This window comes from Eumetopias jubatus, unplaced genomic scaffold (assembly GCF_037043125.1).
Source record: "Eumetopias jubatus isolate StellerSeaLion01/CBP00866 unplaced genomic scaffold, mEumJub1_p1.0 scaffold_2, whole genome shotgun sequence".
NCBI lineage: Eukaryota > Metazoa > Chordata > Mammalia > Carnivora > Otariidae > Eumetopias > Eumetopias jubatus.
In genome coordinates this window covers 124,522,780-125,099,495 of record NW_028274808.1, presented here as the reverse complement: position 1 = coordinate 125,099,495, position 576,716 = coordinate 124,522,780, and the positions used below count along the sequence as shown (strand labels likewise).

Here is a 576,716-nt window from a genome sequence, read left to right as displayed (position 1 = left end):
GTTATATATGCCTTGAAAGCATGACATTTAATGACTTAATATTCCATTATATCATAATTTATTTAACTATCTCCTTATTGGACATCTTTATTGTTTTCTTTTTTTTGCTGTTATAAATAATATTATAAATAATATTAAATCATTATCTTTTTTACCTCTCTTTGTTTCAGTATATCTGATTATTTCCTGAAGAAAAAGTCCAAGAAATATAATTGTATTTTAATAATCCTTAATTTAGGGGCACCTTGGGTGGCTCAGTCAGGTAAGCATCTGCCTTCGGCTCAGGTCATGATCCCAGGGTCCTGGGATGGAGCCCCACATTGGGCTCCGTGCTCAGTGGGCAGACTGCTTATCCCTCTCTCTCTCTCTCTCTCCCCTTCCCCCTGCTCTCTCTCTCCCTCCCTCTCTGTCAAATAAATAAAATCTTCAAAAAAAATAAAAAAATCCTCCATTTGGTGGCACTGTATTTGAGGAAAATTTGATGAACTTAAACTTTTATAGAGCTCAACAAAGGGTATTCAGGAGAACCTGTAAAACATAAGTCACTGTGATTGCCTTTTCAGTAATCCAGCATTCTGGATGGATTTTAAATGGCCTAGACTTTAACATCACTTCAGTGTAGGTATATCAAGGTTCTAACCTGGTGCAGTTGCCAGTGTGTAGCAGATGTTTGTTATGACAGATGTCATTGTAAACCAGGTTATTCATTTCTCATTACTGTTCTCAGAGATATCTGAGAGAATCTCAATACCCAATACATCAATGCTGTAAAAACATTCCACTGTGCCATGATCCTACTGAACAAAAGAAAAGGAAAAATTTCAGAGAAAAGAAAATTCCTACACAGCGCATAGGGATTTTATTGTTCTGTATGATCAACTGATTTTGCTTTTACAGAATTTAAAACTATGTATGGTATGTAGCCCTTTTAGATACACCTTGCAGTAGCTAATGGTTACAAGGTTACAAAAAAAACCTGGTAGTTCTCCTTCTCCTCTCGGGCCCCCGCCTCTATGTATGCACATGAACACACATACTCCCATGTTTGTGTTTTCAAATATGGAATTTGGTTCATTTCAATCATTCGTAGCATCCACACGTGTTTAGTCGTGTTTAATCTTCCTGTGAAATGCTTCGGAGATTCGTCATATGAAATCATTGGTTTCTCTTAGTGCTAAGTCATAGCAAATTATCATCTTTGTAGGTTGATTTTGTAGAGTGTTAAATGCTATTTAAGTTTCCCTAGATATGAAGCCATTTATTTTTCTCCTAATCACTTAAAATAGCAAGAACTAATCAACTGGAGTTTTTCTCCTTTTTATGAATACACCAATCTACTCCTGATTCACGTGCATGTTTCTGCCTTTAGGTCAGTGGGAACTTTTCCCAGCATGTTTTCTTTTTCCCTTTCATTCCTAATTTCTCTCAGGAACAAATGGCCGCATAGTTAGGCATTAGAAACTTGTTGCTGAAGGTGCTAACCTAAACATTAGTGCCAGGATACGACGGAGACTTAATAGACTAATTAATTTGTCTCCTGCACCCCTGACCTGGGAATTATGTACAATGCGCTATACTTATGGAACCAAGAGTCTGGGATCCAAAGTAGAGAAAATGCAAGTTTTGTGTGCTTTATATGTCAACATGCAATTAGTACAGCATTATTTTAGAAAATAGATTTTGAAAATGGAACTTTATCACATGTTTTGCAAATAGGATACTGCAAGATTCTGTTTGCCTTTTTGTTTCAGTTTTCTTCTTTTACATGATATAGTAGTACTAAACACAACCCTCACAATTATTTGATCCAAATATGCCGCTGACCTTCAGAGGAGCCCAATTATGTATAGAAGACCATAGTTTCTGTATTATCTATTCTAATGTAGTATGTTCTCATAACAACCACAGTGACTTTTAGAAAAAAAATATGAACTTGAAGCTTGAATGACATTTTAAAGAGTGTTTGTATTATGAATTCCTGACTATGGTAGTCATTCTCCTTTCAGTAAGATTAGTTTTATTTCTTCTTATATTCCTTCTCTCGCCTCTCCTTCATTTTAAAGACAGTTGAAATATATTTCAAGAGCAGTTAACATTTGAGTGTCAGTGAATTCATGGCAGTGGATAGAAGCTGAATTGCATCTGCTCATATTTGCTTGTCGGTTCACGGGTTATGCATCTCCCTGGATCTTGGGAGCTCCCAGAAGTACCAAATAAACTCTTTCCTGTTAGGATTTTATTTAGAACAGAGTTTTCATATTTTGGTAGTTGTGGATTTGGAAGCATTCACTAGACCACCAAATGTCAGTTGAGCACTTGGCAGGCAGTCTTCTGGGCACTACTGAAGACGTGGTCAATGGGACTGATGGCTCCTGGATCTATGGAGGCTTCTCGTCCAGGAGCGGAAGTCACCCCACAAAGTAAACACAAAGAGTAATAATACAACTCAAGGCAAGGCTCCTTGTTATGCACACAGTGGGACAAAGTAAGAGGCTAGAGAGTGAGTGTGGAAGGTGTATGAGATGCTATATTAGCCCGAGTATTTAGGGACTGGCTTTCAGGGAGGCTGTCTTCCAGCTGAGCCCTAAATGGTGAGATGGTACCCTCTGGGTAGATGCTCTTCTCATTCAGTTATTGGCAGTCATTTCCCTGAATGAATATGTGAGATTTCTTGGTCTTCTCAGTGTTGGCAAAATGTGTGGGCACAGCAGATCCTCAGAGGATATTACCAGGATGAAGAGAATAAATAGACATTGGTGTATGATTTAGGAGGAAAATGCTTTACCCTTCTATTAGAGCTATGTTTCCTCCAGGAGTGGAGTGAAAGATTTAAGTTTTATATATATTTTTTTCTGTTTTTAAAATGTAATGTGAGCCCCACGTTGAATTTTTTTTCTTGCAGTTATTTATTATTTCTTTCATTTTGTAAATATCAAAGTGGTCAAGTGAGTGAATGTATCTGGAGTGGATGTACCTTGTATAAATCATCAGGAGTGTTGTATGCTACAAGTAGCAGCAGCGTATTTATCTGGTTGGTATTCTAAAGCAAGTCAGATTTGCCGTGTTAGTATACCTCATAGAAATTAAATCATTGATATTAAGGGGAAGACCATAAAATGATTTTGTGTGTCAGGTTACACTGAGGCAATTCACCATATGTCTAACCAGGTCACATAAAGGTTAAAGTGTTAAAGCAGTAATTTGAATTCCTGACGGGGTTGGAGGGGACGGTACAAGCGAAGGCATGGAGTCAAATTGCGTAGAGGCCAAAGAGAAAGAAGTGAATGCAGACTTTATTTAATTCCTTTAAGTGAATTTTATTTGTACCCATTTTCAAAGGGAAACCTGATGAACAGGTATGTTTGCAGCCCCTTCACTTTGACAGGTTGGGGGTGGCAGGGGAGATGGAATTCTGTTATCTCTGAACACATAGTGTTTGAAAGACATTCCAAGATCAGTAGGTAGATAAACATGGTTTCCAGTTTAGGCTTTAAAATATTAATCTTGACCTGTCTTCTTGTTTATACATTGAGAACTGCTGTTTTAAAAATAGAAGGAATACTTAATTTATTCCTGAACTAAGAATGGATTTGACTCTCAGTAAAGAGTCATGTTAAGTAGTGATGTTGCTCATAGTCCTATCCATGTCCTCGTCTCCTCTTGTTACCTTTGTTTTTATCTATACCTATGCTTTCAGTTGTCATGATTCCATTCCCTACATCCCTTAGCTCAAATCCTCATCATTTCCCGGTTACACTCTAAAATAGCTTCCTAACATCTGTCCATTGTTTCTCCTTTCCAGACTGTCCACCATTTCATTAGCAGAAGGAATATCTGATCCTACCATTCCCTCTTCAGTGGCCCCCGGTACCTCCAGGATTATGTCTGTAGCGTACGGGGCCATTCTAGCTGTGTCACCAGTCACTACCCTTTCTCTGCCTGCACTTAGAGCCTATGAGTTTCCTATAGCTCCTCAGTTCATCTGATTGCTCATTCATTCATGATTCCATTCCTTTTTATTTGCTGTTCCCTCTTTCTTGAATGCCATTCCTACCTCTTGTCTTGTTTAATAGGCAAATTTTTATCTAGCTTTGTGATTCTATTTAAAGGAAATATTTCTTTTTCTGTGCTCCTTGCCCTGGCAGAGTTAGGTACTTCCTTACTGTCCTTTCTATAAAACCTTGACTACGTCTCTAATTTAATTCTCAGTTTATACCTTAAAATATTTTTATGGCTCTCTCATAATGCTCTGTAAACCTGTCATACACAGATAATGTCTTCTGTTTTCCTTTATCCCCAGCCTTCATCATATTCACTGGTAGGGATTAAATTGTCATGCGGTGAATGAATAAGTAAATTGATACCTGCTCAGTGTTTTAGCACTATGCAATTTATAGTAGAAAACAATTAAAAAATATGATTTAGTTCCTGTCCTCAGTAAGGTCATTGTTATTTTATTTGGTGGACAAAGACTTAATAAATACATTACATAATTAGGGAACACAAGAGAAAGCTTTTGAAGGTTTAATATATATATGTGTGTGTGTGTATATATATATGGTGTGTATATATATATGTATATATATATACACACACACACATGTATATACACATACACATATACACATTGTGAGTGGGTGAAGGGCAAGGGTGGAGTTTAAGTTACGGGATAGGCTTCTTGGACTAGATAAGAGTTTCATGGGGCAGTGAGCGAGCTGAGGTTGGAAATGACACCATGGTCTGAGGCATGAGCAACATTGTGGCTATTGGATTGGTGAGTCCTTCTGTGCATGTTTTGTCTCACTTAATTTTAAGAAGTCTTAATTTGTATAGGTTTAGTATAAAGGCAAATGATCATTTTTGTTTGTAAAGGGCCAAATATCAAATAGGAGAAATGAGAACAAGGAATGAAAGCTGAGGTGGATACTGGGTATGTATTGGAAAGAGATAAATCCATATACAGTGAAATCTGGACTGAATAATTAAATCTTAAGTACAGACGCCCGGGAATAAAGTGGGATGATTGATGGTTACAAGAATCTTACTGTGAGAGTAAGGGAAGACCTCTCTTTGGCTGAGCTTAAAACAGTAGTTGTAAACAGTATTTACTGGGATCAGAGATGTTATGGCTAATACACTTGTTCACCCTCATGAGGGAAATGAAAAGAAAACCAGAAATAAAAACAAAACCAAACAAACCCAGATTCATTAGTTTTCAGAGCAACAGTAAGAAAAGGTTTAAATTGCACTGGACAGGACCATTTGGTAGAAGAGAAAACCCGTGGGAATATGCAGAAGCATGTGATTAGTAAGTCTACAAAGGCTGGATCGATTGCCAAAATAGGCAGCTCTACATTTCTCCCTTGCATATCAGTTTCCTGAGTACACTGAAGATAGTGCTGACTCCTTCTAGGATAGGTGAGGCAGAAAGAGAATGTAGGGAACTCAAAGTCATGTCACTCCCCTCAGGTCCTGAGATCCCTTGCTGGTCTGCTTCTCTGCAGTTTCCGTAGTCATCTTATGTGTGTTCTACAGATGATGTCCAGAGTTTTTAGCTGTACTAGCCGGACACATAGGAAGAAGTACTTATGCTCCATCTTGGTCCACAATCACTTAGATTTTTAAAAGTCCTTCTCAGGTCCTTGGAATTTAGGATTAGAGCATGGGGAGTTGATAGCTTTTCAAATTCAGGGAGATAGTAACTTGAAGATGCTGTGGATTCTGAGACACCAAAGAAAATAATGGTAATAATCACTACATTTTTCAAATACCAAACCCTCTCTAAAAGTATATTATAGTTTCAGTGATACCCAATTTCTGTGACAACCCTCTATAGAAGGGAATCTAGAGCAAAGAGAGGCTTGTGAGCTTTGCCCAACATCCCAGACAATCTGATTCCATAATCTGAACTTTCAGTGACTGTGTCCCTTCTGCTGCTTGACAAATACAATGTTTTTTAGAGCTTTGACACTGCATGTTGGGAATCACCAACTTTCAGCAAAGGATTAAGGAAATTGGTGATGGAACTGAATGTTTGAAGTGATAGATTCTTATGGGAATTCTGTATGTGAGCCAAAAAGAACTACAACTAGAAATTTAAATTTTTCCCACATTGCTTTTTTTACTCTAGAATTAATTTTACAACTTCTGTAATTATGGAGTAACCCACCACTATGAGTTAACACCAGGGTAATAACTAAACTCTTCAACATAAATCTAATAGTTCTTGACATCACGGTGGTCTGTGATGTCATTAGGTTGTCATGAAAACTTAAAAACTACAATTTGAAAGTGGGCTTGAGTGCTCATTGTACTTGCATATTTGGAAATTTTCCTAGATGAATGCAGTACGAGTTTGTGCTTGATTTTGTCAAGTTTGTAAAATTCATAAACCTTGTTACTTCAAGTATGGTCCAAAGCAAACCGGTAACTAAAATTTGATATCTAGTTATAGTTCTCATATTTTCTCTTAATTCCTAGATAGAAAGCATTATGTAGAAGTGACATATCACTAACACAATTTGGTAATATGTAACAGAAAATCTCATTTGTTGCTTTAGAGTTTTTAGGTCAGTGGTTATATTTTCTGATTTTCATAGTTTGATGTAACTTTTTCCAAATATTACCTAGCAAAATGTCTTGTTTCGGTTTGACACATTTTAAAGCCAAAGCCATTTTAGGATATCTTTGCCTTAGTTGAAGGAAGCCAACAATCATGAAAGTACCTGGCGAATTTCAAGAATTCAAGTCAGTCAATGTGGTCAATGCTTTAACTTGAATTATTTGTTTTGAATCAGATACTATTACAAATTAATCTAATACTACCCTCCCCCCCCTTTTTGGGTCTAGGAACTAGGCCAACAATACTAATACATTTGGGTGTTATTATGATGATGATGTAAAAATCAAACATTTATGAAATGACAGAGCAAGAATTGTTCAAGATACAATAAGACACTGGGTCTGGTTAATTTTTCCAATCTGATTTTTATAAGTTCAGACTTTTGCAATATTGCCTGTGGGATTTTTAACTTGTCCTAGTCTCTGGGGATAAAAAAAAATGCTGTAGTCTTACTAGAGCTTTAACTTCTTAAAGAGTTTATTGTTTTTATCATGATTGTTGAAATGTGAAGAAATAGTATTTACTGAGTAGTACAATACACACAGTCTGTCTTAATATGGGACGGCTGGATGGCTAGTTAATGTAGATGATTACTCACTTCATTCAGCCTTTTTTTTTTTTAAAGATTTTATTTTTTTGACAGAGAGAGGCACAGTGAGAGAGGGAACACGAGCAGGGGGAGTGGGAGAGGGAGAAGCAAGCTTCCCGCTGAGCAGGGAGCCCGATGCAGGGCTCGATCCCAGGACCCCGGGATCATGATCAGAGCCGAAGGCAGACGCTTAACGACTGAGTCACCCAGGCGCCCCCATTCAGCCTTTCTTTATCATATTGTCAGCTGTGCACTAAGGCCACTGTCACTGGACTGAATTTGTCCCTCTCTTTTATGCTGAACTGACCATGATAGCAAACACTGTGACTTACTTCATCCTCTGTTGTCTCCACAGTTCACCCTTAAAGTTCATTCTCACTTTTAAAACCCTTTTCAAGGCTTTTGTCCTTCAGTGACTGGATTTTGGTATAGACTCTGAACTGATTTCTCTGCTTCAGGTATTTTTCACCCCCCTGCAGGAAATTTGCTCTGAATTTTGAGGTACATGCTAGTAGGTACAGTATAAGGATGTAGTAAATGTTTATTGATTGGTTGAAAATGAATGCTCAGAGGTAGAAAGTCAGATACTTCATTTGAATTTAGGACTTTTATAATGAAATCCTACTTTATTTTTTTGTTTGGTGGAAAATCTTAGGAAATTTAACTAGGTTCCTTCTCCATGAACTTTCTACATTTTAGTTGTAAAACTTGCTCTGTGGTTTTCCTCCAGGTGATAAAAGAAAGAAAAAGGGCCTGGTTACTTACCTTAAGTGAGTAATACTTGGTAGTTCAAAATAATGAAGCCAAAGTTATTGTTTTCTTTATAGATATTTTCCAATTTTAATTACACAATATATTTAGATATTTAGAAAGATAAAATTGTGAAAGTTAGCAAGTGGTGTGGGCAACATAAACAAAAGGAAAAAAACTAGCATTTCGTAGGACTTTTCACATTATCTGTGAGATTGTTGAATTGGTAAGAATTCATTTTGGGGGGCATATTCAGTGGATTGCTCTGCATTTTCAAGAAGCAAAATAAAGGGCTCCTGGGTGGCTCAGTTGGTTAAGTGACTGCCTTCGGCTCAGGTCATGATCCTGGAGTCCCGGGATCGAGTCCTGCATCGGGCTCCCTGCTCAGCGGGGAGTCTGCTTCTCCCTCTGACCCTCTTCCCTCTCATGCTCTCTATCTCTCATTCTCTCTCTCTCAAATAAATAAATAAAATCTTTAAAAAAATGTTTAAAGAAGCAAAATAAAATGCTAATCTAGTTCTAGTCTGTTGCCTTTTCACCAAAGTCTATCAGTAAACTTCACATTGTTGATGTGGAAAAGTGTGCTTAGTGCAAGTTACGTGAACAGTCCCTTGTTTCTCTTGGTGTGTGTTTAAACATCACTCATCCATTTCCAACAGGTGTTCTGCCAGCTGTGTCCAGAACGTTTCAAGTGATTTAGAATCTATTTCCACACTTACCTTGTGGTGCGGCTATTTACTGTAAAAGGGGTTCTCTGATTACACAGTTCCTAGGCTCAGGCAGAAGACCAGAAGACGGAAAGGCGAGTCTAACTAGAGGTCTACCTGCACATGGTCATTGCTTCAGAAGAAGCAACAAGTGGGAGGACTGGCATATTGTTTTGTGTGTAGCCCTGATGCTGATAAATGGATTTTTCTTTTAGTCTTGTATATTTTGGCATGCATTTTTACATTGTGGCAAGAAAATTTAAATGGCGTCAGAATATTTTTATTTTTGCAGCTGTATGAAGATACCGTGAAAGAGCTTGACTTCTCAGAAATTTTAGAGCTATGCGGCCTTATTAAAGGGAGGAAGAAATCTCTAGATTTTGCCTTTTCATTGAAGAAGTAAAAAATACTTAAGGTCTTTTTTAGCTGTAAAATTATCTGGTTAGTGATCATAAATACCTGGGAATAATGTAGGACATTTCATGAATATACCACAGTTGTATCAAGATATTAAACAAACTTAGAACTTCTGCATATTTATGTGCTTCATGCTACTGAGATTAAACTATTTTTTTGTTTACTTATTATTAATCAACCATATAAATAGGTCTCAATAGGCAGTAAATTAAACAAAGCCATTTCCCATGCTGATAAGTAGGGTATGCTTTCAGCTATAAATAGTCGTGGTTGAAATATCTCATTTTCAAACTCTAGTTATATGTAACTGATACTGTTTAAACGTCATCTTATGGCTGCTATCAGATTTAACTGCCGCTGTCCCTGTGTGGCTTACCATGACTGGACTGAATTCTAGCTTTAGAGCACAACTTCAAATATAAGCAGGTGTTCCGAAATGTTGCCTTAAAGTTGCAGGCATAGCACAGACTATATCCATGCAGATAAAATGGTCTTCTTTGTAATGTTGAGAACATATTTGCATTCTGAGGGCAAGATAAAACAGATCACAAGCTGCGGAAATATCCGATACTTTGCATCAACGCGGTACTCTATCCTCGAGGCCCTGCAGTGTCCTCAGTCATCAGACCTTCTACTCCTAAATTCTGACATTTCTCTTTTACAAGAAAATTTAAACAACCAGACCTCTCCATCCTGAGTAGCCCCGTAGATGCAGTCCGGCGTGGTGGTGAGATGTGAATGGATGGGAATTCTTGTTCTTCATTCACATCCTGCGAGACATTGGCTAAACTACTCATCCGTTTGTCCATGTCTTCACCTCCAAATGAGGATAATAAGAGTACCTACTGCATGGGTTTGGTTAAAGGTTAGATTAATGAATACGTTGACAGCACTTAGGACAGGGCCCTGCACTGAGCAAGGATGGCTTAGCTGTTGTCCCTGGACCTTAGTTCTCCCATTATCAGATGACTGCGGGTTGAGAAATGCTGTGGTGGGAAAGTGGAGCTTCCTTGTCGTCTTTTCTGCTGGCCCTATTTTTAAAGTTAAGTAAACTGAAAGTGAGCACTGTTCAGTGACCAGTTCAAGATGAAACAACTGCTGAGTGGCAGATTTGGGACTAAAATTTAGGTCTTTTTCAGGGTTCTGCATCTGCTCTGCTTTCTTCTGCAGAGTATTCAAATAGGGGTGCCTGGATGGCTCCATTGGTTAAGCATCTGCCTTCTGCTCAGGTCCCTGCCCAGTGGGGAGTCTGCTTCTCCCTCTCCCTCTGTGCACTCCCTCCCCTCCCTCATGCTCTCTCTCTCTCAAATAAATCTTTAAAAAAAAGAGTATTCAGATAATTTTAATAGTTGCAATTTACATATCTGATGTTCGGAATTTCTTTTTCATTTGGAATTTCACTGAGATAGTTAAAATGCTGTAAATGTATTGGCATAGAAACTATTTAATATTCACATATTTCTTTTTTTTCTTAAAGATTTTATTTATTTGAGAGAGAGAGAGAGAGTTAGCAGAGGGAGAAGGAGAAGCAGATGAGTGGGGAGCTGGACTCGGGGCTCAATCCCAGGACCCTGAGATCATGACCTGAGCTGAAATCAAGAGTCAGACGCTTACACGACTGAGCTACCCTGGTGCCCTAATATTCATATATTTCTAAAACCCCTTTAAAAACTCTCGCTTGGGAAATGGTTGGTATGTTTTGTTATACAAGAATACCGGAACAAGAAAACCAGACTCCTCTTGCGTGTCTGCCCGCATGTGAAACACCCTAACGTTCTGTGCCCTAACAAGTGATAGCAGTTTCTTAATATACAGATAAGCTTGGAAAATTAGTAATGCATTATTGCTTGCATATTTCTGGAGACCAGGATTGAATCCATCATGCTTTTTATGCAGATATGTATGATAACTGGAGAGAAATTGTGTTGTTTGGAAGACCTCATATAGTTTCCTTCAAGGGCCTGATGATTTATATTGTAACTTCTGCAAAGCTTTGTGGTTCACAGTGGAGTATTAGACAGTGAGATGGTGATGTCTATACTTTTTGGGTAGTTACAATGGCAAGTGATGCTTCCTGAAAGCACAACTAGAAAGAGCCCCTAATTCCCTACCCTCAGTGGTTATTTTGTCTTAATGAACTTTTTGCCTTATTGTACTGCTACCATAATGTTTATGGTACAACGCATATACCTGCATTGACTAGAGAGATTGAATGGCTTGGCTGTCTGGACATGTAATAGATTCCAGCCTTTTTCCGTGACATCATTATTATAACAGACTTCTTTGAGAATATGAACAGCAGCTGTGCGCTTTTGTGAGTTTTATATTATGAACCATAACAACCTTTTCAGCTCTATACAAGTGATAGGGCAGCTCGATGCTTAACAAATGAAGCCTAACTCTGAGCTGTGAAACTGTTAACAGATCTAGTAATGACATGGGCCCCATGTATGTAACATTTCATAACACAAGAGGGGAAAACCAGGGTGACCATCATTTAGCACATTGGCTAAAAGGTTTTTCTTTACCTCTTGTTCAGTATAACTTCACAGAATCTATATGGAATTGCAATTTGGGTCAGTAGAGGTAGCATATCCTCCGTTCAGTTTTATTTTGAAACTCTATCAGATATTCCATCATATGAGTAGTCCATCTTCCAGCCTTTAAATAGAAAAATAAGAGTTCTTGGTCCTTGAAGATCCAAAATAAAAATGCTTATTTTTACCATAATGGTTAAGAATCTAATGTAATATGATGGGGAAAAAAATCTCTTGATTAAAAATTTATGGATTGTTTATGTGTAGGAAAATAGATATATCTATTTCTAATCTACATAATATTAAAGCAAAAATAAATGATTTTAGCAGAGAAGTTTACTTAAAGCCTACCTGAAAAATTCTTTACATACTATGCCTTGTCAGACTTTTTCTTCTTTAATAATAATTTATTATTGTGATTTGTAGTGACAAACTGTATGCCTTCCATGTGTCTGTTTTCTGTAGTAAAAAATACTAATAACTTTGAAATAATGTATTTTCCTGGGATATTGAAAATTCTGCAGGGTATTTTAAATAAGAGAGATAAAAATTCCAGAGATGGGAACATTTTTAGGAGAATATGTTTTATAATTCCCTGTTTCATTATAAATCTAGACTCAGAATAATAAGTGTCTCACAAATATTCATGTACAGTTCTTGCTACACAGAGTTCTGCCATGGAATATTAGTATATTTAGTTTTTGCTTAAATTAGAGCAACAAACTAATTTCTCATACTGTTGTTGTCATCACTTTTTTTTTTTTTTTTTGAGTGGGGATTAGTTGCTTGTTTAGCAGTGTAAGAATATAAAATGTTCATTTTTCCTTTTTAGATTCCTAGTGAAAACAAAGGGAAAATTGTGGCTTTTAAAAATATCAAATCTTGAATTTGTCAGGGAATAGTAATTCTAGTATTTATGCACAAAACCAGTTTTCTATCAACTTTGCCATTGTTTTCACTTATCACTTAGTTTGAAGTGAGGGGCATCTCATACACGAGGGAAAAAATGGCTGTGTAACAAGCTCCTATAATATAGCTTGTTACAGAGGGCACTAGAGCAAATTTGAAATGAGCTACATGTTACTGATTTTTCAGTGGCAAGAATTGAACCTATGGTATGTATTGTTAAGAATAGCCTAAAATTATGAATTACAGATGATTTATAAATTTACAGTTTTAGCTTCATTCACTAAATTGCTTTAGCCAGCTGAAGCAAAAAAGCCAACATTACATAAATATGCTTTTCCCTTTCAAGTGCTAATCTTTCAAAATTAGAACTCATAGTTTATGTCATGATATTCAAAAAGGCAAATTTAGGGGGAAGACCTGACTTTGTGGTAGAAAAGATGTGGGGGTCATCATTCTTACAATTAACTTTAGATTGATTACTGTCACTCAGAGATGAGAGATTTAATGGTATGTGTATTGAGTAAGTCTGGAAAGAAATTCCAAACACAGCCATTTTGTGAATTCCCTTAACAACTGATAAACTTTAGTTAAGAAAATTTTAGCTGTAACTACTAGATTGACTTAACACTATGTACATGCTTATCTTGTACCGAAGGTAGCTTTAACAAATTGGGTAAGAAAATGATTTGCTAGTGTAAGATTGCATAGAAGTACTGATATGGAATAAGCCCACATTAAAATATAGTCACAATTCTTCCCAGATGCCTGCTTCTTTGATCTGATTAGTGACTGTCATTCATGTGTATTAATGTTTTTCCTGTTAGATTGTAAGGTCCTTGAGAGCTAGAGCATTTCTTTACTTGTAGCCCTCTATGATTGGGAGCAGAGTAGGTGTGTTTAATACAAATGTGTTAACTGAAGGAATGCCCTTCCTAGCCAGTAAAGGTTATGGAGTCAGGTTACATACCTTTGTGTGATAGTACCAACTGGACAGGTAGCCAAGGGTGTTGTAGTAAGACTAATTTTCTGGCCTGTATTGGCTCCTTTAGCACAAAGTCCTCCTCCTTCTTCTAAGATTTATTTATTTATTTGAGAGAGACAGCATGAGAATGAGCATGGGTTGGGGAGCGGCAGAGGGAGTGGGAGAGAGAATCCTCAAGCAGACTCCCTGCTGAGCACGGAGCCTGACGTAGGGCTTGTTCCCAGGGCCCTGAGATCATGACCTGAGTTGAAATCAAGAGTCGGTCGCTCAACGGACTGAGACACCCAGGCACCCCAGCATCAGTCCTTCTTGTAATTTCATCTTTTCTTGGAAAAGAGGCCTCCTCCAACCTTGCCCCTCTGGCTATTCATGGCCTTCTCCTGAAACACACTTGCCCTTCACAGGCTTCACTTTATTCTTCTAGTACTTAAAATTCAGGTTATACTACTGCAACTATTACGAGTGCTTCTTACTACCACTAGCTGCAATTTATCAGCTGCCATTATGTATTAAGTCCTTCACATGTGCAGATTCTTTAAGTCTCACAGTCTTATGAGATAAGCATTTTACATGTGGGAACAAGTAACAAGTCCAGTGACGCACACTAGACAGGGTAGAGCCAGGATGTTCACCCAAGGCTTTCTGACTCCAGACTTCTGCTCTTAGCCTCTTCCTGGTCATAGCTTGTTTCCCCCACCAAACCAGGGCCTTACACTTCTTTCACTGTAGCTGTGTACCTACAGTTCAGACCCTTCTAAAGTGTCTTTGTGCACGTGAGGTGGTAACTTCCACAGTCACAGCACCAGAATCACTCTGAGAGGTCCTAGAGAACTTGCACGTTGAGAAGCATGAAGGACACCTGAAATGAGGAATATGGAAGAAAGGCCCGAGCAATGCTAGAGAGAAAGCAAGAGGAGGACATTCACCATCCCCTCAGTCTCTGACCAGTACTCAGATTTCCAAGTCAAATAGTGGGTTTATGAACAAAACCAGTTTTCCTGCCTGAAACTAAATGAGGAAGTAGGGCTTTTGAGGTATCAGGTCCATCTCACTTAGAAGCTAAAAACAAAAAGGAAAAGAACAAGGAGTGTAAAGAAGGGATGTGGCTTTGCAGTTCCTTTCCTTGAGGAGCTCCCATCCTTTATTTTAAGAGTTCAAAGGTCCATATAGCCTGAGTTCATTCTTAGCTAACTCTGTGGCATTGGGCAACTTCTAGAACTTTCTGAGCTTAAATTACATCCTTTGTAAATTGGAGATTTACAGAATCCAAGCTGCACAACAGACTCTCCTGGATACCCCCACTCCCTTCTTTTCTTCTTTCTACATGTGTCTAGTTTTCAGCCTAGCTTGGCTAACTCACAGCCCCTGTCTAGGCTTGTGTAGAGATAGGTAGATGAGATCGGTGGGGAGGTCATGCAGTAGACTTTGCTAAGGATGCAGGCATTGCTTTGTAGCCAGTAGGGATGCAGTGAAAGTTTTCAAGCAGTTTGTTAGTGTTCTCTGACAACAGTGAATGAATGTAGGCAAAAGGTATGCCATCAAACAGGTAATTAAACCTGTCTTTTTTCCGTGAATAATTTAAATGTATTTGTAAATAAATTGTATTCTGAAAAGAATGAAAGCTGAAGTCAATTAAGAGATTTGCCTTTCTTTTCAAGGATGGATTTATATTTCTCATTTGTCTGCAAATGAAAATTCATTCATTCAGGAATGTGAATTGTGTGCCAGACACAAATTATATTACTTTCTCAGAGAAAATAATTTAATTTTACTGAGGTGCTGCCTCTATGTAGAATAATCGAAGTAGGTTATTTTGAATCAGGCAAAGAAGGCTAGTTACCTTAGGACCTTTTAACTGACAGAAAAGAAATATCTGTTAATTATCTCTGTCTCTCATTCATACATTCCTCATATATTGGCATTTAAAAAGAACTGTAATTCTTCTAAAAATAAAAATTATATTAACATTTTAAAAGAGAAACATTTGGGGGGGGGGGTGCCTGCATGGCTCAGTTGGGCGTCTGCCTTCTGCTCAGGTCAGGATCTTGGGGTCCTGGGGTCAGGCCCTGTGTTGGGCTCCCTGTTTGGTGGGGAGTCTGTTTCTCCCTCTCCCTCTGCTCCTCCACACTCCCGACTTGTGCTCTTTCTCTCTTCTCTTGGATAAGTAAAATCTTAAAAAAAAAAAGAGAGAGGGAAACATTTGGTTTCATTATCAGTGCAGAAGAATGTGCCACAGACTGCTTAATATCACTTTTGCAGTTTTTTGGTCTAGTCTCCCAATTCCTGCTGTGTGTGAATATTTGGAGCAGGTTGCATTTCTTTTCCAGAAATCTTATTATGGGCAACAAACAAGTCTCATTTAGACTGTGGTTTTAGTATTTGCCATTACATTCCTTTCCTCATTGCTAAAATATTAGTTGGGATTCCCATTATGGAACATATTTTTACAGTAAGGTAGAGGCATCTGAAGCTAGTTTGGCTTTTACTAGCAGGTGATAGAAAAGAGTGCCTGCTGTAGATTTTCAGTTAATTGCCTTTCATAAGAACCAGAGATCACAAGGTAAACCTACTCAGATTTATGAAATTTTTACTGAATTGATGGATACCTACAGATTTGAGACAGGATGGTTTAGTGGAAAGAAAAGCCATTTTTGGATTTGTAATCATGTCTCCAAGAGCCTTACAAATTACCAGACCTTAACCGTAACAGTTTCCTTAAGTAAAATTCTTAACCAAGACATAATTTTCTCGTCTACAAAATGGATGTTTTAATTCCTATCTGATGGAGTTACAGAGGAGGAAGTGACTTCTGACAAATAAGTGTCAGACTTAATATTGATTCTTAATAAATGTTACTTTTCCCCCAAGTTTTCCAGCCTATAGAGAGGAGCATGAGTGAGCAAGCGTATCACACGTGCATATTAGGGAAGCCAAAAAGTTCTTGTAGGTTTTATTTATTTTTATTATGACTTTATTTTATTTTTTAAAGATTTTATTTATTTATTTGACAGAGATGGACACAGCAAGAGAGGGAACAGCAGGGGGAGTGGGAGAGGGAGAAGCAGCCTTCCCGTGGAGCAGGGAGGCCGATGCTGGGCTCTATCCCAGGACCTTGGGATCATGACGCTGAGCCGAAGGCAGACGCTTAGCAACTGAGCCACCCAGGTGCCCCACGACTTTATTTTTTAAGAGCAGTTTTAGGTTCACAGCGAAATTGAAGGAAAAGCACAGAGATTTCCCTTATACACCTCCCACGCATGCATAGCACCCCCATTATGAACACCACCAACAGAGTGGTAAGTTTGTTACAACTGATGAATCTACATTGACACATTATAATCATCAAAGTCCATAGTTCACATTACAGTTTACTCTAGGTGTTGTACATTCTGTGGGTTGGGGACAAATGTATAATGCCATGTACCCATCATTATGGTATCATACTGAGTATTTTCACGGCCCTAAAAATCCTCTGTGCTCTGCCTGTTTATCCCTTCACTATCATCGCCCCCCAGCATCTGACAATCACTAATCTTTTTACCGTCTCCATAGTTTTGTCTTTTCTTGTATATCACAGACTTGAAATCATATAGTCTTAAACCTTTTCAGATTAGTTTCTTTCACTTAATAGGCACTTAAGATTTCTCCATGTCTTTTCATGGCTTAAGAGTTCTTTTCTTTTTTAGCAGTGAGTAATATTCCATTGTCTGGATGTATCACAGTTTATCTATCTACCTACTGAAGGACAACTTGATTGCTTGTATAAAGTTTTATTTTCTTGATTCTTTTTTTCCTAGTCATTTAAGAGGGATTTAAATAGCACAAATATAACAGTGATTAATACAGTCAATTGCATTTTACTTTGTAATTCATTGTTTTCATATTTTTCTAAATGTTATTCAGGGAATTTACAATATTACAAATGCAAAAGTGAAACCGCATTGTTTAAAATGGATTCCAAGTGTCCTAGAAAACTATACTGCATTCTTATCCCACCCTTTTTTCAATATTCTTTGCTTCCCCACAATTATAGGCTGTAACATTTTGCATTTGTAAGAGATTTTTATTTGTAGAATATTTTTATATCCATTAATGAATTTCGTTCCTTGACAACTGTATTTTAGGTACTTCTGCATGTGGTTTAGACCCCATCCATTCCAGCCACCTCTCTGATGTTGAGCCTTCCTTGTTCTCTTTGCTGCTGCTTTAATTTTTCTTTCCTGGGGAAGAGGTTCCTTTTTCCTTGTAATATACTGTTGGTAGGCTCAGCTCTTTGAAACAGTGTTTTAGGGCGCCTGGGTGGCTCAGTTGGTTAAGCGACTGCCTTCGGCTCAGGTCACGATCCTGGAGTCCCGGGATCGAGTCCCACATCGGACTCCCTGCTCGGCGGGGAGTCTGCTTCTCCCTCTGACCCTCTTCCCTCTCGTGCTTTCTATCTCTCATTCTCTCTCTGAAATAAATAAATAAAATTAAAAAAAAAAAAAGAAACAGTGTTTTATATGCTCTACTTGTCAGGAACATCCAACGGCTTTTTCTCCCCCTCCAGAGCATGGAAGTTAGTTGGGAAATGAACTAAGATGAACTCAGTGCCTTCATCCTTTCTCTTATCAAATCAAACTGGTTTACTCCTTGGATTTCAGAACAAATCTTGCTTATTACCATATCTTGGCTTTGCTGATTCCATGTCTAAGTGAAAAGAGACTGTATTTCATATTTTGACTATACAGACTGTGTAGTTTGGGTTCAGTTACTAAACTTTCTACCTATATAATGCAGCTTATATGGCTGCCAAGTATGACTGCTCAGACTGCGCACTGCACAACTCCAGGAACCTTGTTCACATGGGTTACAATATATGGAATGTGTGTATGTCTTCCTTTGCAGGATTGTTATGAGAATTATATGATCCCATAGAAAGCATAGTTTAACAATGATAAAGAGAGCCCAAGTTCCTGGAATTATAACTCAGCCCTTCCACTTCTTAGCTGTATGATCTTGAGCAAATCACTTAAATTTTACCAAGCTTCACTTTCCTTGTCTTTAAAATGGAAACAACAGTGTTGGCCTCATAGGGATATTTTGAAGATCAAACATGTCAATATTTATAAAGCACTTATAATAGTTCCCAGCATATACTGAACACCCAGCATATGTTAACAATTTTTCTTATTGTCTCAAAGTTATTTACTATGATGTTGATGTTCTTTGGTAGTTTTTAATCATCATGCAAGGCTTATTCTTCACACTTGTGGCCTTTCTTCATTGGCCTCTCCTAACCTCCTTTATCCTTACTTTTCCTTCTTTAGAATTTCATACAGAAGGAATTATATTAGGTATGTGATTTAGCTTGGAACTTATGCTACTTTATAGTGTGCATATTTCTCTTTCCAGTCTAAGCGGAAGATACCTGAGGACCAAGACCCTGACCTGTACCTTTCAGGTGTTCTCAGTTTTTCTGCCTTGCCTGTGACTGGTGTCAGTGAAGATCTTCCACTGTCTGTCCTCTTCTGGGAAGTAAGTTGCTCTCCTCAGAGCTTGAGGCTTGAGAACCAGACAGACAGCAGAATTGGTGTACTCATGGCTTCCTCTTTGATTATAGAAGATTAACATACACAACAGTAAACAGTTGAAAATGTAATTAAATTCTAGGATGGAAGGTCAGATAACAGAAGGCAGCAGGAGTTGAGAAGAGAGCCATGTCTGTAAGAGCTGGGTTAGGGAGAAGAGGCTTTCCATGGGGTGCAGCGTCAGCGGAGCTGTCCTGTGAGTACATAAAGCTGGACTGGGCCCCCGCATAATGCTGGTAATATTAATACTTATGTTAATACTAAGAGCTAATACTAACATTAATCCCAAGAGCAAGCACTAACACAGCCCGCTTGCTGGGCATTGCTCTTAGTGCTTTACATGCGTTAACACATTTAATTCTTACAGTAAATCTGTTAAGGCAGGAAATACTATCATCCCCATGTTAAAAGTAAGGAATTTGATGTTGCCAATAGATTTTAATTGTGATCATGATTACAACTTTTTTACTTTATTTCACAATAAATGAAAGCCTTTACAATTCCTTGAGATCCAATATTTTGCAATTACATTCCGTCATAGTTTCTTTAATCTTGCCTTAGAATCTTTCTTTTTAAATAAAAGTTACTTTTATGGTAGCCCCTCCCCATAAAGACATAATTATCAACAACAACACAAACAGATAAAAGGCTTTCATGTTTTGGAATGTGGGGTAGCTTATTTTATAGTTTTATAGCTACTTCTGTAATTTAGTTTGGGACATCAGATTTTAATGGTTTCTTATTTGTCTGATTAAAAACAACTGGTGAAGATCATCATCTCCAGCGAGAAAAAGAGCAGAGTATTGAGTTTGCAAAATATTTATGGAGGTAGAGTTCTGGATTTAATTTCTAGCTACTTGGGTGCCAGTAATAGACTAGAATTTGTGTTTTAGCAACTTTGATAGACTTACTGTGGTCTTGTCAAACTTTATAACATAAATGGTAGATCATTGGCAAGTCTCATCAGTTGTTTTTTGGCAACCCTTTGATGGAAATAGACTTTAACTTGTGTGTGTGTGTGTGTGTGTGTGTGTGTGTTGTTTAAAGGAAAAAAATTGTGTTGTTTAAAAGGAAAAAAATTAATCTGTCATTTTTTTCACTCATCAAAGGGACTCTTTTTCAGTTTGATTTGTTTGTAGCTACTTCTTTTTCTAAGGGATATAGGCCGTTTTCCTTGTGACATTAAAGAAAATCATTTGGTTTCTAATAGAAATAGAAATTATTTAAGAGGTAGCCAAAGATGAACAGACTTGATTGTGACAAAAAGTCTTACAAATTGTGGATTACTGTGTTGATGCACACAGCATTCCGTGATTACTATTGGTTTATTCATTTGCCAAAATAACAGATAAACAATCAGTAGGGCAAGTGTTGTTGAGTCCTCTAATTGGGGTCATATTTCATGTGGGTATTTACCTATCTTTCTTTCTTCTCGTTCACAGATCTTGCTGTGGATTAGTGTTAACAATCCTATGTTTGAGCATGGCTGTGAAACTCGATGCCTCACCTAGGAGGCCTGCCTTCCATGGCGGTATATGAGGTGTGATTATAAAGTGTGAGACTGGTTTCCACTTTATGGACACACTGTGCACATGGAGTCTGCCTCCATTGAGTGTTGTTTTTTTTTTTCTCTCCCTTTTGCAGTGTGTGTGTGGGAGAATGCATATAGGAATTCTTTTGGCTCTTCCTTTTTGTCCTGTTTCTTACAAGATTGTAGGATGTTTGAAATAGGCTCTAGTATCTGCCCTGCTAAACTTGCCATTTCATTTGCTCTCCCCACCCCCCATTGTCTGCACTGAAACTTGATATGAGAAATGTTTCTCTTTGGCCTACTTTTCCTATATTTTTAGCTCATCCCAGAGATGCTTCATGATGATGATCTTGTGATCATTTTTTTACTTAAGTCTAGGAGATACTGTATAACTTCAATTGGTGAATTAATGTCATCAACTCTAAGATAAAAAATGTGTTCTAATTTCAGAGATACAAGTGTGAAAACATACCTATAGTGATGTTAGAGTGTTACTATTGTAAGATGCATTTTTTTTCAAGTATGTTGAAATGTAAAGAAAAAAAGGCAGATTTTTGCTTCATTGACTATTGGGTCCTGGCTACTGTGGGTTATCACTCACATTTAATATGAAGTAAGAAGCATATTGTGGATGGAGCCAAGATAAACATGTGTGCCAGAATCCATTCTTTGAGCATTTCTGAAAACAACCCTTTTAAATAGGCCATTATTAATTATGGAACCTGACAACTACATGTGTTCCTAAAATATGTATGAAAGTAAAGGAAAAAGAAAAGAAAAAAAAGAAGCTTTTGACTTATCAGTCCATCAGTTCATTATCCATCAGCATTTTACTGAAAAAGTATGAGTGGTAATAATTTTATCTTTGGATCATTCACACATGGTCAGTAATACATGGTGTTTAATATCACGAGCCTTAGAGGAAAGTAGGCCTGGGCTCAAGTTTGTGCTAGGTTCTACTTTGAGACTTTGAGCAAATTGCTTCATTTTTTAAAGCTGTGCTGATGATTAAATTATTAATATAAGGAAGATACTTTACACCATGTCTGCGCATATGGCAGATATATTAGTTTGCTAGGGCCGCCGTAACAACATAACACAGTATGGCTTAAAAACAGGAATTGATTTTCTCACCGTTTTAGAGGCCCAAAATCCAAGATCAAGGTGCTGTCCGGGAGGTGTTTATGTGAGGCCTCACAGATGGCCACCCTCTTGCTCCTTCTTCACGTGGTCTTCCCTTTGTGGGCAGGCATCCTTGAAGTCTCTGTCTGTGTGCTAACCTCTCCGTATAACAACAGTAGTCATTGGATTAGGGACCACCCTAAGAGCCTTCTTTGAACTTAGTTACCTCATTCAAGGCCCTATCTCCAAATGTAGTTACATTCTGAGGTACTTAGGGCTTTGACCTATTCATTTGTGGGGGAATGCAGTTCACACCATAACAGCAGGTCCACATGTTAATTGTTAGTCAGAAATGTTTATTGCTTATGTAAGGATTCTCAGGTGGTGTCTGGTGTCAAAATGAGCAGTGTTAGTGTAGTGAAGTAAGAGGACTTGGCTCAGGTTCTCATGGTTAGGATAGGTCACATGAGAACATTAGAGTTTTAACTAGACGGTGAGGATAGCAGTATGATTTTCAGCAAAGGATCAGGTGTTACAAATAATGTTTACGATATTGAGTTTGGAATGAGCATGATATGGTTGGAAAAATGTGAGAAAGCTGATTTGGCAGGAAAAGGGCTTCACATTTGGAAGTCATGAGAGGTTAAGTGCCTATAAGATAAGGAGAGAGCAGATTTTAGAGTTGCTTGAAAACCAGACTGTGATTTTTTTTTTTTTAACTCATACTAAATATTATTGAACTAGAGGTGACATGAAAAAAACCTAGGATGGTCATAAACATTTTTTTACTCTGCAAATTTCTGTATGTTTTTAATGTGAAAAGTAAGCATATATTCACATATTCTTATGTACTTAAATAAATACTTTCACAAAGCATCTGAAATGATCTTGTTAGCAGTCCATGTTAGTAGTTAGGCAGTTAGCCTTCTCATAAGGCATGGGGAGCATCCCGAAACAATGTGTTCAAGTGCTCCCCCCACCCCCAGTCTCTGTGAGAACATTGTGACATACTAGGACCCTCCTCAGAACAATCAGGTTGGACTCATGGTAATTCCTGAGAGAGTCAATAAGCATTTTACAGAAACTCCCGAAAGTTGAATATTGCTTTGGTTTATTAAAATATTTCTTACTTCTCACATTTCTTTTAAATATTTTTACCATTATTATTGTCTGAGCCACATTGGCTATCTTTATAAGGATAGCATTCTTTCTTGAAATGTGATATAAAATTTCATTACAAAATATGTAGTTGGGTTCCATTTCATAAAGTTAATTTACTTCACAGAGCTTTGGAAATGCTTTGGCTAGTGAAGTTTTTGATCTTTGATTAAAATGTCAGGTAGTAAAAATATTATGTGAGTTGAGATATATCTGAAATAAAATTTAGGGTTGAGAGTATGACTTTATTTGCAACTCGGAAAGTTTTGTACATTATTTATTGTTTTTGAAATCACCTTAAGAGTAAAAAATAGGGGTGCCTGGGTGGCTCAGTCAGCTAAGCATCTGACTCTTGATTTCGGCTCAGGTCATGATTACAGGGGTCATAAGATAAGAGTCCCACATCAGGCTCTGTGCTCCATATGTGGAGTCTGCTTGAGATTCTCTCTCTCCCTCTGCCCCTCCTTCTGTTCGCCCCTGCGTGCATGTGCGTTCTCTCTCTGTAAAAAAAAAAAAAAAGTAAAAATTTTTTATTTGTAAATGTAAAAATTAATTTTCAAATACTTAAATGTTAACTGAATTTTCTGCACGTTTTCAGTGTTGATGTAGAAGTTTAGCAGCTTTTGAATTACTGTTTAAATTGAGTGTCATGTTGATTTACAGCATGATTCTAAGGACCAACCCCTCTGAACTTCTTAGAATTGTCTGGGATGCTGAATTTTTATCTCTTTTTGTTAATATGAAGGGCTAGACACTTAATGAATTTTTTTGTTCTATGATGGCAGTTTGAGTCATAAATCATCTTTTAAGGAAAGTTAAATTATATCTAAATAAAAGGAAATATTTTATCTATATTACCAGTTCTAAGTGAAATATCTCCTTATTATAGCTGTATTATTAAGACTCTTGCTTACCTTAAACATAATTTCTATAGCATAAATCTCCTGTCTATTAGACTCTTTAAGAGATCTTTATCTTCGAACATTGTTTTTCCTACTCTTTATGTCAATGAACTATTTTCAGGGACAACCAGAGTTAAGTGGGGTCAGACTCTCATAGATGCATGTGTTTTTGGAATAGGTGAATAGGTTCTAATGTTAGAACATAACAAGAGAAAACTATTTGGCATTCTAAGGCAAATTAGGTCTAAGGGTCTGCTTTAATTTTAAAAACAAAGATCTACTGTTTCTATCCAGAAAACCAAATATCTTGGAGTTAAACATGGAAAATGTTTATAGTGTTGTATGGTTTTATTACTTCAGACAGAAGGAAAAGAGTTTATTGAGTAACTTTCAGCCAGTAAGAAATTTTATATAGGCCAACAATCAAGAGGTGAACAAAAAATATTTTCTGGTTTAGAGAGAATGAATGGAAAGGACTTAAGATACTTAGCCATTCACTTTGAAACAAGTGTGATCTCTTCTGGCTTTTTTATGATTGTGCAGAGCTAGCCAAGTAGGAAGGGTTTGTGAATTACACAATTGTCTTGAAAGTGAAGGGGCATGCCTTCCTTTACTCCTCTTCCCTGCTTGCTAAAATGGTCATTTGGTGGCTGGAACTCTCGCAGGTACCTTAAATCAAGAGCTAGCAGTCACATGTGTAGGATGGTGAAAAAAAAAAGGTAAGGAGGTGACTGGGTCTTTTACTGTTGTGAAGTTGCCATACCAAACTTGTTACTGGAGATCTTGCATATAGGAGAGAAATAAACTTTTTTTTTCAAACAATTTTTTTTAAGATTTTATTTATTTGTCAGAGAGAGAGACACAGAGAGAGAGAGCACAGCAGGGGGAGCAGCAGAGGGAGAAGCAGACTCCCCACGGAGCAGGGAGCCCGATGCAGGGCTCGATCCCAGGACCCTGGTTTCATGACCTGAGCTGAAGGCAGACGCTTAACCAACTGAGCCACCCAGGCGCCCCAAGAAATAAACTTCTGTCTTGTTTCAGCTACTGTTATTTTAGGTTTTCCGTCGCTCCTGGCTGAACATGCTCATGACTGATACACTCTCCCCAGCTGTATCCCCGAGTCAGTAAACTATGGTCTGTAGGCCAGATTGAGCCCACTACCTGTCACGTAAGTAAAGTTTTGTTGGAACACAGACACACCCATTTACTTATAGCGTTTATGATGGGCCGCGGCTGTTCTCCTGCCTCAGTGACAGGATGGGCCGCGGCTGTTCTCCTGCCTCAGTGACAGGGCTGAGGAGCCCTCTTAGCCACCATGTGGACCACAAAGCCTAAAATAGTCATGATCCAATCCTTTATAGAAAAAAACTGCCGATCTCTTATCTAATCTATTAATCAGCTGGCTACATTTGTTTTCCTTGGAGAGTGTCTCTTTTCTTTTTTCTTTTTTACTGTATCCTTGTGGGTCCTTTACCACGCTATACATTTTCACTTCGTACCTGAACTACTTTAGCTGTCTTATTGCAAGCTTCCTTAAATCATTTGTAAGGTTATCACCTAACCATTCTATCAGATACACTGTAGCATGGTAATCAAGCTTTCTTAAACATAATTCACATTATGTCACTTCTCCGATCAAAAACTTGCAGTGACTTCCTATTTCCTATAACATCAGCTCATAATATTTTTGTGGGTCTTTTATGATTCTTTATATTCTTGCCCTACACTAGCATGCCAACGTTACTTCCTATTTATTTATTAAGTCACTTCACATAACTTTTTATTTATTTTTTTATTTTTATTTTTTAAAGATTTTATTTATTTGAGAGAGAGAGAATGAGAGAGAGAGAGCACGAGAGGGAAGAGGGTCAGAGGGAGAAGCAGACTCCCCGCGGAGCAGGGAGCCCGATGCGGGACTCGATCCGGGGACTCCAGGATCATGACCTGAGCCGAAGGCAGTCGCTTAACCAACTGAGCCACCCAGGCGCCCTCACATAACTTTTTAGATGCCAACATGTGCCAGGAAACCAAAGATAAATCCTCAGTTCTAGCTGTCTTTCGCTTGTAAAATAGCAGCCTTCTGACTGGTCTTTTTGCCACTAGTCTTCACTCTTCTGGTATTTCTTCCCCACTGCTTTCTGGGTGAGTTTTCTGGAATGCGGTTCTGATCATGTCACACTCCTGATCACAACGTCCCTTGACTCCACATCACCTCCGTGGCAGGCTGTGCAGGTTAAATATCAATTTGTAGCATGGTACAAAAAAACCAGGGCCGCGTCTGCTTTGGTGCCTGCATATATGTGTAACTCCCTTTCTTCTTTGAGACAGCCACCTTTATGTTATCTTTGAGAGCTTGCCATTTTTGAATTGCTTCCCAGTTTTGGTTCCTTTTATACATACAGTGTCTCTGTCTGAAGTGTTTTTCTTTCCTCCCCTTTTCCTGCCATACTGTGTCCTTATTCACGCTTCCTAGATGAAGCATGAACGGCACCTTCATTGTGAGGTGTCCCTGCCCTCTCCCGCTGAGTTCATCACTGCCTCTACTATGGTACCATCGAGCCTTGTGCATACTTATTTTTTTTTAAGATTTTATTTGTTTATTTGACAGAGAGAGGGTGCACACACACAAGCAGGGGGAGCAGGAGAGGGAGAAGCAGACTCCCTGCTGAGCAGGAGGCCTGACCAGGGGCTCGATCCCAGGACCCTGGGATCACGACTAGAGCCAAAGGCAGACGCTTACCAGACTGAGCCACCCAGGCGCTGCCAGCCTCGTGCATACTTATTATTATTGACCACTTATATTTGCAGTAGTTCTTGGTTCACACCGTCACCTCTACTAGACAGTGAGTCCCTAGACTGAGGTTTCCTGGTCATATGTTCTCCTTGCATCTTACAACTTTCTCTCATGCCAGTTATCATAGTTGTGTTCTGTAGTCTTTGTGTTATTTGATTAATGTCCTCGTTCGCCACCACCTGACCCCAGGCCAACCTTGCAGCGTTTTGCTTCCCATAGAACTTCTCCATGTATAGCTAAGTACCTGGTACACAGTATACACTCAGTGCATGATTGTTGAATGAGTAAATTAATTTGTTGAGGGCAAAGTGCTTTTTTTTTTTCTTTTATGTTTGTGTCTGTGTCATGTAGCACAGAACTCAACAATGTCAACTAATTGCTAATGAAGCCTTGAAGAGTGATTGTTTTTTAACACGGAAAGTCTCTTTTCTTCAAATAAATCTTATCAGAAGTCCAATATATAAAAGAGATAAAAGCAGAACTGCCATGTTTGAATACCCTTCCTTTTGCTACCCACTGGGCTCCTGAAGTAACTTCCCAGAATCCCTGGGCGTCTCCTCATGGTTGGACGATGGGTGGGAAACCACTGTCTGAGTGGAAATAGCATGGCGGTCATGGTGGGTGAGCAGTGTTTTTCATCAAGCCCTGGCTGTAGCTGTGGGACTGGCAAACCGTGTGGAACTACTCTGGGACTTGGTTTTCTTTGAAATGAGAGGTCTTTGTCCCAGTGTTCTTCCCACTATATCAGTATATTTGAAAATTTCAGGCTTATTCTAGCCCTCGGTTCTCACTTAGATGTACATTTGCTAATTAGAGTACCCTTGCCTCTGACTTCCCGAATGCTAAATTTCTCTCAAGACCACGCTAACTTCCAGCTCCTCTCAGTTTTCTTCAGCTCCTCCTTTGCTCATTGTACCTTCCACAGTCCCTGTCCACAGCATAGAAACTGGAACTAACATACAGAATTTTCCCAGGACAGAGTTTCCAAGCAGGAGCATGTTTTAGCAAGTTGACTGGCCAGACATCCATTTTGCTTATCTTAAACAAGCTAATGTTTTCAAAATAACAAGGCACATTCTTTCCATATGTAAGCTACTTACCTTCTGACATTCTGTACATTTCATTGAAACACTGCATAGAGTGTTTCTATTGATCAGTCACTTCAATTAGCTTTATCTGCTTACTTGCAAAGACCTTATCTTATATTTCTGTGTCCCTCCTATCACTTACTATCCACTTGTTGATTGACTGATCATTTGAAATGAAACACCTGTTTAGTTATTCAAGTTCGGAGAAATAGAGGAAAATGTGCTTTACATTTATTTGGTGAGACTGTAATTCAAATGAAATTGTATTTACTTACACAAGGGGGAGAATCCATTAAAGCCCTCTCTATCCATTTCTTATTAGATAAAAGAGCAAAACAGAAGAATAGACCTGCTTTTGCAAACAGATCTGATTTTGAATCAGTGTTTTGCATACCTTTAGTCACATTAAAGCCTATCTGACTTTAGAGTACTATTTTTAAATGGGGTGATGACTACTTTCTCAGGTTTGTTGTGAAGACTGGTTGAGTTAACATATGTCAAAAGCCTGTCACATAGTAGGCACTCCAGCAAGGTTAACTGTTTATGGTGTTTCTTATCACTGGAGAAATCTGAGATGAGCTCTGTGTGGCCAAAGAAAAAAATCTGGGTGTTCAAGAGAGTCCATGCAAATCCATTTATTGTCTGGCTTGGGTTAGGTAAGACATTTCAAATTGAGGTTACAAGGTGTTTTTGTTTTTGTTTTTGTTTTCTTCAGGCTAATTTTCTCCTAGTTTAAAAATGCTGAAAGAAATTGGAGACAATAGGGAGAATTAGTAACTTTTATTAAACCTGTCCAAATTTTGGGGGACTGATTTTTTTCCTTCTGAATTTATTTGGTGGTACACTGAAGAAATGTTCTTCTTGGTGAATATGTTTCAAAGAAAATATAGTTTGATTTAGACTGAAAGAGTTTTAACTGTGGGTTTGTGTTCTCACGTTTACATATCTGCAGAGAAGTTTTGTTACGATAAACACATCTTTAGGCACTGAGCAGCTCTGAACAGTATTTAGAGCAACAACCTGGTGATCTAACAAAGGAACATTTGTGGAATTGGAAAAGACAAAGAAACATTGGAAAGCAAGTTCACTGGCACGCAGGGAAAGCATTAGCCAGCCAAATACTTAGAGAGAATGGACATACGGCCACACAGTTGTTGAAAAAAGATTTTGAATCTCTCAACACAAAGTCTTGGCTTTGGACTCACTCAGTTTAAATATTGACATTTGAAATGGGATGAAAGTTGATATCTGCCATGTTGGAATATCTTTCTCACCACATGTTAAGTGGCAATAACACAACCTCGTTGGATAGCTAGTACAGTGTTGTTTCTGATTTACAGCCATGGTAATTTTTCTTGTTCTAGGAATACATTGCATGGGAACACATGTTGAAGCCAAAATTAGCTTCCAACCTACCTAAGTAAAAGTGAATTCTTCTTATATAACCAACTAATAAATATTTAGATTTTAAAATGGTGTTTAAATATATAGATTTAATTACCTCTCAGAGAAATTATTAAAAAAATAAAAAAAATACAAGCATAGAAACAAAAATAGCATCAGGAGTAATTACAATGAATGATAGTTCAGTTTTAGAGGAAAACAGAAAATGTAAGTGCTCATGAAAGAAGCATAGTGTAAGAGTTTTGCTATAAGAAAAACAGGCATGTGTCTACTATCCAAAGGACAAAGAATATGCTGTGAAGAAAAAATGTAAAGTTTTGAATTGGTCTCAAATTTTTTTTTTTCAGTGAGCAGTCCATTATACGGTGGATATTCTTTAAGTCATGAACTCTTTTTACTGAGCTAGATGGAAAATCTTTCAGTAACTGGGTAATTCCAGAACCTTTACTTGGCTCTGTAAATATGGCATAAGTATTCTCAGGAGAGTTTGACTTAATTGTCATGCCGTAGAAATTCTTTGCATTTTATTAGTTTTAATTTAAAGTACACATAAGAGTCAAAAACCTCAAGTTTGTTGCCTAAATACATACTATATACAATCATTGAAAAGTATTTTATATGGTAGGTTTTATATTGGAAAATTTTCACGAACACAACCAGCTGTATCCTAAGAGAAGGTGTGAGGAAGTTAAGGAGCAGATTCTGAAAGTTCCATGAAGGGAATGAGGGCCCTTGGAGAAATGTTAGTTAGATAAAAAGTTATTTTATCTTGGGAGATGACAGAGAGAGGCAGAAAAACCAAGTATGTAAGATAATATAATACTGATAAGTAGGAAGGAGTTGGGAATCTGTGACAAAATAGCTCCAAAGTTGATATGTATTCAAGCTTTGTAAGTTGCTTGAAAAATACAACCATAGAATTAAGGGATAGTTCCCTCTGATATTTTTGACTAAGACCAAACCTTCTTACACCTTTCCTCCACTCTTCAACTCTGTTAAGTAGACATATAAACACCTTTAACATCTTTCTTAGGCAGAGTGATTAATGGTATTTAAACTGAAAAGGCTGCCTAGGGCTAGAGCCATTCAGAAAGTAGGGGCTGTTATAAATGCAACCTTATAGTTACAGATTATGTATATCCATCACATTTACTGGAAAGTAACTTTCTGTGACTGCATTCCATTTTCTTATTAACTTCCATTGTAGAACAGATAGATAACTTTCATTTGTAAGTATTTTTTTGTCTATATCAAAGAGATTTTCTTTTAACTACTAAAATAGTAAGAACATTGAAAATTCTCCTTGTCGTACTGTAAGAGCTCAAAATAATTCCGATCCAGAAATTCATTACAGAACGTGAGCCATCACACATAATGCAAGTAGAATGACCACATTCTTTATCTTCGGGGAGAGTGTCTCCATAAAGGTAGTGATAATAAAATTTTAGTAGTTTAATTAATTTTCCCATTAGTAGGCAAGTAGAAACTATACTTGTAACTATATTCAAGGAGATCTTGCTGCTTTTCCTTTTTTTTGTCATCTTTGGACTTTTCCTGGCATCTCTGCAGACATCACTACTTAGTAATATTTGCGTGGTTTATTATGCTTTATTTGTTTAGAAAGGCAGAGGTAGCTAGAGACCAAAGTGATTACACCTTGCTAGTAATGATGACTCCATCTGTCTCCCGTCTCCCTCACTTCTCTTGACAGGATCTCTGCCCTCCAGTGAGGAGGAACATTATGATCTAAGTTCCGGGACATAGTAATTTTTTTTTTTTTATGAGTTGCACTTGAAAAGGCGGAAATGCTATATTGATTTTGGGGCAAAATACATTTATTTAGAAACTAGATGTCCCTCTTTCTCAGATAGAAGAACGTTACCAAGCAAATTTGTGCTGCCAGTTTAGACACTGAAATGCTAGCATGGGGGAATATTTGAGGAGTGGCAGCCTCAACATGACTTCATATTCTTCTAGTTTTAGCTTTCATGCTAAAGTTTTGTGCTAACACTTGAAGGTGGCTCCTGTTGGTGGGCAGGTGGCAGGTAAGCAGCCCAGCCTGTGGGCCTCTGGTGTCTGAGGTCGCTCCAGGATCCATCCTTTGTTGAAGTCCGTGGGAGTTGAGCATCTTCCCTGATGAGTGAGTTTTACCTCTGGCACATTCCGTTCTTGTCCCTTTGTTCTATGTTCCCAAGGAAGTAGGTCTTTGCTGAATTCTTTGGGATCTGTCTCTGCCCTGTACCCTAGTGTCTGCGGCCAGATTTCCCTGATGTTCCACATTTCCCCCAGCTTCGCTGTGTTACCTGCTTCATGGATTTTCCAGCAGTTGTCCTGAGCAATCATGGTTCATTTGTACATCCCAGGTCTCCTTCACCGGTGACCTTCCAATGGTCCCTGGGACTGATTATGCTCTGACGCTGAGAAGCTTGTTTAGAAGCCTACAGTTCCCAGGCTACTGTTTGTTCTGTTCAAAGCCTGAAGGCCTTTGTTTTAGCATTGGATGATATTCTCAGAAAACTTACAGCCCATCATAAAACCTATTTTTTTTTTCTATTTTTGCCTGACAAAGTCCTGATTATTTTTAAAGACATCCTATTTACATTTGGTAGCCTATGTTATTGCTGGAGTAACAGGATCAACAGAACAGAAATCTTCCCTTTCTGTTTTAGTTTTCTCCTTAGCACTTACCACTAATGTGTATTTCACTTATTTTTAAAGACTTTATTTATTTATTTGAGGGAGAGAGAGGGAGAGAGTGCACAAGCGCATCAGTGGGGGGAGGGGCAGAGAGAGAAGCAGGCTATCTGCTGAGCAGGGAGCCTGACTCGGGGCTGGATCCCAGGACCCTGAGATCATGACCTGAGCTGAAGGCAGACGCTTAACACACTGAGCCACCGGATGCCCTGATATATTTCACTTTTGAATCTTATTTATTATTTGTTTTCGCCACCAGAATGTAAGCACCATTTGGGCAGGGAATTTTGTCTGCTTTGTCCTCTCTGTGTCTTCAGGTCTTATAACAGTGCTTGGCACCCAATATATGCTCAATAAATATTCAGAGAGTGAAATTCTGACTTCATCAAATAATTATGTCTTTAAGTTTAGAAGTCTGCCAAGGAGTTCATGGTCACTGTGTTCTGATTGCTTTGCGGTTCCTTATATATAAAAAGAGTGTGATACCTTCATGAGTTTTTAAATATTTATTATACTTTTAAATGTTTCAAAATTTACTTAAGAATTATAATAAAAAAAGAATTATAATTACAGATTAACTTTTTATTTACTTGCAAGCCAGGATTATGTTTTTGTTATATAAGTGGTTTTATTTCTTATAGTTCTTTAAATTCAGGTGGGTTTGTTGTTGTTGTTGTTGTCTTTTTGTTGTTGCTGTTGTTTTTGAGCTTGTAAACCCATTGAAATCAACCATACCTTATTAAGTGATCCAGAGACACCCCATCCTAACACATTTTACAATTGCAAATTTGAGATACGTTCTAGTGTCATTGTATGACAATCACAGCATTTTTTTTTCTCAATGCTACATAGCATGATGGTGTTGCACATCACGTAAATGCTGTTTTATATTTGGTGAAGTACTGTAGTTAGGTTTCAAAGTTTTGGATAGTTTTTGAGAATCATTGAAGTTTAATTGCTAGAGTAATTTGTTCCTATTTGAGCCAGAAAGCTGAAAAACCCTCATAAAAATACTTCTTAGTCTTCCTTCATATGCTTCATACATCTCAGTTACTCCAACAAAATAACATTTTGGAGGGGCTTTGCTATTACTCAATATTGAACTAGAGGGTGTGATTTAATTACCCAACAGTGATTTGAAGGTGGTACTTCTGACATCACATGTCACAGAAATCTGTCCATTTGCAATTCAACAATTGGAACCAATTCAATTGCAGAGATTCAGAGTTTTAGAACTCAGCAAGTCAGGTTGCTGAACAAGTTGGTTCTCTAAGAGCTTCTGGCTTGTGGGGCCCTGATGTTGAGAGTATAGACAGATTTGGACATCAACCCAGGTGTTTCCTAATGTGTGACCTGCTCTGTATGGTACATTTCTCATCTTTGAAATAAAACAGAGGTGCCCTCTGGAGGCCTAGTCATGTTTTTGATAGCATATTAGAATCATATGTTAAGTGTGTGAATCTAGATATATCTCATAGGTAGGGAGGCAAGGGACTTAAAAAAGTTGTCAGAGAAAATGTGTCAAGTTGTCAGGTTTTGGAGAAACTATTTGTGACTCTGATCCACTGATTAACATTGTGGAAAGTCATCAAACCTCTCTGGGCCTTAGTTTGAGTACTTGTGAAGTGAGAGAACTGGGCCATGGAAGACGATAAGTAAAAAGAACTGTTTCCTTCCAGGAATGGGTGTGTTTTATTTAGAAGGGTTATTTGATTTAAGTAAAAAAAGAAACATTTGAGTGTCTAGTTGGTCAGACCAGAGTGATCACATTGGTGTTTTAACTCAACATGTAACTGAATTAGTCACTACTAAAATCTAAATCTTACCAAGGTGGTTTGTTATTCTACTTGTCAATTTAGGGAAAAACAATTTAGTCCTCCTCTCTATCACCCAAGTCAGTTAACTGCAGTGTTAAGTTTCACATGACAATTAAAACATGATGGATAAGCATGTACTATTATAATTTAATTCAGAGACACCTCAATGATAGGCAGCAGTTTTATATCTATTTTGTTTTCTGGTCTCTTATTGCTTATTTATCAATAGACTTATTACTTTAAATATTTAATGTTAACAGAATATTTTGGATTGTTTAATCCAACAAAATTCAAGTTTTAAAAGCATCTAATAGTTTTTTATGTAAATTCTAATGAGATCAACATAAATTTTATTAGCAATAAAATATAATCTAATTAAAAGCACTTGCTACCATAAAATTGTAAGCCAGGACACAATCTTTTCTAATTATAGAAAACTATAATTTTAAACTAATATAGGTAGGTTTTGTACTTAAGATAGTTCATGTGCTAGACAAAAGTTCTATGAAAGAAGTAGAATAGGATCTTATTTAAAAATAATTTTAAAATAAGATTTTAAGATCATTTGATTTTCTTTGACATTATATTTGTATTGATGGTTTCATGATCATTAATTATAAATTTGTCCTCAGAATTATTTAAGAAATTAGAGGAAGTATTCAAACTCACAGTATCACTGCAAAATGTAATATAGTATGTACAACATTCTATTAACTCTTTAAAATTCTGCTTTTTCCCTCCTGCGATAAGTAATAAAGTAAAAGAAAGCCATCATTCAAGTTATGGATAATGTGAAGTCTTCTTTGAAGAAATTTTATGAGTCATCTTTCCAAGGTATTTTGGGAAGAATTAGGTCTGCTTAAAACATATAATTTCTATACAATGCCTTTTCTCCTCTTGCCATAACTTTAGATAAGTTGCTTCTTTGTTCTTTCTTTAAAAAGGTAACTTTATTATGATCTTTTTGAATAGAAAAATACTACCTGCTCCTTGTAAAACACTTGGGAAATGTAGACAATAAAAAGAAGAAAATGGATCTATTCATTATCCATCACTTCAGCTGGCCTCAAATAACTTATCGGTTACATTTCCATTACTTATTCTAGGTTTACACATACATGCATATTCATAATAAGTATATTGCATAAATGTTTTATTAACTTATTTTTTGGTAATAGTCTAATATATCTTGAGCATATCTCAATTTACTGAATTTTATTTGAAAATAGACTTTTAATAATGCATGGTATTCCGTCATTGGTCACTTAGATTTCTTCCATTTCTTTGATACAATAAATAAACATAATTATCTTTGAGTATAAAGACATAGTTGAAAGAGCCAAACCTTGGAGTCAGGCATATGCAGATTTCAATTCTAGTTATAACTGTTTTTGGATTTGTAACTTTACATTATTTAGTTCTACCATTTAGAAGATGGAGATCATGCTGACCTCAAAGTATTTAAATATTAGAAGCAGTATAGTAAAAGCATTTTCACAGAACCCAGGTCATAGGTAGCTGCTAAATAAATATCAGTGCCATAATAATAGCTGATAATCACTACTCTTTGAAGATTATTCAGAATTCACTTACTGGATTCAAAATTCAATCTTTGAATTTACAACTCTTACCTAAGATAGACCTCTAAAACTTCCTAACCAAAAAGCATTTAAGATTGACATTTTAAATTGCAGTCATACATCCAAACTGCTTTCCAGAATGTTTATATTAATTTATATTTACAATCATCAGTATGGAGATATGTTTTTCTCTTCACACACTTGCCAGTATTGAATTTTATCAAAACTGATACTGATTTGCTTAGCTGGAAACTCTCATTGTTGTTTTAAACTTTCGTTTTATCACTAGTGAAATTAAATTATTTTCATGGTATGGTTCTTTTCTAGGAGTTCTGTCTACATGATTTTGCCTGTTACTATTTTTCTTAACAAGTTGTATGTGTTCTAAAATATATCAGGGCTATTAAAACTTCATTATATTTCTAAAAACATACTATTTTTAGCCTAGTATTTATCCTTCATTTTATTTACTAAGAAATTTTAGCATGCAATTTCTGTAGAAGGATCATTTCAAATTTTTTTTTTTTCCATTTTGAATCTTTTTTCAACAGCCTTTACCGACTTTAGCCTTTTAAAGATTATTTTTCAGGGCTTCCCAATTCTCTGGTCTTCTGGTCTTCCAACTCTGTCCCCAAATCCCTGATAAAATCAGATAAACCTACCCATTACCTGCCATTGCAGATTCCATTTATGTTCCTATCATGATATCCTTGCTGTGTCTTAGGTTTTGTTGTTGTTTTTACTGCTGTGCATATCTTCTGTGAAGTCTAAGCAAGGTTCTATCTAGTATTGTACCACAGTTTAGTGCTTGGTTATTTTATTTTATAGTTGGTTTTTTTTTTTTGCCAATGAGATCAGTCTCCCCACCTGCATTAAAACTTGCTTCAGAATAGGATTCATGGTTTATACTTTTGTATGTCCCAAAATCTCCTAGCATAGGCAGGGAACATACTAAGCACTTAGTGAGCACTTGTTAATTTATATAACTGCAGACAATTGCCTCCTTCCTCCACCTCTTGCTTCCCCAAACACACATTTATTTTTACCTATTGACAGAGCAGCTAAGAGAAATGAACTGCAAAAGTTTTGGAACAGATGTTTTAAGTTTGATGCATTCTGTTTTCTTAGTTGTGCTCTTATTCAAAAAGACCCCATATAGCATCAAAAAAGAGCTAGACCACTTCACTAACTCTGAAAAGCCAGTAAACTGCACAGGGAGGAAGCTTCCAGATAGTTATTTAAGGTGTCCTACAGGGTGTTGGGGCAATGGTAGACTCCAGGTTCTCCTCAGGGTATGGGCTTTGGCAGACATCCAGGTGAGTTAGAAGTCAAATGTGTCCCTGATCAGCATTGAAAATAGGTCCCAGAATATTGGTTTGTTGTGAAAAAGTGCAAGAGCTAGCTCTGCCCAAGAAATATCCTCCAGGGTTCCCCAAGATTCAGGTCCTTGTTGGAGACTTGGGTAGTTTGGTGACTGAATCTGAGTATCTTTTAATTTGCCTTTATTTAATACCTTGAGGTTATAATTATAATCTGACCTCTTTTTGGTTTTGTTTAATGATTTCACCTAAAGACTGACAATGTCTTTAAAAATTTTTTGTATTTCTTTGTGAAGTTTGATCAGAATATCTATTCCTAATTTTAGTAATTTTAATGATATTGCCCATATATAACCAAGAGGAGATGTAATAATTTGTGCTTTTCATTATTAGTACCTCTAGCTGTATAACAATTTCCATCCCATTGTGGCTTAAAACTACAGCTATTATCTCTCGTAGTTTCTCTGGGTCAGGATTTGTATAGGGTGTGGTTCTTTACTGCTGGCTCAGGTTCTCTAATGTATTTGCAGTCAGACAATGACTGGAGTTGGGATGGTGGGCAGCTGAAGCAACGGGGGGCTAGTCCAGCATCTTTTTCTTTCCATGTAATCTTAGGGCCTGTCCATGAGGTCTGTCCACATGGGCTAATTCAGTCTTCTTCACATCATGGTAGCTTCAAGGCAGTTACTTCACTGTCATGGTAGCTGAATGCTTCAGGAGCAAGTATTCCAAGGGGACAAACTGATGGTTGCCGGAAGGAAGCAAAGGGAAGCGAGGGGGGTGGGCAAACTGGGTGAAGGGGAGTGGGAGGTATAGGCTTTCAGTTATGGAATGAGCAAGTCATGGGGATGAAAGGCACGGCATAGGAAATTGAGCCAATGGTATGGTCACAGCGTTGTATGGTGGTAAGATGGTAGTTACCTTGCGGTGAACATAGCATAATGTTTAAATTTATAGAATCATTATGTTGTGTACCTGAAACCAATGTGACACTGTGTGTCAATTATACTTCAATATAAAAATAAATTTGAAAAAAGAATGAGTTTCAGAGTGAGCAGTGTGAGAGCTGCATTGCCTTTTATGTCCCAGTCTCTAAGTCATGTAGCTTCCCATATGCTGTAGTCAGAAATTCAAGGTGGAGGCATGTTGGGTCCCGTGCTTGCTGGTCAGAGTGTCAGAGTTACATTATAAGTAGAACATGGTGGGATGGGAGATGTTATTGTGCTCATCTTTGGAGAATATAATCTGCCACTCTCCATCCTAGAGCACAACCAGTTACAGCTCTCAGACATGTGAAATAGGCTTATTCTTGCCCTTAAAGCCCTTGAGTCTCTTTCCGTTACTGTATTAGCTTGAACTCCAGGTTCTTGTCTTCTCAATCAAGTCCAGGTACAGATGAGGCTCCTTGGATAAGACTTCTTGAATACTGAAAAGACGTGAATTAGAGGTCCTTCTGAAAAGCTTTGAACTAAAGAGTTAAGTTACCTGCCCTTCACACACCCACCATTCAATGGTGTGACAAGCACAGGAAAATTCTGTAGATCCTTCCTGTTCAGAAAGGGAGAAATGAGAGGCTATTAGATTACAAAGCAAATCTGAAACCTCATGGTCCTGCTGCCATTTGCTTAATTAGTGCTCGGTCTGTTCCCTGGGAATTGTTCTCTGTGACCCTTGGCTCCTGCCACTGCATTCTTATTTCCGTCTTTTGAATCATCATTCTTTTTTAAAACAAAAACAAAAACAAAAACAAAAAACATGTCCTATATTTATAGCTGACAGGTTTTCTCAAACTTCTTCCTGTGTATGGAAGTTTGGGGGCCCAAAGGCCACCTTTTATTTTGGAATTGTCTTCGTTTCCTTTTAGCTCTAGATGATATAATTCTTAAAAATGTTTAGGTCTTCTTATGTATCAAATTATAATCCACTCTGTTAGGCGAAAGCCACACCCACAAAATTTTGGAGATAATTCCTCCTTTATTAGGGGTTCTCTATGGAATGCTGTAGGATAAATACCCTTATGATTCTTTGTGTCCTACTGTGCATCAGAGAAAGTTGGCTACATATGTCTGGAAGATCCTTAGAAGGCCTGTTATCTGTCTTAAAGGATCTATAAGACATGACCTTACTATTCCTAAGGCGTTAATGAAGAGTATTTTTAGTCACACGCTTACCTTTGTTTGTGGACCAGATCTTTCTGACTACACCTGCATTTTGTCTTTCTCTGAGACTCACTCTTATTTTGACTCTTTTGGTCTCTGAGGCAATCAGGAATGAAAAATAGTTTTATTTTCAAACTCTGCAAATCCTGTCTCTTTATAGTCCCTCCAAATTTTGTTGAAAACTGAACAATTTCTTTTTTAACTCTCCTTTCTCTGAGTACATTTCATCATAAGTAGCAAAAGGAAAGCAGGTGCTCCTTTCAGTATTCTGCTTGGAAATCTCCTTAACTAGATCTTTGGAGATCATTAGATACATTTTCCAATGTATCCATTAGATACATTTCCATTTCCAATAGTATTGTTAAAAGTTCTGTAGTTATGTAACAAGAGTCTCCTTTTCTCCATCTTGCAAAACCCTTCTTTCTTTTTTTTTTTTTAAGATTTATTTATTTATTTATTTGAGAGAGAGAGAGAATGAGAGATAGAGAGCACGAGAGGGAAGAGGGTCAGAGGGAGAAGCCGACTCCCTGCCTAGCAGGGAGCCCGATGTGGGACTCGATCCCGGGACTCCAGGATCATGACCTGAGCCGAAGGCCAACTGAACCACCCAGGCGCCCGCAAAACGCTCATTTCTCTGAGCTGTCACAGTCCAACTCTTTGAGGCCCATCAGCTTTCCACTAACAGTCTCCTTCAGGCTCCCATCTACGGTCTGGTCCAAAGACCAATACCATATGTTTGGGCGTATTTAATTTTTTATTATTACACTTCACTTCTGATATCAAAGTGTGTTCTAGTTACCCATTGCTTTTTAACAAATAACTGTATAACTTGGTGACTTAAAACAGCAAAAATAATGCTGTTACCTGTCTTAGCTGGTATCTGTGGGTCAGGATTTGGGGCAGAGCTCACCGAGGTAGTTCTGGCTCAGGGTCTCTCATGCATTTTTGGTCAGATGGTGTGTGCAGCTGCAACGGCGGGAGGCTGAAGCATCTAAGAGCTGTCCAGGCATATCTCTGTTCACGTAGTCTTGAGGCCTCTCCGATTTCACCACATTGGGTAAATTTGGTCTTTCTTACAGCATCATGTCCTCTCCATGGTCAGATTGCTCCTGTAGCAGCTAAAGACTTCAAGAACACAGATTCTTATGAGTAAGGTGGGAGTTGAATCACATTTTATCACCTGGCCTTGAAGCACATAGTGTCACTTTCACCAGAGTCTTAAGCTTATCCAGATTTAAGGAAAAAGAATTTTGACCTCACCTCTCAAAGGGATGTAAAAAGAGCATTTGTAGTGGGAGATATTGCTATAGCCATTTGGGGGAAAAAAAAAAATCTACCGCATGTCTTTATATTCAGTCTTTACGGATTAATTCCAAAGTCATAAAATATAGATATATGTGTTGTTAGGGAAGTAGATAGGACCTTTTATGTTTAAAAAAAAAAGATCACTTGAACTTATAACATCCTTGCTTTCATCTTCCAATTTTACTATTTAAACATTCGGTGAATTTCTAATTATAGCATTTAATGGGATTCTAAATTTGATGCTTTTCTCTTGGCTCAGCCAAAATTATGGTTGTGGGTGGTACATGTTTTAAGTTATATCAAATTCTCAGACATGCCTAATTTAGGAATGGTAATAGTTTTAGCTGGCCAGCTATTGAAACCTCGTGTTTTTGTAAGGAAAGGGGAAAAATGTTCTACAAAAATGAAGAGAAATCCCATCTCTTCCTAAAATCTAGCTCAGCGTGAGTACTGACAGATTTTCCCAGTGATTCTTAAAGTTAATCTTTTAAAGTATCAAGAACCATATGGTTGAACTTCTTGACTGGGAGGAGAGAAGCCTTCATTAAAGCAATGACTGCACATCTGCCAGTATCTCCCATCTTCTTGGCCACAGCAGCTTGGCTTGTCCTCTGTCACTACATAAGTGAGCCCTGTGTGCTTTGGAAACATTTGGACTCTTTCGGGGATGCCGTCGGCATAGGTCGGACTGTGTGCACTGCATCTTATTACTTGGGTTTCTCCTCTGCTTTCCGGCTAGTTTTTGTGGGAGAGCCAGGCGGGCAGCCTGTGGAAGCCAGGGACCAGAACGCTGATGCCTGTGGGAAACACGATCCTATCTTCTCAGGGCTGTCCAGGACCAGGCTCCATTCAGACCTCTTAAAAGGGTCAGAGGTGATATAAAATGAATGGAAAAATACCCGAATGAATCACTGCAATAATTGTACCTAGGAGAGCACATCATTTTTGTAGCAATCAGCCTGGCCCACTGCTGATGCAAGTTCAGTCATCACAATGTTGAAGGCGGTGTTCATTAGTGAATTATTGACCATAGTTTGAATGATCTTTTTTTTTTGTACTAACCAAATTTGTGTATTTATTTATTTTTAATTTTATTGTTATGTTAATCACCATACATTACATCATTAGTTTTTGATGTAGTGTTCCATGATTCATTGTTTGTTCATAACACCCAGTGCTCCATGCAGAACGTGCCCTCTTTGATACCCATCACCAGGCTAACCCATCCGCCCACCCCACTCCCCTCTAGAACCCTCAGTTTGTTTCTCAGAGTCCATCATCTCTCATGGTTCGGTTTCCCCTCCGATTTCTCCCCCTTCATTCTTCCCCTCTTGCTATCTTCTTCTTCTTTTTTTTTTTTTAACATATATTATTTGTTTCAGAGGTACAGATCTGTGATTCAACAGTCTTGCATAATTCACAGCACTATGGTGAGTGCTGTGAATGATCTTTTAAAATATATGCAAAGTGTGGCCATAATATAATAAGTTCCATCATATTCCATGTCCTAGTCATAATTGTGCCTCCACAGTTGACCCTCAGGGAAATTTCTCTGTGATATAGCATGATTTCCAGCAAGCAGCCTAGTGAAATGGGCGGTAGGTTTGTTCATTTAATTACAACCTGATTTTTAAGACTATTGAATTGTCTTTGAAATGAAGGAAGTTATATCGCTAGGCAAGTGGTAAACCTATAAAAGTAACAAATGACAAAGTAATTTCAAAACCATAGAGTAACAAAAGTAGCATGAGGTGAGTAGATAATTGAAATGTCAGACTTTGATAAAAATATTGCAGATTATTTCAGTTTACTACATTTAGCATCTTAATTGTACTATGAAAGGTACTAACCATTTATTTAGTGTGTTTATTCATGAAAAGTGAACTTGTCATTCACTTTATGTAGGAATTAAAATGTCTTATTTATTTGTTTTTTATGCCTTTGTTTTGCCTCTTTCTGGAATGGATCCCTTTACGTCTTACCCTAGACTCCCTGTTAGGACGTAATTCCACTACCACCTTTCCTCCCCAGTGACTGAGGTGCTTATATCGCTTACGCATAGCTCTTGCATTGCTTGTGTTAACCATGCATTATAGCTTTTGCCTGTGTGTTACTTGGAGGCAGGAGTTGTGGCTTCTTCACTTTTGTATGTTATAGGTGTCTGGCATATTGTAGATACTCAAAATTGTTTACTGAAGGAACAAATGATTGAATGGATTTATGGTCCTGTTTTATATGTCATTTGAGTTTGCAGTCTTTAATCATAGAATCCTCTTTCTCATTGATCCACCGTTCTTGTTTGGAACGTCACGGCACCTCTCATTTCACGTTTTCATTTATTTTTCACTTCTCTTTATTTTACCAGGGAGGGAGAGAACGGTAGTCAGGGCTTGGAAGTGGTAATGCCTATCTGTGGAAGGTCATACCAGCACCAAGCTGCTTTAATGTCTTATCTTCAACCTTGGGGGGTTGATAAGTCTTCATTATTAATTCGCTAATTAGATGTTTGTTTAACACCACAAAGAAAGGTTTTGTGAATATGCAAAAACGCGTAAAATATAGCTCCGGATTTCTATTAAGGTATTGTCTACTAGAAAAAGGAAACACGTATGGTGATACAAGTTGGGATTGCTGGGGGTTTTCATAAATGTACAGAAAGAATGCAAAGGCTGTTTTGAGATAGATTACCTTGGCTGCCTTTATCAGATAGAGCTTTCCGAAGAAAAGTTTGAGTAGAAGTTGTCTTATGTGCTGTGAATTCCATGACATAAAGACTGTGCAGAAAATTTGTCTACTGCCCTGAAATTTCTTCAGAGAGAAATTGGGGGTAATATAATATTTACATATGCAATTTTTTTTTTACATAAGCAACTTTAATAAAATTTTGTTTTGGATAAGTAAGTCAAAGAATAGCCTAGATTTATCTTATATGAAGTGGTTGAATTTTTAAGTAAAACTCCTTCAGGTAGTTAGCCTATATTAATATGTTAATTGAAGCTAGAGGAAATGCTGAATTTGTTGAAGTTTTAGGACTATAGCACCACATGATAGTTAAATCAGTTTTTAGCTGATTGGTTTGCTTTCCTGGAATGTGACAAGGACTTGATTGCTTTTGCTTTTCTTACAGTTTAATTTAGGTTCTTTAGTTTATGCACAGCTATTAGCTGTTAAAAAATAAGAACTTAAATTGACACTAAGAGTAGGGAAATAAAGCATTTTACTACCATTAGGGGTTTTATTTTCTACTGAGTGCAGTCCAACAAAAGATATTCTGGTGTGTTTATTTGAACAATAAAATGCCATCTGTACCTGATAAATGTATCTAAATATTTTAATCTGTGACGAGATTTTCAGTTGTAGCACTGCTAGTAAATCAACCCCATTTCTCCTCAAAGATTATTTCCTAGTGCAGCTCTAGTAGGTGAACTCTTACAGAATTGTGTGCCACAAAATCATGCACCATTTACAGCTGACTGGATCAAGTACTCATGCGACCCACACTAGAGGAATCCCATGGTTAGTGTTACAGATAATCAGAATGATGTAAGCAAAATTCAGATACTGTCTCAAATGTTTGTGTATTTGTTTTCCTTTCAAGAGATAAAAAGTTCTTCACAAAATATAAGCAAATGTATTCTAGAATTTACAAGGAGGGTGCATAAAAGCAATGAATACATTAGGCATTTCCTAAATAACTAATTTTCACCTAAATTTAATTTTTAAAGGGAAGTGTTTCAATAATTGCTTTTATTTTTGTTTTTTTAAATTTTTTTTAAAGATTTTTCATTTACTTATTTGAGAGAGAAAGAGGGGGAGAGAGAGAGAGAGGGAGAATGAGCAGGGGGGAGGAACAGAGGGAGAGGGAGAAGCAGACTCCCCACTGAGCAGGGTATCCAATATGGGGCTTGATCCCAGGACCCCGGAATCAGGACCTGAGCCAAAGGCAGATGCTTAACGGACTGAGCCACCCAGGCTCAGTTTCTGTTTCTGTTTCTGTTGTGCTTAAGAAGAATTTGCTTTAGAAATTAACATATATCTAAGATGTATTGCTCCTTTTAAGCAAATGTCCAGATTGATATTAAACAATTTAGGTATGTGACAGAAATTTCAGATGAAATTTTAATCTTCCAGTGGCTGTTTATGTAATTGGACTAAAATTTAAATTCCTCATGGCCTAAATTAGTGCTTCTTAACCTGGGCTGCATATCAGAATCACGTGGAGGGTTGTAAAGAACACCATGTCTGGCTCCCACTCCGGGGATTCCGGTGTAACTGGTCTGGGATGTGGCAGCATATCTGGATTTTTAGAAGCATCCCAGGTAATTCCAGTGTGCAGCAACGGTTTAAGAACCACTGGTCTGAAACACCACATCATGCAGTCACTGTCTGATTATTTGATTTTTATGTGTATTTTTATGTGTATCGCCTTTCCTTTTTTTTTTTTTTTCTTTTTGATCTGTTGAATACCAAGGATTCTTTTTACTCAAGGATCTTTTCATTAGCAATTCCTTCTGCCTGGAATAGTCTTCCTTCAGATCTTTACAGGGCTGTCTTCGTCTCATCATTCAGGCCTCAGCTCGAAGGATTCTGCTTCAGGCAAGGCTTTTCTTAATCCTCTTGCCTAAAGCATTCTTTTCCCTGGTATTACCAACATTATTCTGTTTTACTTTTATTATTGCTCTTTTTTTTTTGCCATGAGATGATATTCTATTCTTTTGTTAGGTACCCCCCCCACAATGTAAAGTCTGTGGGGCGTGTCTGGCATGTTTGCTTCACCATCCTGTTCCCAGCACTTAAAACTAAGTCTGTCTTACAGCAGTTGCTCAATAAATGGTGTTTGAATAAATGACTAAAAATGTTGATAGAAAAATTATTGTGGGAATATACAAAATAATCTTTTTTTCCTCTCTTAAAAAACCCCTCAAAACATGGAATCACATTTAAAAAACTAGAATGGGGCGCCTGGGTGGCTCACTTGGTTAAACGTCTACCTTTGGCTCAGGTCAGGATCCCAGGGTCCTGGGATCGAGCCCCGCATCGGGCTCCCTGCTCAGTGGGGGGTCTGCTTCTCCCTCTCACTCTCCCTCTGTGCTCTCTCTCTCATATACATAAGTAAAATCTTTAAAAAAAATGAAAATAAAAATAAAAAACTAGAATAAAGCCACAGGGTAGAATGAGTTGAAAATGTCAACCGGCAGAGAGGTAAACCTAGCAGTGTGGCAGCCCCCAGTCCTGAGGGCTTAAAAGTGGTGATATTAAGGCAGGAATATTTACCACCACTTGAGGCCCTCACTCCATGGCCAGACCTTGGGTCTTACCATCATCCCAAAGTGCCATATATTTGAAATCTTCCTATATGTTCTGGTTAACTTATTTCAAGAACTCAGATATCACATTTTCCTCCAAAGGCCTTCCCTGAGGTCAGCCTCCAGGAAGAGTTAGGTTTTCTGTGTTCAGCTTGTTTGGATCATGGTCATTGCCATTCATCAACAGTCTTCTGTCTCCCTCACCAGCCTCTCGCCTCCCTGGGAATAGGGATTGTGTCTGTGGTGCCAGACCCATAACAGGTACTCAGCAACTGTTCTGTTGAATGAAAGCATAAATAAATATGAAATATTGCACAAGAACCATTAGAACTGCTAATTAAAATTATAAAATGGGTTTTTCAGGAATAAGTAAGTTGAAGTAGTCTTTAATAGAATAAAGCAATAAGTAAGGGTATTCTAGGCCAACTGGGGTGGGGGGTGTGATGTTATGCACTCTTAGGAAATTAAGAAAACATTGTTGGTGCCAATAAGTCTGAGCACTGGCTTCTAACTGATATGTGGCTTGTCATCTGAACAAGGTTTTCATCACTCACTTGGGACTTTTTATACATTATTTACCCTTTTTGATAAACTTCTTTTCAATAGCTGCTATTCAGATGGATGCATTTTCCAGTAACACCTGATATGCATTTTAAAAATGTAGCTTTTAATTGGTATTGATTGCCAGTAAACCCAGTGATAACTTTCATCAGTGTACTTTGAACTTTGTTGTTCTGCCCGAAAGAAAATGCAGCAATCTTGGAGCATATAAATATTTAAAATTCTCTCTGTAGAGGCCCCAGTAGTTCCATGGGTACTACTGTCATCATTTAAGCACTTAAATACTCCTTAGGATTGCTCTTTCAGGTAGTAATCCTGCTTCAGATCTCCACAGCACTACTATTTATCGTTTCACTTGAAAGCTAGATTAGCAGGTCTTTCAAAAGGACAATCATGCAGTTGAAACGAACGTATTTTCATTAATGTTGCAGAATTGTTTATTGCCTCATTTTCTGTCACAAAGGTGGTAAAACAGGGGAAGAGGAGTGAATACTCAGGACAGAAATGCTGATCGGGTCCCCCCAAATCATTCTGAAACGCACAGCAGATTACTGCTTTCCTGCTGGCAGCCTGGGAACCGGTATGTGCTTTTCCCTTATGTGCTTAGCACTACCAAGTTGAAACCAAGCAATTTGTCCTATTTCTACAGAGGAGACAACGGGCAAGGAGAGCAGGGAATCTTGAGACTAGAGTCACAGCATGCGAGGAAATTTTCCTTTTAATTCGAATCTGCATTCCCTCATAGTCAGATCCAGTTCTGTACCAGCCTGTTATCCCGTATAGATAAAGATTTAGAGAACATGAAAAGACACAGGAGGTTTGGAGGTGCACCCATAGCATTCCCAGGGAGCATATGGTGTGGTGTGTTGGGAGAGTTAGGATTTGTGTGGTGGGCAAAGGAGAAATGAAACTGAAAGGGTAAGGTCAGGTCAAGATGGCAGAGAGGACTGCATTCCGTGCGGAGAAGTTCAAACCTTCTGTTGTTGGCAAGAGGGGGTGTTGACTTTTTCTTTTTAGTAGCAGCGCAGAAGGTTGGTGGAGGAGAAAGGAGAGTGGTGACAGGAGACTAGCTTTCAGTTACTTAAGGCTATATAAAAGCTAAATCTGAATTTTGGTAGGAACAGAGGGAAGGGAAAAGAGGGGACAAATGAGAGATTTCAAAGACAGGTTCTTGAGTTTTAGTGACTCAATTGGAAGTAGGGGAAAGCAGAAGTGGAACACTGACGCTTTTAGTTTGGATGACTATGTAATGGTACCATCATTACCAAGTACTGGTTTTGTGTGTGTGTGTGTGTGTGTGTGTGTGTGTGTGTGTGTGTGTTTGCAGTTATAAACAAAAATATATATGCCCCAAACTGGAAGGCTTCAGTCTTTTCCTCTAACAATTAATATTTTTTTCCACAGAAAAGTAATTTCTACTAAGATATGGCTCCTCTGGTATTATTGAAAACTATAGTAAGTAAGGGCCAAGGACTTAATGTGGAAAGACGTGAATTTCGGTCTACACTTCTTTCAAACTTGGACATGTTGGACTCTTCCTTTGCACTTAGCTTCCTGATATGTAATGTAGGGATACTTTCTTATTGGTTTGTCCTAATGAACAAGTGAGATGACCTATGAAAACACTTGTTAAAAATCTGAAGTGCTGTGTAAATGTGAATTGTTAGATTTGTACATACCAATAAGAGTTGGACAATAAGAGAGGTTTTATTTCATCAGCATGGATCCCTTGGTCCTGAGGACATGCTTTTGACGTTCCCGTACTTTCCTTCATGTTCTCTACTGTGTTACTTAAAGTATCAAATGAGTAGTAGTTTGTATATGCTTTTCTAAGCACAAATATTTATGCAAAACAAAACAAAAAATGTAAGCAGGTTGATGACTAAATTGATGTCCTGTTGTTATTTCATCTCTTTATTATAAAAAAAAGTATAAGGATATTCTTTATTCTTACCTTTCCTACTTTTACCACCCACCTATCCTCAGCATGGTTCCAGCTCTGTTGTTGGTCAGCGTAGGCCAGTGACCCAGAATGAAGCAAATTAGAGGAAGGGGAAAAATCACCTCAAAGTGCATTCCTTTGCAGTTTTCACTGACTCCAAAGGAGTCTAATGAAATTAAAGCTGACAAAACTATAAAGATTGCTTCAGTCCATCTCAAAGTATGATTTAATTCTCTCTTAGAAGTGTATATGACAGTATTCGGATCAACCAAAATTCAAAAGTTAAAAGTAAGATTTTTTTCATTTTTAGTCTTTTTTTTTTTCGTGCTTTACTCCCTAATTATTTTTGATACCACATTTCAAGGAAATTTTAGGTCCTGTCAAAGCAGGACAGGCAACAGAAATAACCACATTTCATATGTGACTCAAACTAGAGTAGTGGATATTTCATTCATTTCTTGTTTAAAATTAGTTTGCTTTATTGCTTTCTATTTTCTCTCTTTTTTTTTTGAAATATATTTTGGTTAGAAAAAAGTGTGGCCTCAAAATGAATAGTTCTATTCCTTCGTTTCACAATTTATATCCTGCTTATGAAAGCAGATTCATTGTAGAGCAATAAAATAAACCAGTGTTGTTTTTCTTTTCTTTTCTTTTATGGATGATCAGACTTAACGTGCATGCCTATTTTCACTGCCGGTTAAATTTAATCATTCAGTGATATCTTTATGGGCTACTGCCATACGATTAATGAATAGTAAAAAACAGTCAGCTTAATTATAGTAGACAAGTCATTCCCTTTCCCATTGAACTGGCTTTTTCTGAATCCTTCCTGGCTGGGATTTTTCCCTTTCCATCCTATGGAATGCTTGGCATTAGCTTGTTCTAGGGGACACCCCATATGTCCTGCTCTCCTTGCAGCTGACTGAAATCCCTCTGTGTGGGTGACTTCAGGACCAACTTTATGACCCTTCCTTCCTGGGAGAGGACACTCAGTGCTTTCTTGGGATTTCATTTCTACTGTCCAACAAAATACACTATTTTTTGTCCCCAGAAATAAGTGTTCCATTACATTAATATCACATTGATGATTATGGGTATCTGTATGAATGAAAAGGTCCTCAACTAAGTTGTTCTTGAAGAAACCATGAATATCGAGAGATTATATCTTTATGATGAAAGAAAAACAGTCGTTTCAAATGTGGGATCATCATCGGTCATCTGGATATTAGAACAATTCAGAGATTAATGCAATTAAAAATTATCATCATCATGAAAATTCTTATTGACATATAGGCTTAATTTAGTTTCCATTTTGGAGTGATAGTAGAAAAATTTTAATTAGTATGGATTAATTCATTAACTTTAAGAAATAAATATTAAAGATATGATTTTAAGAACTGTACACTTTTTTTTTAAAGATTTTATTTATTTGAGAGAGAGAGAGAGAATGAGAGAGAAAACACGAGAGGGGGGGAAGGCCAGAGGGAGAAGCAGACTCCCTGCTGAGCAGGGAGCCCGATGTGGGGCTCGATCCCGGGACTCCAGGGTCATGACCTGAGCCGAAGGCAGTTGCTTAACCAACTGAGTCACCCAGACGCCCCTAGAACTGTACACTTTTTAAAAGTAGAAAATGATTGAAATTATAATACAAATATTATGTTAAAAACACTTTTGAGATTGTCCTTAGTATTATAAAGATATATACCTGATTTTAAGAGAAAAACAAATACTGATACATAGCTATGAACTCAGCTATTATTATTAAGTATGAAGAAGTGTTAGTATAGTTTTAATATAAGTCTAGTTAGCAACAATGATAGTATAAAAATAAGTTGATATCCCTGATGCTTTTCAACTCTTTATTAATACCTTATTTTATTAAATATAATTGAGCTTTATTATTCTGGTTATATGTGTTCTATGCAGTATGCACTTCAAAATAATTTCTATAAGTGATAAAATGTTTTAGTTTGGCATTAGTTGGTGTTGATATCAGATGAAAGTTAAAAAGGACATGCATTGCAACATATTTTAAGAAAAAAGAAAAAGAAGAAGATAACAGGAGAGGAAGAAAAGGGGAGTATGTCAGAGGGGTAGACGAACCATGAGAGATGATGGACTGTGAAAAACAAACTGAGGGTTCTAGAGGGGAGGGGGGTAGGGAGATGGGTTAGCCTGGTGATGGGTATTGAGGAGGGCACGTTCTGCATGGAGCACTGGGTGTTATGAACAAACAATGAATCATGGAACACTGCACCAAAAACTAATGATGTAATATATGGTGATTAACATAACAATAAAAAACCTGATGATGTAATATACGTTGGCTAATTGAAATTAATTAAAAAAAGTTTCAAGACAAAAAAAAAAGGACATGCATTCTTTGCTATGGTTTTCTTGTTTAGTATTCTTTTCAATTTATATACAACATTGTTCTAGTTGAAAAGAACAAATGGCCTATTTATTAATTGTGCAGTCAATACTTCTCAAAACTAGTAATGGATAAGTACTTAAACTGGCAGCAGTAAAGGTTAGTAGACTTGTGTATGACTTTCCTGTGGGGTCCTGGGGGCTTAAAGTATTTATTACTTGGGAACAAAGAACTTTAGAGTTCAAGGTAAGGGACTCTGTGTGTGATAGGACTCATAGTAGGCCCGTAAAGGAGGAAACAGTCCATCGTTAGCTACTAACTAGGCACATTGTAGAGTCAATTTCCTTTCTCCTGAGTCATTTACATTGAAAGTCACTATTCCCTCAGGTCTTTTTGAAAAATGACTGCGAGTTTGGATTACTAATATTTTCCTTGCAGCCATTTGCCCCTGAGTAATGTCTCATTCTTTATAGTGTTGGATAATTTGTAGTATTCATATCTGATTGAGTTTGTCAACACAAACTTTTAAGTCCTTGGCTACTTCATCAGTTTTTTTGCCTTTTTCACCTCTATCTTCAAAGAAGCATTCAATTAAAGCATTAATATAATTGGATTATAAGCCCAGTTTCCTAACACTGATCTGATGGAGTACTTTATTATTACCAAACTAAACATATTAATGTAGGTATTTGTCATTATACGGAACAGAGGATTAACAAATTTTCTTTGTAATTGCATTTTTTTAGAAGTTTCTTTTCTTTACTAAAAACTCTGCTGGACTGTATAGGAATTCAAATTAAGTTAGTGTGAAAACTGAAACAATATACCAATCAAGTCTTTCTAATTCCTAATCCTTCATTTGTTTATTAGCTTATTCATTTACTTCTCTACCCAGTGAGTTGTTATTGCCTATGCAAGGTACAACTTTGCTGGGCCCTTGAAAATATGTTTTAAGCTTTATTTGGTCCTAGTGTTTTCTGAAATTGTATTTACTGGAAGTGAAGAGTAAATAGTCAAAAGGCTAATAAGCACATGAAAAGATGCTCAGCATTAGCAGTCTTTAGGGAAATACAAATTAAAACCACAACAAGAATCACTTGATATTTGTAAGTATTACTGTAATAAAAAAGATAGATAATTACAGGTGTTCATAAGGATGCAGAATAATTGGAACCTCATACATTGCTGGTGGGGATATAAAATGGTGCAGCCACTTTGGACAACAGTTCTACAGTTCTTTAAAATGTTAGACATGAAATTACCATATTACCTAGCAATTTCACTCCTAGGTATTTATCCAAGAGTAATGAAAACATATTCATGCAAAAGCATGTGCATGAAAGTTCATGGCCTTATTCATAATAACTCATAAGTGGAAACAATACAAATGTTCACCAGATGAATGGATAAATAAAATGTGGTTTGTCTATACAATGAAATATTATTCAACCATAAAAAGAAAGTGAAGTAGTAATATCTAGTAACACAGGTACTAATTTTATCTTATTATTTTATTATTTCATTTTTTATGTAGGCTCCACACCCAGCATGAAGCCCCACCGGTACTAATTTTAAACACATTTTATTTTATTTTATTTTATTTTATTTTATTTATTTATTTTTATTTTTTAAAAAGATTTTGTTTATTTGTCAGAGAGAGAGAGCAAGAGAGAACACAAGCAGGGGAATGACAGAGGCAGAGGGAGAAGCAGGCTTCCCGCCGAGCAGGAAGCCCTTTGCGGGACTCCATCCCAGGACTCTGGGATCATGACCTGAGCCGAAGGCAGACGCTTAACCAACTGAGCCACCCGGGTGCCCCTTAAACGCTTTATTGATGAGGAAACTCAGGTTGTATAACTTACAGTGTAACTTGAGAAAGACAGAAACTCAAGTCAGCTTGACTTTAAAACACTCACTTAACTTTTATGCTGTAATGAGTAGTCATTTGTTTGTGGTGTTCAGTCATCACCCTCATCTTTCTTTACCTTTCCTTTATGGCCAGAGTTTTGAAAAAGAGCTTCTATTCCATGTCTCCCTTCACTTGCTGACCTCCCACCTCCAGTGGAAACAGCTCAGCCACTAGTGCTCTCTGTTTTCTTTTCAATGCCTGCTTTGCCGAAATATAATTCACCCTTCTAAAATGTACTGTTCAGAAATCTTTAGTATCCGAGCACTTTCTGAATGTTGTGTGTCATGGGCTCTTTTTAACCCCTTTCATATTTGATCTTCCCATGGCGTTTGACATTGTCAACCACTCCCTCTCTACTACTCCATCCTCACTCACCCTTTTTCTCATTTTCACATTGTTCTGCTTACATTCAACATTGTTTCACAGACTTTGTGGGCCTCTCTTCCTTGATCCATCTTTTAAAAGTTGGTTTGGGGTTACTTACTATTATTGATTTCAGGAACCACGTGTGTTGGTACATGGCTCACAGATCTCTGTTTCTGTTATGTATAGTACATAATTATTGTGCATTTATTATGTGTGAGACTCATTTTAGACACATGAAATCTGTGTTGTCATTGAACTTCAATTCTATTGGAAGAGACAAGCAGTAACAAATAAGAAAGAAGGAAGTTGGCAGTTTTAAATAGTATGGTGGTGGTAGGCTTCACTGAGAAGGTGACATTTGGCCAGAGGCTTGAAAGAGGTGAACCAGTTAGCCATGAAGCTGTCTGCAAGGAGAACATACCAGGGTGGGAACAGCAAATAGGAGGACACCAAGGGTAAACTTGTCAGGCACATTTAAAGAGTAACAGGAGAACAAGAGGGTTGGAGCTGTGAAAATGAAGGGGACTGTAGCCGATGTTGTCAGAGACAGAATGAGGGGCAAATCAGGTAAGGCTTTATGGATCATTATAAGAATTGGGCTTCAGGGATGCCTGGGTGGTTCAGTCAGTTAAGCATCTGCCTTTGGCTCCGGTCATGATCCTGGGGTCCTGGGATCGAGCCCCATGTTGAGTTCCTGCCCAGGGAGTCTGCTTCTCCCTCTCCCTTTGCCCCTTTCCCGGCTCATTACGCACATGTGTGCTTTTTCTCTCTCTCTCAAATAAATAAAATTAAAAAAAAATTTTTTTTAAAAACTTGGGCTTTTACTCTCTTTTGAGTAGAAGACGAGTATTTTATATACATATACATATATGTATATAAAGTAGGCTCCACAGCCAGTATAGAGCCCAATATGGGTCTTGAACTTGACCCCGAGATCAAGACCAGAGCTGAGATCAAGAGTCGGACACTCAACCAACTGAGCCACCTCAGACACCCCTATTATCTGATATTTTTTAATGACTGCATTGACTTCTATGTTGAGAATAGCCTAATGCTGAAAAGTTTCAAGCAGGAAAACATGAATAGGAGGTTACTGAATTGATACAATCTTCATCTTTCCTATTTTCCTATGTTATAGATCAGTATATTTAAGTGCTTACTGACCATGTTCGCTTGGCTATAACACAGTTCATCATGTTCAAAGGCTAAATGCCTCCTCACTTCCCAGTTCCCTGTTCCAAAGTTGTTCTTTCTTTCTGTAACCTCTATCTTGGCAAAGACCCAACTACCCAAGGGAGCAGCCACCTTTGACTTTTTCAAGGCTTGGCATTTTTAGAACAGTATAAGGTTCATAGCAAAATGGAAAGAACAGAGATTTTCCATGTATTCTCTGCCTCCATGCATGAATAACCTTGCCCATTATCAACATTCCCCACCAGAGTGGTCTTTTGTACAATTGATGAACCTACATTGACACATCATAATTACCAAAGTCCGTAGTTTACAGTTCATTCTTGGTGTTGGATATTTTGTTGGCTTGAACATGTGTATAATGACATGTATCCACCACTATAAAGTCATACAGAGTATTTTTTCTGCCCTAAAAATCTTTTGTGCTCCACCTTCTCAGACCTCCTCCACCCCTTCCCCCACCCAGATGCCGATCTTTTGACTATCTCCATAGTTTGTCCTTTTACAGAACGTCATGTAAGTAGAAATATATAGTATGTAGCCTTTTCAGATTGACTTCTTTCACTTAGTAATATGCATTTAAGGTTGATAACTCATTTTAGCACTGAATCAGTCATGTTCTGTTATTTTGATGTACCACAGTTTATCTACTCATCTTGAAAAACCTTTTTCCAAGTTTTGGCAATTATGAATAAAGCTCCAAAAGTATCCTGTGAAGATTTTTGTGTGGACATACGTTTTTCAACTCCTGAGGGTAAATACCAAGAAGTGGGATTCCTGGGTCTTGTGGTAAGAGTATGTTTCGTTTTGTAAGAAACCACCAAACTGTCTTTCAAAGTAGCCGTACCATTTTGCATTCTTACCAGCAATGAATGAAAGTTTATTTTGTTCTGCATCCTTATTAACATTTGGTGGTGTCAGTGTTCCAGATTTTGGGCATTCTAATAGATGTATAGTGATATCTCTTTGTTGTTTTAATTTCAATTTTCCTGATGACACACGGTGTGGAGCACCTTTTTTTTTTTTTCTCTTTTTTTATTATGTTAATCACCATACATTACATCATTGGTTTTTGATGTAGTGTTCCATGATTCATTGTTTGCGTATAACACCCAGTGCTCCATTCAGTACGTGTCCTCTTTAATACCCATCACCAGGCTAACCCATCCCCCCACCGCCTTTCCCTGTAGAACCCTCAGGTTGTTTCTCAGAGTCCATTATATGCTTATTTGCACTCTGTGTATCTTCTTCAGTGAGGTGTCTGTTAAGGTCTTTGGCCCATGTTTAAAATGGGTTTGTTTACTTACTGCTGATTTGTTTTTTTTTTTTTTTTTTTAAAGATTTTATTTATTTATTTGACAGAGACACAGCAAGAGAGGGAACACAAGCAGGGGGGAGTGGGAGAGGGAGAAGCAGGCTCCTGGCTGAGCAGAGAGCCTGATGCGGGGCTCGATCCCAGGACCCTGGGATCATGACCTGAGCCGAAGGCAGACGCTTAACGACTGAGCCACCCAGGCGCCCCTACTTACTGCTGAATTGTAGGAGTTCTTGTAAATTTTGGTTAACAGTCCTTTATGAGGTGTGTCTTTTGTAAATATTTTCTCCTAGCCTATGTCTTTATCTTCTCATTCTCTTGACATTGTCTTCTGCAGAGTTTTTAATTTTAATGAAATGCAGCTTATCAGTTATTTTTTTTCATGCATTGTGCCTTCGGTGTTATATGTAAAATTCACTACTATACCCCAGGTAATCTAGGTTTTCTCTTATTTTACTTTCCATGAGTTTTATAATTTTGCATTTATTTACATTTAGGTCTGAGTTAATTTTTGTGATAGGTGTGAGGTCTTTGTTTTGATTCTTCTTATTTATTTTTTTGCATATGGATGTCCACTTGTTCTAACACCATTTGCTGAAAAGATTGTATTTGCTACATTATACAGAGTTTGCCCGTCTGTCAAAGATCAGTTGACTATATGTATGTGAGTCTATTTCTGGGTTTGCTATTTTCCTCCATTGATCTGTTTGTTTATTCTTTCTCCAACATCACATTGTCTTGATTACTGTAGCTTTATAATAAGTCTTGATATTGGGTAGTGTCAGTCCTCCAACTTTGTTCTCCTTCAATGTCGGTATTGACTATTCTGGGTTTTTTGCCTCTCCATATAAACATTAGTATCGGGTTGTCCATATCCACAAATAATGTCCTGATTGGGATTGCACTGAATCCTTAGATAAAGTTGGGAAGAACTGACACTTTGTCAACACTGAGTCTTCATACCTTTGATTCTTCATGTGTTCCTTACCTTTCAGTCAAATTAAAGATAAAACCCTTTCAGTTCTTCTTAATAGCACATAACAATTATTTTACTTTTGTCCACTGATTTTCACTGATTGCTCTGTTAATCTCTTCTTTTTGCTATCCTTTAGTACTCAATATTCTAGCAGTTCCTTGATAGAAGTGCAGCATGTGATTCTTTCATTCCTTTCTGACTTTCTGAAGGCACTGCTTAGCGACTTCCTTGCCTGCCCTGGGCAGCCTCTACCTAGTCTTATTTAAGTGACTGATAGGAAGGCAGTATGTGCTATTGTAGTCCAGTCAGACAGGTTTGAGCTGAGTTCCAGATCTATGTATTAGTTAGATGACTTCAGACAGTCCACCTAATAACTGGAAGCCTCATTTTATTTATCTTAAAAAAAAGGTGAAAGCATACTCATCTATTAGGGTTGTTTCTAGTGTTAAAGTTACTATTTCTTAGACCCCTATTAGATGGCAATTGCTCAATAAATAATACTACTACTTTCTCTAGAGCACATGCTTTCAGGAAGACAAGGGAAGGGATTTAGCTGGTCCATAGTTTTTATTAGGGCTTTGTCTTTGTGTTGTACAGTTTTATGGGTTTTGCCAAATGCATAATGCCATGTATCTACTGTTACATATCATACAGAATAGTTTCACTGCCTTAAAATCTCCTGTGCTTCATCTACTCATCCTCCACCCCACCCCAAACTTCTGGTGACCACTGATCTTTTAATTGTCTCTACAGTTTTTGCCTTGCCCAGAATGTCATATAGTTGGAATCACACAGTATATAGCCTTTTCAGACTGGTTTCTTTCACTTAGCATTTGAATGGATGGTTTTAATGGAATCATTGTCCAGATTTTCAACTTCCACATAAACTCTTTATTAATATTGATCTGGCTAAGAGCAATGCTTTATTCATAACTATCTTTCTCTTACTTTACAAAAGAAAGGCACACTTTCATCCCAAATCCTACCATGGTACATTGCCCCACAGTCATAGAAAATTTAACAATTTAAAAATTTCAATTAATGCCTTAGATTTTTGTTGGAGAGAAGTATGATAGAGTAAACAGTGAAAGAATTATAAAATATTTTGCATAAAAATTTTATGAGGGAGTGAGATTGCATAAAGGTCAAGAAGATAAAATAGTAATGTAGAAATTTCAGCTGTTAGAAGAAGAGTTTATTGGGGCACCTGGGTGACTCAGCTGGTTAAGCGTCTGACTCTTGATTTCAGCTCAGGTCATGATCTCATTGTGAGACTGAGCCCCATCTTGGGCTCTGCACTCAGTGGGAGGCTGCTTGAGATTCTCTCTCCCTCTGCCCCTCCCCCTACGCCCTCCCCTGCTCATGCTCTCACTCTCTCTCCAAAAAAAAGTTAAAAAAGTTTATTATTTAAATAGATAATAGTTTTATTAAATTATGGATTTATAGTCCTTGAGTATTCTTATAAGTTTTACTTTAAAATGTCAGTGTTTCAATTCTTATAAGTTTTACTTTAAAATGTTAGTACTTCAATAGGGTAGAAATTACATTCTCTGCAGGTACTTATTTTACCACAGATGAAAAATTGTCAATGTTAACTTGCTAATGTGTGAGTAGTTCCCATAATTTAAGTCTTTTAACGGTCTGTAAGCAAAAATAGTTGAAGACTGCTAGCATGATGTATAAAACCCATGTTTTTAAACCTGGTATATAAAACCTTTCGTCACTTTTATCCTTCTGGTCCTTTAAAAAAAATTAACCATTTCCTGCTCCACATTGTGTGCTCCAGCAAGAAAAACTACTTGAAGTTCTATACCATGTTTTCTCCTGCCTGTCTTTTGCTGTATCGTTCTTTCCCATCTTTGCCTCACTGCCTCCCACCCTTCCTGTGATGTGCAGAAGTCTTGATCGAGGAGTTACCTGGGGACCCCACCCCCCTTCATATTGGAGTCGACGCCTGTGGTTTTGTCACTAGCTTGTTTTTCTCTGATACTGGACTGTAAGTTTTCTAAGAGTAGGAACTATGGTTTATCTTTGTCTCCTCAACAGTTAGCTGTATACCTCTCCTGGGAATAAGTTAATTTATTGGGCAAATATTAATTATTGAATGCAGCAAAGATGGATTTCAGTTGTTAGAGAGTTAATTCTTGCGCATAACTTTTTCTGGGGAGTCAAATTGTAAAAGGCTGCTTTTGCTTTATGCTAGTTAATTTTCTGGCTGTAATATTTGCTTTTACTCTGGTAAGGTTTTCAATAAAATTTCACATGAAGATAGGATTTTGAACATAAAAATGAGTTTAATGATCACTGTTGTAATAGAAGGAGCACAGATTGTGAGCAGTGAGGCAAACTCTAGGTTTGACTCTGCTGTAAACTTGCCATGTAACTATGGATAAGTTAACCAGCCTGGGGGAGGGGTCGGTTTTCTTATCTGTAAAATGAGTAAGTGACCACATTATTTCTACGGTTCTCTTTACTCTTGATTTACTTTCAAGAGACAAACTTTCAGTAAAGCAAACATATAATTATTCTAGGGAAGAAGAATAGAAAATATGGACTTGATTTATTTTCTAATCATTCATACTATGGACATTATATGTGGTATATATAGATAATGTTGACCTTGTACATATCACTTGTAAACTATATAGCATCATGGCTTAGGTATTATCCTAAAACTAAAAAAATAAACTCAAATAATTCAAATTGCCATGATTGAAAATTTAGAATTAGTTAATATAATATGTTGAGTCATATAATTTTCAGATTATATTTTAGCCTCTTTCACTAAATATATGATTTGATCTGATTAGTATTATACTTTTCAGTGCATTTCTGTCATTCTGGAGATGAACTTACCTGTGTTGCAACATTTCTTTGCGACCAATTACTCAGTTACTGCAGCCTTAACTCAGAAGCAAAATTAAAAAGCAATTATAAAAATGCTTGCCTCTGTGTTTTGGCCATTCATAATACATAGTAATTCAGTTTTACAAAGCTTGATTGAATGACATTTAGGTCTAACCTTTAGAAAGGGCTTGAGGTGATGTTGTTTGGCTGAAACAAAGGCAAATATTTCCTTTCTTGTCTTTCACTTCACCCAGCCCCCCCACCCCCATTTCTTCACCTGCTTGAGAAAAGCTATTTCTTCAGACAAACCTCATAATTGCCCTTCTGTGCCTGACTTGGGCCTCAGGAAAGGCCCATAGCATCTGTAAAGCTGGCAGCAAAATGGTATTTCCAGGCAGGCACAGGGTTGCTGGGTAGTGAGCCAATCCACAGCTTTGTCTGAGCAGCTGAGAACTTTGCCGGAGTATTACCACGGTGTTCAGTAACACAGACCTGTGCCATGAGCAGCTAAAGCACTGAGCAAGTGTCAGGGTCAATATTTATAGACCACTACGTAGCTGCCTTGCAGAGAGAGAGAAAACGGGAGAGAAACACGCACATAGAGGGCAAGGAAAGACAGGCTACAGTGGGGAGAACAGTGATTTTCAATATTTTTGCTTAAAAAATTCTTTTTCACTGTTAGGTTCAAACTTCTGCTGAATCATCACCATTCACCGCTGAGCTATGACAAGAGAGGAAACAAAAAGTTAAACGAGCCAGCCTGCCATAAGTGAGAAGGTAAGTAATGAGCCAGTTCGGTCTCGCTTTTCCTCGTAAACTCCCTGTCCCTGTTGGCTGCTTTGCATCAGTGAGCAAAGTTCTGTGTGGCATGTTAAAGCTAGCAAGGAGGGGCTGCTTGATGTTTAAGAATGTTCTTGGTGGCCATGTAGTGCTGTGTACTGCTCTCGAGAATGCTCTGTCCGTTCAGGAAACACTGAAATATGGGAGTGGGGGAGGTGGGGGGGGTGGGAAAGGTGCTCTACCACTGACTTCATGTTGTGTCCCATCAGCAAGTTTCTGTTTCTTCATTCCGTCAAACTTGAAGTCTTCCGATGGGTAAATTCCTGTTTGCTTTCTTATCAGGATTAAAGCAGGACCATATTACTGAGTTTACAGTCATGGGTGGTCCCGAAATGGGAAAGTTCAGATGAACGTGTGAAGACGTAGTAGGCCTGTCATTGTAGATGCTGTGAATGTGAGCGACGTGGGTTCTTTTTAAAAGCAAGCCCACGTCCCTTTGACAGTGCATGAAAGTGAATCAAGGACTAGCTTTGGGAACAGAGAGAACAGGGAGTGGTGAGAAGTGAGAACAGTCTTTGGAGTCCAAGACGCAAATCAAGTGTCAGGGAGAGTTGATCTGTCCAAGCGACTTGGTTCCAAAGAACCAAGCTAGTTGGTTCTTTACAAAAAGCGATTCCTTACCAAAGTCATTAAATGAACATGTCCTGCTGCACGTCGGTAGTTTGTTTTCCTTTCATCACATTTAGCACATTGACACGTTTCTCTGCATGTTCACCATGCTGTGGGATGTTCATTTGTCATTGTTTTGTGTATCCCAGGTTAGCATCAAAAGCAGTGGTGCTGAAGAGGACAGAAAGAGATTGTTTTCCATTGTTTTTGATTTAGAACACCCACACAATTTATAAACTTCTGTGGTTTATGTCTACTACACATGGCATGGAAAATAAGTAACGTTGCTTTGCTGGAAGTATGGCATTAACTAGGTGACACTTATCTACTGACACAGTGAAAGCTTCCCTGTTGTTAGTTTTTAAATTGTAGCACGATATTAGCTACATTAGCATGATATTTAACATTTTTAGGTTGGGTTACAGATGCTGATTATAGTTCCGAAGGGTTTTCTGTGTTACGTGTTTAAATTAAAAACAATGATAATACTAAATTTTCTTGCAGAGCTTAAACAGTAGGCCAGAAGAGATAAAAGGAAAAGCTAATACTCTGGCACAGATTTTGTGTTAGGGTAGTACTCAGAAACCAGCTCATCTAAAATAGAGTAAACCACATCCAAAACAGCAGGTGGAATAGGTCTAAATGTAAAGTAAATGTATTAAGATGAGGCCAGTCATTATAGAATATCACTTTTATTGAATCTCATATAATTTCCCAAATAATACAAAGTGTTTCAAAATCAGTTCTATTAATTCAGAAATGCTTTAAAGGGAATCTCACATCTAAATTTAAACTGTATTTTAACATTCATTGAATGCTTGTTTTAGACTCTGAATCAAGCTTTTTCTTTGTCCTTTTCAAGTTCTGCCTACCAGATTCTTAAGGGGTTTGATTTAGATTTTGGACAACAGTATGTTTATTTTGAAAATGCAACTGTGATTGATCTAGAATGGGCATTTCTCAATTAAATTTTTCTTTGCTACTGCCTTTGGGTAATTATAATCAAGATTACAATTTCAGTTCTTTACTCAGTATCTTTTATTTGTTCACTTTATATGTTGCATATATACATGATAATAACTTTCTTACACTTTTTTTTACTGGTTTTATTTTTATTCCTTTTGGCATCTTGTTTCTGAAGTACCCTGTGGAAACTTTGGGCAGAAAGCAGGCCAAATAAAATTAGCACAATAAAAAGAAACTAAGGAAAGTTGTCCCTTTAAACAAGAAAGCAAAGAGAAAAGTGTGACATTGGTTGACAATGTCTAAAATGGAATGTATTTTGGTTGAAGGCTGGGTGAGCATTTTAAGACTTGAGATACCTTCTCAATATTATTTTTGGCTTTAATATCAATCCTGATAGTGGTTATTTATCATATTTATAAACAGCTTTTAGATGTAAGTATTTTATATATAGTCATATTATAAAGAAAGAATATAAGACCTTTTGTATCATGTATTAACTGTCTATTGAAGTGAGATGAATGAATTTAGCTTGAAATACTAGTATTAACCTCCTATACTATCAGTCCCTTTGCTACATGACCCTTAGAAGGATCAGTCTCCCACCCCAGTGAACACTTTGCTTTCCTGCTAAAGCTCTCTCATTCCTGGCTCTCTGTTGCTCATAGATAAAGGTCAGTCTTCTTGGCACAGTGAGTTTCTTCTTGATTGAGCTGATACTTTTGTTCTACATTGGTCTTCTGCTATCCTTCTGGGTTGTTTTCCATACCACTCTTGCTTACCCACGAGAGTATTCCCCCTCACTCTGTTTCTTGCTCCAGCAATACTGAACATCTTGTATTTCTCAAAACAATCTGTACTGTTTTACTCCTTTCTGGAGTTGTTTATGTTGTTTTTATCTTGAAAACCTTCTTGATCTTTGCCTTTCACCTCAGTGAAGGCATCCCTTTCAGGCACCCTGCTGGTCCACTCTCAGCTTCTTTGGTTTGGCCTCCAGTATAGACCACTGTCCGGGCACTTTGCAAAGTCTTATATAATGTTTTGTGCTTCTTTATCCACGTGAAGTTGTAAGCTACTTGTAGCCAGGTTTTAAATTTATTCTTTGATGTTCCTCCAAGACGTAGTAGCATTCAATAGATACTCAAGAACTTGAACTAGAGAAAAACTTTATTATATTTCTTTTAAACTCACTTTTCTTTATAAACTTTTTATTTTAATATATTTCACAACTTTGATTAATTGCATTGAAGGAAAGCCCCTCAAGTAAATGGTAAAATCGTTTGAAAGACTAGCAGTATTTTAAAAAATTTTGTTTCTCTTACTACCACTGATCACAGTAGTGTGTATGGGTGTTTATCCATGCAAGTAGATATCTGTTGAACCCATAAAGTTATATTTGAATAATAAAGTTCAAAATTATTTTGGTTAGCACGTACAAATTCAGGATATATAGCTCAAAAATGTTGTTTGATAAAATCTATCAACAAAATCAGCTAGTTGCTGCTCTCACATGGACTCCTATGAGAAATTAAATGATGCCCTAGCAAACTGAAGACACTGTTACAACTTTCAAAAGGCCCAGAGAGAATATTTGGAGAGACTGGGCTCATATTCCTGTATCCTAGAAAATTACAGAGTGGAATGGCTCCCAATGTGCCTGATGAAGTTAAACTTCCAATGTTATCTTCTGTTATAGAGATAGTTAGTGATTTAAGGAAATAATGGAAAATCATGGCTTAAAAATTTTCAAACCTGAAGGGTGATATTCCATTTCAGTCAGAAGAATTTGCTCCTCAAAACAGAAATGTTGAAAGAAGAGGATGTCAATGTTTAAAAAAGTAGTTGTGAAATAGCCATTGCTTCTTTTACTTTTGGTACTCAACAAAAATAAAATTTATTTTGTCTTTGTGTTTTGTTTCCCCACCATACATGGAATGCTTACTTTGTATATGAAATATTTTGTATATCAGAAACAAGTATAAAGCTTTATGCACAACTTAGAGTAATTTACAACTTTTCTTACTTTGATTTTTACTTCTTAGTATATGCAACTAGCAGTTTCCACTACTGTGGAAATCATAAACCTCTTCCACACATTGAATATGACTCTTTTGTTTGTTTAACCTTGAATTGTTTCTGTCTTAGGAATGAAAATAAGATTGATATTTTCATAAGAACATTTGGAAGACTTTTAATTGTTTGAAATGGACCATAATTCAATCTGGAATTTCTCTTCAGATATATTTTGCCCACATACCTATTGTGTAGTTAAATAGTTATGGGAGAAGGTGTCTCAGGGGTTATGATTATGAATTATATGTCTCACTGGTATATCAAATAATCTTAATATTATAAAACTGAAAGGGCGTGTATGTGTATGTGTGTGTATGTGTGTTGTTTTTCTGGTCGTGGACACAGAAATGTACTTAGTTCCCATTAGCCAGTGATGAGAGAAACCCAAGCGTGCCTCAATATTAAAGGATTATGGCAGGGTGCCTGGGTGGCTCAGTTGGTTAAGCGACTGCCTTTGGCTCAGGCGATGATCCTGGAGTCCCGGGATCGAGTCCTGCATCGGGCTCCCTGCTCAGCGGGGAGTCTGCTTCTCCCTCTGACCCTCCCCTCTCTCATGCTCTCTCTCTCTTTCATTCTCTCTCTCACATAAATAAATAAAATCTTTAAAAAAAATAAAAGATTATGGCAAAACAAGCCAATAGAAGCAAAAAATACCCCACCCCATCAAAGAGATCGAACAAGTTTGTGGTTGGGGTGAGGCATAAAGGATTTTGCCAGTATATTAAAGTCTTATTTTATTATTATTAGCAGCTTACCTTTCCAGTCAGTTTTTCTTTAGCTATGCATGGCATAGAATTCATAGAACAGGAGAGCAGAAGAATAAATTAATCATGGAATTTGAACCTTAAACTCTTCTACTTTACATATTTCATTTTATAGATATGGGTGAATGTGGTACAAAGAGTTTGTACCTTGTACATTTGTAACTTGTCAAACATCAGCTTTTAAAGTGGCTAGTTGAGATTTTGATTAAAAAGAGAAAAAAGAAATGTGCAATTATAAGGCTGGTATTTTATCACTGTGGCTCTTCCAGTCTGCTTGTAATTGCCTTATTTTTATTCTGTGTATTTCATCTAAAGCCTAAGTTGTCATATCTCTGTGTTTTGTATTGTATTAGACTCCTTTGCATTATTGCAAAACTCCTGAAGATTAAAGCTAATAATTATTGGTGGGATATAGTACTTTCCCATTCATAACCATAGCTTATATATGTATGTATATGTGTGTGTGTGTTTGTGTATTTTATTATTATTATTTTTAAAGATCTTTATTTATTTGAGAGAGAGATAGAGCATGAGCGGGGTGGAGGGGCAGAGGGGGAGGGAGGAGCAGACTCCCTGCTGAGCAGGGAGCCTGACGCAGGACTCTATCCCAGGACCCCTTGATCATGACCTGAGCCAAAGGCAGATGCGTAACTGACTGAGCCACCCAGGCGCCCTGTATTTTAAATGACAGATATCCTTTCTAGCTTTCCTGATTTCCCCCATTGTCTTTGGTTGTACTACCAAATTTAAGCCCCATAACTATTCTCCTTTTCAGTACAACATGGCAGGTAATCCTGAAGCAAAAGACAGAAATTGCAAAAACAAATTTTTAGACTTTGACTATATCTAAAGGATTCTAATAGGAAATATATGGTTATATTTTGTTTTCTAATTTGTTTTTAAGTTATTTGTTCTAAATTACAGTTGGAAAAATCTTGATTAAAACAAAAGAACCAGGGGTGCCTGAGTGGCTCAATCAGTTAAGTGTTGGACTCTTGATTTAGGCTCAGTTCCTGATCTCAGGGTCAGGAGACCCAGCCCTGCTTAAGATTCTCTCTCTCCCTCTCCCCTTGCCCCGCCCCCCCAACAAACACAAACAAAACCAACAAACAACCCCAGAAGAACCAGACATGATTTTCCACATTACATTTTTAAAAATAGAAACAATTAAAGGGGCAGGGTGGGGCAAACCAGCTGTTTTGTTCACCTCATCTTCCAATAAGACTTTGCTTCTCTATTCCTGTCCCCTGCACTTCCAAAGAAACTGGGGCTCTTTGGGCCCTTCCATTCTTATTATTAAGGTCTCTGGAAAATTATGTACTTAAGGAAGAAAGAGTTCTTGAACAAATGGTTGAAGGTTGTTCCAATCCTCAGCCTATGATTTCTCTTTTCACCTCCTTCATAGCAAAGTAAAATTTACAGTCTTTACCCACCTCCCCAATCTGAAAAAAGTCTGATTAACTCTTAGTGAATATTTTCCAATGGATTGATACTTTGTACTTCAAATATATATTATGTATCCTTTCAAACTCTTGCCTGCTAAGAGATTTATAATTTTAAAATCTTTTCTAAAATGAAAAAGTGATATTTTAATTTTATTTTTAATTACTAGTGAACTTGAATCTGAAGGAATTATTCATTATTAACATTTTATTCTTTATCATTGCTCTATTTGTATACTTATTCTTTTTTTCAAAGGCTGTATTTCTCTTACTGGTTTAGAAGAGTTCTTTTTTTTTGAAAAAAGAATCAAAAGATCTTGATCCTTTAAAGTTCTATTAGTTGTCACTGTTCTCATAAGCTTTTGTTACTTTTTGATTTTCTTTTATATGTTTTGAAACATAAGCATGTTTTGAAATCTCTTTATTAAATCTAATCAATATTTTCTCCATCTCTTTTGAAACTTGGAAAACTCTCTTCTATCCAGAAATAGGAAAAAATATTTTTCTAGATTTTATGGTTTAATTTATTTAACTATTAATGTTATGATATGCAGGACTTTATTAAATAAGTACTTTAGTTTTTTGGTTGAATCCTTATTCCCCTTTCCCACTTTTTGTGAAGTCATCTTTATCTTATACTTTTGTGTACAAGTTTAAATCTTTTATTACCTCTTAATTTATATTACATTTGAAATTTTAACTCTATGGAACAAAAGTTCATGTTTTTAAAAAATTTTTTATTTGAGTATAGTTGCTGCACAATGTTACATGAGTTTCCAGTATATATAGTGATTCAGCTTCTCTATGCTTTATGTTATACTCACCAGAAGTGTAGCTACCATCTGTTACCATACAATGCTATTACAATATCATTGGCTATGTTCCTTACGCTGTGCCTTTTATCTTTTATTCCTGTGACGTATTCATTCCGTGACTTATTCATTCCGTAACAGGAAGCCTGTATCCTTCACTCCCCTTCACCCATTTTGCCCATCCCTCAACCCCCATTCCCTCTGGCAGCCACTGGTTTGTTCTCTGTATTTTATAGGTCTGATTCTTTTTGTTTGCTTATTCATTTGTTTTTTAGATTCCTCATACGAGTGAAATGATAAGGTTTTGCCTTTCTCAGTGTGAGAAAGTATGCTAAGTGTTCACTTAGCATAATAAATACCCTCTAGGTCTATCCACAGCATCTTGTAAATGGCAAGATCTCGTCTTTTTTTATGGCTGCATTATATCCGTGTGTGTGTGTGTGTGTGTGTGTGTATGTGTACATACATACCACATCTTCCTTTAACATTTGTCTATCAATGAACACTTAGGTTGCTTCCATATCTTGGCTATTTTATTTATTTTAAATTTTTATTTTTATTTCAGTAGAGTTAACATACAGTGTTATCTTAGTTTCAGGTGTAAAATATAGTGATTCAGCAGTTCTATACATTACTAATTGCTTATCAAGATAAGTGTACTCTTTTTACTCTCTCTCTTTTTTTTTTTTTTGAGTGAGATAGAGCACAAGCGAGAGTGGTGGGGGGCAGAGGGAGAGAGAGAGAATCTTAAGCAGGCTCGATGTCCGGTGTGAAGCCCAGTGCAGGGCTTAGTCTCAGGACCCTGAGATCATGACCTGAGCTGAAATGAAGGGTCAGATGCTTAACCAATTGAGCCACCCAGGTGCCCCAAGATAAGTGTACTCTTAATCCCCTTCACCTATTTCACCCATCTCCAAATCAACCTCTTCTTTGGTAATCATCAGTTTATTCTCTATAGTTAAGTGTCTGTTTTTTTTTTTTTTTTTGGTTTGTCTCGCTCTTGTTCTTCTGTTTTGTTTCTTAAATTCAATATATGAGTGAAATCATATGGTATTTGTATTTCTCTGGCTTATTTTGCTTAGTGTTATACTCTATAGATCCATCCATTTTGTTGCAAATGGTAAGATTTCATTCATTCTTTTTTTATGGCTGAGTAATATTCCATTGTATGTATTTGTGTATGTGTATGTGTGTGTATGTATATGTACGTACATACACACACACACCACCTCCTCTTTATCCATTCATTTATCAATGAACATTGGGCTGCTTTCAAAAATTAGCTATTGTAAATAATACTGCAATAAACATAGGGGTGCATATATCTTTTCCAAAGTAGTGTTTTTGTCTTCTTTGGATAAATACTTAGTAATGAAATTACTGGATCATATGGTAATTTTGTTTTTAATTTTTGAGGAACCTCCATACTGTTTTCCATGGTGGCTGTACCAGTTTGCACTCCCATGGGTTCCTTTTTCTCCACATCCTTGCCCACAATGGTTATTTCTTGTCTTTTTGATTTTAGCTATTCTGACAGGTGTAAGGTAATGTCTCATTGTGGTTTTGATATGCATTTCCCTGATGATGAGTGATATTGAGCATCTCTTCATGTGTCCCTGTTGGTCATCTGTATGTCTTCTTTGGAGAAATATCTCTTCATGTCTTCTGCCCATTTTTAATTGGATTATATGTGGTTTTTTGGTGTTAAGTTCTTTATATATTTTAAATACTAACCCTTTATATTTTGACTACTTTAAATAATGCTGCAGTAAACATATAGAAGCATATATCTTTGCAAATTAGTTTTTTTGTTTTCTTTGGGTAAATATCTAGTATTAGAATTATTGGGGCATATGGTATTTCTATTTTTAATTTTCTGAGGAACCTCCATACTGTTTTCCATAGTGCCTGCACCAATTTACATCCCTGCTAACATTGCATGAGGATTCCTTTTGTTAAATGTAATTTAAGCATTGGAACATGTTAGAATGTTGTTGGATTTAAGTTGCATGCCTCCTGAAATTATTGTAGACAAGAGGCTTTGAGTATATTACTTATATTAAAGCAGACCTAATAAGAATATGATTCTGTGTGAGAAATTATGCATTAATAATAGTTACCATTTTTTATCAAGGGTTTCTAGATATATTTCTGGCATTCTACCAAGAAATTTAACGAATATAATTTCATTTAATCCTTTTAACATACCTGTGAATGACTTATTCTGAGTTCCCTTTTTTTTTTTTTTAAGATTTTATTTATTTGACAGAGAGACAATGAGAGAGGGAACACAAGCAGGGGGAGTGGGAGAGGGAGAAGCAGGCTTCCCGCAGAGCAGGGAGCCGATGCGGCGCTCGATCCCAGGACCCTGGGATCATGACCTGAGCCGAAGGCAGACACTTAACGACTGAGCCACCCAGGCGCCCCTCTGATTTCCCTTTTTAGGATAAAGAAACTGAGACCCCAAAATATAAAGTAGCTTGATTAACCTCATCTAGCTAATAAGTGATAGGGTCATGATTTAAACTTATCTCTGGCCAAAGTCCATCTTTTAAGAAAGCATTGACAGTTAGAGAAATTATGCTTTTTGCCATAAGTGGTAATAGATGTGAGTCTGTAAGGGTCAGGTACTTGGAACCTTCCCAACTTGCATCCACTTGTGGAAAAATGAGCTCAGGAACAATGATTTTCAAAATATAGAGACAAGTCAATAAAATCAGTGATATGAGGAGCCTTTTATTATTTGGGATTAGCATTGAAGATACCAAAATCGTAGGGTGGACAAAAATAATCCTATATTTTTATTTTTTATTATTTTTTATTATTATGTTAATCACCATACATTACATCATTAGTTTTTGATGTAGTGTTCCATGATTCATTGTTTGCGTATAACACTTCATCAAGATAAAAAGCTTTTGCACAGCAAAAGAAAAAGTCAACAAAACCAAAAGACAAACCAACAAAATGGGAGAAGATATTTGCAAATGACATATCAGATAAAGGGCTAGTATCCAAAATCTATAAAGAACTTCTTAAACTCAACACCCAAAGAACAAATGATCCAATCAAGAAATGGGCAGAACACATGAATCCTATATTTTTAAATCAGTTCAGAAACAGCTAAAAAAGTCTTTTAACTTCTTCAAATTTTAGTACTTCTATTGTTGTTATCATTTTTTCCGATTGCAAGCCAATTTATTCTTCAGCTCTCCGTCCTATGCATAAGACACAGCACTGTTCCCTTCCTCACATACCTGCTCATGACCTTAGCGGGAAAACTGACAAGGACTTGCCAGTTCAGCAGGAAGTGACTGTTCCATCTGGGTTCTTGTTTCTTAAACTGTGAGTTTCATTCAGGGGAGAAATGAGCTACCGAACTGGCATCTTTTGCTATCACCTCTATTTTAAGTTACTCGGTTAAGAGACTCACAGATGTTGCTGTGGTATAAAACTTTTGTATTTAAAACAGGAAAAGAAATTCTAGATATTTGGCATCATTAGAACTTAGTACTTGTACCCTAAATGGTTACCTGAAATGATGTAAAAGAGGAGAGCTTAATTTGCTTGGATGGACATGCCTCATAAATACAGTTTGTGTTTGAATTATGTATGTGTGTGTCAATCCAAATATAAAAATTTATACCAAGACATCATTTATTTACAATCTTAATTGTTTGTTATACATTTGGCTGCCATGAAGTAACTTGTTTTGTTTTCCTCTTTAAGTCAAGGCGAACAGTTTTGCCTAAAGACAATATAGGATTTTTTTCTCACCTTGGGTCACTCTGCCCTTTGTTGATACATTGGTATGCCTGTAGTAAGATTTACACTAAAGTCCACTGGGGTTTTGTTTTATAGCCCTGCCTGGGAACACTTGAAAATAAATTAACCTTTTAGTTAATAAGCAGACTGTTTTTGCGTTATTGCTTGGAAAATTATGCATGAGTTAGTATCTACATTAATGAATAGTCTTAAAAATTCTAAATAGGTCATTCATATTATTCCTCCTTTTTTCAGTCTTTTTTTTTTAGCTTTCTCCTTTACTATAAAGATGATTAGAACTACACATTGTATAGTTGGAACATAATTCCATATATAATTTCATACATTAATTCCCCAGGTAAATTATATACATATAAATCTTTTTATATGTAAAATTGACTTCACTAAGAGTCACTCTTTTTCATTTCTTTCTATACCAATTTCAACTTCATTGGTAAATTAATATATCATAATTCACAGTGGTAGTTTAGCTTACTAACCATGAAACTTATTTCTGTGTTTATTGTCAGAGGCTTGTTGGCAAATCGAACTTGACAATAATAGAGAAGGAAAGCATGGTGACCTAGGACGTTCTGTTCTGCTGAAGTGATCTACAGCTCTTTGATTGTGTTTATTTGTTTAAAATTAGCCAACATACAATGCATATAGTCTTGAGTTACTCATTAATGCTCTACATGTAATCTTTAAAAATTATTATTGGCAGAAATAGACAATTATTTTAAGAATGATTTTTTTCTTGTATTGTTATAGTCTAAAGCAGGCTGGTACAGCTCCCAAAGCACAATGTGAACTTAAAATCTGCTGAAACTAAGTGTTCTTAAATAAGGGAGCTGGTTTTGTCATTTTGAAGCTGTTCTTACACTGCATGGTCCCCCAGTAGAAAAGAAATGTGATATTTATACTAACATGATTTCAATTTCTTGAAAATCCAAAGTGCGTATGATTTGCCCAGAGGTTGAGAATCAATTTTTAAAATTTAGGTTAGATTTTAATGAGATATTTTCTGTGATATATATGTTTCTGTTTATTAAGTATATATCATCAGTGGTATTAATTATTGCTTTTAGAGACATAGAGCATATTTCAAATCAAACATTGGTTTACAAACCCCATAAGGCATGCAGAACACACAGATGGCCAATTGACCTTTGTGCTTTTATCCCATACTTACTGTAAGGTTGCTCATTTCTACATGTAGGCAGTTCAAAAAATAGACTGACCTGGGATGACCTGGTGGCCAGCACAGAATCACCGTCCAGCCAGGAGTCAAGAAGGCTATAGGCCCTTCTCTGTTTCCCTTCTTGTCCCTCCACCCCAACCCTTATTACCATCTTTCTGTTCTCTCTTCTTCCACCTCCCCTTTCTGCATTTCCTGGTTATTTTTTTAAATTTTATTTTATTATGTTAGTCACCACACATTACATCATTAGTTTTTGATTTAGTGTTCCATTATTTCCCGGTTATTTTTTTATCTTGTTCACAAATGTTTGTTGCATCTCAGCCAGTTATATATCATACCAAGTTGTTACTGATTTGTTTTTAACTTCAACATTTTCTTTATCTGTGGTCTTCCATCTATCACTCAATTATATCAGGAAACTCCTTTGTGCAACTTGAAGAAAACCTTTCCAGTTTTAAGAGAAATTTTAATTGCTGGGAAGTAAGAGAAACTTGTATCATAAAATGTTAAAGTGCGGTTAGTATATTCCAAAATTTCTGTCAAGTCATTTATTCTCTCATACTTAATGGTAACTTGGTCAACATTGTGTGTTAGATATTTGTATATCTAATGAGATTGTGTAACAATCTCATTTAACCTTTATAATAACTCTGTGAGATGGTTTTCATTATCTATTTTAAAGAGGAGGAAATGCAAATTCAGGGGATTAAACAATCATGCCTAAGATCACACAGCTTGGAAGGTAGATGTGTGATTGGAATCCAGCTCTTTCTGAGTCTGAAACCTTTATAGTATAGTGTATGACTCTCTTTTAATATAGATAATTTCAGTTTTCTACTCCTGCAAATTTCTAAAAGTTTGAGAAGTAGCACAGTAGTGAAAGCTGTCCCACATGTGACAACGGTCCAGACAGAGCACTGCAGCTCCATTCCCTATGAAGAAGACACGGCTCTGTTGATATTTACAAACCAAGAGTAAATCTTAATCTTAGTGTATTATTCTCATTTCATTCACATTTTTCTTACTTTTGTAACTTGATCAAAGTTTTTTAATGCAAAGACATAACAAAACAAATATGTAGGAAAGTATGTTCTTCTAAATAAGTCCATGTGATGGTCTAAAATGTGTTTGCGGCAGCTTAAATCTTCATCTGCAGTCTACACACTCTTTGATTTCAGTGAGACTCTAATAGACTTTGTCATTAGTTATAAATCACATTGGGATGGCATGAAGTTTTGGATTATGCTCTTACAAAAACAGATTATTTTTTCATACTGTTTGGAGATGAGTTACTTGTAGATTAACTTCTTACCTTTGTCTTGCTCTACCTTTCAGGAACTTTATTAGAAACTGTATGAGGCAGGAAATGACATTTAAACAAATAAATTTTATTTTTAGTCTAGTTAAGTATCTTGTTTTTTGAAACAAGATGTGGAAGAAATGAAAACTGGATAAAATTGACCTCAGGAATTATCTGTTGATTTTTTTTCCATGACTGTCCTAGCCCCATATTTGTAAGATATAATTTAAGGTTATTATAAATTTTAACTCCTGTTTGTAAAATGTTTTACATTTTAACAACATTTCCACACCCAGTATTTCTTTTGATCTTTTGCTCTCCCAAATGCTTTGAAGCAAGTATATGCATTTTATGAATGGAGAGACTATAAGTTAGGGTGGGGTGAAGATCCCAAACTGAAAAGCCAAATATTTTGACCTTAACAAAGTAGTTATTAAATTTCATTAGTTTATAGTATATGACAACGTAAAGAAATAAATATATAATTATGTGATAACTCATCCCAGACACTAGCAGAAATAATGAATAGCAGGTGCAAGTCATTTAAGGAAAAAAAATATGAGTGTTAATATTGAGAAAATGTTATGAATTTAATTAGAATTTAATATGATTTTAGTGGCAGAACACCTGTAGTGAGCTTGTGGAATTATGTGGGGGTCTAGTTGAGAACAACTGAATTATCACACAAAAAAAATCTTAATCAGTATATAGTGTAATAGTAAAACTTTCCTAAAGGTTTTCATAAGCTGTGTTGGTATGTCAATAAAGAGTTTATAAGGAACACAGATCAGTTTAAATAAACTACTGAATGTTGTCTCACACTGTATGGGGTAAAGTGATGACAGCATGACTATGGAGAGTTATGTAAACTATGAAAAAGTCATAAAAATGTGAATGAAGTAAATTTATCAAATTGGTTTTCTTTTCCCAGCACTCTCTTTTATTTCTTCTCTCTCTCATCTCATGTAGTGATACACTGTAGGCGTCAGCTTCTTAATGCATCTTTCCTGGGCAGACACCACCAGCCTATGGATCTTTTCTGCTTTTGAGTCCCAGTGGGCCTTGAATCCATGCTGCCTACATAATTTGTGATAAGCTATCCATATGAAAAATTAAAAATTATCCCTACTCCCCTCATTCTATAAACAGTAACAAATTATGTGTGGAAGAAAGACTCAACTATGAAAAACAATACTTTAAAATATTTAGAAAAGAATATATTTATTATTTTAGGGTAAGAGAAATTTCTTCAACTAGGTATAAACAGAGTAAACGATAAAGAAGATTAATAAATTCAACAACATTAAAATGAAAAGAAGTTGTCTTACTCAAAGGATACTCTAAAAGCAAGAAAGGCTGAAAATTGGTTTAGTGTATAGAAAATATTAGAGATCCTGTGAATTAATAAGAGAAATAAAATCAGCCAGTATAAACATGAGCAGGAATTAAAAAGAAAATCCAAATAGTCAATAAACATGAAAACTTGCTGAGCCTCACTGATAATTAGAGAAATGTAAATTAAAACTAGAGTAATATGCTATTTTATATTCACTGTGTTGTTAAAAATATAAAAGTCTGAAGTATACCAAATGTTGGTGTGGCTATGAAGCAACAGGAACTCTCATAGACTGTAAATAGAATGTAAATTGGTACAATAAATTTTAACTTGCATTTAAACCAAGTATGTTCTTTTGCTCAGCAGTTCTACTCCTAGAAGTATATCCTATAGAAAGTCTTGCTTGTATGCCTCAGGAAATAGATACAAGATTTTGTATTGTAGCCTTGTACATAATAGCAAAACAAACAGCATAATAGCAAAAACATAAAAAACAAATCTGGAAACAAAGGAACAGAGTGCAGAATGGATAATTTAGGAATATTTGTATACAGTGGAATTACCATAATTATGAAAGTGAATGCATCTCAGCTACCTGTATGAATCCCTGAATTATAATGTTGAATGAAAAAAGCAAGTCACAAAAAAACACAATGAACATGATTCCAGTCATACAAACTTCGATTAGAGGCAGAACTAATATTGTTTTGTGGAATCATTATTTATGTGATCAAACTATAAGGAAAACCAGTCGGAAAGATTAAAACAAGATCGAGGATACTGATTCCGTCTAGTAGGAGGGAAGGAGTTGGGTTCAGGGAAGAACCCAGACAGCCTGGGTGATGTATAAGTGAATGATCATTAAAAATATTAAAAGTAGCATTGTTAACAACTATGTGTATTATTATTTTTCATTCCATATTCTATACCTTCTGTCCCTATTCATTCTATAAGTGGAATCCCATATCTCTCATTCCCCTTCACTTATTTGCCCATCCCCCTTCTCTCCTTCCCTCTGGCAGCTGTCAGTTCTCCGTGTTTATGGGTCTGTTTCTGCTGTTTGTTTGTTTTGTTTTTTTAGATTTACACATATAAGTGAAATCATATGGTATTTGTCTTTCTCTGACTTATCTTAAAATAGTACTTTCTAGGTCCATCCATATTGTTGCGAATGGCAAGTTCTCTTTCTCTTTTATGGCTGAATAATATTCCATTGTGTGTGTATATACATATATGTATATGTATATATACATACCACATCTTCATTCATCTATCTGTAGATCCTTGGATTGCTTTCATATCTTGGTTATTGTAAATAATACTGTAATAAACATAGGAGTGCATGTATCTTTTCAAATTAGTGCTTTCATTTGCTTTGGGTAAATATTCAGTAGTGGAATTACTGGATCGTGTGGTAGTTTGGTTTTTAGTTTTTTTGAGGAATCTCCATACTGTTTTCCACAGTGGTGGCACCAGTTTGCATTCCCACCAACAGTGCCCATGGGTTCCCTTTTCTGCACATCTTTGCCAGCACTGGTTATTTCTTGTCTTTCTGATTTTAGCCATTCTGACAGGTGGAAGGTAATATCTCATTGTGGTTTTGATTTATATTTCCCTGATGAGTAGTGATATTGAGCATCTTTTCATGTGTCTTTTGGCCATCTGCATGTCTTCTTTGGAAAAATGTCCATTCAGGCCCTCTGTCCAATTTTTAATCAGATTGTTTGGGGGTATGTATGTTATATATGTATTTGTGTATGTGTTGAGTTGTACAAGTTCTTTGTATATTTGTGATATTAATTATTAATTATTAATATCTTCTTCCATTCAGTGGGTTGCCTTTTTGTTTTGTTGATGGTTTCCTTCACTGTGCAGAAGCTTTGTATTTTGGTATAGGCCCCGTGGTTTATTTTTGCTTTTGTCTCCCTTGCCTGAGGAGAGATATCAGTGACAGGACTTTGAATCCCCCTCTCGGGTTTCTTTCTTCCTATAGTATTACTGGAATTCCTCAGGGGCTCCCACATTTGTTTATACACAGAACAGGCTGCCTCTGTGAGTCAACACTCTGGCCTCCTCCGTGGCTGCCTTTTCTCAAGGGAGGCTGCCATTGTCCAGCACACAGCCATCTTCAGGGCCCTCCCACTCCTGGCTGACACAGGCTTCTTCAGCTGGGAGGTGTTGCTGCTTGGAATCATTGCTGTTGATCACTGTGCTCCGGATGTTTTTGCCACCACTGTTGATAAAGATGATCTGTCCCTGACCACAGGTATTTCTTCCTCTCCAGACTGATGGCTTGTTCTAGACCCACCAGTCCTCTTTAATGCTTGCACCCTGACCCTGTACTATACTCTTCAGCAAATTGAGAAGAGGAGTAACTGCTTTTCTGCCCTTAATTGTTAATTGCTTTTGTTCTCAGGACCTATAGCATATTTGCTTGGGCCCTGAGGTGTCACAGGGCTTAAGGAATCATGTTTTCTGGTTTACCTCTATTCCATGCCACTCGGGTAGGTAGCTTACTAAGGGTTTCATTCACATGTGTTATCAAGTTATAACCAGAAGCATTATTCTCCTCTGAATCTTTGGTCTTATTGCCAAGTCTAACTCGCCACCTCATTCTTTCCCTACCAATAAGTTCTCTTTCAAAGGTCCTGACAATTTGCTTTTAGAAATTCTGTAGTTCTGCTGTAGCTTCAGCCCTGAGATCAATTGATCAGTCAGTCTATCATTCTCAGTCTCTTCCTTTCCCCACCCGCCTTCTCTTCCTCATACGCAGATATCCTACAACTCTAGATTCATAGACATTCAGACAGGCTTACATACAACAGGACTCTTATTGTGGACCGGGTTTGCATTATTTCTGAGGTGGTTCCTCAGGCCCCAGATAAATCTTTGGTTTACGATATAGCTGGAGAGAATTGGTGGCCGAACATATGTGTAGCCACGTGTATCAGCATCCAAATTCCGAACCTAGCCTGGATTGTATTAAACAAGGACACAGTAAGTGCAGAAAGCAACAGCAAGGCTAAGTACAATGTATACATTATTGCATTTAAATTTCATTAAAATATATGAGGTAGGTTTTCTCTCTACTATACGGGTGATGAAATGGAGACTCAGATTCTGTAAGTAACCAAAATACACACAGATGGTAAAAGGTGGAGTTCTGCTGCAAAATAGGGCTACCCAGTTTGAAAGCCTGTGCTCTTAATAGCCAAGTTAGATACAGTGTTTCTTAACACAAATTACCTTCACTACCTTCTTTAAAATGTGATGTCAGAGACTCTTAGCAGCTTTTTATTCTGAATATATCACTGAAATAATCATGAATTTTTCTCAAAGAATATAATAATTTGTTTGAAAATAATGGATTTGTGTAATTTATTTTTATTTTTATTTTTTAAAAATTTTTTAAAAGATTTTTTGGTTTAAATTTTTATTTATTTGACAGAGAGAGACACAGCGAGATGGGGAACACAAGCAGGGGGAGTGGGAGAGGGAGAAGCAGGCTTCCCGCCGAGCAGGGAGCCCGACCTGGGGCTCAATCCCAGGACCTTGGAATCATGACCTGAGCCAAAGGCAGACGCTTAACAACTGAGCCACCCAGGCGCCCCGGTGTAATTTATTTTGATGGGAAATGTTTAATTTGATGATACTCTGTTGAACTTGGTGGTACTATATACTTGAGAATCCATCCTGTAAAAATTGGATATCCTGTCTACTAAACTGGAGTTCTCAGAGGCTGTAGTATTTCCCTGACCAGTAAAATCCCTTTAGTTAACATTTGATTACTTTGTCATTAAGAAGAGTGTTAAGCTTTCATGAAATATTGTGATTAAGTGTAATATTTCAGTACCCTCTCCCCCTGAATTCTAAGTAGTACATGCTTATGGCTAATAAGTAGTTTTATTTTTTGAGCGTGGGTTATTTTGTAGAATGATTCAGGGAAGAATGAGAGTGTTCAAAGTTCTATGAGAAGAAACATGAATCTTTATTGTCACATTGTAATAGAAAAAAATGAAATCACCTTAATGTTTATCCACAGTAGAATAGATAAATAACTATCTACATAAATAACTGAATAGTTATATAGTTAAATGAATGCAATTAAATGAACTTGAGCTGTGTTTACCAACAAGGATTAATCATTAAAACATTGAACATAATAAGTAAGTTAGTGATGGACCCATGAGTTTATGATATCATTTATAGAAAATGTGTAGGCATGCCTGGGTTAGCTCAGTCAGTTAAGTGTCCAACTCTTCATTTTTGGCTCAAGTCATCATTCTCAGGGTCATGATTTCAAGCCCTGCATTGGCTCTGTATTCAATGTGGAGTCTTCTGGAGATTCTCTCTCTATCTCCTTCTCCCCCTCCCGATTGCTCTCTCTCTCTAATAAGTAAATAAAATCTTAAAAAAATGTGTAACAATTCTACACAATGGTATAAGTGGTTTATGGAGACACACACACACACACACACACACACATTAAAATATGTCTGACAGTGATAAACAGCACAATCAGGGTAGTGATTATCTGTAAAAGCAGGAGGGCATATGAGATTGGGATTGGAATGTGCATGGGAGGTGTATCTGTAATGTTTGCTTCCTTAATCTTGATGATATCTATGTGGTGTTCATTATATGTTCTCTGTCCTTTTGGCATTACTGAAATATTTAATAATAAAAAACCTGAGCAAACAATTTTTGACTTTGGGATAGCATGGAAAAATCAATATGCTCCTCAAAAAAGTACTGATAGGACACTTAATTTTTTTAAAAATAACTTTATTTTCTTATTTTGTAAAAAAAACCAACAAAACTGTAGTAAAAAGAAGCTGAAAGAAGGGAAAAGAGAAAAAATGTGGACCACATGCTTTTTTCCTTTCCATTGTACTCCATTATGCTGCTGTATACTCCACAGATGGCTTCTTAAATGTTGTGTTTTCTCGGTTCTGTGAAGCCAACTTCAGTGTATTATTAGCTTTTTGGAGAAGGAGAAATTCTACTGTATTAAATAAACATATATGCATTACAATGATCTATATGCATTTTAAGATTCCAATATGTGTAATGCATTAATGTTACATATGTGTATGAATATAAATTAAGAAAGAATAAATGATCTTTTCCCAAACTCTTGCTGAAACAATTGCTACCTACCTGATAAAACTTGAATTTGCAACGAACCTTCATACCACAGTGGAACCAAGCTCATTTTGCTAGTCTACATTAAGTTAGGATGGGTTTTTAAAAAATTGATTTGTCAGCTATTGTACTATTTGATTGAAAGCTGTCCAGCTTGCTGTATTACCAAAATATGTATTTAGTTATGTGTCAGATTTTTCCTCTGTGACCTAATTACTTGAATACCCCCCAAACAGTCCAGCTTTTGTACAAGAACACGTTGTTGTACTTGCAGTTTTAGACACTGTTGTTGACAACTGCATTTTCTTTCATTCTAAGCTGAATATTCTTTCACATATTACTATTTATCTTATAATGAATATACGTATGTTTAATGGGGTAGAATTTCTTCTTCGCCAAGGAAAGCGTATAGTAGATTAAAGTTGCCTTCATGGAATTGAAAAAAATATATTTAAAAAGCATTTATGGAGTGTGTGACAGGTTCGAACATCAGTTTTCAGGAAAATCTCATTCTTTGCTTTGGTAATTTATCTGAGGGAGGCTTATTAGCTTGCTAGGAGTTGAAGAGGATCAGTTCTGACATTAGAGAGCCTGAGCTCTGAACCTGTCTTCATCTCCAAGGAACTGTATGAACTTTAACAAATTCGTTAACCTTCTGGTCTTTAATTTCCTCATTTGTAAGATGGGATTTTTCTCTTAGGAGGAGTTCCTCTGTCAGTGTGGAGAACAGCGGAATGGGAGCTGGGAACCCTAGTCCCAGCATAGGCATCCTACAGCAAGATTGGGACCTAATGAACTTGAGACAGAGGCAGAGGGCTGGAAGATAGGGGAGACTTTTAAGACTTAAAAAATGTAAATCAAACAGGTGTGAGAGACCGAGAGAAGGAATAGTGATGGATGTTTTCATGTGGTCTGACCTGGCCATTTGGATGGATGCTGGTAGAGTTTATCAAGGTGGAAATACAGGGAGGGCCCCCTTGAGAGGAGGGATGGCGACTTTACATCTCCATGTGTAAGTACAGTCATGTCAGACTGGGCAAACTCTACTCCTCATCTCTCCTGCTACTCTGATTCTATAGCTGGCACTCTGTGTCTGTCGCTACTGACCGCTGTTGACATCAGTTCCAGGGGATGGTCGTTCATGGGTGTGTTTTCTGCTCCTGCTGGAGTAGGTCCTTGGTTGCCCTGAGGTGGCACACTTTCTGTTCCATCCTTAGTATCTACTCTATTGGAACCAGTTCTCTCTAACAACTAACTCCATCATCTAGGACCTGAATATGAGGATTTTCCCTTTTCTTTTTAGTGTCTTGGTGTCCTTTGCTCTCGGAATCATCCCAGTTTATATAAAATATCTAGTAACTTGAATTTGAAAGAGAATAGGTTTGGGAATTTCAGCTCCACAGAAATTACTTGGTCTGTATAAAGATCTATTTGGCTCCTTTCTCCAGACCAGCTCCAATCTGTAGGGAGTTGGAATAATCTTCATTAGGCAACCAAGAGTTCTGTAACCTTTTAATACAGATCAATGGTGTATCTTTACCTTACGTCTTACAGTAAGAAAACCACTCAAATATTCAGTAATGGCTAATGAAGATTTGTTTCAGGTGAGTTTTGGTGTCCACATAGATCAAAGACATGTTAGGCTTATAACATATTATGTGATAGAAGTGCTAGAATCACTCTCCTCAAGCGTCAGGGTATAGTATATATATTTAATTTCTCATATGCTGGATATATGCTTTCTATCTTTTAGGAATTACATTCGGATGCAAGTAACAGAAATAATGGTAGAAAATAGATATTTCTTTTTCATATGAAGAAGTTCAGAGGTAGGCAATCCAGGGAGGGTGTGGCAGTTCCATAGACATCAGTGATCTAGTCTCTTTCTAATTATCTGCCCCACCAACCTAGCATGTGACTTCATTTTCAAAGACACAAGGTTTTTGGTGGCTGTTACTGTTTGTCTACTTTCTAGGCGGCAGGAGAAAGGTAAAGGTGAGAGACATCAAATGAACAAACCTCCTAGTCAGGTCCTTCTTGTAAGCAGCAATTCAATATATCTAATCTCTGGTTATATTTCATGGCTAGCTTTTAATCAAATGACCGCATCATGGTCTTTTAGCTGCATATATTGCTGCCCCGAGAAACCAGGATTGTATTGCCAAGGAAGAAGGGAAGAATGGGTAATGGGTGAGGACTAGCCTTCTTTGCCTTATGTATTGTACTTAAGATATTGATGGAAGTATTTCATAAATAAATAGAAAAACGGACATTGCTCTTTAGTCAAAAATTTTAGGTTACAGGTGCCCCATTCGGAAATGTCCCTGATGAAAACCTTTAGTTTACTAGCCATTTAAAAATGAAAAATTCTGCCATTTTGTTATTTGTAACACATTAAGTTAAAATGCATGGTTCCATGAAGAAATTTGAATTATTATTCCCAGGAAGATGTTGGACAGTTGAGGAACTAAGGGGTCAGCTAAAGAAGTCTGTGTGTGGATGTGCAAATATATCCAGAACCTTAGGTCTATCAGAGGAGAGGAATTTGTCTAAGGTCACAAGTGAATAAACTGTGAATTATTTCAATAATTTACAATGTTACTCAAAAAAATCGATTCTTGATTTATTTGATTCATTCCTAGTCTAAAGCATATCTACTTGACACAGCCTTTAGGTACTTCGATATGACTGTACCAATGCTGCTTCTAATTAATATTAATTTTGAATTAATATTAGCATGGAATAGTTATTTTGGGTGCTTTTCCAGCTGTGTAAATACCCTTACTGCATCAACAGACTAAATTTAATCACAGAATTTACTGTGCTGGCAGTATTTACAACTTCATTGTGGACCCAATGTCTTAAACATCTGTCCTTCATTTACTGTATCTTAAGTACATACTTTTATAACACAGGCCAAATTATAAGTATTTACACAAAGACACCATAATATAGTAGTACTTGGAAGAAGGAACAAAATTTCTGAGAAGTGAGTTTAAAAATTAACACAATTTGGGTTATTCATGGTGTCTCTTCCCCGTAAAAACAAATAGGGGCCTCTCAGAAATAAGAAAGCATCTTTAAAAGAGCTCCAGGAAAATTAAACTCTGTAATGATATGGAAAATGTTGAAATAAGTTCTTTTTTAAGGGGGAGAGTTATGTTGTTTTTGAGTCTTTGTCTTCTTTATGCAACGTTTTCATTAAATAACTAGTTCTTTCACTGACAGAACATTGTGTGGTCTTTAAGGTGGATTGGGAGGATGTGAAAAATAGAGAAACAGATTTAGTAAATATGACTTTCTAAAGTTATTTTTCCCCACCAAACAGTGACTCTGTAACTGTCCAATTTGGTTATGTAAAAGTCGTAGTATTTTATTTTTATAGTTAATTCTTTAGTTTGGGCCCTGCAAGGCTAGTTCCTCATATATTTCCTCCAACTGATTTAATTTTGGATAAAATTATTTTTATTTGATTTTCCCTTGAGAAACTACAGATACTTGCTTCTTTGGCTGCCTTACAGGTACGGGTGAGTACTAAAGGACCCACATGAATAGGCCTCACGTGTGAGACAGCCCACCCCATGCAGAGATGCCTCCCGGACTAGTATTTGTGCTCTGGAAAAGGCTGGCTTGCATGGGAAAGCAACTATTGAGACTGCTGTGCTTTTCAGGATTCACATATTTGTTTTTTCCTTTATACATGAGAGCAAATAGTGTTCTGAAAGACAAAGGAAATTAGAAAATATAAACTTCTGGAACAGTATTATTGATACATGAGGATACAAGAAAATAGTAAAGGTAAAGAAATGATGAATTAGGAAGAAAAATATTGTGTGAAGTCACCAACCTACATGGTATCTAGTTGTTTGTTTTACTTGTTATTTTATTTTTAAAAATTAGCATTTTATTGTGCTGTTTTATGTATTTGCTTTATGTATGTATGTATTATCTCTCCTGATGAGATTACAGTTTTTCTGTGGAAACTATCTTTTACTCTTTTGGGATCTCCTATAGCATCTAGCATCATGTTAGGTGATGTAAGCCTAAAAGAAAGATATTTACCTCGATCTGGGTGGCAAGTTTGATTAGTAGTGTTCCTTTGTGCAGTGTTTTGAGGATTATGAGGCTATATCTGTGTCCGTAGGAAAAAAAATATAGTGATAAATTAGGCCAGGGACTCTGTTTTATATATATCTGAAGCTTAGAGTGGTACTTGTCAGATTGTAAATACTAAATAAATATTTGTTCAATGAATGAGTAAATCATTCTGCAGTAGCTGAGAGAGCAAGTAAGAGTGATGTATTTGCTATTCTGTTATTAAATTAACTCTAAAATCCCTTCTGATTCTAGAATCTGTGATTAGTATAAATATTTGTAAATTCAGCAGATATTATATTGGCATCCAATTTCAGAAGCTGGACTATCTTATAATTGTAGAATCTACCCAAGAAATGTAGAGTCAAGCCTGTTAAGAATAATTAACTTAGTAAACACAGGAGTTCAACTATCATGATTTAAGGAACAATGAAAAAAATCCCCTCACCTATATTAACTTGATGATTTGATGAATCTGTCTAAAGTTTAATATTATGCTAAACTCCAACTAATAATGAATTAGTTAATTGACATTCCTCTTCAATTTATATTTCAGTTTATATAGAGTGAGAGTTCATAAACCTGGCTGTGGAATAAGGTTTGGGAATGATTGAATTCTGTTTCATTGGAGAGTAAGATCATACTGGACAATTTATCTGATTATCTGGTATTATCATTATGACATCAGAATTCTAAAAGGGACTTTGTGCCTCTTTAATTTCGACTTTTATACATAAAATGGATTCCTGGAAATTAAGTGGTTAGAATTGTAGATTTTTACTACCAGGGTTAATTAATACTCAGATCTCTTGATTTCATATTAATGCCTTTTTGAAATGTGAGTATCTCCCAATGATTTTTTTCCCCCAAAATATTGGTTAAGGAAGATACTCTGCCAAGAACAAAATGGTTCCATACTACATGAAATGTCATCCAGAAGAGCATGGGGTGGGGGGTGAGGTGGGGGTGAGAGCGTTTTCATTTGTTCCAGTGGGCTTCTTGATATGGGAGGAAAAGGGGCAGCCAGAACAGTGGCCCTCAAAGTATAGTCCAAGGACCCCTGGGAGGTCTCTAAGAAACTTTTAGGACATCTTCACATTCAATACTGTTTTAATAATAATACTAAGCTAAGACATTATTTGTCTTTTTTGCTCTGCTGACATTAGCTCCAGTGGTTCAAAAGCAATCGTAGGGGAAAATGCGGGTACCTTAGCACCAACCAAGGTAGTGGCAACAGGCATACTAATCACCACTGTGTTGTTCATTGTCACATCCTTGAAGAAAAAAAGTGAATATTTGGCTTAAAAATGTCCTTGATAAAATAGTAAGAACAATCCATTTATTAAATCTCAACCCTTGAGTACATGCCTTTGCAATATTCTGTGTGAGGAAATGGAAGTCTACTTCATCCTTCTGCTGCACACTGAAGTGGTTTTAGTCAAGGAATAGATGCTAAACTCGTTCCTTTTTTAAAAAATTTTATTATGTTATGTTAATCACCATACATTACATCATTAGTTTTTGATGTAGTGTTCCATGATTCATTGTTTGCGTATAACACCCAGTGCTCCATACAGGACGTGCCCTCCTTGATACCCATCACCAGGCTAACCCATCCCCCACCCCCTCCCCTCTGGAACCCTCAGTTTGTTTCTCAGAGTCCATAGTCTCTCATGGTTTGTCTCCCCCTCCGATTTCCCCCTCTTCATTTCTCCAATAAACTAGTTTCTTTTTTAAAGGATCATCATCTTTAATTGAAAGAGTGACCAACAAACTATGACAATTTAGACAAACTACGACAATTTGGTGGGCATTTTTTTGAAAATGAAGTGAGCCCATTAAGGAAAATAATTGACAGTATTTGTGCTGCTGAGAAAATATGAGCTTTTAAGTAAAAATTCAAATAAAAACTTACATTTTGGAGAACTTGTAATTGCTGCCATGAGCGCGAGAGTATCCCCATATTTAAAAGCTTTTTTGATGATATTGTTGTGGATATTAGCAGGTGTGACTTTTTTTTTCGTCATCATGTAAGGAAATGTGTTAACATTTGCAAGTCCTGTATGAGTCCAAATACTGATATTTATGTTTTCCAAATGATTAATGGATGATGTTATACAACAATTATGTATGGGTAAAACATCTATTCAAAGTACAAGGTAATAGAAAATATTTTAATGTAACAAAATACAAATATTTTATTGTTATGGTTCAGATTCTACTTTGCAACTAAAATTTAAGAAACTACTTTACATGTTGAGTTTTGGTGCAGTACTAAGGAGGGCTAATATCCATATTATCTGAAAAGGCTAGTAAAGTATTTCTCCCTTTTCTGTTTCTCTTTATCTGTGGGAGACAGGAATGTCTTCACATACTTCAACCAAAACAACATACCACAACATATTTAATGCAGAGGCAGAGTTGAGAATCTTATTATCTTTTAAGCCAGATACTTCTCACCAGTTTACTTTTATTTGAAGAAACGTGATTATTTGTCATGAAAGCTATATTTATGTTTATAGTAACATATAATGGATTTATTAATGTTATTTTAAAATGAATTAATATTTTATAAGCCTCACTTTTAGTTTTTAATAAGGTAAATAAATAAATAAAAAACAAAGCAGGCAGAAACAAAGATAAACAAATGTTCTTTTGGGTCTTTAATATTTTTTGAGAATGTAAAGGAATCCTGAGACCAAAATGTTTAATGCCACTTTCTCAACTCTAGATTAGAACAGGTGCCTTTCTGCCTAACTCTAGAGTGGTATTACTTAACATATTAGCATTGTCTCAATACAATTGTTGCCTTTTCATTTTTTCACTTATTGATATATTCAACAAATAATTATTGTGTCCCTTCTGTCCTGTTAGGTCGTGTGAGTTATTTTTTTTAAATTTTAAAAAAAAATTTATTTGAGAGGGAGAGCGTGCATGCACGAGCAGGGAAGAGGAGCAAAGGGAGGAGCAGACTCCCTACTGGTCAGGAAACCCAACACGGGCTGGATCCCAGGACCCCAAAATCATGACCTGAGCCGAAGGCAGGCATGCCGTAGCCTACTGAACCACCTGGGCACACCTGTGGGAGTTATTTTAAGAAAAGGTTCTGTTACTTGCTTATCTTTAAGCTTCTCTAAAGCCAGGTCCATGAGCTATAGTTCTTTTTATTTCCCTAATTATGATAAAGTTGTTTAATATTGGTTTTCTCTTTCCTCTTTTCAATCTCACAGATATGGTAATGTAGCTTGGTATTTCCATGTTTTTGCCATTTGTTACTATGACAGAGATTAGCTAATATTTAAGCAGGTACATAATTTTTTCACTTCCCTTTCTTCCTAGTATGTTTAAAATCATGGAAGAGGTAAATGTCTTTCGGCATTTTGTATATATGCAGTTTTACACAAATTGTAGGGATAAGAGACAAGAAGAGCATGGGAAAGAGAGAGGTGGAAGGCTTTTCAAAAAATATATTTATTTATTTTAGTGGGGATGGGCAGAGGGAGGGAGAGAAACTTAAGCAGACTCCCTGCTGAGCACGGAACCCAACATGGGGTTGATCTCAAGACCCTGAGATCATGACCTGAGCCCAAATCAAGAGTCGGATGCTTAACCAGATGAGCCACCCAGGTGCCCAAATGGAAGGCTTTAATGAGGTATTTGCAAAGGTGTTTCCCACATCTCCCCCTAACTTTCGTGGGGGCGGGGCAAGAGTACAAATGGACAAGTATAGTCCCTACGCAATCTATTTAAAAGTTATAAATTAAGCTAATACACTGTTATCTAATTGCTCTTGGCCATCTTTTGGGCCTAGGACTGTACAGGGAACTCTTTGGGAAGAGAGTTCTGGGGTGACAGTCATGCAGCGTGTGATCTGAAAGGAGGGGTGGTAAGGTCCGGAGAGGCCCATCCTGTTGTCCTGTTGGTACCAGGGGTTCCTTGTAGTGAGTGGGGCATACAGCCAAAAAGGGATTGGAGTGGTACCTTTAAAGTGCAGCCCTCAAGACAGGGACGTTGCTTGTCCATATCTAAGGGCAAGGCTGGTATGGGCCATCTGTTATTTGTGTTAGAATTTCCAGGTGTGCTTCTTAAAAATGCAAATCTTTAGACTCTTAATCCCAGACCTAATGAATAGAGAACAGCTATGACGCAAAGGTAGGTCTTAGCAATGTTGCCAGCCACGGGTAATGTTTTGAAGGTGTTCTTTGGGCATACATATGAGTTTCTGCTTAGCATCAATATTTCATTGTGGCTATTACAAAAATCCTTCTAAACATTTGATTTAATTTAATTCTCTCAGCCACTCTTTGAGGTTGATACTGCCGTGTTTCAGAATGTATTCTGAAATGCCATTGGGGAATTTGAGCCTTGAAAGGGCCTTAGGATATATCCTTCCCTAATGCCAAATTTTGAAGATTTATTCATCAGTATTTGCAAATAGTACTGTTAAAGGTTAGATATACTTAAATCTACTTCAAAAAGAGAAATACTGTTGTGAAATGGATAAGCAGACATAGAAGGCTTCTTTGAGGAGAAATCCCTTCTAAATTTTGAAAAAAATACTATTTTTTCCATAAGATGAATTCACATTAGGTAAAACAAATTTTATTATGCAAGTTAAACTGGAATATTTAACAATGAAGTATAAAGTAGTTATTAAAAATACATATTAGTTACTTTACGTACATGTAACGGTATAATAATGTTTGCATTTTAGTTTTGTTGATAGTTTGCATTTTCATTTGCAGTGCTTTTTTAAAAATAATTTTATAAAATAAAATAATATTCACACAAATGAATAATACCATCTACAGAGAAGTTATGGGTCAAGATGGGAATTGCATGGGGAAATACCTATATTGTTTTTGGAAAGTATTGTTTAAAAAGAGTGAATGGTCAAATTTAAAGGTTACTAATAATAGTTCCATAAAACCAATAATGAAGGCATTTACTCTACTCACTTAAAAAAATTGTGGTCTCAGGCCTGTAAAGTGCCATTTAGTAGCAGAGGTGGGGAGGGTGGTGCTAGTTACTGCTAACCATACAGTACTCTAGTTGTTTCCCACAGTTAACATTAACTACCACAGATTTGTAATTTATAATGTGAAAGTATTTTAGTGACTGGGATTACCTGGATTATTGAGTATTTTGCATCTCTGTGAAATACTAAATGGGCACTTGTTCATGGAATCGGATGAACTTTTTGGGCAGCTGTCCTGGGAATTATTTCATACAACTGAAATGTCTTCCCAATGACAGTGTTTTTGCTAAAAAGAAACAGCCTAGGATTCAGTTTTGGCTTGCATAGACAAATCAACATAGTATGGTTAAGAAACGGGGCCTGAACTGGAAGAGTTAATCTTTAAATTCACCTTGAGCTGTGTTTACTGATCCTTTTCTGCTTCTTGTTAATTGGCACCTCAGACTCCATACTAATTAATGGGAGAGCAAAGGGCAGGTGGCGCCGTTTTATTTTGATAATCCTTTTCAGCAATGTCTGTGTAATCTTCTTGTTTAATTATAATGAGTGTGCATTTGGGGTGCATGAACTTTTAACAGTTTTTTTCACTGGAAGTTCACTGGTCAAGGACAGGTTTTGCAACCATTTCAGACCCTTTCAGACACTACTACATAATGCATACAAACACAGAGAAATTAAAGAAATCTGCATTTCCTTTAATTGTGCCTTTTTTTTTTTTCCAGAGTGAGGGTAAGAAATTTTGTTTAAATAGGAACATTTAATGTTAAGAGTACTTAATGGATGAAAATATTAGAGTAATGTTTTCTCTGGAAGGAAGAGCCTAGGCAGGAAGTCAAAATAAATGGAACTGATTTACTTAAGAATTTGCAAGTTTTAGCTGTGAAATGACTAGATACATGATTCTGTTGAAAACTAGGTACCTATTAGAAAATGCATAATTTGCTCATTTCCATTTTAAGAAGACTGTTTTTGCTTTCAAGTGTAAAGATTAGGTAAAATAAATTGAGAATAGTTTTGAAGTTTGGGGACAAGTCTTAAAATTGTGTTTCAAGCAATGCATTATTTATTTGGGGGAAGTGGGAGAAAAGGAGAGAGGAAGAAGTCAAAAAACACCTCCTTGGCTGTTAATACCTTGAAACTTAGTGGAAAGGAAATAACACCCAATTTATACGAACTCCAATGTAAACAAACAGGAGCTATGATAGGAAATAGCACTAGGGCCAATTTATAAGACTTGGTCCATGTTCATTTTTCAGATAAAACTTCCTGTACTTACTCCTAGCCATTTTGGGCCAGACCAAAACCAAAATAAATCTTCCTCAAATGGTCTAAGGAAACATTTTAATTGGGTGATATTTTTGGAAAATCAGAAATAGTTATTTCCACTATTGGTACCTTGATAAAATTTAACATGTTATTTAAAAATGTAAATTTTTATGAACTTGGATGTTAATTATATACTTATAGTTTAATAATAATAATAATAATAATGTTTTGATTATGATATTTTTGTGCCTAATCAGAGAATCCTGACTTAATTTAAATTTACAATTAAAATGAAAATCCACATCTGTGGTCCTCACCTAAATCTGTGGTTCTCAACCTACAGGCAGGGGACATGTGGCAATGTCTGGAGACATGTTGGATCTTTACCACTGGAAGGAGGTGCTACTGGCATCTAGTGAGAGGAAATGATGGATGCCGGTAAACACCCTACAAAAAGAATTATCTGGCCCCAAATGTTAGTATTCCTGGGATTAAGAAACCTACCCTACCTAAATGATGCCTTCTACTGATGAAATGTAGTAATAATAAATACTGATTTATTTATAATCATTGGATTGTGAAGACACTGGATATTTCCTGAAGAAATACTACATTTAAAGAAACAGTCCTATGTGGGTATATAAGTAATGGGTTATATGGGATTAACTAATAGGTGACACATTCCTAATTTTATTTTTTTCTCTCCGTTTCAAATTATAAATTATTGTCTTGTAGGAATAATAAGTGATTCACTATGAGAGGTGATGGTTAGTAAACTAAATGTTTCACACAAATGTGATCATTTTGCAGTATGTATGTATATCAAAGTGTTATGTTGTACACCTTAAATTAATATGATATTATGTCAATTATGTGTCAATAAAATGGGACAAAGGGGACTCATGGGGGAAATAATCTGAAATACCAGGAGAAATAGCGGTTACTAATTCTTTTCAGGTTTTTCTTTCAGTGTTTACAATATGTATTCAAAATAGAAGAAAGTGCAGTACTTCCATGGCCTGTGAAGAATGCAGTCTGGCCAGCTCAGGTGATATGTGCCATATTGCATGCTGTTGGGCGTATAAAGCCTGTGACTTCCTTGGTGTGGAATAGCTATTTGTTAGAAATCCTCAAAAAGATTTTACCTAGCAGCTAAATTCAGACCTCAGTTCATCTGATTTGAAAAGTTTTTCATCATCTTTTTTATTCCTGTGTGATTTTTGTTACCCATGGTCAGTAGAGAAAAATTTAAATTAGGCATTTATTTCTTATAAAAACAATAGCTTGATTCCAAATTAAATAGTTTAAATTTTATCTGCTCATTATTTTTATTTTATGACATTAATACAACTAAGTATATACTGAGTAGTAGATATCCAATACCCATTTTTGGTGTTCTGCTATTCTTCATTGGTCTACTAAAATTTACTGTCAGTTCTTGTTGACTGCTTTATAGGGCAGATATACTATGTGAAAATTTTAAAGTTATATAATATTTTATACAATATATATAAGGCATATGTAAATGATGGAGCATATCTGAACCGACCACTGTACCTAAGACATTTAGCATTTACATCGTTCGTGCTGTTTGAATAGTGGCTGAAATAGACATGTTTGCATTTTGAGTTGGTCCCTTCTCAGGTATTTTTGGCAAAGCATGTCATATTGAAAGAGCTCAGCAGAAAATGAATATGTACTGAATATGTGAGAAGTGAGAAAGATTTCAGTTAACATACATATTCCCCCAAAATAGCTTTCTAAATAAATGAAAAGTAGCTTGCTTGAAACACAATTCAGTAATATGTTTTTTTTTATTCTGTCTTATTCCCTGGGAGGGAAGAAATGGGACAAGCACTTCGACCCGCAGTGCTGTCGGGAACTTGCTCGATGGCAGGAGGCTTTGTCCACAGAAACATGAATGCTCATTCAGCTCCATGACTGCAGTATATTTTATAAGGAAACCTATGTCTAAAAATAGATGCTGAATGAAACTTCTCTTAGAGCCCAGGGCCATATGGTTGTTAAAGGGTCACTTTGTTTTATTGGAAAGAAAATAGGAAAACTCCCCATTTGGAAACAAGTCTTAGTAGTGGCTGTTAGAAAATGTCTTTTTGTACACTGTTAGTAGTAGGTAAGTGTTTCAAAACAGATGTATTTTCTAGCCACACTGATTGAAAAACTAACTTAATTGGCATTGCTCAGATTTTATTACGGTGTATTTTTTTCCTGAATAATAGTAGCAATCATATATCATCATTGAGCAATTTTTTGTTCCTGTGAATTTTGGCAGATGTTTACTGTTTGAAACAAAATATGAAATTGAAGAAAATTGTTCTGAAGTTCCAGGTGAACTTTGCTATTTATTCTTTAAAAAGTCATGATGTGCCCAGTCCAGAGTTTTAATGTTCTATTCTGTCACAAGAAAACATGTTTATTTCTGTGATGTTTATAAGCACATGCACCTACACAGTCCATTGCTTTTTTGTTTTTTTTTTTTAAGATTTTATTTTATTTGTTTAGAGAGAGAGTGTGTGAGCAGGGAGAGGGAGAAAGAGAATCTCAAGCAGACTCCGGGCTGAGTTTGGAGCCTGACATGTGGCTTGAGCTCACCACCCTGAGATGGAAACTCTGGTCATAATCTGAGGTTATAAAATTGAGGAAAACTTCAAGTCTTTCTTTGCTTCCATGAGCACAGTATATCTTTATAGTTAATTGCCACTAACTTCATTCTCCTTAATGTGAGAGTATTTCAGATTTCCAATGAAAAGCCCATAAGGCTCAAAATAAATGAAACCTAACATGTTTCCAGTTTAAACACGCACACACACACCCAAAACTTTCCTCCATACTCTTTCTTCTCTTTCCTCAGAGACCTCTGCCTTCTCCTAGACAGCACACGCCTGCCAGCAAAACTTCTAGTATGGTAAATGTTTTAAATTTATATGTTCTTTCCAACTCTTAATGTAAGAGACCCTTGAACTTACTTCAGATCTAGAAGCAATGATGGCAAGCCTTCAACACTTATTTCTTTTAAAATGTGTTTATATGCATTTGTGTAATACATTTTCGAGTTCCCTGGCTTTGAAACATATGCCACAAATGAAACAGACCTCTCACACAAGATGTATTTTAATATATGCATGTTTATACACATGAATGAGAAGTATCTTTACAACAGGTAATGTAAGGACTTTAATTTTGTGCAATATCTTACAAGGTTACAAGCTTTCACATATGATATGTCATTTATTCAGTGTGACGATATTGTGAGGCATAGGGGGATTTCCATTTTATAGCAAGAACTGAGGCTAAGCAGGATTAATTGCAATGGAGCTGGGATCTGTGACCCTTAGTCCAAGGCACTTTCCCTCAGACCATACTAAAAATTCTATTTTAAAACCCAACAAGATGACACTGCTTATTAATAGTACTGTTGAATTCAGAATTGCTGAATCTGTCTGTAATTTAGCCCATGAGGCCAACACTCTTAGCTACTTGAATAATAATGATTCTAGTAGCTAATCTTTTAGAGGCTATATTTGCATACTGCATATTTTTTGTGTAATTAAGGAATAAGTAACAATTTATCTGATCTTGCTTTTGGAAAACATTCTCTCTGATGATGAGAGATGATTGATCTTGGCAACTGAAGACATTTCATACGTTTCAGATGAAACTTTTGTCTGCCAGGTGAATGTCTCAGCCTTTCAGGGTTTCCTCTCCTCCTTCCCAGGTCAGTGTTAGGGAATGCTTAAGAAGCCTAATGGTATTGGGAGAGTGGTGTCCCTTACTGCTTCCTTCCTCTGTAACCCACTCTTTCTGCTGCTGTGAGGGTTGCCTGCATTACTCAGTCTGTGGTCCAAGCAATTCCAGAACACGAGGGTTTAGGGTACCTGTGAATACAATATGAACACAGATAATCCAACTTACTTCATTTCATTCCCTAAATGTCGATGTGCCAGATGTGTTCTAGGCATAGCTATAGATGCTTTGGACGTTGCAGTTGAACAGGAGAAAATACCTGCTTTCAAAGTGCTGACATTCAAGAGGAGATAGACAACAAATACGTCAATACACAAACAAAGATTATCAAACCAGATAGAGATAAATGATCTGCAGAAAATAAAATGAGTTAGAAAAGTTGGTGGTTATTTTTCTTAGAATGGTCATGGAATGGAAATCTAAATAATAGGAATAAGAGGAAACAAGTATAAGGACCATGAAAGGAAATTAGTGGTGGGTTTGAGGGATAGACAGAAAACCAGCATTCAGGACACATTTTGGAAAAAGGGGAAAGTTCCAGGAAATAAGGTCAAAGAAGAGCAGTGACCACATTATGTAGGCCACAGTAGTGAGCATGGTTTTCTTTATAATTGGAGGTTTTAAGCAGGGAAGTAATATGTAATTTATAATCACATGTGTAATATCCACTCAGTGGATGTCACTTTGAACTCAGTTTGTTGCAGGACATAGGAGAATCAGTTAATTAAAGAGGAAACTACAAGTTTCTGCAAGATATGTAATAGCAACTTGGTCTAGAGTTTTTGCAGTGGTTGTGGTGAGAGTCGTTCATTTAGTGATACATTTTAGAGATAGTACTACCAGGTCTTGTTATAATGAATTGGATGCGAGACCTGAGAGAAAGAGAGGAATTAAGAAAGGCTTAATGATTTGTGAACAGAAAATATTTTTTTGTAAAGAGTAAAAATGGTTAATGACTTGCCTGACTGGCTGGCTTGCTTTCATTCACCGATTCATGTATTCATTCATTTTTGTGGAAGTGTGAAGTATCTTGATACACTCAGCCTTTTGCACATGAATTAGTTACAGAAGTTGCTTCTTCAGTGAGTTCAAATATACTTAACCAGAGGCAAGGAGGTGAAGGGGATGAATTTCAGAGAGGATTTTTAATTTTCAAAGTAATGTTCAGAAACACCATCTTCATTAGGAATAATTTCTTTGCATATCTGTTGTAGAACTGTAATCAAAGTCTCAGCTCATTGGAATGGGTTTTTAATATCTCTCTTCACCATAGTTTATCAAGAGAAAGTAAAAATTGCTCAAATTTGTGCTATGAATTTGAAAGACTTGATATAGTCTTACTAACCTATTTTAAGATAGCAGATACAATTGTTAAACATTTGTTTAGGTTTTATTATAACTAGCATATATGTATGATTGCATTTTTATGTGCCTTGTATGGTCATTATGTACAATACATCTTAGCTCATTTTATAGAACATAACTTTATTGTATGGAGGTTGATATATGAACCTCTTAATTCATAACATTTTTGTCAGATATATAATCTATTTGATTCTGTAATCTTAATCAGGAATTCAGACCTAAATTACAATATTAGGAACAATCCTAATATTATAGAAAGGTATAGACTTCTGAACACAGTTGTGAAGCTGTACCTTATAAAGTGACAGGATAACTTTCTGTCTATACTGACTATGTCCGCTTTAAGCAGAATTTCTCATTGTCTCTTACTCCAGGTATTTCATATCTTATGTTCTCAGTATCATTATTAGCATTTTTCATCTTCCTGACAAAATTTTCCTTTAATGTTCATATAATTTTTAGATAACAGTAGGAGTTTTTCCCATAATGTCTATATTATTTTAGAGAAAAATGATAATTATCAGGATTATTCTGAATCTCATTTGTCTAAAATCTGGTAAAGTGTGCTCTAGTTCTCTATATAAAAGTCTGTACTTTTTTTTTTTAATGGAAGTCAGATTTCTCTTAACTAAATTTTTAAAGTTATCCATAGTCCAAATTATTGTTTCTTTCTCTGTGGCCAATTAAAAACAGAGGAGTACTCTTTTAGGGCCAGAAGATTAGCTTGTTTTGTTTGTAAAACATGACAAAAAGAAATACTTGTTTCTTAAAACTAGAAAAACCTGTTTTCCAATTAACTTATTTTTTTACATTTTACTTTATTAACAAATCAAAAATACATTAGAAGTAGAAATACTAATTGACTCATGGATTAATTTATTGGAGTACAAAATGCTAAACCACTTATTTGAAGTTATCTGATTAAAAACATGGAGGAGAAGAAAACAAAATTTCTCCATTTCTCATAACCAAGTCCTATCTGCTTTTTCCTCAGTATGTGATTCTGAGGGGGAAACCCAGCTTGCTTTATTATTCATATTTCCTTTTGAACTGGATGATAAATGCTGAACCGTCATGGCAATACTGTTCTGAAGATGTCCAGAGTAACAATAAACCCTTTGTGATGAAAATAGCACAGGGTAGCTATTTGCCAAGTTAAAAATCATGAACTTACTTATTATTTATATTCCAGTGCATGTTGCACATCAGCAGTCATCAGCTTATAATATATTGGGGAAAACAGGAGTGAAAATAATTATCATAAGTAGAATATACATATTTTCACTTTGTCTTATACTTTAATCCCCAGACCATTCAGATAATTAAATTGGTAATGAGATGCTTGCTTTTATGTGCATTTACACATATATTGTCTGACATGTTCCATACTTTTTATTAGGGGTGCTCATAATTAATGATCTTTTATCTGTGTATTACTTTTTATTTGATGGTACTTTTTACTGTGTCAAAGATTGTTCAGCAGAGGTAAACTTTCTATAGTTGGAGGGCCACCAGAGTAAAGGAAAGCACACTATTATCGAAATGAACTAACTTAATGAAGATCATTTCTTCAGCACAGAGGCAACAGGAAGGCAAGGTCAGAAACATTTACCCCAGGGGGTTATATATAGGATGATTGGAGACATTCCCAAAGACAATGAGACACTAGCATTTGTTCAAGAGAAAGGCTATTTCACTCTGAGGGCTCATGCTGGAATTAACTGGTGTCATTTTGAAGGAGGGTTTTGCTAATTGGCATCTCCCAATTGTATATAATGCCAACACCTTTTCTATTAATTATTTGCCATAAACATAGCTCAGTGAAGCAAAACTCCCTGCAAACTTATAAAGATTTAAGAGGAACTGTTGCAGTTTAATTAGTTTCCAAAAGCCCTATGTGAACTGTAACGGTTGGTATTATTTGTATAATGTTTTGTCGGTGGTTAACGTTGGAAGCATTATGTTCATGTATTGTGGTGATGGCCTGCTGAGTAATTGCAAGGTTCATTATACTACCAAGACTGTCAAGGGACATTTATGGATATTCATGTGCAGTGAACCCTTGAACTTGAACTGGTCATTCTTGTCTCCCATGGCTGGAATTGTGTTTACTCCAAATGGCAGGAGAAACTTTAATTATGAAACCATAAACGAGGCAAAATTACCTAAGTTTTAAAATGTTAAATGGACTATTAAGAAACGTACCTGCAGTTTTTCCCCTCTACTATAAAAATGTTATCTGTACTCTCAAGGAAACTCTAAGCTTTAAAAATTTTTAAAGATGTACTGTTTGGTGGTAAATCTGTACTTCCAAAATTATGTGTTTCTATGTAAAAAGATACTAGATGTCCATTATCTCTACTTTAGGAAATCCATTTATAGACCAAATATTAAGAAAAAATCGAACATATTTATACGAAGTTAAAAATATCCAAGCATTGTGCATTGATTTGAAAACTTTTGAAAATATGAAATTTAAGAAGCAAACTTCAAGAAGTATGCCAATACATATTTATCAACATGTAACTATGAGTCAGTGTTAGAGTATATATCACAATAATTGTAATGATCTCTTTATGGGTGTCCTTCCCCTGGACTTTAATGTTCTTGAGAATAGAAGCATTTTCTTAATGTATCCTGTCTCAGAGTGCTCAGTGCATGGTGCTTGTTCAATGAGATTTTGTTGAATTGAACTGAAGAGAGCTGAGAGAAAAGATGGTTATACTAGAGGGGGTTGCAGTTGAAAATAGAGAGTTATGACTGGAGCATGGAGTGCATGGAGATTGGTGGCAAGAGATGGAATTAAAAAATTACTCAGGGAAGATGCTTCCATTCCCAGGGGCTTGAATCATACACAGAGGACATTACGGAGCAGTTACAGGATTTTAAGCAGCTAATCTCACTGACAGCAATGCAGAGGATGGGAATGGGGTAGGAATAAGAAACCAACTCTGATTCACCCACGCTGGGATATGGTATCCCTGAAGCCTGGGTTGCACAAAGATTTTTTGTTTGTTTTAACGCAAAACAAAATTCTTACATGAAATTTTGATTGTGAGAAAATACACACAGCATAATGTACTATTTTAATCATTTTTATGTGTTATAGTTCAGTAGATTTAAGTACATTCACATTGTTGGCCAACCAATCTCGAGAACTCCTCATCTTTGCAAAGTTGAAACTCTTAGTCTGCTCAGGCAGCTGTCACAATACAGTAGAATGAGTGGCTTAAACAATGGCCATCTATTTCTCAGAGTTCAGGATACCAGAAGTTCAAGATCCAGGTGCCAGAAGATTTGGTTTCTGGTGAAGGCCCTCTTCCTAACTGGTAGACAGCTGCCTTCCTGTTGTGTCATGGAACAGGAGAAAGAGAACATAAGAGCTAGCCCAGGTCTCTCTTCCTCTTCTTATAAGGACACTAATCCCATTATGGACACCATACATTATGACTGCATGACCTCATCTAAACCTAATAATCTTCCAAAGGCCTCACCTCCAAATACCATCACATTGGGGGTTATGACTTCAACAAAAGAATATCATAACAATATTTATCTTTTTGCTACTGTCTTATTTCACTTAGGATAATGTCTTTAAGATTCATCCATGTTGTAGTATGTATCAGAATTTCCTTTTTAAGGCCAAATAATATTTCATTGGATGTATATACCACATTTTGTTTATCCATTCATCTGTTGAAGAACATCTGAGTTGCTTTCAGTTTTTGGTTGCTGTGAATAATGTTGCTATGCAAATGGGCATATAAATATTTTTTCAAAACCCTGCTTTCAGTTCATTTGAACATATACCCAGAAGTAGAATTGCTGGATTATATGGTAACTCTGTTTTTAATTTTTTGAGTAGCTTTCTTACTGTTTTCCATAGTAGTTGTACCATTTTACATTCCCACCAATGGTACATAAAGGTTTCAGTTTTTCCACAACCTTGTCAATACTTATTATTGTTTTGATAGTAGCCATTCTATTAGGTGTGAGATGGTATCTCATTGTTGTTTTGATTTGCATTTTCTTAGTGATAAATGATTTTGAGCATCTTTTCATGTGCTTATTGGCCTTTTATATATATCTCCTTTGAAGAAATGTCTGTTCACATCCATCGTCTATTTCTTAATTGGGTTGCTTATTTTTGTAGTTGTTGAGTTGAAGCCATTCTTTATATATTCTGGATAATCCCTTGTTAGATATATGATTTGCATATTTTCTACCATTTCATAGGTTGCCTTTTCATGTTGTTGATTGAATCCTTTGAAAAGAAGTTTTAACTTTTGATGTGGTCCAATTTATCTCCTTTTTTTTTTTAGAATTTTTATTTATTTGACAGAGAGAGACACAGCAAGAGAAGGAACACAAGCAGGGGGAGTGGGAGAGGGAGAAGCAGGCTTCCTGCAGAGCAGGGAGTCCGATGCGGGGCTCGATCCCAGGACCCTGGGATCATGACCTAAGCTGAAGGCAGATGCTTAACGACTACTGAGCCACCCAGGCGCCCCTTATCTCCTTTTTTTTATTGCCTGGCTTTTGATGTCATATCCAAGAAACCATTACTAAATGAAATGACATGAAACTTTTCCCTGTTTTTTTTTTTTTTTGGTAAGATTTTTATAGTTTTAACTCTTACATTTAGGTTTTTGATCCATTTTGAGTTAATTGTATATGTTGTAAGGTTTTTTCTTTTGTTTGTTTTGTTTTGTTTTTTAACGTGGATATCCAGTTTTCCCAACACCATTTGTTGAAAAGACTGTCCTTTCTCTATTGAATGGTCTTGGCAACCTTGTTGGTGCTCTGTACGTCCTGCTGGAGCGAAGAAAAAAAGGGACACTTTTCGTGCATAGAAATGAGGGAACAACGTACAAGAATCTTGGGGAATCTTTTTTTTTAAGATTTTGTTAATTTATTAGAAAGAGAGTGCTCATGAGAGAGAGCACAAGTAGGGGGAAGGGGCAGAGGGAGAAGGAGAAGCAGACTCGCGGCTCAATCCGAGGACCATGAGATCATAAACTGAGCGGAAGGCAGACACTTAGCCGACTAACCCATGCAGGTGCACCTTGGGAAATCTTCTAAATAAGTGAGTCATGGGGATATTTCCAGGAATAGAATAGTGGGGCCTTGTCAGATTAAGAGCACAGAAGGAGGAACTTAGAGTAGCTCCTTCAGGCAGAAAGAACACACAATGTTTTGTTTTTGAAGGATATCTGAAAGAGACAGGGGGCAAATGTTAAAAGCATGGACAAAGATACCATCAAAATCCTAAAGGAGAACACAGGTAGCAACCTTTTCGACCTTAGCCGCAGCAACTTCTTCCTAGAAACATCGCCAAAGGCACGGGAAGCCAGGGCAAAAATGAACTATTGGGATTTCATCAAGATAAAAAGCTTTTGCACAGCGAAAGAAACAGTCCACAAAACCAAAAGACAACCTACAGAATGGGAGAAAATATTTGCAAATGACATATCAGATAAAGGGCTAGTATCCAAAATCTATAAAGAACTTACCAAACTCAACACCCAAAAAACAAATAATCCAATCAAGAAATGGGCAGAAGACATGAACAGACATTTCTCCAAAGAAGACATCCAAATGGCCAACAGGCACATGAAAAAGTGCTCAACATCGCTCGGCATCAGGGAAATCCAAATCAAAACCTCAATGAGATACCACCTCACACCCGTCAGAATGGCTAAAATTAACAAGTCAGGGAACGACAGATGTTGGCGGGGATGTGGAGAAAGGGGAACCCTCCTACACTGTTGGTGGGAATGCAAGCTGGTGCAACCCCTCTGGAAAACAGTATGGAGGTTCCTGAAACAGTTGAAATTAGAGCTACCGTTCGATCCAGCAATTGCACTACTGGGTATTTACCACAAAGATACAAATGTAGGGACCCGAAGGGGTACGTGTACCCCAATGTTTATAGCAGCAATGTCCACCATAGCCAAACTGTGGAAAGAGCCAAGATGTCCATCGACAGATGAATGGATAAAGAAGAAGTGGTATATATACACAATGGAATATTATGCAGCCATCAAAAGGAATGAGATCTTGCCATTTGCAACGACGTGGATGGAACTGGAGGGTGTTATGCTGAGTGAAATAAGTCAATCAGAGAAGACATGTATCACATGACCTCACTGATATGAGGAATTCTTAATCTCAGGAAAGAAACTGAGTGTTACTGGTGTGGTTGGGGGTGGGAGGGATGGGGTGGCTGGGTGATAGACATTGGGGAGGGTATGTGCTATGGTGAGCACTGTGAATTGTGCAAGACTGTTGAATCACAGTCTGTACTTCTGAAACAAATAACGCAACATATTTTAAGAAAAAAGAAAAAGAAGAAGATAACAGGAGAGGAAGAAAAGGGGAGTATGTCAGAGGGGGAGATGAACCATGAGAGATGATGGACTCTGAAAAACAAACTGAGGGTTCTAGAGGGGAGGGGGGTAGGGGGATGGGTTAGCCTGGTGATGGGTATTGAGGAGGGCATGTTCTGCATGGAGCACTGGGTGTTATGAACAAACAATGAATCATGGAACACTGCACCAAAAACTAATGATGTAATATATGGTGATTAACATAACAATAAAAAAATTAAAAAAAAAGCATAGACAAAGATAAATGACAGGCACTTCATTGTCATGAAATATAACATGTACTGGGGAAGACAGCATGCACAAATAATTATAATACAAGGTAAAGGAATAAATGTTATAGAAATAATATTGATAAAATGCTGTGGACATTTAGAGGAGAAAACAATTCTTCGGAGAGGACCAGGTGGGTCTTGCTGGATATAGTCATCCAGATTGCTCATTTGTAAGCAACAGAAACCACCCATGATTAATTTACACCGAAAACACACTTATTAAGAGGATATTTGCTAGTTTATAGACTCTTCGGGAGGATATGGGAACCAGAACTGGAAGAGACACAGCCTAGAAAAATACTTAAAATTCCACCTCAGAATTTATCCTGTAATAAGGACACCATTGTCACCACACTTGAGCATAGACACTGACTTACACTGTTCCCATCAGCCCTAGATCTGGATGTTGCCACTAGAACTGGCCAAAAGTGAGAATCTGACTTTTTTTAGCTCCTGTTTTGTAGAATTCTGCCTCAAGTGGAAAATACCAGCCTACAGGAAGTGAAAAGGGGTTAAGGTGAGGTGGCTGCAAAATATCGCAATGTCCACAGAGCTGAGAGAGGTAAAATTTGCACTGCTGTGGGAGAAATAGTAAGACTTAGACAGGCAGTGGCAGGTGGAAATATGGGGAGGAGATTCAGAAAAAGATGTAGCCTGATAGTGATATTAGCTAAAGCCCTGACATAAGGGAACATGTTTGAAGAAGAGATCATTGGGAAAGAATCGTGATCACCTGTATTTGTGTGAACACAAGAGGAAGAAACTTGGATGGATAGGCCTTTATCAGGAAAACCAAAGGAAAAGCTTCTAATGAGTGCCTAGTAAATTGTATTTGTTCAGTTTACTTCTAACTGAATGAGGCTGTTAAGAAGGGAAATGTTTGCAGTGCTCACTGTTGTTTAGGGATGAAATGAATGAAGACTAAGAAAAATTCTTTGAATTTGTTGACCTTTGAAAGAAGAATTTCGTTAGGATGCTGAGGGTAGAATCCAGAGGGCAGATAGAGATGAACAAGGAAAATGTAATTGGAATGGAATGACAATAATTGGTGGCATCAAGGGTCAGTTACTTTAGGAAAAGGAAGATAGGACTTGTCAAAGGAACTACTTTCAAAAAAAGATTTATTGAGCACCTACTACATAGTAACTATTTAAAGTACTTGGAGTATATAAGTGAACAGAATGGACAGAGATCAGTGCCCTTGGGATCTTTATGTCCTGGAGGAGTGTAAGAGGCACCAGATAGTTAACAATAAACCTAGCAAATAAGTAAATTATATAGTGGTTAGAAGGTGATAAGTGTTAAAAGAAAAAAAAAAAAGGTAAAGCAGAGTGGGAAAATTGATGGGATTTGTTGATCTTTGCAAGAAGAATCTCATTAGAATAGTGGGGAATAGAGGTCCAGTAGGGTCAGCTAGGTATTTGGGTGGTTGTACTGGTAAATAGATCTGCAAGCTAAGCAGGATGATCAGATAAAAAAATGCCTAAGTAACTGGAGGCTTGTATATTAGAGCTGCGATTTGAGAAAGTCTTAAAGAAGTTGATGGAAGAGGCTGTAGATATCTAAGGGAAGAATGTTTAGGCAGAGGAATAGGCGCCGCAAGGCTCTGAGCAGGAACATGCACGGTGTGTTTGACAAACAGGATGAAGAAGCAAGAGAATAGTAGGAAAACAACCCAATGAGATCATTGGAACCCAGTTCTTATAGGACCTTGTAAACTACCATGAGGAACTTGTAAGGACATCATAAAGCAGCTACTGTAGGATTGATAGCTCTTTGATAGCTTCTGTAGATTACCAGTATGAGGTAGTCTACAGCTTCTTATACAATTCAGAAGAAGTTCAAGCTTACTTTGCATAGGCTATTTCTGTTTAAACAACTTCAGAAAGAGATAATGTAGAAATGCAGACAAAAGGATGATGCCGTATAACTGATGTAAAGTAAGGTGAGATTCTTTATTGAAGGGGCAGAAGGTAAACTATGATGAATAATTTTATAAGGTTCTTTTTTTTTGCCTGCATTCCTAGAGTGAAGTAAACATTAGTTGTTTGTCCATTTCTGATGATATACATATCATTTCAATAAAAAAATTGAAAATCATTTTTAAACAAGTGTTTCTAAAAGAGCAACTACTTCTTTTGAACTTCCTCTCTTTTTTCTTACACACCTTTTAATAGAGGTGTTAATGAGGTATATTGAGGACCTTGAAGTGCTTCCACTGTAAACTTTTGGGAGACCTCAGGGTAGAAATTATGGTGACTATTTAAATCAGATTGGTCATCCTAACGGACTTTAAATCATGTAGATAAATCCAAGTTTTGTAATTTTGGTTAAGGTTGAAGTTGAATGTTTCATTTGGCATAATCCTTAAGATAACTCACAGCTTGCTAAATTTTCCACTTTTCGGGTGGGTGTTTGGTAGTAACAGACATAACCACACAGTGGGGTGACTAACCATAATGAGATATGTAGAGCAGGATGATCAGATAAAAAAATGCCTAAGTAACTAAAGCTTGTATATTAGACAGGAACAGTGTTACTCTTTCATACATTCCCATTGGACTAGTAGAGAATTGTTTTTGTGTCTACATACGTCACTGGTTTTATCTGATGTGATCACTAAAGCTCATCTCCTTTACTTCCATGATTTAAGCATCTTCTGTCATGCCAGGCACATTTAGTATCTTCTGATTTAGCTCATGTAATGCCCTACATAGAGCACAGAAAGAAAGGGTTTCAGTAAGTCTGATTTCACTATACTGTGACATTTTCTGATTAAATAAATTCTATACGGGGGGTTTCATTGTATTTCTTTATTTTTACAGACTAGTTGTGTGAACGCTTAAACCAGTCCTTTGTCTTGTGAAAACTCTCCGTGTATGGAGTCTGTTAGAAAAGACTTGGTGAGGTTATCAAAAACTGTTGCTTCTCATAAAAAAAATTAAAACATAAGCAGCTGGGCTTTATATCTGGGGACAGGTGAAAGACGATGAGGAAAATACACACACACACACATATATAATATAAGTAGGTTTCAGGCATCCTTTTGGCATTAACCATCTGTCATTAAGAAAGGATTTCAATATACACAATTGACTTCTGGCTGTTAGAAGAGAGGAAAAGGTTTTAACATGTCATGAATCTGAACTGAAAATCATGGCATTATTTTTTCTTTTATTAAAGAACACTTTTACAAGCACACAGAGTTTAAATGTCACTTAAAGAAAAACTTGGCTTTCTGTGATTTTTGTATTTCTTCTAGCATCAATTTTTAAACTACTAAGAGCGAAGTCTACTCAGAAATCATCTACTGGCAGCAATATTCTTGAGGCTTTCAATGGAAAAGCTAGTTATATGCTAAATAAAAACAAAATTTTCTTTATTATGAATGTCTTCTCTTTTACTTTAAAAAAAAACTTTTCCCCTTTGATTCCTCCTATATATAGTTAGGTATTTTCCAAAGAGTGGGAAATGGATTTCCTAAGAGCCATCTGCATATGCTGTGTCCACTTAAGCATAGGCTATTCAAGCATTTAAACAGGAACTATAGTTTAACTCCTTTTATATTTCTTTTACCTGTATACTGATGTGCACCTTCCTTATTTCTAAAGTATATTCAAAGGGAGTTACAAGGGAACATAGAGGAAAAATAAAATTTTATTGATATTATCATTTCTGTTTAAAATTTATTTACCATTTATCTGTTATTTAATATCAGTTCAAGTTGGATTTAGATAAATTCAGTGTACAATTGACTTTAGGATGAAGTAAGAGTAATGGTAATCCTCTTCAAGAAATTGATTTTGATATGAAACTATGTTCAGGTTTCTATAATGGCTAGCGCGAAATTCAAATAGGTACTAGAGATTTTGATTTTCTGCTCAGGGATGCTTTAGCATTAGTTTGATAAAGAAGAAAATATCCTTTAAATACCTTTGAAATAGAGCTTTGGGTAAGTCAGGTTAGTAGCTTCAGTGGTTCATGATTTTCATAGTGTGTAACTTTAATTCTGAGGAGTCCAGGGCCCAATAATAATAATTATGATACTAGGGTGTATCTGTTGTTATTTAAATGAACAACAAAAACCCCTTTCTCAAGTAGTTGCTTACAAGTGGGGCAGAGTAGGTCTTTTGGAACTGCCTTCCCACAGTGTGAAGTTAAAACAGCCTCTTTTGTGAAAATAAACTCAGACTCATCTGAGGAGGGGAGGACCACATTACATGGTTATGGTGATGTCACTCGTCCACTCTTTCTTTCTCAGGCTTCAGAGTGGCCTCTCTATACCTCCTAAGGCACGGGCCTACTCAAGGGAAATAAAACCTCCTTCCTTAACTCCAAGGCACCTCACTCACCTTAGTTGCTTTGCTTGTAAAATATGGTATTGATAATATATGCATTGAAGGGCTGCTGGGAAAGTTAAAAAGAATGTCTACAAGAACTACTTTAAATTAATGATAATATATCTGTTTTACTTGTGCTTATCATATTCTTAACAAATAATGCACATGCTGTAAAGGAGAGGTCTATCTCTCATTGGATCTGAAACCGCTGACCTCTGAGTACATTGCTGTGGCTTCCTATTAATTATTATTAATTAACAATGTGAGTGTCTGTTGTCCCTCCTCTGAATCGATATGAACAATGTGAGTGTCTGGTGTCCCTCCTCTGAATTGATAGGTTTGGTCTTCTCGTCCAGCCCTCAGAATTTCTGGCGATTATGTTCCCTGAATGAATCTCACCAGCCCCCAGAATCTCTGAGGCCTCCATCTACTGAGTGGACTATTTCTGCCGTAGTCATTTCTTGCAGAGTAAAAACATATGGGTCCCTAACTAGTGAAGTACTAGTGTGTGATCCTATTGAGCCTTAACCAGTTCCAGACCTTGTTGGCTCAGGCACACGCAGTATTTTCATCTGTAAATGTGAACGACCTCACCTACCACCCAGGGAGGGAGTGAGGATTAAATGAGGTAACATATGTTAAGTATATCACATAGTGCCTAACAAATAGTAAAAACCACCAAGTGGTATGGATCATCATCATCATCATTGTATATTCTATCTAGAAATAACTCTATTTTTCTTCCCTGAGTTCCTTGCTTGCCAATTCCTGCCAAGACATTTTCCTCCTGTTCAATTTTAGTTTCTGGTCTGAGATAATCATACTGATCAGGTGATGAATTACTCTTTAGTGATTAATGTAAAGGATAATCTCACATTTTATAGTCTCACCTGGCTCATTATTACTAGGGTATAGGTTTGATCTTATTAGCCTTTAGTTGAATGATACTGAAACCAGATAATAAACTGGACAGAATTATATGCCTACATAGGACTTTGGAATCCTGGGGTGGTCTGGAGGTTTGTTTTATTTTGTTTTTATTTTAACTGTAGAACTTAGCAAATTCACTGAGTTAATTTTCATTGGTAATTTAATCATGCAAGTTGCCCTTAGTTCTCTTCTTATTCTTTAATGTTAATTGTTTTTTGTGTCTAGTCTTCTTATTTTGTATGCAGGCTGTGCATAGCCTTGTTATATTCATGGTCTAACATGAGCTTTTAAAAAGAACTCTGCAATCAGTAAGAAAATGATACTGTCATAGATTTAAGTTATCATTCTACTGTAAAATTCCATGAAGCATTTTGCTTTGATGGGTTTGGTTGTGCTGATGATCAAATTATACCCTCCAAGTGCACAGTGTTACTGTGTTTTAGGAGAATACAGTTTGGGACTTATTTGTTCTTTTTCAAAAGCCATCTCAAATCCCTTTTAATGAGTTGTGGGGAGTAGCGAAGGTGAAAGACCAACACTGAAAGCCTGTATCAGAAGATACTGTCATGTCTATCACGTAATATTGAGGCTCTACCCTGTTAATAATAATATTTGTATTAGATAAAAAATGGTTTGTGTTGTTGATTAGTGCTTAATTTATATGAAGATATGTTCAGAGCATTTCATAACAAATGTGTTTTCTCTACTACTTTTATAAAAGCCTCAAAGAAGGTACCTTTTATGTATGGCTGCTACAAAAAAATTATATTTTTAGTTTTTGAAGTGTATCCTTAATGAACAATTATTTCAGGGAAAAAAAATAGGATCTGCTCAAGCCATCAAGACCTGGTTGGTTTATAGTAAGTTTTGAAATTTTAAAGCTGCAGTGAAATCTTGTGGTCTCTTTATATTTGCATGTGAATTTTTTTGTTGCTAGTGGTAACTATAGAGAATTTTTTTCAAACAGCACCCTTTTAATAACAATGGTCTCCCCAAATATACTGTGGCATAGCTTTAAACTTTATTAAGTCTGTCTTGGACTCCCCTTCCTCTCCCGAGTAAATGGAAGAAAAGTTTGGCAGGCTCCATGCTGTGCACTTGATTGATGTCCAGAACATCTGAAGGACTTTTGTGTCCTGCATGCTCTCCATGAGTGCATAATGTGTGAATACTTAAAGAAGGTCAGCCCTTATCACATGTAATCTAGGCCTGAAAGCAGATCAACAGTGACAGTCATATCCCGTAAGTAAGAACACAAATCATCCTCCACACGCTTTAGACAAGTTGTGGGATATTTTTTCTCTCTTTTTTACCCCTTCCCACTCACGGGGGACCTTGGCAGAGAAATGAAAGCAGAGAGGAGACGTGCTCAGAATAATGTGTCACTTGTCGGAGGGAGGAAGGGATTGTTTATTTGTAATGATGTGCTGGTCTTTCACTGTGCAGCTGAAGGGAGCTTCGGCTTGTTAATGACCAGTGATGTGGAAGGCTGCAAAGGAGACCGGGGTGGGGAGGTGGGAGGCAGCCTGAATGCAGCCGAAGTTGCGGTCTTTATAGACCCCAGAGTCAGAAGAAACGTTTTTGTACACTTGAGTTCTATTGTTCATGTGTTCCCCCATAATGCAGTAACTTTTTATATCATTGTGTGAGTGTATGAGCTGAAAATCAGAGTCGGGAGATGAATTAGCCTGTGCAATTCTGAGTGCACATTTCTCGTTTTGGTACAACCATTATGAAAGTTTAAAAAAATGTATTTTAGGGCAAAACTCAACGGAATGGTAGGGACCAAAAATGCTATAGCTTGCAAAAGGAAGAAGGAAATAACTGTTGTTTTTATGTGCCTGTATTTGAAGAGAAGTTTAATTAAAAAGTTAATGTTGCTCCGGACCGTATTTGTAGGGATTTTCAAATAATCAAGAAAATAACACTCACTTTGTTGTTCTCGTCAAGAATTATACGGATATTGTTACATTTTCTTAGATACAAAGGAATGTACTTATCATCCTAGCATTGAAAACTTTACTGGTTTCTTTTGAAATGTAATCAGCTGCGAGAGGTAGTTGTAGACAGTTCCCATAATGGAAAATAAACTGTGCAAATACCTCCTCTAGAAATGAAGGCTTGGCTTCCCACAGAATCCCATTATGAGACATGAGGTCCTTTCCACTTTCTCCCTTCTGCTTTTCCAGCCCAACGTCTGTCTCTGTTCTCCAGGCATATCCAGGTTCCCACGTTCTCCACAAACACTGCTCTTTTTCTTACTCCTGAATCTCTGTACTCTCTGTTCCCTTTGCTTAGGATTCCTTTGCCCTCCCCTCACCCAGTGAATTCCTACTTATCTTTGAAGACCTAGTTGGCATGCCTTTCCCCCACAAGTCCAGTCCCCACCCCCAGCCCGAATTCATCTTTGTCCACTGTACTTTCTGTGTTCCTACTGTCCCCCAGGCAGTGACTGTACTGCATGGTCATTTGCACTGTATGCTTGTCCTCAACTTACACGGTCAGTTGTGCCTTGAGGGCAGGTCCTGTCTCTTAAGAAACGTTCTCCTATCCCATTTACTAGATACAGTTCCCCCAGTTCAGTTTAAAAACTGCGTATATACATAAAATCAGTAGATTTGGGGAGTTTTCTGTGTGAAGATAAGTCACAGATTGAAATTGTTAAAACAGTAGTCACTGATACGAGGAATTCTTAATCTCAGGAAACAAACTGAGGGTTGCTGGAGTGGTGGGGGGTGGGAGGGATGGGGTGCCTGGGTGATAGACATTGGGGAGGGTATGTGCTATGGTGAGTGCTGTGAATTGTGCAGGACTGTTGAATCACAGACCTGTACCTCTGAAACAAATAACACATTATATGTGAAAAAAAATAAGTAGGAAGGGAAAAATGAAGGGGGCGGAAATCGGAGGGGGAGACGAACCATGAGAGACTATGGACTCTGAGAAACAAACTGAGGGTTCTAGAGGGGAGGGGGGTGGGGGGATGGGTTAGCCTGGTGATGGGTATTAAAGAGGGCACGTTCTGCATGGAGCAGTGGGTGTTATGCACAAACAATGAATCATGGAACACTACATCAAAAACTAATGATGTAATGTATGGTCATTAACATAACATAATAAAATAAAATAAAATAAAAAGAAATTGTTAAAACAGTAGTGTCATAGACCTCTGCTTCAAGTATCTGAATATTCAATGAACTAAGTAAAAGGAGACTGATTAAACATTTCCCTTTGCAGGTGTAATTCGAATTTTTAAAACCTGATTTAACATAAGACACCTTTTTTATCTTTGTTTTAGTGACCACATTGTGAAGGGAACAGTTTGGCAAATGTTACATTAAAGAACGTTATTGTTAACAAAGGATGTTTTTGTCAGGAGGCAGGGGAGTGATTAGTGAGAGTGTTTTGGAAATTGACCATTTTCTGATACCTGCCTATGTTCTGGGCACTGTATTCATTAATTAATACTCATATACTGTATAATCTGTATAACAATCTTACGTTAGATTATGATCAACGTGTAGAACAAAGTTTACACGACTTGTCCAAGGTTATATATTTGTCCAAGAGCAGAGCTAGGCTCTCTACTTCAGAGCACAGGCTCCATAGATCTAGAATGAGCAGGTCTGTTAAAGAATTTGACAGTTGATAGCCTTGCACAGCCTACTCATACAGGCAGCCCTAGCTGTAGTCTCCTTTTCTCTTTCCTTGCCCTTTCTCTCATGTGTGTATTTTCAAATGAACACCTTTCCCTTAATATTCTCTCAGAGCTTTCCTTGCAACCACCTTGGGTGTGTACTGGAGGGTGAACGGCTTAAGTCATATGCAAATCGGGGTTGTTTTGCTAAGCCAGATTTCTGATCTACATTATAAGAGTTTTATTATATCTTTTGAGCCTCGTTGTCTGGAACCTCATTATGCATTTTATAGAACATCTCTTTCGTGGTTGGCACCCAGCATATATTAAACAATAAAAGGCAAAAGGGAGGGAATTAATAGGGGTAAATTCATTTTGAATTTCTTAGTATTATAAATGAAAGAAAGAAATCTGTATTACCAAAAAGTTTGACCAAGTAGGAGCCTCTCATGCTTCTGATTTTCACTTCTCCTCACAGAGTTAGAAGTTCAGGTTCAGAGACTCATCTTATATGCTGAAATTCTAAACCTTTTTTTTTTTTAATTCATTGAGCCAGTCAGTTTTCAAACGCCTTTAGTTATTTATGTAATATATAGTCTAAACTCTGTAATCTACGTTCTGAATCCTGCACCGTCTGGTTCCACTCTGTCTAGGTTTCTCTCCAGCCATTTACTAATAGGAACTGTCTGCTCCAGTAAGATTTTTCTTCTCATGCTATTACACAAATGAAATATTTAATCCTACCTCTAATCCTTGCTCATATAATTTCTTCCTTTCCATCTCCTCTATTGCTGTATAAATTCAATTCTTATTTCGACGTCCAGCTCTCCCTTCAGTTTTTGGCCCAGTCTAATCCATCTCTTACTCTGATTTTCCATCTTTATTCCATTTGAGGACACTTCATCTTAAAATGTTACATTTTTCACAGTTCTCTATTATGTATACTGCTTTTGCTGTGGCATTGTAAACTTCTTGAGTACATTTATTTCAGCGAGCACATAGTGCAAAATTAGAAATGATTGCTGATATGAATTGCTTTGAACTGAAATAGGATTCTAGGGAGGGAGCAAGGGCTCTCCCTTTAGGCTTTGAACCATTTATGGATGCTCATATTGGGGAAAAGCGAGCAGTGGGAGCTGTCCCACATTTCAGCCATTCACTCATCCTCCCAGAGCTCAAGGCTGGGTTCCAAATTGGCAGGGGAATCATGTTGTGATGTGGCTCTGAGCCGAATATAGGTTTGAACGAGAGATTCTCTTGCTTGATTTTTGTCATCATTTCCCACATATTTCCCTCTGCTCCTGATCACTCTTGTTCATTTTAGTATGCCTCAGTCTCCCTTCTTAGCTAAAAGGCATGTGGGTAAATGATACTGAAATGATACCACCCCCGACTTACAGTTTTCTGACAAGTTATTTGCATGGCTTCTGTGAAATGCAAAATAATACAGTTTCTTAAGTTTAGGATATTCCAAAATCTCATATATTTTTAAAGATACTGTATTTCTGTTACATTTTATTTCATGAAAATGTGAATCGAGGGCGTTGGATTGATAGTAGTGTTTGTAAATTCATACAAAGCAATTGTTGGTGTTCCTAACTAGAGAGTAGATTTGAATGGTACCCAATAGGGTAGTGCTGGGAGGTGCTGGGATGTGTGGAGGGGTGTGGGTGCCTGTTAAAAATGAAAAGATGGCAGAGATCTCTTTTTCCAAGAAAAGAATTCTTAAAATATCAAGTAAACACATTCCGATGGTATCTGAGATAGAAGCATTGAAATATGTCTCTGGTTTCATTAACATAAATCCTTTCTCATGTAAACTGATGGTATTTAATAACTACTTCTGTTTGTATCTATGGTGACATTGTAGTTTCTCCACATACTGTCGATTCATTAATATTTCTTGCTGTTCTTTTAGTATTGACAGTTCCCAGAGCCAAGGACAACAAATAGCCTTCAAAAAAGTTCTTTAGTATTAAAAAAAGGTCACTCAGGATATCATGGAACAATTTGTAATTGTTCATAATTTATGTTGAGGCACAATTACAGTTAAAATTTAAAAATGGAATAACATGTTAATAAGATTGGTTAGGGTCATGGTACTTTTTCTACATAGGAAACTTCTGACTCTAGTCATTTAAAATTAGTTGATAGCTTAACGGAAATACTTTAACTTGAAATATTCATTGAAGATACTCTTTACACGGGACTCTTTTTCATGTCTGTGCACTTGATTCAGAGGCATTTGCTCCATTATTTAAATAGTGATGTGAGAAAACTGTCCTGACATGACACTTCCGTGTGTTTCACTATTTCTGTCATTTCATCAAAGAAAGCATTTTATTTTTCCTTGTCTTTCTACAATTCCCAAACTGAACAATTCTCAGCAAGAGAAAAGGAAAAAACCTTCACAAAAGAAGTAAGCTAATTCATGACAGCAAAGTACCGATGCGTGTGGCTTTGCAGTCCCTTCCTAGATGCCTGGGAGATTTGGGGGGCTTTGGCATGGCCAGTGCAGAGCAAATCCCCCCGCATGCACCGGCCCTTGTGTGGGCAGCTGGGTCAGCCTCCTCTCTTAAGAAAACAATCCAGCTCAGGGTCCTCACCGCCCTTTGTTGTCCTCCCCACGAGGTAATCGGTTGAAATCTCTGTGGTGACAGAACCAGTTTGTAACAGGCTTGTCTTTCACGGTCCTGTCTCAGGCTTGCTGGCAGGCTTGCCGGAAGCTCTGACAAGAGTGGCAAGAGAGAAGGCTCAGTGAAAGAAGGAAAGGCAAGAAACAGGAGGCTGAAACAGGCGGGTCACATTTACTGCTCTCCTGCGCAATGGGTTGGCTGGAAGAACTAAACTGGCAGCTTCACATTTCCTTGCTCATTCTTCTGTCTATGCACACGAGGGGTAAGAAGATCAATGCCCCATGGTACAGTGCTGACAGGGGGCTGCGTTAACGTCAGGTTGTGTGGCTTTTATCACAGAAGGGAAAGTTCTGGGCAGAAGTGCAGTGGCTAAACATTTCCAGTCCCCATCCTCCAACTGCTCTGTAATTTTACTAGTTTTTTTCTATTTGAGCAAAAGCTTCCTAGATAGCGTATGAGGATAATTTTTAAAGGGATTCAAAGTTTGTTTTCTCTAGTAATTAAGAATTCAATCCAGTCCAGTTTGGAACTTTGAATATGAAGTCGGTTTGTCAACATACTGAGACAGTTTGTATGCGAAGAATTTACGAAAATAATTCTAATAAACTTTGTTTTGATCATTTAAATTTGAATGCTGTTAGATTTTTATAGGTTAGCTAATTAAGTTTGAAGTTCATTACAACTTTTATGTAGATGCCTTGAGTAAATCTCCAGTTTTATAATAGCAATAATTATAAATTGTGAATATATCCGATGTTTGTCCACACTTCAGAACAGGGGCTTGCTTATGATCATTTTGTCCAGAATGATTCTTCTATAAAGTTGATGGCAATTTGTAAAAGGATGGCAATTTTTAAAAGTTACTTTAAACTTTTAAATAAAAGAGTAATTATAAAAGCAGATAAACTATTTTCAAAATAGAGGAAAGATAACATTATGAAACAACTCTCTGTGATAGTGATTTGCAAAGAGGGAGTCATGAAGTTGGAGATAAAGAGAGAGTGACTATATAAAATTAAGCCAGGTGACAAAAGGAATATGTTTGAGATGGAACTGCATTTACAGTTCAACCTCATGTCCTTGTGAATGCACTTTATAGAACGAGTTTGGCAATACTGTTTATTTGGGAAGTATGTATTATTGATTGGCATGCACTTTTGATTGGCATTTATAAGATTCCTGTTTTCATAATCTCAAATATTCCATGGCACTACCACAATATTCTGTGTTGTGTCTTGGCTGTATGAAAGTAAGCTTTTAATTTCTGGCACGGGTAAATGTAACCCAAAGGAGTTTTATGTATTGCTATGAAGGAACAGTAGGTAGTTCATTTACCTGATTTGCTAATTTATCTTCCAAAAATTGTTATAATAATATGGTGCCTTCTAGAAGACAATAGTAAAGACTCAGGGAAACTGTTTCTTAAGAATGTCCCAGGAAGCTCAAAGAATTCTGTGTGTGAGGTGAAATTCTTATTCCTCTATTCAAGCTACTACTATTTCTTGATTGCCTGAAGCTAATTTTTCAGTCTTTTAGCATTTTCCTTGAAAAATATGAATACCTGAATTCATTATTGGTTTATATCAATAAAAAGCAGAGGCCATATGCTACACACGGAATTTTTGAATTACGAATGCTAGGCTTAGAATACACCTTAAAATAATACTGGAGAACTGTCTTACTTTCCTGGTGAGGAGGTCGAAGCCCAGGGACATTCCTTGCCTTCCTCTAGTTAACATAGTCTTAAATTCTCTGTTCAGGACTCTTTCGTGTGTGTGTGTGTGTGTGTGTGTGTGTGTGTGTGTGTTGCTATAGGGTTGATTTGATTACTAAATGGGTAAGTACATGGAAAGCACTTAGAACAGTGTCTGAAATACATAGTATTTCCTAAGCTTTTGTTACTATTCATATTATTAATAGTTTATGCAGGAATAGGGGACAACCAAGCTGGAAATGTAAATTGAGACATGATCTTAAAAGATACTGATAACTCACCTTAATGTGATTGACGTACTAAATCCCGATGTATATTCCCAGCTTTATCACAAATGAACTTTTAATTTTTTTTTAAAAGGAGTTTCTCTACCTGTAACCTTTTATAATAGTTTTACAAAAAATAAGCTCCATGGTTTTTATGATTTTGCCCCAATGAAGACAGAATGTGCTATAGACAAGGACTATTAGCTTAATCAAAACTAAACAACTTTGTCAAAGTTATTATTCATTGATAACTTGTAACATTTTATCATTAATTCTGCATGTATTTCAGTGAAAATGATGATCACAAAACTTAACGATACATAGAAAATACAGAAAAATGAAGTGGTCATGATTCTTCAGTGAATGGCAAAGCCAAGAATATTGTTCTGAGACCTTAAATACTTCTTAAAAGTAAATGTATTTCAAAATGACAACTTGAGACATTTGGAGAATGTGAGCATCTGGCTAATAAAAATATTTTGTTAATTAAACATATGGAAACCTAAAAGTTTTATATGGAAGGAATATGTACAACACTCCAGTTATACCATAAATGGAACAAAGCTCAGTAGAGTCACAGTACGTGGAAAGGAGAATTCTTCTTACTTGGAACAGAATAGCTAGGGTGGCCTGTGGGTAGGTGACTCATCAGCCTAAATCTTATCATTGCTTAAATCCTATCTTGAATGTTTCACTTGAGGACACACAGGCTTAAGAAAAAGGGAGACAAAGGTACATCTTGGTAGAAGATTTGAACTTTGTGTTTTTTATATTGGCACATTGTGATTGCTTCAGAAATGGATTTTTTTTACAGCTAGAATCATGAAATGTAGAACTGCATTTTTCTAAAAGTGAAAATAGGACCTGGCGTGGTGAAAATCTGCAGTGTTCATTTCTCCTTGTGAAATGTTTTCTTTTGAGGATTGAGCTGCCCCTTTATTTGTAAAATATAGTAGAAAATCACAGGCAATCATGGTGAATGTAGTGCAATAGGTAAACAGTATTAAAGTATCACTTTGGCCACTACTATTCTTCTTAAGTTCTGCCAAAGGAATTTAGGGAGGTTATAAATGTGATCAACTGACAGACCTAAAAACTAAAGGACTCTTTCTGTTTATTGTTCTAACACGTTGGTGGCAACACTGTGCCTTTCCTGACATGGATGGGCCTCATGTTCTGGCACTTAAAAGGGTGAGATTTTTATTTAGCTTCCTGTTAAATATATACATGACCATTTCTCCAGTCCTCTCCCCCTCCATAAAATCATGGTCGTAGATTATTACAGCAATCAGATTAAAATCAAAATTGGCAGCCAACCTTTTGTCCTTAGGAGTAATTCTACATCAAAAATGAGTTATAGGGAAAAAAGGTGAGATAGGAAGTAGTAATCAGCTGTTTTTGAACACAGGAAAATCCCCAAGCCTAGTGAACAAAAATAAGTCCCAGTCTTCCTGGCTCCTACAGTTTTATAGAACCCAGATACTACGTTCTGCCTCTTCACTGCCGGGTCCTGTTCCGTAGGTTTCCTAATATAATACTTGTGTTTGATCTGGTTGGCATGCATTTAAAAAAAAAACAATGTTATTAAATATTTTAACTAAAATTAAGACAAATAGGGATATGGTGACAGGAGGATAACAGACATGGGCTGTGAATGTGTGGTTTCAAAATGAGAATGGTAATAGTGCTATAGGGCGTCAATTTTTGGTAATATTTTTAAGTGAAAAATGATCCTTGTTACCATATGGCAAAATACAGTGAAAATCTGAACTGTTAGACCAACACAGCTGTTAAATGCATAAATGTGGTTCTGTGTTTGAAATGTTTTCTACTACAGCTATTATGTGGCACTTCCAACAATTAATCTCAGGCTATTAATCGGCAGTAACTGTAAGTTGTGGTGAGCATCACAGATGTAAGGAATTTGATCTCTGTGGTAATTTACCTGGGAGGAAAGTGGCTAAACGATAGTTCTCAACTTAAATTCTTCAGAGTATATTGGATAATAGACATTCACACAACTATTGAGGACAAACTCCAATTATTTGGCTTTACTTTTGTTACAGGAAGTGATATTCTTTAATGGTGGCAACCATATATGTAAGCTGTGCGTGTGTGTGTGTTTGTGTGTATCTATTCATAATTTTTAATCTTTAAATTACAAATACGTGAAGGCTTCTGGAAGAATAATAGTATTAGATCAGAGTAACTCAAATAAGTTGTGTTTTTTTTTGGCCTCTGTAAGCCAGTTGAATCTGAAATGACTTTTTTTTTTTTTCTGAAATAACATTTTACAAATCTTTTATTGACTAAGAACTGCCAGGAACAAATTATGAATATTTTTTTTGTTTCCTAATTTTTCAAATACATACCTAATTTTAGAATTCATACAGGACATGGGGAAAATCCTTAAATAAGACAAAGTATATTGGCAATTAATTACAGGGAAATTATCTTAATCAGTTAAATGGCCTATCAAGCTTTCTTTTGCAATATTTTGGGTTCAGATGGACTCTTAGGGTCTTGATTATTATACTTCTTTTATCTGTAAAATAGTTACCTTTTCCATTTTAGTGGATTTTTTTGTGGAAATGTTCATATTAAAATCTCTAAAGATGATTTCGTGACCGTGCACTAGACTAACCTTAGTCTTGTTTTTAGACCCCACCATTTTCCTTTTAACATTAGCGAGACTGTGGCTTTTGGATTAACTGATCTCTCTGCTTGATATCATCTTTGTCACATTCCTTCAGTAGTTAGTTAACTTTTCATACAAAATCACATTATTGTTATTGATAGTTTGGTCATAAAGAATGGAAACTTAGAGAAAGAAGTTGAGTAGAGATATAGAGCAAAGCTGAGGGGAAACACAGGCCTCATGGGATCCAGAGGCCATGAAGGTCTGAGCTTCTACTCATCTGTGTCTCTGAGGGGCCTCATGGACATTCTCTTCTTCTTTCCTCTATGTGACTCTGTCTCTTTCCCTCTTTCTGTTTGGAATTCTTTAATGGAGACCTCTTGCATTTAGGTTGAAATCCAGATCTTTACCTGGCCAGCTAGCCTTGGTATCCAAGGGTCCCTAACTCCCAGCTCATCTCCCTAGACATTGGCCATCAGCCCCATAGGTCTTTCACTGTCCCAAATCATCCAAACCTTTTATCTCCTTGGGTGTTTCACATACATATTCTGTTTCCAGAGCCTGGACAGTTCTTCGCTTCTCTACTCTGCTTATCCATTTGCTTAAATGTCACTAAGTTAAGTTTTCCTTAACAATCCAAAGTAAATGGGCTCCCCTTGATATAATCCCTCATTGTAAGTTTTATTCTTCTTTTATAGTATATATCATGGGGCGCCTGGGTGGCTCAGTTGGTTAAGCGACTGCCTTCGGCTCAGGTCATGATCCTGGAGTCCCGGGATCGAGTCCCACATTGGGCTCCCTGCTCAGCAGGGAGTCTGCTTCTCCCCCGACCCTCTTCCCTCTCGTGCTCTCTATCTCTCATTCTCTCTCTCTCAAATAAATAAATAAAATCTTAAAAAAAATTAAAAACATAGTATATATCATGACTTGTCATTATACACGTCACTCTCCTGCTGGAAGTTCAGCTTCTTAGAGGAAAAAGCTATGCCCATTTTATTTATTGCTGTATGCCTATAGCACAATGCTTGGCATATAGAGAAGACTCTCTCTCTAGTCATACTCATCAGTCTCGTTCACTGTTATTCCAGGACCTTTTTTATTTAGCTCTATAGAGTTAACTGATAAATGTTCCACTGTCTCATATTTCTAATTTTTGTGGAGAGAGAATTTGATTGGCTGCTGACCCTTACAGTAATCCTATGTAACGCAGCTGGGATGTGTGTAGTCAGTCAATACCAAGATGGCCACGCAACAACTGACACAGTGGGCAGAAGTTTTTTTTTTTTTTGGAAGAAGTTTTAGAGTAGATTGACAATCAGAAACATCTAATATAGCTGCTACTGTCATTTGTAATAGTGACATGAATATCTCTAGTACTCTTGTTTATAGATGAATTCCTGTTGGCTAGTGAGTTATTTATTAGCTGTACGTTTAGAAAAATTATAAAAAACATTTAAATGTTTTTATATGAACTTTGGTATCCAGGAAATGTTACTACCAAAAGTAATGGTAATATGATTCTGTAGTTTCTACAGAATTATTTTTGCAGTAAATGAAATGGTGTGAATTTTTTTCTCTCTGTATAAAAAGATGCTATAGAAAATTCAAGATATCAAGATGGTGGCAAAAATAATATATAAAACAAGTAGTGTCATCACTTGGAAGACTAGTTCTGTCAGATTGTTGCATATAATTTTCACTCCTTTATTAAAAAGGTAGTTGTAAAGCTTATGTCTCACAAAGAACCTCTTGTAAATTTTGCATTACGATCCCTAAACAGGCCACAAGTTTTAGGCGAGCAGTATACGTTTTTCATTTGTTTGGATTCTGGGAATTTAGTGTCTGAAAATATGCTTTATATTCCTTCTGGAGTCTAGAGAAAATTGTTGTACATATCTAATTCATGAGGTTTTTTAAAAACTTCACGAGTACATGCAGAAAACTGGCTTTGGTTCATAGTTTTTTGGTTCATAGTATCCTGTAGTATACAACGTCCCATATTCATCTTAGTATCTTCACAATTTTAACAGGAGTTTTACGTATAAGGAAACAGTGACTTACATCACTTTTGCATCATCTGTGGAACTTCTGTGATGTGGGAACTGCACTGATGAGATACAAATGGCATGTGAAGCAATTGAACCTAACAAGAAGTCTTACTTTTTTTGGTGACCTTTTATGTTTACCTTCAGATATAACCTATGCCAGTACCAATAGCAGTGGAGCTTCAGAAAACCTGAGGCCAGGTTTGTTTTGGAAACTCTACAGGAAATTATCCTTCTGTTACTATGTTTGTAGAAATATGCATGATCAAACTATGTCTTTGCTAAAGTGTTTAGCTTTATTTTGATTTCTCTCTAAAGGAAAACTAAGACATTTTTCTTAACTAGGAAAAAATAGTAACTTGCCAATTATAATTGTATATCATTTTAATGATTATGTACTTTCTTATGGGGCTAAATCCTGACCAAGCTTTTGTCTTGGTTAGAGTTAGGATGCTCAATTGAGTATTGTTTTCATACTCCATTACAAAATCTTTTTATGTTTCAATTTTTTTTTTAAAAAGGTTAATGTTATAAAAGTAATATGCTGTATTTACCCATGAACCATCAGCTCATTGGAGTGAGGGACTATGCAGCAGCTCATTGGCGGAATACTTGAGTGGCTTTCTGAGTTTAACGTGGGCTCTGAAATCTGCCAAAGCTATTGAGACCTGTTCAGTGGTCTGGAAACAACAACAGAGCATTTGGGTGACATGGTAACAGCAGAAGTGGGGGGGGGGCTGGGGGAGAGGCACTTAATTGAGGCTGCTAAACAGATTGCCTTTTTACCTCCACCATATACATAGCCACACACATATGTTTCTTATATGGATGTTTTCACAGGATTATTACAGTTTATTGAAATCAGAGAATATCACTAAATATTTCCTACCTGATTTCCTAGGCCCTGAGTGAAAACGTGTTCAAATTGGGGAGTGGGTCTAAAGGAAAATGATGCTTGTGCTCAATCATGTGATTTCACAGACACATGACATTCTCTCAGTGGGCATTTCTGGAGATTGGGTTTGGCGTGGATTTTGTGAACGAATACTAACAGTTTATCCATAACATGCATTTTAGTAGCTATTATGAATATTATTAATCTCCCCTACTTAACCTCTTGCATTGAAAAATATAATTTTCTGTCTTTTTTTGTTCCACAGACTTAATGACAAACATCTTGCAAATTAGATTTTCATATATTTCATCTCTTTCTTATGCTCAATTTACTCTTTCAAAGCCACACATTGTAGAAGACATCTGGTATTGAGCTTAAGCAGCTGGGTTTCATTTGTAAAGGTTTTGAGCAAATTTTGGTGCTTGCCAACAATAATATAGCAGTCGGCCAATGTGTTTTCTTTGTGGCAGCTTGGTGCAGTGTGGTAGAGAGACCTGAATTCAGGATCAGGTGATATTCCGCCTCTTTCTGGCTTGACTGGCCGCAGGTGTTTCGAGGAGCACTGGCTGAAGGCTCGCTCGGTGGCTGTTGAGGATCAACCGGTGAGCACGTGCAGTCATCCATTTAAGAAACAAGGATTCTGCAGTTTTCCTCACAGCATGGTTCACCGTATTGCCTACATCAGAATCATGAAATCATTTTTAAGATGCAGTTCCCTATACCCCATCCCAGAGCTACTAAGCCAAATATTTCAGAACCGAGTCCAGAAAGCTGCAATTGATTAAGCTACCCCAAGGGGTTCTGTACACATGGATTGGAGTTAGTAAATTTCAGTTCATTCTTTACTTACAGACAGAACCTCCAAACTCCCTTTTCTGACCAAAAGAAGAACCCATTTTATTCATGAGTGTTTAAAAGGAATTGTCAGAATTTGTTTCAAAAGTGGCTTAACTGCATATCCAATTTAGATGTTCTTTCAGGAAACATTATATTACTGTGCCCTATTGTGTAATAAAACAGTGGTTCTAGCACTATTAAAATTTTGCTCCTAATGATGAAGAAGGGATACTTACTTGGAACAATCTGAATATGAACTGAAGGATTTCTGGGAGACTGAAACAGAAATGAGAATCCCAAATATCCTCTTTCTTTCTCAGATACATTAATTAATTTCTGTCTCCAAAAAAGTCACTGGATACCGGGTAGGTTCCCGGAAATCTTTTTAGAGTTTGGCTCTGTGAACTATACTCAGAAAGCACCATATTGTTGTTCGGTTGCTCCTGAGCCCTGTACCCACCTCCAGTTACATTCAGCATGTTATTCCCAATGAAAATAGTTTGTCTTCCTGGCCATATAGCGGTCTGGGGGACTATTCTGAACATAAACTGCATCCTAACTCTCTCCTTTGCTTCTGCTGAAAAAGCCCCATACCAGAATTCCTATGACCATAGTTTAGTATTCTTCTTTTGCTGGTTCTTAATTCAGAATTGAGTTTTCCAGACAAACACTTTTGAGTTCCAGGGCAATATGGAAACAGCCAGGGAATGTGTGGTTGATGTGAGGATTGCCTCTTTGGAAGTTAATAGGTAGTGATGGTCTGTTGTTAAAATGTCATTAACTGGCAATGTACTTTTTACCTTATCTTATAGCTTTGGAAATTAGCACTCAAGATAGTCACTTTAGAGAGCTCCTGCCTTCTCTCAGGGACTTGATTTAAAATAAACACACACACACATTCCCACTTAATGTAGGTGAGCAACACCCCAGCAAATATAACATTGAAAGAGGGTAAGAGAAGGGGCAATCCAAATGCTTCAGATTGTCTCATTCCATGATCCCTGTCATGCATGGGCTACATCTGCAACTTTTTAAAGTTTCTGGAGGAAGCTCAGCAATGCAGCTGTCTCTAATGTACTGTGAACCTTGAAAAGGAATTTCCTTTCAAGTAAGAGCGGAAGTAGTTTGTGTGTGGGATGATGGAGCCGAAGGTTTCCTTTAACAGAAAATAAAGTGCCATTATATAAACAAACATCTGCACAACCTAAAGTAAACCCAGCAGAAATATATGATACAGGCACCTACATTTTAAAAAGACCTAGTTAATTTTAATGCTCTCCTTGTGTTTTCTCATTTTCACAAGTGAGGGCTGTGAGGCACACAGTGGTGAGATTACTTATCTAAAGTCTGTCACTTCTAGAGCCAGAACCCAGAACCTGGGGTTCCAGGTGTCATTCATGTTCTTTTGGGAATGACATTTAAATTTGACTTTAGGATTCCTATTCAGGCTGAATGTTTAGAAAGTAGAAACGAAGCCTTTACCACAGGAACATTTTATTTAAGAAACAGATTATAAAAACACACACCACCGCCACCATGAATAAATATTTCGGTGTGTGAATAAAACTCAGAGTTGATAATCTCCACTTTGGTTTTCCTACTCGAATACATACTAATATGTAAAAAGTGCTCTATATTCAACCACACTTAGACTGTCCTAATTTAGTGTTTATGGAAGTGCAAATTATATGCAGTTCTGAGCTGCAGGACCTTACCATCTGAGCTGAAAAGAAGACAAAGTTAGGAACATATTTGAGTTATTTTTTAGAAAAAAAATTTGCATCCTGCATCGATGAATGGAGCATCCTTTTCTTTTTCCTCTTCCCAAGATTTCCTGCAAATGTTAAGCTAGAGATTACTTGTAAAATATCCTGAGTAGCTATTAGTGCAAACAAGAAATGTGATCTGCAGTTTTACACCTCAAGCGTGAGGGCTAACACTTCTACAGATTTATTTCTTAATGCTAAAATTACAAGGTTATTGTTCCTTTCCATTGTAGGATGTCATTTGTACTGGGATCCTTTGGATTTACACATTTGTTTTTATGGTTTTGGGCCATTGTTGTAGAATGTTTTAGAAAAATTGATGAACTGTCTTTACCAGGTAAAATTTCTGTAGTGTTTATCATAATTTTTCTACCTCTCCACTGACTGTTTTTTCAGTAATTGTGAATCCAGACTGGGTTTTTTTTTTTGCAAATGGAATGAAAATACTTGGTCATTTGTCCTGTGGCTTTGTTTTGATTCTTGTATTTGCTGTTTAAGGGGTTTTAAAGATCTGCTGAGGATTTCATATCACATATTTGTACTTTCAAGATACTTGAGCAAAATTACCCTCCAAAAGTTCTATAATGTCTACTTATTAGTCTAGAGTCTTTGTTTCTTATTCCTGTGGTTTTCAATGAATCATTACCTTATTATTTACTAAATCATCAGAAATGTTTAGGGGTAAAGAAGAAAGCAGCATTCTTATAGTTAGTTTAAATACTAATCATCTAATAGTCACTGACATACCTCATTGTGATTTTATAATTCACAAATCCAAGAATACAAATGTCAGCATTCTTATCATTTACTGTGTGAACGTCTGCAAGTTAAAAATAATATGAGCTAGCAGGTTACAGTCAACTGGCAAAATAATTGACAGTCTGAGATTATCAACATTTGGCAAGGATGCAGATAAATGGGAACCCTTATCACTATTACTTGGAACACAGTTTCAATCATATTGAGGAATGAAATATCATTTATTGATCTAGATAGTAATTATATAGAAATATTCGTAAGATTTAACAATAGTTTAAGATGTGACACCCAAAACATAAGCGACAATAAAAAAATAATAAAATTGATCTCATCAATTAAAAATTGTGCTTCAAATACACGATCAAGAAAATGAAAAAAGAGCCCACAGAATGGGAGAATGCATTTGCAGATCATATAGCTGATAATGAACTTGAGTCCACATTATATGAAGAACTCTTACAAATTAATAGGAAAAAGATTATTTGCCCCACTTAAAAATGGACAAGGATCGGGATAGATTTTTCTCCAAGAATCTATCAACAAGTGATCAATAATCACATGAAAATAAGCTAAATATCATTAGTTATTGGTGAAATTCAAATCAAAACCATATGAGATGCCACTTCCACTCAGATGGCTGTAACCAAAAAGATAACAACAGGTGTTGTTGAGGATGTGGAGAAATTGGAACCCTCATATACTACTTCTTGGATATAACATGGTGCAGCCACTTTGGAAAACAGTCTGGCAGTTCCTCAAAATGTTAAACATTTAGTTACCCTGTGACCCAGAAATTTCACTCCTGGGTATATATCCTAAGTAAAATGAGAACCTAGTGTCCACAAAAAACTTTTATGCAGATGTTCTTAACAGCATCAGCTGATGAATGGATAGAATGTTGTTTATTTGTATAATAGAATATTACTCATGAAAAGAAATGAAGAACTGATATATGCTGTAATATGAATAGACTTTGAAGATATTATGCTAAATGAAAGAAGCCAGAAGTAAAGACCATATATTGTATTGTTCCATTTCTAATGAAAAGTCGAGAATAGGTAATACAATACAGATAGAAAGCGGATTAGTCGCCATAAATTGCCTGGGATGGGGGCTGGGGACAAGAGTGGGGAGTGACTGCTAATGGGTATGGGGCTTATTTGGGGGGTAATGAAAATGTCCTAAAATTAGATTGTGATACTGTTGTACAACTTTGTACATATACTAAAAAGCATTCAATTGGACCTGTGACAGGGGTGAATTTTTGGCATGTGGATTATATTTCTATAAAGTTCATAAAATATTCATAGGAGTGATAAGTAGCAAAATTAGGAGAGCAGGGGAAGAAGGGAGAAGGGGTTCATTTGGCTTTCTTCTATAATATTTTATTCCATGGTGATAAAAAACCTGTTAAGATTTTATAAAAAATTAGTTTTAAGAACCCAGTAGTCTCTAACTTTTTTTGTATACTTGTGGAATTTTATATAACAAAAGAGATAATTAGAAACAAAATTAAGTACAAATCCACTCTACCCCCTTTTAGCTAGAAAGCATAATGGGTTTTCCTTTTCCCTGTTAAAGACCTTGACTCCAGAAAATACTCTCTACAAATGAAATGTTGTAATAGGGCTTCTATTCGGACTGTTGTTTGCTTTTTCTGGTATCAATTATAAAAATATATTATCTCCGAAATCTGAATTTTAGTGAGGCATTTTGTCATTTTGTTAGTTGGTTTATGAGAAAAATTCTTTGTGATTAAGAGGTACCATTCGTTCTGGTTAAATTCAGATCATTTTTCCTTTGCTAAAAACGTCGCCGAGTAGCCCACCTGCAACCCTGCTTGCTCAATTACGGGGAAATTGGGACAGCTGCTGTTCATAATTCTGAGTCTGGGCCTTGTGGGAATCCATTAGTTTGCTCATAAACCTTTATCATGAACTTTCCCTACGCAAATTAAAAGATTGGCTTGGGGGAAAGAGAGCATGCCTATAGTCCAGGAGGGCTCAAGCCTGAATCAGAGGTGTCCATTCCTTTTCTACTTGTTAATGTAGCAGAAATGCCTTTCCTGTCATGGGGTTAGAGTGGTTGGGAAATTGCCCACACTGACAAGCCTTTCTCAGATAGGAGGAGCTCATAGTCATAACAAAAACATTTTCCCAGAATTTTGTTTCATGCTTCTCCCACTCAGGGCCATGACCATCATGAGGGCGGGAAAATGACCTCAGAACCTTGAGGTTTGTACATCAGAATCTTAATAACACGTGATGTTAAAGCTGACTCAGGGTAAGCTGGACTATATAGTTGGGACAGCATTTAAATACTTGAAATACAGTTGCCCTGTAGAGTACAGGTTAAGTAAAAGTTCTTTCTTCTAACTTCAGAGCCCGTAAATGTAAGAGCAATTGGAATAGTTTAAACAAAATCAAAGGATGTGAAGTTTGTGGGGGGGAGTGGAAGTTAGCACACAAAAACTAGATGGTGACTGGATGGTGGTTTTCACAATGTTGTCCCTACCTCAGCATTCCATGAGAACCTATTGGAAATGTAAATTTTGGGGTCCTACCCCAGCTTTACTGAATCAAAAAGCTCGGGGGATGGGTCCAGAAATCTGTGCTTCAGTAAGCCCTCCAGGTTATATAGATGTGTGGCTAAAGTTTGAGAACCACTGGACTACATTATGTTGCTGCTGAGTAAACTTGAACTTTATCCCACATGCCGTGGAAATTCATGGATGATTTGTGAGCAGAGTTATGGGATGATAAGTGTTTTAGTTAGATAGTAGAGTCTTCTGCCTTACTTTTCTAGTAAAGGAATTTTAGTTTAGGAAAGTATAAAAATGCCAGAGTGTTTGATGATCTCATTTAATCCACACGTTTCAGAAGGGTATATTAGTTTGTACTTTCTTGTAACTTAATATGAGAGTTGTTTAATGACTTAATAGAACTTTGGAAGTTTCAGACAAGTGATTTTTATTCCCTGGAAATTATAGAATGAGGCTTTCTTTTGTATGCCATTTTATTCCCTAAACTTAGAACATTTTGTAGATTTAATAGGACCTAGGTGTACTCTTAAATCCTGAAGATATTATCCAAATAATTTCAGAAAATGGCTGAGGGCATTCCCCGGGTCACTTTGCTGTGTAATTCTTTCCCAAGTATGTTTTGCATTTTAAATGTTTTCATTTTTCCTCTTAATCTCGTTATGTATCAGTAACACATGATGTGTTGGCATCTTCTGGAATAACACATTTGTTCCAAGTCAGAAGGACTAGGTTTAGAAAATCTAGTCGGCCAAGAAATTTACCCAATAGAAACCTATATTGAATCTAAAACTAATGTGCTCACATTTTCCATCAGAATTAAAATGGAATGAAGCCAAGAAGGTACAATGAGAAGTTTGCTGGTCTCTGCCCTGTATGAATAGCATTAACGAAATATATCATTTAGTCCTGTAGATAACAGACATGTTGAAAAAGATCTTTTACCTGTAAGTCTGAGATGGGGCCGACTACATAAAATCAGATTATATTATATCTCTCCTTAAGAGTCATTAAGATTTAAGATTCTCTAGAACAATTTTCTTTTACTTCCAGATGGTCTTATTTTTATGTTTAAGTGGAAAATTGGTATTAAAATGCAGTAGGCATTTTTGCTCTTTAGCAACCTAATCCTGTAATATATCCTAGAACATATTAGACTTAGGTCTTGTCCAGGAGTTGGGGGAAAAAGCAATAACCTTTTCTGATAGGAATCAGAAAAATTGAATTTTAATTGTTGACCTGCTACTAAATACTGATATGACTTTGGGCATAACTTTCATTGTCTCAGAGGATGAGGTGGTATATTAAAATATTGAAAGAGTGAATATGGAAAGATGATTTGAGGCATGGATATTGTATCTTTAAAATAAATATATAGTGACTTGGACAAGCCAGCAATTTATTCCTTCATTTATCTTACTTTTATTGCATACCTAGTATCTCCCAGTGCTGTCATGTGCCTTGTGAGCTCAAGGAAAATATTCCCTGGTCACATTCTGAGGGGAGGCAGACAAATACAAAGAATACTTTGGGAACAAATAGATGTATATCTGACTGAAAGGAAGTATCAACTGAGTTGGCAACTAAACGTTAATAAGGAGTTATCTGGGCAAATAAAGGAAGTAAAGAGACTCCACCCAGAGGGAACCAACATGACCAAAATCCCAAAGAGACCGAAGAGGGCAGGTTTAACCAGAGGATGGCCGAGTTTAGTGTTAACTACTGAGTTGGAGTTGCGGGGTAGTGAGTGGCTAATTTGAGGTTGTAAGCAGGGGACAGAAGATGAGTGTGTGTGTGGACCCAGCCCAGGAAACACATAACTTCTTCCAGTGGATTGTGTAGATCCATGACTGGCTTTGAAGGAGGAAGTAACATAATCATATTTCCCATTGTTTTCCCTTTCAGTTAATGGCAATGCCATCCTTGTAGTCGATGAGGACAAGACCCTTGGTATTATCCTTAGCTTTTCTTTATCTCTCACATAAAACATACAGTCCATTTGACAGTTATTTTGGTAATGTCTATATTGTGCACCCCTGTGTACTACTTCAGAATCCTCTTGGAACTACCCCTCATGCTGCCACAGTTGCAACAACCAGTTCCATGAAGGCATTGCCCTGCTCTCTGATGGTGGATTTGGATATTGTCTTAGCTCTCAGTCTCTTGCCTACAGCCTCTTTGTTGTAGCTTGTGAGACTCTGGCCGGAACCACTCTGCAGCACGTGCAAGGAATAGGCAGATAGCTACCATGGGCAGCCAGCCAGACTTGACTGATGGGGGACAGGAGCTGAGAGAGAAGCACTTCTTTGTTCCCCAGGATGGATACACTGAAACTCATGTCATAATACTTTTAGTGGGGGTGAACTCATTCTCAAATTGCCATTTTTTTCCTTTCCTGTTTCATAGCCTGGGTCATGTACTCCTGCTTCCCGGGATGACATTCCCAAATAAATTACTTCTGAGAACACAGTTGCCTTAGGCGCTACCTTCCTGGGAAACTAAGGTCATGGCAGTACGTTCAAAATATATCTTCAGTCAGACCACTTCCCATCACCTTTGCTACTATCAGCCATCGAACCACAATCAGTGCTTGTCTCAGTTACCACAGCAGTTTTCTAACTGGCTTGGTACTTTTATTTTTGCCCTCCATAGTCTGTTCTTGGGACAGCAAGTGGAGTAAGAGTTCTATCCAGCAAGACCCTGTAGGTTCTGCCCCAACTTCCTCTTTGACCTCACTTCCTACTAGTGTTCCTGGTGTGGAGTAAGTTGGCACCTGCTGTTCCTCAAGGACTCCAAGTGCCCTTCCACCTCAGGGCTCTTGCTTGCTCTTTCCTCTCTTTGGAGCTCTCTTCCACCTCATAACTCCCTCTCTTCACCTTTCCCTTCTCAAAAATTACTTCTGCAATGAGGAAATTTTGACTGTTCACTTTAAAATAACAACCACTCCCAGCATATTCTACCCCCTTCCTTGCTTTATTTCTCACCACAGCACCTAGCATAATTAATATGCTTTCAGGTTAATTTTGCTTACTGTCTCTTTTCTTCTGGTAACTGTAAGCTTTGTCGGGGCAGGGAGTTGTGTCTGTTTCTTTCAACTGTTCCATCTTTTGGCCAACCACGGAGCCTTGGTACCCAGTAGGTGTTCAATAAATAACTACTGTGTTAAGCCAGTGAATGAACACTTATTTTAGAAAACGTGAAGATGGTTGAAGGAAGGTAGGGCTAGAGGACAGAGATTAGGAGCTTATCGCAGGCAACCAGGTAAGAAATGATGAGGGCTGCGTTTGTCTTCTTTTAAGGGCATCAGTGGAGAATTAAGGAAAGATGACAGAAAAATTAGAATTGTGAAATGATTGTGTTGTTGATGGATTGCGTATGATGGATAAGAGAGAGGGAGGCCTCTAGGCAGAGTCTGAGGTTTTGGTTTAGCCAGATGGGAAGATGGTGGTTAGAGTCATCAGAGAGATGCTGAAGGTGGGGCAGACTTATAGAAAAGGAGGTGATAGGGTGGAGAGGCTTCAGGAAGGAGGAAGGAGAAAGGAAGGAGAACTTCATATTTAAATACACTGAGTTTGGTGTATCAGCAAGACCGCTTAGCATGAAATGATAGAGACCCAGGAGTCCGTTGGCTGGGTAGGACTGGAGCTCAGAAAAGGGTACTTGGGGATTAACTAGAGCTAGTAAGGGAGTTGTGCCTTGAGGTAGTGCCCTCACAAAAATCAAACAATGAAAACCCATATATTACTCTGCATTCCTATACGAATAGAGGAGTTCTTAACTGTGGTCACTATTTCTTTCCTTGACTATTTTAGAAATAACGAGAAAAGAAAACCTTGAAAAAAAAAAAATCTCCTTGATTCATTTTTGTTGGCACATTTTGAAAAAATGAAAAAGGCATTTATCTTAGGATGAAGTGTCTGACTACCTCTGGAGTACAAAGAATTTACCTTGAGCTTGTCCTGGCCAGCCTCAAACTCCGTATTTTACTTTCACAGCCATCTTCTTTTATTGAAAACATGTTGAAGTACTTTTTTCCCCCTTTACTCACCGGAAATGAGTAAGTTCTTCAGTAAAACATCCAGAATGCATGTAATAAAAAATGTCTAGATGTTTCAAGTAAGATTTCTGGTATATGTTGTCTGGTTAGTAATATAAATTTTAAGAGTGTGCTCTTCACCAACATTTTTCATGTATTTTGAAGCTTAGATTTTTGCCAATAGCTTTTATACCTCTGGTGATTTTTATTACCTTATTTAGTAGAGAGTTGAGTGTTTTGAACTGGTCTTCAACCTAGAAGTTTATTAAACAATTTGATTTCCCAAGGGGCCAACACTGTTGGAAAAGATTACTATATACAAATCTCTAGGGCAGGAGAGGATAAGAGATGGGGAAGATACTGCCCAAGGAAATTTACAGAAATGAAAACAAAATCATGTCTGATCTGTGATCATCTCATAGTTGGTGAGTGCACCTTAGCTTTGGGCAAAATCTTGTTATTTGAATTTAATCCTTGCTATTTCATCTCATGTTGACACTTGGCATTACACTAATAAGATGTTAATGATCTCATAGTCTTAGCTTGCATTGGATACTCCCCAGGGCACAGAGACATTAGGGGCGACACTGCCTGAGTTGCTATCAATAGAGCATAGGTTCTGAATACATACATGAGATCTCAGCTGTTTTGCTGACAGTGAAATTACAATTCTTCATTAGCTGGAAGAAATTCTGAGAATCACAATTCGAGGACCTAAGATACTTCATACTTAATTAAAAGAACCTTTTATGTTTCCTTAAAAGAAGACTGGGTATTTAAGGAAACTTTGAAAACAAATAATAACTGTATTAGGATTCTCTATAGAAACAGAACCAACTCCCAAGATGCATAGTTGGCAAGTGGGAGCCAGTGATGTAGTTCCCATCTGAGAGCTGGGAAAGCTTGAGACCTGGAAAGAGTTGATGTTTCACTTTGAGTTTGCATGCAGAGAAAACCTGTCTCAGCTTGAAGGCAGGAAGAACTCTCTGTTATTTGGGGGAGAGTCAGTTCTTTTGTCCTACTTAGGTGTTCAACTGATTGGGTGAGGCCCATTCGCATTAGAAAGGGCAATCTGCCTCACCCAGTCTCTCAATGTAAATGTTAAGCTCATCCCGAAACATCCTCATGGAAATACCGGACTAATGTTTGACCAGATATCTGGGCACCCCTTGACCCTGTCAAGTTGGTACATAAAATTAACCATCACAATAATTTATTTTAAATCTATTCAAATTCATTTACTCAATAAGCATTTGAAGCATAGCTTTGTGGATTCAGCATAAGGTAAGAAATTTTGAGTATCGAAAATAGAAGATGGGAGGCAGGTAACCCCTTAATAAGACCAAAATCAAGTATCATAAAATCAAGAAAAAAACCCACCAAAATCAAGTATCATAAAATCAAGAAAAAAACCCACAAGTTTTTTCAGTGTTTACATTCTTCACTAAGACATTTTTCATGTATATTGAAGCAAACTATGTGGGACTAAAGTTTCTTATTCTGAATTTTAAATTAGTATTATTATTTTTTATTAACATATAATGTATTATTTGTTTCAGGGGTACAGGTCTGTGATTCATCAGTCTTACACAATTCACAGCGCTCACCATAGCACATACCCTCCCCAATGTCCATCGCCCAGCCACCCCATCCCTCCCACCCCCCTCCACTCCAGCAACCCTCAGTTTGTTTCCCGAGATTAAGAATCTCTTATGGTTTGTCTCCCTCTCTGGTTTCGTCTTGTTTCATTTTTCCCTCCCTTCCCCTCTGCCTCTGTCTTGTTTCTCAAATTCCTCATATCAGTGAGATCATATGATAATTGTCTTTCTCTGATTGACTTATTTCGCTTTGTATAATACATTCTAGTTCCATCCACGTCATTGCAAATGGCAAGATTTCGTGTTTTTTTGATGGCTGCATAATATTCCATTATATATATATATACCACATCTTCTTTATCCATTCATATGTTGATGGACATCTAGGCTCTTTCCATAGTTTGACTGTTGTGGACATTACTGCTGTAAACATTGGGGTGCACATGCCCCTTTGGATCACTACATTTGTATGTTTGGGGCAAATACCCAGTAGTGCAATTGCTGGGTCATAGGGTAGCTCTATTTTCAACTTTTTGAGGAACCTCCATACTGTTTTCCAGAGTAGCTGCACCAGCTTGCATTCCCACCAACAGTGTAGGAGGGTTCCCCTTTCTCTGCATCCCCGCCAACATCTCTTGTTTCCTGACTTGTTAATTTTAGCCATTCTGACTGGTGTGAGGTGGTATCTCATTGAGGTTTTGATTTGGATTTCCCTGATGCCGAGCGATGTTGAGCAGTTTTTCATGTGTCTCTTGGCCATTTGGATGTCTTCTTTGGAAAAATGTCTGTTCATGTCTTCTGCCCATTTCTTGATTGGATCATTTGTTCTTTGGGTGTTGAGTTTGATAAGTTCTTTATAGATTTTGGATACTAGCCCTTTATCTGATATGTCATTTGCAAATATCTTCTCCCATGCTGTCGGTTGTCTTTTGGTTTTGTTGACTGTTTCCTTTGCTGTGCAAAAGCTTTTTATCTTGATGAAATCCCAGTAGTTCATTTTTGCCCTTGCTTCCCTTGCCTTTGGTGATGTTTCTAGGAAGAAGTTTCTGCGGCTGAGGTGGAAAAGGTTGCTGCCGGTGTTCTCCTCGAGGATTTTGATGGATTCCTGTCTCACATTTAGGTCTTTCATCCATTTTGAGTCTATTTTTGTGGGTGGTGTAAGGAAGTGGTCCAGTTTCATTCTTTTGCATGTGGCTGTCCCATTTTCCCAACACCATTTGTTGAAGAGACTTTTTTTTCCATTGGACATCCTTTCCTGCTTTGTCGAACATTAGTTGACCATAGAGTTGAGGGTCCATTTCTGGGCTCTCTATTCTGTTCCATTGATCTATGTGTCTGTTTTTGTGCCAGTACCATATTGTCTTGATGATGACAGCTTTGTAATAGAGCTTGAAGTCCAGACTTGGGATGCCACCAGCTTTGCTTTTTTTTTTGAACATTCCTCTGGGTATTCGGGGTCTTTTCTGGTTCCATACAAATTTTGGGATTATTTGTTCCATTTCTTTGAAAAAAGTTGATGGTATTTGAATTTTAAATTATTAAACAGACATTAAGAAAAACATATACTTGCTTTTTCTCTTTTATTCCTTTTTTATTTGTTTATATCACAATATATATTCACCATGAAGGTGGTAGTATAATTGTAAAGTAATGAACCAATATAAACTTAATCTGTTAAAAAATCATCTGGTGGATATCATAAAAATATTCTTTAGCATTTTTTTTGCCCCTGAGTTGTATTATTTTATTCTTATATCATAATTGTGAGCTATTTTGTGCTATGTGTTTCTGAAATCAGGCAGTGTAAAATGTTTCTGTTTACTGGACATGGTAGGTTAACAAAGTTTTGATTTTATTTTTTATTTGAAAAAGCAGGAGCGTCCTTATATAAACACAATTATTTAGCCACAAAGTGTAGCTTATTACATCCGTACAGGTGTGTAATGACTGTCTTTATCCCACCTGGAGCTGTTCCCATCCACATTTCAGGGAGTGAGAAATACAAGGCAATTGGGGAAACCATTTTAAGAATTGGTAGGTGTATTTGGCTTATTTCAACACTTCAGAGTCAAATACAAAACAAAAATGTGATTGTTTTTAAATTAAAAAATTAAGAAAAACCTAAATGATTTAATAATTCTGAATTTGGCTCGTATTGGAAATTATAGAACTAGGAACTCCATTAAATAAATATTCCAATTTTCTCAATATCGTCTTATTTTCTCCAAATGTGACTGGTGTGTCTCTTATTTATAGTTGCAAGATTAATGACAAGGGAGCTACTTTCATAATTCATAGATTTTATAGACGTAGCTTTATAGAAAGCTATGCATTTATCTCGGTTGAGGATGTAAAAATACTAAGAGAAAGGGGAAAAATTGTTGCTGTACTTCTGGAAATAGCAAACATATTTTTTCTTCTTTTATAGGTACTTGTTTAGCCTGCTTCAGTGAATCAGATGTGGTGGGTTTTAGAGAGATTTGTTCTCTGTGAGTTAATATTTGACTTGCCAGGCCCTTTGTATTTCCCGAGCTGACCTTGGGAACACTGGCCTTGCTGTGATAGCTGGTGGTCATCTCCCCACTTTGGCACCTAGGAGATATTTGAGGTTGTGGCTTCATCAGGAGGAAGCTATCTGTGTGATATTACCTAACTGCTGTGTAGTATTGGTGTAAAATACAACACTTCAGCAAATGCTTTCTTTGAAAATTCAAATCCAATGTGAAAAACTTTTTTTTTTTAATGAAGGTTTGTGGCACTTTCATAATAGCTGGGCCTGCCCTGTTGATTTAGATCAAAGTCATTTCCTCCCATCATCATAATCATTTTACTGTTCATTGGTGCAGAAGGCAGCGTGAAGAGTTGGTGAAATGTTTTGGATCATTCAGGAGTGGATGAAAGATAAAAATGGAAATATCTCCAACAAAGGTGATACTCTGGAGAACTTCTTATAAAAGCAAAAAGAAAAGTATCCAAGTATCTCTACACTAAGAATTTTTTTAAGTTTTCTAATGATGTGAACGATTCAGATTAACATCTAAGACAAAACCGAATGTTTATAAATCCACTTAGTCTTTCTGCATGCTTATTCCATTTTGGAGTCTTAACTGTATTCTCTTTTTGCTTTTAGGGAAAGGAAACACAACTTCTCTTGATGTTTAATGAATATTTATGAAGTCTTTGACAATTAAGGACTCATTAACATTCACTTTAAAAGAAGAGAGTTAAAAACACTTTTAAGGCCAAAGCTGAAGGTGGTAGGTAGCAAGGAGAAACTCCCATCTCTTTCACTGTTGTGAACTGTCAGGGCAGAAACACTCTGCAAATGAACTCAGATTTTTTTAAAAAAACAATTCTGGGTAGTAGTTTGAAAATAATAGACATGTTTGATTTTTACGCGGTGACTTTAATTTTGTATTGACTATTGTCTTGGTGACTGATTTTTGGCTTGTTTTTCTGAAGATACTCAGAAACCCTGTTTTTCTCTGTCACATCATGGGTAGATCAGATTCTGGAGTCAGACTTTTTATGTTTAAATTTGAGTTTCAGCTCTTTCTAGCTTTATAACCTCCAGCAAGTTCTCAGTGCCTCAGTTTCTGCTTTGTAATTCGGGGGAATGGTGCTATATGACTCATTAGCTTGTTAGACAAAGCACCTGTTAATGCATGAAAAACACTTAAAATCGTGCCTGGCACACTGGTTTTCTTGGCCTTGAGAAATCTTTCCTTTCAATTTACACTTCTTTGGCCCTTGTTTTAGGGCCTTTGGAAAAGTCTTTGTTTCTCCCTGGCTGAGGTGATGCAAAGGAACATTTGGTGAATAAATCCTCGCTTCTGATGGGTAGCATTTTAGGTTCTTTTTTATTTTAGATTTTCTCCATTCTTTGTTCCCAGCACCCCTAAGGCTCTGTGTCTGGCCAGTTCCAGCTACCTTGGACTGTAGCTATTCTCATGGTCCATAAGAATGCCTAAATATATATTTACTCACTTTCAAAAGCACAGTCTTTTATGAATGAGAAATTGCTAAAGTCAACAAGCTTTTTGAAGCGAGAGTGGTTACACTATTTTCGCTGTTACTCCGTATAAATCATTGTTATTTGGTAGTATGGAAATAAAGAAATATGTGGGCATGAAATCAAATAGGGGCCTAGAAAGTTACATGCCTGCTCATCATTATTTTAAATATGAAATAGAAGTCTGTGTTGGGATGAGCAGAGGAGTCCTAAAGCATCAATCCACATATTTCTCTTTCTGTGAGGCTTAACACTTGCAGATGTCAGCACTGACCTGGAAGCCAAACCTTGGTAATTCTACTGATAAATATATTCCTCTAAAGAACATCCCACTTATTCTTAAGTAATTTACCATCCTACTTTGCTTACGATAGGTCATAAGATTAAATTTGTCTTTGTGAAGTGCTGAGTTGCTGTTATTTAACTCAGAACTTATCTTTAAGTCAAGCCTCATAAATTTAATAATAATTAGTCATAGTTACCACTGGAATTTTTACTGCTTTCACCATCTGTTCTTCTCAGTATATGCAAGGTGTTAGATCTGTTTCACAGTAACTGAGTAAACCTTCACTTCTTATAATTACTTTCTATTGGAGAAGTGATTGATATATTTATGATTTTTGAGAAGATGATGGGGAATCTTCTGTAATTAATTCTTTAGTTTCTAGATGCATCATAAGGAGGCTTTATTTCCCCTGGCTATACGTGCATGATATAGTATTAGTCCTGACCCTGATACTAGATTATAATCCTTTTACCATTTAATGACTGTTGTGTACTTAGGTATTTACTTCTAGTTTTGATGTTGTTAAATTTTATTATTCTTAGCCATCAATCCTTATTTTGGAGTGCAAACTCTTTAGCTTAGAGAGCACAGCTAATTATTTCTATATTTTCCAAGGAGGCATTCAGTACTGAGTACTGATGAGTGTGCTTCTTGCTGTATGCCATAATGAGGCTTCGGTCTCCCAACTCAGTGTAGTGCATAGGTTGCTTCTCCCATCCAGCCGCTGTCACAACCCCAATGTCCATTTGCTTTCTAGTTGTAGACACCAAGACCTAAGGGGTCAAAGTTGTTAAGCTGCCTAATGCAAAGAGAGAAAGAAGAGGTGACACAGATGTTGAGCTATGAATGTCCTGTAACTGGAAAACAAGCTTAATTTTTTGTGTGAATAGCAGAACGTTGGGAAGCATTCAGAAAGGTTTCCTAAACTGTGTGCAGAAATGGAAATGTTCAGTAAATAGACATCTCTTGCCAAGAGTCCTACCTTAATTTATAGCCCTTATTTCATCATATATGTTGTAAAATTTCAGGATGAACTGATGCTCTGTGTGGAGGGATGAGCTTATTTCGTGCTCTGCAGGAATCCATTCTGACTTTATTGGCAATATACTCTAGAAAGGTATTATAGTTAGCTTGTCTTTTAGCCCATTATTATAATGGTTATGTTTGCTCATATAAACTACTTTGAAAATATAAGGTAAGTACTATAGTTTTTTTAAAAATATGATTTTATACTGAAAAACTTTGCTTCGAAGATTTGCAAAAGCTGAAATCAGAGTTGGATGAAGAAATGAGCCAGTTAGCATCAAATAATGAAATTCTTGGTCACAGATTTCAGCTAATAGTAATATCAAAATTGTTCACATTTATATGGGGCAAATTCTGCTATTTTACATATATGAATGAACAAATACTGTCATTATCCTCATTTTACAAATGAGGAAATGGAGATTCTTGGAGGTGATTTGTCTGAGGTCACACAAATAATCATTCAAATTAATAGTCAATTGAGTGACTCATAAGTAAATTATACTACTTACTGGTGACAGTTGATAGGCCGGAATAAATGTTCAACTATTACTCTAGATAGAGTAAAATATACAACATGGTGAATCTCCATGGAAACATCAGAAAAAGATGCATATATCTCTGATTGGGCAATGTGATGTAGCTGGTGAAGGAGAGGGATACTGTTAGAGGCTGAAAGAATATGAGCAAAGGCATGGGCATCTGAAAAACGTGGTGAACACAGTTAAGAGTAAGGTGGGGATAGGGAGTAGACCATGAGAGGAGATTAAGGCTAGGAAGATAGATTGGGCCAATTCATGAAGAGCCTTGAATGCCTTCCAAAGAACTTCAGAACGATTAGAGCTTTTGTTTACTTTCAGTTTTGCAAGTTCATGAATGTGTGTTGTTATTTTAGAAGGCAGCAGTGCAAATAATGGATTATAGAAGTGGATTATATAGATATATAGATTATAGAAGGATATATAGATTAAAGAAGATCAGAGAGTACTATAGTAGTACCGATTAGGGACAGGGATTAAAGGGGTAGAAAGGAGGGGCTCCAGCCAGTAGCTCATATTTTGCTATAAGGGGACATGGCAGACTTAGGAAAACCTGTCCTTGCTTTGGGGGAAAATAAATCAAAGCTGCACACACCTGCTGATGGTGATGATGAGTAATCCTCCTTCTCCTTATTATTTATTATTAATATTACTATTTTTATTGAGTGATTTGGTTAAAGCAGTTACATGGAGTAGTGAAAGTCTCCGCTCGGCCTTAAGACCTTAATTCCAAGCCTCAGTCATTTAAAAATGGGAATAATTGTGCCTGCCTTGCTGGGCTCTGGTAAGAATTGTATGAAAACAGGTAAAGCTCTTGGAACAGTGTTTCACCTTTGGTAAGTACTCAGTAAATAGTAGTATTTCATTTGTTAATTATTTCAGCCATTATTTATTTGCATGCAGCATACGAAGCACATGGTGATAGACTTTGTAGACAGTAAAGGGTTAATTGACAAGCCATTTTCTACAATTTTTAGATTGTCTTCATACAGTTTAAAGTGTTTCCATATTATATATATTCTCTTAACTCTCTTCCTATTAAAAACCAGAAAATTAGAGTCAAGTGAAGTTATATAATTGGCTTTACATGATTATATATATATCAATAGAAGAGCTGAGGAAAATGATTACATGTAGGCCGGTTTTAAAGCTTCAGGAACACTTTATGTGGATGTTATACAATGCATGTGTGTATAGTTTCTGGATCTAACACACACATACATGTTCATGTAAGTATCTTGCAAAGTTTAAGATGTTATGAGGATATAAAATATCGTTAGAAAGTGGTAGTTAATATTACCTAGCACTTAGCAATAACATGTAAAGTGAACTAAATATGGCATACAAGGCATGCTATGTTAAAGATCCATTTATGGAAAGTGCTTTGAAGGCGAAGTTGATATGACATTACTAAACAGCCCTAAATATGAATAAGTAATATTGGCATATTTCACATGATGCCTAGTGTTCTGTAACGTTGTTTCCTTGAACAGTACCACATTTATTTATCAGTACTAGCAGGATCCATGATAATGAAATTTCCACATGTCTTTTCTTCTAAATAGTGAAATCATTTTATAAAACAAATTAGAAAGTGACTAAAATTGACCAAAAATTAGAAATATGAATTAGTATCAGTAGTTATTACCAGTGATGAATACCAGTAGCTCATTTATCATGCTCTAGAAAATAGATTTGTGTGTGTCTATTTCTTAACTAGAGAGTGTCTTTAAATTGGTGGTGGATTCTGGTAGTGGCTTTATACCATATGTAGTTGAAGTGAAAGGTATATGCTTTTCTGTGTTTTCTGTTTGTAAAAACCTCAGAGTCTTTACTGTCAAGTTTGAAGCCTGGATTTCCGTAAAACGAAGTGAACTAACATTTATTGAGCATTTACTCTGTCTCAGTCACTGGGCCTTTTGTGCTAAGTGCTTTATATAGTATTTCATTTAATCTTAGCAACAGTCACGTGAGAAGTAGACATTCTTACACCTCTTTTCAAGATGTAGAAAGGGAGGTCTAGAGAAACTAATGTATTTGCCCAAAGGCCTGCAGCTCATTAGTGGAGCTGGGCTTTTTCTCCAGCCATGCCCTCTCTTCTGTAAATGCTGTCCAGGTTACATTGGAATTAGAGACATTGTTCAGAACCTTCCTCTCAAGTCCATGTTCCAGTGTTACACTCCTCATTAACCTAAAATATAATTTAGTTGAATTGGCTCTGTCAAAGTCTTTGTTTGAGTTTGAAGATTTTATGGCTAGGGAGCAAAAGGAGTGTCAGAAAAATTCAGCTGAATTTTTGTTTTCAATTTTATTTTGTTTTTTAAAAAGATTTTATTTATTTATTTGAGAAAGAGTGAGCAAGAGAGAGAGAGCATGAGCTGGAGGAGGGGCAGAGGGAGAAACAGACTCCCTGCTGAGCTTGATGTGGGGTTCAATCCCAGGACCCCAGGATCATGACCAGAGCAGAAGGCAGATGCTTAACTGGCTGAGCCACCCAGCTACCCCTGTTTTCAGTTTTAAAAAGGGGAGATTTTACCAAATGACAGTCACAGTAGAACACACACACATACCCGTACACATCTGAGATAACATCACTATCATAAATATATGTGAGATGTGTTTGTATATTCTCTCATATTAGATGATCCTTGAAACTTCCACAAAAGAGTGGTTGTTCTACACACCCAATCAACAGAATTTATTGCATGCCTGCGAGGAACTTCACGCTATACTAGATGGTGAGGCTGTTGTGGTTAAACAATGAGATATAACTCTTATTCTTATGCAGTTTATATTCTGGATGGAATATTCTAAATATTTCACCTGAGTCTGAAATAATAGCACATTTAAGACCTTGTATTGGAAAGATACTTTCAGGATTTCTCCATATAATATTTGTAGGTAGGGGGAAAAGTTCTGCTAAGTGTATCCCTTCTTCAAGACCTTTATATGGTATAAAATCTCTGACTTTTCTTAATTCAGAATTGGCTGTTTTCTGCAGCATGAAGGAAAAACTAATTGGTGTTTGGAAATCAAGACTTCAACCGAGTTAAAATCAAGACATAAACAAATGTAGTGAAAGTTAGAAAAAAGCTTGGTCTCCCTATAGTCAGCCTTTCAGTGTTGACATATGAAAAAGAAAAAAAAACCAAAACACTACACAGCAGAAATAGAAAAGACTGTCTGTGATAGCTTACAACCAAAAATCAAAGCAAACAAACAAAAATCAACCAAGACTAATTAGTGCCACATTTGGAAAACTTTTTTTTCTTTTTAATTACTTTTCTGAGAATGTGAACTTTCTGTGTCTGTTTGTTTTAGTCTATTAATGAATCGTTTCTTCTGAAGAGTTTTTCAGCATTTCGTAACTGGCAGCATCTAAGTGGTGCTAGGTCAGTTAAGGTTCTATACTTTAATTATGCCATTTAGGGACCAATTAAAAGCATTAAAGCATACATTTACATTAATAATTTCTTTCTCAGGTATTTGGTATACATAATACTTTTGTGAGCAACCTAGTGTTTCCGAGTGAAAATCTCTCTTTAGATCTCAAAAGGGTTCAATGTTTTCTTAATTTTTTTCTTTTAAAAATCATCTTCTACTCCTTTCTCTTACACCATCCTTAAAATCTCCTAACTTATCTTAAAATATATTTAGTTTTCTATCTCAATTCTGATAACCAGTAGTTGGTCATCCAGTGTGGCCGTTCTCAAAGTATGATTTGCAAGCATAATAAATATGTGTATACATAATAATAATGTATTTGCAATGATAATACAAAAGAAATAGTGGGTAGAACTGCTGGTAGAATCTTTGCACAAATCAACAGAGGGCACCAGACTATATTCTTAATTCTTCACGGCCACGTACTCACAGTAAAAAGCCACCAAACCATTCAGCCAACAAAACACCAAACCAGCCAACCAAATAAACAGCCACCCAGCCAACCAAACACCAAACAAAGGAAGCTAGCTTCATCTAATAATATCCTGAATGAAGTAGTAAAAATAAATGATTTTATTAAATTCCAACCTCAGAGTCAATGTCTTTTTAATATCCTGGGTGACAAAATGTGAAGCATATGTAATGACATTCTTCAGCATACTGAAGATTAGTGGTTACTTCGAGACTCTTCAGGAAACACAATTTTTACTAGAAACAATGACAAACTATGGTTATTTAGATTTGCAGGCATATTCTCAAAAATGAATGAAGTGAGCCTGTTACTTCAAGGAATACAAATGACCGTATTTATTCCGAATGATAAAACTCGAACTTTCAAAGACAAATTAGGCTCTTGGAAAGCTTGTATCTACAGAACTGATCTGCCTAGTTGAGTGAATCAATATTTTTTTCTTCAACCGGTGCCCATGTTTCATATTCATGTATGTGTAAAAAAATCCATTCAAACTATGCAACTGACAGTAGATTTTAATTTATCAGAATATGAAAATTTCACCAATAGGGTTTCAGATTCCACATTGCATCTAACTTTTAGGAGACTCCTGCTTGTCCAGTTTTTGTGTAGTATCAAAGAATAACCATTATTACGGAAGGCTATTAAAATATCCCTCCTTTTCCAGCTATGTATTTTTGGCCACTTATACTTCATATATGTCAGCCGCAACATACTGTGATTGATTTAGTACAGAAGCAGATATCCAATTTCTTCTATGAAGTTAAACATTAAAGAGATTTGAAAAAATGTAAAACTGCTCCACTTTTCTCACTGTTTAAAAAATATGTTAAAATGGATTCATTATTAAAAGTTTTTTTTAAAGATTTTATTTATTTAACAGAGAGAGGCAATGAGAGAGGGAACACAAGCAGGGGGAGTGGGAGAGGGAGAAGCAGGCTTCCCGCCGAGCAGGGAGCCCGATGTGGGGCTCGATCCCAGGACCCTGGATCATGACCTGAGCCGAAGTCAGTCACTTAACCAACTGAGCTGCCCAGGCACCCCTCATTATTAAAAGTTTTTTAATTGAAATCACACAACAGAGTGATTGGACAACCCTATAGGTTATGCACGTCCTCCACAAGTGGGGCTCCCATCTGCCACCGTACGACACTGTTACAATACCACTGACTGTATTCCCTGTGCTGTACCTTTCATCCCCATGACTTATTCATTCTATAACTGGAAATCTGTACCTTCCACTCCCCTTCACCCATTGTTCCCATTCCTGCTGCCTCCTCTCTTGCAACCATTAGTTTGTTCTCCGTATTTGTGGGTCTATTTCTACTTTTTAAAATTTTCATTTGGTTTTTAGATTCCACTTACAAGTGAAAGCATATGGTATTTGTCTTTCTCTGTCTGACTTACATTACTTAGCATAATACTGCCTTGGTCCATCCATGTCACAAATAGGAAGTTCTCATTCTTTTTTATCACTAATATTCCATTATATGTATACACACACACACACACACCACATCATTTTTATACATTCGCCAATTAATGGACACTTAGGTTGCTTTCATATCTTGACTCTTGTAAAATAAAATAGGCTCATTATTATTTTTAAATGAATTACACATATTTAAAAACTATTCACTTTTTAAAAATTTTTTATTGTTATGTTAATTACCATATATTACATCATTTGTTTTGGTGTAGTGTTCCATGATTCATTGTTTGTTCATAACACCCAGTGCTCCATGCAGAATGTGCCCTCTTTAATACCCATCACCAGGCTAACCCATCCCCCTACCCTCCTCCCCTCTAGAAACCTCAGTTTGTTTTTCAGAGTCCATCATCTCTCCTGGTTCGTCTCCCCCTCTGACTTACTCCCCTTCATTCTTCCTCTCCTGCTATCTTCTTCTTTTTCTTTTTTCTTAAAATATGTTGCGTTATTTGTTTCAGAAATACAGATCTGTGATTCAACAGTCTTACACAATTCACAGCGCTCACCGTAGCACATAGCCTCCCCAATGTCTATCACCCAGCCACTCCATCCCTCCCACCCCCGACCACTCCAGCAACCCTCAGTTTGTTCCTGAGATTAAGAATTCCTCATATCAGTGAGGTCATATGATACATGTCTTTCTCTGATTGACTTATTTCACTAAGCATAACACCCTCCAGTTCCATCCACGTCGTTGCAAATGGCAAGATCTCATTCCTTTTGATGGCTGCATAATATCCCATTGTGTATATATACCACATCTTCTTTATCCATTCATCTGTCGATGGACATCTTGGCTCTTTCCACAGTTTGGCTATTGTGGACATTGCTGCTATAAACATTGGGGTGCACGTACCCCTTCGGGTCCCTACATTTGTATCTTTGGGGTAAATACCCAGTAGTGCAATTGCTGGATTGAATGGTAGCTCTAATTTCAACTGTTTCAGGAACCTCCATACTGTTTTCCAGAGGGGTTGCACCAGCTTGCATTCCCACCAACAGTGTAGGAGGGTTCCCCTTTCTCCGCATCCCCGCCAACATCTGTCGTTCCCTGACTTGTTAATTTTAGCCATTCTGACGGGTGTGAGGTGGTATCTCATTGAGGTTTTGATTTGGATTTCCCTGATGCCGAGCGATGTTGAGCACTTTTTCATGTGTCTTTTGGCCATTTGGATGTCTTCTTTGGAAAAATGTCTGTTCATGTCTTCTGCCCATTTCTTGATTGGATTATTTGCTCTTTGGGTGTTGAGTTTGATAAGTTCTTTAGAGATTTTGGATACTAGCCCTTTATCTGATATGTCATTTGCAAATATTTTCTCCCATTCTGTCAGTTGTCTTTTGGTTTTGTGGACTGTTTCTTTTGCTGTGCAAAAGCTTTTTATCTTGATGAAATCCCAGTAGTTCATTTTTGCCCTGGCTTCCCGTGCCTTTGGTGATGTTTCTAGGAAGAAGTTGCTGCGGCTGAGGTCGAAGAGGTTGCTACCTGTGTTCTCCTTCAGGATTTTGATGGACTCCTGTCTCACGTTGAGGTCTTTCAACCATTTGGAGTCTATTTTTGTGTGTGGTGTAAGGAAATGGTCCAGTTTCATTCTTCTGCATGTGGCTGTCCAATTTTCCCAACACCATTTGTTGAAGAGACTGTCTTTTTTCCATTGGACATTCTTTCCTGCTTTGTCAAAGATAAGTTGACCATAGAGTTGAGGGTCCATTTCTGGGCTCTCGATTCTGTTCCATTGATCTATGTGTCTGTTTTTGTGCCAGTACCATACTGTCTTGATGATGACAGCTTTGTAATAGAGCTGGAAGTCCGGAATTGTGATGCCGCCAGCTTTGCTTTTCTTTTTCAATATTCCTCTGGCTATTCGGGGTCTCTTCTGGTTCCATACAAATTTTAGGATTATTTGTTCCATTTCTTTGAAAAAAGTGGGTGGTATTTTGATGGGGATTGCATTGAATGTGTCGATTGCTCTAGGTAGCATTGACATCTTCACAATGTTGGTTCTCCCAATCCATGAGCATGGAACGTTTTTCCATTTCTTTGTGTCTTCTTCAATTTCTTTCCTGAGTATTTTATAGTTTTCTGAGTACAGATCCTTTGCCTCTTTGGTTAAATTTATTCCTAGGTATCTTATGGTTTTGGGTGCAATTGTGAATGGGATTGACTCCTTGATTTGTCTCTCTTCTGTCTTGTTGTTGGTGAATATTGATAACTATAATTGCACAAACAAAAAATTTGGTGTCTTCAATAATTTTTAATAATGAAAAGGGTCCTGGGAACAAGACATCTGAGAACCGCCATCTGGAGGAGTACTTGCTCTTAACCAGAGACCAGAGCTTACCTCTCACATTGGCCTGCTTCTCACTCATTTGTTTTCAGGCGGGTCACCTCTCTCAGCTCTAGGTCTCTCATTTATAAAATGAGCATTTCGAGGCGTATATTATGTGAGATTCATAAATACATAATAGGGTATAGGTAAATGATTGTATCTCATTTAATCCTCTCAAAAACTCCTTGAAGTGTAGATATTATTATTATGAAGTGTTTGAGACTAAAGGAAATTAAGAATTTGCCTAAGGTCACAACTAATAAATGGCAGAACAGAAATTCTTGCATTTTATTAATTTAGTGTTTAATACCCTCTTTTCATGCTATAGATTTGAAAAAAGAATGGATACCAGCAAAGTAATGTAGGACCATAATGTGTTTGAAGTAGAAGGGAGGTTAGAGAACATATCTTCTCTAACCTAATATCTTCTCTAAAAAAAGATGTTTTTTTTAAGATTTTAGTCTTGAGTAATCTCTACGCCCCGTGTGGGGCTAAACTCACAACCCCAGGATCTTTTTTTTTTAAGATTTTAGTCTTGAGTAATCTCTACGCCCCGTGTGGGGCTAAACTCACAACCCCAGGATCAAAAGTCACATGTTCCCCTGGCTGAGCCAGCCAGGCCCCCCTCTTCCTACCATCTTATCTTACTGGTAAAGTAATTCAGGGTGCACAAGTATATAGTATTGTGATCCCTAAATTGCTTTGAAACTGGCAGTATTTTTATTTATTTATTTATTTGAGAGAGAGAGTGCACAAGCAGGAGAAACTGCAGAGGGAGAGGGAGAGGGAGAAGGAGGAGAGGGAGAAGCAGGACCCCGCTGAGCAGGGAGGCTGACACAAGGCTCCAGGCTCAATCCCGGGACCCTGGGATCATGACCTGAGCCCAAGGCAGATGCTTAACTGACTGAGCCACCCAGGCGCCCTGAACTTGGCAGCATTTTTAACATAATTGTTCTTATTCTTACTTAACCTCCTTTTATTCCTCTTTGTTTAGCCAGATGAAAAGAACTCCAGTATCTTTGGCAAGAATTATACTTATCTCAGGTAGTCGCTAATGAAAACAAAAACAAAAACAAATGAGAAAGACACAAGGTTATGGTAAAATAGCCATAGCCTTCTATGACTACTGACAGATACTTATTATTTCTGTTGGTAACAAAATTACCAATAGATTTTATTCGGTCCATAGGAACTTAGTACATGTTAGAAATTTAGCTGAAGAGATTTAAAAAGGGTAAATGAGGGGAGACTAATACCGTGTTAAAGCAGAAGGAACTGGAGGTGTTTGGAACAGGAAAGTGCTTATGATAGTCAAGGTCAGACAACCCATCTCCTCAGAGCAGACTAATAAGATTTCAGGATACCACTCATGTTTTTGGTGATTGCTAGAGAGGAGGGCATAGTACTTACTATACTGTGTGTGCTGAGGCTTCCTCTCTTCACCTGTACCCCAAAGATACCTTATGGAGGATGGAATTAAGGTTCGGTACCATCACTCTATTTATTCCTTTTTGCCTTTCTTCCTAGTTTGTTCCCATTTTATTATTACTAAGTAGAATTTAAAACAAGTGGGGCACCTGGGTGGCTCAGTTGGTTAAGGGTCTAACTTTGGGTCAGGTCATGATCTCAGGCTCCCTGCTCAGCAGGAAGTCTGCTTCTCCCTCTCCCTCTGCCCCTCCCCCCTGTTCATGCGCTCTCTGGCTTGCTCTGTTGTCTCTCTCAAATAAATAAAATCGTTAAAAAAATTAAAACAAGCTTAATCGATTGAGTTACTATGCTGTGCCAACATAAAATTCAAACTTTCTTTAAATATAGTTTATGTAAATAATAAGCTCAAGGGAAATGAAAGTTATTTCCAGACTACTCTGTTAGTTTAAATTTGGGAATTCACAACTGCTGTTCAATTTTGGTCATTTGCCCTGTTACTGCTCCCCTTTCTCTAGTGTAGCATGGTCTCCTTGCAGTCTACTCCAGTCCCTTTCTCAGTAAACTCAGTAATGCAGACTCACAAGCATAAATAACATTTATGTAATAGTCCCTCAATATGTAAAGGTAAATGTCAGCCTCAAAATCTGCCTGAAATTAGGTGAGTGAAGTCAGGAATGTCCATATTTACATCCATAGCCAATATATAAAAAATATATGTACTTAGTTGTGAATGGTTCCCTGTGTTTGTTAGCCAGGCAGGCTTGGATTTATTTTTATTCCTCTTGTCCAAGACTAGTTATGATCTTAGGCAATGGGAACTTTGCCTGATAATGTCCTTTTCCCAAATTCTTTTATTAGGTAAGAATAGAGTTGGAAATGGTTAGAGGTGTAACATGTTACAGGGTTTGCAATATTTTGGTTACCAGAGCAACCGTGGCGTCTTGCTGCACACGATTCTTTTCTTTAGAAACACCTGCAATCACTCTTTGTTGCCCATCCAGGGCAATGCAGTCATGGGAAAAGCAGTCACTGTGCAGCACTGCTATATTATGGTGTTGACTCAGGGTCATTTGCTTCACACTAAATTTCTAATCTAGACAGCTATGTTTGGCTGAGTCTTTTCTAGTGATCTAATTCATTCATCGGTATTCCTTACACAAACATGTCCTGAGAACCTGTGTTTACTGTTTAAGTCTTATTGGTAAATCATCACTGGGCTGGTTTTTTAAAATAAACCATTCTGGACATTCTGGAGATTTTAAGTTAGTAGCATAGCTAAGGTTAGAAATCATGATTCTTTACACCTGTTTGGAGTCTAGTTATCCTGTTACACGTGTGACTGGTCCTATTGTAAGAGTTGGTGCTTGGTTACATGTTTTCTATGTAAGTTACTACATTTTGATATAAAGGCACAAGACAAACATGTCAAGTTTTCCTTTCAGTTTTTTTTTTTTTTCCGCCCTTTCTTTCCAGTACACTCATTTTCTCTTTGTCCTAAGACCTTTCTTCAGCTGGGCTGATCTAGGCTGGGAAAACTACTCTTTGCTCATAACCTGGGAAGGAACGTATGAAGGCACACCATTCTCTGTGAGAGAGACTGTGGTCCTAGGGCTGCATCGGGGTGTGGGAGAAGAGATGAAGGTCCAACAGACAAATGGGGGAACTCTCCTGAGATGACAAGCAAGGATGAAAGCTCACAAGCAGTGAGGGGGATGTGTTGGGTGAAGGAGGGCAAACAGGGATATTTCACACCTGGTGTTTCCTATCTTCTCAGTGGGAGTGGGAAAGAAGAAAGGAGACATCTGGGTCTTTAAGAATATTGAAGTTTTCGAGATGCCATTGGGGGTTGGGAGACAAAAAAATGAGAAAGGAAAGCAGAAAAGGATCTCGAATCAAAAAGCATATTCTGCACATATGCTCAAGTAGAGAGTGAGCCCTGCTCCTGTTTTCCCTGTGTATTGTGGAATCTCATTGGTGAAGACCTCTGTGTTTGCTGCTACTAAGAAGAAAAGTAAAGCTAAGGAACTTGGTAGATGTAGATAAGAAATCTATAAGTAAATGTGCCAGCCACTACCAATACTGCAGCAGAAGTTGAGAGTGCCACGGTGCACCCTGCTGAGCACGAGCTCTTGCTCAGGGCATGACTGTTTAGGCACTTGATGATGGACTGAGAAGAAGAAAAAGGGAAAAAATGTTTTAAATATTTCTGTTTTTTTCATTCTTACCTGGGGGAGGAGTTATTCAGTAGTGAGACATTTTTGAGGTTTGGAAAATACTAGAAACATTTGGCAGGAGGAGACAGGTTTTGTGGCAATGATTTGTTACTTGTGGATCCTCTGGATACATGTGTATATATGTGTGTGTGTGAGAGAGAGAGAGAGAGAGAGAGAGAAGAAGGGTTATATAAATACTAAATCTTTTGAATAACTGTTAATATGATTGACAGTGAATTATTAAGGTCAAAATTGATGTGATTATTCTGGAGCATTAATAAACATAATCAGAAATCTGTGACGATTGGGTCATTTTACTGGCAGGCAGAACTTTTCCAATCTAGATTGGAACCTAGTCATTCAATGGCAAGAATATTCTTCTGATCACTTCTTTTATTAAAATGAAGAACGTGTCCTGTTTAGGTTGCTGTTTGCGTTGAATAGAGGCTTTTTAGCATAAGCACTGGTGGTTTCAGATCTGAAATACTACTGCCATCTTTCTGTTTCAGGCTGGTTACATCCAACAGTCAAAATATAGAATGGTTTTCCCAAGGCCCAGGGGCCATTCATGTGAACCAGTTACTCTTAAGCATTTGTCACTGATATCCTAACATTGAAGTTTTTTGTGGGTTGTCATAGTTTTCATGATATGACGGAAACTTATGTGTGTTGATGTTGAGCATTTTATTGTTCCTGTACCTGTTGTATTGTCAGTGAAAGTAGAACAGAAGAAGTGATATTGGAGAAAAGATTAAGGTTCGCTAAGAGGTGGTGGAGCGTTTGCTGTTACTAGCAGAGATGCTTTTGAACAATACTGCTAAGGAATAGATCTAATGAGATTTGGGATGTTTTTTAAAATTAGTCAGCTTTAGTGTAGTATTCCTTCAGGGAGCGTTTGTAATGCCCACAAGAATGTGTTGGTGGAGGGATCAGATGCCAGGCTAACCTTCAGTTGCTTTCTAAGTTGACATAACACACACCTGTGTGTTCTCTTCCCTGACCTCAGAATTGTTTTGAAAAGCTTCTGACATCTGGGAGTGTGAAAGAGAGCAGATTTTGATTTGTTTTCTGACAAGTAGGAAAAATCAGTTCTAAATGCAGCGTTTTACCTGTGTATGGTACTTGCAGTAAGGGCCTTGATTTATCTGCTGTCCTCGGCAACTGGAATCCAAGGTTCCATGATTGATTAGGGTCTTTCTTGAAGCATTTTAACATGCTGGAGGTAGAAATATGTATATTTATTTACATAAAAATACAAATAAATTTAAAATAGCACTCAGGTTGTGTTTCTTTTCCTCAGGAAGAGTCATTTAGAAACTCTCTCTCCAAATAGTTAAATTGCTTGTGAGTAGGGAGACTGCTGACAAAGAAAACTGACCTAATTCAGCTTTCCCTTTTATATAGTGATAGGTAAAGCGCTCCTTAATAAACATACATTTGTTCAACATGAGTATTACCATAAATGCTGTCACTTAAGGGAAAATATCTATCGAGTATCAGTAAATTTACTTCGAACTGGAACGAAACTGCAATAACTTTTGTAACTGAATCAGTTGGCCTTTTAAAATACGTTATAACTCTATCTTTTATATTTATAGTATAAAATAAAATGGGATCCTGGATTGATTTTTATTAAATTCACAGGTTTTTCTTCTCAAAATTAAGCCTCACTTCATTTGGCCTCAGCAGCTTATTCGTTGCAGTCTATTTAATTGAGTAGCTTCTGCTGTTTATCCTAAAATGCAGATAAATGGCTTTCAGCACACTGTTTATAGTTTAATAGTTCCTGAAGTGAGTCAACATTATCTGCTAGCGTCTACATGTCATAACTAATGATCTCTCTGCTTAGACTTTCTTGTGAGTGAGGAGACACTGAACTCCACAAAGACAAGAGCCTGGCACAGTTGGGGCTGGGTGGACTCTTTGGGATGGCGCCCATTGGGTAAGGCTTTCTTTCCCCCTTATTGGTATGAAATTGGAAGAGCAATGTTACCTTTACCACAATTTTAGCATGCACAAAGTGCTGTATTCCAAAGGCTGGGGTGAAACTATTTTAGGAGGTTGCTGTTAGAGGGATGTGTTTTATTTCAGATCCTCTATCTAATTAATAATTAGCACAAGTTTAATACTTTTCTGGTCAGGCTATTTGACTTGATGATAGAGAATGGGAGTCACCAGCAAATTTTCACATTACTATCAAGTAGCTACTGTGGTTTTAGTGATGAAAGCAAATATTTTTTGTCCACCAAGAAAGATGGAAAGAAAAGAAATAACTTTAATTGTTAAGTAATCATTTATTGTAAGTGGGGCCTATTCATTCTGAAAGATCATCATGCTTTTTCCTTAGGGAAAAGACAAAACAAAACAATGAACCAGTACGAGACTTTGCTCCTAGTGAGGATCAACAGGTCTGATGACCATAATTGTTAGAGTTGATAAGTTTTACCAATCGCCAACTCATTAAATCATAAGAAGTCTTGCCTTCTCTACTGAATTATTTTCTGGGTTTTTAGGTGGAGAATAGGACATTCTGTAGGTAAACATAGAGAACGGTTTCTTAATAGCTGAAATATCAACTCTTACATTTTGGTAAAATATTTTGTTTGATCTCATATGCTCTATGTGAATGTGGACAACTTTTTAACTAAACTATCTAATTAAGAGAGTCACTGTCCTTTGCTCCCACACTAGTATCAGTCATCTTGGGGAGCACTTCGGTGATTTATTTTTTTTTTTTATTTTTTATTTTTTTAAAGATTTTATTTATTTATTGGACAGAGAGAGACAGCGAGAGCAGGAACACAAGCAGGGGGAGTGGGAGAGGGAGAAGCAGGCTTCCTGCTGAGCAGGGAGCCTGATGTGGGACTCGATCCCAGGACCCTGGGATCATGACCTGAGCCGAAGGCAGACGCTTAACGACTGAGCCACCCAGGCGCCCCAACACTTCGGTGATTTAAATAGAACATAAGCAGGTATAGATTTCTTACCTTCTTATACTGGTTCTGAACTTTAAAATCATATACCCGGCTTATCAAAATATTTCAGGGCAAGAAATATAACACACACACATACCTTATGTCGACGTGATTTAAAAGACAGAATTATCTGAAGAAAGAGTTTATGAGAGGTAATTATTTTTCCTGTAGCCTCCTTGGATTCAAGTTTTTTTGTTCTTTTTTGGCTGTTTGTGTGTCATGAGACCCCATACTGATAACTATTTGAAGGAGGAGGAAGGAAGCATTTTGGCCTTAGAATATAGTGTGTGGGTATGTATATTATTAGCATAAATGAGGAGATACAAATTGGATAAAGAAATACAAAGGAAGCAAATTTAAAGGTGCACTTTTCAAAGTCTGGGCCACTGAGTCTACTAGGCTTTATACAATTAAAAATTAAAAATAATAAAATTGCTTTTGGAGAATGTTTTGAAAACTGAAGCCATTTGTTTATCAAAAGAGGGACAGCTTGAGCAGTATCAGGCCAGAATGTTCCAATGTGTGCCATACTCAGATTTAAGATAACACAATCATTATAATAACATAGCCTCAGTTCAGATCTTTCCTCAGTGTTTCTGCCCAAAAGTCAACAAGATTTTCCTTTGGCAACATTATTCCTATAAATCAAACAGAACAGATGTGGTTCAAAATCTCAGCCTTATTTTACTGGCCAATTAATTCAGAAGAAAAATTTTTTTCATCTTAAAATATCAAAAGTCTGTATGTTGCTAGTCATATACCTACCCAGGACCCAAGTCTACCATCTTGTTTTATTTCGGATGCACAAACTGGATTATGGGACTAGTCAGGAGAAGGTGAACATAACATGTTGTGGCATACCTCCTAAATTTTGGTCCTCCTTCAGCTGGCCTGAGAGTGTTACTTGGAACTCTAAATGCAGTATTATCTCTAACCCCAAAGTCTGAATATAAGTCTTACAACTTGTCAAATTCTGATTGGAGAGAATGTTTTTATGGACACAGGCATTTTTTTTTTTACTCTGTTGTTCCTAACATATATCATAGGGAGTTTTTCTAATATTTTTGTAAACTGCTTGGCTTCACAGGTAATTAGTATGTAGTCAGTGAAAAAAATAAAACATTGAACATTTTCTTTAATGTATATATTTAAATTTTAATTTTTTTGAAATGGATATATTTTCTTCATCTCTTTTTGTGCCTATAAATGAATTTTTTTGTTTTTATTTTTTTAACCATCTGCTATTAAGAAAAGGTGTCTGTTTTTTGGGGGCTAAGGTTTTAGATTATTTATTTAAAATAGCACAGACACTAGCCTGGGGGCCAGATGGTTTTGTGCTTATATAGAGTGTAAAAGGAAATGGAGTGCAGGCATTGGTGTGAGGGAATGGTCAGCAGCCCTTTTATGACTAAAGAACAAGAACAATAACAGAAAGTAACTTCTGTTCCACTGTCCACTATTAGATTTTATGGCTTCTGAGCATCGTGACCATTTTTTCTTCATCTCTGTGAAATCACAGTGCCATGTAGACAGCCTTGTGAATGATATGTGTCTCTTAAATCAGTTTGGACTTGCTAGTAATTTTATGCTGGGTAAAATAAATATTTTATGCCCGTTTAACCATACATGGTGAATGGATAGTTATGCCTCAAATACAGATTTTATATCAAAAATGTTAAGTCAAACGATATGGTGGATTTAATAAAAAGAAAAAATTCATGGCAGTCATTTGGTTTTTAGGTTTCCCAACATTTTGAAAGGTTCCAAACTATAAGAGGACTTTGACTTCTAGGTTTGGTAAACCTCTTTAAAGAAAGATGTAAAAATGTTTACGTAGCTGATCAGTTTGTGAAGTTGTGCTTATTTTAAAATAAACTTAAGAATTGCACATTTAAGTACCATTCGGAATGGCAGAAGGGAAATATCAAAAATAGATTTCTAGATATTTAAATGTCCTATATTTTTCTGCCTTGCTTATAATCAGAGGCAGCTTTTAACCATCTGGAAATGATATGTAATACACTGTGGTCAGTGACTTTTTTTTCTTTTCTTTCTTTTTATTTATTTTTTTTGATTCTAAGGTTTCCTTTCTCTTTTACCTTTCCACTGTCATATGCCATGTATCCTGAGCATAGCTCAATGCCTGACTGGAATGATCCCTCTTGCCAGTTTATAATCAAAGGGAGGACTGAAAAAACAGCTGAGCTGTATTAGGCAACCACAGTCTGGACTGCATTTCTTAACTGCTGAATAACACATCACAGGTGCAGGATTAGTGCTGCCTGCGGTGCTGGTCTTTTTAGTGGAAACCCCTAGCAATTCTGTGCCTCCTCCTCATGTCTCATCCCGGGAACCTGGCAACCATCTATCAAGCGTACAGAAATCAAAAGTGAGTAGTGGGAGAAGCTTTATGTCTCAGAGCCTGTTTTTGCCCTCCAAAAAGTGTTTGCCAGACCAGTGAAGCCTATTCCAGCACAAGAAAAGATGACAGAACTTAATCGTTCTTGGCATAGAGGGTGGAATAGAGCAGTTCAGGGGGTTCAAAAATTTTCTGCATAAAAATCACATGTCAAGAAAATGCAGTTTAGCTTAGCCCTCCCAGGAGTGTATAATTTAGGTTACTTTTAACTATGAAAAATTTTACATGTGTCTTGTGCTGTATATGTGTTGGAGTGGGGTGTGTGTGTTTACCCTTACACATTTTCCAACACTGTCATGGTTAGAATCAAGTGTTGGGGTTGTGGAAAGTCCTTGTGGTGTAATTTAATTGTTCGTAGTTTTGACACCGGCAATTCTTCTGTTCTCTCTGACATGTAACTCTGAATTCGTAGGTTATAAAAGTTCAGGTTGCTTTCTTCCAAACAGGGTTTTTGAAAAAAATGCCCAAAATGTTAAAAGTATTAATTATGCTTTTAAATATTAGCACACATGAATGTTTTGAAAGTATAGTTACTAAGTCACTTACTTTTGATCAAGAATGTTATAAATACTTTTAGCAAGGTAGACATTCAGAAACAAAGGCAAGGATATTTTAATAATTCGTGTCATTTTTGTTATCTGTCTCAGAAGACATTGTTATGAAGCATAACGCATCAATGTAAACAAAGCTATGTACATAGCACTGCAGCCTTTGAACCGTATTGTTTCTTCACAGTTTTACTCTTAAAACTATGAGGGCTTTCTAGTATTCAGATTTTGTTTTAATACATTTTGTTGTTGGTACCATCATTCCATGTTGTTCCACCAGAGATAAACCTTTAAAGTTACTGTTGATGATAGTAGTTGGTAATAGTGTATTCTAAGTTAAGATTTAAAAATATAAATATGTGGAGTCTCTATGTTTTATGCCTCAAATATTTAAACATTTGAAATAGCGATGTATTTGTATTTTTAGGTCAATATGCACCTAATTATTCAATTAGAGGTTACAGAAAGGATTAGAAACAAAGAGATCCTAAATGCTTTCCAGGTTTTTTTCTTTGGGGAAAAAGAATAGCATGAACATGGTGATTTGGTTTCTTTCTGCCTTCATTGTGACTTTTCTTCTTTACCTGTATAAGTCTGTTCAGAGTAGTTTTACACATCAAGCTGTCTTGGGAGTGCTTGTGCAGAGTAAGTTTTGGTGGGGTGACAAGTCCAACAACCAACTTTGATTAGCCTCAGAATTCTGCGGAGCAGAGCATTGGTAGGAGTCACTGAATAAAACCATAACTCCTGGTATGGAAATCTGCCAAGTTCAGGTTGACTCTCTGACATTATTGCCACGGGGACTGTGATTCAGTTTCTTAGCCAACGATATGGATCTAAACAGAGATAAAATACACAGATACTTTTCATTTTTAAACCATACTATCAGCTGTGATTTTGCTGTTTTATGGATATAGATTGTTTGATGTTAAATGATTTTTAAACATAGTGGTTACTTGCTTGTCATGTTCATTACTTCTTGTATTGATACTTTTATTAAGATACTCCTAACCATGTTATTGCTTTGAGTATTTTCAAAGATTTTTAATTTATTTGAACATGTTGTTTGAGTTTCTCTAAATTCAAAAGCATATAAGCATATTAAGACCTGAGAGAAAGGCCAACTGCCGTTTTACCCTTAAAGAGTATATATGTGATGTCCAAAGAACTATACTCAATCATAATCACTTATTGTGTTTACTCAGGCTCATAACTCTGCATTAATTACCTACCAAACAAATAAATATAAATGTTTTTGTGGTCTGTTCACATTTATATAATACTTAATCCTTTCATGATTTGCTCAAGTCATAATCTAACATCCCATAAAATAAAAGACTTGAGTGATTGAAGCTTTCACTTTTTAATCCAGATGTTGTGGGATCTCTTGGCAGGGCTTTTATGATGTAAAATGTTGAAAACATGATTATCCTACAGAGCCTGAGTGATGTGGTAATATGGATGTGTGAGTGTGGTGAAAAGAGAAACAATTGCCAGTAAATGGAAACATGTAGAAATATTTTATGATAAAAGCCCTAGCTTCTGTAGAGAGCCAGCACATCTCTAACATTTTTAAACTAATGTGTTTTCTTAACCTACTCGGTAGTGTCAACAATAAACCACGGAAATGAAAACCTCTCAGTGTCCCTGATTTTAGTGCTTAGTTTTCTGTGAAAGATATTGGTTCATTACTGCCACCCATAGTCATTTTCCCTCCTCTGCACTCCTACCTAGGACTGACTTATATTTGACAATTACATGTGGCATTATGACATCTATTTGATTGTTTTCATATACTGTTTTTTGGTTTTCCATATGTGGTTGATTTGTCTCCACCATGTTCCACGTGTAGTTGATTTGTCTCACCAGCGAGATTGTTATTTTACTGGGGGCACTTCAGGTGCTCTAGGCCATTGTGTTTTGTGAATGGAATGGATTTAGTGATTATTTGCTAAATAAATTAATGTGCAACAAGAAAAAGAAAAATTAATAACAGTGTATTAGTTGGCCTTACACAAATTTTCAATGTTTCTTAAATCCCAAACTATATTTTATAGACTTTTTGCTCGCAGTGATGAATCTAGAAAGAAAGAGAAACTAAAAGTAAGTAAAAGGAAGCAAAAGAAAGGGGAATTGAATAGGGATAGAGAGAGTGAGAAAAAGAGGATGGGGTGAGAAGGAAAAGAAAAATAGAAAATATAGGAGACGAAGGAGTAGGGGAAAGGAACGAAAAAAAAATTGAGATAGGGAGAGAAAAATCTGAAGAATGAACACACAAAAATTGAATAGTAAGCTTAAGCAGCACAGCACATGACAGTGATTTATTAATACCACTCTTTCTGCTTGCAAGGAACTGTGACAGGTCTCTGCTTGGAACACCTCATCCAGTCCTCACAGCAAACTGATGAGGCAGCTGCTCCCTGCGTCTTGTGTGGGAAGGTGCAGGGATTGGCACGGGGCCCAGAGCAAGGCAATAGCTGAGCTAGGGCTTGAGCTATTTTGTCTGTTTTATCCTCTGTCTTGGTCAAATCTGGGCCCACTGCTTGGTGACCATACCTGATAGTGGTTTCTCACCTGGCATTTCATCCCCCCACCCCCCCACCCCCATAACATGTCCAGGAACTTACCACAGAATCTTCCCTTTGTCCCTCTGTCCTCTGACCTCGGAAACTCTTGAAGCAGATTGATTCATGTGCAAGTAACATTACAGTTAATAAGAGAAAGTCTACTCTTCCCGCAAAATCTATGTGATTTAGCTTTGCATTTGTGAATCAGACTTGTATTTGTATTTTGTTACTTTTTAAGAATTTAGGCACATAGTCCAACTTTTTATTCATGACTGGGTTTCATTTTGTTCATACATATTTTTTCTAAGTTTTTGCTGCAGATAACTTAGAAAAATTATCTGAAAATGTCTTCATAGAAGAGAAGATGGTTAGGCAATGAAAATTGAGGTCAGGCCTTTGAACTCAATAAACTTAATTAGACAGTAAATTAAATCACTGAACTGAGTTAAAGGATTCAAGGTTTAAATGATGGAAATAAAAATTAGTTATCTATTTAAACACATTATTTGAGATCACCAGAAGTTATTTTAAAGATTAATATTGTTTTTAAGCTCTGATTCAAGATTTATTCTGTAAACTTTTGTTTTAACCAATGTATTTAAACCAGTTTTGTTTGAGAAAGGCAATGGGCATTGAGTCACATTATTTATTATCATAACAACGTGGATAGGAGTGGGATAGATCATTACCAAAGCACTGCTCACCAGCTCAGTACTTGCAAGTGTTTCTTCATTAATCTTTTTATCCAAGATACCTAAAGTACACACTTGTGTGATAGGAATTTCAATGTCTCTTCTTGCTCCTGCCTGTCCTCTGGTGAAGGTGGAGTAGAATAGGGATGACACTTAAAATTTTGTTAACTTTTGAGACATTCAGAGAGCTAAAAAAATAAAATAAAATCAAAAAGAAAATGAGGAAAGGAGAAAGATTACTAGTAGATCCTGTGGCACAAAATAATCATATGTCATCTTTCAAGGAGTTTTGAAGAGTCAAATCCAATTCTCATTGTGATGTGTATTACAATGTAAGTTTCCTTGATTAGATCTCTATTGTCCATAAAGATTGTTTTGTGTTTTAATGTGACAGTGAATTCTGATATTCTCTTTCCTATAACATATGAAACAGTCTTTTATATTACAAACTTAAAATGTTTTATCTGTGCTATTTTTGAAATGATAAGAACGTTACTGAGAAAAAAATTTGAACCGAATGTAGCTAAAATATACTTCAGGATACAATGGATGAATCTGGAAGTTAAAATTTATCTGTTGGAGAGTTGTACTATTGTAAATTCTTTTTTTTTTTGACATTAACTTTTCTGTGTTTTCTGATATTTTTGTAAAAATCTTGTTTTTCTGTAAAAATCATGAGGAAGAGCATACGGTAACATAAAATAATATAGAAATATTTTAAAAATAATTGAATTACTAAACATATACATAGAAAAATGAGTTATTGTGAGGTGTTTATACCAAGTTACCAGCTAATAATTGTCCACTGATAACAAACAAGTACTTTAAAGAAACTCTTTGTAACACTGCCTTATTTCCTAAATTATGCAAGAAGAGATGCCACAGAAAACTTGTATATAACTATATACAAATATACAAAATATCTGAAAACATGTATACAACTAGAACATATATCCAAGTTAAAGATACTCAAGATATTCAAGAAAAATAACTTCCTATTTAAGCTTTGTAATTGAATGGAAGTCACATACTGTTGCATGATGATCATTAGGGTATTTCATGAAGTTTGATTAATTTGCCTGAAAAATCTATAAATCTGTCTCTTAGGTCTGAGAGTCATAAGGAATATAAATATAATTTAGTTGTGATTCATTAAGAACACACAAACATGCAAACATATGTTTTGAAGTCATCTTGTGGTTCATTTGCTCCCTAAAAATCTCATGATCTTCTGAAAAAAATGAAAACAAATTTTAGATTGGCTTCCACACAGTCCTAGTATTTATTATCATGGTAATTTCGATAGTTAACTACTTGAGTTAACTATAATGGAACCAGCTATGCCAAGCAGAGAGCACTTGAAGTGTCTGGATTCACACTGTTAAGCTCAAGATTGGATTTGAGACAGAGACAGAGGAAAGGGGAGGGTAGGAGGGAGAAAGGAAAGTGAAAAATGGAAGGAGCTTCTAAAGAGTGATTTATTCAGTGAAGTATTCTAAGAAATTTCTAGAAGTTGGACTTTTTCCATTTTTCCCCTTACATTTTTCTGTCAGGTTTATTTATAATTGTTACTAAATATTAAAAAAAAAAATAATTGGCTGGAAAGCTATTGGTAAGAAATGATGACTTTTGTTGAAATTCTATTCAACTTAAGTAGAAGCTGTTAACTATTTAGCTTTCCTTAGTAGAATTTTTTTTTTTTTTACAGATTTAACGTGTTGATTTAGAAAATACGATGTATTAAGTTATACCTGATGTTTCTTTAATGGTTAGTTATCTTTCAATTGCTTTCAATGATTATCTTATATAAAATTTAATACAAAATCAAAGTGAGGATCTAATTAATAAAGATCTTACATTATTTGAATGAGCTGACTAATCAAACTTTATTATCTCTTGAAGTCTACCTTTCTCCTGTTTCAAATGGAGGGATAATAGAAATATAATAAAGATAATGAAATATAAAAAATGCAATTTTATAATTGTCTTAATCAGATATCTGATATTTGGGATAAATCTTCATGATTGCTATTCTGTTGTTTATCTGGATGTTCGCATTTATCATAAATATGTATCTTTGTCTTCTAATTCTTATTTCAGCATCATTATTATCTGGCTAAATTCATGTTTTTATAAAATCATTATTCTTTGTATATTCATGTAATTGTGCTTTTTATGCCTTAGTTGATGTGTTCTGTCTTGTTTTTGTTCCAAAATGCCTGGCTTATGTTTTTGAGGCTGGCTTGATTTTGCACAAATTTAGTATGGCTTTATATGAAAGTTACTTTTTAAAAAATAAATCCCTTTTCATAATGATAACAGTAGATAAAACAGTCCGATTTCTTACTGTCTCTTTTTCTCAACTGGGAACTGGCTATTAAGAAGATCTTAATCAATAATTAAAAACCCCCCAACAAACAGAAGCCCAGGACTAGATAACTTCACTGGTGAATTCTACCAAAACAATCAAAGAAGAATTAATGCCAATTCTTCTCAAACTCTTCCAAAAAACAGAAGAGGAGGGAACACATTCAAACTCATTTTATGAGGCCAGCAGTACCCTGATACCAAAACCAGACAAGGACAACAGAAGAAAAAGAAAGTTATGAATAAATATCCCTGATGAACACAGATGCAAAAATCCTCAGCAAAATATTTTACATTAAAAGTGTCATTCACCATGATGAAGTGGAATTTATTCCAGGGTTATAAGGATGGTTCAACAGCCACAAATGAATCAATGTGATATACCATAGTAACAAAAGGAAGGATAAAAGTCATATGATCAACTCAATGGATACAGAAAAAGCACTTACAAAAATCAACATCCATTTATAATAAAAAACTCTTGACAAGGTATAGAGGAAAGTCACCTCAAAATAATAAAGACCATCTGCAAGCAGCCCACAGCTAACATTATATTCAATAGTGAAAAGCTGGTAGCTTTTCTTCTAAGATCAGGATAAGACAGGGATGCCCACTCTCACCACTTTTATTCAACATAGTATTGGAAATCCTAGCCAGAGCAATTAGATAAGAAAAAGAAACAAAAGAGATACATACTGGAAAGAAAGAAGTAAAGATATTACAGTTTACAGAGGCTAAGGACTCCACCAAAAAACATTTGAACTAGTAAATGAATTCCAGTAAAGTTGCAGCATATAAAATCAATATATAGAAATCTGTTGCATTTCTATACACTAGTAATGAAATATCAAAAAGAAAAATTAAGAATGTAGTCTCATTTACAAGTGTATCAAAAAGAATAAGATATCTAGGAATAAATTTAACCAAGGAGATGAAAGATCTATACACTAAAAACTATGAGACATTGGATGAAAGAATTGACACAAATAAATGGAAAAATATTTCATGGTCACAAATTGTAAGAATTAATATTGTTAAAATGTTCATACTGCCCAAAGCAATCTACAGATTCAGTGCAAACCCCGTCAAAATTCCGGTGGCATACAATTCTAAAATTTTTATGGAGCCATGAAAGACACCAAATAGCCAAAGTAGTCTTGAGAAAGAAGAACAAAGCTGGAGCCATCATGCTCCCTGATTTCAAACTATAGTTGACCTTTTAACAATGTGGAGTTTAGGGGTGCTTGTCCCCCATGAAGTAAAAAATTCACTTACAACTTTTTACTCCCCCTAAACTAATAACCTACTGTTGACTGGAAGCCTTACTGATAACATAAACAGTTGATTAACACATATTTGTATGTTATATGTATTATATACTGTATTCTTACAATAAAATAAGCTAGAGAAAAGAAAATGTTATTTAAAAAATTCATAAGGAAGAGAAAATAAATTTACAGCACTGTACTGTATTTATCGAAAAAAACCTATCTATAAAATCTGCACAGTTCACACCAGTATTGTTCAACTATATATTACAAAACTATAGTAATCATAACAGTATGGTATTGACATAAAAACAGACACAAAAATTGATAGACTAGAGAGCCTAGAAATAAACCCATGCGTACATGGTCAATTAACTTATGACAAAGGAGCCAAGAATATATAAGGTAGGAAAAGGACAGTTTCTTCAGTTAATGGTATTGGGAAAACTCAGCCATTGTCTTACACCATACACAAACATTTACTCAAAATGGATTAAAACCTTGATCTTAAGACTGGTAACCATAAAACCCCTTAGAAGAAAACATAGGCATAGGCTCCTTGATATTAGTCTTGGTGATGATTTTTTGGATCTGACCCCAAAAACAAAGGCAACTAAAGCAAAAAAATAAACAAGTGGGACTATATCTCAAACTGAAAAGCTTCTCCACCCAAAAGGAAATCATTGATAAAATAAAAAAGGCAACCTACTAAGTGGAAGAAAATATTTGCAGGTCATATATCTGATAAGGGATATATCTTTATATATCAGAATATATAAAGAACTCATACAACTCAATAGTAAAAATAAGTGATTTGAAAATGGGCAGAGGATCTGAATTGATGCTTTTCCAAAGAAGACATATAGATGCCAAACAGGTACATGGAAAGATGCTCAACTTTATTAATCATCAGGGAAATACAACACAAAATGAGATTTTACATCACACCCGTTAGAATGGTTGTTATCAAAGAAACAAACAACGTATAAATGCTGGCAAGGATGTGGGGAAAGGGGAACCCTTGGGCCCTATTGTTGGGAATTAAATTGGTGCAACTGCTATGGAAAACAGTATGGAGGTTCCTCAAAACATTAAAAAACCCTACCATATTATCCAGCAATTTCACTTCTGGATATTTACCCAAAGAAAAATGAAAATACTTAACTTGAAAAGAAAAATGCACCCCATCTTCATTGCTGCATTATTTATAATAGCCAAGATATGGAAACAACTTAAGTGTCCATCAGTGGATGAATGGATAAAAAATGTGGTATATAAATACACACTGAAATAGTATTAGTCATGAAAAGAAGGAAATCTTGCCATTTGTGGCAGCATGGATGGACATTGAGGCCATTATGTTACGTGAGATAAGACAGAGAAAGACAAATACCATATGGTCTCACTTATATGTGGAGGCTTACAAAACAATACGAAACAAAGAAGTCAGGCTCATTGATAAAACAGATTGGTGGTCGCTAGAGGCAGGGGAGGGGAGTGGGCGAAATGGCTGAAGAGAGTAAAAAGGTACAAACTTCCACTTATAAAATACGTCATGGGAATTTAATGTGCAGCACGACACTATGATATTGTTATACAGTTAATATGTAATACAGTTAGCAATACCATCTTGCATTTTGAAAATGGAAAGTTCTCATCATAAAAAAAAAACAATGCATGGTGATGGATGTTAATTAGACTTATTTTGATGATCTGTTGCAATATACACACATATCAAATCATCATATTGTCCACCTGGAACTTATATAATGTTGAATGTCAGTTATACCTCAATAAGAAAAAGATCTTATAATTTTTCTTTTTAACAGTGTTCTTAGATTTTAAGATGAGTCTAATCAGATCATTCTGCTAATCATTTCATCATTCTGCTGCTGATGCTTCTATTAACCTCCAAATTATCACTCAATTATTTTATCTCATGACAAGAAATATTGTGTGATAATGAATTTCATTTCACAGGGAGTTAAACACATATAGATTAATTGACTCCTAAGTAGCAGTTGCACACTTTTATATAAATTACTCTCTTGATTTGATTATTTTGGCAAAAGCAAGTGAAGAAGTGTCCACTTGTCTCCTTTGCATTTAACCATTCATTTCTTTAATAATGCTAATTAAAGAAATCATTTTATGATCTCACCACTTTTACATGTATAGGTTACATTGTATGAATGCAACCTTACATGCTTATTCAGGATCTGATCTGTTAATTCACTTTATAGAAATGGTATCTCTATTATGAGCTAGCGATATTTTTTTTTCTCCTTTATTTTTGTTCTTGAGGAATGTGTTTCTGGTAAAATGACATACATTCTGACTACGTGTTAATGTTAAGTATTTTAGAAAGATTATGCAGCACTATTTCGTCCTTATTTATATAGGAAGTATGGTTTTTCACTGATTTGTCCAGCGTTTGAGAGCCAGGAGTTGGCTAAAACTTGCTTGGAGCTAGTAGACTCAGGTATCTTTCCATATTAATAACTGAAATAGTTAACTTAGAATGTTCTACAGAATACCTCAAAATAGATTGTTGATAACTTGCCATATAGACTGAGGCACACACACATACAAACACATAAAATATGGTAAACCATAGTGGATTTAGTGTTACTACCAAGCCAATGTTCATTGGTTTTGGTGGTGTATCCCATAATGAAGATTATCTAGGGAAGTTTCTTCTTCCTTGCTGGATTTTCTTTTTTGATTGCCTGAGTTTTCCTTGTTAACTGATGTTCTTTATTCCCCACCAGGATATGAGACTAATTACTTCCCTGTTTTGAAGTGAGAAGCAATTTGCAAATGCATTTAAATAGCTCCATCTACTATCTATAGCTACTCCATAGATCCATGCTGATGTAAAAACACATATCATGGTTCTTTTGAATGCAAGCTATGAAAAATTTCATGATGCAAAGTATGAAAATTTCATGATGCAAAATTAGTAGTTCTTGACAAAGGTAATTAAATTTTCCACAAGAACTAAGATCTTCATACATTTCCTCAATATCCATATAGATGTGAATCTTCCATTTTTATCCCACACACACAGACTACAGAGGATTTATCATATGAGATACATTATTTCAAAACCTGCTAATTTTTGTTTGAACATAAAGAGGCTGGCTTATTTTTTCTTAAAGTATCCTTCCAATTTCTCCTGTTTAGTAGAGTGTATACCTGTTCCTTTTTACATTCTTTCTTTTTTTGTATTTTTCTCTATTTCTCTAAACAGATAATTGTATGGCTACCTCTTGATTATTCAATTTTAGGCATTACCTTTGACTTTCCACTTTTGAAGCTTTACCACTCTCTCCCCCACTATATACATATTTCCATCCTCTATGCTATATGTATAGAAGTTAAAACCTTATCTGTTTCCTTAGATTCCTATATTTCCATCACAAATTAATTTCCTAACTCTTAATCAGTTTAAGTTTAAAATACCTGAGTGATTTTATTAATGTTAACTTTTTGGACCTCTGTCTCCCAGAATTTTTTGACCTGCCTTCAGTCAGGTCTGGTCGTTCTTTAGGTCCAGTCATAGCTTTCATCTTACTATCCACGTTTACCATTATCTTGAGAGTGTGCTTTGCCTTTCTCTTGGGTTGGATCTCCCATAGCAGAAACTCATTTCTTCTGTTTTCTTGGTTACACGTTCATTTGGGCAGAACATCTCCTCCAATAGCTTCCTGAGAAAGGTGTTGTAGGAGAGATAAATTTTTGACACCTTAAAAATCTTCAAAAAATTTTTTTCATGTCATATTTGATTTGTAATTTGCCCAGGTATTGATTTCTGGATTTGAAACACTTTTCCCTCAGAATTTTGAAGACATTGTTTTATTCTAGTTTCCAGTTTTGCTGTAGAAAATTCAGTGCCACACTTGCTTTTAATCTCTTTTATTTTTATCTTATATATATAAAATATATGTTATATAAGATCTCCCTTTGTAGTGTTATAAAATTTTACGACATACCTTGTTGTAGGTCTATTCGTATACTCTATGAATCCTTTCAAACTAGAAAATCATGATTTTCAGTTATGGGAATTGTACACAATTTATTTATTTGATGATTTCCTCCCCTCTATTTTCTCAAGTCTCTCTTTCTGGAGATATTATTATTATTCATGTTTTGAATTTCCTAGATTGATGCTCTAATTTATTGAACTCTTCCATCTCTGTGTTTTGCCCTACATTGTGGGAGATTTCCTGATCTTTATCTCAACTCACCTACTGAGATTTTAATTTAGGCAATCATATTTTTAGAGTTCCTTATCTGTTACTCCCTTTTTGTAGCAACATGTTCTTGTTTCATTGATGTATTTTTTTTAATAAAAAATGACAGTATTGTTTTTTAAAGTTTTTTTTCCCATCATATGTTTCTTCCAAGTGGATTTCTTGTGTGTGTGTTTTGTTCTCAGTATTTGATGTTTGAGCCTTTCTTTATGTATCTAGTGATCCTGAATTAGTGGTTTGTGCATAAGAGAATGGGTCACTGTAAAAGCAGATTGGAGGCTCTGTTCATTGGGTAGATCTTGTCACCAGCGGGCCTTACCATAAGATAATACTGCAGGGCTGTTTCGCTGAGAAACCTCTAATATCCCTGTCTTTAGGTATTCCGTTTGTTCTTGATCTGGTCAAATTGCTGAGTAAGGAAGAGATAAGTCAGGCTGCATGAAATTCTGGAAGCCATGTAGAGGGAGAGGGCAGGAGGCGTCAGCAGCCGGTGTCAATGGTCACTGGATGTTTGCAGTAAGGTGGTACCCCCAACCTCCCTGTGCTGAGTTTTCTACAGCCGCTCACCCTGATGGTAAAACAGGAACATAGGAGGGCAGCTCAGGGATACGCATCACAGATTTACTCTTCCAGTCTTCTGTGGGGGTGTGGGGGTGGGGAGGGTGCAGGTAAGATGTTACCCGCATTTGGGGATGGGAGAGGGCAGCTGAACTCTACTTCTAAAAGCAACTTGTGGTACCACTTTGGGGTCTTTTTGGAGTTAAGTGGTAAGATTGTATTGCTTCTTGACTTTTCTCTACCTTTGGCCTAGGAATCAGCATCTTTTTTTCTTAGTTAAATCAGTTAACTGCTTTCCTTCTGTTTCCTAGGTTTTTTTATTGCTCTCTTTTATATTGCAGGTTCATTTTTTTAAACCTTTTTTTCCTGTTATTCTAGTGGGATTCATAATTAAAATACTTTGTAATCTACCCTTTCCAACAAAAAATATATTTTAATATTTTTCTTACCAATAAATATATTTCCACACCAACATTTTAATGACTACATAGGAATCTGTTTTTAGAGATCTGACTTATCCCCTGTTGTAAACGTGGGTTGTTAGAAGCAATATTGCAAAGAACCTTCTTCTAGCTAGAATTTGTATCAGTCTTTAAATAAATTTAAAATGTGAGAAAATTATGAATCCTTTCTAAAAATGTTTCTTACCAAGTGACATCTTATTTCCGATAGCATGAAGATGCTTCCTTTTCTAATGGAGACCTTTCAGTGTAAACATTCCATTTAACCATTTTTCCCACCAGATGGGAAATCCTGTGTATGTTCAGTTCATCCTACATACTCAGGCTGTGCCTGGAACAGAAAAGGCACCTGATACATATTTGCTAATGAGACATATGCATAATAAATGAATTTTAATTATTTGTTTTAAAACTTCAAAGAGAAGCAGTCTGGTATGAAGGAAGCAGGATGTAATAAATTTTAAATGACTTATTTTCATCACTTAGAGTTACTTCGATGTTACTCAGGTCGTAAAGTTTGTAAGATTGAGAACCAGATTTAAAAAGAAGGAAGCCAACATGGCAGGGTGATATATAGGCTTACCCACACTGCACCTGGAGAGCAAGCAGTGCTGAGGTATTTGTGCAGGCAAATTTGTAACAAATGGCTTTAAATACAAGATAGTAACATATAATATGTTTATTTTGGAATTTAAGGATCAGCCTCCTATTGTATAGAGATAATATACATCTATTGCAATGAATTATATGGTTGGATTAAATAAACATTACTTTGCTTGATCTAGTCCTGGGTTTCTCAAAGTGGGGTCTGCGCATGATCAGTCTCAGAATCACATGGGATCTTGAATATTCACTTTCCTTGGCTTGCCTGAGACCTAATGGAATCAGAATCACTTTGAGTCGCCCAAGATTCTGCATATAACAAACTCTGCATATACACATTTACAATCTTCATGTCTTCTCTAGACTAAAATTTAAGAAACTTTGAGAAAGTTAGGTACACATCTTATATAAATTTGAAAAATCTAATGAATTTAGAATTAATGATTGGGGAAATTCTGGTAAATTGATTTAATACATTTTATTGCTTTCCCCATCAGTTATTACTCTCTAAGAATTCACCTAATTAGATTACCATACAGAAAGTCAGGAAAAAATATATCTTTTTTTTTTTTTTAAAGATTTTATTTATCCAACAGTGAGAGACACAGTGAGAGAGGGAACACAAGCAGGGGGAGTGGGAGAGGGAGAAGCAGGCTTCCCGCGGAGTGGGGAGCCCGATGTGGGACTCGATCCCAGGATCCTGGGATCATGACCTGAGCCGAAGGCAGACGCTTAATGACTGAGCCACCCAGGCGCCCCAAAAAATATATCTTCTTTTTAAACTTCTCATTCTCTGATGTGACCAGTGGCTAGAGGCATTAATTTGTAGTTTAAGAAATGAACACATGCATACTGCATAACACATCTGTTGAGTATATTGCATCTCTGGCCTAGAATTTCAATTTTTTAACCCAACGTATTTTAGATCATATTTTTTGTTGAGATTTGTTTTAATTATAGGCAAGTTCGATGTGTTGTGAGAGAGATCTTAAACATTGCTCAGGTTGACAGTTTATTCAGTGATGTAGCATGTCTGAGAACTCCTGCCCCAATACCTGGAACATAATAGGTATTAGATAATGCATGCCCCCCTGGCGGGCATCATTACTTTCCAAAGGTGGTAGTAAAGAGGGAAAGTATGAAAACCATCTCAGTGATAGGTCACCCTATATGAATGGAATCCTTACTATTTATTTATTTAATTTATTTTTAAAGATTTTATTTATTCATTAGAGAGAGAGAGAGAGAGAGAGCATGAGAGGGGGGAGGGTCAGAGGGAGAAGCAGACTCCCTGCTGAGCAGGGAGCCCAATGCAAGACTCGATCCCAGGACTCCAGGATCATGACCTGAGCCGAAGGCAGTCGCTCAACCAACCGAGTCACCCAGGCGCCCTGAAATCTTACTATTTAAAAAGTAAAAAAAAAAAAAAATTAGATCTTTCCAATACTATTAGCTAACATCTACCAAGTATTACTACGTAACATATACATTCTAAGCTATTGACATGAGGTAGGTGCCTATAATTATCTCTACTTTAATGATAAGTGAAGCACAGTGAGATTATTTATAAAGTTATCCAAGGTCGACCAACTGGTAAATAGTGAAGTCTAATTATGAACACAGAAAATCTGTGTCTAGAGATCACATCTACTATCATATCATGTTTTCCATTCAAGTTGTAGTACCATCGCTACTATAACGGGAAGGCACTTTTCATGTAAATGCTGAGGGGGAAGATGTATCATTTGATGTATCTTAGTGATAACTAAGTTTTCATCTTCCTACCAATTTTGCATATTAAATATTTCTGATAATTTCTTTAAAAATATATGATACACCTAAAGTAAACAGACTAATAGGAAGATAGTTTTAGGGTCCAAACAATCTGGGTTTAAGTGCTGGCTTCATGATTTATTAGCTGTGTGCAGATCACTTAAACTTTGAGTCTTAATTTTCTCATCTGCAAATGGGAATGATATTTACCCATACCATTACCATACAGAGTAGGGATGATCTATATATTAGTGCTCATTGAGCTCGTTGTACTCAATCAAATACAACTATTATAATTTAATGTATAGGATGCTATCCTGAAAGGGTGATGAGAATTTCTGTATTTCATAGGCGACATATATTACATAATCATAACAATTCTATAAGGAGAGTTATCCTGAGCATAATTTCTAATATCAAAATCATTAAAATAACTTTCATATTTAAATCTTTAAGTATCACCAATACTTAATATTTTGTTTAATCTCATTGTTCTTTGGGTAGAAGACTTTGGCTGGGCTATCCCACAGATACTTAAACTCTTACTCTTTGTTCTTTTCAGCAAACTTACTTGATAACATGCTTTTGCGAAGTTCAGGAAAATTAAATGTGGGCACCAAGAAAGAGGATGGTGAGAGTACAGCCCCCACCCCTCGTCCAAAGATCTTGCGTTGCAAATGCCACCACCATTGTCCAGAAGACTCAGTCAACAATATTTGCAGGTTGGTCATATAAATTATTTAAACCTCGTTTTAACAAAGAGTCATGCTTTTTTGACTATGGAATTGTAGGCTGATGTTTTCCAAGAACACATTTTGGGGAATAGTGCCTAACTCCATTAACTCTCAGAGCTGTGCCTGTGTTTAGAAAAATATTAAATTGCATTTTGGCCTGAAATGGTGTTCTGAGATTCTTCTTCCTTGCTGCAAATATCACACATGTACATAAACATAGAACACAAGTCCCAGGCTTGGGACAAGTGTCAAGGAGCAAAAATCAGTTGTTTTATTTCAAAAAACCTTGTCCCCCAAATAAATTCAATCGTAGGGGGTGTCATATGTGTGAGGATAATTTTAATTTGTTTTAACCATTCATCATGTCAATGGTGGTTAATATTTTGGAAAGAACACCTGAGTTGTTAGGAATATGCACTGGCTCTGGGAAGCAGTATAGTGATAGAGCTCACGTGATGAGTCTACCAGATACTAGGAAAGACATTGCCAGAGTATTAGAGAATAAAGTCCTTAGTGGATAATCATATCTGTATCAAAACTTTTTTTGAAACTGAACTATTTACCTCTTTCTTTCTTATACATCTTAATGCAGCTACATCCATTTTGCTAGGCCCTATAACCTGCATTTACACACACCCCCCCCCATGGGGACAACAGTGGGTAAAGAGGTATAGCATAATGAGGCCAGTGTGCCCAGGGAGATGTGGCAGAATAAACAGACAAGTGCAGATCTCAATAGTTAAAGTAGCAGAAAAGCAGAATCTCCCTCAATAAGGGTAACAGAAATAAATGGGAAGATGGGCTGCTAGGTTTGAAGACCAGGCAGAATATCTGAGCAATCATTTGGAGCCTCTTTACCCAGGAAGGAGCATGAAGCTGAGGTGAATGCTTTTTTTTTCTTCTTTTCTTCCTGAGAAAGAAAGCATATCCTGAGATAGATAGCTCAAGAAATATGTATTAACTGAATGACGGGGAAGAATGTTAGGTATATTCATAAATACATATCTCCTTTAATCAGCAAAACTATTCAGCATGGTAAGGCATGCTTATTTCTTACCATTAGACATAAGGAATTCACGGCCCAGAGAAGTCTGGTAACTCGGCTTTTATACGACAGAACAAAGTTGGGACCACTGAGACTTGTGCCATGGTAAAATGATTCCAGAGCTCAGACGTGTTTCCTGGGAAACACTACCTGTTTGTAGTAAATGGCAAAAGTATCAGGAAAATGTCCAAGTTTTCTGAAGAAAAAAATTATCAGGAGAAAACATATTAGGGAGGTATTTTACTGTTTTTCCTGAGTGTGTAGTAATTAATAAATCTAGGTGTGTCATTTGAGCTATTTCTGGTGATCATATGTGTAGGCCTTCCGAAATCATCCCCACCTTAACTATTTTGTCCTCTTCTCTCCGTAGGCCATTAGTGGTCCTACGTTGACTTGGAGGAAAGTGATCAGACGGGGCTCACTGCCGTGCAGGTGCTCGGTGTGGGAAGGAGAAGGTTGGCATGTTCCAAGAAGACTGGTTCTCCTAACATGCAGCGAGCAGGAGGAGGTGTGGCTGTAGTCGAGCCTGGAGCCAGGAAGGGTTACTCACGGCCTGGTCGGTTCTATTAAGAATGTTTGTCTTATTCCTGGAAGCATTAGGAGGCCATGGAGGGGGATTTGTTTAAGCAGGAGTAGCGGTAGTATTGATGTGGATTTCGGAAGGACTTGATCTTGGACTCGGGTGGTGCTGGCACAAGAGGGAGATGCATGTGTTGGGGAGCTATTTAGAAGGAGAGTTTTACGTTGATGAACTGGATGTGCGAGGGGCCCAGAGGGGCTTCAGGGGTTGTTGGAGGTACATTTAGATGTACAGCGTAGGCTTCTCATGAAAGAGGACAGAGGGGAATAATTAAGTTCCAACCTGGACATGCTGAGTTTAAGGTTTTTGACACCTGCAAATGGAGATACCAAAGAGTAGGCCATGGGATGTGGATTTGGAGCTGAGATGAAGAGCTTGCAGGGAGAGTCTAGAGTGAGTAGAACATGAGTCAGTTTTTGCTGTGAAACAAATGACTTACAACGAAGGACATTTATTTTTTCATTCCTGGGTCTACATATTGGCCGCAGCTGTGCTGGGTCCTGCTGGATTGGGTGGGCTTGGCATCGGGCTGCTGCTTGAGTTCGGGCCTGCTCCACATGTTTGTTCATCCTTCTTGAGCCAGAAGATAACCAGGGTATGTTCTTTCTCACTTGACTGGGAGGGAGCAACCTCTTGTACTTGTGGCATGTCCTCTAACTTTCCACTCACCAAATCAAGTGATACGATCAAAGCTCAGCTTTGGAGAGAAGCCATGGCTAGGGTGGGGCATGAAAAATTGAGTACAGTAATAGAACAATCTGGTAGACCAGAGTAGGACTGAGCCTTGAGACATTTAATGCCTGGATCAAGGAGGCTCTTAGAAGATTCAGAATGAACAGAAAGCAGTGAGTGTGGTAATCATTGAACCAGGTTTACAGAGGGAGGAAGTAAGGTCAGCTGTGTTAGAAGCTGTTAGAGGTCAGGTCGGATAAGAACCAAAACCTGGTGGTCAGATTTATTGACCTTGATAAGTGCAGTTTAGAGCTATGTATTCCAAAGTCCTGAATTCTTGACCATCAGCCATCCCCTGAACTGGATCTCAAAGAAGTGAATATTCACTCTTGGGTAAAATGCACATCGTTTTTGCTAATAAGATGTTAACTCCATTTGAGTTTCCTGTGAGCTGAGATCAGTGCGTATGACTCACAGTGGCTGCTTTTGTTCCTGGGCCCCAAGACCTTAGAATAAATTCAGGGCTCCATTCTTGTAAATCCACGATCTACTCTTTTGACTTCCAGCAATCAGTACTTCTCATGCTATTTCTGGTGAAAGATACTCCCCCGCCCCATCAGTTGCACTGATACTTTTCTAAAGTACAATAAAAATGAATTACTAGAAAATAAATTTAAAAAACTTACAAATTATATGTCCAGATATTTCTGTTTCCTATTATTGAGATTCAGTAGAGCTAAATTTATTGCTATGCAAGTTTCCAATTTTGTATTAACTCCTCACAGACCGGTAACAGTTTGCTGGCTTGCAAGGGAACACGCTTGGAGTAATATTGCATTCAGTCTTGCACTCCTAGGTAAACCAGTTCTAAAGCCCAGCGCATGCTTTGTTGAAGCTTAGATGAGGACTCGTTCAAGCTGTGTGGCCAGAGACCGTGTAGTAGGTAGTTCTTAGCCAATCTGGGTATCCTAGGTAGGTCTCAGGCACATTACCACTCCCATATTTTATCTCTGTCAAGATAATATCTGTCTTCTAAATATCTTTCCGGTTGTTAAATTTATGACTCCTTCCCATTCCTTTTCTAGATTTATTCCTCAGACCTGAGACTATCACTACACACCTTGAATGCTTCAAAGTGTCCTGCAATAACTCTTTACATGACTTTCACCGTGCCAGTGTTTTGTCTTATTTTCAAGCCTTGTTTGTCTATTTTTTTTTCCCTCTATATAATCTGGTCCTGCTTTATATATCCTTCCCTGTTTTACTTGACTTGGCCCGTGATAGTCATTTTTTGTTACCACTCGTGACCTCTCTCAAGTTTGCCCAGACCCTCGCACAAGTCTATCCATTTCTAAAAATTCTTTTTTACTCTTTTTCAGAGATGATTTTAAATACATTACCATTTATCTTACTGGGTTTGACCAAGAATTCTGCCTGGACAGTTTTCAGGGCTTACAGGTGTAATAAATCACATTGGATGTTTGCACGAAGGATGTGCATATGACACCAGGCTGCCTAAATGAAAAATTAGACAAGTCTCCCGACTGGACTGTACCTTGAAGAGTCACAGGGGGGAAAAAAGGGGAAGCTTAGGGGCTGTGAGCCTTTTTATAAAGTCTGCATTAACCCAAGACTTTTAAACCTCTTGCTGAATGTGATGATGTGAGTTTTCAGACAGGTGCTCCTGACCTAAGATCTCAGAATGTCTAAAATGCACATTGTTCTCCTCTGTTTATACATCTTCCATTGCATCCATTTTATTCCACTGTTGCTCAGACCATCTGAATATTGAGCTTTATGATCTTTTAAAGAACTGTTGAAGATTTTCGAGCAGAGAAGGAAGATGTGAGGTTTCTCAGGAAGTGCTGTGCACAGTCATTCCAAGTCCAGTGAGAGGGGACAGGGAGGGCTGCTAGAAGGCTCTCAGAGCAATCTAAGTGAGAGACAGAGAGGTGAGGTGAGAACATACAAATCCGCAGGGTGGTGAGGTGAGAACATACAAATCCACAGGGTGGTGAGGTGAGAACATACAAATGCCCGATTCATATAAAAATGGAGACAAATTCAAAAGATCTTGTAGCTCATAGAAAAAATGAACAAAATGCCACATCACTTGGAATGGCTTAGATGAGGACTCGTTCAAGCTGTGTGGCCTGAGACCTTGTAGTAGGCAGTTCTAGAGAAGGGTGTAAGATAGTTACACATTCTTGAAGATAAAGTAAAAGGCATCTCTCACATTGGAACTTTATCAGTAATTTAACTTCACCTTCCTGTGGAGATATGACATCTCAGAGGAAAAAACCAGAGATGGGGCGCAGTAGTAGCCATATATGTTTTACCCTCTTTCCCTCACTACTGTGGGAATCCACCCATCTAAGATGATAAGGAAAAAAACATATACACTTTAGGATTCTATTACTTTGATAACTACCACTGTTCAATATTCTTTTTTTTAAAATATTTTATTTATTTATTTGACAGAGAGAAAGAGACAGTGAGAGAGGGAACACAAGCAGGGGCAGGTGAGAGAGGGAGAAGCAGACTCCCCGCTGAGTAAGGAGCCTGATGCGGGGCTCGATCCCAGGATCTTGGGATCATGACCTGAGCCGAAGGCAGACTCTGAATGACTGAGCCACCCAGGTGCCCTATGTTCAATATTATTCTTTGCTTTTTTCCCCAAGTCTGTAGAAAACACCTTGACTAGCTTATGATTTCTATCCTTACTGCTAGAAGTTGAATGACTTGGTTTCTCCTAGGACTGTGTCATTCATAGACTATGAGCTCCCCCAGAGCTAAGGCTGCTTCTTCCTCAGCTTGTGTCTGGGTCTCTAACTCTGCCGGAATCATCGTGTGCTCAATAAATGTTTGTCAAATGAACTACTGTTAACAAAGATCTAAGCAGCTTTTACTGTTTTAGTTAACTAAAATTTACATGATTTAGATAACGGCTCTAAAATTTGTATGTATTTTTTAGTTTATCTGTGACAGAAAACTTCAAAAACTTTCTTTATTCCCTTGAATGTGAAATAGGTATTTTAGAAGACAAAAGGTTCTCAAGGACTGATTTTAAAATCTACTTATAATCAAACAGTCTTTCCAGTCAATTCTGGCTGAAACCTAAAAGAAATTTGAGGGCACCTGGGTGGCTCAGTTGGTTAAGCGACTGCCTTCGGCTCAGGTCATGATCCTGGAGTTCCGGGATCAAGTCCCGCATCGGGCTCCCTGCTCAGCAGGGAGTCTGCTTCTCCCTCTGACCCTCCCTCCTCTCATGTGCTCTCTCTCTCTCATTCTCTCTCTCAAATAAATAAATAAAATCTTTAAAAAAAAAGAAATTTGAAAGAAATTTAGGAATTCTAGTATTTCTCGCATACTGAGATAAAACTGGTATAAATATTTATCAGTCAAGAGAGCTATAATCCTTATGGGCAGAGAGATCCACTTCAGCAGGTATCCATATATATAATTAATTTTTGTCAAGAGCAAAATTTTAAACTACTCAGTAATTAATTTATTTGATAATTTAAAAATTTTATTTTAGTTTTTTTTAATATTTTAATAATGCTTTAAGACTTCCTGTCACCCTGATTGAGCAGAACAGATACACTACTCTTAACCGATGCTTAACAATTATTTTATAGTTACATTAATCTTTATCAAGATCTAAACTAGTTAGAAAAAACTTCTACAACAGTCCCTCCTCAACCGTGGTGGTCACGTATCTGAACAACCCTAGCATCTGCAACAGGGAAACATAACATCTTTGTGGAAGAATAGAGGTAAAGGGACCACATCCTGAGTAAACCTTATAAACACTTGATTCACTGGAACAAAACAAAAAAGAGAGCACCTTAGATAAAGATGCTGGCAGTGCAACTTTAGACATGTATGGAATTGGTTTCTGACTGTTCTACAAGAACTCATGAAGGAATTGGAGTCCAAGAGGCAGTTTATAAACCCAGTTTGACTACAAATGAGAGGAGTGCAGGCTCTGGATGCACATCCATACAAAACTTTGGGCTTCGTATATCCATTTCTTACTTGCTTACTTGCTTCTTACTGAAAATCTCTTGAGGAAGTTAATTCCCGAATGATCTCTCTAGATGTTCTAGACACTTCTTTGCTTTTGGAGTTTGGGGCAGATTCAAGGAGCCACAAACCTGTGGCACCATCCGATGGTTTTAACAAAAGTTCATCATCAGTGCTTTGACTTCACATGACCTATAAATTCTCAAATGCTTTGCTTTTTCATAAATTAACATTATGTTGAGAGGCAGTCAGTGATGATGACTGATCCCCTTGGTATGCAACTGTTCTATTTTGTTCATGATTTGTCTTTACCTGTAATACAGGGGCAGCATTTTCGAAATGTTACATCAATTTCCTTTTTTAAAAATTCATTATCATTACTGTAACCAAATGGCATCCCTGTATATACATCTCACTGCTTTCAGTTTTTTTTTTTTTTTAATGATTTCTACTTGTGTTTTCTTCATGAGGCTTCATTTCTTCTTTTTACCACTTTCAACTCCGTGGGAATAATAGGGTAATAATAATCAATATAAAACTTTTAAAAGCTAAGCTTAAACATGGCAGCCAGGCAGCAGAATATTCAAATAAGCCAATGCCAAGACTTAATCAATCACCTTTTGTGACAGTCAGCAGCCGTCTCTCAGTGGAGGGGGTTGAACAGCTCTGACTCAGGAGCACAGCTTGGTTTACGTTTGTGTTTGCTCAAGAATTGAAAGTTCTCAAGTGATTCTTAAGCTTCTATAATTGCACTGTTCCTTTCCAGTTAGTGTCCCTTGCTAGCTAGTAATTTCAGTGAGAAGCTTATAAATTATTTTTGCATTGCTTTGTTTTGCACCTGGGTGGCTCAGTCGGTTAAGCATCTGCCTTCGGCTCCAGTCATGATCCCGGGGTCCCGGGATCAAGCCCCTCATTGGGTTCCCTGCTCAGCGGGGGGGAGCCTGCTTCTGCCTCGCGCTACTCCCTCTTGTGCTCTCTTTCTCTCTCATGAACAAATAAAGTCTTAAAAAATAGTATTTCTGCTTTGTTGCAGATAGTATGTATGCACTTGAAATTGTTCTCTAACCTTTCAGCTTGTCCTCCAGCTACATATTTGGTTTCTGTCCCAGTTGATGACTTAGGGGTCACTGACTTTTCTCCTCCTCCACACCTCTTTGTATTTTTAGCTCCACCCCCTTTGCCGTCAAGGCAGTATATTTTTAAGGCTTGAATTTACTCTCCCTGGTTTCTTTATATTTCCCAGGACATTGTCAGAGTAACTTGCTAACAGCTTAACCAACTTTTTTTATTCTCTTTTTTGATCTTTCTGAGTGTCTTTCCATATATTCAGATTTTGAGTAAGGGAAACTCATAAATAAGGAGAAATTAATCTTTTTAGATTTAACGTAGCGTATCACTTTTTCTAGCTGTGAAGTCCTAATGTCAGAAAACTGAGGTGACTTTATTTCTGATAATTCCTGAATTTTATTTTTGATGAGAAATAGAAGTTGCACATATGGTCTAAATGGGAAGGAAAGGAATAAAAAAAAAATCACACGGGTATTGTTTGCTCATATTGTTTAAATTTCTAAGGGACAGCTCTTATTTATTGCCTTCAGTGTTTACATGCTTTAGATTTTCATAGCAATTTCAGTAAATTGGCTAAAAAGCCCCCAAAGAATTCAGAGCAAGGGCTGTTCAGAGGCAGTCTTTCTTCCATGACAATATTCATGCATTTGACCTTAGTCTAACAAAGAGATTTATCATTGGCCCTTCTTAGTCATTCGTTAGTATATTTGAACTTTGCCGGTCTAGTTCTTATAAACCGAGGCATTCTGGATCACTTGAGGGTTACAAACTGAGTAAACCATTCTAAGGGTGTTGATGCTAACTGGAGGGCTAACGTATGGCAGAATACTGCTGCCACTGATACTGAATAGACAGGCCCACAAATCACGGCTAATGCTGTCCGTGCTCAGAGCTTTCTTCCCTTGACCTTTCAGGACGACATTGCCATATCTGTCTTGGATGCTGAGCAAGCATATGTATGAGAAAAAGATGGAGATATAATTTAGTGTTTTATTTCTTAGCACATGCAGTAGTGGTTGGTGACTAACATTAGGAGTCTGCTGGCATTCATCACTTTAACTTGTGAAGACAGTAAAGTCTGTTTATAAATAATTCTGTATGTCAGAGTTCTTGTTTTCCGGATTTGGCCCCGGGAGAGGATAGTGCAAAATGTGGGGATGAAGGAAGCAACAGGTCCTTGACTCAAGGCCTCATTCTGTTACCGTTTGTTCTGTGACCTTGTATGCATTTATTAGACTTCCTAACTTTAATTTCCTCATCTGTAAAATAGAAATAATACCCCTTTCTTTCCATTGTTGTTGAGAGGATTAAATGAGATAGAATAAGTAATTTTTTTTTGTTGTTTAAATCTAGACAGCCATACAGAAATTTAGAATTTTGTTTCTTTGCTTTCCGTGGTCTTGTTAAAACCCATTCTTTCTGTTGTTCATCCTCACCGCCCCCCCTCCATGCTTACAACAAAGCTTGATGTTTCCATATGACAGATCAGCCCCAAAGCAGAGGGACCAAATGGCAGAATCTTAGCTCGGTGATGCTGTGCTGATCCCAGCTCCTACCTGTCTTTCTTTTGGCGCCTTAGTAAGAGATAAGTTTATTTCATTTGGAGCAACTAGAACCAGCATAAATGTTCAGCTGCATGGGGGCAAACTCCTGCTGGGCCTCTTATTTGCTGTAAGGCCCTTGAGAAATTGCTCAAGCTCTCTGAGTCTCATTCGAAGGTGAGAATAATGCTGCCTTCCTCACAGGGTCATTTTTCTGGATTTGTGGAGGTGATGCCTCTAGAGGGCCAAAGCACGTGTTTAGTAATTGGTGTATGTGATTATTAATGGCATATGTTATATGGTAAGTTTGGCTCCTTTCTCACAAGTTTCTAGACAAAGAAAATATTACCAAATGTTTTATGGTTATTAAATCAAATTTCATAAAAGGAAGTTTTGGAATTCTCTTAACAGATTGTAACCTGTAATGATCATCGACTTTGTCCTTTTGTGTAATAAAACAAATGATGAACATGTTCCTTTCTCCCTACACACACACACACACACACACACACACACACACACACACACTTACTTTGCCTGTTTCGTCTTTAGCACAGATGGATATTGTTTCACAATGATAGAAGAAGATGATTCTGGGATGCCTGTGGTCACTTCTGGATGTCTAGGACTAGAAGGCTCAGATTTTCAGTGTCGGGTAAGGAAGATAAGTTGATTCTACTTTGTAACCTTTCATTGCTAGCTTTCAAACAGTCAGGTTTCAAGTTAGATAAAACAATTGCTTTTCTTGACTAGCCTGTCTTTTTAGTAAGTTGGAAAATAATTTGAAAATTCTCTCATTGGGCCAATTCTGCCTTCATTTCAAAATCAAACTTCTTGCTTAGTGACTCATTAGATCATCTTGCTCAGATTCCAGTTTAGTTAATTGCAGTAATCCAAGCCTTCTTCCTCAGTTTATAACTATGTGCCCTGGTTATTACAAATGTAATAGTAGTTTTGTTGAAATGCAAAAGCTGTGGTAAGATAATACATGGGAATTTAAGAGAAATTTCCTAATAGAAAATAACATTTTCAGGATGTTTGAGAAAAAATTATCAGAATTTTAAGTGAGCTCTCTAAATAGTGTTAGTTCTTTAAAAAGTTTTAGATTATGTGACTTTGAAATTTAGGAGAACCCATTAATAGCTTTTCGGTTCAACTTTAGGACACTCCCATTCCTCATCAAAGAAGATCAATTGAGTGCTGCACAGAACGGAATGAATGTAACAAAGATCTACACCCTACATTGCCTCCACTGAAAAATAGAGGTAAGGAGGGGGAAGCTTTGGGGCTGGAAGAGCTTTGGGCACAAAGAAAATAAAAACCAGAATTGTTCTTTCTTTCCTAAATGATGTACCTGTATCATTTTCCACTGCTGGGGCAGGGGACTGAAGCCAGATGACATAATTCAAGTCGTTCTTGGAAGAGTAGTCATATGTGGCTTCATGCTGGAGAATCTTCTTTCTTAAACTTCTCCCCACTTCCCTGTAAGACCTAGAGGTCCTGGAGCTTGTAGTATGTTTCAGGACCATAGAGGAGGGAGACAGTGTTTTATGCTTACCTCTAAGTGTTACTCAGAAGTTGCACTTCTCTCAAAAACTGCCACTAGGCTAACATGCATTAAAAAAATAAAGGACTGAATTGGATTATTTGCCGGATGTATTTCCTTTTGTCTGTTCTGGAGCAGCTACATTTTAGTCAAATCATATGTCAGTGTATTGATAGAATGGGAAAGATGTCTAGAGAATTTAATTTGAAAACTTACACATTTAAGTGTTGCTCATGGAAAAAAAGACAAATATTGCAACCTGAAAGACTTTTTGTTAAAAACTCCTACGTTTCCTTTCTTCTCCTTGCTCACACCACAAAATAAATGACTGGAATTGTCAGAGTCCTAAAGCTTAAGTCTTATGTAAGTGGTTTAAAATTATTTCTCATGATTGATTTTATTTCTTGAGAAAATCTTCCTTACAAAATATAATGACATTTCATGGTTTTGATGATAACATTTTATAACATTTGTTTCTGCTGAAGCCCAAAAAGGTTTAAAGGATTGATTCATAATAATTCACATAAAACATTCACAGACAGCTTTTTTAATATATATTTTCCGTCAGCATGGTAGGCATTAGGGATACAGAAATGGATGAAGAAAATTGCTGCTCTCAAGACATGCCCACTGGGATGCGAGAAATATGTAAATATTTAAATTATATTTGGTCAGGAATATCTTAGTAGAGTTAAATTATAAGTGTAGTAAGGACATAAATGGGGCAGCGGTTTACTCTGCCTGGAGTGGGAGGATGTCAAAAGGGCTTTATAGAAGTGACACTTGAACAAGACTTTAAGGATGAACAGGAATTCCCTAAGTAACAGGAATAAAATTTTTTTTAAAAAATTATAATGGGTAACATAAGCCAAGTATTATGTTCAGTATCACATTAATTAACTCATTTGAGTCCCACCACAATCCTAAGAGGTACTTAGAATTATTCCTTGTTTAAAGGTGAGGAAATTGCGGCACAGAGAGGTTTCCTAATTTTCCCAAAGTTGCACAGTCTCTTGGTAGCAGTGACTCAAAAGAGGTGGTGGTAAATGCAGACGTTTGGTTTGCAAACCACAGGCAACCATCCATGCTGGTTGGAGAAGATCTCATAATTAAGTTGTCTAAAAGCCTCATTATTTAAAGTAGGTCTGTAGATCTGCTCCTTAGTATCACTTGGAACTCATTAGGAATGTGGAATCTCAGGGCGCCTGAATGGCTCGGTTAAGGTGACACTTGACTTTGGCTCAGGTCACCATCTCAGGGTTTGAGAGAGAGTGCAACGTGGAGCTCCATGCCGGAAGTGGAGCCTGCTTAAGAGTCTCCCCGTCCCTCTCCTCCTCCCCCCAACTCACTCACGCTCTCTCAAATAAATAATAAATAAATGCTAAATGAATAACTAAAAATTAAATAAATGTGGAATCTCTGGCTCCACCCAGACTACTAAACTTATTTTTTAACAGTATTCCTTAAGCGATTTGTATGCACAGTACAGTTTGGATAATACTTTCTGTAGAAAAAGGGTGGTATATGTGAGTATGGCTAGCACACTTGTGCTCACCATGTGAGTTTGATAACACCTTGTTCAAAGAGAAGTCTGCTCATGTCAAATTGCTATAAACTTCTAAATGTTTACTTTCAGGTATTGTAGGCATTTCCTTGTGAACGAGTTGTAGAAAGTTGGCTGTTTATAGACGCTATTTTGAAGAGCACTGATATAGGGGCTTATGTATTGGGGATGGGGGAGGGAGGAGGGTGAGAAATGGCTGGACGTGAAGGTAGAAGTGCTAGATTTTAGGAACTCTTCCCTCAAGGAGGAAAGATTGCTTACATGCAAGTGAAAGTGCTGTGTCCTAGAAGTTACTGTAGGGTTTAGGAAAATTCGGACTCTTCCTATTGTTGAAAGGGCTGCAGTGCACATATTGTCCTGTAGATGGAGCCATATTCTAGTTAGCACTAGACAGCTGAGGGAATGTTGTCTGAGGAGGTTGAGAATGTAGGGACTTTTAAATATAGTAGAATAAGTCTCTAGGGAATGGAGTGAAAAGGCTTTGACTAGAAAGACAGCAGCATAATCCTTGTTTTAGAGCAGTATGGAAAGGAGGACGTAGGAATGGTTGGTGCAAAATACTGAAAATTATACAAGGTGGTAGGCTTGGGTGGAATCTAGTGGCATTAAGGTTTACTGCTTTGAACTTTGAGGATCCCAGGGAGTGCCTAGGTGAGTTCTCTGCAGATTCCACCTCACCCTTCTGGTGCAGTCATTTTGGGGTCCAGTAAAAGTCACTGTAGGCTGCAGTCTGAGAATGAGGGCATTTTTTAACACAGGTCTACCATAAAACTGCCTTTTTTTTTTTCTTCCTCTTCTCTTTAACCTCCGCCATAGGCACCGGCCATGGCCAGTGGTTTAAGAGGAGAGTGGGATGGGAGAAGTTCTGGGTGGACACATATTTGAGACAGATGAAAGTAATTTAGAAATAATTAGTCTTTTTCTTCTCACCGAACACAATAATCTGGATGTAAAAATCCTGCAGACCCACTGCTTAATGGGAAAGGGGCATGGTTGGAGGGAGCCAGAGGGGAACTCTCTAAAGCTCAGAGCCCAGGCTGATTTTCTGGCCTGGGGGCCATGGAAATCATCTTCATAATTGTGATATTTGCTAATGAGAATGGGGTGCTTATTTACTATGGCTCTTTTCTAAGTACTTTACATATACTAACTTACTGAATCCTCATCACCTGATGGGGAAGCCATTGTGGTTATTATCCCCATTTCACAGACAGGCAAGCTGAGGAACAGCGAGGTTAAGTACTGTGTGAAGGTTACCTAGCTAAAGTAGTAGAGATAGAAATGGCCCAATATTGTCATCTCATGGCATCTTCCACAGAGAGCTCTGAATGACAAAACCCCCCACCAAAAAACAATGGTTTTCCTTATGTAAGAGTTAGGAAACTCTAAATAAAATAATGGTTAGCCATGGGCACCTAGTTAATTGATAAGTAATATTACCTTAAAGCCTTCTGTTTATTATATTTGCTTTGCTTTATTTATTAAATTAGCATTTTCTCTCTTCTTAGAATATGATATTGGAGGGTTGCTTCCTCACTCCTGTGTGCTGGTACGCACTGGCTCACTCTGCCCCCTCCCTTCCTTCTAAATTAACATTTACTACGTCCCACTTCTGTGGTAGCCAGTGGTTCTCCAACTTCAGGTGCAACAGAATTCACCAGGAGGGCTTTTTAAAACACAGATTACTGGCTCCACCCAGAGTTTGATTCAGTATATCTGAGTGGGCCCCAGTCATTTGCATTTCTCAAGCGTTCCCAGGTGTTGCTGATGCTGTTGGTTCAGAAACCACACTTTGAGAACCCCTGTACTCGGCATTCCGTAGTAGATTATTATGTATTATTATAGCAGATCCCTTATAAATCTGTATGTCAGATGATTAGAAAGCAGAGACTATGTTTTCAGAAGACTAGAAGGCTGAAATATCCAGCTCACCATTTTGGTTGTTGTTGTTCTTGTTCCTTATATAATTGCTCTTCCAAAAAAGGTAAATGAATAACCATATTGCAAAACATCTGTATTACTAGATGCTCCATAATAGCTTAGGCGAGGTTTCATTACTAGAGATCAGAGAAGTACTAAGTATAGGGGTAAAAGCCTACAAATAATTTGTCCTTATTAAAAACAAACAAGAAAATCTTTTCTACTAATTCGGAATTTTCTGACTTTTTTTTAAACTTAGGTACATTTAGCAGGAAATTAGAGATACACAATCCCATGCAAAAAAGTATTTATCAATGTTTATTTATGTCCTTGAAATTTTATTTGTCATCTTCTGTTTTGAAAAAAGATGAAGGGCAGCCAGAATACCATTTAAATTCTTTGATGAATACTGGTCTTCCTTTTGCTTTTGCTTATCCCCTTTCAGCACCAGAAAAGCAGAACATCCTAGGATAACATTTTTTCTCTCGAAGGAGGAAATATGGAAAGTTATTAGATCAAATGCAGCACCTTCACATAAACAGTAAAATATGATCTGGGAAGCCCAAGTAACATTGCAGCTGGTGCTAAGAGTCGGAAGAGATGTCTGTTTTGATGGAGAGGCTTATAGGGAGAAGTGGTGGTGCCCTGGCGTCTGGCTCCTTGCCTGCAGAGCTGATCAGGGCACCAGAATGCTGGGAGGAATGATGTATGTCTGGACTTTCAGCATCAGATGGTTTGACCAAGATACTGTGAGTAAAATGCTCTCTTGAAATTGTGTGTAAGCAGGAGAAATTGATGAGATTCCAACCCCCGATGACTTATTTTGTTTAATTTTTTAAATGAGCACTTAAAGAAGTGAATGGTGTTGAAATGAACAGAAGCTGTTGCTTTATTAAATGGCATCCTCTCATTTGGCTTTTATAAAATCAAAGACAGTTTATATGATTTTTTGAAATAGATATATTTATGTGTTAAAATACAGTAATTCCTCATATATGCCAAATGTATACTTTGTAGAAAATGTATCAGAAATAACATTCTGTTTTGAAATGTGGTAATCTCAATGTAGTTAAGTTTATAGTACAGAACTTGCAAAGTTAAAATTTATCTTATTTTTCTACTCAGTTAAAAAATATATTCTGAGGAATTTACAGATTTGCTTTAAAATGTTATTCTTTAGCTTAGATATTGCCATTTTGGAATCAAAATCTATAGGGAACAGTTATTTAACCAATGAAACCTCTCCCTTGTTCTCCACAACACAGATAGATTGAATATATAATAGTGTCCAGAATACAAAGATGAGTTTCAGAATTTTCCTTCTGATACATATATTATGCCCTTGGCAGTATGAACCAATGCATGAGTCTAAGCTTAAATTACTTGCCAGAGAGTAGCTTTAGCATCTCTTGGAATGTTTAGCTCCTAACTATTTCTAGGTAACTTTGTATTTGAGACAGATGAAAGTAATTTAGAAATAGTCTTTTTCTTCTCACTGAACACAATAATCTGGATGTAAAAATTCTGTCCTCAGAATCATAAAAAGAGAGAACAAACTGATGGTTGCCAAAGGGGAGGAGATTGGGAGGATGGGCAAAATAGCTGAATGGGATTAAGAGGCAGAAACTTCCAGTTATAAAATAAATAAGTCATGGTTATGAAAAATAAATAGCATGGGAAATTTAGTCAGTAATACTGTAATAATATCGTATGGTGTGGATGGTAACTACACTTATCCTGGTGGGCACAGTTTATTGTCTAGAACTGTTGAATGACTGAACCTAATGTAACATTGTATGTCAACTGTATGTAAAAATAAAAATAAGTAAATAATAAAATTACCATTAACGAAATCTGTCTTAACCAACTGTATTACCAAGAAATATAATCCTAAATATTTTTATGCAGGAAAATAACTAGAAAATTATGTCTTTGTTGTTACAGTCAATTTATTTCTAGATGTTACTATAAGAGAAAACCCAATATAAGATGGAAGTAAGTTACTCTTACGGTATTCTTTGTTGACTAAAATCCTCTGATTAAAAATATGCTTTTCAGGTGCTTTGTGCTCTATTAGTTGAAAGATATCTCTAATTTATCCATGATCATAATATTGAGAGCACATGCAGAGATGTCTTTGGGCAATCTTATTTGCAAGATTCTTTCTAGCTACATGATTTTTTTCTTCCATTTCTTACTGCAATTAGCCATCTTATGGCCTTATTAAAAACAAAACAAAACAAAAAAACCAAACAGGCCCTGCCATTTTAAACAGTTAGAAACTGCTTACTGATCAGAGAAGAGACAAGTAGTAACAGAATGCTATTTTGTTAAGAAACCACGGGTGATTCTTACTTGCTTGTAAGAGTGCCCCAGACTTGCCCGGAGGGTTCTCCGTTCTACTTCCTTGAGTGGCTCGAGCACAGCGCGGGTAAAAATCTGCTTCCCGAGGACAGAACTGTGCGCGCTATTCTTTTCCTGATAGGAATTGGAGAAGGGAAGGGTTCTCTTTCCTAGACCTCTGGCAGTGACTTGAATGTTTACATTGTTAATGCTCCGAGCACAGGTAATGGCAGATTAAAACACGACCAGCAAGACCATCAGAAACAAAGGGTTTATTGATAAGGATCGCCTATTCATGAGAGAAGACAAGGAGGCAGCAGATGAGGTTGCAGGGAATAGGGGCAAAGAAAAGGAAAATGGGAGGTAATGCTAGCCTTAAGAAAAAAGAGCTTGAGGGTTGAGGAAGGAATCTCTTAGATTGTTTCTCGTCTCGTTGCTCTCATAGACATCGAATAAGATGGGTAATAAATACAGTGTTCTAACAATTCTGAGTATTCTGCACTTACCTGGAAAGTAAGACACAGTGAGGCTGAGAGGTTTAGTACAATTAATCACTTGAATGAAAAAGTGTTCTGTATGCATATACTGATCATCCGTTGTGTTTCAGTAGTTAACTCTTGTAGTTTTAATTGAGTATCCAGCATTCTCTTGTTTTTTTGTTGTTGTTGTTTGTTTGCTTGTTTTTGCAGACTCAGGCTTTTTGCCTTTGTTATCCTTAAAATGGGAAACACATTTTATGCGAAGTTTCCAGGGACGGTGTTTGCATGTATATGCACCATGGCATGTGTGCACCTGTGCATGTATAAACACGGTGAATTGGGCTCTCACCGGCCGAGGGATTGTGCTCACCTGGGCTTTATTGCCTATAGCCTAATGGAGGGAAATTTTGCCAAACAATTCATTATGTAAAAGTCTTGGCCTCTTTAAGAGTCTGCAGATTATTTTCAAGATGTCCTAAGTAACACTTTTCAGACATGCATGTGCTACTTTATATGATCTCTCTGGGCATTGAAGCCTGAATGGCTTTTTGGACCTGTCCTGTCGTGGGTCAAGTTCCTGAACTCCTTTTTATCTGTACCATTCGCAGTGTTTCTGAGGTTGTTTATATAAAACTGCTTTTCTTTAGTGGTCTCTCATTTAGTCTTTTCGGATGCAGACTACTTCCATTAATATCTTGCAAGTACTGTAGATCATAAATAATTGTTAAACATATGTTTTAATGAAAAATGTATAAATGTGAGTAAATCATCACATTAATCATAACAGGATTTGGACAAGAAATTAGTATAAAGATCTGTGGATTTTAACTTATAACAAAAATCCAAATATTTCAAAGTAAGATTTATTTTCCGTTCATGTGTTCATGTTAATTTCCTCATTTTGATAGTTTTATTACCATTTTGTACAACAATGTCCTTGTTCTTAGGAAGTGCATTCTGAAGTGTTTATGGGTAGGGACATTTGATTTGTAACTTCAAATGATCTACAAATCATACATATAAATACATATGAATATGAATACAAATATATATACATATATATATGGACAGACACAAAGACACCCATACTGAGAGAGCAAGAGAATTATAAAGCAAATATGGTAAAATTTTAAAAATGGGAAATCTCTGGGAAGGGCACAGTAGAGCTCTTTATCCTTACAGGTTTTCTATAAGACTGAAATTATTTCAGCGTAATTGAAACATATGTTCACACTGGTGAACATGGTGAAATAGAATGATGAAATAGATGGTGAAATAGAAACTGTTGTAATCTTTTTTAAAGGATATTTTGACAAAATGTATGAAAAGCTTTAAAATATATATTTTTTGAACTAATAGTTCTACTTCTAGGAATCTAGATTAAGGAAATAATCACTGACATGTGCAGTGATGTACGTTTAAGAGCGTTCACAGAGGGCGCCTGGGTGGCTCAGATGGTTAAGCGTCTGCCTTCGGCTCAGGTCATGATCCCAGGGTTCTGGAATGGAGCCAGGCATCGGGCTCCCTGCTCCTTGGGAGCCTGCTTCTCCCTCTGCCTCTCTCTCTCTCTCTCTCTCTCTCTCTCTCTGTCTCTCATGAATAAATAAATAAAATCTTAAAAAAAAAAGAGTGTTCACAGAATTTTATATATTTCAGCAAGGATGTATTACAGAAAAATCCTTACAATCATCTAAATATACATTATTAGAAGACTCACTTTCTAATTAGGACGTGTCTGTTTACATACTTTGTGGTCTTTAAAACTCACGTTGTGGGGAAAAAATTGATTGTTTTGGACAATATTCACAATATTATCAATGAAAATAATCTAGTTATAGAGCAACATTTTTTTTATTGTGGTAAAATACACATACCATAAAATTTACCAACTTAACCACTTTTCAGTGTATAGTCCAGTGATACAACCATCACCCTCCTCCATCTCCGTAGCTCTGTTCCTCTTGCAGTCTGTAACTATACCCATTAAACATTAATTTCCCTCAGCTCCTGGCAACCACCATTCTACTTTTTGTCTTTTGATTTTGACTACTCTAAATATCTTCTAGAAGTGGAATCATACACAATATTTGTCTTTTTATTACTGGCTTATTTCACTTGATATAATGTCCTCAGATTCATCGTGTTGCAGCATATGCCAGAATTTCCTTCCTTTTTAAGGTTGAATAATATTCCATGTATGTATATACATATACCACATTTTGCTTATCCATTCATCTATCGGTGGACAGTTGTGTTTCCTCCATGTTTTAGCTGTTGTGAATAATGCTGCTATGGACATGGGTGTATATAAGGCCTTCTTGTGAGATATTTTGCTCATAAGCTTTTTTTCTTTCATTGAAATACTGCAAAGGCATATGTTAAAATGTTAGTAGTGACTTTCCTAAGTAGCGAGATGGTGGCGATTTTATTTATTTCATTAGTTGGTGCTTTTTAGTTTTTATTCATGGGATATATAATACTTTTGAGTGAAAAAAAAAACTTTCATTGAGTAGGATAAGGTTCCCAGCCAAAATGTTTAGGTAGCCATGCAGTTAAAAGTATACAGCACAGTTGGAGAACTTCTTGTTCATAGTAACCAAAGTCATAAATTACAGTAATACCTTTAAAAATTAAATAACAGTAATCACTTTCTCGAGGGTTTATGATGCCTATAAGAACGCTGCTAATTCTGTTACTACATAAGTGCACCTGGTTTTAGGTCAGTTTTCTCAAAATATGTTTCAGAGACTTTTTGCATATAAATCACCTGGGATGATTGTAAAAAATAAAATACTTGGAATAAAAATCTCTGAGGCTGAATTCAGCCAATATGCATTTGTATAAAGCTCTCCAAGTTACTCTTATTTATATGAAGTTTGAGAAGTCATGCTGTAAGTAAATCTGATTGGTCAAGAACTGGAGTTAAAACAACATGAATATTTAATAATTTGTTTTAAAAAGGATCACACAACAATTCTTTGAGTAGAACATACCCATTGTTTTTTTTTTTTAACATTTTATCTATTTATTTGTAAGACAGAGGGAGGGCACAGCAAGGGGAGCAGCAGAGGGAGAGAGGGAGAAGCAGACTCCCCGCCGAGCAGGGAGCCCGATGCGGGGCTCGATCCCAGGACCCTGGGATCCTGACCCGAGCTGAAGGCAGGCGCTCAACCATCTGAGCCACCCAGGCGCCCCCATACCCATTGTTTTAAAACATGATGCAATTTATGGAAAAGTTAGCTATGTGGTTTTGGAAGGCATCTTCGTTTAAGGTGGTGCACCATCCATACATTCTGTATTTGGCAACGTTTGAGGAATCCCGTTCCTTTGTACCCATCATAAGATGACTGTGTGTTTTATGTACAAAGAACAGAGATGAGGCTTTTATCCAAACTCGTGACATGGAACACTTCAGAAACCACATGAGAACAACCTGTAAACCTATCAACTGGATCGGGAATAAGATGAACAACCTACTTAAATTTGGGGGGGCCTCGATCCATTTACATTTGTTCATACTTTGTACTTTTATTCTTTGTCAAGCCTGATCCTTCCAGAGGGGAAGAAATGCGCGCTCTTGAAACAAGTGCCAGATGAATTAGGATTCACACTAGTTGAACTTCTGTAATTTTGAATATATGTGCACATATTTACTGTGCAATATGCAGTATTGTTCTTCTCTGTGGGCAGATTAAAAGGACCTGGGACAGCTCGCATATGGGGCTTAGCCAACACTTTTGGGAAAGAGTTGCTTCCTAATTTTTAAGTGAAAATATCCTCCGTATTATGGCTCCTTTTCTTTTTAATTTCAGATTTTGTTGACGGACCTATACACCACAAGGCCTTACTTATATCTGTAACTGTCTGTAGTTTGCTATTGGTCCTTATTATTTTATTCTGTTACTTCAGGTAAGTTTCCAACGTGTAGATGTAGAATTTTGGGTTTAAAATATCCACCTCATACGGCTTTTCTACCTGTTGATGTTTTTCACCACAGCTTTCTTTGACTTAATCAAATCTTAGATTTCCCTGATAATATCAGTGACTATTGATAAATATTTGTCTTAATGAAGCTGTTAATAGATAGCTATCTCATTTCTGCTTCAGACATCAAAGTCACCCGTGTAAACTTCACCCTTAGGGAATTTAGGGTAGTTAGGGAATTCAGGAACTAGTTGTTACTAAGGTTTGATTCTGAGTGGAGAAATGGCCACGTTGAACCCAGAATCACTCTGGTAATCCCTTATTTCCTAAGCTAACAGTTTCCTCTTAATATGGAAAAATCTTCAACATGATTTATAGATGAGTTATTCAGATAAAATAAGCTTGACTGTTGAAGTTAAGTGACAGTTACAAATTATTTTCGTTCACCTAAGAACTTATTTTCTACTTCGTGAAATATCAAGGACCTTTAAATTTTTATCATTTGCCTTTTGTAACACTCATTTATGATACTGTCCTGCAAATAAGAGTTGATTCAAGTGAATTCATTTCTAATTGGAAGCATAATTATTGACAAAATGTTTCTAAAGTTGAAATTTATTTCATTTATCGTTATTATCACTTTATACATTACCTGAGATGAGAGAGTTAGTTGTTATGTCTTTTGTAAATCCCATATTTTCATCTTTAATTAGGGACCTTAAGGGGAAAAATTTTAGGGAATGAGTATTGAAGCTATATGGAAATATTATTGGAATCCCTGCTGGGAAATAGGAAATTGAACGGAGAAGAATTATAGATGGTTAAGACCAAGTAAAAACATGTAGTTGGCTTAAAAATAGGTTAGCAAAATAATTATGATTCGTATTTTAGAAATCATAACTAAGGATAATAAAATACTAAAAATTTATCTTCTTTTGTGCTAAAATGAAATCTGCTGTGATTACTGTTTTATCTGCAGTGTTTTACCCCTATTGTTGCCGCTCAGTATCTTAAATTATCTTCTTCTATACATCTTTAGGTATAAACGACAAGAAACCAGACCTCGGTACAGCATTGGGTTAGAACAGGATGAAACATACATTCCTCCTGGAGAATCTCTGAGAGACTTAATTGAGCAGTCTCAAAGCTCAGGAAGTGGATCAGGCCTCCCTCTGCTGGTATGAGAAGAACATATCTCGAATTTAAAGGAAATGCCTTCTGAGAGAAAATGTCAACAAACTACAGGGTTTCATTTTACTGAAAGAGATAGGTTAGCAGACGAAGATAGGTTACGCCGTGGGTTAGACATTAGATCTCAGATGCAGGGCTTCCTGATAACATTTTGACATATTGTGGGTAAGGTGGTTGTTTTTTAATGTAAGTGTATGGTTACAATCCGGATCCTTAGACATTCTGATAAGAAGCAGATTAGAAAAACAGTGAACGTGGGACCATCTTCCCTCTGTTTTCAGTAAGGATAGCATTACCGAACTTTGGCGTGGCGTTTGAAGACAAAAGTATTACAACCAACTGGGATCTGAGTATTTCTACAGGGGAAGAAGACTGCATTTCACCTGGAGAGCTTATGTTTCAGGGCGAAGTCCTGGCTTTTCCATTTATGAGAGGTTTAATTTTCTGATGGCCAACGCTGCCAACCATGAAGAAAACATATAACGCATCCAAGGCACTTGTTTTAATGAAAAAAACATTTGGTTCCTTTATAGACCATGCAGAAAGATTGATGGGATGGAAAATAACAATTTTAATGAGAAATATTTTCCTTCATAAATCCTTAAGATTGGTTTTCCTAATCTTTATTGTCTGCTTCTGACTTTGGATATCATGTTTACTTGATTGTTTTGGTGACCTTTTATTTTAGTACCAAAGGTGTGGTTTTTTTTTTTTTTTTAATCTCAAGTCAAGAATTAGAACTTTTTTGAGATAGGAGATCTATATATATTTAATGTATAAAAGTGTATATTTGATGTGTACAACTTGAAGAGTTTGGGGATAAGTATATACATCCATGAGACCATACCCACAATTTATGCCATAAGCATATCCATAATCTCCAAGGGTTTCTTACTGCCCATTTTATTTATTTTTTGTTATTTTTTTATTTTACGTGTAAGAACACATAACATAAGATATGTAAGATCTACTCTTTCAGCAAAATTTTAAGAACATGCTGCTGTTAATTGTAGGCACTGTGCGGCAGATCTCTAAGACTTACTCATCTTGCATAACTGAAACATTGTTCTCTTTGATTAATATGTTCTCTCCAGGTGATAGACCAGACAGAAAACAAGTCATTATGAGCAAACTGATACTACTCAGGATGAAGATTTTTTTTTAATATAGAAGTTTTTATTATCAGATTTTTTATTCTTAGGATTCAGTATGTAGCAGATGCAGTTCTCATATTTAAAAACCTGTATTGTAATATTTTTTAAAAAAAGTAAAGTACAAATATGAAAATCCCTTTTAGTATTAATGAATCAGATGTTTATGCTCTCGGAACTGAAACCTACTTGTTTGCCAGTGTTTTCCTCCTTAGATGTCACGCTAAATCTCCAAACAAAAGTACACTTTAAATTTCTGAATATAATTTAGTGACACTTTTTATCTTTGGATTAAGTTCCTATTCTTTCAAGCATTGCCAATTCCATTAGTACGTTCATTAAATTATAAGAAGATATATTATTGTTAGAAAAGAAGCGAGCGCAAAACTGTTTGTGTTAGGAAATGTTCCGTAGATTTACATAAGCAATGCTTTGTAACATCTGTAAATTAAATATAATATCTCTGTAATAAATGTGGGAAGTTTCCTCTCAAGTCCATAATTTAACTAGTAGTGGATTTGGCTCTCCACTGCTTAGTGCTGTTGAGGCTTCTGTTCCCCCATTTGGAAGTGGAAATATACTGAACATTTCCTTGTATGGCATGTTTGACTCCTAAATTGTTCCTTACTTCCTTCAGACTAAGTGGCTTAATTGCATGTCAGCGATGTTTTGATTTTTCAATCCTTCTTTTTAGAAAATAACATTAAAAAAAAAAAGATTTTATCTTTTCCCAAAAAGCTTTCAGTCTGATATTGGTGCTGTTAATGGCTCTGGCAATGGTTAGTATTACCTCTTGAATTAATAAAATCATCCCTTATGCAAATACAGAACCCACCATCGCTGGTAGACATCTGTGGTTGGCATAATAATGGCCCCCCCAAAACGGCCTAATCCCCGGAATTTGCTATTTTACCTGGCAAAAGGGACTTTCGGTTGCCAATCAGCTCGCTCACCTTAAGATGAGATTACTGTGGTTTATCTGGGTGGACTCAGTGTAATTACATGGTCCTTAAAAGTGTAAAAACAGAAAGAAACACTACAACTTTACTTGATGCAAATCATATCTCTGCAAAGAGTACATTCCAGTTTTCTGAACAGACCTTATAAGAGTTCTGTGCTAGGTTCTTTATATATACTTCCCAAGTTATGTCAGTTGTCATCAGTATTAGCCATGTCGGTCATGGAGTTCTTCAGATACTTTGCTGTGAGTGCAGAAGGGCTGCAGATCGTATGTGAAGAGACAGTTAACCTGGAGGCCACTTCCTCTGCTATTTTCTCTCTCTTTGTTCTGCTGCTCTCTCTCTAATTCTTCAGAGAGCTCTTCCAGCTTAACTTCCTCTCCAAGTCTAACCTGCTCTTTTCCCTCGACCTGTCCAGTGTACCTTCTTGACTGTGGCAAGTAACCGTTCTACTTCATAGTTTAATTTTCAAGAATTTCTTGCTGCTTCCTTCTTTTAATTTCATCTTTGGTTTCTTTACATATTTCACATAGTGTCCCCTTGGCATTCTAGAGCTGAGAATTCTAGTATCTGTAATCTGACAGGGTTCGATCTCCTTGGGTTGTTTTTCTTGACTCTCACTTACGGTGGCTGTCTGCTTTTGGCTTAAGGAATTTATTCTGTGGGGTCTTCTTTTCCTCTCTCCCTTCCTTCTGTCCCTCCATGTACTTTCCTCCCCTTCCCTCCCTGCCTTGGGGGAATTTCCTGTATTTCTTTGTGAGGCCAATAATTCATTACAGCTTTTTATTTCTTACATTTTACCATGATCAGTGTGGTGGCAAGAGTTCCTTCAAGGTATTTAGCAGCTGGCCTCAGTGGTGGAATGAAAAGTATTCTGCCCATGATTTTCCCAGGAGAGGATTTGTATTTGTTTTTGCTGGGAGCCTTGGTATGCTACCGACCTCGGGCAAATTTAGCGTCCTTCCATGGTCCCAGCTTCATTCTAAGTCCAGGTTCAGTTCCTCTACTTTTAAGGAGGTCAGGGTTTCGATTCTGGATCCCAGCACTGGTGTTCTTCTTCTCCCAGATAGTAGCCTGACTTTTGTGTGTTTTTAATGCTTACTGTTCCCTGTTCCGGTCTCAGCTCTTCCCTCCCTCCCTCTCCCCGCCCTCCTCCTTCTATCCTCCCCTTCTTAACTGGGAGATTCCCTTTACTTCTTTGTGCATCCAACAATGCATTACAATTTTGTTTCATTGTAGTTTACTCACAATCAAATGTATAGTGGATGAGTCCCTTCAGAATGTCCAGTATCCCACTGCAGAAATGGAAGTGAAAGGTATTCTGTTCTGCCAATTACTGTGATCCTATTCAGGGTTTTTTTTTTTTTTTTTTTTTCCCTCTACGAAAATGATAATAGGTAGAAGGAAATATTTAATGTGGAACAATAATTCAAACATTCAGAACCCACAGTCAGCCTCAAATACGTTTAAAAGGGGACACCATAAATGAATAAATAAATACAAGTAACATGTCTATATAAAGGAAAACTACCGGCTAAATATATTTTGCATGCAGTAATTGTGTCTTCTCTGGAGGAAAAAAAAAAAAAGATTAAACAAATCTGTAGTGCTGTGAATACACTAACAGTGTGTTTTGGGATTTAACAGGTCCAAAGGACTATAGCTAAGCAGATTCAGATGGTGAAACAGATTGGAAAAGGTCGCTATGGGGAAGTTTGGATGGGAAAGTGGCGTGGCGAAAAGGTAGCTGTGAAAGTGTTCTTCACCACAGAGGAAGCCAGCTGGTTCCGAGAGACAGAAATATATCAGACAGTGTTGATGAGGCATGAGAACATTCTGGGTGAGTTGGTCCGGCAGTGTTCAGGGTTCCCCAGCTTTCCTCCAGCTTCTGTTCACATCTGCCTATGAACTCATCTGTCTAGACCTGTTATGAAATATATAGACGTTTGCTCCTTGGCCTGAGCCCAAGAACGTCACAGGCTCCTGATGGGAGACCTCACAGGAGGAATGACTAAGGCACTTCTGTGAATGGATCGCAGGCTGGAAGTGGAATACTCTCCAACAGTTTTTTTTCTTCAGGGACAGGAAATGCACATGTAACACCAGCATTTCTTAGGGTTTCTTAGGGATCTGAAGGAACACATGGTTCAATGTTGTGAAAAGTTCTAAAAGTTTTCTCTGCAGGATTTATATAGAGCCAGAGTTTATATATTGAGAATTGAGTCTTTAAAAAAAAAAAAAATTTTCTCAAGTTAGCAATGATGTAGCTGAATCATTCAAGTGGAAAGAGTGTATGCCCTGACTCAAGAGCCTGTTTTGTAAACAGTGTCTTATGTCTAACCACGATGCCATGAGCTATTTACTGTGACCTTAAAGATAACTGAAATATCAACTACAAAGAAAGGGATCATGTTTTCAGGTACAGACTCTCAGTGTTTCTCTACCTCTACTGTTTTGATTGCCTCTGATTGGTTTTAATAATCGAATACTGTCATAGGCATAATCATAAAGCTGAATGAAATGCCAAACAAAGACACCTGTGACAAAGAATGATATTTGGGAATATGAATTATTCTTGATAGTGTTCAGGACACGCTTGGCTTCAAACCTTTTTGTCTTTCTTCCTTTTAGGGTTTATTGCTGCAGATATCAAAGGGACAGGGTCCTGGACCCAGTTGTACCTAATCACAGACTATCATGAAAATGGTTCCCTCTATGATTACCTGAAGTCCACCACCCTAGATACAAAATCGATGCTGAAGTTAGCCTATTCTTCTGTCAGTGGCTTATGTCATTTACACACAGAAATCTTTAGTACCCAAGGCAAACCAGCAATTGCCCACCGAGATCTGAAAAGTAAGAACATCCTGGTGAAGAAAAATGGAACTTGTTGTATAGCTGACCTGGGCCTGGCTGTTAAATTTATTAGGTTAGTATCAAAGTGAACAAATATACTTTGTTTGATTCTTTTCTCTCACTTTTTATAGATTGTACATTCTGGAGTGCAGTGCTACTAGGGTTGTAGAGAAGGAATTTTACTAATTATGATGTTTCTTGGGAGGGGAAAAAGAAGAAAAATGTTTATTTGAAGAAACATGTGTTTGTGTTCTGTGGTGTCTGTGCTCATCAGTGACCCGGCTTGCAGGGTTGACATTAGCTTGCAGCTCTCATCCAGCTCTTTAGAAAAGATGTACCTCATGTCTCGCATGATTTGGTGAGCATTCTGCATAGCATTTGTTAAGTAGGAAAAGGTTTTAATAACGATCTACATGTTATATAGTGATAAAGGCCTTGTTTTTTTTACATGATATAAGAAAGATAACTTGCATAGATATTCTATGAGAAATGTTAGAAACTAACAAACAGCACACTCAGCGTTCGGCACTACTGTACTGTGACTTACACAGCAAAGGTAACACCTGCACACATACAGCAGCGTGTGTCACAAAGCGGGGGTTTCGGAGCCCAGGGGCTCCTTGGGGTGATGGCAGTAGTTTCTGCAGATTGGGGACAAGAACGCCGGGAAGGCCCAGTGGCTGGGGCTCTCTTTTGCCCACCCTCCCTCTAATGGGAGCAGCCCGTTTTATCTTGCAGAGGACTTAAATAGAAAAAATGATTCCTTTGCTTTGAAGACGAAACAAAATGAGTTTGCAAACCACTGGCATAGAGGGATCATCCTATAACTACCTTTTTAAAAAAATCAATCTAGGTTTAGCCTTTATTAAATTGTTGCATCCTCTTGTGGGTTCCCCCCCCCCCAAGGAAAACTTGATAGAATATGGAGAGGAAAAGCCATGGAGATGATTAAATGTTTGGAAAATAAAAGTCATGGTAAAGGACGAATGGATTGGCATTTTTACCCTGAAGTGAAGACTGAGGTGTGCTTTAATAGGAGGCCCCAAACACAGGAAGGTCTCCACCATTTAGAGGATGGTAAATTCGACGTTCTCATCTTTACAGTCAAATGACCTGGGTTATAGATTTGGGTTAGAAATAAGAACCGACTGCCAATAAGAGGAATAAATCCTTTCTCTCTTCTGAATTCTTTTTTCTGACCTACAGCCTTTTTCAAGTCTCCTCTACCAAAAAAAAAAAAAAAAAAAAATTTCCCATGATGCTTCTCACATGACCAGCCTCTCTTCAGTCCTCCGTTAAATTTCTTGAGAGTTCTGAAGAGTAATCAGGTTTCACAATCTTGTGATTTTGTGCCTTTTGCTCCCTTCTCTCCTGAGCTGCTTTTTTGAGGGATACCGTTGGTCTTTGTCACCAGAAGCCTTTCTTTTTGTCATTCCAGGGTCCACAGCACACAAACCTTTCTTCCTGCTGTTTTCTTGATGTGCCTTTATTCCAGGTTCACTTTCTTTCTCTGTGGGTTCTGTTCTCTATGTACCTCTTACATATTTCCCCACTGCTAGATTTCCTGCTGGGTCTGCTTTTTCTTTCTAGTTCCCAGTTTTGGTCGATCCATTCTAAAATGGTGCCTAACATTTCGTTTGTTCCTTAAGTTTTTGGTTTGCTCAGTTGAATGAATTCTGTCTCTGTGACATTCCCGTTTTAACTGGGTTCACTTTGGGTCCTCTGTCGTTTTTCTAGATTCTGGAGTAAAGCATTTTGTAGTTACTTGCTCTTTGTTTTTTCCTATTTTCATTTTTTCCGCCCTCCATGCTGCTGCCAGATTTGTCTTGCTATTTTGGATAACATAATAATTTCATAGTTTCCTATAGCTTGGGGTTCAAAGAGAGTTTATATTCTAAACACATCTTTAAGTGTTTTTAACATGCTTTTAACTTTACCTGAATGCCCAGCATCTCCTCTTCTGTTCAGGTAAACTACTACTTATCTTCACAGTTTATTCCTTTGGGATACCTCTTATTGTTCCCTTCTGAGTCTGACTTTTGGTTAGAATTCTGCCCTCCCCTGTGTGACCCTGTGCATACTGCCATGACATGTCTCACACTCTTGTCTAGTAATCATTACGTACTTATCTGTTATTTCCAATGAAGACTAAGCTCCATGAAGGTGGATACCATGTTTTTTCTCAAATATACATCCCTAGTGCCTTTCCTTGGTGCCCATTACTTAAGCATTGCTCCAAAAGTATGTATAATGGACAGATGAATGATACCCTGTGAACTACAGAATGAAGGGAAAAAAAGCATCTTTTCTTAGGTCCAGAGGTCCTATGCACTCTGGATTAAACGCACCTTCCTAGTTTTATATCCTATAACCCTCCAACTTAGATGCTTTCTTTTGCAAAACTGAAGTGTCTGTGTTTTCTCCATATGCACTCCTTGTATGCTACGGCCTTTCATTCATTTGATGGAACAGGCTCTAGTTTGGAATGCCCTTGCTTCTCCCTGAACCCTAATCCAGTCTCAAAGCTGCCTTTAAGTTCCTTTACCCATCCCCCAGCTAGGAATAATGACATCATCTTCTCTACTCCTGTAGTAATTTCCTGGCCCTTATCTGCCTGATATTATAAGTATTTAGTGCAAGCCACCTCTTGCCTACTTGTCATGGGGTATCTTGAGAGCAGGATCCAGGCCAGATTAATTAATGTATTTTCCATTTGACATGACATAGTGAATTATCCATTATAGGTATTTCAACATTGTTTTGAGTCAATACATCTTGGCAATATCAAAGTAATTGAGAACTTTTCTTCTCTATAGGCCTTAAAACAGACAAGGAAGTGAGTGTTATATTTCTGAAACAGCTCTGCTTAATGTAAGGAGAATGAACTAAATGACCCCTCAAATTTCATGCAAACCCTGAATCTAGGAAGTGGAGGGGAATTTTTTAAAGGATAATTCAGAATCAGTTTGGCATACATTGACTCATTCATCGAGAGGAGAGCTTGAGGATACTGTCTCGGATGGGAAACTGTGGCTGTTGGAGGCACAGATCTCATATGGCTGAAGAGTAGCTGTGGGGCCACTTTACTATTCTGGGCCTCAGTTTCCTTCCATTAAATGGAGGTTACCTTTGATAATTTCAGAGGTCCTTTTCACATTTTATTTTCTGTGTTTCAAAGGAACTTCGCTCTTCTTGATTTTGAGCCTCACTTTTAAACCTTGCTTTTTATGTTTCTTTGGTTTTTGCTTTTTTCCTGATTTTCCTGTTTGGGGGCACTGCACACACAGAGATAGTTAGAGATCTTATTACAAGTGGGGTCAAAGCTAACCCAGTGTGGAGTTCTCAGACTTCGTAAGTGAACTTCCTGTGAGAATTGAATCTTTACCATGGTCTCTACATGGTAAGTGTTCTCTTAGGCTTTTAAGTAATTTCTGGGAGGTTCCCAGGGAAGTTGAGAGCCACAGAGAGAGAGTGGACTATACTTTAGAGATTTCCTGCTTATATAACTTTTTTAACCCTGTATGCATTTTTTCATGCACTCTCTTGGAAATGATGTAAGTGCTGATATATTTCCTGCCCAACAGAGATTTAATCCAGGTGATGCTGTAGCAGACACCACAGTAACCCCAAATCTCTCTGGGAAGGAGAAAACAATGACCCGTGAAATCCCTTAAAGGAACTGAGAGATCTTTTCACATTTTACTTTGGAGCATCAAGCAACCCTTCTGGTTCTTCAGTGTTAGAGTCAGATATTTTCTTACGGGTAACTTAAGTCCTGGTTTAGGGCTTCTCCCTTATTAAATTTTAAACAGAAAAACTACAGCAAAGACTGATCTGCAACAGAGATCTCCCAGATGATGATTGTCATGTTGTCCAAATGCAGAGGAGGTGGGGTGGCCTAGCACAGAGGGCACTGCATTTCCCCCTTTCTCAGGCCCTGGCTACTAGCCTTGCTTCCCGTTTGTGTACTTAGTGGTGTTTTTAAGAAGTGACACGCCTAAAGGACTCTCCAGAGTCCAAGAACTAAGCGAATTAGTGGCAGGGTCAGCACTTTCAGTCAAGATTTCTGCAGCCATATGCACCTTTTGAAGGGTCTTTAGTTCCAGAGTTCTATTTCTCAGAAATCATTGAAGCATTGAATTCTTTCGAAAGAGCAGCAGAAAACCCTCCCTCATTGGTTAGCATCTGACTGGGCAGAATCGAGTGCAGCAGATCAGCTCCACAGCCACTTACCAGATGCTCCGGGAAATACCAAGGGGTGTGCACAGCCCCTTCTCCTGGAGGCTCATGACGGTCTCTCATGGTTACTCCAGTCTGCCTAAGAGAAGGTTCAGTAGTCTCTGGTATATTTCACCGGGAGTGAATTCAGAGATCAGTTTCAAGCCTCACACACAAACCAGTGGCCTCGCTCACCTGTCTTCTGCCCCCTGCCCTTCTTTCATTGTTCTTTAAAGTTCAGTTCTTATTTTTAAAAAAGCTTTGTAGATTATTAAAAGTGTACGGTGTTTGCTTCCCTTCTTTCTCTATTACCTTTTTATTTCCCTTCTCCCTCTCTCCCCTTTTCCTCTCTCTGTTTTAGACAACCAGCAACACCCAGCAGAAGACCACCCGCATGTGCTCCCAAGGCTCAACGAGGTAGAGCCACCTCGTTGGCGCTAACACCTTGAATCCCCAGCTGGTTGCTTATGGCCACGGTGGGCTCTGTGTGTGACTTTGATGCAACTCTCCCTGCAGCTGATGGTACAGTGGGGAAATGCACTGTGCTGAACCGGTGGCTCTTTCCTTTACATAATACTTCTTGCAAGAATTCCTGCTATGCGTTTATAAGTAGAAGGTTTAATTGACATGAAAGATCGAACTCAAAACCAATTTAAGACAAAGACTGTATTTTTAAAAATCCGCTTTATGATACTCTGCCACCAAAATAAACATCTTTTGCCTGCACTTCATCCGGTGCATCACGGCTGAGAGCACGAGGCACGCCTTGTGCCCCAGTCTCATGCTTTCGCCCAGGTTCATGCTCCGGTGGCGGGGGGGGGGGGGGGGGGGGGGGGGGAGGGGGCTCTCTGGCTCTTGGCCCGAGGCTCTGCTTTCAGCCCTTCTGTATTCATAAGAGCTCCGCGCTGCCCTCTGTTGGTTACTTCAACACCTGCGAGGCACACGGGCCGCTCTGGGCACCAGGGTCAGCCACACCCAGGCGGACGCTGCAGGAAGCCCGCCTGAGTGAAGGCAGTAGAAGTTGCACGGTCTATAGACAATAAATTAAAATGATCACCGTGTGCCCAAGTTCTAAACCCTGTCCATGACAACATCCATCTCCCAGCAGGTCCCTCGCTTCTGCCATCCCCTACTTTGTAAGCCCTCCTTGTCTCCTTCAGAGGAGGAAAGTCTTAGCTTTGTATCATTTTCATTTCCTTCTCCTCTTCTCTGGCTGTCTTTGTCTCCCACTGTCCAGTATTCCTCGCTGCCCTCCCCCTGCCTACGGCCGTTGCCTTGAGAACTCTCACTCCTTTTGTGTCCCCGTTGGGGGAGAAGAGCCACTGACGTGTGTGCCGTGTGTATACTCGAAGGCCCTTCGTTCATGGCTCTTGACCCCTCACGCCACCACGCTGGCATTTTCTTCATCATGCCACTGTCGTCCAAGTGACTGGTCCGAAATGCGGACTTTGTTTTCATGCCTCTTTAGGTAATCCTGGCTGAGAGTACCCTGCATTTTGAGATTCAAATAAAATTACACTTTATCACCCCTAATCCTGCCTAATCTGGAAGGGAGCTCAGTGTCATTCTCAGCATATCTGGGGACCCCAGGGAGCTGTGTTCCTCTCTGCCTGACACCTCTGATCTGTGTTGTACCTTTCCCACGTGGTGTAGTTGCAAACTTGTGTTGTGTTCCGCAAACACCATCAACTCACGGTTGAAGAGAGCATTACTTGGGTATGTTTAGTCATAAAATTTATGCTACCAGAACATTTTCCTGATTTTTGTTTCCTACAGGACCTTAATGTCTTGTCATGATCCTTGGCCAGAAGGGAGAACTCGTTTTCTCCCTAGCTGACTTGCCCCTATTCCCTGATTCTTCCAAATTACTGTTTATTTTTTACTCGGAAAATTATAGGTATTTTTATTCAATCCTGTCCCAGCCCACTGTCCCTAAATTTGTAAAGAAAAATACCCATTGATAGAAGATTCTAAAGTAATTTTTTTTTTTCCTGGAGAGGAGTTTGCCTGACATCCCTTGATTTCGTTTATTTTGTTCAAATTATATTTTTATGTTTTTCCAATTCTACTTAAGTCTTTATCACACTGCTACTCACATTAACAGGGACAAAAGCCATATGGGATCTAGTGTAGGTACTAAGTGGGCAAAAGTACCTACCCCCATAGTTCTCTAAACCCAGATTTTCAGTCATGAGCTCTTTGTACAAATATTTCCAATCTTTCTTCAAGGGACGGGAGGAGAGCGGTCATGTTTCCTCTGTGCTGAATATGGCACCCGTATTTTTGATGGAACGTTTTCACTTCTCCTTAGTAGAACCCCCATCTTCTCTGTACTTTTCTCCACTTTCTTTAGATGCCTTTTGTTCTTCAAAGCTTAGGCCGCCAACCTATCCCTTAACCTTGAAATGTGCATTTTTCTTGTTCCTGATCCTGCTGAGTTCTTCTTTGTAGTATAGTCAATTAAAAACACCAACACATAATACGGCACTGGTGTAACAATTATAATGGGAACAAAGTTAACAATTTGCCTTATTTTTATCTGGTCTTTTTTTTTTTTTTTTTTTGAAGAAATGCAGTGTTGAAGATAACGCTTTGCGTTCTCCTCCTCGTTTTATTCCCCTTATCCCTCCCAGAAGTAGCCAGTACCCTCACGTCGATGTTCATCTTTGCTCTATGGGACTTTATGATTTGACCACACGTCTGTGTAGCCCCTGCAGCACCAAGGGTGATTTGGTGCCTTTTGAGTTCATTTCTCTGACTCTGCCCTCCTTGTGCAATATCCGTCTTTTCTTACGAACCTCGTGTCTTGCCCCTCTGGCCCCTTCATGGAAAAGGAAACAAGGAAAAGCTGAAGGCGCCCTGACCTTTCCTGCTTCCTTCTTCCTCCTTGACCCTTTCCTTCGGTTACTTTATACTGTCTTATGTGCTCTGCACCATCGGATTCTACTTACAGCCTCTTTTTCTTCATTTATTCTTGGTGCCCCAGTGTTCGATATCTCTGGCTTCTATTTTTGCTCTTGAAGATGAACAAGCTATGTTTTTCTCTGCCCTAATTTGGGAACAGGTAAGATAATGTTACTGAAAACCTGAGAGAGAAATGCAATTTCATTACTTTCCAGTATAGAAAAACTCCTGAGAGAAGAAGGGATGGCACTGTATGTCTTGGAGGATCTGACCCTTAATAACATCGGACATCAATTACTTATAATTAGCATGTTTGTCATTTAAATGTAGCACTGAAGGCATTTGCCGTTAGGTTAATAGTAATCTTTTACAAAATTTGCTTAACAAAATTCTATTTATCCTTTTAGATATTGGTAATGTCTCATTTTATGTTCTATACACAACGGATTTTTGTATTTCTCTTCCAAGTATTCATAGCAAAGTTTACTGTAAACAAGCCTTTTCTTTCTTTCACTTAAAGTATATTATTTACCTACTATGTACAGAACGCATTATAAATGGAAGTGGATTGGGATGATAATATTTAGGGCTGCAACAAATGATTACAGCAGATATTCAGGACTCAAGGAGTTTACACTTGTAGGTGGGAAGACAGATGTTTATTCACATACTACTAGGACAACACCAAGGGTGGGCAGAGGGAAGAAGAAGAGGGACAGTAGTGCCAGGCTTCATGGCCTGTATAAGGAACTGGTTTTTGGGAAACGGAAGGACCAACAAAACCCTTGATTGTATGTTTGTTCAGGGTTTGAGGGCATGAAAGTTTAGAGATGAACTCTATCGAGTCTGGCCATCACAGATCTTATTGTATCGTCAGGTAACAATTACTTTTCAGTTTCCAATAGATGTTTCCATGTCACACATTCTTTTAGCCCTTCCTGACCTTCCAAATCCAAATAAAGCAAAAGGAGCTAAGTAAGAATAAGAATGGGAAGGAATCACCTAAAATCTTTATCAAGTGTGGTCAGAGTATATCTTTGGCCTAAATATACTCTTGTGGGGCCCATGCTAAGACTATTCATGGTTTCCTTTCCCAGTCCCTGTTCTGGAATATAATTTAGGCCCTCTACCAGTTTCTTTCCATCTGCAAGATACCCCATGTTTGTTTCTTGGCACGGAACCCAGACTTCTCTGCCTAGGCCCACTGCTCTCTTCCTCTAATGATTCAAAGTCATAAATTATAACACATGAATGAAATGCCTACCACGTGCTTACAGAAGAGATGGCAGTATAATTAAAGGTGGAATTTTTGTGGCATCTTTTAAATCTGATATTTTCCATTTTATCATTAAGCTGCTTTTTGGCTCACTTTCTTCCCTTATCATTTACTATTTAGGTATGCAAATGACATTTTTCTGTTATATTGTACTGGTAAATACTAGGATTTCACATTTTTTTTTTTTCTAGAAAATGAGCCTCTTAGAGCCCAGAACATTAGGACCTACATTTATAGATTAAGGCTTATTTATTTTCATTTTTAAAAATTTACACTTTAAGTTTTATTTAAGAACAAACAAACCAACAAAAAAAAAAACGGGCTTCTTCGGAGTAGTTGCTCCTGGAAGATCCTGAGGGGCCTAATAAGAAGACTGGTGGCCCGTCTGTTGCAATGGCTTTAGATTGAGGATTTTAGCTGGAAATGAATTTAAGATGGTTCTAAGAATGAAACTTTCTACATTTTAGTAAATGTTAACAGTTTGGAGATCTGCAGAGAGACATCTGCCATCCTTTAAATTTTCCCTAGTGACACTACACATTTTATGCTTCAGAAACTAGAAATTGAGGCAAAAAGATCAAACCCAGAGATTCTTTCCAAAAGCCACTAGTGTTTGGGAAAGTTTGGTATTGCCTGTGACACAGCCTGATAAATGTGATATATGATATATGTAACTTCCTCGTTGAGGAGAAAAAACATGTAAATGCATGAGAGTCAATGAGTGTGATGAAAAGAAAACAAATTTTCCAGGAATCAGGAGATAGCAAGGTTTATCCACAATTCCCCACAAACTTTGGTTAATAATGACTTTTTGGTCCCCCCCTTTTTTTTAAAGATTGTATTTATTTATTTGACAGAGAGAGAGGGAACACAAGCAGGGGGAGTGGGAGAGGGAGAAGCAGGCTCCCCACTGAGCAGCAGAGCCCGATGCGGGGCTCCATCCCAGGACCCCGGGATCAGGACCTGAGCCGAAGGCAGACGCTTAACGACTGAGCCACCCAGGGGCCCCAACCTTTTGTCCCTTTTCTGTTTGATAGTTTTTTCATCAAAACTGGGGTTTCTTGCTCTTCTTAGTGCCACTGGTTTCTCTTGAGGTTGTCTCAGTATATCTCTGATACAAGCTTCACACTGTGCTGCCTGCACGTTTACACACCTCATCTTGCTTAATCGTCATCCAACTGAGCGACGGTAGTTCCCCACTTCAGTCATCTCATGCCTAACTCTGGCTCCAGCTTCACTGCGCTGAGCAGTGGTTCCCAAGGGCCATCCTGCAGGTCAGGGTGCACCCGATGCCACGGATGTTCTCCCAGGCTATGGGAAATGGTAATCAGTGGGTCACGTTCTGAAACTTTCACGGAGCTGCTGGTATTATATTCAGTTATTCCTTTCCTCCCTTTTTTTTTTTTCACAATAGCCATTTTTTTTATTATGTTAATCACCATACAGTACATCATTAGTTTTTGATGTAGTGTTCCATGATTCATTGTTTGCGTATAACCCCCAGTGCTCCACGCAGAACGTGCCCTCTTTAATACCCACCACCAGGCTAATCCATCCCCCATGCCCCTCCCCTCGAGAACCCTCAGTTTGTTTCTCAGAGTCCATCGTCTCTCATGGTTCGTCTCCCCCTCCGATTTACTCCCCTTCATTCTTCCCCTCCTGCTATCTTCTTCTTCTTCTTCTTTTTTTTTTAACATATAATGTATTATTTGTTTCAGAGGTACAGGTCTGTGATTCAACAATTTTACACAATTCACGGGGCTCACCATAGCGCATACCCTCCCCAGTGTCTATCACCCAACCACCCCATTCCTCCCACCCCCCACCACTCCAGCAACCCTCAGTTTGTTTCCTGAGATTAAGAATTCCTCATATCAGTGAGGTCATATGATACATGTCTTTCTCTGATTAACTTATTTCGCTCAGCATAATACCCTCCAGTTCCATCCACGTTGTTGCAAATGGCAAGATCTCATTCCTTTTGATGGCTGCATAATATTCCATTGTGTATATATACCACATCTTCTTTATCCATTCATCTGTCGATGGACATCTTGGCTCTTTCCACAGTTTGGCTACTGTGGACATTGCTGCTATAAACATCGGGGTGCACGTACCCCTTCGGATCCCTACATTTGTATCTTTGGGGTAAATACCCAGTAGTGCAATTGCTGGATCGTAGGGTAGCTCTGTTTTCAACTTTTTGAGGAACCTCCATACTGTTTTCCAGAGTGGCTGCACCAGCTTGCATTCCCACGGACAGTGTAGGAGGTTCCCCTTTCTCTGTATCCCCGCCAACATCGGTCGTTTCCCGACTTGTTAATTTTAGCCATTCTGACCGGTGTGAGGTGATATCTCATTGAGGTTTTGATTTGGATTTCCCTGATGCTGAGCGATGTTGAGCACTTTTTCATGTGTCTTTTGGCCATTATGGATGTCTTCTTTGGAAAAAATGTCTGTTCATGTCTTCTGCCCATTTCTTGATTGGATCATTTGTTTCCTTTCCTCCTTTTATTAAAAAAAATACGTGTTATCTGGTTGATGAAATCATGGTGATCATAGAAAGCTTTGTTAAGGGTCCTCCTTATCAAAGTAAAACATTTTCAGGTCTTTGTTGACCCTTTTCCTCCCCCACTGTTTTCCCTTGTTTGTACATCTAAAAACCTTGCAACACTTGGATTAAAGAACACTGTCTCAGACAAACCCCCTTGGCAGGTACTCATGCCAATTTTAAGAGCCAAGCTATGAAAATAGGAAAGGGAAGAAGATATTTTGCAGACATTTAATAGATACTTAGCAATTATTTCGAGTTTATATTTGATCTAGTGGCGATGCAGCCTTGTATGGTACAGCTTCCCTTTGATTTCCCTCTTCACTGGGTTTTTACCTGTGGATATTTAATATAACTCTTGGCAAGAAATATTTTTCAGAGAAATATTATTCCTCGAAAAAATATCCCTTCCCTCCTTTGCCTGAAAGCCTGGTTCAGGAATCACTTTGATTTGTCACGTGTTGGTCCTTTTCAGTGCTCATAGCGCTTTGCTTTACTTTTTCCTCAGTGATACGAATGAAGTTGACATCCCACCCAACACCCGAGTTGGCACCAAACGCTACATGCCTCCTGAAGTGTTGGATGAGAGCTTAAATAGAAATCACTTTCAGTCTTACATTATGGCCGACATGTACAGTTTTGGACTCATCCTCTGGGAGGTTGCTAGGAGATGTGTATCGGGAGGTAAGTAACAGTGATACCGTTGGATCTACTACAGGTCCTTGTTTTCTGCTCAGAAATCAGAGTTATCATATTGTCCCCCAAATCAGATTTTCTTTTATTTTCCACCTTATTTCTGCTGGTGCAGTCACCATCCTCCCAGGAAATGATATTTAACATCTTAGAATTCTGTTTGACCTCCTCCTTCCAGCTTCTTCTCACCAACCTGCTCCAAGGCCCCGTTCCCTGTGGTTTCCAACTCCACAGATTAAGGTAGAGACAGGGATGTGGGGTGAGACACCCATTCTTTACCCCTTCCCCCACTTGACTTTCTATATAGTTCTTCAAAAAGCAATTTGAAAACATCATATTTTTTATCAGAAGTTTTTATCAAAAGGAAATTAAAGCATAAGAATGTTCCTACTGGTCATGATAATTTTTCTGCAAACAAGGATTCCCTAGTAAGACGATGTCAGAAGGCATTTTTAAATATTCAGAGGCATTATTATTGCTTGTTGTATTTAGTTTACTGCTGCGTCATCTGTCCTTAAATAGATTCCAACACTTTTTAGGTGAGAAGCTGAATCGTAGGCTCTTTGTGAAGTGACAAGTATCGTGTTTATGGTTATACTCATGGCTGTGCTTGGTTAGAAACCACGCTGCTGTTGCTGACCAGGGCCAGTTTGAGCTCACTTTTGTGAGACCTTGAGCTTGCCCGACGTTCTGAAAGTCCAGCGAACACTTAACTGGTACTGGGATTCGTTCTTGGACCTGCCATTTATTAACTGTGAACCTCTGACAAGTTACTCAGCTTTGTTCAGGTCTTTTATCTTAAGAAGGAAGTGAATTAAAGAGAATTAAAACTGCCTGGTACATAAGTAGCATTCAGTATATCTTAGCTCTTACTTAATATTTTCCTTTTGGTTGGTAGAGGCTTAACTTATATTTAGATTCACACATAAATGCAGAGGAGAGACAGTTAATCAACAGGCATTTATACTTTGGGAGACAGATCGTGATGCAGTGACACCATGCCTTCTAATCACTCGGGGAGCTCTGAGTCTCTTCTGAGCTTAATTTAAAATAGAACACATTTCCTCTCAAGTGAGAGACCTCCAAAAGGAAAGTTAACATGGGAAATGTTTCCTAACCAGATAGTGAATAAATCTCCCGTCATCTATGAAGAAGGAAAGAGCTAAGCAAAATATAAGTTAACTAATTGTCTATGCCTTGCTTCATGTTTTATAAAGAGTAGATGAGCCTATTTCTGGATAACATACTTACACTCAGGATTGGTTTATAGAAGTTGAGGGAGTAGTAGAGTACAAGATTACTTTCTAATTATGTTTTCCTGAACATTTAAAGCAAGTAGGGCCACAAGAAACCTATATTTAGAAGCCTCTTGGTCAGAATACAGAAGAAACAATCCTTCGCTTAAAAACAAGCCAGCCTTATAAAAAACAGCAGGATTTTAATTGCTTTACTAGGTCTGTCTTTGCCTGTGGAGATTTGAGAGGTACTAAGGTGTTGCCTCATCTCTTTATGAGATTGGTCTGTGTTTACCAGAGATGTTAGATTCTCAGCTATGCCCCATATCAACTGTATGGCCTTGGACAAGTTACTGAATCGCTCAATGCCAAGTTTTCTCATCTGGATAATATGGATAATAATTCTATCTCATAAACGTGTTTCTAAGAATTTAGCAAGATATATTCTACAGCATTCTTGCCGGTATATAGTATATACCATACTTGGTATAGTATGTACCATAGTGAATACCATACTTGGTATAGTATATGTACCGTAGTGTATACCATACTTGGTGTAGTATATGTACCATAGTGAATACCATACTTGGTATAGTATATGTACCGTAGTGTATACCATACTTGGTATAGTATATGTACTGTAGTGTATACCATACTTGGTGTAGTATATGTACTGTAGTGTATACCATACTTGGTGTAGTATATGTACTGTAGTGTATACCATCCTTGGTATAGTATATGTACTGTAGTGTATACCATACTTGGTGTAGTATATGTACTGTAGTGTATACCATACTTGGTATAGTATATGTACTGTAGTGTATACCATACTTGGTGTAGTATATGTACTGTAGTGTATACCATCCTTGGTATAGGATATGTACCGTAGTGTATACCATACTTGGTATAGTATATGTACCGTTGTGTATACCATACTTGGTATAGTATATGTACTGTAGTGTATACCATACTTGGTGTAGTATATGTACTGTAGTGTATACCATACTTGGTGTAGTATATGTACTGTAGTGTATACCATACTTGGTATAGTATATGTACTGTAGTGTATACCATACTTGGTATAGTATATGTACCGTTGTGTATACCATACTTGGTATAGTATATGTACTGTAGTGTATACCATACTTGGTGTAGTATATGTACTGTAGTGTATACCATACTTGGTATGGTATGTACCGTAGTGTATACCATACTTGCCTGGTATATAGTAGGCTCCTAGCAAGCAAGTTTGTCTTCTCTTTCCAGAAAGGCGAAACACACAAAATTCTGTTCTCCAACACTTTCCTTTATGAAGATGTTGGAAGGTTTGGGTGAAGTAGAGTCTGGATGTAGGTCTTCTAAACTTTGGAAGAAAAAGAGAATTTTTGAGGCTTCAGACACAATTAAATGGCAGCCAGTATGGAAGTTTTGATAGCTTGCTTGCATAATAAGGAGAAAGAAGTAAGGCCTATAGTCATAACTTTATGTGGTTGGCTCTGTGTCTATTGTAGTATAAGCACCTGCCCACCGTGGCGTATCATTCCAGCCGGGTAATGGCACCAAAGTTAGACACTGAGGAAAATATGAGAGGAGTCAGATAGACATGGTCTTTGAACCATTGTCTTGATAATTAGAAAGGGAGGAAGAACTCAAATGAAGTGAGCATCCCCCCTACGTTAGGCCCTGTGCTTTTAGTATTTCCTATAGAATTGAAACACAATGGAAGGAACTATTCACATAGATACATATAATTATGCTGTGTGGGCTCAGTGAGGGACAGAATAAATGGTGAGTGGGAACGGTCTGAGGAAACTTTTGAACCTTCTGATCCTTTATATGTGGGTTTGAGTTTGCAAGAAAGGGCACAATACAGACTCCAGATTTTTGTGTGGGTAAACCCCAGCGAATTTAATGATGCGTTGGATAAAATCCACCAACTTGGTAGGATCATCTTGTTCAGATACAAAGCAATGACATTTCTATAATAGATGATTTTAGGAAAGGGAGGAAAGGTGCTCCAGATAGATTGCTCACTCAAGAGTGGCATCCTTTAAGGACAGAGGCTGCTTATAATTATTGTGAGGAGTTAATCAGATAGTGTTGAAAAGAAGATAGAACTAGCCTACTTTTCTAAAGGACAAAAGGAATAAGGTAGAAAGTAGATATTAGGAAATGAGATGGAATTTGTCATGATAAGGGCCATTTTCCGAAGATGACATAGACTTATATTTCTTAACCCTTCTTTCAATAGTACCAATTTTTTTCTGATAATGTATTTTTTTGTAGAAAGTTTTGTGAAATACAGAAGATTTAAAGAAAAAAACAAAATCAGACAGTTCTTGCACCTAAAAAAGTCATGGTTAATATTTTTAGGTGTGTATAATTTTTAAAAATTTAAATGTGGAAAAATGCATTCTTATGATTAAGCAGAAAGAAAATGTAAATCTCACATTTTGTTCAAGTAGGATACACTGCCAAATTTATTATGAGATTCATAATCTCATATTGCAGTAATAGAAACAGTCACATATTATGCGGTATGAGTTTGGGATGTGTCTGCCAAATTTGCGTTGAGATTTAATGTAGACTTTTTAAAATTTGGCATACAAGACCCTTTATAAAATTGGAAATAAATTTGAGATGCTTGTTTTACTTAGCTTTGGGAAATTAGAAAAAAAAAGTCTTGAAACCCTGTAATAATATGTTTCATTAGGTTTTCTATTTATGTTTTTAATTCGATTAGGTGGCATTTGGGCACATTTTTTTTTTCAAGACTTATTTTGCAGTTTTTTTAGCCTGAACTTGGCTTGAGTACTTGATAGAACTTAGCTTTGAGAACAGTTTGTATTGTTAGACTTTTATTTCCACCTCCCATAAGATATTAATAGTAATAATAATTTAAAAACAACCCATATTTTTAGGTATAGTGGAAGAATACCAGCTTCCGTATCATGATCTAGTGCCCAGTGACCCTTCTTACGAGGACATGCGAGAGATTGTTTGCATCAAAAAGCTCCGTCCCTCATTCCCCAACCGGTGGAGTAGTGACGAGGTAAGGCTTGAGGTAACCATGTGGCTATGACCAATTTCTAAACAGACTTTACTCTTTTTGCCCAAATCCCGGATACTCGTTACAGGAATCTTCCTTCTTTGTTTTGATGATGCTGGTGGTGGTGCTTCGCCACAGTCATTGATATGGAGCGAAGTGTCGTATGTTAAATTATCTGTTTCTTTTTGCCACTTTGAGTTTGCTACTTCTAAAGTATATTGGGTGGGTTACCACTTAGCCTGTACAATAGGTAACACTACTCCATTTATTTGTGATGTCCTGACATTTGCATAAAGGATGTTCTTTCTCTGTGCGTGTCTTTAAAGCACCTTGAATTTTCTCCATGACAGACCAGCGTTCACCATTCTCTCATCTTGTTGAGAGAAAAGAGAGGCATCTGCAGAATCTAGTTTTCTTTACACAGAAGGGATACGAGCCTGTAGTTGAGCTGCCTGTCTGCGCCGTGGATCTTTGTTCATAGGGATGATGTGATGCGCTTTGAAGAAATCCATATTCAGCCTGGCTCTCGGGAGGCAGTGATGAAACCTAAACAGGGCCGAAAAAGGGCTGTTCAGAAGGAGGAGATGAGTTGGGGGGGCCTTGCCTTTCCTGTCTCCTGTTGTCCTCCACATCCTGCCCATCCATCCTCCAAGCTTGCAAACTCACCAACTCCCGGAGCCCTCTGGCAGGTGGGGACATTCAGAGATGAGTTTGAAGCATCCCCGGGATAAAACACAACCCCCCCAAAACCCACCTCATCAAACATATACCAAAGCCAATGCAAACACATGGAAAGAGCACTGTTGATAAGCTAGTTCTTTAATGTTGAATGCATTTAAAAACAACCTTTGGTTCATTGGTTTTGTGTCTCGTTACTGAAATGCTAAATAATGCATATGTTTTCCAGGGAGCTATGCGGAAAACTTTATGAGATGCTGGAGTTATGTTATTTTGAGGGTGGTTATGGGCATTGGTATTACTCAGAATCCCTTCACTGAGGATTTCTAATGAAGTGAAATTGTGCTTTTCCACAGGAAGACCAATAATTGATGTAGCACAGGAGAACACAGGAGAAAATTTTAGCGAGGCTGTGCACAGGTCATTAATCTTGTTAAATGGTACAGTGCAATGCTATTATTGTAGCAGATGGATGTGATTTAGGAATGACCATGTTTGTTTGAATAGTATGGACTTAGATGAAAGATTTAAGCTTATCAAGTGTTATAAACAATGTAGGAGTGTGGAGTGGAATACAGACTCCCTGGGTATTTTTGTATTTGGTTAAGACTGACTTCAAAGACACTCTTTTACAATCAGCAAAACCACCTGCTCGCTGCTGTCATAGGGAAGACACGAAAATCTGTTTTAGTCGTTTAGAATTTGCATGACAAAAGAATTTTTATGGCGTTTTGTCTACATGGTTTGAGGAGTATCTTTGAAAAATATATCGAATGGCAACCTTGTAGATAATACATTTTTCTAGTGTTACCCCTGTCTTCCTTTCCCTCCCTACAGTGTCTAAGGCAGATGGGAAAACTCATGATGGAATGCTGGGCTCACAATCCTGCGTCAAGACTGACAGCCCTGCGTGTTAAGAAAACACTAGCCAAAATGTCAGAGTCCCAGGACATTAAACTCTGATGTGAGGGGAAGAAATAAGCATCTCTGGAGAAAGCCAGTAGCTATTCTTCTGTTTGTGGGCAGAGCAAAAGATGTTCCAGAAGCATCCACAGTATGAGCCTTGAACATCATCCTGCTTCCCAGTGGGTTCAGCCTCACCTCTCAGGGAGCAGCCTGGACAGAGAGAAGTTCCCAGAAACATGTTCTCATCATGTCTGTTTGTAGGAGGGAGAAACCGCTTGGGTAACTGTTCAAGATATATGATGCATGTTGCTTTCTAAGAAAGCCCTGTATTTTGGGATTGCCTTTTTTTTCTTTTTCCAAAAGATGCTTTAATTTTGCCAAAATAGAACAAATAATGTAGATGTTTTAAGGTTTATACTGTTACAGATTAAATAACAACAACGAAAGTTCTTCCCAGAAATTCTGCTGGAAGGTAAATTTTAAAATATCTTTTTCCATTAGTGAAATTTTGTTGCCCTCTGCACACCAAAAGACAGTCTGTGGAGTTGGAGAACATAGAATGGAACTCATCTGAAAATCTCCCCGCTTCTGCCTCCTCAGACCACTTTGGCCAGCCCTGCCTTTAGGGGCCGCCGCAGCAATGTGAATGCACCTGGGCACAAATACCACCTGTCTGGGGCCAAGTTTTGGGATTCCTGCGGGTGCCCTTTTGTAGCTTCAGACGATATGGAACAAATGAAGGTTTTCTGTGACTCTGTTAGAAGTAGTAAGTGTCGATGTCATTCTTCAGAACCACTTTGTGTTTCTGATTCTTTTAAGGCATTTCTGTCATGGTAAAATCCTTTCCTTTTCATTAAACACAAACAAAGGTTTTTTTTTTTTTTTTTTTTTTTATGTGCAGAGAATTGACCCATGCCTGGTTTTGATCTCTCAAATGAAAGGATCAACATGAAATAAAATTGCCATCAGTTGTGTTGAAAACAGGGCTCTTTAAAATAGAGAGAATCTGCGCCTGTGTTGTAAGAAAAGTGTGTCAGTCGGATAGAGGAGGAGGGTGGGGGTGCAAAGGGTCTGTTTCTTACCTGTGCAGAAGAGCCCGTCTCCGAGGCACAAGGGAGAAGGACGCATACCTTATTTTGTATAGATAAAGACGGTTTCTTTCTGTAATTGTCTCTTTTGTGTCTGAGTGAAGGGAAGGAGAGGAAAGTATGTCAGGTTAATTTAACTAATTTTAATTTAAAAATAGAAATAGAACCTCCAGATGGGACAGCAGAAAGAGCTAGTGGACGCCACAGAATATTGTAGCAGCTGTGACTTATTATTCTAAAATAGATATAGATCGAGCATGGACACCTTACATGATAAGTTCACATCTTAGAGGAGTGCTGACTCAGTTTACTTTATTCCCGTGATGCGCAGTTCACTTTTTAATTTATTTATATATTTTTTTCTTCTCTGTGGCACTTGTGCAAAACATCGCCTCACCTACTCAATTCTGTGAGGTTTTAAACTTCTGAGGAACGTGAGTCAAATCATTGACAGGGCCAATATTCCTTAGCAACAGGAACATAAAGCTCAGAATTGTGCGCACCCCTCTCAACTGTGTTCATTTAATTTCCTTACTTTTCTTTGGTTTTCTTTTGTTTCCTCGAAAATTGTGCAGTGTTCAGTAAAGAATTGGGAAGTACCTTTCCTTGGTCCTTTTAAAAACGACATTCCTTCCAGAATACTCCAGGGGGCGCTGTTTTATAACACATTTTCACCACTTGGTGCCTGAAGGATGGAGGGTTTTTGAAAAATTGACAGCTGCAAGAAAAATGAAAAAAATATTCTCCTCACTTCTGAAGGAGGCTTGCAGCTGGTGACTTGTTCATCCGGAAAGGCTCTCAGAGCACAGAGTGGTTGTGAACCCTGCGTAAGTTTGGGAGAACAGAAGGAGAACTGGTGTTCTCCACTCTTAAGCATTCACTTCCCAGTGCTTCATACTTGCATTTTGTTTATAACAAAGATTTTCTTAACCCTTGAAAAGGAACAAAATTTCTGTGTTTCAAAGATCACAGTTAGTTTCTAAATATAATTGTAATCAGAATGCTGCTTGTAGTGATATTAAAATCACCTGAATAGCAATGTAAACAAATGTTCCTTTCCCTCGTGTCAAATTGTATTCTTTGTTATAGCCTAGAAGGAATATGTACCTAGAACTACGTGTGATAATCATCTGAGCCGTGGAGAGAAGCTTCAGTGCCTCTAATTTGATAATCTACAAACAAATGAGTAAACACGGATGCCCGTTAAGTGGGGACACGTTTGTGTTTCTTGGTTTTCCCTCAATTTAAACGAGGTTGGGTTTGCTTACCTCTTAGATAAAAATTTGTGTTCTTTTTGGCAAATTTTTATACATAGATAACTTCAAATCAAAATATTTTGTGGGGAGGCAATGATTTGAAAGTAAACTAGATTTTTAGTGAGGTGTTGGTTCCAATGAAAGATGGGAAGAAATTAAAACATCCAAATTTCTTCTGTTTTATTCGTTTAGTTGTTTTGGAAAAATCTAGAGCTTACTTTCTAATTCTCAACCTGATTTACTCACTATGAACACTTAAAAATTATTCTTGAGATATTTAAAAAGATCCATTTAGTTATTAGAGTCTTTCAATGAGATAGGAATTTATTTATGAGTAGAGTTTTCTTTGTGTCTTACCAAAATCTGCCTTACTTAGGGAATACTAAATTGTTCTTAAAGAGACTACCTACTCACTTCCAAATAATCCTTTTTGGTTTTTAAATTTTTAGTAGCTCAGAAGTGAATTTTATTTTATTTTATTTTATTTTTTGTTTTGTCTTTCAATAGAATAAGGGGGAACCTGGAAATTAATATAGTTGATTGCCTCCTTTCAGGACTCTTTCAGAGACTAAGATTTTTCTCCTAATCACTCCCTCCCTTTCAGGGGGAATCTTAAAATATTAGTTGTTAGCTAATATAAGTTTGGTATGCTAAGATGTTCAGGTTTAGAGTTTATGTATGTGTGTATATATTATATAAATATATATGTATATATAAATATTATGCTCAGTTTGGAGTCTGGCACAACTCCATTATGTGGATTAGAGAGTAAAATATTATGGATGATAAAGTACTAAATGAAACATAATATTTATTTATGAAAGCGTGTAGTTGGTTAAGTCACAAGGGACAGTGCTATGAACATTGTGTAGGAGGAGACAGGCCTTTGACTGCCGGAAAGCACCACTCCCAAGTCACTCGTGATCCTTCTTTTTATTCTTTAAACATAAAGCTTCTTAGAAAACATGCCACGATTTTATGTACAGGGAATCCTTTGACACATTTCAATCGTTGTAGAGTCAGGTATAGGAAATACTGAATAATGACAGAATTTCATGTTCCTAAGAGTCATGCATACTCATTAGAAGTTACGGTGGTTTACGTTGTTGGTTCTTCTTTGTGAGCAGAAGGGCACTGAAAGAAGCCGAATTTTTAAAACTTGAATAGTTCTGTAGTTATATCTCCTTAGAAAACCCAGTCACACAGCAGTGGGAATGAAAGACGTGGCATCAGAAGTGATTTAATTTAGCAGTTATGATTCTTCTTGTAAAACAAAACAAAACACAATGCCATATTTTTGGGAGAAAAGTTGGCAATATATAAGGGGTTTTGTTGTCTGTTTCAAAAGAAGATTCATTTGTGTTCTTTTCGGGAACCAGTGCCTTATTGAATTTGTATATACTGTAATTATTCAGGACTAGGGAACAAACAATTGTATTTGTTACAAATTGTATATGGCTTTGTTTTAACATTCCCCGAAATAAAATGGTTTCTTTCTCCCCTTGGAAAGAACATGTCTGTTATCGTATAGTTGTGCCTCTTTTCTGGCTTTGAAAATATCACATTTGGAACAGGCAGGAAGGCAGCCATGAAAGAGAGTGATGCAGGTAAGTTTGTATGTTTGGGGTGGGAGAGCAGGAGAAATGGTCTGATGGCTTCTATTTTCTCTGTAATTAGGAGGCACAGTCATCTGTTGAGGGTGAGAGGAAAGGTAGGGAAGTCAGTGGTCTGGGAGAATTGAGGCAGTTTAAAATTGCACTGTGCAAAATTATAGCCCAGATGGTTATGGGCAGCCCCGAGGGCCCAGTTCGCTGATGAGACCAAGTGTGTGGCTTAGTAGCCCAGAGTATGGCCTGTGGATTGCGAGGCAGCCTGTGTGGAGCCTCTCTCATCCCCTCAGTTGTGCGACAGTAGGCCTGTGTTCACTTCTCAAAGACCCCATTTCTGTTCCTTGAAGAGGTGGATAATATTAGCATCTGGTGCATGGAGCGCTTCTGAAGATGAAATAATCCATGCGTCGCGCATGAAGTCAGCACTTGGCCGCTACTGAAGATTAGCTCTCGGTACAAAGTCATAGGGCCACCTTTCTGTGTAGTTTCTGTCAGCTCCCAAAATGTAGGCTTGGAGACCACAACAGATGGATTCATTCAGGGTTGAGGGTTTTCGGACATGTGCAACAATGGATCATGCAGAATGTGGCCTACCGACATCCGGGAGATGGCTGAAGTGGCCCAGAGTCGGGAAGGGATTAAAGTGGAGGCACTTTAAGCTGGTGGGTTGAGGGAGACTAGGTCCCAGCACAGAGAACCCCGCTGGGGTTGAGGTGGCCTGCCTATTAGCAGCGACAGAGAAAGGGACTGTGGCCCGCGTCCTGCTTCAGGGGGGTGGGCAACAAGGCTAAGGACAGGCGGGAGGGTGTGATCTCAGGAGTGGAGGATTTCGTTAGTGGACAAGATTATTGGTAACAAAAGAGGAACCTAAAAGGCAGGCCTTTGGATCGGTCTTTGTGGATCCTGGAGCTCCCAAGGATGGTAGGCAGTCTAAGAAAAGGAACATGGCGAGGCCAAGCTCTCCACAGCTCTCCAGCCACTCTCTGGTTACAAGGGCCACAGGAGAATGGCGGGGGGGGGGGTGCAGTCTGTGAGGGCAGAGAGTAGAGACCGGGGCCAGTTGGGCCTGATGGGCCGAAATGCACAGCAGAGGGTTCCACGCAAGGGCAGTGGTCTGGAAGCAACAGAACAGTAGGAGAAAGACCCCAACTTTCCTCCCAACTAGGACTTATGTGGGGTATGGGGGACTGAGGCCATTGCTGTTGCCCTGGGAACAGTGTCCCCGTGGACAAGAGAAAGCCCTCTGCAAAGGGAGAGGGAAGGTATTAGGGGATTTTTTCCTGGAGTGTGACTCTTGGAAGGCAGCATAGAAAGTTAAGTTTTGAGGAGATCTGTTGGAGCCTGGATCAGGAGAGAGGAAACCCAGACTTGTCTGGGCACGGAGAGTATGTAGGAAGGCTTGCATCGGCGTTCCTGGGGACTCGGGAGTTTTCATGTGATTGGCTGTGTTTAGCCCGTTGCGCTTATGCCAAGAGAATTCATCCCGGCGCTGGGATTCAGATCAACTTGGCTCACGTTCCATGGTTTGCACTTTCTCACTTCTGTGGAAGTACATAGTCTGAGCACCATTTTCTCCCCTGTAAATGGGATAAAAATACCCATCTCAAAGGGCTCTTCGGAGGAACAAATGAGATGAATATGTGAAGTACGGGAAGGCCCCGCTCCAAGCACATGGCAGGTGCTCATCAATATTGCTTTTCCTTACTGATATTAGCTCACGGGATATAAAGCTAGGGACAGTGAAAAGAAGTCACAGGTTGCTGTGGGCTCACCTCTTCCACCCCCTCGCGGCCCCCTTCTGTATGCTCTGGGCGTTCATAGGACTTAAAGGCAGACGGATAGTGAATCCCAGCTGGGGAGAACAGAGTCTTCTCTTGGCATTGGTCATCTTCTAAGTTATTTTTTCTGGTTACAATGGCGACATACAGATGACCCCACTCTCAGAAGGTCCTGTACCAAGTTGAACATGTCTGTGTGCTGGCATTTGCTACAGCTCTGGGCTCACCTTTCATTTCCTACCTAGTAGTGCAGTTGTTTGCAAATGTCATTTAAAGTCCGATCTCTTAGGGTAGGGCTTCATATTCCTTTTATCCACAAGCTCCCCAGGGCCTTCTGATGCCACTCTTCTTCTTTTTTTTTTTTTTTTTTAAGATTTTATTTATTTGAGAGAGCGAGCACAAGCAGAGTGAGCGGCAGGCAGAGGGAGAAGCAGGCTCCCCACTGAGCAGGGAGCCTGATGCGGGACTCGATCCCGGGACCCCGGGATCATGACCTGAGCTGAAGGCAGACGCTTAACCGTCTGAGCCACCCAGGCGCCCCTTGATGCCACTCTTCTAAGACTCTGGGTCTCCCCATTAACTGCCCATCACTATCACCTGGGGGCATTAAACGCTCCTAACAACCACACCACACCCTGGATCTATAAAATCAGGATCTCTGAGATTGGGAGTCAGGCACTAATAGTTTCTAAAGCTCCTCAGCTGATTCCAGTGTACAGAGAAACTTGAGAGGTACCAATCCTAGAACCTCATCCGGTCCCCAAGGGAGGTTGTGATTACCATCCCTGCAGGATCTAAGAGCTTTTCTGTGCTGCTGAAGAGACACAGGGTGACTCTTCACACAGAGGGAGCATTTTGTTATGAAGAAAAAAGGAGGGGTTCCCTGGGTTGTTCGGTCGGTTAAGTGTCTCTCTTTTTTTTTTTTTTTTTTTTTTAGGATTTTGTTTATTTGTCCGGCGCCTGGGTGGCTCAGTTGGTTAAGCGACTGCTTTCAGCTCAGGTCATGATCCTGGAGTCTAAGGATCGAGTCCCGCATCAGGCTCCCTACTCAGTGGGGAGTCTGCTTCTCCCTCTGACCCTTCCCCCTCTCATGTGCTCTCTCTCTCTCTCTCATTCTCTCTCTCTCAAATAAATAAATAAAAAAAATCTTTAAAAAAAAATCCTCAACTTCCTTAAAAAAAAAAAGATTTTGTTTATTTGACAAAAAGAGAGAGAGCATGTGCACCCCCAAGCAGGGGGAGAGGCAGAGGGAAAGGGAGAAAGAGGCTCCCTGCTGAGCAAGAAGCCTGATGCGGGACTCGATCCCAGGATCCCGGGATCATGACCTGAGCCGAAGGCAGACGCTTACCCAACTGAGGCACCCAGGCGCCCCAGTGCCCGACTCTTGGTCTCAGGTCTTGATCTCAAGGTTGTGAGTTCAAGCCCCACATTGAGCTCCACACTGGGCATGGAGCCTACTTAAAAAAAAAAGGTAAGAAGAAACAAAGGAGGTAGCACTCTCTGTTGCTTATAAATATAATTTATTACCTGTTTAAAAATTCTTTCTTACATTTTGTACATGTTGGCTGACAGAAGAAATGCAGGCAATTTACAAACCAAGGGACTGCAGGAAAAAGGGGGGAGAGGCAGCAGGGAGAGAGAAGAGCCACACCCAGAGCGGGCATCCCTCACCTCCACCACACAGCGGCATGGCGGATGGGATGCCCAGAGAGCACTCCTCCACCAGGGATTTTCTAGAAAAGGAATTGCATAGAAGATACAGCAAGAGGGAACTCCACAACAAAAGAAGTGTTCTGTATCTAAAAAGCCAAAGTTGTGTTGTCGTGTTTCCAAAAGAAAAATGACAAAGCACAAAATCTCAATCTGACATTTCTGCAGTTGAACTTGTTCCAAAGGGAACAGCAGGTGGATGACACAGGCTCTTCGCCACAGACTGCCGGGGGTTTTTCTCTGACAAACACTGCTTGTCTTCTTTAGAAAGAGCAAAGAGGAAGGTCACCAACTTGCTATAGCTCAACATTCAACTCAGTGAACACATCCAACACTGACCTCCAACACACACACAGTGATGACACTCCCTGCAATTGGGCTAAATGCATTCTTGTCTGAAGGGCGAGGGCTTCTCTACCAATAGCAGGTCTAGGGAAGAGTGAAGGGGAGAACCCAAATCACTCACTGAACTTGTTCTGATTGCTGTCCTCTCTATTCCCCAAGGCCAGGAGGGGTATGCACTTGAACTCCCACCCCTACGATTACAGGCGTCACATGAGACTCTAAGAATATAGAAAGGCAAAGAAAGGCATTTTCCACTGGCTGTCGATTTCTTGCTCTTCCAAGCTGTTCTAAGACAGGTTTGTTTTAACATGTAGAAGACAGCTTAGGTTGTGATTCCTGGATGTTGCCTCACCATAGTGCCAAGGTTCAGAGGTCAAGGGCTCATCTACTCCTAGGCTACCGCTCAGCAACACCTGCCTACAATTCACATTCTGAACTCCAAAAGTGACGGTTATTCCCCCCCTGGGTCAGTGCCATCAGGTCCAGCAGCAGCTCTGATGGTGCCAATTCCAACAGATCTTTGGAATTGAAGGATGACACATAGAACTTGAGAATATTTATAAGGGACCCTGAAGTCTGATGGCCGTCAGCAATTTACCATTTTGCTGAGGCACAAATCTGAAATGGCAAGTGAAGAGGCTGGTAGGCAGCAAACACTTTGGCTGGTGGGCAAGCTGCCTGTATCTTGGGGCAGCTTCCTTGTTTTCTTCTCAACAACGGGTGGGCCCTAACTCTTGTGATGTTCTGCAGAGATTCCCAACTTGGGATTCCAGAAGAGCTCTTCAATACCAAGAGTCTTAAGTATATAGCCAGCTGGGAAAACGGCATCTTAGAGTTGTGTGGTTTTGTGTACAAGTATGTGTGTAGAGTTCCTATTGGTTTGTCCCGGTGATGCCTCCCTCAACCTTTCTAAGATAGGTCTAGGGGCATATATTACATTTGGTTGAGTTGAGACCATTACTATCCCACCACAAATCAATACAGAGAGGGGACAAGCCTACCGGAAAAGCTGGGAGCCATGAACTCTTTTGAAGACCGTTTTTTGTTGTTGTTGTTGTTGTTGTTGTTGTTTTAAAGTAGGATTCCTGACAGTGGGGGCAACCCCAGGGCCAATAAGTCTGACGGATCAGGGAGTATATTGTCAGACCTAGTTTGTAGGGAAAACCTACCCAGTGACCTACAATGCCATCTCCCTGCTTTTCAAAAATAGCAGGTTTCAGGCATGAATTTTGGAAACTTAGGACTCCATTTGGCTAACTTGACCTGTATGGACACAGCTTTAACTTAACATTGGTTGCAATGCATTTATTTCCCTTATGCCTTATTCCATTAAAAAAAAAAATCATTACGGATACAAGGGAAATCTCTCAAAGTGATTATTACAGCCAGAGATTATACAAATAGATTTCTTAACGTAGAGAAACAACACTTCATTGCACAGAGACGAAGTTCTAAGGACTTTAGTCAACATTAGCTCGGTAAGGTTAAAAAAAACCCCACAAAAACAAAAAAACCCAAAGTGTAATAGTTGGTCCTATGAGGCACTCGGAAGGTAAAAAAATGTTTTATTACCTTGAGATAATCAATAATAAAAATATTTTTCCTTATCGGATCTATAAAATCTAATGCTCATTGACCACTATCATCTTTACAAATAATTGGCTTTAAGCAACAACATTCTGATTCACAAAAGCTCCTCTATTCTCAAAGAAGATGGATAAAACCCAGTTTCATTTCAGCTGTTTCCATGGTCATCTTTCCCTCATTGGCCTTGGATTGGTACTGAGGTCTCCATGTGAAACAGATAACTTGTCCAGAGCAACTGCTCAGCAAAAGCTAAAGCTCACATTCAACTTGAAGACTGAAAATTCAACATGTAAACTTCTTCTACTTTCTTTACACTCTCTTGCGGGTCTTCATATAGTTTTTATTTGCTTGGCCCCATGGGGGCAGACCTTATACTGGCAAAGGCTTGTGAATTCGGGGAAGTTAGTGATCACCTTCCGGGCCCCCTTCCTCACATGCTGACGACAGAAGCAGACCAAAGGCATAGCCACTGTGGTCCTGACAGTGATAGACATGGGGAGACATAAGAGAGCCTCATTTGCTCCTCTCCAGAAGCAGAAAGCCTTGATTCCACCGTCTCAATGCTTACTTTGAAGATACCTAACTTGTAGGAGAACTATCTTTTTAAAAAAATTACAGAATGTCTAATTTCCAGAGTGTCCTAAACTCAGACTCCATGACTTCTTCCTAAAGAATGGCTCTACTGGTTGAGAGTTGAGAGAGTAAAATACCTGAAATAATTGTACGTATGAAAATGGAGAATGGTTTATCCAGTTTCATTTGCTACCTCACCCAAAATCTTGCCCTGCCTTCCTGGAAGAGCTTGTATTACTCATGTGAGGATGGGGATTTTTCCTTCTAGGGGACGTGAGTGTCCACGTTGGTGTCCACACAGTTTGTGAAAAGGCTGTTAGCTGTTACACGTCTGTCATTACCATGTGTCCAGTTAGCAATTCTGAATCCAATTTCTATTCCTTCCAGATCACTCTAAGGAAAGCTGAGTGAATGTGGTGAGAAGAAGACGAAAATACAATGAAACCTCGGCCTTTAGACGGCCAAACTCAGAAGAAAGGAAGCTTATTTCTAGTCCTGCATTAGTAATCACAATTGTTGCTTCCCTAGACACAGTTCTCTCATTTGCATATATAAAACATTTTGAAGTGGATGCTGCTTACATTTCCAAAAATAAGTATTAGAGAACTAAAAGTAAGGAGATTTAAAACATAAAAGGCCCAATCAAAAATGTCAATGTCCAAAATGACAACTCTTCAGAAACCGTTTTATACAGATATTTATGTATTTCTATCATTTCTATTACCAAAAACCAACTTGAGACCTATTGTGGGAGAAGGAGTTGATGACATACTAACCTCGATGTAATTTTGGTGTGGGTAATTTAAGTAAAAGAGTGTTACAATAAGAAAACTATATATTTGAAGTGAAAATTTACCCACAGCTGTCATAAAGGTTCTGTTGACTTTAGCTCTTAATTCCCTTTGCCAAACAACTTTTAGTGAATTTTTGTTAAACTCAGGGTAGATTGTGTTGTGCACCACTAGATGGCACCATGCACAAATGATAGGTGGGTTCCCCGCCCCCCCCCCATGCCCCCATCCAAAGGAAGTAAGCGCATCCTTCCCCATAAGCTATGTAGAAGCCCTAGGAATCAGAGGCGGAACATGTCACATAGAATGATGAAGTGGCTCTCTATGAAATGAGCTGTTGAGTCTGGACCTTCTAAGTTTGAGAGCAATCTAACAGCTATTATTTTACTCCAAAGGAGAAGGAAATCAGAATTCGTAGTGAAAATTATTTGACATAAGTGGTGTGTTGTACGTAAGGGAGTTGCCATTCACTCGATGGGGAACATAACAGGTTCTATGACAGATGAGTACCTCACTTAGATAGAATCAACCACTCTTCCCTTTTCACGAGGCATGGAAGTTCCTTTGAGCATCCTTCAGATGTCTAATTCTTGATTTCCATAGATGCCAGCTCCCAAACCAGGAAGGACGAGAAATCTTGAGAAGTTATTTCAAATGGAAGTAATGGACAATAGCTCTCTTTCCTCCTCTTCCTTTTAAAAAAATATCTATTTAAAAATCTTTTTATGTAGAATACAGTGTTACTATCTTTTGGTCAAATATGCATTGGTACAAACCTTATCCACTGAACTTGTTTATTACTACAAACTCTTCCTTTCACATTAGCATAACATAGATTTATGTATGGTGCAGGGGGTGGCCTGAGAGAGACAGGTTCTAGAATATATGCCTAAAACAGAAGATAAGAAACAAAAGGAGTGAGAGAAGAGGCTGTATACCAGAGAATCAGTAGTTCCTCAGTGAGGAGGATGGAGGAGTCCTGGGAATATCAAGAAGTCACCAAAATAGAAGAGGAACTACATGTGTAAAGAAGGAGGGAAATATATAGAATGATTTCTCATTCAACTCCAGTCAGCAACCCGTACACCTCCAGCGCAAAAGTCAACCACGGCCATGTTTCAAAGGCTCTGATGCATCCACGTGGGTGCTTGTTGTTCAATCGTTGTTTGGCTACTGGCTGCTGACCTTTGATCTCCCACCTGCTGAATGAATTGAGTCCCTGGGTTAAAACAAAGAGCCTGTGACAGTTCTAAGGGAATACCATAGTCTACACAAAGTCGTCTTTGGACTACTTCTCAGTTAATTTTTTTTAATTTAAAAAAGTCTGATTAAGACAATAATAGAACATAATTTGCAATCGGTCAGGAAGGCAAGTGGCCCCAAGAGAGGAAAGAAAATGATAATAAAGGGATACTGTCTCTTGGCAAGCAGCCCAGAGACAAGGCTTAAAAGCGTGACAAATAGGCTACAGGTTAGAATCTTCCTCTTCCAAGCTGGAACTATTTGGAAGGCATACAGTAGCCTGGGCAAGAGACTAGCTGACTCTTTAAAGGATCCAGCTCAGAGTCCACGGTGGTCCTCGGACTGATGAAGGAGACTGGAGACATCATAGTAGGAGTCCAGCATTTTAGAACCTTGAGTAGACCTACTACTTCTACCCCTTCATTTGACATGTGAGGGAACTGAGGTCCAGTGAAGTTAAATGACTCTCCCAGGGGAACACAGCTAGACAATGATACACCCAGAATGAGAACCGGGTTTCCAGTTGCCAGCTCAGAGGCTCTTCCTCCAGGCACACAGCCTCTCCAGTAGACAGAGTACCCGGGGTGAGGGGGGGGTGTCAGGGTTGCGGTCACAGAACCACAATGTTCAGTGAACTTCAGTTGAGAACGCTTCTCACAATAAGACTTGGAGGAGAAAGACCTTGCCTGAGCCAGCTGAAAAAAGAGACTGACAAAGCCAGTAAGCATTGACTACGTTTCTGGGGTAGAAGGATGCAAGAAAGATAAAAGGTCAAGGAAGCAAAGCCTGTTTAATTAAACTGGTGACCACGCCCACCTAATCCCGTCAGAAGGTGAGGCAGGTCTAGTCAATACCTAAATACTAACAGTACTGCTAACAAAAACAGAAGTTAAAAGAAAACCCTTTTACTAGAATACTTGTAAATATCATCAATAATAGTAATAGTGATAATAATAATGATAACTTTTTTTATAAAAAAAAACCCAAAACACTTCAAACTGCATCTTACAAACACACACGTGGTGAAGAAACGCTTGTTTGTGTGGCTGAACATGAATCACGGTCTTCCCTGCAATGCTACAGCTTTATTCCCAGAGGGTGACCAGACGGGTACCCTCAAGGAATAAGGAGTCTTAGTTATTTCTCTTTTATACTTAGATTCTCCACTTCCCTGATACAAACAGTAACACTGGTTCTACAAGTTCTAGAAATAGAACACTGATGGGGAGGATTATCTGAGACACTTGATGCACACAGTTTGTAGCAAAAGTCTGTGATTTCTCTGTAAATTACTAATCTGAAATAGACACAACAAACCGTCCACAGCTTTAACTTCAAATGATTTAAACAAAAATAGAACGAGCCATGGACAGTGTCTGCATCCCTGTCCAATCTGATGTAAACAACGTTTGTAGAAATTGGGTTTGTTAAGAAAGTTTATCCATATACCTGGATAGCAATAAAAAGCGTTTCCTAGGAAACTGTAAGATCCTGTACCACACAGCATACAGCCCAACTAAGAGGAAAATTAGGTCGGTCTCTAAATTCAAGGTACAAATTTACACAATTGTCCTTAAGTCCTGTGATGATATCCACGTGCAGTGGGCATGTCTGTCAGCAGCTGCGTCTGCTTGCCTTCTCTCTCCCGCTTGTAGTCTTGCCTGTGAAACTCATCGGTCATGGTCTACTCTGGATTTCCTTCTCCACGGCGATGCCCTGGATGGCCACAGACCCCCAGTGCCTTCCCGTCCTTCACTTCCAGTCCCGCCATGGGTCAATACTGCCCTTCTGCTGCTAAAGACACTACGGTTTCATGCCTTCCCATTTCTTCCAGGACAGCCGCCAGCATGCTCAAGTTGCCGTCTGGGAAGTTCTGTGCTTCCCAGAGATCCAGGATTACGCCAGTCGGACTGGATTTGGTGGCAAAGTAATTCAAGTACCTGCAATTGGGAATGGGAAAGTGTGCTGAATGGTGAGATATACAGATCTAGTTTTCTCTGCAGTTGGTACTCACCCCTTCTGTCTCTCCATTTATCTTTTAAGTCTCCAGGTCCCACTGGAGAAGCTGCGGTTTACAGTGAGCCATCCTAAATAACTAGCACACACTTAATTAGATCAGCCCCAGACAGGAGACGCGATGTTTAACTTTGTTAACCTCAACTCTGAGTAAGATAATTTAAGAGACGAGATGTCTATGGGTCATATCCTAAACAGGAAATCAAGACACTTATGTTTTCTTTCCAGACCATGCTCTGATCATCTTTGACAGGTCATGCCATGTTTTGTGCTTGATAGTGATGGCAGCATTCCACAAAGAGGAGGCTCTTGAGGTCTCTTTATAACTCAATGTCAAGGCAGTGATTAGCATGTTAATTAAGCATCCAGGGGTAGGTCCTGCTCAACAGGAGATGAGGAAAGACAATTACTTTAAGTGAAGGGACATATTATTTACGGGGATTTAGCCCATCAGCTTTGCAAAGTGGATCACAAAACTCGATACTTAGCTTGTCAGAGAAGCCCCCCGAATATCTCTTAACGATGCCTTTGCAAGACCATGGTGCAAGATACAAAAAAGAAGCTTCACACAGGTTTGCAGAATGAAAAGTAAATGGATGGATAGGAAAACCAAACAAAACAAAAACAAAAACAACCCAGAAAAACCAAACGCTACCCTAAGTCTAACAGTTACCAGCCGCAGAGCTCTAAGTCTAACAGAAACCAGTCCTGAAGCCTGGCCACACCCACCTGTCCAGGTTCAGCTTATGGGCCAGCATCCTCCAGTCATGCCCTCTGGTCTGTGGGGCGTCCAGGCTGCTACAGAGCTTCTGCCGGATAGGGGGAGGGATGCTGAAAGCACTGGGGCCCGTCATGGTGGTGATGGTGTTCGCCGGGTCCAGCAGAGGCAGATCGATGCCAGTGGGTTCCTGTAAGTTCAGGCACAGGAACAACACAGCATTATTTCCAAAGAAGACAAAAGCAAGCTCTGTTGAACCAATCGACATAATGCCTTGCTTTGAACAGTAAGAAGAGAATGAGTGCTATTCTTCTTCTTGGTAAGAATGGCTTCTTCCCAGCCGAAAGCTGTGACCTGGCTGAGAAGAAGAGGGATGTGCTGGGCTGACTTTGCACAGCCTTGGATGTATAGGTTTCCACTATGGACTGGGCTGGGCGAGGTGGGACCTCTGGTGTGATACAGTAACGGCTTTTCTCTCATCCTTTTCAGGATGAAGGAGGAGAGAGGACTATCCATACTCCTAAAGGGTTAGATTTCAAGAGAGGAGAAATGTTCAAAAGGGCAGTTCTTTGAGAATGAACAGATCTGAGATTAGAAGGCAGAGCTTCTAGAGACTGTGTGACCCTGAGGGGAATGCCCTGGGCAAATGCCCAAGTCAATTCTCTCTCTCTAACCTCCGCAGAAGAAGAGTCGGTTCCGCGTTTGTCGAATGAAATGGAACACAGCCCACCTCCAAATGATATCAAATTAAGACTAATTTTTTAAAGAAAATGGCGAACACAGTGGATTGCCTTAGGGCAAGCGCTAATGGCATCCTCCAATTGCTGTACACCCTTATTTTTGTTAAATCTAATTTTAGGAGAGAAAACCATAAATTGGCTCTTAAAATAGTTTCAGCTCATAAAACAGCACAAATGTGAAATCTGAATTTCATCTGTAGGAGAAACTCTAATCATTTTCTGATCACTTCTGCTGGTTGGAAAAGCAAAAGCAAATGTTGCCTGAGAACTATTAAAGCAATAAAAGAAAATCTACTTAATCTACTTTAAATGTCATCTCTCTCTCTCTCTCTCTCTAAAGCAGGTAACTTCTTGGTGTACATAATTAGTTGCTGCGGGATAAATTAGCCACGTGTAGTTTGAGTCATCATGAAGTCTCTGGTCCCGTGCAGAGTGCTCAGCTCAGGGGGGCAGTGCCACCCCTGCCCATAGCCCCCCAAACCTGGCTGCCCCGTGGGGATCATCGGTGTTTCCCGGTGTAGACCGACGGCATGCTCTGTATTCTGGGGCTGACTGGCAAGGCTCACTGCTAGGCTTGTGTGATCCCGCCGCACGGGGTCTCACCCAGAGGCTTGGAGCGCGCATTAGAGCAAAACAAATTCTTTCCTATAACACACGGGGGCGTTGTTGTTGCCGTCACAGTATTTGGCCTTAACCCCACCCCCCAGCCCCCGCCGGCAAAGTGAGCCTCTGAGGACTCCATGGGCTCCTCCGTGTTAACTCCAGCACATGCCAGTTCAAAGACTGGTACGAATGAAACACATCAGCACTAAATGGGGGTTGGAGTCCCCGGATGGGGACGCGGCCTGCAGCTCATTCCCCGCACCTGGCAGAGCTCCTTCCAAGGGACCCCGAGGGGAGAGGGCTTCTGACCTCCCGGGCACAGGGCTCAACAAGAGGGCCCAGAAGAGTGACGCGGGGGCAGGTGGTGGTGTTTATCAACGGATTTGCGTTGGGGATTTCTGAACCAAAGCACTTCATCGCTTGTATTAGGCAAAAAAAAAAAAAAAAAAAAAAATGTGTGTGCAAAGGGTTGGGGAGGTGGAAGTGAAGAGAAATTACATGGTATTTCCCCAGCTTGGTGCCATCACTCAGGCTATCCTTCCTATGGGGACAGTAAGGACAGGGCCTAGAAGGAAAGCCCCCATGTCCCCAGATGTGACCGTCCCTTGCTGGCCGTGAAGATTAGGTCTGCTCCGGGAGCGTCTGCTTTGTGGAGCTCTGACTTCTGTCCCCAGAGATTCTTCTTGCTGCTGCAAGAGCAAACGAGTCTCTAAGAGATACTAAAGAGCATCTCCTTACTGCTTGCCTGTGGTCTATCCCAGTCTGTCAGACTCATCTTCCCAAAGTGTCAGACTGATGTTTCTCCTTTTCTCTCTCTTATTAATATATAGAAGCCTTAAATGCTCCTTCTACCACACGGAGTCCCCACTTTTAATTACACAGTGCGGGATATTAGCACCACCTGCCTTATCGGCTGGTATGAGGCCCCAGAGCTGATGCTTAGTGCAGAGCCGGGCCTCACATGGAGTAGGGGCCCCATCCCCCTGTGCTCCCCTCCCTTGACAATCCAACCCATCCCTTTCTCCTCTTGCCTGGACATGACTCAAACTCATCTCAGACTGGACCGCTCACTGTCCCTAGCGTTTTTTTTTTTTTAAGACTCTACCTCTCATAGTTCTTCTTTCCCTGAATCCCTGTAAGGCAAACCTCTCAAAGTCTGGACCAAAGACATGTCCCTGGGACTCCCCTGAGCAAACCCACCCAAAACCACCAACCGGGGACCTCCGGCAGCACTTTTCCCGGTCCACACATTCTGCCTGCCCTAGGCATGTTGGCCATATTTTTGTGTTTACTTCTTTTGATTGCTCAAATTTCTCGGAGATGAAAGTATTTTTGTCATCCTCAGAACCCTACGATACTCAGCACAGTGCTCTGCACACAGAAGTTCCTCAAGTCATACTTGTTGAAATGAGAGAAAATAGGTTTCCTAGTACAGAAGGAGTATAAAGCTGCCTCCTGATAGAAGCCCACCCCACTGACTCATGTTGAGCTTCCCTCCAAGTAAACGTGACTAATAATATGACTCTTCTCACCATTAAATCCTGAAGTAAAGGCCAGGTAAACGCAGGCCTGCCTCTCAGGAGGGTCTGCCACATATTCATGTTGCCATCCTTTTCCTGGTGAGTAAAAACCCTCACCACTTCATGTGGGCCTTTGAGGCCCGAGTCACCAGCCCTGACTACTGTGCCTATTTCTTTGTGGATGCAGTAAGCCCATTAGGGCATAATTCCTTGTCTCTCTTATCAGATGGATGACAACGGGCTTGGAGGTAAAAGAAAAATATACATTTACATTTCATCTAAAAATTTCAGTTGCTATTAGTTCTTCCTTTCCTTCCAGGTAAGAGTAGAGTTTATTCTTACAGAATGCTTATTACAATAATCGTTTGTGATATCGGTACCGTCTGTCTCTGATGCCACGATTCTCTCAGTTAAACATATGATTTTTCAACATTAGCCCAACAGCTGCTGTGGGTGAGTGCGCACATTTTCAGCACTGTGTGGGAGTAACAACTTTCCACTCCCGTGTTCTGACTCTCCTTCCTGAAGTCACCTCAAAAAACTAGATTTTCCTAATAGTTGTTTAAACAGGCTATAGAAAACTGAAGAGTAAGTAGATGGGATAAGTTCAACAGGCTGATGTTACTTTGCGCATTTTAAGTATTATTCTTCATGTACAAAAAGTGTACAGAAAGTGGTTGTAAGGTCTCGCAAATGTGGGAAACTATAATTGTTACTTTTATCTGGGAATCAGTCAAACAAATGACTAATACTGCCTCCCGAAGTTCCACCTTTTCCAGGGTTCAAAGCTATGAACTAAAGCAAGGTGTGATCAACCAACTTGGGAAGACAGCCATCTTCTTTACTCTGGGAACTAATATTTATTCATTTACTTATTGAGATTTATTTTTCATTCCTTTATTTTGATAGTGGCTGACTGAGGTTTTATTTTACTATTTTGATAGAAAGGGAATCTAAAGTTCACTTTGATGACAGATGCCACAGACTGTAGAGGCAGTTTACTCAAGAACTCAGTAATCCTAACAGCATCAACGGGACCAATAATGATGAACACTGTCTGAACATGGGCCATGAGCCAAGTTCTGTTCAGTGCACTCACTAACATTCACTCATTTGTTTCTCACAAAAGTTCATCCTTTATTATCATACCAATTTACACATGACGAACCTGAGGCGAGAGGGGTGAAGTGACTGCCCATATCCTCGTGGACCTGTCCATTTGGGAATTTCCTACCATAGGTCTCTGTGTATGGCTACCACTAAGTAGAAAGCCTGACGAGACTTTAAATTTCCCTCTCTTCTCTACACTGTTTTTTCTCTTGTTGTTGATGGGTAGCTTCACTGTTATTACTACCCCCATAGCCCTCTTAAAAAAATAAAATAAAATTTTTCATTATTTACATTTGGGCGTGCATTCATGCCCCTGCTTTTATTCTTTCAGACATTTTCATTCTTAAACTCCATCTCTGTGAGACTAAAGGCTTTGTCTCTTGTTAAGGAATCTCTGGCCAAAGCACCCAGTAAAGAACAATTGGCCGACTCTTGACATCCCCACGGTCTATGTCAAGCACAGCCTGGTCTCCCTGGGGGGCAACAGGTCCTTCCTGACTAGAGAGGCCAAGGGCCATGGCTTTATAAATGACTGCTGGTGAGTGCCTTGAGTGGTGGGTGGCTGGGGGGAGGGGGCAGCACATTCCTGGCAAGTCAGCTTGTTCTTGGAAGAGAGCACTTTGGAACTGCAACCCCAGGCCACCTGCCAGCTAGCCTTGTGACCCTAGGAAGGAGGCCCGTGCAGGAGAAAGACACCACAAATGGCGTCTTTTCTCTGTTTGGTTACGGTTTGTCAGTCACAGTGTACCCCTACTCGGAGCTTTTGATGAGGATCCAGGGCTCAGGGCTCTCCAGAATCAATTGTTCAGAGCTGAGCCTTGTTCCTCAGCATCAGTACCCAGCTCCACACGTCCCCCCTCTGTGGGCCACATGCACCCGAATTCAAATGCTAACCATAGCGGTGGGACTCGGTGACCCAGAAGTAAAGGCAGCAGAGTGCCCCATAATCCCCAAAGTCATATGACTCCAGTCATTTCTGCCCCTCCTTCAGAGAAATGTGCTTGTTTGTCACTCGCGGCCAAAGGCCTCCAGCAGGACTGACGGCTGGCCTCTCTGACTGCCACCAAGTTGCAAAAGAAATCATCTTTCCTTTACCTTGGCACAAGGGTGAAAGTCCTTAAATGGTGATCACACTTTGCAAAACTGTCCTTGCCCAGCAATGGCCCTGATGGGGGGCGGGGGAGGCTGGGTGGAGGTGGTGGGGGCCACTGAACAGCTCCCTTTCACGTGCGGCCGCCGCGCCTCATCCAGCTTTTCATCACACAGCAAACGTTCACACTGAACTGAAAGCAAGCATCAAAGGAGCAGACATCCTCGCCCCCCCTCCAAAATTCCGCAGCCTTTGTTGTCACGGGAGCTGGGTGGTTATTGAACTTTGCAGACCTGCTGGGCCTGGAAAGTGAAAACACCCTCCTGAGCCAGCAGGGGTGGTGCTGTGTGCCTGGGAGATAGGGCCTGCGCCTTGGAGGGCCGGACGGTTGCCATGGCGCTCTGACACCGAGATCATTCCTTATGAATGTCACCAGGGTCTGTGACTAAAGTTGTTTATGAGTCAAAAGTCTCATGGAACTACAGCAGGAAATGGTGGCCGTGGCTCTCGGCAGGCTGTGGGAAAGAAGGATGGAGCGTCCTGGAGCCCGACATGCTTTCCCCCTCCTTGGTTTGCCAAGGAAGACAGTCTTTAAATACAACAATGGAGCACGAAACACACCGCAGACAGTGACATTTCATTCGTCACTGTGCATGAGACAGCGAGGGAGAGAGTCTTTTAAATCATCGACTGTCCCACTGTAGCTTTAAAATATATGACAGTCCTGCACTTTGTGGTTCAGCCAGGGGCTCGAGCTTGGCTGAGAGGCCCCGGGAAATGCTGCCTTCTGACCATTTGGCTTACTCTCTTTTTCCTTTGTTCCTCCAGTGTGGAGGTTTCTGCTGCACAAAAGGAGGATGGGGAGAACACGGGGCACCAAGGGATGCTTCGAGAAAAGTGACTCCATGTACACACCACTTAAATTCTACCTTGCACTTGAAATTCGGATCGGTCGTAAAAAGTTAGAACATGATCCTTAAATTCATGACCTAAAATAGAAAAGGTTTATTTTTCAAAAAGGATTTCCTATTATATTCTTTTCTATATCTTGCTCCCTGTGTTCATTAAAAATATCACTCTATTAATAAATAGGACCTATACCAAGCGTTTCAGGACTTCCCCCATGGCCTATGTTGAGACACCTTTATCCTCCACACGCCCCTCTCCTTTGCAAGGTCATTGTCTCCCCTGATTTCTGGGGCAGGCAAGAGCTTCTTACCTCTGACACGGTGCAGTTGAGCTGGAAGATCTGCCCTTCTCCTTCCACCTGTCGCACGCAGAGTTTGCAAACCAGCTCCACTGTGTTCAGGCTAAATCTTTCCAGGGTGAATGTGCAGTGGAGGTTTCTTTGAGACCCACTCCAGATATGATAAAATGGAATCTCCTAAAGGATATAACCATGTTAACTGCCGATGAGGGACTAACACCAAAAGCAACTCTCAGACACTGCCTGCCAAATACTTTTCTCAGGAGTACATGTTACCTTATTTAATCCTCGAGAGAGACGCCCGTGCATAAGGACATCCCAACCCACTTTTCGGATGAAAAAACAGAGGCCCAGAGATGTTAAATACCATCTCCCCCACCCCTCTCCAATCCCACAGCTAGTAAGTAGCAGAGCTGAGATATGAACCCAGGGACTCAGCCTCCGGAATCTATATACCTAACCAGTCTGCCACTTCCCCGTCATTTATAAAAGAGGCCATCGGAAGTGGGTTTTCAAAAGTTTAGCGAATTCCCAAAATAAAACCTACACACTCCAGTCATTGCTCATTAAAAGGAATCCCTGCCGTGGTGTTCTGGAGAAAAGCAAAGAAAGTCTAAAGAATAAAGCACTGACCCAGTTCCCTTTCATGCCTATGTGCTCCCTCTACACAGGACGGGGAAAACCAAAACTCACTGCAAGCGGGACACTGGGGGCCCCGATGAGCTGCCGCAGAAAATCCTTGGCCTAAAAAGCACCAAGCCTCTAACAGACATACATTTTCTAAAAGTCTGGACCACCTTAAAGAGCCCATCCTAGAATCTTATTTCCATAAAGGAAAGAAAAGGTTGATACACTAAAAAAAAAAAAAGAAGTGGGAGAATATGTTGGTTAAGAACAGAGGCACTGGAGCCCAATTCAGTATAAATGAGAACACCCTCCCCTTGCTGACTTGGTGTTGTGGGGGTAAGTTAACCTTCCCATGCCTCAGTTTCCTTATCTGTGAAAAAGTAAGCAAAAGAGTACCTAATCATAGACCTGCCGGGGTTAAATGAGATAAATCAAAGTGCACGGGTGTCTGGCAGATGGTAGGAATTCAGCCAGGCTTGGCTTGAACTACTGTCAGATTATCATTATTATTAAAATAGTATTTGCCATTCTGATTGCACAAAGGATACTGTTCATAAAAGGGAAAGATTTATGGGATTTTATGGCAGTTGCTAAAGAGGGGAGAGAAGAAAGCAAAGGGAGAGATTTCAGGAGAAAGTCAAAAGCCAGATCCCTCTACCGAGTGCTGAGTTAAACAGAATAGTCTGGTAGGCACCCCCTATGAAAGCTCCCGAGTGTTAGCAAGCTAGGAAGTTTGTTTCCCACAACTCATGTGTAAGTATTAGACCTACGAGACTAAGAATGAGCTGGAAATCTTCCCTTCACTCTTAGTATGTTCACTGACTTCTATCAGGAAGTCACAGCCTGTGGAGCTGCAGTACTGGGGTGTGGGATTGGATTCTCATGCGTATAGACATGGACTTGCAGCTTATCGAAGTGTGTCCGCATCTCCTGAGACTGGGTATGAGGCTAGAGATCCTGTCGCACAGCCTCCTGGGAGCTCAGGCTCAGAGACATTGGGGGCGGGGTGACAACCCCTTGGAGAGGCCTCTGCTTTTCCCATGTGTCCATGTAGTGAGACTTTGGACCAGTATTTTTATGCTGTTATCTAATAAAATCCTGATCAGACTTTATTTGTAGGTGCTATTTCAATTTCCAAATTGGTGTTCGTTCCAGGTTTTCGAGGTAAAGGTATTTTCCTAGCAAGGCTGGGGTCTAATTTGTGGTACGGGGGGTAACACTGTTCTTCCGTTTTCCCTCACGAAGGCATTTTTGAGGTTGTTTTTATCAATTCAGTGTTAGCATTCATTCTGAAAACGAATTGAAATGATGGACTTGGAAGTCCTTTTTCTAAAAATAAAATAATGACAGTACAATTATTTGAAGGAGAATTAAGAAAAAAATTCAAATATTCTGGAGTATTTTTCAGAAATCCTAAATAACTCTATACCATTTTAGAGAAACAAGTACAGTTACAGAATTAATTTCAAGGAAAGGAATATCTTATGTCTAAATAATTTTAGACTTCTTTCTTGGAGCTGTCCCCCTCCAATCCTTTGGTTCAGCTCCGGAACCTTACCTGATATTTCGCCAGCAATTTACTTTTCCAGAGGGAATGGGTGATATCGTGAATCGACAGGCGCAGGTTGTGGGTGCTGCCTTTAAAATGAAGAGCCTTAGGTTCTTCTAGGAGCTGTCCTCCCATCTGTCTCTCAAGCTGCATTACTTCCTACAATGACATGCCCGAAGTCAAAAGCGAATCACTGAAACGTATTACTTCCCCTGGCTGGCTCTCTCATCAAATGAGCAGGTTTCCTCACGGCGCCTCCCCCACATCACAACTAACTCGTGCAGACTCCCACTTCTGCAGCCTGGAGGCCCGCCAACGTAAGCCCCTGCCGGTTTGTGTGTGACTCAGTTCCCCTGACCATCAACTCCCTTTCAGCAATCTGCATCATAAGTTGTGAGGCAAATTCAGTACAGTCTGCATCTCCCGATGGACAAGTGGGAGATTTAATCAAATCCTGGAAAATAACAATCAGAACCCCGAATGGAAAGAACTCCAAATGAAAGAAAAAACAAGCAAAAATATAAACAGTTAACATAAGTAGATTTTCAATGAACTTTTAGGGAAAAGGGCAAATCACTAGAAAGACTTGGCAAAACCAGCCAACAAGTAAAGATTTGGAATGCATTTGGCACATTTAAAAAAAAATTGTAGTTCCTTTACCTACAGAAATAATAACATTTTTGCTTAAAATTCTCCATTGCATAATTCCAATTATCAAAAACTAAAATAAAATGTCCTATTAGAGGAAAATATACTGATATAGATTAGGAAGGTCTGTCAGCACCAACTACTGAACTAAACAGTTATACTCAGATTAAATCCGGAAAAGAATACCTCATTTCTCAAGAACTGTGGCTGATCAAAAAATTTGCTATGTAACTTTACTTATACTATAAAGATGTACACATGAAGACAAATTCTAAATATACTTTCATTCCTCAGATAAGCTAATGGGAGTTAACGAAGCATTTCCAAATACAGCTGTAATTACCCAGACAGCAAAAACCCTAAGTTATCAATGAACAAAATATGCTGAGTCTCCTTTGTTGTCAGAACCATCCCTGTGCACTTTGGTTAGCTCCTGTCCTGCTTTAAAAGTTTTAGTGACACTCATGTGTAGGCAATTTGTGACCTTTCTTTCTTTTTTTTTAAGGGTTCAGGAAAATAATGGATTTTATAAAAATATAAAAGGAAAACACGATCTTCTTTTTTGGTGACATTTCAGTTGGAAGCATGGGGTTCAATAACACGGGCGCCCATTCGGGTCATTCCACACACATGTATTGGACACCTACCAGAGTACCGAACGCAGATGGATCATGGCGGAGATTTGTGAGTATGGGAAGCAGACTGCCTTTTACCCAGAAATACATCCACTATGCATTTGTTGAATGAATTCTAACTCATGCACATATAGCCCAGTAAGTGCAGAGCTTACCAACATTGATTAGGTGTAAATAGCTCATTTCTAGCTGCTTCTTAGTGGTTCTTAGCATTCATCATCTTTGAGTCAGGCCGCTATTCTGAACAATGCAAGCCGCTGAAAGGTCCTACAAGGTGTAGGAAATATTAGGATAATATGGAATATGGTCTCAGACATGGATTCCTCTAATTAGTGTTTCACGGAAGAGATGAGGCAGTAATGGACTGACGGAGAGACGGGAAAGGTCCAGCTGCTTTGGAATATTTACACTGAGAGGATTCAACCTCGCTGGCTGACGAGTAGCTATTACTTGTGACAGGAGTCTGAGCAGTCAGCCGACCCCCAGCCAGCCAGTCGGCTACCGGGACACATATGTTGTGCCCTGGCTCTCTGTGTCTACAGCTCAGCAGGCTCTTGAGGGTCCCCAATAAGCCATACGGCTCTACCCAACCCAGAGTTGCACATGTTCTTCGTGGAACACTTCACACTCCATTCCTCGACAAGAATCTGGCCATGTGGAAATGAAGATGAATAAGAATAGTGAGGGTTAATTGCAGTTTCCTCTGCTTCAGCAGCAAGGCATAATGTAGCTTATGTTGATCATGTTTGGTGTCTAGTTAGCATAATAGAGAAAGCTGATGTTCCCAGTGAACCTGGCACCTGACAAATTCTAAAGCTAAAATGATGTTTGTTTATAAGCCATTAGAAGAAAAGAAACATAATTAGAAATCTTTGAGATTACAGTCATGCCAATCAATCAGTTCTAGCTTCTTTCCAGTACACCCTAATTACCTCATCAAGACGTCTAAAGAGCAATCGATAGTAATTATCTGATTACTATAGATCTTCATTATGTCCAAATTTTCTCCCTGGGATGTCTAAAAGAAGATGCATTGTATTCTGGGAGGAAATTGTACCCAACAATGTATAATCCACACCCCATTCCTACAATCAACATAGACTGCCAGAGGATACGGAGAACATTATCAGTTTTCTTGGCAGGGAGGACCATTGAAAAAAACCTAAACTGCCTATTGGCCATGACCTTGAAGTCAAGAAATCTAATACCACATTTGAATGCAAAGTCTGGTTTGGAGTCAGCCCAAGAATAGGCCTCAATCCTTGGTTGCTACGGCACTGACCTCAAAAGGCATGATTAATAAGAGTTCTCACTCGTGGGGATAGACGGCATTGGCTTCAGCCTTTTTTGAAAGTACGAAGTAAAATGCCATTTTATTTTATATTATTTTATTTAAAAGATTTAAAGATTTATTCATTTATTTTAGAGAAAGAGAGTGGGGGTGGGGAGGGGCTCGATCTCATAACCCCAAGACCATGACCTGAGCCAAAATCAAGAATTGGACACTTAACTGACGGAGCCAGCCAGGTGCCACAGTAAGATGTCATTTTAAAGATAATGGAGGTAGAGAACACATCTCCATATTCTTAAGCTCTCTGTTTTTCCACCAACCAGGAATGACAGAAAGCTGCTGCACAGAGCTGGGAGGAACCTAACTTTTTTGTCCCCTTTGATTAGATATGAACCCTGGTGAAAGATAAACTGCCCATTGGGATGTACCCATGCTTACAGCAGAGATCCCTCTTCAAACATATCTGATTGCACATGCCTATCAGTCAAAAACACAGCATGCATTTTATGCTTCTTTATAAATGATATACCTATATTAACACACCAGTAAATTACTGTATTACATTATAAAATATACATAAGGTTAAAAGTATGAGCTAAGATGAATAAACACAGAACTATTATTATCTTTTTGGCCCCCAAAGTTCACTGGGCCTGGGGTGTGTGAGGGCCATTTTGGAGACCACTGGCTTGGGCAGATGTCCTTTCCCTGCTACCTCTGGGAGAAATCAGCCCTGGAATAAATGATTCGGTAAGAAGAATCCTTACCAAACTTAATTTTAATGTTCTTCCTAAGAAGTAGCAACTGATATCACACTCAGGATGTTCAACTTTAAGGAAACATAACAAAATAATGGAGAAGACAATAACCAAAGCACAAATTAAAAATATTAAAGTGAATTAAAGACATTGTAAGCAATAAGTAAAACACCTCCTTGGAAACTACAATCGTCTAAAACTACATGAGTCAGCGATGTCTTGACACATACAGCAAATCCACATACAGGTTTGAGCTTCACATGTTCTCTTACACACCAAGTTTTTCCAACAAGTACGGACATGACTGCAAATGTATTTTTTCTTCCTTATGATTTTCTTAATAACATTTTCTCTTCTCTAGCTTACTTTATGGTAAGAATATAGTGCATAATACATATAACATATGTGTTAATCAGCTATTTATGTCATAAGGCTTACATCATTAAGGCTTCCGGTCAACAGTAGGCTATTAGTAATTAAGTTTTTGGGAAGTCAAAAGTTATATGCAGATTTTCAACTGCCTGGGGGGGTTGGTGCCCATAACTCCCATATTGTTCAAGGGTCAACTATATAAATTTTATACCAGAAGAGAGAAGTAAGCCCACTTGATACACCTCGTCAGGCTTGTGTTCCATATTGTTATGTTTTTAACTGTCATAATTTCAGATATGTTATAACAGATCCCACTTAAAATATATGCTGTAACTTATATTTCAAAAGGCTTGACTTTCTGAATTCTTTCTGCATGGAACCATTTTATATTACATATGATACACAGAAGGAAGAGAACTTAAAAATAACATATGTATGAATCGATAAGATATAGCTCTACAGTTAAATGCTTTCCTCTCCTTCATCTTCCTGAGAGCCTTCATTCAACATCGGTACAACGCACACACCCTGCCGGGAACCGGGTCAGGCTCCGGGCCACACAGACGAGTCCCCGACCCTGCCTCCTACCACTCACGGAGGGGAGAGCACCAGGGAAACACGTGACCCCAACACTGTGCACTCGGCTCTAAGACAGCTTCCAGACAGCTGCTTTTGGATCACACAGTTAGGATATTGCACGCACCTTAGGACAGAATAAGAACAAAATACAATTAAGGTCAAAAGACTTAGACTTCAGAAAAATATAGTGACCTCGGAAAGAAATGCCTTCATAGGAATCAGGATCATCTAGAGTCTTTGTTCTCAGAAATATAAATGTCACCTTCCTTTGCAAAGGTTGTCCTCCCTCTTGGCAGGTTCCCCCCTCAGGGCCCTGTTTTGGTTCCGGGTGACTCTACCTGTTGCTTCGATGAGCTTGCTCTGCTTCTGCGAGAAGGGGTCACTCCCTGACTTCCTTTGTTACGTCTATCTTCACCCCTGCAACTTGACCTTGAAAAGACTCTCTCAGGAGTCAGTTATTAACACATGCAAGACCCCAGTCGTAAAGCCACCAGGAGCAGGCCCCGGTGTGTGTGAGTCTGGTGCCAAGATTGAGCAATCCTGTAGGATGGCTGCTTCCCCCAGCTCAGTGGCTGCCCAGCGCAGGCTCTTTGGTGGCCCTGAGTGAGGGCTGTATTGATTCAGGCGGCCTGTGAGGGATCGCTCAAAAGGCAGGGACAAGAGATTTCACAGTAGAAACAAGCTGCTTTCACAATAACCAATTAAACCAAGACATTATCCATGCCAAGCCATTAGCCTGGGCCACTTAAGAGCCACAATAAATCGTGGCTGTTTTAAAGGCCTGTGCGTATGTACAAAGGGAGGACCTCTGGCCAGTACCCAGAACTCTCCCAGGCTCTTAGCGCAGAGGATCAACTCTCATGAAGGTGGCACAGGGCAAGGAGAGTGGGAGGAGGCTTACAGCTCCCACACTCTGGTTTTCCCAACCCCAGAATTTTTCATGCTGCATTACTGCTGGGGTTAGATCACATCTGCCTCCAGGCTCCTGGAGTGTCAGTCTCACGGCTAGTGCACGGGAGAGCCCCCAGACAACAGAGCTGCAGGCGCCGAGATGCTCTGAGCGCAGGTTAAAGAATGCGGGAAGTCTCTGCCCAAGGGGACTTTGTGCCAGGAAGTGTGGGAGGTGCTGGGGCCCTGACTCTGTTCTCCACACTCTGTGCTCACCCTCTTCTGCTGAAGAACCTGCCTCCTCTCTTCCCGAGGCTCCGAACCATACAGACTCCTTGGTTGCAGACACTAGCTTTAGCTTCCAGTTCCTTAAGAGGTGATCATCCTATTTGTGGGTTACTAGCCCTTAGCCTTCTCCCCCTCCCCCCGACCCCCCCTCATTTTCGTCACTGCCCTCCTAGCAATTCTTTCCTTTCCTTATTAGAAATCTTATCAGCTAGAGAAAGGAGGAAACAAATGATTAAACTCGAATCTCATATAATGCATTAAAATTTCTTCTGGAAGAGAAGGCTGGAAGGAGGTTAAATCAAGGCTTTGTTTTATGTTGTCTGGCTTTGTTCTCTGCATTGTGTGGACGGGATTTGTCTGTGCACCCTTTATTCTTGATGAAAACAGAAAGCCCTGATTCGGCTGTATTTAGTGCTGCCAAGGAGCCTGGGGCCAGCACTGGGAACATAAGCTTTGCGATCCAGAGGTTTTCAGCCTGGGGACAGCGGGGCAGAGAGGGACCCGCACTCCATGCTCTGTCCCCGGCGCTGGACCAGGCAATGGAGACTGAATTGCGAAGTTCACGCCTGAGCCCCACCTTCCCCATGCTTCTACCACGTGGGCCAGGGGTCTCAAGGCGCCAAACCAGGTGACATTCAGCCTGCCGCACGTGCCTCAAAAGACCAACCCTCAAGCATCGTGCTGGCTTGGTTTAAAAGAAATCCCATCTCCAATCTGACTTTATGGAACCTGCCTTGCTCCTGCTCATTCTATAATTCCACGCTGAGACCTGCCCTTGTCACTAGAGATGAGAAACTTCTCTTTTTGCTACCGAGGCTCTCTGTCGCTCTCACAGCTGTGGGCTTGCATGCTCCCCAAACAGAGGCCACACAGAGCGGCTGTCCTTCTCTGCTGGTCCCTGCCAGCTCTTCAGCAAAGCTACTCTCCGTTCCCGCAGGCTGACTCCCCTCCTCTGGCCGCAGGGCCCGGCAGGGCCCATCCACCTGTCGGCCACCTCTCCCACCTGCTCCGGGTCACCACCGCTGGCTCTGCTACCTGTTCTTCCTGCGCCCACACTGGGGCGCTGTGCTCTCCCCCCTGAGTGTGTCTGCTGTGCTTCATCCCTCATGATAACAAGGCTGGACTCTGGTGACCGTGGGCAAACGTTCCCCGTCAAGTCACTTGGTTTCCAGGGCTCTGCCTGCTACTCCCACAGCTGCGGCTGCCTCGGATGCTCGGTCTGAGTTGCCACGTCTGGCCTGCCCAGTGAGGGCGCGCTTTGTGACACCTTTAAAGCAAAATGTCAAAGGGGGCACTCGAGGAAGTGGCGGTGTCACCTGTCCAACCTCTGGGCATACTTCTAAGGAAAAGATGATCCCTTGCATCTGTGGAATTAGGAATAGGACTTTTGAGGTTGTTCTAGAACCTCTGAAGTCATCTTGTATTTCTTTTCACCACTGAACTTGCCATTTTTAAATTTCTATGTTAGTTTCTATTTTTTGCCATAAGAAATTACCATAGGCTTCATGACTTTAAACAACTCAAATTTATTACCTTACAGTTGTGTAGATCAAAAGTCTGCCCCTGGTCCCACTGAGCTAAAGTCAAGGTGTTGTTAGGACTGCCTTCGTTTTTGGAGGCTCTAAGGCGAGAATCTGCCTCTCTGTCTTTTCCACCTTCCGGAGGTTGACTACATTCTTGGGCTCAGGGTCCCCTTCTTCCATCTTCAAAGGCAGCAATGGCGCATCTCTCTGGCTCTCCTCCACAGTCATGGCTCCCTGGACTATAGCTGTGAGAAGTTCTCCACTTTCAAGCACCATGTAATTAGATTAGACCCACCCAGAAAATCCAGGATAATCTCTTCATCTCTTAATCATATTTGCCAAGTCCCTCTTGCCATGTAAGGTAACATATTTATAGCTTCTGAACATTGTGTACAGATATCTTTAGGGGCCTCTATATTGCCTACCACAACTTTTATTTTTTTCTCTCGTTTCTTTCTCTCTCTCAAAAAATAAATTCAACATGGCAGGTCATTTCCAAAATATATGATAGAGCCAGGGCCAAGTCTCATGAGAACATAATAAAGGTTCAGTAAATTTAGATTTACCAAAAAGATCCCCGTCCCTAAATGGGCTGACCAAGTAGCCTGCCTACAAACCTGAAACTCACCTCACAATTAGATCACAATTAGATTTAGTATCTTCATTGAGCCATTATCTTCAAAATGCCCTTCTACCTAAATGCCCATCGAGGGATAACAAACATCATCAAGTACCTGTTTTGTGCTAGGAAATTTAGTAACTTTAATCTGCTTGAATCATCTAAGGGTCCCTGGTGTAGACCTAATGACTGTTAGTCAAAGAGGTCAAGTTCAATGACCAGAGCCACAGACACGAACCAATCAAGTCAGCCAGCCTAACTCAAGTTTCCCCTACCACACCACACTTCCTTCCATACACTCAGCAGAATGAGAAGAAGAACACATTTGCAACCTTTAACACATTGTTTGGTGTTATCTAATACTGGTGTTACATGCACAAATATATTAAATTAATTGCAGAGATGAGCATCCTGAGAGTATAAAACATGGGTCCAGCTAGTTTTGAGGTTGTTTGAGAGGATTGAAAGAAAAGATAAGACTAATGGGGCCAATTCAAGAGAACGCCAGCCTTCATAAGCCCATAAGGGGCAGGCTGGAGGTGTTCTGGATTCTGTGGGGTCACAGTTGCCATGGAGGGGGTGTCAGAAGGACAGCGGGAGGCATCAGTGGCAGGATGATAACAAAAGCTTCTCCAGGCTACCTATGCCCGTCTGCAGCTACAGCCCAGGAGACTGAATATCGCACAACTCTCCATGAGACCTCCCACTTCCTCTCATTTTCAGCATTTCTTTCATTTTCCCTTATTTTCCACATAATATGAGTTTTTCTATACTCTAGACTGCAGCTTGAATTAGGGTATGTGAAAGCCGAAGAAATCCAAAGAAGACTCTTCTCCATACCAAATGACCACACGAAGAGAGCCAGCTTATGTTAATTTACATATTCAGTTCCTATCATATATTACATTTGTCAGGAATTCAGTAAACATCACATGCTGCCCATCAGGTATGCAACTAACTCTTCTTTTAGGTTCTGAATCTCAGGGTTTACCATAAACCTCTTTATTACAAAAGGGAAATCTCAGAAACTGTACCCTCAGGATAGTGGGACAGAAATGCCTTATTTCCACATAGATGTATGTTTCTCCCTGAGTGTTTTTAAAACTTACCCAAATACAATCGTGTTCTCTACTAATTTCTGGTCCTTTTATATTAGGATTTAAGTCTTTGCAAATAATGAGAGAACACCAATAGTATTATTTTAATCACCTGAAGAGGAGGGAAACAGAAAAACTCATTTTTTTTGAAGATCTTATTTATTTATTTGAGAGAGAGAGAGAGGGAGCGAGAGAGAGAGCAAGCAAGAGCAGGGGAGGAGTAGAGGGAGAGGGGGAAGCAGACTCCCTGATGAGCAGGGAGCCCAATGCGGGGCTCGATAGGGCTCAATCCATGGACCCCAGGATCATGACCTGAGCTGAAGGCAGACGCTTAACCGACTGAGCCACCCAGGTGCCCCCAAAACTGTCATCTTTGACCCAACTCCATCTTGTAATAGATGGGACTCTCTATGTGAGCCTAGAAGGGCCTCTAAACTGTTTTTACAAGTCTTAGCATCTTTATCTCTCTATGTGAACTCACCCTCACGTTGCTACCACTGGTCTTTGAAGCACTTGCATGGGAGAAAAACCCACCCAAAAGATGAATGAAAGAACTCCCTGTCTCCCAGAAGCCTCGACTTTTATTCAGGCACTCACCTCTGGCATCCCAATTCTCGGCAATGCTTCCAAACTATTAAACACAGCTTTTAAGTTTCAGGTGACCATTTTTGCCTGCAGGCTTAACAAAACTCAGGAAAGTGTCGCCAGGGCTGCGGAACTCAAAGGGCTGTGTGGGGAGATGAAAGGATGCACCAGGGTGCATCTGATGTGGTGGTGCAAACTGACTGATGTGGTGGTGTTTTTGTTTTTGTTTTGCTCCCCATCCACATGGACAGTAAGCATATATGATAAAAAGTGGGAATTAATATTCTCGATACGTTCACTTCCAGACATTGGGCCACAGAGTTTTCTAGTAGCTCTCCAGACTGTGTAGTTCTGAACCTCTGAGAAAGAGGGCTCCGCTGGGCTCCCCCTCGAGGGTTTCTGCAATTCCAAAGCAGTCCCCGGTACACAGTGGTAACTGGAAGAGAATATCAGGTCTGGGGAGACCCGCTTTTGGGTGCCATTTGCTGTGCTGGAGATGGGAGGGGGGGTAGAGCAGCTGGATTAGAGAAGTAGAGCTCCTTTGCTTCAGAGCCCAGACTGGGAGAGGAGAGGTAGAAATAAAAGGTTTGAAGAGTAAAGGACAGTGGCTAAGGGAGGGTCCCTTGCGTGGTGCAGGAGGAGTCAGGTCGCTGTGCAGCACGAAGGGGCTGCTGTATAAACAGGGACGTGGGGAGAGCAGGAGAGACCCTGAAGAAGCACCCTGTGAGATGTGATGAATCGAGAAGGGATAAGTGGAAGGAGTGCGGAGAAGCAGGGGAGGCATAGGGCAGCTGCCCTGAGAGTAGAAGAGACGCAAGCAGACATTTATGATTGTCAGAGCAACTCAACAACCTAGAAGTAGACCTAGAGGGCTTGTTCAGGGGCGGTCATCTTTAGCTGTGGAAATGAGAAAAACCTGCTGTAGCTCCAGCTGGCAAGAGATTTAGAGTGGAAGTGAGTTCCCCGGAGATTTGGAGAAGGGCAGAGGAGGGTGTGTGAACCAGGACATTGGGGAAGATGGAGGGAGGTCTTCCTTAAGAACCAAAGGTGGCCTGCCTGCCTTTTGTGCATGAGAGAGATGGAAGGTCAGATGTTGTGGTTGGAAACGGGGAGCTTCACAGGTGGGGATCGTGGCAGGTGGCGATGCTAATGAGGGTGAAATCCAGAGCACGTCTACACTGGCAGATGGATTATGTGGGAATGATGTGAAGGTCACCAGAATAACCTGGGGCAAAGAACTGTGATTCATGGTGAGTTTGAATCTGAGAGGAAGACAGGAATAAAATGAGTGGAAAGAAAGACCCTGAGGCAGGTACTGCTAGGCTGGGGGTAGGGACTTGGGGATTCGGGGCTAAGAAACCAAAATCGATAATGAATAACAGAGCAACAGAATAAGAAAAGCAGTAGAAAAAGCCAGCCCTCCAAGTAGAACAATGCTCCAGAAGTGGTCATGAGAAATACTGGAACTCTTCCTCTTGGCCTTGTGGTTAGTTCGAGAGGGTGGTCTTCACCGCGGGGTTGGGAGGGAGGCTGTGTCACTTGGAAGATCCAGGCGCAGTTTATGTGAGCAGGTGAAGGGATGGTGGAGAGAATGATTCAAGGATGTAGGAAAAGTTTGTCCTTAGTAGGGTTTTTAAAGTTCCCAAAAGATCTGTGCAAGTGTTTAGGAGAACCTTTCTTAATCTTAGCTGCACAACAGAATAACCCAGGGAGAGTTCAAAGAAAAACCCCAATACCCAGACCAATTAGATCAGAACCTTTGGGTTGGGAGCCTGGAGTAAGTCTTTTTTAAAGCTTCCCCAACTGAGTCCTCTGTGCGTGGGCTGGAGAACTACTGATTCAAGAAGGGCGTGTGTGGGGGGCAGGTGAGCCTGCAGGAGGAAGAGGTGTTTGGAAAGGGGTTATTTATGGGCAATGTGGTTGGAGAAGCAAGGAGATGGCAGAGACTGGTGGGCCTTGGCAGGCAGGGTGCCAGGAAGGCAGAATTCAGGTAAGAAAGGGCCTTTCTGAAAATCAGCCCCAAGGTTCCAATTCAAGTGTGGGTGTTAGGCAGTGTTGCTGGGACTGAACTAATTGTCTCTTCAGTATGTTGGACAGACCGTTTACCTGTAAATAGGATTTTGGTATTTTTACATTATTAAAAGGTACAAGAAAGCCTTATCCATTATTCATATTTGTTTTGGTCTAAGTGCTGGATCCCCAGGTGCTGAGAATTTATAAATGTCTTATTTGGACAGCACTGACCCTGATTCAAAATGCTCCCGGGTTGTTTTCACTGCGTAAACCTGTTTGTCAATCTTTCTTGGTGTTGACTATTTGCATTTCTTTTCACTAATTAAAACAATTAAAATTATTTTATTGAATTATTACCTTTTTTTTTTTTTGCACGGATTTGTGTGTTTCTGTTGGGAAGAAAGGTCAAGAGTGCCTAAGGATAAGACTGTGTGAATCAATATAAAATACATGTATCAAACATTTCAAATATGATGTAGATCTTCTATCATGTGCTTTTTACAATGATTTTTCTCAGAGTGGTTAAAAGATTTGCCTTTAATCAGATCCACGGCTCCACTACAAATACAGTTTTCCCTATGCAGAATTTAAGCCTAGGATGATTTCCATCCTGACGGCCTTAGAAGCAGCACATCTGCAAGGAACATAAAAGAAATAACCATAAGCCTGACACTACAGTTGCATGTTCCCATCATTTATTCAACATCAGAAACTCTTACAAGGTCACCCGTCAAAAATAGATCCTGTGTCTCATCCCCTCCGTGGACCCAACCTGCAAAACTCTGCCTTCGTGACTCAGAACGACTTTCTGGATGGAAATTCCAGAAGGAAATACTTTGATGTGTAGAAAAAAATTCTTCCCTTGGCTTCCTTGACACATATTTTTTTCTCCCACCTCTCTTCCTCTTCTAGGTGCTCATCCTTCTATAGCTCCCTTTGCTGGCTGCCCTTGCTCACCCCGGCAATGGCAGGGCTCCCCTTGGTCCCCTATGTTCTAGGGTGTAGCTCTTTCAGCAACTCACACTAAGAGCGGAGTCTAGGCTTCAGCCAGCTGCCCAGGCATGAAGCCTGCTTTCTCCACTCAATGGTTGTGTGAGCAAACTACTTAATTTTTCTTTGCCCCGAATTGAACATCTGAAAAAAATGGGGTTAATGGTATCTTACAGGGTTGCTGTAAAGATTAAATGAGTTAATAAGCATTTAGAATCATACCCAGCGCCTAGGAAGTTCTTGGTAATGCTCGTTATTTTTAACAATGCTGTTTGTCTTATCCCTCTGCTCTTCCTCGATAGTCTCCCTGATCACAGGGATGACAAGATCAATATTATATAATTGGTTCCTGAGTCTTTACTTCAGGAATTGCTCTCGGTCCAGAAAGCCACACCCATATTTCTAACTGTCCCTTGGGCATCTTTGTCCTGATGTCCAAGACATAACTCGAACTTGATGTTCCAAAAGCCAGGTGACCATATCCACACCCCAAAACTCCCTGCCCCGTAAGTGTGCTACTGTTACTTCGAGGCACACTTGATCTTTTGCTCCACCCATTCGGTGTTGGTCACCCGGTCCCACGGGAGTTACTACGGGACCTTCCACACCTTATTCTCTTCTTCTCACTCCTCCGTCATCAGCCCAAATCTACCACGCTTCTCTTCTTGACTCTATCTTTTCACTGATGTCAGACTAGTGTTTCTAACGTATATTTCCAATCATGTCTTTCGTTGGTTTAAATCTCTCCACTGGCTCACCAGTAACTCAAGACACTGAATCTCAACTCTTCTCTCTGGCAGTTGAGGTCCATCTCGATAAAACTCCTATGTATCAGTCTGGGCTTACTGGAAATAATAGGCTTGTATGGAGTCTGTATTTACTGTTCCCTCTGTGTTTCTTCCTGCTGTTCTCTTCACCTAGATATTTTGTATTTGTTCCCATTAAGCTGGTCAAACCCTACCTTTCATTTGGGCCAATTTCAAATATTAGCTCCTTTTCAGATGTCCTGAAAATAATACTATGCCCCTCCCCCGCCGAACTCCCTCTCGTAGAACTTTGCATTCGTCTCCTCCATTTATCAGACTCTGACTTGTCTCCCAGTCCTTGGCATACTTCTTTTATTCCTCCTTCTAGGTCATAACTTCTTCAAAGGCACTTACTATATCCTTTAAAGCTTCAAATGGGATAAAATGAGTCGCAATAATAGCACCAGGAATTAAGCTCATTTATTCTGTAAAGCAGCAGGCTGTTGTCAATGCTAACCCTCTTCCTCACAGTCCTCATAAAAAGAATGGGAAAGCATATAAATGAAGTGGCACACAAGAGGAACATACAATGTGAGCAATTATGCCAATTCCTTTTATAGGAAGCACACAGCTGAGATAAACATGGAAGCACCTTATTTACCATCCACATCTTGTTGCCAAATTCTTCTACTTCTTCTAAATTTTTCATTAAAGGAAATCAAGGAAGGTAAACAAAAGTAGCCCTTGGGAGGAATCAGCACAATGGAAACCACTCACTTATCAGCATGGCCTCAGAGAAATGTCTAATTTTTTTAAAAACATCTTTTGGGGCCAGACACTTAGGTTCGCGCACTTGGGCGCACAAACACACACCCAACTTCTCTGGCTGTGTGCCGCCACACCACACGCTGGCTTTGGTGTGATGGTAAAGAAGGAGGTTCGTTTGGACAGGAGCGACTTACCTTCAGGGCGTCCTGGGTGTCGTCCAGACAGTAGACTCGAACACTGTATTCCAGAGAGGAGCAGCAAAGTGGCCCGAAGATAGCCAGCTTCAGGCGCTTCGCGGCAGCTTTGGTGGTGGACTGCCCGACCAGGGCATAGGTGCTGAGGTTCTCTGTGAGGAGGTGGCAAGCCTTTGCATCCAGCTGAATGTAGCAAGGGGTGGTGAAGTTTTCCTCCCCAACCACCACCACATCCTGAAGGACAGGAAGGAAGGGGCCGTGGTTGAGCCACTGCGGGTCCCACTGGCCGCCATGGTGGTGGCTAGGCAGACAGAGCAGCACCTCCTCTGCTAAGTGTGATCATCCTTTTCCCTGTATTTTTTTTTTTTTTTGCCTTTCTCAGGCTTTATTATACCCTATTTCCATTCTTAATCATTCTCTCCCTTCCCCTTGCCTTCATAGTGCTAATATTTTTTATTTAGATGTCCCCTATTTAGCATTTTTTTCCATCTGCGAGTCTACATTACTAGAATCGACATAAAATTCCAAAAGAAATTCAGGAATTATCCTCTTAATTTCAGTATACCTGAGTTTATTACCCATTTCTGAGAATTTAATGTTTTAATCTCTAAGTGTCTGATTAAATCTAAAAAGTACTGTTTTCTTTCTTTCTATTTTTAAAGATTTTATTTATTTATTTGACAGAGAGAGAGAGTGAGCACGAGCAAGGGGAGCTGCAGAGAGAGAGGGAGAAGCAGGTTCCCCAGGGGGAGCCTGACTCGGGGCTCAATCCCAGGACCCCATGATCACGACCTGAGCCGAATGCTGACATTTAATGACTGAGCCACCCAGACACCCCCCAAAAAGTACTGTTTTATTTCAATGTCATTATAGAGTAGTAAGTTTTTCCCTAAAAATCTAGGGGTTTGAAAAGGTTTAGAGAGATTAGGGAACTATGCAATACCATTCTACTGTGTTTTTCCAAACTCACCTGTCAATTACTTTTCAAAGCAATACACTGCTTTTTCTCAATAATCTGGGCTGCTAGACCCTAGGGAAAGTACAATATAGCAAACTCGATGCTTTTCTCTGGTTAAACAGCCTATCTTTTTAGCTTTTGAAAATATTTAGCAAGAAAGACAAATAAATGGAAGTGTTGAATATTGTTAAAATAGTTACGAACTCAACTAAGTTTTGATTTATCCAAATGACTCAGGCCACAGAAGAATATCATCTGAAAGACCAGGTGTAGGACCCATAAACCAAGGGTCAAAATTCCACGTGCGTCCCAGGGCAGCCAGGTAATAGGTACCAGGTAGGGCAGAAGACAATAGGGAGTGGGGGAGACTGGGGTAAAGCGGAGGACAAGCCTGTCTAAAGAGCTCTTGTCTCCACTGGGCTCAGCCCATCACAGCTATGCAGACATGCAGGCCCAGTAAGAAAACCACCTTGACTTTTTCAAGAGAAGCTGGAAGTTCACATTTTTATGTGAAAATTTCCAACTTTTAATTAATTCAAATTTAAAAGAAAACTCCATGTGGGAGAAATAAAGTACATGTGTGGGCCTGATTCCACCTCTGCACTAGGCTACTTTCTCTCCACAGAGGCAGGAACTACATCGGCTTTGATTCCTACCGCAGCTCAGTGGGCCTGGCTCATGGGGAGCAAACGGCTATTTGTCAAAAAAAAAAAAAAAAAAAAAAAAAAATGAATGAATGTGTCATCATAAATTGAGTCTCCGGGGCTGAACAAAGATATGAAAGAAGATGCCACCTCGGGTGGTTATTAACTAGGCCTTGCAACATCATCTGACGGGTAGTAGGAGGGGGGTTTAATGCCATCCACGAAATCATTTCTTCAACTGTGCCTGTCCTCGAAGATGAAGCTCAAACTGCACTGGCAAAGAGAGAAAGAAACTCAGTACCTTCAGGTTTATTTTAGCCCCAAAGGACACCTGGAAAGAAGTGCTTTTTTTTTTTTTTTTTTCCCCTCCAGCAAGGTGAGGGCAAGCCTCAAATAACCCCTGAGGCATGTCACAGAAAGCTTCCAGTAAGACATGGTTGAGAATAAAGATGCACCATGTCCCTGCCATGGGTGGGAGAGCATACTCTTAAGCATTGCCCTCTTCTACTCTTGTCTCTTTATTTCATTTTATTATTTTTGTTACTATTATTATTACTGAAGTCTAGAAATAGACAGGTATTAGGGTATTAAGCAGAGTCTTGTGCAAACAATTTAGAATCACTTGAGATTAAGACTTTGGGATGCTTTTGAGATAAATCACTTCAAGCTTAAATGAACTGGAAGTTAGATCTGGTTAAGTCTGTTCATAACCCAACATAAAGCATACCCTTAGACTTGAGTCCTGGACTTTCAGTCCTCTGGCAAAGAGTGAGATCCCCTCATGTGGCCAAGAGAACATGTCCTTAGGGAGGAAATTACAGTAATCCCAGGGATGCCTTTCTAATTGTAATACTGCTTTTTTCCCTATAATATTAAAGGTTTGAAACTTCATGTACATTTTTTTTCTAAAAATGTCTTTCCTAAAAGAAAAATACCACAAGCAATCACAAAGTATATAATATATAGGTTGGATGCTTTGTAACGATCACACAAAAATACAGGGGTAGCTTTCAAAACTATTAGACGTTTTTTGATGAACATATTCCTGAAATATGTCTCCTTGAGAATATTCTAAAATGTAATGTTTAATTTGGCTATTTCCCACTTAAACAACAGATACTGTCTTTTCAAGAGATGACAATGCAAATACGCAAGCTGGTTTTTTTAGTTACTAGGTATAAAATCTTCATCGTAAATCTAACAAATTCTTTTGCTCGTAACTTCAGGTGCTAATTGAAGAGTTCTGATGTAAAGAACAGGATCTGTTTAAGGCACTGTCCTTAAGAAGTTATGATGGCAACAGCCACAGAGAGCCAAGACACCACAGGTGTTCTTCATCCTAGTGGAGCTTAGGAGATGCACCCTTACTGTTTTCCCAAGTTCAGCTCAGAAGAACTGTATTCCCCGTATGTGTCTACAATGTCTACCACTTTCTGACCCAGGAGCAACGTTTCTCTATCTGCAAATTTAAAAAATACATAGATGTTTCCCAACCCAAGACATAGTATGTATGTTCCGACAGGGACTTGTGTAAGTCTCTCAAGTGTACTTTCCCTAGGAGTTAGCTAATGCCTGACCATCATTTTCATTGTGCCTACCCATCAGTAGATAAAGCATTCAGGAACTAGGCTCTCTCCCTCCCTTCTCATATACTCTCTCCCTCTTTCTCTCTCTCCTTTTGAGTATAAGCTAAAATTCCATTCATGTTCTGCTTTCAAAATAAAAGCCTTCTTTCCCATAATTACTCCAGTTTGTCTGCATGAATTGCTCTTGTGTTCCATCTTTATCCCAATGGAAGCTCACCTCCCACTGTCCCTGTGCTGCCTGGTTCTTGAGCTGTATCTTCCAGTCCTCGGTATTGGGGTCTGCGCAGTGATGCATAGTGAGGATGACGGGGCGGGTCAGCAGGGCTCCTGGAGGCCCACAGCTCACCACAGGGGTCAAGAGTGTCTGGCTGTCTTCCATGGCTGGTCTAGGAGAAGAGCAAAGATTGGCATCAGTGACATTTCCATAGTATCCACCTACTATGAACTCATCAAGATTTTTAGATCTGAAGTTGTACAAATTGTTTCTTCTTGGGAGTTTTTGTATTTTAGTTTTTTTTTTTGGTTGGGGAGGAGAGGCAGAATTAAATGGGAAGACATGTCCTTTATACTAAGACTTTATTTAATCTTCAAGACTGGAGATACTTATGATAACAGTGAATCGGCCAGTATCTCTTTGATCCCCTTCCCCCAGACACAGGTCTGCCTTTGGTAATGTCCTCTGAATTCAGGTACTGATACTTTTAGGATGGAACAAGAAGGAACAGAGTCCTTAGGAGGTTACATAACCATCTTTTCTGATAATACTTGCCATTGCTCTTACAGGGTTTTATATACTTTTGTTTTTTTAAGACCTAACTTGAGAAATACTTCAAAAAGAAATCACTTCAGAGTAAGGACACCCTAAAGCTAAACTTCCAAATGACTTTCAGGAATAATTCAGGCTAGTAGAGCAGATTCCTTCTTTCAAATATGACCAGACAGAATATAGAACTGTATTCTATAGTTCTAGAATTTAAAATGAAATCTACTTGTATACTTCCTACTCAGAGAATCTGGGTGGAAGAACTTCAAAGATCTAAATCAAAGATCTAAATTCTTTATCTCCACATGTTTTCTTAATTGTCTTAAGACCTTTCCCTAACATGACTGTAATCAACAAACAAATAGAAAAATTAACCTAAGGTATCAGTTGATATGTGAGCAATAGTCCCAAATTATTGAATGGATTGCCCAAAGTCTTCCAACTAACAAGTGCTAGCACTGGGACTAAAGCCAATGCCTTCTCAACAACAATACTCAACACTACTCTGTCAGAAGAGTGTGGCTAAGAAATCATGAGCTCAGAGTTCCAGAGGAAGCAGGGCCTCTGGGGTCAACAGCACCACTTTCCATCCGAAGTAGGAAGCATATTCTACAATATGCTGACATATGGACAGTGCTTTAGACACATCCAAAATTGTACTCCACTACTACTGAGGGTCACCTCATATATTACCAATTCAAATTTACAAAACGTTCTTAGGATAAACACAATCTGCCTTCCTGACACTTCTCTTCACATATCTTTGGCCTGCTTTCTCTCCACTTTGGCATCAGAGCCTTTCAAATATCCAGAGACTGTTATGATGCCTCTAAAACGTCTTCTTTATTTCAGACCAAATATCCTCAATTTTTCAACCTCAACTAGAAAAGCATGGTTTTCGGATATCTCCCTATATTTCTATCTTCACTTTGACATAGATGTCTGTTAGTATTCCAATGTCTTCTCTAAAGTGAGGCATCTGGAAATGAATATTAGACTTAAGTAGGCAGCAGAGGGAGACTACTATTTTCCTTGATTTGGAATATGTAGTTATATCAATGCCTCACCAGATTGTTGCCTTATATTATTCTCAGCCAAGTAATTATTTGTAAGTATTATTGCAGGCTTGAGTTATAAAGGAAGACGGAGATAATATGGTTAAGCATCTCCTTTATACAATGAGGCAATGAAGCTCCAAGAAGGTCAGGTAATTTGTTAAAGCTAACCACTCTGTGTATTCCTAACATGAAAGGTTCTTAGGCTAGGTCTCTATAGTTTTGTGGTTGCAGTGATGGCTTTTGAACCTATGTACAGAAATTTATATTTAGCCATTGAATTTCACCTTAATAGTTTCAGAGCAAATTTCAAGTCACCTATTTCTTAATGCTGTCTTTCCTCCAAATATCGGCCAACTCTTCCAGTCTTTTAGCCTCCATAAATCTTATATGCCTGCCATTTATGTTCTCATTCCAATCACTGATAACACTGTAGTACAAGAATAAGGCAAAGACCTTTACAAAGATACTACTTGAAACCTCTCTCCGGTCTGATATCAATAATTTGAATTTGTTGGTTTAGCCAAATATAAACTAATCAAAATATACATTGTCCAATTCACATCTTTCCATTTCATTCATGGACATATCAAATTCCTTTATAATTGTGATGACCGCTTGGAAAGGATTTTCCTCTAAGATTTTTTTTCTTTATCTATAGTTAATATATTAAATACTAAATAATCTAGAAAGTAGCTTATATCTATAGCTCACTCTAGTTTAACACTCAGGGAATGACGGCAGCTGTTTTATTTATATTTATATATACATTGTTGGAAGATAATTCTCCGTGGGTCCTTCATGTTTCTGCATGTCTTTTCAAGACAACTGTAGAGCAATCACCTCGGAAGATAAAGACACTGCTTTGGAGCAAATGGCAAGCATGTCTACTTCCCATTATAGAAAACTCAGGTTCTCCAAGCTCGGAGGTCCTTCCTGGAATGCAACCACTGAGTGTGTAGATATCATCTGCTCCTCTCTTCATCTCCCTTTTGGAACTGGGGTTTTGGGAATTGGCACAAAAATGATAAAACTCTTGATAGTGCTATTGCTGTGAGTAACAAACTGCCCTTTGTTTCTGACCCGGGAGTCTTGTGTCATCTATCAGCATCCACAAAACTGTGGCGGCTATGGTAAGGTCAAATCCTAGAGAGTCCTTAGCTCTTGACAATCATTATCCTTCTAACATATTTGACATATTTTCTCCTTCATAAAACTTGGTTATCACTGCTTCCTCTCCTTCTAAAATTTCACAAGGATCTCACCAACCTAGGGCTTTTCTTTCTTCTTATTTAGAAAATAAAAATAATTTTTATCTCCTTTTAGTCTTTACCATCTTTCCATCTTCAATGAATAAGGACACAGTTTTATTAAATCTAAAGTTATCAAAGTACTTGGAAATGTACTTTTTGGAATAATAAGATTATTGGCAGCTTGAGAAGTCTTTACCATCCGCTTTATCCCTTAGTTTTGATTTCCTCTTAACGCAGCCTTTCTTCCTTCCTTCCATTCTGAAATTCATTCTCTTAGTACATGGGTGAAGTTCTGGTTTCATTGTGGTGTAGTTGATATCATACTATCTGTCCTAAGCAGTAGCCTTATTCTTGCTAATTCTACTTTTCCTACCATGGCGGAAAAAAAAAAATAGCAGTGACTACATTTTTGTGAGCACTACCCTTACCTTTTAGCTACAAGTGTACCTTGAGAAGTGAGCATTAAACTTTTAAGGGAGGAGATTTAAGTGGAATCCATTTCAAGTGGTCCTTGCAATATAGTTGGAGATTGGAAACATCTGTCTCTCAGTCTGCTGTTAGCAGCGGGTGCTGGAGGCAGAAAGAGGAGGGGTTCTTCTCATCACTGAGTTGGAACAGAAGGGAGAAGCCTCCCTGCCGGGTTGGGGAGCTGTCAGACCTGCACTCTCCAAGCACAGCCCTGGCATGCAATATTGATGGGCACCATTCTTGGAGGACGGATAGCAAGGGAAGGGAGGGGCAGTAGGTGTCAAAAGAATTTATTAACCCAGTGAGGTGCAAGAATGTAATGAATAGGGAAGTGGTGAAGTGGAATTCGTAATGCGGAATGAAAAACAAAGAAGAAATAATGATAAGAATCTTTTTGTTTTCAAGATGAAAGAAGTAGTGTTGAAATTGGAAACATTTCCAAGCATATATGGAAGGAGTGACTTAAGGAAGATTAAGATTTAACTATGTGAAACCAAAGGTCAGAGCATTTAAATCCACATTTCCTTTCTTTACATGAAGAGAGGATATTAAAATACACAGAACAAAACTAGTGGAAAATAAATATAAATAAGCCTGACTCAAGTTTTTGCAGAGAGCTCCACTCCTGTATGTCTTATGTGTTACCTGAGATATTTCAGCTAACATTCTCTAAATATTAACTGCAGATGACATGGAAATGAACACAAAGCAAAAATCAGCTGCAAAAGCAGCTCTTAAGCCAAAAGTCAGTAATGAATTAAGGTTTTCAAGGCTTTTCAAAGTCCAGAGAGGTGAATATGGTAAATGCTGGATGGATTCTGAAGCCTCTGGGACAAAGCCCCTCAGAGAGGAGTTCGAGTTTCCTGTCAGAGAGATTTTCTCATCCTTTGCTTGCTGTTATCAGTGAGGAGAACTTCTCCTACACAGAAGGGCATAATTTACAAAACTTTCCTAAAAGCAATTGCATTTGCTGCTTACGGCACACCTGTAAGGGAATTAGGGTATTTGTATCACTTCTTTTTCCAGAAGAGGAAACTGAAATCTAGAGATATGAAAACATTTGCCTACAGCCTCAAAACTAGTAACAGGCAAAGCTAGATTTCAAGCACAAGTGATCTGGTTTCTTTCATACAGTGGTGTATTTGGGATTGCTTATCTGATTTAGGGCCTTGAGACTTTTTTTTTTTTTTTTTTTTTTTTTTGGTTTATTTGCTAGAGCAAGCTCAAAATTACTTCTTGGAGAGAATCTATCTCCATCCACCTCTGTGTGGAGACAAGATGCCTTCTATTAACATACATGTCTTTTGTCAGGTCCCTTAGGATGACAATCCCACCCGAGGCTCAGCTGCCTTTTGGAGCACAGGGTTTCACATATAACTGGCAACTTGAAATATTTGCACTCTGGGTATCTGACAGGGAATATCTAACTCAATTGCTATCAAAAGCTCAATTGAGCAAAAAAAAAAAAAAAAATTATGGAAGCCACTCTGAAGGGCATGCCACCATTTCCCTAGACAAGCCAGAATCTATCCCTGGGTGAAGCCAGAACAGCTAAGTATCATGCTCTGACTGAACTGACGAATCGTTGTGGAATTATTTTACTGAATTTCTGCTTGGGCCTTATACCATCTACTTACATGGCGGGACACTAACGGAAGGAGCCCTATGAAAACTCATTGCTATTTTTATTTTAAGGATGTTCATTGTATTAACAAAAAAATGTTTTCTTTGTGTGGAACAAAAGGAGAAATAACTGAACTTCTTTTGGGCATATTTTTCCTCATAGACACATGGATTTTGTAACTTACCATGTTCCCCTCTTGAAAACTTTGGAACAGTAAATTCATGACCTATTACCAGGAAATACACTGGGAATCACATGAGAGGTTTTATACCTTAACTGCTCACCTGACTTTGTTATCTTTTCAAATCTTATTTTTTCTCATTTTCTCATTTTTTTCATCGAATTATTTATAATTTTTTTCCTCCCATTGTAAAGACTGTGTTTTCATAAATCACCTTGAACCATTTGTTTATAAGTAGGATTGTGGTATATGAACACTGTGGAGAACAGTGAGAGAACAAGATTTAAATATACTTGGACTCCACTCTTTCCCCCATACCTGTAAGCCTTTATATAGCTGTATGTTGGAATAAGGACTTGAGGACTAAAAAGGGGAATATCATTGAGTTTCACCGAGAAATAATAATGTCAACTACTATTTTACCAAGTTCCAAAAACATGTTAAATAAATGAAAACTTTCTGCTATACGATTACTTACATAGCAGAATTTTGGCCTGCTATCCTAACACACTATTTTATTATTTGTACTCAGTACCTATATATGATAGTTTACATTGTCTCATCACTAACTCATACCTTCTTAACTGGGATTTCATCCTTTGAAAAAATCCTAAAGGCCACCAATGTCCGGCAGTTGACAAATCCAGTGATTTCTTGCATTAGTCTTTCTCTACATTTTAATTTTAATAATACCTGTGTCAACCACTTGACCATCTTGAAACTCTCTTTACTTTTGATTTTTTTTCCCATTATACTTACAATCATTCATTCTTTCATTCAAAAATATTCATTGAGGAGCTGCTCGGTATTCAGCACCATGTCAGATGCAGACTCTGTATTTATCTGCCTGATCCTTAAAGTGTTCTACGTAGCTTGGCTCATCACACCTAAACCTTAAATAGGAATGTTTCCCAAAGCTCTCTCCCCTGTTCTCTTCTTTTTGCCTCTGCATTATTCCCCTCAGAGGATCCACACCTGGTGACTCCCCGTCTGCATCACCAGCATGAATCCCATACCCCTATCCGAACACTGCCCACCTCTAAATCAGAATTTGTCCTGCTTCCTGGAACCAGTTACGCTCACAATTTTCCCAGTGCCCAAAGCTCGGTTCCTACATATTCATATTGTGTTTTGACACTCTTCTGCAACACTTCTAACTGGTGGGGAAATTTTTTTTTTTTTCTGAAACATATTTCACTTTCCATCCTCCAGACTCAGGCCTGGCTTCTTCCCCTCCCCCCTCACACCTAGTTTATCGCCGCAGCTCACCCAGGCAGCCAGCCTCCAAGGAGTCTTCCTGTTCCCTCCACCAACTCGTCCAGCCTACCTTGTTCACCAGTTCAATCTTTAAAATGCACTGCTATTCTCGTATCACTTGGCTGCTCACAGACCTTTCATGGCGCCCCACAGTTTACCAAGAAAGTTCTATTTACCTTTATATTTGGAACGTCTAAGTTGATTTCCTGGCCTTTTGAGAAAACTGCTAAGCGAGGACAGAATATAGAGGAAGGGAAAATTAACATTGGTATTTTGAATTCAGATTATTTTTCAAAAAGAAATTACAAAGAGCAAAATTTCAGTCTGATTCAGACTCATTTTTTTTTTTTTAAACTGCTAATGAAAACAAGGCAAAAAGGCCCACGTTAGTGCCATGAATCATGGAAATTGTATCCACAGGGGAAACAGAGGCTTGGCGGCCTCTCCCGAGATCTGTAAAGCGGGAGAGGTAGAAATCATGAGCATGGCCTTGCAGCTTTGCCCCCTTGTCAGAGAAAGCTTGTCCCATCTCTGAAGCTCATTTAGGCTGCTCATGTGCCATTCGGGACTCTCTCTTAGAGCACATTCAGTAATGATAAGGCCCCCTTGTCATATCCACTCTGCCACATGTAATTAAGTTCACGCCTCCCTTTAGACAGTTCACATCAGCAAATGACCAGCTGGATACCAGCCAGCTGGAAAAACACCCAGTTTTGGATGCAATAAAGGGAATCGGAGAGAAAGAAAATGGGGGAAAATGATCAAAATTGTCCTACAAGTGACTTGAAGTAATAACATTCAGTATCTTCTGATGTCCTCCCAATGTCTTCTCTTAGAAGTTCTGTCTCAGATCATGTGAGGAGAGAAAGGGTGCTCAGTGAACAGTAGAAAGAAACTGTGTTCAAGAATACACTAGAGTAAGAAGCAGAGGCTCGGTGTGCCGTGGCGCTGTCTACAAAGGAGGGACGGGTGGCCTGTGAGACAGCAGAAGAGCTTCGCGGTGAGATCACCTGGCTGTGAATTCTGCCTTCCCTCAGCTGTTAGCTGTGAAAACTCGGCTATGTGACTTGTTTTCCCTGGAGCACTAGTTTTTTGATCTTTAAATTGGAACTCATCGTAACTCACAGAGTTGCAGTGAGGAATAAATGAAATTAAAAGTAGGGTGAATAAATGGAACTATGCCTTCTGTTACGAAGATAGCCTAAAACACATTTTTGTCATTGTCATTTTTACAAGAAAAACGCATCTGGTTCACAACAGAAAATAAGTGAAGAGAGGTATTTCTCATTATTTGCCACAGGTATCTCCTTGTGTGTGTGCCTTGATTCATGGTCTCTTGTGCGTATTTTCTTTTGAGATCTTGGGGGTTTCTCTAGCTTCATTTTTATAAACGGAACTTCTCTGATGTACACCGAGTTCAATAGAGTAACTCCCTCTGCATCTAACTTCAGGTGGCAGGGATGGCGAGAAGTGATTTATAGTTTCCTTTTCTTTAGAGTCAAAGGCAGAGGAACCTCAAAGCAGAAGTGTCTAGCTTTATCAGTGTTTTGTTTTGTCTTTCTTTCATCTAGAATGCACAAGGATTCTGGCCAGGGTGCTGGCTAAGCCATGGAAAGGAAAGCCATACAAGGCGCATGAATGCACACACCCTTCAGCCTCAGCGTGCCCCTGCCGGCAGCCCTTTAAGGCTTGATGGTGGTGGTCAGATGGACAAGAAGAGACATGAACACCTCATTGCTTCTCAGCATAAAGCACAAGCCAATCCTCATTTCTGTTTCAACAAAATGTCTATGTTGGCAAAGGCCTTGAGGGATGGATGTACTTGGTGCCAACCTTGACTTTTGACAGGAGGAAGAAGATAGAAAGTATACACAGGGATCTGAGAGTTTGCTGCTCTTCATTTTTCCTGCCGCAAAAGAAGGGTGCGCTGAGGGCCTGTGAATGTTATTTTGCATTGAGAATGAAAAAAAATGAATATTTGATGTGAGTAAACATGAGCCTTTTAGTAATTTTCTGTTGCTCAAATTTAAGGCAAGAATGATACTCAAGGAACTTTGTCATTTTCTTAGACCGGCTAGTGTTTGTCTAGGTGAAAGTACACCACCTGAGGAAAAAAAAGTCTGGGTCCTACAGATTATAAATACCAATATCTCTTCCTGAGAGCATGATAAAAGAGCTTCTTGGTTTTTGAAGAACAAGACTAAAAATGGATGTTTTTCTGAGGATGAGAGAGGGAAGACAGAAGGTATAATGTGTTATAATGATAACCTAGTTCAACATTTGTCACTCAGGCTTTGTATGTGGAGCTCAGGGCCGAAGAGCCAGTGCCTTTCCCCTTGGGAAAAACAATGATAATTACATGTAAGGATCTTCATTTCAATGACGTCTTTCATTTTAAGATCTCAGTGTACTTCAGAAGCATTAATCAGTCAGGCCTTTAAAGCACTATTTAATACACGCGTTTTATGTGGGAACTAACCAAGAGAGACCATTTGTGAGATTTGTTAGAGGCCAGACTGAAAATTGAATTTAGGACTTCTAAACTCCTCTTGTTATTTTTACTTAAAATCACCTCATCTTTATGATTATGACACATTCACAACAAAGCCTCGTGATCCAATCTAGCTTTAATCAACCCTAGATCAACATTTAGAAAGGCTTGATATGGAATTTGTAAGTGCTGAACTTAAGAAGGAGGTTGATAACAGTTAAGCTAGGGGGACTCACAAAAAGAAGAAGCGCAGGTGAGAATGAAGTGCCAGGCTGACATGGGGGTGGCAGGTCAGAGGTTAAGGGGTTGTCTAATCTCTGTGACCTTTGACCCTATAATGGGAAAGGGCTGGATTCCTGAGCCAGGCCACATGAAGCTGATGTCTCTGTGTCTACCCACGTATCTCTCTAGACAATCTACGGATCACATTTCTGGCCATTTTTTTTCCAGCTATAATGGCCACATGTCCACTTGAGAACTCAAGATTTGCAAAAGTGTCTCAAGCTTCAAAGATAAAGAGAAGCTGACCTTTTAGAGGTCTAGGAAAAAAAAAAAGGGTATGCTGGAAGCAGGGCACTCAAGACAAAACTATGTTGGGTGTATTCTTTCGATTGCACAATTCTCCTCCAGGTCAGACATTGATAAAGTCAAGCGCACCAGAAAAAGCATATTTACCTCATATTTTCTTTCCTGTGTACAGTCACATACATTTCGTAGACTCTCCCTTGGGGAATGGCCCCAGCGGGAATCAGCAAGCTTACTCCTGAATAGCAAAAGAGAAAAGCAGTCACATAAGACCTATGAATCAAAAGGAAACTTCACAGAATGCCTTTGAAGCAAGTGAAAGGGAATGAGGAGATTTTGTGGCCATGTAGCCACAAGCCTGCTTTTTCTCTAAAGACATGTAAATATTCATAGCTGCCCTGCCTTCCTTCCTTATTGGCCTTATTTGTTAGCACAGCTCCCTCTGAACTGTTATGGAATTACTCAAAGGAATGATGTCATTTTTTTAAACTCTTGTTTTATTTAAGGAATAGACAGATGGTTCCCCTGTTGTTTTCCTTGTAAAATGAGGGGAAAACCAACAACCGCTCGTAAAATTTCAAACAGCTGTAAATGATGCATCGTTTCTAATTTAAGAAAAAAAAATCCCCACAAAATTCAAAGTCAGGGAAATGCTAACCTCCGTGATATCAAAAAATATTTATTTCTGAAATATCTGGTTAGCATCAGTGTTTTTCCGTAACAGAAAAATAACTGGCGAACTTCTTTCATCATGCATAACTCTAGAAAATGAACAGACAACTGCTAGTTTTTAGTCATGGCAGGCCAAGCAGGTTTTTACGTAGTTGCTAACTGATACCATTTTGTAGGCCTAGGGGATCAAGCTTTGTTCTAAATTAACTGGGCCTACAGCGGTGCTTCTCAATTTGAGCTTGTATCAGAATCACCCGGAGGGCTTGCTAAAACACACATCACTGGGTCCCACATTCAGGGTTTCTGATTCAGGGGGCCCAGAGAATTTGTACTTCCCGTAGGCTGCCAGGTGACACCAATGATGGTGGTCCGTGGACACACTGTAAGAAGCTGCTTGCACCACTGCAGCATCATCACGAAGAATAAGTCAGGGTGGGCAGCAACTTGAAGATACTTGTCTCCATGATTTTATTCCAATGAATGGGGCTTCTGTTTTCAGCTCAATAAAAATTTATGGAGCACCATGGTGAGTATCATGTTTGGCAGAACCGTGAATGCCAAGAAGTAAAAGACAGTGTTCCTGTCTTCGAGTAACTTATAATTTAATTAGCGAGGACATGGAATATGCCAAATGAGCAGAAGGCAATAAGGAAACTTGCCCGACCGTGTTGGAAATTCCCAAGAATAAAGACTGGAGAGTGAAGGAGGAACAGTTATTCAAAGGCCTTTGTGTAACTGGTTGAAAATGAGTCTTGGCCTTCTGGAGAAGAAAAGTTAACATGAGAGCTGTGGTGCTGTGGGAAGCAGAATGTCATCCTCGGGTATAGAATAGTTTGCTGAGGCACAGAGTGGACGCAGGAAGACCACCCATGAGCCTACCAACCCTTGGCATTTTTATTTTTTTCTAATGGAAACAATAACATGTACCTTTATGTTATAGGAATGAGATAAAACTATGAATGTAAAGTAGTAAGAGTAAGGCCTGACACAGATTAGGTAACTTTTTGTAAAATAATGTATGTAAATCACCACTGCCTGGGACATAGAAAGTATTTACTACATGCTACCTCCCTCCTTTCCACTTAAGAAGGCTTTATAATAATTCATATATGAAAAAATGACAGGTGCAGAAATGGGAAGGAAAGGTAGAATCCAGTGAATATCATAAAAAAAAACTGCCTTGAGAGTAATATCATGTTTAAGCAATAAAAGAACAATAGAGTATATTTTGATCTATTTATTTGATAGAGTTATTTGATAAAAAATATATTTTTAAGTTCATAATTTTAAAGAGCATACAATAGCATGAGAAGTAAAGAGAAAAAGGTGAAAAAAGCATATATAATGTATGATCTCAGCTATGCAAAATGTATAGATAAAAGGAAAAATGATATTCCGTTAAGGATTTTAATTTATTAAAATACACTTTTAAAGGGATGGTGTGACAAATTGGCAAGGCATTGCAATGGGGGACTGAATAAGAGAAAGAATCAAAGACAAGTTCATATTGTTCCACTTGTTCAGATAGTACTTGGCTGTATGGCTATTTACACATTATATTATTTTCTTATGCTACATGAGGACTTTAGGTCAATCAAATTGCTTCTTATTGCTGTATTTGCAAAATACTCAGTCTTGTCCAAAAGAGTGAAGATAGATTCACAGAGGAATCCATTAACCCTCTTAGGACCAATAGACGTAAACCCCTTCCTGTTTAACGAATATCAAACTTTAATCAAACATTATCAGTCACTCACTTAAATTCACCTTGTAAGACCTTTATGAGACTTATCTTCTAGAAGCAGGTAACTAAATGATAAGCTGAAAATTCAGTTATCTTACAAATACATACTACACTTAATAATAAGGCTGTGATTCCAGACAGGTCTATCAGAAGTGGGAGTGAGTACCTTACAAATACCTTGAGGTTGGAGACTGTGTAATAAAGAGTTAATAAATGAAGATCTGATGTCTACCATGATGTCCTCTGATCTGAAAATAGTATTCTGAAGTATTGCTTCCTACAGTAAATTGGAAGCTACCCAACTAATATGTTTTCTAATTAATTTGTCCTTTTAAAGTGTGATGACAACAGTGAGCACTTCTGGCTTGCTGTTGCCTTCTGAAGCTCTATTACAAAGAAGGTCAATGACAGTTCTAAATTATACCTTGGCAGAAAGTTGTGAGTATAATATTTCTAGAGGAAGCATTTTCAGAGTCGGTTGGAGAAAGATGAATGGTTTTGCTGATTTTGTCTGAAGCAATGTTGATTTACATCGAAAGTGGATTTGGGTTAGATTAGGCTACAACTAACTTTTTAGGCCTCATGAAAACAAACAAGTGAAAAAGATTTGGGTACAAAAATATGTTTTCAAGATCTGTAGTTTAAACGTCTAGGAATTACCTGAATTGGGAACAATAAGGTGACCCCCCAGAGAGTTGAAGGTGCCAAACGCCGTACAGGATGGGTCAGTCTGCCTTGCTAGACTCTGATTCTTCACATTGAGGGCCTCGTTCTCCAACAAGGATTGGGTCATCTGAGGAGACAGCTTTGATGCAAACTCAGAGAGGTCATCTTGGGGGGTGACTGCACCTGAGGTGTTGTAGACTTTGATTTTCAGGTTGGGCAGTGGATCCAGAATTGGAGAGTTAGTCATTGGGATTTTGTCTGAGACATCATGCAAAGCATAGACGGGTCCTCTGTACATGGCTGCAGCTGATGTGAGGTCCGGGGGTACCACCAGGAGATCTGAGTCAGAAAGAGAAAGGACGTCCATTTGCATCCTCCATTCAGGCTACTTCTATTTAGTCAGGCTCCCCCTGACATTTTCTAAGCCAAAAACAAATGAACTCAGTCAATATTAGAGATGTATAGACTCTAAGGTTCTGTTGAAAACAGGGCAATGAGATTACTGTGATCCATTTTATTATTGGCTACAAACAAAGAGACAAGTCCATTCTAAATTTTGCTTTCAAGTCTACTCATTGCCCCTAAAGTATTTATCTATTTCAACAGACTGGATTTGAAGACAGTGATCCCCACTCAGTGACTTAGGTAATAGTTTTCCTTGTCTATACTGGATTTGAGGTCATCCATCTGTACACCACTCTATTCATATTAACGCAAGTGGTTTGTCAAGAGGCCAGGAGAAAAAAAAAAGGAGACGTAAGAAATCAGTCAACCAATCTGTGTGGTCTTTTAAAGTGAAAGTTTTAAAAAGTATGACAGAGAAACCTGTTAAGAAAAAAAATGATTTGTGCACCTTGCCTCCTCTGGTTGGTTATATGAATGAAGTCAACAGAATAATGAATAAAACAGACCCAAATCCATGTCTTCATGGAGCTTATGTTCGAGCCGAACAACATGACCTGAATGTCACTGATTCTGACACCACACAGGGAGGCTGCTGACATGCCTACATCGCAGGTGTGAAGTGCAATGTTAACTGACCTTGTCTCGCTGCCTTGATGTTCACAGGCTGAAAGCCTCCATTGAGTGCCGAGGAGTCAATGATATCAGACTCAAAGTCGCGATGGTTCTTGCGATACACAAATAGGGCCACCACTACAGAAATGGCCAGGCAAACTATCACAGCTATCACAATGCCAACATACAGAGCGACATCATCTGAGTCAGGAGCAGCTGGGGAGGACAAGGAAACATCAGACCGACTGCTTAGAGAAATTTCCCACAGTACACATCCATATTGCTGTAATTTTTTCAGACATTTATTGCCTTTTTTTATAGGTTCATTTCAAATCTATTTCAAAAGCTGTATAAAACGACTGTGGCCTTTCAGTGGAAAATTATCTCTGATTTCTTTTCCTTTCTCACTCTGCATCTATCCACCCACTAATCTGTCTTAAATTGGGCAGCATAACAGACCATTTATTAGAAGGCATAAAAAGAAACTGGAACTGAAACCATCCCAACCCACAGGGAAAAAAACAAAGTTCATTACTAGTTTCAGGTGAAAAAGTTTGGAAGCCTGCTTTGAATTCACTGATATTTCTCCAAAAACATAAACATAAATACTGTTAGAACTATCCGGCATGTCCTGAATCTGTGTATTTATTGAACTAGAATATTTTCCTAAGTATCATTCCAAGTCATAAAATCACTTTCCGTAACAGTCTTCTCACTTTCCCCTAAATCAAGGAAGGGGTGGCTGGGAATGGTGTACATAACTAAGCAAAACAAATATTAGAAGCAAACATGTTGGATTTAAAAGGTGTGCTTTCAGAAGACCCAGATCTGGGAAGCAGAGGTCGATGCCGATAACTCTAGGCTTTTGATATGGATTCGGTATTACCTCTGAGAACTGTGAGCTTCTCATGGTCACTGGTCAGAGATTTACATTTGAACTACTTGTTACTGAATCAAATATGTCTAGATGGTGCACTGAGTACCATAAAGGCCTGGTTCAGTGATCAAAAATGTCAGACTACCCCAGAAGGCAATTAAGCATTTGACCAATACAGTGTGCAGTCAGTTGGGGGTCTGTTTCTGGGTAAAGCCAGAGGAAAATTCCTGTAAATGTTGCATATTGCCTTGGTGGCATAAGACATGCTTCGATCCAACCCCAAAAGGTGATAGAAGCTGATAAATGAAAAAAATGAATAAAATGAAACCTTTCTAAGAACTCCACAGGCACCTTTAAGTCTGTTTTTAGTTCTGTGTGACCCACAGACACTTTCAGCAAAGTTAACCAAAGCTTTTCCAATCACTGTAAAAGAGGAGATTAGACTGGTATTTCAGGGGGTCAAGAACAGCCTTTTTCTGCTCCATTTTATATGCACATGCATTTTGGGGGGAGGGAATTTTCAGATATGTAAGTCCCAGGGCCTCCTAAGAGTTGAGGAGCCGTGATTCTGTCCTAAAATGCACAGCCACATAGTGGATATGGGCAAATGACTCGTCATGTAGATTGCCAAAGGCTCACCCAAACTCTGGGGTCTTTGACATGTTTCTTTGACACATGGACAGTATAAAGGAATTCCCTGTTGGCAACTGCTCCATCTCTTTCAGCATTTTGTGTTTAAATGCACTGTATGTGAGAGGTTTTGGCTTTTTTGGGGGGGTTGTTTGTTTTTTTACTATTATCTTTCCCGAAGTTTCCAGAATATCTGCTTTCCCATCCATCAAGTCGATATCCACAGATCTTTTCAAAATCCCAATGACAGCTCAAACCCTCCTGGTTGCGTGAACACTGCTTTCTGAGCCCGGACCTCACTGTGCAGCTGGGCAGTATTCGAGCCCCTGCCGCAGCCTTCTCAACTCCAGCCAGAATATTCTATCTAAATCCTTATGGTTTTACTTTACCAGGCTGTAATTACTTCCCCAACCTGAATGTTTCCTAACTCAACAGATCTGCCTTTTCTCACCCCTTTACTTTTTAGCATCGGAACTGGGCCCGTTATTAGATCAGCATATTTCATGATATGGTTTGTCAGCTATTGGGACTGAATGGCAGACTAATAGATTGGAAAGCTGGCAGTGGCTTAAAATGACCCTCCTTTCTTCTCTTCGGCAGTGAAAATCTAATTTGTTTCTCATGTTAGAATATATTAGGCGCCTATTTCCTGTGTGCACATCTGTGATCCAAAGAAAGGTAAACTTGAACTGGGGGCAATCACGTTAAATGATTATTCAGCAACATAAAAACCAAACATCAAACTTACAAGAAAATCCATATTCATTCTGGGTTCTCTGTTCAGTTGAAATAGGATAAAGGAAACCTTGAAAGGAACAAAAAATGAAACAAAAATGGGAACAAAATCAAATTAATGAGGGAAACAAAACAAGAAGCATGAAAAATGGTTTAATTAAAAGAAAAGGAAAAGAAACCTGTGGTCCTTTAAGATTCTGGTTCAGTACAGAATTATGATTTTGCATCTCCTGTCTGCTCTGGAGCCTCACCAAGAATTAATAAGTAGGCAGATTGAATTTCAGAGTAAAACTGGTCTCGAGTCACTAACTTTGGAGTGCTTAAAGTCTTTCTTTTATTGAGCATAAACTCTAATGGATCTAATTTATTTCAGACATCAAGGGTCATTAGCATAAGGAAAATCTTTTTTCCTTATCCCTGCCATATGCTTAAATTCCCAGGACATATTCAGCAAGGCTCTAAGCAGTTTTTTTCTTTTTTATTTAATCATAACAGCTTGCTCTTGGTCTAATAGAACTAAAGGAGACCTGTCATCATTGGTCAAAGGTTAAATACCCATTTACTGAGCTGAGCAGAGACCACCCTTCTTCCCTCCATCTCAAATCCACTTTTTGGAATTTTGGTTGTTTCTTGTCCCTCCATTTAAAAGGAATCCAATAGGTTTTGCCTAGGGACGGAGCAGTTTGTCAATGCAATGGAAACTGGATGCTTTTTATTTGAAATCATTCAAAAATCAATAGAGCCTAGAGATTATAAGGTTATTTATTTTAGGGCTTCAGAGGAATAGTATAAATTGAGAGAAATAAAAACCTCATCTCAACAATAAATGCAGAGATAACACTAGCAGTTTTATTTTTCTTTCTTTTTAATATATGGCAAGGTAGGAAAGATGATGATGATGATGATGATAAAAATAATGTCAAGAAGAAGACTGGGAGAAAACATTTAAAAATGGGGAATACAAATTTTTTGAAATGAAAAATCTATAAAAAATTTAAAAGGGTAACTTTTAACTGGCATCCTGAGTTTCCTAATATTTAATATTCTGCAACATATGAATGGATCAAATGATACAGTACCACTGGATTAGTCAAATTAAAATGAATAAGAAGCATATGAATTAAACTTTCCTGGTAATCCTCAAGGACAAAAAAAAAATGTAGAGAACTTGCAAGAATCACAATTAATTGGTTCAAAATTAAAGGTCTGTCATGCTCGAATACTAAAGGTAACTCTAAACCGTGCCTCAGGTAGATCCTCTGTAGTTTGCAGAACACTCAGTTCTTACAAGCTATTTACCTATTTTGGGGAACTAATTCTGCGGAAACATGCAGTGCTACCTTAATGAAAGAGAGGTTTGCTGTAGCACAGACAAGTTTGCTCTGAATTAATTTTTAATGCTTTATTTTAGAGCAATGATTGCAGCCTCCTACTCAGTTTTATAAATATTATATTCCTTATTCCAGTTGTCTGAGTCCATGTATTAGGTTTGATTTTCATTTTTAAACACTTCTGTCTGGTAATAACCTTTTTCCATTTGTATTCTGTGAACTCAATAAAAGGACATCTGGGACATATACAGGCACTGGAAGAAAGGTGATTTATTTTCAAAACCGAAGACTTCAGACCATACAAGTTCACTGCCAGCAGAAGAGATAAGGTGACTGGTGTTGCCACTCTGGTAGGAAGGGTGTTAGGTAGAGGGATGTCAAAAGATTCATTTCTTGCAGGCTAGAAGGCCTGGAAACTAGTGTAAAATAGGACATCTGGGGTTGCTCCGATGTTCACCTTGAAGATTTTGTTAAGAATCAGCGTGGGCCTGCTGGAGTGAGCAGGAGAATTGTATCTTACAGAGGGAGAAGGCTACCTCCAAAGAGATACAACATGGTCGGAAATTTCTCCCTGTGAAGCAGTTCTGGGCATGCCTTGGCTTTTGTCTCCATTTCCCAACAGAATCCCTGTTCTTGACAGGCAGAGCGAGGAATAATAAAAAGGAATGTTATAATTTTGATTTTAATCTCAACTTCTCCATATTTATGTAGATCTACACAGCTCCATAAATATTTTGGTGACTTACGGTATTCATCTGAGACTTCTATTTCATTGTAGGCACAGACCTGGAATTCATTCACTCATTCATTCGTCTAACGAATACTTTTGAGCCCATGTCCACGTATATACACTGTATATATACCTTCTAGTCTAGGCATGGGGGGTGCTCACTTCGGCAGCACATACACATACACTAATATTCTAGGCATGGGGTACCATGACAAACAAGATGGGAAAAGCCACCGCTTTTGCTTTAGTTTAACAGAAAGTAAACAAGTAAAAATAATAAATAAGATCAATTCAAATGCTGAAAAATTTCTTTTGAAAAATAGAACAAAAGAACATAATATGACTGGAGATAAAGGGATAAACAACTTAGGAAATCAGGGAGCAATTTTCTTTTGAAATGGGATTCGAGGGGCTCCTGTGTGGCTCAGTCAGTTAAGTGTCCGAGTCTTGATTTCGGCTCAGGTCGTGATCTCAGGGTTGTGAGATGGAGTCCTGGGTGTGCGGCTCAGCGCTCAGCAGGGACTCTGCCCCTCACCCTGCTCTCTCTCTCTCTCTCAAATAAATAAATAAATCTTTAGGAAAAGTGGGATTTGAGCTGAAACTTGAACGAGAAAGAATCAGGCAAGCTGAGATCAGGAGGGAACAATGGTCCAGAGAGGGACAGTAAATGAGGAAGTCCTGACATAAAAATGGAGTGGTGAGAGGGACGTGAGAGAGAGGAAGAGGGAGCAGGCAGGTTCAGAGGGGTGAGAAGCAGCCACACGCAGGCCTGGTGGGCCATGATGCAGCATTTTGATTTTATCCTAAAGGAGACAAAAATCCTGTGATCGAACGTAATTTTGAAAAGAGTGCTTTGGTTTTTCTCTAGATAATGGGGAGCAAAGGGAGCAAAGTGACAGGGTTTTATGGATGGTTTCTGTGACACATGGCTTGGGAGATGTCTATCAATATAGTTGATGAAGTGTTTGCATGTGAGGCTGTTCTGAAATAAGATAGAAATTTAAAAATATGAAAACCTCACTGTTAGCTATTCCTCATAGTCGATGAGGCCCAGTCTAGCCAAACTGTTATTTTCCTACACGGGGAAATTTAAAACAGACCAGAGTATTAGGTATACTCACTAATGGCTCAACACCCCAATTTACTCTGTTATGGAAACACTGATAAAGAGTTTTGGAAGGTAACTCTAAAACTTTTTCCATCCTTTTCAAAACACTTCTACAACTACAGAGCTAAAACATCACTTAGGAGGTTGGGAATCAGAAAAGAAGGGGATTACTGTTCCATCCCCTAAACGAGGGGAACGGAGAATCACTTTTTAGAGTTTGTTTTTACGCTTCTCCATCTGATCCATCTCTCACGGAACAACAGGGGACATTTTCCTCAGCTAATGAGGTGACCCTGCTGGGAGCAGTCCTAGCAATAATGAAAAATAACATCTCTGGCCGAACCCAGTGCAAAATAATTGTTTTTCACGTCCCAATCAACAGCCCGGCTCATAAGTTAGGGATTTCAGTTAACTTTCTTACTACTTGAAAGAAAGCCATCAAAAAAAGGCACCAGGGCTCTTGGCCAAGGCGGTGAAACGGAGCTTTTCATTTTTCAGTTTGAATCCTAGCTCTGCTGCTTCCTTAACTGTGAGAGCCTGGTCAAACCGCTTCCCTTTTCTACGTCTCAGTGTTCTAATCCATGTAAGGGAACACGAGTCCTCACTCCCACAGAACTGAGGAAAGGATAAATGAGATCTGTAAAGGGCTGGTCCATGGCAAGCAGTCGATAAATGACAACTCTATCAAAAGCATTATGATGTACACTGTAAGTACACTAAGACTCTAGGTTCTTAAGGGATTTTATTCGTAGAGTCAACTCAGCCCGTTATTTAAAGAGTGACCTCAGGAAATTCGTTTGAACTTCAGGTTCCTTAGTTATGACAGAGACAGAGAGCGCAGTTTTTCGGAGAAACCATGAGCAATGCACTCTTTTAAATACCATATACTCTTTCACGGTCTCCTTTGAAAGGGGTTTAAGGCCTTTGTGGCTTCTGGCAACCATACAGTGGCATGCTTCCGAAGCAAATTTCCAGGGCCAGAGTGCAACTTGATGCTAAAACAGTTTCTCAACCAGAGGTGGTGCTGCTTCTAAAGGGGGTGTTTGGAATTGGGGCAGGGGAGGTGTGTTTTTGGTTGTCCTAATGATTAGGGAGTTGTTTGTGGTACTTAGCGAGTGAGGGCCAAAGATACGGAATGTCCTGCAATTAGAACGATCTAATGGAAGGACCATTGGGAAGAAAACGCACCTCCATTGGTGACGACTTCCAAAGCCATGGCTCTTGGACTGCTAGAAGGAGCAAAGGCTTGGGGCTCGGGGAAAGATGTAAGACTTGTCCCCCTGGTTGTGAGGCCCTCGATAAGTGCATCTAGGGGAGGCCAGCCCCAGAACGGGGCTTCTGCTATGGGAAATGCTCATGCCCCACGACCTCCTTTAGGAATTATTAAAAGTAAATGCAAAGTAATTTTAAAGAATGTTTATTTTTCAATGGAGAGATTTTCCTGATCTGGGAGAAAAGGGACTGGAGGAAGTCTGTGCAGAGCCACTTTAAGGGCAGACCTAAATAGTATGGAAACTGAAGCAAGAGGAGGATGTATTAAAGAGTTAGTGAAATGCCCCTTATGCTGGAAAACACCTCACAATTGCTTAAAACAGCATTTGAAGAGGTTATCTAGTTCAATTGTTTTCGGGTGAGGAAACAGAGTCCCAAAGGTGAGAAGTGATATTTTAAAGTAACCAAAAGTGTTGCGATTAAAATTTGGTTTCCACTCTCCCATCAATTAAGATGGCATTGTCCGACTCTGGGTGGCCCCATTCAGAGCGGTGTGGATTGTCCATGTGGATTGTTAGTCTAACAACGGTCCAGCTGACGGTGGTAAAGTGACTGGGGGAAGGAGTGCCTTTTTCTAATTTCACAGGGTCATCCTTGAGACTGGAGGTAGGGTTGCCCATATTTTTCAGCTGACGTTCCACTATTATGAAAGAGGAGAGCCCGTGCCCACGTATCTTAAAAAGGAAAGCAAACTTACCTTGGTTTTATACTGCAGTAAGTAACATCGAGTTATCCTCAAGTACATGGCTCGTAATTGTGTAATAATATGCCTGAACACAGTCTATTTGGCGGGTTTATATTTGGGAACTCTCAGAAACAAAGTCAGGAGCTATACATAAATCTTCATTTCTCCAATACACAGCAACAGTTTTGAATTTTCTAGTCTTTTAAAAAATTTTCTTTTCATGTGAAACATAATAGACAATAGCCAAAATTATCATGAATGTATGATTAGCTTTTTAAGACAGAGAATACAGACTGCTTTTATGCCATAAGTACTATTTTAGTAGAAAAAATTATCAAGCAAATATGCTGATGTGAGAAATGCCTGAACCTCTGTGTATCACCGGATGGGTTTAAATTCCTCAAAATCAAGTCTATGCCCTTCCTAACTCACAAACTCCCAGGAGTTAAAACAGATCATTGATTAGAATTTTCCATTCTAACCCCTTTCTGTCTATCTGCAGACTAAAGAGCCACAGCATAGAGCTGTTGAAGGGACTTGCTGATGAACCAGCAATGCAAGGGTCAGATCCCAGCTCTCTGGCTACAGCCTCAGCAGTATATGTAAGTAGGTGTGGGCATTAATTAGTACATTTAAATGAGGAGCGACAAGGCTATAATAGAAAAGGACTTGGTACGTTCATGGCTTAATTTGCAATTCGGTTATTGAATGAGGTAATGCCAATTATTTCAACTATAAAACACCTCTTCATTGGAAATGTTATCATTGATATTCAGGAGAAAGCTAAAAGAAGAGATTTTCCTGCTTAAATGAAACAACTTCCAAACAGCATCTTTTATTTCAAGTGTGGGGCAAGCAAAGAGGGACACTGAGCTTGGGAGTTTCTACTCTGAAGTAACTGGAGAGCCATGCTGGAATGATGTATCATAAATGTATGATAATCGCATTGTATTTGGCACAAAACGTCACAATAAATAAATATTTAAAAGAGAAACATCATTCCCTTCCAAAAAGATGCCAACAGGAAAAAAGGAATAAACACCAATAATTGCAGGGACACTACACATCAGAAGAAAATCATATTTTAGAGCAATAAAAGCTGACAACCATTTGCTTCCAGCCTCCAAGAGCCCGCATGAAAAAAGGCTTACTATACCACGAGCCAGATTTGGGTTCTTAGTTGGCTCTCATGTTAACTTGTGGACTGTTTCAATTCTATGCCTCAGTTTCTTTCTTTGCAAAACAGGGTTCTTAGTGGAGGATTAGCAAAAGTTCTACTTATAAGGTTATTTTTTGTGTATTTTGAGTTTAATTATATTGAAACAAGTCATTTTACTTTAGGTTGGCCAGCAGATCACAGCAGACTGGAGTCAGAAGCAACTTATGCCAGGACTTAAAAGTCAGTACGTTAGATGGAAAGTGAACAAAATTAAAAATTAGTCTGAAAATTCCTTTAAGTTAAAACATATATGATACAGTAATTTTTTTAATTTAATGAATCAATAATTTTTATGCCCTTCAAAGTTTGAGAACTCCTGAGGCAGATTTAAGGAACACCTATAAGGAAAGTCTAGATGTACATATCCGAGAATTAAAACTCTTTCTTCACATTTGCTATCGAATCTCTAGTCAAAAGGGAGGTGGGTGGAGTTTTATAAGGTGTTCCTGCTTGCCCTCAAGGTTTACTCAATATATTTCAATACAGAGCTGCTTCTACTACCTTAATACGTCTAAAGAGATTTTATGATACTGTGAGGATTAAATAGAGGATTAATTTGTATCTTATATGGGGGCTAGTATGTAAGTTATAAATATAACTCAATTATAGTTTATAAGAGCATTGAGTCTGTTCTATAAAAGTGTATGTTTTTAAATAATCAAGTTTCTGGTTAGTTTTAGCATATTTATGCATCTGAAGTTTACCAAACCACTTCATAAGATTTGTCCTTATTTTTATGATCCTAGTGTTAGAAAAATCTCTATTCCCCATGGATTTTCCCCTCTCCTTGACCCGGCTGCTCGATCTTTCCTTTCGCTGGTGACTTTACATACAGCCCAAATATGTGATTTTTCTCACATTTCTTCCGATGCTAATGCTCTTATTAAAAATCTCAAGGGCCGTTCAAAATAAACATGTCCAGATTTTGTTTTCTTCCTTTTAGGTTGGTTCTTATCTCGCAAGCCCATCAGGACCGCACTAATGATGTCAAAGGTCAGGTCTGTCAAAGACACTCATGGTCATTTATTATAATTTACTACTCTTCTGAGGGTTTATTTATTGACAGGGGCTTAAGGAACTCCAAATAAATGAATACATAAATCCTAGGACATGACAACAAAAATTGAAAAGAACATTTTCTTGTCACTGATGTCAGTTATCTAGATTGCCACGGTCATCCCCCATCCTACAGCATCACAGGACAGCGGGCCACGCCTTACAAAATTCATCCACAGCCCGTTCCTATGGTAACAACCACGCCCTTCTGAACATAAACAGCAGGGAATTAACATCCCAGGATGTAAAAGTCTTCTCTCATGACTCACAGTGGATGAAGAAGGAATGTCTGAAATTTCATCCAACAGTTGAGTCAGATCAAACCTGCAGATCAGCTGCCTAAGTGTTTCTAATGCAGTAGACTTTCTCCTCATCAATGTTCCTGAAGAATAGTACACTCTCAAATTCAACAGCAATGATACTGTAATTCATGGTGGTGAAGACGCCTGACAGAAAAAGTAAAAGGAGGAGGCGTGCTGAAGCCAAGGCTGGTCTGTAGGATACCATCACCCTAGTGGCTGGGGTTTTAGGCAAAAGGAATACTTAAGCAAAAGCGCTGGTCCGGCAGGGACATGACCTTGGAGGAGTCTCGGCTTTGCTGTGGTTGTGGAAGCTGGGACCCTTCTTGATTCCCTTGGAGTTTCCTTTCCATCCTAGAAGCTGAAGACCTTGCCCTTGTCCTCTCGCACTGATTTGCTTGGGGCCCCCATAGGTGTTCGGCAGGTTTCTGTGGGCTAAACTTTCTAACCACATCCCTGCTTTCAAAAACAGGAAAATGTTTTAGCAGAAGGGAAAGACGCTAAAGCAAACCGCACTTACTACACCGGAGGCGGCAGAGCACTGTGTTGGGCAGCCAGAATATTTACAGAATATTTATTTGCCAGTTGGGACACCACGCATAGCAAGGATGATACAAACCCAGCTATGACATCAGCTTCTTCCAAACTGGAGATAAAAGCACTCACTGTCTGACACTCACAATTACTCTTTCCTATCAAATTGCTGTGCTGACAAGAATCTCACTGGAAACTGACTAGCACCTTCTCAAATGCCTACCAGGCGGTTATAAACACATCATTCTCAAGTCAAGAAGACACTATTTGTAAAGGTAAATTATTTCCCCACATTTCAACAAACGTAGGATTCCAGGGGTCCTGGTATGCAGTATGTCGACACCACAATTTACACAGAGTTCTGCCACTTCCTCTGTACATGAGAATTAATGGAAGCGACATGTAAATTTTTTAATGAGTAGAAAGTGCTAAATTTGCAGATTGCATAACATTTTAATTTCCCAAAGTCAGGAAGTTCACTGATGCAGACACAATTCCAGGCAGTTCTTATTTGTAAATTGTTATTTTTAATTTGTCTACTGTGGCATAAACCCTCTTCAGCAAGAAGGAATTCTAAATTTGCATCTAAACTGTGACACATCCCTATGTGGGACTCTAATCTTTGAATGGGATTAAAAACTAAAGTCCAGAGGAATGGCTGCAGTCATGTAATAATCTGAGTATATTCATAAATACGTATGAAACACCACTTCTGGGCCAAGCTACGCATATAGTTTTGGATTGCTGTTTTCTAAAGGAAGAGGGAAGCATGGATTAAACCATTATATGCCAACCATGACAAAGTAGATCTTACCAGAAATTCATTATAGAGATTGTAAAAGTTAAGAGTTATTAGGTCTTGGTAATATTATTGTATTTCAACATAAAATGTAAACATGGTCATTGGCTTAGCATTTTGGGGGATTTTTTCAAATGCTTTTTTCTTCTTCTATATCTCTTTTTCTCTGTGTCCAGTTTCTCTCCATCTCTCTCCTCCCCGCCGCCTTTTCTCTCCCTCTCTCTCTGTGCTTGGAACCATTTTATGGAAATCCAATTTCAAAATTGTATTGTAGAACCAGGGGCTGCTTTTATATACTTTTAGAAATGATATAAAGCAACCTAAATGCGCAGACAGCATAACGGACTTTCCAATACTGCCTTCTGAATAAGATACACGATTCTGTAGTATTATTAAGTAAAAACAGGGAAATCTGTTAAGTTTCTCATATCAGGCATGTGTGTTTAGTTATTTTCAATAGTAAAATGTCCCAAGTTATCTACCCTTTCTTGTTGGATGCGATCCATACCATTTAACATACCTAAGGTGTCCAGGTTTTTTTTATTCTTTAATTTTTATTTATTTTTTAAAAATTAACAATGTGCTTATAAAACCAAAAAGGTCCAACTTCTTTCTGGGACAATAACTGACTCTGATGTCTTCTTTAATAATGCATTCCCATGAAATAACACAACTTTTTGAAGTTCTTAATTTGAATATAGGGTCTCCAGTGTAGGAAATACTTTTTTCAGGCCAATGAACGTATATCCAGTGTAACATATACATGATATATTTTATACTTCAGTATCAACTAATGTGTATGGATGGCCTAAAAAATTTAGTGGAGCTTCTGAAATTGCTTAAAGACCATGACCTTGTTTCACAAATGAAATTACACAGCATCTTGTAATGAATCCAATTCATCCAACAGTTTAAGAATAATGTGCTTGCAAGGACAGAGTGATATGTGTATAATAGGCAACTCGGAAATAATGCAAAATATAACTCAGTTCCAAATCCCCGTGTCTTTGAAATCCTTTTATATATACCCTTGATATACTGGCTGTAAGTAACTCTTGCCAGCCCAGGGTTTCTATACAACTAGGGGTTATGCAAATCTCTTGTGCAAATACTTTTTTGGTAATCAAATTTTAATCAAATCTAATTTGAATCAATGGGACCAATTTTCTAGGACAAGTCAGTGATATTGCTATTTCTCAAATCCCAAGATTCCTGCTTCCAGGATCATACAGTTGTTCTAGCCAATCTTCAACATCTCTTTTTTAGAAAGTCATTTACAGTTATAAACATAATGAAAAGCCAAGTATAAAGAACACAGTGAATAAAAAGCATATTGAAAAAGAAAGAAATTACTTGCAATCTCACTGGTCAAAAATAAATGCATACGTTCCATTCATCTTTTTCCTAAGCTTACTTCTACATAGTTATGACTAAATGCATTTGTTAAGTCCATATTCTGCTTTTCCATGTTAAAGCATCAAAAACATTTTAGTGGCTGTATGATATTCCACCTTATGTAAGTGCCATATTATTATTTAACCACTGCTCTAATACTGGATTTTCAGGTTTCTAATTTTTTTTACAATAAATTATAAAGAATGTAAAGCATATTTGGCATATATCTTCTCAGGTATTTAGATTAATTTCTTAAAATTTATTCATTAAAGTAGGATTACTGGACCAATGGGTATAAACAATTTTGAAGCTCTTAACTAATATTGTCAAATTGCTTCCCCAAATAATTGTAAAAAGTTGCATTTCCATTAGAAAAAATACAAGAGACTTCACTTTGCACATTTATTAACATTTAGCATTATTATACCTGTAAAATATCCAATCATCTTGTAAGAAACCCTTGAAGAGTTTGATGAAAAATTTCATTTGACATTGGGGAACCACGTATTTTCTGAAGTGTTTGAAACACAAAACTGGGAGTGTGGTAAACAATTTAGAAAATTTTTGATTACTTACTCTGTAGAAAATTAAATATTCTAAAAACCATAGAGTCTAAGAAAAACAAACACCTAAATTAAAACTATGAGCAAAACCAATCTCTGGTATGTGTTACTTAGGCGTAACGGGAGATGAAGTTGAATTAATAATGGCCTAATTAGATAGTCAAAGCTATTTTAAAATAAAGTTTTCACTATACTGTTAAGTTCCACTTTCTAGCTTTCAATCTTTCTCTATAATTATGGATTTAAGTATGTCTCTCCTAAACAGTATCAAACGGGATTTTTTTATTACAATTTTCAATTTTGAACCTCCTTTAACAGGTAAATTTAATTCATTTACATTATTACCCATGACATATGATGATCCTTTGTCTGTACCATCTTAATTAAATTATTGTTTTAATTTACTATGGTTTTTTTTGTTGTTGTTGTTCCTTTCCTGCCCTTAAAAATCTTATTTTGAATTTATACACCCACCTTTTATGTGTGTAGTTAGGCTTACTATTTTAATCGGTAAACTTGAATCAATGGAATTGAATGCAAATAGTGTTATTTTTTTTACTGAACACTATACAGAAATTAGAAAAATTTAACTCAGATCACACTTTCCCATATTTCATGTTAAGGCTGTCAATAATTTACTTCCATCTGTATTTCCTGCCTCTTCATTGGTCTCTCTCTTTTTTTTAAAGAATCAATTTTTATTTTATATTTTTAGTAGTTTACTCAGTGAGAGTTTGTGAATTGTAAGCCCTCTCCATTTCAATCGTCTGAAAATCTTTTAAATTTTGCTCTCTTGAGCAAACTTGGGTATTCTCATTCTCTTCTACATGTGTTTTAACCTCCCTTTTATATAATCACTTACTTTATCTTTCTTCTCTGTAGTCTGAGAAGTTTCACGGGATCTACATTCCAGTTGACTAATTTTCCCTTCAGCTGTATCCAAAGTTGTCTCTGATTTGATTTTTAACCTCCCACTGAGTTTTAACTTTCAATTGTTTACCTTTCTAGGCATTCGTTTGATTTTTCCCCAAATCTGTCTATCCTTTTTACATATTCTACTCTTGCATTTGTGCTTATATGTCTTTTAAAAATACAGTTTGTCTTTCTACTTTTATTTACTTTATAGTCTCACTCAGATTGCTCTGAGTCCATGTTATGAGAGTGCTAAGTAACTCACTCACTGTGCTGTGCACTCTCTCTTGCATTAGACTGTTCCCTTGGGTGATGTGAAACTGCATATTGTAATCTCATTTCCAGAAGTGGGCTATTTTTGTTCGAGACCAATGCACTTGGGTTGTGGAAAGAACTCAAGAGAATGGCTTGTTGTTTGCTTCTGCTGGTACCCTAGAAGTTTCAGCAACTATGTTAATTACATATCTTTTGTTTTTTTTATTCCTTTAGTACTGTATCTTAGACTCCAGAGCAGATCTGGGTGTAGGACTGTGGTTTTACTATAGGTTTTATTTAAGTGAAGATTTCATTTTTATTTTCTCTGTCATGAATTTTCCTGTGGCTTCCCTGGGCTGGCGGGTAAAAATTTTCTAGATGGTCTCATAAGTGGGAGCAGCCACTTATGAGACCCGGCTTTATTCCAAGGGCTCTAGATTTCAACTCTCGGCCTCAGGCTTGTGCAAATTCTGGGCCTAGGCCTCTGTGCCAAAACAACACCTCTAACTCCCAATCCCTAGGATCTATATCCATGGTCAATGCCCCTCTGGATTATTCTGGTGTCCACTCATGCAGTTACCTCTCTAGTTTTGAGTTTCTATTTTATTTTGATGATTTGAGGATTTCTCTATCTTTCAAACTTGACTCATTCTTTCTCAGACACACATATACATACACTCCATACATGTGTGTATGTATATTTTTTGTTTTAATATTTTACCCAATATTTCTGCATATTTTGAGTCAGTTATTTGTATTGAGGGAGGTGGTTAAGGAAGGAATGTGACTGAATATGACTGTTTTGAACACATTACTGAATAAGAATTGACAGTAATATGCTCTACATATTTCACATTGTATTGCTCTTAAGTATCAATTTGCCTTTAAAATATACTACATTACATTGTCTAGGTTTCTGAATTCTACTGACCTCTATTATAAACTTTGAATTTCTCCTACCTAGCAGCATGTCTACATTTATATCAGAGTCATTTGTATACAATTTCAACTAGGAATACAATTTCAGAGGTATAGCATACTCTGTTCAATGGTAACTAGCTTTATTTTGAGATAAACATTGCAATGTTGATGAAAGACTATTAATGCCTCAAAGACACTAATTCTCCTAAAGTAAATAAATATTAAATGATAATTCCTAATTGTCAATGGCAACTTTCTGGCTGTCCTTTTTACCACCAATCTATTTCTTAATATAGACCTCATCCTTCTTGCAAGCTGGGTACTTTCACTATTAGAAAGACGTTGTTTTCCAAAATATGGACCAAGAGCAGTATTATTTCTTTGCAAGACTTTGGTGCAATGCTATGCCAGAAATACCCAGCCTACTGGTAAGTAGAAACTATAACTTTCACTGTAAGATACTATCATTACACAGCACAGCACTATCTCTGTGGTTTTCATCACTGAGGAAATCAATAGCACAGACTACAATTTTCTGTTGCTCTAGAGTAGATATAGGAAGACAGATGAAAGAGTTTATTGACTTAGTAGGGCTGTTACTATAGCAAATCAGAATTGTAAAGGAAATAGCTTTTTAACTGACTGATTTTAATCCAAACACTCAAATGTTTCAGTCTAACAAGAGACTTGATAAAAAATAAACAAACAAAAGAAAACAACAAAACCCTCTCTTGTAGCCTTCCTGATTTATACAACCACTTCATGTCATCATTACTGACAAATATCCATACATTAAAAAAAATTCTGATTTATACAACCACTTCATGCCATCATTACTGACAAATATCCATACATTAAAAAAAAATTCTATTAGTGTCATAAGAAACAAGCTAGATGCTAAGGGGATGCTATGTCATGAAAGTCTTAATTTGAATATGTCATGTTTGTATTTGACAAATGTCATAATTTAGTAGATGTCATTTTGTGTAACCAATTAAAGGCCCAAAGTTCCATCTTGCAGCATTGTATTTTTTGTTAAATAGGTTGCTTTGGGAATTTTAAAATATGCACAATAGAAGCTGTAGTTGTTAAATCACCCAAAGTTGAAATACAGTATTGAGAGAGGGAGAGAGGGAGAGAGATGAGGGACGGGGGGGGAGGGGAGAGAGAGACTTCAAATATTGTTACTTTTTGATCATATGAATCAATTTGTTCTCCACTAAAGGAAGAATATTAAATTATAAAAATGTTAAAAAAAGAATAACTTGGTGTGTGCTGTTTTTATTTTAATCTTCAACTCAATCTCATGCTTAGAGGAACTAACCCTGTATCTCTGGATTAATGGTTAGGAAAACAGCTATATTCTTTTCATTCTTGCATTTCTAATAGGAACTTGGTGAGATACACAGTAGCAGTCTGAAACTCATAACCAGAAGCTGTGCTTTACACTCAGTAGCTGCCAATTCTCAAAGAAAGCAACATACTGTGGACAGAAAAATAAGCCTGTAGGATTTTTATTCTGTGTCAGCAACGTCATTACTTATTTGTATTTTAAGTAAGGGTTTCTTTTTCAAGGGCCTTGTGTGTATAGACACTGGAAGGGAAACAGAATTTCATAAATGTGGTGAAAGTGAAATATTTTATTCTTAAATGATAATTATAAATACTTCTACACAAATATATGTGGTTCCTTGTGTTCTGCAAGCAATGTTAATATGTTATAATAAATGTCAACATCTGGTGGCTCTTAGTTAAGATCCAAAGATAGCATCCATTCATCTCTATAGGTGTGATACCAGAACAATTTTTACTACCTTAATTCATGGTCATGTAAGATGGTAAATTTTGTATATTTTAGGGCTCCTCAAAGGGGTAAGAGTTTGCAAGTATGGAAATCAAACTACTATCTCATTAAGAAAAGTTAAGAAATGAAGTCATGAAAAATGGGGAATATTTTGCCTACTCACCCATTATATTCCCGAGCCAATCTTCTATACCCATTTTTAAAATTTTTGTTTTATTTATATTATTTCCTTTAAACAAATATTAACACAAACCTAGCATTTTCAAGGACCTGTGGAGATGCTCCCACTAAGCATTTGCTGTAAATTGGTAAATCTATCTGCAGGACCGTTTCCTGTGCTTTATATGTATTTCACATTCATGGACATTGGTTCGGTAATGGTCATGAATTAGGAATAAATAGCTTACTTTTTCGAAGTCATGTGATTCTACTCTGAGGAGTTTAGCGTGCCCTTTTATGAATTCAAATAAAACTAAGGAATGGTTCCTTGGTCTGGAAAGAGTGACAGTTTCCCCATGGATATGACTAAATCACTCTTTGCTCAAGAGAACGCAATATTGTGTATGTCATTTGTTAACTGGACAGTTATTATTCATTCTGGTTCCTGGGGGATTAGTTCTTTCAATTCTGAGACAGAGCTAGTATACTGGCATATTACTGCATTTTTTTTGTTTTTGTTCGGAATTCTTAATTTTAATATTTCCAAGAAATCCAAATGGTTAAACCTCAGGCCTCGCACCTGTCTTTTGTTTGTTCAAATTGACTTACTCTGCATGCAAAGCCCATCAGTGCAGTTCTTGGATTGCAAGACGAGGCCATCACAGTCCTTGCCTCCGTTCTTGGGGGCGGGCGCCGTGCACTCCCTCCTGCGCCAGTGTGTGCACTCGGTCCCACAAGTAGACCACTTGCTCCATGAAGTCCACCTGCCATCCACTGCCATGCACACACACACAAAAACCAGCAGAAGGTCAGAGGGAGAAGCAGCTACTTGGGGGGAGAAGGGAGTAGAGCTCACGTGTAGATAAAACAAAACAAAACTGAAGAAAATGTCCCATCAAGGAGTACTGCATTCATGTCCGCTACTGGGAAGTGAGCATGCACGACATACATCATTAGGGTTCTGTGAATTTTTCTTCCTGGGGGCGTGACTGTGTCCTTACTGACCAAGCCAAGGAATCGCTTCAAAGGAGACAAAGAAACCAAAGTTGTCACCAGGAGCTGGTGAGGACCAGGAGGTACATAAAAGTAGATCATGATGGAGCTTTTTTTTTTTTCTGTTAAAAGGGAAGCTTTTGGATTTTGCATTGAGAATTAGGGGACCTCTTTTTAGATCCAAGATTTCTTCATGCATAGTGTCATGTGGGCAGTGCAAGTAAACTTGTGTGTTGATATGGAGAAGAGGTTGGTATAATGGAGAGGAAGTCTATCTATCCACTCACTGACCCATCCTTCCATGCATCCATCCATCCATATCTATCATCTATCTATCTATCTATCTATCTATCTATCTAACATCCATGTCTTAAAACTCTTTTCATTTTATTTTTTTATCCAGGCAGCTTGATTCTGTTGAGACCTTCTGCAATGCTTTGTTGAAATGACTGTTATTTTCCATATATTATTTGATAATTCTATTCCATTATTTGATGACATATATATTTCTATTTTTATTTTACAAATAATATTTACACACATTCCTAATTTTTTACTGTGATTCAGTCATTTAGAATTGACTAACTTTCTCCCTAATTTTTGTTGCTGGCTTGTTAGTAATCGCAATGATACTGAGCTGATATATCTCTATCTTAAAACACACAACTTAAATTCTAAGTTAAAAAAAATACAGTAAATTTCACTAAAGTCACACTTAAAATGCAGTCTTAAAAAATTCTTATTTAAATAGGACAAGAATATTAAAAAGCAGTTAAATTAAAAAAATTTCCTGAAATACATAAATAATTATGATTACCTAGAATTCAATAAAAAACAATATCAAACATCATTTATTGAACATCTACTATACATAACATCTTATACTTATATATTCATAGTAATTATATCCATTTTAATAGTCTACATGGTTTAGGAAATCCATATGATTTCATATTCAAATTAATGTGTAAATATATTATGTATAATGTGTATAGAGATATAAACATGCCCATATGAAAAAAATGATGAAAGCATTAATATTTCAATCATCCAGAGTTGGCTATTTAGGCAACTCCCAGCTATTTGGAGAAAAGACATTTGCTCTGACCTAGATCATCCTAAAGTACACACACACACACACACACACACACACACACACACACACACACACTTTTATTTTGACTCAAAAGGCTCAATGCATTTTTAATTGTAGAAGTCAACATCTAGATAAAATATAGGAGAGTATAAGGTAAAATATTGAAATTCTAAACCTAGCTAAGTGTCAAAATTTGTTACACAAACAAAATCTCCCAAAGGGATACTGTTTGGATATTTGAAAATGGACACTTAGGAATATAAAATATAGATTATATTTTTCTCTACAGTTCATTCTTATAACCCATTTCTGATAAACTATCTATTAAAGGATGGATAAGACAAAAAGTAAGCTAAATAAAGAGAAGTAAGGAGACTTTCTAAATAACGAAATCACAAAAAAATAAAATATAAATAAAGAATGAAATTGACAATGTAACAGCTACCCCAATGGAATGCACTAAATTTATGTATTATTTCAAAATAATTTTAGCTTAACTTTTTAATATATTATATAATTAAGCATTTTAGTTGGTTTTGAGTTTGGCAAATACCACCTTCGATTTGCCTAGGGTAAGAGCTGGTAACAATATGAGACAGCGAAAAAGATGCTCAGTGGCAGGATGCAATCTTGCTATAGGTACCACTGCAAATAATAAAAATAGGTGACCAACGTGTGCAGATAATAAAGAGCTGACTGCATTGTATTTTCAAAATCCATTAGCCCATGTGTCACAAAGCTTTGCCTTCCTTTTAATTCATTCCAAATGTTTTATTTGCCCTTGTCCAGAAACTGACATCAAATATCAAATATTTCAGTCTAAAACATTTTCTAAATTTTAATTCCAATAATTTCCATGGCTGTCTGCAGATCAAGTGTTGTATTCCTAAAATGAGTGGCTTTCAGTGCTGCCTAAATCCCTTGAATTACAGAACCTATAATCTTGGTTCCAGCAGTTTTGTTGAGTAATAGAGAACGATTATGTCCCTACATGTTTAATCTCCTGTTTTATTCTATTTTGCGTGTTTGGGTAATAAATTTAAGTACTGTTTGGGGAAAAATACTTGATTTCTCAGCAGTGTAAGCACTGAATGGTATGATGGATATAAATAATGTTTATCACACATTCAGGTCAAGAATAAGGCTTTGTGTACATCCCCTAAAACATATTCCTAGAATGAGAGGACACGTTTGGAATGAGAACGCTGTTTTTTTTACCTGGGCATAAGGTGGTACATGCTATTTTCTGCACACTCTGCCCTTCACAGAAGGCACCACCATTGAGTGGTGCTGGGTTGGTGCAGGTCCTTGTGCGTTTCTGATATCCTCGTCCACAGCGGCTATTACACACAGACCACTCTGTCCAGGTGGACCAGCCACCATTGACTGGAAGGAGGTAAATACAAAATGTGAATTACATGTGTGTTCGTGCACACACAGATACACAAACTACACACAACACATAAACAAAAACTCTCTGCTAAGTGACCATAAAAAAATCAAAAATTTCAAAGCTAGAAGAGACCTGGAGCATCATTTCATTCAAAGTATTATCAAAGAGCAGAAGAATCTAAGCATAGAGATAAATAAAATGAATTAACCAAATTTACTCACCTACTCAGAAAAGTAAATAGAACTGTGTTCTATTTTCCTGGCTAGTGTTCTTAAAAATATATATTCCCCTTACCTAGTCAAGCTCCAAAAATTATTTTTGACACCTTATCGGAAATAATAAATGTTTACATCCTTATGCCAAGGCTGCAGGTGGATCTGAAGCATGAGAACTGAATAAAATCATGTAGCTTTTTCTTAAGAGCAGATGACTGATTAGTTTTCTTTAGCATATGTAAACTTTACAACCCTTTAAGGACTTGTAGTCAGTTTCAATAACTCAGTGAACCTGGTTAAAAAATAAAATTTTGATATTGCTAGATTTTAAACTAATTGAGTAGCTATTTGATTGAATTGGCAATTAGTTCATGTAATTGAAATGGACACCCATGCTGTGTGTAAAGGCTCACTATGGTGTTTGACGGAGAGTTCCGTATAGGTATGACTATAAAACCTACATTCTGATGCTATGTTCACTATTCACTTCTGGAGATCTCCTTCTAGAAAATACTCTGATATATTTTAATACTTATATTATGTGAGTTGAGATTCAATTATTGTAATTAAGCATTTGCTAACAAAAATTATTTCCTGGTAGTTAAAACCTGACACAACAAGAATGAGTGTCTGCCTCCTGATCATAAAGAAGAGGGCTAGACATTCGGGCAGCACACACCTTCTAGGTGCACATCATATGCCCGACATCTCCTCTTCTAGAAACCTATACAATGGGAAATCATCATGAATGTGTTATATATACAGACACAGACAAGAGTGCTTTTGCATCGCAGTTATTTTCTATATAAAGATAAATACTTGTAAACAACTGTCATGTTCAACAATAGGAAAATGGTAAAGTAGATACCTGTTCATGTGATTGACACATAGGCAGCCATTAGAAATGGTGCTAGAGAAGTCTATTTAATAATATATGACTATTTCATCATTATGTTTAAAGTAAAAATATATTTATACCCCCTTATTTTAAAATCTTATCTAGGCAGAGAAAATACCAGTAGCATGCATAGCAACCTTTTCGAAAGCTATTTTTGGATGACAAAATGACAGGATTATGGGCATTTTCTTTTTTGACCTTTTCTGTGTTTCCCTAATTTTCTAGAACAGATATGTATTTGCAATCCACAAATGGATACTAACAAAAATAAATATACACAACAGACTCGAAAACGAAATACTCATTAGATGTATATGTTTTGCTGTGGGCTTCTGGTGAGCCTCATCTATGAGCCTTGGACAACTGACTTTATAGGGCCATGAAAAGGTCAAACAGATGGTTGATAGGGTGAGTTTCAGTCAGTGTTCCAAAAAGCAACTTAACCTGCTCAGCTTTACAAAACCAGATGTCATGGAATTGTCAGTATAAACTGCTCACTAGCATACTGGCAGGCCAATATTGGGGGTTATAGTATACATGTACTGCTCTGATAGGATTTTAACGAGAAATGAATAATCATAAACTTCTAGAGAAAAAAAAAGGAATGCGAAAGTCCCAGACTTATTCTTTCATTCTACAGAGAAGGAGACATGGGCTCCCAGCATCCTGGTCGAGTGACCCACTGAAGGTCAGTTAGTGGGAGAACTAGTCTTAGAGCACAAGCCTCCTGACCCCTAGTCCGATGCTGTTTTCTGAACTCAACATGCTCAAGTTCCTTGTGTTTGAGTCTTTCTAGAAACAATGTTCAGCTTGTATTTATAGATACTGAAAGCATGCAATACATAGGAAAAGAGATTTGCATGTATATTAAACATGTAATAATGCATACGCAGAGAGTCTGTCTTCATTAGTTATCTATGATTACTACGTGCTGTGATGGGCTCCGTTTCTCTTTTGTCCTTGAAATGCTGTTAATCAAGCCCTTCAGCCACTTTAGGAAAAGACAAAAAGAGGATCATTTCATTGTGACTGGAGAGAGGAAACTGCTTACAATTTAACGGAGCCATTATCTTGACGAGGAAATTCAGCCTCAGAGTACTCAGAGGATTAAAAATATAGTCTGTATCTGTCTTGTAATGAAAACGAGAGATTTAAAGCATCCCCATACTCAGCCTTCGGAACATCACAGTAGCTCCTGTTTCTCATAACTCCTTACAGCACAAGGACCTCCATCCGAAGGGCACTGTGTTAAGTACCACGAGCCAGATACTTGCCAATAGCAACCCCTCCTTCCTAATCACCCAGACCTGAAGGTCCCTGGAATGGCCTTTGTCACTAACGCAGCCAGGAGGAACTTCCTTAAGTTCTAAACCGGTGGTGTGACACAGGCATCTCAGGTAAGAGGGTCACACCCTCAAAATACTTCCCAGGTTGTTAGGTTACCTCTGATACAAGAAATCATCAAGAATATGAGGGCCTTCTGTATGTCCAACACTGTGAGAAATGCACAGAGCAGTCTCTTCATCTATAACGGAGCTTACCGCACAGCTGGGGAAATGAAACTACCCATAGAATGCCTGGAAGACAACTGAGCGCTAAAACTAGCAGAGAAATAAATCATCCCATGCTACAGCAAAATTGGGAGCAGAACTGTTGAGTGTTTCTGGAGAAAGGATAGGCCCTGTCAGAGATGAGCTGGACTAGAAAGGACCAGAAAGTGGAAGAGAAGCTTCTGGAAGAAATCATCACGTTGATCCTTGCCATGTGGTTAGGATGAGGGCCACGGGGATAGCAGTGCTTGCCTTCACTCTAAGTCTCCCTGAGGGAGAGTGTGAAGCAAATTCTAGGAAGTCAATGTTGCTCTGATGTGTTTGGGGAACAGGTCAGCTCATTTACCTGACTGAGCCAGGGCCCACAGAAGTATGAGCATGCTGACTCAAGCATCTCCATCTCCAAACTCACTCGGGCTCTGGGTGGTCTGGGGTATGGAGAGGGGAGGGCTTAGAGAGGCAGGGACATCTGCTCGCTCTGGTGCAGGCACTCAGGAAGACTTCCTTCATCTTCCCCATCGGCTCACTGACAAGGGCTAGGAATTTCCAAGTCTAGTCTTTCTATGAGTATCGGGGAGGCAGGTAAACCTCACTGTTGGAGCCTGAAGCTGGGAGAGAGTGGCGATGATTGCCAAGGGGCCTCTCTTGGATGTTTTAAATTAAAATGAGAAACGGTAGTTTGACATGAACTAGATTGAGACTCGGACAGCTCACTCACAGCTCACTCACCGTAGACTATGACAGTTGCAGTCGTGCTTTTCCTCTTGGCAACAATGTTTTTGGCAACACAAGTATAGTTTGCAGTATCTGAGAGGCGGGCCTGCTTTATGATGAGGTTGTGATCAATGGTAATATAAAAATTCCGATCTTCAACGGGATCAATTATGTCTTCATTTTTCAACCATTCCACCTAAAGATGCAAAAGAGAATTAGGTAAATCCCCAGTATGGATCCTTCCATGGCTGTCTGTCCTAACTTGAGCTTTGTAATTTGTATAACATTGCTTCATGCTCTGAGTTTCTGCAAACAAAGAGGAAGTAACTTTCTGAGGTCATGTTAAGTATCACTCACCTGCCAAACAGGCTGATTCTGTCTGTACTCCATTATTCTCAAATGTCAATGAACCAATTGGGAAATACAGTGTTCAAAATGTTTTCACTTCGGTCAGGAACAGGGAATGTGCACTGCCAAGTTCAGAACAGGGAATGCGCACTGCCAAGTTCAGAACAGGGAATGCGCACTGCCAAGTTCAGAACCCAATCAGAAATACTGAGCTAAGCATTTCAAAACTCAACTCAAACCTTTTGCTATTCGATTTGTTTACTCTTTGCAACTTACTCGCTGCTTTTCACAAAAGAATGTAAAGACCATTAAAAAAAAGCTCAACAGGCATCTTAGACATCATGTAGCTCTAATAAATCCACATTTGGATGATTTACGTGTAACCTTGCTGAAACATATGGATTAAATTTCCCCCAAAATGCACTTATGTTAAAATGTAGCAAACACATATTTGGAGACACACTTAAGCCAGAATACTTGGAGAAAAAAAGGTTTTGTATCAACTTTCAATATAATCCAAATAGCATATACACCATACTCAAAGCTTTCTTTTGGTGGATCACTAGCATCAAACCTTTGACTCATGGTTTGCTTCTGGGAAGCCTGACCTGATACATGACTGTTCAAAACTACTGAACTTGTTTTTCCATGTAAATAACATCAATTTTGCAATGTTATCCTTCCAGATAGAAAGGTGGGAGATATAGCTATATAAGCTTTCCTTATGGAGGATAAATTATTTCTTGTTCTACAAAGTGCTGTTGCTTCATCTTTTTTTTCTATGCACAGGTTTTTCCATAAAGCAAAACAACATTGATATTTGCCACACTTAAACTTTCCTTTTATAGTGATGGGATAATGGATACAAGTAATCTTTAGCAGTAGAGTGTCAATAGTGTTGCCATTTTCAAAATCTTAAGGAGTTTCTCCGGCACTGCAAGAGGTCTGGAGGTTAATCTCTAAATCTGTCAGTGGGTTTGACGTGGTACAGCTCTAAATTACGTCCAACATAGGGACTCTAAAATAATGCTCCTCTAATCCTTAGAAGAAGGACCACAACTTAAAGGGAAAAACAAAACCCAACAACAACCCTGAAATAAACGTCTGAGGATGTAGATAAGAGCAACTATTTGTAGTGACATGAATTTTGAAATGGCAAAACGTTCTTGTATTTACACTACGGTAGTGAGAAACAATGGAATCCATCTAAAACAGTGGAGTTTGAAAACATGCATTTTGTTTCCAAATACAGACAGCACATTCAGTCAGGGCCATGCTTGGATGTATCTGATCAGAGAGTCATACTCTCTTGACCTGGATTTTCTCAAAATTTGGCCGTATGTGTATAGTAGTATGATCTCACTAGAAGCGCAAGAGGGAAGGTAGCAAAATTCATACTGCTACAAAGTAGGACAATAATGATCAATTATCATTAATTATCACTGATGATAACTGAAGGCGGACATTAAGTTTTTAATCTAATCTTTATGTAGGCATATCTATGCTATTCTAAAGAAAGCTTTCCACTTATAGAAGGCACTGTTGGGCTGCCCCAAGTTGGTCTTGGATCCACTGTGTGTGTGTGTGCGTGTGTGTGAGTGTGCTCTTAGTACTTCCCTTTCAAGGACCCATAATTGCTACTTTTTCCTTGAAAGGTGGGTCTCAGACTCCTGGACCCTTCCTGGAAATGCCTAGGGGTTCACAGCTCCCCTGCCCCACAACCTCCCCCCACCTCAGCCTTGTCTCACGGGTGTGGAAATATGCTTTGTATCCAATTGGGGTCAGAATCCGAGCTGCTACTCTCCAGACTTCCCCTGCGGGATGAGGCTGAAGCTATCTCCTTGAGGTGTCACCTGCATGTCCACACTTACTGGACTTCTCATTTTCTGTCCAGCATGCTCCACCAACCTGTAAGGTTCTCTCTCCTATGAATGCTTCCAAAAAAAAAAAAAAAAAAAAAAAACCTCTTGCATTCAAATCTTGGCCTCATGGTTTGTTTCTGGAGAATCCGACCTAACCCGTGACTGTTGAAAACTATGGTTTCTTCTACTTAAATCACATCAATTAATAACAGTGATATAATCCTGATCATAAGTGACATTAAGAGATCCCAAGGGATATTGCAAACCACTTGTTTATTTGAAAGTTTATTACATGGAAGAAAAAGAGCGATCTACACAATTGACAAGATCTAAAAAGACCTCCATGATTATTGGGTAAACCATCTTTACTTTCAAATACATCACTCCATATTTTTCTCAAGTCTCTTGCTGGTGCTGGAATAGTGACTATGACCTGAGTTTTGAGGGCCCCTGAAGAACCCCAGAAGTACAGAAGTACTGAGGAAGCCCCCAGGGTCCTGGGGGGAGGCACTGCCCTCCTCCCCAACTCTGGCTTTAACCAGAGAAGCTCCGCTTTGCTCTGTCTTCCACACCGGGTTCACTTGTAATGCCTTTGGTTAAAGAAACAGAGGGTTCACTATTGCTTAGAAATAGTCATAGGAATGGAGAGGTGAGCCGTGGGCTCCTCCAGCTTCTGGTAGCTCCCCTGCCCCCTGTTCCCTTCATGCCAGTACTCCCAGCTGCCACGACGTCCTGCTTTGAGACCACATCTCCACAAGAAGCTCAGGTCATCACTCACCGCCCGCACTCGAATCCTCATACTGCTTGGCGCATCCCCATCTCCCGCCCTGCAAAAGTCTCGACAGCCTTCCTAGCTGCTTTGGAAGGCAGCAGCAAAATACTCCAAAATTTCAAACTCTTTTTAGATGGTTTTCTTCATTTTTCTTTAACTAAAACCTAGCTCTTCATGATGCTACTGTGTTTTCTTCTGGAGTGCTCTCACATGGTAGCTTCTTGATTTCCCAAATCCAAATTACACTGGGCCTGGGGGTCAGTAAGTGTCTTCCTTGTTCTGCCCTGTCTATTCTAGGCCATTCTCTCCAAACAGCTTTGCTTTGAATCTCATGTCATCAGATTATGTCACCCACTTTCTATATTTTTTTGTAGTCATCTACAGACCTCCGTACTCACAGTCATTTTATCCAGCACATTTTCTGTCACAATTTCTAACGATTTTAATAACCCGACAAACATGACACTTTCCACATTTTGACCTCTCAAGTACACAGAGCCCTCCTTCCTGCCATGATCTTGGTCTCTAAGACACTCACACTTAAAGGCCAAAGACTTTCAATCCTGGCCTCACTGTAGACTACTCTGGACATTCATAATATATCAGTTCTACATCCAATCCAGAGAAATTAAATCTAACCCACAGAAACCCCGACTCACCATCAAGACTTTTCCAGCACCCGTATTTTTTAAATTCCTCAAGGGGCTGTGACTTACTGCTAGGGTTGAGAAAACTCTAGCTAGTTTTCTCTCAAATGAGATCCCTGGACAAGAAGCACCTATGTCACCTGGAAGCCTGACAGAAATGCAGAATCTCAGGTCTGCCCAAGTACACTTACCGAATCAAAATGTGCATCTCAACAAGAAATTCAGGGATTTATATGCACACTAAAAGTTGGAGAACCACCAGTCTAGCTCTTGTCCTTACCATTGATTGCAAACCCTCTGAAACCCAAGTTCAGTTATCACCTCTTTCTACTCTTCCCTGTCTTTCTGGTTTACTCCCCCTAGGAACCCTATTTTGACTGCCTTTTACCAGGACACACAAATCTATTAAACTTCCCAATCTGATCTCTCACCCCTCCCCCATTCCCTCTTCTCTCTTCACCACTTTCCAATGGCCATGTCCAAATTCTCAAAATCCCTTGCCTTATATTCTCAGCTCCCCCATCCCTCTCCTTCCTTAAGGCACTCACTTGGCTACTCTTCCCGATGCCACCTTCAGAGACTCGCAGCAGAATGTGGCTGTGCACAGCCATGTCGAGTAGGCTCATCTTAAATTCATGATAACACAATGCAAGTGGGCTCTTAATTCTGCCAAAAAACCGTACTACATTTTCATCATCTGTTCATGGTCCCATCCTCCTAGACAGCTATTTCACACCTTCTCCTCTCTCCTTAAACACTACCTCCCTCTCTATCCTCACTTTCAGCTGATGACCACGATTTCTCCTTCACTGAAAAAAGTGACAATCACAAGACAGCTTCCACAACTCCCACTACCCACCTCCCCACCCCTATTCTGCATCCTCTCTCTGGTTACTGGTCAGCTGTCCGTGCTCCCACCCCTCACCTCTCATTTGTATTCTGCATCTCACTCCCTCATGCCTGGGCAAGGGCAAGACCCAACAATGCTCCTCTCTGTCTCTTAAATCATTAATATTCCCTCTACATAGAATCATTTCCATCAGCCTACAGACATATAAGTATTTTTCACAACTTAAAACCCTCCCCACTCGTTTCTGCCTGTAGTCACCTCCACATTTCTTTGCTCACCTGACAAAAGGCTTTGGAATACTTGCTGATACTTAACTCTCTCCATTTCCTGACCTCTTCATGTCTGCTGAATCTATTCTAATGCACATTCAGCCACACACTTTCACCTATACTGCTCTTCCCAAAGTCACCAGTCACTTTCACTTTGTTAGATGTACTGGTGAGGTGTTTGTACTTAACTCATGTGACTAAGCAGCAGGTTGGACCCTGCTGGTTTCTCCCTCCTCCTCCTCACTTGCTTTCTTGGTCAGGGCACTTTCCTGGTATTTGTCTTATTTCCCTCCATCCACCACAGCTTCCTGGAGCGGAAATCTGTTCCCCTGTAGAGCCTGTGTCCCTGCACCTCTTCTTTTTTTCTATTTTCTATCTATATTCATTTCCTTGGTGAGCTCATTCAGTCTCATGCAGAGGTCTTCTACACTTAATTTATCTCCAGTCTAGACCCCGCCCCTGAACTCCAGACTCATATATCCAACTGCCTTCTTTCAGCTCCACTGGGGTGTCTAAGAACAACCTTCTGAACTGCACTTCCAACTCTGCTCCGCCCACAGCTTTCTCCATCTTAGTTAATGCCAACTCTATCCGCCCAGTTACTTAGACAAATACCTCAGACTTGGCCTTGACTCCTCTCTACCTCTCTCTTTGCCCGCTGGAAGTCAGAGCAGCATGTTGGGATCTGACCACTTTCTGTCCCTTCACTACCACTTCTCCTGGTTCAAGCCACCATCATTTCCCTCTTTATGCAGGATTACTGCAGCAACTTCTTATCTTATCTTTTCCCCTTGGGCATCCACAGTCTATTCTCAACACAGTAGAGTGATCCTCAAACTCTAAGTTGGATCATGCTGCTCCTCATCTCCAGCCCTCCAATGGCTCCCTATCTTGCTTTGTGCCAAAACCAAAGTCCTTACAAGGACCCACCAGGCCCAGCATCACCAGGACCCTTGACCTCTCTGAGATCACCTTGTTTACTTTCTCTCTTCTCTCATCTCCTTAGCATGCTGGCCCCTCCGGTGGTCCTCACACACATCAGTGCTGCCTCTGCCTTGCGGATATTGAGTCTGCTGGTGAACCTGCCTGAAATCATCTCTCCCTTCCCCAGGTATCTGCATAATTTGCTCCTTTCCCTTCTTCAGGTCTTGAGATGTCACTTTCTTAGTGAGCCATTTCCTGATTTACCTTTAAAATTGCAACATCTCTCTCTGCCTATACCCCCAATCTCTCACCCTTTTCTTTTTTTTTGGCATGGCACTTCTCACCATCTCAGATAGTCTACATTTTACTTAGTAGTTGTCTCCTCCACCAGAATTAAAGCTCCGCAAATTCTGATCTATTTTTGATCAATGTTATATTGCTGTGGCCTTAAACTGGCACATAGTAAGTGCTTAGTTAGTATTTGCTGAATGTATGAACAGAAATAAGATATGTAGTGGGATCAAGTCTGTTATACACACTTTTAGATCTCTATAAAGTTGCTGCTTTCACTGGAAAAATTAATATTAAATATATTTAGTGAGCGCCATTTTAAATATCCCTTCTAACTAAGTTCTACTGGAGATTAAGAACACAAATCTCTACTGCTTAAGGTGAAATCCTTCAGAGCTGGCCTGGCCTCCAAATGAACTCAATGGAGAAATCATAAGATAGAAGAGCACCTCTAGAATTATGCTAGGAGACCCCCAATGTCTCACTATTATTTCTGAGTCTAAAGTGTTGTGAGGCCAGCATGTTTTAACTAAGGCATCTTTGAAAGTGGCATACCCCTCTAACCCACATTATGCCTGTATGTCTGCTGGAGAAGCAAAAGAGGGTGTTTGAGTAATTATTGCAGACATCATCTGGTAAACACAGGATCTAGGTGATCATGGTAAATCTGGGCCTAAAATCCAGTTTCCTAAGAACTTTAATTTTTAATAAACAAAGATCTCGGTGGGCACCTTGTTTTTTTCAATCCATTCCACAGACACTGAATACCTACATGTGATGTATGGTGTCAAGTGCTGGGGGAGAAAGGGACAAATCAGATAAGTGCTTGCAATGTGTGAGAATAATTCTGTTTATCATGTAAGAAGTTGTCTAAGTCAGCAAGGGAAATCAATATAAATCTTTATATATATATCTTTTTATTAAAAAAAATACATCCTTTTCATGTAGTGTCTCCAGGACCCAACAGCACCAGATAAAGTGACATTCTTCTATTTGAAGTAATTTCATAGTGAATCTCCTTACAAAAACTGTATGTGAAATCCCAAGAAACAGTAAAGAATCTTTTGTTGTGTTAGGATTTTATTGCATTGAATAGTAATTAATTATATTGTTGCAATGCTATTTATTTGTAAGCTACTCTTGGTTAATCAGGAGTCAGTACTTTGGTCTGGCCTCTGAATTCTGTTCCTGTTTTGCTCATTTCAATGCTTCTTGTTGATTTCACCCTGAGATGTGGCTTCCTCCCACCCCTCCCCATTTAGCAAACCTTCTGATTTATATATGGGAGAAGTCTTTCTGAGTTAGAAGTTATTTTTAGCTATGAATAAAACATTCAAGAAGAGAGAAAAATAGGTTGTAGTTCAGAAAACAATAAAAGGCTTTGCCCATAAACCATAACTTGTTGTCAGTGCTGCAGTAAGACAAAGTAGCGTTTCTGTCCTTGTGACTGCAGTCTTTTCAATAATTTGGGGCACATTTGAAGTAATTGACTCAAGTGTTTATAAAGAAACGGGAATTTATTAACAGGTAATAAAAATAGTTACAGGACAATGTTAGGACGTCCTATTTGCATATTCTGTTGTTATGTTTGCTGTTGATTAATCCCACTGTGTGCAACTGAAAATCTTACTTTAAGAAGCAGTTCCTAAAGTACCAGCTGAGAGGGTTGCTCTCGAACCTGACTGCCTGGGTTTAAAATCAAACTCTGTCGTCTCTGTGTCTCTCTTGGGTAAGTTCCTTATCTTCTCCTTGCTTCAGGGTCCTCATTTATAAAATGAAGATAATCCTCAAATGCATTCCATAGGGTTTGTAAAGATCAGATGTAAAGATCGAATCCCGCATCGGGCTCCCAACTCCGTGGGAAGTCTGCTTCTCCCTCTACCTTTGCCCCCCTCTCTCTCGCTGTCTCTCATGAATAAATAAATAAAAATATTTATAAAAATAATAAATAAAAACAAAAAGGAAAGTATCTTGATGTGTGAATTCCCTTCGCTTTCTCTGACATTTTTTATTGAGGTAAAGTCAACTCACCATTAGATTATAACTCTTTAAGATTGTACTAGATATATATAAATGATTAAGTATTAAATTGGCCAATCTAGTTTGTATGCTAAACTTAAATACATAATTCCATTTAAACTTTGTGAATCCATAAGTCTAGAGATGTCATTAGCATGTGTGTGCTTTAGAGAAAGTATAACATGGCATTTTAATCAGTCTGCATAAATATTATTTTCTAATTCTTTTAGGTTATAGGCAAATCCTCACACTAGATTAATTTTTTAAAGGCATAAGTAGAATAGATTTTTAATAAAAAAATTTTAGCAAGATTAATTTGAGAAATAGTCACTATTGTACTTTATAATAAGGCATAAATGAGAGGCAATTTATATATTACTATTACTACCTAGACCCAGACCATCCACATTTTTATACTCTTGATTTTACCTGAGTTTCCCAGGTTTTGGACACACTCATTTCTTTCTCTGTACCCTGTGATGTCCAATCTATCCGCAATCTCTCCCTCTCCCTCTCTTTTTAGTAATAAGCTGTTTCTTGTTTTTACTATCTGGACCTGTAGAGCCCCCAAATTTGATTATGCACTTAGAATTCCAAGCTACCTATTTGTGTGTGTGTGGGGGGAAGTGAAGAATAGATAACATAAAATGGTCATCACTTGTTCTTTAAATGACCTCAGTCTCTACCTCACCTTCATCCCCAGACAATAGCAAACACATGTTTGGATTTAACACATTTATCTAGGTTCCCAAGAGAGGGAACTTCCTTCTGGTCACCTCTGCTCTCACTATGACCCCAAGTTCAGGAGTGACTATCCTGAGCTCTCTTCTCTGTTTCTCTTTCTCTCCACACAGAGAAGATTCTGGGGCAGCTGGACTGGTCAAATAGGAAAGGAAAGGTAGATATTATGGCTCATGCTGTGGTTATGGTACAACTGCCAAGCTTTAGGATGGCAGAAGTAGGGGATGTGTTCAGGAGGGGGAGAGGGTGCCCTGTGGTCCCTAATGTAATCATGACCTGGTTTAAGAAAGAGTTCCAAAGCAGAACATTTTCTTTGCACTGAAATTGGGAGGGCAGGAAATGGGGTGAGAAGGATGAAATGTGTTGGCGAGGAGTGAAAAAACAGAAAACAATGAGCTGGTATGGAGTATTTCAGGCACCGAGCTTTAGATACCTAATCTCTATTCCTCACAGCTGTTCTGTGAGGGAGGTATGTATAGACCCATTTTTCAGAGGAGGAGAATGAAGTTCAGAGAGAGGAACTGGTGCAGGCTTACAAAGCTCGCGAAGGAGCGCGGATCTGGATGCTGGACTGCCTGAGCCCTGGGCTCTTGTTTGCCTTTTAAAGCCAGAACCGGGAGGAAGCCACCATAGAGCTACAGACATGAGCATCCATGGAGGGGGCTCCAGATCATGTGGTGGTAGCTAGAAGAAGCTGGGACAGCAAGAACATGTTAGTTACTCCAGGACATGGACCCAGGCTAGCCTCTAGCTAGCGCTCTGTAGGGAAACAGTTATCACCACCACCCTGCTCACTCTTATAGGACAAATACGGGTTCACTTTTCAGAGCCGACACTATGACTGGGTGGGTGCACTTTGACTTCAGGTGCATCAGGAAAGAATCCTTGTTCTTGAAAGATGCACCTCAATTTTTGGCAGTGACTTGAAATGTCTTTAGGAGGGGCTAGTTTTTAATCCCATCCTTACAAGGTTCTCTTTATACGCAAATGACCTGAGAAATAACATCTTGATCTAAACCATATAAAATACTACAAAACTTGGCATATAAATGACTAAGGGAAAATTATTTTCAGTTTAAAGAAGAGTTTGAGGGGCACCTGGGTGGCTCAGTCATTAAGCGTCTGCCTTCGGCTCAGGTCATGGTCCCAGGGTCCTGGGATCGAGCCCCGCATGGGGCTCCCTCCTCGGCAGAGAGCCTTCTTCTCCCTCTGCCACTGCCCCTGCTTGTGGTCCCTCTCTAGCTGTGTCTCTCTGTCAAATAAATAAATAAAATTTTTAAAAATAAATAGATAAATCAGTAAAGAAGGGTTTGAAGGCACATGGATTTCAAACTGGAAATCAAGTAACCAACAATATGCAAAAATTTTCTAAGGGGTACACAAACAAAAACATACTTAAGGGAATCTGTATTTATATCTTTAACTTCCATATATACTTCATCCTAAAATCGACTGCCCTGAAAACGTGTCCTCTACTTTTCAAAATGAAGGCATCTCCTGTATCCCAATCTTCCCAAGATACATTTTATGAGGGTATAAAAGGCTCTAGGGTGGCACAAGTCAGGTGCAAACTAATTGGGAGGATTAGTGTGGTATTTGAGAGAGTAAAGGACTATAATGACAGGGTGACAAACTCTTTTGCAAATCAGGTCATTACAATTCTTGGCATTCGTCAAAACGGAAGGAGGCCCTAATATGCCACTAATGGGTCCCTGAACATGATAGGTGATAATAGAACACTATCTGATTTAGTGTCTTTACTAGTTTCAAAGACTTTTATAAATTAAAATTTAAGTTTAATAAGCGAAAGGAACATCTAGTGCAAAATGAAAGATACTTAAAATTTTAATGTGCACATTTTTTACCTAACAGCATTCCATCAAATTCTATCCCTAAGAAAACCTCCTATGTGCACATATCCATATGCTATGACTCACCTGTGTTAAATCTAACTGAACACTCTGTGGTCTGTTATTTTCTTAAGCAACGTGCTTCGTGGCAAGGATGCTGAGCAACGTGAGATAGTTCTGTAAAGGGCAATCTTCATATTGTTAGACCTTGTTCAACATTCAATCAAGAAAAGGCAAACACAAATAAGGCCCTCTTCCTCTAGTGAAAAATGTTAGGAAATGGGAAAAGGAGCAAGTTTCTGCAGAAGGCGTTTGCCGCACTTATGAGACCAATTCCCACCTCCGCCTTGTAGAATCTTGCACTCAGGAGCTGCACTCACTGCTCACTTTGTCCCCCTCTGACTTCTTGAGGCCCCAGGTCATCAACATATTAATCAATATTTTTTGTGATCTTCCTTAATCTAAGCAGATGACGTATGTCTTTTTTTTTTTTTTTTTAACAGACCAAATAAGGCCAAAAGATATAAACTCCTCTCAAAGCTCTTCCTTCCTTCTGTGTCAGGTCACCCACAAACACACACATGTCCCCTGTCCATCCTAAAAACCAACCAACAAGGAAATTACTCTGTGACATGCCTGCTCTTCTCAGCCTCACTTTCATCTCCTCTCTCCCTTGGTGGCTAAACTGTCCTCACTATTCATCAGCCCACTGACCCTTCAATTTAGTGCTGTCTGGATTCACGCTTACCACTCAAACTGCACTTTCAGAGGTGACCAGTGACCTCCCTCGCTGCCCCATCCAACAAGCCAAAAGCATCGTCTTTCCCTATGCCACTCTTGTACCACGTAATTAACTGTTCTTTCTCAAACCTCTTTCCCTGGTCCCTTTATTTTATCCACCATAGTTCACACTGTCCTCGCAGGGCTCTTTCATTTTCTCTCCTTTTAATTTTATAGTGGTGGTTCCCAACTTTTGTGCATCAGAAGCACCCAGGGAGGTTTTAAGACCTGCTCCTGCCCGGGCCCCACCTGCAGAGGTTCTGATTGAATTGGGCATATGAAGGGCCCAGGCCTTGGTGTTTTTTAAAAGCTCCTCAAGTTAATGCTAATGAGCAGCCAGGTTTGCAAACCACTGGCTTATATGTACTGGTGATCTCCTTCACACTCATGGCTGTTCACTCAAAAATCATTAACTCCAGTCCTAATGTTCATTCAGCTCCATTCAGATTTTCAATTACTTTCTCGATAACTCCAACTGAATGCTCAATAAATACGAAATGCAGAACAGGTACTGAATTGATCCCAGGATCTCCTCACGTCATTCCTCTCTCTATAAATGTGGTCCTCCTGATTTTCTGTTTAATTATGGAGTCGTTATCCTCCTAATCCTAAACTCAGAGCTTACAGGAATCCTTGTGCCTTTCTTCAAAAACTATTCTGTTCAGTTATGGATGGTACCTAGAATGTTTTTTCAAACCCGGCTCTTCTTCTCTACCCCTACTCTTAAGTACTGTGATACTATTTTAATTCTAATAATTTTTACTAAAAAATAAATCTTAAAAACAGTAGCTTCACTTAAAATGTTCTTTATTGTGTCATTGTTTCTAGGTTAAAATCCAAACTTCACAGGAAATCTTTTACAAGTGTCCTCAATTATTGCTCTAGCTTCACCTTGTTCACTTAATACTACTTTCTGGACATACCGAACTTTCTGAAGTTTCCTTAGCGTGTGATCAACACTAACATGGCCACTCATTGCATTTTCCATCACTCTACCCAGCATGCCTTTCTCCTCCTTTTCTGCTGCGAGAATTCTACCCATTCTTCAATACTCACCTCAGAAGACACCTTCATTCTGAAACACTTTTCGTCTGTTTTCCTTTTATGTGCAGAAGAAGCGATCTTATCAAACCATTTATCATACTGTACTGTAATGATTTGTGTAAAGTTTGTGCCTGGGAGTTCTTGAGAGCATGATTACTTATGTGTGTATGATATCTCCAATGTGATACATCTCTGAATATATATGTGAATATCTGAATACATATGTTTAGTTTTGTGTTCACAGTATCTAGCACAGTATCCTAGCAGAGATGTTCAAAATGTTGTTTATTATTTATCCAATTAATGTTTGCTGAGTATCTACTAGGTGACCTCACTATTCTTGGTACCTGGGATGCATCAATAAACCAAACGAAGTCTGCCCTCCAAGTGATTCCCAAAAGAGAAGGCAATATATAAACAATATAAATATATTGGATAATTTCAATGGTCCTTAGGGCTAGAAAAAATAATCAGTGCCATACAGTGTTTTAGATCTGGAGTCAGAAAACATTTTCTGTAAAGGGTAACATACTAAGTATTTAAGGTTTTGTGCGCCAAGGTTTCTAAACAGTAGGCATAGACAATATGTAAATGAACGAGCATGGTTGTGTTCCAATAAAAGCTTATTTACAAAAACAGGTGGTGGGCTGTATTTGGCCAGCAGGCTATAGTTTGCTGACTCTTGTTTTAAATGACAGGGAAGGCCTCTCTGCAGAGCTGACTAGTCGCTAGAACATGAATATCTAGAAAGAGCCAACCATACTGAGCCAGAGTGTTCCAGGTACAGGGAAGAGCAATTACAAAGGTCACTGTTTGAGAAGCAGAAATAAAGCCTTCATGGCTGAAGTGTGGTGAAAGAATGGATGAATGAATGAACATATGAACAAAGGCATGAATGAGTACCCATGTAGAAAATAAAACCACTAATAATAAGTGGAGAGTATATATAAAGAAGCATTCCCTTAATTGAGATATGTAGCCACATTCAAGAGAAGAAACAAAGACATGAATGCACAGGAAAATATAAGTCAGTAGGATCTACCTAAAATTAGTTTACTCCCTGAGTATCCATTGAATAGCTAATATGCACTGAGGATTATTGCAGGTGCTAGAAATTAGACGAAATATTTAATAATTATGACATCTAAAGTTTCAGACAATCAAAATGTTAGATTCTTAGCAATGCATATATTTTGATTTCTAGAAGTTGAAATAGGACTTCTAAGTACTGCAAAGTACTGCTTGTCACAGAACAAAGAGTAAGTACTGTGATAAACAAGCAAACAAACAACAAAAAAATGTGACCTGGGAATGAATATATATATATCTCAATCATACCAATTAATTTCATTTTGGGAAAACATTTTGAAAAAAAATTCTTGAACATCACCAAATGAAGTATGTTTAGAAATCACTGAGATATTCTAAAAAAAATGGACCAGAAGTTGAGTTTAACTTTTCTTTCACATTCTAAAATTTTCATTTTCTTAATGAAGTGTGTGTAGATAATAACAACAAATAACACAAATCAACATGTTTATTCTGCTTTTGGAAAACTGATGAGATGATCTAACACTTTTTAATAAATGACTTCTCCCCAAAAGACATCTTTGTCTGGATACTATCTGATTAACTCATGAAAATCAATCAAATAAGGCTACACACAATTTGTGTCATTTTAATGAACTGAATTTCCAAAACATACAGTCAATAAAACTTTTTTTTGTTGTTATGGGAAAAATATGGACTTTGGAGTTGCCAGACTTGGCTCTGTAGCCTGATCCTCCCACTTGCTAAGTTTGCAGCCTTGTGCAGGCTAGAAGCTCCCAGAAGCACGATGCTCACTGTACAGAGGGAAGGACTATCCCTCCCAGTGTTGTAGGAGGATTTAATGAGTTACGGAAGGGAAAGCACCTGGAATTAGGAGGCAGGCAATAAATCTAATTTAATTGCTTCTTCTCCAAGACTGAGTTTACCCCAAACAGAGTTATATCTGCATAAGTGTATTTTAAATGTTGATGATTCAGTGTCCCTTAGTGTCTCTATTAAGAAGTACATATCTTCATATTCATAATACTAATCAGGAAAAAAACAAAAACTAGGAGAAATCTTTCAATTTTCCACTGCATAGGGCTATTGGTATTAATTTATGAGTCTTCATTCATACAACTCTCCCAGTGAGGAAAGTTTCCCCTTGTTTACAGCCTCAATCCCTTCTAGTGTATGTACCAGAAGAGAGGTCATATTTCTAGCCTTCCTATATGAGAACTGGTTCCCAGCTCTTCTAGGAAGATAAAATGTTTAGAAATCCCTCCAACACTTAGGTCTTTCAGTTCCATTGATGCCTTCAGTCTGGCAGAGAGTTCTCAAAACACCAACATGATTTTATTAATGAAGATGAGTGATTCCCAATTTGATTATAAGTTTCAGGACTACAGCATTTTGACCCCATATTGTGTGTTCCCAGAAAAGATGTATAAAACTGCCATCCCTTCCTGTGTGTGGTATGATTTAAGAATCAACTTTTTTTTTTATGGCTCCTAGATGCATGGTTTTATAGCTTTACTGTTACTGATATTTTATAAAATTCAGAACTATTGGCTATATAAGTGCTGTCAGAGGAAAAAAAAAGGTTTTGCAGCAAAACATGGAGATCATTTGGCAACGGCTTGGGCTTGCGCAACCTTTTCTGAACAGCCATTTCAGCATTCAACAACCTCATGCTTCAACTCTCCCCCCTAAAAACTTTGTTCTTCAGTTCAAATTTAATTTTTGATTTATATCATCAGCAAAGGCAGAGAAAAGTGGATTACCATTCCCGATGGATTATCCATTTATAGCTTATCATTAAATATGGGATAAATTATAATCTCCAGTTTAATCTTGACTTCCCACACTCATTTTCTCACCTTTATTCACCTCCGTTCTCTCTTTCTAATTAAGCAGCATACAAGCTAAGCTACCTAAGACAGAGCCCCAAACTTCTAATGTTAAGAGTAAAGTGGGGGGACTCATTTACACAAAATAATTATTTTCCAAACATTATTTATCTTTAGTAATTTGTTTGCTACTAAAATTGTGTAAAGCCTAACTATGTTCATGTTTTAGACATTGAGGAGGGTATGTGCTATGGTGAGCGCTGTGAATTGTACAAGACTGATGAATCACGGATCTGTACTTCTGAAACAAATAATGCAATATATATGTTAAGAAAAAAAAAGAAGAAGAAGATAGCAGGAGGGGAAGAATGAAGTGGAGTAAGTCGGAGGGGGAGACGAACCATGAGAGACGATGGACTCTGAAAAACAAACTGAGGGTTCTAGAGGGGAGGGGGGTGGGGGATGGGTTAGCCTGGTGATGGGTATTAAAGAGGGCACGTTCTGCGTGGAGCACTGGGTGTTATGCACAAACAATGAATCATGGAACACATCAAAAACTAATGATGTAATGTATGGTGATTAACATAACAATAAAAATTATTAAAAAAATAAAACACAAATATTTGGACAAAATGATGGGGTAAAAATAAATCAACAACCATGAACTTTTTCCTTGTTGCCTCGTCCCTTCCAACTCCCTGGGCAAAAAAAACATATCCCAGGATGATGCATATATCAGGGGCTTTTTAGGAATGCCTGGCACTAACTAGTATTAGCAATCATCACTATTTCCAAATATAGTAAATGTTTGCTCTCAGTCGTTTCTACATTTTGTTTAAGCAAATCAGTGCCACAGTAAGAAGAAATAATTTACAATCTAAATTCCATTCTGAGCACTGGGTGTTATCCACAACTAATGAATCGTTGAACACCACAACAAAAACTTATGATGTACTATATGCTGGCTAACTGAACAGAATAAAAACAAATTCCATTCTTATTTTCTGACCGACTGTTTTTAAAAGAACAATGGAGACAATATATTTGAAACCACAGTATTATAGACCTTATAACAACAGTGATGATGTTTTACCGTTAGATGATAAAAGTACATAGTTGAATATTATTAAACATTAGGAACATGAGCCATATTTGCTAGAGTGTATATACTTTACACTAAACAAAAAACTTTATGTAAAAGCATCTCTAGAATATGCTTTGACTACCTTCAGGAAAACTAATGTGTTGGTTTCATATGTCTCTTCTCCATACTGCCAGAATCAACACAAGGGTAGAGGCATTACTTGTATTAGGAAATAATTTGGCTAAACTCCATCTCTGTAAAACCATGTCACGTATGGGCCACAAATGCCAATAAAACAACAAGAGAAGCAAAATAAATTTTTCTAATAATCAGAAGGCTCCGAAGTTAAGGTACATGGAGACACATAAGCAGAAAGTATAACAAATTATAAATCTGATCGTGATTTACATATCTTTACAACACCTTCAACATAATCCTATAGGCTGAGTTTTGTGATTTCTTTCAGTGTGACCTTTTCTATCAATAAAGCTGAGTCCTTTTTGAGAATTTTAAATACTTCTACTTAAGAACTTGTTTCCTTTTGTACTTCAGGGTAAATGATATACCTGCATTTTACTGATAGGACAGTGAAATAAAAAAAAAAAGGAAGGAGAGATCAATTAAATTCTTTACAGAGATCTTTTTAGAGATAGTTGGACTTTGGTCATAAAATTGCTAACAATGAGAGGTGCTCAGCTTCCCCCCACAAGTAGCTGCTGGCACCCTTTTCCTTTTCTTAACATGAACTTGTTAACGATGTGATTGGTTAAGGAATTGTCTAATCATATACGTCAATAATAAAGAACAAAGCACCTTGCAGTTTTCTTTCCTATTCTACTCCCCTGTGAAAGACAGATGTGTTGTGTCTAATTATTCACTGATTGGTATCTGGAGAAACATTAACATAATTGGCACATTTGTTCTAATTAACAGAGAGAAACTGCCACATACCACCCAACATGAAAAGTGAGTCCAGCAGCCATTAGCTAGAAAAACCCACATCCATCAGAAAAGGCTACTCTGTTGAACTCAAACTGGAGCCCCTTAAATCAGAACACTGAGACTGAGAATGACACAACAGAGTTAGGAAGAGTGTGTACACCTAAGAGAACGGAGATTTAGCCCAGGGTCGTCGGATGCAGGTATATTAATCAAACAAATGGGAAAAGCAATTATGGGGTGATTATCAAAATAAAAAAACTGAGCCAAGCCAAGCTTCTAGAAGGAGCATTGGCTGGAAGCTGGGAGTCTGTCAAGTTTTACTGACCGGTTTAGAAGTGACAAGTTTGAAGTTTTTCCTGTATTTGTTTGTTTTAACCCTGCCCTTTAGACCAGTGGTTCTCAAACTTTGTTGGATTTTAGAATCACCGGGGGGGGGGAGCTATTAAAAATCTTGATAGCCAGGCTGCACATCCTACCAATTCCCAGGTGATCCCAATGTGCATCCTCGCTGGAAAACCAGGACTGCATGTGGACCGGTTCTAACGTTCTTGCTAAAATGCAGATTTTGATTCAGTAGCCCGGGGTGGGGCTTGAGATTCTGCCTTTCTATGAAGTTCCCAGGTCATGTCAATACAGATAATCTATGCATCACACTTTGAATAGTAAGGTCTCGGCAATTCTTAAAAAAGTGTCCATAGCTAATAGCCTTCTGGAGACTTTTACCAGGTAGGGTTTGGCTCCAATTTCTCCAGAGTTTGAAATCTCAGAATTATTTTCTTTTGATTTCTCACAGTGGCAACAGTTTCTCACCATCTCTTGCATGACTAAGAAAGTCTTCATTACAGGATGCCAACAAATGTTCTTTACCCGTAAAAGTTGTGGCTAAAAAGTGCCTTAAAAAACAAGAAGCAAAAGGCCATTAAAAAAAAAAAAGTGTGCACAATGACACGCACTTTCTCCCTCCACCTCCTACCACCCCCACAGCTATTGTGGAGATACTGTTCCAGATGTTCTCTATTGTCAAGAGTAGAGGCTACTTTGTTTATGCATCCATTTGCTTATCAGATTTGCAATGAAATAAGATGCTTATTCACTTCTGTGTTGACTACTGTCTAAAATACTTTGTACATTTCAATGGGTTTGTGAGAGGAAGTGTGTTTTTATGCTTTAAAAAAGTGTTGGTCTTCAAGCATGTTGAAATTGTATCTTTAGACAATTGTAAAAAAAAAAAAAAGCCAAAGAATTAAAAAAAGCAAGTGGAAAATGTAGTGACATTTTGCTCAGTTGTAACTTCTGCAAAGGGAAGGGATTTGCTAAGAAAGGAATTTGTTTTCCTATTGAGGAAACACTCCCTTAATTGCACATATGTCTGGCTCATTGCTTTTGAGAACTGAATGTACACAGACCACACTGCGGAGGCAAGCTTGTCTTGAAATCTGAAAACTTCCATTCCTAAAGCCTAAGTTCAACTATGAGAAGATAAAAGCACATTGACCTAATGAACTATTAAATTAACTAATAGTGACAACCACCAAAAATGCCCAAAGTAGAATAACTATATCTAATAATTTCTTCCAAGGGAGCAAAATGGCACTGAAATGTTCTTAAAATGATAATTTTTTTCAGGGCAAAGCAACCATAAATTGACGATTCCATGGTTAGTTTCTAACCAGTCTTTAGCACAAATTTGCCTTTCGGGATAAGGAACTCCCAGCATTTCTTCTTATGTACCAAGTAGAAGTGGGACTCTTACAAAGTCTGGCCACCATTAGAAATTACTGGCTTTCTGCTCTCTAGGACTGCCATTTCTCACCCCCAGTGAGTTTACAGTAAATAGTGCTTCTGGGCATATGGAAAGACTCACTGAAAGAAATTCCAAAGCAAGAGAACTGATTGAAGAAACATATACTTTTTCTCAAGAGATAAGGGTCATGGAAATAAAAGACCATCTTGCCCTGTGATTAAAGACACAGTCTAGGTCATTGCCTCGTGCTCAAGCGCCACTGAGAGAGAGAGATTATCTTCGAAAACAGCTGAGGCCTGTTGATAGCTGATTTTAGGTCATCTAAGAAAAGCTCACTCTAGTGTGTCTGCTGCACTTTAGCCTGGAAGATTTTCCTTTTTCCCAAAAGACCAAATTTGTTCTAGGTTTCATCCATTGAATAAAATCAAGTCTAAAAATCATGTTCAGAATTTTTTATCCCCACAGAAATTAAAGTATGCCCTTTATTTCTCCATCTCTCTCCATCTCTTTTACTTCTACCCTAAGACAAACAACCATTTTCTCTTGCTTGTGTTAAGGCAAGATCCCCTAGATGGATCCCTGCTTTCATTCTTACACTGTGAAAATCAATTTTCCACACAGCAGGGAGAATGATCTTTGAAAAACATATATATCCCAACATGACAATTCCCTACTTAAAATCTCCAATGGCTTTTCCTGCGTTCAGAGATCCATCCAGGTGACTTAATTTGTCTGTTAATCCACAAACTAGTCCTCCTGCCTCTGACTGAAGGTCTTCTTGCCCTCCTCACAGCTTCATGACATATGTCTCTGAGCCACTGGCCCCTTTTCAGTCTATAGCCACATCCGCTCCTTCTGAGGCTTTTTTGCTCCCCCTGCCTGGAACGTCCTGACCCAAATCTTTTCATGACCTGCTCTCTCCTGTCACTCAGACCTCAGGTTGGATCGTGCCTCCACAGATAGATTCTCCTTGACTTGAAAGTGACTTCCCATCCCCAGCAACCATCAATGTCTCAAAATGACCTTGCCTTATTTCCTTTCACTTGCAGTTGCAGGACAGTATCTTGACCATTTAGTTCTATTCCTGTTTAGTCCTTTTTTCTTTTTTAACCCGTTAGGGACTTTGGCTGACTTGTATCTCCTGGATACTAGAAAAATATCCAGCACGCAGTGAGTAGATAATAAATATTTCTTGAATCAAGGGATTAATGACTAAAAAATAAAAAGTGCATGTTGTACTATAGCTCAAATGAACTACTATGTATGTGCACAAGTGAAGCCACAAACATGTTATAAGTCCAGAAAGGGTTTATAATTTCTTACTGTTTTTTTTTTTTAAAGAATTGATGTTGAATCAAAGAAAAACACATGGGGTAACCATGACAAAGAGGTGATGCCGACAACTGTTGAATGAACCAATGCCAAGTTTGCAAGCTGACTACTACTCAGGGAACCTAATGCTCTTGCAAAACCGTTTGCAAGGCTGATAATCAGCTCGTAATAAAAACCCCTTCTTGTTAACGGAATATTATGCAGCCATCAAAAGGAATGAGATCTTGCCATTTGCAACGACATGGATGGAACTGGAGGGTGTTATGCTGAGTGAAATAAGTCAATCAGAGAAAGACATGTATCATATGACCTCACTGATATGAGGAATTCTTAATCTCAGGAAACAAACTGAGTGTTGCTGGAGTGGTGGGGGGTGGGAGGGATGGGGTGGCTGGGTGATAGATATTGGGTAGGGTATGTGCTATGGTGAGCGTTGTGAATTGTGCAAGACTGTTGAATCACAGATCTGTACTTCTGAAACAAATAATGCAACATATATTAAGAAAAAAGAAAAAAAAGAAGATAGCAGGAGGGGAAGAATGAAGGGGAGTAAGTCAGAGGGGGAGACGAACCATGAGAGACGATGGACTCTGAAAAACAAACTGAGGGTTCTAGAGGAGAGGGGGCTGGGGGGGATGGGTTAGCCTGATGATGGGTATTAAAGAGGGCACGTTCTGCATGGAGCACTGGGTGTTATGCACAAACAATGAATCATGGAACACTACATCAAAAACTAATGATATAATATATGGTGATTAACATAACAATAAGAAAATAAAAAAAAAAAAACACCTTCTTGTTGCTACACCCATGCTAGGAAAAGCTCCACCAGATCTTACTGGGCACTGAAAGCAGTATCTCTCCCCAGATTTGTATTCAAACTCTTCTTTCCTAAGCTCTTTGCCTGCAGAGAATATAAAGCACAGCTTGGAAGACAATGCACCTGCATGGAAATGCATCAAAGTGAAGTTCTCGCTATGAGGGAACGGCAGTGAAACGTGCACGCCTCTCATGAAACAAAATGTTCAGCGGCCATATTAATAATCAATTAGATGGAGTGCCACCTGATGCTGCACATTTGGCAGAGCCTCCAGCTGCCGGCTTTTTTGCTTTTTGCCCTGGCAGTAGTAGCTTAAAAAAAAAAAAAATCTGTTGCCTGTTTATCAAGACTAAACTCAGCAAAATAATCTATTCTTTTGCCCTTCAACCCATATTTTCCCACTTGCTAATTAGAGATGCAAATATTGATAAATAAGATGACAGTTTCTAAGCACAACTGGGTCAATAAGTTGAACATTGTGCCCTCTTCCTCCAATTAAACTCCTATGAGAAATAGCTCAATTATAATTAGAGAAGCAATTATCCCCTTGTTAAAGGTGATACAAATCACAGGTTTTAATGAAAAATTCAGTTTTGCTCCTTCTGCCATGCCAACAAATCTTGTATCCATTGATGTTTTGATCCCAGTACTCTCCAAAAGAGATAATCTGATGAAATAAAGTATCTCTGAGTATGTTTCTGGCTCACGATGTGACAGCAACATTTTCTAGGCATAAACTAAGATGAGCAAAGAGGGATTCATTTCACAGAATGCTGCTATTATACCACTGGAGCAACCCTGCACCCATTCATGAGCATATTAATTTTCTGGCTTGTTTAGGGAGATGGGGAGGCTTGTCTATTGAAAGGGAGGCAAATGCCTTCCCAGAAATGTAAGAAAAACATTATATTTTTGGCGTGGTCCTAGCAAAAAAGTTATTAAGATAGTGGGCAATACCATTTTAGAGTGTTTCTGGTAGTTGTTTTTCTTTCTCTTATCTAGTCTATTCTTAATTTTAATGTAAGTATTATTAACCTGCCCTATACTCTTTGAACTGAAGTAACTTCCAATGCGCCTCCCCCCTTTTATTTTATCCTGGTCCTAGTGGGTTGGAACTTTGCTCTCAGGCTTTAGACTATTGGATCCCCTCACCTCACACTGAGTTCTCTCAATAGGGTTGCATCTTCAGGGGTGACAAACATCTTTTTTCTGGAAACTTCCATCTCAATTTCCTGAAATGTACCTGTATCCAACAGGCATTCTTTCCTTCATATAATTAAATATAGTCAGAGAATCTACTAGGTAGATTCAGTGTGCTGGTATTAGAGATAAAAACTGAACCTGAACCTGCCCCTCCCTTTTTGCTCCTTATTTCTTCACAGTTTAGGCAGGCAGAGGAGTCAACAGATACATTTCAACACAAGTAGTAGTTGGGGCTAGGTAAAATCATTGTCTATAGGGGCCAGCCACATTGGTTCTTCCATACCAGGTGTTAAATTCTGAGATAATTCTGTATGTGCTGCGAAGTAACTGAGTGCTCCCCCTCTCCTTCCCAATACTGGATGGCTCCCTGGGCCACCTTCTGATTCAGCAGCTAAAGGGTTTATACCTGATACAGCACAGGGCCTTCAGATTCCGCCCCTGTGCTAAGGAAGTTGTGTAGTTGTTAAATATTTTAAATAAAGAAAATAGATATAAAGGAAAGACTTGGCAAGGAGACCAGAGAAGGGAGCATCAAGCCTAGAACCCTGAAACCTATGTGGTTTATCCTGGAGTGCCCGCAGCATAATTTTTTTTTTTTTTTTTTTTTTTTTTTTTTACCCAATAAGTATTAAGGTGAGTTCTTAGTCAAAAGGTCACCACCTGTAGAGATGGGAGTGAGTACAAGAAATCTGGATTGGCCTCTTCCTTCTTTGAAACTTGGTCAGTCTCTTTCCTTTGGCCCTGAAAAGGAGAACTACCACCAGTAGCCTCAGCCCAGATTTCCTCTCTGAAATAAAATACGCAGGCTGCTCCAATGTCCTGGGACCATGATGACTAAGTGGACAACAGTAACTTTAAAAATCAGAAAAAGGGGCGCCTGGGTGGCTCAGTCAGTTAAGCGACTGCCTTCGGCTTAGGTCATGATCCTGGAGTCCCGGGATCAAGTCCCGCATCGGGCTCCTGGCTCAGCAAGGAGTCTGCTTCTCCCTCTAACCCTCCCCCCTCTCATGTACTCTCTCATTCTCACTCTCTCAAAATAAATAAATCTTTAAAAAAATATTAAAAAAAAAATAAAAATCAGAAAAAGAACAGCAGCATGTCATGACTTGCTATAGATATTTACATTAACAAGTCATTTGTAAAGTGGATATTTACATATGGGGCATCTGGGTGGCTCAGGTGGTTGAGCGACTGACTTTGTTTTGGCTTAGGTCATGAATTCAGGGTCCTGGGATCGAGCCCCACATGGGGCTCTACGCTCAGCAAGGAGTCTGCTTGAGATTCTCTCCCTCTCTCTGCCCCTCCCCCAACTCTGAAATAAATAAATCTTTTTTTTAAAAAGAGATATTTATATAAATAAGGGCCTTTCCTTATGTAAAGCTTACAGTGCTATCTTCATTTGTAGAATTTATGGACTCTAACCAAAGTCCTGGCTAGAGAATAGAGGAGGGCATATTGGTGGTGGTTCTCAGGACAGAAGATTCATCTCTGCATGCCCCACAGCACTGGCATAGGTTCAATGCACTCAGTGACTATTCTGAATTCAAGAGGTTGAATTCCATCTTCTGTGAATCAATAGGTGATAACATAATAATAGTACAAAAAGTGGCTGATGTTTCTTGAGCTTTCTGCATTGTCTAAGTGATTCACATGTACCATCTCATTTAAACTCCAAAACTACACTCTGGAGACATACTATTATTATTATTATCTCCATTAATAATTCAGAAAACATATGTATAGAGGACTGAAATACCTTGCCCAAAGTCAAAAAGTTAAAAATGGTGATGCTTGTCTTTACACCTAGAGTTCTGCAAGGAAATGAGATTAACATTCTATGGTCGTGACTAAAGCCAAAATAAGGGGTGATATTAAATATTATTTATGACCTCAGAAATACCTCTGCCATTATTTGTATCACAGGTGATACCACTGTAATTTAAGATTAGTAGAGTTCTTTAGAAATTTATTGACTTGTATGGGAAGGAAGAAAGTGATTACCGCCTCATATTCTGCAAATAACGTACCTGACTACTCCTTCAGTGGAGCTGGACACATACTTATAAAACAAAGATCAGCTGAATTGATCAGCCATGCATTCATTGAGCATTTACCATTGGAGTTTTTCAGAATCGTTTGCCTTGGATGCAAAAGAAGCACAAATCCTTGCCAGTATAGCCTGATATCTTAAGGACTGATTTTATTTACGGGAAAGTGCAAGAGTCGATCTGTGAGCTCAATATTTCATTCTATGCTATTTTTATGCTTTTAGATTCTTCAAAAAATTTAAATATTAAGTAATGAATGCATTTATCATAAAATTAAAATAGGCTTACAATCTTTTAATTCACCAGGTTACATTTCATTCCTTTCTTTATTCATTTATCTACCCCTCTTAAGCAACTGACCGTTGTAATGTGTTTCATTAAGGTACTTATTAGCTTTCTGATCTTAGTGATTCTAAGGGTGTTGGATAGAATCTACATAGGCGTTTGCTAGCCTGCTCTTGAGTGTAGCTGTTTGATGTGTCTTCTGACTTCAAAAAAAAAAAAAAAAAAAAGAAAGAAAGAAAGAAAGAAAAAGAAAAAGCCACATTAAATATAGTTCTTTGAATGTCAAATGGGTATATGATTTTTGAGCTTGCCAAGTGTTAATTGGTCTCTTCCCCATTGATGATACAAATAAAATTCACAGTCAATTAGTTTCAGTCATGAATCTTTACTCCTTGACAAAGTGAACCACTTTGTTGGAGAGACTAAAAAAATGAAAAAATTACTAGGATCTTGTCACTGAAAGTCTTTGCAGGGATCAGCAATCTGTAAGAAATGCTGGGTAAAAATGAGGCTATGGATGCCCATGTTACTCAGAATATATTTTGGTCTTTAAGGCAGTTTAATGGCGGTTTGCATTAGAATTTTTAAAAATACAATGGAGACAGGTGCACTCTTATAATAAGTGAAATGAAATACTGAAGAGAAAAGAGTTGTCTCCTTTCATTACACTAAATCATATTGCATATCGGTGTTGGAAGATAAAGTCTTGATGTGGTTGGATAAAACAGCTATAATCATGCAAAGAGTCCAATGCACTGCTTGAAAGTACCAGGGGATGCCAGTTACAAGGCAAACAATAGTTCTCTTCTTTCAGAGGAAAACAAGAAGCTTCATTAAGAGTGCTACTTTGAGGCTAGAGATATAAATGGCTGTGAGAGAAAAAAAACGCAGTTGTTTTCTAAGAGCCTTGCCTAAATTTCTAATTCATTTATTATTAATAATAATTTGGAAAGAGCAATTAGATGTTTAATCTTGTTGTTGTGAGACCAGCTAACGGAGTTGACTCCCACCTTTGCTTCAACCTTCAAAAGACTGAAAAACTATGAGAAATCTAATAGTAAGTGTACAGCTACAAAACTTTTTTGAACGATGATGTGTCAATAATGGTTTTTTTGCACTTTCATAGATAGGGAGAATTCGGGGCTTATTTTTACAACAACAACAACAAAAATCTAGCGGGTCCATATGCAGACCCAAATTGCGGCAGCTAAAAAACGCCTCTTTCTATACATGCAATAAAGAGTAAAAATTTCAAAGGACTAAATATAGTTTGGAGGTTAACAAGGACCAACAAGTTGGCAGCAATGTATGTCACTTGTCAAATTGAAGTGTTTCTGGGCCCACAGAACACCGGATTAGCTAAGGCAATAGCGTCTGATGCCCTATTAGGATGTCTCCTAAAAATCATAAATGGTAGCATTTTTGAGAGTTTAGAGTTATTTGTTAACAAATGAAAGACACAGTATTAGACGATTTTCCTAACAAGTATGCTTTATGATGGTGAATGGCTCAAGGAGGGCACGGGATTCTCTTGTGGTCATGTAGGCCTATCCCCCATAGACAGGCATTTGCAAAGGACAACTGTATGGTTTGGTGCTAATGAAAAACATGGTATGTATCTGATTCATCATGCTTCATTAACAATCAACAGGCTTTGTTTTAGTAAAAACAAAAAATGAAAATGAAGAGCTTGATAAAAAGTTCATGGTAGGAAACTAATTGACACTTGTCATTTCTCAAGCATGTTTCTATTCATGGTGTGTAAATATGGCCTTTAGATTACATCATGGAACAGGAAATGTCAATGTGGGGTGCACAGGCTCATACACACACACACACACACACACACACACACACACACACCTTTTACATTTGTTGCATATGATCAAGAACAATAATAAAATTGATAGTACATTATTGTCTTATCACCACTCTATATGAAAAGTGCCAGATACAATAAAGCAGTGTTTCTGATTTCTTGAAAGAGAATGACAAAATTGAACCAAGCTGCCCGTGGCTTTGTCCAGTGGGGCATTCTAATTGACTCCCAAGTCATTAATCAGTCCCCAATCAATCTGTTTTGCCAGCAGCAGGCAGTTAGGACTCCATTCCCAACCATTCATCATGCCATACCCTAATTCACTGCCCCATTAGCCATGGATTAGGCCTCTGTTAGAATAACTAAGTGCCAGTTGCTAAATGCAAAGAATTTTTGTTACCTCAGCCACTGGGATCCCTTCAGGTGGTCGACACTGGAGCAAGACTTCCTGTTCCAAAGATACTTCCTTTCCCAGGGGTTCCTGCTCAAATGTCTTCCGTAGATCTGGAAAGCACAGGTAATAAAATACATGACAAAACTAATAATTAACATTTATTTATTTATGGAAAATGATATAAAAATATCCCAGTTTAGTATTTTATGTATCTTTTTATTTTTATTTTATATTTTTTTAAAGATTTTTTATTTATTTGACAGAGAGAGACACAGCGAGAGAGAGAACACAAGCAGGGGGAGCAGGGGAGGGAGAAGCAGGCTTCCCGTGGAGCAGAGAACCAGATGTGGGGCTTGATCCCAGAATCCTGGGATCATGACCTGAGCCGAAGGCAGACGCTTAATGACTGAGCCACACAGGAGCCCCTCTTTTTATTTTTTTTTAACCACACTTTGTTAGTACTGTACCATAATCCAGACTATTATATTCTGTGTGGTGGAAAACATGAAATTCAGAGGCTATTAACTGCTTCTACTTTAATCTTCAATGGAATGCTTTGGAGAACCTCATTTACACAATCAGTGAAATTGATTAATTGCATTTCCTTAGTATTACTTGATCATCAATTATGGTGATCACATTTTTTTATCAAAAGAGCCCCATTATCATGATACTTATACATACAGAGTCTGTTATATACGTAAATATTTTTCTCTTTCTTCATAATAGGTATTATTAAAGTTGTAATAACTCTGAGATCTTTTGATCAATAACTCAAGAGGAAGTTTATGTTTCAGAGTGGGAAACAGAAAGCTGGAGTCCTGAGAGAATTAATGTAACTTCTTGAGATGTTTCAAACAGGAAGCAAGAAAAAGAGGAGCTATGGGGATGAGTCTAGAAATATCTCAATATGTAATTATGTAGCCATTCTTTGATTAGAAGATTAAATGGTCATTTTTGCTCAAATATGCCAACTGCCTAATTGTATATTTATATAGTTATAGTTGCTAAGATATATGCAGTAGACTTTTAAAAATCGTTATAAGTGGACATGAACATATTAGAAATCAGTTTGTAATTTTAAACACCCAAATTAAAAAATAAATGATCCAATCATAGAGTTCTGAAGCAACATTAACAACAACAAAAAAAAACCCAAACCAAAAACATACCAAATACTTTATTTCATACATGTACAGTTTCAGCTTCTTCTAATGAAAAGTTATTGTAATTTTATCCGTTGACTTTGATTATAAATTAGTGCTTCTATCCTTTCATGCCATGGCCCTGATAAAGGCTTAAGAATCGAAAAGTACCATTTTAGCCTACTGAACGATGGGTGGAAACCCAAAGACTCTGGAGGTCATCTCCTTAATGTCTTTCAAGGAGCTATCAGAAAGTACCATCTGGAAGAATGGATAGAGAGAAAAATCCATTGTTACATACTTGCCATTTATTGAATTTCTTGGCATAAGAAAACTTTCAAGAGCTTAGGGGTTGTGAGAAAATTATGGATCTGTGCGATTTGAGGTAAGACAAGGGGGTCTCCAAATGGTGACGGAATTTCTGGCAGAAAGCCAGTCATTTGATTATCTTGTAATTTGATTATCAAGAAATTGAGTATATTGCAGAAAAAAACACTTAAAATCCACAGGATTGTCAGAATTTACAAGTTATCGAAACCATGTCCTTATTTTACATATAAGAAACATATCTATCAAATTACTCAAAGCCTTACAGCAAAATAATCAATGCTACATTAGAACATGTTGAACCTTGGTTTGTACATATTTTGCTATTACACACATCCCTTTCACACATCTTTTGGTTAATCTGTGTCCTTCCAACACAAACATTTAAAACTTTTCTCCTCTGTGTCACTTCTTACATAGTAGTTTCTCTTTGTGCTCACTTTGGCAGCACACACACTATAGTAGCTTCTCTTTGTTTTGGATCTGCATTAAGATAAAACTTTGGCAAAACGTCAAATACTAATAAAAAGAATAGCAACAATGAACAATTTTTATGGGATAAAATGTTCTTGACAACATATACCTTGTTTGTAAAAAAAAAAAAATCATTCTGAAAAACTCCCATCTGATGTAGGGTAGGGTGAAGAAATAATGACTGGAATTAGTTCTCAAATTAAAGAACCCACTGACTCATTCTTGGTTAAATTAATTGGCATGTCACAAAATGAGGGCTAAGAATAAGAGTGAGGCACATATGTATCCAAATAGCTAAAACAAATTCTTTTAATATTTATTAATCATATGCTTTGGTTGACAATTGATTAGGTACTTAAGATGACGATGTGTAAGATAAAGACCCAAAACTAGACAGGTAAGCTAATGTCTAGTTGTGAAGTGCCTTTCTGCCATGCTGAGGAATGGCAAACCCTCAAAAGCTTTTAAGCAAATGAAGGAGATCAAATGTCACATTGCCCTCCTTGTGATAGATGGATTGAGGCGGTGGTGAAGAGACAGAAGGTAGTTAGGGACCCATCTGAGTAGACCAGGAGGGATGACGGGGTCCGGAACTCAGCTAGTCATAGTGAGGAGGGGCAAGCAATAGGAGGAAGAGAAGGCAGATTCTAGAAATAAAATGATCATACATTCGGGAAGACTCAGGTATTTGGAAAATGCCAGGAGGGAAGAATAACAGTATGTTCTTAGCAATTCTATTGCTGTTGTTAAGATGGTAGCATCACTAGATGAAATAGTACCGAATTAGGCAGGAAAGTGAAGGGAAAGATAGCAATGCATTTTGGTATAGGCTCAGTTTGCTGTGTCTGTAAGATATTCAGATGGAAAGTGCAATAAATCCAGATCATGATTTCTCAACCACAGTACTACTGATATTTGGGACTGGAGAATTCTCTGTTGTGAGGTTGTCCTGTGCACAGCAAAATTCTTAGCAGCATCCTTGGACTCCACCCACTAAAAGCCAGAAGCACCCCTCCAAGCCAGGGCAAACTAAATACCTCCATACGATGCCTAATGTTCCCTGTAGGCAAAATACACCCAAAGTTGAGAACCACTGGCCTAGAACTTAAAAAAAAAAAAAAATCCTCGTAGGAGATTTGTGCTGCGTTGTCTAGGAGATGGCTGAAGCACGGGAAATAGATTAGATTACATCACCAGGGGAAAGACTGTGTTCAACAAGCAGGGCACCAACATTCGAGGGAAAAGGCTGCCAGCAAAATGACATGGCATGAACCAAGAGGCAAGAGAGGAACCAAACAGACATGTGTCAGAGGAGCTAAGAGGAGAGTAAAGTTTTAGAAGTTGGGAGGCCAACAGGACAAATCCCGGGAAAGACTCACGGGGGCGAAGAAGGGATTGGTTTGGGACATTTAGGCACGAAGGGTGAGTGGAAGTCAAGCTGTGTTGAGGGGTGCACAGGAACTGGGAATATGACCATCATGAGAACCTACTGCTCTTTTGCCAAATTTTACGATGACAGAAGTCAGCGGCACCATTAAGGGGCGATGGGTCTGCATGCAGCATGCTATAATTTTTAGAATATAGTGTAGTTTTTGGCATGGGTTTCAAATTCCTGCCATATGAAGGCACATCTTATGAGAATCCTTGTTTCCTAACTGAGAATGGTGACCACATGTCAGAAGCACACACTTCGAGAGACAGGTTGAACTGAACCATCATTGAATGCCTGATAATTATTTCACTTTAGTGGTTTGGCTTTAAACTCCATATAAATTTTATGTAATTTCTAAAATGATCTCATATTTAACCCCCCATGAGGCAATACTTCTTCCTGAAAAATCCTCTCATTTCTGCCATAAAACCTCTTTTCTAGCTTTCAGGTTGGGTAATGAGCATAGACTATATTGTGGCTGTCCAGCAAAGCAACTGCTAATTTCAGTAGGTCTCCACGTTACTCTGCGAGGGGAGAGTGGGTAACATTTTAAGCATATCCCTTATCATTTGCAGAGATGTGATAGAAGGCAGGCCGGATGCCTTGCTGGCAGAGAGAACACAAGGGTGACAAATGAATAAGCATGAAAAACGGACACTTGTCAGCTAGGAATTAGATGTAAAACGGAACGGTTCAGAATAATGTAGGTATTCCTGTCAGTAGAAGAGATGAATTTCTGCTCTTGGAAGACCTTTAGGATTCTGCATTTCTGTTTTCTTTCCGTTAGTTCTAAGGCTGATACTAAAATAAGTATAAAGTCCTTTCATTATAACCTAGATTACTTTTGCAAAGTCAACTTGGCCTACCTCTGACTTAGGTGTTGATTCCAGTGACTAAAAGAAAAATCAGCTTTGTCATATGCATGCATTCTGAGAGATGTTTACCTAAGACCATGAATATTGGCTTACTAAATCCATACAGCAAAATCCAATTAGCAGATGTAGAATCAGACTTGAAACTATATGGATTTCTATTTACCATTTACACAGTAATCAAAGAAAGCCTTTCAGAACACCTACATGCATGGGCACACATGACGTCTCATTTTTTACTGTAGAATTTTGATACTTTCAATGAATTTTTTTCACAATAATAATACTGTGGTTACAAATTATTTATGATGTGGACTATGCCAATTCATGGCATTCTACAAACATGAACTTCACTTTTTGACGGTGTGGTACACGGAAAAGAAGGCTAACTGGGAGTCTGAAGTCTGTGCCCTTCACCTTCCTCATTTGTAAAATGAAAATAAATGTCTGGATGCTTTCAGAGGTCTCTTTTGCTACATATAAGGGCCAATGACTGAACAGACTAACATTTTAAACAAGTGTTTGAGGGGGAAAGAGGTTTTCCTGTGTTGAATAAAATACTTGGTTGTGATGGATCTTTAAGGAGCTATACCAATCAGATCAGCGTCCAAGAGAAATAATAGAAGAAATCATTTTTAAATAATAGAGGAGTTGATGAATCTTTGAAGAGAACAGCTTACAATTTTCCCCTCAGGACAATTTCCATGGAATTTTTGGACACTTGGGTCTATAGGTATAGGTAAGAGTTAGAAAACAGGGAAAACAGTGGGTCCCAGAAGATTGGGTATTAAAAATATCGGGAAATTCTTTATACAAATCCAAGGAAGCAATCACAAAAGCAGACTAAAATTAAAACTTGGCTGATTGTAAATGCATTCAGATTAACTTTGACAGAACTAATTTTCTGTCTCCATGGAGAGATGGGGAGAGAAGTGCCTACCCAAAGCAGCGTGTAAGCCCCATCCTGTCAATGTGCAAATTTATAAAAGGGGCAGAAATTCATGTCTCCATCCCTTTAGCAACTCTGCCTGACACCATCCAAAAGAATGTGTGTGGCCTACGACTGGAAAGTTGGGGCTGCACAGGCCTAGGTTTTGTGTATAATGCATCACGCTACCATCCAAACCCCGTAAGCCCTACTGATTATGGATGGAACCTCCCCCCACCCCGAAAATATCAGCCAAAGATCTCCCTATTGTGTCTGAGCAGGAAGGTTGCTGATACTATTTTCTTTGAAAAAGATAATGAATATGTTCTTACTCTGAGTGTTTTAGAATGATTTATGTTTATTAAAAATGTTTATTTCCTCAGCACTACTTCATTGTATGGAAAGATTTATTAGAATACAATAGTTTTTAAAAGACCAAATCTTGGCAATGTGATAGACTGACACCAGGAAGTCAAGAATTCTCCAGTGGGTATACTTCAATTCAATAGGCTGTCCTGGTGGAAATGAAAATCCTTAAACTCCACAGAATAATAAGATAAATGACATATTATATTATTAATGTTGGTTGGGTTTTTTTTTGTTGTTTTTAGATCTCATAAGGTTTGGTGAATATTAAAAGAGATGCTGGATCTGAAAAGGTTTTGAAAGATTATAAAGCACAAAACATGTAATAAATTATTATAATGATTTCTATTATTAATACTCAGAGAGTTCTGGAATGAAAGATGATTGCTCATAGGAGTCAATTTTCAGCATGTCATTCTCTTAGAGACTTTGGCCATATGGTCTATAAACTATAGTATCTAATATTCCTTATTGTTCTTTTGGAATTTAAAGTTTATTGCTATGTTTTTCAAATTGTGTGTCATGACCCCTTAGAGGGCTATGAAATCAATTTAGTGGATTAAAAAGCAACATTAAAAAATATGAAATAGAATGAACAGAAAATGCCAAGAGGTATCATACAGGGTATTTTGTGTGTATTATATATTATATATACACACTGACACATATGTATATATATACATACATATTTATAATTTATATACACACACACAAACATATGCACATATCTGTGTGTATTTCTATGTATAAGAAGAAGCGGACTATATTTTTTATTGTAGGTCACTGTGAAAATCTGAAAGTTCTAGGAGGCAAGATAACATTATAGCTAAGAGCAGGGTCTTTGCATAGAGAAAATTGGGTTCAGTTGTGACTCTACCACTTGACTAGCTGGGTGACCTTGAGCACACTATGTAACTTCTCCTTGCCTTAGTTTCTTCAGCTGAAAAATGGGCACAATAATAGTAACTAATTTATAAGGTTATATCAGAAGAAGTACCTATGAAATCCTAACATCGTGCCCGGAATATATGTGCCCAAAAGATAGTACTCTCCCACCTCACCTTTCCCCACCACATTAGCAAATTTATCATACTATACAGATATTAGGTATTATCATTGCCAGTCAAAATAAACATAATAAAATGAGACAAAACAATTATGAATGTGGGAGGGCTAATTATTGAAGAGGATGTTTCACAAAGAGAAATCTAGGGACTACCATGCTGTGCTTGATAAAAAGTCAGATTTCATACTCAGGTTGGGCCCTGGGAAGCTACACTTGTAAAAGGTCCCACAGGTGTGTTTTATGCACAGTGCTTAAATATGAGAACCACTTAATGATTGATTGATTATTTATGGAACACCTATGCTATACATGGCACTGGGCTAGATACTATAGGCAGCAGGAGGGAGGCTTTGAGAGGCCATGGGAACCAAGCAAACCTGCTTCTGCAGTGTGGTTCTTACCCCCTGGCTTTTAATGGTCCCTCCACTGGTGTTTCCAGAGTGTCAGTAGTGAAAAGTTTTTGTACAGGCTGACAGTTGACATTGTCTAGCATAGCAATCAAAATTTCACGTGTATCTAGGGACCATGCAAGTAACACAAATGATAGAAAATTAGGCACCATAATTTTTTTATTGAAACATGATGCCCACCTGGGCTATTTTTCATTTCTAAATTTTAATAGAGACAAGGATATAAAACCAATCCACAGTTTTTTTTTAACTCTTGCTACTCAGCAATAAGCTGTATGTTGTCATATAGGAATGCAGACTCAGCAGACTGCAGACCCCGTATTTGATTGCTAACAGAAGCTGGTAATGTGAATTATTATATGATTTTTTTTCTCATTGCGTAGGTTGTTAATTGCTTAAAACTTTATCAAGAATTCTTGTGTGGGCCAACATTTTGAGGGCCAAACCAAGAAGCCTGTGGATTGCCATTTTGAGACACTGATCTAGCAAACTCAGTGCTGAGTGTCAAACTTATCTTAGCGTTTCTTGTGGCCTCTCTCTCTCTCACGTCAGAGATGATCCCCCAGATTTCTCCCCACAGCTCTTCTCTCTTTGGACTCTCAGATGCTTAACCGAGAAAGACAGCTTGGTGGGCCAAGCTGTTTCTGTTAGTACGATTGCATATATAACATTTTCTGAATTCACATTTTATAATTATAAATTTATGTTCTCTTGCCTACTTTCAGAAAGAATGTTAGGCAATAAATGTTAGGATTTCAGAATATTAAAGAAATGGAAATGATTCCATTTTAAATAAATGGAAACTATTAGCACATGAGTCAGGAGAACCAAAAGTTTTCTTGATGGCTGGAAAGACACTTTTGTCATTATGTCTGTAATTTTTGATGATTACATAGGATAAATATGTCCCCACAATCTTTTCCGAACCAATGTCTTCATTGCTATGGTTGCTATGTAAACAAAAGCCTGAAGCTCTTTCAGGTAAGGAGGAACCTGTCCAGAGTGGTTATGATTTCTGCTCAGCTCTTGTTCTTTAGAGTAGGAATAGCAAGTGTTCGGCACCACCGCCTTCCCTCACAGTGTATGTGTGTCCAAAGAGTAAGTCATGAAATTCTTTTCTATGGAGTCTGGGTTTATTTATTTTTTATTTTTTTAAAGATTTTATTTATTTATTTGCTAGAGAGAGAGAGTGAGAGTACAAGCACGGGGAGCGGCAGGCAGAGGGAGAAGCAGGCTCCCCACTGAGCAAGGAGCCCGATGTGGGACTGGATCCCAGGACCCTGGAATCATGACCCAAGCCGAAGGCAGCTGCTTAACCAACTGAGCCACCGAGGCGTCCCTATGGAGTCTGGATTTAGCTTCACTTAGCCTCCCTAGCACAGAACCCTGGGAGGTATAACTAAGCAGGAGTTAGCATTCAAGATATGATGCATCTGCATCCCCAACCCTAGAGTTCACTGCACAGAACTTTCTGAGATGGGGTGTGTCTGCGTAGTTATGGCCAGCTTTCTATTGGATATCATATCACTGCTAAGTTTCACTTTAAAAAGATAAAGTAACTAATTCCAGCCAACTGAATGCTAATTTTTTCATTTTAAAAATTCTTTAGGGTCAAATATATCTTGGTGCTTGGTGCTTAGTACATAGGAGAACTTAATAAATGCTGAATTAGAATCAATTTCCAAAATAAACTGGCAAGCCCCATTACCAAAGGTCTGGGAACAATTTCTCTTCTGGTGACTATAAAAACTCTTTGAAATTGCACAGGTCAACCCTCTTCCTTTACAGATAATGCATCTAAAACCCTGAGAGGTTGACTAACTTGTTCAAGTTCATTAACTATTTACAAGCCGGCTACCCCATTATGTGGGTCTACATAGTGGTTGTATTTGTTTCTTATAGAAATTACCATGAAATGCACTGGCTTAAAACACCAGAAATTTATTTTCCCGTAGTCTGGAGGCCAACAGTTTCACTGGGCCATACATAATCAAGGGGTCAGTAAGGCTGTACTCCCTCCATAAATTCTCTGGGAGAATCCACAGCTTGTTGTGTCCAGATTCTGTTGGCTGCTAGCATTCCCTGGCTTGTAGTTACCTCCCTCCAATCTCTGCTTTTCCAGTCCCATGGCCTCCTCCTCTTCTATTTGTGTCAAATCTCCCTCTTTCTTTCTCTTATGGGGACATTTATGATGGCATTTAGGGGCCACCTGGATAATCCAGGAAAATCTCTCCATCTCAAGATCGTTAAGCAGGTCCAAAAAAGGTCCTTTTTCCATGTAAGGTAAGATTTCTAGGTTCCAGGGATTAGGACCCCGATGCCTTTGGGACCATTATCCCACACAGTGGCTATGAGTGTGGAGCCTGGATTTACCTGCCTGACTTTAACCCTGGTCCTGTACTTATGGAAGTTTGAATGCTTTTGTTTCTTCATCCCTAAAATGAGGACAATTACCGTATTTATTGCCTAGGGTTATTGTGAAGATCAAATAAAAGAATACACATAAAAACCCTTAGGAGGGCAGTGCTATTACCTAAAAGCTCTCTGTAAATGTCCTCATTCAGAGACCCACTCCATGAAGCCCCAAATCAGTGTAGCTGTCGAACTTTTACAGAGTTCCTGGCTATATGGATATTTAATTAAATAAATAAATTACTTTATTCACTTACTTATTGTTACCAAGAGGCCACACTCCAAGTATCAGAATCAAGTTTCTTATCTCCCAAACTGAGCTGGTCTTGACAATGTGGCTCTTGATCTAGGGAATTTCTGTACCTCTTTCAAAGAGGTTCACAGTGCGGTTACCCGCCATGCTTTCTGACCATCTTGTGCACTTTCTGACACTGGTCTGTCCTTGCATCGAGCAAACACAGTTGCTTTACTATGACTCACATTTTCAGATTTCCAATTTTTCAATTAGGTTGTACATGTTCAATGAACAGAGAGGCACTGACCATTTTTTAAAACTTAAAAAAAATTGTTTTAATGTAGTTTCAAAGTGCTACTCTAGTGAATAAAATAGTTCTGTGGCCACATAGAGTCATAATATTTGTGTTTTTAGAAGGAAAAGAAGTATCTTTCTGGGCACCTGGGTGGCTCAGTAATTAAGTGTCTGCCTTCGGCTCAGGTCGTGATCCCAGGGTCCTGGGATGGAGCCCTGCGTCCAGGGGGCTCCCTGCTCGGCGGGAAGCCTGCTTCTCCCTCTCCCATTCCCCCTGCTTGTGTTCCCTCTCTCGCTGTGTGTCTCTCTGTCAAATAAATAAATAATTTTTTTTTAAAATATCTTTCTTCCAACAATGATAAAAGGTGTTAATTATGTTGTCATAGTAGAGTACCACTTATGCTTAAATCACCAACTCTGGCTGTTAATGGGAAATAACTGCTATGAACTGACCAGTAGAGCATATTTCGAAAGTACTAGATTACTCTTCTGAGCTTTGGGCACTTATTAGAAGTAAAAAATGCCTACCTTAAGGCCACAGAACCCTAAAAAGTTTGCCATGGTTTCCTTTTTCAGGAATAGATTCTTATCTTGGCTGGAATTATTTAAAAAAAATCCTGATTTTTTTTTTTTTTTTTTAAATCCAGCAACTCTTTCAGTGATCGTTAAATGTAAGGGACACAAGGTTGGATGGGGTTCTTTTTTTCACTTGCCTTTCGTCTCAAATACTGCAAATGATAAAACAAAACAAACAAACCCCAAGCAACCCAACAGCAAAAATGAACTACATGAAGTTTCCTCTATAATTAGGTTGAAAAGTCAGGAAGTGTCACAAGTTTGTTTACAACTCAGATCTAAGTTACCAAGTTCCCAGCTTCTGTTTCAGTTTGCAAAATAAGGATAATAACAGAACTTACCTCATAGGATTGTTGGGGGCTTATATCGGAGTTGTGTTTTGTAAACTCTTTCAACATTTTCAAAAAGTAATGTTTTTGACCACTCTTAGGGAGTGGTAAAAAAAAAAAACGAACACTTCCAATAATATCATAGTTTATATACAGAGATAGAGATTGGAATAATCTTTAAGGAAATCAGCAGAGGCGTCATCTTGACAACGTCTTCAGTTTTACCCAGGGATGGCTATCCCTTACTGCACTGAGGTCATTTAAACAGAGAACTCCTGAGTTAACAAAGTCCCTGCAGAAGGGAAACACATTTAAGCCATTCTTCTTTATTTCTTGGCTTTGGGGCATTTATAGGACCAACATATTTGTATTCAGTTTTGCTGAAGGGTTTTTTAAAAAATAAATATTTTTAGAGCTAGAACTGCAAATGACATCCATTACAGAGAAGAGGAAGAAAAAAACCCATACAAGCCACTCTTTTATATTCACACTGCATCTTTAGTTTTAGAAAAAAAATGATTATATGCCATCACAATATTTTTTAAGGTATGTCTTAGGGATAAATAATAAGAAACATGCCAACTTTATGGATGAGGAACATGACATATCAAAAAGTTAAGGCTCTTTTCTCAGAGTACAAAAATGAATGCGATGATTGCAGACAAGCTTTTTTGCAAATAAGCAGTTTAGCCATAAACTTCCCTTTTCATACAGCATAAAACATTATAATGACACATTTTAGTCCAGTGGGTTACCAGCCCTGCCTATAATACATAGATAGCTGATTTCTCCCAAAATATAACTTATGAGACAGTGTTTTATCAACTGGTTGTCTACCTCTCAGAATAAACATGAGCTATAAATGTTGATGGATTTGTGGGAACTCTGCGAATCTTGGGAATTTCTGTACAAATACAATAGAAAATATGTTTGGAGGAATACAGACTGATGCAAGCAGGTATGTCTTATGGCTTTCAATCTTGAAATAGGAACCACATGATGAACTATTTAATATAACAGTTGAGATTTATATGAAACAAGAAGAAATTTATCTAATACAAAATCTGGCCTCTGTAAGTTATAATTGGCTTATTAGGGGCTTAAACAGTTGCACATGGGATCAAACCACAGCCCGGAAATGCATGTTAATGACACCATTTACTCTGGTGTGCTGGTAAACTCGCCGAACTCTACCAGGCTATTTGGTGTTAGGCTACCAGACTCTGTCATGGTATAACCTAAATCTTTCAGAACACCTGGTTAAATAAATGTATTATTTGGTCAAGTCATTATAATTTAGTATAATTTAACCTTGTTTTCTGCCCTGTAGACATGTAGGGAATGGAAAAGAAACATAAGGCCATGAGCAATGACCTCTCTATATAATAACTCACAATAATTTACAAGATTACATCTATGTAATTGAGGATACTACTGCCCTACACCAGAAATATTAATTAATTAATTCTTTTAAGAGACTTATGGAGGTCCTACACTATGCAGGCATCACTGTAGACATTTTGAATTCATCAGTGAATAAACCAAACAAAAAATCTTTGCCCATGTGGATCTCACTTTCTAAGGGGGTGGGGGAGATAGGCTACAACCCATAAACATAATAAATAAGCAAATACATAGTATGTGAGAAGTTGATAAGTGCTATGAAGAAAATAAGTAAGTACAAAAATATACTGGAGGTTTGAAGTGTGGGGGGGCACAGAAGCAATCATTTTATTCTACCTGATGTCCTTAAATTATTTGGGTGATACAACATTTTTCCTAAGAGAACGTATCATTAGCATTGAATAACATCATCACTTTGTCCCATCGTACGCTTTCAGTTTAATTCAATTTAATTCTATTTATTTATGTCTTCAGTTACTTAGCACCAACCATGTGCAAAGCACTATTTTTAGGCATTGGGGGCATCACGATAAAGAAAATAAAGTGCCTGATCTTGTGAAGCTTATATTCTGGTGGTGGAGACAGTCAACGTAAAAGGAAACAAATAATGATGAAGAGAAATGCTCTCAAGAAAAACTAAAGCAGGTTTGGGATTAAGAGAGTGACAGAGTTGGGGTCAGTGGGCTTTAGGTCAATCGGTCAGGGTTGACCCCTCTGAAGAGATGACACCTCAGCAGAAATCTGAATGAAAGAAGAAAGTGAGCCTGAGCCACATTTAAGAATTGGGGAAGAATATTCCGGGTGGGAAGGAACAGGTATTACAAATAGCCTGTATTTGAAATGAGTGTACTACATTCTGGAAACAAAGAAGCCGGTGAGGTTGGAACAGACCAAGCAATAGGAGAGAGGCAGGAACCCGAGGACTTCTGATACCACTGCACAAAATAACAATGAGTTTATAACATTATGCCTGTGGAAAATAGATAATTTTGTGAACCAGCACCTGACATAAAAGTCGCCGTCACCTGCTCTCTTCTCTGTACCCAGAGTATTTGTTAAAAGCATGGACTCTCCTGCTGGTAGACCAGCTTCTCCATATACCAGATGTGAACTCAGGAAGGATTTTGAATCTTCCTTTGTTGTCAGGTTTCCCATCTGTAAAAGTGTGATTATTGCACCCGTCGCATAGAATTGTTGCAAGGATTGAATGAGCTAATTCACGTAAGTGTTGGTCAAAGGGTATAAATTTCAGTTACTAAATGAATAAGTTCTGGGGATATATTTCTGCAGCATGGTGGCTACAGTGAATCACACTGTATTATGTGCTTGAAATTTGTTAAGAGAGTAGATTTTAAGTGTTTTCACTAAAAGAAAAAAAGGCAACTATGTGAGGTGAGAAATAAAGTGATTGAAACAGTGTCACCCTTCTAATCATTAATTCTAGAGCCCATCTGTCCCCTGCTAGCCACATGTGGCTATCAAACAACTGAGTTGTGGCTAGTCTTAAAGGACAAGTACTGTAAGTGTAAACACATCAGATCTCAAGGATAATCATGCAAAAAAAGAGTATAAAATATTTCATTAACACTTGTTTATATTGGTTACTTTGTTGGAATGATAGTTGAGATATACTGGACTAAAAGATATATTACTAAAATTACTTTTGCCTGTTTCTTTTTACTTTTTTAAGGTTGGCTACTGGAAAAGTCTAAATGACATAGGTGGCTGGCATTACATGTCTCTGGACACTGCTATTCTGGATAATATGCGAGACACTACAGACTCACAAATGTGAACAAGGCTTAGTCCAAACCCACAGGTGGCCACAAGGAGGTTCTGAGCCCAGGGAAAAGGACAAACGAGCAATGAGAGATGAGCAGAGAGGGCCATCTTGATCTTCCTTCATTCTTCCCAGGAACTATCATATTCCAGTCCGTCACCAGTGGCCTTTGTGATTTATTGGTTTGCACACAGAATAAAGAAAAAGATCCTTAGGAACTATCCTGCCATTCCCAGAAAGATGGATTCTCTGTGCACATAAATTCACTCTGACTCCTGAATCGTAGGAGAAGAGTGACCATATGGAATGCTCCTTCATCCTCAGGCATGGGGGAAAAATTACAGTCTAATTGTATGTGAATTGGCAGAGAACTTCATCCTCTAGGACTGAGAGCCAGGGCCTGGGACATGATGTTGTAAAACAAGAAGAGTCTTTTTAGTTTTTAATGTTAACTCAGAAAAAAAAAAAAAAAGAAAAAAGAAAAAAAATGTTAACTGAGTACGGAGAAGTTTCAAAATGCACAGATATCAGTTGTTATGAACACCTATTATCAGTCACTGAGCATTTGTTTTGTGTCTGGCGCTATGCCATATGCTTTACAAGTTTATCCAATTTAATCTTAAAATAACCCTATCATTTGCATTTCACGGTTGATGAAACCAAGACTCAGAGGGGTTAAGTCACGTGACCAAGGTCATATTAGTAAGTGATGGTACTAGGATTTGGACATAAGTCAGCCTGGCTCCAAAACCTGTGCTCTAACCATTCCACTCTGCTGCTGACATTGTATTCCTCCCCACAAGCAACTACAACCACATCAACAATCACAACATCAAAATAGCAGCCCTATCAAAACTAAGACATTGCCCAAAGAATGACAGTGTTTGCTAACATTTTGCCTGAATTATATTCCTACCTTAACACTAGGAATTTTCCCATTGGCTTTTGAACAAGGGATACTGGAAGAAAACCCTATGAAACTGGTAGCCATATTACCATAAAGGCTCTACTTGGGATAGACTCGAGGTCTCTCAGAAGCAACCCCTCACTCTGCAGTGGAAGCCACAGCACCCACGGAGGACACTGGCACGGCCCTGTAGTAAATGTGCACCATTCTAGAGGAAGCATGTCATGTTCTCAGCCCGTGCCTGGTTAAATTCTAACCTCCATAGTTCCTTTTATTCTCTTCCGCTTTGATTGTGTCACAAACCAATTTTTATATTTTACATAGTTTGAATAAATGAAATATTATAAGCAAATAAACAGCCAATATTCATTCCTGCCTTATAAAGTTCTGAAATTAGAGTTTTTTTGTGAAAGAACGATGAGCTCCTCCATCGTACACGTGAGTATAAGTCTAATTAGGTGAGACGTAATTGCATTTATTTAACCTTAGCATCATAGTTATCTTTGCCTGAGACAAATTTAAACTTTAACTGCAGTTTATGTGATGGCCATCTGTCAAATATTCCTGGGCAAAGCCCCACAGGCTCACTTGAAACAGGGCAAACTAGGAAATCTGCAAGCTTCATGCAATATTGGCAAGAACTTGCTTGGTAGAAATCAGTCTTAATAAAGAGAAATGAAATTTAACCTTTTTTTTTTAAAACATGATATAAATCTAGATGACTACATCTTTACATACTGGATGGTCTTCTTTGGCCATACACGCATATGAGTTCAGTAAAGTATGGAACTACAGGCAAACTGTTCTTCAGTCTTATTGCATGAAGACAAAAAGGTACTATGGGCAAATTAATCTCTTACTAAAAGAGTTTGTTTTCTTATTATTTGAAAATGTCAAATTATGTTCAGCAAAGTTTATATAATACATTGCAAAGAAAGATGGGGTTCTTATATGTATTTAATTTTTATGTGGAGAATAGGGATATATATAGTGTGTACACACACACACACACACACACACACACACATATATGGAATTGACACAATAAGAGATTCCTCATTTGGAACTATGCAGTCCTTAAACTTCAGCTTTTAGGCAAGCCAATTAAGTACAGAATATAAATTGGTGATTTTAAATATTCATTATAATTGATATTAATGAACACATAGCAATGAAAGATAATAGTTTTGTCTTATATCAATGTACCTCTTTTGATTATAATTAGAAGCTAACTTTGAATTCATTTAAATATTTGACCAAAACAATTAGTTTCTTATTTCTTTTTAAAATGTTTAAAAATATCTTTTAGCTTCATAATTAATAAAATGAAGTCTTCAAGATTTGTTGTAGACGATTATAGTGAACGTAGGGTTTTGCCACTGAGATCCCTTTTCAGGACTGACTCTGCTTTTTGGGAGTTTTGCCTGTGAGACAGCTCTGTGCCTCTCTCGTGGAACTGCCCTCAGTTGAGGAGAGCTGACTTGACCCAGGTCACACAAGCTGGTAGGGGTTGGGAGTCAAGCAAGGGCTGACATCCACTGGCTAGTCCATGTGGAGGAACAAAGGCCCACTCACCCCTATATCTCAAGGTGGGGAAACTCTACAGGGCCATTTGAGCTCCAGAGCTCCCTATGTGGCCATCCTTTGTCATACTTGCCCTGCAGCTCAATTTCTCCAACTGCCCAATCCTACGGCCTGTGTTCCTCCACAGGTACTATTCCTGAGTACTGTTCACTACGTTTCCTGCATGCATGTCCCCATCTCAGAGTCTATTTCATAGAGAATCTGTATAAGACAAAGAGAAAATCTCTTTAGATATGCTCTGAGAGGAAAGATTAATATATAGCATTTTAATAAACTTCACCAGGAATTTTTTATAACAGTTCTAATTCAACAAAATTTATTAAACATCTATGATGTTCTAGGCATTGTGCTAAGCACGAAAGATATCAAAGTTAAGCAAAATGGAATTAAGCAAAATTGATTTCAAAGAACTTGCTGGGATGAAACACAAACATTACAAGTGAACGTAATTCAATTGAGACAAGCCCTATATGAAGAGAATGGACACACTGCTTTCCAAGGATGGAGACCCATGAGACAGGAATGACTTCATTCAGGACATGTGAAACAAATTCTTCAAAAAGCTCAAGCCTCTTGAATCATTCTTTCCTCTCTCTCTCTCTCTCTCTCTTTCTCTCTCTCACATCTCACAGCCAATCTTTCAACAAAAGCTATTACCTCCACCTTTAAATATACAGTAGTCCCCCCTTGTCTGCCGTTTTGCTTTCGGCGGTTTCAGTCAGCCACAGTCAACTACAGTCCAGAAGCAGATGAGCCTCCTTTGACTTATCATCAGAAGGCCACCAGTGGGCTGATGCTATGTCACAATGCTTGTGTCATTCACCTCATCACACAGGCATTTTATCGCCTGTCATCATCAGGAGAAGAAGGGCGAGTCCAGCACAGTAAGATCTTTTGTGAGAGAGATCACAGGCACTAACATTTATTACAGTATATTGCTATCGTAGTTCTATTTTATCATCACTGTTATTAATCTCTTACTGTGCCTAATTTAGAAATTAAACTTTATCATAGGTATCTACAGAAAAAACATTGCATACGTAGGGGTTGGTACTATCTGCAGTTTCAGGCATCCACTGGGGGTCTTGGAACATATCTCCCTGCAGATAAGGGGGATTGCTGTATCCAGGAGCCAGGCTGCACCCCCTTCGCTGCTTCTAATCTATGCAGGTCTAACATCTTTCATAGACACAGCCTCATAACTGGGCTTTGTGCTTCTACCCTTGATCTATTCTCAACACAAGTCGTGATTCTGCTAATACAGAAGTCAGATCATGAATTGTTCTGCTGAAAACATTCCAGAGTTCTCTTCTCAAACTAAGAACCAAAGCTGTTACACCTACGGTATCCCGGGCCATCTGCCTACGAAGGCCAGCGCGTGCCTGCCTCGGAGTCTTGGTATCTGTGGTACTCGCTGCTCCCTCTGCCTGAGTCCCCCTGCCCCTCCTTCAGGTTTCTCCAGCTGTCAACATCTTCCAGAAGAATTCCCTGACCACCCTCCCCCAGCACAACATACCCTCTTTTTCTGCTTTACTTCTCTTCATTGCACTTACCATCTGCTCTGGTCGTGATTATTATTTATTTCAAGTTTGTCCTTGCCCACCTGAACATAAACTCCATGAAGGCAGGGATCTTTACCTGGTTTGTTTTTGGCTCCATACCCAATACCTACAACTGTCCCAAGAACAGAGTAAATGCTTACTAAATATTGTTAAATAAATGAATGTTTACAAATAACGAAGAGACGTAAGAGAAGGGTGAAACCTTTTAGTGTGAACAATAGCTGGAAAGCACGGACATCTAGTGTGATGAAAATGGAAACACTGTGGTTGGAGCTGGAAACAGGCTGAATATGTAAACCATGAAACACGGTTGTCATGGGCTGAGCTGTTCACACGTTGAAGTCCTCACCATCAGGACCTCCGAATGTGACTTTATTTGGAGACAGGGCCTTTAAAGAGGTGACGAAGTTAAAATGAGGCCTTTAGGGTGGCTTCAATCCAATGTGACTGGTGTGTCTTTATAGGAAGAGAAATTTGGGTTTGCACAGTTACAGAGGGAAGAACGTGCAAAGACGTGGAGAAATCAACCATCTACAGGCCCAGGAGAGAGGCTCTCGAAGGAGCCAACACTGTTGGTACCTTGACCTCAGACTTGCCATTTCCAGAACTGAGCAAAGAGATTTCTGCTGGTTAAGCCACCCGGTCTGTGGTACTTTGTATGCCAGCTCTAATGGACTCGTATGATGGCATATGGCACTGTAAGGGATCTTTACTTTATCTCACAGTCCACTGTAACTTTTTAGCAGGGCGGGAAGCGATCTGTGCAGAGATCGGGTTTCAGGAAGACTGCATTTGCGGTGATATGGAGGGTGGACTAAAAGGGAAACAACCGGAACCCTGGGGACTAACTGGGACATGTTTGTCGTGGCTGTGACCTAGATCAAGTAGGAGGGAAGGGAAGAGGCGAGTAGAGAACTGGGAGAGGCCTCAGAGCCAAGACTGTTGGGACTCAGTGACGCGTGATAGGTGGGTGATACTGACATCCATCACTAACAATTTAATAAAATGCAGGCATACAAAAGAGTTCAAATAACATGATTCACATGGATTTCAGCAGTCTCAGACTTGAGAAAATATCTCAATATGGAACCTTAAGACAGATTAAAGCAGCATTCATGCTGTTCAAGATGTGAATAGCACTCATTGAGAAAAGGGGCCTGCCGAAAGAGCTGCAGGCTACATCTCTTTCTTAGGCATAATATGCATTAGCATATTTAAAAATTTGAGAATTTTGCAATGAATAAACCTATTTAACTTTGTCCAAAAAAAAATAATTTCCCAGATTTATTTGATTATGGAACCCTTTTTTGTGAGGCACTGCTTAACCTCTCCCTAAACATGAATACTCCAGAATTTAGCACAGTTTGGAAAACAGAGGTGTATTTTGATGCACTCGAATGGCTCCAAAAAATAAATAGAAAAGCTTTGTATGGGTAATTTCTATTTCCAATAGTTAAACTAATGAATATTGTTCTAACACATTGGCAGAATAAACTCATTAAAGGAATATATAGTTGGTTTTCCTGTAGCCTAATTCTTACCAGATTAAAAAAAAGAAAATTCAGGATCTTTTTAAAAATATCACTAATTCTTTCACATCCCCAAAGAGAAACTGTCCATGTCTTGAAACAAAAAATAATATTCTGGTGACTTAAGAGGAGCAAGTAGCTCAAATGCAGAAATCTGGAAGTTTTGACCAGGGTTCTTTGAATCTAGAGCCAGTGACGGTCTACATTTCCCCACATGCCACTAGGTTCTGAAGCCCAGGGTGTCCATCCACAATGACTCACATGCGATGCGCACATAGGCCTTCCTGCTCTTTGTGGTGCCCGCTGAGCTCCAGGCCACACACTGGCACCAGTAATCTTCAGGCCCAAAGAGTTCTTCGACTTGCTGGCGCGAAATCTCAATGCTCACTTCCCGGACAATGAGACCTACCAAGAGAAAGGGAGATTTAAGTCAGGAGAAAGCTTGTATTAGCAGACTACAAAACATCATACCACGTATTTCCCCACAGTGATCTATCTTGATGCCATCGATCAACATCCCAGATATTGTCTCTCTCCACCTGTGATCTTCCTCTGGCTCCCATTATTTGTCTCCCAACTTTTTCATTTTCTTATTTGCTATTTCAGATCTTCTGCTTTCATCAGAAGATGAAAGTGGAGTAGATCTATCACGGCACAAAATTATACTTTTTCCCAAAGCGTCTGACAAAGATTCACCCTCCGCTGAGTTAGCTTCCTTGGTATATTCAAACATGAACATGAATTTCACATCTTCTAAGGATTGTACCCCCACTATACAGGTCATGGGTAAGATATCCGTGTGCTATACATAACCTTACAATGAAAAATCTTCCTAACTCCTCACATGAAATGTCAGAGAATAGCCTAAAACTAAAATCATAAGCATATAAATTGTAAATATATATTGGCTTATGTATATAAATATATATCACATTTTATTATAATATCATCTGGTACCATACAGCTATATACAGTTTTACAACACTTTACATAGTTTTACAATAACTGAATCCTCCTAACTCTTCACAAGGAATGACAATGACCTAAAACTATAATCATGAGTACATAAATCATAAATACATATATGTCATATATCAGGTTTTATTATAATATGACCTAGTACTTTATAAATATGTGATGATTATCTAAAACTAAGTTATTTTTATAGTTGTTTTTTAGTTATTAAAGCACATTGTTTTCTTTAAAAAAAAATACAGTCTTAGTTAACAAATCCCTGCTATTCTATCCAAAGAATGTATGACTTTAAAGTTTTCATGCATAATATTTTTATGCATAATATTTTGAAAGCCCAAATGTTTCTCTATAATTGTAATGTTAAAGTAGCTCCCAGCTAAAATGCTCAAATATTTGGATTTTATTTTACAGCATTATGTAATCCTGAATAACACAAACTGAACTAAGAATCTGGGATTATCATTTTGAGAGTATTTATCTTGATATATCAAAACCTATTTCAGAGAGTCACTCGGCAATATGCCTCTTTGCACTGAGCAAGAAGGATCATCTGAACGATGTATGTGGGCAACAGCGAATTTTCCTGCACACTCTATCAGAATGAAGTGCTTATTGAGAGAACTAACAGGGAGACCCTTAGGGTTAAGTATAAGCACACTAAGAGAGATGAAATATATTGCTTTGTACTTTTTATTCATGTATTCATTCATTCATTTATTGAACAAATATTTATTTCGTATCAGTTATGGAAAAGATATTGCCCTAGGGACTTGTGAATCTCTGATGAGTAGGATAGTCATTACCCTCAATGAACTTATATCATTGTGAAGGGGGTACATATTAACTAGAGATTATACAATTTATTTTTTTTATTACAATTGTGTTCAATGCTACAAAGCAGAAGTATAGAGAAAATGAGAGTGAATAACGAGTAAACCCAACTTAGTATGAAGGATTCAACATGAGTTAAGTTGGTTAAATTATATAGGGAGAGGCACAGAATATATGGGAAGAAGCAGGAAAGAGAATGGGGAGATTGGGAACCCAGAAGACAGCTGAGCACCAAACACAGAGATAGTGGCATGAGATGAAGCTAGAGACAAGAAAATGATCAGTCAATACACAGTCCTGTAGACCAGGGTTCTCAAAGTGTGGCTTCAGAGCAGTTTCATCAGCGTCATGTGGGAACTCGGTGGAAGTGAAAACTCTTGAGTCCCAATCCAGACTCAAACTGAATAAGAAACTTTGAGAGTTGGGCCCAGCGATTTGTGGTTTAACGCACACTCAAAGAATTTAGATGCTTGCTGTGGTTTGAGAACCTGTTGCACACCGTGTTTAGGATTTGGAATTTCTTTCTGAAGGTCCATGGACGTCATTAAAGTGTTTTAAGCAAGTAGATGACATCATCAGATGAAAATTAATATATATGTACATATATGTGAATATATGTATATATGTGTATATGTGTGTGTGTGTGTATATACACATATATGTGTGTGATATGTATAAGATATAGAGCTTAGTTCCTAGAAGGTATGATTTCTTAAACTCCTTGACTATGACTTCTTGGTATAGGTGACATGAAGGTGTCATCTAAAGACACTAAAAAAGAGCATTCCAGAACTTACCCTAAAACCTAGGACATACTCAAATGGGTAAAAGCCCTCAGGGAAATTAATGAACACCCAATAGAAGTAGATGCTGTCCCACTGGGGAAATAAGCAATGTTTTCTATCGAGAACTGATGGGACTTGAGTCATAGAAACATAGATCCACTCAAGGGTCCCTGAACTGAAATGAAGCCCAGGAAAGTGGATTTTATAAGCCCAAGTCAGGGCAAGATCCTGATGGGGCAACTCTATGGTCAAAAGTTTATTAAATATATTTAAAGTGATTTTAAAGTCTTGAAAATTAGCAAGGCTTTTATGCTTATACAGTGACCATTTAAAAAGAATTTTCAAGGGCTGCCTGGGTGGCTCAGTTGGTTAAGTGTCTGCCTTCGGCTCAGGTCATGATCCTGGATTCCTGGGATCCAGCCCCGCGTCGGGCTCCCTGCTCAGCGGGGAGTCTGCTTCTCCCTCTCCCTCTGCCCTTCCCCCAAGTCATGCTCTCTCTCTCTCTCAAATAAATAAATAAAATCTTAAAAAAAATAAAAATAACTTTAAGTCACTGGCATATCTAAATCCCTCACCCCTCTATGAAAAGATTAGTATATTATTTTAGTCAATGTCCAAATAATAAGACAATCTCCACAGCAGAAGTCCCAACTTATTAACAAAAAACACTACTTCCTTTCCACTTTCCTAATCCCTGCTCTGCTCTCACTCCCCTGTCCTACTGCAATGATTCTCATTTTCTGATAGCTAGACGTTCGTGGGAAGATGGAGCACAGCTTTCCCCCTCGACTCCCACCTTTCTTTTTATTCCACTCTCCAGTATTTCATACTTTTGCCTGTTTTACTTGTTTATACCTCCTCTCTTCATGCAGAAATTCAGTTACTGGAAACCAAACTCTTCCTTTAAAAGTTGTTGCAATAAATTTACAGTCACCAAAGGGCTGATAAACCTGCAGTGTGTATTTCCTCAGAACTATAATGGCTTTTTCCAAAATGCAGGGCAGCAACAAATGGGCTCAGGATATTAAAACCACACACAAATATTTTGTATCCCAAGATGATAACTTCAGGTTTCATTCCTCATCCCCTGTCTGCCCCTCCCCGCCTTTTTACTTAAAGCAATTACAGGAAACCTAATTAAATGCTACGGTAACTTCTCTAGGGCCACTGTATCCTTCAGCCCAAATAGGCTCATGGATGTTTCTACTGACCACAAATCTGAGGCTTTTTAAGAAGCCACAGACAGACCCTCCTGCTACAGGGTTTATTCATAGTATGAATGTTCTGAATTGTGCGGCTCAGGCTCTCTGGGTGCAGGAGTCAAGCACACACCGATTTTTGTCTTCAGCTTCATAGACGCCCCATTCAGGAGGAGATGGATTGATTAGTTGGGTACAGTTGTCGTGCCACAGGCCCTAAGTTTACATTCCAACTTTTGGTCAACAACACTAGAACAAGAAAGAACTGAAGCAGGAAATCTCTCAACACTTAAAGCTTAGAATGCTCTACAATCAGCTGCGTTAGTCAAGCTCTAAGATACTTTGTTATATACCATCTATTCATTACCCTAGGTAAGTTCATTACCTATGACACTCTGCTCATCAAACCAGAGGCTAGTGGTTTGGGTAAAAGTAGGTAACATCCTTTCTCTTTGAAAGTAAAATTTTAAATCTGCTTGAAGTCCTGCGATGGAAAAAGCAAGCTGCCTTGAAATTTGTAATGCCATCAGCATTACTTCCAAGGCGGGCTGCTTTGAAGAGCATTTGGGAACTTGAAATTGGTTTCAGGTTACTTAAGGGTGGGGGGAAATGCTTCGTTCTACAGATTTACTCAAATACAAATGTGTATTTTCCATCACGTCTGATAAGATCAAAGATTTTCCATCAGCATTCTTCCTTTAATGGAGGCATCTCCAGGATGCATGCTGTTTGAAGTTTGCAGTGATCTGCTTTTATAATAGGATTCATTGTGGTTTGGGAGCCAGAGTGCAGGCAAGTAATTAGCATGCTATATCAAGAAGTCTTATAATGAATATGAATATGCACTTGCTAATAGGGAGATTCAAATGATTTTAGAAATCCAGATGCAAATGCAACCCTCTGATTGGATCTTTGTAAGGCTATACATGCGTATGGCAATAATATCCAGTAAAATGACATTTATTCCTTATCTTCAGCAAAATTTTAACCTTATAATAGTGTTCAGGCACCACAAATAGTGTTTTCCTAGAGGTTATTATAAAATGATCACAAATATATGATGAATACTGTTGAGTAATTATTTAAAGCAATATCTACATTCCCTGAGAAATATAATCTGTAGTACTGTCAACAAACATTAAGGGTCCACTAATGTCAAAAATTATGTTAAGTTCCAGAAATGTAAAGATGGACAAAATATCGCCTCCAGCATTGTGTTCATTTATCTCGTTTATTAGGTGATACTCCAAAATCGTGCATCATCTCAGAAGATTTTTTAACATGTGGTCATCAAATCCTCGCCTTCTGATACCCCATGTACGTTTCACTAAATAGCATCCTAAGCCCACATTAGACATAGGTGTTATGTATGCCTGAGTTGTACTTCTTCTTAATGACCGTATCTTTCATAAGGCAAAGGGAAGGTTTGAGACATCATGTTGTGTAGACCTACCAATTCGGCTCCCTCCAACACTCGCCCTATTGGGACAAGATCTGCAGAGGTCACTCGACCAAATCTCAGTATAGTACATTCACAGGACAGAGGTTGGTGGGCAATGTATGAAGCTGCAGGTAGGGATGATCTGGGATATATCACAACACTTTATTGAATTAGCTGGTCTCTTTTTCATGCTTTCTTCCAGAGCTTAATCCTACTAGTTTTCATTAATATGATCTAAAATATGCTACGTATCAGTTCTAGATGTCTTAATATAAATTAAATCACGCAAAATAGCAGCATTATTTAAAAGGATGTCATGCCAAAAAAATAAAAAATAAAAAAATCCCTGGCAATTCTTTCAGCTCCTCACTAAAATAATCAAAATGTGGTAACCTGAAAGGCAGAACTTTACAATCAAGACATGGTTTTATGTTACATGAAGTCATCTGACAATCTTTAAACTACATCAGGAAAAGAAGACACTGTAATCACATAATTTACCAACTTTTCTCTGAAATGCTTTCCTTGGATTTTTAATATAATATTTAATATATAAACAAGCCATCTAATTAAGTAAAATTACTTTGTATAATTGAAAATTACAATTTACTGGTATATTAGATTTATTATAAGTATAATTTTGTTAATTACTTTTTTTTTATCTTTGTGGTCAAGATGACTTTACCCAAAAGTCAAAGAATAACACGGCTGGGACTGACTGGTTCAAGGGAGTTGCTTGGAAACATTTCATACCTGGGTCATTGACCTGACTTCCTTTTTTACATGATAATTTCTAGTTACTTGGTTCCATTTGGCATTCTGTGTCCAATGGGGATTTGTGTTTTGTTTTGCTATGTTTTTGTTTTGTCTAGAACTGAGAAGAAAATATTTATTGAATTGTGTATCTGGAGTGGGGAGACTTAGAGTACTTTTAGAAAGCTATATGACAACCACAGATAAATGCAGTTTTTCCCCCTTAAAACTTGAAATGTTAATTGCAAAATGATACTAAAATAGTTATGAATGACGCTCTGTCAACAGTAATACTGCCTTCCCTTTCCTTTGCAGAAGTGTCAGGTTTTAGATGTTATAGGAGAACCAGTCCTCCTATTTTTGATTTGACTTTCCAACCACCGCCAAACTTAGAGCTGCAAGTATTAATGATAATCGGAGTAGAAGGTATGCAAAATGCTCTTTCTTACATAGACAGTGGTAATGAGTTAATGGATTAATTCTACCAGTTGTGGCCCATCATTTAATTCCCATTCTAAACTTTGGTGATGAAAAACTTGTTGAATGTCTGTTCCACGAGGTCTTTCTGAGATCAAAATGGGAGCTAAAATCTTTTTGTATTTAACTTCTGCCTTGTGTGTCAATGTTCTTTAGAATATAAAGAAGTGATTTTGTAAAAACGTGATGGTAATTTAATTTGGAAGGTCACAAAGCACATTCCATTGACATAGCAAATACATTTCTCATCTAAATATTTTTCATAAAACATCAAACTTAATACATACATATTTGAAGACATAGTCTATCTAACATTTTTCTTTAAAGTATAATTCTTTTTTCTTTTTTTTATTATGTTATGTTAATCACCATACAGTACATCATTAGTTTTTGATGTTGTGTTCCATGAGTCATTGCTTGCATATAACAGCCAGGGCTCCATGCAATACGTGCCCTCTTTAATACCTATCACCGGGCTAACCCATCCCCCCACCCTCCTCCCCTCTAGAACTCTCAGTTTGTTTCTCAGAGTCCATAGTCTCTCATGGTTTGTAATTCTTAATAATTATCTAAATCATAACTACATGCATTATTTTCTGTTTTTATTTCATGCAATACATTGGTAATTTCAATAGAAGTATTTTTAACAAAATTAAAAAAAGAAAATCCTGTCCATAAGGGTGGGGGGAATACTCTATTCTTGGAGTTCGACTTAACCATGAACTTGTGATTTACAGACCTTATTATTGCTCTACCCTTATTATTACTCTACCCTTATGATTACCAGTCACTCATTTAATAGGTATTTAGAGAGACTCAGCCCATGTGTCATGCACTGTTCTATGGGCTGGGGACACAGTGGTAAAGAACTGTCCTTCACAATTCATTGTGGAGATAGTTCCTGAGCACTTATTTTATGCACTGTCATTTCCAAGGTAGCCATAGAGATGGATTGCTTATGGATCCTTTCTTTAGAAGTTTACCGTCTAACACTAAAAACAAATAGGAATTTACTGAGTAAAGTGACTCTGTCATATGCATTGTGTATGCATCAGTACAGTAACTGGCACACATATTTGTTCAGTTAATGTATGTTAAATGAATGAATGGTTTATACATATAGCTATCATACCAACTAGTATTAAATTTCAGATATAAGTAAATTGAATTGTGACTCAGAAGAGTAAAAGTAACTAGAATTTATTGAGCATCTACTACGTCTCAGTTCATCTGCATAATAATCCTTGGGAATGGGTATTTATATACCTATAACCTATAATGTAGGTAAACACCAGAGGTCAGAATTTAAACAATTTTTCATGCAGCCAATGATTAGCAAAATCAGGATTTAGAGCCATATTATCTGAATCCAATATTCCTGTTCCTTTCACTATACCAATATTCCTCAAACTGTGTCTCAAGAAACTGTTCCTGGGGCACCTGGGTGGCTCAGTCAGTTAAGAGTCTGCCTTTGGCTCAGGTCCTGATCCCAGGGTCTAGGAATTGAGTCCTGAGTCTGGCTCCCTGCTCTGTGAGGAGGCTGCTTCTCCCTCTATTTCTGCTCCTCACACCCTTCTCATGCTCCATGCTCTCTCTCTCTCTCTGTCAAATAAATAAATATATATATTTTTAAAGGTGTTCTTTGGTCAAGTAAGTTTGGGGATTTCTGTTTAATACATCTTCCTCTTAGAAACTCAGAATGCTAATCAGTGTATTGAAGGCTTTGGTAAGAAGTTCCGCCATAAAAAAGTGTGTTTAATTTGGATGGCCACTATTTCCCCCAAATTTATTAAACCATATAACCCTACAGTCAACATAAAGACAGAGCCCCATCTGATCAAGTCTTTCAATGTGATTTTGTTTAGCATTTTCCATCTGTTGGTTTATTGAATAAAAGTAATCTACTGTTTGGAAAATTCTGAAAACCCCATGAAGAAAGCTATCGTGAAATAGCTTCAATGGAGAGATCAGGGTAAACCTGGGGAAATGGAATATTTGAGTTTGATGCCAAAGCATGGTTTGGGTTTAAAGACTTAGAGAGGAATCAAAGACACTTCAGGAGGATAGAATAGCACAAAGCCAAAGGGCAGAGATGAAAAAGCATGGAGCACTACAGGGGAGAATAGTTTACATGAATGGAGTAAAGAAAAAGACCACGGAATTAGATAGAAGAGAGACTCATAGAGAGCCTTGAACGGCAGCTGGAGAAGTTTGTTCTTGTGGAGTGGGGGAACCTGTAAAATGGTAAATTGGTAAAATAAAGTTTTTTCAATGACAGATGCTTTAGGAAAATTAATCTTTCTCAACTAGTAAATAAGACTAATCTGATTTACTTTTAATGGAACTTTAATAATTTTAATTTTAATCATTATTACAAAAGCTGTTCTCAGATCTGTGATCTTACATCAAGTCATTAACCTTAAGAGCAATATTCTTGGTGAACCTCTGAAAACACTGTCTGACGGTAGAAACCAGAACATAGATCCAAAATAATAATTACGCATACTGCTGGGCTTTCATTTTGTACCTATCTCATATGATTTAGAAACAAACATTAAGAGCAATCACCTCTGGAGAGACTGCCACTTCTAACAGTTCTTACGCAGTATACTGGGGACTGCTACTTGCTTGTCTTAAAAGCAATATATTTCATATTCTTAAGGAAACTTTTAAACCAAACTAGAAAGGCTCATTAAAAAAAAATTCAACTTATCCAGGGCAATTATTGTTACAACTGGGAGATTAGACAAGTATCCACCTAATACACAACAACCTAGTGATTTCCTTAGATAAGAAAATAAATTCTTGTCCTGTATTTACTGACTTTTGGAAGGTCCTAAATTCACCAAGTCTTGGTTTCTCAAGTTACAAAATAAAGATAAGAACTTTTTTGTCTGTTGGCTTGTGAGGAAAGAAATGGAATAATAGTTCCAAAAGTACTTGAAATCTATTAAATTAAAAAATATATATACTGTATAATAATAGCAGTTATTTTGAGAATACAACTATACGCTATTCACAAAATTACCATTAGAGTTACTAACATAGATTCAGGAGAGGGGAGGAGCACCATGATTGGAAATTATATTAGGCACACACCCAGATGAGAAAGACAAGGCTAGTTTTGGAACTTTTCAGCAGAGTTGGGGCAAGTCAGGTCTGGGTGGGGACATCAATGATTCAGGGCAGTGCAGATCTGGCTATGATATGGAGTTTGAATAGCAGGAATGAGTTTTAGTGATTGACCTTTAAGTTTCTTGTCCTTCAGCCAATTAACCCAGGATTTTACCAATCCTCTAGGATTCTCATTATATTAAAGTGTAGATAAAGTGAAGTTACCCTGACAAGATGAATGGAAGAGTCTACTTTTTTTGGCAACCAAAATGCTTGCGTAGCTCATCTATTAGGAATTCCTTATATCCATATTCCATTATACAGGTGAGACAGGGACATTAAGCAACTGAATGGAAATTTCTAAGTAGGTTAGCTCTAACTAGTTTGGGGCTAAAAATGCAAATTTCCACATTTTAATGAAGATTTAAAATTGATGAGCACAATCATGTCTTCTAGGGTCTTTCTTCACTTACCAACCAGAATGTGAGCTCTATCAGGGTAGAGATTTGTGCCTGTTACATGCTGCTGCTGTGGCATTACAATGAATATTTATTGAATTAATGAAAGAATATTTTCCCTAGGACACTCTTAATACTTATTTAAAAGATATGTGGTCATATCCAAATGTATTTTAGAGGAAAGGAACTTTTAGTCATCATGGAAGTTGTACCTCTTTCCCTAGCCAGAAAGTCACCATCAAACATAACTTTGAATTAAAGTTTGAACCTGCTTGGCATTCACACTAAGAATGCGGTGGGGGGGGGGGTGCTGAGTTATCATAATGTTTTTAAGATTCTTCAAAATCTAAAATAGCTGAATAAACACAGCTCAAGTACCGATGAAAGTATTTTTTCTTTGTCTTTTAAAGGAACTCTAATGTGCAAGAATGACTCATTAATTTGCAACAAGAAGGAAAATTTAACTTGTGAAATTCCAAGTAGAAATGAAAAATACTAGCATTTCATATTTTCAAGTCAGGAGTGTGTATTTAAACTGCTGCTGAGATAACAATTTTCAATTTTAACTTTATATAGAGACTGAAAAATAACTATTGTGTTCTGATATTTTCAAAGTATTTCAATATATTCTGAGATCCTTGCTCAAATCATTCTATTATCATTCCAAAGGGAGAGATGATTTAATAAAAACAATGAAACCAAGTATAATGCAGGTAAATATTTTTCCTTTTTTTCATACAGAGTATGTCTCTTTGCTCTTCTGTTGATTCCGAGTTACATATATTCAGAAAGGACAGGAGAACTGGAGGAGTATTATACATTACAATTGATAAAGCTACTTCAGTAGGAAAAACAAGGCGTTGAATTTTTAGGAAATCACAATGACACAAATATAAACCTAAAACTACAGGTAGAATTCCAGAAGGCAATACTGATACAGATTTGATAATAAAACCTTATTTTTAATGATCCTTGGCAATTAATTTAATGGAGCGTATAATCTTAGGGAAAGATCTGGTTTGAATTCTGTTTTTTTCAGTGACTAGATGTATGACCTTGAGAAAATTCCTTTACCTCACTAAATGTCATTTTCCTCAACAGGACAATGGGAATTAAAATTCCTAATCCAATGGGTTCTTTTAAGGATTAAATGAGATGATATATGTAAAGTTCTTTGCAGAGTAAACCTTTACTATGAGCTAATTAATAAGACCAGAAGCTAGAATAGTTTATGCTATGCTGTGTCCTAAATAACTCCCCTTGTTTCAGAGGCTTTACAAAATAAAAGTCTATTTTTCCATCACAACAGTCTCCAGGACAGTTGTCCTACATGAACTCTCTTAGTGATCCAGCCTGCATCTGTGTTGAATCTATAGCCCCTCAACCATGGCTATGGAGTCAGAAGAAGATAGTGCAGAGGACCTACACCTGCTCTTAAATGCCTTGGCTCAGCTGCGGCAACATCACTTTCACTCACAGCTCATTGGCTAGAAGTAATCCCCTGGGCCTGCTGAACCATAAGGACCCCAGGACTTGTAGCGCTTCCCTATGCCCAGAAAGGACGGGAGAACTGGAGGAGTAGTATACATTACAATTGATAAAGCTACTTCAGTAGGAAAAACAAGGCATTGAATTTTTAGGAAATCACAATGACACAAATATTAAGAATTATCAAGTCAAATGAAATTTAAATAAATTTGTTTTCTGTGGTATGAAAGTCTTCACCGACAGAGGGAGCAAAATGTAGACAAATTAGACTATGAGACCAAAAGGAAGAAAATCTGATTTTGGGTCCTGGCATGGCTACTGTCATGAGTAACTTTGGGTAGGGCATTGCATTTCTCATTTTCTTAAACTTTAAATCAGTAAAAATAGCCCTTTCCCATTGTACTTCACAGGACTGCTGTGAGGTCAAAAGAAATCTTTAAGAGAAAGTACTCTTAGGGACAGACTGAGGGGCAAGGACTGCCAGCTCCCTACCTCTTTTTGGGAAGACAATCCGACCACATTTTCTAGCTTTCTTTGTCTTAGAAGTGGCCACAAAAGCAATTCTGGTCAATAGAATGGGAGTGGAAGATCCTTGTACCTCTTCTTGACCAAGCTGGTGAAGAAGCTTGAGTCTCCTTGCTGTCTTTCCCTCTCTGCTGGCTGGGTGCAGAAGAGTATGAGGCCAGAGAGGATGACAGAACCACAGGGTGAAAGGAGTCTGGCTCCATAGCTGGCCAATGGGAACAGAGCTGCCCTCCAACCAAGGACACCTTCCTGGAACTGGTATGTAAATAGATGTATCAGTGTATCGCTTTTGGGTTATTCTATCTTTGGTGGGGTCTATTACTGAGGCTTAGCATAATGCACACTTAAATGATATAGACTATGAATAATATGCTTGGCACATAGTGGGTTTTTCTAAATGACTATTGGATATATGGATGACAAAAATACTTATTAATCCCACAAAGCTTTGTTGTTGTTGTTGTTTTTTTACTATGATTCAGTGCTTAGCTTCAAATTATTAAACACATTTTTTATTTGGCAATATCTTGTTAGATACACAGAGAATTTCTATTAATTCTGAGAGTTTTCAAATATCTGAATGTGTGATTTTAATATTATCCTCAAAAGGCTATAACACAGAGCAATTTGCTTATTATATAACAAAAATCTCATTTTCAGAATGGTATGCCTGCAGTCTTTTTCCAAGTATCACTTCCAACATAAACGTTGAATAAACAAATTGATGTGAAACACTAGGTTATAATGTTTAATTACCAGTATCATTTCTTTACAGGCAATCTTATTTTGGTGTTTTCATAAGAGCTAGAAAAACTTAATCTTTAACAACAGAACAGTGGCACCTGATTCTGAATACGGTGTGTAACTTGTAACGTATTCATGTCCATTCCTACTAGCATCAGAAAGAAAAAGAAAGAAGAAAAAAGGATTGTTTCCTACCATGAGCTCCAATTCACTGAGAGAGATATTTATGTAACTATATAATACCACCAACTGAACAAAGAGCTTCAATCATGTTTCTTTTCATATCTCCAGGCAAAGTTTTGTTCTCCTTCCCTTCTTTTACAAGTGTGTTTCCTTCAAAGGATAGATATCCTACTGGATAAACAATCTCTATGAGAAAACAGGAAAGCTAGCTATTTAATATGTACACTTCAGTGTCATGAGGTGTGGAATCACAGTAAATAATATTTTGTGATGATACTCACACTAATAAAGATGATGACATTTTCATGATTAGCCATGTTTTTAGTAAAGGGAAATTAATGGGTAGGACTATTCTGTCTGAAAGATACATACAACACGCTGACAAACAAAACTGGGTTTCTGCATAAAATGTATATGTTATATAGACAGTATACATATGCACCTAAATTCACTGTTGCGTGTTTATATGCATATCATTCATCTAGTGTTTTCTTTTTACCTACAAGTTGGAATGCATTTACTTCATACTCTATTATAAGCCCATTTAGTCACACTTCTGTCAGATCCCACTTGCATATTCAGTGTTGAATAAATCAGTGGTTAATAAACATCCTTGAAAATGTGTTTGGAGATAAATAATGAACTGCTGTATCTGATCATAAATGTACATTTTTACTCTCAGAATCCTGAGCAAAAAGATAGCCTGACCTATTACTACAAATATATGGAAAAGAGAAATGATTATAGAGCAATCATGTCAAAGGAGCCTGGCTTATTCTTACTGAGTGGATACACTACAGACCAAAAAAAAAAAAAAAAAGTTATAACTTCAAAAAATTCCACTGCAATAGAAATACCAAATGAGGATAGGGAGTCAACCTTTTCATCATAAGTGCTTTTTGTCACATCTCCATGGGCTTGGGGCGCAGGCCCAGCCCCACAGCGTGCAGAGCTGCAGGACGCTCACGATGCCAGCCTGACCGTGCCGCCCCCTCGAAGGAACTACTCCAGCTGACCACGGGCACGCTTTCAATTTATGGGAGGGCGGTCTGACAGGCAGACTGGGAGGACAGCAGAGATGGAAACACAGATCAAGTATAGATAAAAAATATGTCCACCTTGAAAAACACAAGACTTTTAGGTAACAATGTACGGGAAGCATCTATTGAAAAATGAGAAGAATACAATCACTTCGTTCTCATTTATGATTTTCACAGTCCCCTTTAGATTCCACCCCAAGCTCTTTCCATAATCAAATATCTGTACACATCCTACATCTATACTGACTTAAATAATATAGATTTATGTCCCTTGCCCATATCTTATAAATGTCAACCCGTCCCTCCTCAAAGCTTCTTGCTACTCAGCAGGTTTCAAATTTGTTTTTAAAATATATTACGTGGGTGATCCTTTAGCAATACTTTGAAGTACCTTCCCTATTAAAAGTGAAGAGGGATCCGGTGTCCTAAGAAGAGAAAGAATGATAGCTTATGGGTATTATTTCACACGTTCCTGACTATGAAATAATTCTACTTTAAAAAAAATAGAACACATATGCAAAAGAAAAAAAATCAAAAATAAAATTTAGAAGGAAAAAGGGACCACATAAAATCTTGCCAAAGGTTCATGTTTTACATAAAGCTGCAGTTGGGACTTTACAAAGGAAATCTCTGCACTTTTTATTTCTGGTTCAGAGGATTTACATGCTCTTTCTAATGATCTGGGCCTTCAGCACTGGGTAATGTCTCCCAGTCCCCAGCTTAGCACTCATGCAAAATTGAAGCACTTTGGAGGCAGTTTAGTAGCTGCAGATGAATCTCAATGTGCAGGAAAAGGCATAATGGCTGTTTAGCACTTGCTAGGAGAAGCTGAGGAAATCAGGGGGAAAAATCTATTGAACTTAAGCCATCTGGGAAGCCAACTGAGAGCAACTGCATTAACAACGTGTTTACATTCCCATTGTGTTGCTAGGCCAAGCAAAAGTGGCGTGTGTGTGTGTGTGTGTGCGTGTGTGTGCGCGCGCACGTGTGCACGCATGCACGTGTGCAGATGCACAGAGGGAATTATCAAGTGCAACTCTTTTGATTGTATTGGCTGTTTTCATTTGGTTTTGGCAAATGTGCGGGGCAAAAATTTTCATGAGAAACGTGGCTATGAGAATGTTCAGGTCTCCATGAGACAAGGAGACTGTTGGAAGGTAGGGCTCGGAAGGATGCTACCGGCCCGAGGAAAATGAGCGATAAGCAGGAGCCTCGCTGTGCAGTGCTTTTCCTGTATCTGGCCCACAGTACTACACAACAGATTGGGGGAGGCTGCAGAGAGCCAGTAAAGAACAACCAGGGAATGCTTTCATTGCCTGTTACATTTATAGTTAACTTAGAAATACTGGCCAAATGAGGGAAAACAGCCAGGTAAATGCTGTCAATTTTGGCTCCCATCACCCTTACTGGATGTCTCCGTCATCACGACACATTTTTTTCTTCTTGGTATTTAATCAGCTATTTTTAGAGCACTGTGAGGTTCCCAGCAAAAGTGAGTGGAAGGTACAGATTTCCCCTATACATTCTGCTTCCGCACAAGGAGAGCCTCCCTTACTATTAACATCCCCCGCCAGAGTAGTACATTTTGTTTTGTAACTGATGAGCCGCCACTGACACATTATTATCACCCTAAATCCATAGTTTACATTCAGGTTCGCTCTTGATATTGTACATTCTATGGATTTGGACAAATGTAATGACATATCCACCTTTATAGTGTCATGCAGAGTAGTTTCACTAACCTAAAAATTCACCCCTCTCTCCCTCTCCCTCTTGGCAACCACTGATTTTTTAACATCTCCATACTTTTGCCTTTTCCAGGATGTCATATAGTTGGAATCATACAGTAGGTAGCCTTTCAGATTGGCTTCTTTCACTTAGTAATATGCATTTAAGTTTCCTCCTTATCTTTTCAAGACGTGAGAGCTCATTTCTTTAAAGCACTGAGTAATATTCCATTGTCTGGATGTATCACAGTTTACTTATCCATTCACCCACTGAAGGACATCTTGGTTGTTTCCAAATGTGGGCAATTATGAATGAAACTGCTGTAAACATCTGTGCTTTTGTGTGAGAATAGTTTTCAACTTTTCTGGGTAAATATCAAGGAGTGTGATGGCTGTACCATGCGGTATTTAAAAAAAAACAAAAAAACTAAACATACTCTTATTGCAATTCTTGGTGAGATGTCTGTTAAGGTTTTGTGCTTTTGAACTGCTGGCCCCCCCCCCCCCCCACCAAACCTATACCCACATCTGAATCCCTAGCAAAGGGGAATGTTACCTTACTTGGCTAAGAGCCTTTGCAGATGCAATTAAATTAAGGATCTTGAGATCCTGAATTACCCCAGGAGGGCCCCAATTCCTGAGACACACAGAGAAAACAGACACAGAATGGAAGATGATGTGACGAAAGAGGCAGAGATTGGAGTGATGCAGCCACAAGCCTGGGAGTGCAGGGCAGCCAGCAGAAGTGGGAAGAGACAAAGAACAGACCTTCCTCTGGAGTGCCCAGAGGGGGCGCTGCTCTGCTGCATTTCAGACTTCCAGCCTCCTCGAAACTCTGAGAGAATAAATTTCTGTTGTTTTCAGTCCCAAAGTTTGTGATAATTTATTGTGGTAGCCCTAGGAAACTAATATAGTGACTAAGGGCATTTACTGTCTACATTCAAGGAGGGGACTCAAGAATTTGACAGGGCAAAAAGGTAAGGAAAGGCTGTCTGCCAGGCAGTGTTTTCCTGGTTTCCCAAGTGCCCCATGGAATGGGTGTGGGGAGGCAGCCTTTTAGTCACTACCGTCATTTCATACAGAGGGCATCGTTGTCTAGGGTCATCAAGACTGTAGCTATAAAAAGAGGCATGTCATTCATTCCCTTGCCATTCCTGGAATTGCCTTGCACAGAACATTCCCCTGGGTTTTTCCAGCTAAATTTTAATTCACTCAAGTCCTAGAGTTCCCCCCCCCCCCCCGCTTCCCTCAGGAGGCTGCTATCCCTCAGTCTGAGAAGTTTAATAGGCAGAGACAGGCGAAAGGAAATTGCAGAAAGCAGGGGCTCTCTACCGTGTAACTCTATACTACGCGACTATCCAGGGGTTTCATGAATTTATTCTCATGATGAGAGGAGAATCGGAGCAAATGGTAAAGCATACTCTTTATTCTCTCTCTTTTCCCTCGTCTCTTTTGCCCCATTCAGACTGTGATCTCTTTAAGTACATCGGTCTTAGTTGTGTCTCTACTTACAGCACCGAGAAGTATCTGGGGCATGGTTTTTGAATAGAATGTCTGTCTCTGTCCCGCCTCTCTGCTGTGCTTCCCAGCAGTGTCTCCTCTTGCCCCACTTCAACCTGGTTGTATGTTAGCATTGCTACAGAGCTTAAAATGAGTGAACAGAGAGACAAAGAAACCTATGCCCTGCTCTCAATTAAACCATTCTCTCTGGGGTGGGGCCAGGACATAGGTGTTTTCAAAAATCCCCCCTGGAGACTGTCAGATGCAGCCCTAGTTGACAGCTAGCCTCCTCATCGTTCCTTGTTGCTCTTGCCTTCATGGTCTTGGAGATTTCTCCCCAAACAGATTTTTAAAATCAGGTTAAACCCTTGATGCAATTAGGAATGAGTCCAAAGACCTTCCTAACATGAATTGTTTTTCATTACTAGATATTATATTTCCTCCATGCTGTGCTTGCTTTTTTGCCAGACCCTGATATTTTGCTAATTGTAGCTTTCATGTTATACATGCTGATTTTATATCTCCAAACAGTGCTTTTCAGAGGAACTGGGAAGAGTGGGTATTTCAACAGGCATCCCCAAGACGGCTCTGAGAATGCCTAGCTAAGGGATGACTCGAGATAGATGATATTTGGGAGAGAAGACCAAAGGGTTCATGGTGAGGAAAGCCCTCTCCCCTCATGTCTTAGCATTAGCTCCTTCGTCAATTGTGGCATTTTTTAACCAAAAAAATTTCTGCTGTGTTTTTGGAGATGTTAAAAAAAAAATGCTGGGGTGAGGAGAGAAAAAAACAGTATCAAAATTTTGAGCCAGTTATTGTGAGAGTATTGGGTATTGAGATTTAGTGACGCAAAGACTCGACTAGAACAGATTACAACGTGTGACATCCCATAAAAAGGGCAATACCCCGGGTCATTATCTCATAATTATCAGCCAGGTTTACTTATATTAGCACAATAGGTACCAACACCAAAAAAGTGTCTTTTAATTTTGAGAGAAAGCCATGCTTTTTGTAAGCTAACCTTCTCTTGTAAGCTGAAATTGTTTCTTAAACTTTCTTAAACAGTTTGCTTAATTCATTTCATGCAACAATCCAGAACTCTGTTAAGTATGTTCCTTCCTATAAAGATAAGAAATAAGAGACTCTCCTTAAACCCCTCACATATTATAGTCAAAGGTTAGATTAAAAATACACTTTGGCTTTTAACACTTGTGCTATTCTCACTTTGAAGTGGGCATATTAAAACTCTAGGCCACAGCATATGCATGGTTGCTGGGCACATGGCAAGATTGCTATAGCAACACAATCACTGGTTTCATTCCTGAAATGCCCTGTTTGGGTAGCAAGTCATTGAGATGAAGAATGGTCCTTGGACTTGCTTCTTATTGTAGCCTCTGTGTGGGCTTGGAGATGGGTAGCATTTGATTTAGCTCTTTCTAAATTGGGGAAAATACACAAACACACTCACATACATGTGCATATGTATATACTTGTGTATCTGTTTGTATATACATATATATATATATATATATATACCCAAATAGATATTCTTGATTAAATTGTATTAATCAATGCTTTCATCTTAGCTGTGGAAAGACAAAGGAGTAATGCATTACAAGTAACCTTGCCCTAAGTGTTAATTGACAGAAAAGAATTCCTTTGTGTTCATTACATTAAAAACTCTTGCTGTATGTAATTTTAGAAAATTTCTGTTTTCCTCTAATGAAATGACAGCTCACTAAAACTGTACTGAAAGGTGTAATGTTTTCTTGCCTCACTTTGCAATCATGTTCTGGGCCATATCTGTTCAACAAACACATGCTATTAAAATTTTCTATACAGTATATAATTCAAACAGGACAAACGTTCCCCATGGAGCAGAATTAAATAAAAATTACATGGTTCCACAAATATGGCACAGCCAGGGTCTGTGAAGTATGTGCCAGGTCTACAATATTGATATATACAAATGTTGGGATTGCCAAAAATGAACAAACAACAACATTAAAAACTTCACAAAAACAATAGATTAGAAACAAAAGGAATCCAAATGGGTAGCCTAAAAATTTTCCAGTACTCACTTCTGTTTGTAAGTTAGGGAAAGAATGGAAACAAAAACCAGGTTTCTACACAGTGAGAGAGCCCAAACCAGTCAGCCAGCCGAGACTCATCTTCATGCTAGAATGGAGTGAAAGCAACAACTAAAATCTACATTCTGGAACTCTGACCCAAGCATGTATTTGTCATTGCAGCTGAGATTATGTTGGCCATGTTAACTCAGGTGTTTATAGACTTAAAGTCAATATGAAATAAGGATGAATCAATTGTGAGCACTAACAAATAAAGAATAAGAAAAAGTATTTCAGGATGACTGATATCCTGTTATCTCTCGCCAAGGTATCAGACTGACTTAGTGGAAAAACCTTCATATCCTACATGGATCCTTACCAATTTTCTATTTTTATTTTGGGGCCAGCCTTAAACTGAAAAACAAAAGTTGTTAGTTTCTGGTATTGAAATAAGTGCCTCCGGGAAGGAAATCAAATAAATAATTGGTTTGTATCCCAGAATCATTTATCTTCATTGGCAGGCAAATATATTACAGATAGAAGGCTCTATTCTTACAGAGGCAGTACTCCCACTGACTTAATAAAAAAAATTATGGAATGAAGTTGAAATAGAGCTTCCAAATTTTATGCACCATTTCCTAAAATTTAAACAAAGGCCATGGAATTTATATAATTCCTTTTGAAAATGTTCATTCTGTTAATAAGAACAGAGTTTAAAGTAATTATTTTACATAGAGAAGAATGATTAGTATGTGTGTGTGTAATATGTAAAATAGCTCTTCTTATGGAAGATTATTATCTTACCTATTCCTCAGATCACCTATTCATGAACTATCTCAAATAAAAACATTGTCATCATGTTTCACTAAGTTTCAGTTACTCAAATTTAGTAGGATGAGTAGCTATAACCCCACGAAACAAACTTTTATTATCTCCTGTGCTTAGAGCCTTGTGTTGTAAAATTCACAACAGACACAACTTTACAAAACAGAGGCCATACAATACCATTCCAATCTAGTTGAAGAGACAAATATAAATATATATACACACATATACATAGTTACATATGTATATTATGTACATATGTATTTTATATACATATATTACTTATATGTGTATATCACATATATATTTATATATTGTGTATCTTATATATATGAATATAACTCCAAAAATAACATGACATTATAAGAAATTGCCATTTTTTACCTCAAAAATGGTTGAATATTGATACTCTCTAATGGTTTAACTTACCACACATACACAATTCACACTTACGAATATAATAAAAGTGGAAGTACAAATAAGGGAAATGTAGACATGTTACATATCACTTGAGTTTTATAGAAGGATTCATCCCCAATATTGCATTTGAGATACTTCTTTAAGCATGAGTAGGATTTTGACAGAAGTAGGATAGGAAAAGTATGGGGTAAAGGATCATTAATTCATACACACATAACTTACTGAGCACCTGCTAAGAACAAACACCAAGTCAAGGATGGAACTAGAATAGTGAAAAAGGCAGACATAATCCTTGATCTCATGGAGCTTACTCTTGAGTTTATAATGTTTAGAAGGAAGAGGAGAGGTAACTTGAGAAAGGAAACATAACTGTCCCTCTCAAGGATCTAACATTAGTAAAGCCAGGAAGTAAGCAGACTTGTTTTCTAAAGTTCCGTATGACCTAAGTAGGACCAGTAAGTCCAGATAACAGAAAGTTGATTATACTCGATTTAATGAAGAGCATGCCAGTTATGCATTGAGTTTAAATGCCTGCCACAGTCTCACAACTTAAAGTTTCTATGATTCCAAGACACCAAAATGTAAAGAAAAGAGTGTTCACATTCATTTAATACAACTTAAACAAATCCCATCTAGTTTCCCTTTGAAAATGTATGAGCAGCATCTCCTAAATCATGTCTTGGTAATGACATTAATGTCTCATGATATTTTAATAGAGGTTCTGTGAAAAGGAGTTCAGTTGCCAAATATGATGAGGTTAAAAAAAAGTTTTCCAATGCAGAGCTTTCCTGGGACTTTTACAGGAAAATATACTTTATACTTTTCTCCAAAAGGGGAATATAATTATTACAGTGTTTCCTAAAGTATTTGACCACAAAGCTTTTGCTTCTTTTTTTGTTTTGTTTTCCCAAATAGCACTTACAAGACACTGGTGGTTCATTGAACACAGTTTAAGAGGAAAAACCAAATTTGCCCAGTGTCTGGGACATGTGGTGGAAGAGAAACTATGAGAAGAAGGTTAGTAACTACCTGGAGAATGGTTTGCTGTGGAAAAAGGCTGAAACCAAGAAGGTGTTGGAGGCTACCTAAATCATCTGAAAGGCATATGATAAAGGTCTATATATAGTAGGGGGGTTATAGCAAGAATTAAGGACAGAAGGATGTTTGCAGGACAATTCTGAGAAGAACTGGCAGTAGCTGTCAACAGTCAAAGTTGGGAGTAAGGGTTGAAGCTGACATTTCTGTTTTTGGTGACAGGATGGAGAGAAGAGGTATCTGAAATAAGAACAGAAGAGGAGAAAAGAAAAATTCACTTATGCCTCTCTTGCACCAAATGGAAACCTGAATGAGCACAGCATATTTGCAAAAGCTCCTTTTGGAGTAAAGGCAAATTCACTTAAATATGTGCCCTGTTCTAGCTTCTCTTAATCAGTTTTTTTCTTTTCTTTTCTTTTCTTTTCTTTTCTTTTCTTTTCTTTTCTTTTCTTTTCTTTTCTTTTCTTTTCTTTTCTTTTCTTTCTTTCTTTCTTTCTTTCTTTCTTTCTTTCTTTCTTTCTTTCTTTCTTTCTTTCTTTCTTTCTTTTTCTTTCTTTCTTTCTCTCTCTCTCTCTCTCTCTCTCTCTCTTTCTTTCTTTTTTTTTTTTTTCTGTTAAGGCTTACCCTTTTGCTATTTGGCAAAATATTAAAGACCTTCAAGAATAGAAAGAATCAAATCCCAAGCACTAGTTCAAGCTATTCCAGAATGAGAAAGGGCTCAGATATAGAAAATCTGACACAGGGGCGCCTGGGTGGCTCAGATGGTCAAGCGTCTGCCTTTGGCTCAGGTCCTGATCGCCAGGTCCTGGGACTGAGCTCCATGTTGGCCTACCAGCTCAGCGGGGAGTCTGCTTCTCCCTCTCCCTCTGCTTCACCCCTGCTTGTGCTCTCTGTCTCTCTCAAATGAATAAATAAAATCTTTAAAAAAATTTAAAAAAAAAGAAAATCCGACACAAAAAGGCAGGCGAAAGCGTGAAAGATAAATATTTAGCTGACATTCTGAACCAGATTTTCTTTTCTCGAGAAAAGGGGAAAATGTATTCATAGATCTTTTTTTAGACAAACTGTTACGTGTTCAGTAGTTATGGCAGAATTTAGGGAGACACTACCGGGTGCAGGGTCAAGAGCAAAGGAATCAAAGAGCCCTGGGTTCATACCTTTGCTCTGCCACCTCCTAGCTATGTTGATTTGGGGCACGTTAGTTTCTTTACCTTGCTGAGCCTCAGTACTCTGATTTACAAAAGGAGAATCCCAGAAATTATCTCCTAAGATTGTCGTGGTAACTAAATGACATAACACATGTAAGGCGTTTGATATAAAGCTTGGAACTTTTTATTGTTGTTGAGTTGGCCCTACAGATAATATTTTGCTAATGTGAGAATAATTAAAGAGGAGAAGGGAAAATCTCGGGGATTATTAAAATTTCAAACCAACCGAGGTTTTCTAACCTCCCTGCTTTTTTGTAGAGGAGAAATATTTGCTTTTCGATGGTAAATCATAGGTACCATGGAAACAAGGGTTGAAAAGACTTCAAGTAAATAGAAAGCAAGCCCCAAGCCTGAGTTTTTCTTAAAAATATAACCATACAATTTTGAGCAGATCAAGATTTCTATGGAATTCTGAAAGAACATTGATACTTATTACTATATTACCAAATCAAGAGCTTCTGACTATTGAAATTTTCAAAACATCTAATATACTACTTTTCACTTTTTTGTTTCTTATATTACATATTTGCAAGACATGCAAATGTGGTTTAAATGATGGAAGGCAAACATTAACAGTAATAAATGATCTTTATTCAGTACATTTTATCATCAATGGTATAGCTTTGCTCGGGGAGTACAAATCATTGTTTACTTCATAGTACAGAACTGGAGAGTCTATTTAACACCTTCATAATTTAAAAGGAAGAATTTTGTGAGTTGGAGGAGAAATTTTTTTTCCAGTTTTATTGTTTTGCAGTTTTTCAATGTGAAGTTATCTTTGATGAGGGTTTTCGAGAATGTATTTGATTTTTTCAATGTACCTGATTGCTACTGAACATGCTTCCAAATATTGTAATTCTAAGGCAGAGTTATCTATAAAACCAAACTCATTTGTAGTGACTTCTCTCTCTCCTGCATCATCCGAGAACCATTTGATTTTTTAAATGCCAAGAAATTTCTCTGATTTGTAACATACTTTAAGACTTGATGTACTCTAACATTTTTTGCTGTTAAGAACCACTAAACCCCCAATAACACTACAGTCAGACTGTATTAAATGAAGAGTTGAGAACCAAATTTGCAGGTGAATCCAACTTCAGGGAAAAAAAAATCCCCAAAACCATGTATTTCAGTTTCAATTCCATTTATAATGCTTCTGACCTCATGGGAAAGCAAAGAGCTGTAATATAAGAAGCCCACAAATTTTCCCCCAATACTTGTTCAGATTGGAGATTTATGATAACAGGCAAAGAGATGCAATAAAATGGTTTGGACTTTTTTTTCAGGTTTCATTATTTATTATGAAAATAACACATTCACAGGATTGGAAAAAAAAAAACAAAATTATAAAAGAAATCTCCTCTCACCCCAGAATTTGAGCTGCCAACTGCTTATTACATATTTCTCCAAAACATCCCAATGCATTGTAAAATATATGTGCATCCTTTACATAATGAGGACATAGTACATGCAGTGATCTATACTCTGGTTTTCACTTCAAATTTTATGTGAGAGACTTTTCTATAGCCTCACATATAGAGAAACCTCATTATTTTAAAAAGCATCACAATAGTCCATGCAGGGATGAACAGACTCAATCCACCTCTGCAAAAAGGGTGCAAGGAACAACCTTGCATTTCAGTCTTGGTGCTCATTTGGAATTTTAGTTTTAGATCCTAAATTTGCAATTACTGAGTGAAAGGGTATATACTTTTAAATATTGGTAGGTATTCTCAAATTGGCTTTCAAAAAGATTGTACCAGTTTGCAATCTCATCAACAAAGGATGAGATATTCCCTATCCCATTCCTTTACCAACACTCTTAACTGTTTGGATCCTGACAATATCTTAAATGCTTATTTACCAATCTGCATTTCTTTTCCTGCATCTTCATGTTCAACCTCTGCTCAAGTTTCCGTTGGGTTGCTGATCTTTTTCTTAAATATACTTTAAAAACTAGTAATATATTAATTAAACTAGCCCTTGGATTAATGTATGTCCACAGATATATTGCTGTGTGTGTGTATTTGTCCCTTGGCTTTTGGGGTTTTTGGCTTTGGATATTCAACTTTAAGAATGCTTTCTTATAAGACTTCTTAATTTTGTCTTTATTAAAAAGGCTTTCCCTACCACTGAAACCAGCCAACCAACCAACCAACCAATTGCCAAAATTTTCTCCTAGTGATGTTAGTGATGATGATGGTGGTGGTGGTGGTGATGATGACGACATTAAGCCCTAACATCAAGAATTTATTTTATTCTAATAAATGAGATAAAATCCAAGATTTATTTATTTATTCATTATTTACCCTATTTATTTATTATTTATTCATTCATTTATTCATTTAATTTCCAACTGCCTACGTTGTGGACTGAAAACCCACCTTAACACATTGTAAAATGCCTTAACTGAGTATTTCCTGGTCCCTATTTTAATCCATTAATCTGTATGTCTTATTCTCTGCTCAGATCAAACTCTTCACTTCTTTAGTTTTGCAATATATTTACAAAGAGCTGGGGTTCCCTCATTATACCACTATGTCAGAATTCTTCCAGCTCTTTTCACAAATTACTTTTCATACAATGTTGGTGACTTACTGATTCATTTATAAACAGCAAACACTTAAAAATATTGTCTTTCTACATTTTAAGGTTTTCATATTTTACAAAGACTGCAATCTCTGAAACCATCCAGAAGAGACTTTTCTTAAGTTGCAAGATTGTAAAAATATACTGTCTTAGTATCCAATAACAAGGTAAGTTTTTCCACTTGTTTAAATCATTGTATTTTTAATACTCTCTGTAGCATTTAAAGTTTTTCTTTCTAAAATTCTGCAAATTTCTTGTTAACTTTATACATACATATTTACTTTTACATAGTTATTGCAAATGATATCTTTTGTTCCATTATAATTTGAATGGCCATCTGTAAAAGAGAAGTTGATGGGTTATATAAATCTTTTTTTCAGCCACTTTTCTGTATTCTCTTGATGTTTTGTCATTTTTTTATTTAAAAATGCACTTTTTCTAGATATACAAAATCATACTATTTGTCAAAAATGATCATTTTTCTGCCTTTTAAAACAATTTTTGTATTTTTCAGTTATTTGTCTTGCCTAATTGCACAGGCTAGCATGTTAAGAACATTCCAGATAGTATTGATATCTGAGGGCATCTTTATTTTTTTTCTAACTTGAAAGGTAATACATTTGTCTGGATGCTGGGTTTCTTGTAAAGTTTTGGATGAACATGAAAGACAACCCAAAGTTACATTGCATTCCACTCCATCCATGAATCTGAGGAGCACTGCGCAAGTGTTGGCAGCTGCCAATTCTGCCCTTAGTCCTCATCTGTCCCATCCTGAAGTTGAAGAGAAACATGCCACATGTTTCCATTTATAAATGCTTTGCAAGGTATTCTTAATAACTGGTATAGGCAATATTAATTAATTTTATGTGGAAATAATAAAATGTATAATGTTTTAAGAAGGGAAATGTCTTACTAATAGATATATATGTTCACACGCGCATACATGTATGTTACCAGCATAGCATGAAGCTGGCAGAGGTGCCCAATATCAGAGCAGTTTAGGTTTTATTCCTAATCTCCCTGTATAGGCATTTTCATTAACTCAGTAAAGAGAAGCCTAAATATGTTTGTGACTTTCATCTTAGCCTTTGTGATGTCTTTCTTTTGCCTCTTACCGTTAAAACTTGTGTGTTCGAAATCTTTACAAGTAAATGAGCTGAAACAAATAAAACTAATTCACTTGAGATTTTGTAGACATCTGGTGGAGTTATTTTCTGAGTAATCAGAACGAGGGGTGGGACAATTCCCTGAAGTAAAGCTACTGTACAGTTGGATACCCAGTTACTTCTACAGCCATCAGATTGCAGGCAGCGAGCATATTGATTCACAAATTGACAAACAATTATGTAGAGCTGACACCTGATTGTCTAAGACCCATTTGTGTTATATCAGTATATGCTTCACATGCTTTTCTAAATGATGCCTTTTCTCTGTGCTCTCACAGTCTGTTCCATTTCTTTATGTCCCATCACCTCAATATGCCCTTCACATTATTAGAGATAAGGAACATAGATCTCCCTCAAGAGCTGCTCTCTGCTCAACCTTGGTTAATCCGACATTTGGATAAAAAGATGAATTAATTACAGTTTGGATTTTGAAAACATGTACCTATTTTAGTAGGGAGAGATATTTATGAAAGAAAATAAAGATATTTAAATGTTTCCTATTTAGCTTGGAAATGTTGTTCAGTGAAATCTTTATATTTACGATATATGTCTTAATATTATAAAATCATAGATCTGGAATGGATCTGAAAGTTCCAATTGTTATTCTCACCGTTAGAGAGCAAAAGCACTTAAACCACTGTAGAAAGATACACATCTTTCCAGTTTGTAATAACTGTAGGAGATTACACAACTATCTTAAGTCACCCATCATGGAGTAAAAAGATGCTATCAAGAAAGTTTCCTTTTTAACCAATCTAAATCCCACAGGTTATTAAAATCTACTTAATCCTCTCTCTGCCTTTAGTATTTTACTGTCAGAGATAATATTTACTGAGCAATAAAGTCAGGCGTTTTCACCATGCCAGGAACAAAGATAATCTGATCAAGACCCACACAGATGGTGGCTACACTCACCCCTTCGCTTCTTCATGGATCCCACACTATCACTATTCTCAATCACTCTCAATTTAACTTTAGGTAAGAGATAATTAGGATTTATTTTTAAATGTAAGCGAAGGACACAGGATACTTTGAATCTGCAACGTTTACAAACTGTTTAAAAATATAAGGGGAAATTATGCATGTGAATTGACATTTGATAGTCGTAAATAAAAATTACAAACTTATCCTTAGTTGAACATGTTCCCCAATCCCAGGATATTTAGACCAGACACCAGAATTGACACACAAATGAAATTTATCTTTGACTTGGGCACTTGCCATTTATCCCATCTATTCATTTTCCTCATTTATCTTTTTCAGCATGAACTATGTCCATCAGGAATCAAATCAAGACTTATTCATCCCATTTTTCTTTGCAATGCATGGATTGAGACCACCAAATTCTACCCAAACTGAACCAAAACTTTTGCCAAAGGATAATCACTCACAATCGAAAGAACAGTATGACATCATGCCAAAGTAGTGAGTCAGTGAATCCTCAACAGTAGTCCAAATACAGGGAAAACTCACCAGAGGTTTCGTCTACTCTCTCATCTACTATGTGGTCCTTCTGATGAACCCATTCACTATTGCACTTGAAGTAGATCTGGGTGGCGGGGCTGGCTTTACAATACAAGTTCACAGGTTTATTCTTCACAATATAAGCTTCTTCAGGCTCAATAAGAAAATGTGGTAGAGGTTCAGGTGGATCAGATGGAAAGGTTTCTGGGAGTTCATGAAAAAAGTCATCGTCTGGTAAAACAAGAAGAAAGTGGAAAACATTCAAATCATTGTAGCCATTTGCCATTTACTTGCTATTAATTTAAAAATAATGACTCATAGATGATCTAATTAAGGATGTGTGTGCCTGCTATGCACCAGGCAGTACGTTACGTCTCTTGACTGGCTGCCCAATTAATATTTTGGTTATTATTCTCATTTTTACGCATGGCAAAACTCAACATCAGGTAAGGTAAATATCTTGCCCTGAACATGCATGTAGTAAATAGCACAACTGGAATGAGAATCCAGGCTTATCTCACTCAAAAACTGTGATCTTCCCAATATAGTACTACACCTCCCACAACAAAGAGTTCCCTTGAAAGCTAACAAAAACAAAAAGTTTCCTTACAAAAATTTGTTTGAAAAATATAAGGCTCATAGGTAAACCTTAAGTCTTTGCAAGAAGCCAAGAAGGAACAATAGGAACATGAAATTAATGATCTTTAAGTTTAGATTCAAACCTATCTTTATTTTCAAAAGATGCCATTGCATGACATATTCATTCATTTATTCATTCATTCAACCAGAAGTATTTATTGAGCTCAGGATTATTCTCAGCACTGGAAATACAGATAATAATATCAAGTCAGTCAATAGTAGATTGATAGTAGAACCTAGAGCCTAGCAATGCTGTTTGGTCTTAGAGAAACTATACCTCAAATATCAGATGTATGATATGACTAGTCAAACCTATTCTCATTAGAATATTACTGAGTATTATCACGAAAAACAATAGTCAATAGTCTCATTTTTTATAGAACTGAAAATTTTCAAATGTATTGCTCCCACCCTGCTGTTTCAACACCACCGAATAAACAAAACTCCAAAACCACTTGAGATATTTGTACACTTGGAGGTATGTTTTTCATAACTTGGGTTCTGTATGGTTCCAAATAAAAATAGAAAATAAAAAAAATGCCCTAAAAACCCTATCATCATATTTCACAAAAGTCAAGGTAAAAAGTCCTTCCAATACACTGAAACTAAGTTAGACCTGATAATTTTCTTCCTGTGACAGCTAGTGGAGAGCAAAAGTATTGTTCATTCTGTAAGTTGGTAAAGCACCCCAGGCTAATATGTAAGGTTAAAGGTGTGAGGTCCAAATTAAAAGTTTTTAAAAGTTCTTTAAAAGTATACACATTCAGTAGCAAATACATGAGGTAGTATGGGTAAAGACTGGTTGTTCGTATGTTACCTTAAAATTCATTTTATTCCTCATTCAGTTGTTGCCCTGTTTGGGGAGATGGCCATTTGTAAAATGGCCATTTGTTCGCTAAGAAACCTGGCCTGGCACTTTTTCCATCTAGCTCATGGGATAGCTGTCAAACAGTAACCATGTTTGATCTTTGCCAATATGTTCTGCGGTAAAAATTGGCTTCACTTGCATCACAGACACAGCTAGCTTTCAAAGCTCCTCACAGTTATAAATTTCTGACACTGGGATATAGATGATGCTTCCTGTAGCTAGCTTTCTTTCTCACTTTACTTCCTTAATTTGCTATCTTCTGGCAGGGCATCGTTTCTGGTTTTTCCATTGTTGAACATCAAGGATCCAAGCTGTCAGCTAACTAAAGAATAACCTTGGTTCCATCAATTTCAGCTTCTTTGGTCAATATGCAAGATCACTCAAAACTGCTTAAATAAACATAGTTCAGAAAGGCAAAGGAATGGGGGACTGAGGTATTGACAGATCCATTGACATAAGGCTGAGGTCTTGAAGGCCTTATTCACTCCCCCGCCACGCACTTATTGTTATATGTGATGATAGACAGTTCTGATAATCAGTAGAGTGCCACAAAATATCAAACTGAAATTCCGTAAAATGTTAGCTGTTCTTTTTAATTATTACTCAAGAAGACAGAATGTCAATTCATTTTTTTTTTTACTATTGGTGTATATTTATACATACCAAAATGTGTATGCATTTTAATGCATTTGTTTAGGTTTCCAAAATATAAAAACTTTCCTTTCAGTCATCGTTTTAGAAAGGGAGATTTGTTCCTTTAGAAGGAATGATGATTGCAAAATACCAGATGACTGTTTACTACCTTAGCTTATTCAATCATGTAGCAAAGTACTTATGTATTCACAACCTACAGAAAGATAGGCACTAAAAATTGATTATCCTTCCTTGCCAAAAGCATGTATTTCTTCCTTCTGATTATTTTATTGTAAACTACTGGGAAGACCAAGGGAAGTTGGGAAAGTCACACATATGTTTTCAACTCAAAAGGGGCTCTGTTAAGTGCTGGAAAAAGTAGTAATGATTTAATGATGTCTTTAAAAAAAATGTATGGACAAACTAATTTTGTATTTCTTTAATTTTGAGTTTTAAGACAAGAGGGTCACTGCCAGTAAAGAGAAATAATTCTATATCTTGCTTTGAAGGTTCATCAAGTGCTGATTTTTCAAAGTGTTCGTTAAATAACACTTAATATGCAACTTATTAAGGAATGATTTCCATCACTTGAAATATTTTCATTATGTGGTAAATACAATGTTTCTTTTGCATATCATTCTAGTTTCTGCATAAACCCCATCTCTTCAGTTGGATGTAGGGAGATGCCTTAACCAACGACATCATATTATTTTATTACTATTTCTTATAACACACATACAGCGTTTAAGTCTATGCCTAGATAAATTCACATCAGGCAATGTGGCACATTACTTCTAGTGCTCAATTCAGGGGATGGGAATGGCACATCTAAAGATAATTTTCAAGACCTTGACTCGGTAAGATATGTATAAGGGAGTAGATTTGACAAAATGGGAATGGACTGATTATCGTTGGGCTCACATGCTGCTGGGAACTTCTTCCCTTCTTCATTTGCAACAGGTGCCCCGGATACCATGCCCCCCGCCCCATGTAAACTGGCCCAGACAACAACCCCCCACCATCAGGTGAAGTATGCTAAGACAATACTTTCTTTGCTCTAGACAGAAATGGTAAGTCTCAGCATTAATTTCAGAAATTGTCTTTTAACGAAATTTCATCTTAAATTTTTTTCTAGAGTACATTTTGAAAATCAAACAAGCAAGCCAATTCTCTTCAGCCAAAATTATAAAGGAAAACTTCTGAGTATTTAAACATCTAGCATGGTTACATCTATATGTATTTAACAAGGAAAAAAATGACTATCTCCAAATACCATGTGTATTTAACAAGGAAAAAATAATCATCTCCAAATATCATGTGTATTTAATAAGGAAAAAATGACCATCTTCAAATACCATGTGTATTTAACAAGGAAAAAGTAATCAACTCCAAATACCATGTCTTTAACAAGGGAAAAAACTGATCATCTGCAAATGAGCATCTACAAACACCTTTTCATGAACACTTAGCCCCTCTGCACTATGTATGCATCTGCCTTGCACACATATGGTGCAATCTACTTTTCAGTTTTGTCAACCAGTTTTATGCAACTATTACCAGTTTTCAAAAGCCAGAAACATATAACAAATGCTTAATGTTAGAATGAAAGCTCTTTTGGAGGCAGGAATTATTGTCATTTTTATTTCTATTTTCCATTAAGTTTAGCACTGTGCCAGGCACATTATAGGAGGTCAATAAAAATCTTACAAAAGCACGAATATTCAACAAATGGCAACTGTGATCATTTGGAAAAGGTTCATGAGGTATTTTAGAGTTCATATTGCCTCAAATGAATTTACAAATACCAGAGGTTGTAACAATAGCAAAATCTACAAACTGGACTGGCTACAAACTTTGTGTGGCCTGGTGCAGTGTGAAGATTTGGGGAATCCTCGTTGTATGAAGAATTCTGGGATGGTGACAGATGAGCATTAAACCAAGAGTCCTATGTGATAGCGCAGGTCACATACCCATGAAGTCGATCCTGTTTACAAATGTCAGTTAACTGAGCATTCTATCTACTTCACGGAAAAGTCTGAGAATTAAAATTATATCTTTATTAGTGGATTTTTGGTTTAGAACTTGTTTGCTATTGCCCAGCTTCTTATGGTGATTAGATGTTTTCTAGAAGAATCATGGCTTTCCAGAGAGAGAAACTCAGCTTCCAAATAAGTCTCTAAGCAAGTGTGTTTGCAATGGTGTGCAAGGGAAAGTGTGCGATTTTATTTGTTCCTGGCTTTCCCTTTGGATGTACTCCAGTGCCCATTCATGTGTCTGATCAAAAACAAGTAATATCCCTGCCACACTGAGGCTAAGTCTTTCAGGCCACTAGAAGACTCTTAATACATGGATATAATATGGTTTGAGATTTTAAAGTTCAATACATGGAGATAACAAGGTTTGAGATTCTACCTTGAGTTGGTAGACTATTTACTGAGATCAGTTGCTAGCATGCAATTCATTTTACTATCTAAATCAACCAGCTTTCTGATACTATTAAGGTCATGCTACAAAACTTGAAGCTATAAAAGAACAATTTGTTTTTTCAGCAGGGAGATCAGTGAATGCATCCTATTACTATTTTATTTCTTAATATAAATATCCAAAGAGCCTCGAAGTCTTCAGGGAGATAACAGGAACTCAATTTGTGAACAGCAACTTCAGACAATGAACTTATTTCTGGCAACATGCCACAGTTATCCCAAATTATTATATGTTGTATAAAGGCACACCCCAGATGCCGATACGGATGGCATTGTGGTAATTCGGCCATATGACTTGATTAATAAAATCGCTAAACAAGTTTTCTGCACGTAGTTTGTTCAAATTAACGAAGTAAAATTTCCGAAGTTGGCCTTATTCTGTACATTTAATTCACAATTAGCTTAAAACTATAACTGCCTTTTCAATTTAGGTATAATATTATCATTCATTTTACCCTCCTGTAATATTTGACTTAATTTTCCACTTTCTACCATTATTCAATATTGATAATTACCATTTTCATCTTGATATCAGGTAAATCTCGATATTTCTTTTTTGTTATCTCATATAGCCTTTGTTTTTTCATTTATATACAAGAAGGGAAAGCTTTGTACCATGTATTATTTTTATAGACTTTCATTCCACCTAAATCTTGACAGGAAAATATTACGCTATGAACATCAATCTAGGAAGCTTAGGTTGCTGGTTTTATTGCTATGTATCAAGCCTTAATTTTCATCAACTTAATACATAAGTTTCTATATTTCTGAATCATAAGACTCAAACTATTATTGCTTATATCATAAAATATAGGACTATTATCTCTTTGTCTGAGACCTGAAGCGTATTCTTCTGAAATGGAATTTACTTCCAAATGATTCAAGAGCAATTTAAAATGAATGACTGCAAAGCTAATTTTATCTGCATTTGGCTGCCCATCCATCAGAGAGATAATTCATGATATATTACAACAAAAGGCAGCTGAAATTAACTATTTGAATGAGACTCTAGCTTATTTTTAATATTTTGATTAAAATATCCTTCAGAAGACAAAGACTATGGTCTATATTTCAAGCAACATATTAATGGATTCATCATTTAAATTTAAGTAGCTGAATATATAATGCCTTAAATGTATTACACAATTTGGAGGTACTGCATGGTTCCAACTCCAAAAGAAAAAAAGTTTTTTTTTCTTCTTTTCAAGAAATACTTTCGAAATCATGCTTAGATATGATTAATGGTGACACAGAATCAACATGCTATTGGAGATGCACTTACTTGTGAAAGAGAGGCACATTCTTCTGCCCCAGTTTAAGTCTTTATGATCTCTGAATTTTATTAATATAAAGTCCTCCTGAATGTTTTCCTGACTACAGTCTTTGCCTCTGCCACGGAGTCTATATGGCGCTCTTAGAAAAATGTTTTCAAAAATACATTTACTCCCTTTCTCAATTAATTTAATAAACACAATGTAAACCAAGAGGGTAAGTTTCTTTTTGCTCATCAGATTAGCTAAGATATATTGTATGATGAGGAGTTGAGGAAATGTGACTTTGCATATACTGGCTGTAGTGTAAATTGGCATCACCTTAGAGAAAAATTGACAATAAAAATAAAAATTAAATCTCTGGACACCTCTAAATAGGTTATCCCACTTCTTGGAATACATCTTACAGACATAATGGCATTTCTAGGTGTGTGTGTGTGTATGTATATATGTATGTATGCATATGTGTGTGTGTGTGTGTGTGTGTGTGTGTATGAGGTATATATACCTCATGTGTATATGTGTACATATTTATACATATATATGTGTATATACAATATACGTGTATGTGTATATATAATGTACACACATATATAATATACATATGTATATATGCATGTGTATATATACACATACACACACATACACAAAGATGTTCACTGTAGCACTGTTTATTAAAAAATACATGAGGGGCACCTGGGTGGCTCAGTCAGTTAAGCGTCTGCCTTAGGCTCAGGTCATGATCTCAGGGTCCTGGGATCGAGTCCTGCATTGGGCTCCCTGCTCATCTAGGAGCCTGCTTCTCCCTCTCCCTCTACCATTCCCTCTGCTTGTACTCTCTCTGTCAAGTAAATAAATACAAAATCTTAAAAAAAAGAAAAAATGCATGAAATATTTCAACAAAAGGCAGCTGGAATTAACTATTTGAATGAGAACAACTAATAATCAATTGAGGAATGGTTAGGTAATTATTTATGATATGTCCTTCCAAGAGAATACTGTTTTGCCATAAAAACAAAGAGCAGATTTGTATGTATTAAATCAGAAGGGCATCCATTAGTCAACTAAGCAAATAAAGCAAGTTTTTGGCCAATCTGCATAAATGATGCCACTTTTTGGAAAGAAAGAAAGGAAGGAAGAAAGAAAGAAAGAAAGAGAAAGAAAAAGGGAGAGAGCAAGGGAGGGAGGGAAGGAAGGAAGGAAAGAAGGAAGGAAGGAAGAAAGAAAGAGAAGAAGAGAAGAGAAAAGAAAAGAAAGAGAGAAACAGAGAGGGAGAGGGAGGGAGGGAGAAGTGAGGGAGGGAGGGATGGAGGGAGGGAGAGACGGAGGGAAGGAGGGAGAAAGAGGGAGCATGCAACACCTAGATGAGTGTTTGAATAACCAGGGACCGCAGCCCTACCAGGGTCAAATCAAACTGGTCATTACACTACCCACAATATCATCACCCTGTTTCATAACTCTTATTCATTCTTCAGATATCAGACATCTCTTCTTCTGAAGGGCCCCTCACCTCTAAATCCTGGACCTCAGCCCCTGATATCATCTCCCACTGCTCTCTACTCTTCTTGTTCATTATTTCTTCCCCACTAAAAGGCAAGTTCAGAGCTTTAGGAATGGTGCTTATCTTAATTCATTTCTGCATAATCGATACCTAGTCCAGTGCCTGGGAAGGACTTCAGGGTTTCCTTTTGTTGTTTTCCTTTCCATTTCGATTATTGTTCCTAAAGAAGTTCTTATATGAGAAGATAGAAGTATGTAGGAATCACTCCATCAACAGAAATAATGAGAAGAAATCCTTACACAAAATATAACAGAAATATATATGGCAGTCCTTCAGCATTTGTAAGTACAGATCCCGTCTCCCCATTATAAAGTTATATCTATCTCCTATGCAAGTATTAATGTCCTATATCATGAGGTGTACAGCCTTGGACTAAATATATTCCCTCACTAAATAATCAAAGTTGAATCTGAAACATTTTGTGTGTGGAAAATAGTATGATACATCTAAATGACTGTGCTCCCTCAACCTCCTGGCCTCATTTGACACTTGACTTCATTGCACCACTCCCTCCTTTTTGAAATTTTCTCCTCTCTTGGGAACTGTGCATTAGCACTAGACTGCTTCCCATCCTACTTCTTTGACCTTTCTCTTTGTTCTCTGCAGTTTGAGTACACTCAGGTTCTTACCAAGGTTCTCTCTTTTAGTCTCTCCCTTGGGCATCTCATCCACAACACTGGCTTCAATTATCAGATCATGTCACACACACCATCTTCTGCTCCACCCCCTTGCTTCTTCAAATCCTTTGATGCCTTTGCATTGACCAACAATGAAATCAGATTATTTACCAAGGCCAGTGGGGACCCACTTGATCTGATCGCTGCTGGCCTCTATGTCTCCTTTCCTACCCTCATGTCCTCATGTCCTTTTCACCATTCTCAAGACAGACAGACTGGTCTTTGTAGCTTTGAACACACCCAAATCAGGCCTACCCCAGGGCATTTGCACAAGCTCTTCATTCCTCTAGAAAAGATCTCTCTCTTTCTTGCCTTTTAGGTTTCAGCTCAAGATGTCTCCTGCACGAAGAGATTCTTGATCTCCCAATCTCAGTCTCTTGATGTGTTTCTTCAAGAACACATCATTCTATTGGATTTCTTCGTATCACCTATCACTCTCAAATCAGCTTGTTTACTAAGTTAGTTGCCTCTTTTCTTTCCCCCTTCCACAAAACTCAAAGCATTACGGGATTAGGCTACTTTATTTTATTCAACACTATCCTCAGCATCAACACCAGATGAACATCTTCTCTCTAAAACTAGCTTCTCTTTTGACTCAGCTCCTTATTTCTGACTGTAATATCATTGTCACAGTCAGAAGCTTGGAGTCCTGTCTCCCATTCAGGTCCAATTCATCTACGTGTACAATGAAGATCAGCTCCATATTGTCTCTCTCACACTTAATCCTTATTCTCCTTTCTGTTGCCACTGCTCGAACTGAAGTCCACGCCACTTGCAAATGGATTATTACAAGAGTTATGCTACTGGCTAGTTTGCTGCAGACTTGCTCCTGATCTTCCTCACTCGATCCCAGCCACCCCATGTCTAAATGGAAGGTGGAATCATAACAGCTTCTGCTGGAGACTTTGTGTTCAACAGAACACGGCCAAAAATTCACTCAATTTTCAGCTTATTTACTGCCGTTCCACCAAAGCCAAAATTGGTGATACCAAATTCTACGCTAAGGTAGCTTTTACAATGTTTTCCCATGTGCATGTTAGCTGTGCATGTGATGCCTTATTTCCTATTGACTCTCCACGGCCTATCTCAATGCCACTGAGCAATCTAGTCCTAATCCTCCCAGAGATAACTGTTCCTTACTGTTCAACTGTAAAAATCCTTTAACGCGATTTGAGAGTCCCAGTCATTTCTGTATTCCTTACTGTAGTCCAGCTCCACCAGATATCCAGTAGGTTCTAAAAGTTTTATTCAACTGAAGTGAACACATCTAAAATTGATTAATTGCTCCAAGAACTATGAAAAGCATGAATTATTTCTCCATTGTAATGTATTATGATAATTCAAATTATCTGGATGTAATCCGTCTATATCCATATACTTATAAAAAATCTGTGTAGGGGTTCCCGGAAGGCTCAGTCGTTAAGTGTCTGCCTTTGGCTCAGGTCATGATCCCAGGGTCCTGGGATCGAGCCCCCCATCGGGCTCCCTGCTCAGCAGGAAGCCTGCTTCTCCCTCACCCACTCCCCCTGCTTGTGTTCCTGCTCTCGCTGTGGCTCTCTGTCAAATAAATAAATAAAATCTTTAAAAAAATAAAAATAAAAAAAACCCCAAAAATCTGTGTATGTTTTTTAACTTTGATGGAAATTTTCAAGTATATGAAAAATGATAAAACAAAGAATGTAAACACCCATAGCCCAGCTTCTGGGAATTTCAACATTCACTTGTAAGGGAAACTGAACATATCAGAGTGTTAGGATGAGATAGCAAAGGAAACAAATGTCACCAAATGAAGAATAAGAATTAAATTCAAAATGTTGGAAACAATGAAAATAAAATCTATGGCAATATGCTTCATACATAAAATTAAGACCTAAAAATAATAACGATCAATGATAAGAACACACAATTTATATTTTTCAAACGTGACCACTAAAACACTATAATCTCATATTTCACACACAAACTAGAAACTCTTTTTAGTGACTGTGGAATGAAGAAATTATCTCTTAAATTTGGTGAAATAATTAATGACACACCTAAAATATACAGTACTCTATAGATCCATAATGAAGTTCATGAATATAGGAAACTTCAAAGTTATAAACCCAGGATTCCCCCAAGCCACACAACTAAGAATTGTCTTTGACTTTTCCTCTTTCTCACTTCCAGCATAAAAACAATCAACAGTCCTCCTAATTTTATGGCCCACGTGTTTCTTCACTCTTTTTCTGCTTCTGATTCCACTGCCATTATCATTTCTCACTAGACATTTTCAAAGCCTCGTAGGTGGTATCCTTTGCCTCCTAAGTCACTTCTCTGTTTGAAATCCTAGACTTCATTTCTTAGAAGATAAATGCAATTCTAGAGGGGAGGGGGGTAGGGGGATGGGTTAGCCTGGTGATGGGTATTGAGGAGGGCACGTTCTGCATGGAGCACTGGGTGTTATGAACAAACAATGAATCATGGAACACTGCATCAAAAACTAATGATGTAATATATGGTGATTAACATAACAATAAAAAAAATAAAAAAAAAAACTGGAAATGACCTGGGTGTCTTTCAACAAATAAACTGTTGTACAACTGATAACATGGAATACCATTCATCAATAAAAAGGAACTACTGACACATGCAACAACAAAAAAAAAAAAGAAGATAAATGCAAGCTCATCAACCTGGCGCACAAGCTCCTCCATGATCTAATGTGTGTGTACAATTGCACTTTCCTTTCTCACCACTCCATTCTCTGTCCTTCCAACACCACAGACCATCTACTGTCCACTGGACACAACCTGCAGTTTCTATACTTTCTGCTTCAGTCACCCTCCTCTCCTATTTCACCTGCTCCTTCTCATCCTTGAAGCTCCAGCTCAGGCCATGATTTCCTCCAGGAAGTTTTCTCTGCTTTTCCTACCTCTGCCAGCCTAGAACCTACCTCCTCCCAGCCTTACTGTCAACACTGTCAGGGGTTTAAAAATATTTCTTGTACTGCATTTTATAATAACTTTGTAGAGAACTAACTGGCTCTTATTCATCTTTGTATACTTGGTGCTTATTATAGTCTTTGGAACTGAATACATACTTTTTGAATAAATGGATGCAGGGCTTTCTGTATCCAGAGGAGAACACAGACTTCGGGTTCTTGTACCTATGAATTGGGTAATTGCTGTGAAAATTGACTTTGGGACCCCACGGACTTAGATTTACGTCTCAGCACCACCTTTTACTATGTGTGTGACTTTTGGCATTTCACCTAATCTCAGTTTCCATGACTATAAAATGGGTAGGCAGGGGCGCCTGGGTGGCTCAGGCAGTTAAGCATCTGCCTTTGGCTCAGGTCATGATCCCAGGGTCCTGGGATCAAGCCCTCATCGGGCTCCCTGCAGGGAGCCTGCTTCTCCCTCTGCCTGAATGATTCAGCATAGAGCTGATTACAGATAAGATCTTCACATAAGATAATTATTTTACTGTTTTCTTGTTGTACTGCTGTTGTGTATACTAACCCTCTCTCATTTTCCTAAACACCCTTGAGCACTAGGATCTCTTTAATCTGTCTTCCTGAAGTATCCTTTCTGACCAGTGCCTAATAAACTCCTATTCTTCTTTCCAGGTTCATCTTAAATTTTATCCCCTCCAGGAAGTCATTCTAGACTCTTTGAGCATGGGTTTGTTGTTTTCTCTCTGCATCAACACTACACATTATGCGTTCACTTAACACACAGCGATAGGTCACATTGACCTTTTCTGTGCCCCACTACACAGAGAGCTTATTTCGATACAATTATGTGTAATTCATTCATGAATCTGTAACACCCAGCCATATCTGGTACATAGCAGGAGCAAAGGACGATATTTGTTGAGTAAACTGTTGAAAAGATACATAAATTCCTAAAACTGTAAGTTTCCAGATTTTTTCAAATGTAGAGACGCGAATACTCTTTATTTCCCCACTTCGTAAAGAATAAAACTTTAGATTTTGTATTAGTGTCCTCATTCTTTCTTGGGGGTATAGAAAATAGTTTTGTCCACCTACAGTTTTCCTCTTTTAAAATTTTGGACATAATTTACAAATAACATGTCAGAATGTGCTTTCTCATTAGTAATCTTCCTATACACAAACACCACTGACCCTATCACTTCTCAAAATGGGTTTACTGTCAGGGACTGACTTGGAGGAGCCAGCAGGAGGTGGTGAGAAGAACACTACTGTAAGCTAGGAACCCGGTGCTGGTCCTCGTCATGCTCTCAATGATCTATTGCTTTTTGTAAGTGTGGTTAAGTAGGTAGGTTGATAAGTAGGTCTGTATGGTACAAACAAAAATCCAAGGTGTGAGTACACCATACACATGAAGAGCAGAGCTTCTAGAATGTGAGAGCACTCTAGAAGTCCTCTAGTCAAGAAGTCCATACTTCCATCATGACTGTGCTCAGGACTGTGGGAGGGAGGCCAGGGGTCCAAAGGTGGGGGAAAAATGCTCAGAGAATTGTTTTATTTCTTTGTGCCCTATCTCCCTGGCTGGGTGCCTGTACGAGAACTGTGGGGTGGGGGAAACATGGGTGAGTATTGCTTGTGGCTGCAGAAAAGTTATTTGTTGTATAGTTAAATATCTACATAGAATTTTGATTCAACTGTCTCATCTTTTCGAAGAGGAAACTGAGGCCCAGAGAGTTGGAGTGACTTGTCTGAGGTTGTGTAGCTATTAAGTGGTGGGAGCAGATGTCCCAGGCCAATCTCTAGGTTTCACATGGCTCTGGTATATACTTTCTGATTATGTAAGCTCTGTAGCACCATTTCAATACCACCTGTGAATTCACATGATAATTTATTTTATCTTTTTATTTTTGAGCTACCCCATACACTATTGCCTTTTTAATGCTGTCACAGTTTTTTTAAAAAATTGCATATTTTAAATTTTATTTATTCCAGTTGCTAAAATTCTATAATAAAAAAACAAATAACAAAAATGGAAATTCACCCCTCAAACTCCCTCCCACTCCCCAGTTCTACCAACTTTTGACACTAGTGTGTTTTGTTCTGGACCTTTCTCTATGCAGTTATTTATGTATGTGCAAATGTGTGTGGATACAGATATAGTAAGGAAATATATATATGCATATGTTTTGTATTGACTCCCGTTGTCTTGGTAAATTCTCTGTCTCATTTGATCTGTCACTTGCCAAAGTTGGTGCTATCATATGCCTACTATGTTCCAACCACTGTCCTACAGTGTTTAGGATAAACTAACATCCAATGTTAAAAATAAAAACATCAACAACTAAAAACTGCTGCATATTTATAGTTTCAGTAATGTTTGCATGACACCAAAATTTCTGCACATGTCTTAAAACAGAAACAAACAAGCATCACAACCTTTATTAATATCTTTGTTATCTTTAGCTCTGGTAATTGAATTCTGGATCCACGTGTGTGTCTTCTTTAAAATTATAGTTTCCAAGTGGCATGTGATATAAATTCACATTTCACGACTTTGCCAGAAAAGAATTAATTCACAGATTCTGGGAGGGTACTTATTATCAGCCAATATCCCCACTTTTTATCCCTTTTGATGGAGCAAATGACATCCTTCCAAAATTTACTGTTTTGAAAGCTGAATACACCCAGGATACTGAAGAAGAGAGTAAGGGTATGAATCACCCCTAGCAAGGTACAGGGTTGGTTAATGTTTCACATTTTCACCTCCCCTGACACTGGAAATCACAACACTTGACACCGGGTCACAAAATTATTAAACCTTAAAGTAGCAACACTTCCTTCTCCATGTGAGACCTCACTTCTCCTTGATACTTTACTCCTAAAATCCCTCTAGGCTCCTGGCCTTTTCTCTCTGCCTTTAACCCCCGTAACTAATTAAATCTGGACAAGTCTTTGGTGAAAATAGTTTTCCTTCAAAGTTATTCATTCAACGTTCCCCTTAAGGCATTCTTTGTCACTTTAGCCTAGCCTACCATCTTCACATGAAGTTGGAAGAGGTAAACTATTTTTATAGAATAAAAACTCATTCAAGACCTAAGTCTACCTTGATGTTTCAGAGAAAGACTAGCTGCTGAAATATGACAAATACTTCAACATTGTTAGAAGTTTACAAGTAAACAAAAAGTTCCAAAGACTCTGGTCTCATTTAAAGACAATTAAACTTTAAAAAAAAATATGCACTATTATATTTGGAAGTACTTTTCTTGGGGTCTATAACTAAATTCTTTGACAAAAATGGAAAAGGATTAACCAACCAGTACAGTTGAACTTACGCCAGATAAATTTGTTTTGGGAATCATTTTGGAACTCTGAATTAAGCAGCATTGTTAATATTGTCATGTATTTAGAAGAAAACAAAGGTGAAAATCAAAGGAAATAAGGAGATAAGCCCGGAAATACAGCACTGCTAAGGGATTTTCTCTTCTAAGATCAAATTAAAACTCGCCACAGTGCCAATTACTTTAAACATACTTCTACATTTTACAAATAAACAGAAAATATTACTTTTATTTTGTTTAAAAATGTAAAAATCAGACACATATCATTTGTTGTTGATACAGAGTACTCAGCTCTAGGGCAAAAGACTGAATGAGATTTAATGATGGACTCTACCCATCATTTGCTTAAAGCCAGAGACTGTGTCTAAGAAGATGTGAAGTTTTCTTTATGACATCATTTTTTAAAATTATTTAATGATATTCTATTGCCATCTCATTTTTTAGCTACCCTATGGATGCAACTTTCGTAATAAGCTCCTTATGTTTTTCATAGACAAAAACTTGGGTTTTGAAAGTTTGAGTGTGTTTCCCAAGACCATCCATCCGATAAATGGAAGAGCTGGGAAAGGAATCCAGGTACTCCTGGTTTGGTAAGCCTGAGTGATGCTGCCTTCTGTAACATGAAAACTTGGGGGATTCTCTTGCAGTATTATTGTTAGGGACAACATCAAAACAACTATAAAAATAATAAATACAAAGCACTTATAAAGGCCAGGTACCCCACTAAGTACTTCAGATTTATTCCCTCACGTAGGTCTCACAACACCATGGGTGATACTGTTATTTCCATTACTTTAAAAGATGTAAAAGGGGCGCCTGGGTGGCTCAGTCGTTAAGCGTCTGCCTTCAGCTCAGGTCATGATCCTAGGGTCCTGGGATCGAGCCCTGCATCGGGCTCCCTGCTCTGCGGGAAGCCTGCTTCTCCCTCTCCCACTCCCCCTGCTTGTGTTCCCTCTCTTGCTGTGTCTCTCTCTGTTAAATAAAGAAAATCTTAAAAAAAAAAAAGATGAAAAAGCAGGGGCACAAAGAAGCCAACTAGCTTGCCCAAGGTCCATCCAGCTCCTAGTAGCAGTAATTTCCTTTGAAGAACATTCAACACACAGACTTAGAGAATCATCTGATGAAGAGTCAGCTCTGTGGAACTTCTCAAGGAGGTACCGACTTCTATTTATTAGTTATAGGTCAAAATGGGAAACATACAAATGCTACCTTTTTAATATAATTTTATACATGCTCTATCTGCTAGTCTCTTATCAGATCACAATGATACGTTCTTATTGCTCTTTTATTTGGTTTACTTTCTAATTTATTCAACCAACATATTCATAATAACTGCTTTATATCACCTAGAAAAGCTATTGTCTAAGTTAAAGGACACAGACTTAGCAAATCTTTGTCCACAATATGGAGAGGAATAATAAAACACAATAGGCACAGAATATGTGTAAGCAATTTGGAAATTGTTAACCGCCGCACAAAGTGAGGCATTAGCGCTGTTAAAATTATTGTCAAATAAGTAATAACAAGCCAAGACAATCTGTAAAAAGATGTAAGGAAAATACTCGAAGATATATAATGCAACTCTGCTGCAAAATAAAACAACACCTAGTTGTTATTCTTGAGCCAGAAGTATCTTCAGTTGCATTTTCTCCACCTCTAAAGTGCTTCTTCAGAATATCTATAATACAAATAATGATTATGAACTAATGTAAACCGAGGCAAAGGAAGGTTATTTGTGGAAAGGTAGGGTACAGCTGAGGGGCACTGAGGATACAGCTTTGGCCTCTTTCGTTACAGGAGGTGGATTTCTTTGAACGGTATCCATTTTCCTTTCTCCAGGGCCTCTGTTTTATGAAACCTCCAAAAAAGAAATAAGAGTTGACAATCTTTACAAATATAAAGGAGGCAAATGATTTGTGGAAAGGAAGAATAACAAGGTTTCCCCATGTTAAGAAGGTGTTTTATCAGAAATGCACTCATGCCTGGAAAATCTAGGTCTTTGAGCACATGTGGTTATTTTCAGAAAGGCATACCCGCTCTGTCTTCCACTTCAGTAAACTCAGGGAGTGAAAAACCATTCTGTGAAGGCAGCTAGTTCATTGACATTAGCAGCATATCATTTTCCCAAAGTTTGAGAGAGCAATGGATTGATTTCAGGGTTCACAGTGGGGCAGGGCAAGGCAGCACGGCTCACATAGAGCTTTCGGAAACAATATAAGTTCATAGAGCTATTTCAAGGTTTCATGAAGACGTGATAAACTACTGGATTGGGTTACACGTTTCCTCCTGCAGGGACTATTTTATTCACTCCTCTTAGATAAGTCAGGCTGATTTGTTGTTTTCATGCTCTGTTTTTCTTTAAATCTACTTAAATAAGCAGGTTGATTTCAAGGCAGAACCCTAACTCCCTCTTCCTCTGTACGGGTTCAACTCAAGTTCTTGTGAAATCATTATCCTTTTCATACCTTCCAGACTGACTGCTACAAAAAGTGAATCAAAAAGTAAGTAAAACTAAACTAACATAAATGTGGGCATCAAAGAAAATGCTGTTTTGTGCAAATGTGGATGCAGAATCAGGCAGTATTTGTAAAAATGTCTCTAAGGCAGTGTGGGCTGTGGTCAAATCCAATGCCTCTGATTCTCTAGAACGCACGCATGTCCCTCAGGCCAAAGTGCCGCTTCACTCTCACCAAAACCAGAACCACATCCAAATCAAAGCAAATAAAATCCTTCAAATAGTTAGGGAAACAGACGAATGAGGAAGCTATCTGAACTTGATTGTTTCTGTTGCAATCACTGCCAGTACCTCTAAGCCTTAGTTTCATCACCTGTTAAACGGAGGATAATGTCATGGAAACACGTTTTTCTTTGCCCATCATCCACTTCCTCTTGTTTTGTGACAGAAACGTTTCCTACACTCTCAGGCCAAATGGTTCAGTTTCCCATTTACTTCGCCGCCACCCCATCAGAGATTCCAATCCTGGGACCACAATTACTGGTCCCAGGTGAGCCGATGACCTAAGGCAATGCCATCAAAATGGAATCTGGGATTTTGCTCTACAGAAGGAAAAAGACTGCTGAAAGGACTGTTTGCTAGCATGACATGGCTAGTGGCCATCTTGATGGGGGATGGGAAAAGAAGGCGTGAATGAAGCCCACACAGAGAAAGGCAGAACTGAGAGATGTAGAGAGAATGCCCTGAGGTCATCTTTCGGGTCAGTGGATCTGGATTGAAGTCAGATGGATCTGGCTCTGGGATGTCTGTTATGTGAACCACTAAATTCTGTTTTTTCTTTCGACCTTAAGCATGTTTGATTTGGTTCTCTTTCACTTGTCTCCTGAAGATTCTTAACAATTACAGTGTGAAGACTGAGCTGACATACCAATATGAATAACACTTGTAAGAAGTTCTTATGTGTTTAAACACAAAAGCTAAAATTCTTGGCTTTACGAAATATGTTTTCACTTTTATTCGATTAAATGAAGAAGCTTAAAAAAAAGTTTCCTAAGCCATGGGCACGGCACTCTGCCACAGTTTGGCAACATGAAAAATAACAAAATAAAACCTGTTCTGTAGGAGTTCAGAGGCAAGCAGGGACACAGCGTGTTAAGTAATAATAGGCTACTGTAAAAAAAGTAAAAACTGGGGACTATATAAAATCCAGAGCTAGCACATCACACAACGCTAGGGGGCACCATTCACACCACACTTATGTAAATGTAATCCCCTAGAGTAACGCACAGAAACCCTAACTCTACACCTCTTGTCAGCTGATACAGTGGGCCAGTCAAACATTTGCACCAATAGATATTTGCAATGTTCATGAGAGTCCTTGGCTGTTGCATTTTTTAATGAACGGATTACTGGCCACTCTGTTTGAGTTTTTAAGGGGAGTTTGTGACAGACAGCTGGAACCCCAGGTTTACCATTACACAAACCAGATGCAAATCCCACTGGCCTTCCTTGGCTGTGCTATCATTTGTTAGCCATCAGCTGGCAGAGGCCCCACTAAATCAAGCATCTGTAAACATAAAACGTCACATCTCAGGATGACAAAGGTCTCTGGGCAGTGGGAGAGTCGTTGAACATCAGATTAATTATTTGGCAAAACAAGTGCAGCTTTCATGGCTCAAAGGTCGTTTACAACAATATACTTTCACGCTGTTGCCTCAGCGATAACACTTCATTTTAAGTGGCAAAATCAAACTAGAAGTAAATTAGTATCCAAATTAATCCAACAGCTGCATGTTTTGATAGTGATTAATATGCACTGAATAAAAGAGGTTTTGCTTCTCTCTTGTTCTCAGTTACGAGAGAGAGAGAGAAAATAGTTCTTTGATATAATGCCCCTTCAGAAACACTGCCAAGGTAGTTCATTGTTTAGTTGCAACACCACCACCACCACCACCAACCACAACAAATCTGGGAGACCTTCGGGAGATGCTGCTTTTCTTTTCTGTTCTAGGAAAATAACAGCCACAGCTCCCCTGGCCACTCTAAGTCAGCTTGCCTGATGCTTCAGTCCTGGACTCAAACTCAGAGCAGGCCGCCTCTCCTTTACAGGACAAGATGCTTCAGCCCCTGGGCTTGGGTGGATTACTTTACTTTAATATTGAACCTCACTCTTTTGGAAGAAGTGATTGCAATCTGGCTTTTGCGCGTGCTGGCCAAACTCTTTCCATGAAGTGCTGCGATGCCAAATCCATACACATCCACATCAGTATTTATCAACATATTAAGATCTGCCCCTAACTTGGCTGCATGCTCAAAATTACCCAGCTCCATTGTCCCCGGCCCAGTCCGACCTTCTGCTGCATTCCTAACCCACGATTTGAAGCTCTCTGAAGTACTCTCTGGCCTGCGTGTCACAAAACACCGAACATCTGGAGGCCGAAAAGTTGAGCTCCCAGCTGAGTTGGCTAAGTACAGTTGTGCTTACCTGGCTCTTACTAATTTGCTGATGCTCAGAGGTGTGGATACTTTCAAGAGTTATATTGCATTATTGATACAGGTGCATAATTTAAGTCTCACTATGATTCAGTATATAGTGTAGTGAGGCAGTTTCAAGTATGTCTATCAAGTATTCCATTTTTTAATTCCCCCGGATGACTGATTTCTTTTTTTAACCTATAGACACTATGACTGTATTTGCAGCTTTGGTTTAGCTGTTGAAAGGCTTAGAACCAAACCTGTGGGATTCTGTAAAGACTCTGTTATTCCACATGCTGGTTTTACAGAGAAGGAAGTGGAGCCCAGTGACCCTGAAGGCCAGGTGCAGGTTTCGAACACGGGTTCTGCCTCTCTAGCACTGTGACTTGGGACGTGTACCTTAGTGCTTTTTCTTCATCTGTAAGCTGTTCCAACAGCTAGGTTAATGTGGGGATGAAATGAGTTTCTGCATGAAAAGTATTCACAGTAGTGCCTGGCATCGAGTATACACTGAATAAACATCATTATCATAAGTTCATTATCATCATTGCTTTGATAATTTTCCTGCCCTACCAATTTCCTCAGTGATTTATCTTATTCATTGTAGCTTATGTATTTTTCTAGGCATTGCCAAATTCTTTATCAAGCACAGTACAGTATAAATAAAACAAACAGTATAAATAACTTATTCTTCTAATTTTCTAGCAGAAATAGTAGCCCGCTTTGCTTTGATAAGTACATCCCCATTGAAAATTTTATTTCATAATACTGTTTCAAGATTTTAGTCCATAATGCTACTTCTAATGGCTCAGACTATATTTAAAAGTGTTCTTCTCAGCACTCAAATATATGCTGGAATGTCAAGTGATCTTTTCAAAAAGATCAATTTCTAACATACATAGAGTTAAAACTACACAAGCCCTAAATATCAATGCATATGAAAAGTTATTGAGAATGAACAACATAAAAGGCAAGTGGGATAATGAGACCCAGGCTGTCTGGGATGACTGGTCATTTTTAGAGGTCTGAGCTTTGGCATTTATCTATAGAGCAATATCTTCCTTGTTTTCCAGGATCTAACTTTAATCCAAGTAACTCTTCCCCTGGAATTTCTCCACTCTAAAGAATTGTCTGAGAAGAAAATTTTTTATATCCAAACTATAAGTGATAACATATATATATATATATATATATTTTTTTTTTAAGAAATAAAATTTGGTTCTGTGGAATACTGTGGAGCAAAGGTGCTGCAAACCCACTATCTGGTCCTATCACAAAATAGACCTGGAATTACTTACTTTTCAAAAGAGAAAATTACGAGTTTATAATTTTTAAGAAATGAAGTCAAGGTAAGCATTGTTTTATATTAAAAACATATATGTGATGTTGAAAGCACTAATCAACTTTCAAATTACATCTGACCCAAAATTTACTATAAGAGATGAGTCACTATTTCCATTTATCTTAAGCCTCTTGAGGAATCTAAACTATCCGAGTGTCCAACTATAACAAAGACAACATAATTAAAACCTCAGTTTTTTCCCCTGGATTCTTTTAAGGCTCTCAAAATTGCTTCATGGTCTAAAATCTCCCATTTAAATAAAAAATCAAATACTAAACTAGTCATACAATTCATTGTAAAATGTAACAAGAAGCTAATACTGGTATGAACTTTGTTAATATAAAATGCTAGCGGGAAACCTAATTGTAAAATGATGTGCAAAGGAATTCCATATTAAAACCCCCCGTGATCATCTGATGAAGTCCAGTCAAACCTGTGTATTTTTTAATTATTAAACTTATCTTTGTCACATTAAACAGCAGGGTTGAGCACTGAGTTTGTCATTTGAAAGTAACAGTAACTTCTCTGTGTAAGGCAGTTTATGCCAAAACATTTCTATTTGTGCACAAGTATAATTTGCGATGATATCAGGTCTATAAGCAGCTGAGGAAAGCAGAGAAACATTACAAGACTTTAAAGGAATTTAGGAAGTTAAGTTCATATTAATGTCCTGCATTTGACTAGTCATTTAAAGTTCAGAAAACCCGTCACAAACCTACCTCATCTATCTTTGCTAAGACCTTGTAGATCAGGCAGGGAAGGGTTTATTAATCCCCGTTTTACATATGATAATACTGAGGCTCAGAAAGCCCAAAGACATATCCCCAAACTATACCTTTGGCCAATGGGAGGGCAGAACTAGAAACCGGGTCTTCTCACTTCTTTTCCTGTTCTTTTTTAGCACTGTGACTTGTGCCACTTTATTTGAATTTAGATGTTAGATTTTTTTTAAACATTCTACATATTAAATATCTATACTTACATTCTAAATTTTTATCTCCTCACCTCACAAACCTTATTGGTTCCTCCTGGAATATATTAGGATTAATTATGTTTTCCTGATTATATCCAGATGTTTGAACACTATTATTTATTATACTAATTCATCTTTTTTTGTTCTGATGTTTAAACTTTTCACATAGGTTAATTTGGGTGATTCATGTAGATTTTAGTTGTTTCAGGAAAATGGATTACATGGCCTACCATGCTTAGCCCACAGTAGGTATTTAAGAAATTCTTTTTGAATTGACCAGCTTCTGCTTAAGGAGAACTTTATACATTGTGTTGGCAATGGAATACAAATAGGATATTCAGAAAATTATTTTACATTATCATCTCTAGAAATGGATGACAAATTCATTCTGATGAAAGACAGATATGGTGCAATGAATAGATGCTTTCACAGAAACATTAAAGCCCATGAAAATAACCCAGACACAGTCTAAATTAGCCTCTGGTGTGCTGACAGCCTGTTCGGCATAGTATATGAATACCCCTTTCATGATTTAAAAACATTTTGACGTCTAAAATAACATTAAACCTAGTTACCTGTGATGTATAAAATTATAATATATCATAACTGAGTAGTTCAATTGAACACTGAGGTATTTGGAAAAGCAAATTCAATAAGATAATAAGTCTATGTTTTTCTCCCTATACCCATGGAAACTAAGTAAAACAACTTGTGTTTTTATAGTATCTTTTTTTTTTAAACTGTCAATTTCAAAACTCTTTACAAATCATAGACTAACTACTACATTTCAGGTCACTTTATGGCATTGGTAAGAGTTATGAATTGACTTAAAATACAAATACATGAAATTAAAGAAAAACAGAAACAAAACAGGCAAAAATATTTCATAGAGCAATCCATTGAAAGTAGGCCAGCTCTGATGACTGCTAATGTTTATTTATGATGCACTTCATTAAAACCTTTGACTTTTCCAAAGGCTACCTGTAAATCAGTTATGATTTGTAGGTCTTAGGAATGTGTTCAATCCTCAGTCATTATTCTCCAAACCAGGTGTCTGAGACATTTCCCAACCCCAGATAAGTTTAAGGACCTAAACCAGAGCTACCCAATACAAATATAATGCAAACCACATAGGAATTTAAAACCTTCTAATAGCTACATTACAAAAAGTAAAAAGAAACAAATGGGATTAATTTTAATAATATATTTTCTTTAACCCAATATATTAAAAATATTGTCACTGTAACATATAGTCAACAGAAAAATTTATTGATATTTCACATTCTTTTTTTTGCACTAAGCCCATGAAATCCAGTGTATATTTTATTTATAATTTAGCAGTCTCAACCTGACAGCTAAATTTTCACTAATTCCAGTGATTTGAATTTGGTTGAATTCACTAATTCCAGTTGATTTGAATTTGGTTTTTATGAAATGTATAGTTCAATAGCTATGGGTAGAGTTAAGCATCCAAAATATTCCAAACATACTTAAATATTTTCTTTCTTTTAAGATTTTATTTATTTATTTGACAGAGAGAAAGACAGCGAGAGAGGGAACACAAGCAGGGGGAGTGGGAGAGGGAGAAACAGGCTTCCCATCAAGCAGAGAGCCCGATGTGGGGCTTGATCTCAGGACCCTGGGATCACGACCTGAGCCAAAGGCAGATGCTTAACGACTGAGCCACCCAGGTGCCCCTAAACATACTTACATATTTTCTAATAACTGACTCCAATATCAGTTTTAAATTTAAATTAATGAAAATTAAATAAAATGAAGAATTCAATTCCTCAGTCATACTAGCAATGTTGGTTTTTTTTATAAGTTTACTGGATTTTTTTTTAAGATTTTATTTATTTTTTGACACAGAGAGAGACAGCGAGAGAGGGAACACAAGCAGGGGGATGGGGAGAGGGAGAAGCAGGCTCCCTGCTCAGCAGGGAGCTCAGTGCGGGGCTCGATGTGGGGCTCGATGTGGGGCTCGATGTGGGGCTCGATCCCAGGACCCTGGGATCATGACCTGAGCGAAAGGCAGATGCTTAACCATCTGAGCCACCCAGGTGCCCCTATACTAGCAATATTTTAAGTCCTTGATCATTCAATGTAGCTGGAGTTTTGTATTAAATAGCCCAAATCTAAGCAAATTAAACAACACAAAATTTCAACTGGAACAGAGGTATAAGAGGAAATGAGGATGGTATTCTAGAGGAAGAAAACAAGTAGAACGATAAGTATGGATAAAGCTGCTTTTTGTAAGCCTAATTAAAAAAATAATTGTTTCCAAGATTCTTCTGTCATTTTTTTGGTTTCCAGAATAGTCTTGACATTTGTTTATTTGCTGGCCACAAGATGATACAGGACACAGTTTTAAGGTTAGAATGGAGCTCATGAGCATCCATTTCAAATCCTTTCTGTAAGAAAAGTTTAGTCTACAGTTCAACTATCCAATGCATTGGCCACTAGCCATATATGGCTATTAGGCATTTAAAACATGGCTAGTCCAAACTGAGACATGGTGTAAGTATAAAATCCACATTGGATTTTAAAGACTTGGCACAAACAAAGATAAAATGTCTTGCTAAAATGTTTTAAGACTGAATACATGTTACAATGATTCTATTTTGGATATATTAGATTATATAATTATTAAACTTAATTTTACTTCTTTTTATTTTTTCTTTTTAAAAAGAATTTATTTATTTATTTATTTATTTATTTATTTATTTATTTAAGAAAGAGAGCACGCGCACATGTGCACTAGTTAGGGGGAGGGTCAAGGGAGACAGAGACAAGCAGACTCCCCACTGAGCAGGGAGCCCGACAGGGGCCTCCATCCCAGGACCCTGAAGCTATAACCTGAGCTGAAGGCAGACGCTCAACAACTGAGCTACCCAGGCATTCCTCTTTTTATTTTTTAATAGAGCTACTAGAAATTTAAAATTTCGTATGTGGTCACATTATTTTTTTATTGGACAACACTGTCTAGAAAGAGAACTTGCATTTTCTTGTACCACAGAGTTGACCGCTGAGGCTGCCTTGCTTGGTTTTTGGTTGACTCTGAGCATGTGATTTCTGATTTTCAGAGTTCCTCTTTACCAGTATGCTGCCAAACAAAAGCTGCATATTCTTGGCCACAGTGGGGCTTATGACCTGGTTTCCTGTCGCTGGCTTTTGCAAGCAAAGTTAGGGTGGACTCCAGGGCCTCCATGAAAAGGAGGGTTTATCTGTTCTCATTTTCAGCTAATTGCTGTTTTGTTCTGTTAACCTTCTTTTGCTCACTTATGTTTGGCAGCTTGATTTGTGCTTTTCATTCTTCAGGAGTTGCAAAAGTAGCAAACTACACCACCCATTGTGGGTGACTGCATGCAATTACTGCATGCAGTTTTACATTTTTATCACAGTAGGACAAAGGCATTATAAGAAAAGCGCTACATGAATAATTATATGAATAAAATAATCACCAGGTTGTTCAAAAGAGTATGTAATTCAAAAGAACATGCAGTTCAAAGTGGGCATCATTTTATTAATAGACAGCCAGTCTGTGGAAGGAAAGCTATAGTTTTATTTGTCTCAGTCTTTACATTGCCTATCTGGTTAGCATATATGCAGCACAGCCCTGAGGTTGTCAAGGAAGTTGAAAAGGTGTTGGACCTCTGCTGCTGCCTGTTCTGTCTACTACACTCTGTCTACTACACTACATAAGCCCCACTGTGGCCAAGAATATGCAGCTTTTGTTTGGCAGCATACTGGTAAAGAGGAACTCTGAAAATCAGAAATCACATGCTCAGAGTCAACCAAAAACCAAGGACAGAAAAATAGCCTCCATGGTGTTACACCCAGAGATGCTAAGGATTACTTGGATCTGTGTTGCTTAGGTTGTACACATACTGCGGGGGATCTGGAAACTTCGGTTTGGTGAACCTATAAAATGGCATTATTACTTCAAGCTTCTCAGAACCTTCCTGGCATAAGTAACTCAACCATGTCTGGCCTCAGCACTTCGTCTAAGCACGTGGTGCTGTCATCAATGCCTCAGTGCAAAGGGACACCAAGGGTGCTTGCTCATTTTGCTGAGGTAGTGACACCACGTCTGATGCCCACTGTTCTTCGTGAATTTTCCTGACACCTTTGCTGACAGAGAAAGGCTGCTTGTGCACCACAAACTCCCTGTGTTTGGCCCTTGAAAAACATTTCGCCTGTAGCTCCAGGGCTCTACTACAGCACACTTTTGCATGGCTCATAGAAGGAAGAGCAAACTTCTATACTGTCTTGTAACACTGTAGTAATGTAATGTGCCTCGAAGGATCCCCCGAAGAGAGCCCTTAGAATATGAAACAGTCAAACCTCATTAAAACACACCATTCAATAACACCATTTACAAGCACAGACTTTCAACGGGAAACATAAAAGGACTGAGCTATAAAGAATGATTGCCTACTAGAGGTCCATCAAGTTCAGCACTTCCTTTTAAAGGGTTAATAAAGTTGCTTATATGACTGAAAACGGAAAAATAGCTAATATAATTCACCTTTTTAAATGTTCATCTTGCTGATAGACTGAGAAGTGGAATGGCACTTTATATAAACATTGACTTAGCACCCCATGTGTATTTCAAATGCATATAACAACACATTCTCTAGTTTTAAGAAATAATTCCTTTTCTAATTACTAATTCCAGTGAATTTCTAGAAGAGTCAAGCTAGGATATTAATTACCTAGTATCTGCCTTTTTCTCTCAGAATTATTTACCTGAAACCTCAATTATAAATAGAAGAGGCATATTCTTGGGAACAGAACACCAAAGGCACTGGATTTTGATAGACTTGTTTTTCTAATAAAAATTTAGCAAGTGTTGGTAGAGGTGGACGGAAAAAGAAGGAATACACTCAGAGGACTGACTATGCCTAACATTTGTCAATTAATTTATGGCTTCAATAACATAGAGTTGACATCATTACATATTTGACATGAATTCTTTGTTGTTATGGCCAATATCTACTACCTTTCATTCACTTAGTTGTCATTCCTTTCTCCAAAAGAATTTCCGAGACTCTGAATTAAATAATATTATGTTTGTTGAGAGCCTACTGTGTTCAGGTACCGTACTTGGCACTTAACCAACATGGCCTCCTTAATGCTTACAATAATCAGTTCAAGTATGAGCTTCATGGCTAGATGAGGAAACCAAGAGTAAGTGAGGGCAGGTTCCCTAAGGTCAGGTGACTTGTATGTGGCTCTATAGAAAACCGAATACTGTTCTGCCTTGCAACAGAGCCTGAGGCTTTCCATTAAGCTACACCACTACCATGAAAGGAGTTATGCAACAATAAATATGAAATTTTAGAGATAATGTTACTACTCGTTACCAAAGGACAGAGTATTAATCCAGGAATTCTGCCTGCAGATGTCCTCACAATGGTTTTCTCATGATAGAAAATAATGTGAAACCTCTCTGGTGATAGACAAAAGCCTATTTCTCAGTCTTCCCTTCCAGAATTTACGAGATGAAGAATCACAGATATGATTCCAAGACTCATCTGAAGATTTAATGTCCTAACTTCTATCACTAAACCTAGTGTTGCTCATTTCTATAGTGATAGACTGTCTCTATGTTGGAAAAGATTCACCTGAGTTAAAGTTGTGTGACTTACTGACTAGCATGACCGTGGTAAGTATCCATGAGTGACTGTTGAGGCTGGATTTTTCAACTTGGTGATATTATGATTTTTTTTAATTGCTTGAGATAGCATCTAGATTAAATTTAGGATTGATTTTAGTGAACTGAAATTTTTAGACTGAATAATGCTTACAGTAACTGTTTATCAATAAACAACTAAGTCTTTAATCTCTGAGTCCTTGGCCTTACCTTTTGTTTAAATAATGTTCTAAATATAGATGGATAAGGAAAGAACCAATAAAGAAACCGCCACGTTTTCAGTCATATAGAGCACAATAGTTCTATATTTTAGTAACATTTAATAAAGCAACAAAATTTTTATTCATAACTCACTCTCCAACTGTTAACACTAATTTTAAGCAATTTGCAAATAGGTTATCCTAATTATGCAACAGAACAATCTTTGAATCAGTCAGGCAAGAAATGGCATATGGCTGACATTAACTTGCCATCACTTCAGTCTTCTGTCTGATAACAAACTGAAACACAATTCAGGGAATAACTTTCTATCTAAATGTTGAATTCTCCAAGTTTAGAGCCCTCTAAAGGAAATGCTATAATTCTAGTAATTCATAATTCTGTATGTATATGTCTCTATGTGTATATGTGTGTACATTACATATTATATATTATATGTATATATATATGTATATATATTTACTACACTCTTCAGGTAACATGAGAGGGCATTACAAGGGAAAAAGCAAGTTTTACTTAAGATTATTAAGTTAAAATAAGGGAAAGAGTGAACGTTTGTAGTTTATCTCTCTGTCTCAGTTATTGTTTTGAACAGATCATAGATGAGCTAGAAAAGAAGAAATTAAAAAAAAAAGTTTCATAACAAAAGAATGCTAAATGCTCAGAACTGTGAGATTTCATGTGTTTGGTAGCCTAGTATATATGGTATATAACAGTCTGTCAAGGAAAATTATTGAAAAGGTAGGAAAAGTAATGCTATTTCTTCAATCAAATCAAAGACTTGAAATTTGAATTAACATTACAATTCTTGTGATTATTTGGCTTCTTTTCCCTTTCTCTCCCTGCATAGTTTTATTCTCTTCTCTGACTTTAGTTCCATAACTCATAAATCTGCATCTCTAGACCTTTATGGGTCAAGTGCAAGTTGCCATCTTGCTAGACACGTTCAAATAAATATATGCAAGTTGCATTTTCAAATTCAACATGTCCAAGGTGGGGAGAAGTGAAGGTGTTAAGAAAGTTGACATTTTTATGCCCCTACTGGGAGCAAGGTGATTTACGCGCATACAAGTTTTATCTGATGACCACCATTCTGATTGTCGTCCTGTGTTCCTTAGCTCAAAGACAGAAAATTAAGTATAACTTCTCTCTTAAATTAGAAACCTAGGAATCAAGTTTAATTCTTCCCTCTGCCTCCTCACAACTACTTCATTTTCAAGTCATATCAGCTGAACTTCTGACATGTTTATGAATTCCATCCTGTTTTCCTTTCCCACAAGCTTTTAGTAGGATCCTCACCAGCCTTACCCCGAACCACCCGTCTGTTCTTGCCAGGAAAAAACAAAACAAAACAAAACACCATATTACATTTCCTTGTTTATTTGTTTCTCTAAAATGCAATCCAATCATATTTCCAACTTTCTCCAAAATCTTTTCATGTTACTCCTTTATCTCTAGCATTAAAGTCAATCATCTTTTATCTGTCTTCAAAGGCCTTTATAATATAGCTCTGGTCTACTTTTCTAGCCTCATCTGACATTTCCCTACCCTACTCTGATCATATAGGACTTCTATTCTTGGCCTTAATCCTTAATTCTTGCCCTCTCATTCTTATCTTTAGTCTTCATTGAACTTACAAGTGCAACCTTCCCTCCCCATCCACTTCTGATTCCTCTTACACATTCCCCCCCCCAACAACTCTCCCTTCCAACATTTACTCATTTCTCTGTTTACTGTAAATTTCTATCTCACTGGAATTCAGGCCCCACCAGAACAGGGGTTTTTGTCTGTTTTGTCCATCTATGTATTTATCATTGAAAATGACTAAAACAGTTTCTAAACCTAGTGAGTATTCAATAAATATCTGCTGGATGAAAGAATAAATTCCCTGAAAGACATTGTTATGTTTTCTCTTTCTGAGGCACCCATGTCCCTTGCCTAATTATTCATCCTTCAGCTAGCAAAAAATCTCACCTATCTGTAAACTCACAGGTCTAATATTGCCTTCTTTTTGAGGGTTTTCTTGATTCCTTAGGTATATTAATCAATACTCATTCCATGACTCCATAGCACTTAACCCAGTCTAACTTGGGTTATGATTTGCTATCTCTGTATTACCAAAATGAGAACAATGTATCTTGTCATCCATCCTGCCTTGCAAACAGTAGGAGCTTAATACATGTTCAGTAAACTGATTGTTTAAACAAAGCTGTAGATGAGACATAAACTGAGAAAATAAAACACGTGTTTGTCAACTGGAGTTATAGTAAGGCTACTATTTTAGTTGGAAAACAGCAAAAGCAAAGGGAGACAAGGTGCAATTTCTTAAACCTGTATTGACTCTTCAGGCAGAAAGAACTAGGAGAGATTGAATGACCAGCATTAAGCCAATAACAGGAACTTTGGAGACTCTTTATCATCTAATACCTCCAGAACAGTTGACATTAATTTTGAATAGACCTAAAAGGACAAATGCCATCTATATAAGCAAGACTTCTAGAGCATTAAACAGTCCTCAGTGTTTTTTTTCCAACTCCCTTTGTCTATCACAGCTTAGCTTAAAAGATCTAACAAAATCACAGCAGAGGAATTTGCTTCAGGCCACTAGTGAATTCTTTGTGCTTGAAGACACTACATGGTATGTCAAATGTTAATTAGACAATGAAACAAACCAGAGTTGGCATGAGAAGATAGGCAGGCATTGATTTTCTTTTCACTTCTTATTTATTAAAATGCTATAGAGCAAACAGATAAACTTTCTTGGCTCGATATTTATAAGCAATTTCCTTGTTTTAACAGGGAAATACGAGTGCCTTCAGAGGTGAATTGAAAGCCTGTCTGTTTCTAGTAATGCTTTGGTTAAGCAGCTTTTTCCCGGGTACAATTGGTTCCTCACTATAATGCCATTTGGTAAGTTTTTTTGCATGGGTTATAACTTGACAGACATAATGTCATAAAATAACTAGGAACTGTAAAAAATGAGAAAATCCAGACTACTTTAAAAAATATGCAAACACACTGTGCATAAGACAGACTTGTCATTATGCTTCAACATTTGCTGAGCCTATAGTTAAAAGAAAGAAAGATATTTCTTAAGATTTTTTATGGTGAAATTGAATGGGACTGGGATTAGACTTGGGGAAAATCAAGTCCTTTCGTTACCCTAAGGAATACGGAAGCTGCAGCATAATCTGTAAATTAAGAGCCACCCATCTGCATCCACATTGCCTGAGTTCACTATTTAATGCCTGTGTGAATTTGAGCAGATTACTTAACCTCTCTGTTCCTCTCTTTTTTCATTTGAGAATTGGGGATAATTTTATTGCCAACTTCAAAGCATTGTTATGTAGGTTAAGTCAGTTAATATTTATAAAGCACTGGGAACACAGGGACTATATAGTGTTTGTTAAATAAAATAGTTTTTCATAGAAGGAAGCAAGCTCAGAACCCCACAGTATAGAGCATACAGACATTTGAGAAGCAATAAATCCAATGGGCATTTAATTCAAATTTTCACCCAGCATAACATCTGTTCTCTTCCAAATAAAACATGAAAATGCAATAACCCTTACTAACCTTTGACAATTTATTTATAAACACCATGTTCTGAATTTCTGGGGAAAGGTTTTCAAGGTATGCATATTTCTGGTTTCTAGATTATAATGCAACCAGCACTAGAGCCTGGACAATTACCCTTTTGAATCAACTACCTCTTCAATGCAATGCCTCCTGAAACCATTTCCTAAAACATGTAACAACCATATCACATAATTGTGTAAAACCCAAGATACCCATGCCTGTTGTTTAATGCTAATTTCCTTGAGCTTTCTATGAAGAATTGCTATTGACTACTTTCATTAGAAAACTATTGACCCTCCTCCAGTGGAGCATCCTGAGAAGAAATTCACTAAACATGCCTCATATTTCATCTCTTGAATATCAAGGTGCAAGAGGCACGCTGAAGGATATGGTTTATTTAATCCAAAATTAAAATTTTATAGGCTACATTACCTAAAGTAAATTGCTTAATACATTTAGAAGAACAGCTGTGTTCTAAGTGTTTGGCATCCTGTACTTGAGGCCTAAATTAGGTGAACCGCTACAGACACAAGGGCAGACAGTGGTCTCCATGATATTTCAGATGTCAAATCCTGCCCTCCCTCCCCAACCACATACACAAAAACAATTTTCAAACAGGAAAGATCTGCTCTATTAGGTACCTTTGATGCCAAAGAGATTTTGTAATCTTTCCTCTCCCTTTCTTAGTCTACAAAATTGAGAAACAGTCAAAACTATTTTACAAGATTAAACGGCCTGATTTTCAATTTCTTCAGCTTTGTTTGGGTGCTACTCCGTTTTTTATTTAAAGTATTCATGCTGTATTCAAAAATAGATCCAAGGCACCTTACAATAAAAACAGATATAAAACACAGCACTTAAAATAAAGCTGGAACTGGTGTGTGGCTGGAGGTTCGTGAACACAAGGGAGACGTTCTCACTTGGCTTCTAAGCAAAGTATTCAGAAATCATTCTATAGTGCTCAGAGGGTGAAAATATAATAAAAGAGTACAATCTAGATTTCTTACAGTTGAGTGGAAGAGATGGCACCAGACTTTAGGCCCTTAGGAAGCTATACTACCACATGAGAGGACAGGGGGTAAGAAAAAGGTAGCGGGATTCTGCCAGCACTCCTTTAAGCTAGGAGTTGCTGACAGCTGATTTCTGCAAAACTAGATATACCCCAGTTCAACTATCTCCTGCAGTATCCTCTGCTACCAATAAAGTACAAGCCACCATATTTTTTTTGTCCTTTACTACCATATCCTCCTCAAAGCTCTCCCTTACTTTGACTCGAAACTCTTAAATAGGACCACCCTCCAACGCCAGAGTGGTATCTTAAAAATATAAATGGACACATGCCACAATACTGCTCACAACCTCCTTTTGGCTTTTACTGTGGCCTAGAATGCCTTATATTTACACAACCTGACACTAGCTGCCCATCCTTCCTACCACACTCTCCCTCCTCACTCTGTTCCAGCTACTCAGGCTTTTTTGGTGTTCCTCTGAGCACCTGCCAGCAATCTCTGGCTTCAGAATCATTTGTGGTTCCTGATGGAACCTGATGGGGCATTTCTCCTTCCCCTCCGCTCTCTCAACTCATTCGGGACCCCTCTCTACTATCACTTCTCCCAGAAGCCTGTTGTCTCTATTCTCTGTCTCCTTATTTACTACTCATTCTTCTTTGTGGCCTTTACCTTCACCCAATATTATGGCCTATGTTGATTTGTTAATATGCTTTTTATCGAAGTCCTCCTTCTAACTCTCCTGAGTGTTTATTTCACTGCTGTATCCACAGCACTAGCACAGTGACAGGTACATAGTAGGTATCCAACAAATGACTACTGAATAAGTGAATGGACCTCCAGTTTTAGGAAATAAATGGCTTAGCTGTTAGTCTATGGGAGAGGGAATGAAAGACACTGACTGTTTTTACAAATGTGGCAAAAGTGTGGAATACTTCCCTTAATTCCTTTTTGGCTATTAAACTATGTTGGGCTTCAAAATAAGAAAATAAGAGTAAATACATTATTTCTTCTTGGTTTGTGAAGCAATTCTAAATATAATGAAGCTGTTTTGATGACAATCTCTAATCAAATCACCATAGATAAGGTCTGATCTCTGGCTGGTCTCCAATTGTCAACATTTGGTAAATCTGAAGAATGGATTTGAATAGCCCTTCAATTATATTGTAAGCAGGTTTACATCCCAACACAAATTTGGGAAGTGTGCACTCTAATGTTAAGAAAAGAGAAAGAAAATGTCAAAGCAGCATCCCTCAAGGACTGCTCTGAATGAATGAGAAAACTAATCCAAGAAAACAAAGGAAAATAATATGTCAACACAGACCTTCCCCCAACATTTGCAGGACTAAGGGCAAGAGTGCAAATGGAGGCCCACATACTGTATGTCTAAATATTTCAAGGTTATTAATCAAGCTAACTATTAAATAAAATATTTGTCATCCCTAATCTTGATAAATACACCTTCCAGGGATTTACTATATGACTAAATTCTACATTATCATTCTTTATGGGCTCTGAGTTCCATGTTGAGGCCCTTGGGAGCCTGGGAAGAGCAGATGCATTCTCTTTCCACTCCTGGATCCCTTAGTTGCCATGAGCTCCCTTGTAGGTACCCTCCCATGTGGCCATCCCCATATACCTGCAGAAGCTCTGTCCACAATCCTTACAAACAGTTGCCCCTTGGCCACCCCTTAGACCTAGGAATTTACATACTGGCAGCAAGGTTTGCCTTTGAGAGGACAGACCCAGGGACATGGTGTGTGTGTGTGTGTGTGTGTGTGTGTGTGTGTGTGTATATATGCCTTAGAATCAAGCAAAAGCCATTTGAGCAGAGAATACTGAAGTCCTGGGTACTCACTGCAAACCTAGACTGGGAGGTGTGTGAGGAGGGGCATAGAAGAGCCACAGTGGGGACCCCCTAGAGTGCAAGGGCCAGAACAGTTAAGCCTCTAAAGCAGGCTTATGGGTGGTATGGTCAGTACCAGTCAGAGTCTTTCTACAAAACAGGAAAAGAAGGAAGTAGAGAAGTATGGATCAAACACAGTACACGGGTCATATAAAGTAAATACAAAGTTCAGGAAAAAAATCACGTTATTAATCTTCAGGTAGTTAAAAATGTCTTGAGAGCTTAATTATAATAATACAATAGACTGAATTATAGTAGTAAATATTTAAATTAGCACTTCAAGCATTTAAAAGTAGAAATGACATGGCAAATAATAGATTGGAGTAACATACCCTGAAAATACTTAACAGAGACTGAGAAGTGAACATTTTATCTTATTTGTCTTTCCCTCACCCACCTTGTCTAGTGGCTTGTCATGTAGTTGACCCTCAATTAACATTTGGGTAAGAAGTGGATGAACAAATAAAAAATTAAATTTAAAAAAATATGAGAGAAGCTGACAGACATAGAAAGTAAATAATCAGGGTTCTGAATCAACGTAAAAATAAATTAGAATTAGTCATTAAGGACATAATTGAAGAAAATATTTTAAAATGTAGTTAAAATTAATACGAAGAAACCATTATCAAAGTAGCTTCTCTTAAGGTTATTTAATCTCAGATAAAAATAAATTTTCTACACTGTCACACGGGGCAACAAAAACAACAGATTATTTTAAATGAAACCATTTTCAAGAAATGTATAGATATTCTTTCTGCAATGAAGAAGAAACAGAACGATACGATGGTAGGAATGCAAAGGTGATTGTTATAAAGAAAATGCGTTAATTTAATGGGCTTATCTGAACAACCAAAACATCATATAATTAATTCGAGCCAAAAAGATATTTGATAACCTTAAACACTCACTCCTAATAAAACAACCAAAAATAAGATTAGGAGGAAAATTTTCTAATAGTAAAGTACCCATTTTACAATGAAAAGCAATGCTCTCAATGGCAAACTCCTTAAGAGAGTCCCTTCAAATCCAGGAACAAAAGAAGAGTGCTCACTATTTAACATTATTTTATGTTTAAAAGGCAATAAACATAAAAGATATTTGATTCATTAAGTCATTTTTATGAATACCCTTGAGATTTAGATAAATCTTTTTTAAAAATTTGCCTTTGAGATATAGATATATGTCATAAATATAGGCACACACACTTTTTCAGTGAAAGATGTTCGCTCTGCATCTTGTATTGTTGACCTATAAGGTGTTTTGTATTTTCTACTCAATGAAACAGGTTATCTGGTATTAGAGAATAAAAGGAAATAGACTGTTTGTAAATATTGAGATTGTTCCCATATTCTACAGGAAAAAGTAGATATGCAGGTGTACCAATATTTGTGTTGGTTTAAAACAGCGTCAGCTTGAAAACCAGTAATCTATTATATTTTTAGAAGTTTTCTTTTTAAAAAATAAAATAGATTTTCTCTATTTTTTATTATGATAACTAAGTTACGAATGTATCATTCTAAAAGAAATTACAGTCCTTGACGTTAGATTAAACTTAACACAAAATAAGGGTAATCTACAACTCTTTGATTTGCTTTTCCAAATTTTTCCTTTTTCCTTAAGTATTTTCAAGTTACTTTTCAAATAAATTAATGCTATTGTGTATAATACGCCATACATCCATTATTTCATTGCTAGAAATTCAAGCTTGATCATTTAAGTAAGCCTTTTCTGGAAACTACAGTTGCTTTTTACAAATTAAAGGAAGAGTCAGCATAGCTGGATGGGATGCTTAGTGCCCCCAGACAACAGTTTTGGTGGTCTGTCTCTTCGCTGGTGTTTTAGGCTAAACCCAATGAAGTGCTAATATCATTCCCTACTCAGGCCTCAGCTCTGCAGGATTGTTTAACATACAGAATTTGTATAAGCAAATCACAATTTGTAATATTCAGGGAACGTGATTAGTTGCTTGATTATATTTTGGAACGCACCCACGGAAAAAAGTCAATCAAACATCTATGACAAAAAGTAAGTAAGAAGGCTTTGTTGTGGGGGGAAGATTGTCTTTAATATTCTTATTTTAAAATCACTCTTTTAAATTTTCTGCTTTATAATGAACTACAGCCAATCACTTCCCATCAACACTGATAAAAAGAGCTGTCCAACTGTTCAACATTTGCTCTACTAATTGAATGATCAATTATTCAAATAAATGATTCTCCCTATCAAGCTCCAAGAAAAGTCTTGGTCGTTGCTCCAGCCCCAGATATAACACAGTGTGGAGCAACAAAGAGACCAAATCCAGATAGAATTCTGAATTGTTAAAGAGAAAATCCCTCTAATTGGGCTAAGATTTATGGCACTAGAAACTGCTTTGGCATCTCATGGATTCTGATCTTTTCTGAGACTGCTAATCTCACCTTCTCATAGTCTGTTTTGCTGATTAATTCATTGGCAAATATCACTATGTTTCTTAAGAACATGCACTTTGTTAGGTAATGGATTTTAATGATTAGTCTAAATGTACTCCTTCCTTGCCAGCAAAGAAAGACTTCTCCCTAAGTTATCTCAGCCCCAAGAGGACTCTGCAGGGAGTGGGGGGGAGTGGGGGTCCGGGCAGTGGCAGGGGAATTCTCAGCTGACAGATGGCAGATGTGTTCTGCATTCACGTCCTACATTTAGATGGATTAATAGTAGCTGAAGGTCGTTCTGTGGATTTGCTCTTTTAAATAAAACAAAATAACTTTTAAAAGACTCAGACTGCCTGGGTAAGCAGATACTATCCCTAGTGTTCAGAGTATTCAGAAGGATTCCTTCTCAGTGACAAACTTTAAAGATAAAGACATGCATCCAAGCAAGGAGCGCTCACACCAATGGGAACAGATCTCCCCCCCCCATAATTACTTTCACACACGAGTCACACACTACTTTCACCCATGTCTAAAAGCTACCTAGTTCACAGAAACACAAGATTTGGTAGTTTATAGAGTGAGTGGCTCAACTTCCATTGCAGGTCTTCTTCCTCCCCAAATTAAGAATATGCTGATGGGAATGAAAATTATAGGTTTTTCTCCTTTCAGTTTTATTGAGCTATAATTGACATACAGCACTATATATATTTAAGGTATACAGCATAATGACCTGAGAGGAAATACAGCTTTTAGAATTCAGGTTAGTTGGCAACTGAATCATCTAAAGTGTACAGTAAATGCAAAGTATAACCCACTTTCAGAATAGCGGCTAAGAATCAGATTCTCAGAGATATCATCTATTAATGGGAGGAACATCTAAACTGGGCAGAATTTTATCTCAAATCAGGCTAGATTAAAGTGCTGATAAAAGTCCATGTAACTAACTATTTTTATGATATCCTAAGACTACTATGATGATCATTTCAGGAGCTAAAAAAGTCAAACTTTTTGCAGGTCCAAACAAACATGGGATATGTAAATTCCAGTTAATAATAGCTTCCTGCAGAGAGCTTAGGAGGGATCATTGAAATATGAGCAGTGTGGAGTCAGGACTTTGTTCCAGGGCCTGCTAGTGACTAGCACACCCATAGGTCTCGAACAGATATTTATTGAATGACTGAATGAAAGACTCCAGGTAGCTCTTACTACTTCAAACTTCATTTAATTATTCTTCCATAGTAAATTTGAGAGAAAGCATCTGACTTCAAAATCTTATTAGGTTAGATTAAAAACCACGACTTGCAAATTTTACCTTACTGACTTCCTATAGATACCAAACATGATAATTTCAGGTTATTTAAGGTTACTTAGAAATAGGTGACTCACTGACTTTGTATTGTATTTCTAGAGAAAACGCTAAATTTCCTTCATAAAACATAAGAATGTTCACCTAATATTTTACTAGTATGTTAAGACTTAACCCGATTGGCCACATGATTGTGTTCGTGGTTTAAGAACTTTAAAATCACTACTCGTTTTGAAAGTAGGAATAAATGTTCATACTGAGGGTAATTTATTGGTTCTGATACACATAATTTAAAGACTATCAGTGAATAGGGGAAAAAGGATAACTGGGGCACAGAATAGAGAGACAATAAAGAAATACAGTCTGATCAATAATAAATAGGATACTAAGAAACACCCCAGAGACTCCATGCCTCCAAGTTCACTTAAGTCTTAACGTACTTTACATTTCAAATCATATCTCACAGAACAAGTGATAGGATTACACTGCTAAATCCATAAGCATTGATTTTTGTCTCAGTCACAGATGCATGCTGTGCACTATTGGAAAATTTGCTAAAATAGGTTTGTGCCATATAGTGACTAGCATGTAGTGAGTGCTATTTCTATAAACTTGCTGAAGTCTTTAATAAGCAATCATCTAAGCTTTAGAAACATCAACAACATTAAATTATGCAGAATCCTCTGAACCTGCTCGTGGATCTTTCTCGATTCTATCATTTTTCATTGTTGTGGAGGCCTTCCTATTCCCCAAGCGGAGTATCCTGCTTTCTAAAAATCACAGCACACATGTGTGAGCTTTCAAAGTGTTTTTAGGAAATATCCCCAGTGGACTCTGGAGAGCTTGCCTTCCGGTCAGAGAAAGAAGAAGCGCTCAAATGGGCTATTATTTTCACTGATAGGTTGACCCCATTCCTTGTGGAATTTTGGATTTAGTTTCACATGATTTAGTTTCACATGGTGGTAGATCAGTGCTCAGCAGCCGTCAGAGTAACAACCACTTGGTTCTTGTGAGGCAGGATAAGGAATCTTGGGAGAAGAGAGGCTTAAGATAAGGAGGTGACAAGATGCCAGTGACGCCTCATGCCTTTGTGGGCTCTGTCAACTACTCCTGGGGAAGAGTTGTTCAAGACCAGGCTAGGAAATGGATAAGAGCCACAAATAGTCCCTGGAAGACTTGTGGCTTGACGACATAAAGACGGGGGGCGGGTATTATTATGGCATTTGTTACTTTTATCACTTTGCTCATTCTCCATTAGAAAGCCTTTATCACTTTGCTCATTCTCCATTAGAAAGCCTTCTGCTCACTCCAATAGAAAGAGTGTAAAAGAATCCTCTTTGTTTTGAAATTTTTCTTTGTTCTTTACTTTGTTTTCATGCCCTCTACATTGACTTAACTCTCTTTGATGGAAAGCAATCATATTTGGTCCCATTTTCTCATGCTCCAATTTTTATTTTAGCTACATTCTCATATCAAGTTTCTTTCCATGTACTTTAAGTGTATCTTCAAAATATTTTGATTTTAGTGTTTAAAATAATATAGAACATTTAAATTTATTTAAAAATAAAAATCAAGGTTATCAATTTACATTTTATATCTCATTAACATGGTCACATTTGGATGGAATGTAAGTAACACATTATAAAGAACATTTAACATCACTAGCATAATTGTAAACACAAATTACTGTTTTTCCTGATATCTAAGACTTCTATATTCCTTATGTGACCATCTTCAATATAACTTCTTAAAATTAGTCATTAATTTAAAAAATAAAAGCTTGTAAACCAAATCTCCAGATTTGCTGTGATGCTATTTTTCTCATCTTTTTTCCTATGGTGACGAACAACTCTTTTTAGTGAATATGCTGGAGTAAGACCACACTATTTATTCAGAATTCATTAAATGATCATCTCTAATTTCTATGATTAAGCATTTAGCTTCAGATTTTGCATGTAGCTAATAGCACTGAGCCCACTTTAATTAACTTAACCTCATTAAGGAAAGGCGCTCTCTCCTGGGGACCACGTGACAAGTAAAATGTGAAAGTTTGTATTTTGTTCAATTTTACCATACTGATTTAAAACTTTCATTGTAATGAATATTTGTTAAGTATGCAACGTGTACTAAAGAGGATTTTTATAGAATATACAAGAAAAGGAAACAAGATACTTAGAATTCAAATATTTTAAAATTCTAATCCCTAACATTATTATTGTTCTTATATAAATAGATTAATGAGCTTTTTATTTTAGAGTCATACGTTTTTGAAAAAAAAATTACTGCACTATCATCAAACCACAGGAAACAACTTGAATTTCTTACAGGCACAGAATGAGATGTATGCTTTGCTTCTGAGTATGAACACTCATCATTATCGAACATCCATAGTGATTCTAAAAGAGCCACTTTGAAGACCTACATCATGGAGCTGGATGTGTTGATTGTATATTTCTGTGAAATCATTCATGAAGGTGCTTGAAGTTCACAGCAGATTTGCTGTGAAAAGAAAGTATGTGTCTGTGTGTGGGTGCCATGGCACTGAAAGAAAATGGAAATAGAAAGAGTGTAAAAGAACCACCCCTATTCTTCTATCTTCTTATTTAGTTTTTCAAATAAACACGTCTTCTCTGGCTTTCCCCAAAAGGAAAACACCACCACCATATATGCCTATCTATGAGACAGTAACTTTGAGTAGTGTTAACTTTAACAAAAATTATTAAATTTTGAATATGTCTAAAGTTTAGATATTAGAATGCCAAATTAAATTGGACAACTTAATTATTTGATACGTTACTTCTAACGTTTAAGTGTTTTATTAATAATGGGGATTTGGAAATATTGTCTAAAATATTGCATATACATTTACCAATGACCTAAACGACAATCTAAGTGACTAGACATTAAAAAAAAAATCAAAACCCTGCTAAAACATTAGATGAAAATTATAGATTGCCAAGGCTACTAGGATATTCAGACAATGGGGTCTTCTCACGCCTCATGGTATCAGTTTAACAGCGACTGGCTGCTGACCACAGTGCTGGAATGTAGGTAAGAATGTACATGTGTGTGTGAAGGTCAGTTGGTCCGTAGCAGCTGTTACTAGAAGAAAAGAGCAAAGCCCAGTGCTAGGGTTACTAAAGCAGCCACCTGCAAGCTCAGGAGCCCGAGATGATACTCAGTGAGAATTTGGTGGCCAGGTTTCTCAGCCACACTGCAAGTGACACTAATGAGTTGGTTCAGGTCACAGCCGGCCTGTTTCACAGTCCGGTGTCTGGACCTAGCAAACATAAAGTCCTCTTTACCAACATCATCATTCCTGACCTGCATGAATATGTCCAGGTTCTGTGGGACCTGAAGCTTAAAGAATTTGGGAGGCCATGTTAAGAAGAATAATCCAAAATCATGTATAAAAACTTAAATGCAAAATATTTTATTTAAAATGAGAAAAGAAGTCATAAAAAATTAAGAATCTGAAAAAAAAGACAAGAACTGCAAGCATCACAAAATTCAGAAACATAACATTTTTTTCTTCTTCACTGCTTGTCATACTTCCATAATGCTTTTTTTTTTCTTTGCATTTGTTCTGCTTCCCACTCTTTATGGCTTTTCCATGTGACAAAGGTCTTGCATTTAGCATGTATTAACTGACTTGTCTCACTTCCCTGGGTGCTAATGAGGTCCCATAATTGCAAGCTTGTAGTCCGTTGCCATGTCGGTCTTTGAAACATTTTTCAATGCTGCTTCCCTTTAACTTCTTACTCCTAAGCACAGGTGCTTGGCTCTGCTTTGGATGGCATGCCAGCTCTGGTCTGGTTAGTACACTGTTACAGTGAATCACTCTTCTCCTGGTCACACTACCCAGCAGATATGATAATGGGTTTGGCTTCGTGGCCACCACTGGCTTCTCCCTGTCACAGCTTTGCTAGCTCTCTTGGCTCCACTGTCACTGGCATCTCTGATCTTTCTTTACTGCAAGTTGTGATAATGGGGTGGGGATCTTGAACCCGAAACCTTTTCTTAAACAGAAAAGAATAGGTGATAAGTGTAGGATATGGGAAATAACTCTGTGTCCTTTGCCTAAATTAAAAAAAAAACCAAACATAAAAAGTTCGCATTCAAAGAAGTGCTCTCCTCATTTGGGAATTGCCGGCATCTTTATTCCTTTTTAATCTTTTAACACTCTCTGGCCCACTATACAAGATGAACTTCCACACATAAATCTAAGGTACATGTTCTCCAAAGATCTTTTGCTTTGATGTCACAAACATCATCTTTCATATTTGATTACTTCTAGTACACTGAATGAGAGAGAATGTTCAACTACCCTGTGTCATTTTGTATAAACCAATCTTTTGGGAACAGATTAGCTTTCAGTCACACTTATTAATATATGAGCAAACTGGCACTCGAAAGGAATTCATAAGGCATAGGTGACCCAGCCCCTAATTTGGATAAGTACATAGTATAGTGTCCCCAGGTGGAGTAATCTCCTATCTGCCTGTATCTACCCTTTTGGCAATGGGATAAATAGCTTTGCCATCAATTGATTCTAAATTGATTCTCCCACTTAGCCACTGCTTTATCAATGCTTGGCTGAATGTAAAGCTGGAAGTGAGCGACTTCCTCAGGGTGCACTGCTTTTGATGGGTTAGCTGTCAAACGCTCCATTGTCCAAATTACACCACTACTGTAGATTTCCTGCTAAGAAACAATTTACTGTAGCATAGGGCTATCAGTCTTGTGGGCTGTGTTAGTTTTGGGGGATCAAAATCTGATTAACTTACTGCAGATACACAGCAGTTCCCACTGTTGCTTTCCCCAAATTTCCATTTACTGTATTGTTAGCACGATATGATAATAGAGGCCCTATACGGAAGCATTGCTAGGATAAACAGTAAGCAATGTTGCCAAAGCCGCGTGCAATATCAAAGCCGAAGATAAGCGTGAAAACAACAAATAAAAAAGAGAAGAGGATGAAAAAAAGAAGCTAAATCATCAGTATGTTCTCATATTTTTCTTCTTCCCAAAAAAAGAAAATGTAAATTGTCTGAGATATATTATCTAGCATAATACAATAATTATTGGAAGTATATTAAAATGTATTAGAGTATATTAAAAGTAACTTATATATAATATACATTACGTGTGTGTGTGTGTATATAGATATATATATATCTATATACACACACACACATATATTACTTTTAGCCAGACACCTTTTCCAAACTGATGAACAGCTTTAAAGGGATAAGTACTCCAAACGCTATGTGCATGGATTTTCTTTACTGTTGTTGTTAAATACATAAAAAAAAAAAATAGAACGTTACAAACAAATCTCTTTTGGTGACTTAATGTTTTCTCCTTTTAAAAAACTATTCCCATAACAGTCATCCTCAAGATTTCTGTTTGGTAATATTAAGACTCAATTATTCCTTTACTGATTCAATACAACAACTTAATGATGAGTCTGTTTACCTTTTCTACCAGCTTATTTATATAAATACCAAACAACAGCATACCAAGGAGATTTCTGTGATGAGCAAAATGCCAGGCTCTTTACTCCTTATTCAATAGGAGGGAGTCAAATACTAGACTTAATAAGCACATTCAAGACAAGACCAAACATCAGTTCTAATATTGCATTTGTGATAATATTGACATCCATATTTGCTAACTTAATTGAAGCACGACAACTAGCTTTAATATAAACTTCCCAAGTTTTAATAAGCCGAGACACGGACATTCTCATTACTCCGGCAAATAAGGGCACATGTCACCCTTTCATCTTCTCAAGAAGACCTACTCCCACTGCCTCTTCTCATCAGGATACTCAGATTTGTCTCTGTCATATTTCACTTAAAAAAGACATTATTCTACTTTAGTACACCAAACACTTTTATCAATAGCATTCACTGATCTACCTCATAAAGGGTCATTTATTAAATTAGTAGCAGAGTGTGAAAAAATGTTTTACACTAAAAGAAAGTAACTAGAACAGTCCATTTCAAACCCAAATATTTTATTATACATAAATACAGCTAATTATATATATCTCAAATATATATGTAACATATATATGCACATGTGGAAATATTTATAGTTGAAATATAGTTGAAATATTTATAGTTGAAATTTATAGTTGAAATTTATAGTTGAAATTATATGAAACCTTGTCAGTGTAGGGCTAAGAAGAGAACTGATCATTGTCCCAACTTTATTTTTTTATTTTATTATTATTATTTTTTTATTTATTTGACAGAGAGAGACACAGCAAGAGAGGAACACAAGCAGGAGGGAGTGAGGGAGGGAGAAGCAGGCCTCCCGCTGAGCAGGGAGCCCGATGTGGGACTCGATTCCAGGACCCTGGGATCGTGACCCGAGCCGAAGGCAGTCGCTTAACCAACCGAGCCACCCAGGTGCCCCTGTCCTAACTTTAAGCTCATCTCTGCCTCCTCTTCAACTTCATGTGGGAAATATTTCTTGAATAACTATTACGTACTAGGTTCTACGCTTGGCTTGCAAATCCAATGTGCATATAAATAGTTTCTGTCCTTAAAGAAGTCACTGTAATAGAGACAAAAATTGAAAAATTATAAATACAGGAATAATAGATAGAGGTATAAAGCAAAGAGAATAAATTGTGCATGCAAGGGAAGAGGTCAGAGGAGAGCATATTTTAGTAGAATCTTGACAGACGACCTGGTTCGGTGGGCAAGTGGGTAAAGGGTACACTTGCCATGCTACAGAAGCGGGGTCCAAGAGAGCAGCTGTGAAGAAGCACAAGAAGTTTGGTAGAGCTGGAACAGAGGCCACACGTACCTGAGTGTGGATAAAGCCTGGAGAGACGGTAAGGGCCTGGCAGGTAGAAGCAAGAAACTTGAATGAATCCTGGCAAGAAGCCATTAAAGAGTTTTTCAGGAAATAGTAACAGGTTCCAATTTCCAATTAAAAATAATTACTCCATACCCTATGACCCAGCAATTGCACTACTGGGTATTTACCCCAAAAATACAAATATAGTGATCTAAAGGGGCACCTGCACCTCAGTGTTTATAGCAGCAATGTCCACAATAGCCAAACTATGGAAAGAGCCCTGATGCCCATATATATATATGTATATATATATATACATATATATATATATGATGGAATATTATGCAGCCATCAAGAAATGAAATCTTGCCATTTGCAACGACGTGGATAGAACTAGAGGGTATTAATGCTAAGTGAAATAAGTCAATCAGAGAAAGAAAATTATCATATAATCTCACTGATATGTGGAATTTAAGAAATAAGGCCGAGGGAGACAAACCATAAAAGACTCTTAATCATAGGAAAGAAACTGAGGGTTGCTGGAGGGGAGGAGGTAGAGGTATGGGGTAACTGGGTCATGGACATTAAGGGTGGCATGTGATGTAATAAGACTGATGAATCACATGCCTGTACTTCTGAAACCAATAATACATTATATTAATTAACTGAATTTAAAATAAAAAATGTTTAAAAAATAAAATGTATCTATTGAGCAAAAAATAAAAATAAAAATAATTACTTCAGTAGCTGTGTGGAAAAGGAATTCGAAGAGGTGGAAGACAGAAAAGGGGATGAGTACGTAGGAGAGCATTGCAAATCTGCTGATATTATGGAGCCTGTACCAAAACTGTGGTTTTGGGAAAGATGAGAAAGAAAATGTAAAAGATCCTTCAAGGCTCAATTGAGAAGATGAGGTCTTTGGTTGGATATGGGTAACTGAGGAGAGGGATAAGTTAAGAATGAAGTGTCTGACTTGGCTGACTGGTGCCACCAATAAAGGACAGAGTTTAAAAAGGGGGAGAATGGCGATGAGTTTCCTGACGTTACATCTGTGCCCTGATGGAGGACTGGAGACCTTTTGGCATTGTCAGTGGGAGATCTCCCAGAGTGAGGCAAAATGTCTTCAACTGCTGGAACAAGTATGGATTCCCTGTTTATATCATCTATTCCCTTAGTGCTTTGTAATTAAAGAAAAAAAGAACTTTCATCCTCATAAAGACCTCATTTTATTTCAAACATGCTTTGGAAATACAACTGTGCTTTTTTATGATTTTTCCCTATTGTACAGATATGTTGAATTGCTCATATTATAAAAAATTGCAGATTACAATTTGTAAAAAGAGAACATTCAATGTTGGACTGCTCAATTTCATTTTATTCTCGTAAAGAATTTATATTTTCATTAAAATTCATTTTTATCATCACTAAACAAGTAAGAAATAAAGCCAAAGGATTTTCAGTGATGTTTCATAGAACTATAAAACATAGAAAGATGGTTTTTAATAGCACAGGGTATTATATTCTAGGGTTCTGCAATTAAAAGTGTCAGAAGTTCCCATTGCTATTGGTAGAACCAAATTGAGTTGATGGTTCTTACATTATTAAAAGGAGGAAACAAAAATGTCCTTATTAACTTGCAAATCTTCACATTACAACAAAATCATTATTTCTCCTGATGGCTTGCCACACTTTACCTGTGTTGGCCAGTGGCTGAAGGCACGGTCCCATGATGACAACTTCCACTAGGCAACCTTCCTGGATATCCTCCCGGTACCTCAAATTACATGCGTTCAGAAAAGCACCTCCTTAGTTTTATTATCTACTTACCTTTTTGAGCTCTGATATGTTCAGAGTTCTTTTATTTGGCTATATTTTAGTAATGAGCTGAGAAAAAAATCAGGCTCTAACAGGATGATGATTGTTGCAAAAGCCCAAGTCTAAAAGTTGCTTAGAGGCTGAACCACATTGATACAAAGTTGAAACATTAAAAATCCTCAGTCCTCTCTAAACAACTTTCTCTCTATATAAAGCTTCTGATTATCGTGTCACTGTTATTGCTGGTACCCACTCTGAAATTTGTCTTGATTCATTTCTAATCATCCATTATAACCTGCAGTGTCTCTTCCTATAATTTCTCTAATGTTTCTCCCATGTATTTCTTCAACCACTGTCCGCCACCCCCGCCCCCACTCTTGTATTATTACAACCAATTTCTAGCTGGTCTCTGACACCACTATTATGCCTTGATACAGTTTCTGCATATACTGTTGGCTAAGCATTCACATGTCCACATTTTTTTCAGTTTTACCTTCTTTCCTACAACACTGATCTTTCAAATACTTCTGTCTTCTGAGCACACAGCACAGCTGCATGATTTGGACATCAGTGCCTTTGATTTTTCTGAAGCTCACTGTGCTTCTCTATCTGCTGCCTGCTTATCCTTTGAGATGCAGATGATTTCTCAGTCTCCCTGATGCTGACGTTCTCCCTAACAAACACAGACAAACTTCTGCTAGCTGTGCTTTGCTAGTCTGTCTTGAGGACAAGAATGTTGACAGCCGGAGACACCAGGGCCACATCCTTGCCTATTTGGGAAGGATGGATGTTGGATCTGTTCTCACTTTCCACCAAAAAGGCCCTTGTCCTGTGCTCCTCTTATGCTTAATTTTTTAAATTAAATTAAATTAAATTTTTATTTATTTATTTTTTATTTTATTATGTTAATTACCATACATTACATCATTAGTTTTTGATGCAGTGTTCCATGATTCATTGTTTGCGTAGAACACCCAGTGCTCCATGCAGAACGTGCCCTCTTTAATACCCATCACCAAGCTAACCCATCCCCTCAACCCCCCTCCCCTCTAGCACCCTCAGTTTGTTTCTCTTATGCTTAATCTAATGTGGTAAAGTACTTTTTTTTTTTTCTGTGAGGATCTTCTTGTGGATCTTAGTGGATACTCATATGGGTTATAATCCAAGATTAGAAACCTATACAAGATGTCAGCAAAATAAAGGGTATTGGACATGTCCAATGCTTGGACATGTATGGCAATGCTTAAATATAAACTCTGGTCTTCTACATATGCTTCTCTTTCCCTCCACAGAAATAAAATGTGAGATTTAAAGAATGTAAGTTCAAATCTGAAAGAAAAAAATATGTATTCCAGCTCATTAAGAAATAATATTTTAAAAATACACTCATGTTTTATGTGACCCTGTGTCCTATTTGTCTGAATTCAATATATTTAAAAATAAACAGCCATGCCTCAAATAAAATATCCTGACATTTCTAATTTTGTGCCAATTTCTGCCCTAGTTCTACTTTAAAAACATAAAAAAAGTAAGTGCTCTGAAATTCCATCCACAGGCAGAGCTAACAATATTAATGGTTTTAAAAATGATGTCAAATATTTCTAAAATCCTGAGTTTCTGTCATGGCTGACCCAACTATGAACCTCTGTAACTAGCTTTTTTAAAGAAAAAAGTAAGGTGGTTTTTTTTTTGTTGTTTTTTTTTTTTTTTGCCTGTGATAATGCATCATAAACATCACTTCAGTATAGATTTTTACTTAGCTGACAGAGACCCCCTTCCTAAAATATTTTTACTTGTAATAACCCGATTATCTCAAGGAGTTTGCTGTTTAGTGGAAACTGCCTAAATGATTGACTACTTCCCAAAAGTACGCTAAAGATTTCTAAGCCATATTTCCAAGGCAGTTAGGTAGATAAGCAAAGCCCATAAGAACTCTGTTCAAGAGATGGATAGTTCTACATTTGTTCCAGAAGGATATTTTTCACATTCAATGAGTAAGCACATTTGCTTTAATACTGAAAATTACCTACCAGAGATGATCTATTCTTATGCAAACACTATAAACATTACGGATGCCACATTAATAATAATCATACAGAAAAGGGATCTGAGAAATAGGAGTCCAGGAACATGAAGAATAATGTAAATTAAAAAAAACAACCAACAACAACAATTATAAGACAGCAAAAAAGTACAGTAATTTACCAATCTGGCACTACATAAAGTAGCAAATGTACTTTATGATGTTTATCTTTGCTATAATTTTCAGAACATAAAACCATACCTTGATTACAAGTCTGATCTATTATTCACAGAATCGTTTTAGAGAATTTGTTTATAAAGTCTCGTTTCAAAACAGATGCAAATTAGTTATCTTGGAACAGGAAGGAAAAGCACAATTCTCACACAACTGATCAACAATTGCTTTTGCTTCTTGACAGAAAGACCCTGCACACTAATTAAAACAAAAAGAAACCGGGGTGCCTGGCTGGCTCAGTTAGAAGAGCATGCGACTCTTCATCTCGGGGTCATGAACCTGAACACCATGTTGGGTGTTAGCACTTACTAAAAAATAAATAAACTTTAAAAAAAGAAACAAATAAATAAACTTTAAAAAAAGAAACAAATAATAAACAAAACAAAATGAAAAAGAAACTGGAGAAGAGGTCTCTGACTCTCCACTGTTCAGGTTTCTACACTTTGACTTTATTTCATCATAGTCATGTAGGGCATTTGCTTTTTCTCTTCTTAACTTTTGGAGATGGAATTAAAGTGTGGCTTATAGTTCTAACAGTCTTGTATAAGAATATTTCATATTCTGAGCCCTTACTCTGTGCCAGGCATAGGGCTGAGGATATATTCTCATTTAATTCTTTAACATCCCTATTAAGTAGGTCCTATTCCTATCACCATTCTAGAGTGAGGAAACAGATTTGAAAAGGTAGAGTAATTTTGCATAAATTCCCATAATTTATAAGTGGTGAAATCGTGATATAAATACAGCCAGTCTGACTCCTGAACCATGCTTTCAATTTCTTTGCTATACTCTCTATATGACCCAGGACATTTGCTTTTTTTTTTTTTTAATTAATGGTAACAAATAAGCATATCTGTTAGCTAAATAAGTATTTTCTAGAATCTGCCAGTTAAGAATCCATTATGCAACTGAACATTTTTTTCTAAAAATGTTTTGCCAGGTAAAGGAAACGTTGCTAAAAGCTGCCCTAAACATATTCCACAGATCTCCCAGTTGGCAATTTGATAGGCCTGTTATTATTCAAACACACTTGTCCTTAACCATACTAGAGCAATCAAGTGAAACAAAGCAGGTTACACTGAAAGTACTTATAAAGCTGGGCACATGGTTATACAAACCCACAAAGCATTCAAAGCTGTTGGAAAGGAAATCTGGTCAATTCAAATACTAACAATCACAGTTAAGGCAATTTCCCAACATTTATCTTCCCATCGGTTCTTATAATGGATGTTTTACTATTTGGTTTGAAAAGAAAAATCTAAGTATTTACTACAGAAGGTATATGAGAGATGTTTGCATAATAAAATAGAGCATTAGTCAATGAAATGAGATAAAACAGATTGTTAGATGGATTTTTGCCCCCCTTTTCTCCCACATGCATAAGGATAAGCTAAAACATGAGCATTGCATGGTCTTCTAGAACTGTGCTATCCTACACAATAGTGGCCACATGTGGCTATTAGGCACTTGAAATCTGGCTAAACAATTGATGAAGTAAACTTTAAATTTGTATTTCTATTAATTGATTTAAATGTAAAATTGATTGAAACTCAATTCAGTTACTGGAAAATTTTTAAGTATCTTTAGTGTAACTCAGGTAGATAAATTTACTTTTTCAAATGCAAATTCTATGAAATCAAATACAGATCATGTATTTCCAATGAAAATTTAGCATCTGAGTTGAGATGTGCTGTGAATATAAAATACACACTGGGTTTCAAAAACATTAAAAAAGAGAATGTGAAATATCTCATCAATAGTTTTTAAATATTGATTACATGTTAAAATGATATGTTAGATGTACTGAGTTGAAAATAATGTTAACATTAATTTTACCTGATTCTTTTTATTTTTGTAAAGTGTAATAAGAAAATTCAAAATTACATAAGCAGTGCCCATTATAGCTGTATTGGCTATTATTCTAGATAGTTCTATTGTTTTAGAATTTGAAAGTTCACTGCTTATCTTGAAAATAGTTTAAAAGTGCACCCCAAAACCTATGAAAATGACAATACTATTTCTTAATCAAAATCTCCATTCCCACAGTTGGATAGTAGGAAGTATCATTCTGATTCTTTATTAAGTAGACTCAGCAAAAGATAAATCACTCAAATAAAAAGGGACACTGAGAGATCCTTTGGGGTGCCTTACTCCATTTCTCCAGACCCCACTGGTGTGTTAAAACCAGGATTTGGTAAATGACTAACTGAAAACTGGCCAGGTGACTTATGCAAGGTCCATTTCTAACAGGTTCCAAAACAGGCACATTCCCTAGAACTTCTAAACAGGGGAGTTTGCAACTAAAGAAATCTACAGCATTCTCATTCTTGGCTTCTACATTTTCAAAAGAGATAAAGTTACAACCCTATGCCTCTTACTGATCCCAATGGTATTTATCGTTTGGGCTACCCTCTAAAGGTAAATATACCCAAACCAAGCAAATAAACACACAAGTAAACAAATAAGATGGCTCAGTGTGTCCAGAGATCTGAATTGAGGGTCAAGTCCTATGTGACAGAGAGCAAAGGTCACTACCTCCTCTTGGCCTGTTCCCTTATTTCCCAAATGGAAACAGGGAGATTCATGATATCCAAAGGTTTCTTCTAGCTCTAAAAGTTGGTGATTCTAAATGGATTCTAAGAAGCTAACTCTTACAGAATGTTTTCCATTTTTCATAGCACCTTCCATATTTAATTCACAACAACCTGGTGACAGGCTTCTTAACCCCCTTTAATCAAGGAGAAATCTGAGATGCAAAGAGGCTAAATGACCTCCAAATTGACACAGTTTTAGAAACTGGGTAGCCCGGGACTACAACTAATCTAAATTATTTTCCCATATATTATAATGATTGTCATTTTCTGACAGTTGCAGAAAACATGCTGAACAATCTTCATACATTAAGTCATTTACAAAAGATGGGCTAGACAGATAACTGTCATTTCTTTCTAATATATCTAACACTCTTTCTTTTTCTTTCACTGCCAAACCACTGATTTTAAATGTAAACTCTTAGAACTCAGTGAGAATATCTATTAAAGATGGATAAAATGTATGTACTAGATAGTGTCATAACTATCTTGATGACAAATCTCAACTTTTTTCAACTATAGTGTTGTACAAATTATGAAATGAGCTATGTTCTCTTTGTGGGGGGAAAAGGTATTTTTGGATCAGTACTCATAATATTTTTTAATGTAGGTTGAAAAATAAATTAAGATTTTTTTTAACGGAAATATATCTTTGAGGCCTAAAAGGACTAAATAGCTTAAAAATTTACTCAATTCTCAGCCAAGAACCCCTTCCCCCAAAAAACTTGGTTCATTATTGAGTAATTAATAGTTATTTCTTCTGTGAGTTAGTAGAAAACAATTATATAACAGATAACATTTTTAGGCCAAGAGAAAGCATTCCAGTTAAAATGATTAGTCGTTAATTAATCCAAAATGTTACATTTTTTGGGCATATTTTAAACAATTGGCAGAGCAATTTTTAAGAGAGTTGATTATATAAACACGTTACTAATAGACGACTATAGAAATCTTATCGCTGCAAAATGATTTAAAGTGTCACAAGATGGAAAATAAGAGAATTTTAACTTATCAGATGTTTTATAAACCAATTCAGCTAAACATATATTACTGGTTCAGAAGGACAGGACTGAGGCCATATTGATTTAACTGTGACTATCTAAAAGTAAAAATCTCCCAGGAGACCATAAATAAGATATATACATCATACATTCCCTCAGGGAAATTCCTTCAGATCAGCATGCACAGAATTAGATGTCCACAAATGGACCCTTTAACCTGGAAACAAAAGAGAAAAGAAACAGAAGGGATTTCTACACGTGGGGAAACATAGCAGCCATTGGCTTAGATTTATTGTATTCTGCTCTGCTATGTGTCACTTCATGACACAGTGTACGGTGGGAGTAGGAAAGATGGAGGAGTTAGGTGGTTCAGAGGGAATCTCAAAGTCACGTCTGTGGACTGCAATGATACCTTCCCCACCAGTGTATTAGGAGTCATTACTTTAAAGAGATCATGGAGTAAAACAAAATGTTGAGTAAATGTAAGTCGAATTTTCCAAGATGGAACCTTTGTGGCCGGATCATACTAACTGGCTGTAGAGCACTGTTAGAGGAATCAATGGGTAAATATCAAGAAAGGAGGTAAGAGACTCCTCCTGGTAAAATGCTCATAGCACACATGCTATGTGGGCTGGATTGATAATCCACAGGAGACTTACTATATCTTAAGGTTCTCCTGGAGTATTTTCTAAATTAGAATCATTCCAACTGGCTCTCTGGACTTGATTAGGAAGTTCTATTGAGTACCACTAACATTTCCAAATATATTTTTCTTCTAAATATTGAATGAAGATATTATTTCTGCAGTCTAATTACCAACCTCCCACCTGTGAAATATGGATATGGGTGTAATTTTACCAGGTTTATGTGGAGAATATTTAGCATACTGATATTTCCTTCCTGTGATCATTCATTTGAAATTAAAAACCAAAAATGGGCATTTTTCTGATATTTTATTATAGCCAATGGTTCCATAAATTACAAAGTTGCTTGTTTTCAAAACAGAATTCAAAAAGCAATCTTATACAACCTGCTTTTTTCAAGATAGTTTACTATATGTCTCTCCTTTAGGCATCAACCCTGGGAGACACTTTTGCATGTAAATAAGATTAAAGTTATGATAATGGTACTCAGTTTTGAAAACCTATTCTCTAATAGTTTTATTAAGGAATAGAAAAAACAAACGAAGATGCCTGGCTGGGTAGCTAAGGACATCTTATCTACAAACCTGCACTCAGTACTGTTAATGCATTGCCCTTAGTGGTGCTTTTGATGTACAGAAGCTCGTACTCTGATACCATAAAATAAATCTACTATTTTCTGCAGTATTGATACTCCATTTGTCTTATTTTAAGAGTTAGCTAAGCTTAACTTCTGTATGCAGCTGCTTTCTAGCTATCTGACTCCTTTCCCCTCCTGAGGCTTCATGAATAATTTGTGAAGGCAACTTCAATCCTACTAAAGCAATTTTTGAAAGGCAGTAATGAAACCCCACAAACTGGGGGAGCTAACTGTGCCATCTGCCCCCCCCCCCCCCCACCGCCACACACACTATTAATAAAATGTCTCTACTTGGAAAACTCCTTGTGGTAGAACAGGGATTGACCTTCCCTGACTGCCAAAGGATGATAACAGTAAGTTAAATTAAAGAAATAAATAATGTAGTAAACAGAGTTCACTTGAGCAGCAAGAACTATAAAGTAATATATATATTTTTTTGTTGACTTCCAGAGACAGGTAAGGAGTTAGGCCTGAAAAGTTCAATGGTGGGACAAGTGCCTCCCCAAAGATTACTTTACATAAATCAGAGGGGATGACAAAATACACAGTCATAATTTTGAAAAGGTATTTGTTTATATATATATATATTTTGTTTTTTTTCCTCATCTGTCATTATCTGGGATTATTTTCATCTTTTGTTAGTGTTATCCCACTGTTTGCCAGAAAGTAGGCTCTGGAGCAAGATGCTGGTTTCAAAGCAATTCAGCAGCACAAGCAGCACTAGAAGAATTGATGAAAAAAATGGAATAGGAACCGAGAAAAAAACCTCACTCTCTTCTATTACTGACACCTAAAACAACAGGCTGTGAAAATGATTTCATTAAAAAATAACAAGCTTATGCTCACCAGGGGATAGATCGGGGCAAACTGAATCAAAAATTCCTCAATCATTGCTCAAGTAGGTCAACTAGAATTAATTCACAGGGCAAAGATTCATAGTGAGCCCCTATTTCCCACCGGTCTGCTTCTTTAGCCCTCTTCCCCGGCCAGGAGGTGAATGGTTGGAAGGAGCCCTCCATGATGGGTATGTCTTTTGGCCAGGTCTTTCTTTACATCAGTATAAAAGTGGCCCCTTGACTCTTAACTATAGAGAACAAACAGATGGTTACCAGAGGGGAGGTGGATGGGGGAATGAGTGAATCGGTGAAGGGGATTAAGAATTCACTTATCATCGAAATGAACACTGAGTAATGTATAGAATTGTTGAATCACTATATTGTACACCTGAAACTAATATAACACTGTTAACTATACTGGAATTAAAAAAATAAAAAGTGGCCCCTTGCCCTGTAGACTATTAGTTTGAGCTCTGCAAGTTGTCTACTTTGAAATGCTAACAAGACTGCTAATTAGATCCAAAGTTATTTGCCCTTTAGCAATGTACTTCTGTGTTTTGTTGTTGTTGTTGTTGTTTTGTTTTGCTTTGTTTTTTACCTTACTTTTCCAATAGAGCCATTAATTCAGGTGATGGTTAAATGCTGGTCTTCATCATGGTGAAGATAGGACCCCTATCTTAGGGTCCTCTAAGACCTAAGGGTATAGCTACCCCAAAGCAGGCCTTCTCCCTTTCGCTGGCATTGCAAAGCTAAGGAAATCTCTTCCTAAATAAAATGCACATGCTGGTCTAAAGGAAACACAGTTCTCATTGTACTGACTGAGGGTTTTACAGTCCTGAGTTTTGCTATTCAAATCATCTCACTTCCTCCCATGCAAAGCAGATCCAAAGTTTCCTGAGGGCCCAAGGATTTACCAAGAAGATCCACTACTTCTATGTGAGACTGACAAGATAATTTTTAAGGTCAAGAGGTCATAAAATGTGGAATTTCTCTGTTCAAAACATACTAAAAATTTCAAGAAAGCAGCAGCCACAGGGGTGCATTAAACTAAGCATGGGGCCTCCTAAGGGCCACAAGGCTTCCTGGTGCCTACCTGGGAACCACCGTCTCAGTCTCCCACTGAGCTGAAAGGAGCATGGGGGCAGCTTTCAGAGCAGGAGTTTCTCTGACTTCATCATGAAGTAACTTCTCTATTTTTTTTTATCATCAGCCACTGTGTTATGAGACATAGGAAATAATATGCAGACTATGATAGACAGATAACTGATGACCAGGACAAGGAATTTCAACTTAGGATAAACCCACAAGATATTAATCGTGGGGTCTGTGCCTACAGGATCTTGGGAAGCTTCAGAGAAGCTTTCTACTGCATAGAAAACATGTGCTGACCCTTCAGTTACCAGAACACTTGGATTCAGGATCTGGTGCTCATTAACTGGCTATGTGATCTTGTGTAAGATATTCTAGCTCTCTGGATCTCCTTTTTCTCACTTGTAAAATAAAGGTGTTGGATACATGATCCCGAGGGGCCCTGGAATATTTATTAAGTGTCCGAGATGAGAAAAAAAGAGAGATGACCTATATTTTCTTTTCTCAAGGAGGGAAACATCTCTACTTTTAATGGGCATTTAAATTTTATAGAATGATGATGATGATGATGATGATGATGATGATGGTACTATACGTTAAGCTCTGTTTAAGTACTTTACATGTTACATTTGACTAATTTAGTTTACATTTAGCTCATCTAATTTTCATAAACACTCTATGAAGTAGGTACTATGACTATTATATAGGCAAGGGAGCTGAGGTCCAAAGGGCTTAAACACACTGATATTTACTAAGCTTCTACCATGTGCTAGGATCTACAGCAGAGCCCATTGGATCAATGCATTTAGGCTCAGGGAAGCCAGGAGCCTGACCACCAGAGAATGGGCAAGAGAAAAAAGAAAGGCACAAAGTTCTGTGCATGTTGTCTGGGGACCCCAACGAGGAGTAGAGTACAGAAGGGAAAAGTAGGGGTTTGACAAAGGGAAAGAAAGAAGAATTATCCTGAACATAAAATAGATTCCATTCATGTTTCTGAGACATACACGTGCTTTACACAAAGTGAGGAAGTTTAACCAATTCCAAGGTTAATAAAATGATGCATTTAAACCTTTGCCAATCTGTTATATATTTTCAACTAAGCAAGCATGCATATGAGAACTCACATTTGTTTTTCTTCCACCAAATGATTTTTAAGTAGTAACATTAGAGAAAAGTCAGTAAGAAAACACTTAGGCACCTATAGGAATTAGTTAATTATGCCCTAGACAAAGAACCTGTTTCTTTATATCCCCAATTTTTATTAGATATTATAATAACAATTAGTTTTCAAATAAATACCAAATAGAGCCTTCCCCAATAGGAAAAAAAAAAGTACATTGGGCAGGATATACTGTGAATAGAAACTTACATAGCTTTTTTGATATATTTAGTCTGTGTCATTAGCTGCCCACGACATAAATGTACCCAATGGGGCCGGTATCATCCTTAAAACTCAGTTCCTTGGACAAACGTCCATATACAGAAGAAATAATGTATGAGTTTTTACTGCTTTTCAGAATTTTAGACACAGACCTCAGGGACTAAAGCACATTTAAATTAGCTGTGCAAAGCAGAATAGAGATCATCTCATTTTACAACATCGAGACAACTATCAAAAACATTTCTTTAAAACTCTCATCTATATTTTAGAGCAGGAGTATTATTAATTGTCTGCATTCTGCTCCATCTTCATAATTCAATGTGTCCACTTCTACATCTGTTTCATAAAATTGGCATCTTTATTGTACCCTTGGGACACAATTTCCCAATAAGAACTAGCCAAATGTAGCTTTTTTTGCTTTCTATGTAAAATGCTACAGTGGGTAACATACATCCTTGCTCTCAAAGGGCAGAAAGAAAATTTATATCACTAACCATATGCAAATTGAAACAAAGAGTTTCATGGCTATAATCAAAACCATTTACCTGGGTCATCAAAATGACATGGGCAATCAGAAGAAATTATTTCCCCAGAATTTTAATGAAAGGTATCCTGTACTTCTGAGTAATTGGATCTATTCTGCATTTTACTTGTTGCAACCAAAAAACCATCATCCCCAATAGTGACACCAGTCCTGCCCAATTCTGGTGGCCATTCTCTGCAAACTGGCCACCTAATTAGTGGTAATAATAGCTGCAATTCAGAAGTCTAACTTCATATAATCACTCATTATTCATTCATTCAGCAATTATTTGAGTGTCAGCTAAGCAACAGGCAATCAGTAATGTTCTACCATAGCAAAGAATTCTCCCTATTGAGTGTTTGGATCACTCTAACTATTGTTGACTTGCTAAAACTGTCCATCTGAAAATAAAAGCTTGCATTTTAATTACTAGTTTAGACAAAGCAATAAATACACACCTCCTCTTTCTTGTTTCGGTTGTATATTATGTATTTCTAGAAGACAATAGGGTATTGATTTTCAACCACAAGTAAACAAGGCATCTGGACTTTGTCTTAATGAGATAAAATTTAGTCTGTGCTTTCTCAGTGGGATGGTTTTTGCTATTTAATTGGTAGCAAAAATCTTCAGCAGCGTGTCCTTTTTCTGCCAACAGTGAATTCTATGTGGGAATGAGGTTGCTGCAGAAGGCTTTCAGATATAAATGCAGCTTTAGAACTAATTAGATAAAAATCACAGGAAAAACACCGGTTATTACTTGAGCAGAAACTGAAAACACTGTTTTTCTCCATGAATTCCCTGAATAACACAGGAAAAAATATAGCGCTTCACTGGAACCTTCCAAAATAAGGTCAATTTACTTATAACATGCTATTTATATCAAAGGTCTTTCTAATATCTTAGGCAAAATTAGGATAACAAATATGAAAAGAAGTATGTTACCTGCAATGTTATGTTCCTAAAATAAAAATATAATCACTAAAAAATAAGGGAAAAAAAGCAACACAAGACACACAAATTACCAGGCCAAAAACAATATTCTAAAAATGTTAACTGAGACATGATTAAGTACCAATTACTTTGACTTAAACAGGGCCTTCCCCAGAGACTACCAAGGAAACCTTGTCAACTACTTCACAAAAAAAGTATTGTATAGCATACAGCAGGCGAGAAACCTTTTATGTCACTGAGGATAAAAAAATGCAAAATATTTTTTCTCCATTAGTGTTTTCAAACCCGATCATGCCACTTCCCTGCTGAATACCCCTCAGTGGATTCCCACTGCATTTAGAATAAATGTAAAATCTTCAACATGGCCTGTAGCTCCTTTCTACCTCTCCATCTTCATCTGTTTACACTGCATCTCTTACAGGTACACTAGACTTCTTCCAGTCTCTCAGATAGGCTTAGTCTTTCCTGCCACAGGGCCTTTGAACTTACATTCTCCCTACCTAAAGTTCCCTCTCTTCCTCCCCAGATAGCTACTAGGCATCCTCTAGGTGGTCAAATGACATTTCTTTAGGGAAACATGCCATATCAAATCTAGAGTACATTTTTGTTGTTATCCTCTCTAACACCCAAGTGGGTTTCCCTCATTAATCTTTTTTCTTAACCCTGCTCCTTTGCAGTACTTATAAGGAACTATAATTATGTATGGGAGTAAGAATTTTGTTTGTCTTTAATATATTAGTCTTCCCTATTAGAGTATATGTTCCTCCACTATAGGGACTGTGTCTCCATTGTTTATCCCTAGCATGATGCCTCCATATATTCACATATATTTCCTAAAATAAAAGTTAACTTCTCAATCATCGGTCTTGGTTCCTAACATTGCTACAGAGAAAAGTAACCAATCTTTTACATGTAAATAAACTCTAATAGGCAAAACTGTTGTAGGAAACATATGCTAAATGGATCCCAGTAATTCTTTGTGTAATCCCCTTTCCTTGAGTACAGAAGAAACCTGTGACTTGCTTCTAACTAATGGCATATGGTCAAGGGGATGGACTGTCATTCCCTTGATTAGGTTACATGACTTAAGACTCCGTCTTAGCAGACAGAGACTCCCTACGTTGGCTTTGATGAAGCAGGCTACCATGGTCTGAGAGGGGCATATGGCAAGTAGCTATAGGGACACTGGAGGAACTCAGGGCAGACCTCACCAACAGCAGCAAGAAAATGTGGCCCTTAGTGCTACAGCCACAAGGAAATGAATTATTCCAACCACCTGACGTAGCCAAGAAGTGGATCTTTCCCCCCTCCACCCACCTCCGGCACTGACCCCATCGAGCCTCTGATGAAAACACACACCTGCCCTGCAGCCTGCTCAGGGTGAGACCCTGAGCAGAAAATCCAGGTCAACAGTGCTTTGACTCCTCACTTGCACAAACAATGAGGTAATACATGGGTGCCTTTTAAACTGCTAATTATGTGGTAATTTGTTATACAGCAATAGAAAACTAATCCAACTGCCAAACCGGATCACCTCCAAAGCAACATTGCCATCAAATGCCCTTTTCTTCTTTTTTTATTCTGATTTTATCAACTGAGTTTTGGATGGTAGGGTGTTTTCTTTCCTTTTTTTTTTTTTTTGAGATGATTTCTCACGTAAAAAAAAAAAAATCCTTTCTCTTCCCCCACTCCCGAGATAGAATCTTAGAAGTAATTTTCTTTTCTTTTCAACATACCTAAAGAATTTTGTTTATAAACTAAGTGCCTACCATATGCATTGCAGGATATATAAGTTGGAGTACACTTTTTGGGGGGCATACAGATAAAACATAAAGTCCAATAATATAATACAGACCAAATAATAATACAAAGAACTCAATATACTCATTCAGTGCCTCTTCATGATATTTTTATTCCGGCCTCATCCCTCAGAGGCTGGGGTGGAGCTGCTGCTGAACTCAGGGACAGAATAAGCAGCAAGAGCCCAAGAAAAGTGAGGTTGATTGGCCCTTAGCACTTCATGTCTGATATACTCCCCTCCCATATGAGGCCAGGAACGATATTTTGTTCACCTGTGTATTCCCCATTCAAGAAACACTAATTTTTAATTTAAAGCCCCAAAGATACCGGATAATATGATGGCGCATGTCAAGGACAGCTTCTTGACAGTGGTCTTATGTTGGTTCTTAAAGATGGAGACAGCCATTATCAGCAGGGAGTGGAGGAAAGCTCTTCACCTGTCTTTCTGCAATTTCAGGTAGGAGTTACCTAGTTTTTTCCTAAAAGCTGTTTCTAAAAATGTATCACTTGTAGTTTTATTCATTTTGTGACATGTAATGCTACTAATGCAACATCTTCACTCAATTTCATTTCTACATACTTGTAATTTTGTTTTAGAATGCTTTCTAATCAATACTGTTATGCCACTCAAAGAGATCATCTATGTTTCACTAAGCTGGTTATAATTTTTAAATGACTCCTACCCCTGTATAACATCCATCAGATGTGCATTTCCGGGTTTCTCTCTTCTGCTGGGCCTGCTGTCCTCATACCCCGGAGGCCTTGACAAGGAAGAAAGAGCTCTGGGCATGGATAAAGAAGACCTGTGTTTAAGTCTGAGCCTTGTGATCAGGCGCACTTCTCTCAGGGACTTATTTTGTATAATGGACATAATCATTCTCCATTTGTTTATTTCTTGAAGAGCTGCTTAGCCTTGAGGGGAATAAAAGTGCACAAAAATGGTGCCTCCTGTCTCTGATCACACAAGACCATAGGGGAGAGGAATAAATAGGTAATCTCAGAGGGTCTTAAAGGGTTATAGTACCTAAGTGTTCCAGGGTGGTTTTAAAGACAAAGATAATATATATAAAATGATTTGCAAGTTATAAAAACCCTCTATCACCATATAACTATAGTATAACAAATATTTACTATTTCATGACTGTACCCTACGTTTTCCTCCTCTCCAGTTCAGTTAGGCTACTTCTCTAGACTATTAACTCCACTTAGCTAAATCTTTCTAAACCTATTTGAAATTCTGGTTTCTTGGCAGCAATGTCTCTAGAATTCCTTAGACTACAGAGATTGCTCCTTTCTTCTAAAGTTAGAAACAAATCTAAAATCTCTTTGAGACAGGTCTTCTGTGGTCCTAATACTGATTAAATTTTGGGTTATTTATTTTCATGTTTTATTTTTTTAATTTAATTTAATTTTATTATGTTACATTAGTCACCATACAATACATCATTCGTTTTTGATGTAGTGGGGAGAACATAGGCAGTAGCCTCTTTGACATCAGCCACAGCGACTTCTTTCAAGATACATCTCCAAATGCTAGTGAAACAAAAGCAAAAATAAACTTTTGGGACTTCATCAAGATAAAAAGCTTCTGCACAGCAAAGGAAACAATCAACAAAACAAAGAGGCAACCCACAGAATGGGAGAAGATATTTGCAAATGACACTACAGATAAAGGGCTGGTATCCAAGATCTATAAAGAACTTCTCAAACTCAACACCCAAAAAACAAATACTTGAGTCAAAAAATGGGCAGAAGACCTGAACAAACACTTCTCCAAAGAAGACATACAAATGGCTAAAAGACACATGAAAAAATGTTCAGCATCATTAGCCACCAAGGAAATCCAAATCAAAACCACATCGAGATACCACCTTACACCAGTTAGAATGGCAAAAATTGACAAGGCAAGAAACAGCAAATGTTGGAGAGGTTGTGGAGAAAGGGGAACCCTCTTCCACTGTTGGTGGGAATGCAAGTTGGTACAGCCACTTTGGAAAACAGTGTGGAGGTACCTCAAAAAATTAAAAATAGAGCTACCCTATGACCCAGCAATTGCACTACTGGGTATTTACGCCGAAGACACAGATGTAGTGAAAAGAAGAGCCATATGCACCCCAATGTTCATAGCAACAATGTCTGCCATAGCCAAACTGTGGAAAGAGCCGAGATGCCCTTCAACAGACGAATGGATAAAGAAGATGTGGTCCATATATACAATGGAATATTACTCAGCCATCAGGAAGGATGAATACCCAACTTTTACAGCAACACGGATGGGACTGGAGGAGATTATGCTAAGTGAAATAAGTCAAGCAGAGAAAGTCAATTATCATATGGTTTCACTTATTTGTGGAACATGAGGAATAGCACGGAGGACATTAGGAGAAGGAAGGGAAAAATGAAGGAGGGGGGAGTCGGAGGGAGAGATGAGCCATGAAGGACTGTGGACTCTGAAAAACAAACTGAGGGTTCTAGAGGGGAGGGGGGAGGGGGGATGGGTTAGCCCGGTGATGGGTATTGAGGAGGGCACGTACTGCATGGAGCACTGGGTGTTATAGTTTTTTCATGTTTTAGATACCAATTCTTTAAAATACACTGTAAGGGGTGCCTGGGTGGCTCAGTTGGCTAAGCGGCCATGATCCCAGGGTTCTGGGATTGAGTCCGGCATAGGTTTTCCTGCTCAGCGGGGAGTCTGCTTCTCCCTCTCCCCTCTGCCCCACCCCCCCACCCCGCTGGCTCGTGCTTTCTCTCGTGTTCTCTGTCTCTCAAATAAATAAATAAAATCTTTAAAAAACTTAAAAAACTTAAAAAATTAAAATACACTGTAAGGCGTTTAATATAACTTTTCAATTTGGTGGTATAAATTCCTTCTACGCACACACAGGAGGATGTCAAGAACTTCACAGTCTTGGAGCAAGAAATAGGAAGTTGTAGACAACTGTGGCAATAATTACTAAATGGAACAGGAGTAAGTGCAGGAGGCATTAAAGATGAAAGAAGAGCAAAAGTTTGCATCTGGTTGGGGGCGTCAGGTAAGGCTTCTCAGAGTAAGGCCTTGAAATAAGCCTGTCGGTATTACTAAAATTTCCAAAGGCAGAGACTAGGAGTCAGCTGGGAAGAAAACACCTGAGGAAACAGCACCAGCACAAATGTGTTGATAGAGCAACACTGAATCTGTTCTTGAACACGTCCACTTAGCTGAAATACAGCCCCCGCGCAGGGAGAAGCTCATCCCCGTGTGGAGATGAAGAGAAGACATTTAATTTGACAGACAGTGGGAAGCCATCCAAAGCTTCTGTGCAGCAAAGTCAACAGTGCTCAGTAAGTATGTACTAAGATTTTTTTCTAAATTTCTACTACCTTGCAAAGCCTTGTTTCCCTTCAGGACCCCTTGTGAATATTTTAGATATAATACTTTTGTTGCGGAAACAAAGTAAATATATGTTTTCCATATGCATAGTCCGCTGCAGATCGATCACTATTTCCCAAGTCCCTTTCTTCTGGTCCAAGTCCATCCCCTTCTATTTCCCTCAATCTCCATGTCACTGTCCTGTTCTCTTCTTTGCTGTTCTATGGATCCCGGGTTTCAATGATTTGCTTTAGGTCGTAATTAAATAAGGAAACACTGGTATTTTTCCTTGGTAGTGTTTCTTGAGTCATCTTTTAAAGTTTTTTCTTTTAATCAATAGGAGGATATTTCCAAAGAAGCCAGCGTGGCTCACAGATGGATCGCTTTCCAGACATAGAAAGCTACCTTGGGGGAAGGAAACTACTTAGCCTCCTGTGTCGTGAGTACATTAGACATATATAACGTGATAATTAAATTGATGAACAGTCAATAGACTCTAAAGGACTGGGAGGAAAAAACAAACAAGAAAATCCCACCACATAAACATTCCCCTTCTCTATTTTTAAGAATAGCTTTTATTTTACATCACCAACTAGAAAAACAAATAAATAATGCAACTGTTTACAATTCTGAAGTAGTTTATAATGTCTGCTAATGTCTATAATGTTTCTCCTGGAAGGGGTCTGATTATACCCCATATTTCATTTAGATGTAACCACTAAAGGGAGAATATGTATTTTTGGTCAAAACTACCCAGAATATGTCCCAGAAAAAATTAGTAGCATTGAGTTATTTTTATTAGCTGCTGGTATTGATGAAGAAGGGCACATGATTCTTTAAGTGCATACTCAGCTAAGCCTTGTTTCATTTCTGTGTTAGATGTAAAAAATTTCAGCATTCAGGCATGGCCTTCACTTCTTACAAGCACAAGTTTGAGAAAATCATATCACAAGACCATAATGATATCATATGAAGAGGATCAAAGTGGATCCAAGGATCCAAGTAGTTATTTGCCCCTAACTACTCAGCTCTATGATAATGAGCCTCATAAGTTTTCTGGGACACTTTAATTTTCTCATTTATTAAGTGAGGGTTTAGCAGTGGGTATTTGTCTTTATGTTCACCAAGGGTACTACCACCTCTAAAATTCTATGAAACAAAGTTAGTCTATTCTTTAATAATTCCTCTGTTCCTTACTGATGGCTATCATTAGCTGCTTCAAAATTTTTCACTACCCCCAACTGTATCAAACCAAAAACAACATATATATATATATATTGTATGCCAGTAAAAAAATCCTTGAAATCTAAAAATTTAAGAAATACGAGGGGTTCACCATAAGATATCTGGTCCAGATTTTCATTTTAGATGGAGAAGTTAGATGACTTGCCCATGTCATATGTTTGCTATGGGTAGAAACAAAGTGCGCCTTCCATGTTCTGGCCCTGTGGCAGAGTTTGCTAAATCTCATTTGCATGGGCTCCATGTTCACGATTTGATATATTTGTTCACTATTTATTATCTGTGAATTTTTTACTGAAATCAATTTATGTTTTTACTTGAGTATATTTATTACAAGAGAATTCTGCCTATCATCACAGTAAACGGAAACCAGTATCAACTGCCGTCAACAGAAGGTTACCATAAGATGTAAAAGGAACACAAAGCAATGCTTCATCACTTAGTTAGATACTTTTACTTGCCATAGGCCTGGGGCCTAAGGCGGCCTCTGTTTGTTAAAAATGTGGATTAGCAAATGTTAGGCTAAGTCAGCCAACCAGCAAAAAACTGACTCTCAGCTTAATGGAATGAGGTCCAAAAAATAAAAACAACTTTACTTTCATGCTAGATCAAGGTAGGATTCCAAGATTACCTGCCTTCCCGATATCTTGACTTCCAACTCAACGCCCACATGAACAATTTGCTAGTTCTATTTCCCATTTCTCTGCTTTCCAACACTCTGCTGCCTATCAGTAGGAATATATCATGCATATCCATGTTAAGTTAGTTAGACAAGAACTTGCCTGCTTCTAGTTAAACTACTGCATTATCTAGCACAAGCTTCTTGGCGACAATGCCATGATCCCCAGAACTGCATCAGGCTTTTCAAAGACTTTGAAATCATCTGAAACGTTATTGTTTGATTCCATTAGGGCCAGCCCTGATCTCATTCTCTAAAGTGAAACCTGACAACTCTAGTTTAGGCAAGGCTTATACACGATGCAACTAGAGCACACTTGATTGTAGTCCAAATTTTCAGAATGTGGCAAAAAAAAATAGGTTATATAACAAAAAATAGGTCATAACCTCTGACTTCTTTTACTCTTAGTCCTTTCAGTGACTCTACTTCGTTAACAAAGTTTATTCATTTCCATGTTTAAATTTCTGAGTATAATTTATAAAGCAACTCAAACATTGAGAAATAAAGTGACAAGCTCCTAGAGAATGAAAGTAAAATTCAAACTTTAATGCTTAAAATTGTTAAGTAAAAGTAATTTGTATATTGTTCAAAAGATGTTTCACTCCAAACTACATTTCAGCTATTTCATTATTTAAAAAATATGCCCATTCCAAAAAGTAAACATTTGCTTTTAAAATCAAAATAATTCAATGATTATAAGTGGCAAATCTAACAAAAATGATGTTATATGGGCATATTTTAGGGGTTTCATGAAGGAGGTGCAACTTATTATTTATACGTGAATGACTGTAACTTGTTCCTGAAATTCCTAATTCCAGTAAGGCAAGAGAAAAGCTACAAACACGCAAGAACAAAGAGAATGGGAGAGTAGACAATAGCAGATGAAGGCTGTAACAAAAGAAATGAAATATGGAAATAAGAGGATGAATTATTAAAAGCTAAGGTGTTAGATAATAAAGTTCTTATCCAGAATTCTATATGCAATGCGGTATCAATTGACTATCTGAAGAGAACAAAGATATTTTCAGATACACAGAGGGAACTACAATTGCATCTTTCACACTTTTGTATTCTTAGGAAGATACTAAAGTGTGTGTTTCACCGATACTGCAGGGTAAACCATACAAGAGGATGTGAGGTATTTTCCAGAGGCAGAGTACCCAGCAAAAGTGAGAGGTAGAGGGTTATTTCCAGGGCAACAGGCAGGAAAATCTCAAGTAGACAGCTTTTAAGCAAGCCTGGCGTGAACCAAGAAAGTTGGAGCTGGGGTGGAGGACAGAGAGCTCCGAAACAATTGGGTCCAAGGGACAACAGATAGGTTACATAATGCATTTGGCTTTGCTGGGAGGAATTTTAGAATTTGGTGGAAGCATTTGAGGATACGTTAACGTTAGTACTTAGAAATTTAAGGAGACAGGAACAAAGACAGAGAGAGGTGCAGAGAGCCAAACATTAATTTCAATAAAAACAGAAAATTGTACAAGAAAATAGATTCATATGATGATATTTACAAATTATGAGGCTATAAACAAAATTAACTTAACCCCAGTATTATATTGCTATATTGGAGACCCAAGGGAGGGGAACATATGAGGTGGAAAAAGGAGTTATAATAGAGCTAAATTGAGATTTGCAATAGTTAGTTATAAGTCAATCATAGATGGCTAAGGTTGTTATGAAATAATAGAATAAACAGTTCAGGAAAAAATATGTAAAAACCGAAAGAAACAATTAAAAGAGTCAAAAGTGGTTGGCTCAAAGGTTTGAGAGGAATGGATAAAGAATCATTTAACTTTTAAAAATGTCACCTTTGACTATTACTCTAACAATGTATTACATATTTAATTAATCTGCAAATTAAAATAAACGCCTCTACATTGTTAAATGAATTGTTAAACACATTTATTATTAAACAGATTGTTAATTTCTGTAAATATCTCAAAGTAGATATTTTATACCACTGAATGCAAAACTGTAGCAAGAATATTTCAGTCATAGAATATTCATGTTCTTCTAAATATGCATATTTTTCTAATTGCTGTTTTAAATGGTTTAAGGTGTTTTTGAGACTTCTGAAGAATAAAAATGTTTCCTGTTGTCTGTATAACATTCTGTATACAAGATACAAAGGATTTTCACCTGTAATTTTTCTTCTCTGTTCTTTATCATACAAATGTATTCAGCCTGTTTTCATTAATGCTTTTGCCATTGGAGTGACTCACTCTCAATTGAAAATATTAAAGACAGGGTAAACTGTAAGAACTTCTTTGAATTGCTGATTTTCTGTACCCTAGAATTCTAAAGGACATCTTGCCTCTCTCAATAGCAAACCATTTGTTACCGAACATAAAAAGAAGCACAGTCAATATTATTTGAAATACACTAATTGAACACTGAACTGTTTAATAAAAAGGGGGATCAAGCTTGGCTATTTAACACAATGAAACATCAGTGCTTTAGCACACTGAGATATTCCTCATACAGAAAATTATCCGGAAATGTCTCTCCAAGATGCCATGGTATATAAGGGGATGTATAAAGGAGAAGAAAAAGAAACATTTCTAGCTACTTCAAATATGAGAAAGGGTCAACCTTCTTTCATAATATTTAAGTCGGCTACACTGTACAACCTCCCTAAAGATGGGAGGGTTGAGGGTAATAATCCCTTTCCTTCTTGAGCCCATGACTTGACCCACATTCACATCATTTAGAGAAATGGACACAGGCTAAAGCAGCTGATGCCAACAGAGTTCCTCAAGATATTAATCCTGGAAAAGGCATGTGAAGTGGGTAGTTTGACAAAGTACTTTTCAAAACAATTGAATTGTATTCTAGATTATTAGAATTCCTTATTGCTAATACTTGTGTCTTTTCACAGTTTGAAATGCTTTGCAAGAACTTTCCTATCTGTCAGATTAGTTCAACCTCACACAGTCAGAAGAGGTTAAATGACAGATGTTATTACCCTCATTCCAATAGTGAGGAAACAGACTCAAAAAAGTTAAGTGGCTTCTTTGCTCTTTGTTTAGTTTTTGAAAAAGGAGAAAATAGGTCTCAGGTCTCCTTTCTTTTTTGCTATTGTTTATTTGTTTGTTTGTTTGTTTATTTAATTTCTCACTCCATCTGTGATTCCCAACCTGCTGGTCTCAAGATACCTAAGGGATTCAGAATAATTTTAAAGTGTCTAAATCCTCAGATCCAAAGGCAAACCTGGCATTATCTTCAGAAGAATCAATAACACGTCCTACATATCTGTACACTTCTACCTTTCAAATGTGCATTGGTGTCACTCTGATAAATAAAACATACATTTGTGTGAAAGCTTTTTACTGAATTCACAATAGCCTTTTATCTTTGTGTATTCTCAAGTCAATGGAAATTAAAAGTACAACGACTTATTCCATGGAGCGCGTCAAGCCTGTATGCATAAACTTGGAAAGCCCCCTTTCTCTCACAATGCTCTCAGAGAGACCCTCCTTGATCAGCGGAACTAAACTAAGCGCCCACTCCACCCACTCTGCTCTGTCTCGGCCCTCTTTTCCCTTCATTGCACTCCTCACACTCTCAAGCATTCCCTTTATCTTTTGACTTGTGCTGGAGTCAGCTCCAATCCACTCCTCACTTGCCACAAGAGGGTGCAGTCCCTGGGGACGGAGCCAGTGTCCCTCTTAAGGTACTGTGGTGTGTCCCTACTGTTGGCCTGGAACAAAAGAGGGGCCCCATCCAGCTCTGGGGACTTCATATGGAAGGGATGTTGCTGCACTCACCTGACTTGCGGTTCTACCCTCTGAGAGCAGATGATCACAGCGTCAGTTAAAAAACAAACAAATGAACAAACAAAAAAAACCCCAAAAAACCAAAACACCAAAAAAACAACTCTGCCAGTGAAAAGGGTGACTCCTGTTGGTGGGTTTGGGCTATTTGGGCCTGACACCACGTCAGTTCCTTACATACGTTTTGTATTTGCTTCCTCATCTGTAAGAAGGGTGTCGTCACCTCCACCTTGCAGACAACACAACTGGTTCTCAGAGGAGGCAGGCACCGGACCCTGAGCCACACCAACAGGTGCCGATGTAGCTCTTAGTGGTCTATGCATGTGCCTAACAACTGTCCTAATCCAGTGGGTCGTACTGCCCCTGGTATCACTCCAAAGGCATGACAGCCCATACTAGGTCACAGCCTCATTAATAAAAAAGAGAAGACCAACAGATTCCATCGGAGGGGCTACCTGTGCTTTCTTACGTTTGTGCATTCATTAAAAGCTCGACTCCTTCTTTAGGATTCAACAGATGTTACGGCATCAACTAAAATCCCCTATTATATTTTCAACTCCTGGAGGAGGGGAGAGAAGAGGGAAGAGAGGCGAGATGTTCACAAAGGGAAGTCTGTGCTACTGAATCAGCCTTAGAGCTGAAGCGCAGGCAGGAGGATGCTGCCACCACCCAGCACACATGAAAGAGCCACTTTGTTAGTAATGGGGGACAGTGTTAGGGGACGCACCGTTTAGCTAGAAGAAAGTCAAGCCTCAGGCAGAAATCAGGGCAATTATTGCACAAATCTGGGGGCATCACATTCACTCTGAACACTAAAGAGATGATGGCCTTCTGTTCAGAGCCAAATGACAGCATTCAAATGTGTGTCCCACCCAAATTCAGCCCCCACCCCCTTTACCCAGTGTGAAGAATCAAAGGGAGTTCTCAGTTCAGCCAGGCTTTGCCTCGGGGTTGACAAATGTGAGATCAGCCCCTCCTCATCACCACCTGGCTCCCTCTGGACCATCTAATGGTTCAGAGGGCAGAGGAATAATGCAATTTGTCAGGAAAGGGACAAATGCAGCAATAACAATGTCCACGTAAACCGAGCAAATGCTTGGTTTAATTGTCTCTACAAGTCAACCTTGCAGGAGTTCAGCTGGGAAAATGATGATCCAAAAGAAATTATTTTCTTATCTTTTATTGAAAATTTCAAGGAAAACACATGCCACAGCCCCTCGGGATAAGCCAGAGAATTGCTGGACAGGGAAGATGGATGTCTTCCAATGTCCTAACACATCTAACTTTAAGATATTGAGGATACTATCATAACTTTCTGCCTTAAATGTCTTTATTAGAGAAACAAGATTTATGCTTTTGGTCTAGGGGGCAAAAAAAAACTTGGATGTCCATAAAGGGTCCTGTGTCAGTCACTCAGCTATCTGCTTAGGGGCACATAGGGCAGAATTTTAAAGAGAAAGTTATCTTCCTTTGGGTGGCCAGGTTTCTCTTCCTCGCAATTTACTTTTATACATTCCCTTGAGCTTTCTGGCACATGACTTTTTTTTTTTGTTTGGTTCTTAAGCGTTCTTGCAGGAAATAGTAACGATTCCAGTTTCCTGATTTTCAAAAATTAAACACACGTATGTTTAACATCAGGCTCCCTCATATCCACCCATAAATCCGCACACTAGAGGAAAAATACATATATTTTCAATAATTCACATAACGCACATGAACTCGTATTACACTGAAGGAAATCAGGCAAATGAAAAAGTCACAATTAAATTGGATCTCAATCTCTTCTCTTTATTCATAAGTTTTAAATCCTCCTAGCTGGCTAAGTGATGTCTGGGAGAACAGAGCTGGTTATTAAGTTGGACCTTTTCTGATGGCTTTCAGCAGGGCGATCATGGATCCTGGACCCAGTCATTATTTTCCCTCCAACTGGTCCCCTCCTGCTTATATCTACGGGTCTTGCCTTCATTAAGGGCCTTACCGTTCCTTGCTTAACAACTTCAAGACCCTCCTAACTGGCTTCCCCTGGCCTCTTTTCCTAATCTCTCCCACCAGTTCTCCATACTGCTGTGGAATGTTCTCCGAAGCACAATTCTAATCATGTCTTAACTGTTTCCTCGCGCCTTCAGGATGCAGATGCCAGTCGCACAGATTGGTATAGGGTCCTGCGGGAGCTTCTTCCGTCTCCTCTCTTGTGGTTACCCTTCTCTCTCCCAACAGCTCATGGTTAAGTCACGCCAAGTGACTTGCAATTCTTCACAAGGACGGTGCTGTTTTAAGCCTCTTTCTATTCACACATTTCCTACTTCTAAAGACTGCCCTTCTCAATCCTCTTTACCAGGTTAACATCGCTCCTCTATATGCTATTCAACTCAGCCGTCTCATCAGGGGATTTCATAGGGATCTGCTTTTCTTTCCTCACACTTGATTGTAATCTTAGGTTAGCTTTCCCCCACCCCTTTTTTGGACTGTAAGCTCCTTGAAGGAACTGACCTTTAGCTTGCAGTTGTTTTTCAAGTCCCAAGAGTTGTGCCTGGCATGCCTTAGAAGACGCTTGACAAATGTGTGCTGGATAAATGAATATAATAAGAGTATATTGAGTTGAAAGTCACCATATTTGGTATAATATGAGAAACACTGGAGAGTCAAACATCTCCACAGATATACAAAAAGTACCGATGCCTGAAAATCTACCATTCATGATTTATTCCATAAATGATTTATTGCCTTATTCCTGGGAGACTATTAAAATGTAAATACTCATGTGAGAGTTAGCACAATGAGTCACCAACTCCTGACCTTGAATAGGTTTTTAGGGTCCCACTGTCACCAGACAGAACTGAGAGCACAAGACTGCAAAATAGAGGTGGTAAGAAAACAGGCAGATGGCAGAAGGGTGAGGTCAGGTTACACAGGGAGCAGAGAGGAGGAACAAAAGTAAATTTATCAGCTTCATAATTTTCCTTGGCACCAACTCTCACCTTCCATCTACACGGCCAGGATTCTCCCTATTTCTTTCATTTATGGGAACTGAACACAAGTGCATGGACAGTTTTTCTATCATGAGTACAACAGATCTTGGTAAAGAATGGAAGAATCCCGTGGGACCCTCTATTAAACCCACTTTCCTTTTCCACACACTCAATTCCCCAAATGATATCCCAATGCCCTTTGCCATACTGTAGCCTCCTGGTCTTACACTTCCTTGATTTTTTGGAGTTATTACTTATTTTAATATACCTGAGGCATCTCCTGTTCAATGTTTTTTTGTTTTGTTTTGTTTTGTTTTTGTATGGCCTCTCCTATGCTTCCCATATCTCTCATAACACCACTTTTTGTAACCTAAATGGCCTTTTGCTTGTGCCCTTTATTTCTCTGCCTACCTTGTCAGCCCTTCTCTCCCAAGGGCCACCCATGGTGGAGCCTGGCCTCCAACATTTTCCCACAGAGGGCTCCATTCCTTTCCAGAATTGCTATTTATCAACCTCATCATTCAGATTGGATCTAACATCTAATTATTCTGATTATACTACATTTATGTGGAGGGTCTTATTACCTTTCCACTTTATTGAAGACAATGAGATCCAGAATCATCACAACTGAATTCATTCTCCCAATGGGGGGAGACTAAGGTCTTAAAGCTACACAGTTTGGGGAAAGTGTCTTCTAGCACTATCATATATCTCATTTTCGCTTTGGTAACAATGATAATTTCTGCATTAAAAACATGTTTCTTCCAAAGAGTTGAAAACCTTTCTTCCTAGCCCACTTGTGAGTCTATACAACAGCCAATGAAGCAGAAAATCATAAATTTCCTGTCCCTGAGTTGTTCTACTCCACAGCTCCCCACTGCAAACCCTGCAAATGTACAAGTTTTCGATGAACCACAGAATGGCTCCCTGGTTGTCCTTTTAATACAAGAGACACAGCCTGCAAATGGGAAGGATGAGTCCTCACCCTCAGAAGAAAGCGGTTTTCTAATTTGCACTCAGGCCCAAATGCACTGTCAAATTTCTCTATACCTTATTAAATAGTGGAGGCACATTAGACAAATGCCAATTTCTTTTGGTCAGATCTATGCATCACCACAAATAGCACACCAAGTTAATTTACTGAAGAGCCCATAGGATTGTTAAGGATTCTGAAATTAAGGAAAGATGCTTCTATCAGTTCTTTAGAATCCCCTGAAATTTCCTGTTTCAGCTTATACCTCTCCCCTCCCCCACCGCCCCCACCCTCAGAATATAGGCCTTTTTGGAGAGAAGAAGTTACCAAATAAATAAATAAATAAATAAAGAGAAAGAGAGAGAAGATGAAACAATAGAGGGTCATACAAAGAAATCAGGCAAGTATCCAAAGGTCTACCCTACCTGCAAAGTCGACTCTATGTCCCCAATACCTCCATGACTGCTCATGAGTTTCCCAATACACAAGCCAAGTATGGAACTCAACCAGCTTTGCCATGAAGACTATCAGCAGTGATTTGAATTCTGTGAGTCAAAGGGAGGTCTTACTTGAATTTATTGGCAGATGATGGCAAAAAGCAGAATATAAAAAAACTAAGCAACTATGGTACTTAGATCCAACTGTTTTTGTATTAAACATGAATGTGGATTTTATTACTGTTTAACCATGTGATTACACTTCTGGGATGTCAGTTTTTTCTAATCCCGAGTCCACATTTCTATTCTAATAAAATATATCATGTAAAAGATAATTTAATGATCTTTCTATAATAATCTATCTCTGTATGAGAATATCAATGCCTATGACCTTATCTACATGATGTACATGGGCAGGTAGAAATTCCTGACCTAATATTTTAAGGTAATTTTTTTCAGATTCAGTAAAATGCCTTTGAACTAACACATTTTCTTCAAGGAGGTTATAAAGTGCAGTGAAGGAGAAGAAATGATCTGGATAATTATGCTGAAAATATAAAGAAAAGAATTTTGGAGATTATTGTGACCTTTCTTTTGCGAGTGGGAAATAAAATAAAGCCCAAATCTCCAGTACAATAATATTTACTCATCATATTAAATTCATATAACCTTAAGCCTCTCCCTTGATTATAAATCCATTTGAGCCCTGGCCACCACAGCTAAGAATTTCTCTTTTCTTATCCTTCTGTTACTTTAGCCTGAGCTGTGACAGATCCCATTAACTCTTAAAGGTTGTGCCAGGAGCGGGAATGTAAAGAAACCAAGCAAAGAATTGTTTTAGGGGCGCCTTGGTGGCTCAGATGCTTAAGCGTCTGCCTTCAGGTCAGGTCATGGTCCCAGGGTCCTGGGATCAACCTCCAGCATCAGGCTCCCTGCTCTGCGGGAAGCCTGCTTCTCCTTTTCCTTTTCCTGCTCCCCCTGCTTGTACTTTCTCACTCTGTCAAAGAAATAAATAAAATCCTTTAAAAAATAATTGTTTTAAAATACTAGGAATACAGAAGTTTCATTAGCCATTAATATTTGTCTCAGGCTGGTCTACCTGTCCTTAATACCCTACCTCATTTTTAAAGTCACAACTTTTTAGTTCAAAGTTACCAAATACATTTCAACGATCATCCCCAAATTACTTGACAAAAGGAATCACCGAAAATGTCAAACCTGTAGCTTCCATTCTTAAACTTGACTTTCAGAAGCCAAACCTCAGATGGGGCTGAGCACACAGATGATTTATGACAAACACCCTGAGTTTCTCTCAAAACACAGATTTCTAAGAAAAGCAAACATGCAAAAAAAGCAAGTCAATGAAAAACAGAATAAATATGCCAAACTGATTATTCATTGATGGAGTTGATATTTATTGAGGGTCTCTTATGTGCAGGTCACTCTTCTAGTCCCTGGGCATTATTTATACACTATGTATAAGATCAATTGCCCGGTTTTAATAAGTTCAGTGCCTCATTTCCTTAAGGCAAAGCAGATTATTTTTAAAATAAGGCTTTTATATGTATCATAACTTATTACCAAAACAACCTCAATGATGAACAACTTTGACCGGTGTCCATTGTAAGTAATCAGAAAGTATGGGATGAAAAGGGTGGGTTTATTGTTTTGAGTTCAGAAAATGCAGGTGCTACAAGGCACCTAAGTGCCTTGTGTGTGATAACATCACACCCCTAAGTGTGATGTTATCATTCTGAAAAGAGACGCTTTGAGCCCAGTTTTCAAGTGCTTCGAAAATCACTTTAAAATTCTTGCATTTTCCTCTGGCAATCACTGAAAGATAATAACATCCCTTCTCCCTCCTGTCCCTAACCTCACCTTCATCAGACTATGTAAAAACATTCCTGGAGTGGACATGTGAAGATTAAAATAGGATAAATCAAGTGAGAGAAAGGGGTCGTTAGAAAAAATTTATTTGTGAATGTCCAGGGGGCAGAAATAGAGCGGAAGTTAGAAAGATTTAAGTCAATATAAGGAAGAACTTCTAAGCACTTATTTTATGGAATGGACTGGCTCACCAGCGGACACAAGAGAACCATCTGTCAGTGTTTCTGGGGGCAGCACTCAGACTACAGGTTTTAAAGATTAGAGCCTAACTATGAGTTTTTAGAGAGAGGAAGCGCTTGAAATGGTGGTGTGCACTGTATCTTCCCTAAAGAATTAGAAAGTTTAATTTAAGAAAAGTCTGCTTATCAGTCCATCCTTGAACTGTGTCTGCTTTTAAGAACCAAGTGGAACACGAAATAATGAGACACTATCCCAGGGACAGTGATTTACACAAACAAACAAACAAACAAAAATGAGTAGAGAAGGGTGCAGATATGATGCAAATTCTCTGCTGTCATGTATAAGTGCTATCAAATTCCATGGCTCTAAGGGACAGAAAGAAAATGTGCAAAAATTAAAAAGAGATATAATTCGATTCAGGATAAATGGGATTTTTCTGGCCATAGGAATAATAAGTTTGCTTAAATATGCCTAAGATGCTTAAATATCAGCATTTCAAAAATATACTTTCACTTTCAAAACTTCTATGACATTAGTATCATAATGTCCATATGCCATGTCCAAGTCACAGGGCAACAGAACAAAATATCTGACATAATTAAACAGCTTTTGCTTCTTAAAAAAAGTGAGCATTAGGAGTGCCTGACTACACCTAGCAGAGTACCAGCCACAAGGTAAACACTCAATAAAGTTGTATGGAGCACACTTATGAGAACTACATGAGTGTAATATTAGCTCAAAGTCCTGTTCTGGGAACTTAAGGAGTATTTAATCTATTGTTTCATTCATTTCTTAGAAGAGCCCTATGACGTAGATTCTATGACACCTCTCTTACTGGTGACAAACTGAGGCCAAGCAACTTGCCCAAGGTAACTGCTAGAAACAAAAACCCAAGTCTGTTTAATGCCAGAAACCGTGCACTTATCACGGGTAAGTGTGAGCTGAGTGATCTCCATATACTCCTTCTGCTCTAATATATTGTTCTTTTTTTTTTTTTAAGATTTTATTTATTTGAGACAGAGGGCGCGAGTGAACAGGAGCGATGGGAAGGGGCAGAGACAGAGGGAGAGAAGCAGGCTCCCCACTGAGCAAGGAGGATACAGGGCTCGATCCCAGGACCCTGGGATCATGACCTGAGCCCAAGGCAGAGTCTTAACCCACTGAACGACCCAGGTATGACCCTAGTATACTGTTCTTTATACATTTCAGAATGAGCCCCGTCAGGACCTCTGTAGTATGAAGAAACTATAGCTCTAATGGCACACAGAAAAAGAAATTGTATATGAAAATGACTTGCCAGGTGGAGATTTAATACATCGTTTTACATAAATTAGAACTGTAAGTCCTGAATGTGCATAAAGTTGAATCATTTGTTTTAAATGTGTCTCCCACCACACACAGCTCTTTGACCTATATTCTGCTATTTTCATTATTAATAAACTCCCAATGTTTGACATCATGTACTTGTTGCATAGTGATTTTCACATTTAGTGAGCAGAAAAAAATCATCCTCTTGATGACCATTTTGTAATTCTCCCTCAAAATGCTTCCTCAGGATGTTGTTTAGATTGATTAAAACTAATTTAGAGGAAAAAGGAGGTAAGCATCCTCAGTTCCTAAGCTAATTAGCATCATATGAAGTCTATAATTGACATAACATTTCTTAGTTGTATTTCATCATTCATATGGTGATTATTCACGAAGTAGAGCCAAGGCAGGAAGGAAATGGGGACAGCATAAAGGGAATGAGTAGGTGAATATGCATAATATGCATGCATAGGACTGAGTGTACGCCTCTGGCATTATGACAAGTCCAAAAAAAAGATATCTGCCATTTTGTCCCCACCACACTAGTTACTTCTTCTCCCCTAACCTGTTAACAAGCACAATTAAAACAACTATATATGGGGGCGCCTGGATGGCTTAGTCAGTTAAGCCTCTGCCTTGGGCTCAGATCATGATCTCAGGGTCCGGGGATCCAGCCCTGCTTCTCCCTCCCAGCTCATGCTCTCTGTTGCTCTCTCTGTCTCTCTCTCAAATAAATGAATAAAATCTTTTAAAAAAATAATAAATAAATAAACCAACTATATATGAACACAGGAAATGCAAAGTGAATGAGACAGTCCTTAAAAATCCAAGCATGCTCCATCAGTTTTATGTAAAGCACTGTGTGTAATGTGAACATGTTGGAATAAGCCATGCCTGTTTTGTCTTCCATAACACCAACTGCAAAAGATTAGAGATATACATTCAAACATACCCTAAGTAAATACCTACGGTTTATCTATGAAGTTAGCTAAAGGCTTTCCGAGTCTAAATGTTTAGCTTTATCTCCTCAAGAATTATAATCTTCTACTTAACCTAGTATTTCACTTTACTTGATTTAAATGCATCTCTCTCTCCTCCAAACTTGTTAGAATGTTTCCAAATTCCAGAATTTCACAAAATGCACTTATATTCTTGCGATGGGGTCAATTCTTGGGGAAAGTTAAGGCAACCGAAATTTGTCTTCCTGTGTTTTCTCGTCTGCAACTTCACTCCTCCTTCTAGGCTGTCTCTCCCTCCACGCACTCAATAGTCTGTGGTGGCTTCGTCTCCCCCCCAAAAAATAATTTACTGATATTTAATTCTCATGCAAAGTGATTAGAAACTTTATTATTGCTCCTTCTTTAGTGCAGAGAAGTGGTAATTTAGGAATATGCAAGAAGTCAGCAGAGAACTGTGTTCTGAATGGGCTGCCTGCTCCAAAATCATGTCATGGCCAGTTCCTCCAGTGAGGGGCTGGAGAGGTAAGGACCCAACCCACCTGCCCATGATTGGAGACTGATTGTAAGCTTCAGTCTTGCTATAGTGAATGATTTACATGCTTCAAAAACAACTGTGTCCTCCTTTGAAATATCAGTCTGAGGTTACTGTCCTTTTTCAGAATTTAATTCTAAAACTCTACAAGAGTGACCAGAAATGCCACGACAAGAGGTTTTCACTTTGATTTGTGGATGGTTTTTGAAACAAGGAAGAGGTTTTTTTTTTATTTTTTTAAGATTTGTATTTATTTGACAGAGAGAGAGAGGGAGAGAGAGAGAGAGCACAGCAGGGGGAGTGGGAGAGAGAGAAGCAAGCTCCCCGATGAACAGGGAGCCCGATGCGGGGCTCGATTCCAGGATCCCGGGATCATGACCTCAGCTAAAGGCAGACTCTTAACCCACTGAGCCACCCAAATGAGGAAGAGTTTTATGTGATCTTTTAAGCAATTTTCTGAATAAACCTAGTTGGGGATTTCAAGAAACACAAAATGAAGAAAGAAACGATGAAAAGAAAATGCATTACAAATAAGCATGCCGTGATCGAAAATGTGTATCTGAATAGGGATAGCAGGCTGCGTAATGGGAAGTACGCCTCCGTAACCTGAGGCCTGTCTTCTGCTACAAAAACGGGAATATTCCTCACTGGACAAGCACCAGCTGCCCATGGCTCTGACTCCTGACTATTTAGAACGAGAAAAAGCCAGCATTATGGAGAAAGAGCAGTTTGGTGCTAATAAGAGGAAATCGGACTTTCCATAGAAAGATGAGCAATGATTACAGAACAATTACAGGCCAACCCCAGGTGAATATGTGAGACTGACTCCCCTCTTTTCCCGCCTGCTGCCTTCTATGACTTCAGAATGTTTTAGTGCTGCTCACTCTGTATCACTGCCCTTAGCTTATTTGGGGAGTACCCATCTCCTTCGGTGAGACAAAATAATCTCATTGTTTTGGACATCCTTTACTTTTTTTTTCTTATAGAGAGCTATTTGGGATTGAGATAATATAAACAAAAATACAGTCTTCCTTAAAGTCAGTGTGTTTAAATGTTTAGCTGTGACTAAACATTTAAGCTAAAACATTTAAGATATCAAATTTGTGAAAAATGATTGATGGTGATAAACTATATCCCGGTGTTTTATTGGTTGGTTTTGAAATATTCCCTCAAGCTCACCCAGTTTTATATGAAGGAAATTCAGATGACAATGTAACCTTACCATTATATAAACATACAGAGAGAGAAAGTAATTAATTTCTTTACAGTGATGAAAATCACTAAAAGCTCAAATAATTATCTAAAATCCTCGTATTTTACTCCATTGGCCTTTTTGCCCATAGATTCTTTTTTTTTTAAGATTTTGTTTATTTTTTTGACAGAGAGAGATACAGCAAGAGAGGGAACACAAGCAGGGGGAGAGGGAGAGGGAGAAGCAGGCTTCCCGCTGAGCAGGGAGTCCAATGCGGAGCTCGATCCCAGGACCCTGAGATCATGACCTGAGCCGAAGGCAGACACTTAACGACTGAGCCACAAGGTGCCCCCTGCCCATAGATTCTTTATGATACTATGCATTTCTTTTCTATTAAGCCATTTTATCAGTGATCAGAACGAAATCATAATGGGTCTCACAGCTTGAGTCTCTCCTTTGAGCAAAGGTAGATACTAAAAAGAGGAGGTTGTATTCCCTCCAAGTCCAGGGAGAATATGTTATGTGGTTCTCTGCAGCCCTAATGCAGCTGGCTGCCAGCAAAGGATTTCTGGGAAATGCTATACATGCCCACTCAATTAAAGTCAACGGATCTTTATTGAGCGCCACTGTACATAAGAGTATGACGGTAATGTGGTAATGCAGTCACCACCTCGCTACCCTAAAGACCCTCAAACTTTTCTGTGTTCAGAGCTCTGCACCCAGGGAAGTCATTCCTTGAATGGTGCTTTTCTGGCACATGTTGACCATTTATGAAATAGTAACTATGCCTGATGCTATACTGGATACACTGGATGATATAAAAAACTGCAAACAAAGGATTCTTGTCCTCTAGAACTTATTTTCTGAAATAGAAGCTCAGAATAGCCCAATAGTTCTTACAGAAATGGGGAGTATGGATCTTATTGACAAGTTATAAATAAAAAGGACTTGATGTGCAACACAATATTTCCATAATTTCTGATGGTCTTTTTATGAAAAAATAGCATTTTCAACATTTCTGCTTGAGAGGTCCTGAGAATTACCATAAATAACCAGGTGTAAAAACAAAGTCTTAGTAAGCAGTTAGAATTTGTTCATTTATTCTGCACTTACAGTGTGTCTGAAAAAATATGGATCCATTTAAACAATGAGTCTTTTTTGAGATGTATTATAAATCTATACCCTCCAAAACATGATGAAAACTCACTAAACAGGTACCAAGACAGTAACTGTAGGCTCCATTTCCAGTTATTCTTTGTTGTTACATACCTTGGAGGTGTCTGATATAAAATCCAGGCAGACTTAGTCTATTTGGGAAGCAGTTTCATTGAGAATGTCAGATATATTTGTGTCAAAGGGGGCAAATAACAAAACAAATCAATATTTTCATAAGTCTAGAGAGTCAACAAATTTAATTTGTTCCAGCTACTAGCACTTGCATACTTTTATCTTTTAAAAGGGGATTGATAACTATTTCCCAATAGAAGTTTATGCAACTATATTTTACTGATGCATATGCAAAAGTATAAAAATATTTTTTAGAGTTTCAAATTGCTTTAAACTGATTTGCTTGTTCATTTTGTTTTCCTTTCTTTTAAATAAAAGAATCTCTTTTAGATTTTATTACAATGAACTGCAATACTAAAAAATTTTAAGCAAACATTGCCTTCCATACAAAGGTCCTGCAATCTTTCACAAAGGCATCTATATACTGTCATTATGAGCAACATGGCGAAGATACATAAGACCCAAAGAAAGACCAGAAAAGGGAAATTTAAATAATTCAGGTCAGGTTTTTAAAAAAGCTTAAATGAAGAAAATTCTCCACTAGAGAAGAACAAAAGCTACTTAGATGAAATTCTACAAAATTAAATGATTAGCACTTAAATTAGCAAGCCAAATCCCAGGATTTAATTCGAGGTCTACCACCTATTAGATGCTAAGATTTGGGGCCAATTCTCTGAGAGTAATTATCCTCCATCTCTATAACGTTCTAGCTCAGTCTTTTCACTCAATCTAGGTAAATGTAAGCAACACTTTTCCTTCTTTCAGTTATCAGGCATGTATTTCCCGCTGTTGCTATCTAAACAAATCACGCTAATCCCTAAAACTTCCCCATGATCTTTTTGGAACAGACTTTCCCGACTCCGTTTACCCTAAAAGTCTCTTTACTCTCAAATACCATTTTATAACTGTACTGTGTTCTTCATAAAGATAGAGAAAGATCTAATAAACTACGAAGGATAATATCTGAATCAACAGCTTTGCAGACAGACAGAATGAAACAGAATAGTGGAGACCTCAACAAGCCCCCCTTTCTCTGTCACCCATCTCCTCTTCCATTTCTGGAATTTATCTATTTTTCAACAAGGTTAGGGAAGTACAAATAAATTACATTCGACATATTTATTGGACATCTATTTGAATGCTTAGTATCATTTCAAGTACTATGGTAGATCAAAAAAGAAAAGACATTATTTTGGTTTCTCCTCTTATGTAATATACCTATTATTTGATATTTGACCCAACATACGAATCAGAAAGTTAAAACTGAAATTACTTCATACTCACTTCTACTACACACTCTCTTTTTCACACACACACACACGCAATGTTAACATAATAGTTTTCATCAGAATATAAAATATAATGGTGTTTGGCGTACAAACGTTTATGAATGATTTAATGTAACTATTTCAGGCCCCCCAAAGTAACTCTTTTTATTGTGTTTTCTAAAGCTGTCATTAAGCTAATCATGCTGCATAGAAGAGTCCCCATCACATCCCCTAGTATGGATTTTATGGTTCCTTCTACTGAAACCCTTCTTCCCTTCTTTATTGTGTAGGATTTGGCTGTCTTTTCCTTTCCTACCAAGACAGGAAATCAAGTTGCTAATGTCGTACGGATCATAACAAGTTCATCTACTTGCATGGGTAGAAGATCTGTGGTAACAGCAAGGGCCAACTGAGCACAACATGTCAGATGTGCTGACTGATCCCAAGACAGCAGGCAACATGCGACAAAAAAAGAGAAGTTCAAGACCTCACTGATGACAACAAGCTGCAGCAGCAGCTTCCCAGCTGAGTGACATGAAGCCCATAATGGAAACATTACTCGTTTAGGTAGCACACATGAAAGATTAATTTCCTGGATTGTCTGCATTTGCATAGTAATAATAAGTTCATCTTCTTGGCTTGTTCTGGCCTCAATTAGCAATTCTATTGTCATACCTGAGATTTGGGGAAAGAAGGAAAAGAGAAGGCTGTAGAAAATGTCCCACTGGAAACAGCAACACTAATGGAGCTTATCACTACCATCATTAATTTAAACAAAAACCTTGAGGCAGAGGGCTAGAGCAATCTGTTAAGAAAACATTTTCTAAAATGAGAGCGCTTCCCATTTCAATTAGGGTCTTGCTCTTTTTTTCTCTCTTTGAGACATGCTTTTTCTCTATCTTTTTTCCCCGACCCCACCCCCATTCCTGCCGCTGATTAGATCTGCAACTAGGGGCTGTATTTTTACTAAGGAATGTCTTCTTGCGAATGGACAATTTTACAACATCCCTCTCCCCTAACCTTCTTAACTTCTTTTATTTTGATGACATCTCAATTAGTTCAGACCCACTGTGCCAGAGATAAAGTTCTTGTATCTCAATGAGAGAATACTCTAGAGAAAATGGAGTTTGCTTTACCATGTGCATGTTAATATGCTATTCTCTTTAATTGGTTTTACAGATAATGGCTGCAGGTGGATAATCTGCTGTATTTGTATGTGTGTTTAACACATATGTATGGTTTAGGTGTGTTTCCTTTCCCGGATACAAAACCAACAACAACAAAAAAAACCTATGAGGGAGTCACTGAGAATGAGATTCCTGAAAATGAAATCCCAAAGATGATTACAGGTATTGTGCATATAATACAGAAATATCAATCTGCAATTTAGGAATTTTAAATTTGTTGATTTTCAAATCTCAGGAACATTATTATTCAATATACATAAAGTGGTAGTGGTCTCAGCTCAATGAATCTTCTCCCTACTACCCTCCAAGGAGTAACCTTTACAAATGCAGACAAATCCTTTGACAAGCCCCACTGGAATGACCAAATTCTCTATGAAAGAGTTACATTTTCTGCTAGAGAGAATATCCTGAGCTGAAAATCATGCAAATACCTTAACAGAAATAACTCTCTGGGCGTTGGAGGAAACAGAACTGCATTTCGGACCTCTGTGACACTAAAGTCAGACCCCATTGGGTACCACCTCTACCTGTGTGCACAGGCAGTTGATCCCAGTGGGTGTTTTTATATGGCAGAAGGAACCAAGGTGACTGCTCTGGGCTCACCTTTCCCAATAGGGTTATACTTTAAAATTTTAAATAGCTATAAGTAACACGGAATTATGAGGGCATGAAATTACATGGAAGGAATTCCGTCTCTGGACCACTACAAGATCTGAAAAAGCTTTCACAATAAAATATATTCAGAAGACGTAAAAGACGGTTTTATAGTGTTCTTTTCCATCCAAGCAAATACATTTGAGTTTTTTCTGTGTTCATTTCCAATATGCAACATTTTGGGGATTGGGGTAGATAAATGACAAACAAAGATATTTTGTGAAGCAGATATATTCCAAAAATATTTTAGGGAGACATGCCCTTTAAAATGGAGAGCAGACTTCCAAAGGCATAAGTAATCTCCAATTTTTTTCTTTAAAAAGTGAAAACCCCTACCGTGGGTCAGGGACAGGAGCCTGGACAGCTGCTGTGCATCTTCAGGAAACCAGGGAAGGTCCCAGGAGGCTTAGGGAATGGACACCTGTCTCAACCAGGTGTAAGCTGTTAGTATGTGTTCAGAGCAGAATGTCCACAGTAATTTAATGTACTTACTACAAACTTGTAAAGACTTTCACCATGTGAAGAATTGTATGTAAATTAAAGTTTTATGTAATGGAAAAAAAAAGTGAAAAGTCTGTGCCTGTTCCTCTAGCCAGGCTCTAGTAATTTTAAAGTAAATATTCCCTCACATCTCTATAATCTTCAAAAGTGGAAGACACCCAGGACAGTGACACAAGCATTTCTGTATAGTCATTGTAGAAGGAATAGAATTATGTTCATGGTCTAAGCTGGAAGGTCTTAACACAGTTAACTATATAACAAAATTAGTTTCCACAAACATTAAAAGTAAGTAAAAAGGCCAGCATTAATTCACATGTAAAAAACTGTCATTCCTTACATGAAAGAAAAGTTATAAAGGGCTTTCTTTTTTTCTCTCTCTGATTCGTGAAATTCTTAATAAATCATATTGGGGGATGAGAAAGCTGGTGAGTGGAGAGAAAGCTACTTCTGCAGGTAGTAAGATATGAATAAAATAAATAAATAAACTGGAATAGCCATTAACATACCTCTCCCCCACCCACCCCATACATACATACATGCCTATCTATAGAAGCCAAAGTTAAAATACCCAAATTGTCATATATATATATATATATTTTTTTTTTTTTTTAATGTGTGAAGATTAGGTAATACTGATTTTCCAAATGTATCAGGAATTCTGGTGACTGCTTTACATTATGTGAACGTGCTCAGTCCTCTCAGCAAGCTCTTCAGTATCATAACCCTTTGACTTTGACGTGTCAGGAGACTGAGGCAAAGAGATTTACAGAAACCAGAAGTGACTGGACTGGGATCCAAAGAAACACACTCTCAACCAGGAACTATTCTCTACAAGGTGGGGGAGAACTGCAATAGGGTTCAGAAAATTTTAATGAGCTTGTCCATTATAATAACTTGCTGAACCCCATCTTTTCACTTATCTTCCCCCATTTTTTCATTTAAAAAAGGTCTAAATAACCTGAAGTCTTAGATTTCTATGTCATTTTTCAGCTCTAATCTACATAACCCTTCAAACTGGAACCCCTCCCCACCCCCACGGGAGGTTTAATATAGAAAGTGCATTTGAGGTCCCCAAATCCAGGCTCCCTCCCCCCATTAAGGAAATCCATTTTACGATATCTCCGATTTACAGTGATTTTTCTACATAAAGTATTCCTATGAAGAGCATGGCTCATAGGTCATGAGATATTCTTAGAAGTTTAACTGTTAGAAATATCTTCTTTTTGTTAACTTTATCTACCCATATGGTCTAAATATTGACTCATTCCTTTTCTTTTTTGTATCCTTTGCTTTTAATATAACTTTCTATAGACATAAAGAAAACAAGTTTAATTTATAAAGTTTTGAAAAACAGGGATACCACAAAAGATAAAAAAAAAAAAACTATAATTCACCCACTCCAAAAAATCCACTGAGAAAGATTTCTTAGCAGTTATTTTACTATATATTTCAACTTTAAAAAAAAATAAACTAAGAGCTAGTGGTCTTTTTTTTTTTTTTAAGTAGGCTCTAGGCCCAATGTGGAGCTCAAATTGATGAACGTGAGATCAAGAATCACATGCTCTACTGACTGAGCCAGGCAGGACCCCAATCCAGTGATCTTTTACTCAACATTATAATGTGAACATTTATCCTTGCCATTAACTATTCTTGGTGAATACAGTTTTTAAAGTGTCTTCAATTTCTTTATATTTTTAATTTTTTATTTTAACTTTTAAGAAGTTTTGAATAATTTAGCTATTCCTTCTTATAACTATCAACATTTCTTTTATGGTTTCTTCATTTGGTATCATCCATTTCAACACCAAAAGAAGTTAAATATTTGCTTCTATTTTTGTGTGTAAATTTTATTTTTGTAATATTTCTGTTATCTCTTTAATCCATCTGTCATTTATTCTGGCATATATTTTATGGTTTAAGGAACTAGCAATTTTGTGAAGCCTCACAAATGATATTCTTCTACATAACAGGCCTTAGATATTTGAAGTCTGTGATCATGCCCATTTCTCTTCCATCCTGATCACAAGTTTTTTCTGTGTTAAATACAATCAACTTTCTTCAAAAGGGTTTGAGAAGTAGTCTCTTCTGTATGTTCTCAAATTTGCCAATTTTGTTTGGAAATGTGATGTTCACAACAGGGCACAGGCTTTTGTTTTTGTTTTATTTTGTTTTGTTTTTCTTAAATGTACAATCACTGTCCATGCATCTTAGGGCAGGAAATTATAATTCCATAAATGCAGCTAAGATTAAATGGGGTTGTTGGCCACCGCATCATACCCTTGGCATGTATTCAACCTGGTACTTAACAAAAATCTCCCAGATCTTTTTCATGTGAACCACTGCTGTCAAGCCCTATTTTCTGAAAATGCTGGCCATTAATCTACAAGGCTTTCATCTACATAGCAGTATACATGCATTTGATATACATTGTGCTTTCAAATGGTGATTGTGCTTCTGATTTAAATGCAATTACCCAGAAACAGAAGGGGGACTCAATGACTGCCTTTGATAAGACTGATAATGTGGAGTGTAAGATGCTGGGTCCCTATTCAGCAATCCTTCCTCATCAACACACTCAGTAGTCTTGCTTCTGCATAGGGAACCTGATGGCCATATAGTGAGCAATGCCTTCATTGAAAACACATACCTATGGTATAGGGATTTCAAGGAATCCCTTTAAGGATACCAAGAAACAAACTTAAAACTCCCCAGAATAAAAGAGGAGTTTCAGGCACCAAAAGAACTGAGCAGACCACTTTTTTGCAGAGCCCTTTGTGATCTTCTTAAGCCTATCTATTCAGAGTAAAGGTCAAGTGGGCAAACCCAGCAATTCTATTTTCCCACAAAGCTGCTACAGTTTTCTGTCCCTGGACAGCCCCATCACTAGGAGTCTATTATCTTCCATTCTGTTTCCAGCACCACCCAGATCCTTAAACTGGAAACCCACTAAACAGCTCCTTTCTTTCAGGGATTGACTTTCAGCTTCTTGTAATGGTTCATGTTATACATCTAAAAGCTTTCTTCCCTTGCTCTGTTTGTTTAAGGAGAGCAATCTGAGAAAGCAGAGCCCACCCTAAACAAGCCTTTCACTACTCAGTAGACCAAACGCAAGTAAATTTGCTAATGAAGGCCTTCTCTAGTTCATTAGAGGGCACTTTAAAAGTCGCATTTAGATGCCACGTGTGAAAACTGTCTTTAAGGACTATCTTCAGAATTTGATTTCTACTTGAAGGCGCACTTTGCATTTTCCTTTAAATAACAGTTAGTGATTGTTTAAAAAACAAACAAACCAAACCTAACATAACTGGAGTTTACTGTCTTGTATGGACTTGAGGTTGTGTCTGCATTCTCTGGGGTACTCAGGGAGTAAAAGATTTTTCTTGACCCAATACTTGTTTAGATTGGTAGTTGTTTTCTTGTTCAAGTTTTAATCCAGATCAAAAAATGAAACATGAGGAAATAATATCTAGTTGCTCTGTGTTGACAGCTACTTGGCAGATCAAAAAATCAAATCCTCCCATTTTCGAAGTTAAACGGAGATAAAGGAAAGGGGGAAAAATGCTTCCTGGCATGGCTCTAAGCTTTCCCTTTAGAGGTGTTTGTACACTGACATGATCAGAGGGGGACCAAAGAAGTCACATTCGCAGCAGTGGAGTCAACACATCTCGTTAAAGCTCAAGGTAGCTGTTTTCTTACATTTCAGGGCATATTTTCTTGCCATTTCTCGACGGGCAATTCTTGACACTTATATAAGCACCCCTTTAAACACACACAATATCCTTAACCAGAAAGAGAAAATAAGTATGAGTAACTTAATGAAAAACTAATGGCCAAAAGACAGGAATATGGGATTTCTTTAGTCCGAAGATAAATGTGTATCTTAACGTTATTTTATGGAACAGGATGGTGACATTTATTTATTTATTTACATGTCATGATAAAATGTATTCAAAATGAATGATTAAAACAAATGCTTGGCTTAGGGCGCCTGGGTGGCTTGGTCGGTTAAGTGTCCGACTCTTGATTTTGGCTCAGGTCATGAGCTCAGGGCTGTGAGATTGAGGCCTGTGTCGGGCTCTGTGCTCAGAGCAGAGTCTGCTTGTCCCTCTCCCTCTGTTCCTCCACCTGCTATCTCTCTCTCCCCCGCCCCCTGCTCAAATAAATAAATAAATAAATAAATAAAATCTTAAAAAAAATGCTTGGTCTACCTTCGGTTACGAAGTAGAAAAGAAATGCACCTAAAAATACAGGCCCAGGACCCAAAGAGCAGAAGTTTAGGCCAGTTTTTCCCTTTTTTCTTTGTCACATGGCTTTCTTTTACCAGAGTGCGACTGTTCTTGTCCTACTATTTATGAGACAAAGTCAATGAAGAGAACAGTCTGAATTATCAGGTAGCAGTTATCATCAAATATAATGTATTCAAAAAGCCATTCCTCATGCACATTACATTATGACCTGTTATTTCTGTAGTGTTTTCACCCTTGGAAGTTGCAGTGGAAATGGCAATTGCATTGAAAGTAGCTGTCTTCTTATGATGATGATAGACCCAAGGTTATATGGAGCCCAAGAACATGAAAGAGCTCAGGAATGGTGCTAAGGGCAAAGAGTTTACAGGAAGTCTCCTGGTGGCTTCTAAGATGTTGCCGTAAATCCTTGACCTGGCTACAAGGTCTCTGTACTCTAATCTTAATCCCTTCTCCAACCTCATCTTTCCATCATGCCTCCTCAACCACTCACAAGTCATTCTTAGCCAGATAGCTCTATTTGTAGACCTTGGAAAGCACAGTTTTCCCTCTAGTGCCCTAATGTTTGCACTTTAATCTACTTCTGCCTAAAATGTCTTCATTCTCCCATCCCCATTCATCCCAACTGCCCGACTGGGTAACTGCCACTCACCCTTCAGTACTCAGTTTGAATCCCAGTGCTACCACATTGTCAATTTAGGGTCCCTTCCTGCACAGTTTCATAGTACCCCTTGCTCACCTTCATAACACTCTGCAGTGGTGGTAGGGAGCAGAGTTTTTCAAAATATTTCCAAGGTTCACATGCATTACAATCTCCTCTGAGAATTGTTAAAACACAAATTTCTGGATCCCACCATGGTTCTACTGAATCAAAATCTCTGGTAATGGAGCTGAGAAATCTTTAAATATGTTTCCCAGGCAATACCTATCTATATCTTAGCTTCAGGACCACAAGGAAGGGAAGTACATTATTTGGAAGAGTGAAAATAGAGATTGAGGGTACTTTTGCTTTTTTTAAAAAGTATCAAGAGAGGGGGCACCTTGGTGGCTCAGTTCGTTAAGTGTCCAACTCTTGATCTCAGCTCAGGTCTTGATCTCACAGTTGTGAGATGATGTTTGAGCCCCACATTAGGTTCCATGCTGGGTGTGGAGCCTACTAAAAAAATATCAAGAGAATAAGGGGTAAAACATAATGATATTTTTAAAATGGAATATAACCTTTGCATGAGGGTAGAACCATCTACATGTCTGAAAGTCACAATTTCTTAGCTGATTTTTTGTTTCCTTTTCTAGTCTAGAAAAATGAAGTCGTGCCCTATACATGTCAATTCTATTCCTTCCTGCAAGACATAGAATAATGACTCCTTTTAAAAAGACAGGAGCAAAAGTGTGTGTGTGTGTGTGTGTGTGTGTGTGTGTGTATGTGTATTCAAGAGAAGTACTTTTAAAAGAGACATTTTAATTAACCTCAATTTAGTAGACAATGCTGAAACACAGGGGACTTCAGACACTCCTGACCCGTAGCTTTTTAGTGATAATGATGGTGATAAATGAGGCTGCACTCTCCAGTGTAGAAATACTTGCCACAGGCATGATTTCTCAACAACTTGCTTCCCTCACTTCTCACTGCCCCATATCAAGTAATAACGATGTAAAGCAGGAGAACAGAAAACCGAGGGAACCAATTGAAAGAGATGTAAAAGGAAATGAATATAAATGAGGTTGTGCAGCTCTGGAGATGTTTTTTAAAACTCAAATTCCAATGAAGATACTTTAGAAATTGGAATGACCCTCAAGGTTGATTCTGCAATGAGTATCCATGTTTCCTGAACAATTTTGGTGTTGTTTCTCAGGTTTTAATTAGCAGTGGTGCCACCCTAAGAGGATTCTCAGCAATTTCTCGCAGACTCCAGGCCATTTACTCTCATTATGAAAGTCTGTTTTCCTCGTTTCTACCTTATCATTGATCTTAGCATAGTTGCTAATGCCAACAATCATCTAATTATTTTCTGCGTAACATGGAGAATAAAAATAAGTTCCTCTGTAAAAGCCTACGACGTATTTTATTTTTTTAATGTCTGCTGGCTTTTCAGAAAAAGGGAAATAACCATATAGTTTTCTAAATGCTAAACTATTTCTTTATGTGAGTCAAAAACATTGATCTTGGCATGTTGCCTACACCAAGAAAATCAGTGCTTTGAAGGCAACGAGTGACTGACTACTTACATAGAGCTTGTTATAATCTCTCACCCCCTACCTTCTTGGAAAAGCAGAATTCACAGTGGTTGGTCAGAACCCTGTTTGGGGCTGGAACAGGCCAAGACCACTCAGAAGTTTCTAGAGCCAATTAAATATCCCTGATTTACTGATTTAATAAAGAAACTCTGTTTTCTGACCTCAGAGGGTCAATAAGAACAAACATCAATAAAAGGGAAATGTTTTCATTGAAAACATGGGGAGATCAAACACAAGGTTTCCAAAGTGATTCTGTGATGCACTAATTTATCAGTGAAATGGGCATGGTGGGTAACAACTCATCAAGGAAAAGAGATCTCTGTTCCACAGCCTTCAGACTATGCTACTTAAATTTTTACAGTCAGGTTACAAGCCAAACTGCTGAGTAGACCGAGACTCCTGGGCACATTTAGCTAGCTTTCAAAGAAACAATAGTTCTTTCTTTTATGTTATTTAAGTCAATCATGAACCTGAAAAAAAAATTAAGTAGCATCTTTTGCTGATAGCTGATCATCACACTAATAGACTTGTGTGTGTTGATCTCCTTTCTGCTACACTGATAGGCCCTGTGGACGGTTAAGGATTGATGAGATCTCGTCTAACAGATTTGTCTTTATACTTACTTAAAGAAGAACCTCATCAGAAGATCTGATAGTCTCAGTGACATGAAAACATGCAAATAATCTGCCATGTTTTTAAAGCTATTGGATATGCCTACTATCATAAAAGCAGGTACCAAATTCCATTAAAATAAAAATTCATAGAAGAAGAATCAAATGGTAAAGTGCTAGAATAATCCTTCCTTTTGGTTGTGGGATTTTGCATGATTATTATATCTTTCCTTATTATCATTTTTGAGCATTTATTTATTTTTTCCAAAGCTTTATTATGAACATTAATACAAACATATGGCAAAGTTGAAAGAATTTTACAGTGACCATCTATGTATCTACCACCTACATTTTATTAGTAACTTTACTTGTTTTATCATATTTCTATACATCTATCCATTCCTCCATCTACTAATCAATCAATCAATCACTTTTTGGATGTATCTGAAAGTAAATTACAGACCCTAGTACACTTTCCCCCAAATATTTAAGGATGCATATCAGGAGACAGAGTTCCCTGTTTGTTTAGTTTTTTTATTTTAATGTAATATTTATACAAATTAGAATTCATAAATGTTAACTCAAGATTCACTAAATTTTGACAAATGCATACAACCTCATCCTGATTGAAATGTGAACCCTCTACCAAGCATAATCTAGCTCCAGCCTGTTTCTCCAACTGCTGCCCCAATCCCTCATGTCCAGCTCACTCATCTTCAGTTGAAACAGCCCTCTTTCTTGCTCTCATACAACTGAGCCCCTGTTGCCTTCACAGCCCAAGCACAGGTTAATCCTTTTCTTCCTGCCCCTCCTCTTTCTTCAATTGCCACTTTTAAATATCACTTCTGTAAAAATGCCCTTATTTAGCATAATCCTCTCCAGTTCCATCCATGAACACTACAACAAAAACTTATGATGTACTACATGCTGGTTAATTGAACATAATATAACAATGCCCTTACTGCTTGTCCTTGTGGATTATGTCTTCCCAGTTATGCTCCATAATCATTCTTATCGAACCTCAAATTATACTTTATGGTTTCTTTATGTAATATCTGTGTACTTCACTAGCCTCTGAGCTCCTGATGGCAGGGACTCTATATTTCTAATTCACTATGCCATCTAACACAGCGCAACATAGTAGGTAGGCAGCAGATAACTGCTGACTGAATGAATTATGGTCTTTTTGCGTGCTTCTTTCTTAGACACTACTTGTTCATTCTACCATAACATGCCATATTATTTCTTAGCCCATTTGTATGTTTATCTTTTATCTCTTCCTGTAGACAGTAAGTTTTTGAGTTTTAATTCTTATTCACTCATTCATATACGTTTATTAAGCACCTACTCTACACCAGACATAACTAAACCCTGGGGCACTTGATAGGGAATGAGACAGAAATGTTTCTGTCCTCACCCCACAACAGGAAACAGGAAACAGAAATATAATGCAGCCTGAAAAGTACTTTGGCAATGCAAGAAGAGAAACCTAACTTGGATCAGAAGGGTAGGAAAGACTTACCATTGAAAGTATCCTCCAAGTTGAGACTTAGAGTAGAACTTAGTCTTACTATACTTCTTTTTCACACTAAAATTCAAGACCACCTTCTCTCTTATGTGTGAACTCCTTTCACTTTTATCAACATGGACTGTGGAGCACTTTTCCCAACTCGGAGAAAGAGCTAGTAATAATAAGGTGTCAGAGTGACTCTCACTTGGTTTCTGGCAAGTAAAATCCAGGACAAGTTCAAAGCTATGACTATATTATCTTTCTCCCCAATGGTTTCCTTCTTGAATATCCCACAGTGACTATGATGTTTCAGCTCAAAGGACTTATTATTTTTCTACTCTGTGCCCTGGAGTCTAGCTCCAGAATATGAAAGCACATTTCAGGGGCCACAGAAGCACTGAAGTCTGTCAAAGCCCGTTCCTCTCCAATATTTGCTAACTTTTCTCAAAGTACAGGAACACATCACAGGAGATTTTTGTCTTGCAGAAAAACACAACAGGAAATAGGATAGATTGAGTACATTTTGCATGTTCCACATTTTCACTTACTCCTTTAAATTCATTCATTCATTAAATGAATATAGAATCACATGCATGTTTGTCCTGACTGGTTTGGTAAGCACAGATTCCAGAGATAGAGAACAAGAAAGCAGACAAACAAAAGAGTTTTAAATATTACATGAATACTCAGCGGTCTTCCTGATTGTGATATCCCTTCTAGGTAAGATGTTATTTCTCAATGCAAAACAAATTCTAATGAATGAATCAAGTTGGACAGAGAGGCTGAAGTTCACTTTTGCATAACAGTAGATGGAGAAAATCAAGATGTTGCATATTAATCGTACTACTGTTAGTGACAAAACTGAACAGTCACCTCTTTTTACCATGGCACTCATCATCTTCAATGAGAAAGTTAGTGTGCCCATTTTTCAAATGCATAGTCAGTTCCACTATAAGTCTTGTTTTGAAAATGCGAATTCCCAACAGGGAATAATTTCCCACTTGATTACACATTATTGTTTATGTGATAAACAAGAGATGAACACAGAAAAGTACGTAACCGAACCTGCTACATAGGAATACACAAAAATCCATACACGTGTACATGTGTGCGCACGGGTACACACACACACACACACACACACACACATCCCTCACACATCTACCAGCTACTTCAGTTTACCACATGTGTTCCACATCTTGTGTTCCAGATTCCTGTAAGATTTCAGATAACTCTCCTTCTACCTACTCAATAATTTCTAAGCTGCAACTCTTCCATAAATAAACTTCAAGTCTCTTCCGTAAATAAATCCATATTTATTGTAGCATTTATGTATTTCTTAACCATGTACATGTTTAAAACTATGCTATTATTTTTACTAGGTTCCATCTTTATCTGTGTGTATGCCTAATTCAAATGTTGAGTGTTATGGCCCAACCCCATTTTTCCCATAAGTACTTGTGATTTTTATTTCATGATTTTGCATCGTGGGGTGAGTTTTAGGATCACATATGTTGTGTTATAGCAGAAACTATTGTACAATTATCCATTGCTAAGTGTGATTTTGATGAAGTACCTCTCCATAATTTAAAAGGGCCCTATGACGTTAAATGCAAATTTAACTTAAAATAATTTTTATTCTAATAATTTCCTGTGATTACCCATTTACAGGATTGATAATAACTAGGGATATAAGAAATTATAACTTGTTTGATGAAAAAAATTTCCAAGGAGAAAACTAACTGGAGCAATCTTTAACTACTAGATTAAAAATAATAACCCATAATCTGTTTCTTCGAAATTGAGAAAATGCCCCTTTATTATATAATAGTATCTTCAAAAAGTCCATGAATTATTTTCTTGGAGGTAGACTATTAAACTTTTCTGAAGCTAAAGAGATTCCTCAGTATAAGAGAGTGGGAAGAAAACCACAGTCATGAAATTAAAGGCGAATTGCAACCACAGTGATTGTTCAACTATTACACTGAACAGTGCAAAGATATACAGCTAACTACAGAGACTACTATGGATGAATGGTCTAGCTCTTGTTCTGGCATTTTTGAGTCAGCCATCTTACTAAAAATGTGAAAACGGCTTACTCATGACAAAAGGTCCTAGGTTGTCTCTGTTAACTAACTCTAAAAAGAACTTAAAAGAACACTTTCAAGCTACTAGTATAACAGAATATTTTACCAATATATCTTAGAATAGTGCTAGTTGCTCTATAACCAACAGAACTAAAGAAAGAGATAGGAAACCAATTAAGGAAGGGTGCGGGGCTACTGTCTCCGTGATATTATGCTCAATTTTTCCAGAACACAGTCAATATTATGATTTTGGAAATAATGATCTTTAATGCAATTTCATGGCTTATGTATTTTCTAGTGTCTATTTTCTATGAAAGATGTATCATGGGATTTTTATAATGCTTCAGTGGAAGCAGGAAACATTTTTTTGAAGTGCTCATAAACTCTGAATAAACTGCCTTTAATCAGACTTAGATTTTTGCTTGCCTTTTTCTTTCTTGTAAAAAAAAAATAGAGACTTAATATAAAACAGCAGGTCTGCAACTTTCTCACTAAGGAAATAAAGGGAAAAAAAACCTGACAGAGCAAATCCAAACCAATTAAGCAGAACAGAAACCATTTTAAAGTGAATAAAAGCATAGCTGAACATCAAATATAGGTCTAATATTGATGTGAATAAATTATGCAGCTCTAATTGTGAAATTTACATAAGTGTATCATGTCAATTCTAATACATTCATTATATTTTATTTAAAATATTATTAAAAATTCATATTTAGGTGGCTCTGAATACTGGAACTAGTGGTTTTCACATTATCATAGTTCTTTTGGTATAATCTGAAATTCTCAAGGATTCAAAAATGCAAGAGATTTTAAATTATTAGGGTCAATATTTTTATTTATTGAAAATTCACAAATCACAACATTATATAAGTGAGGAGATCAAAGCCTGTCTTTATGCTGTGGGATACTGTATTAGGAACTTGTAGCACAAGGGAAGAAAAATCTAGAGTTTTATAAGAAGTGTTAAATCATTGACAATAAAGGGTATAGCCCTTTTCTCCTATATAGATACTGATAAAACAAAAAACTATAAAAATAAACTACTGGAGAATTTTGATTAGCATAGATCACCATATTTTGTAGTGGGTAGAGTAGATAATAAGGACCAGTCCAAAGCAGAACTACAATTAGTTTTCTTGCAACACTGCAATTTAGCAGAGATGTTACTGGATCACTAGAATGATACTGCATTAATGATAAGGTCTCATGTGATGCCATCTAATTCTGTAATAAAAGCAAAAGCCAACTAAGAAAACTTTGCTAAATTGTTTTTGCAGTGTCAAAAGAAATAAAATAGAATGGCAGCATCCTTATCAGAGCCCAAGACTTTAGTGTGATTAATTTCACAATTTAGCTGTAGTTTATTTTGGTGTAGAGATAAAGGCAGAGCTGCCAGTAAACTTTGCACATTCATGCTTCTAAATTCATTATTAATCTGCATGGATTTTCTTTTCTATCACTGTAACAGAATCCATTGTAAAAGAAACTTTGCAGTAAAGGAATTCCATTTACAGACATCAGCACTGTTCTAGTAGATCAAAGTTATAGAGAAGCCTATCAACATAACTAAATATCAAATTTGTTCTTCCAGAGATCACTCTATTTTTAATGAGACATTTCTCATAAAGATAGTCCTGGACCTGAACTTGGAGATTCTACAACCACTTCAAAGTAATACAAGTGAAAATCAAAAACTGTATCTCTTCTTCCTCTAAAACAAAGCTCCCAAATAACCACCTATCACCATTTAATTGTGCAGATTAGAAGAATGAATTCCATGGCTTTGGAGTCAAGATGATTGTCTGGGAACAGGTGCCCTCTTAATAATTCAACCATGTAAAAGTCTCTTTTTGAAAAATCTGTAAATGAAATCATAAAAAATATATTAAAAAGTATTGTAGGGAGCAAAAATACACTATCAAAACAAAAGATAACTTGCAGAAAGTGCTTTTAACTTTTCCCTGATAAATAATGATAGCAAAAATGCAGTTATCACTCAAACATCCTTAAAAAGATAGGTATATTCTTATTATCTGCACCTCGTATCTGAGGAATCTAAGCACACATTATCTAAGGTGTGCTGGAACAGCAAATGCTTACCCTATGCAGAGCTTCCTTAAACAGCTGGATTTATTTTAAAATTTAAGAACAGTGGCACTGGTTTCTGAAGATACCTAGTTTTCTAGAAATGAGCTACAAATACCTTCTTCTTTTCATGTTATCCCTACACAGTGAAGTCAACCAGCAGTAAACTAGGGGCCTGTAGTACTAGGGTCATCCCTAAATGCTGTGTCCTTCCTTCTCCCCATGGGAAGATGACACAAGTTATGTGTCTATGTTTATAATCCCTAAATCCTCAAAAATTCAGATTTCAGTCTCCTGCCTTGTCATGTAGCAAGAAAAATTATACCTCTGGTGCATATCCAAGTTCACAGGCCACGATCAGCTTATTTTTCTTTTACAGGCCCTTGCAATAAGAAGTCCATTATAAATAGTCTTCTTCATCAAGGCTAGCCCCAACAAATAAATAATGAAACATCTTAAGCTTCTAGAATGTAAAAGATTTATAAGCATGGCTGGCAAGAATGATGTGAAGAAGGGTTCAGAGGCCATTAGAACCATAAACTCAAGAGGAAAAATCTGAATCATTTAGCAAAAATAAGAGTGTTAATGTGAGTTTTTGTTTTCTTTTTTCCTCTTCTCCTTTCTATGTTTTAAGCAAAGTTTATTTAACAACACACAAACAGCCCCTTAGTTATCTGATATGGTTAGGGTCATACATTTGCTTCTGATAGATGAAAGAGTAATATTTTCAGAAACAAAGTAATTTTTATTTGAACTATTTTTGAAGGAAAACTTGTAAAGAAACTATTATATATTTCCTTGTTAATGTGGTATGCTGAAAATGTAATTAAACCTTGTTTGATTTTTTAAAGCATCATTCCTCAAAATGCATTCTATGGAACACTGGCTTTAGAAGTGGGATGTTAATGGTATTTCAGAAAAAAAGTGTTCTGAAGTCAGATTAAATTTAGGAGATGCTCATGTCAATGTGGATTTTCCTAAAACAATGAACATTCTCATTTTGACTGGCTAATTGGGGGAAACATAAACCCATATGTCAGAGTGTGTAGTGACCCCAGAAGCACCAAGAAATGGAATGTCAATCTTTCTCTTATATCTCATGGCACTACTCCTTCACCAAGTCCTTACTAGAAGTTGAAATGTGAGAAAGGGAGAGAAAAGGAGAGAGTGTGCAAGAAGAGAGGACGAGCCAAGAGCATACATTCCCATGATACTGATTGTTTTCTCTTATTCATATTTCTTTCCTGTCTCCCAGCTCTCTGTGGCCACAATTTAGCCAACTGTTGCTATTGTTTTCGACTGGCAGTTCGACCACTTTTATTCTGTTTGGCAAGGTAGCTAGCTACCCTCAGCTACTTTTGCTGGTATTACTATACAGACATTTTAAAATCACAGATAGGCTTACCACTGTTCTACTTGGGTAGAGATGCCAGAAAGATATGTGATGGGATAAAGGGAGGCACCAAATTATTTTCAGTGGGAGATGACTTATCTGTGTGTTTATTGGCTTTTTAATTTTTTCCCTATGAGTTAGTACTAGAGAAGGGAATGGAAATGAAAAACAGATAGCCCAGATGAATTTAGTCACACTGAAAAAAGTACTTCGCTCTCTAAATGTGAGAAATTCAAACAAGATCACTTTTTTTTTATAACCTTCATTAACAGTAAGTTAGTAGGGATAACTCCTATCACTTACCATGGAGGGAAGATGCAAGATTCTCTCCAATTATTCAGTAGTCTCATAATTATTTCAAATATTGGTATGATTTTAATTGATAAATAAATAATTCATTAAGTGAGTATGAGTAGAAGGCTCTTCTTATTTCCTTACAGTAAAAAGACAAGAGTGCATCAATAGTGAGACTCACACACAATTTAAGGTATTATATATAGGTTTCAAAATGGTAGTAATTGTGATGGTTAAAAAAAGAAAATTAGAATTCTTAAGACCTGACACTAAGAAGATTAAAAAAGAAGAAGGAGAAGGAAAAGGAGGAGGAGGAGGAGGGGGGGAGGGGGAGGGGAGGGGGAGGGGGAGGGGGAGGAGGAGGGGGAGGGGGAGGAGGAGGAGGAGAAGGAGAAGGAGAAGAAGAAGGAGAAGGAGGAGAAGATGAAAGGGCAGCCGCAAGGGAAAGATTCCTGGAGTGTTTGAATAACATTTCACCATGCCTCAGTGAACTTTTGGAAAGTTCAGTGAAATGAAATTTAAAAGTGCTCATCAGCAAACAGCTCTAACATGGTTTTCTTTAATAAACTTACGCTTAGTGTTTACATCACGATTTTCATCTTCAGGGAACTTTACAAACATTAAGTAATTTTTTTAGCACTCCTGAGAATTAACAATGATATTTTGCATTTATAGAGTCACTCTTTTGAAGAACTTAAAAGAGATGTCACAAATATTAAATTTAAGCAATACTTAATTGATTTTTAAAAAGAGAAGAGGAAGAAAAACACTAAGAAAAACTGGTGAGGCCATTGGAAATAGATCTGATAAAACATTAGAATTTAGAATACCTGATACCTAAATTTGGTTTTTGACCACACAAAAGGATTCCCTCATGAAGGCAGTTTAAATTCAAGAGTGTTTGAGAAACTCGTTGAAAAATAGATACAGAAGGGTTATGTTCAATTTAAACCCACCAGACTCCATTTTTGCATTTCATTTCTATGCACTTCCTGAATGGTCAAATACGGCCATCTCATCATTATCTGGCTTAATGAAAGGAAGCAATGGCACTGCTAAATCAAGACATAATGTAAAAATCATTCATAATGGACTTTAAATGAATTTATTACTCTCCTTGCAGTAAATTTAACTTTTAAAATTGTATGTTTCAAAGATAATACTGAAATTGTTTTACATTTAATTAATAGTTGAAGGAGATCTCCTCGGTTAGTGGTAAGAAATCTATCCAAGGTGTTTTTTTCTTAGATCAATATTTAACTAAGAAAGACACTTCTAAATTACTTTGGCTAGGTGTTATTTGCTTAATATGTTACTACTCAATCTTTGTTTATCCTCAACAACTGCAAACCAATGTTTTAAAAATCTTGTAAAAAATAGGTGTAATCCCTATTTTCATATTTATGTGTATATATACACATATATAAATTATTTTATTTAATGATCACAGCAAAACATAAGTAGTGTTGTCACAGTTTTATGGATGAAGAAACAGATGCACAGTCATGTAACTTACCTAACTAGGATGATATCATCCTAGTGATGTAGTGAATGGTATAGTCAGGATTCAACGTCCAGTCTGCTTTAGGAGCATGGGCTCTTAAACACTGTTTCAGAATAAGTCACTTACATGAAGTCAAGTAGTGTAGGAAACCCCCAAGACCAAGAGATGCCAGGCAAGTAGATGAAGGGATAATTCAGCAGAGAGGAAAGAAAGGCAGCCTGGGTAAGTCCCTTCAAAAGCCCAGGTGGGAGAATGGCTTATAGAGTCTACTAGACATGTGCTTCTGTGTACTATATCACCATTTTGGGTCTCATTTACCTTAACTGTACAACTGCATGACTTTCCCAAAAAGAGAGGAAATTTGAAAGTCCCTACTATTTGTAACAACATGTATTTATTTTCTTCTGCCCCTGTTATTCGCAGTTAGAAAAATTTTGGTTAGGAAAAATAACAGCAAGCTTACAAAGAATAATTAGCAATGTATTCTAAATAGTTTGCTAAATAACAGTCAGTGTACTAAATAACAAATATATATAGAGGTATCCTTTATTTTTCTCTTAGAAGTCCCAGGCGTGAGTATATGTGCACACGCACGCACACACACACACACACACACACATTCATACAAAATATCTAGTACGTGTAGCTTCTTCTTGTGCTATTTACTATGCTGATATGTCTGGCAAGTGTTCCCTAGGTTTAGAGGACATAATGATGAACCAGACCGTTCCTGCCCTCAAAGAGCTTACATTCCAGTGGAGAGAACATGTAAGGAAATATGCTTATTGGAGACAGACTGAGCAGGAAGCTGATAATATTTCAGTGAGACTGGTCAGGAAAGGACTAGATGATAAGAATAAGGAAACATTTTGCCAGGAGGAGAACAGCTAATGCAGGAGGTTTGCACTGGGAATTAGCTTGGATAGGCCAAGAGACAGCAAGGAGGCCAGTGTGACACAGGAAATAGGAGACTGGTACACGACCAGACTAGAGGGGCCACCGAGAGACTAGGGAGGGACTCAGAGGCCTTTGCCTGTTTCTGCTGTTATTTTTCAAGTTTAATTAGAAGCTACTAGAGGGTAATAAACTACTTATTTTTACTGCTCACAATATGAATTAGTGTTTTAAGTACTATTTCCCAAAGACTTGTTAACTCTCAAGAGATTCCTTTGAATGACCTAATGAGACCAATCTGCTAGCCTAAATACACTTAGATTTTATATGAACAATCAAAGCTATTGGTCAGTCATCTTTCTCCCTCAGGCTTCTGTAAAATCCATAATCTTTAAGAATTTAAAAAATTCCTCCTTTTGGAACTTAATGAAAATTTTATATTCAACAATATCGCCCTTTTGTTATTTTATTCTTCAATTTTCAGTTTATACTTTTTTAGAGATACAACATAGAAATTGATGTCTCTAAATAGAATTCTACCAACTTAAAGTGTAGCAAAGTTTATTTGAGCTCTTTATTTGTTGTCTCTATTTAATATTGTTCCTTATGGGGTTTCTGTGGGATTATTGAATTTTAAGTCTAAGGGATAATAGCATTTGACCTGTTCCTTATTGTATGATACAAATACTCTATTTTTCACTAAAGATTAAATCAAGCTAACTTTACAAAATTTTTAATTAAATCATAGATGTTTTATTTTATATATAACTGTATGTCAGTCCATTAAGCCCGATCATCCTTTTCAAATACTGACAGAATGAATTCCTTAGTCTTCAATCATGGTGATGGCTATTAAAAATAGTACATCTCCATATACGCTGATAATCTACTCAAGTTTGATAGAACAAAACTTTCTCCATACATTATATTGGAAATATAATGTCTCTAATATATTGGAAATAAAAATGTCTCTCTATTGGAAATAGAGAGACAAGCAACCAAATTGGGGTTAACCTTGTTAACATGGAGTTTCACAGTGAAAAGAGCACTGGTTAGATGGAGACCTGCTCCTTATTAACCTCATTTCCCTTATTCACTGTGAGATCTTGGTAAGTCCACTGTGGGCCTCAGCAGTCCCATTTATGCAATGAGGACACTTGCCTGACAACAGGTAGGCATAATGGACTGCCTTATGAAGTCCTTTAGGAACCAGGACAATTAGCCAAGAGGACACTACATGTACCACAGGCTTAAGGAGAACAGTCCTCAGAACTGGAGCAGTGGACTAATAATTCTCTCCTCCACTGACTTCTGGAGCTCAGAGTCTAGCTCGGCTCTTCATGGGTCTTAGGGGGATTATCATCACTCTGCAAATCCAAGATTGTGCTCCATTAAAAAATTAACTGAAATATTATATTGAAGCAGTCTTCAATTATATTTAGAAATGTACAGAGAAGCATATAAACCGCGACTCTTGGTAGATTTATTCTAATGGAACCTTCACTGCAGGGTTTAATAACGTTGGAGGTAACTAAACTGACAGCTGTGGGGGCACAGCCATGGGTGTGTCATTCTGGAAAGGAAGGAGAGAGGGAATCCAATTTAAAAAAAGACAAAGCTGTCACCTCACTCAACTTATCTTCATTATTAGTTAGTTGCCTTTTGCTTTTCTATTTTTGCAAAGGAGAAGGTTTAGAGACAATTCATACATCATGTATGTCTCAAATTTCAGAGAATGCTTTACAAACTAAGTTACTAAGGTTTATGTTTTCCCTCCCTACTTATAAGGATGTATCATTTTCATCCTTACTTTTCTCTGCTTCATTCCATATGCCCCCCCTCCTTCTTTTCATAGATACATTAATTATAGGGATGAAACTTTTTTTTTCTTTTAGGTGAATAACAGTGAAAAAAGAAGGGCAACAGCTGAATGAAGTTTAGGTTTCTGTTCTCCTCCATCTGGAATCAAATAGGGCTTTTCTCTGTCATCCTGTGATAGCAAGTCAGCATGTAGGGTTTTGCTTTGTTTTGTTTGGTTGTTAATCGTACCCTGTGGCAGACTCAAGAACACCAAGTATGCAAATTCGGTAAAATGATACTCCTAGTAATGCTGCCTTATACCATCTAATCAAGCAATCGATCTGTAAATATTTATTGGTGTAGCAATAATATACCTAATACAAGGGGCATCACTTCAGGGGAGAATATATCAAGTTTTTGACAATTTTCTTGCTAAGATAAGCTTAAAAGCATTATAAAACAGAGAGTATATAATAAATCAATAAATGAGTTTTCTGAGCAATCTGAGCTAGAAACAAGAATACATTCTCTTTTTTTTAAGATTTATTTATTTTAGAGAGAGAGAGCATGTGAGTGAGGGTAGAGGCAGAGGGGGAGACTCCTCAGGCCGACTCGTCGTTGAGCACTGAGCCTGACCCGGGCTGAACCTCACAATCCATGAGATCATGACCTGAGCCAAAACCAAGAGTTGGACACTTAACCAAATGAACCACCTAGGCACCCCAAGAATACATTCTTGAAGAGGGAGGAAATAAGTCTTAAGTTAGGTAGTGCAGGATGGGGGTGTTCGCTGCTGGAATGGAGGACAGGGCACATTTGGGATGTGAATCCATTTTACCATTAAGATGATACCAAAGAAATTACTTATCAGGAATATCAAGTTTCTGGAAGATAACAAAAGAACCTGAAAAAAAGAGACTGGTTTTTAGAAAAGTAGATTTTATAAAGTATCAAGAATGAAGGAAGGATACACTTCTCATGAGAGTACCTAAAAGAGATGCCCTCATTCAGAGCCCATCTGTTCTTAAGTAACCAACAGTTTAACTAACAAGTTATTTACATTAATTTACTTTGATACAATAGATAAAATATAGTAAATAAGAAGAGCAGAGTGCAGGAAGAAGAAGCCAGAGGGCAATCTGGCAAACTGTGAAGATAGAAGAAAAAAAAATCTACAAAATAGTAGATGAGAATCCAAAAATCATTGTCTCAATCCATTCAGGGAAAATTAGCAGCCCATATGGTGATATACTCTGAGGGACTACATAGTATAATATTACAATTCTTACATAGAATAGTTACTCAACACTCAATAAGCTATGCTCAAAATGATGACTACTTAAGAAAATCTTACACAATGCTTAATATTAGAAGTCAGAGTAAATCTAGAATTACTAAATTAAAAAACCAGTATGACATGTCTGTCATTCATTATATTTTGTACAATAGTTCAAAACACTTACCATATGACCCAGCAATCCACTCTTAGATATTACCCAAGAGAAACGAAAATTTATTTTCACACAGAAACCTGTACATCAATGCTTATAGTGATTTTATTCATAATACCAAAAATTGTAGGCAACCTTCAGCTGGTGAGTGGATAAATAAACCATGCTACATCTATAAAATGGAATACTACTCAGGAATGAAAGGAATTAACTATTGACATACAAAAACATGGCTGAATCTCAAATAATTATGCTAAATGAAAGAAACCAGAGAAAGAAACTACGTATTTTATTATTATTTTTATATGACATTCTGGAAAAGGAAAACCTATAAGGACAGGAAATAGCTAAGTGTTGCTAGAAGCTGGGAGTAAGGAAAGTAACTGACAAAAAGTTGACGTGAAGAATATTTTGGATGTGAGGGAAATGTTCAATGACATGCTGACTTAGAGTGGCAGATCCAGGTTTAAATTTAGGCCTGCCTAATTCCAAATTCCTTAACTGTGTTGGCTACACAACTGTGGTGGTTTTATAACTGAATGTATTTGTCAAACCTCATAGAACTGTAAACTAAAAAGGATAGTTTTGATTCTATGTAAATTATACCACAATATTTTAAAAAATCAGTTCATTTTCTGGTGTATAAATGATGGCACATTAAATATGTCTCTTGACTGAGTAAGACTTGGGTGCCCTGTTCTATCCATTTTCACTGGATGGTCCTCACTGCATTTCTCTATTATTCCTACTCACACAGTTACGTAGACTGGGAGAAACTTACTATCATTTGTGCTTATTTGTTTCTCTGTCTGACCCAGTCAAGAATTGACTCCACATAAAAATTATTTTTAAAATATATTCATAGTATCTTGAACCATGGAAGCAAGATAAAAAAAAAATTAGCTCCTCTCTAGCATGTTGAAAATGTTGTATTTTATCTAGAAACATTTTCTTAGATTACTCTGAATCTAGCTTGTCCAGTAATAGCTTAATAGTTAGAGATTAGATTAGACTAGATAGATAGATAGATAGATAGATAACAGGTATTTACATAAAATTCAGTATCCAACTACTGTGCCAGGTTCTTAAAAAGATGAATATCTGAATTAAACTCTAGTGAGAATCAAAGGCCAGAATAATAGTTACTATTTATTGAGCATTTACTATATGTTATATATTTTGCAGAGCTACTTACGTATTTTAAGCTTGAAAACTCCCCTATGAGGTAGGTGACCTATATGTAGGCAAGGAAAACTCTACTAGAAAATTTAACCACTTGCCCAATGACACATAGCTAGTTATAGTGGCAGGGCCGAGATTAGAAATCAAGTCTGCCTAATTCTAAATTCAGTAAGACACAATGATAGACAACAGGAAGTCTACCACAAGGCAGACTGTAAAGAATATTGTAATAGAGGTAAAGAAATCTGCAGGAAAAAGGATCTTCCAGGAAGAAGGGACTTGGAGCTAGCCCTTCTAGGGTAGACACAACTCTGATAAATTAAGGTGGGAGGGACTTTATCAGGAGAGGAAGCAACCACTTTTATGCTAGCACTCTTCTAGCTAATGTAGAATTGTGAGTGCGATTTCTCCTGTGGTCAGGATTTGCCCTAACTCAAAAAAGAGACCTAAACCTGATTTCTGGACACTGTATTATGACTTCTATGAACTGGGGTTATAGGTCTATATGCAACACTTGAAAATCTTGTCACCAAAGACAAAACATACATCCTTGTTGGGCCTTAGTTCTCTCATCTGTGAAAGAAGTACAATAACAACATTATCTGTCCTACCTACCTCTTTTTTTTTAAAGATTTTATTTATTCATTTGAGACACAGAGATACAGAGAGAGAGAGCGCAAGCATGAGCAGGGAGAGAGGCAGAGGGAGAGGGAGAAGCAGGCTCTCCACTGAGCAAGGAGCCAGATGCGGGGCTCGATCCCAGGACCTGGAGATCATGACCTGAGCCGAAGGCAGATGCTTAACCATTTGAGCCACCCAGGCGCCCCTGTCCTATCTACTTCTTGAGATTGTCTGAAGAACAAATTAAATTATATATATATATGAATTAAATTTCAAATTCTAACAATAGTATATAATGGAGCTATTTAAGGAAAGACTGTCAAAAATGTCTTCATATCCTGCTTTCCTGGCCTACTGTTACCAGATACACAGTGCAGAGAAGAGCTCTAATGCAGTGTGGAGCTGACAGAACGTGGCGGCAACAGATGCAGATCTGTTCCAAGTGTTCATAATGTTCAACAGTGTGAGAAAGTGTGAAGCCATGGAATTTCCTACATATTTCCTTTGATAAATTACAACCACCAATAATGCCGGCAGATCTTTAACATGGAAATATGGTATGTAATTACACCTGGGACATAGATTTTTACATAGAAAGCTGTTAAGATTAACATTTTATCATTTTATGCTTTATATTATTTAAAAAGAAAATCGACATTTTAAACATTGACACTTTAGACCTAGTAGGGCCCAGAGGGAGAAACCGCATCTGATAACAAAAGGAAAAAAACACTGTGACCTGGCCCATCTCTAAACAGAAAATCAATTAAGCCCCCACCTTGATGAAGTTTTCATCTCTGGAATTCTATTTATTTACACTGTGGGTCCCCAAAAGCAACGAGAGAAGCACTGTCCTTTTCACCAACAAGAGGATGGTTATGAAACCATTCCTTAAATTGTCTATGTAGCTATTTTAATTATCGTGTCTTAGAATTAAAGTAATTCCCTTTTTCATTCAACAAATATTTACTGAATTCCTATTAATTTCCAGGAACTGGAATTAGACTGGGGGCTAGCAGTGACTAAGACAAGCATATTTTTCCTCATAAACTTGGAAACCCCCAAACTAATGTAGTATAGAGAACATATGTAAAAGTGCCTAATATTTGGCTTGACACATAATAAATTTGTAGTGATGAAACTTAATGGTATTAATATTGATTTCATACAATATGAATACTACATTTGAGTCATAAAACTATGAGAAATTTATAATCCAGTCAGTTAGTTAGGCATCTATGACAGGGTGTTTATGGCATTTAGAATTCTCCTTAAATCTCAATCTGGAAGTCTTGTTACTTTGATCCTGCCCGTAGCAACTGAATCAAATGACACATCTAAATAAATGGATCTACAGAGACCTTATTCAAAATGGCAGGCATTGCTGATTTAAATGAGGCTTGAAATCCACCATAGCAACTTGAAACTTTCCCTACTTACAGCTGAGTAAAGTGATGTTCATTTCCAGAAAAGAAACACTGACAGAAGCAATGTCATTTCTTTTTTTTTAAAGATTTTATTTATTTATTTATTTATTTATTTATTTATTTATTTGACAGAGAGAGACACAGTGAGAGAATGAACACAAGCAGGGGGAGTGGGAGAAGGAGAAGCAGGCTTCCCACTGAGCAGGGAGCCTGATGTGGAGCTCGATCCCAGGACTCTGGGATCATGACCTGAGCCGAAGGCAGATGCTTAACGACTGAGCCACCCAGGCGCCCCAGAAGCAATGTCATTTCTGAAAAGCAACTGAAACAAACAAACCATCAAGCTTATCCCTTCGTCTCTGAATCCGTCAAAATGTAAAATTGAGACATTAATGATACGACAGTAATGAAACACTAATGTCACTAATGGTAAAATAGAAAAATTAGAAATTTTTGACATCATAAATATACATCAAGAAAATACACACAGGATCTTAACATCTGCTAAATTTCAATAATATTTAGTTTTTTATTATTAAGAAAATATCTTACTACTTTTGTCTGAAATAAGATGGATGACAAGTAATAAAATACTTATAAAAAGGGCACTGTTTTATTTCCCATCCTAGTCAATCCAGAAAGTAACTACAGTTTTCAAGAAAGAATTCTTTCAGCAGGCATCTCATTAGTGCTATTATTAGCATTGTAATATACTGAGGTAAATGTTAAATGTAACTATTTCAGAAGCTGTATTTATTTTCCATCATATATGTCTTAAATACTTAAAAATTTTTGACAAAGAGTCATGTTTTCAAAAGCAATGTGACAATGATGGCTCTTGAAACATTATTAAAAGTTATAAGTCAGAAAAAAATGTGTTGGGGGAAAATAAGAAAAAGCAACCCCCAAATTTGGCGATACTATCTTTAGGCAAATAGTTGTGATTCTTTAGACATAGTGCATCAGTTAAGACAAAGCGGTAATGTATATGGTACATTATTTTATAACCGTCAGTTCTAAAACTTTGCTTCAGTGCTGCATATACTTTGTTTCCATATTTTAATTTTTCACCTAGAAGTAACTCTTCCCTCTAAACCTCTAATGAGAAGTATTGTTTAACACAAAATGAATGTGCTGTAATACTTTCTTTGAAATCGTGCAGTCAACTCTTTGCATATAACTTTCTAATAGAAAAAAAAAAAAAGAAATCCCACATACTTCATTTTCCCTAAAGAGCAGCATGAGATTTCCAATCCTCTGCTTGAACACATAAAATATTAAGAGCCAATTTTCAGCTGCACCTCTGTCACTTCCATTATCATTCTACACGTCCAGAGGTGATAATGGACTCTGTAAATTGCAGTCTTTCTCCATCCCAGACAACTGAGGGTTTCACCAGGGGACAGTTCCACACAAAGAGTGGCCCAGATGTATGTTAATGGCACCGAACGGCGGGCCGCAGACACCCCCATACAAGATAATGTGATGTGTTACCCAGAGGAAATTCAAAATGAACAGAAAACAATTTCCTTAGGAATTCAGTAAAATCAACAATGACCTGTTCTTGCTCACAAATCAAACATGTAGCACTATCTTCACAGAATCTTGGAAACAGAAGATTAAAATACTCTCCTAACATCCCACCTGTAAGGGAATTGTTTGTCTAAACCAACACAGAATGAAGGCTCATGGACACTGACATTGAAAGAATTATGGAAAAGGCTGTTATTTCCCATTGACTTTTTTCAGACATCCCAAACAGATCTGCCAGTATTAGCAGAATTATCTTCCAGCAAGAAGTGAAAAAAAGAGTGAGATAAAGGAAAATGTTTATCTTATTATTCATTGCTGAAAAAATACCCACCACACTCTGGTGGGCAATCTATCAGAAGCAAGCTGTCTTGTAGGAAACTGAATGGGGTTGACACTGGGTTTTTAAAAAGATTAGAGTTCCCACTATGTCATGCAAAATAAAAAAATCAAATTTTAGGGAAAATATACAGGAGGAAGTGATTTGGATACAGCTTTGCTCCCCTTTCCATAGGCACTATTCTAATGATATGTCTTACTCTAGTACTGGGTGAGTATTCATTGAACCCATCCACTGAGTACTGATGCTTTGGGCAGGAGGTGGGGCTGGGGTGGAAGACAGATTGTGCCGAGAGGAAAGAATGCCCAGACAAAGAAAAGAGACAAAATAAAATAGGTTGCTTTGCCCAGATAATCGAATGTAGCTCTTTTACATATTAGAGAGTAATATACACATATATAGGCAATATAGACAAGTGTATATAGACAATATAGATAATACACACATACATAGACAATATAGACAATACTTCATGACAATGTAGACAATAATATGTGTATATAAATACACACACACATAATCACTGCTTATATGCTAATAAAGCTAAATGTTGGCTAACTTAAGGTAAGGTCAATTTAATTCTTAAATACACTTCATGGCCAATTCTGTATTTTTTGAAGTAAGTTCAGGAAAGGCATACCTCAAAAACGACACAAACACATATGCGCGTGCACACACACACACACACACACACAAGCATACACAAAGGGGGAAAAAGAAATGAAGAAAGAAGAAAAAAGAGAAGACAAAGAATCCAGTATAATTATTTCCCTATTTATTAATCTAGGTAAAATATTATCCATGAGCAGCACCTCTTCTCTTCTCTCGCTTCCCCATCCCTTCAACAAACAGCAAGCATGCAAACGTTATGAGGGCACTGTGCTAAGCACTAAGACTACAGAGATTCCAGCCCTCAAGAGGAGACAGACAGCAGGTCATACAAGACAGTGTGGGACTTGCTGTGGGAGAGGTAAGAGAGAGGGATTCTTTGGATGACACGTTGCCATCTTTTTCGTTTTCAGGATTTATTCTTAGGATTTTACATCCTTCCCCTCCATATCTCTTTTCACAAGAAAAATGGGGTGTAAAATCAAGGCATAAACAGAATTTTAATTTATACATATTTATAATCAAAAGCACTGAAATCCAGGATAAGCAAAACCACAGACACAGGAAACGTATTAGTGGTTCAGGGGAGTGGGAAGGAAAGAATGGAGAGCCATTTCTTGAAGGGTACAGAGCCTTCTTCCAGGGTGATGAAAAGTTTTGAAACTAGAGACACATCTGTGAAGGCACTAAGAGCCACCAAATTGTATAGTTTAAAATGGTTAATTGCATACTATGCGCACTTCACCTCAATTAAAAAAAAACAATTGAAATATTTCATTTGGAAATTTGTGGTACTGTTTGAAATAGTTATTGTGAAGTATCAAAAAATGTACAGGATCAATCATCAGTCTCTTCTGTTTTTCTTTTTTTTACTCTCTCTATACAGAAAAGTGTATGATTCTCTTTGGAAAAAAAATCAGAAAATTTTGATATAATTGGGTAACTATAGCAAAGTTCATGTCTTTGAGATACTTTTTCAAGTTTGTAAGATTGTAATAATACAGTAGCATAACAGGAGGTACTATGATTACATATGTCAGTCTTCTCAAAAACTTTCTTTTCTATGAATTTTTAATGAAGCAAGTAATTTTTCAAGGTCATTAAGAGAGCAAGCAGTTACTCAGACATTACATTTGTTCACAGTTTCTTGGCAGCTTTGTAAGAAAACAAGCAAGTGGGATGTGGAGGAGGAGAAATGACGTACTGAAGAGGTGAATTAGAAGTACCATGTAATTAGCTGTGCATATACTTGACTGACTTTTTAACCCGGTAGAATATACCTAGGTATGCTTGAACATAGAATGGGACTTAGAATTAATCATCTTCTGGCTGCAATGGTCGTTAATAACATATACTTATATTTTTAAATGTCCACATTTGTAAAATTCATTTTCTTTTTTTTTAAATATTTTATTTATTTATTTATTTATTTATTTATTTGAGAGAGACAGAGATAGTGAGAGAGAGCCTGAGCAGGAAGGAGGGGAAGAAGCAGACTCCCTCCCTGCTGAGCAGGGAGCTGGACGTGGGGCTAGATCCCAGGACCCCAGGATCATGACCTGAGCCAAAGGCAGATGCTTAACCGGCTGAGCCACTTAGGCGCCCCTGTAAAATTCATTTTCTAAGGATTTCAAAGTGTCAGTATCCAAATATCTGCTAACCATTTATATATAATTTTATGATTAAGTTTATGGGAAGAACATCAAGAAATATACACTTATCAATATTTGTAGACCAGAATGAGATATTCCTTAAAAACCTGGAAATAACAAGAAATTATATTGCCTTCTTAATGTTAAACTATAAAATGGAAATTCAGTGGAACAAGAATGGGGTAGCAAAACCTATGTATGTATTAAAAATAGTGTCTCCATCCCTAGAGAAGGCGAAGGACCATTAATCATTCAGGGGATTACATGGAAAGGGGAGTCATAGAAGTCAATATTCAAAATATCTTTCAGACATCGTTCAGGAGAGTATGAACTTTGGGCAATAAACTTCAAGAATTTCTTCCCATTGGCAAAGTCATGTCTAGGCTGGAGATAGATGCAGGGGCTTATATTGTTCCCTTTCCATTAGCAAGACCTTCTCTACTGCATTTGGTGTCCCTCTGTAATGGCCCAAAGCCATATGATTTATCTAATTCTCCTTGCCCTGATTCCAAACAACATGTATTACTTTTTTTTCTATGCACATATGCTTACAAAGAGAAAATGCTTTTGTCATACAGACCATGATATTCTTGTCCTTGAGATATTAGTTCTTACTTTACATGAATAACTTGGCATTGCATATGATTTTATTTCCCATGTATCTAGACTATGGGGAGATAACGCACCACCATGGTCCAGGGCAGTATTCCACTCCATGTAATGTTCATGGTTTCCATTTTAAATTGGAATTTTGGTGGGGTGCCTGGGTGGCTCAGTCGGTTAAGCGTCTGCCTTTGGCTCAGGTCGTGATCCCAGGGTCCTGGGATCGAGCCCCATATTGGGCTCTCTGCTCACAGGGAGTCTGCTTCTCCCTCTCCCTCTGCCTGCCTCTCTGCCTACTTGTGCTCTCTTTCTCTGTCAAATAAATAAACAAAATCTTAAAAAAAATAAAAAAATAAATTGGAATTTTGGTTTGATATCTCAGTAAGCCCATGAGAGATGACTGAATCCACTGGTGTCCAAAATCAAAAGTGTGAGGGCCAGCCCTAGATGTTAGTTTATTTGCTAAGAGAATAACTGCTGCCCCATGAGCCTTGTGAGTGACAGTTGTGGGCTTTATCCCAGAGGAACAACATCTAGCCCCCTATATTGCTGAGGGACTGCACACAGGGGTACCCTTTCCCCTCAATTTTAATTGCCGTATGACGGTAATGATGATAACAAGGCAATTAAACCTTAGTTTAGAATATAGTATTAACAAATGGAGCAGACCACCAGCTATCTGAGATAAAAATCACAAAATTAAAGAGAAAATCTACTCAAGATAAAAAAAAATTACAATGTAAGTTAATTTTACATTTAAATTCTCTAGATATGAAAAAGGTGTATGAGTAGGATAAGAAGATTGCAGGAAAGTCAGTTGTAAGAATAGAGAGCTTGCTGAGTTGAAGGAACTTAACCATAGCAATGGTAGAAACAGACTAATTTGCTTAGATAAACTCAACTGTCATAAGTCTGTGCATTGTCATGGACTGTGTCATTACAGTCTTCTTAATTTTTGTATGCAAAAGATTAATTTAGTTCTGATATTCAATGCAAACCCTTAAAGTGAAGTAAATGGCTTTTTTAGGCTTGATTTTTAGATAAAAGATACTGTCTGATTAAAAAAAAATCTTAGAGCCAAGACATATTAAGGAAATTATAAATATTCAAAGACTTATCCAAAATTTGGACATTAGAAATTTCAGGTGAATTGAAGAAGGTGAAGTTATGTACCTATGTACAAAGAGGAAGGTTTCTTTTTTTAAAAATATAATTACACATTCTGTTACATTTAATGGGCATAACACATTCATTGATAGTTAAGCAAATACTATTAAAAGATTATATTTCTTATACAAATCGGAGATAGAGATTTATTTGTTTAGAAAATTAAAAGCAAACGAGAGTATTTTCTAAGTCCATAAGTACTTAAAACCAAAAATATTTAATATGAGTAACATAAGCAATAAAATATGTTCCCAAAAATACAATGTACTTTATATACATGATACTACTGAATGAATTCCAAATCAGTTGACAATTTAAAAATGCCTTCACTTACATGTTTACATACACATTCAAAAATAATACAAGTCGGGCGCCTGGGTGGCTCAGTCAGTTGGGTGACTGCCTTCGGCTCGGGTCATGGTCCTGGAGTCCCGGGACTGAGTCCCGCATCGGGCTCCCTGCTCAGCGGGGAGTCTGCGTCTCCCTCTGACCCTCGCCCCTCTCATGCTCTCTCTCTCTCATTCTCCCTCTCTCAAATAAATAAATAAAATCTTAAAAAAATATATAAGTCATGCTTCTTGATAATGTTTTTTTGAGTTCATTCAATCTGAATTCAGAAGCTTTAGGAATACACTCATTTTCTGTTATTTCCCTTCTGCAGACCTGTTATGTACATGAATTGTAAATAAATATTTTTTATAAGAAGAGAAAGGAACCACTTTCCATATAGAGCACACATTTGTGATATACTCTGAAAAAATGTGTTTCTTAAAATAAACAAGCATGAACAAGAGAACTTTCCTTTATCCTCTTTATCCATCCGCTGTCAAAGAACTGTGGAGACCATATCAAACATTCTGTGCTTTTTTTTTCCCCTAAAGACTTAAGTATTCATTTTATAGAGAGAGGGGAGAGAGGCAGAGGGGGAGGGGAAGCATATTCCCCACTGAACAGGGAGCCTGACGTGGGGCTGGATCTCAGGACCCTGAGATTGTGCCCTGAGCTGAAAGCAAGAACTGGACACTTAACTGAGCCACCCAGGAGCCCAGACCGTATCAAACATTCTTACCACTTCTGTCACTTTTCATTTGTCTGGGAAAGGCACAAGAGAAAATAGTCCAAGAAACCAGTGGGACGACAGCACACTGCTTAAAGCCCTCTGGTCTGCACTCACATTTCCTATTTGTGCATTTAATGCTGTTGATATTTCAGCACAAGTGGTAACAGGATAAAACTGATACTGTTACCTATTTAATTCTGAATCCTTAGTCACAAACTTTGGAGAGAAAGAGAGAAATTGCGATTTACAGTGAGAGAGACAGAGACAGAGATTCACTTTGGAAGAACTGACAGCCAGCAAGAAAATGGGGACTTCAGTCCTACAACTGAAGGAGCTGAATTCTGCCAATAACCAAAGACCTTGGATGTGAGCTTGAGTCCCAGAGGGCATTATAGCATGGACTGACACCTTGATTTCAGCCCGAGGAGACCCTGAACAGCAGAACTTGCTAACCCAATTCCAGAGTTCAGTCCTACAGAACTCAGAAATCTGAACAGCTTTCTTTATGGGGCTAAACTAGGGGAGTTTATCCTTAGAAGTGAGTCCAAAATCTTCAGTCTAAGATCCGTTTGTTTGCTTCATAAAGAATAGGAGGAAAAAAGTGAATAGTATATACAATATAGCATCTGATGTCTAAGAATATTTACTTATGATAAAGATATCTTTGTGTTTTCATCCACATGTTCTTTATGTTTTTTTTCTGCTTGAACACATGGCGGGGGGTGTGTGGGTACCTTTTATCCCCTCGCTTAAAAATTTTTTATGACATTATTTCAATACAGCTGATAAGAAAATGAGGCTCCAAACTGCCCATTATTAATCTAGGACAGATTTTTTTTTTTTTTAGAGGTTTAGGAGTTTCAAACTAACAAAAGTGGAACCTAATATGAACGGGCCTGACCCATACTATTACATTTGAAAATATTACCATAACATTTCTGCTTCTGTTTTGGCCATGAAATAGAGGCCACTGAAATAAAGATTACATTTCTCCTTCTGTTTTGGCCATGAAATAGAGGCCACTGAAATAAAAAGATGGTTGAGAGGATGATTACATCACATCTTTCTACCAACAGCATTTTTTACTGGGTGTGATTTTTCAGTCAGGTGAAAAATAAACATGAAGACAGATATTTCTGCCATTTCCTTTACGTGTTTCTCTTTTCACAGAAACTAACATATAGTTTCAGTCTGCCTTTTCCATTTCTTCCTTTTTCTTTCTAAAATTACAAAATTTGTCTCTCATTGTTTCCCTCTCAATCTCAAGATATACAGCCCCTTACTAGAGCTAACTGAAGACAGGAAAAACTTCGGTGAGATAGCTTCTAATGCCTTTCAAAGTTAAAACTCTCATTTTTTTTTTTAGAGTAGGTTTATTATAAAGATATGCCTTCTCTGTCACACAGGTAATTTTGATTTAAATGAATAAATGAATGATAATGATCCGATTTTTATGGAGTCCTTCCTATATAGTTTTACACGTAAACTCCTCGAATCCTCATGATTCAGTAAGTGCTAGGATTACTGTTATTTAATAGAATACTGAAGTTCATAGTAGCCCCCAAATGTAAATGATATAGTAGGAATTTATATCCATCAATTTAACTTTTATCCCAAAATTTTATCTACTAATATATAAACAAATGAATTCTAAAATTACAATTTACTTTGGCTTGCGCTAAAACGATTTCTGCGGTCTCTTGCAATTCCAGAAAAGTTATGTGGACATTCCTAGCACCTTTTGATTTATACTCCAGCCAGCCATGTAGGAATTTTCCTGGGTTGTTTACTCACTACATCTCTTTTAAGGAAAAAATATAAAGTTAAAAAGAAACCTGTGTCCCATTTGAAAGTGTTTCTTCGATTATAGGCAAAAGTACTACATGGGTTTAGTGTTTCTCCTGTTCCTCCCAACTCTTGAATTTCCTTTCAAATTCCTAGTCTTTTCCTATATTTAATATAGAAAAATACACTTGGAATTCAATTCAAGTCCTTTCATAGGCATTGTAACTGTTGTTTTCTTTAAGAACTGACTTTGGTTTGTATGTAAAGACTAAAAAAAATCAAAACATACAACATCATTTACTCAATTGACACTATATCATTCCAGTATCAGTGTATTAAAAGTCCTTAAAGGCCCATTCAGGCATCAGACTATCCTGGCTCCAAACCTGCCATTGTCTATTTTGGTTCAATAATGATTATGCACACGTCATTGATTGAGAATACATCAGACCCAGAAGTCACAATGTAAATGGACAAAATACAATAAATGTATACAAAGAGACTATAATTACAACCCAGTTTGATGCAATGGATTTGATAAACTTCTTTGTAAATTGTAAATATTCTAACAACCTTGTGAATGACCCTGCCCACAGTTTTATCAATGATAATAGAATTGGAGGCACAATGGTTAATGGGGATCCAACTCCATCTGAAGTTAATGGGGGACTTGAATGTGGCATTAACTCATCTCATATTGCAATGATGGTGGACCATGTGATCCCAGGATGGCCTAAAAGAATTCCCCTAAAGGACTCTTAATATAGAAAAGCAATTATTTATTGTGATAGTATGCATTGCAATACAGTGTGGTGCACATTCATTTCTTTAAATAACACTGTTCTCAATTTTGCATGCAATTAGCATTCTTAGAAATATCTTTCTAAGTATTTTTCAATAATTTTCTACAGATGTAACATATTTATTCTTATTTAGGGATCTGGAATTTGTATGAACTATAATTCATGTAACATTAAGCACCTTACCTATGATTTCAAATAGCAACTGAAGTTATTTTTCACAATAGCAATGAGTCAAAAATACTAAAACAGGTACTAAATTCAGATTTCATTATTTATTGTAAAAGTGAATTTTTCTTTGGTTCAAATATAAGAAATCTGTATTTTTTAAAAAGGAGGAAGAGTAACAAGTTACCAGGGAGCCCCCTATCAAGACTGTCTTGGGTAACTATACCTTATATGCCTGCTTCTAAAACTGTCTGTATGAGTGGTATCAAAATCTAAACTATTTTTGTAAAGTACAAAGCATGTTTTGCAATATTCCCTTGTGATAAACTTACTTTTTGAAGAGTTCTGGTTATACATATGGATACATATATAAATATTAAATTTAAAGTAATCATAGCTTTATATTATAATAGTTAAACATTTATATATAGAATATATATTTATAAACATATTAACATACAATGTATAAGCATATTTTTATATATTAACATGCAATAACATTATAATAATACCTTTTCTCTGTGGGATAAGTTAAATAGCAAACGTGATTATTTCTCTTTTGGCCAACTCAGTGTCAACTGTTTATGGATCTTAATTATAGCTACAAAATCCCTTTTGCCAAATAATGCAATGATGATGGCAGTTATATCCCATCATATTCATGGGTCTACTCACACTCAATGGGAGAGGATTCTTCAGGGTGCTCACACTGGGAGGAAGTATTTCTGTGGGCTGTCTTAGAATTCTCCCTACATTTCATGTCGATGAAAGATGCTTGTTATTTACAAAAATTATAAGCACATGATATTTTCTACATAGGCACAATGGATGGTTTTAAATATTTCAGATATTTTCTGATAATCTGAAATATCACATTCTGAAAAGCCACATTTTATTATTACAGAAAATATTCATAATTCTTAACTTTAAATTACTGACAGGAATAACTATTCCACTCAGTTAAATACTCTCTGATGATATAAACAGGTCATCTGTTTATTCTTTCAGAAAGACTTGAAGGGAAGACTTCTTAATGCAAAACATCTCTTCCTCCAAGGATAGCATAAGGCATGAATTTATAATAACTCACACACTGTTAGACTCATTCTTCCCATAAAGTTAAGAGGCAGTACAGTCCTTTTCCAATATAGAGCAGAAGGCAAGAATGAGTTGAATTGATGTCAAAAGAGGAAAATCAGAGAAAGAAGTCGTTACCCTCTTTGTGATTAAAATTCTGTATTATAAACACATTATACTCAAATGTAGGTATAAAAATGTTCTCCTAAGTCAAATTAGAAACTGTTGGCTCATTCAAAACACAATTAAAAAGAGAGAATGCAGGATTCCCATTCATCTGAAGACGGACTTCGGTTTTACCTTAGAAACATCACTTCAAGGTGACAAACGGGATTCACAGTAGTGTTAAGAAATGATACATTCTCACTATTTTCTGGTCAGTTGAGTTGGTTTCTGTCGCATTATCCTTAGTCTATTTCTGTAAAAAAGAAATCACTAGCAACAACTCTGGGTCCCTAATGGGGCAGGTCCACCTTCCGCTGCACGCGCTCGGACCCGGTGTTTTTCTCCTCCCTTGCGTGACCCCACGCTGCCACCGAAGAGGATGTCAGTTGGAGGGGACAGAGCGGACGCAGGCAGAGATTCCGGACCATGCAGGTAATGCTGCTGGTGAAATCACAGCGCTTCCCCAGCTGGCTCACCATGGCCTTCCCCACACGCAAACGTGGCCAAAAAGGAGGAAACCCTTCACTTCTTTGGATTTTCTCAGTTTTATCTTGTGGTGATAGGATTGGCAGCTGGAACTATTTATTGACTTTTTACTTGTTTACCGATTCCCACAATCCTTTCCTCAATCAACTCGACAGAACTTTGGGGTTTTTTAGGTGACGGAATAGAGGGGAAAAAGGATATGCTGTAAGACCATAAAGAAAACCACGTTCCAGGCGCCGGGGTGGCTCTGCTGGTTGCGCGACTGCCTTCGGCTCGGGTCATGGTCCTGGAGTCCCCGGATTGAGTCCCGCGTCGGGCTCCCTGCTCAGCGGGGAGTCTGCTTCTCCCTCTGACCCTCTTCCCTCTCGTGCTCTCTGTCTCTCATTCTCTCTCTCTCTCAAATAAATAAATAAAAAATAAAATCTATTAAAAAAAAAAAAACACGTTCAAAAATAGCTGCCGGGGCGCCTGGGGGCTCAGTTGGTTAACCACCTTCCTTCGGCTCAGGTCGTGATCTCAGGGTCCTGGGGTAGAACCCCGCATCGGGCTCCCTGCTCAGTGGGGAGTCTGCTTCTTCCTCTCCTCCTGCCTCCTGCCCAACCCCACTTGTGCTGTCTCTCTCTTTCAAATAAATAAATAAAATCTTAAAAAAAAAAAAAAGGCTGTTGCTACTCTTTAACTGTTCTTGGATGGGCAAAGTACTTCCCCAATACTCGCTCATTTCTCCCTCCCTCTCTACATAAATTGCTTCTGTTTGACATTATGTATGTGTATACTGATTATACCAAAGTGGACACACAGTAAATAATTGTAAATTTAGACAACAAAAAATGGAAACATGGAACATTCAAACCAGCCACAGGACACTGGTACAATGTACACTCTGAATTTATTTATAAACCCAATAAATATTCACTGAGTGATAAATATATTCCAGATGCTATATTGGCATTAGGGATCGAATCATAAGCAAGACCCATTCCCTGCTCATAAAGGCCCTTTTTAGTCTAAAAGCTTCGTAGTGGAGAACACAGTCAAGTTAACCTTGAATATAAAAATGCAATCCTCAGGAGTAATTCCTAGTTCAAGGGTAAGCTTCTGTAATATAGAAACACACAGGAGGTAATTCTGTCTTAAGGGAAAGTCAGAGAAAGCTTTCCAGATGAAATGAGAAGAGGTAAGATCTGTAGTATTTTAAATCTTTCCCAGAAAAACTTACAATCATTATTAACATGTATCCTGGGTTTATGTGGCAAATTTAAAAACAATTTATACAGAGGATTATCTTCCAGTGTATTCAAATAACTAATGAACGGCCCTCCTCTTGTTGACAGGTATAGCCAAGGAATTTAAGTGTACATGTGAGTGTACTCTTTGATTTTCCAGATTGCTTGGTTAAGGGAGACAGTCGCATCACATACTGTGAAGTCACCTCACACTCAGGCACTTGAACGTGAAATAACACACAGTTGGTAAACGGTTAAGGGTCATGAAAGGGTGAAGGCCTTGAGGCTATTCTGCTAGTCTTCAAATCTTGGAGGGTGGCAGTGTCTTTGATCTGTCTGCCTTTTAAACAAGGAAACCCGGAAACATCTCAGATGATCATTTGATGTGTTTCTGGTGGGGCAGGTAGTCCCCAGCTGCCACCTTCCAACATGCGGTGCTCTCCCACAGGCTAAACCCTGGGCTTTCATGTCGGAGAAAAACCAGGCTTCCAGTCACATGGAGGAGAAAGAAGGGGCTGATGGAAGAGGTCAGGGATTGGAACAGCAAGCAGGCTGTGGGATCAAACTGCCACCTTTGCACGGGGACATGTGGTCCCAGGGACTGTGGAGACGCTAAGTGTGCAGAAGCATCGCCAACAAGTGAGAACAAGAGGCTTCTGTTGCCAAGAGGAATGGTGCTCAGGAAGAAGTAGGGTCAGGAGAGGTCTCAGCGTCGGAAGACACCAGGCTCTCCTGATTTAGAAGGCGAGAAGCCCAACTGTGGTGAACGTAGAATAAGGCACCAGCAGAGGCTGAGCTCCGACAACAAACCGTGAGGCAGAAGGATGCACACACCCATTGTAAGGGGAAGCAGGAACGGGAAACATACAGCAGAGGACAGGACTGCAAGCCTAAGAAGTCACAGAACTGAACCCACCCCCGCCCCCCAGGAAAAACTGATAACCTGCATCATGCCCATGACTCGGGGGACAAAGAGGCTATGACAATGGGGCATATTGTAACCCTCGGAGTACTGCAAATGCAAATCTCTGCCTATGCCTTGTAGCAGCACTGACCCACATTTAACTAGCAATTCATTTACTCAGCAGACCTATGTTGACTCTATTTTCAAGCCCCAGGGCTGGGTGCTCCACACACGAAGATGAATAAGAAGCAAGTGCTGCCCACTGGGGACAGTCTAGGGGATGGAAAAATGGAGGTTTCTGTCCTAAGTATTTTTAAACTGAGAAAATCCAAAGAAGTGAAGGGTTTCCTTTAAACTCTACAACTATATTATTAAATCATTAATATGCAGTGAATAATAGATTAAGGAGCCTTTTAATAAAGTGATTGCTAACCCTTACCGTAAACGAGCTTTCTCAGGAAGTGCAAGATGAACTATATTAATATAAATCCTTTTATAGAAGCTGAAAATATGAGCTTACATGGAGGGCAATACAACTTATAATTCCCAGGTACCATTTTTATCAAATCGCCAAAGAGTGTTGGATCTGTGGATGACAAGAAATACCTCATTTTAGTGACCTAATCAAATCTAGTTGGAAGGTATTACTACTGAACTACACCATAATGCTCATCTGAAAAGCTCTGTATTGGCTTACTTTTAAGGAAAAAATATTTGGTGAAGGCTACGTGGGCCTGCTGGGAGGAAGTGGAAAAAGGGGGCATCAGTAGCAGGCTGCATAATAATGAAGTGGTTCCTACGGAAATGAAATTGTTACTGTTCGTTTTTGTCATTTACAATTGATTCATGTGCTGCATCTGGCATTTTAATCTTAGCATTTGAGAGCCATTCCATCTTTCTTTAAGACATGAGAATTAGTCAAAGACAGGTAAAAAGGACAAGTATTGAGCACAGCACCATTAAGAAGAGTCTGATTAGAGAAGTTTCTTTCCAAGCCTTAGGAATTGGTATTCGATGGTGTTCTGTATGGTATGTGAAAGGCTTTTTTAAGCCAGCAAAGTAAGAGAATCTAAAATAGTGCTATTTTAAATTCTTTAACTTATGAACATAATCACATGTGCTCATGCATTATCCACAAGAAAGTAAAATTAAATACAGGGTAACATTTCACTAATAATACTTACCAATGTCAAAGACACATTTCTTAGTTATAAACAATTCACATCATTTTGCACTTGAAATAATTTATGGGAATTACTTGTTTGAATTTCTCTTGTAAATGATTGTCTTATTTTATTTCTTTTTTTTAAGATTTTATTTACTTATTTATTTGACAGAGCACAAGTGGGGGGCGGGCAGCAGAAGGAGAGGGAGAAGCAGGCTCTCTGCTGAGCAGGGAGTCTGACATGGGACTCGATCCCAGAACCCTGGGATCATGACCTGGGCCAAAGGCAGACGCTTCAACTGAACCACCCGGGTGCCCGGACTGTCTTATTCTCTTACCATAAGCATGAAAACAATTCCAAATAGGCTTTGTTTCAACCTGAGTCTATTGAGGCTGTCTTCCTACCTATCTTTTGTATAAATTATGAAACTTAAAAAAAAAGGTAAAAATAAATAAATAAAAGAATCATTTTCAGAACTTAGAAAATTTACTAGTTTCCTGAATGAGGTTAAGTGCTACATTTCCACCTTGGGCAAAGTAAGTGAACCTGAAGAGTTTTAATGTTCAAATGAAATACCATAATCGGGTGTTAAATAATGAAAAAGAAATTCTTTCGGAGCTTTTCACAGGAAGATAATCCAGGCGGAGAGTAAGTACGTCCCCAGCGATAGTGAGAACCAAGTAACTGCCTGACATCCTACTACAAAAGCACATAGTTCCAAATGAAAACTGTATGGGTCACCAGCAGTCTATGTTAAGTAAACAATAAAAAATTTAAAACGAACAGACACAAAGACTTAGGAACACTGATGAGTAGAAGCGGGTAAGTTATTTTGAGGAGAGTCCCTGTATCAACCATTGCTGTCAGGGGAGAGCTTTTCATGCCACACTGCCGTCCATAACTTCCATCTCCCAAAAAATGAAGGAATGAAGACATTTAACTGAAAACTGTCATATCGGCACAGTTTGTTTGTTTGTTTGTTTATTTATTTATTTATTTATTTATTTATTTATTTATTATTGGCACAGTTTAAAGTAGATAATTATCCAAATTCTCTGATGTGATAACAGGAGATTAGAATACCTGGTCTCTGAAGCATCTCTGAACTCTGAAGGTGTATGAATCATTGTGTGGGGTTCACAAAAAAAGTTCTAGTTCCTCCATACATACTGACTTTTCTTCCGTGTAAGAAGGAAGCCAAATAGTCTTTCTCTTACTCCCATCCTTTCTGAACAGATTTAGTGGTTCTTTAAGGTAGATCTGCACCATCATTTTGGGTAACATGTGGGATGGATAAAAATGAATAGAGAATATTCAGTAGTGTATTTTAGGATCTACAGCAATTTATATCCTAGAAATTAGAAAACCTATTGGTGACAAATATATATATAAATGAATCCAAAGCACCCAGGATTTTTTTTAAAAAAAGCAATAGTTTGTATTTGCACATTTTATTTCCTTTCTAATTTCAGGACCAGAACTACAAATGAGTGATTTCTCCCATGTTGCAGGGCATGTGCAGATTTCCTCCTCTCTGCACCTCTTCACAAATAGTCAAGGCTTCTCTCGACCATATTTTGACTGTAAAATTGGACTTCCCCATATCTCACCCTACCTTTTCCTAGGTGCCAAGATGCTAATCAAGTAAACTGGGTTATTCCCATGGGCCTATATCTGGATAGCAGCTATAAGTGTACATTTCAAAAATAGATTTTTACATATAAACTGAAAACTTTAGCTCAGAGACAAGGAGAGATATTTTGAAGATCTCCAAATAAGTATAACTATGTCTAACCGGAATTTTTGCAAATGACAAGTTAAAGTTTTGACATTCTTAGCTCAGTGAATATTTTTTCCCCCTCAGTGAATATTTTAATTCACTTAATAAACGTTCATTGAGCACTTATGCGATGCTAAACAATACCTTAGTGCTGGGGATCCTGCCTTGAACAAAACAGGCAAAAATCTTGGCTTTTATGGAGCTATGAAATCTACTTAAAGGTACACAATAAATAAGATATGTAATAATAGGTAATGGACATATAACATACTCCCCATAAGCTCCACATAAGTTGGATAGGAATTAGGAGATAAATTGGGGCACTTGTAACTTTTATAACTAATCTTTAAAATTAAAAGAAATAAATTAATTTAATTCTATTTTCCCCTAGGATAACATTACTGGAAGCAGAGCAAGAAGAATAAAATATTGGCAGTAAAACTTTAAATGTTTAGGAAACACATCCCAGCCTTTGGAGACATTGATTAATTAATTCTACAGGTTTCAGCACCTACTGGTATCTGCCTAAAATCTATGTTTGGGTTGAACTATGGATACAAGGGTAAATAAAATTAAAAAAAATCTCAACCCTCAAAGGAAACTCCTACTATTGTACTTGTAAAAACCTTTAATAAACCTCATTGTTGTGTTAATTTCAGTGACTAGAGATATTTTCTGTCTTAATAAACATGGTGGTTTTAAGATATGTCCACAAGTTCTTTGGTGCATTTTAATTGTGGACTGGATCTAGTGACTCCCTTCCAATGAACAGAATAAGGTGGATAGGAAGGTGTGGAACTTTAGAGAGTTGGTTGTATGAAAGGCAGTATGGTTTCCGGCTTGACCTCTTGCTCTCTGTGGGATCACCTGCTCTGTGGAAGCCAGCTGTCATATGAGGATACTTAAGTCATGATGAGCGAGTACTCAAAGTAAGGTTATTTCATAATAGGTTTTGAGATGGCCTGGATATTTATCAAATTTTATGCTTAACAAACATTCATTACTACAGTAGGAAAATAAGCAACCCTCTGGTTTGTTAAATATTTTAAAAAGGTGCTGAAGAAAACCTATTTCCAGCAAGTCCAAGTTACCCTTATGGTCTATTTGCTTAGCAAGGCAGAAATTACTAATTATTCTGTTTAAATTGCAAGGACCTGCACTGTTAAAAAAGAAAAAAGAAAAAAAGAAGTATGAAATATTTAATCTCTCAACAAGATAAATAGTGCTGAAAAAGTTCTAGCTATCTACTGTGAATGTCGGGAAACACTACAATTTTTTTTATTCTTATCAAAGAAAAGATACAAAGATAAAAACCATGATCCAAGTAAAATAAATGCAAGTTAGAAAATTTTAAAAAATATCCTTCATTCAACTTCTTAAATTTAAATATAGGAAAAATGACTGAAACTTAAAAATGACTGATTATTTCTATGGAGGCCAAGAGTAGGAGAGGGACACACAGTAAATCCAGGAGTGAGGAGGCTGGAATTAAAAGCAGAAAAAAAGATTTTCCTTGGAAATGGTGATTTTGGTTTAAAATTGGATGACTAAAAATAATACAAATATATTATAACTATAAATAAATAAAGGCCTCAAGTGTCTCTTAAATCTAAAAAAAAATCTAGCTCTGCAGAAAATAGAAATCACAGAGCATATTTTGCATATTCTCTATTTCCTTAAGAATAGGAATATGTGCTATTATTTACAAACCTATTCAAAATTTTCAAAGCCTTTGGAATTTGAAAACATTCATGTACATCAAAATATCTGAAGGAATATCAAACCAAATTTAATAAATAGACCAAAATGGAAAATATCTTGTAGCTTCCATTTAATGGCTTTGCTGTAACAGTCTGTCATAGATGTGTTATTTAAAGAAAAAGATATTTTCCACGCTAACATATTTTAATTAATCCACACAAGTGTAAATTAAATTCCTATGATGAAGGAGTGAAAAGCCTTTCATTTCACATTTCTATCATGAGTTCTACTTTTCTAATTAAAGTTTCCAAAATATTCTTATATGAAGTTCTAAAGTATTTATCTGCCTTTTTTTGCCAAGATCCCTCAGATATGAGGATTGTGAGGGATAAATGACTATTCATGTTTCAACTATATTACTTTTAAGCTACTGATGCAAAGCAAAGTTGCGTTTTTTTAGCTAATAGTTTTGTCTGCTTATTCTCCATCTATTTAAATATCATATATCTCTGAGTAAGGACACGAAAACTAAAGAATGGAAATCCAAAAGGAATGGTTCATTTTATCCTTCGGAGCATTTCACTGCAGCTGTCCCCTGTGCGGAGCCCCATGATACACATATAAATTCACCTTTCAATCATTTGTGTGGGTTAATGACACTGAGTAATAGCACATTAGCAAAGTGCCATTCCAGACACCAGCCAGGCATGCCAAACAGATAATCTGACAATCGTTTCAGATTCATTTTCCACGAACAGAAACACTGTTCAGGCTTATTAACTGGCAAATCTGCATAAGGCAGAGCATAGAGCACAGAGCCTCCATTAAAAGTAGCAATCTATCTCATTAATGTAATTTACAAGGATATTTGGCCCATTCTATTGTTGTAAAATTAAAAAAAAAAATACGTTCCTGTTCAACAAAGCTGTCATTTATTTGCAGCAAATTTCTTATTGTGTCCCTTATGCTGCACTGAAATAAAAAGATCATAAATTGGTTAGTAACAAAACTGTTACTCAAATATCATTTATTTTGCTGCCATCAGAACAGAGCATTTGGAATTTAACTCCTAATATGTTTCTGGAAATATAATCTGATGATAGGCTCACCTGATGGTAATTCGTTCCAAAACCTCAATTTTTGTGTTTTGACTTTGTATTCACAAGTTGCCTTAAAAACTTCCCCTTGGAAGACCTGTTGTACTGCAAATATCTGCAACCTGATTTTAATAAAGATACACTTGCCTGAGATTTCTGCCCTATCTCCATCTGTGGGAATGTGGTGTCCTATTTTACTTTTACACCTGTGAATGGGAAGTCCATCTGTGAATACTGAAGATCTCATTATATAGCTGAGCAAGGTATGCCCTTTTTGTCTCTTGAGAGCTTGCTTCTTCTCTGTGCTTTATGAACAATATGTTGTATCCTTCTTTCTTTTTACTGGGAAATTTCCCTGCATTTATCTTTAGATTTTATAAGAAGAACAAATTCCATTTAGAATCCATCTGTCTTTAACAATGGTTTAATTTTCTTTCATGTTCTCCTGATACCTCACATTAAATTGAGGTGACCCATTGTTAAGTATTCATTTTCAAAAAAGCTATCAAAAGATGAAGTCTTATTAAGATGGTCACATACAGACAGATTTTCAAAGGCAGTGACCTATGCTGAAATTACTTAAGAAATACTAAATCTCCACTCCTCTATGGCATATTCCAATATCTATGGCATATTCTAATATCATTTGCACTGAAAACTTCTACATGGGGAAGACAGTAGCCATAAAAGAATTATAAGAGGGTGAGGTCAGCAAAGAGTCTCAGAATGGCAGAATTCTGGAAGGGAAATGTTTGTTCGGATAATAGTTCCCACCTGACAATCTGTTTCTTTTCAAGGTCCAACTCCCTTACATAGATCACAGGGTTTTTCAACCCTGGTAGGCTACAATCACACCACACATTTTTCCTCACCTTCAATTTTCTCTGTGTTGAAGACAGTGATATTTCATATAATCAAATTCCTTGCTTATATCACCTAAACCTTCAGTGATAAATTCTTCCTTCAATGGTTCTGTACTTGATATTTTCCTTTCATTCAGAAACCATTAGTGTTATTATTTTTTCCCCACCTTGTTTATATTGCACAAAAATGTGCTTGCATTCCTCAGAGTTGATTTGCCTTCTGTGACTGGCCTTCTGCCACAAAGGTGAGATGCAATCAAACTGGGCTTCACACACACACACACACACACACACACACACAGTCATGCATGTATGCACTATGCACACATACATTTTGTTCATACGTAGAGTTAAAAAAAAAAAGACATGGAACAACTAGAAAGAAACTGAAGCCTAAAGACCAGAAATGTACAAACAGAAATATATGATAAACAAAAGGATAAAATACAAATAATGTATCATAAGAAAATACTGGGAAAATACATGGATTATAATGTAGAGCTCATAAAATTGACAAACTGAACCCATCTGCCCATCCAGCACCAGACCAAGAAAGAGAATTTGACCAGAATCGCAGAAGCTCCCTTGCGCTGTTTTCCAGGCACTACACACCACCCCCAAGGGTAACTGCTGTTCTGACTTCTAACACCACAGATTAGTTTTTCCTGGTTTTGAACATTTTATGTTTGCTTTACAATGCCTTGATATTTAATAAATGTCGGTATATCTATATCGCCGAGCACATTCCTGATGAAGGCGTTTCCACCACAGCCTGCTTTGCACTTTCACACACAGCTCCGTCTGGGAGTCATGTTGGGCTTCTACCTCCTGCTCTGAGCACTGGTAGCTTAGGTCAAATGTCTCGCTTTCCTGAAGATGAAGGCATAATCTAATTTTAAGTTAAGAAGTCCTCTGAAAATTGACTTAAAGAGGCTGAGAAACCCTATCCAGGGACCCCATGAGGGATCCACGATTGAAGGGAACGCATGGGAACATGGACTCTGAATCAGAGATCCATTTGGGGTCTTGCTTGAGTCATTCCCACATCTTGGCTTCAATCTCTCAGTCTACAAAGAGGAAGTGTTACTGACACCCAGTTTGAAGCGTTGCTGAGAGAACTTCGTGCTGGCATCTAGGAGACATCCTACAACAGGGGCGCTGATGAATCTTTGCTAGGATTTTTCTCTTCACTTCTATTCTGTGACATTCAGTATATATATATATGTATATATATATATATATATATATATAATCTATATATAAAATACAGCACATCTTGCTCCTCTGTGGTCAGCATTAACTTTTTATGTGATTAAGTTATCCTTTTAATTATTTTACTTTTCTCTGTGTCTCATTTGTTTTGTTTGCCTTTTCATTTTCATTGATAACAAAATGTTTCAAAAAATATAGTCAGAAGGTACGCAGAATAAAAGGCATTTTGCATGATCAAGGCAACTAAGTTCACTGTCCCTTTAAACTCACAAAATGATTTTAAAAATCAGTTCTCCCATTCTAAAACAAATGGCTACCCACTGGGGAGACCTGAGAACTTACTGTTAGCCATCTTGTGTCAGCTTTTCTTAACTTTTAGCAAAACCAAATTTTAAAAAATTTATCTTTCTTGCTTGATGCTGAAACAAAACTATTACCAGCTTCTTCATTCCCTGTTAGGCAGCAAGATCTCTAATGATAATAGGAAAGTCCCCAGTACATTTCTCAGAGGAATAAAAAAGGGTTCACATAATTATGCCAGTTACACATTGTTTCCCTGCATTACTATATACCATCAAGTACTGGCCAACACCCCTAGTCAGGTAGGCAAATACTTCTGAATGAAGACTGTATGAGGTCCTGTCATAACTTATTAATACTCAGTAATTTGAGTCAGTGTGTCCAACCTTTTACTTCAAATATATCATTCCATCTAACTCCATTTCTTGGCCTTACCTTTTAAACACATCCTTTCTAGAATTAGAGAACTTCCCTCTGGGCTCCTTGCAGATTGCTCCAGTAATGAGCCCTATTTTCAGCTGTTAGTCATGCTCTCTTTCTTCAGATCTCTGATACATGGATTAGCTCCTCAGTAAATATTTCTGTTTGAAAACTGCTGGCCTCCACTCTTTGTAAAGTCTTAAAAGGCCTGGCATCTACCAACTCCACAGGGTACTTGGCAGTTGTAAAAGAGGAATGTCACAGTTTGGAGATGACAGACAGTGGGCGACTTTCTTTTCCCCTGAAGATGATGGTAAATTGCAGTAAAACATTACACAAATTACATTAAATCTCACATAACCAAGTGAAATACGACTTTTTAGAACTGGGGATGTCATTAGTTTTGTCAGAGAACATTTCCTTTAACTTTAGTACCTTTTCTAAATTGAAAAACAAATTATTTTGATATGGTTTCTAAGATGTTATGATTTCTTCATATGCTGTTAAGAACCGTACATCTCACATTAAGCAAAATAAAAAAAAATCATATAGGAAATAAAAATTGCACAGGCTCAAAGTAGCTGATATAATGAGAAGGACCGAGTTTTAGAACCAGGCCCTTCCTTGCTGTGGGAACTTGGGCAACTTTCTCACATCCTCGTTCATAAAATAAGAACAGTAAGACTTAAATTGCAATTTGTCATGAAGATTCAGCAACAGCGTATTTATCCTTTGCTTTACACGTATAAATATTGTTACTAAATTGGGACCTTAAAACCCTCTCTCATGACATGTGTGTCATTCTTGATTTCAAATATTCTCTCTCATTATCTGTCTGTGTACATTCTTTCTTGTCATGCATCTCTATTTTTGGTTAAAAAAAACTGTGATCACTGTTCTTGCGTGGGCTTCTATGATATGGAATTCTAGGCCACTGGATAGATCCTTTAGTGTGTTTTTAAAGATCATGCCACAAGCAAGAGATATGCTTTGTATTTACACAGGGGAAAGACACTCAGTTACCCTTAAAATGAATGACTGCTAAGCCCTATAATCAAGGCATAGGACAAAGAAATTAAGGTTTTGCAGAGATACTCCTCAGGCTTGTTTTGCGAATACAACTCCATAAGGTTGAAGCAAACTCCTTTAAACAAATTGGTTTTTGCTTCCTGAAGTTGTCATGCAACACTAGAGTTTTAATCATCTTTCAGCACGGAATAGAATTACAAGCCCAGTCTGAACTCAGAGGTGATAAATGTAGAGGATCCCTGAGTTGTCCAGCTCTATAAGCCTAGGGAGTGCTTAGGGAACAGTCAACCACAGAAGGACTTTGTGAAACAATGGTAGAGGTCAGAAACTTAGAAGTACTTACCATCATACCTCATAGCAGCAGCAGAGAGACCCAGGAATTGACATTTATTTGACAAAGCACAGACATTACAATCTAAGGAGGTAGATGGGACCTCCAGACAATATCAGACAGCACAGGACACTTCCTAAGCAGAAGGCAATTCACAGTAAAGGGCTGCCCCATCAACTCTGGTTTATGGAATCAGGGGTTTTCAATCCTGGCTGCCCATTAGGATCACCTGGGGGGCTTTTACCAAACACAGATGCTAGGCTCCACCCCAGTGAATCCGGATTCAATTGTTCTGGATGGCAGCCCTAGGATGAGTATTGAAAGTTCCCCTAGCTGATAGGAATGTGCTGTCAGGATTGAGATCCTGCAGTGTAAACCACAGAGGACAGAGACTGTGTTATTGTTTGAGTGAATGGTATCTTCCCCCTCAGTTACCTAAACGCATATTTAAAACCACAGAGAGGTTCAGAACTTAACTGCAATACCCAATGGAAGGCGTGAAATGCCAAATGAACTATCTTTAGCAGACATAAAAGTCCTCATATCCTTAAGGGTTAATTTAGTTTATAAGGATCCCTAGAAAGTGAAAGTATTTTTCATCCAGGAGCCCTCTCCCACTTCAAAAAAAGTAATTTACTTTTCACAGGTGTGATGGTTAATTTTATGTATCAACTTAATTGGGCCAAGGAGCGCCGTTATTTGGTTAAACATTATTCTGGGTTTGTCTTGGAGGTCTTTCTGGATGAGATTCACATTTGAATGGTAAACTGAGTAAGGCAGATTGCCTTCCTCAATGCCAGTGGGCCTCATCAAATCTTTTGAAGGCTTGAATAGAACAAAAAGGCTGAATAAGGGAGAATTCACTGTCTCTGCCTATCTTCCAGCGATGACATCGGGCTCTTCTCTTGCCTTACACTCAGACTTGGACTCGAACTTTATGCCACTGACCTTTCTGCTTTTCAAACCTTCAGATTCAGCCTGGAATATTACTATCAGCTCTCCTGGGTCTCCAGCTTGCTGACTGCAGATCGGGGAACTTCTCAGCCTCCATAATCTGTGAGCCAAATCTTTATAATAAATCTCTTTTTATATATATTGGTTCTGTTTCTTTGGAGAACTCTGATATACAGTGGGGATTCAGTTGATTATTTCTGAAATACCCATTGATGTAGGAAACAGTTGCCTAAAAACACTAGTTTCCATGTACTCATAAATGAGCAATAAATGCTATCATTTGCATGCACATATGATGGAATCAGGTTGTGAATTTTCTCAAAGACCACCCCCTGTCATTTTTCTGCCATGGCACATAGCCTGCTTGTTATGCCTCAGATGAAAAAAAAAAAAAAGGAGGGGGGTTGGAATGTTAGGATGACCACAATGGAATTCACTGGAATAGCAGCAGGGAGTTCTAGCAGTTCCCAAAAACCAGCCCATCGCTACCTTATTTACAAGACCTCCTGCTAACAGTAAATGCCTGGGTTTTGGTTCTGGTATTAGACTGTCCACTGGCAAAGAACTCAAGTTCCATACAGGCATAATAAATCATCAGTCTCACACTAGCAAATAATTCACCCAGACTCCCTTCTGTCTTCCCTTCTTTGATAGTTCATCTCCTGTCAATTGAACTTTTTAAAGAGGGTATGAATATTCTTCATTTTGCAACTATCAAAGTCAGATCACCACTTTTCACATTATGTTATTAACTCTCTCTCTTTATTTTATAAATACCCACTCTTTAACTCGACCAATATAAACGTGGATATGTATGTGTATTTTTCTCTGCTCATCATGTTGATAAGGCAACTGTCCACTAGAAATCTTAAACATAATTACAATGCTAGAATATGACTTTAGTATAAAAAATGGTAGCCCTATAAAACTTTTCTCACTTTAACAATCAGATACAGTCCTATTCTAAGAATGAATAAAATAAAACTAAAAAGCAGACCCATTTATGGTTCTATATTCTATTTTTTGATTCAATGTGAGTCAAAAGCCACCCTAAACTATCACCCCAAATCAGGCCTCTGCTGACCTGCAGGTTCCCTCTCCTTGACACAATCTCTCAATGAAGTAACTGTACCTCAGGTTTGGTTGCAATCTCTCATTTTGACTGTTTTCAACTTGGACTTCATTAAACTTGGGGCAAGTCCTTGTATGACTAATTTTAGTGACACCAGCAGAAACAAGGAAAAAAAAGAAAGGAAAATAAAAAGAACATGGTTCTTGAAGCATAATACATGAGAAACAAGTTAACTATATAGAGGAAATGAGAATCGTAACACAGTTCTTGGGGCATCCTGTTCATTCATTCATTCATGTTCTACCATGTCAGGCACCATTACAGGCATTGGGGTTAAAATGACAGAATAAACAGTCCTTGACCTTTTGTAGTTTACATTCTAGTAAGAGGAGATGATAAATGGACAAAACCAATAACCAAGTATATTTATTAGTATATTAAAGGATGGTGAGTGCTGTGGAGAACAATAAAACAGTGTGATAAAGAAGGGTCTCTAGTAAAGAGACATACAGGGAGGTACATACAGAGGCAGGTATATGTTTGGCTTTGGCTTTGTGATTCAGAGTAAGGACATTGGTTTTTGCTCTGAATGAAAAAAGGGGCCATTCCATGATTCCCAGAAGAGAAGGAACATGATCAGACACATTACAATGGTCATTTCTGCTGCTCTGTTGAGACTGTCTTATAGAGAGGAAGGGTGTGAATATTCCAAACTAGTATGAGAGATACCATTAGTGCTCAGCAGTTTCCGGTTCCCCTTTTTCTGCCTGGGCATACAAAGGGGTCTATTTCCCAGTCCCCTCTGCTGTTAGGTGGGGCCACGGGACTGGTGTTGAGCAATGAAAGATGAGCAGTAGTGACACGTGTCATTCCCATGCTGAGGCTTCAAGATTCTTCAGTCTCTGTCCTTCCCCTGTATTCAGTTAGCAACGTTGTGAAAGGCACGGATCTCTGAGTGACTATCAGAAGCTCCCTCCAGACCCCTTAACCTTGCCAACATAAAGTAGACATTTGTGAACAAGATATCAATTTTTTTGGTGTTAAGCCACTGAGGTTTGAAGAATTGAGAGCTACTGCTCAAAAGCCTAGTCTGTTCTGATGAAATCAACTAGTTAGGAGGCTATTACAGTAACTCAGTCAGCGATGACAGTAGCTTGGACCAAGGTGAAAGGAGTGGAGGTGAGATTCTGGATAAAATCTGAAGGTAAAACCAAACCATTTGACAAATTCCTGTTATCTTTACAACAAATTACTTTTAAACCTCAAAACACTTTCCAAACTTTTGTCCTTGGTTATAAATTGTTTAACAAATGACAAATATAATCCATCTAAGCATATATAATCTTTTTGGGCTGATGTAACATATAACATATCACTATAAACGGTCTCAAAACGAACGCAGGGTGAGTATCTGACATTTATATTCTGCCTTCTTGTCTTTAGTATGATCATATATTTTGAGAAAATTTCTATAATAGAACATGGTATGTTATTAATTATATGATTTGCCAATAATTTCCAATTAAAAGACATATAAAAAAAGCTCACTGCACTATGAACTACATTGGAAATTACTAGGAATTATGCTAAGACAGAATATGGCAATGTCTACTAGAGTGATACTAAATGAGATGTGCTTAAAATTGTACCTAAGTTAAAGATATACATAAATTAAATTCCATAAGCTATTTATTAACATATAGTAATAAAACAATGATGTGTGAGCTGTCTAGGCACTTGCATTATGATGAAATAAAATAATTATTGATTTTCCTAAGACCAATGCCTATGGCCCCAAGTAATCCATTTTGTAGTGTTTTTAAAAACACCATGTATAAGGACACTCATATGGTCCCAAAGTAAATTACTAGAGTCATAATATTATATAATATAGACACCCTCCTCACAAATCAGTGAAGTAGTTCATATTTGCCCTGTGTATTTCACAGCACAAGTACCTGAAAATTGAATGATTATTATATTGATGATTATAATGTGGCCCTAAATAATATAGGCCAGATATGCAATATATCTTGATTTTAGTTAGTCTTAAATGGGAAAGGTAATAGAGATATGATTTTGATCAAAGCTTGTCATTTTCTCCTACAATGTACTGTGACATTAAATCTCAGCTATGATTTTGAAAGGGTGCAGGGTATCAGGTAGGGTTCTGTAATCTATATTTCTGCTATACGCAGATGGTCACTTTTATGAGTAATATTAGTAAGAGAATAACCACAGGTTCAACAATGCATTTAATCATATGATCTTCCAACATCTTTTCCATTATGAATAATGTGATATTTAGGAGACTGTTAGATAACATAAGAGCATTTTATAAATTTATGTTGGAAACAAAATAAAAATATTTTTCTAACATCAGGTTATCCAAGGGTCAACATTTTGCTGAAATATTTTTACTGATTTAATCAGCTTTATTTAAAAAATTCATCAGGCTTACCTTTTTGGTTTCTGATTTGTTCAAGTTCAATGTCAAAGATGCATAAAAAAATAAAATGTATAATTCCAGGCCTTATAGCCATTACAGAAGTTTTTTATTATTTTAACGTTAAGGTACAAAATGTTCCTGAAAATACTGCATACTCACCACTGACAATATCCCGTTTGTCTAAGTTTTAGACTATATGTAAGTATCATTTTCTGGGCTATCATTTCCTAACCTATAAAATACAAGTGTTCATCATCCACAGTCCCTTTCCTCTCCAACATTCTTTGACTCCAAATCATTGTCATGTCAACACTCTTTGGTATCCCTTCCTCACATTGCTACTACCACTGCCTTCATTCAGGCTCACATCATCCTATACTTGAATAACACAGTGGTCTCCCAAGTATGCGGTGTTCTTAGCTCCAGTCTAGATTCATGCCCACCAGCCTCTACATTGCTCTCAGAGTTATCATTCTCAAATCTGATCATTTGAGTTACTCCTCAGCTTAAAAAGTCTTTAATGTATTTCCTCTCCCAGGTCCTGGAAGAATCCAGATGGTCCTGGATCCCACCATCTGATTTGGATGTTCCTCCACCATGACCCTGGCCCCCCAGAGGATTTCTGTTTTATAGAATTTATTGCAATGTACTATGATGATTGATTTATTGCCATATATCCCTCCAGGCTCCTTGAAAGTAAGTAAAGCATTTGATATAGGATCCTTTGTGTTTAGTACACTGCTTTATACCTAATGGTGAGCAGTGTGTGCTTGCTGAATAAACAAAGGAGTAAATGAATAGACATCTCTAATACCTAAATGCAAGGTTTCATTAAAGTACTGAGGTAGCATATTCTCCAAGACTCTATAAATATTTATTCCCATTTGAAAATATGCCCATAAATTTATAGCACATATTTTGCCACAAGAGATACAAAAGGGAAATGCTATATAAACATTAAGCTTTGTGGTATACTTTTTAATATTCATACATAAAATCATTCAAAGTAAAACATTACCTTTTGCCTAATTTATTCTACTTAGACAAAGAAACCAGACTGGTTAGATTTATGACATGGTTAAACGTGCTATGTATTGATTTACACAATTACAAATACTTATGTTCCACCAAAGTTTTTCGTTTTAAGAAAGAAACTACAAATGTTAAGTGATATATTAGAGAACTCCCTCCTACCACATCCTAGTTATTTTAAATGGAATCTAAATTTGGGGTCTAAATTAAGAGAATATATATAAGTTCCACACAGCATAATTTAGAACAGGAAGTTTCCCTGGTAACCACATATAAGTTGGCAAGCGGCAAAAGAAACTATAGCCTTAGGTTTCTTGTTAAAAAAAAAAAAATAGGAAGTATACTTTATGACCTTGAATTCGTTGTTGGTTAACTCCTTCCTCCTGGGCTATGGCATAATTTTAGGTTTGTCGTTCTCATTTAAGTCAACTGTTTACAAGTGGGTTGAAGAGAATTTTAGTAAATCCCATCCCATTTTCTTCAAACTTTTCAGATGTTTTGTATTAGGACTAACAATAGCGATGACCTTTCTTTTTTCTTTGGTTAATACGCTGGTCCAATCAATATAGCAATCCTTAGCCTCCTTCAGTCAAACTACAGTGAGCTCAACTGACTTTACACTCTATTCTGGAAATGTTCTGGAAATAACCATTAAGTCATTAGCAAGAATACTGATGCTAAACTTATTTCTTAAATGTAATTTCTATAAACATAAAGAACTTTGAAAACAATGTAGTATTGAATGTAATATACTACCACTATTATTCATTGCATTATTATTCATAGTAACAAACAGAACTATAACATTCTAAAGATAATTTGGCCTTAGTTTACTTTACATAAATACAAGAAAAGAAACAGACAGATGGATTACACTTCATACACTCCCTAACAGCAATAATTCAGGTCTTCTGCACTTTGTTTTAGCAGATTTTTAAAGAAGTTTTTCTTAAGATCAAACAGTGTACTACTTTCATAGCTTCTAAAACTTAGTTCTTTGTTAAGAGGCACACCTAACATGTTTTTAAGTACTTTAATGTCAGTTCTTTGGTATCTGTGATTCATAGCAACCGATACTCTAATTATTATATATGTTTTAAGGAGAAAAATGCATGTACAGGCACATTCTACCATTTACAACAGGAACTCATAACACAAATTAATGGTAGCACATGCCCCTTAGTGGTTAATATAACATTTACAAAAGCTTTTTGTTAACTGTAGCAATATTCTGAAACTTCAGGGCCATCTGGAAATAATTCTATTCACAGTCTATGGAGAAGGCAAGAGTTGTTAGCACCGAATATTTCAAATATTTAGATAACTTTAGATAACCATAATGTTAGAGAAAGTAGTGGTTCATTCTCACGTGGACATGTATGCTCTCCAGGTTTCAAAGGTATATTCTCAGAAAAGGAAGGATCAGTTAAAGAAATGAGAATGTGACTAAACCACACAGTTTGGCAGATACTTACTCTCTGCCATGTTAAACTGCATTATGCACAAAGGGAATGATGGTATAACAATGTAATAAAACTGAAAGATTCAGGGAAAAATGGAAGGGAGGGACAGGAGAAGTAATAAGAAATCTACTTTTCAAGACCTGAGAAATGATAATAGAGTGATGCAAAAGAGATGCCTGCTAAGAAAGCATAGGTCGTTGAATTTCTGGTGACAGGACATTTCAAACAGAAGAATCAAAAGCTCTACGGTGGAAAGTGCATTGGCATTTTGAAGGGACCAAATGAAGGCAAGCAGAGCTCCGTAAGAGATGAAGGACATGGTGAGAAGATGAGCAATGGGGATGGGATGTATAAGATGAGTTTTGGGGTGAAGAAAGGAGGAGGGGAAATATCATATCATGTCAGCCAAAAGAAACAGTTCGAGAAGATGAAAAGTGTTGCCTTGGTCCAATTCAAATATAGCAAGTTACCAATAATCCTTGCAGAAGTAACTAAAAAGAAAAGGCATTAAAAATGTGACAATGCTAAAATTTTGAACTTTTCAAGATATTTCTGGTAATAAACCTCCTAAAGTTCATAGCAAAATAAACATTCAACCCACATTTTATTGCTTTTCTGAATTGCTGATCCCACTGTGAACTTTTAATTAATATATAAAAGGATCCCTTACATTAATTTATTCTAATCATTATAAAATAATTAACATTTTGACTATGACTCAGATTCTGCAGGTCTATGTCTATGAAATAAAGCATAATTAACACTTGTATTAGATTCATCATCTGCGTTTTAGTGAGTGACCTTATTGCTTCACTAAAACCTTACTGAAATGTCAGCATCACCACAGATATAAACAGAAAAGAAAATTACCATTCATTAGTTATCTCTCAATAATTTTCCTACCAAAGGGAAAATTTCGTTTCTGAATACATTTATCCATTAGTCATATTGGTTAAGAGAACATCGAGGATATAATCCATTAAGTCTCTGAAGTTCTTAATTTCTGCTAAAGGATAAATAACACTTTAAAAGCTAAAATATTCTGTAAATACAAAGTGCTTTAAATTGAACACCTACTGAATTACTATATACCCAGGCTTGTCTCATTTCACTGCATGAGATCAACTTTGGAATATAATCTATTTCTTGTACTTTTTATATGTTTTCTGTTTCTCCCACTAGATGAAAGGATCCTCATGGCAGGGACTGAGTTTCTTTAGTTCCCTAATGCCTAACTCATGGAATAAAGGGGGGGGGTGACTTAATGCATATCCAGTGAACGAACAAATGAAAGGGCAGGTGGTAGCACAAAAGTTAGGGGAATACACAGAATCCCTCCTTTCTAAGGTTCTAATATTGGCAAGTAAAACATTTTTCAAAGACTGGCCCAGAAAGCATACATGTACGTACGTATGTATGTATGTATGTATATATGTGGGAGGTATGGGGATGTAGGTGGGTGTCTTAATCATTTGCATGAAACATGGAAAGAAATGTGAACATGTAAATTACTTAACTGGAGACTGACAAAATAATCACAGGTACAGATGGCAAATCTCTTCAGTTTAGTACTGTATTGCCATTTTAAAGATAGAAAAGGGACAGAATTTTGTAGAAGTGATCATATTCACTCACTGATAGAAAAAGAATGCAAAATTTAGGAAAAGAAACAGGCAAAGAGGCCAATTATATGCTCTTTTAATGAATATTTTAAAGATCTACATATAGAAAGCTGCCTACCTGTAAACGGACAAGTTGGCAAAAATATCATTCTATTTCTGGGACAATTCATGCTGTTTACTGTGAAGCTGTGATAGAGAGTGAAGACCACTGGACAGGTACAAAGAATGTGTACGCAAATTCTGATTCATTCGCTCATTAGTGAAACTGTTTATCAAGCTGTGGGGTTAGAAATGATAATAATTACCACAGAAGATAGCTCCAGAGATCAAATGAGGTCTTTTATTTGAAAGCACTCTAGAAATCATAAATATTAAAATGTGTTAATGTTGTGTTCCAAATAAGATGATTTTATTTCTGTATTTTGTTTTCTTCCATTTTTTTTACTAAGACATTCCTGAGACATTTACTGATTTGTTCTACTCTCGAACAGAAGTTTCCATTTGAATATCAATGTGTCCAAACACTGAAATGGGATTGTCACAGGCATTGTTTAGAGGACATAATGATTAGCCAGAAAATTTTGGCTTATAGCAAAAGTTACCTTTAAGATAAAGAAAATATGCCCAAACCCTTAAAATTAGTACAAATTAGTTACCTTGTTACTATTTATCTTGCAAAATTTTATAGGATTCTGGGCTGTGTCTGTGTGTGTGAAGGAGAGTGTAGCTGTGCGAAAGAGAAAGGAAATGGATGGCAGATATAAATATCTAATGTAAAATGGGATCTATTTCCTATGCTGTTTAAATAGGAATGCATAGGTTTTTTTTTTTTTCTTTTTGGATGAATTATACTTTTATTCTTAGGCACACTAATAAAGTACTTCTTTCTTGCACTATCTGAATAGCCAAGATTATGACAGTTCAAGACACTTTAGGTATGTTTGTTTCCATCATGTTTCTACCATTTACTTCTGATTTAAAAAAAAATTAGACTAACATTTTACAGCACTTTGTTGCATAATTTAAAAAGTTGTTTCTACTTCCTGTTAATTTTTTTTAAAGATTTACTTACTTATTTTAGGGGTGGAGGGGCAAAGAGAGAGGGAGAGGGAGAGAATCTCAAGCAGACTCCCTGCTGAGTGCAGAGTCCTTGGGGCTCCATCCAAGGACCCTGAGATCATCACCTGAGCTGAAATCAAGAGCTGGAGGCTCAACCGACTGCGCCACCCAGGCACCCCGCTGTTAAATTTAATATGTAATCAATTTAGCAATTTAGCAGAAACCATGAATAGTTACTGACCTATCCTCTTGCAATGTTACAAACTTGAATCATCTGCCCTTTATTTTCATGATACTCTCTCTTGGGATATATACCAGATAGCTTAAAGGTTTTGTCTTCATGTTTCTTTGCACATTAAACACTTTCAACCAGATTTAAGATTCAAAAATACATTTGTAGAAATGTAGAAAAAAATCTAAAATTCAATCATTTATCTTTGTTTCACTCACACACAGAATCTCAGCTTCACCTTTAATGGAGATGAGGCTACTACTGGAGTGGCTTACGGTGACATCTATTATTGCTCTAATATAAATTCATTACCTCATGAGATGAACAAAGTAAATTCTTATAAAGGCACTGTTTAATTTAACAGGACAAACTTTTCAACTAATTGAGGTAAGATTTTTATGTTTATTTTAACTCATTCTCATCTATGTATTAAAGCAGTTGTCTAAGGATTCCTAGTTTGTAATATTTGGCTACTGAATCATATTTTTTAGTAGTAAATAGCTACATTTATTTTAAGTTAATAAATAACCCTGATTTTGATCAGTTCAGACCACTCTTTTCAACTAGAGAATAGCTCAAAAATCATTATTCAACTTCCATTACATTTGGATATATGTCATAGAGAAATGATAGTGCATTTGACATACTGAGAGGCAGCTTTAAATTAATCAACTTATGTTAGAAAGTAATATAAGTTTAATCTCAAATTAGAATAAAGATAATAATTGCAATATAAGTTCAGGTAAATATGAAATGACCATGGGCTGGAGTTGTTAAGGATGAGATGTGTCCAGAACTAGAATCTCAGACTATAGGGAGTTAAAAAGGTATAAGGAATTCCAAACCAAGAGTAAGGATATATCTTTGAAGGAGTCAACCACAAGACCTCTTTGGAAAACTGTGAGTACAACAATCTAGTTGTAATGCAATATTCATGGTTGGAAACATGGTAGAAATATAAGTTAGAAACAGACTGTTAAACACTGAATTTCAAACTAAGGTGTTATCTGTTCACTATTTTTAAAGAGGGTTTTCTAAATATCTTTACCCAGCAAAGCATTTTTTTTTTAGTCAGTAGATGGAAACAATAGATAGTGAAATTTGTTAAACTTTAACAATTTTTTTAATCTGTGAAAAAAATCAATAGTACTACAAAAGGTGAAAAACACGCTGCCGGTTTTTCAATAAATCCTTCTTTTAAATACTTAAATTGTGCTTAACTATTCATTTGCAACTATAAGACAAAAGTTGTCTACGTTTTTAAGGCATCTAGTAACTGGGTCAAGAATTTTTAAAATGTTGATATAAGCTTGCTGCACATTCTTGCTTTTTTCAGATAGCTTTGTGAATCACTGATTTGTTAACCCAAAGTTAAAGATGGCTGGCTGAACAACAATATTCTGACCCAAAGGCCAATCCTAATATTAATAAACAATCTGAAGGTAAATGATAGATAGTAAATCTCCACTACTATTCCCAGTTAATATTTTATTTCAATTACAATGTCATATTTTTAGTTTTAAAAAATTGGATGTACCAAAAATGTCAAATATAGTACATTTTATGATTAAACCAAAACCATGATACCAAAATTCAATAAAGAGATATAAAACTGTAAGAGTCAGTTAACTCACTCTAGGGTTCTTAAAAATGTTCCACAGATTAAAAACGGCAAGAGAGAAAAATCAGTTGTATCATCGGTGAGTTAAAAAAAAAAAAGACTGGCTGACTATATAGTTAAATCATTGGCTTAAGGAGTGGTGCTATTTGGTGAATGTAGAAGCACAAATCAAATGATATTTGAACCCATTTACATTTTACAAAAGAGCAAAGCATTTATAATTTAATGACAATGCCAAGGGGGAGTCTGTATGTTCAGATATTCTACCAGCATAGTAAGAATTGCATCTTGTGACTGATTCAAAGATTTCATAAACTTTAAAAACACTACTCACTGATGAGATTTTTCAGCCATCAAAAATTAGACTGAAGCAGTCCCATAATTTGCTTAGGGCTTTAGAGATTCTTTCAGATCTTGTTGCCACCTCCCCTTAAATAGAGCTAACAGAATTTATCAAAGAAAATATCCCTCAAAGATGGACCTCTGTTTAGAACACCTTCCCACATTTAATGAAATTCTCAAAATTGGAGATGTAAAATTTAGATGCATAAAAACAAATTTGGTGGAGGAAGGAGAGTGTCTTCTATTTCTAAGAGGCAATGTTAAAATTAAAACTTACTAAACTAAATCTTAGCTAACATTAAGACTTATTTTAAAATCCAATTTAAAATGAAGATGGTCATATAATGTATTTATTCATATCCTCTCAAAGTGTAGAACTGATACAATTTTTTAAGTCAGTACCTATTATGAATGTCTTCATTAATGTTAGCACCTGGAAGTAATTCATTATTACCTTTCTTTAAATTTAATTGGAAAAATTAATTGGGGAAAACTTGACTTCATTATAAATTGGAATATTTTATGTTTATATAGAGATATTTGGAAATTGGATTTATGTAGGATGTTTCTCTAAATGTAATGAAAGTGACCCAGTAATGTACACTTGTGCATATCTTTTATGCAGCCATTTCTAATTATTGCTAATGGAAGGCAGCTAGTCATGAAGCTGGAAAGTTTTTCTCTTTTCCCCCAATGTCCCATATCCATTTGCATTTTCCTATTTCAGAGGAGAAATTATTCCTCTCAATTTTTCTCTTTCTGCATAAAACCTTATTTTCTAAGCCTAAGTGAAAGGAAGACTAACACATTTCCCACTCCCCTCTCCCAGGGATGTTCTTAACAGTAGGATATGCCTTTTATCATCTGTAACCTTTGCTAGATTTAAGACAGACAATTTGCACCAGTATAAAGATCAGGTTCTGTTGGTCTATAAAGGCTGCCCTGAAATTGACAAAACTGTTGTCTCTCTAGAAGGGAAGAGTTTGTCAAACTCAAGATGAAATTAAGCGCTGATCTTTCTTTGGCACTGATGGAAACTTTGAGGAAAGAGGTGGATATTATGTGGAGTTGAAATCCACATATTTATAATAAAGAGATAATAATTGATATGTACATATCATAAAGGGACATTAGCTTCACTTATACTACCACTCTGGACCTGCACATCCATCTCAGGACACAGGTTGTAATCCGTATTTTATGGACAGGGAGCTGAGGCTCCCACAGAGTAAAGGGCCATCCAAAGTTAAGCAGCTATTACATGACACACCTAGGATTTAAAACCCAGAATTTTGACTCTAAAGCTCTGATGCTTTTAGTGGCCAACTCAGTCCCTTCACTTATAAATTATGAATTTAGTGGAAATCTCTTTGTTGACTACAACATAAAGGGCCAAAAAGGAGGAGAAGCTTTAATTTGAAGATCTACCAACTTCAAATGCATGACAAAAGATCCAGATTCCAGGCAACACTCTATTCATATGAAGAAATTACAAATTATTCAGGGACATAATATTAATAGCAACACTTTTCATTTGTATAGGATGTCACACTTTTCAAGGCATTTATCCTATTTATATTGCACATAAGAACAATTCAATAAATTCTAGTTAAATAATTTTTTAAAATGGGAATGACTACAACGAGAAAAATGAAAATCCACATACTAGGAGATTATACTATTCTGGAGAAATACAGTATTGGCCATTCTGCATAAATCCTTACTTATCAATTTAGCAGCAGAGTAGCATTCATACTACTTATATATTTTAACTCCTTGATCTTTCAAACCTCAGAAATAAGGATTTACCCAAAAGTGCCCAATGGCTTTGTTTCTGTTTTCTTTCAAACTAGATGAATGACCTAGATTGGCCAAGAAGAGGTATTTTAGTATCTGGTAGGAAATTAAAAGTGTTGACTATATTTTGAACTGTACCATACCTGAATAATATGGTGTGTTAAGTATCTGAGAAATACAGAATGAGAAAAAATTATAGGTTGTTTTTATTTTAATTAGGAAATTATTAACTGTCCATCCTCAATCCATTCGTAAGATTTAAAATATTTTAATGTGCGTTACTAACAAAAGAATAATTTTTAGCCCAATCTGGGTTTGAACAAGAGATATTACTCCTATCCAGGAGAACCCTAATTTGGTCAAGTGATATAAATATCGGGCACTAAATGACAACAGACACTGAGAACAGTACAAGCAATAATATTTAAAATATATTTTAAGATATAAATCCATACTGATACAATCATGTAAGGCATTTATGAAAAATTATATTCATTAATCTTATGCTTATTCCACAAACTGTATTATTAATGGGCTTTAAGAAAGAGCCTTATTTATTCAATAATCATTCACCGGGGGTTTATTTAATGAACGCTATGGGCCAATCATAATGCTGGATCCCGGAGGCCATACTCATGTGGAAATCACTAATGATTTCCTAGAGCTGTAAACAAACGGTAAGACTTAATGTGATAAGTATAAACTCATGGCACAAAAGGCACACATGTAACACAGATAATATTTCCCACACTCATTTATCACTCAACCATTTCATTCATTTATTATTTAAAGATAGTATTTATGAGTAATATAATTTATAATGGTATTGTGGAAAGTTTAGAAAGAACAGCAAAGGAAAAAAACATAATATAAAAACTATTTTCATCTTCCATGTTTTTCCCCAGTCTTTTAAAATATATGTATTTTATTACATTCTACATTTTTATTTACACCCTCATAAACATTTTCATATAATCTCACATAATTTTACGATAAACTTTTAAGTAGGTACATCATATCCTAACCTGTAAGCAGATATATCTCAATTATGGCATACATAATGCAAAGACCACAATCTTTCAAATCTCACAGACCTGGGCGAAGATTTAGATAAGTGCTACACCACCATTTGATTAGCCTGTGTTCTTGTCTGTGACATGGGAATGATAATGTATACCTTTCAGACTTTTCAACCATCAGAGACTTATACCTTATAAAGCACATCTAACAGACACTAAAACGCAATAGAGAACGAAGAAACAGCAGCTATTGCTTATTATTCCCTGAATGTTGCAGAATTATATTACAAACTTTCGAATAATTACTTCTTTCAGATTGTTTTCTTTGGTTCCACCCACAACCCTGCTTACCACTTATGAAAATCCCTGAATTTCTTATTTTCTAACCTCAAATCAGGAATATATTATAGTAGTTATCTTGGCAAAAGGAAAAATTATTCAGGGAGCCAAAAGCAAAAAAGGAAAAGACTAGCTTATTTTTAAGTTCAGGTAGGTGACAAGTATTACATAAGAAGAAAAGCGTTTTATCCTAAAATTATCATATGGGATGCTATTTGTCAAAGTGTTCTAAAAATTTAAATATGTACACAATTGTGAGCTAATACTATCATTTAATTACAGGATTTTTTACTCACTGATTGGTTGTAGCTCAAACTTTGAGCCGATCACTTCCATGCGTAGGGAAAGAGAAACAGTGGAAAATCCCTTCTAATGTATCAGATATCCCTTCCAAAATGTTTTCAAATTGGGAAATATATTTTTTGGAGGTCGTGTATCATTTTAACTAAATTCAGATTTTACTTTTAAATGTTTTATTTTGGAGTTGATTTATATGAAATGTTATATAACACTTTATGAAGTTTCTAAGGTAGGGCAAGGCACAAGAGAATTATTTAACTCCTGATACTTTGCTATCTTTTGCTGCAGTAAATCTATTGTCCATTCAAGTAAAAATGCATTTCTTTATGCTTAGAGAAGAAAAAAAAATGCAAGTTTACAACATTCCCTATGAGTAGAGTGTTTTGATAATGAAAGCTCTTTCCCATCATGGAAATCAAGAAAAGGACAGTTTTTCAAGGACCAGGTGAAATGCACTCAGGTGAGGAAAATATTTTCAGGCATTCAGCTTTAAAATATACTTCTTATTCTAGGTCAGATCCCATTTGTTATGTTATTTCCAGCTTGAAAAATAAATGAATTTCAGTGATCTTCAGAGTTCGAGGTGGGAGGAATATTCTGGATACAATAGGCAGAGGCTGAAAAGCCAGCTTGACACCCTTGGGCAACTGAGGACCTGGCCACTGTCCCCTTCAGGAATGTTTTGAAGGCCAACGAACCACTCAACTGCTGTCTTCTCTTTATAAATAATTCCCACAGACTATGGACGAAGGCTGGATGTGGCTTTCAGCTTCATTATGGTTTCTTGAGAGTGTTCTCAGGTCCTTACTTCTGCACAAGTGGCCTCCGCCTTTGTGGGAAATCCTAGTGATCTCTGGGAGTGCTTGCAAGAGCAGGCAGCATGAGGGTTTTCTTCCCTGGAAACCTCACTCCTGTGCACTTTTCATGCAATCAATCATGAAGGAAAGGTCAACAGACAGCTTTCAAATAACTGACTCACTTCACTTCTGACAGTGATCTGGGGCAGAGGAGTGAAGCTGTGGGAAGATGAAGGCAGGAGCACCCCACTCAATCACAAGAAGCCTAAACTCCTTTAAGTCTTATAAAGAGACTAAACACATTCCCGTGGGCTCCCTCCCCTCAGCCACAGACATTTGCCAAAGCCATTAAGGTAAGTCTACGCTGATGTCTAGTTAGAAGTTGGTGGTACGCGTGTGCACATATGGAAGGTGGAAGCATTGAGGAGGAAAAAAACAGGAGTAAAAGACCGTCGTTCACTGTGATTAACAGGACAAGACAGGGCCATGTTGCAGAGAGGTTAACTGGCTACATCCTAGGCCATTAGTGCAGACCTGGATTTCAGAAAACAGAAGGCTCATGAGGATGAACCCCTCCACCCTTTGACCATTTAATACCCATGTAGCCTCTGTCTCATTCGTAGCTGAAGCACTCTACGGTAGTCTTGTAGAGCCAGTTGAAATGGAGACTTAATATAAATGATAAAATCTTTGGAGATTTATTTTGTTTTTGGAGCAGTCAATCCTTGAAAACCTAGCTCATGGAAGTGCTGTAATATTTTCTTTTTAGTAGATAAACTTAATCTCCATTTTGGTTGCATTCCTAGCAACTTGTCATTCCACAAAGAATATTTGTGAGAGGTTCTCCAGTTGCAAAAGAGGTAGGAGTTGCTACAAGCCCTATCCTAGCCATTTAGTTTCCTCCCAGACAATAAATCTCGTGATGACGGGGCCCATACGTGCTTCACTTACCATGATAGCCCTACTCCTTACGGCACAATAACTGGCTCATATGAAGTCCTAAATAAAGAAGCTGGTTAATGAATAGATGAGTTCCCAAGAAACAGTGCCTATCACAGCCACATTAAAGTACCCCCCCCAAACTTTCTATATTTATTTCATTGGTCATGTTTCTATGGGTTACTTTTGATTTGGCATCAAAATAATGTAATGAGTACCCTTGATCCAAGGTTCCTCAGCTGGATAAACAATAACTTGCTCTTATTTTGATTAAGGAGAGCCATTACATGTTTTTCCTCAAGCTATTAGTCTACTAGGAACATGCTGTAATTTATAAGTCCTATCAAAACTTTCCCTTTAATGAAATGAATAGGAAATTAATGCAGTCAGGCAGAAAGCTCTTTTAGCTAATAGTGTTTAGCACTTTCTTCTTTGAAATACTAGAGAGCAATTTTCATTTACTGGTTATTTAAGGAGGGGAATATTCAGTCCCACGGATATCACCTACATAGAGTTTATGTACAAGTGTATTATATTCCTTCCCTTGGGCAAGCCATGTTCTATAACATGGAAAAATAAATGTTCCAGCTTTCCAACATTAACAGCTATTATAAATGGTATTACATGACTGACCACTAGCAAATAAACTCTTAGAATAATACTATTTCCAGTGTGTTAATAAATATTTGTAGAATTTAGGTCCCAGACTCATAGGCATTAAAAGAGATGTGATTCTAATTCTGCCTTGACACAGGTACAAATTAATCTATTTATTTTAGTTCTTGGAAAGCGTTTGGTGTTTGAAATATCAAAATAGATGACAGTACAATTAGATTTTAGTTTTTAAAGATAAATATGCAGTTAGTGCTCTGTTTTGTGTGGGCCTCTCTTTAAAAGGACTAGCTGGAGGCATATTTCATTGGCTCAGAACTCTGAGAACCACACCATTATTTAGAGCTTTTATTGTCAGCGTTGAATATCAATCATTCCATATATACAGTATTTACATATAATTTTACTCTTACAAAAAGCTGAAAGGAGTTTGCTTCCTAAGAGGGTTAACTGTCCCCATTTGCAATATATTTTTCATTATTAATTAGCTTAAGCCCTTTCTTTCATAGCTGGAAGTCATTTCCAGCTTATCAAATGTTAGTATTATTACACACTAAAGAGTGTGGAGAGCTCAATTACTGTTGTGAGATTAATAAGTACCTTGAAACATATATAGCTGAAGTAAAATAATTTGGAGTGAAATAGCTTTCAAAATAACAAGCTATAACCTGTACAAATATTAAAAAGGCAAATCAGAATCCTAAGAACATGCACAGGACCAAGGATCCTTTTGTCTATTATAAGTCCTTTTTCAGGATTCAGCTCTGAGGCAGTTTTGAATTTCACATCTGATTCTACCTTTGAAAATATTCTCACAGTGATGAATGACCTCTTCCAATGTAAAACAGGTTTTGAAATATATGTATATTTACCAAAGCTTCTTTCCTCTTATGTTGGGAATGTTTATTTTTTTATTGGAAGCCTGTGGTGATACAGCCACAGATAAATGCTACTGTAAAAAGAGAGAGATTTATTTTCCCTCCATTTATAAAAAATGTCAAGTAAATACTACAAATGAATCCTACTCTTACATTGATAAATCAGGCTTCTAAGAAGTGGCCTTTTTTTTTTTATTCAAAAAATATTGTTCATTTAGTTTGAAGAATACTAATATTTTGAAATTCTTACCATGATCTTATAGTCATACTTCATGACTAGTTTTGACACAAATTAATGAGCATTTACACTTGATATTTACCAAATACTACTCTTCCTAGTTTGATTGGTTGTTTCATTACATTGGATTTCAATCAGCCCCCATCACTTTGTAAAAACTCAGGATTCAAACTCTGTTAGAAATGTTACAAAAATAATTCTCATATAAACATTTTCTAAAACTTATACATAATTACAGTTACGCGGCCTAACTATAAAACAGTTACTGACAGGGCCTAATGTTGAACACGGGCTTGACAGCCTGGGAATAGCACTCAGTATATGTTGGTTACCATTTTTATCATTATTCACAATATAAGTGGACATTTATATTGTATGGAATTCTTAATAAAGTTGTTCCCTATAACTTCCTTTCAGGGCAAAGCACTGATTTTAGTCAAATTATTTTGAATATTTAGCAATAGACAACATGACCAGAATCCTTAAAATTTCTGCCCTGACAAGACTTCTACACGTCTCCCATCTCAGATTTGCAAATGATGTTATCTGAGATTATGATAGCTTTACATTCCCTCATTCTTAAAAAAAAAAAAAAAACAAACTTTTGACTTTTATTAATATTCCCAAAATATACGCCACATCTTAACTTCCTATTAAGGAAAAAAGTTTAATTCATATGTCTTCAATTATCTTCAAATTCATAATTATTAGACAATGTATCTAATTTTTCCCTTTCTTAACATTAATGGGTTGACATTCATTTTGATTTTTATTATAATTTACTGCCTATTAGAGTCATTTGACATAATTCTTCTCCTAATGCAGTAAATTCAGCTTCTTTTTTCTAATATTGTTTGGCTGCTATTAGGACACAAACCTTCTGAAAGTTATTGAAGACTAGAAACCAAATGAAATAAAAATGTCAGCAAATTTATTAAGAAGCACTAAAATGATAGCATAGTAGCCATATGAGTTATGTACTTTTTATTTCTGCTCTTTTTACTTGCAGAATATGCAAAAACCATATAACCAGCCTTTTTAAAAAAAGCATAAAAGCATCCCCCCAACCCTCTAAATTCTTTAGTGTTGACAGACATTTAACACTGCTTCTTTCCTCTTCCATTTCATTTTCTTATACCCAGTGGAAACTTTTCACGGGTATCCTCGATGTAACAAAGCAACTTTAGTTTCAGAGACCTGTGGCATTTTCTTCTCTTTCCCCTTAGTCCCTAACCATCACTTTATTATCACCCTAAGAGGAACTTCAAATTAATGTCATTAATCAATCACCACTATCTAATATCACTAAAAATCCTGAAAATTTATTTCCTACAGTTTTTACCATGTGTGATTTTATCTTAACTCCGATCGCATTATACAGTGAAACAAGACTTCTGTTCTTGAAGTCCCACTGACATGTTCAATGAAATAATGAGCATTCAATGGATGGTAACAGATAATGGCACTTCCTGGTTCTCAGCTCCTGAGAAAGGTTCTCCTTTTTAATCTGCCTTTATACACTTAGGCTTCGTCCCCTTTCTTACTGCAAACAGCATTCTTCTCTGAGCAAATTTACCTACCACTCAGTTCCAAATATAGCACCAAATAAACTGAAAACTTTTAGCATTTCTTTAACCTCCTGTCTTTAAATCCCCAGTTGTCCATTTGGGGCACTCATCATTTCCTCTTGACCCTAACACTGTGGCAAATATATATAAAGAGTGGATACACTTGTTATGGGAATCACATCCTTGTGAACCTAACTTCTTAGTAGTGCTCTTGAAAAGACTAGCATCAATTATAATTATGGCCATGATAGTGAATAATTTAGGGAGTATTTCATTACTGATTCTGCCTATTATTTAGAGGTGAATAGAAAAAAAAATTTATTGGGAGAAAAACATACATCGTTTCCTGTCTACAAATATAGTGACAAAACTGAGGTGCGATTTCAAAAAAGATGCTGACACAGTAGAATAGGGAGTGAAAACTCAATCCTTCTGCCATAATCAAATTAACAGCTCTTTAAAAAATGTGCTGTTTTTTTTTTTTGCAAAGATATTATATGTGCATATGTGTGCAATACCCTCACTTATATGAATCACTGGCTAATGTCTTTGCCTTATGACATCATACATTCCAGTTTAAATTTGGGGGTGGTCTTTGTATGATCTTATGATACTATTTAATTTTCATTTTTTCACAATTACTTCCAATAATTTCTACCTTACTTGAATTATTCAAATTCAACTAGTCTAAAACTCAGAGGTGTAGCCTTATTTATCCAAATATTCCTGACAGTCTCTTAAAAAATAAAAATAACAATGCTAGATATGGCAGGAAATCAAAGAGAAAAAGCAACAAATGTTCATTTCTTAATTTCAGAATTTTGCTTCCTGCTTCATGAAGGTCCATTGTCAGAATTTTTTTAATTATTCATTAACACAGAACAATTTATTGATTAAGAACAGTAGCAAATGAACAACTTAAGGCCCCCAAAGTGTTACCACCCTGGTACAGGTCAATAGAACTAGGCAAACAAAAGGCCAATTCAAGAGTTCCTGACCAATTTCCTTCCACAGCCAGGTCTTTATGAGCAAGCAGTCATGGAAAAGATCCTAGAAAAATAAACTGTGGAAACATTTCAGCAACTTAATTGAGATTTTGCAAGGCTCTCAAAGCCTGCATTGTTATAGCCCACTCTCATCAAAGACCATGATTCAGCTTTAGAAATGGTGCTATTCAGACCCTGCCATATTAGCCATATATCTTAGGAATTTACTTCCTAATTATGCAGTATGCCTTATAAACACTTTTTTGTTGTTGTTGTTCTGTCATTGGGTGACATAATATTTAAAGCAAGTGAAGCAAATTGGTTTGATCATTATTATGAAAAGTTCTTCCTCAACACACATTAAATTTAGGTTATGGGAGCATACTGCATTTGTGTTCTAGAAACTTTGGTGATCTCCAAATGATTTTATCACTTACTATGCTACGGGGGGTGGGGGGAAATATGTGTCTGCATAACTTTATATCTAAAAGTGAAACTTCTGGCCTTCAAACTGAAATACAGGAGATGTCGGAAAGGCAATACCATAGTTTCTGCAAAGAGTAAGAGATTATGCCTTCTGAATAGAGGAAGTACTAAGGTCTCAACTTTGATTTGGTCCCTGTCTCTGAGGAAGTCCAAGAAGGGATTTAAAGAACATAAGACTAAATTCATTTCAAGGTTAAAGAAAGAGTAAGTCTAAAGTGCCTTTTCCAGGGGAGTGCTACCGGAAGACTAGGGTATGTGCTAATTTGTACATTTGTCCTTTCTCCTAATATCTGGCAAAAAAGAAAAGATGAAGAACATGTTTCACTTACTGACTTCATCTAATTTTTGTCTTCACTGTAAATTCATCCTAATCTTAATAAGTGGCTAAATTTATTTTTGTGACCTTCCCAGAAAATATATTCAAAGTAGACAAGATTCTGTTATATGAAAATAATCAAAAATAATTTGGAAGTAAAATCACTTGGTAGTTGCAGGATATTCAACTCTGGGGCAATAAGTTCAAAGCAATAGTGGCTATGAGAGTATTTGTACTTAGGATCCTGTTTTTATCTGTCTCAGATGAGTAATTATCATAAATTACTACATTTGACTGATGCCCAATAGTACAGCACATTCCAGTCAAAATATGTCACCAAACCACCAAAACATTGCATGATGGTTTTTGCCCCTAGGTGATAGTGATGTTAACCATAATATTCAATAGTAATTTATCCTGTCACTCACACATTTTAAAGTTGCTATTTTGAATGGTTTTCGATGTAATAATATATTACGTGTTACTTTACATTTTTTTTTTTTAATCCAGCATGTTGAGTAAGGCTAATTGCCACAGAGGGAAAGAAGACCTAGCAAAATGACTATGTAGTCAGCCTAGACAGATGGTAAATCTAGGAAAAATTAATCAAAAACCACATCACCAATCTGAGTTTTTAAAATAACTGTACTGTATTAATGAGAAGAATGAAATCGAATAAAATGCTTGCTTATGAATATGGCAATGATAGTATCCAAGATACATCTGATTTTCTTCCATAATTATATTCTTCTAATGCCTTCACTCTTTGAGGGCAAGTATATTATTAAATGTAATACAAACAAGGTGTAATATGAGTGACTTAAACAAGAAGTGGTAAATGTGTGCACAAAACACACATATACTCTAGATGATTAGAAACTGTACTCCAAGCGGACTGAAAATCATTGTAATTTTATTTTGAGGTCCAGGGTAGGAACTTAATACATATTTGATGACATAATAAATGGGATGCATTTTTAAGTTTTTACTCTCATGAATTTGAAATTATCAAACATACCAAAAATATTAGAGAAAAATCATTTTCACTTCTTCTTTAATATAATGTCATACTGAGCAAATTGATTGACAGATACAAAGGAAAGTGATTATCTATTTAAGCTGACTAAAGAAAATGAGCTAATGATACACCAATAGATAACGAGGATAGATAAAGGACAGCTGGTAACTCTGGAATGAGTGAGATCTTTCTAATGACAGCCAAACAGAGCAGCCCAATGAGAGGACTTAACCCTTCCTCCCTCATTCTGGTTATCTCTTTCTATTTATTTATTTACTTATTTAGTCCTCTTTAACAGTGTTGGGGTTCATCAAATGTCTTTTTCTATGTGGCCTCTGTCACATTAGAGTTTCCGTTTTCTACAAAATCTTAATTTCTTTCTCTGATATTTTTCTTTCACAGACCTGTAACACTGAGCATATCCCAACACCGCTTCCTCTAACCTCATCATTTCTTATTTCATACTTGGCCTTAAAAACTCATACCTTCTCCAGATCTCAACCCTCACAATGGTGTTAATGACTCTAATTCTCTCTGTATAGCTATTTCTCCCTCCTAATAGGCAATAATCACATAATTCTAGGATGCTGACATCATTCCCAACTAAAAGTCTTCACAATTCAGGCTCTTCTGTATGAGTTCCTCAGTTTTGTCAATGGTATCAAAGACTTTCCCATCCTCTGGTTCAAAATGCCACAACCAGCTATAACTGATACAGGGACTCCTTCACTTCCCCGGATCGATGTGAAGCCATCAATTAAGTCAAAAATGTTTAGCATTAATGTTTCCTTCTTAGAACCTCTCAATTTCAATGCTTCCTGTCCATTCTCACTAGCATCACATTAGTTAAAGATGTTAGGATCTCACACTTGGTTTACTTCAAGAACCTCCTAACCAACAAATTTTTCTTTCAGTCTCCTTCTCCTTAGATACACCCTTCCAATGATTCCCCGTTAATCTCCCTATACAATGCGGCCTTTTACCACAGAACAGAGTTTAAGGGCAAAGGTTCTAGAATCACACTTGCTAGTGATACATTCCAGCTCCAACTTTCACCAGGTTACCAGTCTTGTAAAAGTTACTTAACATTTTGTTGCCTTATTTCTTACCTACCACATGGGGTTGTTGAGAGAGATAAATGGGTTAACCCAAGTAACGCACTTAGAAAAGTCCCTAAGACACGTGATCTAGAAATGACGGCCACTGTTACTGGTGCTATTATCATTTTCCTCATTAAAAGCTTTTAACAGTTCCCTATACACTGTGTGAAAAAGCCCAAATCTCTTGACCATGGCAATTAGGTTCTGTCCAGTCTGGCCCTATATTAATGGCCCAGGTTAAATGGATAATATTTGCCGATATGAGTTCTCCGGTCCAGTCAGGGTGAACTAATAAAACATACTTTGAAATTATGTTTTCTTTTTTGCTGTGACTGACACATGCTGTTCCTCTCTTCCCTTACTGTGTTTCTTTTTCCCTCCACCTTTACTGTGTTGCTCATTCTTCAATGTTCTCTAAGAGGATGGACCAGATAGAATTCCTTGCAACCCAAAGTTTCTAAAAAAATGGTTCCTCAAACTTGGACAGAACGTTGTGTTATAACCCAGCTTGGGGATTACAAATGAACATTAATATTTAATGGGCTCTGAGAAGTCCTATGATAAACAACTTTTTTTAAACAATGGTCCAAATTTTACTTGAAGATGACAAATATTTTTTTCCTTCTAGAAACTATTAGAAATCTGGACATGAATATTTCAGTCAGGAAAAGAACTGAAAATCTTTTTCAGTTTTTAATCTTTTTCTATTTTTAAACTGTGTTATATCCACAATATCTTACTATTATTCTAAATATCAAAAGTGAGTTCAAGTAAATGCCAGAGAATTGAGATTGTAGAAAACTTAATTTTCAGTCAAGTGAAAGAATCGACATATGATACCCCTGGAATAACAATAAAAAATGTTTAATAACATCAAGTTTACTTTAGACTTAATGACACTATATCAGTTAAAAACTTTGTAAGTCCAGAGACAGAATTTTTTAAAAGCTTTTTTTTAGTAATCATAAAAATATCTACCCACATTTTTCAGTGTAATTATAGTGTTGTATCTGATGGCAGTTAGTCAAAAAAGTATAATCCAATGTTGATTAAAGTTTTATTTTAAGCTTCCTTATCCATGGAATGATTTCTTACAGACTCTTAGTCTATAATTCTATGCTCTTTTCCAGACATTTCAGCCTCCAACTCCTAATTTCTAGGCCCTGACTTGTAGCCAGAAAAATTCCATCTTTTTTTATTATATAAATTATAAACTGAAGCAAAGAAAGGAAAGAAGATGCTGAAATATCAGATACAAATAAGAGGAAGAGATTTAATAAAAATTTGAAGATTGGCATCCAGTCTTGTATAATAACTGATACAATCACTGCTGCTAACTAAAAATGTATATGTAACTTATTATAAATTTAAGTAAAAAATAATTGCCATCATGTAGGCTAAAGACTATTATGAAACAATTAGATAGTTGTTAAGAAAAAAAATTCCTCAGAATGTAAGTTTTTATCGATATTCATTTATTTTTATATTCATTTAGGCTACTAGAATAGCAGGCCATTTTTTCCCAAATAATTATTTGCATAATAGTAATCAAACATGAACAACAGAAGTAATAAGATAAAAAAAAACTAAGTAAATATTAATCAGCCACACTAGTATCTAAATTGTCCACTGTTTTCTAAGTAGCTGTAATCAGAATATCCCAAAGAAGAGTGTGTTTGCATTTAATGTCTATAATTACTATGCTCTGTTAGACAGACTTGGTTTTCCACCTGTGAAATATTTGATTCTTGAAAGACCATTTAAACTCTACCTATATTTTATTTAAGGTACAACAAATTGGAAGTATATCTGCCAAATATATTTTTATAATAATATCAGGTTTAAGATACCACTGTCACACATAAAATATCTGCATCTTTCTAAAGGGTAAAGTTCTTTTATTTTTGGTTTCCCAAATTCTCCTGGAATGTTTCACTGCAAAAGTTTTAGCATGGACAAAAGAAAACTCCATTAGACATATATTTATTAAAAATGAAAATCCCATCATCCATTTATAGTACTTTACATTATCAAGTAAATGTTCATCTTTTAAAAGCTAGGTTGAAGTTTTATTTTCCTATTCCATTGAAATAGACCACTAGAGGGCAAGCAACACTCTGATCTCAGTTATAAAAAAGTAAATGGATACAGCTCCTTAAAATAACTAGTTATATCCAAAGTTCATTCTTACTCTCCTTCCTTCATTTACTCTTTCATTCAACAACTATTTTTTCCAGTGCTTATTGCGTGCCAGACACAGAATCCAGAATTAAAGCAACCAAATATGGCTCTCTTTCTACCCTTGGGTCTCTCTTTTTCCATCTACATATATGTATATATATTTGAAAAATCGTTTATATATATATTTTTTCTTTCCTTCATAATTTCTTATCTTTAGAATTTTATCATAAATACAGTGTGCTATAGCAAAATCAGATATCCAGACTTTACCAGACAAGTTGTGGGGAGAGTACCTTAGACATCTCCAATACTGAAAATCAGAGAGCAGCTTTGGATATAAAGTATATTAATAAATAGACTCTACAGCTCATAGAATGTTCTACAACTCTGTCCAAAATTTGACTCAGCATTTTCCTAACTCTGTTTCTCCCTTCTTTTATTAGATAGCCCTGCATTGTTATACCAGGAGAAAAGTGGTAGAGCAGTTGTCAGAGACAATTAAAGTCTTCTCCGGGTCCCCATTAGCCAGTGCCCCGAGAAACAAGCTGAATGATTTCATAATTTCTGTTGAATATAAAAGGACACTGATACCCTGGGGATATTGATCCAGAAAGATAGAAAGAATAGCTGGGAAGCTCTTTCAGTGATACAGAAGTTAATGATTTTGTGATTCACCCAAGAGAAAACCCTTACAACCTTTGATAATTGCAAGACAGATAGTGCCACTGCTGACCTCGTCAAATTAGCAGGAGCTACGCGTTCCATGGCAGAAGCCAAACCCAAATGCCACAAAAGAGAGTTTAGCAGTACTCACATATTTTTAATTGCGTTTGTATATGTGTGTTTTCTCTAACATGATATTGCTTTTAATCGTTGTTAATCTTAGGGTCAAAATGTTTCCTAACCTCAACACTTTCGTGGCAAGCTAGACATACCTGGCACGCCTTGCCAAATGAGTAAGGAAAGCAGAAACTGCTTCTCTTCCATGTGCCAAAAATAAGGCACAGAGAACTAACGTTACGAGTGTTAAATATTCACCTTAATTAAATTACATAGGAGGAAAAAAAACATGATATAGAAATTGATAGAGAAATGTTTAGCCAACAGGCAATAATGTATATCTGTTTAATGAGTGGTTTCTTCACTTAATATGTATACTGATTTATTTCTTCAGAAGATATTTACAGAGCTCCTATTCAGGCTCCTTGGCTACAGTAATAACCTGATCTGCTTTCATGTCCACATTCTAGAAAGAGAAACTGCACTGTGCCCGCTAGATGCAAAGCTATAAAGTTGGGCCAATGGTCCCTTTCTTTGAAGGGTTTCTTCTCACATGTTGAAGAAAGCCATCAGGATTCGGACATCATGCAGTAGGAAAACTGATAAAAATAGAAAATAGATACCAATGACTGTGGAAGTGCAGAGGTGCAAGTTTTCTTCCGAGGAGCTGGGACTGGGGGAGGGGGGTAACATCCTAGGCACTGACTGGAAGAAGACGTGAGGGCAGATTGCTCTGTCAAGGTCATCTTGGTTTGGAAGAAACTTGAAGGATGAGTGAAGAACAACTGTTACACAAGTGGAAAGCAGCATGCCAGGTACTGGGCACCAAGTGGTTGAAAAGGATGGCAACACAGGTGGAATATGGAAATAAAAATGCGGCTGGACACACCTTCCAGTCAGAGCCAAAAGAATGTCTATTAAGTAGGACTATAGGAATTGTAAGATTTTCAGAGCTGAAAGGAACCTTGGAGATCATCTGATGCAACGCTGGCACCAGGCATTACCTACAGCCTTTTCAAATACTTGTTAAATGAACTAATCCCCTCTCTTTGCAAATGGGGAAACTGAGACTCACGGAGGCATGGATCCTGTCGTTTCTGACAGAGTGTCTACTGAATTTGAGAACTGTGACTTCAGATGAGGAGGTTACATACTTTTATTTGGAAGGACTGGGGCCGCTGGGGTTTTCCTTGGTGTTCTAAATTTTTTGGTATCTGCTGTGCATTTATTTCCTTTGCAAAAGGCAAATGAATATTTAATTTAAGAAAAGGGGGGCTGGGAAAGGAGGCAGGACCCCAATGTGGAGGGCCTAGCATGCCCCTTGCTCACAGGGAACTGTGGCATAATATAGTTGGTGATAAGGGACCATTTAAAGATTTTAAGCAGAAAGACAAGCTGGAACTTGACAAGGGAACACATGGAAAATATGAAAAAAAATGTAAAAGAATATATGAAAAAAATCATTACTTTTGCACTTCCCATGCACAAGAAAAGTACTCTGACGAAGGTATGAAGGGTGGATTGGAGTCAGGCAGTTCTTTGTCCACTTACAGATCAGAATATAAACAGAGAAACCGGATGGGCTATTTTCAAACAAGCATGGATAATTTCTCATTCACAGATAGCAACCATCTTATCCTCTCCCCCCAAAGCTATAGAGTAAGGGAAACTGGGCATGGTTCTGAAAAGAGTTCATGTATAAAATAAGGCAATGAGGGAACTTCACCTTCTATGCTCAAAATCTGTGGGCATTCAAGTCATCCTTGGGAGAAAACTTTCATAGAAATAACTGAATGATGTAAGTACAATTAAATTGATACCTGCTTACATATAACAATAAAATCTAAAATTGACCATTTTTCACACTTCAGTAGGGTCCAAAGTTTCTCTACCTGAATTATATTTGTTTTGTTAATGACTATGATAAATTGGGTTTTCAACTTTTTCATGCCAGGTTCGTGGAAACAAGCTCAGGGATTTACTACTACTACTTAAAAGTAATTTTTAAAATTAGGTTAACTGGTAAGAAATCAAAGCAAAAAGCCATTTTTTCAGGTAATAAAAATCATTTCTCAGAAGTGTTGACCCAGTAATATAGTCTGTATTTTTAAGGACTTAAAAATCCTTAACAAATTAATTAATTTACCTTACAGATGCTGGGTGTGTATGTTCTTTACCCTCAGCAAAGATGTCTCTCCAGGAAAAAAGGGAAGAAAGACAGAAAGAAAAACAAACTTATTTTCTTGATAGAGGTTAACATCATGCCTCCACAAGTGGTTTGACAAACCTAGGTCTTGTCATGGTGCTAAATATGTAAATCACGCTGAATGACCAAGGCTAAAAGCAAAGTGACAGTTGACTGTGACTGCCATTAACCATGGATCACATCCCGGCATGTAATGCAATTATATGGCAGGAAACAACTAATGCGGGCTGCCTCTGGTGGGAGAAGGGCGAAAATATTGAATTTTTCTCTGTAATCTATTTACATCTTGCAATGGGGGCATTAGTCAGATTAAGGTTCAGAATGCCAGGCGCACACAGGTCTGGTGTGCTAAGTGGTGCCTCCATTCATAATGTGATAAGAAGGCAACGGTCAGTGCAACAAATGCATTATGATCCCACTGAGTCAGGGGGGCAGTTTTCTCTCATAAACTCCCCTTGCTGGTACACTGTCTCAGGATATAGATACCTTTTAGATATTGAAAGATCTGCCAGCACTAAGTATCAGCACCAGTTTTCCTTTTCCCTCACGAGTAGACAAATTTAATTTTAATAGTAATTCATGCTAATTTCCTCACAAAGTTCAAACTTAATGTATATTATCGAGATAATATACATTATCTTCATACTTGGTATGAAGTATGAAGATGTACATCTCCTAAAATACTTTATTTTTATAGCTCGATATATTAGATCACACCAAGTTTAAGACAGGAACAGGCAATGTTGGGTGGGAGGTACGAAGGCAACAGCTTCAGAACAGCTTAGCAAATCCCTTTGGAATATTCTGGGGGTTTGAAAATTCAAGCCTAATATGTTTTTCTTGGATGCTCATGTATTGCCAATCATCATGACAAACCACTTAACTTGTTTCTCCTTGTTTCTCAAAGCAGCTTTCTGAGAGTAACTGGTTTTGGCAGTCTCAATACATTTTCCCTTATTTTTCCATGGTCTCTTCCACAGGGTAGTATTTATATAATTGTTCAAAAATTATAGATATTATATAGTAACTGAAGATCGAATCTGTTACAGATAAGTTTGATTAGCTAAGAAGTAACTCAGCTAACAAAATATGAATTTATATCTAAAGGGAATTTATATTAAGGGAAGAAGAGGAAAAAAAATCTGTATTCCTAATTAAGTACAAACACAAATTAAGTCCAGACAATTAAAAAAATATGTGTGACCTTCGTATGCTTTGACCAATTTCCAATCGTTTTTGTTCTATTGGCCCTTGCAGTGGATGGGAATTCTTTTTATGCTAGGTTAATTCTTAGAGAGTCTTCTAGGTGTTGAATAACCTTCTCTAAGAAGCCTTCCTTGAGAATCTCCACAAGTTGTCATACGTTTCTGTAATTTACTGTACCCTTCCTTCAAGGCACTCACCACAATTTCAATTAAATAGTTTTCTATATCATTCTTTGTTTATCTCTTACACTAGCCTGTGTGTTCCATGAGGGCAAGAACCACGCATCAGTTTTACTTACACTAAATCTTTAGATAGAAGAAAGGTGCCAGGATGGGGCGCCTGGGTGGCTCAGTCCCTTAAGCATCTGCCTTCGGCTCAGGTCATGATCCCAGGGTCCTGGGATGGAGCCCCACGTGGGGCTCCCTGTTCAGCCAGGAGTCTGCTTCTCCCTCTCCTGCTGCTCCCTCTGCTCGTGCTCTCTCTCTCACTCTCAAATAAGTAAATAAAATCTTTAAAAAATGTATTTTTTTAAAAAGGTGCCAGGCAAACAGTAAGGATTTAATAAATATTTATGGAATGAATAAATATATGAATGGTGATTTATTCCTTGATATTTCCCCATGTTAATAATACACTATCTTACATGAATCTAATTTCTTATTTCTAAAGCAAGCAATTCATACTTGTAAACTGTATGGTTCTAACAACTTCTTGAGGTATTCCTAAAGACTAAAAGACAATTTATAATGTACAGATAACAAGAAAGAAGCCCATTGCTTCACATAAGTAAAATGGAAAACTAACAATTTAAAAATAGCACCAAAAATATCTCACTTCTTATGCAATATATATTCTAGTATACATGCAATTAATTTACTAACTGTAATTCAATCCCTAATTATCATGCATTCACAGAACATGCTGCTTCCATGTCTCAGTAAATTATCACAAGGGTCTTAGGCTGAGTTGTTATTGTTTCTATTTTACAGATGCACAAACTGAGGCTCAGAAGGTTAAGGGTCCTGCCCAAATTTAAACATTTGGTAGGTGATATTGACAGAATGGAATATGCATAGACTTATATTCTGAACAAAATCCCAATGACAGAATTCTAAGGGTGTTCCATAGTTTGCGTCTTAAAATAAGGTATATGTGCTTAGCGTCTTACGTTTTCCTGGTAAGCCAAAGTTTTTGTTAGCCGAATAAAAGGGATAATTGAAAGCATTTCCTTTATGATAGAGAAATAAATGAATGTTAAGCATGAATAATGCAGTTAAGTAGCTCTAACCATCTACTATGCATAGCCAATAGTCAACAGATGTTCAACACAGATCTAAGGGGAAAAAAAAAAACAAAACACCTAACACATCTAATAGGATTTTTTAAAAAAATAATGCACCTTAAAATGAAGGTCAGTTTTCACTCAACAAAATCAATTTCAGCAATTCTTACTTTTAGAGCTCACATTTTCCTATTCTATAGCTATATGGTGACTTCAGCCAAGTAAAACTTGGCTTGGCTGTCTAAACAGTATATATAGATGTTGCAAAATTTTTATAAACATTAACCAAACAATCTGTAAATGATGTGGTTTTGTGCATGTATCCATATTAATTCTAGACATACATGTATGTATGCACATGTTACATTTTATATTACAATTTGTAAACTGTGTCTCCATAGGACAAGGAAGTAAATGTAACTGTACATAAGGTTTTGCTGGCTCACCCATGCAGAAAAATCTCTTATTTTCTTTCAGTACTATAGTGGTAACGTTTACTTATATTTTCAAACCTAATCCTTAAAAGTAATTCGTTACAGTCCTTTAATTTAGAATTAAAATAATAATATAATTAAAATGAGACATATTTGATACTTGACTAAAATATGACTTCTTGAATTGACCCCAAAACATAGCTCCTCATAGAAAATTCTTGAATGTGAATCCTGGACTGGATGTGTGTGAAGCAAATGAAAACAAATACTAACAGGATTAGAATATTCTATAGTTTGGAATATCCTTCACTCATTCAACTAAAACATACTGTGCTCTGAGTATGTGATAAAGAGTAAAGACACGCATGGCCCTCAGTTTTAGTAAGACTGCTGGAACTTGGGCCAATATTTCCGATTATGGAGATCAAATGCCCTTTTTTCCAAGACCACTGGCTGCTGGACAGTCAAAGTTCAGAGACAAATACGTATGAACACCCTGTGGTGGTCAGCTATCCTGTTCAGAGGAGGCACGTGGGCCCTTGGAGTGCAGGGAGTGATGGATTTGCAGAATCTCTCCCTGCTCCCCAAACCTTCCCAAGTACTGCATCTGAATCCTGTGCCCCTGTAATCAAAGTAACATGCTCATCAGCCTGGATAATCGTTGTTACTTCAGTGTCTGCATCTGGTGTTTATCATCTTGGAGAGCCAAGCAACAGAAGGCTTCATTTCAGCCATGCATTTTAAAAATCTCTTCTTGGAATGACACTCCCTGTGTGCCCTAAAGGACCTACAGTGCATGCCAAGTTACTGTGTTCCCCATGGAACATACACATTGAGAGCACTCCGAAAAGAGAACTGAAGTGCCCAGGATAGAGGCTTGGAGGCTGCATGAAGTCACTGAAGAGCATAAAAAGGGGAAGGATGTATTTACAGCTCAGCCACTCACTGCTCAGCTCTCTCTTCTGCAAATTGAGGGATAAGATCCACTTCTCCTTACTCAAAGACTAATTAGGAAGGTTAAATGCAATAACATATAAATGTCCTTATAAACTGGAGAGCTAGATACAAACAACTATTAATAATAAAAATATGAAAGTGTTATTCAAATGCAAGGTACTATTTATTATCTTCTTCCTTATACCTAACTCAGACAATTCTTGCTTCCTCCAAATATAATGCTTATTTCTTTGAAAGTTGTTGTTCCCTTATGTTTTAACCTATGAATTAGGGGGTTTCTAAGCTCTCTATGATTTTCTGTTAGAGTCACGCTTACTACATATAAATGTTTGTTTACCTGAGGTAGGGTGGCTAGAACACACTATAAAAAGGACAAAGAAGGTGTTCCAGCCCTATCATAAACACACACACACACACACACACACACATACCTAAAACACTGAAACAATGCAGACATGTGGAATAAAACAAAAAAGGAGAGCCATGACAAAGTGCTTCTAAAAATATCCCGATAAACAGAACAATTTTGAGAATTAAACTATTAACTCAATACCACAAAGATATACTCTTCCAGGTTGGGATTATTCTATTTCTAACCCTGTACTGGAAAAGGAAAATATTTTATGGTCATGAGAAGTTGGAATTGAGGCACAGGAAGAAAAAAAGGGGGGATATCATTAAGAAGAGACATCTGGTCATTTTGGCATGATCATATTTCTGTTACAGAGTGCAAATACATTCTTTATGAGAATGTGCCATTGATTTTATACTCCGCATTTTAGCACTGTTTCTAAACATACTGTAAATTATGTTAAGTAACTCATTGAGTCTCTGATTTAGCTTTTTTTCCTCAAGCAGAAAGATAATGTTTGCTCCAAAAAAGAATAAACCAGTAGGCAAATCACATTTATAAACTCTGCAAGTGACGTGAATGACGTTAAAACATCTGGGAGACGTTAGAGGCTGCATTAACTCTAATCATGGATCACATTATGGCAGAATGTTTTTCCCCCTAATGAGGAGAAAGACTGAGATAGTGAATGTGTTACTCAACATAACCCTGAAGTCCTTGTCCCAGAACTGATAAAGTACCAGAGAGAAGGCCTTGGCCCACCAGGTTTCCAGAACTAAGGCTACACAATCTCCTTTATGTTTGGCTTATGTGTCACGGGTGACAGTGCCCGAAAAAACAAGGCCCGTTTTCTCACTCCAAATAAATCAGAGGCTATCCAGCTCCCAATATTTACATTGAACAAGAAAATGATCCCTTCCCCTCTCTTCCAGCAACACACCATTTACTTGTTAATTGACTAACCTAAAGAAGAGGTCACCGCAGACAAGACTCCATATACAGTGATAGGATGTAAACTCTGCAAACTCTAACACTCATGGGGAAAACCCAATGTAGTACTTATGCTACAAAATGTAATTAAAATGTTTTTAAATATGCATATTTATGGAGAAAACTATATGAAGATCCAACATCAAGTATATAAATATGGAGAAAGGCCTAGGAAATGAACTCCAACTGCAGTAGCTCACCTTGGAAGAGCTTTATTTATCATGTTTGATATGCAGCATGATCACTTCACTTTCAAATGTCTTTTCAGCCATTCAGTCTTTAAGAATTATATTTCTATTTCATTTATAGGAAAGCAGTCAAATATCTGCTTGGTTTACTTGGTAACTGAGTCGAAGAATTATTGAGTAAAGTATGATTTTCCCTTTAATAAAGAGGCTGCTTGCCTAAGATAAGATGTCCTTATAAGTAAACTGTTGCAATTTCTTAAAGGAGGTATGAATGAGGCGCTTGTGAGAAATATAATTTAATATTTAAAAATATATTTGGCAACCAAAAATATTGACTTGGGTGGCTTAGTGCTAGAGAATTAGAGAGATTGGTTGATAGTATTATTTTTAAGTTTCTTATCTGAAATTCATTTGGAAGCTGAGAGGGAGAAAGAAAGAATCTGATTAGAGAAACAGTTCCTATTTTCTAGGGATCACACTTTGGGAAACGTTGCTTCAAAGTTAAATCAACATTTGGGAAATGTTGCTTCAGGACACAGAGGAAAAGGAGTTAAAGAAAATTTTATGATGATGCTTGGGTTCATTGTTAAGCTGCAAGCAGCTGGTTAAGAAAAAAAAATTCTCGGAGAGTGGTAATTGACACCTAAACCCACTCACAAGTAGAACTGGGCGCTTGGATTTAGAGCAAGGACAGCATGGGTTTGAATCCCCCAGAGAAGTAAGAATCCATTTGGAGCGAGAAATCAGAGCTCTCCCTTCAGGCCATCACAACACCCTATTATTCCAGGGTGATTAAATGATTCCCTTCCTTTATAGACCATAGAATAGACTTAAGATTATTTCATCATCACTCCTTACACCCAATGACCCAAAATACTGCTACATTTACTAATTCAGGAAACTTGAACAGAAAAGCAAACATAAATACTCCCTCTGACAACTTCCTTTTTTTTTTCTTTAAAGCCTTTCCTCCTTTAAGTGTCAACTGAGGCAGTATTTTGACTGGAACTCACAGGAATGAAATACAATCAACTTACCTACCTAACTGCCTCACACCAAATGTTTTCCTATGTCAATACAAGTGATAGATTAGCTGTGGGAGCATTCATTAAATGTTTTAATTGTCCGGAATGCATAGGGAACAAAAAGGGAATGCATAAGGGAACAGAAAGAGGAGACTTTTATGAATTCCCATTTATTCCACTGTCTGCCCTACTTACCTTCAAACCTAAATTGCAAACATAGCTGAAGGTATTTTTGTCCTGCATAGCTGTGAATGCCTGCATCTTTAATAGAAATGATTTATAAAGAGATTTTGGAACATGCTGACTTCATAATGAAGAAACTCTACTCCCAGAGGAGTCATTAACCCAGACATCACTGGTGGCCAAACCACTGGGAATCACACAAAACTATTCTTTGAGCAATGCCAGGAAGATTCTTAGCCTTTCAAATAAGCTGAAGTATACAGAGATCTCTATCAACCCCCAAAAGTGTTGAGATGGATGAAGAGATTGAGGCCCTGGAAAGGGAAAATGACTTTCCCAAACTCACAGAGCTTCTCAGGTCTCTGGATAACCCAAACTAGAAAGAGATCTTTAGATCTCTTTTCATATCACACCACAACCACATACAAAATAAGAAACACATTTATAGATGTATCACTGTTTTGTTATGTCACTTCTCTAAGATACTTGCACTAATATAAGACAGAAAGAGTTATGGGAGTTATCTCAAGATTTAAACCTAAATCAAGAGTAAAATTTAAGTCTTACCTTTTTCATTTTTTATGATTGATTGGCTCACTGTATTCATGGAGGTTATATTAGTTACTCTAACAAACTCCAAAATCCAGAATGATGAAAATATGGCAGAAGTTTATACCTGAACTCTGATATAAATACTTTGATCTGAAGAGATATTAATTATCTCTTTGCATAAATGACTAAAAATGGAATAACATGAAACAGATTTCTTGAGTCACCATGGAAGCTGCATTTAAAACACTTTTTCAGAAAGATTTTGAAGTATTTGCTCCTTTTTAATAATTTGGGTACCTGGTGCAACTATGTAGCCTTATAAAGTAATGATTCTCCCCTCTGTCTTTGTATCATGAGTAGAAACATCTGGGAGAAAAATGTGAGGAAAGGTACTGAGATCATCATAAATTTTCCAAAATACCTCATAAAAAACATGGACTCCAGAAAGAAATAGTCATATTTTTTAAAGATTTTATTTATTTATTTGAGGGACAGTGAGTGAGAGAGAGAAAGAGAGAGAGAGCACTAGCAGGGGGCAGGAACAGAGGGAGAGGGAGAAGCAGACTCAACGGCTGAGCAGGGAGCCCCACGGGGGGCTCGATCCCAGGACCCCGGGATCATGACCTGAGCTGAAGGCAGATGCTTAACTGACTGAGCCACTCAGGCACCCCAGAAATAGTCATATATATATTTTATTTTATTTTATTATGTTATGTTAGTCACCATACAATACATCATTAGTTTTTGACGTAGTGATCCACGATTCATTGTTTTCGTATAACACCCAGTGCTCCATGCAGTACGTGCCCTCCTTAATACCCATCACCAGGATATTTTTAAAGTTTCTATCCATTTTTATATATCACAGAGTACAAGGGAAAACAAAATGAGTAAAATTATGAAAAAGCAAACATAATTTTCTATTTAATCATTCAAGTTGGTCTTGGCACGGAGAATGAGAAAACTGGCAGTTACAAATTGTGTAATTCAACTTAATGAGTATCAAACTGAAAATAAATGTCAAAAATGTGCATTTTTTCCTCAGGAAGAAAATGACCAAATTCCTTCCAGTAATTTGTTTCTGGATTAATTTAATATTATATACTAAATCATATTCAATTTTCCCAGATCATCTACAAATATGTCATATCCTTAGCTGAACAGTTTCATGTGAAAAAAGATAGTAGTTAGCGTTTTATAAAGGTATAGTTTTCATATTTGATTTCCAGATTCTAAGTTCTATGTAAAACAATGTTTGGGAAGAACCTTTCCTATAAAAGAATTAAAACCAAAAAAACCCCCAAAACCCTCAGTTATTATATATTGGTACCCTACAAATGGCCAGGGGCTTTAAATAATCATTTTTAAAGTGCAATGCTAATACTTCTTACAATAAAAATAGATAAGGCTGGATGAAAGCCATTCGGAAAGAAGGTAAGAGAGAGAGAGAGCAAAAGCATCCTCATATGTGCATGAGGGAGGGAGGAAGGGAGCGTGAAAAAGACCAAATGAGGATAAGGGAGAGGGGAGGGAAAGGGAGGCTTTATTAAAATTCTAACAATTTAATCTTTATGAAGAAGTTATTAACATGAAAAACCACATACTAAAAAAATAATTTTTTTCAGCCCATGGAGAATAGAAAGTGTCCTGCATTTTCAATTAGTTTTTTAAAGTTCAGAGTTGAGAGTCAGCCTCCAAACTCTCAGTAGAAACTGTTATCACCATTAACCTTCAATACAAAGGGCTATTACAATCCCCAGCAGTAGTCTTAAAATCACTATGGTGTTTTCATCTTAACCTCGTCTTTCTTTTTCTCTTAACAGTGAATCTGTATCTACATTAGAGACTTCTGGGGAGAGTATCCTGTATTCTTAGCCGTATGTTCTCATAACTGTTCTATTTAAAGACCCCAAAGTCTTCTATAGTTTCTGGTTTTGAAAACCTCCAGGAACCAGAGCAAACAGTAAGAAATTAAAGGGCCTTTGACTCGTAGGCTAATTTTCTAACAAATTACAGTGTTATTTCAACAACACTGATGGGTACTCCAATGTCCATCTTTGCCTGGATTCCTTCAAAGACGAACTCAACACCCGGATCGGGATCCTATGCAAGTGACAGAAGCAGAATAGGGCAAAGAAGGAGCTAAGCAAAAAAAAAAAAAAAAAAAAAAAAAAATGTGCTCTCAGCTGTGGTCAGGCTTCAGCCTCTTCGAAAGTGATGAACTGCCCCACAGTTCTGTTCCCACCTTGAGGAAACCTACCAGGCAAAGCAGCTCCTGGTTCTGCGAAAGGCAATTCTTTGGAAAGAGGGGAAGCTGTGAGCCTTTAAGCACCAACATCACAGTAGTTGGGGGATGCCTGTACTGGGCCAGAAAAAGAGATCAAGACAGGGAACCAAGAGCGTCTACTGTGGTGCCCCTTCCTTAGAGATCTCCTATCACCTCTCATTTGACATAACTGATCATCTCCACATGTAGCAGAAACAGATGTTAGGACAGACGAACAGTTGTGATTGCAAATGGAATCAAGTATGGCTGTGTAATGGATTGGGGTGTACCTTGTGAAAGAATGCATGGCTACAGTGTAGAGAGAGAGGCAGAGAATAATAATAAAAATCTAAGAAATTAATTTTTAAAGATGATCCCACTTAGTTTCACTAAACTGACAAAGAGGCTCCTGTATTCAAATTTGAAGGGAAAAAATAATAACAAAATAATTATTTTTAATAATTGCAGTTAAAAGGATGTAGTATAAAAAAATCAAATGGAAACGTAGAGTCAATTTGAGTTCCAATTCCAAATACATAACATATCGGATCGAAACAATGCTACCTTTAGGAATAAATGTCAAAAGTATCAGTCTCCTAACAAGTTTTTTTTTTTTTTTTTTCTAAAGCCTTCATATAATCTCTATTGCAGGTATACAAATAATTTATTGATTTTTTCCAGAAGAAAAATAAGAAGAAATATATGTCAACCCAGCTAGGAGTCAAAGAAATAAGCAGTTAAAAATTCATTATACCACTTGGGGTGCCTGGGTGGCTCAGTCGGTTAAGCAGCTGCCTTCGGCTCAGGTCATGATCTCAGGGTCCTGGGATCGAGTCCCGCCTGGGGCTCCCTGCTCAGCGGGAAGCCTGCTTCTCCCTCTCCCTCTGCCTGCCACTCCCTCTGCTTGTGCTCTCTCTCTCTCTCACTCTCTGATAAATAAATAAAATCTTTAAAAAAATTCATTATACCACAGATCTGACTTAAATTCTAGAAATTATCACACCCCATGTTTAAAATAATTATTAGTTTACATACTTGGCTTTATCAAGTTTCACGCAATGTTACCCCACATCTTCAGAGTACACCGTGCTTTTTACATTATGGAATTCAATACACATTTAAAAGCTGAATTGCCATGGACTTTGGCAAACTCTTACTAAAGATTCACCAGTAGCTTTACTTCAACCAGTGATGGCTGGACCATCCCAAGGCTGAAGAGAGTGAGGGTAAGATGAAAAGCTACAGGGCGGCTGGGTGGCTCAGTCGGTTAAGCATCTGCCTTCAGCTCAGGTCATGATCCCAGAGTCCTGGGATTGAGCCCCGCATCGGGCTCCCTGCTCAGTGGGGAGCCTGCTTCTCCCTCTCCCTCTGCCTGCAGCTCCCCCTGTTTGTGCTCTCTCTCTCTGCCGAATAAGTAAATAAAATCTTAAAAAAAAATGAAAAGCTATAGATCAGAAGGGTCTAGGCTTTGTTCCTAGCTCTGCATTTAGCTGTTGGCCTTAGACAAATTATTTCAAACAAAAAGAGACTCAGTTTCCTTATCTTCAGTACTTCTATGGCTTGTTGAGAGGATGAAAAGAGAGGATGCACAACCCATGCTTTGCATGCTTTAAGCAACAGGACCTATTTATCCTGCTGCAGTTCAGAAGATGAGAATGGATGGCAACTGAGGGGAGGTGGCACTCTAGCCAGCAGCTAGCAAAGGTCCACCTGCATTCAAGTTTTCTTTGGTCTGCCCTGCCTGAGAAATTAAAAAAAAAAAAAAAATTGAGAGTTCTGGCTTTTCTTGGCACGCTGGAAGCTCTTACCGTATCAAGCTCATCCTCCTGCAGTCAGGACCTGGAGCTTTCCATTTGAGGCAGGACGAGTGCTGTTGGTTTGCTGTAGTCCCCAGCAGTCTGTGTTACCCTCCACTCAGCCCATGTACTTAAGTAACCTCATCGGTCCCAGTAGGTACTAGGGCTAGTGACTGTTGGGTTTGCCAAGGAAGACTAAGCCTCAGAGACATGAAATATAAATCTACATGGGGGCAGCTGAAGATGCAAGGTGGTGTGGTAGAAAGCAACTGGATCCAGGAGCCAGGGGACATGAGCTGTAGTCCCAGTTCTGCATTAACACTTGTGTGAACTCCGGGCTCTATAGGGGTCTGTTTCCTCATCTGTAAAATATATGTTCTGGGTAGGTCAAGTTTCTGAACACAAGGCAAGGCAGTTCCCCATCTGGGTTTCAGCTTCACATGTGTTCTTTTTACAAAAATGATGCCAAATTAGTGGGTCACTGAAGCCTGGTGGAATTAGAGAAAGCCCTCCCTCCACATGCCCCTGTCAAAAAGAGAAACATTGCACACAGAGTTGATGGAATACATTTGGAAGCTCAAATGCCAAAAGGAAGTATAATACACATAAGAGTAGCGATTTTGAGAATGCCCTCCCCTGTTTTGCGGGCCTTGTACATTAGTTCTAACTGAGTAAATATAATTAATGTTTTCCCAAGTTTATTCCTGCTAAAATATCGATGCAGGTTCAAGTACTATAGTAAATTAGACCTGCTTTATTCTTCTTAGGCAAAATTCCAACCTTAGCCTCTTATGACTTTACATAACTACATTTTGAAACTCAATGGCAATGCGTATTCAATCATTATTTATTCTTTTTGTGTATTTTGTCCTAGAAAATTTTAATAAAATGACCTTTGTAAATTCCCCCCCCCAAAAAAAAAACTTGTGAAATACATGGAGCTCAAAAGGTCTCACCAAAATTCTCACCCAAAATAAGCACTTTTTAAAACATAACCTTATGTAATGCTCCTATCAGTGAGCTAAGACACACTTATAATAACAAAGACATATGTAGCAAATACATCTTGCCAATGTGCAAAATACTTGTTTGGAAAGATTACTCTTTTTCAGTCCACAATTCCATTTCAGTCCTTCCGGTTGAATTTCTGTATGCTCTGAAGTAGAAACCAACTAAGATAAGTAAATCAACTTACAGAAGGTAACTGTCAAGGTGTTCCGTGTTCCGTTGTTGAGTAGCTATCGAGCTGCCCCAAATGAGCAAGTTGATAGAGCCTCTCAAAGGGGATGACCATTTGATGACAATTCCCAGTAGGAAAAACGACAAGTAGTAAGAATGGGAGAAAACCAGGCAAGATCAACCCTAGCAAAATGTATTCTAGGATTTTAAAAACACATCTTGGCTTCTATCTTAAAAAAGAATAAATGCTTTATTGGAAGTTAACTGTTTTACTTCCTACAGTACCTTTAATAAAAAATGCAAACAGGCTTCAGGAAAGGAACGTGCACAGGTAAAGGACATGCTGTTATTCGACAGGGAACAGAGTAGCTGTTCTGGTTACTCAACTATTCTCTTCAACTTCACCAGAGGGTAATAACTTTTCAAAGACATAAAGTATATTTAACTCTAAAACCACTGTGACTATGAACTCATTTTTTTTCCTAGTGATTTAAAAGGTATTGCAGGATCTTGCAGTCTTCCTGGTAGGGTGATTATTCATCTCATTTCCTCAGCACAAACACAGTTTATGCTTGTTGTCTAGGCACACTTTTTAATAGCTTTCCCATTCACTCACAGAAATGACCTAATTTAGGCAATAATTATGTGGCCACCCTATCTCTGGGTCACTATAATGCATTTAATCTTCTATTCCACACACTGCAGATAGATGGACAATGATAAGACTGAATCCAATTAAGAAAATGCTAAAAAAAGAGTTTATAGTACTAAACATAAATAAATATACTTGTACACAAATGTTAGTCAGGATATACTTTGAATTTGGGTTTGTTAAATAATGAAAAAATTTTAATGAAGAATCGTCAGAAACAACTAAAAATAACTAAACTAGTAAGTGATAATAGAACCAATGTGTTTTTAAATTTGTATGTTAAAATCAAAATTAAAGCCCAAACTATGTAAATAATCACCGCTAAAGAAAAAAACAAAACAAAACAACAATCACCGCTAAAGAACAAAATTCCAAACAGTATAATGAAGTAAGTCAAGTTAAAAGAAAAAAAAAAAAAGTTGACTCTGAGCCCAACTGGGCCTCTCATTTTCTAAAGTTGAATATTCTCACAATATGTCAATTTTGCACTGTGTTGGATTCTCTGAAACTACCTATATGATTGGAAAATGATCCTAAGATATTTATATTACCAACATTACACACAACGCAGAGTACTAACTAACCACTATACGATCACGGCTTACCAACATTACAAACTCACAATAAAACACAAAAGAATAATTATTTGCATTAATTCCTTCATGAATAAAAATCACTGAGAGTGAATTTGTAGAGTTTTGGGTTTTTTTTTTTTTTTTAAAGAAAGTGTAGTACTGAAAAAACCAATCATAGGAACCATAACATGTCTTTAATACAGACACAATATCATAGCTTTTTAGGATAAAATTTCAAATCAAATGACAATTTAAAATATCAGTTAAAACTCCACAAACTCAAACAAATAAAATCAAGTGGCAAAAATTGACTGAACTCAACTCTAGCAATGTTGAAAAATTTCAACTGCAAATATTTTAATAACTGATGATAAACACGCTCACATTAATATATAAAATACATCAATATTTTTGAAATTTTACATGACTTAGGACTTTTCATATTTTTTCCTGCCTTTGGCATTGTTTTATTCTGTTTAATAAATTGTATTTACTGAGAAATAATAAATTGACTTTTAATCATCAAGATAATAATTGCACACAGGGCTTCTGATGAGTGTTACCAAATTGAGTTAATAAATTTAAATCAAAGAAGGACCCTTGATTCTTACTTCTTAAGCTGTACAACCTTAGGTTTTTTAAATGTCGGAGTAGCTCTCACCCTCCAAATCTTTCTTTCATGGTCTTCGAGTTGGCATTCCACATAGATATCAGTCTCAATATATATTTCTATATATATATATATATATACACTTAACACAGTAAAACATAGATTATTATAGTAAACATATTATTTTCATATATTTTAAGAAAAATGAATTGTCTATTTTCATAGACTTAAAATTAGTAGGTCAAATGAGAAGAAGAGCATTTGCTAAACATCAAGAAGACTTCATCTGAGAAAATATGGAGTGATTTTCCTATCAATCTAAAATCTGATGCTTCCTTACATGTATTTTAGTCCAACCATTTCAGAAACATTATTTAATAAGGTCCTACCACATGCATGGTTGTGATACTATACTGCAGAATCATTTTACACTCTTCTCACACATTCTTCCCAACTTTTTGTTTTCATATTTCTAAAACTGAAAAACACCAGAGCTTCAGAAATATTCACTGGCATCGTGCATACTGTTGACCCCAGTCATACTCTTCATCTCTCCAAAGGACAGCAGGCAAAAGAAAAAGTTAAAAAGTTCTTTACCAAAGGGAGAACGACAAAGTAAGAACACTGCAGCTCTAAAAATTATTACACTATCAAATTTTAAATCAATATCTATCAATTATCTAACTATAGTTTCAAACTTATTTGTGAAAGATGTTAATTAAGCAAAGCATTCTGATGTCTAATTTAAAATCTAAGTCTCGTTATTGTTCATATAAATCCCACTGGTCCTTTGAATTTAGAGTTACCTGATGAATTTAAGTTAATTACAGAAGTTTCTACAAGTGTCTTTGAAGTAGTGCTACAGGTTGCTTCTGCTGAATTCTATCCATTTGCTCACCCAGAGAGATTCATGGGACAGGTACCCTTTCCCTTCACACAGCGTTTACAGAGACGGGGAAAGATCTAACCCAGCAATCCTCTACCTTCAAGCACTGACATCATTTCATAAACATCAGAGCACCAAGGAGACCATTACTCAGTATCCAAACAAGTTTTGAAACACGTAAAGCTGTATTGAAAAGGAGACAACGAACCCGCACAACTTGACCAACTCCAACTCTGTTGTTGAGAGATGCGGTCATGTCTGGCCTAAAGTAGCTTAGCTACAGAGTATGTAATAAAACAGCTAAATTTGGATTGGAGAGTCATTTTGCACTGTCAAAATGTAATGCAGCCTGAGAGAGAGCAAAGGCAAAGAGAAACTCAAGAAATCAGAGACCAGGTCTCTGCAACTCCTCACTTCAAGGCAAAGACAAGTGCTGTTAATAGGAGAAGCCAGAGGGAAGAACTCTCAAAACTGAAAGGGGAAGAAAACTGGAAGAGGGGAAAAGAGAATAGGCTCTTGCATAGCTGTGACAGAACATTTTCAGTGGCCTCTAAGTTAAGTGAGAGTGGTACTTGAAAGGGAAGGAGAGACACTGCTTTATTCCTTTCTCAAAATTAGCTATGTTTAATCCAGCAGTAAGTTCTAGCACCAAATCACATTTATCTCCTTTTATCTCTTTCAAAATATTTTTGCTATGTCCGTTTTCCAACTTGCAGTTTTATATCTTTTATCTGCAGCATTTTATCTTCTTAACAGGATTCTAAGTTTCTTAAAGACAGGTACCATATGTTATATTATTCTAACCCATTTATGTCTATGGGATATAGCAATTATTACTTCCTAAATTTAGTTATTCTCAGCTGTACTGCATTTTTTCCATAAAAAAATCTAAACTGAACTGTGATTTGAGAGAATACACTACGTGTTAAAATAGAAATATATTCTAACTCCCAACTCTATCAATTCTCGTCACATCTTTCTCTCCATGTAAATTTTAAATTTCACTAGTGAGAATGCAGGCAACTATTTGGATGCACCGCTACACCTATGTAAATTGTAGGCCCTATGTCCAGGCCTAGTTTAACTTACTTGACAATCCAAAGAAAACTCCAAATAAGTCAAAATATGCAGATAAATTACAAATCATAAAAATATTGTCCCTTTTTTTTAATCCATCTGTTTCTCAGCAATTCTTGAATCTCTCTTCCACATTTGGTGTCCACTTTGAACAAGAACTAAGACCCTCAGAACTCACGTATATATTTTTAGATGGAGTTATCTTAAGCATCATGCATCAAATGTGACTTAAGTTTATTTCGATTTAGCTACAGAGATCTTTTCCTTCACATTTTTTGAGGGCTGGTCTGTCCTGGTAAATTTCCAGAATAAATCTTATGTCTTCCTTTTAAGTAGGGCAGGATCTTGACATACAACTACTGTGGAAAGCTGAAGGCATTTCTGGCAAGGGCAGCGAATGATTGACTTATCCAGTTGTTTTTATAGTGATAAATATATGGTTACACTGGGCAGGAAAACAAATATTCCCCAAAATACGTGCTAAGCACATGTGAGAATGAATGGGGCCATAAGATAGATCATGATTCCTCTCTCCATTAGAAGGTGTTTAGTTCCACGAGGTTCATTCACTCCCACTACAAAAACAACAACAAAAAAACAGCCAAAGTGTATGCTTACTTGGAAAGAAAGAAAAAGAAAATTTTCTCTTTAAAAATGTAAAGCACTACAATGGCAATTATAATTGTATTTTGTTGGGTTTCTTTAGTCTATCTATGCGTCCCGCAATAGGAATTTCCTGTAAGTTATATAAGCCATAGTTTAAGACGGAAGAAAATACTGAAATAATAGTGCACTATCAAAACAGCTTAGTTATATGCATGTCTTAAAAGGGGGCTGGCATTATAAGTCTACATCTAATGTTTTTTCTAGCTTGATTACAAGTTTTTATTGTATATACTTTATTGCTTGTGTCATTATTCTAAGTCCCACTTAGAAAGGATGAGGGTATTCTATTTCTTTTAGAAAAAGGCATAAATTAAAAAATGTTATCACTGAAAGGTGAAATTCTGTGTATCAGTTAACAAATGTCTAATAAATTAATACATAGTGAACTAGTAAAACTTTAAATGTATTTGAAAGTTAGGGATTCCATTAAGTAGAGTTTGTTTTTATTCTTCAACTTAAACATGACAATGGAGAAGATGGTTAACTTACGTAATTGAAATAAAAATCATCTGTCATACGTTTTTGTGAAATTATGATTTGATGTTCTTTGAAGCCATATAAATTCATTTTAAAGAGAAACTAATTTTTCATTCATTCAATTTGTCATGTGATAAACTGTAATAAATATGTACTACTTATTAAAACAGAGAACAAGAACAAAGCGTTTGTTTACAACTTAAACCTTTTAATAACCGAAAAATGTCTACTGTTGTTAAATCATCCCTTTTCGGAAGATAGAGTCAAGTCTCGTTTAGATTCATATCTTGATAGTATTTAGGCATATGAAAGAACAGGATAATCTGCATAAAGGGAATTTATTTCATTTTCTTTTGTTTCCAAAATAATATTCTTTTAATACTGCTTTTGAGCCAGTTTTTATTTAGATGTTGTTTGGTCTAAATTGACAGTCTTGAAGTCTTTCCTGAAGTCATATTTGCCTCTTTAAACATCTCTGTGACATTCCATTACGGGCACCTGCTGCTGATAATTACAGGTCTGTCTCCTAACCACTTCCTCTGCTTTATGTCAAGGCAAGGTTCAGGCTGCTTGATTACAAACAACTACCAGTTAAAGGACCACCGCACAGCTCTCTGCAGTAATGATTCAGGACAGGTCTGGTCTGTGTTTACCGAAGTCTTAACGAAAAAGAAACAGTTACTTGTTATAATTTCCTCTTTGCTGGCAATGTAGCATAATGCAGACCATATTTTGGTCACCTTAAACGTGCCTACGAGAATATCTGATTCAATAATGCTTTATATAATGATACATTTCACGACACTATTTTCTAGTCTAAAAACCATAATCAATTACAAGGAAACAACTAGGTTTCCTATGCACTCCAAAACAGACTTAATTCTCTTGAATCTGGGCCACTCGACCCACCCCCAAACTCCTCCCCACCACCTCATACTCACACTATCATACAGCTTTGTCTGAATGTTTGTGCCCCCCATCTCAAACTCACATATTGAAATCCTAACTCCCAAAGATGATGGTATTCAGAGGTAGGGCCTTTGAGAGATGCTTAAGTTATGAGAGTAGAGTGTTCATGAATGGGATTAGTGTTCTTTTTTAAAAATATTTTTATTTATTTATTTGAGAGAGAGAGAGGGAGGGAGAGCTCTGGAGCATGTAGGAGCAGGGGGCGGGGCAGAGGGGGAAGCAAGGGACAAACAGACTCCCTGCTGAGCTCAGAGACCTAGGGAGAGGGAGGCGGAAGCAGAGGCTGTCTGATCCCAGGACCGCGAGATCATGACCTGAGCCACAGTTGGATGCTTAAACAACTGACCCACCCAGGTGCCCCAGGATCAGTGTTCTTATAAAAGAGATCCCTCAGAGCTCCCTCACCCCTTCCACCATGTGAGGACACAGAGAGAAGATGACCATCTATGAAAGGAAAGTCGGTCTTTACCCACATGACCATGATGGTGCCTTGATCATGGATTCCCAGTCCCCACAACTGTGAGAAATAAATTTCTTTTTTGTTTAAGTCACCCAGTCTGTGGTATTTTCTTGTAGCAGCCTTAACGGACTAAGATACATACAAGAGACTGGTTTACTTTATAGTGGAAAGAAATAAGAAATACTTTAGAGGGCAGTTTTCCAAACAACAATAATCCTAACATAAAACCATTTCATCACATGATACAAAAATCAATTTATTTAGCAGTATTCCATATGACAGAATTCTATAATTAAATAATCAGAAAGGTTCTCAGGGATTCTGGGGTGCTATTTGACTTGTAAACCTTTTTAACTCCCCATTCTGTGTTTTGGCAACTTGAGCAGACCAGTTAGAGTCCAACTGTAGTCACATTGCTTACTCATCAATTATCTGAGGTTTATTTCCTTCAACCAAGTTCTTCACTACTTACTAGCCCTGAATTACAGGGCAGACAATATGAAGTTAGAAATGAATTTCTGAAGGAAGGGTAAGGAGTTTGACTTTGTAGGTAGTCTCTAAGAGATGGTGAACTTTCACTCCCGAGTCTGTCCTCACTTTCCACCTAACAACTTCATATTCAGCTCACTGTCCAGTAGCTTTCAGAAGTGGATGATGAAGAGAACCTGGAAAGGTCCCCACTAACTCCACCACCATAAGTCATCACCAAAAGCCCCTCTAAGATGTGTAATTTATGCATAAACAAAATATGTATTCATCCAACATCATCCAAAAGATCTGCATCTCACGACGACTGTCTGTGTCGAGCACCATGTCACATCCTGGAGATTCCATGAAGAACATGGTTCCTGTCCTCCTCATGCTGTCATGCTAGCTGGGGGACGAAGGGAACAGAAGACTGCTACAGTTGGATTTGAAAGGTAGCTTCATGAGGGAATAAAGATCTAAACTAAGACAAAAAGATGGAACAGAAGTCAGCCAAGAATGGATGGAACATGAGGCGTGAACACTTGTTCACAGCAAAGAGGATAAGCCACCATGCTCACTCGCTGCCAGCTTGCTAAAAAATCTCTAAAGGATGTTCCCTCCTAGAGCTGCACTGGAATATCCGGTGCCAGATTTGGGGGAGGTGAACTGTCTGAGGAGACTATAACATAGAAGAGTTTCAGTAATGAAGTTAGAAGGGTAAGAACAAATATCTCTGTCAGCAGCATTAAGACCTTTCTATCTGATTCTAGACACAGTGGAAAGCCACCAAAGGGTAGCCCTACTGATGACATTGGTCAGAATGTGCCTGACATCTGTGTGGAGGACAGATGAGAGCGGGGCAGAACATGAAGCAGGAAGAACCTCCTTCAGTGATCCAGTTGGGAGACATGGACATATGTGAAGCATATGGAGGTAATATATATCATCTTTTGTAATAAAACATCATTAAAGGTTTGAACGTGTTTGGGGCACCTGGGTGGCTCAATCCGTTAAGCCTCGGACTCTTGATTATGGCTCAGGTCATGATCTCAGGGTCCTGGGATCAAACCCTACCTCTGGCTCCGAGCTCAGCAGGGAGTGTGCTTGAGGATTCCCCCTCTCTCTCCCCCTCTCCCTCTGCCCCTCACCCTGCCTGCGCAGGCATGCGCTTGCACACACTTTCTCTCTCGCAAATAAATAAATAAATAAATAAATAATAAATAAATAAATAAATCTTTTAAATAAAGGCGTTGAACATGTTTAAATGATTGCAAATATATAAAGTCTCTAAGTACATATGACTCTATGAAATAATTTAATTTTTATTTGTTTGCTATAACAACTTGGTTTTCTGAATTGCTCCCTTCCCCACCACCCCGCAACAAAAAAGTGGCAAATAAACACACATTCTGGCACAAAATAGATATTGTTCATATCAATTTCTTTAAACAACCCTCATTAACTACACAACAGAACTTCCTAAGATAGTTTCATGTTCAGAAAACTAGAGTTTTGAGAAGCCTATGTTTACTGCAAAGCAAACAACAAAAAACAGGGATAGCCTAGAAGAAAGGGTTATAAAAAACAGTCTCACCTTTTTAGTGGAAATCTTTAAAGTAAACTACTACAAACCAAATGTTACATACAGCAAAACAAAAACAAGCAGTTTAATCAATCATTAAAAACATTCTAGGCTGCTTCTGTTGGGTTCTTTAAATGGAATAAGATCCTATAAATACAAGAGGTTTTTATAATTATGTTGGGACTAAACCACACTGTTGATTCCAGAATTATTATTTTTCCCTGTAAGAAGTTGGATATTTCCCACAGCACAAAACTTGAGAAAGTGAGGAAGGAGGGTTAGTGTTAAAAAATAAAAATGTTAAACTTTGCTTTCCAGTTAAAGAAAGTGACGAAGGAATCAGTGTTCTACATGTCTATTTAAAGTGTTTCCTGTGTGCATATCATTTGGGTGCAGTGAATGAGTTACCCTATTTGTTTCTTTAGTTAATAATGCATGTATTACATTCTATTTGCTGAAGGTGTACAGCTGCATTGTTTGGGGTTATTAATGTTTGGTTTATGTTCTTCCTATCAAATCTGACACATCTTGATAAAAAAGGTTTTTATGTTTTGTCTTATTTTAATTTTACAATGAAGCATTTTAGAGAATATAAAACAAAAGAACAAAAGGGATTATTTAATGTCTGTGAACTAAAAAATATAATACTGAATTTGTTTGTACCTGAAAGCATTTTCTATGTCCATATTTTTTTCCAAATAGGGTTGTTACTTAAGCAACGTTCATTTTTTTTAATACATACGGGAAAACTTTTTTCAAACAGCACTGTTTTGTGAATCCCGTCCCCTTTCCTTCCTTATAAATCGTGAACAATACATGTAATACCATTGGGAAACTACAGAATTCAGCTACAGTTGGTTCATGAACTAATCCATTAGAAAAGTACTTTATTAAATGCAGCATTTAACATAATTAATAAATGTCAGTCACAACATATATATTTAGGAGTCTGGTATCAAATTAATGTCTCTTTTTTGCCTGTATTATAATAACACCCTTGCACATGTAAAAACTTTGACCTTGCTCAGAAAGTTGTTTAATAAATTTTGCTTCTACCTTAAGATCAGTACATGTTTTGGTGTGTTAAAATTTATGACATAAGTGGAAGAAATTTAATTGCTTCTATTCCTCCAGAAAGAATTTAAATGTTAGCAAAAAGTTAAGAATTTGCTTTTTTTTCTTTCCTAGCCTTTTTACCTATATTTGCCTTTACAAGTAAAGTTAATTTTAGTGGAGGAAAATATGAACTGATTTTTTTCTTTGAAGTTTGTTTAATACCAGCTTTTGTTTTTTTAAGATTTTATTTATTTATTTGAAAGAGAGGGCACGCTCAAGGCAAGGTGGAGGGAGAAGCGGAGGGAGAGGGACAAGGAGCCTCCACGCTGAGTGCGAGGAGCCGGGGTCTTAGGCGGGGCTCGCTCCCATGACCCTGAGATCATGACCTGGGCTGAAATCGAGAGTCAGGTGCCTAACCTACCAAGCCATCCAGCCACCTCTCGATACTAGTTTTAATAGAATATATTCTAAAGTCAGAATTTGGCACAAAAAATACATTAACGTGATTGTCCATAAAACTGAAACAAACATGTGCTGACTTTCCAAAAAATGTTACTGTGCCATTAAATTTTCATAACCGAGGATGAAAATGTGATTTGAAAATCTACCAATTTCTTTTAAGAATTTTATCTGTGACAGTATGTTTTTGTTGGTTCATCTGGCATTTCCCACCCCCCCGCCCCGATGGTACTCCCAACTGAGTGCAATCCTCTCTTTCTTGTGATATATTGAATTATTTTCACAGCAGTGCCAAATGACAATCATCGTACAGCACAGACTTATGTAGTGAAAATGCAAGAGCAACAGCAACAACAATTGCTAATGTACATTAAATACTTCTCTGGTCCCAGGCACTGTTCTCAGTTACTCACTTTTGATAACTCTGTTCACCCTCACAATTCTATGGTGGAAATACTATTATTATTCTGATATTCTACTGAATTTCTCAGTTTATTTCCCTTTACCACGAGATTGACATAAAAGCTGCCGACAGTATTTCCCTAGCCCAGTTACCACATGAACACTCTTGGTTGTAGACATCCGTATTTTTTCAGTGAATTTGGATTAATTTCCTATGTCAGGAGATTACTGAGTCCACATATATGCATACATCAGATACGTTTTTAAGTCCCTGACAGTCAAGAAAAGGAAATGTAAAACTACAAAACAGAAAAAAGAGAGAAAGCTGAAACCATTCACCATTCTAAACGGTCATGATAATCACACCAAAGAATAGGCATCATCAAAGATTATTTTTTTAAGATTTTATTTATCTATTTGAGAGAGAGAGCACGCATGAACAGGGGGGAGGGGCAGAGGGAGAAGGAGAAGCAGACTCCCCGCGTAGCAGGGAGCCTGATGTGGGGCTCCATCCCAGGACCATGGGATCATGACCTGAGCCCAAGGCAGACGCTTAACTGAATGAGCCACCCAGGCGTCCCAGAGATTATTTAAAGAAAAAAAAGTTTTCCAAGCATAAATAAATTCAATTTCACACCAAGCCATACTATTTATTATATACACTCAAAAATTTTTTAATGTAATTCTTCGTACCAAAAAAAAAAAGATACATTTGTACAGGTACCCAAGAAAGCAACAGTGTATTGACATTGCGGGGTTGCAGGGTAATTTTTTCCAAATCTATTCCAAATTCTCATATAATAATTGTCCTATTTCAATCAGTCCAGAATCATCTTATTTCCAACATAATTCAATTTCGTAATACTGGTTCATAGATGTTTACAAAATTTCATGTGGCCAAATATCCTGATATTCTTTATCATCTTGCAATAGAATTAAGTTTTGTGATGGAAAAAGAAAAACATACAGAAAATTATCACTTTTAGCAGATGTTGTAGTCTGAAAAAAATAAAGTGGGTTTAGAATTAAAAGCCAAAGGCTATTGGTTGAACTGAGGCATATTTCCATCTGTTATTAATATTCTAGTTACACTCTAAAGATGAAATTAGTCATCAAGTCCCTCATGCAACATGGTAGTAAGTGGGATATTGGTTAGGAATTTAATTGCAAAAACTCTGTCCATGTAAGCTTCCAATTCATTCAAAACAAGCCTTTACAATGGCTGGAACCAAGTTAAAACAGTTAAAAACACCAAAAAAAAAAAAATACTTCTTGATTTTATTAAGAAATGCTCACATGAAAATCTGAATGAATTGGAGATCTCTGCCACCCTATTAGGATTAAATAGTAGTCCTTCTTTTCCATTTTTGTCTTTTGTTTCTTTTCACCATCAAGCAATGCAGGTTTATGTGAGGTGCTTTTTTTTTTAATCATTTAAGAAAAACCGACTTTTAAAAATAAATAAGAAAATAAACAAATGATGTGATGTCTCAGATTTGACTATAAAATTTATAAATGTCTCAGAGTAGACTTAAATTTATGAATAAATTCTCAAATTCAGAAATAAATTGATAAATAATTCTGAGTACTAAAAGTGTTATGAGAGTCCAAATGACCATGTGAAAATATACGCAAAGCTTATGCCCAAGTGATTGAGGTTATAAGCTTTAGCAGGGCGCCCCACTGTTGCTTGAACAGTGTTTCACTAATGGTCTGATAATGGGGGGTCGTCATGGAGGTCCTTGTAATACTTTATAGTTGTGTAAGCATGGCAGCCACTGATAATTACGGCCCTGTTCTCAACTCAACACACTAGATTACTAAGCAACCCTCACACTTTGTTTCCACAATGGCCTTATAGTCACAGAATGCTGTCTTCTTAAAGAGAGTTCTTTAAGACGACTTATTAAAGATTCTTGAATTCTAATATAATTTGCAGTAAAACATCTTATCTTTCAGATGATTAAATGGAGATTAGAAAATATCCAAAAGATGGAAAAAAATGGGAGAAGAGGGTATAAAATGGACAATTTAACTTTTGATTTCATTGCAGGAAAGATCATATTGCTTTTAAAAATAGTATCATAGTCATTACCTTAAAATATTAAGACTAATTTCATCTTTAGTGTGTAACTCGAATATTAGTAAACCTTAAAATATTAACACATGTACCTCTGTTTTCACTTTTTTCCCTGGTCTCTTTCCTCAATCACCTTGTGTCCCCCCTACTCTCACACACGTCCCAGTGCCTAAGGAGGGGCCTTCCTGTTGTTTGAAAACGCACCGAAAACCTAAACATTGTGGCTAATAGTAAAAAACAGAAAAAGTCACATCACTTAAAGTGAGTGTCTCAAAGCAGTGCATGTTATTATGTGCTTCTGAGGAAACAACTCTTTCTGGATGTCAGCTTAAGCTTCTCCATATGATTTTTCTCAGACTTCCTTTTAAAACCATCACTACCATTTATTATCTTCTTGTTATATAGACTGTTACTTTTGTTTCATCACAAATCTTTGCCTGTTTATTGGCAGCCCTGCCACTACTATCAGATGACATTTGTTTTACTTAATGTATGTAGTTCTAGAAAAAAATTATAGAACTGCTCTTACTGCATTATATGAAAAAATTCCTATGTACATTTAGCTGACACTGCATCAGCTGCTACTTAAACTGGGCTTAGCTAATGGACTTTTAATGTCAGAGGGGTTACGTGCAGTTACTGACTATTAGCAGAAATGGCTCCTTTCTATAAAAATCACTTTTCCTCAAGTGTGTTGTTTGAACATTCCTTTCCCTAATTTAGTGACTGTCACTGAATGCAAAACAAACTCAAGGACTCTGGAATCTGCTGTTATCTTTAAGATCCTCTTTTTAACCTTGCAATTCAGCATTAAACAGGCAACCACTCTCATTAGCATTTAGGCTTGTAATCACAAAACTTTGTGAGGCATTATTATTTATTTTGCCATTCTTAGCAGAGTCCTACATATTTTGTTATAAGAACCCCATATCATCCAAGAATGTATGACACATACAATAAGAGAATATACAAGACAATATTCTGAATCCTAGCATTTATTTGCACCTTTTAAAATTCTAGTTCAGAAACGCCAAGTGATGTGAAAATGTATGGCAATAATTAATATGTATTCACATGTTGATGTGTCATATAAATATTTATGTATTAATCTGCATTTAATACAGTATTGAATATAAGCAAGGAAGTATATTACTCCTCTATCTGGAGCGAAATTCTGTGTATTCTTTCATTAGTAACAACCTTTACCCCCCTCAGTTAACTTTATATTTTTGTTCATTTAAATAAAGTTTTCAATGGATGTGATAGAGATACCTGGATATAAAGCCACCTGCACAGCATCTAAGGGAGTCCAAGAAAACCAAAATTCTGCAGTCTGGAAACAACTCCACACTTGATTAAGAAGTTGAAACAAATCATCACAGAATTCAAGGAAGAACCACACAACCGACCTCTCCGTCGATCAGCCCACAAGAGAGGTCACCTCAGGCAGGGTGCTTACCAGGGAAATCTCTCTTCCGGAGAGTACCTGGAGAGGGACTCACGCATGTGGATGAAGATTTTACCCATTCATGCATGGAAGTTATTGTTCTCCCTTGGTCAACAAATTATATCCACTGGGTAGGAAACAACGGGAATTTCTCCACATGTTGAAACAAGGCAGTGAAAGTGGGTATCCTTTAGTTTCTGTCACTTGGAAAATAGGAGAAAACTTGTTTCTATAGATAAGCCATTGTGACAATGAGACAGAGGTGTCTCTACTGGACACTATGCAAACGACTTAGCACCTGGCGGAGAGTGAGGAACTTTTGCAGAAAAGTAGAATGTAATTTTTCAGTTAGAAAGCAGTGGTGAAACTTGCTTCCCCATTTGATGACTACCTTTATGAATTTGTTTTATAAGTAAGTTTTATTTTCATTTTTTTGATAGGTTCTCTTTGCTTTCTAAAGATATTGCCAAAGCTGTTCGAAAAAATTCTCCTAAAACAAAAATAGTTACACACATGCACGCACACACACACACACAATTTGTGCCAGCATATAGAGGCTCACAGGGAAATACTGAACTATATTTGTCTACTCCTTGTGACTTTTCATTTCATTAAGACTCTGCCTGGAAATACCCCGTAGGAAATAATTCTATAGTTATTTTATTCAATAAAAAATGACATGTACCTTTCATGTTATCATCATTTCTAATAAATCCAATAAACTGATTACCACTACCCCTACTGGGAAAACATATCTATTTTTAAAACTTTTCTTAGTCATCCTTTTAATTTTTTTATTATGTTACAATAAGTAAACTATAACTCTCTTCACTGTGGTCCTTCTAATTTTACATAAATATATGCATGTGCATGTAAAACTAAACAAAAATAAATATTTTGATCAATATATAAACATCAATATATAAAGACACTGGGGATACTTTCATAAAGATAAAATTCCACTTCAGCAATTTTTCTGTTGAACAATTGTCCTTAAGAACTCCTACATAGGGGCGCCTGGGTGGCTCAGTTGGTTAAGCGACTGCCTTCAGCTCAGGTCATGGTTCTGGACTCCCGGTAGAGTCCCGGATCGAGTCCCGCAGCGAGTCCCGCATCGAGTCCCGCATCGGGCTCCCTGCTCAGCGGGGAGTCTGCTTCTCCCTCTGACCCTCCCCCCTCTCATGTGCTCTCTCTCCGTCTCTCATTCTTGCTCTCTCAAATAAATAAATAAATAAAATCTTAAAAAAAAAGAACTCCTACCTAAATTGGGTGATGGACATTAAGGAGGGCATGCGATGTAATAAGCACTGGGTGTTATATAAGACTGATGAATCACTAACCTCTACCTCTGAAACGAATAATACATTATATGTTAATTAATTGAATTTAAATGAAAAAAAACAAAAAAAGAACTCCTACATAATTCTAGAAATGCTATTGGATTTCTTATGTACATGAGATTTAAACTACGATGTTCGTATTCTTATTAATGACAATATTTAACAGAGTAGTTCAGGAAATGAGAGTGCATTTTATAATGACCACTGGAGGATTAATTATATATTCTATTACTAGTGAAACAGACTGTCAGACACCATATATCAGTATCCCACTAATTAAGTCTAGATTTCTCAAGCACATCCTGCTCAAACAGGTCCAAATAAAATCCAAATATAATTTTTTTCAAGTATACATCTTTTAAGTACTTTCCAAGTTCTTCTGCTGTGTTAACTGAAATCAGTACAGATCAACACTCTTCTTTAGATAAAAGTTGCAAGTCAGAGGGCTTGTTGAATAATATTATGATGAAATATTGATTGGAGGTCTCTATTCTGGATAGCAAAAATAATAAATCATTTGAACATGCCTGTTTTTCCTCAGCTTCTGAGAGCAGTTACTGAAATGGGCTTCTGTTTTCCACCAAGCTGCATGCTCTGCTGTTGATGGCTGTGGTAACCTGGGAGGGAAATGTCTTAGGCTCTTTCAGTCCTTGAATTTGATCCCTAATACATTTTAAAACTTATATTCTTTCATCATCTTATGGATACCCAGAAGGAAGAAGTAAAGTTGCTAAAGAAAACGACAGTGATAATTACTGTTTTATTTAGAATGACTTCAAGATTGCTGCTTGCTAAACTTGAGCACTTCCACTGGGTGGCTACGATGTGTATATTTGGCAAACTCTTCATCCAGGGGAAGATAAAATATATCATTTTCCCCTTATCAAAAGCTAAATTAAAATGTCAACATATTTCACACAGACATAATGCTCAAAGTGAAATGACCATTATTTACTCTATCTTCCCAATCATAAAGTTTTTGTTGTGGTAGTAATTGGGTTATTTGCTTGGTTTGGGTCAGATACAATACAGGACTCTGGAAATCACATATAATAAAACAGCAGTGCTTTTGTCACTGACGATGGTTTTTAGTTCCTGCAAAATTTAGGGAATACCACTTGTTAAAGAGGGTACTCTTTGATCTGGTTGTAGAAAGGACGCTTTTTTTAAGTTCTGGAAATTCCAGAAAGATGGGTGAATGATTTAAAATGTGCAATTTGATTACAAGGAACAAACTTGCAAATTCAGAGATTAGATTTGTCCAAAATCGCTCTCTTTACTTTTATACATGAATGCAATTCATTATGCTTATAGTTATAAGTGGATATTACCGCACCACACATCTTATCACCTTGCACTAAACTTCCATGATCTAGGAGAATATATATTATGACTTAATTTAAAGTGATTACATATCTATGCAAATGGCATACTTTACTTCTATGCTACTCTTTTGTATTTTATACACACTAATTTTCTTGAATTTTTAGAAACACCTGCATTTCCATTCATGGACATATTTGCCCTTATAAGTGGGCTTCAGATGTATTTTAATACAGGTATTTTGATATAGGCATTGATATGCCAGCACTAATCTGTTTTTTATTGGAAAGGAATGTTCATATATAAGGTTTTTCTTCCAAACAGGAAAAAAAAAAAAAAACAGAAAAGACAAAAAAATATATAGTTGAGTTCAGGGAGTTCATGATTAAATAATCAGTTAAGACACTGACTAAAGGGGGCACCTGGGTGGCTCAGTAGTTAAGCATCTGCCTTTGGCCCCGGTCATGATTCCAGGGTCCTGGGATCGAGGCCCCGCATCGCATCAGCCTCCCTGCTCGGCAGGAGGCCAGCTTCTCCCTCTCCTGTTCCCCCTGCTTGTGTTCCCTCTCTCGCTGTCTCTCTCTGTCAAATAAATAAATAAAATCTTAAATAAAAAAAAGACACTGACTAAAACTTAGAAATGTTAGCATTCATCAATAAACCTGTTAAATGTGCTGAGGGAGTTTCTGTTGTTTAACCTCCTTAGTTAGAAGAGAAGATAATACATGTTTATCTACATGAGCCATTTTTATGGCTTTCATAATTGCTGCGAAATGAAACTAGCCACAGGACCCAAATGACAATGATTAATGAAGGTAAACTTCTATCTTCACAACATTTTAAAATAAATAAGGCTGGTTACTCTGGAATTAAATTTGATTAGTCAGTATCATCAGTTAACATGATTATTTTGAGCCTTCATATTTAGAATGAGTACTCTAACAGGCACACCAATATAAGTGTCGCCTAGTTCCCCTCACTCTCACATTCCCCTACCACGCTGCATGGAGATATGGTTTGTTATTTAATTAAAAGAGGGTATTCCCCAAACATTGGAGTTTTCAGATATTAGACTTCACTTTTGCCACACAAAGCACTTTTGCTCACTGCTAATAAAAAGTATAATGACATTAAGGACAAATATCTGCATATTTGGCACTTTCAAAGCTATAGCTCATGTTCCAAATTATAACTTCAATTTAATTAATGTTACCATAACTCTAACACTATAAATTCCACGTAGAAGGCTGGATATGCTTTAGGTACCTCTAAAATCTGGAGACATTCTTTGTGTATTTCAAAACCTTATTATATAATCCCAAAGTAGCAACTTCTGTGGGGGCAAAAATGCTCAAGATGAGAAACCACATTACAACTTCAACCCAAACTCTTCTTAAAAATCTGAAATTATAGAACAGTAATTTCTAAGATTTTTTTATGAAGAATCAAAATATTGTCAACATAATATATGTATTAGGTTTTGATGAAAAGGCAAAAATTCTTCTGAGAGCTCGAATCAGGTAGAAAGAATAAAAAGTTTACTATCTCTGGTCTTGTTAGCTCATAAAATTATTACTATAAGATGTTTTTATTAAGATCTCCATAAATGTGGAGATGACACATATTTAAAATAAGAGAAACTATAAATTATTCAGTTATTGGATTTATTTTTACGATCTAGAAAAAAGGAGACAGTAGTATTTTAATATTTTTCAAGGCAAACTTACCCCACTTTAAAAGAGTCACATAAAAAATAGCAGAGTTTCTGTGAGTCTCTGTTCTAGTTGAAATATCCCTGAACTAAGCAATACTGAGACAATACCCAAGGTCTCAGTTTCATGTTGCCCTCCTCCGCAAATACATAAGCAATACCAAATCCAAATAAAATATGAAATCAAAGAAGAGTCCATACATAACTTTAAGAAGTTAGGATAACAAAGAAAGCAAGTGAGAAATCTGGGGATCTAAAAGTGTAGAACAAGCAATCAAAACTTAAAAGCAAAATGAAAATACTGTAAGAAAAAGACCTGTCTTAACTCTAAGTAACATAAAATTCCCCACAAATCCCTAGTGTTTTCATAAAAGTTAGCCAGAAAACAACATTCCCACTAAACATGAACAAATAGAAATAACCATTAAACAACAAGAATTAATTAAATGTGAAAGTTTCAAAATATGTTATCTAGATTATCCATGTTGTTCTAAATTATGACACTGAAACTTTCTATTGCAAATTTAATTTGAACAATGAAAAGTCTTGGTGAATTTGCTTTGCCTTTGAGTCAACCTATTTTTCTACATTTCTTTGTTTTGTTTTACATTTTTTTAAAATTTTATTTTATTATGTTATGTTAATCACCATACATTACATCATTAGTTTTTGATGTAGTGTTCCATGATTCATTGTTTGCGCATAACACCCAGTGCTCCACGCAGTACATGCCCTCTTTAATACCCATCACTGGGCTAACCCATCCCCCCACCCCTCTCCCCTCCAGAACCCTCAGTTTGTTTCTCAGAGTCCACAGTCTCTCATGGTTCATCTCCCCCTCCGATTCCCCTCCTTCATTTTTCCCTTCCTGCTATCTTCTTCTTTTTTAAAACATATAATGTATTCTTTGTGTTGTTTTAATATGCATTCAATTATGTTCTTTAGACCATACACTTTTGCCATTTTTTTAAAGGAAAACTATTGACATTTGCATAAAGGGTTGATTTTTCTTAAACTCTTATCTGAAAGCCTGGCATGTTTGGTTTTTATTTTCCCACAGAAGTGTTTATGATTTATGAAAAGTTATCTTTCAATATTCATTGTAAAGATAGAAAGTCAAGGGTAGAGCTTGCAGCCAGGACTTAACAGGCAGTGACTCAACATGGCATTTTTAGAACTGGCATTAGGTTAATTTTCCCAGAGAAAGCAGAAAGGAAGAAATGGGGTTATGAAGGGAGAGAGCTTCCCCCTGACTGACTGTTCAAGGAACCATGCACATCACTGTCCAGGAGTTTGCAGTGATCTATTTTGGAACATCTCCTCAGACAGCTTCATTTGTTGCTTTTGGCGAAGCAGAGTCTGCCGTAATCCCTAGTCCGTGTTCAAAATTATTGACCTTCAGTTTCTTTAACTTCTAGATTTCTTTGCTAGTGGTTTACAGAGTTAGAAGCCAAAGAATAATGTTTCCTTTCTGTGGGCCAGGCATGGCCCTAAACAATTTACATGTATTAACTCATTCAATCACAATAAGACCGATAGTATATATTATCTTCACTTTACATTGGTGGAAACTGAGGCACAAATGAAGCTAAATAACTCAACCATAGCAACACAATTAGGAGGTGGTAGAAGCAGGATTAGGAGACACTGATAAACACTAAGCCAGTCGGCAGAATGGACACATACCACTAACAACACTTAGCTTGTGCCTCCTCAAAGCCAGACCAAATATACATTAAATTTAATTAAGATTTAACATAAGTTAGACAGTTCCAATGCAAACATGGCATTAGAACATCCCACTTCAAACCACATTGCCATCCTTAAGTTCCTTTGTGTTGAAATTTTGGAAACCCCACCACTACTCCCAGTAGAACCTTACCCTGACCTATGTTCACTATCTTTGATACTTGAATCCAGAAAGTACTATACCTATGCTGACTGTTATTTTTCAGAAAGTGCATTATAATTATATGCTGCTAAGTGTGTCTTCTTTGAGGGCTGAAATTGTCTCTTTCAACATTGTGTCCCTGACAAACAGAGCACAGTCTGGGACATGATAAGTGCACAACAATTGTTTGTTTAGAATTTTACTTCTAATATCTTACACTATCCCAAGGAGCTAACGGGTTTCTAATTTGTGGGGAAATGTAACCAGGTTTGTTTATAACTGCCACAAATACAAAAGTCAAACTAAAAAAAAAAAAAAAAAGTAGGTTAAAATCACAAGGCAAGGACTCTGGCTAAATCCCCACCCCCACTCTTTTCCCCTATGATTGGGAATAATAGTGGTTGCAGCCTGTAATTTTAATGTTCCTTCTGAGAGTGACTCCCTCTGCTGCTCCAGCAAAGCCATGACCTAAATCAGAAAAGTGCTAAATGCAGTTCAGGCCCAACAGAGCACACTCTAGCTGTTGGCACCAATTGGAGAAGGGAGCATACATTAGAGCGCAGTTATTTTTAAGTCTCAACAACAGTTCTAAATAAGCTAGGAGGGTTTGCCTTGGTGAAGCCCATGCCTCCTTTATGTTTTTTTGGGGGGGAGTTGCTTAAAAAAGATTAGATTGAATTCTGATCAGGACATCCAGCTTGGAGACTAAAATGGGAGATAGTCGAAGAACTTGTCTTGTTGAATGCTGAATCCCCAGTATCCACAGTACAGAAGACTAAGGAATCAGTGAATGTTAACAATCTAATAGTTCTTCCTTCTTTGCAAGCATTTGAAAAGTTTGTCCTCTGAGGCATTTTAAGCATTCCTTGAGCAAGGATACTTTTCCTTACTGCAAATTCCAAATGTGATTTTATGAATTTACTCTGCTCCCAAAATGGAGAAAATATGTGATATAATTGTAATGAAATTCAGTTATCTTTTGTGCCAACTGTCTATTTGTACCACAGCAATATGCATAAATGCATGAAAGTAGTTTCTACTCTTGTGTAGGAAGAAGTATACTATTTGTTTAAAAAACATTATGAATTAACTTCTGGTAATAGCAAATAGTCTCAATATGATTTGAGTCTTCACTAATTTTCTTTTCTGACTTTTGTGATGTTAACACTCATAACACTAGTTGGTGCTAGATAAGAGAATATCAATGCTGTGATAATCCAGAAATAAATGCATTTCTAAAACAGGAGGGCACTAACTCTGAAGCACACTGATCAAATACACTCTCTGTCTCTCTTTCTCTCTCTCTCTCTCTTTACTTAGTAAAATCTTTCATTCTTGGAAGTCAGAAACAACACAATTTTTTCCCCCCTTGGAGCTAGGAGTTTCAGGCAATCCTGAATGAAACAATTAAGGCATAGCCAGAAAGGAGAAAGTTGTTGCCTAAAGCCTGGAGAATCTCCCAAGGACCTAAATAAAATGACTGCTGTCTTCATTTAAACTACAGTTAGAAAATATAGTATACTCACAAATAATACCTATTACGCTTCTTTTTTCATCTTAAACATCTGTTGTTGATTTTGGGTTTTTTTTTTTTGGCTACCTCTGAAGACATACATATTTTCTTAACACTGCTAATTTTTCTAGTACTTCTCTAACAGAATAAATAAATCTCATCCTCATTGTCAAGTCCTCAAATTAACTTTCTCATCTTAATTGCATATGTAGTTCCATTCATAAAAATAGATCATTACCATCTTTAAGTGTTCAACACATGGAAATCATACCTGAGGAAGCAACAGTATCTTCAGTTTCCCTAGTGTGCTAGTCCAAAGAGGGAGGAGAAAAGAGAAGAAATTAGAAGGAAAAGGAGGTTTGAACGCCAGCCTGATATAAAAGTGTGATTCTGAGAAGAAAGTGTACTAGTGGCTCAATAGTAAGCAGGCTGGGAAATGGGTTAGAGTGATCGTGATAGTAGCTGAGTTTGGTGTTTTCTACATTTTTAATACCTAACAGACAACACAGGAAGAGCGGGTGTCCTGAAGCACGGAGGCTAACAAAGATAAAAGTGGGAGTATAGTGTCTTTTGAGACCATAAGATTCAAACAGTTGATTCACCAGCAACTGAGTAACTAAACAAACTGAATGGAGAGGAACACCACTGAAATGCATATACCCTACAGAATACATTTTATTTTTCCATTTAAGACCAGAGGAGCAGGTTCAATCCCCAATCTTTGGATTGCCTGGTCTGTAAGGAAAGTGCAAATGGTACAGCTAGCTTGCTCAGTCGGTCTTGAGCGTTTTTTTTTTCTTTTAATCTCTTCTCCCTTCTTTCAATATTAATCCACTTACAATCTCCTGTTTGATTATCTTTATTGATTTTTTTTTCCGACCCAGTCCTTTTAATGTTGCTGTAGTAAGCTCTAGGCAAGAATCCTATAGCTTCTGTTTGGCATCTTTGGGGACTTTAACTTGTCCTTTTCCCAAAGGGTTCTCTCACTGCCCAGTCCTCCCCCGACCGACCTCCACCTGAACCCCACCCCATGGCTGGGTCCTCTGTGCGCCCAATAACAGTAGGCGAATCCCACAGGGAGTCACGCGATTGATTTCACGACTATTCATCAGGTTGTTCACTTAAACTTCCAAACACTCCTCTCTAATAACCCTTGGCTGCTGCCCAGAGAACTTCTTACCAATTTCAAGAAATCTACAACACGTTCATAGGATTCCTTTGTAAAATGGACAGGCAGATGAGCTCTGGAAGTATGCATAAGAAAATCAGGGCAGAACCTCGAGGATGGGAGGCTTCTGGTAAGAAGGGAAGGAAGGATTTATGAGCGTGGTTACTTAGCTAGGCAGCAGGAAAATTTACTCCCGAAGTAGCAATCGCTAATTCACAAAGCCTTGCTAATCACTTACCTCCTCATTCGGACCACACTCGCTAACGCTCAGCGCTCCCCTCCACCTCCAACGCTCTCTCCCCCAAGAGCCTTCGCAAATCAGAGGGAATGCAGTCAGGAACCTCCAAGAGTGTCCGAGCAACGCCCCGGGAGTTCGAGGCTATCGCCGCACCTCCTCTGCTCTCCAAATTTGGAAAGAAGTGTAACCGAGATGATGGGATCCCTGAATTACCTCCGAATGCTGGACAAGCTTCCTTCACCCCCGCCCTAGGAAAAAAAAAAAACAGCTGCCTCCCCTAAGCCAGCGACTTCCACAGAACTGGTCGAAAAGACCGAAGTGGGCGCTGGCTTGGCCACAAGGTTGGGGGCCCAGGTGACGCGAAACAGACCCCAGAGGGGGCAGCGTTGGTTCTTTCCTGGCCCTCTCCCTTCCACTCAGCTTCCTGGGCTCGGAAGGCTGGAAGCTGCCGCTGCCACTTCAAACTCGGGGGACAAGAAGACAATCAGCCCCCGCGCTTCCCCTCCCTCCTTATTCACCCTCAACTCCTGACCGCTCTTCTCCCAACCCCTGTTTTGCCCACGGCCCCGGTCACTTAGTTTTAAAGCTCAGGCGCGTTAAATTAAATTGTCAGAGTTATAAACTGGCCCATTACCCGGGGGAGTGTCCTCTTTGAACAACCAGTCCGTTTTCCCAGAGCTCTGGGGTTTTAAGTTTCTCCGTGGCTTACTGGGAGGAAGACTCGGAAAGGGTAAGAGTGTGGAAGCGTGCACCTCCCCGAGGCCTGCCGCTGTCTGGGTGGCGGGTCCGGGTGCCCTGGGCATGTCCACAGCGCCCCAAGCAGCAGCAGAGTGGCAACGGAGGAGCTGGTGGGTCCTCGGCGGTAATGGACACATTTCCTTCGCTGAGCGCCCTTCGGCGTCTAACGTGCTCAGAGACGCCCTGAAGATCCCGCAACCCCAGATGTGGCTCAGCGCCGGGAGCCTCTGCGCATCAGGGTGTACCTATGGCATGCCACACAGCCACCCGCACCGAGAGTCGCTGCAAACCTCTGTGTGACCAATATGCAACAACGTGTGAGCGTGGAGCAGAAAGTGCAAAAGACACCCAAGGCGCCCACATGCCCAGAGACAGATAGATGTAGGTCCACACCCCGTGTGCGTCCCTGGTCCATCCGTGCCCATCTCGGAAGATGGATTAAAAATAATAATAACCAAAGCTTCTTAACTAGTTGGGAAAGTGGAACGTGAACTGACTTCTAGTTGAAAGCAACGAGGCAAATTAAGGAAGCCAAGAGAACTGGGGAGGAGGAGTGGAAGGAGGAGGCAAGGAAGAAGCGAAGGGAGGTGGCCGCGGAGCTTGGCGGACTCTCTTACCTTGAGCGGCCGAGCCGGTACCGCTGGCACTGAGCAGGGCCAGGGCAGGTAGCACGAGCATTTGCAGCACGTATCCCAGTCCCAGTCCGCAGCGGGCCGCTGTCGCCCGTAGACCTTTCCTCATCGTCGACAGAGGTGTGCCGGCAGGAACCACACAGAGAGAAGCGCCAACAGCGGAAAACCCCACTGGGAAGCAGCTGAATCCGTGCACCACGAAGCAGTCCGAAGAAATAATGATAACCAAGAGCCACACTCCACTTTCTCCAAGGGCAGGAGCCAAAAGGGGGTGGAGAGGAGACGCTGAGGAGGAGTTTGGCGGTCCCTCTTTCCCTGAGCCTTCTAACTGGCGGCTCGGTGAGCGGCTGCTCTGCCCCCACTTGGGAAGTCCGGGGAGGCGCAAGGCGGCCACCTCGCCGCTCCCCCCCAGCAGCAGGAACAGCCGCAGCTCCGCGGCGCGCCGAGCCTGGACTGCTCTCCGGGTCCCCTCTTCTGTGCCGAACACACACAGGCAAGGGGGGGTGGGGAGAGGCAGGGGAGGGAGAGGAAGCGAGAAGTGGGAGGAGGTGGGAGCGGAGGGAGGGAGCTGGGCACAGTGGGGCTCTCGGGTCTCCAATCTCAGTGTGCTCACGCCCCTGAGAGACGTCCAGGCTGCCGCTGCTGGGTGGCCAAGGAGGGTCACCTCCTAGCGTTGGGGCGCACGGGTGCGCGGAGGCGCTGTCCGTGGAGGCGTGGAGGGCGCAGCCCAACTCCGCTGGGGGGTAAGCGGCGGCGGGAGCGCGCCCGCCCGCGTTATGTAAGCAAGGATTGGAGGGAGATGCGCGCCCAGCGCCTGAGGTGGAGACCGGCTGTTGGTTTACCCGCGGAAGCCTGGGCGAGAGAAACCTGAGGGCAGAGGCTGCTGCGGAGAGTGGGAGCGCGCCTGCCTCCCGCGGTGCGCCAGACTCGGACTCCAGGAGCGCAGCGGGCGCGCCCCGAGCCTCTTGGCTGAGTCCACTGGAGCTCAGCCCGCCGCCTGCCAGCTTCTCCACGGCGCCAGCAAAGCCTGCGCCAGACTCCCCAGGACTGGACTCGCTCTACGACTGACTTGGGGTCTTGCGATTGATTAAGCTGGGTGCGGGCTCGAGTTGAAGTCCTGCGTGGTGGGGAAGAAGGCAAGAAGCTTTTGCAGTGTCCCAACCCTGCTGCAATCTTGGGGTTGTCAGCGCCACTCAGACTGCTCAGTGTTCTGGGTGCCCATGACTTCTCCGTAGTGGAACAGAAACCAAAAGCTAAAGGAAAACTCATTCTTCAAAAGACTTTATTTGCGTGCATCCTGGTGGCTGGCAATGTTGAGTATGTGAAGGGTGGTGAGGTGATACCTGGCATGGGAACTCTCAGAAACAATGCACAACAAAATAACAAAATTTGTAGACATTCACTTAAAGTGATGGTGGAACCTATGACATGTTTTCCAAAATGCTAACGGTGTGAGTAAGGACTTGAACTGCTATGAATTTTTTACCTTTTTATTTAATTTACTTACTTACTTAATTATTTTTTTTTAAGGAAAGGATAGTTAGTCTGGGTAGCTAGGTTATGGATCTCTGTTGTAATGACGAAGGAGGAATGTAAGAATGGGTGGATAAAATGACAGGCTAGACAAAAGGAAAAGTGGATGGATTAAAAAGGTCGATACACATTGACAGTCCAACATTCTGGGAAGAGGAAAACCACTTCCTAAGATTAGTACATATCTAAACTAATAATAAATAATATATCAGGGAAATTTGAAGCTCTTGGTGCCAAGGGGGCAATGTGTAAACACACACACAGGCGGGAGGCCTGTGATCTCACTCTGTTATCCCGGACAGGTCAGGTAAATTGCATGTCTCAGTTTCTTCATCTGTGAAATATTTCATTAGATGGCTTTAAAGTTCTTTTCAGTGCTAGCATTCCATGATTCTGCCTGCTAAGCTCCATCTGAACCTCTAGCCAGCAAGACCTGTCTTTAATGAGTCCAGTAGATCTGAAAATGTCAGCCTTGGCAAAGACACTGACAAATCTGGCCATTTCTTGTTCCTGTGGAGGCACTGCGTGTCATGCTAAAAGCTCTTCTTTACCCTCTTCACCTTCCCTTACCCATACACAGATACCACAATCTTTTGGTAAAAGGGTAGCTTCTGGCTCCAGACTGGGTTCAATTCTCAGCATTTCTTTTGACTAGCTGACAGATACTGAAAAATAAAGCTAGGTGCCTCAGTTTCTTAATCTGTAAGATAGGTCTAGTACCAGTAATTATCTTATAGGGCTCTGTGAGAAACGAGTTAAAGATGTGAGAAGTGCCTGACACAAAATTGTTACCCGCTATTCTTGCCATGGATGAGTTTCATCAGCTGCATGCTATCTAGACTGGTGCTCTCCAACAGAACTTTCTGCAATGAGGAATATGTCCATTTATGCTCTCCAAAATGGTAGTCATTAGACACATGTGGCTACTGAGCACTTGCAATGTGGCTAGTATGAATTAGGTATTTTAATGTAGTTCATTAGTTTAATTTTAATAGGCACACAGCTAGTGGCCACTATGATGGACAGTGCAGCTAGGCAGCTCATACCCGTCATTTATTTGGAGGATTATACCACCAGAAGGACTTGGGATTATATTTCATATCTGTCTTTACAATTTTTCCAGGAAGGACAGCAGCTTAATTACTAAGAAACCCTCACATATGCTCACTATCATAGTAATAGTAGCAATATCTAAAAGTTTTTTGTTTATTCATTGACAATCTCATTGCTTATCTTTTCTAGCTAGAATTTCCCTCTTTTTAAGGCAGAGACTTTGCCTTGTTCTTTTTCATTTCATCCGCAGCTTTTAAAGACAGAGCCCAATATGTAGTCAGTGCTCAATCAATTTTGGTTGATTGTCAAAAAGTCTCAGTAGGAAAGAGTCCTCAAAGTCTAGTTAGTTAAATAGAATTAAATTGTTACATAATCTTGTTTGGGGCATTGAAGTGCTCAAGGACAGATATTGCATGAAATCAGTTCTTCCAAAGAAAGAGGAAGAGACAAGAAAAAAGGAGTTCAATACTGAAATTCCGCCGAAAGAGGGCAGGAGAATGGTTTGAGAAATGGCATGTAGAAATGAGGTGGAAAACAGAGGGGAGCTCGAGAACACAAGAACAAGGACAGGAAGAGTACCAGCCAATGGAGCGGCTTCACTAAGCAGGAGAGTTTCCTACAACCCATGGTTGCAGATGGAACTTGCCTGTGTACCAACATTCTGCCTGCATTTGTTTTCTTTATGAAATAGATAATGAAGTGCTGCATAGGCTTCTGAGCAGAGGATTATTAACTGACTTCACTTAAATCTGGGCTCAAATATCCTTGCTTAGAGACATCTTCTTTGGCCAACAACCTAAAATAGCATATACCCCTTAAGACCCCATTGCATTCACTTGCTTTGATCTTCCGTACAGCACTTCTTTTATATGAACATGTATATGTATGTGTATATGTATGTCTACTTCTAGGTATGTGTATGCGTGCATGTATGCATATGTGTATACGTGTGTGTGTGTATATGCCTATGTGTATGTGTTTATGTATCTGTATGTATGTATACTCTCCAGTAGAATGGAGGCTCCTCAAAGGGAGGAATTTTTTCCTAGTGCTTTCGCCACTCTGTATCCAGAACCTAGAAAACTGCCTGGCACAGAATAGGTGGTCAATAAACATTTATTGAATATTGAATGGAAGAATGAGAGCCAATGAATTTTAAAACCTAGCGAAGTCCTGGATGGAAGCCTTTTTTTTTCTCTGAGACAACATTTCAAATTATGAACAGGCTTTTCTAGTTATTGAACAAATTCAAGTTTGGGGAAATTTTCACCAAAAATGAATTTAAATATGACTTTTTCAGGGTTGGAATACTGCAGGTGTTTGAGGAACAAACATGGAATTCATCTCATTTTGAAAAATAAAAAGCCTCATTTAAATCCATGTACAAGGGCTTCCTCTTTCTTGGCTGCAATGAGTGGAGAATTAACTCTGGGATAATAAATCCCAGTGACAGGTGCTAATGGGAATTAAACATGCAAATCCCTTGCATGTCCCTCCAGAAATCTACACCAAGAAAGTATGCGATTTAGCATGTAGACTGCTTAGTTATAATATTATTTACTGTAAACTAGTATGTAAAAAGTTTCCAGCTTAAGGCCAAGGACCTAAAAAACAATAGAAGATGTTTTAGTTATAGAAATATTTCTTTCACCTTCTCTCTCTAATGTGTGGTTCCCCACTTTTTGTATTTTTATAAAAAGCAAATAATCATACCAGGAGATTATTAACTGACAACGTAGAAGGAGGAGGATTTTAGTGAATATAAATAAGATGGTATGAGAAAACTTTTCCTAACCAGCAGTTGGAAAAATTACTCAGGTAAAATTACTGATGACATCAACTAAAAGGAGCCAGATGGTCCAGATTCAGTTAATTCAATCCTCCTTCTCTGCCTCAGCCTACAGAAAGGAATTTGGTCAGCCATAAACCCATATATTCTGGGACTTTATGTAAATTGTATTAAGTAAGACCCTTTTGGTTGCAAGTGATAGAAACCCAACTTAAACCAGCTTAAGCAAAAAGGAGAAGTCATTGCTTTGTATAATTCAAAAGCCATGGACAATATTAACATTGACTAACACTTATTGATCACACAGTGTGTCAGATTCAATTCTAAGCTCTTTATATGTGCTATTTCATTTAACTGTCAAGATGAGGATTAAAGTAATACTGGCAGGGCGCCTGGGTGGCTCAGTCGTTGGGCGTCTGCCTTCGGCTCGGGTCATGATCCCGGGGTGCTGGGATCGAGCCCTGCATTGGGCTCCCTGCTCCGCGGGAAGTCTGCTTTTCCCTCTCCCTCTGCCCCTCCCTTGCTCATGCTTGCACGTGCTCTCTCTCTCTCAGATAAATAAATAAAATCTTGAAAAAACAAAAGGAAATAAACTGAGTTGAATGAAGTTTTTGGTTTCCTAGAGGATATAAAATTTATGTTTATGCTCTACTCTATGTGTGCAATAGTGTTATGTCTAAAAAAACCGTGTACATACCTTAATTTTAAAAATACTTTATTGCTAAGAAATGTTAACCATTATCTGAGCCTTTAGTGAGTCATAATCACTGACCACAGATCATCATAACAAGTATAATAATAATGACAAATTTGAAATATTGCAAGAAGCATGCAAATGTGACACAGAAACATGAAATGAGCAAATGCTGTTGGAAAAGTGGTGCCAGTAGACTTGCTCGATACAGGATTGCCACAAATCTTCAATTTGTAAAAGGAAAAAATGCAATACTTGCAAAGCACGATAAAGCGAAGCACAATGACACGAGGTATACTTGTATTATTATCTCCAATTCACATACCAGGAAACAGAAGGGTTATGTAATTTTGCCTAGCAGACTATTTTGCAGTCCACCAGAATATATTTACTGGACTTTGAGAAGTGTGTAGCCCTGAGATAGCATCTTTTCCTCCAGGAGTTTATAGTTGGGGTATAGAGATAACATTTACAAGAAAGAAATAAAGCCAAAAAAATAAAGAAAAATAACATGAAAGGCCGACAGGCGAGAAAGGAAAGAGAAGGGAGGGAATAAGGATGCAAGGAACAAAAGAAGGAAGGAAGGGAGAAGGAAAAGAAGAAAGAGGATCAAAGAAGAAATAAAGGAAGAGAAGAAAAAAAGTCCAGTGTGATTTCCGCCTTTGTGTAGCATACAGTAATTGTTATAAGGAGAAAACAATGAACAGCTCAATAAAAATGGTATGGAAAATAATATATGTCATTTAGAAGAAGATTGCTAGGGGTAGATATTATAATTATTGCTTACTAGCGCCTTTCAAATACCTCATTTTATTTTAAATTTATCTGCCAAATTGGACCATGTGGTTTCTCTTGTGGGCAGATTGAGGATATAAGATACTTTATGGAATGGTGGGAAGATTCTGAATCAGGAAACACAGATTTGAATCTCTATTTATCTAACATATTTACTCCGATAGTCCTGTAACTTCTTTGTATTTTAATTTCTTCATTATATAAAATGAAAACAACATGAATGAACACATAATGTTGCCCTGAAGATGAAATGCCTGTAAAACTACTTTGTAATGTGTCTGTGGACATTATTGTGATAAAATATGTCCGATATTGTCCACTGTACTTAATTTGCATAATCATCTAAAGAATCGCTTTAGCGATGTGCCTCTCTATACATGAGTTATACCACCCTTGTGTAAAGCTGGAGTTGTTCGCAGTATCTCGCTCCCTTTTGCCCACATTACCTATTCAATTACAAAATCCATCCAATTTTACTACTTAAAGATCTCCAGGACCTATTCCATTGTCTCCATCCCCACAGACATACAATATATTGGCATGTTCCTCATGGTCTCTGGTAATTGCTTCCTTAGTAACCAGTCTGCCCTCACATTCCAATCCATGTCCTCCACGCACCCCAGAATGACCTTCTAAAATGCAAATATTGTCATTTTACTGTCCTAAAAACCTGTTCATGAATTCCTTATTGTTTTCAGTTCTCTTTCCCAAAGTCCATTATGGGGCAATTTTGTCCTTAAAAACAGGACTTCTGGAGTGAACATAGTTGCTAGATTGCATTATTTCTCATTCTTTACTCCTTTCCTGTTAATACAATTGACTTTTGCCTTTGCTGTCCTTCTCACCCTAAGTGGGATGGATTTACCGGCCCCACCAATGGTGGCTTAGCCATGAGACTGATTTTTGCCCGCAGAAGTGGGCAGAAGTTACAGTGTGCCAGTTCCTTCCATTGCATACTTCTACTCATTTTCATGTGTTCCTGCCACCAGTTGCGAGAACATTTCCTGGGCAACCATCGGTTCAAGGTGGCTATGAGGCTCATGGAGAAATGTACAGCTTGGAGCCTGGTGCCTGCTTAATGGAGTGATAGCAGACCCGACGACACATGAGCAAGGAAAAAAAAAAATGCTTGTTTCTTCAGCTACTGAGATCTGGGGAGATATTTTATGCAACATCATCACAGCAAGAAGTGTCTGATATGCATAGTGTAAAAAATCATGTCCTCCAATGAAGTTCCAGATAAATCAGATGATCACCTCCCCTGTAGTGCTAATAAGCTAGTAGAAAATAAGACAGACCAGAGAACTACACAGAGTGAGTCTGAGAAGGGTAGCAGGAGAGGTGCGGCTACATGGCTGTTGGAGGTAAGAGGAAAGGGCACTTACTTCAAATTGAAATGATTGGTGGAGTCTTTGATGATATTACATTAGGCCTGGACCTTGAAGGGTAAACAGAATTTGTGTTTGCTGAGTTGGAGATGATGGCATTCCAGGAACAAACAACTGGAGCAGAAGCAGGGAAGAAAAGTAGAATGTTATATCAAGTACTGAGCGACTTATTTTGGAGCGCAAATAGCATTATAGCGTTATACTTAATGCTATTACTAATTATAATTACAATTTTTATTTTTTAAAGATTTTATTTATTTATTTGACAGGGAGAGACACAGCGAGAGAGGGAACACAAGCAGGGGTTGTGGGAGAGGGAGAAGCTGGCTCCCGGCCGAGCAGGGAGCCCAATGCGGGGCTCGATCCCAGGACCCTGGGATCATGACCTGAGCCGAAGGCAGACACTTAATGACTGAGCCACCCAGACACCCCACTAATTATAATTTTTAAAAATTCTGTCAAATTTTGGAACACTCACTGGTCAGATTCATTTAATGATAATATACATGAAGTAGGTATTTTTATTAACTCATTTTAAGCACAAGTAAGGAAATGAAGGCTTAGTAGAGTTAAGTAAATTGCTTAGCTAAATTAGTGTCAGACTGGGATCTGAATTCAAATTTATCTAGATGCAGACAAATACCGTGGGGTAAATTTGGAAAGGAAGATAGGACTAAATTTTGAAAGGCTGTGGTTTGCTATGTAAACTATCCAACATTATGGGTATACCAGAAAGCTACCAAAGGACTTTAGGCAATGAGATGATATCATGACAATGTCTTGTATGAATGTGTAAAAAGGATTAAAGTAGGAAGAAAAATCACAACGTTTACTCTAGTAATCAAGATGAGAAGCACTGAAAGCCTGAACATAACTAGTGGTAGACAGACAGCAAATGAAGAGGATATATACACAATGTTCAGTTGGGATGATGGCTCCTAATTCCAAAACACAGGATGAAAAATTTGTATCATTAAATATTCATAATATAATTAAGAATAAATTACGTAACCCTGAAAGTCTACATGTAGTAGTAAACTACCTACAACTTAATTAAAGGCATTAATGAATTAAAAATAAGATTTAAAGGGTTAGAGGGACACATTAATTTCTTAGGACTACTTTTGTTCACTAGAACTTGAAATGGTTTGTTCAAGCACTATTGTAATGTTTCACCAACATTTGATTATATACCCATATTTATATTTTCCTCAGTCCCTAACACTGTGTCTGGCACAGGAAAGGTTGTTAACAAACACTCTCAAAGCAAACAAATAACGTTTCATAAACCCTTATAATTTATAACCTAAATTAGTTATTACATTTAGAAATCTTTTACTTTCTATTTTTTCCTGAATTTAGCTCTAAGTTCATTGTTAGAAATGTGTAGTGCTTTATTTTATAGAAACATCATAATTATGGTATAGATTTCAACCTACGAAACCCTGTTAATCATGTATAATTATAAGGAAAAAATGACATTACAGAATATATATGATTCAATAAAAAAATCAAAGAGTTTATAATTAAATCAAGAAAAACATGTAACCTTTGTACTTATGGTATAAAGTAAAGGAGAAAAAGGAAGAAAATGTAAAATGTTATTGAGATTTCTAAATTACTCTCATATTTCCAATAACTTTCAACAATGAAACCATTCCTTCTCCTTCATGTCTAATTTCAGTTGGAAACAGGAAGATTTTATTTTCTTTAACATAGATTTGCTTTAGTGTTAACTAGCCTTATCTTGATCACGATCGTTTTTTGTTTGGTTTGTTTTAGTAATGTTATTGAACTGAAAAGAACAAAGAAGATAGAAAATGAAATACATTTTTTTCTGATAAAATTGAGGAAAATAAATGAAAAATACAGGGAACGAAAGGAGTAAAACAATTTGAGTGAGACTATTACAGGAGCATTTTAAACAGAACCCTGTGAAACAAAAATTAACAAGAAAGAGACGAAGTTAATAGTGAAGAAGGAACAATGGTTAAGATTATCACCCATGTGGTCCACCAGATGGCCCCACGGGCCAGAACAGCCTGGTATTATACAGTAACATCAGTGAGCAACCAAGCATTAAGATTTATGAGATTATTACAAGTCAGGTACTCTTAAGGATAAAGTCTTTGTAATTATTTGCCTGCTTGTTCACATGTGTTTCTTGTCTAGACTCTGAGCTTCCCAGAAGGATTTTACTCTACTGTAGTATTTGAATCATCAGCATTACCTACCCCAATGCCTAACTCTTAGAGGACCCTAAGAATGGTTGCATAATGAAAAAGAGAAACAACAAATGAGTAAATGATATAATAAATGTATGTGTATTTTAATTTAATCAATGCTGTTTTTTTATTGTTTTTTTTTGCTATTTTATTTCTTGTCAGGACCAGGAAAATCAGTTGATGATTATTAGTTTCAAGATAAATTTTCCTTTACATTTCTGACACTAGTAAGGTCAAAGAGGACCTCAACCTTCATCTGCTGTTTTTATTCGCATGCTTGTTTTTATTCTGTTTTTGTTTTGTCTGCTCACATGTTGCTTTTTTAAAAATACAAGGAGACCATTTACAGGTGATGGTTTACTTTTCATTTTATTGGTCACTGCATCCGAAGGCTAAAAACTATACTGGATATAGTATAGGAGGAGTCTATTGAAGAAATTTGTGATTGTAGGAGAGTGAGCCAAATAACTTGAAGAAAATCTACTTGAATACCTGAGAAGTCCGAAATCTCCCAAGAATATTTAAAGTAAGTTATCTGAGGAGGGGTGTTGACATCTAGAGACTGGTGTTGGAACCTCTCCTCTGCCTCCATGTCCTTGGCATAGCCAATTTCTGTTCTTCCAAGAATTCAATCTTTTGCCTGGTCACAGCTTATTACCTGGGAAATTGATTATCTTCGAGTCTCTTTTCCTTGCTCATGATCTTTACTCTACCTGCAATATCCTTTCTAACAAGTAAACTAACCATTCTTTAAAGTCCAGTTCAAATGCTCACCCAGGTATAAAGTTTCCTTGAGCCCTACAGTTGGAAGTGCTCAGTCCTTCTTTGATGCCCACATGTTGTATATAACTTTCTAGTGATATCTCTATAAACGTATAGATTCTTTCTATTAATTTATATGACATGTATGATTTGAATTTGAGTCTGAGACACCTTGGATTCTTTAACAACAGCTAACCTTTTGGTCCACATATAGTAAGTGGATGATATTTTTAAAATGTGTTAATGACTCTTCTCTTTTGCCTTTCAATGAACAAAATAGACTTCCTCGTCATCTCAAGGCTTTCATCTAATAAGGGAAGAGGGGAAAGGGAAAGGAAATGGGGCACACCTACAGTTAAGGCAGAAAGTAGATAAGAAAAAGAATTCATATTTAGTTTTTGAACTCCAAGATAGAATTTCTATGTCTGAGGACAAACAATGAATTTAAAAAGTAGCTTCTGTAATGTAGAGAAGATGTCACTTTAATTAAGACAGAGGCCATTCAACTTGATGATTTAGAAGATATAATATGGGGAAATGAAAAACCCAGAAGACCACTTTGTCTCACTTTGTCTATCTCCAGGTACTGTGGCAAGAAACAGAAAGAGAAAGGAAGAGGAAGGAAGTTAGGTATTTTTTTCCTTTCACTTTCCATGAGGTCTACTTATAAAGGAGGAGAGTATAGAAACTCTATGGGCTGAGAGGAGGAGATAGCATGATCATCTTACATCAACATAATGTGCCTCAGTGGAAAAAAAAAATTAAAAAAAGAAAACGCATTCTGAAGGCAATATTGTGTGAGGGTGACATTCAGGCTACCCTTAATGAAAAAGGACACACAGGGTAGCACTGACTTGAAAAATATGGTGAATTCTAAGATACCCACTCTGGGAGGCCACAGGCAATGGCGGAAATCACTGTGTTCCGCAGGGCTAGCATGACTCAATGTGAGGATGAGCCGCCGAAGCATCAGTGGACTTTGACAGTTATCAAGCATTTCAGAGCGCACATGCTCTATCGTGAAAGTGCCTGGGTTCTAATTCCTACTCTGCCCCTCACTAACTTTGTGACCCTAGAAACTTGCCTAATAATTTCATCAGCACTCTTACCAGTAAATCAGGATACTAATAGTACCTATCTTATAATGTTGTTGTAAGGGGTGAATAAATTAATTCACATAAAGCATTAGTAACCATGTGTGGGATTGAGTGAACCTTAATGTTAGCTACATTAAAATTATTATTATTATATTTCAGTAAATAAGCATCTCTCTGTCAAAGAAGTTTTGGTGTAGTCATTTCATAGAAATAACCCTTGTATAGCAAATATCTTTCTAACATTTTGAATATTTTAATTCCATAAATACTGTAATGTGTTGTGTCCATTCATATGCATATTTTTACTTTCAAAAATGAGACAATGTAATTTATGAATATTTAGTTTAAAAACTCAACGTATTCCATATTCCAGAAATTTGGCAAAAGCATACTAGAATAAAATGTTTCATTTATGTGATTATAACATAAAATGTGAGCAGCGTATGTGTTTATGTTTGTACCTTATGTTCACAAAGTCAAGATAACGCTTGCAGCAAAGGAGTCC

The 576,716-nt window shown here is 37.6% G+C and overlaps 2 protein-coding genes across 3 annotated transcripts; one reads left to right on the top strand and one right to left on the bottom strand.

Annotated features, from left to right (window-relative positions):
- Positions 1-112,846: 112,846 nt before the first annotated feature.
- On the top strand, positions 112,847-214,639 carry BMPR1B (bone morphogenetic protein receptor type 1B). Its single transcript, XM_028117779.1, has 11 exons — positions 112,847-112,919; positions 170,036-170,195; positions 179,692-179,794; positions 180,302-180,404; positions 190,804-190,900; positions 191,955-192,093; positions 195,864-196,056; positions 196,848-197,145; positions 208,530-208,705; positions 212,871-213,001; positions 214,514-214,639. Exons 1-11 carry the CDS (start codon positions 112,847-112,849, stop codon positions 214,637-214,639), a joined length of 1,599 nt encoding a protein of 532 aa, XP_027973580.1.
- A 13,697-nt stretch (positions 214,640-228,336) lies between these two features.
- Positions 228,337-564,984, bottom strand: UNC5C (unc-5 netrin receptor C). 2 transcript variants are annotated; one of them, XM_088020228.1, is made up of 17 exons: positions 564,861-564,984; positions 367,388-367,609; positions 339,624-339,767; positions 319,737-319,840; positions 292,799-292,979; positions 289,232-289,399; positions 286,534-286,698; positions 270,896-270,952; positions 268,665-268,856; positions 267,618-267,962; positions 264,692-264,779; positions 255,142-255,310; positions 251,737-251,970; positions 237,752-237,901; positions 235,579-235,743; positions 229,308-229,486; positions 228,337-228,502 (listed from the first exon to the last, which is right to left on the bottom strand). In XM_088020228.1, exons 1-17 carry the CDS (start codon positions 564,982-564,984, stop codon positions 228,337-228,339), a joined length of 2,853 nt encoding a protein of 950 aa, XP_087876354.1. The 2 variants fall into 2 exon arrangements, with proteins under 2 accessions (XP_087876354.1, XP_027973592.1); XM_028117791.2 differs by lacking the exon at positions 270,896-270,952.
- Positions 564,985-576,716: the final 11,732 nt, after the last annotated feature.

Excerpts from the sequence above, each read along its gene's own strand:
- BMPR1B (XM_028117779.1), top strand. The coding sequence starts at position 112,847 with ATGGGTTGGCTGGAAGAACTAAACTGGCAGCTTCACATTTCCTTGCTC. Across the intron at positions 190,901-191,954 it reads ATTTTATTCTGTTACTTCAG|GTATAAACGACAAGAAACCA; the intron begins GTAAGTTTCCAA and ends ATACATCTTTAG. Across the intron at positions 197,146-208,529 it reads CTGGCTGTTAAATTTATTAG|TGATACGAATGAAGTTGACA; the intron begins GTTAGTATCAAA and ends CTTTTTCCTCAG.
- UNC5C (XM_088020228.1), bottom strand. The coding sequence starts at position 564,984 with ATGAGGAAAGGTCTACGGGCGACAGCGGCCCGCTGCGGACTGGGACTG. Across the intron at positions 292,980-319,736 it reads AAGGGATCCCAGTGGCTGAG|GTGGAATGGTTGAAAAATGA; the intron begins GTAACAAAAATT and ends TTGCATCTTTAG. Across the intron at positions 270,953-286,533 it reads TGATGGGCTTTGCATGCAGA|GTTTCCTTTATCCTATTTCA; the intron begins GTAAGTCAATTT and ends GTTCCTTTCAAG.